At 39.4% G+C, this 493894-nt stretch overlaps 14 protein-coding genes across 39 annotated transcripts; 7 read left to right on the forward strand and 7 right to left on the reverse strand.

Moving 5' to 3' along the window:
- The first annotated feature begins 14203 nt into the window (after nucleotides 1-14203).
- Nucleotides 14204-60733, forward strand: frya (furry homolog a (Drosophila)). Of its 6 annotated transcripts, none has more exons than XM_085243928.1 (62): nucleotides 14204-14333; nucleotides 28180-28379; nucleotides 31678-31731; nucleotides 32577-32716; nucleotides 32830-32920; nucleotides 33068-33147; nucleotides 33238-33318; nucleotides 34209-34377; nucleotides 34619-34711; nucleotides 35011-35109; nucleotides 35724-35825; nucleotides 36038-36141; nucleotides 36583-36691; nucleotides 36805-36891; nucleotides 36997-37168; nucleotides 37300-37432; nucleotides 37574-37681; nucleotides 37789-38044; nucleotides 38153-38335; nucleotides 38423-38509; nucleotides 39491-39750; nucleotides 39955-40144; nucleotides 40396-40520; nucleotides 40957-41014; nucleotides 41180-41271; nucleotides 41514-41686; nucleotides 42206-42366; nucleotides 42604-42714; nucleotides 43150-43304; nucleotides 44051-44153; nucleotides 44241-44412; nucleotides 44738-44994; nucleotides 45103-45249; nucleotides 45354-45522; nucleotides 45673-45763; nucleotides 45862-45944; nucleotides 46350-46500; nucleotides 46675-46778; nucleotides 47028-47213; nucleotides 48023-48221; nucleotides 48645-48766; nucleotides 48884-49071; nucleotides 49255-49349; nucleotides 49445-50025; nucleotides 50205-50302; nucleotides 50376-50546; nucleotides 50645-50785; nucleotides 51243-51422; nucleotides 52202-52366; nucleotides 52715-52789; nucleotides 52915-53085; nucleotides 54866-55066; nucleotides 55595-55738; nucleotides 56520-56683; nucleotides 56771-56978; nucleotides 57328-57477; nucleotides 57549-57647; nucleotides 57736-57819; nucleotides 58611-58628; nucleotides 58816-58926; nucleotides 59033-59238; nucleotides 59334-60733. In XM_085243928.1, the coding sequence occupies exons 2-62, from the start codon at nucleotides 28260-28262 to the stop codon at nucleotides 59590-59592; spliced, it is 8886 nt and encodes a 2961-aa protein (XP_085100054.1). In that variant the 5' UTR covers nucleotides 14204-14333; nucleotides 28180-28259; the 3' UTR covers nucleotides 59593-60733. The 6 variants fall into 6 exon arrangements, with proteins under 6 accessions (XP_085100054.1, XP_085100056.1, XP_085100055.1 ...); XM_085243930.1 differs by lacking the exon at nucleotides 14204-14333 and adding an exon at nucleotides 19374-19693; XM_085243925.1 differs by lacking the exon at nucleotides 14204-14333 and adding an exon at nucleotides 23163-23435.
- A 313-nt stretch (nucleotides 60734-61046) lies between these two features.
- brca2 (BRCA2 DNA repair associated) lies at nucleotides 61047-75271 on the forward strand. The gene is made up of 27 exons (XM_085243931.1): nucleotides 61047-61177; nucleotides 61482-61568; nucleotides 61761-61994; nucleotides 62170-62233; nucleotides 62543-62595; nucleotides 62697-62725; nucleotides 62845-62956; nucleotides 63041-63096; nucleotides 63385-63475; nucleotides 63591-64175; nucleotides 64294-69711; nucleotides 70021-70119; nucleotides 70209-70278; nucleotides 70370-70830; nucleotides 70903-71093; nucleotides 71208-71395; nucleotides 71499-71669; nucleotides 71987-72359; nucleotides 72445-72600; nucleotides 72679-72826; nucleotides 72908-73020; nucleotides 73101-73296; nucleotides 73403-73569; nucleotides 73671-73809; nucleotides 73902-74158; nucleotides 74372-74515; nucleotides 74634-75271. The coding sequence occupies exons 2-27, from the start codon at nucleotides 61514-61516 to the stop codon at nucleotides 74985-74987; spliced, it is 9924 nt and encodes a 3307-aa protein (XP_085100057.1). The 5' UTR covers nucleotides 61047-61177; nucleotides 61482-61513; the 3' UTR covers nucleotides 74988-75271.
- Nucleotides 75272-76189: 918 nt separating this feature from the next.
- n4bp2l2 (NEDD4 binding protein 2-like 2) lies at nucleotides 76190-80349 on the forward strand. Of its 2 annotated transcripts, none has more exons than XM_085243933.1 (6): nucleotides 76190-76258; nucleotides 77723-78774; nucleotides 78868-78992; nucleotides 79569-79657; nucleotides 79772-79848; nucleotides 79947-80349. In XM_085243933.1, the coding sequence occupies exons 1-6, from the start codon at nucleotides 76205-76207 to the stop codon at nucleotides 80119-80121; spliced, it is 1572 nt and encodes a 523-aa protein (XP_085100059.1). In that variant the 5' UTR covers nucleotides 76190-76204; the 3' UTR covers nucleotides 80122-80349. The 2 variants fall into 2 exon arrangements, with proteins under 2 accessions (XP_085100059.1, XP_085100058.1); XM_085243932.1 differs by having other exon boundaries at nucleotides 76231-76331.
- Nucleotides 80350-87087: 6738 nt separating this feature from the next.
- On the forward strand, nucleotides 87088-93939 carry trmt9b (tRNA methyltransferase 9B). The gene is made up of 4 exons (XM_085243939.1): nucleotides 87088-87334; nucleotides 91120-91319; nucleotides 91414-91587; nucleotides 91932-93939. Exons 2-4 carry the CDS (start codon nucleotides 91163-91165, stop codon nucleotides 92852-92854), a joined length of 1254 nt encoding a protein of 417 aa, XP_085100065.1. The 5' UTR covers nucleotides 87088-87334; nucleotides 91120-91162; the 3' UTR covers nucleotides 92855-93939.
- On the reverse strand, nucleotides 93933-97280 carry hdac12 (histone deacetylase 12). 5 transcript variants are annotated; one of them, XM_085243941.1, is made up of 8 exons: nucleotides 97047-97277; nucleotides 96802-96945; nucleotides 96455-96614; nucleotides 96168-96376; nucleotides 95933-96083; nucleotides 95617-95733; nucleotides 95391-95533; nucleotides 93933-95284 (listed from the first exon to the last, which is right to left on the reverse strand). In XM_085243941.1, exons 1-8 carry the CDS (start codon nucleotides 97149-97151, stop codon nucleotides 95261-95263), a joined length of 1053 nt encoding a protein of 350 aa, XP_085100067.1. In that variant the 5' UTR covers nucleotides 97152-97277; the 3' UTR covers nucleotides 93933-95260. The 5 variants fall into 5 exon arrangements, 3 of the variants coding, with proteins under 3 accessions (XP_085100067.1, XP_085100066.1, XP_085100068.1); XR_014888206.1 differs by having other exon boundaries at nucleotides 95391-95543; nucleotides 95933-96376; nucleotides 97047-97280; XR_014888208.1 differs by having other exon boundaries at nucleotides 95391-95522; nucleotides 95933-96376; nucleotides 97047-97279.
- Nucleotides 96945-170211, forward strand: stard13b (StAR related lipid transfer domain containing 13b). Of its 5 annotated transcripts, XM_085243934.1 has the most exons (19): nucleotides 96945-96961; nucleotides 107490-107571; nucleotides 109587-110602; nucleotides 115605-115748; nucleotides 116900-117049; nucleotides 122063-122096; nucleotides 159264-159335; nucleotides 160414-160495; nucleotides 162793-162856; nucleotides 165310-166673; nucleotides 166771-166941; nucleotides 167160-167319; nucleotides 167408-167606; nucleotides 167693-167906; nucleotides 168339-168453; nucleotides 168564-168785; nucleotides 168881-169098; nucleotides 169196-169372; nucleotides 169514-170211. In XM_085243934.1, the coding sequence occupies exons 3-19, from the start codon at nucleotides 109703-109705 to the stop codon at nucleotides 169629-169631; spliced, it is 4404 nt and encodes a 1467-aa protein (XP_085100060.1). In that variant the 5' UTR covers nucleotides 96945-96961; nucleotides 107490-107571; nucleotides 109587-109702; the 3' UTR covers nucleotides 169632-170211. The 5 variants fall into 5 exon arrangements, with proteins under 5 accessions (XP_085100060.1, XP_085100063.1, XP_085100061.1 ...); XM_085243937.1 differs by lacking the exon at nucleotides 96945-96961 and having other exon boundaries at nucleotides 107340-107571; nucleotides 115617-115748; XM_085243935.1 differs by lacking the exons at nucleotides 96945-96961; nucleotides 107490-107571 and adding an exon at nucleotides 107842-107902.
- A 2827-nt stretch (nucleotides 170212-173038) lies between these two features.
- Nucleotides 173039-386668, forward strand: nbeab (neurobeachin b). Of its 2 annotated transcripts, none has more exons than XM_085243955.1 (56): nucleotides 173039-173627; nucleotides 219976-220207; nucleotides 221863-221963; nucleotides 222196-222291; nucleotides 223722-223843; nucleotides 225717-225843; nucleotides 229176-229295; nucleotides 231516-231662; nucleotides 236639-236836; nucleotides 236963-237096; nucleotides 238887-238995; nucleotides 241156-241308; nucleotides 244376-244544; nucleotides 261114-261193; nucleotides 261814-261876; nucleotides 262258-262355; nucleotides 262782-262874; nucleotides 265324-265432; nucleotides 265534-265615; nucleotides 265721-265844; nucleotides 266447-266639; nucleotides 266794-267783; nucleotides 268718-268935; nucleotides 269184-269337; nucleotides 270164-270344; nucleotides 271282-271400; nucleotides 272002-272109; nucleotides 272383-272551; nucleotides 274195-274627; nucleotides 278557-278714; nucleotides 280602-280725; nucleotides 282406-282533; nucleotides 286984-287045; nucleotides 291105-291169; nucleotides 293122-293230; nucleotides 297799-297965; nucleotides 310136-310260; nucleotides 318929-319075; nucleotides 323679-323815; nucleotides 344121-344238; nucleotides 344330-344432; nucleotides 345134-345249; nucleotides 348692-348804; nucleotides 362413-362553; nucleotides 363601-363720; nucleotides 368374-368526; nucleotides 372145-372312; nucleotides 376582-376671; nucleotides 377729-377921; nucleotides 378682-378753; nucleotides 378909-379064; nucleotides 380094-380264; nucleotides 382738-382839; nucleotides 383078-383274; nucleotides 383578-383729; nucleotides 385138-386668. In XM_085243955.1, the coding sequence occupies exons 1-56, from the start codon at nucleotides 173355-173357 to the stop codon at nucleotides 385226-385228; spliced, it is 8673 nt and encodes a 2890-aa protein (XP_085100081.1). In that variant the 5' UTR covers nucleotides 173039-173354; the 3' UTR covers nucleotides 385229-386668. The 2 variants fall into 2 exon arrangements, with proteins under 2 accessions (XP_085100081.1, XP_085100082.1); XM_085243956.1 differs by having other exon boundaries at nucleotides 377744-377921.
- Nucleotides 324350-326716, reverse strand: mab21l1 (mab-21-like 1). Its single transcript, XM_085243948.1, has one exon. It carries the CDS (start codon nucleotides 326320-326322, stop codon nucleotides 325243-325245), a length of 1080 nt encoding a protein of 359 aa, XP_085100074.1. The 5' UTR covers nucleotides 326323-326716; the 3' UTR covers nucleotides 324350-325242.
- Nucleotides 386669-386987: 319 nt separating the features above from the next.
- dclk1b (doublecortin-like kinase 1b) lies at nucleotides 386988-406525 on the reverse strand. Of its 3 annotated transcripts, none has more exons than XM_085243945.1 (17): nucleotides 405715-406524; nucleotides 404967-405347; nucleotides 404378-404724; nucleotides 396558-396657; nucleotides 395144-395260; nucleotides 394965-395059; nucleotides 394100-394187; nucleotides 393664-393833; nucleotides 393222-393341; nucleotides 392829-392975; nucleotides 392161-392294; nucleotides 391326-391403; nucleotides 391102-391198; nucleotides 390915-390995; nucleotides 390704-390817; nucleotides 389928-389998; nucleotides 389175-389378 (listed from the first exon to the last, which is right to left on the reverse strand). In XM_085243945.1, the coding sequence occupies exons 2-17, from the start codon at nucleotides 405325-405327 to the stop codon at nucleotides 389321-389323; spliced, it is 2178 nt and encodes a 725-aa protein (XP_085100071.1). In that variant the 5' UTR covers nucleotides 405328-405347; nucleotides 405715-406524; the 3' UTR covers nucleotides 389175-389320. The 3 variants fall into 3 exon arrangements, with proteins under 3 accessions (XP_085100069.1, XP_085100071.1, XP_085100070.1); XM_085243944.1 differs by lacking the exon at nucleotides 389175-389378 and adding an exon at nucleotides 389386-389616 and having other exon boundaries at nucleotides 405715-406525; XM_085243943.1 differs by lacking the exon at nucleotides 389928-389998 and having other exon boundaries at nucleotides 386988-389378; nucleotides 405715-406520.
- On the forward strand, nucleotides 406444-409739 carry LOC146560110 (uncharacterized). Of its 6 annotated transcripts, none has more exons than XM_085243953.1 (6): nucleotides 406444-406496; nucleotides 407193-407244; nucleotides 407338-407420; nucleotides 407826-407889; nucleotides 408002-408062; nucleotides 408152-409739. In XM_085243953.1, the coding sequence occupies exons 5-6, from the start codon at nucleotides 408026-408028 to the stop codon at nucleotides 408892-408894; spliced, it is 780 nt and encodes a 259-aa protein (XP_085100079.1). In that variant the 5' UTR covers nucleotides 406444-406496; nucleotides 407193-407244; nucleotides 407338-407420; nucleotides 407826-407889; nucleotides 408002-408025; the 3' UTR covers nucleotides 408895-409739. The 6 variants fall into 6 exon arrangements, with proteins under 6 accessions (XP_085100079.1, XP_085100076.1, XP_085100080.1 ...); XM_085243950.1 differs by lacking the exon at nucleotides 406444-406496 and adding an exon at nucleotides 406553-406621; XM_085243954.1 differs by lacking the exon at nucleotides 406444-406496 and adding an exon at nucleotides 406653-406878 and having other exon boundaries at nucleotides 407338-407469.
- A 538-nt stretch (nucleotides 409740-410277) lies between these two features.
- spartb (spartin b) lies at nucleotides 410278-418098 on the reverse strand. Of its 2 annotated transcripts, XM_085243947.1 has the most exons (9): nucleotides 417929-418098; nucleotides 416625-417450; nucleotides 414624-414821; nucleotides 413564-413723; nucleotides 413234-413428; nucleotides 412983-413141; nucleotides 412347-412437; nucleotides 412116-412160; nucleotides 411238-411372 (listed from the first exon to the last, which is right to left on the reverse strand). In XM_085243947.1, exons 2-8 carry the CDS (start codon nucleotides 417444-417446, stop codon nucleotides 412136-412138), a joined length of 1650 nt encoding a protein of 549 aa, XP_085100073.1. In that variant the 5' UTR covers nucleotides 417447-417450; nucleotides 417929-418098; the 3' UTR covers nucleotides 411238-411372; nucleotides 412116-412135. The 2 variants fall into 2 exon arrangements, with proteins under 2 accessions (XP_085100072.1, XP_085100073.1); XM_085243946.1 differs by lacking the exon at nucleotides 412116-412160 and having other exon boundaries at nucleotides 410278-411372.
- A 22456-nt stretch (nucleotides 418099-440554) lies between these two features.
- On the reverse strand, nucleotides 440555-461049 carry postnb (periostin, osteoblast specific factor b). Of its 3 annotated transcripts, XM_085243957.1 has the most exons (21): nucleotides 460902-461049; nucleotides 460401-460499; nucleotides 457329-457393; nucleotides 456972-457129; nucleotides 456729-456893; nucleotides 456505-456651; nucleotides 456167-456308; nucleotides 455238-455450; nucleotides 454972-455106; nucleotides 454165-454313; nucleotides 453884-454020; nucleotides 453564-453694; nucleotides 453326-453456; nucleotides 452907-453009; nucleotides 452743-452810; nucleotides 452408-452453; nucleotides 451329-451505; nucleotides 451208-451255; nucleotides 442227-442301; nucleotides 442096-442134; nucleotides 440555-441134 (listed from the first exon to the last, which is right to left on the reverse strand). In XM_085243957.1, the coding sequence occupies exons 1-21, from the start codon at nucleotides 461018-461020 to the stop codon at nucleotides 441106-441108; spliced, it is 2376 nt and encodes a 791-aa protein (XP_085100083.1). In that variant the 5' UTR covers nucleotides 461021-461049; the 3' UTR covers nucleotides 440555-441105. The 3 variants fall into 3 exon arrangements, with proteins under 3 accessions (XP_085100083.1, XP_085100085.1, XP_085100086.1); XM_085243959.1 differs by lacking the exon at nucleotides 442096-442134; XM_085243960.1 differs by lacking the exons at nucleotides 442096-442134; nucleotides 442227-442301.
- Nucleotides 461050-466136: 5087 nt separating this feature from the next.
- On the reverse strand, nucleotides 466137-475800 carry trpc4b (transient receptor potential cation channel, subfamily C, member 4b). The gene is made up of 11 exons (XM_085243961.1): nucleotides 475692-475800; nucleotides 474890-475303; nucleotides 473504-474022; nucleotides 469845-470187; nucleotides 469523-469662; nucleotides 469068-469381; nucleotides 468768-468963; nucleotides 468463-468657; nucleotides 468165-468206; nucleotides 467944-468033; nucleotides 466137-467841 (listed from the first exon to the last, which is right to left on the reverse strand). Exons 2-11 carry the CDS (start codon nucleotides 475265-475267, stop codon nucleotides 467293-467295), a joined length of 2766 nt encoding a protein of 921 aa, XP_085100087.1. The 5' UTR covers nucleotides 475268-475303; nucleotides 475692-475800; the 3' UTR covers nucleotides 466137-467292.
- Nucleotides 475801-479680: 3880 nt separating this feature from the next.
- Nucleotides 479681-481152, reverse strand: LOC146560114 (uncharacterized). The gene has a single exon (XM_085245032.1). It carries the CDS (start codon nucleotides 481005-481007, stop codon nucleotides 480399-480401), a length of 609 nt encoding a protein of 202 aa, XP_085101158.1. The 5' UTR covers nucleotides 481008-481152; the 3' UTR covers nucleotides 479681-480398.
- Nucleotides 481153-493894: the final 12742 nt, after the last annotated feature.

The raw sequence follows: 493894 nt of genomic DNA on the forward strand, positions 1-493894 counted from the left end.
TAAATTCAGTGTCAAATTACAATACTGAGCCTGAGATGGGCCTCTTGAAAAAAAGAGAGAGCGGATGGTAGAGGAGATGTTGAACTTGTGCATATGTGCCAGGAAACAGGCAGGTGCAGTAAAAGGCAGGCCAAGGACAAGTGTTGAAAGTCAAAATCTTACCAGCTCTTAACCATCAGTTATGCAAGAGTGGTTTTATAGCTGATCCAACAGTAAAATAAATAGTATGCTGTCATGTGTCGAGCTACTGATAGCTATTAAAATATTTCCGAATGCTTCTCATCCGCCAGCTGCCTGCTCTAAGAGAAGATTAGATTATATCAAATAAGCTTTATTGTCCTTGCAGGGAAATTTGTCTTACACAAAAGATGGATGGAAGGCACAGTAGCAAGGACACAAAAACAGTAAAATAATATCAAGCAACAATGCAAAACAGAAGCATATATGACCCCAAAATTGCAATTAATGATATATGTGATGGGGAAAAAATCAGCCAATTACAGTAAATAACCACTCAACATAAACAAATGGATAAAAGAAAGGAAATAAAGAAAAATAGGAATGCCATACACGTGTGTTTGTGCAGTGGAGACCGAGACTATCACTCTGAGTTAATCAGTTTTATTGGCAGGGGAACAACACACCCGCTGTCTCTGTTCAGGCTGCAGTATGGGACACCGTGTTGTCTGCTTTGTGGGGGGAGATGGTATTCGCTGTCCAAGAGGTAAGTGGAGTATAAGGAGGTAAGCGTGCATGTGTTTTTGAGCGTTTGTATCTACAATTTCATCATAGGGTGTATATCTTCAAAGCTTAATGCATTAACATGGAGCAAACAGCTGGGGCAAAAGGTAAACATACAAAAAAAATATGTAATCTACAATGTTCCTCACGATAGCCCAGTAACACCCAAGTACTCCAGTACAGTGTAATGTGCATTGGTTCCCATATATTTTAGATTGTAAACCACTAAAATATTATAAGTTGCAAACTAACAAGAGTAAATCTCTAAAATGGCCTTTCTTGCTCTCTTTATTTTCCCTCTTATAATCTTAAATTCATCACTGTGAACCAAAACCTTCAGCTCCCACCTGCTCCAATGGCTCAGCTTCTCACAGGTTTTCCTACTCTTGGCTCTGCACAATGTCATCCCAGGGACAGATCCCTAGCTGTGAGCCTGGCAGTCCCACCCACCTGCTGTTCAGGTCTTCTGTTTGTCAAGGGCTGCCAATCAAAAGAAAGTTGGAGTAAAGAGAAGGTGGCTTCAAAGAGAAAAGAGGTAAAATCCTTTCTTTGAGACAGAGGATTAGCTTCTCAAGGGGCTCCTCAAAAGTGCTGTATAAAATAAATAAGCATTATTTTGAACTGTGAATCATGCAAAGCAGCAAAGCAAAACAGAGGTTTGTTTTCCTGCAGTCATGTGAAAAAGAAAGTTTTCACAGGATTCTATGCAGTCATGTGGAAAACTGAGTACAGCGTTAATTATATCCATGAGAATGAAGATGGTAAATATTAGACAGGCCCAAGTCCATCATTCTACACTGAGAAAGATTATTCACCAGTGAAATAAATTCAAGACAGTTGTCAATCTTAATGAAGTTGCTGTTCCAGCAAATTCACCCAGTGGTCAGACAGTGCAGTTCTCAGAGAAACTGCAAAAAATCCACTAGCTACAGCTCTGCCTCAGTTTGAATTTTAAAGTTCATGACAGTACAATTAGAAAAAAAAACTGAACAGCTGTGGTGTGTTTGAAAAATTTGTTGGGAAAAAGCTTCTTCTCTCTAAAAGAACAAGGAGCCCAACTCAGGTTTGCAAAGTTTCATCTGAAGAAACTATAAAACTTTTGGGACCGGGTCCTGTGGATAGAGAAGAAAACTGTTTGACCAAAACGCACAACAATACATTTGGCATAAACTGGTATACCAGCACAAACCAACTGTGAAGTATCGTGATACAGGATTGATCATTTGGGCTTGATTTGCAGTTACATGGCCTGGGTCACTCTATATGCCAACGTTTTCTAGGTACAAATATGAGGCCATCTGTCTGACAGGTGAAGTTGATTGGTGATTGTAACCACGCTGTTGTAAAAGCAATTTTACAACAGCGTGGGTGAAAAAGAAAAAATCTAAGTGGTGCAATGGCTCAGTCAAAGTGCAGATTTTACCTGATTTTCATCTTTCAAAAATCACACATCACATTTAAATTATACAGTTTCCTGTCCCATATTTGAAGTCTCAAGCAGCTCAAAACCAACCAGATTGTAGCTCAAAAAGCTCCTGCTATAAAAGAAATTGTGCTTGGAGGAACTCTCTTTTCAAAATTGTATTTATTCACATACAGTATAGACTGAAGTCCTAATAACATGGATGATCAATGTGTAGTGTTTTGCACGCATTTGTTAAAAGGTTACAAGGGTCTGAGCAAATCTGACAGCAGCTCTGTCGATAGTCACGGGTTTAGCAACAACGTTAACTCTAAGAAGCTTATTTTGTTAAGTGAAATAAGAGTAGGAGTTCTGGATTATATGAGATTTCGCCACTAGCTCCAGAAACTGTATGAGCATCACACCCTGCACGGGGGTGTGACATGCCTGCAGGATTAGTCAGAAAGGTGCAATCCTGTGAGCCAGACCATAATATATTTGTATACTGCACTTGAATCAATAAATATGACCTGTGGTTTCACTGGTACTTCATATAGAGTTAGTGTATATGCCCTTGGACTAATTTTGCCTTTAAATTTTTCCATCCTAACAGTGGCACCTGTAAAGCATCTCCAATTCCAAGGGTAGTGACCCTGCCTGAGTTATTCGATATTCAGGCAGTGTGTTATAATATTACTGCTTTGAAATGGTGCAAGCATAGCCAGTCATGAAATAAAAAGTGCAAAGCATCTCCATGTGCAGGTGCTTCGGTACAGCAACTGCTCCTGAAGCATGGTGTAATGAACTAGTCAGATTTCCTCCCACATGCGTTAACCCTCGTTTATCTTTCAGGCACAGGATGTAGAGAAAAATGGCCACCTGTTCACGTTCATCTCTGCATGAAATGTAACCATTTCGTGAGGTGTGGGTAAGTCAGAGTGGCATAGCTCTGCAGATATATAGTATTTAATAAGAGAAGAAAAGTCTGGAAATACTGCACTACTAACACACATAAATCTGAGTATAGACAGCCCCCCTCCTGTGGCTCTCCCTTCTCTGGACTATACACCTTCCATCATGTGTGCTGAAAGGTCACTACTGACTTTTGCATCGCATGGCATTCAGCTTTGCTCTTCCATGTAAAAGCCCTTTGCTTAACCTACCATGCCAACACAGGATGTTTCTCGCATGGACCTTTTTTTCTTCTTTATCCTGCTTTATTTTACTCACCCAGTCTGGTTCAAAAGTCTTCTGTCACAGACTAGATTTTCTAAAACTTGAAAAGAGGCTAAAGAAGGTGCAAGAGATCCTCTCAAACCATTTGAATACACAGTATGCTGATAGGGTATTGGGGAATATTCAATATTTGGTATTATATTTTATGTTAATAAATTTAAAGCAACCATTTAAATATCTCAATAGCAATTTTAGTTTGCTTTGTTATATTTATATTAATCCTTCCCTAATTAATGAATAAGGAAATAATGAGTGGGTTGTTGGTGAAGTAGGAAATGTGACAATTATTAGTGCAATTATTGCTGCCTTCATCTGCTTTAGTCACTCATGAGCAAAAAGTGCACTCAGCCATTTCTAAACATTGCTTATGTTTAGCAAATTCATAGATGAAATATTAGTGTCACTGTACAAAAAAAGCAAACAAACAAAAACATTGCTAACCAATGACATTATTTTTTTTCCATAGTGGAAAATCACAGTGTGGTTCTTTAGATCATAGATCTCCTATTGAGCCAAAATGATCTGTATGATTTGTACATGTAGTTTTTGATAATAAAGCAGACTTTGACTTTGACAACACAGTTAAAAACATTATTCTTGAACAGTGTATAATGGCTACTTAATTACATTTGTGAATGGTTTAGTAATCATGGTGTACGATGAATAACAAAACCTTGTAACCTGAAGCCCTTTAGCAAGAATAATATGGTGTCATGCCAGAGGGGAGAGCTGTTTCGAACCAGTGTGCTAAGTACATTTTTTAAAAGGACCTAATGCCAACAGGAACAATTCCAGATAATATAGAACTGCAAGCAGAGGTGCCACCAGACAAGGCAACCAACTCCTAGAGGCCCCAGGCCAATGAGCACCCCCCGTGGGGCTGAAGTTACAGCAGTTTACCACTACTGTAATGTTGAATGATGAAATGCTGCTACTCTAGGCGTCACTGTGGTGAGCTAAGTGAGACATTTGAATAATGTAACTTCTGCTAGCATCACATCAGTCGTTTTGTTTACTTTTGACCTTTTAGTTAACCTAACTAGGATGGTAGCCTAATGAATGAGTCCAAAGTGTGCAATTTATTATTATTGGTAGACTGCTGGGTGGAGGGGCCCCCTATTAATCTTTTCTTAGGGGCCCAACAGACTCTAGGATCGCCACTGACTGCAGGTTGGACTTGGCTGCAACTACCAACTATTTTTGGTATGTTGACGTTAACTCTGAGTTAATTACTGCTTCTCTTGAAGCTCGGCAGGCTACACAGAAGCAGTTGGGCTTTCATGAAAATACGCTGTGATGATGGCTTCATACAAAGAAAGCAAACCACGTGAACACTCTTGCGCTGTATGTTGACAGTTATTGGCAAATAAGACACAGCATGGTAGCTAGAACTGAATACAATACCTTTTATGCACTAGGCCTGCTGGTGCATTGTCTGGTCCTTATTAATATTCCAGTGCTTGTATCATCTGCTTATAGTTTGTTTGTTTCATTATAATATGGTTTACAGTTTATGATCATATATCAATTGTGAGATATGTTTTTAATATATGCACCTTTATGCATATTTTTCATTTTATATGAATGTCTGTAAACCCTTTGTACTTGTACCACCAGAGTCCTGCTATTCTTAGCCTAGTGAGCCTATCCGGAGCTGTATTCAATGACGTCCTCCCCGAGAATATGGTAAAAGCCTTCTATAGTAATAAAATGTCAAATAAGGAACTACTGCTGTCATTATTTTTTATAAGCAGGATATAGTTTTATATTTCATTCAGGTTACTTTGCAGCCACTTTATATTTTGACTGATCACAGTGTTCACATACTAATTAACTGTACAAGTCTGTGACGGAGACAAGTGGTTCAAATTGTTTGTAGTGGAAAAAAATATTTCCCTTGAGTGTTTGCATCTTCAGTTTCACCATGTGATAAATGTGAAAGAATAATTATGATGAATCCTCAAGTGTGTTTGAAATTTTAATCTGAGCAACGAAACTGTCAGTGGTTCCTACATAGGCGCAAAAAGAAAAACAGTTAACAGACACTCGCAGAGTTTTGTTCCTCGTTAGAGTTAATATAACAATAATAAGGATGTACAGGGATACATTTACTGTCATTCCATTTAAATGTTCTTATCAGTGCAGTGTTTCTATAGTAAAATGTTCCAATCATCATTTGCATGACCTAAATTGCCAGTAGTGCAAATATAGTATCCGAATGGTCTCCATTATTATCGCTCTAGTCGCATAAAAATCAGGCCTTATGTAAATTTATACAACAGTGATAAAGCTAGAGTGCTGAAAGTTTCAAAAGATCAGTTCAGAAGAGAGAAAACCTAATCAAGCGTGACATTTAAAGTACAATGAAGCTGTTGATTCATCTGTCCTTTCATGCAGTGACTTTGAAGGCAGACACAGATGGCCTCCACTTTTGTTTTATGAAGTTATCTGTATGTGCTTAATATTCGTTCTCACTTCCGTTTGCTTAGCTGTTTCAACTCAAAGATGTGTTACTGTATGAGTCCAGGTTCTTTGGAATACTCTACAGCTAGCAGCTTTGTTAGACCACACTTGTGCACAGCAGTACTTCTTACAGAAGTGCCATCAGAATGCTAATTCACTCACAGTGTCTGTGTTAATTTAGTGATGTTCTTTGTTTACGATTTTAGTACTTCTGGTTCTAAAATTCCATCCATCCATTCGCTTCCGCTTATCCTTTTCAGGGTCGCGGGGGGCGCTGGAGCCTATCCCAGCTGTCATAGGGCGAGAGGCAGGGTACACCCTGGACAGGTCGCCAGTCCGTCGCAGGGCCAACACACAGGGACAGACAACCATTCGCACTCACATTCATTCGAACATTCACACCTAGTGACAATTTGGATTAATCAATTAACCTATCCCCACAAGCTGCATGTCTTTGGACGGTGGGAGGAAGCCGGAGTACCCGGAGGGAACCCACGCAAACACGGGGAGAACATGCAAACTCCACACAGAAAGACCCCAGCCTGATGGTGGAATTGAACTCAGGACCGTCTTGCTGTGCGGCAACAGCACTAACCACCGTGCCACCGTGCCACCGTGCTGCCCTGGTTCTAAAATTGAATAATGTAACTTATTTGAATGCTGTACATTTTGTCAGGTCATATTGCAAAATTTTGGATGGATAAAAAATTGGCCTGGTGATGGTGCTACATGAAAAAAAAAAAAAAAAAAGGAGGAGGAGATGACCAAAGTTTTAAACTAAGAATCTTAAAACATGAATGTCTGAACCGAAATGCCATGATGACCTTTCCAGTACTGGGAACTAATAGTAAAAAAAAAGTACTTAGAGTTCTGTGAGTCTGTAGAGACAGCATCGATGCTAACAATATACACTCACAGTCAGTTATGTAAGTACAGCTGTTCACAATGAGGCAGCAACTCACTCCATTTATCAAGACAACCAGCTGAATTTGAAGCCTGAATTGTGGACAAACAGGGATTTAAGGTACTTTGAACTCTTCAAGGTTGTATTTCAGAAACTGTCAATCTACTGGGGTTTTACCACACAACCATTATACAGATTATACAGGTTATACAGATACAAACATGCATAATAAACACAGCCTCATTGCATTTAATCCACATTTAACACAAATGTTATAACCTCATTGTGGTGACAAAGTTAGAGTCATAGAATCAGTAAGATTAGTTGAATTTATTAGTACCATCAGTCTCTGTAGCAAAGTTCGTGTCAGGCTCTCCAGTAGGTGGCTGCTGATCAACTGACAGACCCAAACCTGAAAATCTTAAACTTTTCTTGATTGAATGCTGACTTTGTGGTGATACTCACAAAACAGTGAAAGCAAAACAAAGTTCAGATGCAAGTAAGCATGTCCCTATTGCTTATGTTAACCTCTTCACCCGGACATGATTGCTTTGCCAAAGTTGTAATGGATTTTTATTGTACTGTGCCCAGCTGTGGATCGAATAGCTTTGTGGTCTGTTCACTGTTTATACTGCCACACTTGAAAAGAAAAACATCAGCAGCATAAATAAATAAGTTAAACATCACAGATATAATTAGCAATGCTTTTGATTGTGTTAATGGGAGATCCTATTTCAATATAAGAAGTATGGCAGAACTGTAATATACAGAGGTGGGACCAAGTCATTATTTTGCAAGTCTCAAGTAAGTCTCAAGTCTTTATCCTCAAGTCTCAAGTCAAGTCTCAAGTAATGTCAGGCAAGTCAGAGTCGAGTCTCAAGTCACTGGTGTAAAAGTCCGAGTCAAGTCACAAGTCTGAAACTTTGAATTTCAAGTCCTTTCGAGTCTTTAAAAAAAACAAACGAAAAAATAATGTTGCAGTTATGCTAAATGTAAATATTAGACCATGTAATTTTAAAATCTGTGTTTTTCTCAACACATACAAAATAGTGAACTTAGAAAATATACACAAATTGTGAAATTGCACCTCTTTAGAATGCAGCTCAATTAAACTTAGCTCCAAGAATAATTTTCACCGACAGTTCTGAGATACGCTGCATGTTATTCTTGGATGCGGTTGTAGGACCAGCTTTAAAATCGCATGACAAAAATATCATACACATTAAAAAAAACTGTATCACCAACGTAGCCTGGAAAACATTTGCTAGTTAGATGAAGTCAGCTATCTCATCTTAGCATATTTATATGCATATTTATAATTATACGGTTCTTGGAGTGAGCGCATACACTCATGAAGTTTAGTAACTTCCGGTCACTGCAACAAGCCCAGGTACAGTTTACCGACGGATGGGTGCAGGACCTTGAAATGCACCGTGTAGAACGAAAGACCATCGTACGTATCATAAGTTTACCAGTCTCACAAATCGTCTTCATAAATACACATTCGTTAACCGTTTATTAATATAACCTTTGAGCTCAACGGTAATTAATTAGTAGTGGAAATAATTTCTGGTAGCATCACAGAAATGTAGCAGTGACAACAATATTGTATGCTGTAATCGTACTGGGCAATTAGTGATACAAAAAACCTGTTTTATCCTGTGAATAAAAGTATGTGTTTTTGTCAGTGTACCATAATAACAGAAGCGAAACGCAATATTGTGTCAGGATAATTTACTATTTATGCACAATAAATAAAGGAGCATAGCGCGACAATTTCTGTTCAGCGCCAGACTTGCTTGTAACCTATATCACCAATTATGTTAAGAAAAATGACGCATTAACTACAACAGCAGACTGACCTTTGTGTAAATGCTTGGAGCAGACTAACCTGTGAGCTGGAGTGTTCTGGGACGTTATATTTGATCTTTGAATGGCTGCAATCCAGGCCATCCGTCGCCTCTTTGTTACTTCGGAAACATGGCTCGAACAATTTCTCTTCAACAACGTAATCCGATAACAACCGATCTCTTTACCCGTCGGCTTCCCGTGGCTGTCATGCGACCGGCTATTGCAGTCAATAATACAACGGCTTCTTGACATTTTTGTGTTTCTTTTTATCGCTATGTGACTGATTTTAATTGAAAGCCTGCGTGCGCTAGTACCGCTTGCCACGAGTTCCCAGAATCCTTTGCGGTTCTACCCGTGAATGACGTCACATTTTCAATCTCCATATAATATGCATGTTAAATTTTATATTTGGGGTAAAATATCAAGTCTTTTCAAGTAAACCGGTTCAAGTCCAATTCAAGTCCCAAGTCATTGGTGTAAAAGTCCAAGTCAAGTCACAAGTCTTAGAACATTTTTTCAAGTCAAGTCTAAAGTCATAAAATTAATGACTCGAGTCTGACTCGAGTCCAAGTCATGTGACTCGAGTCCACACCTCTGGTAATATATATAGACTAAGTTACTTTTAATTGGTTTATTAAATTGAATTTCAAGTCAAGTTCATGAGTAATAGCAGCATTATAAACACTGTAAGAGAATTAAAGTTATATTGTGTATCGTATGATGTCATTTGTCTGTATTAGCTTCCTTATAAATGTGCCCTGGGTGGATTAAAGTCTCTCGTAATAGTTTTAGTCTGCATTCAACTTGGCATCTCTCAGAGATGTATAGTCACCGATAGAGGCTCTGAACAATCCCGTTATGTGAGGCAAATTGGTGTGAAACACAAGTGGGTGATGCAAAAATTCCTGCAGACATTATTTGATATCACTCTTCTTCATCCTTTAGATCCGTACATACTAATCAAATTAGGAGACATCCAGAGGACAAATTCCATGGTTTACATGCAGACAGCTCACTGGCAGCAAAGCGCTTACCTGCTGAGACAGATGTTTATGTGCTTTCTGTAGCCTGTCAATCAATCTGGTGACAAGTAAGATCAGGGTTTAAATGTTATCAGTAGCATCGCTATAACACTGCATGACTGTTAATGTCGTTTAAGAAAACATTTAGCATTCTCTGACTCTGATGTTTATTGGATTTGAAAGGTGTATACATTCGTGCATCCAGGCAGATTTGATAACCGGTTTGAATCTTCAATTTCATTTATTGTAAGCTATATGATGCCCAAGAATAAGCTAATCCCAAAATTGATTTGATAAGATCTTGCCATTTTGAATGCTATATATTACAGCAGCCTCATAACTTGAAGCCGTGCTCTCTTGTGGTGTGCTACATTTTCAGAAGAGCAGGTTTTTGATCAAATGAAAGATTAACAAGCAGCCTTTCTGTGTGCTTTTGTGACCAGGCTTGCTATCCTCCAGGGGGAGATTAGCAGGTAGAGGACAGATTGAAACCAGACAGAAAGGGCATGATGAATTGGAGCATCAGTTGCAGGAAAATGATGCACGCCTCACCTCTGCTTTCCTATAGAGCTCTAACAGTAAGACTGATGCTGTCCATCCTATTCGCAGATGTTCCAGTTGCTCTCTAGCTTCCACATCCTCATCTATTCTCTCCATAAAGTCATATTAATTAAGTATAATTGAATCTTGCTTCCTGCCTTGCACAGTCAATCGGAATCCCAGAGCCATCACAGCAACAACAAAAAGAGATCATGCAGTAATCACAGATTGTACTGTATTGTAATGAAGCCAGAACTGGTCATTACATTTATCTGAAGTAGCCTAATGAAAAGACCCCAATAGGAGCGAAGCAGCAAGAGTTCATCATTTTTGAGGAAAACTGATGCACACGACCAGAATGAACAGGGCTTAATTATTTTTTACAATGTTTGTAATCACTCATTCAAATGATATTACATTAACAATTGGCAGCCCTGCCAAATGCACTTCATGAACTACTTTCAAAGTAGTCACCAATAAGAAAAAAGTATGTATAAAAGCTTGTACGCTTACAGATATGAAAGTAATGTATTCATTACTATGAGATTAGACTTGGACAATTCCTGTTATTAGTAATAATGCTAAAAATGCTGCTGTGAAATCAGCTGAAGGTATTACTTACATTTCTTGTTAAGTTTCTTGTTAAAAGCTGATCATCTAAAATGCACCCAAATGAGACGGGTATGGCTCCAATGGTGTCCTGACCAGCAAGTGGTGGTAAGTTTTGTTGCTAAACCCAAAGTGGAAAGAAAAACCCATTAAAGTCCCCTTAGCTGTGCAGAGTATTGGTGCTGCAGCATGCCGTGCACAGTGTGCCAAGTGGCTAGCTGTGCATAAAAAGAAAGCATTGCTGTGGCTGAACCTGCCAGCTCCTGATTTAAACTTAAGGCATTTGTAACTCTTTATTTGAACAGCAGAATATATTGTGTTTTAATTGAATATCATCCCTTTTTCCGCTTTGGTTCTTCCTGTGTAAATTCCAGGGCCCTTTGCTGAGGGAGAATTTTTTTCTTTGATTAATAAGTGGGTGAAATGCTACTTAAGGTCTTGGGTTAAGTTGCACCTTGGATTTTCATTTACAGAATGTATTATCTCCATATTATTTTTTGCACTGATAACGCTTACTTATGTTGAAATACTTTCTGTGCATTTGCACTAAATATGTCTTTTATTATAGTAGCTTTGAAATCAGCAATGAAGGTGACAGAGTGGCTTTAAAAAAGAATGAAACAAGGTACTAATGGAAACATACACCTGCTTTAGCAGTCTGGATCAAACAGCTTTATAATGATTTGATCTTTTCTTTCCCTTTGGTCTTCTTTGGCATTTCACAATCAGAGCCTTGCTTTCTAAACGTGAGTGGAAGGTTCAGTTTACTGATGATACATGACTCCTGGCTGTCAACAGTTGCCGCCTTTAGGAGCTGTCAGCTTGCCAAGTGAGACTTTGGATGGGGTTCAAAAGACACTGATTGAAAGACTTCCTTTAGTATTTAACCCTGAAGATGATGGTGTAAAAACATAAGGCGTCATCTTTAAAGCTCTCCCGAACCTGTATGCAAATTGCATAGGCTCTCCTATGTTTTCCATCTGCCTGAAAGCTATTAGTTGCATCGCCCAGCTGTTTGTCAAATTAAATCCATACATAAATCTCAAGCCTTTCCAAGTAGGCTTCTGGATCATTCTTTTTATACGTCTATGCATATTTCTCTTCTCTCCAGCAACAACATCACCTGCTGTTTTCAAGCTTCTCTCAAAGAAACCACTAATAATGCCAAGCATCTCTTTGGTAGGAGTTACAAATACCACAGTCAACTCCAATTAGCTGAACAGCATTAATTAAACCTTTTCTTCCTCACTCTGGTAATTCAAATTATGAGACTAGGCTTTGTGCTGCTGCTGGCTGAATTCTTAAAATGGAGACGAACTGACAGCGTCGCTCGTCTAACAATATACAGCCGTGGCAGGTCTGCAGCAAGAAAACGAAGTTTTGTGTCCTTGTTCAAACACTTAGCAGAGCTCACTGACGCTGAGGCAGCTCGTCGGTGGCACCATCAATACTGTTTGTAGAATTGTGCGGCACAACCCAAACCACACACTCAAAGCATTCCTGCACCGCACTAGAGTTTTGATCCACACTCCTGACCTGGTGCTTCAGTGCCTTCTCCCTCTGCAGCACCTCTCTGTAGGGGAGAAACCAGTTGTGCTGTAACTCAAAGGCTTGAAAAGCAGACCTGTATTCTCCATTAAAAGAGCCAAGGCATGAATCAAGGGTCATTCTGCCAAAGGCTTTCAGCTGTGAGGCAAGTTCCAAACAGAAAGCGTTCATATTATAGCAAGAAATCTCCCAGTGTAGAGTTGCTGCAGCCATATCAGCAGAATATGCCTGAAAAATGTCAAGAGGATACTGAACCGACAACCCTCAAGTGCAAAGTGAAGCATGACTTACTTTAAAGATGCCGCTAATGTGATTATATGCATGTCTGTGTGGGTCACGGCTTTCGCAACTGGTTTGTGGAATGTCTTTCTAATTGGTTGGCACACTTTCATCTGAGCTCCAAACTACCTGCATGTGCATCAAAGCCTTGCAGTGTGACAGTCATCCACATCCTCCTTTATCCCGCATTTCTCTATTCCTCGAAGAAACCAGAAAAGGAGCACTTGGATCAGGTCGGAGCTGTGCTGCTGAGTTATGCAACTGCTTTGAATTTTGTCTTTCTTTTGTGCTGTGGCACTGATGTGTTATTTCATTGTTTTGTAGCTTAACAGAATTATCACCTCAGCCAAGATGTTGCACCCTCGAAAACCTGGCTCACTTCATAAGAAAAAAGAGAGAACACACAGGAAACGTCTTCCAAAGCATAATCATAAATTTGATTGCACTGCATCTGTGCTGCATCCATACGAGTCAAACTCAAGCTGGTTTAATCACAACAACACTGCTGTCTCTGCAATCATGGATGAGATTGTTTATTTGAAATCACAACTTCTTTTTATTTTTTTTTTAATGATTTCTTCTGTCCGGTCTTGTAGCACACCTGCTCCTCTACAGCTCACTCGCACCATAAAGTCCTGCTGTCATCATGACAAGCCCTGGTGTGTGCATACAGTTGACAAAGCAATTTTGTTATTCTCCTTTGCACAGAGCTCTTGGGCAGGCTATCAAGCCGAATCAGGAACATGCTCACCCTGAGTGCTAAAACAGTGACGTCTGAGAGGTTGACGGCCAGCCACTGAACTCTATCCATCCGTGATGATTTTAATTCCTTTCGAATCTATAAGTAGGGTCGTATTAAAAAATAAATTATTATTTTTTTAAATGTAGGTTAATCTGTACTGTTTATAAACCAAAAGAAAACATCAAGTCCTGTCAAACTCTGATATGTGCACTTATCTTTGGCTAAGTCTGAAACTAATCCCCTTGTGCACTTGACTTTTTGTGTCTTTTCCAAATGTTTGTTACTCTGTGTACTTTGACGCCACCTGCTGGATTCTTATGAAACTAATACCACAAGTCTCACGTTGCTTCTATTGATTCCATAAAACTCGTTTGTTTAGGCGGGGAGGGGGACTGTGTGGAGTTGAATTTGTAGACAAGTCTATGAAACAAGAGGTCACTCATGTCTGCTGGTGACAATTTGAGTGCACACTGTTTATTCGCACATTAGGTCTACTGTTGTAATCTGTGCAGTGTTATAGCTATTCCACAGTGTGTACAATGTTGTCTCTTTTTTTAGCTTTCATGGTAGATCTTGTTGAGATAATGTCATTGTGCTTTTCCTTATAATCCCTTTATTATGCATCATGACACTCTCTGTGTCCATTTGAAAGACAGTCCATAGTTGAACTCCATAATGAAATGTGTAATGTTTCAACTCAGTGTATTGTAATAACCTGTACTATTTTGTGCTGGGCTATTTAAAAACGCATACACTGGCCCAGAGTCAGGTTCATCTTGCAGACTGAGGAGTGTTTTTCATTATTCAGGAGGACATGAGCATGGTGGCTGCCGGGGGCGGAGTCTCTGTCCGAGCTGATGGAGGGAGAAGGTGATAGTGAGAGCAAGTGCATCTTAACAAGTGGAGCTCCTGGGGGGATTTCGGGGCAAAAACTTGGACCAACTTCCCGAGAGGAGATGGAGTAAGCGAAACAACTGATTTCTGTTACAGTCAAAGGTATTTATCAGCTTTTAAAATATTGAGTAGTCTTCTGATTGAAGTTTCAGGAGTTCATATTTTACTCCAGTCTTGGTTTTTGTTTTTTCTTGTGTTTGTTTTTCTTTTTAAATTAGAAGATAGTATAACCCGCTTATTTATCTCTCTGGTATTTCAGAGACTACAGGAATATATGACTTGAAACTCTCTCGATGTAAGCTGCTGATAGCTGGAGTAGCTGTCAAGTCGAAGCTAAATAAAATTGAGATGGATTTATTGAAAGTAGACTTTATAAGTTTTTCACCCAAATATTTTTTCGCATCTGTTTAAAGGAAACGGATTTTTGGTTAATCGTGTCAAATAGTTCCAAAGTCCGTTTGCATGACCAATGCGGGAAGAAAACGAAAGTTACAGAGAGGTTAATCTTTAAACACAAAACTGTTGTGAATCAGAGGGTGTCTTTTAGCCCAGATCTAATCACGTCACAAGGGGGGAAATTCCCCGTTGAAGGTTTTTTGTGATTTTGCATGTCATGCTGTACCTATAATCCAAGTGAGTTTTCAGATTTCCAGCAGTCTTCTTTTCTACAAGGTCAAAGTACTGAGCACTTGAGTACTTAAGAGAGAAAAACGTGAAATTCTATATTTGTATATAGACTCGCTACATGTTGCTCAAGCTTAGCAGATTTCAAAAAAAAAAACAAAAACCCAAAAAAACAGAAGTGTTGCCTTGGGGATGCCAAGGTGGCTGAGTTGCCAACACTGTCAGCGTCCAGAAGAAACCGACAGGCTGTGAGACTTTTTTGTGGAGCTTGTTTTTTCTACACATTTGTGTTCAAAAAGTTAAAAAAAAAAAAAAAAATGCCATTCAATGCCAGGACAGAGTTAACACTCGTGACCACAGAGGATTTTTTCCTCATTTCTGACACTTTGTTCTAGTAATTAACTTTTGATGTGTGCGTTTCCAACATAAGTAAGTGGCCATCTGTTTATTAACAGCTCATCAGTGCATTGAAACTACATATTAAACCTCGAGGAAGAAACTCCTAAAAGCTAAGTTTAGACATCTAACAGAGTAGTAATATAATGTGCCATATAAGCTTTTGTCAGTTACATAATTCAGATCACCAAGTGCACTGTTAATAGGACTATGTCTTCCTTCCCATTAAAATAAAGTCGCAATAGGGTTACAAAACAATACAATGAAATTAAGGCGTGCCATAGCTTGCATACATTGTGTAACAACATTGGATTTTGGATATCTGATCTTTCATCACAGGAATGCAACTGTGAGTTTGTATTTTTGTGGAGAGATTCAAACTGCATCTAAATTAGCTGTTTGTTATTTTAGCTCTTTAGGGTTTTTTCTGTGAAATAAACAGAACAAAATTGTTTGAACAAAAAGAGATGAATAAATATGATTGACTTGAACTTATTGTCAAGTGGCATTATTGTTATTTTAGGGAAGCTCGAATCCTGCAGCCTTTAAGTGATATACTGTTGATATCAATAGCATTATAAAACGAGAATGTTGTAACATACAGTAGTCATACAGATTTGCCAGAATCAGAGTTGTTATTTAAACCTCATCTTCAGCAGAGAAGAAGAATACTTGTAAAGATTTCCAACCCTTCCTCATGAGAGAGTCTGTGTTTGCCTGTAGGGCAATGAATATAATGAAGGCCTTAACAATGAATCTTAACATATTTTCCCCTTTTTTGATGTGTACAATGCTTATGAGTTACTTAGATAAACCCCGAGGCAATCCACATGGCACAAAAGACTGAATCAATAATGAACACATGCTTTTAAGTCAGTCTGCAGCGTGCGCTGTGCTGGTATTGTCTCCAGCATCCATTAGAAGCTATCAATACGAGAGGCAAACCTGCACTGTTGATGCACAATGTATAAGAACATAATCACCTCACTGTAACTGGATCTGCTCTCCTTTTTCAGGGGACACAGTGGCTGCATGTGTTCAGTAAGAAACCCTCCCTCGTCAGGCCGATAATAGGCATGCAGAGCAGGGAACAGGTGCTGTTTGTCGACTTGTTTGTAGCCCTTGAATAGTCCTTTTGTGTGCTGACCCATCCCAGATCCAAAGCAGTGTAAAGAATAGGTGGCCCATTGAATAATTACTTTCTGTGGATGCTTGCTTTTTGTTTTTAACCGTAGCTGTTTATGTAAAATGTGGAAACGGCTGGCATGTCAAAGTAATAAAAGGTTTTAGCAGCTGTAAAAATCTGACAGCCTCGATACCATGTGGCTCTAAATTGTCATTATGCAAAGTCTCTCCATTTAACATTCAGGAAGTTTGTAAATTTTTAAACAGCCCTCTGAAATGTAGATTAATGCTGCTTCTTTGCTGACAGTAAACACTTAAAGAGAAATGCTCTTTGTTGCATTTTCATAGACACTAATAACTTATCATAGTAACATCGCAGACATTTGTATCCAGCTTTCATTCCCACATTGTGTCTTGCTACTTGTTGCATGTGTCCTATTCAAGAGTCCATGAGCATATCTGGAATTAACCTTCAGCAGGTTTGTGCTAACATTAGGTCTTGATATCTATCAATTATTCATCGTGTTCTGCTGTGCCTGTTCAAATCTAAATGTGTCTCACCATGGAAACAGCCTTGTAGCTCCACCAGAGGGTGTTGGTTTCAGCGGCCATGCCGACACCGGCCTATTTTCCCAGTTTGGCTACTCCTCCTCAACTTTGGTGTACATGGAACAAATTCAGTACATCCGTCCAATCGTCTGTTTTCTTATCTCTGTCTCTCTCTTTTTTTTTCTTTTTTCTTTTTACCACAGAGTCACTTGGGAAGGGGTTGAGCCTGTTCCAGCTGACTTTGGGCAACAGGCAAGCTCAGTATATTTGAACATTTTTATTTTGGATTACATGCTCAGACTAGACATTAGCTCAGTTATGGTTGATGAATGAAAATTAAAATTATGAGAAAGTCGATCAGAGCTTGATGTTCTGGAAGATTCTCATATTCCTCAATGTTAGTGTCATATTTCTGGTGTCTTTTTGATGCAACACTGAATTGGTGACGTTTTGTTGCTGTTTTTATTATAATATGAGGTAGTTTAGAACTAATAATGGACTTTTAAGTCACTATAATAATGCCCATTATAATAATAAAGTATAAACAAGTAATACACTGGTTTAGTAAAGTTAAAGCATTAAACATAAATATCTAGTCAATGTCCATCTCACAGTTTAAATAAATGATGTAGCATCTAAAAGTTTAAACACATAAACTCTACAGATCTACTTTTGCTGTTGTATTGGCTAAAGGACACATAAACGTATCTGAATATTGCAGGGCAGTTCTCTAGATTGAGAGTCTGCAGTTTTATTGGTCAATAAACTAAATAAACAATTATTGTTTAATGTGAAAACAAAGTTACACTTGCATGTACTTCCCGCTCCTATTGCATTATCAAAGTGTCATAATCAAGTCATAATTGTAGATGTTACTTGAACTAAGGTCATACAGTGACTCAGCAAGGAGATCTATTTTTGTCATATGTGGATAAAGAAATGCATGTGGTGCTAAAAGTCACATTTTCAAACAATGACTGACTGGAGAAAGGTGGTATTACTTGACACTAGAGGGTGCTCTATCACTATAACATATTTCCCTCCTACATTCATTTTCAGTAGCGCCACAGTACAATACGGCAGCTTTTGTCTCAGAAGCTTGGAACGTTTGTGTATTGCTGTAAATATTTTTATTGTTGAGAATGCTTGAAATACTTGACCTGAAAATATTAATCAAACCCTAACTTGAAATATTTGCACAACTGCACAAAAACCGCACATGCTCATTAGAAATCAGACTAAAGGGGTCTTTTACTTTTAGTGTTACGGTGCAAAGATATTTAGGTGTGATATTTTTGTTCTTGCTTTTGGTGGTATGAGTCCAAAACAGGAAGCGTGTTTTCAGATGTTGTGATGATAGGACTTCGTTCTGCTTATTATTTACTCTGACAACATGACTGTGTTTTTAAGTAGGTCAGGCTCAAACGTGCATGAAAACCAGACTCAAATTCTGGGAATCCCGATGAATGTACTTGCACTATGAAGTATTTCATAGTGTTTTCTTTAGGATAATATTTTCTTTGACAGGTGACATTACTGCTGGACTTATTACTTTGGGGAAAGGCATGTTGCCAGGGGCTCCCTGTTGTTCAGTGATTCTCTTTGCTCTTTGACAGAGTCCAACTCTACATGTCAGCAGACCATGAAGATAGTTATGTCTGAGTGTGATGGTTGGCTTTTTAATTGTCAACACATTTCTTTGTTCACTGGAAATGCATACAAGAGGTACATAAAGTATAGGCTAGTTGTTCTGCTGTTTCTTCCTAAAACAGAAAACGCCTTTATGTCACGTACATACACAGGGTGTTTGTGTTACGGATGTAGGTCAGACTAGGAAAAACTGGTTCATGTGATAGGTGTGTCCAGTTAGTGTTCACTTCAGTCCTTGAAGAAGACTAACTAGAGTATAAGAATGGCCTAACGCAGAGTCACCGATCATGTACTGAACTAACGGAACCTGTTCTGTGAAGCAACTGGAAGATCTATTTGTTTGTCAAACACAGAACAAACAAAGAAGTTGTCACACAACATTTAACGCACACTTTTCAGCATTCTCGTAGGGATTCACGATCATTTAAGGAATTAGTTTCTATCTAATTATTGCTTCCAGGGGCAAGAGATGCCTGTTTAGACAAATACAGGATATTTATTCAGCGCTGCCTCATGGGCATACAGTAGGCAGGGATGCTGTGGCTGTCAGAGCAGCCTCTCTATCCCCTCCCGCCCTCTTTAGTTATAACTTTGCCCCTCTCTTCTCAGCCTCCTGCCTTTTTTGCTGAATGAAGGAGGAGCTGTCTAAGTAATTCAACACCTGCCCAATTCATGAATGTTACTGTAAGTTGCTGAACTGCCCTGACAAGTACTGTAGTTGAAACACATTAGTAGACTGAAGCCGACAGCACTTGAAGCATCTCTGCGCGGCAGAAAATTAGTGTCCAGCAAGGACGAAGAACTACGTTACTAACGAGGGAAAGGGAGGAGAAGAAATTAAAAATTGTTCTACAAAAAGAGTGGAAAACCTGGCATTCCTTCAAATGACTCTTTTAGAAGAATGAAAGAAGTAGTGTTGGGCTTCCTGCCATCCAACATGTCTTTAGGAGAGAGTGTCGTGAGAGAAATGGCCAAAAGTGAGACAGATTGCTCTGAGGGACTGGATGAGATTGCTCTGGGGCGCATTGCCAGCTTACCTTTGGATCCATTCCCACCCAAGGACTTCAGGGGGAAGTTTAAAAAGATGCGTCATAGGAAGAGGCCAACTATTCTTGAAAGTAGGTGCTGCTTTGACACAGTCAAGTTGTAGTGATTTCCTCAGTAATCTGTGTAAAATGTGGTTTTGGAAATATCTGGTGAGCAACCAATACCAGTGTTTCAGCCACTCATGCCCCCACTTTGTGAAATTCCTCACCTCCTCGTTGTATTTCTCATAGTTACACAGGAATCCAGTGACTTGTTTGTAATGGACTTAGAGCGTGTACATCACATAATTTTTTATATTATGTAGGATGATGAATTAGCTGACCTTTTCAGTTTTTATGGATCTTATTTCTTAAGTAAATTAATCAACAGAGAAACAAGATGACTTCAAATAAACGGGACATTAAAGAATGTTTGAGAGAGACAAAAGAAGATGAAGAAGCTAGGGGCACCGGGTGCACTGAGCGAGTGTGGGAGGCAGTAAAGGGTTTGAAGTTGATAACCATAAAAATGGCTGAACTAGACAGACATATTTCACATTCCTCACCTTCATCAGAGCTTGATAATGCCTATAATAAGTGCTTAATGTGTTAAAGGCTGTGCCCACTTAAAGCCTAAAGAAGGAAAGATGCTTACATTGGGGGGTTTTTATAACCAGCAATACTTTTCTTATTTATTCATCCTCTGTTTGGGTGTTTTGTTAGTGAACATGATTTGTGGAGAAGTTGCCACTGAAAATGATAAAACTATAACTGGCATTTACAAGATTATTCTCAGGCAGCTTTCCTTCTTGAGAAGTCTCGCTGATTCTAGCCAGTGTGCCAGCAAACTGCCACTGCTTTATATCTACGTTTGGCATCAGTTGCCCCTAGTTATCCAGACACATTGTTATGCCACAAACAGGGTAAAGAAAGTTTCTTCAAAGTAACACAAGGTCTTTTCATGATAAACATGTTTGGCTGATGCAATGCAATGCAATGCAATGCAATGCAATAACATAACATAACATAACATATTTTTTCCAATTTTTGTTAATTCAGATATCTAATGAATCACGTTGTAGCAATTACGCATGTAGATATGGTTAAGAGTATCAAACTGAGCATCAGGACAGGGAAGAACTGTGACTGTGACATGTTTTCAGAGTGTTTCAGAAACAGATGAACTACTGGGATTTTCCAGTACAGCCAACTCTAGGGTTTCGGAGAGTGATTCAAAAAAGTGAAAATATCCAGGGTGCGGCAGTTGTCTGGGTGAGATTATCTTGTTGATGTCAGAAGTTGGAGGAGAATGACCAGACCGCTTCAAACTGATAGGAAAACAACAGTAACAGTAGTTTTCTCAGCACACTGATCACTGCTTAGACACCACAGTCTACCTGAGTGCTGTTGTTGATCGTGGCCATTCCTTTATGTCCACAGTGTGCCCATCTTCCAGCAGGATAATGTGCCACATCATAAAGCTCAAATCATGTCCAACTAATTTCTTGATAACAACGAGTTCACTGTCCTCCACAGTCACCAAATCTCAATTCAATAGAGCACTTGTGGAAACTGGTGAAAGAGGTGATCCACTTCATTAACTTGCAGCTGATAAATCTGCATCAACTACTTGCTGACACAAATGCACTTCATTGAATAAACAGTGTTTTTTGTATTGATATATATATATATTTAAACTACTGTAGGACCCTAAAAGGTTTTAAGGTAACCCCGAAATGTGTAACACAGGCCTGAAAGTGGTTGGTATTTCCCACGTTTTCTTTCTTTCGTTTCTTTCTTTCTCCATCATTCTTCCTTTACTTTGACTTCTCAGTGTTCCGCAGCCTTGCTAAAAAATGATGGAATTGAATAAGTCTTTGCATTTCAAAGATTCCAGTCAAGCTGACCAGCTAAATATGTTTTAAAAACTCTTCTTAAGAAATTATGCTTTTTAAAAATCAGAATTGGCAGGAATTGACCATGTATAGTCAAGTCTGATTAGAGAACATAATGAATTCTCCTGTTAAAAATAGTGCTCGGCTTAAATAGTTACTTGTTGAATTGAATTGAGGAGATGTTTGCTGAGAGGGCCATGATACAAGCAACATGTGAGTATTTACCTATTAACAAATTATTTAGATGAACTTATCTAAAAGCTTGTAAACTTCAGTTTAGTTTAAACATTTGATATTTAATGTTTTGACATTACTGTCTTAAAAAAGACCAACTGTAAATAAAAGAAGTCAGAAAAACCCTTCCCCTTGTAATATAGATACCATAGATTATTGCTTTATGACTCTTTTGTAACTATAAACAAGTGTGTAAGGAGATTTAACAACCCTCATAAATGAAGTCAACAGCATCTTTTCACTCACTTGTTTATTTATGTCATGACATAAAACTGCTGCGGGAGGGATTGATTGTAGAGTAACACAATGTGTGGAACGCTTCAGTACACCAAGCAGGAATGTCCTGCTTGGTGTATTCAGTATACCCAACTACTGGGTTGGGTATATCCAGGATACCTGAGCCTCTGAAATGTGTGTTTACCAAACACTGCCACGGCCAGTGGTGGCTTCTCCATCACAGAGTGTATTACGTAATCAAGTGCAAGTGGCTGCCGCTTGATGGATAGGCAGAATTCTGATAGGATTATCCTGAGAGCACTGAGCGGGAGTGAGAGGGGGTAGATTGGAGGATGTCTTTATAGTCCATATGGTCAGGCAACTTGCTTGTGCTTTCCACATGCCAGAATAATGTAAATATTGGATGAAAAAAAGGAGCATTGTATTATAGTTTTACTTTGGTAAAATGATTTGTAGACATCTATACAAAAAAAAATCAAAAAATTGCAATTTTTTTTATAATGCTCTTTCTTTTTGTATATTAATTGTCTTGATATTGGGGGGGAAATTCCTTTGCTCCACTGTTTTCAGCTCTGATGTATAAAAAAAATTATATATAAATTAAAATTAATTTAATATATTTTCAGTAATGCTGTTAACAGTAAACATTAGTCCATTGCATGATTTTAAATATAGTTGCAATAGTGCTGAAAGAATCTGTGAGATGCAACACTGGACTGTGTGAACATTGGACACATTCCAATGTATTCATTTTTGCATTATCTGCAAAAGAGACGTTTTACACTATGCGGCTGACAATTCTTTTTTGGGAGAGTCGGCCCCTCTTCCCATATTTATTTTCTACATTCAGTTGATTTTATTGGCTGGCTGATCACTTACAGTTAGAACAGTTAGAGTCATTTTCTTTTCGCTCAGCCAGATGTAATGTGTCATACTTCCTGATTTCTCATCTCCTCTGTCAGTGGTCGTGACCTGACAGATTCTCTCAGTCATCCTGAAAGACGCACATGCCCAGTTCTCTCATCATTATCAGGCCTTGCACGCAGACAAACAGTAGTTATTATTAACTGCTCTTCCCTAAGAGGATTGCTTCCTGCACTCTCAGCCTCCACGCAGTTATTTAAAGGGAGCTTGCACTGCCGCCCACTGCCTGCCACAGCTTTAGAGAGGGAGAGAGAAAGAGTAGAGGGAGGGAGAGAGAGGGCTGATAGCCAAGGACAGGACACAAGAGGAGGGGTATAGCAGTGCTAGTGTGTTTTCTCAGGGTCTTGTCAGCACAGCATTGTGTGCGTCACAGAGAGGTGACAGCAGGCAATACCTGCTGGTCCCAACCTAACTGCTGCTGTTGCTGCTACTGGAGGGAAACCACAAGTAGAAAAGGGGGTAGGAAGCTACAGCCATGACAAGCCAGCAGGACTCGGGCTTCTTTGAAATCAGCATCAAGTCTTTGCTGAAGTCATGGAGTGGAAGTGAGTACCAGTTTGTTGTTATTGTAGTGTTCACCTGGCAGAGCTGAATGACTGTTAGTAACCTGACTTTATAGCTCTATGCTGCTTCTTGGTGCAAATTAAGATCAGCGAAATGTGATAGTTCTGTATGCCAGAAGCTGCAAATTTAATGTACTTGTAGTAACAGCACACCACAGTTAAAACAGCTTTTTAGTTGTCTCTTAGCAACAGCCAGATACATAAGTTCCTCAAGGATGACTAGCTAAGTCATTATACAATAGCTTATGTTACAAGTTTTGCGGATGGTGATTCTGCATCTGATTATATTTAAATTGTGGCCATATTTCACTTATAAACAGAGCCAGAATAGCTCTTATTAAGTGCAAGGACACAGTAATAGGATTACTGGAGGTTCAGCTTGGTTGCATCTTCTGTCCAAAGCTCACAGCTTCATTGCCTTCTAGTGAAACCATCAGAGTGAGATGAAATGCCTTCATGCTTCAGATCATGGTGCTATTCTGTTTTATGTGAGGTGTGAGAGGTGGCCTACAGAATGGATGCAAAACTAATGAAAAAGCCGAACGCAGGCATTAAACCTAGCTTCTTAGCAGTTTATTCATGTGTGCTATATCTGTATATCGCCACACTAAATTGATTAATACCTAAAGTGCTAAATGTTTACAAGCTAGTTGCATGTCTCAAGCAGACTGCATTAGGAGCTTAATCTGAATGCAAAGAGAAACCATCGAACAAGCTGCCCCTTTCCACACACTAAACATTGAGCCATCTCCTGATGATGTTGCATAATCCCCACACTGGGTCACTTTGCTAAAGTGATAAAGGCACAGGCAGTCATTGTACTGTATCAGCATTTAACATTTTCATTAAATTTGTGCTCTTCCCTAATCTCATCTCTCTGCTTCCATTCTCACAAGCTGTTATGTAATGTATCACAAGATGGCAACAGATATAGTGTTGCTAATAAAAGTTCTTTTTTTCCTTCATGAGATGTGAGACACAGTGCCTGCTAATATGTGACTTGATGAACTATATGTATTTATATATATTTATTTATTTATTTATCTATTTTAGTTTAATATAGAAAATAATAGCTTCCAAATTGGTGTAGCATGTGTGTGTGTCTGTGTGTGAGCACAGGGTTAATAATCACAAACATTTTTGGATACCCGGTTTGATAAGTTAGTTTGTCCAGCACTAATAAAACAGTAACAAACAGCAGGACAGAACTGCCATTGTGGAGCAGCTGCATCAGGTTTGTTGTTCAATGTGACTGAAGGCCAGTCCTCCATCAGCCAATCAGAGCAGGAGATGAGCTGTGGGGATCTGGGTAGAGCGGTGCGGTCCAAACATGTTTAGTTACAATTTATTTTCTGACATTTTTAAAAGCTACTATTCAGTTTCTTCTCACATTTTGAATTAAGTTCTTTATTCATTCTTCTTTAATGTTTAGCTTTGTGTAGCAGTATACAGTACAACAAGAGCTCTATTTTTGAGAAGCTGAAAGTAGTATTTTAATAGGAGCTAAAATTGTTCTATGTGCACTTTAAACAGACAGATGTGGGCTTTTTGACCAGGGCTTATATAATTGGCCTGAAATGCTCTCTCACAGCAGGCAGTAGTTTCCTGCATGATGTCAGCTGGCTCAAACAGGGCCGATGGTCAATAATTTGCAACCATCATTTTAAGCTGCTTTTCACAGAGGTTCGTAATCACTCTCTCACTCTCACTTTTTGAAAGACTAAAGCTGTGAACTAGTGAAAATATTAGCATAATAATGTTGTCTTTCTGTTTCTTCAAGTCCAGAGAGGTTTTAATTATTTATTGGAGAAATGTCACATTTTGTGGAGGTGTCTGTGGAATATTTTAACAATTTGGGTTGTAAATGAAATGCTCTGTCACTTTATGGTCTACTCTATGCAGCAATTTGTTACAGTATTATAAACACTTCCTTTTAGTCGAGTAACTAAGGATGTTGTCCCTTTTTTCCCAGCCTGGAAGAATAGTATAGTGTGTACATTTGGAAACTTCCTTTTCTTACTGCTATCTCTTAAAATGCAATGTCAGCTTTAGAGAAGTTGAACAAAGTTTCCCAGAAGTCTATATTGACACTGGAATTTTTGGTCCAGTTTAAGAGGTCAGTGGTATCTAAATATCCAGCCACTCTGTTCACAAACTGCCGCTTAAAGACATTGTTTACTCAGTAGGGATGTCTCTGTGGACTGCATGTTTTGTGTGTGTGCGTGTGTGTGTGTGTGTGTGTGTGTGTGTGTGTGTGTGTGTGTGTGTGTGTGTGTGTGCAAGAGAGACACTTGTCAGCCTGTTTGCATTGTCCTCCAGGGAGTACCACCATGCCCAGGGTGTTTCCAGCATGGCGATGATGTAATGCACGCTGTGCCTGAGCTCCTTGTTTGCAGGGTCACATGTCATGTCTCAGACTTCGTACAGTGCCAGAGCAACACTGATATGCACACTGGTTCCTATTTACAGCTCGTCTCTGGTTTAATATTTTGTCAAGGGAAAATGTAGATATTGCTTTATAAATCTGGGGTGTTAAATCACAGAGTGTCTGTTGCTGGAACGTTGCCTAAAATCTTTGCCTTAATGACTTTAGTTCTTCTTTAAGAAGTTGTCAGACTTTAAGGGAAGTGCAGTGAAACAGTCACTGTGGTCAAGAATGGTGTTTACACTCTGGTTGTCTGTACCTCGTGGTTTTGCATCACCGATAGGGGGTGGGGGGAGTGCTCTGTCAGTATAGTGTTTACTCCTGGATAAATATAGTCACCAGTCTATGCCACCATAGCATGCTGGACCTCATCGCTGTCCTGTGCCTCAGCTAAAAATTCCCGCCTGACCTTCACTGTTGGAAGGCACCGGGTGGTCACAAGGCTGGAGGAAGCCATAGCAGAAGCCGCTGTCAGAGAGAAAGAGAGAGAGCGAGATCTAGAGATTGTGTGGTCTCCCGTACCAAACACTACTCCCACTTTTTAAAACACACCCGCTGTTGGCTCTGTGCACCATGGAAACTATAACCAGAAGGACAGAGCCAGCTGACACACAAGACATGGAAGTTGGTGGATTTTACTAGCGAGCGTTTGTCTTAAATCAGGACAACCCTGGATACCATATCCTCCTTTCCCACTATGGACGGGACAGCTGTGTGCTGGAGCAAGGCCAGCGTCATTAGCTTCATCAAGGGTCTGGGTAGGTGCTGCGTGGATTGCCACGAATGAGGGAAGCATGTTCTGAAAGCCATAAAAGGTTGTTACACATGCTGGGCATTCCTTGAGAGATTGCCGAATGCTCCATGTCCTGAAAAGACCTGGAGAAGAAAACTTGTGTACCTATACCAGCTTCTCCAACTTCTCTTATGCAATTTGTCAGTGTTGCATAATTTGTGGTGCCTCATAAAATGCTCATTGTGTGTTTGCTCATCTCCTCTCATTATGTTGCATGCAGCTTGTACAGATGTGTAAAATCTAAGCTGCGATTCAGTTTTTGGCAATTTATTTAAAGTTAGTTGTAAAGAGGTAATAGCTTTTAGTAAAGCAGTAACAGCACAACTTGTAGTCGCTGATGAACCTATCAAACTTTGTATGAACGTCTTAAACCTTCCTGTTTTGGCTCTCTCATGTGGCATACAACAAATGAAATCCTTAAATTATATTGTTAATTGTCTTTTATCTTGTCACAACCTTACTAGACTAATATATTAAATTTCAAGACTTACATGCAGCCAAATAGTAGACGTAATAATTCTACATCTCCAGCAAAAGAAAAGGTTAAAGCCTTCAATTGTACATTAAAAATATATGAGTACTCTCAATTAAAACATTTTTCAGGTTTTTATGGTTTGGTGAGGTCATTTAAAGAAATATTTGTCAAGCAGCACTGGCCTCTCAGGGAAATCTCTCCATATGACTGTGTCGCTTTGGATAAATATGCAGCACAAAGTGAGTGAAAATAAAACTAAAAAGGAAAAATGTGATTTGTGATTTTGACAGATGAACAGTTTGGGTTGACCTTTACTATTGCTGATTTCTGTCCAGACGTATTTATTACATGCGCATGCACATGTTTACGAAAATATGGTTCTCACTGTAAGGCACTAGCTCTGTTCTGTCCTTTGACTATTATACACCAAACCCAGGCAGTTTGTGAGGCTGAGGCCTGGTTAGAAATTGCAGAGTTATCGCTGAAGGAAAATGTCACGCTTCTAATAAGATGTTTGTATGCATGTCTTTACTGTATGTAGCAGGTTTGTGTCTGGAGGCACAAGAGTTCAACACAGAGGTTAAATTATTAACTCGTGGGTTTTTTCATGGGTTTAAGTGGCCCGAGGCAAGCCATTCGTTATTAAAGGTGGGCCATATCATAACACTGAGTGAAGGATGATCACACGCACAAGGTTTTTGTTTCCCTCAAAGGACAGTGACGACTTTAGTACAAAACCAAAACACCAGCTGCAGGCCATGGTGTTTTATTTCCATATGTTCTCTGCTCACTGTAGCAGGAGGAAAGAAACAGCAGACTCAGGGCAAGACGGTGCCCTTTGGACAGTCTTACTGAGGAATGCTCAACATGTTGGGAACTTTTTGTCCATGTTTGGAAACTTCTCAGCAATACCCTGTTCGGTGAACTCTTTTTCTCTAGTGGCTGATCCTGTCCCACTCATTGTGCTCGATTTGGCAATGTTTTACTTAATGAAACTGTTTCCCATCTTGTGGTTTTTGTTTCTCCTCCGCAGCCTCGCCCGTGGGGAACGGATACAGTAAACCTCCCATCCCTCCACTCTGCTGTCCTCAGGGAGAGAAGGGTCCCCCTGCCATGATGCCCATCACCATTGACCCAGAGAGCAAGCCAGGCGAGTACGTCCTCAAGAGCCTGTTTGCCAACTTCACCACCATGTCTGAGCGCAAGATCCGAATAATCATGGCTGAACCGCTGGTGAGTGGGAAGAGGGTTACTGCTCTTTGTGTCCTGTAGTGATTAGTTGACATTCTGTTTATCTTATGGCTATAAGATAATAATGTGAAACTAAAAATGTAGCATTAAAGAGTGTTATATTAGTTAAATATAAACAAAAAGTAAAAAGTTTAGAGTAAAAAATTAACCCTTAGATTTTTTTTCTTGTTTACTATCCTGTTAATCATCTCCTGAGCCCTGGTGGGTGTTCTGACCCCAGATTATAAATCTCTATAACAGAAAGATGCTGGAAAGACAGGCCTGTGTCCTTTTTTGTTGACTGTAATGAATTACAAGTGGTGAAGGATGCTTTACTTCTAAGAAAATAATGTTTTAGTAATAATTTAAAAACACACAGTCCGGGTACTCAGAAGCACAGAAGCGTCTAATGAACTGAAGAAATTTCAAATCAAATGATATTAGGAGAAATATATTATCTATTTAACTATTTAAAATATATAATAATTAAGTAAGAATTTTGCTAAATGAGTAATGCTTGAGATGATTGTCCCTTATCGAAAGAGTTATAGCTTTTGTTTGACTTTTGTTCTGTCAGTCAGACAGATAACATGAAGTCACTTTTGTGTCTCAAAAATATGATGGAATTTTTGCACTACTATCTTATAGTCACATTAGGAAAACAATGGTTGTGGCATGACCAATATTAATGTCATTATGTGCAATGAATTTGCAACTTCGCTGCCTTTGAAATGGTTTCTTAGAAGACAGGGACCAGATGTGCAACAGTTATCAGCAAACTGCAATTCTCAAAGCATCTTTGTGTGTCAGTGAAGTGCCAATAAGATGGAGTTTTGCTATCAGTTTACAACTCAGTTCTGTCAAATTGGAAATTTCATGCCGTCAGTTTGTGGTCATAAGGTGATTAACTGTGATAAATCGATTAAAAGTGAAAATCTGCTGCCATCTGTATACAAAGAAATTCACATGAAGTACTTACATTCAGAGTCCAGACAGAGCCTCGTAGAACTGAAGCAGAAATTCAAATATTTCCCCACAAATACAGCCAGGACAGATTTAACTGTCTAGGTGCTTGGCACCCTGCTTTTTATGTAAGAATGTAACCAGAATGCAGTCATCTGGCAACCAGCTGAGTCCCCGATTGCAAAGACAAGTCGCAGTCATCTTCAGACTGACTTAGATCTATTGCAACATGCAAAATTAGTTAGCAATTATTGACAAACCTTTGTCAACCTGTCTGATTGCAGTGATTCCAAGTCAGACCACGATTATTTGGAAGAAGACTGCCCTCCACCACGTGACCTGTGCCATTACCTTCCAATCAAAAGTAGCTCACTTTGCATGTACACCCCCCGCTGATCAGTAGTTAGTCTCTGCAGATACGTGCAATCAATGTCCAACAGCAAAAAATGTACTTTCACTGAAGTAAAGCGAGTCCTCTTCCGAGGCTTTTATCTAGAGTTAATATTTTCATGTTTTCACAGGAAAGTACATGTCGTCTCTATACTAATTATGTTTCTCTTCCAATATGTATTCATTTATCATTCATTTTAACCATAAAATTAATATTTAATCAATAGAAACCCACCATAAACTCATTTCTAGCTGTTCTGACTTTGTCTTTATGTTGCAATTAAATATTTCTGGAAAACTAGATGAATGCACAAGCTGGCAATAAAATCTCCAGGAGACTTTTAGTCCAGTGGAGGATGGAGCTGATCCTTTCAGGCCAAAAACAGCTCACAGAAATAATTCTGTGGACAGAAAGTCAGACTGGTGTATCAGTATCTTATAAGTGTTACCGCCATTTGATGATCATCATCATACATTTTGCTTTACATACTGTTATTTAATTATTTGAAACACATAGCTACTCTTCCATGTGATTTTTAGTAGGTCTGATAAATTGTGAGTTTACTTGTTGCCTTGAATCAGTGAAGCTGCTGTGGACATTCTGTCTCCAGTTTTAGGTGCTGTGATTTACAAAAAACTGTTAGTCACCCGCTTCGGCTTGCAGTGAAGTGTTAATTACCATAGGGGAAGAGTGTAGCCCCTTGTTTCATTCTGTTACCCTCCAGAGGACTGCAGGGAGGATGTGTCTCTCTTGGTTTTTCCTCTCAGTGGAGACCTGGCTGAGTAATTTGTTTTAGTCTCTTCTTGTAGTTTTACCACTGTTGTTGTGAGTTCATTTATCAGAATCCATCATGGACATTGATCTGTAGTCAACATTTGTTAGGGTAAAGCACAAAAAGACACAGGTTACAAAATACATGTATCAATGAAAAAAATGCTTTAAACCTATGAGGAATCAGGCTGGACCAAATGGCAGTAAAATCTTTAAAAGCCATGCCGAGCTAGAAGCATTGACTTTTCTGTCATTCCAGCACAGATGGGCGTCTCAGATTCAAGCATTTGTCTAAAAACTAAAAGGTTCATCAAACCTTGGAGCTTAGCTGGTGTTCCAGCTGTGTGTGAGAGAGAGAGAGAGAGAGAGAGCATTATGGCCCACGCAATGTCACTGTGACACAGATCACACAGTTAGCTTTTTTGGATTAATCAGCAACTGAAGTGCTGTGATGTGCTGCCTGGCTGATGACATGGCAATAGGGAGTTTTTGGAAAAGCAGGGTTGCAAAAAGGAAGAGAAAGAAGACATTTTTAATTGCACAAGAATAAACAATAGATGTAGAATGATGCTACTGTCTGTTTTACGTAAATTTGCCCTTAAATCAGGCTTGCGTTGTGTGATGGAGCTTCACCTAAAATGTTGTCTTATCTTTCCAAAAATTGTACAATGCTAACAATTTCGTTGCCGTTTTCCCAAATGTTTTAAGTAGATATTTGTGTGCGGTATATATGAAGTGAAGTGAGTTTCAGAGAGTTAAACCATCTGTGTTAACAGCTTATGTTTTTTAAGCCTTTTCATAAAAAGGATGGCTGGTTATGACCTGATGGCTAGAGAGTCAAGAAGTCATCGACGGGCCTGTCACTTTGCCAGGAGATGGGTGCACTGAGAATTAAACCCTTTTGAAGGCTTTTATCTTAGATGATGGAAGACTGTAATAATAAGAACTGTCATAAATGTCCCATCTCTAATATTGTAAGTGACCCTGCCTGCTCCTAGCCAGGCAACAGACTGATTGATGGCCCTCTCATTAGCTGGGCTGTGATCAGTCCCGGTTCATACTCCTTAGTCATCAGATTTGGAGTTATACTCTTTAAATCACACTACAAAGAACTTTTTTTGTCTGTATTATTGCAAAAATAAAGTTTTAAAATGACTATTTTTTCTGCTTTTTTAGGAAAAGCCATTAACAAAGTCACTACAGCGGGGAGAAGATCCTCAGTTTGACCAAGTAAGTGCATAGAAATACAGGGACCTAGGACCAAATGCTCACTAGATAAACTATTTGTTTTACCTGTAATATAACCATATTAGATTATATTTTTATTCTATACAAAATCCAACACCAACACAGAGGTAACTGTGTTTCCTCTCCCAATTGGAAAATAAGCACGTCATAGATACTGCTCTAGTATGATGCACTTCAGCTTGAAAAAGTTGATGGTTGAAAGCCCAGCTCACATCCCAAAAGGTCTTTCAGATCTAGTCATGGGCAGGAGTGTTTACCTTGACAGCTGGCACTGCCTCAGCACTAGGTGTATCGAGCAGGTCTGTGGCTTTTCAGAGAAGGCCCTTTCACAGCCACAGAGGTGTGTCTGTGCTGCTGCGCGAGGCCATTCAGCAGCCACACAGAGCCAGGATTCTTCTCCAGCCGTGTGCTGAATGAAGGGCTCACTGTGTTCCCCAGTCCCACCAGACTCTCCTCCCTTCCTGTGTGCCCGGCCTGTTCCTTCCTTTCGCTCACCCACCCCCAAGACTGAGGGAGGCAGCCCCATGGGCGCTCTGTATTTCTGCGTACTGTATCCCCAATAAGAACCAGTTCACTATTCAAACTCGGTGCCTTTTCTTAGTGTTGCTTTTACTTTACTTAAACCCATGTTGCCCATTTATTGTTAAAATGTTTAAAAAATGCTTGAGACATGATGAAATGCAAATTAATGCTTGTTTGTTATTGGAATTGATGTTGAAATTGCTGCTCAAATAAACAAAGGAAATACTGATGGCTATCTTTCACTTTGGTATGTGGACCGCTAAACCCAAATGCTCATTTGCGCTATGTATGTCTTGCTCTCCTAGTTGATAAGCTCCATGAGCTCTTTGGCTGAATACAGTCTCCCTTCCATCCTCCGCACTTTGTTTGACTGGTACAAACGACAAAATGGATTAGAAGAGGAGTTGCACGAGTACCGCCCAAGAGCCAACACCAAATCCAAAAAGTGAGAACAATTACATTGATTTCTGCACGCAAGCATGAGTCACTTGTAGACAAAAGAATGGTGAGGCTCAGGTGTGCTTTATGATTATAGCAAACATGTTTTCTCTCTAACAGTGACGAGCAACAGAGAGATTATCTACTTGAAAGGCGGGATTTGGCCATTGATTTCATCTTCTCTCTTGTACTTATAGAAGTTTTGAAACAGGTAAAGTGACTAAACTCTGTACTACACAAAATCTACTTAGCTTATCCTATAATTTCATCAGGTTCCCTGATTTATTGCTGCTGACAAAATAAACTTAATTTGGCAGACATCTTGAGATGATCATGTTTTCTATTGATTCTTAATCAGATGCCGCTCTACCCGACCCTTGACAGTTTGGTGAATGAAGTCATTAACTTAGCCTTTAAGCACTTTAGATACAAAGAGGGGTAAGATGTCATCTGTCCTTACAAAGTTTACTTTTCATTCAGTCTCTCTAAAATGTGCTGTTTTTGGTATAATGCATTGTTTTCCTGCAGGTATCATGGTCCGAACACTGGCAACATGCACACTGTAGCAGACCTCTATGCTGAAGTCATAGGAGTATTAGCCCAGTCCAAGTAAGGCACAAAAACAGAACAGTGATAATAATTCAGTACTATTGGCTGTGTTTTAACTTTTTTTCACTGTATGATAAATTACTACCCTCTCCTCTGTTGCTGTCATGCCACATCACATTGGTGTGTTACTGTTCCTAATGCCTTCTTGCAAAACATTCCCTGGTTTAAGAGACTGGAACGTACTGTAGGGATGACATACTTCTGGAGCGATCCCCTTCACCCCAAACTAGGACTGGAAATGAATGTCTCTGTTTATTTTGAAGTTTTGAGATCACCGAAGAAAGGAATAAGCCCTTAAAATAGAGATATTGCCGATGGGCATGCCACATAACCTTTTCTAAAGGACACTTATATGACATATTAGTGAGATATTTACTTTTCTAAAGATCAGGCAAAGGAAGAGGTAATGAATTTGGCTGTAAACTAAAATGAATCGTCTTCAGAAAGGTTGATGCAGTCTCTTTTTTTTTTAAAGGGTTGCTGATTTTGACTGTCGAAATAATACAGCATTTCTTCTCCCAGCTGTATTCACTTTCTTTCAAGTGCAGCTCTAGCCAACAGGGAAGAGGTTAAGAAATGCTCATATGAGCTCCCATGATGAATTATCGTCTAAATTTAGACCAGCTGAAGAATCTCATCTCTGGTTCAATTTGGGCAAAGGATCAGGTGCTAGATGAGGAGTTCATCTGGGGGCACAGACTCACAGTCTGCATATAGAGGGTGAGATGAGGGGCTGATATTTTGGGAGGTGTGCACGCTGAATATTATCACTGTATTCTTTCTGAGTCACAACTCTGCTTCTTTATGGAAGTGCTGACTTGGGATTTGTCTGACTGAGCTGTGCAAGCATGTCTTAATATAGAGCCTCATTTAGCTATTTTTATTCTCAGGTTTCCTGCTGTGAAGAAGAAGTTTATGACTGAGCTAAAGGAGCTGCGGCAAAAAGAGCACAATCCTTATGTGGTCCAGAGTACCATTAGCCTCATCATGGGGGTCAAGTTCTTCCGAATTAAGATGTATCCCGTTGAGGATTTTGAAGCCTCTTTTCAGTTTATGCAGGTATAATAGCTTTAGTAACTGAATAATATTTCTGCCTCAATACATTATAAACTGAATATATATGAATATTGTACTTCTTCTGTACTCATCCTCTGCCGTATTAAACTCTTCTATACTAATGTTTCTGTTGGGTAGAAACTATGAATTAAATTCTGAGAACTGTTAAGATTTGATGTTTTATTTTAACTGTGCTTCCCATTGGCTTTTTCATGCAGCTTACACTATTTTTTCTCTTTCACAGGAGTGTGCCCAGTATTTCCTGGAAGTCAAAGACAAGGACATTAAGCATGCTTTAGCTGGCCTCTTTGTTGAGATTCTGGTTCCCGTGGCAGCAGTAAGTTTCTTCCTCATCTGATTCTTGTGTGCAATACCCAGTTGTTATGTGTATTTCATTGTAGCAGTGTATCTATAGTGTATAGTGAACACTGCATATCTTATGAAAGTACTATTTACAGTATGTAAAAACCCAAATAAAGGTGATAGTTGCAAATTAGCAATAACTTTAAACACACACAAAATAGCATTAGTTTTAGGCTCTGCATTGGAAATGTTTTACACTATATATAGAAGATCACTCAGGGGGAGACGTTTTTGTCTTTTTGTGCCATACTGTGATGTGTAATCTTGTCTTAGGCTGTGAAGAACGAGGTGAACGTACCATGCCTGAGGAATTTTGTGGACAGCTTGTACGACACAACCCTGGACTTGTCCTCCAGGAAGAAGCACTCACTGGTTAGTTCAAAACAAAGTGACACTGATTGTTGGACCTGTCTCTTTTGTACATCTTCAGTTACATGCTCAGATTCCCTGGATGCCTGTGAATTTTCAAGGTCACTTTTGTGTGTGTTTTTTTTAGTTTTTTAGTGTCTACAATAGAAAACATTTATGAGGGAAGACAGGCTGCTGTTTCATAGCATTAAAAAAACACATTAAAAGCACTGCAGTATGTGTAAGCATATTTAAAGTCTCTTCTCCTCTAAGTGTCTTCAATAAAACATTTCACCATGGTAGTTCACATGGATCTGGAAAGACAACAGCCATCTACTTTCTCCTGAGGCAACGATAATGGCTGAAAGCTATATTTTATGAATGATGCACCATCAGCAAAAAACATTTTTTAAAAAAGAGGGAACCACATTATGTCTTCAAAAGGAAGCTGGTTTAAGATGCACTTATGCAAAGGTTGCTCAGAGATAATGCATTATTCCACAAATTGACAACTTAATAGGCAAGTTTGAATATAATATGCAGAAAATCCCAGTGTTTTAGTTGTAAGTCAATAACTTACAAATTAAAAAAAGAGAGAATTTGTTGTAACAAGGCTGCACTTTGTGTCTTCTGTTCAGGCATTTTACCCTTTGGTGACGTGCCTGCTGTGTGTCAGCCAGAAACAGTTCTTCCTTAACAGATGGCACATCTTCCTTAACAACTGCCTCTCAAATCTGAAGGTAATGTAACTTAGTAACTAACAGTTGTAAAACTGCATTTGTTATTTAAAGGATGCTGCGTCTCAGTCAGTCCAAATATTACAGCTTTAATTGTCAAAAATAATTGCGTGAACTACATTTTTTACTTGATATTGTGAGCAATATTACACTGATTATTTTTCTTCAAGATGGATCTATCATTGACTTCTTCGATCAACCTTATTTCATTACAGAGTAGAGACCCAAAAATGGCTCGTGTTGCACTGGAGTCCCTCTATAGACTGTTGTGGGTTTACATGATCAGAATCAAGTGTGAGAGCAACACTGCGACACAAGGGTAAAAATCCTTTACTGTTTGCATTTACATTTCTTTTCTTTTTAAGTGTCAGTAAATAACTGTTATCGTAGAAATATCCTATTTTATATTTTATTACAAAACAAATTCTGAACATGATGAAGTGGCGGATTTAGGGAAGATTAAAAAAATGTTTTTAAAAACATTTTGTGGGTTTTTTTTATATTTTTAGAACTGATTTAGACAGATTTAGGCTCAAACCAATACAAGATTTCCAGTAACAGTTGCCTGCAGGGTTATCAGCTGTTTGCAGATGTTATTACGTACAAGCTAAAGCCCACTTGAGGAATTCCAGATGGGTCCAGACAGATATTTGGGTGCTGATCAAGCCCAAAATAAACATGTCTTAAAATGATCTGTCTAATTTGTTAAATGTTTGCACAAAGTCTTTTATTAACTTGCTTTCTTTGTCTCATTTCTCAGTCGACTCAACACCATTGTAACAACACTTTTCCCCAAAGGATCCCGCAGTGTGGTACCAAGAGACATGCCCCTCAATATCTTTGTGAAAATCATCCAGTTTATCGCCCAGGTGAATACACTTGTGTGCTGTACTGTACTGTATGACTGTTAGCAGATGCCATTCGTAATAGAATAATCAGGTTATTTATAACTGATTTGTATTTTATGTTCATTTTTCTGCAGGAAAGACTGGATTATGCCATGAAAGAGATTATCTTTGACCTTCTGTGTGTTGGGAAACCTGCAAAAGCCTTTAGTCTTAATCCTGAGGTACACGTTTGTATAGCAGTCAATTTCATTTGTAAAGGTCCTGCAAGACTGGTAATGGGATGCTGGAAACTGATAACTAACAGGTGACCCTTCTGTCATGTTTAGAGAATGAATATTGGTCTGAGAGCATTCCTGGTTGTAGCCGATAAACTGCAGCAGAAGGACGGTGAGCCTCCCATGCCTAACACTGGTTGCACTTTGCCCTCTGGGAACACACTCCGAGTAAAGAAGACATATCTGAGCAAGACACTAACAGATGAAGAGGCCAAAGTCATTGGTGAGAGAGGCAGACCATGGTCACGAATTCTGAAAATGTCATGCTTCTGCATTTTAAATTATAGGAATTCAATTAAAAATATTCCAGTGAGCTAAAGTAGTTCAATAGGTTTTCCTCTCTCATGTTCCCAGGTATGTCTCAGTATTATTTTCACGTCCGAAAGGCTATTGACAACATTCTCAGACACCTGGACAAGGAGGTGGGCCGATGCATGATGATGACCAATGCTCAGATGTTGAACAAAGAGCCTGAGGACATGATCACGTAAGTTTGCACACATCCCAGCTGACTGGACTGGACTGGACTCATCATTAACTTAACGCTCTTGTTCTCAATACTTGATCAATTTACACTTTGACACAGAAAACAAGACTTTTTAACATAACTGAAATGCGACCTTTTCAGAGGTGAGAGAAAACCTAAGATCGACTTGTTCAGGACATGTGTCGCTGCCATTCCTCGCATCCTGCCTGATGGGATGTCTAAGCCAGAACTCATAGACCTCCTGTCTCGGTGAGTAACCTGATATGAAACAATACATAGAGGACCTGTCATTCATCTGCATAAAAGTTATTCTTCATTTATCATTATTTTTGTTTGGTTTATTTTGTCTTTGTCAGACTGACAATCCACATGGATGATGAGCTTCGACTCATAGCACAGAATTCCTTGCAAAGTCTGCTGCTGGATTTCTCCGACTGGCGTGATGACGTCCTGTTTGGATTTACCAACTTCCTGTTGCGTGAGGTCCAAGACACCCACCAGGGATTGTTAGATACATCCCTTAAATTACTGCTGCAGCTCCTCACTCAGTGGAAACTCACCATGGCTGCACCAGGAAAGACGTCTGACACCTCTAAAATGCACACCACTGAGGTATACACAGTTGTCTTTTACTAACTGCCCATTTTAGAAATAGAAATAAACTAGTTTAGTATTGTGATATTACTACTGGGTAATCAGCTTTTCTTTATTTTATCACAGCTGCCGCAGACCAACTCAAGTCTCAAGACGCCTTCAGAACGAGGTCCACACTCCACTGTGCTGCATGCTGTGGAGGGACTAGCGGTCGTCCTGCTCTGCTCCTGCCAGCTGAGCACCCGCAGACTCGCCATTGCTATCCTAAAAGAGATACGCAGTCTGTTCGTGACTATTGGACAGTGTGAGGTAAAACACAGAAGGAACGCTGAGGAAACATAATATAAGAAAGATATTTTATGTACAGGTTAAAAATGTATGCTTTGCCAACTATAGGATGATGATAAACCAATGATAGAGATCATGGATCAGCTCAGCCCCGGTATATTGGATAGCTTTGTCAACGCTGCAGTCTCTGACACAGTAAGTTGTTTGTACCTCCAGTTTGTGGCACCGCTCCAAAGTAAACCTCGAGATGTTTCTGTTTATTTGCTTCGTGTTTCATTTTCCTAATATTTGTCTTTCGTCACTGTGTTCATTTCACATGGCTCGACTTTCAGAGATGAGTTTTCAGGGACAACCTCAAGCTGTATGGAGAAGATGATAGGATCTGTGAACTTAAAGCTCCAGCAACACTGGCAGTATAAAAAAACCACATTTATTGGCTAACTGTAATGAAAGGACAGTCAGGCAGACCTTTCAGGATTGAGGGAATTTTTTCATCATTGGGCAGGGCAAAACTTGGTTGCACTTTTTCAGCCTAATGCTGTGGAAGTTACCACCTTCATTTTCCACTGAGCACTCTCTGTTGCCAGGGACAGTGAGTCGCCGTAAAACGTGATCCAGTTCATTCTTGTTGGTGCCCCATTGTCAGATGTGTAAATGTATATTATTGGTTGTTTAGTATTTTTTCTACTCTTACCCAGGCGACTTGAAAATGCTGTTTGTAATATGTTTTAAGATGACCCCGATGAAAGCCACAAACCGAAGTGTTGGTGGAGCTTTAGCTTCTATCTGACTGACATAAAAATATAAAAACAAGATTTTTAACCCCATGTAAAATCTGGTTTAGCAAATAATCTTGTAAGTAAGCAGAAAACAGAAGCCAGGTTCATTAATTATCATGTAAAATTAAATAAACAGCTGAGCAACTTCTGGCCAGCTGTCATTTCAGCTATAAGCATTTTTCTGAGTATAATGAGAGTGGCATGCAACATATGCAACATAAAAAAGCTTTTCTAAATATAGTATGTATTTGTCTTGTTGTCCTAATTACTGCCTTATTCACACTGTAATAAATTAGTTTTACACATTGGTCGACAGTCAGAAAGAAGCAGTGCTTTAAGATATATTTCAGGCATGTCCCTGACCTCTGACCCTGCTCTGTCACCTGCTTGTTTGCAGGTCACCCTGCCAGCTGGTCACCACGTGGACCTGCAGTGGCTCGTGGAGTGGAATGCATTGCTTGTCAACAGTCATTATGATATTAGGAGCCCCTCACATGTGTGGATCTTTGCTCAGTCTGTCAAGGACCCCTGGGTGCTGTGCATATACAGCCTCCTCCGACAGGACAACCTTCCCAAGCACTGCCCCACAGCTCTCAGCTACGCCTGGCCTTATGCCTTCACTCGGATGCAGATGCTCATGCCCCTGGTAGACCCAAAGTAAGTGCCCTTTCAGACTACAGTGTGGTCAGGAGGGAACATGAAACACTTCTGTATTTTTATTTTCTGCACATCCCTATTTAATCTTCCCTTTTCTGTTTCTGCCCCCATATTCCAGTTCTTCATTGAGCTTAAAGTCAAAATTCCCCACTGAAAGAATGTGAGATTATAAAGGATCTAATAATATTTCCTTTTCCTTACCAGTAATCCAGTGTACGCAAAGAAGACCAGTACCTCTGGCAGTGGAGATAACTATATAACCCTATGGAGAAACTACCTGATCCTTTGCTTTGGAGTGGCCAAGCCCAGTATCATGAGCCCCGGCCATCTGAGAGCATCGACACCTGAGATCACAGCTCCTACACCCGACAGCAGTGTCAACCTCGATAACAAGGTACATGCCTCCCTGTCCTCTGGCCTTATTAATTCCCTCTGCGCTTTGTCTCTCCAGGATCAGGTGTTCATACTGAGCTTGTTGACTTTAAAACTCAAAGCATCAAATTACAGCAGCTATTTCACATGAATAGAGCATGAAGTCAATGTGTTCTTAAGTGTACAGACACTTATATCAATGCAGCTCTAAGTAATTAGTGGTCGTGGCAGATTTTATGTGTCTGACTGAGCAGTTGGTGTTTGATGTTTCAGGTTATCGGGAGCCCATCTGTGGCTTGGCTTCTGAAGCAGTTGGTTCCACTGATGAGGGCAGAGAGCATCGAGTTGACAGAGTCATTAGTTCTGGGCTTTGGTCGCACCAATTTTCTTGTGTTCAGGTATATCAAAGGTCTATATATTAGGTGCTAATCATTTACTGCTTAACTAAGCAAACAAACTTTCCTTTTTTTTCCTGTGATGCTTTTTTTGTGATTTTCTTTATGGATTAAATATTGCCACAAAACATCTTCAGTTCTGTTTTGTCTTTTTTTTTTTTAATTAACCTGTGAAAAACTGAGAGTGCAATCTAATAGTTTTTCAATAATTAAAGGTAGTGCATTTGTGTGGCTTTTAAAGTGCAGATGAGCAGAGGATTAGAGTTGAATAATACTTTGATGCCTCACATAGCTGTTTCTAAATTGTTTCCTAGAGGTCAGATTTAATAGCTTTTTTAATTGTTTTTGAAAAATGTCATTCTGCAGTTTAATTTTTGCTACTGAACTTCATTTTGTATTTTACATTTATATCACGAGTTTATGTTTTTAATGCACACAGAGAGCTTGTGGAGGAGCTGCATCCCCTTATGAAAGAGGCATTAGAGAGAAGACCTGAGGTATATATGACTCAATTAATAATATATGCAAAATATGCACAATCAGAGAGAATTTATAGCTATGTTAGACTATAATGTAGTATTTGCTAAAGAGTTCATATAGTTTAGAACATTTTATTTTTACAGACAATCTGGTTGTAAAGATGTTCTAATTATGTTTTACAGAACAAGAAGCGGCGTGAACGACGAGACCTGCTGAGACTTCAACTGCTGAGGATATTTGAGCTCCTGGCTGATGCTGGTGTCATCAGTGATAGGTTAGTGTGATAGTATCAGTTGACACTGTTAGCCCAAAAAAAGACTGAATCGCAAAAAGGTACTTAATTACAGAGACGGCTCCCCCAGTTTCATGCAAGTGAGTTTTTGATACAAATAATTGCCATTAGTGCTACAGTTTATAGGTATTTAAACAGAAGTGAATATGTCATTATTGCATAATATTTTCTTGGTGATGTCTCTGAACCGGGTGTCTCTGTGGGGTTTTTTTTTCATGCCACAGTACAAATGGAGCATTGGAACGTGACACACTCGCCCTGGGGGCTCTCTTCCTGGAATATGTGGATCTGACCCGGATGCTTCTGGAAGCTGAGAATGATAAAGATGCAGAGATCCTTAAGGACATCCGAGCTCACTTCAGTGCCATGGTGGCCAACCTCATCCAATGCGTACCAGGTACTACTGCAACTAGCTTAAATTTAAAGTCCTTTCTTGTCAGACCAGTCACTGCTCTATAGGTCAGACTGATAAATTACTTAGCAGAAAATGTGAAAGTTCTGTATTCCTTTTTATGAGTACCTGGTGTAATCCATCTGTCCATTTGCGAAAAGTGAATTGTATAATAGGTTTCCATTAGGCTGCCATTAGAACACTGCATGAAAGACCAGAGTCTTGACATTGATCTTGATTTGGATGTAGCCCAAGGGGAGTGGATCCAAGAATAGTTCTACTTAAAGACAGTGCAGGAAAGGGCAGGTGATGACTCATGAGTTGCCAAGCATTCACAAGTCCCCACTGAATGGCTAATAGTCTGTCAGGGGACATCAAGAACCTATTATCAGATTGGGAAAATGCACTTTTATTTAGTTGTGATGGGCTTAAGATGCCGGGATAATTTTTGCTGGCTCTAGACTTTTTTAATGAGCAAACCTATAACAAGCTCTTTCATCCCCTCCACCTCCACCTCCAACCCAGTGCACCACAGACGCTTCCTGTTTCCACAGCAGAGCCTGCGGCATCACCTCTTCATCCTCTTCAGCCAGTGGGCTGGGCCTTTCAGCATCATGTTCACTCCTCTGGATCGCTACAGCGACAGAAATCATCAGATCACAAGATATCAGTATTGTGCCCTAAAGGTAATCATAATTAGACTCTAAGTAAATGACTAAGTCACAAATTCAGAATAAGTAAGAAGAATCTGATTGTTTAGTATTCAGCTGTGTTGAATGACCACATTGAGATTAAATGTTATGTCGCATTTCTAGATAAAAAGAAAGAGTTGTTGGTAGAACAGTGGCAGAGTGAATAGGGTTGTCTTGTCTTGGTTGTTTAAACCATTAACATGTGAGCATTCTTGGCTGATGTTCTCACAGGCTATGTCTGCTGTGCTGTGCTGTGGGCCTGTGTTTGATAACGTTGGCCTCTCTCCAGACGGATACCTCTACAAGTGGCTGGATAATATACTAGCCTGCCAGGATCAGCGGGTCTGTAGCCAATACTTTACCACTGTGGTGCATTTAAACAAGGAGCTGACCCAGGAAGCCCCTCGGATAGCTTTCTGAAGCTTGCGTTATAAAAAGCCAGCACTAGTGCTTGCCAACTGCTCAGCATTATCTTGCTGGAGAAGGGCAGTTTTCTTTCAGGATAAACTGATTTTGACTTTATTCCCATTTATGATACAAGATAAAGCACCTGCATGTTTATTTTAGATATTTTTCCTTAGCACAATTTATTATGTGGTTTGAGGAGTTGCATTAACTGGTCATTTATCAACTTCTTTGTAGAGCTCCTAGAACCATGCTACACTGAGACCTTAAATCATTTACTGATGACTGATACAAAGTGTGGAGTACAAGGGAGGGGAAAAAAGAAGAAATTAAATCTAAAAAAGTCTGTGTTGGTGTTTGCTCCTGGCTCAGGTCCATCAGCTTGGCTGTGAAGTTGTCATCTTGTTGCTGGAACTCAATGTTGACCAGGTCAACCTATTCAACTGGGCTGTGGATCGTTGCTACACAGGCTCAAAGCAGGTCGCCTCGGGGTGCTTCAAAGCCATCGCTACAGTCTGTGGCTGCAGGTACAAAATCTCAGATGAATTTTGCATTTTCAGTGATTTTTTTTTATTGGGTCTTCATTAGTTTATCTGTATAGGTTTTTGAAGTGCATTTACTTTGGCTAATTTGGACTGACACTGAATTCTCTCATTTAGCATTACGGTCCATTTTAGTAAGTAAATTAGCCAAAGTCTCAAACTAACAACTCACTATTGCACTGAAATTCTTCACTTGCTTTATCTCAGAAATTGAAACATGCATGAAATGATGTATTTGATATCACTGTGTTGTTCATACAACATTATTGTCAGAGTTGCTCCAGGACTATCATTCATCTTTATCTTCTTCTTTAACTTCTTCTGCTACAATCTAAACACTTAAACTACTCAATTAAGTATCGAGAAAGGATTATAGTATGGGTGAAAAATAGGCTGTTTCACAAACATCATATGTTGGTACGTTTTTGGTACGTTTTTTTCGGCAATACTAACGCTTGTTTGCTGCATAACACACCCATTTTGCATATGTTCTGAAACAGTTATAATATTTTTACAGAGTTTTAAAGGGCATGTGTGGGTTAAGTATTAAGTATTTCCTATTTTTCCAGTCATTAAAACAACGTGCTTAGTAAGTTGTGTTGCTAAAACAGCAATAATTACATTTTAGGAACAACACCATAATGTGGATGTTAAATCTTGCAACATGAGCCTCTTACTTTGATAACACTAAATAAGTGATTCATACTCATTTTTCTCTGTTTCTTCACAAGCAAAACCTACCCAAGTGACATAGTAACGCTGCTAAATCTGGTGCTCTTTAAGGCGTCAGACACCAACAGAGAAATCTATGAGATTTCAATGCAGCTAATGCAGGTGAGAAACCTCAGTTTGCTGAGCTCTTTTATGCAGTTTTCTGTGGTTCCAGCTTAAAGGACACATTCTCCCTCTTCCATTTAACAGATTCTTGAAGCTAAGTTGTTTGCATACTCTAAGAAGATCGCAGAGCAAAAGCCAAACAGTATCCTCTATGGCACACATGGTCCACTGCCACCTTTGTACAGTGTTTCCCTACCTCAGCTCTCCTGCCAGCTGGCAAAGATGTACCCTGAGCTCACACTTCCTCTATTCTCAGGTAGATGTTGATGCTTGTAATAGTAATGTAGTTTACTGTAGTTCAGCTTTTCACAGGCTTGTCATCTTCTCTCGGTTTCTTTCTAAATACTACTGGCTCATCCCCCAGAGAAGCAGACCTCTTTTTATGGCCACTTCTGCTAACCACAGACACACAGAGAGCCTAACTTGACTTAGGGGCAACCCCTGTTTAAGTTTAATGCATATGCGGATCAGGATCAAACTGCCAATTATGGTGAAACTGAATGTACAGCATGTGTTTGAGTTTCCTATAAAATGAAAAAACCACAGTGACCACTGTATTGCCTTCCTTCTGCTTGTTCCAGAGGTTAGCCAGAGGTTCCCCACCACTCATACCAATGGGAGGCAGATCATGCTAACCTACCTCCTGCCCTGGCTTGGTAACATAGAGCTGGTTGATAGCGGCCTGCTGCTCCCAATGTTCTCACCATGCTCCTCAAGTTACAACTCTTCTAGCCAATTAACCAGCGCAGGTTCATCACACCCACTAAAAGGCACTGGCTGGGGCTCCTTACAAGCTACATCTATGGTTCTCAATAATCTCATGTTTATGACCGCCAAGGTAACCGCATGCTTGGGAAATATGATTTTATCAAAAGAGGCGTAGGTAATCTGAGATAAACGTAGCTGACATGGAATATGTTCTTTTTTTAACCCCCTGCCTTCCCAGTATGGAGATGATCTACCTGGACCAGAAATGGAAAATGCCTGGAATGCTTTAATCAGCAATGACAAATGGAGCAACAATCTGAGAACCACACTGCAGTTTCTCATCAGCTTATGTGGTGTCAGCAGTGACACTGCCCTTCTCCCATATGTAAGATATCAAGCCCTGTTTGTAATGTTATGTAACTTTGTTTTTTGGGAGCGGTTTTGTATCCTTACAGTTTCTCACAGAAATGTGTTGGTGTATTTATTCAGATCAAGAAGGTGGTGATCTATCTATGCCGAAACAACACAATCCAAACCATGGAGGAACTGATATTTGAGTTACAGCAGACTGATCCTGTGAATCCTGTGGTGCAACACTGTGATAGCCCTCCTTTTTATCGATTTACAGCCACAAGCAAGGCTTCTGCAGCTGCTTCAGGTACATCTTTTGAAAAAGCTTGCACATATATATTTTTTGTTTTTTGTTTTTTGTAAACCACCATTAAAATTCCCTTCTGGGAAAGATCCAAATTGTGCATGTGAAGCAGTGTTGGAGTTTAGCCTCACTTGATTTCTGATTAATTTCTAGGCACCACATCAAGCAGCAATACTGTTGTTGCAGGCCAAGAAAGCTTCACTGATACAGATGATACCAAGACTTTAAAGGAGAATGAGGAGAGGTGCAGTGGGCAAAAATGTCTTTAATTGTGTGATTGATTTAACGCAGTGTTATCAACACCCTACCCTATTATCAAAAAATCTTTTTCTGTGACTTCAGGCTTACTCATATAATACGAGCACATAATCGTCTGGAATCGCGCTACAGCAACAGCTCGGGAGGATCTTATGATGAAGATAAGAGTGAGTATTTTTCTGTACCAAGCACCTAAGAAAGAAAATGTGATTGTAATGGTTTTGATGAGTATAGAATATACAGCCTGGTTGGAGGGTACATTGGTAATCAGCCATATTCCAGTGATAATTTATGAGCAGTGCAAAGTGGCCTGGGGCTTTTTAAGAGACTCTGTGATAATTGGCACTAAAATACAAGGAGTTGAGCCTAGGGCCCCCACACTGCTGCTAGTGACCCAAAAACAGCTTTGTTAAACCCTCTTAGCCTGTAATGGTTCTAGAGATAAATGTGGCTAAACATAATCTGACGATTATTAAAAGAATCCTGGAAATTAGTTATGACAACTATATTTCAAAACTGAAGTTCTTTTTTGTGTATTTACATCATGAACAATGGGCTCTTAAACCATACAGGTGAACCTTTGCCACCCTATGCTGACTGGCTTGTGGCTGTTATTGAGACCAACCAGCCCCATCCTCTGCCCATGCCTCTGACTGGAGGATGTTGGGCTCCACTAGTGGACTTTTTACCAGAGACCATTACTCCCAGGGGACCACTGCACAGGTTAGCTGCTATAACCTGCTATGTTGTTTCTAAATGAATTTACTGTAATAGTATTCATCTGTATCCACCACAAAAAAGTTTTTATTTAAATCTATCTTAAGAAATTGATTTTCTTAGGATATGAAATGGTGTTTCACTCAGAGGGTTAATAGTGTGAATGTTTGCTTATTATAGGTGTAACATAGCGGTCATCTTCATGACAGAGATGGTCGTGGACCACAGTGTGACCGAGGATTGGACCATGCACCTACCTTTGCTGCTACATTCACTGTTTTTGGGTAAATTCACAGTACAATCAGTCTTCTCTTTAACAGCTGTAGTATAATGATTACATATCTAATGATGCACTGTAGAGTTGAGTGAAAAGTGCAACTCAGAGAGAATCCCTAATGTTCTCTCTGTAATATTGTAAGGTTTTGATCTTACTGTGTTACTTCGTCCCAGATGACCATAAGGAGTAGCTGAAATTTAAATTGAATTGACCGTAAAATAGACTTATTTGTCCAATTATGTTGTTTTTATTCAAGGCATGGATCACTTTCGTCCAGAGGTGTTTGAACACAGTAAACGACTTCTTCTCCACCTGCTCATCGCATTGTCATGCGACAACAACTTCCACACTATTGCAGCGGTCTTATTGCAGACACGTGAGATCAATGGTACCAAGACCCTCACCTGCAAACCAAGCATTCAGATGGAGTACTTGCCTTCAGGTAAGCATCTGCCCTTTTCAAGTATAAATACATTCACTCTTCACTGAATGGTTAAAGTAGACCTAGATGAGGTTGACTGAGCAGCTGGCCCTTTGACATGCGGATCTTGTCTTTGGCTAATATAAACTCGAACATTAGGAAGGAATGGCTAGCATTCCTTTCAGACAATAGATAAGGTTCTTATCTTGAGAGAAAATATTTGGATGCTGTGCCAAAAGCAATATGGAGCCCAGAGCACATCAAAGGTCTTGATTAAAGCATTCCATTCTGCTATTTTTATCCACTTTCCCAAATTGGGGCCATCTGCTAAAGCTTGCATGGCTGGCTTTAGCTCCTCTCTTAGCTGATAAAATGTTTTGCAAATGTCTTCACATTTTGAAAGTATTTGTTGTCCATTTGACCATGTGAAAAAAGAAAATGTATATCCAATAAAAATGTATTTTATTAGCAATAAAAAAAATGCTATAACAATAGTTTAAAAGCGAAAGTAAACATGCTTTATACAACTTTCTTTTATATGCGTGTTATGTTCATGTGTAATATGTGGTTTCTTACACAAAGGTTTGGCTTTTTGTTTATAACAAAAGAGTGGTTAGCTTTGCAGCAATAATAATAGGAACTACTGGATCTACATCCATGAAAATGTTTTAGCACAAGTCATGTGCTCACAACAGCATCTCTTCTTCTTGCACTGGCTAAATCCACCTGTAGCTTAAAGTTGCAGTTAGGTATATGAAATCAAACATTCATAAAATATATACCACTGTAACTTGTTTGTAATCACACACCTGTTTCTGTGATGTGTTCAGGAGGTTTTGACTTCCTGCGGGAGTGTCAGGCATCCCCCGGGCCAGACTCGGGTTTGAGTTCTTCGTCTACGTCATCCAGTTTAAGTTTGGGGGGCAGCAGCAGCAACCTGCCAGAGATTTCACAGGAGGTGGAAGACCTGGTGGCCTCCAATAAAATGAATGACAAAACCAACAAGCTAATTGAGTTTTTAACCACAAGGTATGGACACAGATTTGAAATTCTTCCGTTAGAGTCACTCAGCAAATGCATGAGTTTTTACACTGTAGTTTTGCAAACAGAAAAAAATGTATGGCTGCATGTATTAAAATATTGCTAGTTATGGGCTTGATATGGTGATAAACTTCTTATATTTCTGGTTTTTGGTTCCCACCTAGTGGGGCTGCTGGATAATGCAATTTCTTATAAGCATAGCTTAGATCTGAGATTTAAATATGACTGGCATTTCCCACGATTAATTGAACACACTGTAAATTTAAATTAAAACTGTCATCTTACAAAACTAATTAAAAAATATTTAGGATTGTATTAATTGACAGGCACCTTATGCTGGACTTGGCACTGTTAATTTGAATGATTCAGAATATAGTTTGTTTTCAGTAACTAAAAATGATTGTTTTATAGAGCATATGGACCTCTGTGGTGCCATGAAGACATTTCACCAAAGAACCAAATTTCAAAAAGCACTGGGCAGCTGACGAATTTTCTGCGATATGTGGTATCTGTGTTCAAAGAGTCCAAGTCAGGTAATTCTGTATGCCCGTAACAGTAATTCTTTCATTTTCTTTAATTTGATTATCTCTTAAACATTATGTGTAACTGAATGACTTTCATTTACACATTTCTGTCTGTGTCTTTGTCAGATTTCCATCTGGAACAGCAGCTTAGCGACATAGCGCTGCAGACAGCCTTGTGTAGCTCATCGCGTCACTACGCTGGCCGCTCCTTTCAGGTGTTTCGAGCCCTTCGCCAGCCAATATCTGCCCACGCTGTGTCTGACCTTCTCTCAAGGCTGGTGGAAGTCATCGGTGAACATGGAGAAGAAGTGCAGGTCAGAGCGCCATGTGTATACTTGAATGGTGCCAGTTTTTATGTGGGGATTTCTTGTTTGCATCATTTATGGTGTCAAATGTTGGTCGTCCGTGTAGAAAATTATACTATTGTATGTTAAATTATTAAATTGTATTATCAAAATACAGTCTAAAAATCTATGTGTGTCTTTTTTTTCTGCCAGGGCTATGTGATGGAAATATTACTCACGCTGGAGTCAGTGGTGGATAACTTGGCTGAGTGTCTCAAAAACAGTGATCTCATGGCTATTTTGACAAGGTTTGTGTCTCCTCTACATGAATTTATGTTCAAAGATGGTATTTCTGCCCAAATATGTAGTGACTTTAAATTATTTCTCCATGCTATCATCACAGAGCCTCATCCCCAGAATTCCTCACCAGTTTCAAGCTGCTATCTAACAGGAAGAGCACAGGGCAGCTCAATCTCAGGAGAGAAGAAAGGAGCAGACATCAAAGGAGCTCCTCTGTTCCCAAGAAGTTTGGAGAGGCAGACCGGTGGTCTGATCCACCACGCAGTGCCACACTGGACCGTATCCAAGCCTCTGAACAGCAAGCTCTGTTAGCTAAGGTTCGCAGCTCATCCTCATCTAGAGACAGTGTGACTGACCCAACAAGCATCAACCACCCCAGCAACCTGCTAGCCACCATCTTCTGGGTGGCAGTGTCACTGATGGAGTCAGACTTTGAGTTTGAGTATCAGATGTCTTTAAGACTGTTGAATAAGCTGCTGGCCAACATGTCACTGGACAAACAGGAAAACAGAGAGAAGCTGGAGAAGCTGCATAATCAGCTAAAATGGAGCACCTTCACTGGGCTGCAGCAGCTCCTTTTAAAGGGTTTCACCTCCATGTCTACAACCGATCTCACGCTTCATCTCTTATGCCAACTGACTCCTGTGTCGCGAGTGCCTGTTGTGGACACATCACAAGCCATAGGTATAATGTAGGAATCAATAAATAAGTGGTTTTAAAAGTAAACAGTGGACGGATAAACTTTACATTTATATATTTATATTTTTTGTACTTGTACAAAGACACATGCTTTGTGACTTTTTTCCTAAATTTTATATTAATGTCATTTGTTTTGTTTTTCGGGGGGGTTTTTTGTCTACTAGGTTTTCCTTTGAATGTTCTCTGCCTGCTCCCTCATCTGGTACAGAACTTTGATGGCCCCACACAGTTCTGTCAGGAGGTTGCTGAGAGGATCGCACAGGTTTGCCATTTTTATCCCTTTTTTTCATTTCACAAATTTCACATCTTAAACTAACACACCTTTGTGTTTGTAGGTATGCCTTGAGGAGAACAACGCCAAGCTTTCCAACCTTGCTCATGTCATGGCTCTGTATAAAACCCACTCCTACACACGAGACTGCTTCTCTTGGGTCAATGTGGTGTGTCGATATCTTCACGAAGCTTTCTCGGATATCACCCTGAGTCTGGTCACTTATATGGCAGAGGTGTGTACAGCTGAAAGGTGCTAAGTCACAATTACAGTGTGTTAAAAGTACTATGTAAAGTGAGTTTTCTCTTTTCTTTTCTTTTGTTGTTGTAATAGCTGTTGGAGAAAGGTCTCCCAAGTATGCAGCAGACCCTTTTGCAAATTATCTACAGCCTCCTGAGCCACATGGACTTGAGTGTAATTCAAGCCAAACCCTTCAACATAGAGGTGCTCAAGACAATAGAGAAATTTGTCCAGGTGAGTTCAAATGGTCCTTTTTTATCGGGAATGTATTAGTTTGAATATGCAGTGACTTTATGTGCCATCGAACATATTTTAAAAATAGAATAAGTTGACAATTTTGTAGAAACTCACTAACATATACTTTGCATGCGCATGTGCTCAGTTCAAATCTTTAGCTGAGAGCTCTGCGTAAGAGTCTTGTATTCCTTGCTCTTTTTCTTAGTGCTCATGTGAAAAAAAAGGAAAAAGCTGTCTTATGTCAGCGCTGTAAATTTGTGGACACACCCAATCTATAAACAGTCTGCTGTTCTGCTATGGGCCAAGCCTCTGCTTATTCTCATATGGCATCCATTTCCCTTTAGTACCTCTGTAACTATAAATAAAACTACATGAAAACTGTGTTTTTACATCTTGTGTTGCTCTTTGTCTGCACATACAGGTGAAGTTGTGTGTGTTTCTGTTTTTGCTGTAGACTGTTCATTGGAGAGAAGCACAGAATATACTCAAGCTGGTGGTTTCTCGATCGGCCAGTTTGGCACAGCCTTCATTTCCACAAAGTGACCTCTCCTACGAGGACATCAGCCGTGTCTGGGACCGCTCTTCCAAGGCCTTGCCTGGGAAAACGCTGGATTTCCACTTTGACATATCTCAGGTTAGAGGCCATTTCTTTGACTTTCTTTTCACTGTGTGAAAGTCCTTGTTGTTCTTGTGAAAAGAAAGGTTAATCCTTGAAATGTATGCTCGCCCCTGTATATTTCCCTGTATTTTCCAGGGTGTGGTACTTGTTGAGGTTGTGTGGAATCTTTTAAAGGTCTTTGGAAAGGAAACATTTCTTCCCCTTCCTTAATGGTGATATTTCTTTTCGACCAAACCCTGTGAGATTAGCTTGAAAGCGTGAAAGGTAAACACAATTAGTCAAGCAGTGCAGAGCTGGAAAGCGATGTAAAAGATACAAGGAGAGCGGCGTATGTGTGGGAACCGAACAGGGAGCTGTTTGTGTAGTTCATGAATGGCAGGAAATGATGTCAGCTTTTTGCTGCCGTCTTTGTATGTGAGTCAGGGAGTTGTAGTGAGCAGCCAACAGGGTGGCTTTAAACTTTAGACATACTGGGCACACCAGTGATAGTTGTTATGATATTCGGACATTTTAAGATTGAGTATAAAACCGAGAAAGTTGATGTTTTGGGTTTGGGTTTTTTTCTTGAATGTCAAGTGGAATAAAAGCTGTGACCACTTGTAAAAAAGCAATCAGCCTATCTTGACGTGTTGATTGCTTTACAGTCATTTTGGAACTGTGAGCCTAGACGAAGCAGGAGCTGTCAAGGAGCCTGAGTAATGGATTGACTAAGCAGAGAAAGACTTTCTCTTCTTCCTGCTTTTGCTCATTTTAATTTTGTCCTCACAATTGTTTGTTTGTGTCGATTCTTTCAGACGCCAGTGATTGGTCGTCGTTTTGATGATCTCCGACGCACTCCAGGCCAGGATGTGAAGAGCATGACAACAGCAGTGACCCACAGCACCTCCTCTACCTCCTCTGGATCCACTTTAAACAACGTGTTGGTGCCAGTCAGCTGGAAAAGGCCTCAATCTTCTCAGGTGAAAACTTATTCCCAAGGGGTCAATGTGTAAAACTGTTAGGATTTGACAAATGAAGACATTGCATGTAATTGTATTTCATTATGCAAGACAATCACAACGCAGGATGTATTTGATGCACATGCTGTGTTTGAGACGTCTTCATCCTGTTTATTCCCAAAATTTAAATCCCATTGTATATCCAAATAAGGGGAAATGCATGTTGATGCCAGGCAAATATGAGACTAAATTTTAAAATGGTAGGATACTCAAACAGATACAAAAGTCAAATGTTCACAAAAAACTATAATGTGGATCAAATTAAAGGGATTTATTCACAATATTTGGGTGTTCTCTTTCCCTCTGCAGAAAAGAACACGGGAAAAACTGGTGAATGTGTTGTCTCTGCTGGGACAAGAAGTGGGGCTCACAAAAAATCCTTCAGTAAGATATACTTTATGTTGTCCGTTGGGAAATTCAGCACTCTGAACTTTTTTTAATCATGGATTTTAAAAAAAAATAACAATTTTGCCTTTTTTTTGTTTTTCTTTGTTCATTGTTCGGTATAGGTGATTTTCTCAAGTTGTGGGGAGCTGGATCTTATGGAGCACCAGCCTAGCCAGGTATCCTCTGATGACGGGACTCGGGAACCAGAAAACACAGATGACACCACCTCAGAGCAGCAGTTCAGAGTCTTTAGAGACTTTGACTTCCTGGATGTTGAGCTTGAGGATGGAGAGGTGAGTCATGGGATGCTTGGTAGAATAATTACTTATACTTTAGATGTTAAAGTAGATGTAAAACAAGAGCAGTAAGAAAACCTTATAAAGACTGTAATGAGGATTTTCCACTGAGGAGCAGTACTGTGTTGGGTCAAGTCTGCCTGCTCTGTGTAACAGGGTTTCTTTTTCTGTGTTTTTTTTCTATCTGTGCTATCTAGGAGCTACAGGTAAGTTTAGTTGTGTTACATTTTTATTTGCTGTGTTCTATGAATGACAATTTGCTTGTGCAGATATTTTAGTCGACTGACGGCAAAGAGTAGAAAGTGTGCATGCATGTTGTGTTAGTTACAAAACTGATTCTGCAATGTCCCTGTATTAGAGAGTAGAGTATTGGAAACACAGCATGTTATTCTTAGTTCTCTCACCAGGCTTATCATCATGGTCTAGTAGTTGCTATTGAAATATAGGGTATCTTAAAGCCCGTTTTACCAGATTTACCAGTACTTGATCTCACACTGGCACTCAGCCTAAGTGGTTATGTGACTGTGGTTATCAACTCAATAACTCAAACCAGGGCTTTCCAGTCTAGCTACAAGTGTGTTTACACAAAAGGGATGGTGTTGGCAGCATCTGGCCCAATCAGAAACATTGACAGGTCTACTAGCAAAAGAGCAACTAATCTTACAAGGAAAGACAAAACTGTGATATTAGGAAAATACAGAGAGGTCAATTGCAGAATTCAGGCTGAAACAACAGGCCTGCTGCAGACATATTGGTAATGTGAGTGTGTGTGAAAGGAACTGTGCGCTTTGTACAAACACATTTTAAGTGCTTCAGTCAGTAAGCCCGGAAAAGATTTTTAATGTTAAAGTCTTGACTATGTGAAGTCAGGAAGCAAAGCTGGCACTATGTAAGTTGACAGACTTATCAAGCTGTAACATTAAGTGACAGAAAAAACTGATGGGTTTTAATTGTTATTCCATAAGTTATCATAATGTTTATTAATATTTTTTTATCATATGATTGACATAAAGTGAATACATTTAATCATAATTTTCTATAGTTATATGGCTATCTGGTCAACATCATATGATTTTCTAAAGCAAGCCACAGTTGTTCATATCATGGAGTGTTGGCTCCATCTAGAGACTCAGTGGAAGAAATTCTGCTCAGGTTTAACCCTCCATCACACTGAAATCCAAACAGTAAATTACCTTTGCTAATTGTAAACATTTAAACTGTATTATTTGCCAAGGATGTAAGAAAAAGCTGTTGTTACTTCTTGAGACTCTGAAATGTACTTAGTGTGGTTTTTAGGCTTCACTAACACCATATTTTCAGGAAACTCGATCGAAAAAACCTAAATGATTAATATGGGCAAGAAATGTCAAAGTCAGAGCCTTTACTGTGACAGGTTTTAAACTAATCGTAGTTGGATATGCTTGTTTTGTCTGTTGATGTGGAGCTTTGGTGGAACGTGAGAGTTGGCTAGCATCCATGGAGTCACGCTTGAAAATCACTCTGTATTTTTTTTTTTTTAAAAAGACCAAAGCAATTAAAGCCTGTTAATATTTGAATTGTGACCATGTTAAGGAGGGCTTACTGCATTGAGCACCGCTGTTCCTTCCTTTTTTAGCTTTGAAGGGAAAAAACTCTCCCATAAACTGTCCCCTCCCAGAACCAGCACTGCATGGTTGTGTAAATGTTGGTGTGAAGTATGTTTATGAAGTTTGTGTTGAAGAAAAGATTATGCTGTGCTACTTGGTACTCGGTATCTAACAGATGTTTACTGTTGCAGGGAGAGACTATGGACAACTTCAACTGGGGTGTGCGTAGACGCTCTATGGACAGTCTGGACCGAAATGACCTGCAGCCTTTGGAGGAAAGTCAGATGTCCAGCAGCATGCCCAGCCTCAGCAAGCTCGCTCATGAAGATTCAGACGAGTCATCTGAGGAGGATTCCCTGACCACCAGCCAGACACTCTCCCACTCACAGCTTGTAAGTTTATTCATTTGTGTTATAATAATTGAAAATCACAATGAAGGTAAAACCTCAAATAACAGTTAAAACCAACTGTAACAAGTAAAAGGGATTTCAAGGACAAACTCTTTATATCTTAACAATTCAAGAGTTTTTTTCTATTGTGCCACTCTCTGTGCCAAGCTGTATAGGGTTTAAAAAATGTCTTTCTCTCTCAGATTAAGACTTTTCCTCTAGTGTCAAGCTTAGGGCCAGATTTTCAAGTCTGAAAATATAATGGGCCTTTCTGTCACATTCTGTCTTGTTCCATTACCTTTCTGTTATTCCATGACAGAAAGAGCCATTCAGCATTAGCTAAAGGTTGCTAAAGTTGCCGTAGCAGACTGAAACCTGTGGGTCAACACAGCTATCATCTTCACCTCTTGCTTTTGAGTTTTAAGAAACTCCACTACTGTCGGTGATACAGTTTCAGACGATTTTGCTGTTTTTAGTTCAGTGCCGTTTATTTTAAAGATTCTATTAAATGTTTCTTTGTCTCTTTTTCAGACTGTCAGCCTCTCTCCAACTGCAGAGATGAGTAGCATTGACTCTCCCTCTCCCTTCTGCGATACCACTTCAGCAGATTCGACTCCTCTGAGCACCAAAAATCCAAGTTTCGAGGTCCAACAACCAGAGGACTCGAAGCACCGGGTGAATAAGGGCTTCAGAGTGTCTGAGATTCTGGGAACTACTAATTCCTATCGTAGTTCTATAATAGAGTTCTTTACTAATTTTGCTAAATAGGAGCTGTTCTGTTTTCTCGTGTATTGAATGTTAAATGTGCTTTGGGTTAAGGCAATCATAGGTGTTATTTTGCAACACTGTGACTTTTCTACATTTCCTTTCTTTAGAGTAGAGCATGAGTGACCTTTTCTTGATATTTCAGTAGTTGCATGCAAAATCATAAAAAAACAACTAAAATTGACAAGCAGGTGATCTAAAGCTTTGGGCTCCGGGCTATTTCTTGTCTAACTTTAATTGTGGCAGTTTGTCTGGGGATGTGAGGGGTTGTAGCCAGCAGTAGAAACAAAAAACATTTCTTTCTTTCTGTATCTGTCTATTTAAGGCAATGTGTATGCCTATTGCTTCTGTGTGGGTGGCTGTAAGCAAAACTAAAATCTCTCAGCATGTGGAAGGTCAGAAAAGGTTTACACATTGCCTGTTTCAATCTCTGAGTGTGCAGAGCCACGATGCTGGCTAAGTTCAAATTTTTTATCCATTGAATTGGCATAATTTTTGCACACTAAATTGACCAAATAAAAGAAAACACCACAAGGAGTGTCCATAGGGTCCCATGGCAAGGTTAGTGTTACTGTTTAATAACTAAAAATAACAGAGGGAATACATTTCATGCATGCTGCTTCAGTATTTGTTTTGTAATTAATTACATTAATATTTCCAGTTGTCAACTGTCTCTTCTGCTTTCTTTCAGCATGAGATGTCACAAGAAGATGATGACAACATTGTCCATGAGGAGGACATTTCTCTTTCCATCACTGAGCTGCCCCCTGAGTATCACTGTGGTGACAGTTTGACAATGGATATAACTAACAATGATTACAAAGGAAAACTAGATCTTGAAGGCTGCTTACCAAGGTACCTATTGCAACATTTACATATTTAGCTATAAATAAAGTGTCATGAAAAATGCACTTCTCCTAAGATGTGGCCATATCCATTCAGTCTTGCTGAGGAAGAGCGAGATGACATGCCGGAGTCGCGTTCTTCACCACCACCGTCACCTTTCTTCTCTGCCATCCTTGCGGCTTTCCAGCCAAATGTGTGCGATGATGCAGAAGAGGCTTGGCGAAGCCACATCAACCAGCTTGTGTCTGACTCAGATGGATCCTGTGCCGTCTACACTTTTCATGTGTTTTCCTCACTTTTTCAGGTATTATAGCTTGACCCTGCAGCCAGCCTAATCCCAAAAGACATCAGCGCGACGTGTAGTATGAGATGTCAAATTGTATAATTAAACCGAAAGGTTAACAGGATTAGCTATAAGGCAAACTGACCTTTCAGAAGAGGACTGCTTAATTGAAAATTAGGGTCACTCCGTAGATGCTCTCAGCTTGAAAATCTCCTGAGATCCATTAACCGGTTGTTGTTCACTTCACTGACCAAAGCTGACAGGGCAACATTTCAGAAAAATTGAATTAATGAAGGATGCACTAGTGCCTTAAATTATGTAGGCGGGATTCTAGTGGTGTTACAGACAGCATGTTTTTTATGTTTTGCAGAATATCCAAACCAAATTTTGTTCTTTGACATGTGATGCCGTCACTTACCTTGGTGATGGCCTGAGAGGACTAGGATCAAAGTTTTTGAGGTCTTCTCAGATGCTGACATCATGTTCAGAGTGCCCAACACTTTTTATTGATGCAGACACAGTAAGTTGCCTGACATTTAGCGACTTCCAGTGTATTTCAACAAATTTAATGACAAATTGGTATTTTTCCAGATCATGTCTTATGGACTCCTTGAAAAGATGAAATTTAGTGTGTTGGAACTTCAAGAATATTTTGATACTTACAACAACAGAAAGGAGGCAGTTCTCACAGTAAGTGGTTCTTATCGTGTGCTTGTCACTCTAGATGTCACCTGTATGTTGTTGCTGAATTATTTAAATTGACCTCTGTTTTACACAGTGGTTGAGCAACTGTAAAGCTGCTTTTCCCAAGAGTGCTGGGGGTTCGGTGATAACGTGTCAACCACTGGAGCATGAGGAAAAGGTAATAATAATTATTATAAATATATTTATTTGAGCATCTCATGCTATCATATCAACAGTGGGATAAAGTAAAGCAGTGGGTTAGTATTTACTTTGGCTTAGATACTGCATTAAGCCAGTGTACAACCAAAATAATTGTTGATTATGTACATTTAACAAAAACTGAACTGAACATATGAAGGATTCCATTTCATCTGATCTTTCATACTGTACTTTCTGCATTGGGATTACTGTGTGATACTGTAGCTCTGTGAGTGTTACCTCTAATTCTCTTGCACTTTAAGTTTTTGACAAACTTAAGTTGATGCACGTCACATTTAATATTTCATATCCAGTGTGCATTGTGTTGATTTTCAGTTCTTCTGGGCATGGGAGTGAGCTCTCTTATGTTGCAATTTAATCAGGCTTCATAACTGAAGATGGTTAACAGCAAAATAGAAAGTTTTGCTGTTAAAATGTATGAATTTGTCACTTAAGTGAGTGCTGATTAACATGCAGAACATGCTTGGCTTTTCTTTTTCTTTTTTAAAAACGTGTTTTTATTTATTTATTTATTTTGTATTTAATAGTTCATGGAAACTATAAGCCCTCTTCATAATTCTAATTTGCACAAACATCTACCCTAACTTTCTTCCTCTGTGCATGTCAATAAAATGACACCAGTTAGACCTGTTCTATACTTCTCACCCACTCTATGTTGTAAATAATGACCATTTGCATGAATTTCATTCTCTCTGTGTGTTTTCCTTACTTCTTACTTCTTTTCTACCCCATAACATGCTTGCTTGATAGCAAATGGAATTTCTGGCTGTAAGTTGGAAAAGGCTTGTCTCTACTTTCCGATTTAAAACAAAACAACATTGTATTTATTGTATTGTCATTTTCAGCAAAAGGATACTTTTTTAAGTCTTCAATTGCGGTTGTGCAGACATTTTAAAAAGGAGGAAACAAGAAGTTAAAGACTTATTTTCTGATAATCATTTTCTATTACTTTCAGCAACTGGAGCTCTGTCAAAGACTCTACAAACTCCACTTTCAGTTGTTGCTGCTTTTTCAGTCCTACTGCAAACTGACTGAACAGGTCCATGCAATAAGCTCTGTTCCAGAGGTAGGTATATCTGCATTTGCTTCTCTTCAGTTTTTGAAGGCATAAAACACACTTTTTTTTTTATCTGTGTTCCTGTTCAGTAACATAAACCCCTCTCGACTTTTAGCTGACAAACATGTCCCAAGAGCTTAATGAGTTGAAGAGCAACCTGAGGTTAGCAGCTGCTTCAGTGGCAAATGATGAGATTGCTGCCTGTGAGAGTTCCTGCTCTGAGCCGGTTTTTAGCTCCTCCGAGGCTGCAGTGCAGGCCATCCTAGAAGGTCTAAAGAACAATGACTTTCCAACCGCTGTTCACTACATTCGTGTGTGCAGGTGAGAAAAGTAAAATTCTTGTTTCAGTGTTTATTAAAAGTGTTTTTTGATAAATGTGTTACTTATTAAAACAAATACTTATGATTTCCTTCCAGAACAATGTGGCCTAATGATATCTTTGGTAGCCACTCTGAGGATGAGGTCCAAACATTGCTGAACATCTACTTTAGACATCAAACTCTGGGTCAGACAGGAACTTTTGCTCTGGTGGGTTCAAAACAAGACTTGACAGAAATTTCTGTCAAGTTGATGGAACTTAATGGAGAAACTCGGGACATGATCCGAAGAGCCCAGGGCTACCGCACCATCACAGCTTTTCTCCCAGACTCCAGGGTTTCAGGCTCAACTCTCTGATGACTCTGACAGCCAGAACTACAAAACACCCAATGTCATGCCTAGTGTCACCTGTTGTCTGTGGTAGCTTCTATCATCTCAAGGGTGAACTTTCTCTTGGGAATAACCAAACCGCTGTTTCCTCTTCTTGCTTAAAGTACATCAGAATGTCATGAAGTCCAATCTTCAGATGTGCAGCAGTACTGTTGTTTTTAGACTGATGAGTGACTTTGCTGTTGCAAACACAGTACAGCTTTTATTGCACTAATAATAGAAATGTCACAAAGCAGCCTGTGTGTACTGAAGTACATAATTTTCACATTTAAAGAAAAATGAAATGAAATACCAAAGCTGAGTTATTCTCTTTCAGTTATGTTGTTTTAATTGTCAAGGGAAAATGTGCAATCCTTCACTAAAGTGGAAGAAATTTACTGTCTCCTGAAATTATGTATTTGAATATCATAGCATTGGAAAACATGAACACTGTTAGCACAGAAAAAGGGAGGCTTCATTACTTGGTTTGTGTGTTGGTGTAGGTGTGTTATGAGTGTGCTTGAGTGTGTGAATTCAAGTCTGACGACCATCACAGATGGAATTATTAAGACTGATTTGTATACTGCAAGTGGTTCATGTTAAAAAAATTCTGACATGCTGCAGATCTACTGTAATGTCTCTCAATCCTACAAACTCTTGTGTGGGTTATCTGTTACTCAAAACATCTTACTGTACCTTTTAACTGTGCAGCTTTTAGCAAATAGGTAAATTATTTATATTGTTAACAAAAGAAAATGTGCTTTTATCAGACTAGATTTATAGAAAAAATATTTTATTTTATCTGTTAAACCTGCCAAGCGTGCAAATTCTGTGTACAATAAAAATGTAATAGTAAAGTTTATGAACAAAGAGAGAAACTATTTTAAATGAAAGAAAATGTACATAGTGAAAAGGGGGGCTTTGCTGAGACTCATCAGATTGTATTTTTATGAAGTTACAGTTTAGGTGCATGCAGAGTGAGTAGCTACATATACATATATATATATAAATCTTCCACAACAGTGGTGTAGCCTTTGGCCTTGTAAATGCTGTAAAAACTGCCTTTGCAATGTACTGTACTTTGGTATTCTGTTCACTAATACAACAATAAAATTAAGCTTAGATTTCTTATTTGTGGTTGGAATTTGTTATTGGAATTTATTTATTTGCTTATTTTTATTTATCTGCTTAAACTGCGCAGATAAATAAAAGTGAAGAAGTGAGTCTTCCAGCTTAGTATCATATAAAGTCAAAAGTTTAACGACTGCTTACTAAATAATTCAATTAGATTATTATTATTGTTGTTGTTAGTAGTGTAGTAGTATCAGTAGCATTCGTGTTATTAGGAATATCAAGGGTTAAAAATTCAAGCGGTCTTTTATTTTGAAGTGCCCTTGAGTTCCGGTGCGCGACGCGCGAGGTTTGTTTTTGTCGCGTGAACGTGCTAGCTAGCAGGCCGAGTTTTTCTTGGCTATCCCCTTTGCATCGTATTTTTAGTTTTATTGTGTCTTTACATCATTATATTACGAGATATATCGCGACATGAAAGTGCACACTCTTGAACGTCGTCATGGTAAGTCTGAAAAACGTTAAATTCACTTTTTGTGGGCGCCCCCAAATTTGACAACGATAGGCTGTCAGTGTAAAATAAAATGTTTCTCCGTAAAGTTTTTTTGCTTATCTAAAACAAACGTAAGCTAACGTTACTCATTGTTGCCCAAACAGTTTCGCTGTCACGGTAGTTTTTAGGTAATGTAGTTGAATACCGGCTACGTTGTAGTGTGACTGCCCTAGTAAATGTACACCACAACTTTGTTCTGAAACTCGGGAAACCTTTCTGCTTTTTCATTCAAGTTATGTTACATTCACATTCTCAGGTATCAAGCTGTAGTACAGTGCAGTCAGTGGAATGGATTTGCCCTTAAAAAACATGTACGAGACATTCAAAGATGAAATCTGGAAAGGTAGGAAAACCTATGCAACATCAAAAAGCTGTGATTTTGGTCATCGGTACTTTTTAATCAGACGCCCGCAAAAACAGTTGTATTCTGAATATTACAAGTAGAAATGCATTGTACAGATTTACCTTTCCCCTCTAAATCGGTTTGTGGCTTGTCGACTTAATGATGAGTTCTTACCCATTATGAACATTTTAGAACTGGGACCACTGGATCACAACTGGTTTGACATACTGACTGCTCAAACGTCAGCGAATGAGGGTAGCGGCTCTGATCAAGATGAGCTCTGTGCCAATCAGGAGGGACATTTTAAAACCCCTTTAGACAAAACTGCAGTAGACAGTCAGCTGTTTTCTACTCCTAAAGTTTTCAGACACAGTCGAATTGTGTTACCTGAAATTGTGGATGAGCAGTCGTTCTCTACTACACAAGGTAATTCATTCAGATTGTTACTTATTTATACTGTAAATCTCCAACATGTTATTTAAACACTTGCTAAATAAAAATATAGGTTTCTGTTTTGATTTAATTGCAATCAAGAAGCTGCTGTAACCTACTTATTCTTAGATTAAATCTAAAAATATTGTTTCTCTGTGATACTTCTTAGAAAATGATACATTGCCATGGATGGAAACACAAAGTCCATATGTGTTTCGGATCTCAAAAAAGGGGTGAGTGCAACAATGAATTATCATTGTTTAAATTCAGAGTTGCTATATATACTGCCATTTTTGTGAATGGTATGGGGGGGGGGGTTTGTTTTGTTTTTTAAGTGATTAAATAATTTAAGTAGTTGTGTAATTAAATCACAACAGGAACAACAATAACTGATTTTAATAAAGCATACTGAAAAACTGCCTTATTTTGTGGGGGGGGGGGTTGGGAGGGAGCTATTTTCATGATAATTTTACAACAACAGCTTGGCTTTTTATGTTTTTCCAGCTATTGGCTGTTTTTAATGTATGTTTTGACTTTTTTAGGGTTCCTGATACAGAATATGAGGAAATCCAACCTCAGAATCAGGACAATTTTGGTGAGGTTAAATATAATCTTAGTCTCATTTACATGAATTGCATACAGAAGCCAAGACTTAATCATCACTGCTTAATTTGCTTACTTCTACCATATTTACAGATCCACTTGATACCCCGCATAAATCTCCAGTACGTATAGCATATCCAATGATTAATATTTTTCTGATAGTATTTGAATGTAGAAGAGTGAATAAAATTAAATGTACCTATCTTTGTTTTTGTTTTGATTTTTGTTTTTAATGATACAGATGAGCTATGCCAAGCATATTTCTGAAAGTCTTGGTGCACAGATTAACCCTGATATTTCATGGACCAGTTCTTTGAATACACCACCCCCTGTTCCATCTACCCTGATTTTGTGTAAGCCAATAGCAGACTCGCTCATTTTAAACAACTGAAAAGGTTATATGTTCATTAATTTTTTGTCTCCTTTTAATCTTGCAGCTAAAGTTGATGAGAGTCCCTGTCCAGTGAGTGTTTCTGCAGACAAAAGTGTTGTTGTGAGTACTCAGTCCAGCACAAATATACAGCAAACCTATCTTTATCTATTATTTTGATGAATATCACTCAATGTTGAATTTCTGGTCCTGCTGTATTCACATTCTTTAAATGGATATTCTGAAATTGTAACATGTTAAGAATGGTTGAATTTATGATTTTATGTGTTACTAGAAATCAGAATCAGAAATTGTTCTTATTGTATTACTCTTTTTGACATATTACAAGCAAAGAGGTGCAACATTTCAGATTTCTGCTGACAAAGTGTTTTGTCCTCTTACCTTTTCCAGTTTGTACGGAAGCTTTTCCCTTCTCTTTCAAATCCTTCCAGAATTGTGGTAGCACCACCTAAAAATGATAATATAACTACTGATAACCACGGTACTGACTTCTCTTTTTTTAGTATCACATTAACTGAAATGGTGAATATTTGTGAACTAACTATGGCTCCCAACAATTTTGGCTGACATGCTGATTGTTGCTCTGTCATCAACAGATGCTGTTTTGCCTGAAGTTGTTTCCTCCCAGACTTTATTAATGCAGAATGAGGGTATTTGGCAACAGATACTACGGGGTGCTAATGGAGATGGCAAAATGGCCAGTGCTCCTGATGAATTTCAAAATGCTTCATCCACTTTCCTCGCCAACAGTAGTTCAGCACTGAGAAAAGTGAAACCTGACAGAATCAGACGGAAGCAATTCAAATTAAGTGAACATGACTGCAGCTCTACAGATATCTCAAAAACAAACCAGTGTAATGAAGAGCACAAAGCTGATGAAGAACATAGCACCGTTCCATCATCCCCACCGGCAAAAAATGGAAGCACTGGAATCAGCCAATGGTCTCCATTGAATTTATCTGAAATTCCCCCTTGTACTGCAGAAAATAATATTTTAACAGAACTGCAGCCTGACTTTGATTCTAGACAGCTTGTCAGGCCACCTATAAAAATCACAGACACTGGATTAATTAGGAAAAAAAGAAAATTTATTTACACTGTTGAGACTTTGAAGCCAAAAGTTAAAGAAAATGAAACTAACTTTCAGAAGATGAACACATCATCAGTAATTCCAGATACTGGTAACATATTTAATTATTAAAAATATATGTATATTTTTCTGTTAAAATAGAAGTGTTTTTTTTTTGTTTTCTATAATGACTGAAAACTTTTGTTTTTTATCACCATGCTTTCTTTTAGGACCAGAACTGAGTAGTAAGCAGTCACAAGATGCCCCAGATGAAGCAAGCTGCTGCAGTAATGAGAAGAATGCAGAAGAAAAATGTACTTTGGAAAATTTGCCTTCATCTGTGCAAGAAAAAGTCCAGGATCTTGACATGTCACAGCTTCACAAAGATTTTGCACAAGACTTCAGCCAAATTTCAGACTCTGGTAGACCGACTAAAGGAGTTGCAGAAGATCAAGACCACTTCTCACCTTCAGCCTGTCTGTTGGCCATGAAAAAAGCTAAGCATCAAACAATTCAAGCAAGCCTTCACCATGACTATAACAGCATCAGTAACACAGGACATACGTCTACCACTAATCAAAATTATTCCACCAATGAAGGCACCATAAGTGACAGTGGTTTCCAGTCTGCTGTTGCAGATATCACTCACACTGCTTCTTCTTGTATTGTTCCTTTCTCAGAGAACACTGGATCAAAAACTGATATTCACAGGACTACTCCTTTTCCATCTACGCAGAGAGGAAATGAAAAATCCCAGCTCCTGGAAAGACAGACTATAGATGGCGAAAGAGAAGGTCAGTTGGACAAGGAGAGCACAGTATCACAACTGCCAAGCAGTCTAAAAGGAACTGATGATGGCCTTAACTGCATTCCACAAAATGGTGAGGTTCGTGGCAGACTGCTAGAGAAGACAAACATTTCTCTTCCACCCGCTCATGCATCAGGATTCAAAACGGCTTCAAATAAAGGTATACAAATTTCCTTGGCCAACCTGGAGAAGGCAAGGCATCTCTTTGAAGAAAGAGATGGCGATCAGCCCACCAAATGCAACAGTGCCACGAAACTTAAAAATAGCCAGAGCAATGGATCCATGACAAGCACAGTTTCTGTATCAAATCAGCAACCTTCTGTAAGTGAAATATTTGAGGGTGGCAGCTGCCACTTAACAGCTTCACAAAAAGCTGATGTGACAGAACTGTGCACTCTCTTGGAAGAAGCAGATAGCCAGTTTGAATTTACACAGTTCAGAGGTGCAGAAGTAAAACAGCCTTTTCAAGAAAAAGCCTGCTTTCTAGAGAAGACTGACAAAGACCTTGATCCTGATTTTCTTGCAGGCATAGATTTTGATGACAGCTTTAGTTCAGATGCTGAAAAGCACTTGGCAATAACTGCCATGCCTGACAAAATGACCTGTGTGGTAGATGAAAAAGCAAATGGTGGGACATCAAACATCACTGATAAATCCACCGGTGTATCAGTGTCGAGTTCTGTAAAAAGAGAAAATATCTCTGCTGGAGAGGTGCTTTCCTCTTCAGAAGACATTCCTGGAAGAAATAATTGGCTTATATCAAAGAAGCAAAAAAGTCTTAACAGAGCTGAGCACGGTGACGCAAGCAAGATGGAGAAACCGAATCCTTTAATGCTTGGTGTTACCTTTAAGACTGCAGGAGGGAATGCTTTAAGAGTTTCAAAAACATGTCTAAGCAAAGCTAGAGCTTTATTTGCTGATTTAGAAATTAATGTGTCAGATCTGAATATATCACACAAACAGGCTGCTGAGACTGATGCAAAAACCAAAAAGATGTGCAATGTAGATTCTGAAACGGCCACAGCTGATTTCAAGTTCACTCTCAAAGACGACTGCCACGTTGAAGAGAAAACTTGGAGTTGTTTTTCCAACACCAAACAGCCTGTCTCTGCATTGAAACAGGCCAGAGACATGCAAGATAAAGATACTACGAAAAGTTTTGAAAACTGCAAAATGGATGCCATTACCATTTCTGAGGAACATGCCATTGTAGACACAGAGTTTGAGAATGTAAACACTGGACTAAGTAGGCCACATCCTGATGATATAGAAGTGGAACGTGTTGGTTGTAACACTGTGCTGGAATTTAAAAATCCAGTTTCTTTCCATGAAAACTCATTTTCCACTTCAAAGCTTCTACCATGCCCAGCATTAAAGAGTATTGATTCCTCTGCCATCAGTGAATTGAGCAGTGGTGATGGATTCTGTACAGCCAGTGGGAGGAAAGTATCCGTGTCAGCTGATGCAATGAAAAAGGCTAAATGTCTTCTGAATGACACTTATTCACTTGAAGACACAAGCAAAAAAATAAGCCAAAAAGAAAATGTTTTAAGAGCAGCACAGTTCACTGCTCAAAATAAAGAATCTATTCCTAAAACAAGTGGATTTGACACAGCCACTGGGAAAGGAGTTTCAATTTCATCCACAGCTCACAAGAAAGCAAAATGCCCGTTGAGTGAATCTGATACAGTGTATCATAAAATCAATGCAAAACCATCACATTACAAGATTCCAGTATATGGCCCACCACCCAGCAATGTAGGATTTCTTGCAGCCAGTGGAAAGAAAATAGCATTTTCCTCCAAGGCCCTTCAGAAGGCCAAAGCACTTTTCAGTGACATCAGTTTCATTGCAGACAGCCCAGCTGGTCCTTACCCAAAGAACGGTGACAAGAAAAATGACAATTGTGAACATCCAGACAAAATGCAGAGTGGTTTGACCGCAGAGGGAGAAAACGTCCATGTCTCAGAGAAGCAAATTTTAAAGGACTTTGAAGATTCTGTTTTAACAAACGCTATGCAAGAGAGAGTAGACTGTGATATAGATGTTAACAATGGTGAAAATATTATGCATACAAGTGGAAGTGGCAGTGACTTAGGAATTAGACCAGATCAAGGGATGACTTCAAACATTTCTGTAGAGTCTGCAAATAAACAAGTGAAACAAAAAGACAGTTTGCCACTACAAAGTGGTGGATTTGGTCCAGTAAATGGAAAGGGAGTTTCCATTTCATCTGAAGCCCTTAAGAGAGCAACATCCCTGTTGGAGCAATGTGATGAAGAGAACACTAAAATCAATGTTAATCAGTCACATTTGAAGACTTCAGTTTACAGCCCACTCCCCACAAGTGGTGGATTTCATGCAGCCAGTGGAAAGGCTTTGACACTTTCATCCGAAGCCCTTCAGAAGGCTCTTTTCAGTGATAACATTTCCAGTACAGAGAGTCCAGTTGTTCCACACACACAGAGTATAAAAATTTTTGTAAAGTCTGGAAGCGGATGCACTGAAGACAAAAACAAACAGCTAAAAAAAAAAGAAGCCAGTTTCCCACTACAAAGTGGTGGGTTTCAGACAGCGAGCGGAAAAGGACTTGCTATTTCATCTGAAGCCCTCAAGAAAGCAAAATCCCTGTTGGGTGAATTTGATGAATTGGGTGATAGAAGTGGAAAGCCATCATGTTCAAAGACTCCAGTCCCAGAGAATGGTAGATTTCTTGCAGCCAGTGGAAAGCCTGTGGCACTTTCATCTGAGGCCCTTCAGAAGGCTAAAACTCTCTTCAGTGATATAATTTCCAGTGCAGAGAGCCCACATGCAAAGAACAGTGACAGAAACCATGACAATTGTGAACCTATGGCAAAAATGCAGAGCGGTTTCAAAACTGCAGGCGGAAAAAAGGTTCATGTATCACAGAAAGATCTTTTGAATGCAAAACATCTTTTGAAGGTCTTAGATGATTCTGTTTTAACAAAAGCAATGCAAATGGCAGAAGACTGTGATATGGATGTTAGCAATGGCATTTCAGCAAAACACAAAAGTATAGCACCTATGGTTGGAACAGGGAGTGATGAGAAAAACCTTCCAGAAACCAGACTACAGCAAAAGGCGACTTTGGGCTTTTCTGTAGAGTCTGAGAAAAGATACACTGAGGACAAAGACAAACAAGCGGAACAAAAAAATGACACTTTGTTGCTACAAACAGCGAGTGGAAAAGGAGTTACCATTGCATCTGAAGCTCTAAGGAAAGCAAGATCTCTGTTGGGTGAATGTAATGAAATGGAGGATAAAATTGGTATAAACCCTTCATGTTCCAAGATTCCAGTTCATGACTCACTTCCTCAGAATGGTGGATTTCGTGCTGCAAGTGGAAAGCCTGTAGCATTTTCCTCTGAGGCCCTTCAGAGGGCGAAAGCTCTCTTTGGTGATATAAGTATCAGTGCAGAGATTCCACATGCAAAGAATAGTCACAAGAAATATGACTACGGTGAAAACACACAGAAAATGCAATGTAGCTCCAAAACTGTAGGAGGAGAAAAAGTTAATGTTTCAGAGCAAAACCTTCTGAAAGCAAAACATCTTTTGAAGGAAGCTGATGACTCTGTTTCAAAAAAGGCAATGCAAGTGGAAGATGGTTTTACTAAAGATTGCAATATGGATATTAACTATGGAATTTCAGTAAAACATAATACATTGTCTATCAGTGACATTTCTAAGGACTCAGGAAATGGATGTACTGAAGTCACAAATGAACACATGAAACAAAAAAACACTTGGCCCCAACAAAGTGTTGGATTTCAGACAGCAAGTGGAAAAGGAGTCGCTGTTTCATCTAAAGCTCTGAAGAGAGCCAAAACCCTTCTAAGTGAATGTGAAGGAGTTGAGGATAAAATCAGTATAACAGCACCACGGGGCAAGATTTCGGCTCATGGTCCACCATTCAGGAGTAGTGGTTTTCTTGCAGCCAGTGGTAAGCCTGTTGCACTTTCATCAGAGGCCATGCAGAAGGCGAAAGCTCTTTTCAGTGATATTAGTCAGAGCAGAGACACCCCAGCTGTTGCACACACAAGAAAGAACGATAAGAAAATTGATGCTCACAATCGAGAGGAAACACATTGTGGTTTCAGCACTGCAGGGGGAGTTAAAGTCCAAGTGTCCAAAAAAAGTCTTTTGAAAGCAACCAGTCTTTTCAAAGAATTTGATGATGGGGAATGTCATGATTCCCTATTATTTTCAACAAGCCCACAAGACGATCCTATGCCAAATCTGTCAAAAGTAGAAGATGTGGAAGGACCTTCGGGTTCAAACCTCACAACAGCCTCTGACAAGTACATGTCTACCAAGGGAACTGCCTCTCTTGTAGTTGAATCCGTGCCCTCCTTGCAAGAGTCTGACCTAAAAGTTGAAAATTTAAGAGGACATGGTTGTACGTCTGTCAATAACAAGGCAGCTAAAGATGCATTTAAGTTTCAGGAAGACACCATAACACCATCTGGGGCAGGCACTCTGCATGATTGCCCTGAAGAGGAAATGCAGTGTCTGCTGGACTATGAAATAAATGAGGAGAGCAGCACCAAGGAGTCTAAAGTTTTAAAACCAAATGAGTCTTCAGTTCTTAACTTTCAGTCACTTAACCTTACTGGTTGCACAGAGACCCAGCAAAAATTTCTTGCCCAGGAAGCTCTGGACTGTACTAAAGCTTTGCTAGAAGATGAAGGTCTGGCTGAACACAATCTCTTCATGACTTTAGAAAATATGCCACTACAACATAACACAAGTGCCAATGGGTGTGAAGAGAGTGAAAAGAGAAGAGGGAAAAGATCAGTGGAAGACACAGAAATGAATGGTAGGTACCTGCATTGCTACTCAGAGTTTAAGTGTAATATTTTTATTGAAACTGTGCTGCTATTTTCAAAACTTATTTAATTAATTTATTGATGTTTTTCAAGCAAATTGCATTAATACATTTCTTGCAATTTAAGATTAAGCTGTATTGCTTACTATTTGGAATTTTCTTTTTTTTTTTTTTTTTTAGAAAAGTTAAATGATACTTTATGACATGAAACCATTGTTTTCAGATGAGTAAACATGCCTGATCATAATTAACTTTAAGCCACAGCTCTGCTTTGAGAATAATAGCCTTCTAACTATTTAGGTCAGCCTCCCCTAAAAAGACGGTTACTGGAAGAGTTTGACAGGAGTCTCGTGGATCCAAAAGCTTCAACTCTCTACCCAGTCAAAAGTTGTTCCAATGGTAAATTGTTAGCACTATGGCACGTTTTCTGAGAACTGTTTATTTTGTGTTATTCATTAAATAACTATTTGTATTTATCCCTAAATAAGGTTTAATGAAGGACAGGGGAGTTTTTAAATACAGCACCTCCCTTTATCCAAACATTACTCGGCCGCACAGGTATGTTCCTGTTGAAGCACCATGTTTTCAAACAGGTTAACAAAGTTATAAGCTTTTTCTGATATGTCCTTTCTTTTCTTTTCTGCAACAGTGGAAAAACCTATGTGGAAACTAGATTCCAAAAGACACAAATACAGAACTCAATGACAGGAGACCCCAGGAGCAAATCGGCACATTACAAGACATCAGCATTTGTTCCTCCATTTGTCAGAAATGCAAAGACAGAAACCCATAAGACTATGGTGCTCAAGGATAGCATAAGAATACCTTCAGCCTTTGTTCCTCCATTCAAAAAACAAAGAACTATTGTTGAAGAGAGTTCCTGTAAAGCGCATGAGGGGGAAGACAAACACCAAAAACCGTTTGTAATGTCATCTAACAGCAAGTGTTTTGTGCCGCCCACTAAAAAAACACAAGGCGCTGCGGATGGAACTGCTGTGGCTGCAGCTCGAAGTGACGATATGAATAATCAAAGCTTACCTGTTGACTTCAGGTCTGTCAGTGCTGTTGGAGAGACATCAGGTGTAGATGGCACATGTTCAAGAAGACAAGGTGCAGTAAACAGTTTGAGGTACATCAGTGTAAAAGTTTCTTTGTGACAGTTTAAAAAAAATCCGTTTGCAGATGTATATCAGAATCTTCAGAACACTGAGCTGGCACAGGATATACAAGACATGAGGCTCAGGAAGAAGAAGCGCCAGAACATTCGACCTCTTCCAGGGAGCTTGTATCTTAAAAAAACATCAGGAGTAACTAGGATCCCACTAAAAGCTGCAGTGAATGGAAAGATCCCAGGAAGATACACCCCAAAAAAGGCAAGGCTGTAACTGTCACTGGGTTTTTTAGCATTTTTAAGCATACTTTGATTTGTTTGTTTTGGTGTTAAACACAGACTGTGAGACACAAATGTACTTGTTTTTATTTTTCAGCTTTATGGATATGGAGTCCAAAAATATGTTTCCGATATCACTAGTGAGAATGCAGAATCTTTCCGCTTCAGCCTGCTGCAGTTCATCAAACTGGAAGCCTTTACAGATGAAGGTGGAGTTCAGCTTGCTGATGGAGGATGGCTGGTCCCCAGCAATGATGGGACTGCGGGGAAAGAAGAGTTTTATAGGTATTACTGAATCACACTTTGTGTTAAATGAATTGGAGTAATCAGGTTTAGCAATAAAATATAAGCTTAATATACTAAATATCTCGTCCTTATATGCCCACAGAGCTTTATGTGACACCCCGGGTGTGGATCCTAAATTGATCAGTGAAGCATGGGTGTACAATCACTACAGATGGATTGTGTGGAAGCAGGCCTCTATGGAAAAATCTTTTCCAGAAATAGTGGGCAGCCGGTGTCTCACACCCGAGCAGATTCTCCTCCAACTTAAGTACAGGTATGTGCAACTAAAGCTTGCTCAGATATTTATGCAGTTGTAGGTCACTTTTTAATTTGCATATCTTGTTGACAAATAAGTGTTGTTATGCTTTTCTAACTGCCATTTTGTACGGTATTTTACAGGCAAAATAAATGTTGAAAATATAGACTTTGCAGTGAATTACACTTTTAGCTAATTATGCTGAATACAATGGGATAATGTTAAATGTGGGATACAAATGTTGGCATCTACCTAGCAAAATAGCTGCTAGGTAATTATTGACTCAATTTAATGTATTCATTGATTTTTTCTAAAACATATTCTGTTTATGTCAGATATGATGTAGAGGTGGACCACAGCCGCAGGCCAGCTCTGAGAAAGATCATGGAAAAGGATGACACGGCAGCCAAAACCCTGGTTCTCTGTGTTTGCGATATCATCTCCAGGGGTCACTCCCCAAAAACACAGAGTCACAATGACACCAAAACCCCTCACAGTGCAGATGCAAAGGTTGAAACTTCAGCTGCACTCATTTGGCTGACAGATGGTTGGTATGCCATTAAAGCTCAGCTGGATGAACCTTTGACTGCAATGGTTCACAAAGGTCGACTGACTGTCGGGGGCAAGTTGATCATCCATGGGGCTCAGCTGGTCGGATCACAAGATGCTTGCTCCCCTCTGGAGGCGCCTGAATCTCTGATGTTAAAGGTAGTCTAAGACAGAGACCACAACTTTTATCTCTACACAACACAACCAGAAAAGAAGGTGTCTTACTTCCGCTTCATGTGTTTAGATCTGTGCCAATAGCTGCAGACCTGCACGATGGGATGCTAAGCTAGGATTTCACAAGGATCCTCGGCCATTCCTCCTTCCAATCTCCTGTTTGTATAGCAATGGAGGTCCAGTAGGATCTGTTGACATTGTTGTACTGAGAAGCTATCCCATGCAGGTGTGCACTGATATATAATCACTGTTAGTCAGATTTGGGTTTTATCCTTTTTAACTCTGTCTAATATGTATTTCTCAGTGGATGGAGAGGAAGCCAGATGGCAGTGTTGTATTCCGTTCTTCACGTGCAGAAGAGAAGGAGGCGAGACGATACAACAGTCACAAACAAAAAGCAATGGAAATCTTATTTGCCAAGATTCAATCTGAATTTGAAAATGAAGAAAAGGGTAAGGATCAGGTTTACAACAAGTTGAACAAGCTGCTACAGTCTGAAATTCGATAAGTTTTTTATAAGCTTTTATCTTTAGGGAGTATCAAACCACAGCGGCGAAGAAAAACAATCAGTCATCAAGAAATTGCAAATCTGCAGGATGGAGAAGAGCTGTATGAAGCAGTGGGAGATGATCCGGCTTACCTTGAGGTAGTAAAACATTTGCTTTACAGATTGTTGGCCTAATTTCAGCTGTGAAGGGTTTTAGTATATTATTTTTCCCCTCTTAGGCTCATTTGAGTGCACACCAGTTGGAGGTCCTTCATACCTACAGACGCTCTCTGATGGAGAAGAAGCAGGCTGAACTGCAGGATCGATATCACCGTGCTCTGGAAGCAGAGGAGAATGAAATGAACTGCCCCAAACGAGAGGTTACACCCGTGTGGAGACTCTGCATTGCCGACTCCATGGAGCAACCCGGCAGGGGTGTGTCTTCATTTGTCTTCTTGTTTGACTCTTTTTTTTTTTTATAATTACTGTAACTTGCGAACTACGTTGTTTTAACTTTTTTTTGTTTTAATCTTGGTTTCAGTTTACCAGCTGAATCTTTGGCGACCTTCCTCAGATCTACAGTCTTTACTAAAGGAAGGCTGTCGATTCAAAGTCTATAACCTCACCACTTCAGATGGAAAGAAACGTAGCTGTATCGAACCTGTTCAGCTCACTGGGACAAAGAAAACACAATTTCAAGAGCTACAGGTACTGTAGGAAACAAACTCCCTTTAGCACATGTGAATTTTTTTTTTTTACCGTTTATAAATTAAACATGTCATTGAAACTTTTGTAATGTTTCCATTCAGGCATCACATGAATGGTTGTCAACATACTTCCAACCAAGAGTTTGCACAAATTTTTTGAATCTTCAAAATCCAGATTTTGAGCCACTGTGTGGAGAAATTGATCTAGCAGGATATGTCATCAATGTTGTAGATGGAAAGGGTAGGTGTTTTTTTGTTTTTTGTTTTATCACTTGCTTTTCTTACAACTGCTCGCATCAAGTTAGCTGAAAAGTCGTCTTCTTTTGAACACAGGTTCATCTCCTGCATTTTATTTGGCTGATGAGAAACTGAATTTTGTGAAAGTTCGCTGTTTCAGCAGCTTGTCTCAGACTGGTCTAGAAGACGTGTTAAAACCACGCGTCATATTGGCTCTGAGCAACCTCCAGCTCAGAGGTCAGTCAATGCATCCCACGCCTGTTGTGTATGCTGGAGATCTGACAAGTTTTTCTACAAATCCTAAAGAGGTTCATCTACAGGAATCTTTCAGCCAGCTTAAAACTCTGGTCCAGGTAAGATGCTAAAATCAAAACCTTAAAAGCTGCTGATATTCTTCAGAAACTGCTCTCTCACAGCAAAAGTGCTAATCTCCTCAGTACTAAAAATTGTTTTGTAGAAAATGTAATAAAGTAGTGTACTAACATATTTTTTTTTCTTGTTTATCTTCATCTCAGACTTATTTGAATGCAATAAAATGTTAACATTTTCATCACTTTTCTTTTCAGTGTCAGGAGAACTTCTTTGTAACTGCTGAAGAGAAGCTTTCAGAATTAGTCAGATCAAATGGCCGTAGCTACAGCTCCTCTCCAGCTCTCCAAAGACAAACACCAGCTTCTCTAACAGACAGAAGACAAGACATAAAGTCAAGTGTGAGTTTAACTTCATGCTGTGGTATCTGGTGTTTTTCAGTATATCTGTTATAACATAATGTCATCTAGTAATATATCAGTTCTAAGCCCATCATCTTGATTGTGTCTTTTTATACAGGTGATTTCTCAGAAGCCAGGCAGAAACCTTGGATCCGTCACACCTGTCAGCAGGAAGTCTCCTACACCAACATCTTCAGCAGAAAAAGATCCCAAAAGCCTGAAAAGAAGGAGAGCACTGGACTATCTGTCTCGTATCCCGTCTCCGCCACCTCTTTCCCATCTGGGCTCAGTGGCTTCTCCATGTGTAAATAAGACATTCAACCCACCTCGGAGGTCTGTGACACCAAGCACTTTAAAAACTGTACAGACACCATCTCACAAACCCGCTGACTCACTAGGGGAGGATGAATGGGTGAATGATGAGGAACTGGCTATGATTGATACCCAGGCACTGCGTGTTAATTTAATCTAGATACATACCACTGTGTGATGACAAACACGCTACAGCTTTTCAATTGACTGAATGTAGATGTTAAGGTTCTGTGTGTATATAACACATTTTTTTAGGGTTTTTTGTAGACTTGTTGGCCTCATAAAATGGGGAAAGTAAATATTGAAATCATGTCACTTCACAATGTTTTACAATTTTATACTTGTTTCTGTGAGGTTCCTGCATTCAGTGTTAAATAAATTCAGAATTTTATTCTAGCAGTTTTGGTCTGTGGGTCTGTTTTTGCATTTAAAGACAAACACCTTCAGGGTTGAGAAACTGGTTGATTCTTGTAGTAATGTATTGTTGTTTGGGGGGTTTACATCCTTACTGCCTTCTTAGGAATTAAGAAGGGAAGTAGCAGCTACTTGCTGTTAATGAACTGTACTTGATTAATTGATCGTCAACAAGTTTGAGCATCTATATGAAAGTACAGCTCGGGTTTGCCAAATTGCATCTGAAATAATCACATAATATAGTTTGGTTGCATTCATTTATACAAGCATAACTTCAATGAACTGAAACAATGTAAAGAAGATATGAGAGGCTGATAAAGTCATACAGAAAAATGATTCCTCTAGACTACAAATGAGCAAATTCCTTTAGTCATTTTACTAAAGGTGGGAACAACTAATTAAGGGTTATTAATCAAGGTAAGATTTGTCAGTTATGTCAAACTGACAAATATTGATTTATTTTTGGAAGCTTTAAAAAAGGTTTATAGGTACAAGAATACAGTATAACTTAAAGAAATTCACCATATAAAAAAGTTTGTAATAACCACTTTGAGTGCTCTTGATTCAAAGCGTTAAGTATTTCACCATTTTGCTACACCACTAGTGATTAGTTTGTGGAGATGTCACAAGTATATCGATTTGATTTAGCTGTTTTCGCTTAACTGTAATGCTGACTTGGACTTTTTTTTTCTTTTTTTTTTAATTCTGGTCTCTTTTTTTTAAAATTTATTTAGGTATTTTCAATATAAAGATGTCAGGAAGCAGTTTATAATGCAGTCCAGGGCAGTGAATAGCAACTGCTCACATACGCTATAGAAACGCAGGCATTATAAAATACAGCGGGACTCGGTGAAGTAGTTACTGCTCTTTGTATAAAGTAGCTACTGCTCTTTGTACCCATTTTTGTCACTACCCCGTCGCCTTTCAGTCCCGCTGGTGTCGCTCACGCAACGAGTGGCCAGGATGCCTGCCATTAATAAGAGAATAGAAGAAGAAAGCCACTTCCGTAAACACAAGGCAAGTGCGATTTTGAATCTGCACACCGGTTAATGTGGGTTTCCCCTGAATTTATGCATCCCCAGTATGAACGGTAGGCAACCGTGAATATCGTCCGTTACTCTATTATTTTACGTTTACGTAGTGAACAATTTTGTTTATTTATTTATTTATTTTTCTTGTTTTCTGTGCAACTCGTGTTGTGGCACGTTAGCCAAAGGTTAATGGTTGGCAGAAGACATGGTTTCGATTTTAGCTGATTAATCTACGGTGTGTTTAATCATGTGCACTTGTATTTACATATAAACCCAGCCCAAAAAGCAAGCCAAATGTTTTTGGTGGATGTATATATTTTGTGACATGGGTTATTGACAAAAAGTCTTATACCGTTGGAAAGTCTGTTTATTTCCCTTTACATTTGTAAGGAAAATGAAAAACTCGCCAAATCTTTTCTGCCAATGTCAAGGGTCTTATTCTGCTATTGACTCTTAGTTTGAGCTTCTGGCACCCCATGTGTTGACAATCACGTGCCTTATTGGTGCCTGATTATCAGCACCTGTGAGCATGGGCTCTAATGAGATTTCTCCTATCGCAGTTGGATCATAGAGACAGACTGTGGATAAGATGCAGGGAACTTTATGCTGATTGGATAGCGTAACAGCTTTTGGTGGAAACAGTGTGATGATATGGAGTGTCATCTCCCTCACTGTAAAAACAAGGCTTGTCATCATTGGAGGCAATTTTAGTGCAGAAAGATCCCCACAGTCTGGAACTAACCTTTATTCTCCACGATCACAACACTCACCCTGACAGAGCGGGGTTTATCAAAGTCCCACTGAATATTTTTGGGATCAGCTTAGGCTTTGTGGGCGTTTGTGCCAGAATGACCAACACAACCACATTGGCTGACTTGTGACAAATGCTGGTTGACAAATGGGATGGCATCCCACAGCAGTGTGTGACCAAGCTGTTGACCAGCATGAAAAGGAGATGGCAGGCTCCTGTTTGTTTAATTAATAAATTATTAAATTGGCAAAATGCTTTCTTTCTTCAGACTTTAATCATCACACTCCAGTAAATAACACCAAACAAGAGACAGAAGCAGAATAAGATGTGTGGCTGGCATCAGCAGAGAAGATTTTTCATGGGTGCAACCCACATATTCAACTCTTCTGCTCAACCCAGAAATGCATTTTCCTTACAAATGCGGCACCATTTCAGGTCAAATAAACAAGCTTTCCACAAGCATAACTCATTTTTTTTCTTTCTTTTTTTTTGCCAAAAAGCGTTGTTACAAAGAAATAATCAACCAAACATTTTCTTACTTTTTCTGCTACGTTTATAAATTGGCATAGCAGCACTGAAAAATCTATAAGATAAAATAAATAAAGCAAAATAATAAGAATAGGAATAAAATGCAGTATTATTATGTAGTATTTTTGTGGTGTTTCAATGTTGTAAGTATTCTAATCTGTTTTCATCCAGATGTCTCAGCCTGAATTATGTTGTACAACCTCTGATGCCATAGAAACATCTTGTGTGAGTGAGGATAAAGAAGCTTGTAAAGATGACTCTGCTGACACAAACAGTAAGTGTGTGGGCACTGACGGTGGCACTCCAGACAGCAGGGTCAGGGACCGCGTGTTAAGGGAGGTAGGATTCACCAGCTCTGCCTTCATCGGTCCAGCATTTCCTCCACAAACAACTGCAGCCGAGTCTGTCATTGAAGACTCGCTGAGTGAGTTTTACAAAGAGCTTGAGAAGATCAATACCCCTGATGGTGCTAATGGTAACCCAGGGAAACAAGATGCAGCTTTTGATCAGCCACTTGTACCTACTAAATTACCCACCAGCAACAAAACTCAGGATGTTCCTGAGGAGAAAATTGCTAACATGAGGGACTTTGAAGAAACAGATGGCTCCCAAAAAAGCAATGGAAGAAAACAGCCAGCATGGCCTCACTGGTATCAAAATGAGCCATACAATCCCAGGAGGCAGAGGCCAGGCCCGGAGCTGAGCTCTCCCCAGTGGCGTCATCCACAACCACTGGACAGGCCACCACACCTGAGATTTCAGAGGCCACCATTCCCTCACCAACCACCACCGTATGCATTCCCAAATCTACAAAACCCACCACCACATGTGAACCCTACCTTTCAACATCCAAGCATGGCAAACCGCTTTCAAGAGGAGCTGCGGTTTCCACCTTTTTATAGATTCCCACCTCCAAATGTTTCCAGACACCACTCTCAGGGATTTTATGGAGGTCCTCAACATCAGTTTGACAGGGATGTGCATGGCTCCAGCTATGATGGACACTCAGCTAATGAAAATGTCAGGTGGCCTAGAGATAGAAGTGAAGAGCTCTCTCAGTTAAATGAAGATTATGACAGGCTCCAGAGATGTGATTCAGAAAATGAACCTTGGGAGCGACAGCACTACTATCAGCCGCGTGACGACACACATGCAAGCCATTCAGCCCTGGTGCTGATCTTGATGCGGGGATTGCCAGGATCTGGGAAATCCACACGTGCCAGGTAAATCTGTGTGTAATCTTAATTTAATTTCGATCTATTTATTCTTATCTTATAGCTTAAAAACAGCAGTTTGACACCGATTGTTTCCCACAGGGAGCTGCTCTCCACTGGCCCCAGTGGGATCATTTTGAGCACAGATGATTACTTTGCACACAAAGATGGCTACCACTATGATCCTAGTCTTCTTGGAGCAGCACATGAGTGGAATCAGAGAAGAGGTATTGACTCATTACAATTTCAGTCATTTAATACGAGTAAAGCAACCACAGTGCCTCTGTACTGTAGTGGTTTACATATTCATCTGACAAAAAGCAAGATCCCCCGGTCTATAGAGTATTTTAAATGAATCAGCCACAACATTAACACACTTAAAAAAGAGCCTAAGGCATTTACACGGTCTCCTAAACATCTTGGTAACCAAAAGGATTCACTGTTAACTTTAATGGTGCCTGATATCACAGGAGACCCCTGGAAGTCCCTAATTGGTTAGTGTTGTTTTTGTGTGGGTTGGCCTACACAATTTTCAGACAGGTGGTTTTAATGTTGTGCTAATGTGCGAGTGTGTTTATTTGAAGAGATGTTTCAGTGGCCTAGCTATCCAGCATTTAAAACAGAAATGTTAAATAGGTGACTTTTTCACTGATAATGTGTGAGCAACATGGGGGCGAAAAGTGATTGTCGAAAAAAAAAAAAATCAAATTAAATGGAACATAAAACAAATTAAACATTTTGGTTTAAAAACAGTTTTAATTTTCTTGCCAGAACTTGTCAGAATCTTTTCTTAATCTTCTCAGCTAGAAGTGCTCTTCATGATGGCCGGTCTCCCATTATTATTGATAATACAAACATTCAAGCCTGGGAAATGAAGCCATATGTCAAAATGGTAAGTGGCCATACTAAATATTTATTATTATTGTTGTTGTTGTTGTTTTTATTATTAGTTAATATTTCATACCACTTTCACTAATCCTTCGAATTCCTCCAACTCCTGCATCAGGCTTTGGAGAGCGGATACAAAGTTGACTTTTGTGAACCGGACACCAGGTGGAAATATGATCCTTACGAGCTGGAGAAGTATGATTTCTGACTCATGATATTAAAATGCTGTTAGACATAGTTTAGACTTCACATTCTAACATTATCCTCTTTTTTTCTTTTTCTTTTACCTCCAGGAGGAACAAACACGGTGTTCCTCAGGAGAAGATCGCGCAGATGATGGACCGTTTTTCTATTCCCATATCCATAGACATTGTCATGAATTCAGAAGAACCGTTTCATGTGAACCAGAGACGTCAACCAGAGCAGCCACAAATGATGAGGAAAAAGCCAAATTTACATAATTTCTAAGACAATTTAACAGCTTCGTAATTTACCTTGTATGACCATTTTTAGAGTAAATATTGTGATTTTTATAATTTGTACCTGTTTTTAATATATTACTTTGTATACTGTAATTTTTTTCTAAGACAAGAGAAAAAATATTTTTCTGAGGAAATTAAAATTGCAATTTAGTATGTAATAACAGATTTTTACAGTATGCGTATTCTTCACATTACAGAACAACAGTGAAAACCAGGAGTTTGCCCTGTTTTAAATTTATTTTTTTACTCATTTACAAGTTGTTCCAATTTTTGGTGAGCTTGATCAGTGATTTATCATCTTGGTTGTTGTTCTCTTTCTTTCTTTCTTTCTTTCTTTTTTTTTTTTTAGCTAGAAATTGTTTCTTCCTGCGACATAACCAATAGGCAGATTTTCAGTGCCAAAATAGCCAAATATAAACATTGATATGAATTTTCTTTTTTAGTTTGTTACACTGGTGTTAGTGTTGTTCTTACATAATTAAAACATTGTTGGTCCAGGATCAGTGTTGCAACTGACCAGTCCTGTTGTCTGGGTATTTAGTTAGCATTAGCCAAGAAGCTAGCTAATGCTATTAAAAACTGTCACAAGTAAACCAATATGAGTAGCTAAATTTGGCTAACAGCAAAAATAGCTTGATAATATATTGTTATATAGCATACATTAATAAAGGAAACACTTGAAGTGCTTTCTATTTGTTCCAGAAGAGAGTTTTACATAAGCAAATGTTGATGCAGGAACAACACCAACATGGGAATATCACACACATTGTGTGTCTGTGTGTATAAAGAAATTTAGTCGATTCAAGTATACCCTCTGATTTTATTAGTTTGCAGAACCACCTTTAGCAGCAGTAACTGAAGTCGCAGAATTTCAGCCAAGCTTTAACCGTGAGACAGTTGACCGCACAGCTCACTCTAGAATACTTTGGTATACAGAGGAGTTTTTTGTAAACTCAATGACTGCAAGATGCCGAGGTCCTGTGGCTTCCAAATGAACTAACTCACCCCTCTGCCACTGTGCTTGACAGCCGGTGTGAGGTGTTTGCTGATATGCTGTGTTGGATGTTCATCAGTAGCGGCTCTATAATATCTGCATTTTTGTCATACTTTATGTCTCCAGACGTCATTGCCCCAGAAGTCCTGTGGTTTTTCAGATGCAACTTTGCAAATCTAAGCTGTGTTGCCATATTTTTAGAGAGATGAATGTTTTTTCAAATAATATCAAATAAGCCATACGTGTTCAGTCTTTTTATATTATACTACCATGAACTTTAATATTTAACCTGCTAACTGGGGCCTGAAGAGGCTGAGATTGAGCTTTTTTGGAGACTGCAGACTGCCAAACTGCTTTTATTGAGGTGGTCACACTTACTGATTGGTCAGTTAATTAAGTGCATTGAAGCAGCAGCACCTGGCTGCTATATGCCCTCTTATTTCCTATCAAAGCAGTAAATATGTACTTAGTTTTTCACAGGACTACACACCGTCCTGTGAAAAACAACTAAACTATACAGTAACTTCCATGTGATGCATTTTTTCTGTTTTAATGTCTTTGTGAAAACTATTTAATGCTTTTTTTAGGGTAAATATTTTATGGCAGCTAGTAGAACAGTTTCCTAGCAGAAGCGCTTAAGGATTAACAAAACAGACTGATTCTGATGTCTTTGAGTTAAAGTGTTGGTGCATAATGTTTGAAACCAATTGAAATTTTCTAATTTGAACAGAATTTTTCTTCTGTTCATAGTGGTTATTAGGAAATCCTTTCCTAAGCTGTGCTGAGTCCAAGTGATCTAAAAAAGTGTGCCTGAAGCTAAAATGAGTGTCCAAAAAGTCAGAGTTAAACAAATCAACCTGATAAAAATTTAGTGTTTCTTGTATAAAACAGATTCTTTGTGTTTCTTTGTTTGGGTGCATGAAAGGATGAAAAAGAACCTCATCTTGGCTCCTGGTAAACTTTTAAAAACATGTTTTTTTTTTAAACAAAGGCCTGTAAATTGTAATCAGCATACCGGTAAACAAAAACTAACCCTGTCAGTGTGCAAATGGACAATATTGTTTCTGTCTTCTGGCAGACTCAAAATTGGTGATCCTGCATTTTGTGTGCTCATTTGTGAAAGCGAAGCAGTAATAGGTGTGCCTCCAGTTAAAAACTGTTGCGTCTTTGTAAACACAATATGCCTCACGGACAGTTTGCCAAAGAAGAATAACCCATCTACAGCTGCTGCAGCCAATTATTGTAGGGAAACGTTGAGTAGAGACCCTATTACTGTAGAAACTCTGATATAGCGCTAAACACCAAGTGTGGAGAGGTCTTTGTCTGATAGCATTCAGTGTTCATTACTGTGTGTCTCACAGGAAATCACATTTCACCCCACTGTTCCTGCTGGTGCTCATTAATGCGGCACAGAGGTGATGTTTTGTTGACTCTTTTCCCCCAATCGTTGTTGTGTGGGGAACCAGAAAGTTTTTTCTACACCACAGACTATATAGTTAAATGTGTGTCTGCGGTGTTATACTGGTTGAAAATTTTGTTTTTAAGAAAATTAGGTCGTGTTTTTGGAACTGGGACTAACATGGGACAAGTTGGTATTTGTCTTTGGGATCTTAATGTGACAGATCTGGGTTAACTTTCCTGTTTCTCTGCTTCACATTTTGCTGCACTGTTGTATGCTTAAGAACAGCATACTGATAATTGGATGCACATAAACTGAGATTTAACCCAAATGCAGTATGTGTTGGTTTGAGTTAGAGAAAGGGATCAGTGAAGGGTGAAGAAAATACCAGTGAATGAGAGTGGGCAAAGGATTATTGTCCAGAATGAAATGCCACTGTGAGGTCACACTTTTTACCAAATATTAACTTAATAATAGGAATCCACGTGACTGGTTTCACTGGTCGTAGTTTTAATTCTCTTGAAGGCAGTGTTTCCAACTGATGCTCTTCCAGTCTTAAAAATATGTGTTTAGGGTTAGTTATTTGTTTTTTAGACTGCAGTATTCAGCGTACTGCTGTCTGCAGCTTCCTATCTTTTCTGTAGAGGGTTTTTAATGCTACACCAACTTTTTACATTTTATACATTTTAGTGTTACAAATTTTCCACAAAAAAAAAATAATGCAGGTTGATGTGATATGTAAGATATGCAATAATCTCTCTGTTTCAGTGTTTGTGGAAGTTTTAAGACTGAATCTAAGTCTTGCACAAGCTTGCTTTTTGATTTTTGTAAATGATTGCCTTATTTGTTTAAAGGGTTATTCTGCACGGAACTACAAAAAAAAGTCAAGGCTAAACTGTGAAAATAAATGGTAGGAAGGAAACCCATAAATTAGATTTAACTGGTAAATAAAAACTTATTGAATCTTAAAATGCAGAGCTGGCCTCAAGTATGTTCAGTATTTAAAAAGGCTAAGCCGTCCTGTGAGTCTCCCTAAGATATAATCTGACCTTGAGTCAAGAGAATCAATGAAGAGGCCCTTTAAAGGGGATTTCTAATGGATTTGCTTTCTGTCTTTTGATGTGAGTGCAGCCCTGTCTGCAGTGAAGAGTTAGGCTAAATGGTCAAAAACTGCTATTAGATTTTCTTGCAAAATGGGTGCCGGGGGCAGAAGAACAAGATGAAAAGGCTTTAATGAGTAACTCAAGTCAATAACAAAGAAGAGAAACCGTTTTAAATTTAATCTAGACTTCACTTTTTAAAGAGAAATTACACCCTCCAAAAACATTTTCTATAAAATTAAAGGCCCTTTGGTTCCACCCTTGTTAGAATAATAATGCAAACAAGCTTGAATTAGTTATTAAAAGTCTTATCAGACCAGGAAACAGTAGACAACTGTATGTTGTCACAATTCGGCTCAAAATGAAGGCCTCACATAGATGATGTTTGTTATTTTAATTAAAGTAATAAAACCAAAAATAGTATGCTTGATTGCCAGCTAATTAATATGTACGCAACGTCTCGGTGAACTGTAAATGAATGAGTGACTGTATGCATGCAAAAATAAAAAGGAAAACCTGAGATGCTCTGTCTGTCAGTAAGCCAGCATGGGGGAGAGCAGCAGAGAAGAGCCCCTGAGAGGTTTCGACAGCCCTGCTTTATAGTGCAACCCTAACTAGGTCAGCTTCACCCACCTGTTACCTAGAAGAGAGGCAAAGACAGCCAAGAAGGAAAAAAGCTGGTCTTGTGGCTGTCACTGTAACAGAATAAGACCTTTGAACTTTTAAATCACAAACATCAGTGCTGAGCAGCACAGCTGTCGACTCCCTTATCTTTAATGTAAAAGCTTTGACCTTTGTAATCCTGGAGCTGTTTAACAAGTAGGACCTCGATGAAGCTCGTGTCTGAATGCTGATATGGAGAGGGTTATAGGAAACAGTCCATTTCCAAAGAAAAACACGATTATTCTGATGTCATAAAATCTTGTTTTGAAGGAGGATTGTTTCAGCAGCTGTCTAAAGAGGACCACATTGCAGAGGCAGGGAACTACATTAACAACAACCAGTTAATAAATACAGCAGCAAGTGTTTTGGTGATACAGTCTGTAGGGAGCAGGCTTGGACTAAAAGGTGCCGGCTTAAATCAATGAAAGGCAAATACTATGAGATAATGTCTGTCCCTGGGAAATATTTTCTGCTGCAGAAAAATAGAAATCTGCGTGCTGAGGACTCATAAGTGTCCTTGATATATAACCATTATGAAGGATGCCGTCTGTCTCCTAACTGAATTCATGATTTAACAGAGTGTTTGAAGAGACTAAAAGTAATTACTGTTGTTTAACAGCTGCTAAACCTCTGCTGAGGGGACATCTGCGTTTCTACTTATTTTCATTAGCCGCCAGTTTAAATGTGTTTGTACTGTGTACTTCTCGGGTGCGGAGGTGCGCGTCATTTTAATGTGAGAAAGCCTGCAGCAGAATGGAGCAAAAGTGTGCTTTGAATGATGATGATGTAGGCAGCTGTGATGAGTGCTCTGTGCTCCCTAAATGGCAGTGATGAACCATAAATACGTTTCTGCTCTTAAGCATCTCAGGAACAAAAATGGCAGATGAATTCACAGCTGACATGGGAAGCAGAGGACAAGGAAAAGTGGATGTGACAGGCTAATGTGCACTAATTATTACCAGAGTAGAAAACACATTAAGTGGCTTAATGGTGTGGAACTAAAAGCTGTTTAATTTTTTTTATTTAGTTTTTAATATATGCAGTTCTTGTGTTATTATAACCTTAGTACCATATCATTGCAAGTGGAAGATCAGGATGAACAGGATCCTGTAGCTCACCCTTTGTACTTGGTGCTAATGAGAGTAAGTGCTATTTACAAAGCAATAAAAAATGGGGCGATCATATCTCATTGAGGAGCCTGTAATAGTAATTAATTAGCAATTAATACCAACATGTAGGTGAAACTGTAAAAAACATCTTATGGATTACTGTCAGTTTCTACTTTAATTGAATGAATTTGGGGGGGGGGGGGGGGGGGGGTTGTCAGTTTTTATTGCAGCCTTGGGATGAAGTCAGGGACTTTGTAAAAGTTAAAAGCCATTAAGGGAAATGGGAAACGGGTGAAGCATAAAATGAAGGACCTCATGTTCTACCTGTCACGTTGTTTATTGTGGTTGTCACGTGAGGCTCATAGCCAATGACAGCCATGCTCTGCAACCGCACAGGGTGTCATCTTTTTACACGCTGAAAACCCATCAGTTGTGTCAAGTTATATACAAGAAGAGCGGATGCTGCATGGCGTGGTTTTCAAAATAAAGGCGCAAGGGTGTGTCTTTTGTTATAGAAATCAGTAGTGGGCTGAATAGTGAAAATACATGAACATCCAATGACTGGACAAGGAGTAGGATCTTTTATATACATATCATTACACAAGTACAATTTTGATGGTTTTAGTTCTGCCTAAAATTATTTCTAAAAGTTGGTATTAGTCTATCAAAGTCAAATGAAGGAGCATTGCATCATCTATAATACAGAGGTACAAAATCAAGCTTAATTTCCATCAAACAGCTGGGAGATGGGAATGTTTGAGCAGATGAATTATTGTTCCCATAATTAATTATTCAAGAGTTGGTGTAGCCATGTGGCATTGTTTCTGTTGTATAGATACTGACTAATTGGTTTGGGCATCTGACACGAGGGTGTCACGAGAGTGGGTGTACTGGACAAAGGATGCTGAAAATGAAGCTGCCAGGCAGAAGGAAAAGAGGAAGACGTCAGGGCAGATTCATGTATAGTGAAGGAGGACCAGCAGAGCGTTTGTGCGACAGACGAAAATACTAGTGATAGGGTGAGATGGAGGCAGGTAATCTGTTGTGGCGACCCCTAGAGGGACAAGCTGAAAGAAGAAGATACTGTGATCACTTTTGCAGCTTTATTAATTCATCACCAAAGTTTTTTTGTTTGTTTTTTTACTGAGGCACGACTACTGTCACAAACCCTCAGATATTATGTGGTTTGTATCATTATATTTTTCTAGATGCAATTTTAGCTCCATCAACTTCAATAGCCTTTAAACTGGAACTGCTTACCAAAATCATGCTAGTTAAACTGCAACATTATCAGTTTAACTATCTTTCAGTAGTCCAGGTATCTTTTTTTTAAAAAACCCTTTACCTAATTTCTAACTGTTTTACAGAATTGAATGTGTAGCTTTTGCTAGTTTTACTGGATTATTGTTGGTCCTAATTGTATTTTTAAATCATTTCTACTCCATATATTGGTTTTAATTCGTTTTAGTTGTGTATTGTTGGGGGGTGGTGGGTTAATTTACATTTCGTTTATGAGATTAACATATGGGATTTCTCATTTTCACCAAATCATTGTTACTTTTTTCTTTGATTTTCGGTCATTGCAGTTTCTTAGTTTGTTGTCCTACTTTGGGTTGCTTTAATTTTGAAACACGTGACCGGAAGTTTTGCCCTATCTTTTCATTGGCTTGACAGGTGTGGAGCTCCCAGTCCTGGATTTGATGCCGTCCTTCGGCCAGTAGACTTCTGGCGGTCACACGCCGCACGTTTTTATCTTGCTTTTTTTAAACCGCCAGCACAATGTGGTTGTTGATGAGCTCGGGACCACCTTAAAGAGCACCTTCCTCTGATCCACATTACAGGTGGATCATATAGATCTATCGCATGTGCGGAGAGGGAAGTTTACCTCCACCGACCCGAGGCTAGAGGCGGATAATACAACGGCAGTTTATACGGTAAGTGATTTCGGCAGGGAGGCTGTGCAGTTGTTGACACGGATTACGAGAAAGCTGTTTATGAATTGCAAATAAGTTGGTTACATTTTTGTTATTAATGCAATTCAGTATTTAAACTTTAGGCTGGTATACATCAGTTGCACATATATCAAAAGAAACTTTGATTTGGACTAAAAGTTGCAGCTCCCCGATACAGAACAAGCCCGGTACCCCACCCATTATTAAATATAATATAATCTAGTAATATAGTTAAATACGGGGCTCATTTAAATCTTGGGCGATTAATTGAATTGCAGGTTACTGTCCAGAGATTTCATCTGTCTGCCTTTGAATATATTAACTTGTTATTTACTGCTCATTTTACTAATGAGGAGGTCTGGTAGAATAAACCTCAAGATCTCTGCGCACATGTTCACGCTGGCATGCTTCACGGTTAAACCTGCTCTCCTTGGGCTCCCCGTGCTCAGCCGTCGCAGCCCTGTCTGTTCATACAGTCCTAACACCACTACATCACATAAAAGCACAGTGGAGGTCTGAGCTTGTTAACACGGCCTAGGAACGCATATTTAAAGTCACATATTCGCAGAATAGTGTACTCAGTGGCAAATGTTGTACGCAGTGGATCATGTATGATGAAAATATCTAAGTTAATATCTAAGTTATTGATTACTTACAGAATCTGTGTACAGAAAATGACTAAAATAATGGCTGATTTTTACCTTTATCCCCTGAATGCCCTGCACCTAGGACAGATCTGTGCACCAGACGTTGTCATCTGATTTAATTTTAGTTCCCATTGTCATTCAGAGGTAAAGCTCTGAGCCTGCCCAGCTGCTGGTTACATAATGTCAGCTGAGGACTGCCACAGTTTAGTGAGCAGAGGGGGAAACTCGAGTGGAATTGAGCACAGACAACACAGAATGAGGCCAGATTACAGCGTTACATAAGGGATGTTTTACTTCCACTTGGCTGAGATGATGCAGATGATGGTGGTCCAGAAATAGGTCTGAGCAAAGGATGCGGCGTACACTATATTTACAAACAGTGGAGTGAAGATAAGCTTGTTAATGCACAGAGAAGGCTCTGATTGTCAGGTCATAAAAAGAGATATTTGTGTTTCATGTAGTGCAAGTCGGGCTTTGTTACTAATATCCTGTGGTAAATGTTTCCAGTAATTTTCATTGTGTGCGCACTGAATGGGCAATAGTCTGTATTACATTCAAGGACATACCTAATGCCTTTTGAAAGAAATGGAGCCCAAATGTCTGGTGGCTTTCCTCCCTTCTAACCTTAACAAATCATCCTATGGCACTGCATGGTTCAGTAGGTTGCAATGGTCTGAACTACATCTATTTATGTTGATTTCTTTGCTGACAGTCTGTACATCCTTCTGTTTACTGTCCAACCTGAAGTGATAGAAGATTAAGTGGGTTGAAATTTTGTATTGTACAATGCAGTTACAGATAAACCTCAAAAGTAAACCCATATTTGCTGTGCACATTGATTTTACGACATATGTTAGCAGTGAATTTCTGCTGGGATACATAGCACCACCAGCTCTCATCTATCGCAGCCGATTGAAAACAACTCTTATCTCCCATCTCCGTGTCACACAGAGCGGAAAGTCTTTGTCACATTGCTCAGTACAGGGGTAAAATGAGAAGAGTCTTATGGCACACACAGTCAGTGATTTCAAAGCAGATAATTTGCAAGCAAAAAAGGCAGTGTTCAGCACTGATTTAACAATCACTTGTTGGTTAATAGTAGTGTGGGTATAAAAGATGTTGAATGCAGATAAAAACAGAGACATCTTCTTTTCTGCTGGCCTCGTCAGGAATCAGCCATTTATTTGTTTTTGCCTTTGAAAGTGTATTTCCACTGTTGATCCAAGACTTAATGAATCAATTTAGGAATTTAAATGGGAAGCTGTATTTGTGGAGAATAGTAGAGTTAGTGTTCTGCGTTGAGGTCAGCTGTATGTTAACAGTATAAGTATGCAACAAATCATGGGCTAAATTTACCCAGGATAAGATTTTTAAGGACAGGGGGGTTTGAAAGCTTATAATTATTACAGTTTAATTAATTTATTCAGCATTACAAACATGCAGTTTGTACACATGTACTTCTAAAAATTCCTTGAAGTTAACATGTGATCGAAACTGTTTTGTGTGGGTTTGCTTTGCATGAAATTAATTAAACCACGACACAATAATCAGAAAGATCAAATAAGAACTCTGAATAGCCAGATATTCTTGTCCATTTCTTTTTGTGGCATATTTTTCTCCCCTTCTGTACCTTAATGGAGTGCACAATCCTTCACAGCTATTACAGCACTATGTAACACAGTGGATCATGAATGTTAAAGATAATGAAAACAAAAGGTGAAACAAAAAGATCCAAAAGAGTTGAATTCATGCCAGAGTCATTGTTTTGGATTTCATTAGTTTTTTATGGGTGTGCCTAGTAAAGTGGCCAGTGGGGTTAGTGCTTCAGGGAGCCACAGCAGCAGCACTGCAGGAGCTGTGGGCTGCATCCTGATAAACTGGGATGACTGCAGTGGGAGCTGTGAATAACACAAACGTCACAATTATACAACCCCTGAAATTTTCTGTCGAGTTTGAAACTCTACAGCGTGTCCCTGAAGTTTACATAATGTCGGCATTACATACAAATATGCTTGAAAAGAAAACTATAGAAATGTGGGCAACAATGTCCTGTTGTTGTCAAGGTGGTTGCTGTGAGCTGTAGATTTGGGGTTTGCCGTACTGTGTTTATAGATAAAAACTCAAAGTGTCTCAAAGTCAGAGTCATTATCCAAACATTAGATGGCCTGAACTTATATAAATATTGTCCAAGATACTACAACGTAGTAAAAGAATGAGCTAGATTGATGCACAATTGTGGGTACGTTCCTTTTCATGCACAATATTGTACTCAGGGCATCATCTTAAGTGATAACTTTAAAAATAGTCTCTTTTAATCAATTAACTTTTATGAGCAAAGTGTAGTAAACCAACAAACAATCAGTATTTGGCCTGGCTAAGCTATAACATATTGATATTCAGTACTGCTGTGCTTTATTTCCATGGAAATTTAAAGTCTTTCTCAGGATTAATGAAGGTCAAATTAGGTAAACGTCCAGACCTTCCACTGCATGTGACAGTGAAAGAAATGCTGCGATATATAAACCCCAACAGCAGCATAATGCTTACTTACAGAGTGTGACGGAATCGATGAAAATCACTCACTCAAACATGATTCATGTTTGTTTTGCATCCTGTTACTGACACAAAAGTGATTTATGTGTTGACCTTTTGCTTCCCCGTTACTGTAAAACCAATTTCTCACAGCTGCTGTGGACATGGACCTGCTAAGAGCTTGGTGAGATGAGGTGTGCCTATTTGCGGTGACTTGGTTAGTTAATTTATATCCTGTAGTCTGTGTTTTTCCGCAGTTACATACTCAAAGTGACAAATTATACCTGACTTGTATTCATAGAGCAGAACCTCACTGTGCACTGCTGGATGGATGTGAGAGAGTGCACTGATTCAGCTGGTACTTGAAGTACAAAGCAGAGGGTCTGATATTAAATTACCACCTGACAGATGTTTGTGTGTCCGCTGATTATGGTTTTGAGCTGACCTTGTGGGACTTTAACAAGCATGCAGAGAGGGTCTCCACTGTGCCATTTCTATTTAACAAGTCCACACTATCACAATATTTTTTTTTTCATGGTGAAATTCACAGTTTAATGGAAATAACCAAAAAGACTCTTCTCCCTGCAGTCATGATGCTCTGAGGCCACTGCATGAGGCCGCCTGGGCGAACATGATGGAGGAGGCTGCCAGCCAGCTTGAAAGAGATCATGTACACAATGTCTACGACAAGATTGCTCCATATTTCAACGACAGCCGCTATAAAGCCTGGCCGAAGGTACGGCAGTTCCTCCTGGAACTGCAGCCTGGGAGCATCGTTGCTGACATTGGTGGGTCTCCAGCAGTAATGTGATCCTGAAAGTCCAATTACAGCTGGCTTACATTTCTTGTGTTATGTTGTAGCTGACTGTCTTGTCTTTCCAGGTTGTGGTAATGGTAAGTATCTCCACATCAACAAGGACGTGTTCAAGCTGGGGTGTGACGTTTGTCGCCCCCTGGTGGATTTTGCCTGGAGCCAAGGACATGAGGTCCAGATGTGTGATGGGCTGCATTTGCCTTACAGAGACAGCTGCTTTGATGCTATGCTTTCTATTGCAGGTAATGGTCAGAACTATAAGCAGTTATTATAGATGAGATAAGAGGCTTTTTAAAAAATATTTCACTTAGTAACAAATCACTCCCTTCATATGCATGAGCTCAAACGCCGACATCTACCTCAAATTAAGTTAACTCATATAATGATAAACATCATATTACCACAAACTTGCGTTGCCAAGCCAACAGTGTGAAAAATAATTATTGTGTCCTACCAAAAAAAAAAGAGTGTAATTAGGTCCAAACCAAACAGCTGCACTATTCATTTATCTTCCATTATACACACAGTGTACATGATACCTCATAAATCCATGCTTAAAGCTGACAAATTCATATTTTTGTCACAGTCATTCATCATCTGTCCACCAAAGAGCGTCGTATTCGAGCAATAAAGGAGATGGCTCGCACTCTGCGAGTGGGCGGACGCATTATGATCTACGTGTGGGCCATGGAGCAGAAACGTCGTAAATTTGAGAAACAGGACATCTTTGTTCCTTGGAACCCCAATCCTCAATTCCTTCCCGGCCTCAACAAACCGAGGAGGAGAACCACAGCACAGAGCGTGAGCGAAGCCATAGACAACACTGAAAAGCACAGGAAGGTTAGAAGCACATCCTCTGTGGCAGACGAAGAAGATCTTGGTCGCACTACACCACAGCAGAGGACACACAAACTGTGGTTCTTCTCCAGGTCTCTTGATTCTGTGTTCGACTTCGGAAGCTTGGGGATCTCCCGTTCATCCTCCAGAGACATGAGCACTTTATCTTCCCCCACAGGTGAAAATGAGGGGAACAAGTTCAACCTGAGCGGGAGAGGACGAGGGCTTATCAAGCAAGTCTCAAGTTTCTTTTCTCCGCCATCTGTGGTCGGATCAGAAGAGGATGTCTTTGTCACAGAGCAGCACAAGGGACCGAATAATTCTGGAGGCAATGGCACCACTAACAACAGCAGCGCAGTGTCTTTAGTCCAGGAGTGTGGCTCTCTGGCTCTACCAGATCTAGTCTCCTTGCAGGGGGAGGACCTAAAGCAGTCTGGAGATGAAAGAGATGGAGGGCTGCTGGGAGAAGAGCTGCAGGAAAGCACACAGAGTCCTCAGGGGAGTGAAGGGCAGGTGGAAGGCTCCTGCCTGAGGTACTACCACGTCTTCAGGGAGGGCGAGCTGGCAGAGCTGATAGCGAATCATGTCAAAGAACTTCATGTTAAACACACCTACTTTGATCACGCCAATTGGTGTGTGGTGGCAGAGAAAGTTCAGGTATGGAAAATATGACCGGAACTTGTCATATTTGAGTTCACTTTGCATCGCCTCTGCCTCAAGTTTTAGCACTGAATTCCACATGTGAGAATAATGACATTCTTTTCATTTAAATGTGCAAATGTAGCCATTGTTGAAGGTCTAGGTAACACTAACATTCTCCAGTGCTGTAATTCTCTCATGAACTATTTAAAAATGAGATTTTTATCCATGTATTTATTTTATCCTGGAACCAGCTATATGTCAGAGCTTTTGGAAAGCAGCAAATAGATATTTTATGGAAGTGTTCAACCGTGGCCGTTACTGTATGTTGTACCAGATTATTTTTAACTATTTATTCTTTTTCAATAAATCTACAGTGTGTCTTTTAGAGTCGGTGTTTTGTTATTTAACCCTAGTGGGCTGCATCACAGCTATTGATTTGCATTTTAAAAGAACATTTCTTCTCTTGTGCTTTAAATATGAGCAGAAGAGAAATGTACAAAGCTACAGCATACTCTTCCCTCTGCTGTTATATTTTAATATATTGATTTCAGTAGAGAATTCTTTCTTTCTTTGTGTCTGCAAAATCGCATGCTGCTTATCTCTCATTAAAAGGAGCCAAATTTGCAGCTAGTATCAGCTGCGGACTTCTTGGTAACGCTTCCTGTGAAACTGCTCGTGCGTACTTTTCCATTGCACTCTCATACAAGTTTAAAATTGTGCAGAATCTCTTCCGAAACATTAGTGCCATTTTCTTGTTGTTTTACTCTACAAGTGTTCCAGATGACATGTCGCCAGTGTGTGTGCGCGCCCTTGATGTAGATATTTGCAATAGTGGCATTGTGTCTTGTAACAATTTGGTATGTCTCAGCAAATCAGAAAACTGCCTCATGTACTGTGAATAAACATTGCACTCTATCACAAGTATATCGCTGCTTGATGTCAGTGAATGACATAATAGGTAAGACTTGAAAAACTGTTTATATCCATTGTGGTGCATTTCTTTAGCTGTATAGTTTTTGTGGACCAACTAGGTTTGTCTTAAAAGTGGCAAATGTCTTGTGTGAGCTGATGTAAATACTTTGTTTTGGTTTTTTTATTAAATTTGTTTTTGTTCACGGGTGTTGTGTTGCTTCTACTCCCATTAACAACAAAGATTTGTTCATGTACAGTTTATTTCTAGAATATTTAATTGTCACACAGGTACAATTTGGTAAATGGTAAGCTAAAAGTCTTTATAGCCAACTTGCACATACTATACTAGAATCATCACCAGCCTACAAATGAAAGCCTTAATATTTGATTTGTGAGGATTTTTAAATAATTCTTTAACATGTAGTCACGTGAAGAAGATTTCCATTGGACTCTGCAGTCTATGCAATAACTTAATTATTTTACTGTAGGACTGTATTGGTCTCTCACATTGTAGTGAAATCCTCTTCTTTTTAATATTGCTTCAGTTCATTAATGTTTATTGGCATTCATTTATGCACAGCTCTTAAAAGCCACACCACACTAGCATTTAAATCTGGTCTGGGTCACTACAACACCTTGACTCTTTTCTTTTTCAAACATTTTATTGTAGGTCGAGGTTGATTCAATGACCGCAAGGTGCCCAAATCCTGTGGATACAAAACAAACCCGAATCATTATCCCTCCACCACCGTGCTTGTGAGCTGATATGTGGTCTTTGCATTGACATGTAGTGTTTTGTACCCAAAATGGCGCTATCCATTATGGACAAGCATCTCTGCTTTAGTCTCATCAGAAACATTGTTGCAGAAGTTTATTTAAATGCAGTTTTTTTTCTAATTGCATTGGAATGTTAACATTTCCGATACTACCTGAGGCTTGTAAAGTTTTTAGCTCTTAGTTTTTTATGCCCCCCCCCCAAAAAAAAAAGAAAATCCTCCCTAAGAGTTGTATTGTCTGACCTTTGAGTGAATTTTGTGGAATTTCCACTCCTGGTAAGATTGTGGCATTAACAGGGAGCTGAAAGCTCCATTCCAGAAAACTACCAGAAACTCTGCTTTTGTGTTTTTGACCAATTAATCAAGAGCATTTGATAAGCAGCACCTCTTGATTCCTATATAAACAGTTTTTCCACAGGACTGTACTGAGTTCCATGAAAACCTTCTTTTTCAGATGAATGTAAAAATATGTTGTTATGGTGGCTGTGATGTCCCTATAACAATATAATTGTAGTTACAAGACCATCATTGCAATGAACCAAAAATGAGTGAAATAAGTTCTAATATGTGACCGCATAAGATGTATCACTACTACAGTTAATCTCAACTGTGTAAATTAAATAAATATGCCAAAGTAACTGAAGTACTGGTCAGTTTCTAATACATTTTTGAAACTTTCCAAATGACCATGGCATTCTCTCAAATATCAGCTACCCACTGAGGATCCTCTTGATTAGGGAGCCAAGTTTTACATACCACACTCCCTCCAAACCTGAAACATGAATAGCAAGGTTATAATGAGAACTCGGTTTTAAAACTAATTGTTTCTGTACATAAAATTGGACAAACAAGTCTTCTATCTGCTGTGTTTCATTTACCTGAGTTGCTGCTCTGTGGACGATAGAGTGTCTGAGTGCCAGTTTATCAATGTCTCTAGAGTATCCTCCACCAATAACAGCAGCGATAGGGACACCTCTTTTCACCACAGTCTTCAGCACAAACAAATCTCTCTGATAGAGCCCTAAGGGACACTTGAAGTCATTCAAAAAGTCTGTAAGTGATTTGAAGGTAAAAAACACCTGGGTGTAAAACAGAATGGCTCACCTTGGTCTGTCAGGCGAAGCCTTCCGAGTTCATCTTCCCAGTGAGGATCAACCCCTGCGTCATACAAAACCAGGTCTGGGCGAAAGGTTTCCAGCAGCCAGGGAAGGTGGGCTTCAACTGTTGGGTACACCATCAGACATATTAGTGAGTTTTTAGAAGCATCGTCAATGAAAATCATCTCAACGTACAGAAAAAAAAAACAGTAGTTTCAAAATCAGCAAGGACAAAAACAACAATTCTCACAAATTGAAAACAGTAGTGCTAGAATTGCGATTCAGTGATTAGGTATTTATTAAAATGGAGAGTATCTACATACCTGTGGAGAGGTAATCCTTGTCCTCCAGCCCATCCTCCACACTGATATCAAGGTCGCTCTGTTGTTTACGAAGTGGGAAATTTTTCCCACAGTGCACTGAGAATGTAAACACAGAAGGCTCCTCTTTAAAGATGAAAGCGGTGCCATCACCCTGTAGGATGTTTGACACATGAAAAAGGTTTAGCTTCTCAACAAAGACAAATCCTAATCCACAACAGAGACTAGTGCACTCCACCTGATGAACATCTAGATCCACAATGAGAACTTTGCGTTTAGTAGAAGGAGAATTAGGAGAATTGTTCATCGTGTATTTGGCTGCGACTGCAAGATCATTGAGGAGACAAAACCCCGAACCATAGCTGGGAAAAGCATGATGAGTTCCCCCTGCTGTGCTGCAAGCCAGACCCCTCTGCAGAGCGACTTCAGCAGCTAAAACAGTCCCACCTGGCAATGAGAGAGAACGTTAACAGCAAACATAATGCAATCTTTCCGGGTCACGTGTACGTCATGAATTTCTCTCACCTGTTTCATATCGACAGCGCCTCACTATGCCTTCACTCCAGGGAAAGCCTGTCCTCCTTTGCTCTTGCTCACTTATTTTCCCATTTATGAAGTTGTCCAGGTAGTCCTCGGTGTGCACACAGCTCAGTAAATCCTTAGAGGCAATTTCAGGGACCCACACCTACTGTAAGAAAGGAAAAGGCACATCAACAGGAAAATGTGCTTTCCAATAAATACTACTTTTAATAGCAGCAGTGATATTCACTATTAGTTGATCTTGTTATGTTTAGAAACTGGATGCCTGTAAATCATAAAATCAAATAATCGATTATAATCACAGGCAGATATCATAAAAGTGTCTCACTCACCTGTTTCTCTGTAATGACCTGATCTCTGAGCAAACACTGTAAAACCCGGGGAAACTTGCCCATCGGAAACCTGTGATTGGGTGGGAGGTCACACACATACTTGCTGTGATGAACTACTGGAAGCGCGCTAGATTCGTGTCTCACCTGCGAGATGAAAAAGGTGAGTTTTATAATGCACCCACTGCGGCGTTCAGGGGGAAAATACTTCAGTTCACTTTGTTTAAATTATCATACAAACTTCTTACTAGTTCAGCATGGAAGCACCTGCAGGAGGTGAGAGCTTCACCAGTCATCAACCACGCGACTTTGGAGCGAGGTCCTTTAGAGAACAGCCGCTTAATGCAGGTCATTATTAAGACAGGAAGCAATGAATGATAGTCGCTTACTTAAGACGGGAGAATGCTACATTATACACAGTTACGATGTTATGAAACGAGACAGGAAGTCCATAAAGTGTCCCGTGTACTGTGTAACGGGATGCTTGGCTGTTACAGCGCCTCCTCAGTCTACTGCTGCCATCTTCTGTTATGGAGTGCAAATAACTTTCTGTGCTGCTGTCACGGTTTCTTTCTACTGCTCTGTTTTCTACTATAGTACAACTTGATGGTGAGTATTTTTTTAATCAGTTGTATCCTATCCACAGATTTACACGCATATACTATTTCAGTATTATGCAAAAATCTTGAACCACCTCTTAATGTTTTATCATTTGCTAGGAGAATGTGTGCAGGAGAATGACTTGTCTGAACTCTCGGTAATATAAGTAGTCTTCACAAGTAAAGTAGCGCTCCAGGTTTATTGAAGGACATTTCAAATCTTTTTTTTTCTTTTTTAGTTGGCTGGTTTTTGTTTTATTCTCTATCAACATGACCCCACACTGCTTTAATAATGTTGAGGAGAAGCTATTCCATCACTGATAGTGATCCGTTATGTGTTTTTCTATCCAGCTGTGCTTTCACTGTGTTAGGATTGTGCTTAGAATGATTGTCATGCTGAAGTGTACTTCTGATGACTGTAAACACGCATTGTTTTACCTCTCTCATTTGGGTTCATCACTGATTTTCAGTCCAGTCCATTTGTTGTGTAATTTTTGCATACCTCAGCCATTTCCCCCTGTTTCCCTTCCTTAATAATGCCTTCTTGATAGCCATCCTTCCACTCAGACCATTCATGATGAAGCTTCAGCAAACAGTAAATGGATCGACTGAAGGGCCAGATGCGTCTCTCAATATCTCTCATGTCCTGTATCAAGTCTTATTTTTTCATATTTCTTAAGGACATGAATTGCAGATACTGTTCATCTGGTGGGGATAGTTTTTTTTTTAGGCCTGCTACTTTTTTTCTGCTCTCCACTTGTCCAGTTTCTTCATTTTTAAGGACACACTAAACAGGATGTTTAGTGTTTAGTGTGTGTGTATTTAATTCCTGTCAGACTGTTTTATCTTTGGTATTTTTCATAGATTCAAGTAAAGAAATGGAAACGATTGGTGTTTATGTGACAGGCTGCGCATAACAAAAAATACTTAATTTAAAATTGGTTCTCTAAAATTGTCTGCTATGTGAGGAAAAACAAACACTGGTTTATCCCTTAAGCTAGACACCTCTTTTATGCTTGAATAATTCTCAAATCAGTGTGATCAACAAACAAACAAACAAAAAGCAAAGTGAAAAAAGCAAAAATTTGAAAGACCTTCAGAAAGCCTTAGGAACTATTGCTTAAAACCAATTAAAAGCCAAACAAGAAAGCCAGACTCCTTGGAAACAAAATATTAAGAATGGGGGGTGGAACAAGATTTTTGTACTGTCGTGTGCCTATGTATATGGGTTATTAATGTAACATGCATGCTTCTGTTTGAAATAATTAAATTAAGTACTTGTAAATTAAGTAGTCTATTAAAAAAAAAATATATATATATATATATATATATAGATATAGATATAGATATATATAGATATATATATATAGATATATATAATTTCAAACTTCAGGTAGGCAAGTACAATTTTCATTTCAGTTATCACAATCAAGCTAAAACTAGAAAAAGCACTAAATGATTCTAAAAAAATTTATTTTCTTTTATTAGCTTAAGGGTTCATATGAGTAAAGGTCTGTATTGCAGGCCATTCAAAGCCATGTGAGAACAAGTTTTTTGTTTGTTGTTGAGGGAACCATGATGTTACTACATCTGGCTCAAATCCACATCTTGTTCCCCTGACGTTGTAGTTTAGTCGTCATCCAGTGAGCAGCATCCGCTGAAGTAAGCTGCTCAGATTCCTGAGTTAGGGTCAGAAAACAGATGGATTGGCTTAGACAAGGCTGAATGCACATTCTTTATGTGGCTGACTGTGAATGTCATCTGAAGAAAAAACTAAACAAAAACGTAAGTCTGTTATATCCTGTTTTTAACATACAAACCTTTATGGCATGGTCAAACATAAGTTTTTTGTTTTCTACCCACACACTGCCCCTCCTTTCTACTATATTTCCATATAACGGCAGGGGTAATTGTTTTGTTTCCACTTCCTGTCCGATGTTTATCTGTATCCTGACCATCTTTAGGCAATCGTCCTGTTGTCCTCCTTTGTTCCCATCACTGTCAGCTCCATGTCAGCACACCATGAACTGAGGTGGTTAATCATAGTGAGAGAGGATGATTTATGGTGTCACAGCAAAATCATGTCAGAGCCTGAGAGATTTATTGTCTTCACTCCCACATGTTCCAGCTAAAAGTTGCAGAAGGGCTCTGTGGCAAGTAAAGTATTACAAATATCAGCAATTTCTTTCTTTTTATAGATGTAAAATGTGATAATTTAGCTAAAAGAATACTACAGTGTTCTTGTCACTGTACTGTCGTGGATTTGAGCTGCTTTTGTGTCTGGTTCTACCTCTCTGGCTGTCTGTCTCACATTGCTTGCAGGCAGCTCAGGGCACCGTCTGGCAGACTGCTGGCTCTTCATGAATATGTGTGTGTGTGGGGGGGTGTGTGTGTGGATGTGTGTGTGTTAGAGAGAGAGAATTGTCTGGCTGATTGGGGTTAGCACAGCCCCCTGAGAGTGGCTACTGTACTCACTGGTAGATAAGAAATAAGACGAGCATGCTGGCCTCAGGTGCAGAGGGGAAATCTCTTCATAATAGAGAGAGGAGATTAGAGAGGTAAAATCAATCACTGACTTCATTCCTGTTAACAGGCATTTCGAATAGAGAGAGATGAAGGTGGCTGTTCTTAACTGAAAGACTCCGATATATCTTGACAGAGGGATTGTGCTGGCGATAAAGGTTATATTAATTTATTATGGTGGATTTTCTCTTTTGCTTTGGTGTTTTACTAAATTTCATCTCATCATTGTAAAGACCATGTGCTCAGTCTTTTATGACAAATCACTTGTACACGTGGCGCATGAGTGTTCCAGGCAACCAGTGATTTCTATTAATTTCCCTACAGTGTCAAAAATCTACTAGCTTATTTGCTGAATTTTCTATTTGCTGTGAGGTGCAGAATGAGTAGAATTCTGGGATTTTCAGTTTTTTATTATTTTCAGGGTCACTTTGATCCTGAAGATTTATTTTTATGTGCTTCTATTTTATTTAAAGCTTTTTGTGTGTTGTACTGGGGGGAGCCCAGTCAGAAGCACCCAGTTTCACCTATACAGTTTTAATGAGTTCATAATGGCCTCGGGTCCTAATTTAAAGTATCGCTCACTCTCAGGAAGCAGAGGCACTCTAGCAGACACTGGGAAAGAGACTGCTTTCAATTATTAATGTGGACTATACACAGATGAAAGCTGCAATTTGTAAAGAAAAGCATATATTTTGAGCAGCTGGAGCTTTTCAGTATCAAGTTTGCATGTTCTGCCTGTGCCTGTGTGGGTTTTCTCCTTCAGTCTAGGGAGATCCATGTTAGGTTAACTGGTGATGGAGGAATGGATGGATTAAGTATATGTTTTCATTTTACACAACATGAAATTGTTTTTAGCTTCTCTGATATGTAATTGCTGCTTAAATTAATAAACATTATTTGGTATTTGTTGTGTGTCATTAGGATGAGGACTAACAGTCCAAATATTCAGTTTACTGTAAGGAGGACTAAGAAAACAGTAAATAATCATATTTAAGCAACTAGAATCAGGATAAATAAAGAATTTTCTCATTTGATTTTTTAAATTCTTTTTCATTTTCAGGTATATATATATATTTTTTTTGTTTGGCACTATAATCATGTAAAGTGGAGTAACATGCAATAAAACATAAATTACATGTTAAAATACTGCAAACTTGATATTTACTGTGATTTATTTTAATTCTAAAGCAAGTTCATGATTGCTGAAGACCAAGAAGACTATAACAGCACTAACAATGCATCAAATACTGCAGTATATTACTTTGAAAATCCATCCATCCATCCCCACTATCATGTTCAGGCTTACCAGGGTCGAGGGGTTGAAACCTGTCATACAGCGAGAGAGAGTGAGAGAAAATGAGAACCACATTGTGAAGTATGATATCCATGACTTAGATCAAATGTTAAAGTGTGATAACACCCTTGTGTAGTTCTGCAGTATTTTTCACCAGTGAAGCAGAAAGCAGAGTTGACGCACAGCTGTGAGCTGCAGTCTGCTTCAGGGCAGCTGTTTTCAAGGCTTGCAGCTCCTGCATCTCATTGTCGGCAGCAACAAAGAAAGAAGATGACAACTGCTGGCCTTTGATCTGTTTTTCTCTTTCTCTCATCAGGCAAAATACGAGCAGGTTGACTAAAGTGAGAAAGCTTTTCTTCCTCATCGTGGCATAAGTTACAATTGGTTCCTTGCTTAGAAAGCAAAGTTGTTGTTTTTTTTTTCAACTAAAAAAACAAAACAAAACAAAAAACGTCCCCCGAATAACATTTATTATACACAAATGCATGATCAATTTTATTCTGCACGCAATGTGTTTTTAACCAAATGAATAACCCTGTCATCTCCAAATAGCCCTGTCATCTTGGCATGTATTTTCATGTTCCAGGAAGCAGCAAACGTGCTAGTTGTCTAACCCAAGTAGGGGAGTGTGTGGTGCAATGTTTGCATCAGACACTGGATTTGAACATACCTGTCAATTACACAACAATCACAACATCAAGCCCACAAACCCCTCTGTGCGCACCTTCCACCCCTCAACTCCGAGCGGAAAGAATTCCTTGGTAGATTGCGAGCGCTTGTAGAGCGTGTTGCAGCAGGTGAGAGCAGGAGTGGTTATTGGATTGAATTAATTTGTAGCTGCTGTTTCTGTATGATATTGACGGCCTGTTGCTCGTTCCCTCCGAGGCAATCCTCTGGTCACACGAAAAGTATAATGGACTGACTCCTCATCCAGTCCTGTGTTCCTATAATCACATACATCCAGGTGAGGCAGCCTGTGTTTGGGCTGTGGTATAATTTTCTGTCGTTTCACCCAGTGTTTACATTTTTCCGTTCATTATCTTCTCAGTATTCCCTGGCATCGCTCATTGTTTGGCAATGTCCTTACAGCTGTTACCCTGACTAATTCTTTCTGTATGGCTCTCCTTTGTTATGCATTCTGCCCATATGTGTTGTCAAAGCTGTTATGCGTGAGCCAATGAGCCAAGACTTCATGAAAGGGAGCATAGCCAAAAATATAGACACACAAATATTTGCCAGCGGGGTTACAGTTGAGGTGCGAGTGGAAAAGCTCTTGGTTTTAAAGTCTCAGCTTTTCAATTTAAGTGGAAAATATTTGATTAACGCAACAATCTACTGGTCACTAAATCTGAATATTTAACTCTATTTTAAGATAGATAATTAGAATAGAATAGTCTCTGTTGCTGTTTTATCAGCAAGAAAAAGCTTAAGCAATTAACAAACCAAGATAACATCTGCTATCACACACTGATGGCCCTCATGGGGGCATTTCAAGAACAGCTGTTCTAATTCATTCAAGAGAGTGTTTTATTTCAGAGGGGTGGCTTTAAGATCTGGGATCTGCTGATGTTGCCCTTTTTATTTTTTAATGAACTCTACTTTCAGCAGCTCCCTTATTTGCATATTTGAGTTGGAAAATTTTCTTTCTTTCTTTTTTTTTTTTTAATGGTGGATGCCTTTCCTAACACAACTCCAGTTGGATTTAAGTCTTCTCTCAGGACTGCGTCAATGCTGTTTTGATTGCAAAGCAAACATGTAAACTGCAACACTACTGATGAAATCTGAGTTTTTATTCTAATAAAGGGATACTCATCCCCAGAGAAGTTGGCAAGCTGTTTGCATGCACATTTAAGTTAAACCCTCACCTCACCCATCAGGCTTCATCATGCATGTTGTCACCTGCTTAGTGAAAACATAAATTTCTCCTTTAAAATGCTTATTACGTTTGATTTCTATAATTATCCAATTTGTTCCCTGTAGCTCTTGTGATTTTGCTTTTTTATTGCTGGTATTTTAAAATAATATCTCACAATTATCCACATCTTAGTTTTTCCTAGATGAATTCAGGATGAAACGTGCCATTAAAACTACTGTGAATATACCTTTATCAGTCTTTAGAGGCTATAATTCAAATCTGATGAGGAGAAAAAACAATCTGAAAACTGGGCTTCTAATTTTCTCTGCACAGCTTTTACGGGATAAAGCTCAAGTGTAGCTTCATGTGATAATGCAGAACATCTGCCCATGTTCTTTGGTATGCTGTGAATCTGTAGGGGAGTCAGAAAGCAGCAGAGATATTGAGCCAGACTGCGGTATCGCTGGAATGTTTTCTAGTGATGTTTGTGTTTTATATTGTATCTGTCTGTTGCCACAGCTCTGTACAGTTTGCATTGCATAAAATGCGTACAACAGCATAAGCAATGCTTTATGTTATCAGTGTTGCAGAAGCAGATAAATTATTCATTTTCCATACTGACACTGTTAGTGTTTTCTGTCTCTTGCTCTGTGTAGCAATAGGACATTTCATTGCTGGCAGGCAAACCTACCACCATACAGCCACATGTTTCAACAACACAGCTGGCTCCATTTCCTTTCCCTCACTTTAATCTCACTATACAATGTGAAGATCACAGCGTCTTCAGAGCGTCTGTCTCATCTTGACAGCCCTGTTGATATCTCTGATAAGAAGAAGGAGAGACGAGACAGCAGGTGAATGTGTTTCACCTCATACAGTGTAAATCATCCTCACAAGTTATAAATCTCTTAATATCTTGACATCACTACGTGTATATCATTGTTACGTGTGAAAATATAATTACAGGTGATGTTTGTACCGGAGGTCCATAAACAGTTCGCTATATATTACATGTTAACTCCAAAAAGTAGAAATAACTACATTTAATTAGTTCTAAAATGATCATGAAAAGTTTGAAAGTAAAAAATAGATCATTCACACACAGGATGTAAAGGATATTTATTTGGAGTTTATATTTAGTAAATATAAATGGACATAAAAAGTGTTATTGCTTTTTAGCATTGTGGGGTTTAGATGACTCTTTTGACAGTTTTTTCACATGGCTGTGTGAACTCAAAGGCAAATCGTCACCCCAGAAAGATCTTCCATAACCTTAGATTTGTCAAACTGTAATGTTTCGAAAAGAGAGAACAGAAAAACAGAGTGATCATGAACTCCTCTAGTTTCAGTCTCTTATACATCCAGCTGAAGTGAGTGACGAACAGATTGGTAATCTGTCTCTCTGATTGCTCTGTAAATCTGCCAGAAGTATCAGTAATATCCTTTTTCACTCACACTTGCTTCTTTCTGGAGGGTTTGGCACGGAACGCCTCCGCCTGCTGCCTGCTGCCTTGGTGGAATTCCTGCCATCTCAAATAGTTTGCTTTGCAAGCCTGACATATCCATCCCCAGACCTGTCTTGACATAGTTGTCATAGCAGTGATCTGCAGTGGGAAGCCTTGTCTTGTTTCCTTTTTGACAAGCTCTGCGTATGATTGTGGGTTCAAAAGTTGCGCTTAGCTTTGGTACTAAACAGTTGAATGTTTCTGGAACCACTAGAATGAAGAAAATAGAAACTTCAATGGCTACACGGGCCCAAAACATGACTTCTTCGACTTGTTAGTAAAATCACTCAAGTGCAACAGTTCTGAATTTAAAAGCCTAGTCAAATTAAATGAATTTTCACTGGCTAAAGTCATAAATTGCCTAAAAGAATTGGAGTTCTGCCTTGACATCCAGATGGTAGGATCAGAATTGTTTGCAACCAACATGAAATCTTGGATTCATCCTGCCTTGTATCAGCAGTTTAGGCTTCTGCTGCTGTAATGGTGTGGGAGATATTTTCTTGGCACCTCAGTGCCAAATGAGCATCATTTAAACACCACAGCCTACCTGATTATTGCCAATCCCTCAGTGTGACCATCTTCTGATGGCTACTTCCAGCGGGATAACACAGCACGTCACAAAGCTCAAATCATTTCAAACTGGTTTCTTCAATATGACAAGGAGTTCACTGGTGACTGCTCTCCACATCCACCTGATTTCAGTCCAATAGAGCAATTTTTTTTAAAAAACATACTTTTTTTTGTTTGCTTTTTCAGTTATGCATGCTTTTTTTAAAAGCATGACCATTTTGACTGAGAGATGAATGGCCAGGTGGGTGTAGCTGCTAGCTGTGTGTTAGACCAGTGTAAAGTGACTACTGTAAATATACAGTGTATATATATACATAGAGAGATTTAGTGGGCTATACTACTTCCCTTTTATGATAATGTTCAAACACCAAAGCTCTTGTGTGCCTCATGTAACCTTTCCATGTAAGCATCCAGACAGTAGAGGAAATATAAACATAAACACATCAAGGACATCAGGAATGTCATGACTGAACAAAAGATCATGCACACTCTGCACTCATACCCTATCTTAAAGGTCAAAAAGCAGATTTGAATAGATATTCAACAACTGCTGTGTTAAGTATTCCTAAATATACATGGAAACATTTCTGCTGCTGTACGTACATATGGGTTATATGATTAAGAAAAAAAAATGCACTATAAGGGTCAGTAATAGTATAGTAATAGTATATACTATATAGTATGGTATACTATTATAGTATACTATATACTACTATAGTATACTATAGTATGGTATACTATAGTATACTATACTATACTATATATAGTATAGTATATAGTATACTATATAGTGTGTGTGTGTGTGTGTGTGTGTGTGTGTGTGTGTGTGTGTGTGTGTGTGTGTGTATATATATATATATATATATATATATATATATATAAGTATATTATACTGTACTATATAGCATAGTATAGTCTTACAGTTTTTGGAAGCTTTTGGATTCATTTGCAGACCAGTTTATTTACCTGAATTTTTTTAGAGGAATCTTTTTAACTTGCTTGTGGGGCAGGGATAGCTCAGTAGGTAAAGTGGTCGCCACATGATCGGAAGGTCGGCGGTTCGAATCCACTTAACGGCTACCCTGAGGTACCCCTGAGCAAGGTACCGTCCCTACACACTGCTCCCCGGGCGCCTGCTTAGTGGGCTGCCCACTGCTTCACTGAGTGAATGGGTCAAATGCAGAGAAAAACAAGTAATTTCCCCATGGGGATCAATAAAGTATCCATTATTATTATTATTATTATTATTAAGTCACTTAACACTGATCTATGGATTGTTCAAGCGTAAAATTCACACCTAACTCAAACTGTGAACGGTGCAGGAAGAAGGCTGAAGACAATTAGGAAAAGAGGAATAAAGAGCAGGAGGAAGCTCTCAACACTGCTGAGGGAAGATGACAGCCACAGGCTGAATGCAAAGTATTTTATGAATGAGAGAAGCATTTTCTCCCCTCAGGCCAGAGGTCAGTTTGAGTCCAAATGCTTTTTATTTCTGTAGAAGTGGTTTCACATATTATTCCTGACAATCAAATAAAAGAGACAATTGTTATAAACTTATAAAAGCAAGCATAATTTTACTTCAAATTTCTTCCAGAAGCAGTATGAAATAAAATAAAATAAATCTACATCACTTAAAAAATATGGAGACCTATAGGGACTTTCTTTGAACAGACATTAAAAAAATATTTTCTATACATGAAGTAATATCAATAATGTAACTCAGTTATTAGGCATTTCCCAAAGGTGCCATTAAGAATAATGTATTTATGTTTTATAATGTGAATATTACACAAATTAGTACAATGTGGTATTCATGTAAACCGAACAGTCAGTGTTTGCTTGTAAATGAAAACTTGAGGAAGCATGCTTCCTTTTCAGCATCTGAATCTTCCGTTTCAATCTTCTCACAAAGATATCATCTTAATCTGTGATTACCTGCTCCAGCCTGATTCCCAGGGTGAATGACTTGAAAGCATTCTTTCTCATCACAGTGTTTCAAAGCTGAGCACAGACGGTTCAGCCAGTGAACTCAGGCATTCCCCAGAGGTTGTTTTTGAGGTCTTGAAACCATTTCACGTTATTTTACACTATCAACTGTTGGTCCCTTTACTCTGCACACCCACCTCTATCTCCTTTCTCCTCCCCTTTCACCTCCGAGCAAGTACACATTCTCCCTGCTCATATGCAGGGAGAATGTGAGCTGATCACTCTTGCTGCCCCCCTATCCCAGAGAAAAGCATAAGGAGGGGGTGATGGCAGGCTTGCCAGAAGAAGTCTATGTGAACATGTGTGCCGCTGTGAGGGGCTGTCCAACTCCCTCTCTCTCTCTCTCTCTGTTTTTACAGGAACCAGGCTTGCTGTTTCTGTCTTGCCATGATTTCAGTGACATTGTTTAGGAAACACAGACAACTCATTTCTACTCAGCAGGTAAGAGTCACCTTCCCTGTGCTTATGAGTGTAGAAACCACGATAACTGTTAATTTCTCTCTTTGCTAATAATGCTTAGCTGAGTTTGTGTGTTAGGCTGTATGTTGTTTCTAAGTATGTTGAACTATTCAGGACTTTTTTCTTATTGCCTTAATAATCCCCCAAGACTCTTTTCACTTTTCTAGATAGTCTTGCCATGTCAGTGAACACACGAAGTCTGTCTTCACTCTGTGACTTCTTCTCTTCATTTAAATCAGCCCGGCATTCATCTGAGGATAATGAGACTTTTCAAGGAAACACTAAACAAAAGAAAAAAAAGAGAAAGAAAGAAGTAAGGAAAAAAAAGAGCATTTCCTTGAAAGGCACCCTAATCCTCTGTACACTTCACATACACCATGTAGGGACAGGTTGTACTGAAGACCCTATACAGAGTTTCGTAAACTATTATATAACACTGCTTATGCCTTTGCAAATGCATATGTCTAGCATTGTTTTTCCAGTTAGGATTTGTCCTTGTCTGAGAATGCCTTATCTGCTTGTTTTCCAAAGTTCGTGTGCATGTGTGTTTGTGTATGACTGTTTGTCAAGTGTCTCAAGGCCACGTAAAGGCGTTGCCAACTGCTGATTTCTCACAGAAACAGCGCCGACCCACATGGGCTAAACTACACAAATTAACTTTCAAAATACACGTAAATACACGTACCTAAATGATGATCTTGATAAACGTTTGGGCTTGCATGTGACTTGTTTTGCTTTTAAAATGCTGATTAGAAACAGCAGGTCTCCTGTAGGTTATGGTTATTCAGGAATCGTCCTGGATCATCTGAAAAAATGTCATTTGACTTACACAGATGACAAACTTGTTTGGTGGCAAAATAAGTGTCGCGGTTCTGGGTCAGTTTGACCCAGTATTTTGAGTTGTCGTGTTTTGGTGTGTTTTTGCATTTTGGATTCTTTCCTTATGATGATTATGAATCTATGTTTCAGTTATTCTTGTTTAGGGAGTTGTTAGTAGGTTTTGTGTTCTCATGTTTTTGCAGGTTTAGTTCAAGTTCCATGTGTCATTTTCTGTCTGTCTCTCAGTGTCGAGTCTGCGTCTTTGTGTGATGGTTTCTTGTTCCTGTTTTATTGTGATGGTCTGCGTCTCATGTGAGTGTGTTCAGTTTTACCTCTTGTCTCGTCTCGTTGATTACTCCCAGCTGTGTCCCCCACCTGTGTGTAATCTCCCTGTGTTTCTCTGTGTGCATTTAAGTCGCGTCTTCTGTCTTTGTAGTTGCTGGTCCGTCTGTGTATCCACCCTGCTTCATCTGTGTGTTTTCCTGCTGTCCACCGCCATCTGTTTCTGTTCGCTCTCATTCATATTCAGGTTCGTGTTCTGTAGTCAGTTTGTTCCCAGTATAGTTTAGCCTTTGTTCCTTTCGCCTTTTGTCCATTTTTATTTTTTGTGTTTAATAAACCACCCTCACACCTTTACAAGTGCCTGCGTTTGGATCCTCCTTTATTTTTCCACACGGCTCATCTCATTCGCCGTGACAATAAGGAAATTGTTTGTTTTTCCGCGTACACTTTGAATGTCTCGGGCTTGTCCAAGGTGCGTTTTAAAGAAGGGCTTAATGAAGGGGTGACATCCACGGACATCCTCTGCCCTGATGAATGGCGGAGTGCGTAATAAATCACCAACTGTGGAAGAGCAGTCAGATTCCTCTGTGCAGTGATGTCACCACTATTGGGTGTGAAACAGATCCAGACTTGAACAGCCCAGCATGAGCCAGATGTTGAGTTTAGTTTCACTCCACGCTCTTGGCTGGATGGCATGTACTCAGAGCCGTTCAAAGCTAGATTTAGAGGCTTTATATTACACATGTACAGGGTATAGTGAGGCTGTGGTAATTACAGGACACAGAGACGTACGTAAACATCTCAAGTATGTATCATCTCGTTTTACGTGTGCTGTGAGCTGTGATCTTCTTGTTCTTTTTCACATGAATTACAAATGATCTGTCTGTTTGTTTCAGGTTCATTTGCTTCACAGTTTGAGAGTCTTGCATGAAAAATGGCCGTCCGATATATCAAGCTCAAGTACTTGTGGATTTATGCTTTGAATTATGAAATACTATAAAATACAACAAAAATGGAGGTCACATCGGAGGTGAATTTGGAGAATCATCAGTCTTGGACAGTTTTAGGATTGCACAAAGTGACCTTTCTCACAAAAGACTCACCTAGAGAATATGCTGCTATCTCAACTAATGACTCACTGGAGCGCAGAGGAGATGATTTTTGTTCTAAAGCCCAAAGCTCACTCTTAGAGCGAAGTGGAGATATAACCACAAATGAAAAGGCTTTTGTTTGTGCTGTTCAGAAGACTGTGTGCTTTCTGGAGACTGAAGAAAAGTCAGTCATCCCTAGGGAAGCATCTCTGAACTCAGCTCAGCTTCTTGAATCGAAACTTATTTCACTCAGGACTAATCAGAGCTGCTGTGGTAACTTTTCACCTCCTCCTCCTGAATCAGAAGACCAGTCAAGCAAAGCTGTGCAGAATCATCCTGATGAGACGCTGGATTTTACCTGTGAATATTTGAAAATAGACCGCAAAAACTTTGACCTAGTCGCCCTTAATCGGAACTCCATTCCTGCCACTGAGGTCCCTGCAGTTATTCCCGAATGTGGCTTGAGAGTCCTGGATTTGCCACACATTGTGAAACACAAACAGAGCTCCATTACCTTCTCAGACTACACCTGCCCTCCGACAGGCAACGGCTATGCTTTTGTAAATGAGAGCTCTGACGACGGAGGCTCATCACAGGAAGGTGAGCAGGACGATGATGGTCATCACGACGGCGACAATGACGACGACGACGATGACGATGTGTTCCCAGAGCTACCTCACGGTCAAGATCTCCTTGTCCATCATAGACAGAGGAACGCAGGCAAAGAGAAAAAGAAACTTTGCACGAGCTCACAAGCAGGAAATGATCACACACTGAGAAGCTGTGGTTATGAAGCAGAGGGGGAAACCAGCAGTGAGAAGGTATGCTTTAAAATATTCTCTTTTGCCCTTCAATTTTAGTATTAATCAATTAATAACCCCTTGCCATGAAAATAGAAGTTATTTTTAGATGCACAATTTCACAAATAAAATATCTGCTTACTTAGCAACAGAAAAGAAACGTAATGAAGTGGAAATCTACAACAGTAGATTCATCACTAAATGCTGCCACAGAACTGTTTATTCCTGCCACATAAGGCAGCGCTCACAGCACTCATAAATGACACGTGATATTTATTTTAGATGTCCCCCTACAAACCCCCCCCCCCAAAAAACTATATATTTAACATATGAAATATCTCAATACAAGACATAATGTAAGAAGACCCTGCACTTGAATTTAGCACATGTGAAATGTTTTCCCACGTGTGCTAAAACCGGTGAATTCTGTCATAAATTCACACAAGATTTCTTGGAGGCAAATAAAATAAAGTGTTTTAGAGCATGATATCCTAAGAAGAGGGAAACGGATATACTGATAACATAGGTACAGTTCAGTGTCTGAATTCATGATTTTTCTGTTTTCTTTAGAAAAGGAAAGGTTGACACTGAGAGCTAAAACAGAGTTGCTATAAGTGTGTGGGAGTACATAGACTCCACATTGGTACTGATGTACAAAGCTGTTTGCAGTTCTGTTTCCTTGCACTCCATCAGAAGGCAGCAACATTTCAGTAGGCCTATTGGCACCGAACTTAGCTGCCCATTACTGAGCTTTCTGCCCCATCTTTATCGAAGGCAATCACTAATCTTTATTGCCCTTTTAAAATCTTATATGCACATTCGTCTTATAATCCATTAAATATGTGTTCCGCTACAGCTGAGGAGGTTGTATCCAATTGCACATAACTGTCTTTTTTTTTTTTAACAGTCGAGCAGGGCAGAGTAAAGCGCATGTCGACTTCTCTGTCTGTTGGTTGGGGAAGATGTCGTAATGCCAGCTTTATGTGCAGAATGATACTCTGCCCTGAATAGGTTGTTTTGGAGAGGAGTTGAGGAATGCAGGGAATCCAGGGAGTCTGTTGTAAATATTATTAAAGGACAGCAACAAATGTTTCTTGTGCTGTCACACGACAAACCGTGTCATCTTATGGCAGGCAGGCTGTTATGTGAGGGTTACTGTAAGCCAGGCAAGGCATGTAAAAGTTGTTTGTGAAGTTTTAAGGAACTAGTGTGCGGACAACTTTATGTTTCTGTGAGCATGCTTGAGTCTCATAGTGTGTTATTAGAAGGGGGAGCCAGTAGGGCTATGGAAAATATACCAATAAATGAATACACAAGTAAAATAAAGTAAAATAAAAAGTAGCAAACATCAGCGTAGCAATATAAATTAGTTAACTAATTAATTACTTATCTTGTAGTTATTGTTATTTGCTTCATCTCTCAGCCTCATCCTGTCTGTTTTTTTTTCCCTTTTCTGGGTTGGCTCCAGACCTCTGATTGAATAATTTAAATATGTAATTGCAGAACACTAGAGCTGCACAGTCCAGTTTGTTTTGACTGTGGTAGTGTGCATATCTTTCTTTAAAGTCTCTGGATGTGAAAGATTATTTCTGAAATAGCACACAGTTGCAGTAGTTAACATGAACCATATGAGGGCACCATTTGCATAAAGTTAACACTCTGTGGTATCTTCACAACTCTTTACTTCAGCTGATTTTGGCTCAAACGTAAGTAAAAGAATGCACTTCTTAAACTATCTTTCCAGCTCTACAGATATGGCTGTGGCTGTGTTCATGGGGTATTTTTGCAACACAGGGTAGTAGGAATGTAATTTATTTCTCCAAGCAGCCAGGTAGCCGTTGCCCTTTCGCATGACCGGCTGCTACATTTGGATACCTCCATGGTGATCTCTGGCACTCTCTGTGGGTGGCGTAGACTAGGCAGCCAGCCCAGATCTCACACACTTAACTCCTCATTTCCATGTCAAAGCCAGTATGTTGGGGTTTACAATGTGGCCAATTTGCGCTGATAAAGTTATAGTCAGCTCACATCTTGTTGTCCCCAGATGATAGTATTGATGCATTTATCTAAAGGATTGACTCATACCAGCGCAGTTGCTATGGTGTAGAGGCTTCACACAATTGCCAGGGCAGGATTGAGGGTAAAGGCATGACGAGATGAATCAAGGGTAGTGTCTCACTTGACTGTCAAGTCCTCACTGGAATTTGTCTCATTCCAAGTAGAAGTGCCCACATTCCTGAGGAGCACCTTGTGGGGATGTCACTAAAAAGATGCAGTGTGAGTGTGTTACAGATTTGGCTCAAGCTTGTTCCAGAATGAGGCATCTGGCTCTTGCGTTTGTGTTTGTCTGATACCCAGGGTCAATTACCTCACAAGATCTCCAGCTTCCGTTCCTTCAGTATTTTCAGTCATTTGGCCTAGAATTGATCACCAATATCTTTAAAATGACTATTTCGGCTTTTTGACTCTTCATCAAAAGAGTTCAAATAGCCACAGACAAACATACACTGAGCAGCTGAACAACTTTTTCCTTCCATGACTGTTTTTCATAAACACAAACAGGAAAATATCTTGTTTTCAATCTGCAGAATACCTCAGACAGACACAAACAGAAGCCGAAACAGAAACACTGAGCGTGTAGGAGGATTCTTTTTTGGGAATAAGTGTGTATTCTTTCATTTTGAATATCCTGATGAAGCTTACATGTAAAATAAAAAAAGCTCAGGCACAGAATCATTGTTATCATTCTCATTTCACTTATTAGCAGTGGCCACAAGTTTATCCACCACAGGGCAGAGTTTGTGCTGTCTGGTTTCTGTTCACAATAAGTGAAAATTCCTTGTATTTGTTAAGCAGACAGAGAGGATTGGGCTGTCTAAACATTCTGATCCAATGTCAAACCTTTTACATTCCCTGATCAGTCTTGAAAAGCAGACCTAGCAGAGAAAGGAAGCTTTATTTTTTCCTCTTTGGTGACCCCTCAAGACCCTTCAGGCCTTAGAGGTCAGCAGGGGATTGGCCAGATTTAGGTCATTCCTCTGGGATTGAGTGAAAGGAAGCACTTTCTCCCAGTGCTGGGTCAGTCAGCTAACCATGGCTGATCAGCCGGCTGAAAAGTGTGCCTGGTGTCTCCTCCAGCTCATCAAATTTTAGAAAGAATGCAAAATAAGTTTGTAATATTATTTAAATGTTTTGCTACATTGAGAGTGATTTACAGCTTTAAGAAAGCTGATGATATTAAATAAAAAGGGATAAAAATATTAAGTAAAAAGGGATATTACTATTAGTACAAATATTACTCCTACTGCTATTAGTGTTATTATTACTTGCCTCAATGTCACAACATTTGTAGAGCTCCATGTAACCAGGGATTGTTTGAGTTTATTTCTCTGAAATGGAGGTATTTATTAGTAAGAAAGTTACTTTAAAGTAGATAGGATAGCTTGTATTTATTCTTACTTTTCATTAGATTTTCCTTTTTTGTTTCCAAACATTTGAAAATAATGACCTTCCGACTGGAAAGGTACACTTTTCCAAGGCATTGTCAGGAACTCCCCAACAGAGCATTCATTCGGAAAAGTAAGCTCTAATGTTGGAGAAAATGACTTGATTACAGAAGGCTCAGGCATGGGTTTTAGTTAAAATTCTAGGAAATTACGTATTGGTTTTACGGAGGTGGTTGATGATCACTGCCTCTGAGTTTAACAGGAAATTGGAGTCGATCAACATTCACTGAGGAAAAGAAACACCCAGGCATTACTTTCTGTAACTATCTGGGATTTTGAGGAAACGTTTAAAAGCCTGGAGTCACGATTGTTACACACTCTTATCTTTTGTTTTTACTCAAAAATCCACATTTTAGCAACAAAGTAGCTGGGAAGGAACTGATATGACAACTCCGTGCAAACTTGAAGACGTCACAGACAACGATTCAGAATGGCCTTGGTGCATCTACCTCATACAAAAACATGAACACAGAAGCTCTACTGGATAAACCACGAGTGAACCTTTGCTGATCTGAACTCAAACTTCTGTTTACTAAATGTCCAGCTCTTTGTCCTGGAATACAATTTTAACATACTTACTCTGCAGTGTATGGAATACCTGGAGGAGCTCCCTTAAAACTGTTACTACTGTGATAAATCCTCCAGAAAACCCAGGATTTCATACTCAGGTTCTTGAAAAAGGTACACACGGGTGCTGTTGGATTTGATCTTTCCCAGGGCTACACAAGGAAAACACACAGTGATATCTGTCCTTTCTGTCAGGCTGACATTCTACTCAGATTACAGAACAGCAATGATAATTTATGCTTTGGTGACTGAAGTGTATCCAGCTGATTAATGAGGATGGACCTCCAGAAGCACCGACACAGCTCCTGTCTGCGTAAAGATGGTCTATTTATATACGCACTGTGTGTCTGGGGAGTGGTGAAAGCCAGTGCGGGGTATTCCATCATGCTCTGTATGGCACACATGTCTGGAACCTCCTCGTCTGCTCTTTCACCCTGAGGATATCACATTTCATGCATGCATGGCAGCAAGGCAGACCTCTGATCTCTGCATCTGCAATTTACAAGAACATTTTGGGGGGGTTGTCTGTAACTTTTTGAGCCTATGGGGATGTGGTAAATTGACAGATGTTACCTGGAAGCTTGCATGTGTCAAATTTGACTAACCAGTCACCCTCATTTGGATTACTTCCATTGCAGTTTTGATGACGACTTTTGATTTTGATGATGTGATTAGTCTATGCGATTTATTTGACAGTTAAAACTTGCAAAAAATAAGATACAGATGTTTTCTGAAAACTGTGAAAAGTCTATTATAATACATCAGCAATAATTAAGATAGTAAAGGTGACAATTTAAAATGCCCAATTTTTTGCAGAATAAAACACCCCTTGATAGTTTTAATTAGACAGTACTAAAAAGTGTCCCTGTATTGACTCAATTTTTGGCTGAATACTATATAATGGCATTGTTTGCTTGTTGACTCTTACCTGAGTGCTTGATTACTCACAGGAGTCTCCACAGGTCCAGTCACCCTGGTCGGAGTCAATAAGTCAGCTAATGAAGAAACTAGACCAGCTTAATCTGGACATAGAGGAGGCTCTGAGTGCAAGCTCGTCCCCCTCAGACACGCCCTGCACCACCCGCAAGAAACAGGTTGGTGTCTGTTCACACAGCTTGATATCATAGCTATAATTAGCAATGAGTTTTGTATTTTGATACTCGTGCAGAATTAATAGTACGTGTCACTGAATGTGTTATAAAGCAGCACGCGGGGTGCAGCACTTCCACTTTCAGTACCTTATGATATGTGAAGTGTTACAGCCACTTTGGTGTGGTATGTCTGCATTCCTGGGAAGCGCATGCCGCATACTTGGTCACACTTTTTAAACTTTCCTAAATCAATTTAGTTTGCTCTCTGAGAAAATCCCAGTGGATTATTTGGACCTGTAAGTAACAGGTGTTCAATTTTTTATGTCCTGGTCCATATATTTAAAGAGCTGCACATTAGGTGAGGATATAGACAAGCTCTCAAATAAGGCAGGAACAACCCATAAACCCAGTATGTGGAGGGAGGTATAGTGTGCTGCAAGGTTTGTGAGATATGGTAATAAAGTCTGTGACACTATGGGCTTTGTCACGCTGTCTAGAAGTATCTGTGTGCCTCTTAGTCTGTGTAATCATGTAGGTCTGCGGCACTTAGATGTGATACTGGAATCTACAGTGCTTTAGCCTGGTCAGAGTGGTGCAGCAGGAACAGACTGCTATTGTACTTTTGCCATTACAACTGCGACAATACCACTGTTTTCTAAAAAGGGCCCTTCTCATGGTGGCGTGTTTCATGGAATATCCCACAAGAGTTTGCATTCATGAACAAAAGTGCTCTTTTGGGCTCCATATGTATGTACTGCACAGAAGAGCTGTTGTGTTGGAAGGGAGTTTGTATGATTTGGTCCATTAGGAATGGCTGAGAGAGGCTTACATGCCTCACAGGCATCTGCATAACCATCCCAGGCATTCACTATTACTTGCTTTAACTAATGACAGGCAACTGGGCAAGAAGACAAGACATCTTTACTGGGACATTTGACAAGGTCATACTCTCTGTCTTCTCAAAGGAAGATGCACACATACAGGCTCCTTTGTGTGCTTCTGTCAAGCTGATTTGAGAGTGGAGATTTCACTTCCCCAGACGCCGACCTCAGCCTCTTGTTTTCTTTTCCCCTGGCCACTGTTGAGCCCATCCTGTCCTTTTCTGTTTGACCAAACAGTGTTGTTGACAGTTTGCTGTTGTGATGTTGTTGCAGTGGGGTGGTGCGCTTCCAAAGCCCACGTTAAAACGAACCCTGAACGACCAAGTTCTCCATAGACCAGAAAGAGAAGAATGTCAGAACAGAGACTGGTTTTCTACACCTCGCAGCTCCTCAATGGGAACCAGAGCAAGAACCAAGAAGACGGTAAGTTTTTCTAAGAACCTCAGCTTCCTGCAGGGATCAGTCAGTTTCTCTAAGCCAATAAGAGCTTATAGTGTGCAGTACAGGATATGCAAACTCTGCTGTTGTTCTCAATTAATTTGGTAGATCCAGCCTAAGATTTAAGTTTCTGGATTTTTATTACAGCATATTTGGGTGACTGCCAATGGGCATTACTCAATGGACTGCCTGTTAATTTAAAGTAGCTAAGAATTCTTTTCTTTCTTCTTCCTTCTAAATTATAATGATCTATAAATAATCCAATGACAAATGATGTAAATTTACCATTTAGCTTTTCTGCTGCTTTATGACAGATGATCCAAGTCGATAGCTTTTTAGGTTGTCTGCTTGTCCTTGAATCTCATTCTGGTGAATGTAATATCTCAAACATTCAAGTAGTCAAAAGTCATAAGTAATGGTGACTGTGACCTCACTAGTTGTTAACAATCAGCGATTTAAATAAACCACAGTGGCACGGTGGTTAGCACTGTCGTGGAAGCGAAGGATAAGCGGAAGCGAATGGATGGATGGTACAAAGACAGATTTGTTAATAGCAAATGTTATGAGCTAGATTTCAGTTTACACCAAGAGACATTAGCGAGTCAGCAGTTTTTCCTACATTCTGTTAAACCCTGTTTTTATTTAGATCAATTTCAGTTCAATTTTGTTTATATAACACCAAATCAGAAACAACAGTTTCTTCAAGGTGCTTTTTTTTTTTTAAGGTAAAGACCCTACAATAATACAAATAATAGTACAAAACCTCGGGCCAAATTACCATCCCATATGGTAGCCAATGATTTTGATGTGGCAATCAAAGAGACCTTAAAAAGTGAATGGCATAGGAGAAATAAATACTGTTGCAAAGTGGCCTTTACTAAACCTGCAGGGAGGTAATCGATGTGACTATAAATAAGAGTGAAGAATTTCAAGCATGAAGTCGCTTGAAATTCAGCAACTTCAAGCAACAACCTTTTACCTGTCTCTGCACTGTTAATATCAAAGTGTGTAGACAAAACAAAATCCCAAAAGTAAACATTTTAAATGTGTAACTATTTTAAAGATAAAGCCATCATTGGGATTTTGATCTTTTTCATTCCCAATCTACACAACATTTCCATCTGTCTACACATCTGTAAATATTTAGGGTTTGGATTTGAAATCAGGTCAGTCAAACATCCTTAGAGAGGCACAACTCACTTCTTATGGCAAAGAATGTGACTGTTTCGCTGCCGTGAAGAAATAATTGAACAAATAACTGAAACTGAAAGATTTCCAAAATATAAAATCCCTCTAATACATGTTTTTAGTATCATTTTGTGACATGTTCATCCACATTATAATATTTGATGTTAGTCTGAAAAGGTTTCATTTTGTTTAGCTGCAACACGAAACCACAGACTGGATTTTGTTGTAGTTAAACAAAATGGATCATTTTGGTCTCTGGAACATTCTCAGAATAGGTGACACCTGTATGTTCTGTGAAACCCGTGAGTACCTCTTGGAAATGATGACGGCATGAGTTAAAACTTGGTGTCAGAGCAGCTGTGTATGTTCACATATTTTATAGATGGAGTAATTTTGTTGGATAATGAGTTCATGTTATTCTTCAGTTATGAAATGTTTTAGGCTGTTCAAGAGATCTGTCCCATGATCACCAAATACCATATCAGTAACTATAGCACTATCCCTCCACAAACAAGCAAATGAACATATATCTGCAAATGCCAAACAATATAACTAAGTGACCATGCAAAGTTTACAGATATAGGTGAAATGAAATGACATGCAGCATGGACATGTTAAGCTCTGGGGTCCATATGAAACTTCTGACAGCTGGGAGTTGAAATGAAGTCTCAGTCACAGACTTGGAGTCAAAGAATAAACAAGCTGAATGTGTGAGACAAAACACACGGCTGGAACTGGTAATTGCAGCTTAATTTACAGATGTTTTATGAACCATGTGGCAAAGGTTTTTTGCACCTGGATGATACACTCCCTTACATCTGTAACATCTCTAAAAACTGGAATGCAGTTCATAGCTTCCTCAGGCTAGACCTTATCTGAGCAGGAATGTCTTGGATGTTGATTAAGATAATGCCTTGGTAGAGGAAGATGCACACAGAATTCTTTACACAATGTCTACAGCAAAATATTATGCGATTTTATAGAAAAATATTCCTTGCGTGTGGTTCCAATGAGGAAAATACGTTTTAAGGTTTTCAAAGTTGTCATAAAAAATCCATTACGAATAGCTAAACAGACCTGATTTTACAAAAGGCACAAAGAGACGTATCTTTTTTTCTGCAAACAGTTCGATTTCAGTGCTTCTAGCATTAACTGGACTTGAACTGAAAGTTCATTTGAATCATACTGCAGCAGCACTCTCTTGTGTCACATGGTGTTTACCTCCTGCATCTATGAAGCAAGTTCAAGATACCCAGAATATCTTACTGTGATCTGGCTTCATCTACCCTGACGTCGGCAATGTAGGTGGTAATCAACTCGATAAATCTACCCAGAGTTTCTCAATCTAGCAACACGCACGTTCACATGAAAGGGGTGGTGTTAGCAGCATCTGACCAGTCACAAACATGGAGAAGTCTTATGGTAGCAAAGATGGGAAGAGGGTAAACACATAATACAGAGTAAAATAATAGAGCCACTCTAGACAACACAGTTTGAGTGTATGAGAGGTAGCATTGCACACTAGTTTAGCATTAGAGTGCTACTCCTTTTTCTTTTTTAATGTGTTGCGCTGTTCAAAGAAATCCTTAAAAGCCCCAAATCACCATGACATTTAGTTCATGATGAGTATATGTGACTATAAAGCCTGAAAAATAACAACTCTATTCATGTTTGTACTGGTTAGCTTCACCCTGCTTTTGAGACCAGCTTTTTTTCAGTGTTCTGTGATTGGTGAATAGAGACGTATTTGGGTTGAGGTTTCCTCCATTAATTGCCATTGACAAAGACGGGTATACGTAGAGCATGCTGGTCTCTCATTCAGACTGACTGTTCGGCCTTGTTGACTTGTCATGTGTGGTGAGACAGCAGCTGTCATTCACTTACACAGACTTGTCCATCCGTATAAACATTCTTGTTGATGCAAGCAAAGGGAAGTTTTTCCTCTGACAACAGCCATGAAAAGGTACTCTGTGCTTCGCTTCTTTTTAGGATGTCACATTTTCTGACCTGTAACCTTTGACATGTGTCTGTGATTGGCCTGAATCAGGCGATGTGTGCTTCAAGTGGGTCAGATCTCAGGATAAGTCAGGATAAAATAATTTTCAGGGGCTTTTGAGACAAAGAGAATGATTGATGTGTTCATGTCTTTGAAACCTCTTCAAATTGGTACATCTCCTCTGGGGCTCAGCATCTGGTTTTTGGAGTGTTCATTTTCCTGAGTTTATTTCTGAAACTAGGTCTAAAGCAGGTCTATTGAGACTAACTTACCAGGGCTGCATTTACAGAAAATTTATTTACAGCACAGAGTTAAGCACAGAGATAAGGACTTTCTTCATGTCTGTACATTAAGAGTATCTAAACACTCTTTTCAGTGTTTAGATACGTGAGGAAATTCTGCCAGGCTGTGCCAAATCTCACAGTCAATAATGAGGGATCCATCAGTGGCTATACCTCATGGTTTGAAGAGGCTCCACTCAACTCGTCTATGTTTAAACAGAGATAAAAATACACACATAAGGGTATGAGTCATACATTTATGACTTGTTTTTGAATTTGGTTCTCAAAGAGAGTTGGATTTTTGTGCCTGGAGGTAACTGAGTGGTTGAGCCTGCTAACCCTGGAGAATTCCCCCTCCACCTGCCAGACACTTGTTGGGAATTATTCCCTTAATCTCCTTTCGACTGCCTGCTGTCCTTTGTGCTTATTTGCTATATTCCCTAATAGTGTCAATGACTATCTAGAGAAGACAGCAACATGGACATGACTTTTACTAGGTTGCTCATCCAGCCTAGAGGTAAAAATGTGAGGGTTTATACTGTTTGTAGTTATGAAATCTTTGCTAGTATGTTAATAGAAAATCTAAACAGTGCCCTGTGGGCTAATTGTACGTTAACAGTCGTGATGGAGGCTCTGTAGTTTTAGAAAAAAGACATCTTGGGACTATATGCTGCATTTTTGCCTATTCCACAATGAACGTGGAATCAGGGCAGGCAAACAAGTGGATAAATCAAACCAGTGAGCCACAGAGGGGAAATGGAAAAGAGAGATGGGCAGGAGAGCAGATCATGTCCAGTCAGGAAAAGATTTTCAGTTCCTTGGCCTCTATTGGCAGTAGCAGAATTATATTAATAACCATTAAACTAAAAGGTTATAAAGAATATGCTGACCAGCGTAATTTTACAGTGACAAGTTCATGTATCAGCACTTCATTTCCACTGTTTATAAGATTTGGGGGAAACCTGAAGTCAGCTGAGACTGAAGAAGTCACTTGGATGAGTGACGAAACGTTTCTCCCACAAAACGCTATGTCCAGATGAACAGAATCAACTTTTTCAGATTTACTTTCCTGGATGATTGAGAATGCATCAAGACCATTTCCACACAGGTCTATTTTCCAGCGCTAACAGCATTCCAAAGAAATGATTCTGTAAAATGATCTTTGATAGTTTTTCTTTGGTCTTATTGGGGAAAGCAAGCTGATAAGACTCTCTTTAAAAGGGGATTATATAATTATAATTAGATAATGATAAGTACATTTTAAAGAAAATCATTGAACTAGGAGCTTGTATCTGAATAGTTTTCATGGCAAAAAAAATGTGAACTGGTGCATATATATGGCTGCCAAAGTGAAGCTGCATTCAAGTAAAGCCTTAGTGACTATTAATTTATTGTTGTTATTATTATTATTATTATTATTATTATTATTATTATTTATTATCTTCTTTTTTGAAAAGTGCCATTAAAAAAGAAACCATGTTATATATACAGTTTCTGCTACAGTGACCAGTATTTGAATGTTTTTTCCTGCAGATGTTCAGTAAGGTGACCGATGCATCAGGTGCAGGTAAGACAATATTTCTGTTTTTTATTAGTGGCTGCCCAACAAAATGCCTGTCTATGCAGTGCATGCTGGGAGAGCATGTGACCAGATAAAGCTGATAGAGAAAATGCTTTCTGAGTATACCAGAAAGCAGTGGGGGGTAATTGCATATCAATAAGTATTGCTTTCACTTTTTAAAAAAAAATCAGTATTAGTTAATATTACACTAAAGCTAAGGGTCGTTTTTTTTGTATAGCTATAATCAAGTGTTAAAGTGGACTGGCACCTTCACTTAATAAGGAATTAAATCTGATAAGTAGGTTAATGCATATTACTATTACTTCCAGTGATTGCATGGAGGTATTTGTTGATTAATACAATTATGGTCCTTACATCTTTATCATATCCTTTTCCCTTCATATTCATGTAAAGTTCCGCTCACGGTACTTTAGCATCTAGGTAGCTACAGAAGAGTGAGCATAAACAGAGTAACATTTTTTTGATTAGTAATTTCTAATGCAATTTTTCAAATATCTCAGCAAATATAATGCACCATGATTTTTTGTTGGAGGGGAAGGAGATCTGTAAATCAATTAATGTTCACTGTACAGTAAAACTACTATTACATAATAGTACTATTATGTAAGAAAAGGATTAGACGCTGTCACCTTGTAGAATTTCTTTTGGGAGTTTGAAAGCATAAGACCCTGAAATTTTAAATTTTGATGCCTTGAAACTTTATAACTGGATCATAAAGTGTCATTGTTTAAGGAGTCTTTGGTCTTAGTCCACAGCCAGTTTAACATCAGTGAAGTACGGTCCTGTATGACAGCGGTCCCCAACCTTTTTTGCACCACAGAACGGTTTGTGTCCGACAATATTTTCTCGGACCGGCCTTTAAGGTGTTGCGGATAAATACAGCAAAACCTGTATCGGTACAAAAAAAGAAGATTTATTCATAACACAAGGAAAAAGACCCAGGGAAACAGAGTTAACGATAAAAAGGATTTAAAATAAATAACGATAAAAACCCTAAAAACCATAAATTTCACACCTGAGTTTCAACTCTCGCGGCCCAGTACCAAACGACTCACAGTCTGTGGCCCGGGGGTTGAGGACCGCTGCTGTATGTAATTTTAAAAAAACAACCCTCTGTGCACTCTGAGGCTGGATTGCACGCTGGCTCACATGGTGGCATTCTTCAGGCACCAGACAATAAGACTGATGGCCACAGGTGGCAGCTCCCTCCCAACCGTGTCTTGAGAATGTCCAAATGCACAGAGTCTTGTTTTAAAGGCCTTTTATATATTGGTCACATGGTGGTTAAAATTGTTTCTGTTTTGCTGTGAGGAAATATTTGGCTTGGTGTGATGTAGGCCTTGTGGGGCAGCTGCAGGATTTGGGTAGATGCCATTTTAGTCTCAGGTTGCACTCTCACATGACCTCAGCTGTACATGATTGCACTGCACAAGTGGACATTACGGTCTGGAAAAATTCCATGTCACTTTTATGAAGCAGTTAACTAATGTGCGGTCTGGTCGTGTGAATGAGATATGTCCTGTGACTGATTCTTGGAAACCTGAGTGTGCGAGCACAGTGAAAAACATCAACAGATCTGTCAACCCAGATAAAAGATTCCCATCAAATGATTTCTGATGGGAATTTTTTTTTATTTAGTTTGGATAGTTTGATTGGAATAAGCTAGATTAGACACAATATCCCTATCTACTTTATTAGGTCAAAAAGCACATAGAATCTACAAATGGTTTAGACATGAACCAGTGACACGGAGAATGATCCTGTAAAAGATGGTCTTTTCTCATTAGGTGTGAGTTTTCCTGGTTGTATTTTGCAGCTGGGCTGCAGGAACCTCTTTAAAGACATGAATATGAGACAGCCAGATGGTCCTCGGTGTAGACTATAACATCACCGTCCACCTCATTACATTGACATTGACCAGAAGAGGCTTTGTTTTTGTTGTTGCTTTTAATGTGCTAGAAATGTCCTGCAGGCTTATTACACATTCACATGACTTGTATGCAAGGATGCCCAAAAGTTTTTTTACAATGATTAATGCATGGTGGGTTTCTGTAAATTATGTTATTGTCATATTTATTAAATAAATATTATTTAGTATTTATTTAATCTTTATTCTTTTTTTTAATTGCTACCACACCTGATTTTTATTAACAAAGTGTGGAAAAAAAATCTTTTGTTAGCATGGTGGTCGGTCAGAGCAGCACAGCTTTTAATGGTGTTGAATTCTTTTGAACATTGAACTTCATGTTTGTAACTTATAATAGAACGAGCAGAGAGCAGAGATCTTTGAAATAGTTCTTCCTACTTCTTGTTGTTTATTTAAGATCATGTTGTGAGTCATTTCTGGAAAACAGTCAACCTTTTAACCTTCTTGACTTTTGGTTTTGTTGTTTCCTGATTCAAAAGAAAAAAGAAAAGCCTAGAGCTTCATTCAAGCCACATATGGAAACACTCAGAGAAGATGGGGAAAAAGCTTAAAACTGATTTTGAAATGTTTAATTTCTGAAGATATTGCTCAACATTTATAGAAAGTTTTTTAAACCTTGCATAGATGATGAGCAAAAAGTACCTTAATCCCTGTCTTGCGTAAGTAAGTGGTCTTTTGCTTTATGATCAACATCGTATTACCCAAGCACCAGTCTGAGAGAAAATCACACAAATGTGGCTTAAAAAGCACTCTGTGGCCCAGAACTGTCAGGCTGAGGCTTCCCTCTAATACTCTCATTTACACAGATCCTGTCTCTGAATACATATGCTAATCTACTTTCAGTGCGGAAATCTCTTGCTGCTGATTATAAGAAAAACAAAGGGGAAACAAAGGGGGAAAAGAGAGTTTTCACAACTAAGTACACCCTTACTGATTCCTTCGGAATTAAAAGGATAAGTTGCACCAGTGTGCTGCTAATCCCGTGCACTTGATTGATTAATGATCAGCAGGTGTGTCCATCTCTATAAAAGCAGAAGCTTAGGCAGTCTGCTGCTTTGGAGCGTTTACCTCAATCTTACCAGAAGTGGGCGTCCCTTCAAATTCACCCCAAGGTCAGACTGTGCAATGCTCAAAGAAATTACAGAAAAAAAACTTAAGAGCTGCGTCTCAGCTTCTACAGGCCTCACTTAGAATGTTAAATGTTAAATTTCATGACAGCACAATTAGAAAATGACTGAACAAGTAAGTTGTTCAGGAGAAAGATTGCAGAGGGCTTAGGTTTGCAGAGTTGTGTCTGAACAAACCATTTCTTGACCAATGTCCTTTGGAGAAACATAACCCAAAGTGGAGGTGAAATACACAGCTCCACATTTGGCAAAAAACAAACTTAGCACATATGCACAAATGTCTCATACCAACTATTAGGCACTTGGGCTTGTTTTGCAGCCACAGGACCTTGGCACATTGCAGTCATTTAATCAACTATGAAGTCCTCTGTCGCCACAGTATTCTAGTCAGATGTGAGGCCATTTGTCTGACAGCTAAACCTTGGCCAAAACTGGGTCATGCAACAGGACAATGACCCCAAGCACAGCAGCAAATCTACAACAGAACAGCTAAAAAACAAAAGAATCAAGGTGTTGCAATACCCCAGTTCAGACCTCGGCCTGATTGATTACTGTGGTGGGACCTTAAGAGAACCGAGCATAAATGAATACATGCAAACCTCGGTGAACTGATGCAATGTAAAGAAGAGTGGCAAAATTTCTCTACAAAAAATTGTACTTCACTTCCACAGAACTGCATAGTGTCCTTTGAAAAAAGTTTTCATATGACTGTAAATATAAGCAGTGAAACTTGAATTTAAAAATATTTTTTGCACACTGAATAACAGCACATTTTACAGCAGATTGTATTGATCTAACAGAGGGGACAATAATTTCTACATTGAGGAAATGACCAAAATCTATCCTTCAACCGTTTTTCAATAACCACTCATTTAGTTAGGATTGCAGGAGAATTGAAGCCTATCCCAGCTGACACTGGCCCATTGCGGGGCTAACACAAAGAGAAAGCAGATATCTTATGAACAACTGAGAATCACCAAAATTAACTGAACATGCATGCCTTACTTTTGTGTGAGAAGAAACAGGAGCAGACTGAAAAAACCACAGTGCTACACCCTGCACCAGTGTGTCACACTGAATGCTTAATTTAACTAATAATGGCATGCATAGATGGTCAATTTAATCTGTTATGCTTAAGTGCTTGCATGCACAAAGCTTACTGTGGATACTATACAGTACCATCCAAGATCACATTGTATATACAGTAAGATTCTATTTTAAATTAATTTTTACTTTAACTAATTTGTTCTGCTCACATATTATAGTTACATCTTATTTCCTATGAAGTATTTCGCTCATGATCCTGATGACTGAGGCTGAACTGCAGAGGGGTTGTAAAATCCACAGTAAGAGCTAGTTGCTTGCTTTGTGTACAAGGCCCAGGTGTTTTTGATCAGACTGTGAAAACTGAAAAAAAAACCTGTACTTATTTATGTAAAACATCACCACAGATGTTTTCTCTAGTCTGCTATTAACAGTATAAAACTAATATGACAATGTTGACTTCCCTGGACAGTTCCCCTTGGCACCAAGTCAAGTTTAATCAGGCTCTGATGATTGGGATTAAATGCACAGTAGAGCTAGAACCATTTACCAGCCTTACTCATGATTCCCACAGTGAAACTGGCCAACATGAGAATCCTTCTCACTGTGAAATGACTCCTCTGTTGAGCCTTATGTATACACTGCTATTATAAATCACCAGTCCGGCTATAGATGGTGCACCAGTGGGTATTATATAATGTCCATGGCTAGTAATGCATTAAAGCAGGGTTGCTGTTTTTTTACTCCTGCATATTCTTCAGCTGTTCTCAAACTCCAGTGTCACCCAGGGTCACAGCCTGCTGATGGAGACTGACTGTGACCTCAGACAGCTGCAGTCGCTCTCTCCGTTTCTCTCCCTGGAGGCTGGTTAGAGACTATAATATACACATCACAAGAGCATCATGGGAACGTGAGTAGTAGATGACATAGCCTGACACCTACGCAGTTCTAATCAGAACATATACAAGCAAAGTGGGCTGGTGGGGCTAGTATTGAAATCAGATGTACGTTTTAGGCTGTGTGAAGGAATAATAACTCTGTTGTTATTCTTTGTTATGGTCTGACCTCATTCTCATTCCATACTTAGCTAAGTGTCGCATTTTTCCCTGGGGAAGAACAAGGAATGGATCATTTTGAAGGAACTCTGATCATTTTCCTATTTTCCTTGAATTGTTATTGTAGCTTTATTTCTCTTTGTTAGAACACATCCAGAATCCAGTACAAATATGTCCAAAATTGTGTAGACACTCACAGGAGATTGTGAAACCTCGGAAAACCCATAAGCATGAATATACAGCTACAGTGCTTTGAAAATGTATCTGCCTCCTCCTTTCTTTCTTTGTGCACATTTGTTACTCTTACATATTTCAGATCATCAGTCAAAATTTAGTATTAGACAAACATAACCTGAGTAAATACAAAATGCAGTTTTTAAATGGTGATTTCATCTATTAAGAGGAAATAAACTACCTATCTCTGTGTGAAAGTGTGAAAAATCTTTTAGTCAGCAGTGATTTTCACTTTGGAACTCTATCATTGAGGCTATTTTTGTCCAGTCTTTTTCTCATTGTTGAAACATGAACGCTGACCTTAACTGAAACAAGTGAGACATGCAGTTCTTTATATGTTTCTCTAGATTCTTTTATGACCTCCTGGATAACACTCTAGCTCTTGGAGTAACTTTGGTAGGTCATACACTCCTGGGAAAGTTCACCACTGTTCTAAGTTTTCACCGTGGTTTGCTGTAGTCCCAGAGCCTTAGAAATGGCTTTATAACCTTTTCCAGACAGATTGATGTCAATGATTTTGATTCTCTGCTGTTCTTGAATGTTTTTAGATCATGGCATAATGTTTTACTTTTTGGGGTGTTTTAGTCTGCTTATATTTGCCATACACTTTTATTTAAGTGGTTTATTGAGTCAGCAGGTCTGACAGTAATCAGTCCTAGGTCTGGGTAGTGATACTGAACTCCGCTTTCCAAAATGAAAAATGAAATCCTCGTACAAAAAGTGTGTTCTATGTTTACTCAAATGTTGTTTGATAATCTGAAACATGTAAATGTGTCAAATATGCAAAAAAAAAATTATTTTAAAAAGAAAAAATCAGCAAGGGGCAAATACTTTTAACAGCCTGCGATTTTTTTTTTTTTCCTCAAGGCTTTTCACAAGATTCTTACACCTGACTGCAGAGATTTTGTTTTCGTTCAGCCACAAGAGGATTAGTGAGGTCAGCCACTGATGCTGGTGATAAGGGTGGCTTCCAGTCTTCAAGTTCATCCCAAAGGTGCTGGATAGAGTTAGGATGTAAGAACATCAAGTTCCTCCAAATCCAAATTGAGAACACAAAAAATGTGAATATATTTTCCAAAATGTTTCTGTAAAATTGGGCACACACTGTTGACTTGGCTGCCACATTATTTGATTTTCTGTGATATTATTGCTACGTGAGACGATATATTATATATAGGCTGTAAGCAACACCAAACCAGATGATTTATTATTCTTGTTAGCAGTAGAATGAACCCTTTGAGATCCAATTCATAAGAAGTGATGACTGACTTAGACCTTAATTCAGTTCTTCTTCTCCTCTCAGCTGTTTCCTTTAGTGGCTGCGGCAGCTGATCATCTGCTTCCAACTCACCTAGTCCCTTGTATCTTGTTCTCCCACACCAACCCACATGTCCTTTACTAGATCCATGAATGTTCTCCGTGGTCTTCCTCTTTTCCTTTCCATGTTCAACATCCTTTTTCCAATATATCCACTATCCCTCCTGTGTCCAAACCATCTAACTTCAATGTCAGCAGCTGAGAGGCTTTTGACCATGCCACATACAAGTATGTATGGCACCTTTAGTCAGCACACAAAGTCCTTAAAGGAAAGGTGCTATAATTTGCACACAGTGTTTCATGACAAAGATGTGATTGCTGGCCAGAAGCGCAAGGATTTAGACATCAGCTGTTCTGTCTCATAAAGACGAAAGAAAAAGAAAATTTTTCCTAAATTAGTTTACTACTACCACTATTACCACAGAAAAACTAACGTTCACAAAATCGTCCCATTATTTTTATTCCCCTCTGGCTGTTTCCCGACAGGTGCCAGATCAGTGACATCATGCTCTAAATTTATAAGCAGATAGATGCAGCTCAGACTATAAAGGGTGCTGCTGGCATGACAAATGCATGAAAAATTCCACACATGGAAAGATGGAAAACGACTTGCGGTTTCCTGAGAGCAGAGGCCAGCTCGGCAGTTTCAGAGGGAGAGCAAGGGTGGGGGTGGAGGTGGGCTGGACTGCTAGTATTTCTGGACTTTTCTTTGTATATACAGTAATTTGTCAAGGTTGTGCAAACATTACAGAACAGCGTGGTTAACAAGGTCTGAAATCTTTTAAAGTTTTCATTGCAGTTTCAACATTTTCATTGCAATTATTTTAGCAATCATATATGCAATAGCACATAATATCATTTAATAATGCCTCCAAGGCCCTTGCACTGAATGAGATCATCATGTTCTACAGTTTCTTAGATCGTGGGGCATAATTTATTGCCCAGTATAAATCATCTGGTTTGATCCTGTCATTGTGTATTGTGTGTGTTCGCAAAGCTGTTTGAGCAGACACTATCTCCCAAGTGTATGTCCTTCATGGAGCGGAAACGGGTTTATTGTTCTCATTCCCAATTACACCCATGCTGCCAATTAGAGAAAAAAGCAGGCAATAAATCCTTTAGGGATCAGCTTCCTGAGTTGGTGTGCACGTTGGGGTAATTCAGGCCTGGGTTTTGTAAACTAAGCCGAAGGAGACATGGGCAGCCGTGTCAGGACGCAGGCCAGTTTCACAAGGGCAGAAACTCTGTGTGTGAGTGAGTGTGTGAAGCAACACAAAAGCTACCAGGTTGGTCCACCACTCAGCTGAGAAGAAAAGCAGAAAGAAGATTGAGGAAGTAATGAGCCAGGAAAAGACACACCACTTTAGGGTCCCACACCAGGATGTTGGTGACTAAACAGACAACCGGCTCATGTCCACGTGTCTCCTTTTGTGTGTAAATGTTTACCAATCTACTGGAAATGAATGCAAACAATAACTTCTTCCTCACATAAAGCTTCATCGAATCTGGTGATCCACTTTGTACCTCAGTGTTCCTGCAAAACACACACACACTCAACTTCGAAGCCAAGAACATTTCCTCAGGGCCAGTTTAGATACAATAACTTCATTGGCTCTCGCAGTGGCCTTCCAAATTTCCCACATAAACCACAGAGATTCCAGATGTTGCAGGGAGGCAAAAAGTCTGTTCCTCCGCTGGGCCTCGAGCCCTTGCCTCCGCATCCTCAGGTTGACCAATCGCGTGGCACATCTCACATCACGCACTGTGTGTTTTTGCACTGAAGCAAGGCTACAGGCACCCATGCTGCTGGAGATTTAGATAGCCGTTCCCTTTTCACTTGTACCCAGATAACAAAAAAAAAACACAGCACGCTCTTAAAAGAAGCTCTGTCCTTGGGCGGTGTAGCACTGCAGCTTTCTTGTGGTTTCAGACCTGATTGAACAATTTGGCTCAGTAATCAAAGAGCAATAGCAGGCTGAAGCAGAGCAGACTTCCTGCATCCTCTCTGCTCTCTGGCTCACTGGCTTTAAAACTCAAGGGCCCACTAGGACTTGTTTGTTTCTCAGTGTGAAAACAATACCTGTACTGTACATCCAGCTTATCATGGTTGATGAGTTGAGCAGAATTTTTGGCAATAGGCTTGGCGATTCCACATGTGCTTCATTATGAAAACTGTTTGAGGGACAGAGATAAGTGGGCTCTGCCCCCCCACCCCCCGATGTTGTTAACCTAACTTTGTTTTATAAGCATGTGGTCTAGGAATTCCCAAAGTGGCAACTCATAGGTTGGGAAATAATGTGGTTTACTAATCATAATAAGGAGTTTCAGATCTCTGAAAGCCAACTGTAACAACTTCAAATGACTTTTGAGTGACTTCTGATGTCCTATTTGACATTTGTCATGGGAGGGGAGAGTACAAACACTTGCTGTGGCTTTAATTTTAAGCAGCTGTCAATTTTTACTTTGGTCTCTGTTAGCATTTTAACTCTGTCTTCTTGGAAAATGCTTATCCTGAGCTATAAACAGTAACTTCCTGTTTCAGTTTGTGTCATTAGGGCTAAGGCCCTGCTGAAGAAAACAAATGGGATTCAATGAAATGTCACAGTTATGTTTGAGAGGCATAAAATGTGCCTTTGTGTTGATGCCGTAATGCACCAGTGATAGCAACAAGTGCAGATCATGGTCCACTGACAAACTCTTCAAGCTATATTCAGTTTGCTTGTTTGTGTCTAGTTTTCACTTTCATTCCTTTTTTCTTGGTTAAGTTCACACAAAAAAAAGATTGACGGGTTAAATTATGCCTGTTCACAAGATTAACCTATTGCATCTCTTAAATGTGAGATGAGTCGCTATTGGCTGCATCACAGCACAAAAGTCATAAGACAGCTTGTGTGTATATTTGAGATGCCGGCGACTTTGACAAAATGGTTAGGTTTGATGCCATGAGAATAAGAACCTCGTCCGAGATGTAATTTCTCTAAAGTAATCCCGTCAGCTGTATGCCGCTGATTGCTTTGAAGGTACCATGGAGCACAAGCTAATAAACATTTTACATCAGCTGTTATTGAGAAGCAGTTATTGAGAGAGAAGTGTACCTCTGTGATTAAATCCTCATTGCTCTAATAGAAACCAGGTGCCCAAGAGTTGTGTAAATGTTTTCCCATGGATTTTTGTGGGCAGCAGAGCTTTAAGAGATTCAGACCTGACAGCATTACATGCTTTGTCATTCAATTAAACAATAGCCACATACGCTTGTCATGCCAGTTTTACATTCCTCAAGCCTGTTTTTACAAACTTTGACCCCTGTGGACTTACGCATCTACAGAAGCTTCATGGCATGGGGAATATTTGTATATGTTTTTGAGTTTTACCTCACTTATAGTTTAATTCAGGATGTCAAGTTATGTAAACTTCTACTGCAATAACAAGATATGAAGAAACATGAAAAATCTCAGTTAATCTGTTGAAGAAAGACTAAAAGTAAATGATCATCTATTTTGGATTTAATGGCTTTAAAAAGAACAAGCCTTACTAAAGGAAGAAACCATTACGTTACAACAGACGGCCCTTTAAGAAAACAGAATTAGTGGCCACTTTAATGGATTGGGACCAAAGTCAGCCCCTCCTTCCTCAACCACATAATCTAAACCCAGATATACACCACATGTGTGGCTCTGCTGGAAAAATGAACTCGGCTTGGGAATATATGGTCAGGAAATTTATAGCACATGCCTGAGACAAGCCCTCAGGGGCAGGGATGGAGGTGGAGGAGCGATCTCCCCATTCCCTGTGCTTTGTTTCCATTAGGCTGGGAAGTGCAATCTCCCAGACATTTCAAGGGGGCCTGGTGTAAGACCTCCTGGCCAAGAACATGACCCATTCAAGGAGGAGAAATCAGTTTCCTCGCATCGGGGATTTTCCCACTACAGCAATGGGACAGCATTCCACATCTGTCACCAGACATAGGCACAGACAACGGTTCAAACTCTGGAACTGTTCAAATGCAGACATATAATGCATGAGTAAATATCAGTGTGTTTATCTGTTTGTGTTTATGAAGGATGGAGAGAGAGAGGGTGGACAAGGGAGAAAAAAAATGTAGTCCAGAAAGTACAGCACTTTTTCGGGGAAAACGGGAAAACGAGTGCTGCCTGGCCAAAATAAACAAGTGGGTGAGTCAGCAAAAGGAAAACATTCTCAAGCTGACTGATGTTTCCTCTCTTTGCATCTGCTATTACTTCTGCTGCCAAGGACTGCTCCAGAGGCTAAGTCATTGTCTAGCCACAATGATCCACAGTGTGATAATGCTCGTCTTTACTGTCCAAGTGGCTTCTTTTTAGAGTAAGTAGATTGCGTTTTTTCCTCTTTGGTGATTCATGTCAAAAGAGGTCAAAATCTAGTTGCTGTTCTTCCTCCATCACCTTTGCTCTTTAGAAGATGACAGGGTTGGTATTGTCTATCTGTCCGTTCTTGCCTTCTACGTCACTGAGACTAGAGACTCGTCCCTTGTTTACATTGCCAAGATCTTGTCTTCACTGTCCTTTTTTCAACCCGTGTCTACTACAGGTGCATCAAGATGGGTTCTTTGTGACAAAAATCATGTTATAAAAAACCTCCCCCAGAAAGACAACGTCAACAGCTGTTACTGTCTTTTGTGTTAAATTAGATATTGTGCTGTCTGTTGACATTCTGGCCTTTTCTCTGTGGGCTTCCTGGGTCATGTGACCAGTGGAAAACAAAGTGCTTGACTGGGCCTGACCCTGACCCTTTCTAAAAGACTCACAGGATCAAATGAAGCAGCTTCTTTACTGAAGTGTGTACGTGTGTTTTAGTCCTCCGAGCTACATTTTAGCCTGAGGTGAATAAGTGGTGCTGAAAATAGCACCACACTGATCACTGGCTGCGGAACAGGCCAGTGGCGAGCCTAAAAAAAGCATCTATATTTTCTGAAATACATTTCATTCCTGTCACTTGCTAAGAGTGACAGATCGCTTTTTATAGAAATACAGAAAAAGGATGTTACACACTGAGAAAACGGTAAATGTGTAAATTTTGATATTTTGCCTGGTTGGAAGTATTTGATGTTTGCAACATAAAATGAGAAGTATGCAGCTGTTATTGTTGTCATGTCAGATAAGCTAAGATCAGAGGAGTTCTATGGGCTGCAGTTTCTAACTCTCCCTAACATCGTATAATTTCACTTTCAAACAGAACAAATGGAAAACGGAGCCCTTCATTAATATTCTCAGCTGCACACACTTTGGTACAGAGATATCTCACTATGTGACCTTGCTATAATGTTTAAATCACCTGTCCTGCTCAGGAGAAAAATGGTCTTTGTCTTTTATTAATTTCAGCACTGTCACATCAGCTTCATACTGAGAGGGCAAGCTGGGGTCAGCAGAGGTTTAGTTATTCCAGAAAGTGTCATCCTGTGTGTTTAGCATGGATTTAAACCTGTTACAGCAGCAATCCCAGCTGGTGCCCATGAAATGAATTCAGCTGATATGATATCACTGCATTTAGGTCATGCACTGCCTGAGCGAGCATACAATAATAGGAGGAAATTCCTAAAATAATTATGGTAGAACGATCATTGAAGCTGCTGTCTTCAATGGCAGCTGCCAGCTTAGAAGAGCTTACTGTGGTTATTCTTCAGGGATGACCTGATGTTTTCTTGCGTTAGTATTTTTGTTGCACATTTTTGTAAAAAGAAATTTATTTGTTTTTTCTTAAACATGTAACCTGCTCAGACCTACCTGGGGAGAACACTCTGAACCCATGTTAAGCTTTGAGTAATAGACCACATTGTCCCGAACAGAGGTGCAAATTCTGGTAACAGCTAACGCATACACTCATAGGCTATTTCATTAGGTGCACTTGTTTGGTTGCTCATTAACACAAATATCAAATCAGCCAATCACATGACAGCAGCTCAGTGCATTCAGGCACGTAGACATGGTCAAGATGACCTGTTGGACTGAGGTTAAAACTGAGCAACAGAATGGAGAAGAAAGTGACTTTGAATGTGGCATGGTTGTTGGTGTCAGATAGTCTGGTCTGAGTACTTCAGAAACTGCTGGTCTACTGGGATTTTTAGCACACAAAAGTATTTGGGATTTATAGAGAGTGGTCCAGAAAAAGAAAAAATGTCCAGTAAGCAGCAGCTCTCAGGGCAAAAATGCCTCATTGATGTCACTGGTCAGAGAACAAATTCCCGACTGCTTCGATCTGTTATGAAGGCAACAGTAGCTCAACTATTCATTACAACCAAAGAATGCAGAAGACCCTATTTGAATGTGCAACATGCCAAACCTTGAAGCAGATGGGCTACAGCAGTAAAAGACCACACTGGGTGATTTTCTTGTCAGCTAAGAGCAGGAAACTAAAGCTAGAATTTTTGTTGATCAATCCAAAATCGGACAGTTGAAAATGTTAATGTTGCTACTTGGTCTGATGAGTCTCGATTTCTGCTGCGAGATTCAGGTAGTAGGGTCAGAATTTGGTGTAAACAACATGAAAGCATGGATCGATCCTGCTTTGTATCTATGGGTCAGGGTGCTGCTGTTGGTGTAACGGTGTGGGGAAGAATTTCTTGGTATACGTTGGGTCCTTTAGCACCAACTGAGTATCATTTAAATGCCATGTCCATCCCTTTAATTTAATTTGTAAAATATGTACACACACACACACACACACACACACACACACACACACACACACACACACACACACACGTAGAAAAATATTTAGTATACACATCCAGAAATGCATATACTATTATATATTGTACATATATTTATTAGTTTCAGATGTAGCCATTCTTGTATTTTGCTTGTTTACATTATTGTATTTTGCACAACTCTGTTGCTTGTGAAGCTCGCACACAAGAATTTCACTCACATGTGCTGTACCAATGTACCTGCACATGTGATGTGACAATAAAAGTGATTTGATTTGATTTGATTTGATTTGATTTGATTTATGACCACAGTGTATCCATCTTCTGAGCATCTTCCAGCAGGATGGTATTTCATTTACTTTGTCATCCACCAGATCTTAGGTAACCTTTAAGATGTGATGGAACATGAGATTTGCATCATGCATGTGGAAGTCTGTGATACTTTCAGAATTAAGGCAGAGGACTGAGGTAGCTATGAAGGCAAAAGGGAGTTCAACCTGGTACTAGCAGGGTTTGCCTGATGAAGACTATATGTGAGTTGTCAGTTATACCTAATAAAGAAAGACTGACTGTAAAGATAATACACAAATTTGTAAGTAAAATAACTGAATAATTATTATTAATCATCACACGCAAAGAATACCTATAATAGAGCATTTGTCTAATTTTGGATTTATTTATTTCAGTGCTATTTTTTTGGATTTTCATATTAGAATATTGTGACAGTACAGGAGAAAGTGATTGCTAGCTTGTGGATTCTGTCATTTGAGAGCCACGGTGTGTATTTGCGGTGTTGCGTGGTTTGTAGCTCGTGATGCCTTCAAGTGCCCTACGTAGACCTGGGCACCACTTGAAAATTGAACGAGTACAACTGTGGAAGCGTTAATCTAAAAAGTAACTTTGTATGCAAAGCGTTAACATTGTACACAATATTGTATTAACTGCTCAGCTGTAATAGTGCTGATAAGATGACAGCCAGCGTTACAAATGACAGAGTCAGTTTCACGATGGAGTCCAGAAAACTTTGCTGCACAAAATGTGTGTTTATGTTCTGAAAAAAATAAATATTAAACCGAGAACATATAATAAATGTGTCATAGGCTAATGTTGACTTCACTGACATGGGTTTAAAGGTAGCTAATATTTCTTCTACTGTACTCTATATACTGTAAACGTATTTGTTAAATGCATAAACTCATGATTCTATTTTATTCAAAACTGGGTTTTAAAATTATGTAATCTAACCACTTTTGCTCACACCAGCCCTCTAAGCTCCGCTGATTCTTTCCCAGATATTATGTACTGTTTCGCTGTAAGGATCTTATCGGTTCTCCTAACAATTTCCATGTTTCCCACGGTACTTGAAGGCATCACGACTACAGGGCTGTATGTCGATACACGCGCGCACACAAACACATCTGGTGTGAAGTGGGAAAGCCGCGCTTAATGCTTTACTGTCACTTTCTTACTTTTACTTGTCTTGCTGATTTCCGTTTTTAACTGGGGGGGATACATTTAATTCCCCTTGAAATGGTGACAACTTCGTTTGAAGACCGGTCACCGGAGTCAGGTTTGCCGCCACTATAGAAAGAACTTGAAGCCGGGAAAAAGGTGATTTTGTGTCGGGGTGTTTAAAGGGGTTTGTGAGATACCAGGAGGAGTTTATTATTATGTCCGAGTGGAGGATTTGAGATGAATTCTAAAAGAAGGTCAGCGAAACTGAAGCTCCGGCGGTCTTTCAGCGAGCAGCTGTGGAGCTCCACATCCAAAGCCTGGGATTTACTCTGGAAGGGTGTCAGAGAGCGGAGACTGGCAGGTCAGTAGCCCGCTTCAGGTCAGATCTTAGCCCGCGGTATAGGCTGGAATAGAGTGTCATCCACCGCAGCAGAGACTGAGGTGACCCCATCCTATTACTGGGAAGAGTTCTTTAATTCGTATATAATTCGTGTATAACAATTATTATTGTTTTATTATTGCACACTGATCAGAGTGACATTTAAAGAGAATTTAAGAAGAAAACACATTCTTAATGTGGTAGGCTATGAATTTGTTTTGTTTTGGTAGATTTTTTTTTTTTGTCTAGACACTATTGATACTGTTTATCCTAAAAATTACTCCACGCGTGCATGTAGTCTGGTCTAATATTACAATTTTAAAAATTATTTTTTTAGTTGCGCTCAGTTGAAGGTGTAGGTAGTTAGGCAGCAAACTAAAAAAACTGTCTAATAAATGCCATAAACTTATAATAAATACAGTTTAATACCTTTCTGTAGGAGAGTTTTCCTTTATTAGCGTCGATTTTTTTTATTACTTTCAAATGACAGTGGGGTCGCAAGGGGGCGCTGATAAGTAATTTCACCAGCTTTATGAAGTGAATGAGATTGAATGAAGCAATGTTTGATCTTATTTTCTGTCACATAATTTACGTTAAGTTATTATTGTGTTCATAAGAAATTGGTTTTCATTTGGTTTTCTTTCGTTAGTTATAATGACTGTATTTCTGCAGGGTAACATTATTGTGCATGCTTTCTGTGCCACTGTCTTTGAGATTATAGATCACATTTTTTTCCCTTTACATTATTTGCTCATACTTGGCTCAAAAAAAAATCCCAAATAAACCCAAACTGAAGCAACTTTGTGACTGCATTGAAAATATTTACACATAGGTTCTTTAACACCTTCAAAATGCATCTGCCTTTTTTGGTGACAACACATGTGTTGCCAAGAATTATTCAGTGAAAGTGAACTTTATTTTCCAAGTAATATCACGTATAGCATACATGTTAACTTTTTGAAATGCGTATGAAATTAACTCTATATGAGGAAGTGGCACTTAATGGCAAAAGAGATGGAAACATTTACCACAATAGGCACAGTTTTGTTATTGGTATGTTATGGTATTTTTTTTGCTTCTTCTAAGACTGTGTTACATAATGTGGAAAATGTTTAATTTTTAGAGTACTCTGGGATCGATTTAAGTTAATAATTTCAAGGTCAGTTTTTGTTGCACTGGTTCTCTTAATGGCCCTGAGAGAATTGCGTCAGAAGTGAACGTCAGTCATCTGTGCAGTTGCCCGAGTGTACCGCCAGGTGCAGTAAAGTGACCACAATAGCGCCTTATGTGGGGAAAACCACATGAATGACAAAACAGCTCTGTCTTCACTGGTGGATTTGAAGTGCTGTAGTCATTCAAATGGAGACCAGATGTTTTTATGAGTGTGCGCACAGAGTTGCATATCAGATCTGATCCATGCTTGGCTCAGCTGTGAAGCCTGTTTAGGAACGTCACTGGTGCAGCAGCTGAGTTTGCCAGTGTCTGGATATCTGACACATTAATCTTGCATTCTTTTCCATATGCAGCATGTGAAGCTGCTTATGCAGACACTGAACAATGAGGGGACAAATGCTGCATAGAGACCAGACCCAGATGTAGATGGCTGACATATGGGAATTGATTTGAATCATTTGTGAACTCTGTCTGAAAGTTTTTTCTTTTCTCTGTTTTTAGGGTGCTAGGTGCGGTACAAATTTCTATTTTTGGATATTTTCTTTTTTCAGTGTATATGTAGATAATGGTGCTAGTGAGGTACTCGAGATGGATTTGGTCTGTCAGCGAAGAACTTATGATGTCACAAAGAACTTATGTTGCGACAAGTGTGTTTGCACCCTAAAATACTAACGAACTGGCTAAAAGTTTAGTTTAATTTTTTAAAAATAAATTATACAGTATCTTATATTATGAAGATACATTTAAGGCCATTCTGCAGCAAACAAATTTAAACCAAAGCTTTAATAAGCCTTATCAACACCTCTGAGATTAATGTGTGTTCATTACATATTCAAACAAAGAGATGTGAGCTGCCAGCCTATGTAGATAAGTTTAAATCACAAACTTTTTTTTCATTATAAGGTGACAGTCCAAGGTTATGACTTTGAGACTTTGAGCCTTTGTCCAAATCCTAGACATTAATTAAACCTCTTAAACTGAATTTTTGTTGGCAAAGCAGAAATTTTCAAACTGAAAGTTTAGCTTTAAGTCAAATGCCTGATTTGATTTGTTTGGCTTATTTAGGAGCTTTGGAGTAAGTTGTGTTGCAGCCTTAGAAGTCAGCCGTAACAGTATTTTATTTGACATTTAGGTGTTGAAACTGAATTCTGTGGAGGAATACAAATATACAAGATTGCCTGTATTGTACAGTACTGTGACGCATCTATTACAGCTCTTAAAAGTGTTAAAATATTTGGTTTATTTATAAACTGAGGGTTTAGTGGTTTTCTCTGTCAATCATCACTTTAGTGAGTTGAGACGTTCTTGATCTATGTGTCCAGTTCTGATAGATTGTGGAGACATAGGCATCCTGGAATAAATAAATCCTGGATACTTTGGTCTGCTTCCTTATTTCCCAAGGGGTTGCCACAGCAGACAGATCTGCACGTTTGATTTGGTACAGACTTTACACAAGTAAGCCTTCTTAAAACCTCCAGTTTATCTGGGTATGGCATTGGCATTAGGGCTATCTAAGCCAGAAATCGGGTTTTTGTGTGTCCCCCAATCTTGAACTGGGGATCATTTGCAGATTATGCCTGGTGTCTAAACCCACAAATATTCCTTCTGTACTTAGCTTTAGAGCTCAAGCTTCAAATCCAGAAAACAGTTGTTCTTTTTTAGAATCACACCTGGCTGATGGGTATGCTAGATATTTGTTTAAGTGTCAATAAGCAGCTTTGAGCAACTGTCCTCCTGTCGTAATTTTATCTGGAAATTTTACCCCCAGCAGAAGCAAAACTTACAATTAACAAGCCAATGGTGAAATAATTGGTTTGTAGCATTTATATTGTTAAATTAACTCCCAATGACAAATATAGGCATGAAGTCTTGCTAAAAACAAAAAAAAAGCATCCAAGAGCTGAAGCGAGTTAAAAAGTTTAACCACCTCATCATATAGAGCTCAACTGGTCTTGCAGTATTTGAGCGTGATGATCATGCAGAGCTGAGTTCAGCAGTCAGAAATGTGGTGGCTCATGAAGTGGAAATCTTCTGTCACACTAGAGTTATTCTTAAAACTTAGCCACAGGAAACATAGCCACACCAGAAGCAAGACTGCCCAGTCCAGAATACATGTGTCTGCTGCTGAATAAAACCACATCAGACTAACGTCAACTAACTCAAGATGATTCAGAATACAAGTTCCCCTTTTGTAATCACACATGGCAGAAAGTGAGTGGAAAGCAATGAAAGTTTGACATGTATTAAAAGTCTGCATTATGGCTTGGGCCTAATAATGAAGTGTGATACTGCTGCTATATGTGAACTGGACATGATTCAAACCCAGTATCACATATATCTATTTTTTTCTTTATGGGGTATATAAACAATAAAAATCCACTTTGTGACATGGTAGCTATGTTGACAGAGCCTCTGTATGTTTTTGTGCATCTGTAATGTGAGTCTGGATTCCTGTTGTCATGTGGTATAGCAGTTGAGCTCTGAAACCCAGACAGTGGCGTGTTGAAACAAGTTTGATAAGGGCTGGAGTCACTGCGCTCCCTCTAAGGACAGACCACAGCCATTTCATCATGGCTTGCGGCATAAAGTTAAACACAAGGACATCTCTGAGTACACAGAAGATGTTGTAGCTCTTTCACAATCACCGCTCAGGTATTTGAGCATGGACGGAGACGGTGACACCATTAATCTCATTCACTGTCATTTACAAGATTGATTCTGTAATGTGATACGTATGATGCACTCGGTGATATACATCGTCTAGACAAAAGGGAAGAGAAATATGCAGAAATGTTTGCCCTCATTTTTTGCATCTAACACTTTAAGCCATTCTTTCACAACATGAATGAATGCAGGTGTTTGTGTGTGTGTAAAAAGAGGGGAAAAAAAAAAGAGTCGTCACCCAATGAAATCATCTGAATGGTGTCGCACCATCACCTAGTGCTTTTAAAAAAGCGAGAGCCTTGTATTAAACATGCCACTTGAGGGTGTGGGGAGGGCCATTAAACCCGGGAGAAGTTTATGAAAATGTGAAGCGGGCTCTGAAGTGTGCTGCTGAATTGTGGTCTTTGTGAGCTTAAGCTAGGGTGGATTATGCCAGCTAGTGAGAGGAACAGACAGGGGCTGTGTTTAACTTGGTCGCTTGCCTATTTCTGCTCTATTCACGTGTGTGGCGCCATGCTCACACTAAACAGACAAGCCTGTATGCTGAGGCCGGGACAGTCACTGGGAGAGTGGCAGGGGCCTTGATTGGCACTGGGTGTGTCTGCTGGTACCAAAGCATATTTCAGGTATTAGAAGGCTGTTATTTTATGGTGTAAACTGGCTGACAGAAGTGGACTTTAAAATCATAAGAATATATGATTTAGTTTGCCATTCCAAATGGAGTAAGTGACTTGCTTTTGAAAATATTTGAGATGTTTTTTTTGTTTTGTTTTTTTAGCTTAGAGGAGATTCATTTTTGGTTTTACTTGTAAAACCTGAAAAGAAGGCGGAGTCAAAAAATCCAACCTTGTAACGCCGTTTTTATGCTGAGCTTTGTTTAGTTTCTGGAGGATATGTTTGGGATATTTTCCACAAAAAATAATCCAAATGAGATGTGTTTGCAATACTGGAAATAATAAGCCATGTGGAGTTGCCTGGATAGAGCACAAATAAAGTGAATGCACCGAACTGTCACCTACACTGCCCATACATTGGTGCAATCTAGCAGTTTCAAAGAGCGGCTAATATCTGATCCCACTGGGATAGGACATTTACCTTTTCACAAGCTTCTAAAAAGCTTTAGGATTGCAGGGGATGTGTTGCTCTGTCATTAGTAAGCATAAGGGAATCACAAAGAATGTGTTTAAGGGAGCATGTGATTGTTTATCTTTATTTTAATGCATTGTACATTGATTTAGCTGTTACTTTGTTACTGTCCTGGAATGTCTTACAAGAAAATGAGCTTGCGGAGTAGCATATGAATAAATAAACAAATAAATGGGGGCGAGAGGGGGATTATATGCAAAAAGAAGTTGTAATAAGTTGTAGCGATTGTCCCATAAATACCTAATTTTTCCTTTTGCTCTACACAGCTTTATTTAAAGTCACAGTTTGATAGATGTCTGTTGGTCCATGGCAGAAAATGGAAAGTCATTAAGTCTTTGTGTACCAGCTACAACAGCTGCAATTATGAGGAACTATTACATGATAATCAGTGTTGGGACTAACGCGTTATTAAGTAACGCGTTACAGTAACTACGTTATTATTGTGGTAACGAGCACGGTAACTAGTTATTATGCCAAAATCAGGAACGCGTTACTCGTTACTGGGATTTAGATAGGGTCGTTACTCGTTACTTCGTGTGGTGGCATCGCGGAGTTTCCACAGATTCAGTAACATTAGCAAGTGGTGGAGGCCAGCAGGTGGATGAAGGAAAAGGGACGCAGAAGGAAAAGAGACCCGAGGCGGACGCCGGTCCAAGTGTGAACTGAACTTCAGGTAAGAAGTTATGACCTGCAGTCTCTCTGGGTCAGATATAAACCAAGCTTAGGTGGAGTTTATTTTCGTTATTCTGACTTTTTCCGTACTGCGTGCTAGCTAGCATGACGGAGTTTCTACACAGCTGGGTGGTGCTATGAAGTTAATGATGTTGAACCTTATTTTGTTCATAAGTTATTAGAGTTGCCAGCCGTCCCGTCTGGTATTCAGAGAAAATATTACGCGTTTCTTATTGAGGTGAAAAGGAACAGTTTGTCCCGTAATTCAGCTACAATGAAAAAGGCACAAAGCTGGAGTTATTCTGTGTCTTTACGCTGCACAGCTGCCTCTTCTTCTCTCATTCTCCCCCCTCCCTCTCCCGTTTCTACTTCAATCATGAAAACTGATCAATGATCAGCTGATCGGCTCTCTTGTTTGTTTATCGCCCACTTTGCGCCGAAAGAGGAAACCAGCGGATGTCGCGCTAAACAACAGCAGCACGTTTAAGCTTGATCAGCTGTTGTTAGAATTTATTTAATATTAATTTCTAGTATCAGCTGATGTTTGCTGGAGCCACAGCTGTAAAAAAAAAGCTGCTGGTCATGATATGGTTTGGTTATCTGGTGAGAGGGAAACATGAAGATGAAACCAGGAGATGTCCTTACTGGATCATCAGAGCTGAGCAGGTGATGGAGAAACAGGTTTACCTTTTAGGTGACATGAATGAGTTGAAGGGAAGTTATGAACTGTTTCTGAGAGACAAATAACCCCAGGATCCTTTTTTAGGTAGCTGACAGCTGGTAACTGTGCAGGTGCGGATCTAGCAAAGTGTGGCCAAGGGGGCATGTAGGGCATTAACAGGGAATGGGGGGCACAAAGAAATACTTTACTTTCTTATTCTCATTTAAAATGTCTAGCTTTTAAAAAATAATTATCTGAATCTTACAACAAACGATTGATAGATTGATGCATATATACCATCAAAACAGTGAACATCACTGTCACAACAGTGTTTGTTTTCATTCAAAGGCTTTATGATTTTTCCTATAATGGTGGGCCAGTTTCTAGTCAAAATGCCCGGGCCAATTTTCTTTCCCAGTCCAGCCCTGTATGCAGCTCATCTGCAGTCTGGTGTTACTTACATCTTCCTATTCAGAAGGCAGAATTTCTGAGTTCTGAGTACAATCGAAAGCACCACGACTGCAGTTTTTGTGTTGGATGTAAAAGGCGCACATGACTCTGTGACGTAGGCTAGAATCATGGCAGCAGTCAATGACGGTCCAGGCGTGGGATTTCTCTCGTGGAAATATGCACGTTATCATATCCTTTCTATTGGTAGGTGGCACAGTGCACTTGTGGCAAGTAAGCAAGCTAGAAGACTGGCAAAGTTATGGAAGAAACACATTAACAAGAGAATTCTGAGTAAAACCAAAGTTACTTTCCCTAGTAACTAGTTACTTTGAAAGTAACGAGTAACTTGAAGTAACTGAGTTACTTTTGAGAGAAGTAACTAGTAATGTAACTAAGTTACTATTTTAAAGTAACTTACCCAACACTGATGATAATAGTCAGATTGTACAAAAGTGAGACTAAACATTATTGTGTCAGGGAGATGAAGCCTTTAATTTTGATCATCAGAACTGATTAAAGTACTTGCTGGAGATTGATCTTTACTTTTCAGTTTAGTAAAGTGGAATTAGGTCAGTCGTGTTCCAACTCCAAGCTATTTTTCCTGTGAGTAGCTGACACTTTATAGGCAGCCTACTGAGAGCACTTCCTGTGACTGGCTGTTATGAGAGGCTGTTATGTGGTGGGTGTGGGTGAGCAGAAATGAGACTTCTCAAATGAAGAACAACTTCTCGCTCTCATTCCCGTTCCGTAGTTTTCTCGAAAACGACACCAAGAATTTCTCGTGCAGTAAATTTGGTGCCTGTGTGACCTGCAACAGCACAAGTATTGTTCTAGCACAGGGAGGGTCTGAAAGCCACTATTTTTGTAAGCCCTCCCAAACCCCTCTTCATCCTCTCCTGCTCTCCTTACTCAGTTCATAGGCATTCCAGTGGTATTTATATTTCCCTCCAGAGCAGGGGGAAGTTGACAAGTATTCACACAGACATTGGATTCAGCTCAGAAAGGTGGGCAGTACTCCCACTGCCTGCTTGCAATTGGTTTCATTGTGGTCACATGGCCTGCAGAGACAGGCTGAAGTGTTGGCACTCCTCCCCCCATAGCCTCCGCTGTGCCCTCCCTCTCTGCTCACTTTAGGCTTTTCACGCATGTATGTGAAGTTTTCTGTTGGTCAGACCCTGTGTGGTTGAGTGTTTATCAGCCAGGGGATAGGGGCTTATTACAGTTATGTTTTGGGAGCTTCCCGAGTCCACGGCCAGTGAGTGCCTCGGGAGTATGACCCCTGAGACTCAGGATATATACCTGAGAATGGACCATCACCGCAGACGCTCTGGCTACAGGTTGGGCAGGATTATTGCCAGGCAGCAACTACTCAAGAAGATTGCTGGAGGTAGGAGGCTTGTTAGGACAGAAGTGACAGTTCAGACAATTATTCAATTCTTTTGGTTGTTTGGTTTTTGAGTGAATTTGTCATTTTTCCAGGATTGAGAGGAATACTGACTAAGCGAGGTGGTAGTCAAAACATGGAGTGAATAAGTTCTGTCATGTGTTTGTGAATATGAGGCTGTGATTGCAGGATGATATGTTGACAAAGTAGTGTCTTGTTTTGATTGGGATAAGCTGATTGTCTTTTTCATATCAGTTTGTATCTCTATTGGTTTCTCACTTATTTCTAGATAAAAGTGGAATTCAGTGTTAACAGCCTTTTTAAGACACATGTACAGGACACCCGGAAACAGGGTGTGCTTGTGTGTATCGCTGCAGAAGAGAAAAAAAACTTGACCTTTAGCCAACAGGTAGTCAAGGGTGCAGAGGTGTTAAATAATTGGTATTGACTGACTATAACAAATACAGATAGGTGATAATCAATAGGGTCAGTTATGTAAGAAGAGCTGGGCCCACAGTGTAAACACAATACATCAATGAATGTCTTGACTTGACAGGTTTACAAGCACTCCGTTCATTTAAAGATTGCTGCTTGTAACCAGGTGAGCCCTTCGCCTTCAGCTTCCTCCGGGGCCTCTAACCTCTTTCCTTTGTCTTTAAATACCTGGAGACTTAAATCCATTCCCCAGAGGCCAAGAAAGGGCATGTATAACAACAAAGACAACTAAATACTACGACTCCCGCTCCCTCATGCAGGTGTGAGCACTCTGCCGCTGGATCAAAGGGTGGCTGCATTTCATAACATAAGCTTCATTGCTAAGAAACTTTGGTCATCAGATGGTAACGTACAGCATAGTTCTCCTCTCAGTCACAGTAACAAGAGCGTGAGTCAGATAATGCAGCCTTGTGTGGATAATATTTTGTATCGCCGCAGAGGCAAGGGCAAAACACAAGGCTTGTTTTTGATTGTGATGATGTAAAAGATGCACAAAGGGTGCTGTTGGGTGGATTTCCCAGTACTGCGTGTGTGTACGCCTGTTTTCTGGTGGAAATCTTTATGATCTGGTGTGTACTGACGTGTGGCGTCATGTAACCAGACGTGTTGTTTTCAGATCACAGATGTCTAGGTTGACAGCAAACCAACATTGTGGGTCATCTATGACAAGGACAGAAAACATGTATGTTTAAAGTGCAATGTAAGATGCTTTTATTCAAGTTAAGTCATTTTAATAACAGGGTTTCTTTTTATGGGAGATCTTATTTGTCATGTTTTTGAGGAGTAGCTTGGAATTTTTAGTTGGAACCAGTGTTTTGTCACAATTAAGCAATTTTCCTGCTGTGACTTTAAAAAAAAAAAAAACTTTAAAAAAAATCTAACCAAAAAACAGTGATAAACAACTAAAATGCTTCTTAAAGGAAGTATCAGTTGTGTATCATCTTGTGCTCTTACACCAGTCTGAAGTGCTGAAGCTAACAGTGAAGTGGTATTTTAAAGCACTGGCTACAGAGCCACCGAATTGATCTTTGTGTATTGGCAGTAGCTGCTGCATTCCAGCTGGTCGGCCCTGTTGACACAGCAGGTTGAAAGTGAGTGTGGGTCATGGTGATGGGCAGCATTACTCATGTATTGTTTCATTCCAACATTCCAGGGACGGCCGTTCGATCTTAGTCACGTTTCCGATTAGATGACATTTCAAGGTATCCTGAGCTATCTGCGTGGGATCCTCCTCAGTCCTTTAAGTTAAGGTATCGTTAGTTGTTACTCTCGAAATATTCTGTCTTTCCAGCTTGGAGAGTAGATGGATGTGCACGCACAGCTGTGTGAATTAAGATGAGAAAAAAAAAGGTATGTTGGCTGATTCCAGATCTGAAGGGGTCTGTATATTACAGCAGGAATGCGTCTCTGTCCTTGAAAATATTTCTGAGATTTCAGAAGAGTATCCCACATGCGATTACTCTGGAGGGCTTACAGTCTGTCTGCAGCTTTTTGCCCTCTCCCTCAAATCCTCCCTGCTCAACCCTTGCCTGGATTCTCAGAATTTCTGCATCTGTTTGTTACTATTCATAGGGCAGAGATACATACAGTACATCATACATTTAAACAGCCATTTGTGTCCAGGCACTGCACATAGTCTCTGGACAAGAATGTGTCGATTTTTTGTACTGTTGTTCTTGTTTAAAAAAAGAAACGACCTTTATTACTGACATTTGAATGATACATTTAGTCTTCTACCACAGGTCGGTACTAGCCACATTTATTTTTGCATGCACATATGTCTTACGTTAAAAGGGATGATTTTCATCTGTTTTCCTATAAACTCGGCCAGACTATCATGAAACTTGACTGTTCATCGATTGTTCATGGACCATTTTTTCCTCTGTGGAAGCATTCCTGTTTTATCATGGAAAACTTCTGGAAGCTTCATCTTTGCTGGAAATGTTTGCTCCAGCAAAGATGAATTTCCAGCAACATTGCTACATTTTCTCGCTTACTGTGTTGGGGCCTTTTCCTAAGTGAGGGGCTGTTGTGTTTTGAACAAGAAGCTCTGTCCAGTGTGACCCTTCCATGGCCTTTCTTCATGCCTTATTGACCTTGGCGCAGGCAGCGGGCTCCAATCTCTAGCCTGGAAAGGCCGTTAGTGCTTTCCTTCATAGCTGAGGACAAATCTTGCTCCTTTTAATATGACAGAAGTTACTGAGTGGCAGCTGTGTGCATATCAGTGAATCTGCATCTTTTCTTTTGCTACCATGGCTGTAAGGCTCCTACTTAATTGTGCTGTCAGCTACATTAGTACTTATGTCGCCACACAGCAACACTTGGTAAACACCAAGTGTTTGCTTTTTTTATCAAGGTTTCATGACAAGGTTTATATTTTCTGTAAAGTTTAAATGATTAAAAGAGATAAGTTACTGAGGCAGAAATATTTGAGTGGGATAATGTGTGTACTGCTTGCAGATTTTTAAGTAGTTAGCATAGAGGAGACAGGACCACTTAAGCTTTTTAAGAGGACAAGCTGCACCGTCTGTTCTTCCTCCGACTGGAAGATGGTTTGAAAACTGCATTGGAAATGGGTTTGCATTGTTCTGTCTTTTGAGAAGTTGTATCAGTAGAAGGGGCTCCTCAAAGTAAGGAATCCAGTGAGACCATGCCCTGTCCCTGTCAAGGCTCCTCTGCCAAAGCACTGCATTATTCATCAGCGGTCTGCTACAACATGTGGCGCGTTTGATGAACTGAGTGTGAAACAAATATAACTGCTCCTTCTTTCAAATGAAAGTATGATGATAAGTCAAGATGTAGCCTTGCACATTGTTAACTTGGCTCCTTCAAGCCTGTTTATCTTTTATTCATGAGTTTCTGGGCTGTAGCTGAGAGTGCTATGCAGATTTTGATTGCTGCCTTAAGGGGGCAGTAAATAAAACTGACAGGGAGGGAAAAGCAATTTTGACAATGTGCTTAGCTGGTTGTCTACATCCAACATTACAGTCATCACACTTCAGATAATGAAATCTATGGCTTGTACTGTTGCAGTTTGTTCTGTTACATGATTACTAAAATTGTGTGTGTATTAGTTTAGGCATAACAATGCTATGTCCCAATCCATACCATGCTATTTCTAATTAAGTCTTAGCCTTTAGTGTTTTTGCACTTTGGTGTTTTTTGCAAAAGTGAAGCTGCTTAGCTGAGGAAAGAAATTCAGGATGTAAGCAAAGAGTCTTAAAAAGACTTTAAAAAGTTCTTCCTTTTTCACATTTTAATTGGCTGCGATAGTCAAAAGCTGCTAACTGACTGTCATGTGGTGTTGGACGTATTGTATAACTTCCCGTTTACCGAAATGTGTGTTGAAATCTGTGTGATAGTTAAACATAGTAGTTAAGATGTAGATATATGTATGTATGTATATGAGTTTGGTCACATGCCAATGTGGTTTTATTCTCTGTATTGCTGTGGGTGTGAACATTTGAGGACAATGTGCTGCCTGTTCTTTCCAGGGTGTATGCAAGCTAGGATGGTACTCAAAAAGGTTAAGAATTTTAGAAAATTAATGTTCCAGTTGTTATACTTTTTATTGTAAATCCTGTTTTGCCATTTACATCTACGAAACCAAAAAGCTTTTTCCCCCCTCAAAGACTTTCTTCCTAATACCTGTTTAAAAAGTGTAAAGATAAATAGATTGTTAGTGTTCAACATTGTTTAAACAACCCTTGTTTCAGATTTTTGTCTCCCAATCCTCCTTTGTTGAACTGGCAAATGGAAAAAGGTCTGAATTTCAATGAAAACATCAGGCGTACACATTTTATTTCAGATATTATTTGAGTGTTAAATAATAGAGCACATATACACTTGAATAACAGAGCTATTTAAACTATAGCTCTACATGGTTCTTGTTGTAGATCCCACTGTTCCTAAGGTCAAAATGTACTGTGTACAGTTTGTTAGTTGGTGGAAATTTCTTGCTCTGTTGACTAAAAAACAGAGGGGGAAAAAACAAATGGTTAAGAATCTTGTAACTCTCAGGAACAAACTGGCTCACTCCAACCAACCTCTAACAAGTAAAGCAAACATCGCATTCATAAAGCTCTTTTGCAGATTCCCACTTTTTGCCTGTATTTGGCAAAGAGCAAAGAGCTCACATACTCTTTGCAAACTCCTTCTCCTGTGTGTGAATCAGTTGAGGCTGACAGCTGCCACATGTGTGGAGCTAATCATTTACTAGGTGCAGATTGAAGAAATGCCTTGGCTGCACTGTAACAGGAACACAAAGTCACATATTAACAGAAGTGCTTTGGAAAACTGCTCAGATGTTTTATATTCCACATGCCACAAAAAAATGCTGTACTGTTTTTACAGTGAATAGTAGATTTATTTTGGCTTGGTCTTGGTTAGAAAAGAGATTATATAGTCAGTGCCTTTAGGGGTCTGACCTTAAATTTCCACATTTGCTTATATATAAATGTATTTTGTATGGATGTGAAATAAAAAATATAGATAACTATGTATTATATAGTCCAAAATAATTGGTGATTAAAACACAGTGCTCTAAGTGCCAGAGTTTAACACTTGACTGACCTCTTGTGGTAGAAATGTGCATTACAAGTCATAGCTGGAAAAAAATGACAGAAGTGTAAAGGCAGCGCACATCCAGGTCACAGACATTCAGCCGCCGTCTCTCCTCTTTATAGGCTATTCAGCCCAGACGCCGACGGGCACAGATGAGAAGTGGTTTTACATTTTTAAGTTATTGTTCTGTGGGTAAGAGTACAAATGCTCTAATAGAGCAGAACAGTCACTTAACTCTATGGGTGGCTGGCAGTACTGGTAAACCAAAGCTGTACCTCGTCATACACAAAAGTTGTGCTGACAGTATGATCCTCTGTGCTGCCACTCACAAGTCTGTTTCATGAGTACATCAAGCTCCTGAGGAAATCTTGTAGCCACTCACTTTGAAGTTGTTAATTAGGACCAGCATCCCAACGGATGCTCCATGCTTTTATTGTGGAGGTCCTGAGAGGGCTTTCTCACGGTATGGGGCCCGTGCTCTGACATTGGCCCTCTCTCTACCCTCTGACTCTCCCAGGCCATTCCCAGAGAAGGAGGGAACCCTCCATAGTGCCCTCTGGGAACCTTTCCAAATGAGAGGAAGGAGGACCTAATAGAGCTCTGCAGGATCTGACTTCAGAAGGATTTCTTCAGGATGTTTTTTTCCTTTCTATGTTTGTCTTTACTCATTACTTCACTCATAAACTACACAGGATGTGTTAGTTTATACTAATTATCTCAAAAAGTTGATTCTGTTCATCTAGATGTAGCCTTTTCAGTGGGGGGAAACGTTTCGTCACTCATTCAAGCGACTTCTTCAGTCTCAGCTGACTGCAGGTTTCCCCAATCTTATAAACAGTACATTTGCATAATGACTGAAACTAGCACCACTGATGAAAAATGGGCTGTGAGGTCAGTTTCTTGATCATTAATATGCAAATTGTCACAAGCATTGATCAATGGTCATGGGAAGCATTCACAGAGAGTTGGGGAATGGCTGCAATGTGAAAGATGTACCCTTAGGCCCCCTCCTTGATTCAGAGATGCTCTTTCTCTTTTCACGAAAAAGGGCCTCCCTGACTCCCCGCTCAAATCAGCGTTCCTCCCTGTCCAGGATGTGTACATCCTCACCATTGAGAGTGGCCACTGGTTGCTTAGTGCTTCTGTGTTGTGCCATCCGCTTAGCCAGAGGTTGTTGGTTTCCCCGATGTATTAATCACAGTAATTCTCCTGGCACTTAATGGCGTACACAATATTACTCTGTTTGTGCCAGGCAACTGGATCCTTGGGGTGGACCAATTTTTGGTGCAGCGTGTTTTGGGGTTTGAAAATCACAGAGAAAATGTGCCTCAGGTGTTCCGATACTCCTGACTCATAAGGGCTCACTAAGGGTTTTCACTTAGGCAGCAGTTGTCCTTCTTCTCTTCTGGATCACCTGGAGCATTTTGGGATTTCCTTACCTGGATGATTGAGCATGCATCAAGACATTTATACTAATTAGCATCTGAATTTTTTTTTTTTGCCACAACATTAGAAACATGTGTCATAAAGCTTCCAGTAATTCTATTTTCATGTTACTGTCAAGATTTCACCTGAGCTGCCTGAGAGTTTGTCAGTAATTCTTAGCAATTAGTAATTCTTCTTCACTGGAAAACCAAATTGTAGTGTTTACGTAGACTATCAAAGAGAATGGAGAATCAAGGCATGCACCCTATAGAATTTCACATAAAAGACAAGATGTATGGACTTTGAATGCAGATGCATCAAAGACCTACTGTATAAGAACTTGTTTAGTTTGTTTGTAGGACTAAAGTGTTACATTTAACTACATGGCCACATGGGAAACTGTAGGAGCTAACTGTAACAGAGCTGCCATAAAAGACGAGGAGGAGGGAGTCAACTAGAAGAGCCCTGACAGGAATCTTGCTGAGAGAGGGAAACGGAAAAGAAAGAGGGGAGGTAGCAGACAGCTCCAAGGAGATGTTAGTGAAGAGAAAGTGGAGCTCACCGTAAGTCTGATAGGATTGCAGGCCTTACATCAGGACTGCAGGGAGCACATATGTCCACAGGTACAATAGCTCTCTAGGATCTGTTTCAACAAGCTATGCTTCCTATGTTGGCTTTAAAAAAAAACCCACAGTTTTGAAAAAGGAAAATTTATGAGAGCAGATAGCAACTCCTTGGTGCATGTTATTACTGCCCTGCCCATGTTATTAATCTTGCACTGTGTTTCTTATCTGTTGATAGAGTGAATAATTTCATCTGAAAACTAGAGCAATGATTAATCTATAAAGATCACTGTGGGTTGAGGAAATAGTCCAGGGTTTCAGGGACTTTTGCCTGCATGAAGAAGGAAATCAGCAAAAGCCAAAGCTGATACTTTTATCACAAAAGAAAGCAAATCCTTAAGAAAAGGGCCTCCACGATAGTTTTCAGAACACTTTAACATGCGTGGGAACGTGGCTTCAGTTCAGTGTCTGGAAGTGTTTAGCTTTCACATTGTCTCTTGGAAGTTGCTGCGTATGTATTTCACAGAAAGCTCGACTGATTGATTTCTCCTCTATTCAGAGCTATTGGCAGTAAAGTGGAGGTACATGGGGATCTGGAAATTACCATCCTTTCTAGAGTTTGGGGTCAGAGGTCCCTTCTGTAGTAAAAGACACTTCTGTTTAAGTGTCAGTTTGAAGCCATGTGCCAAAGTATCCTGTAGTGTGACCAAAGGGGAGGAAGCAGAACACCTGTCTGTGAAGCAGAAGTACACTTGACACTAACCTCAGTTTTTGCTATTTGCAAAGCAACCCCAGGGATTCAACATGTGATTGTTAGAACGTTTTCTCGAAACCAAGTCAATGTGAGACACTGTAACAGCCTGCCTGAAAACACTGTAGAGCTGATGGTTTGAACTTTGAAGACTTGGCTTGCTCAGAAGCCACGTGGCCCCAGCATCATACCCAGTTATTTGTCTTCTGGCTCTGACTCCCAGCCAGCAGGAATGGCTATCAGTTTACAGTTTGTGTCTGGGATCATCTGTAAATCCTCCATGGAAAGGCTGTTTGTGGCAGAGTGATTTTGAAAGCTTTCCCTTTTCTTTCTGACTGTTGACTTGGAACATAAACTGATATTTGCTTTTAGAAACCATTTGTAGTTATTTACTAGAGTTTAGCAATGTTTGGATTATCATGAATCGTGCCATTCCCACATGATTTTCAAGCTGGAATTTTACTGAAGGTTTTTTTTTGTTGTTGTTGTTTTTTAAACCTACTGCTGACCAACACTGCACAGGAATGAGCGTATGTGAGTTAGCGTCTTGGTATTTAATTGTTGTCACTGTGCATTGTATTATCATTACTAGCTTGTGAATGCTGAAAAAGCTCTAATGGCTATTTCTAGACAAAAGGCAATATGAATGGTGAAAGAAAGCGAGCTGATGGGTTGTTTCCCCTGAAGATGAAAGAACCTTCTCTCTGGGTGTCCTTCAGAGGTGAAGGAGAGTGTTACCACAGCTGTGCTGCTCTTGTTTAAATTCAATACAGGACCTCAAGAGAAAAACACAGCCCAGATGACTTTTGACCCAGCAGGCTTTGGCAATGGTCAACAGCAGCAGATCCCTAGCTCACGTTGTTATGTTATTTACTCATTTTACTATTTAATCAATACGTGCTTGCTGTGAGTTTGTGTGTGTGTGTCTGCTGAGAAATGAAAAATGCTAAGGTTTATAACTTTTAACAGACAAAGAAAAGAATTAAAGCCCAAATGATGATGATAGATTAAAAGGCTGGTCTGTGGATCTAAGATTTAATTGTGAAACCTTGCATTTACACAGGTTCAGAATGCTAATGCCGCCTTGGCACCAGGTTTTTCTGGGCTCACACTGTGATTGTCCTAAAGTCTCTGTTCTTCAGGAGGCACCGAGATTTTTTTTATCCACTTTGTTACTGGAGACCTGTCGGCCAATGAAAGGATCTCTCCACAGGTCAGTGTGGACCACAGGGCAGAAGTTGGCCCAAGATTTGCACAGCTCATTTGTATTTGGGGACATTTTGCCTTGGTGTCTTAGCAACACAGCCAAAAGCTGATCATTTTAAACCTGCATCCTGTGTCGACCGCAGGATAACAGGTCCCCTGTGTGCCCCACAGGATCAAATGAGGGGGTGGAGGTCCCTGGATGATTCAACATTGGCTCTCTGTAATTACTTGGCCTGTGGAGCCATCTAGCTCATGTGCCAATCAAGAACAAAGTCAAATCTGCAAAGGTACTCTGTTGTCACTCAATACGAGAGAAACAAAGTCTCTTGAATTTGACTAGTATTCTTTATTTCACTATCTTGGTAGTTTATCAGTGATAATGTGAATGTTATAAACTGAAAGGCAGTTGTGATGTTAAGCAGTGGCACCTCCTGTTTCGCTGTGGCATATTGTGCTGAGGATATTGGAGTCTGAGGGACATGTAGAGCTTTGTTAATTAAGACCTTCTTTTGAAATAGGAAGGCTTTATTCCCACGGCATTAGGTGAATTGCATGGGGCAGCACACTATTAATCCACCTTGTGAATTGCAAGCATTTCCTTGAACTCTTCTGTTCTCTTCTTTTGCGCTTCCTGTTTGCTCCCCTGTACACAATTATAAGCTGTGAGACAGAAGGAATGTAAGGCTATTTTCAGCATGAAACATCAGATGTTGCGGTTTTGTTGCAGACTAGGAGAAGGACAGTGTGTTTCCCCTGGCTGTCTGTCTAGCCTTAGCTGACTCCACACAGTGAGTGGGTGTCTGTATGCAATTAGCATCATAAAGGAGAAGAGAGGCCTCACCTCTAGGCTTCCCAGGATGACGACACCTTCTAGTGGAATCTTTTTTTTTTCCATATTGCTGGTTCTGTTTATCATTCTCCAGGTGTTCCTATAGACAGTCTCAGTACTCAGTTACAGTCTGAGTCATCTGGCTGATTCATTTTGTGGCACCGAAGTATGGAGGAGGCACATTTGTGTGGGCATACACAGATAGTAAATTAAACCGTTTGTTTGAGCGTTTTAAAGTTCTGCCATGCTCTTAGTGTCTTTGCTGTTAAATGATTTATTGAGGTAACTAAAGTGGAGGGACTCTGCCATTCTGTCTGTGCTTGAAGCTTTATACCCAGTCCTGGCCCCATTAGACCAGGAGAGGAAATGGCAGAAGTGTCACAGCGAGGCAGGCAGAGGGCAAGCGGAGTACATCTGGAATTCTACTCACATGATAGGAAATTATGGATGGATATGATATCCTTACGTAATCGCAGAGCCATGGAAAACCCTGATCATTTTAAAGTGGCTTTATCCGCATATTAAACCAATAGGTTTTCCTCATAAATCATAATTATGGGGATTTAATCAGTATAATGTAAAATTAGGCTATTGATGTATTGTACAGCCAATCCGGCCCCAGTGTCCTTCTGGATTTGATTTATAAAAACATTTGCTTATTTGATTCTTTCACTTTAAAAGATTTACATTGAACTCTAAGGTAAATTGAGTTGACTTTTTGCTTTTTTTAAACGTGTGTTTGTGTCAAAATATATTTTATTTAAAGATTTTATTTTTAAAAAATCGTGTTCTTTATGCATTTATTTACTTGAAACTACACTCTCACCATATCAGACGACTTTGAGTGTATTTGTTTTGTTTCAGACATAGAGTTGAAACAGATTGACATATATTACTGTTAGGATGATGTTAGCGCAGAGTCTTGTGAGCCGAGGGGCTCAGCATGATTCACTGCTGCTGATTGCTGACAGTTTATGTCATGGTTTTCCCAGAGTTCAGCTGCCTACGTTTTTTCCATTTCATTGACCCGCTGTAACAACATCTGGAGTCTGTAAAAAACGTTCTTCCCTTTTGTTTGTTTAAGTTAAACTTTTCCCACATCACTTTTAACACTTCTTGGATGAAGTTTCGAAAAAAAAAACTGTAAAAGCTGACCTCGTGTAATCTGGACAGAAAACTGAGTGAGAGTCGAGAAACATCTTTTAGGAAATGGTAGGAAATTCTTAATTTTTAATTATTGAAATACAAGAGAGTCCAAGGATTCAGAGGCAATCTCCTCTGTTGGTTATAGCTTAGATGTTTGCCAAAAAATCTGCTGAGTGGGGTATAAAAGAGTTGTCGTGGGCAGAGCTGGATAGGAGGGTCGGGCAGTAGGAGCTGAAGGGGAAGAAGACGGGGGTGAATGTTCACAAGTCTGCCACAGAAAGGGGTGGGTTGAAGGAGAGATTTAGTGTTGGGACAGGCACATGGTAGTTGGGGGTAGACGGAAAGAGAAAGGGAAAGGAGCTGTGGATCTGAGTTCCAACTGGAAGCTGTGTTCAGACAGGGAGAGAGGGCAGGAATGTGGCTCAGTGTGGGAATGAAGATGCTCTGACATGCTGAGAGACACTCTTAAGATTTGATGGATATACCGGTATGAACCACTCTGGCTGTATGATGAAAACATCCCGTGAGTACATGATAATTTGTTCCTGGCAGGAAACTACAGTGGTAGTTTGAAGTGTTTTGGAGAGTAGGCATATTAAGACGGATGCTTCACTGACGATAATTACTTATTAGACTAATGAATGAATGAATTTGTTCTTTTTATTTTAGATTGTTTTACAAAAGAGTATGAAAGGAAGAAGATTTATAAAGGCTCAGGACAAAACAAAATAAAAACCCCAAACGTTTTTGCTCATGTTGTTGCCAATCAATATTTATCAAAAGTTTGGGATGAGACTGTGGGACTACCCACCTAATTCTGTATCTAAACTAGGTTTTCTTTGGGCATTTTGTCACGTCATATCCATGCAATGAATTACATAACAGCTGGGTTTTTTAAAAATATATTTTTGGTAATGTTGCACAAAGAGAATGGTAAAGGAAGGACGCCCTCAGTTGCCACAGATGCTTGAGTTGTGCACAGCTTTTAACATTCAGAGCCATTGTGTCACAGCCAAACTGGGTTTCATCTCTTTGTGAAACTGTAATTTTATACTGTACACAGTTTTAAAGATGTGGGTTGTGGAGGGAAAACACAAGTTCTCATTTTTGGCATCATGCCCATCCAGCCTTTTATCCACAAGAGATTTCCTTAGAGAGAGGATGAGAGGACAGAATGTCTCAGTATCGTGTTACAGAATGCCAAACAGAGAGGAATTCCCAGCTCATGTTACTTGCTCCCAGTGGTCCAACCTGTGGCTGTGGGACACAAGAGGATCTGGCAGCGCTCTCACTATGAGCTACAGTTGAATAATAAAGGCCTGATATTATCCCCCTAAGAGGGAAGGCTAGCTGTTTAGAAAACTTTTAGCTCCTGCTGATACAGGTGGGAACAGAGCAGAGTGGCTCCTGGACGCCTACACATGTTGACTTAACTGCTGGTTAAGGGGGTAAACAGCAGACCTTTTCTATCATCCAAGGACAGAGGGAACTGTTAATATTTATTCAGTTGCATGACCAAAGTCACTTTTTATAGATTTCTGGATGGAAAACAAGTAAAGCAGCACAGGTGAGTTCAGGATTATATCTGGAAAAACGTCCGATAGCTGTACATTCATTTAAACAATACAACTGCTGTAATTATGAAGTATAGTGTGATGAATGATGGTGTTTTATGTTTCAGTCGTATTTTGTCAGGCTCAGATAGGGCTTAGAAATAAGACTTCAGATGTAATGGGAGAATTGTTTGTCAGCCGCTGGCGCAGTTTATGCACGATTATTCTGGAATTAATATTTACTGTCTGTATTCTTCTTCAAATTGTGGAAAGGTTTTTGAACAATAACAACAAAAAACCCACCCTGAAACTGGTAAGAGCTGTTTAATAAATAGATTTAGGTAGATATAAAATCTGTGCTTCATATGTTTTATGTAAAATAATTTACCACAGAGTCAGTTAGGTTTCTAATGCTTAAAATGTACCTGTGGAGTGACTCACCATGATGTAAGGCATTGTTTGGTTATGTGTTTTTTTTTGAAACTTTAAGAATTTTTGTTATAAATTAGTCTTTGGATCAGTTTGTTAATTATCGTGAGACAAACAGTAAAACAAAAAGCATTTTTCAGAACAACCAGAAGTTTAAAAACCTTAAGAAAAATGTTTTTATAGGAAACTGCAATAAACAGCAAATAATCTTCTTCAATGAGGACAAGTAGGCCTTTTTTCAACATAAAAAAGCTATAATAATCCTGCATTATTTCTCCTAACACATTCTTATAAATTCTGATGTTTATTGACTACAGTTTTACATTTCCTCTCCTAATGTAACGCAACCTATTTACTGTAGCACTGGTGTGTCAGACAGCATGTCTTGTGTAGGCGGTAAATGTCACCCAGCTCTATTAGCATTAATGGAAAGGCGCCAATGGTCTGTTTCCTCTCCTTGTCATCAGCAGAGACGTCAGGTCACCGGGACCAGTTTATGATCATGACTGGAGGGATCAATTATCACAAACTCTACTTGTTTGCTTTGCTCGGACTCTATTAAAGAGACATAGAGTGCTGATAAGGATCCTTTTACCCTATTTACATTTTGTCACTGTTTGTTTTATACATAATAGTATCTCTGGATTTACCCAGATCTGCTGTCTGTCCAATCTTAAGTCTGTTGTGCGTGTTGGAAAAAGGCGCAGGCTTGGTTTTGGTTTCACTTGAAAGCCCAGTTTCTTTGTCAAAATGAAAACTAACTCATGTAATGTGACTATATTTCACTTTTTATCTCAAACAACAAAATTTCTTGTATTTCAGAAATTGAGGCGAAAGAGGCGTGTGATTGGCTGCGGGCAGCAGGATTTCCCCAGTATGCTCAGCTCTTTGAAGGTAAAAAAACAAAAAAACTCCTCCACACATTCACACATAACCAAAGGGTCGAAATGTTGACATTGAAGGGAAAAGGGTTAACAAAGTAGAACAGCAATAAAAGGCTTCTGTAAGGAACTAAAAATGGCTTTTTTAAATTTTAGATCTGTTCCTAAATAGAACAGTGTTTTTGATTGAACATGGACTTGCAAGCTGATGAGTGAATAATGGTACACAGTGTTATCTGGTCTGCCCCCAACACTGTACACAAAACCATGTATTCATGAGCTGCATAGTGCGCCTCATTTACACCACTATTCTCAGGAAGCCTTGGAGCTTGAACCGCAGTCAGATCCCTAGACACAGCAACACAAGTGGAAAATTCAGCTGCTTTTAAAGTCTAATCTTTTCCAAGCTACGATTACTACATAAACATGTCTTCTGTGCTTAAAGACTAAAGTCATGGGACGAACTGGGTTTTATCAGAGCTTAAGGTAGCTATACTCCCTCAGATCTCTGCGCTGTGGCCAGACTTCTGATGTGCTGTGGTGCAATATATTTGTTTTCTGACAGTTTGTAGATAGTATGTGGACTTTGGCAATGAATGCAGACATTGCTGTTTGAGTGAATAATAAGTTAACATAATTTTAGTATGATATTGGGATTGTGTATTAGAAATTATCCCAGTGCTTGAAGCTTTTGCCATTTTTTTTAAGTCCAGAATACAGTTTAACAGAATATTCGCCCAACTTTAAAATCAGACCGAGCAACCTCTGCTTTTTATAAGAATTCGACAACTTGACATGAATGCAGTGGAATGTTAGATTCATCCTCTTAAGTTATGTAAGAGGAAGCCCATACCCAGGGCAAGACGTAATGCTCACAAGTCTGAACGCTGTTATTTGAACAAATTCTGTCTCTGCTCATTAGCATCACATACAAAACAAGTTTAGTGGTCTCCCAGCTTTCAATGTAGTTCTGGAAAGAATGTGTTTTCCCCATCTCTCTATCCATTCATCATATCCAAGAACACTGCTAAAATGTCAGGGAGGAATTTGAACACTGCTTCTTTCTCCAACTTTTATTCTTTTTATTCCAGATTCGCAGTTTCCCATTGACATTACTCCTGTGAAAAGAGATCATGATTTTTTGGACAAAGATCTTGTGGAACCTCTGTGCAGGTAATGTCATGTCAGATATTTATAGCTAATCTTTGAAATAAAGTTGCAAACACTGAAGTGGAGCTATGTTAAAGGCCCTGTGAAGTTTGGCATGGAAGCACAACTTCCATGGAATGATGTGAAAAAAGTTTAAAAAGCTAAAAGCTGCAGACACAAATCCTGTATTTATACAACTGTTATTACATAAACTCGTTGGTTATCCCCTTTGGGATCGTGTCAGGAAGGGCATTCAGCTTAAAACTCTGCCAAATCAAACATGAAGCTACCCACTGTGGGGACCCCTATGTGGCAGCGATCAGCTGAAAGTAGCTTACTATGAAGTTTTTTCCCCACTTGGAGTTATGTTTATTATTTCATTTACTAAATCACTGCTTACAGACCTTCACCAGGTTGCACAGATATGGTGGTCCCCAAATGGACAAAATGAAAATTTTGGTTTAAAGTTGGTGTAAGCAACATGCTCTTTTCTACTGGATAAAATACTTCTATATTAACCTGATGTCCTTCTTGTTGTTTGTAAGTAATCTGAGAGATAAGAGAGTTTCCAGGCTTTAGAACACTTAGCCTGGGATTGGAGACTTTGGCTAGCATAAATTAGAACAACATCAGGTGGAAGGATATGGTTGTCTAATAGTGTGATTGACTCTTTTGAAGTCAGATCGGATCGTTGACCTATTTTTAGCACTGCAAGAGGATACGGCTGTTTTTAAATTTTTTTGGCCTTTTCCACATTTTATGCCTCTTGCAGCTTTATTAAATCCTTCACTTGCAAGAGCACTGATGAGACTCTTCTGCTGTTCATCTAACCCAACTATGCATAAATACTGTATATGATTTCCTAGTTTGCCAGAGAGTGACTAAAAACGTACACTAAGCCAACAACTGGTGGTTATAATAACGTTCTTGTAGGGTGAGACAACGCATATACTTTTTCGAGCCAAGATGCAAACAGCACTCAGGCTACCAATGTAACTATAGCAACCATCCCAAGAGGACAGCAGAAGGAACGTGAGGGGTGCCTTGCACAGCTCAATATGCTGTGACTCTAAACAACCCTAAAGAAACTCATCTGAATTCCAAACTAGCCACGGGATAAATACAACACAATTGGAAACAGTTCCACCTCTAACGTGATTGTTGTCCACGACGTTCCTCCATCTCTATGGTAACATTAGGATGGCTTTATTATCAGTTTTGCCACCACAGGCATGTGTGCAAAAATAAACAGCGGCCTTCATCTTGTGATTGAACTGAAGCAGATAGTTATTTTATGTGTGTGAGTTGCTCTCTGATCCTTCACTAAGCAGCCTCCTTTTTATAGTAACCACATTCAAAGCTCTTCTGGCCTGCGGAATAAAGGGCCCCCAGCTTAGAGATCCCCCTCTTCAGTGCTCCACTATCTACAGTAACAATCATGGGAACGTCTTGTTTAACTAACCCCTTCTGTAACACTGGAGAATGGTTAGAGGCCTTTTACTGACACAGAACAATACTGTCAGTCGGTTTAAAAAAAGCCTGTTAGCAGTATGTGGAGCTGTTAAAGCTTGTAATTATCTTACCGCACATTTGTTTCTTTGTCTAAAGCCAACACTCAGTTTAGCGGGAGTGTGTTTTCTTATGTCGTCATTTTTTCCATCTGCAGCGGTTGGTTCATTTTCAGCTCTTAGTGCCGTTGTACAGTGTACTGTAAATTCCAGTTGGCACACCCACAGACTCCTATAAACTGTAATCACTAAGGATACGCTCAAAGCCTTAGTTCGTGATGTTTATTAGAGATACTGAAAGCATTCACTGTTTCTTTTTATAAAACTACGCTAAGGAAATGTACATCAGTATTTATAAATAGATTATGATAAATGCAAAACCTACAGCTATATTGTCTATGCTTCATGTTAAGGACAGTCTTTCTAAATCACCATGCCAAGTTGAAGATCACATTTAAGACCTATATGTTAGCACGTACAGGGGAAAACTTTGAATGAATTTGATTAGGCAAAGTTGAACTAAAGTTCACGTTTGTCAGACTGCTACAGGCAGCCCTTCAAGCTACTATCACTTAGAGAACAGAGCAACTGACAATTACCGGTGTTCATTAGGTTTAGGATACTATTATATGGATAAATTCAGTTTCCCACTGGGTCTGGCTGTGCATCCAAACAGACACTGATCAGATTAACACTTAAACAACAAACAGAAGTGGATCTTTTTCTAGTCTGCTCATCTGGTGTTGATTACTACTGCTGCTTTCTTTTGTTTGCTTGGAACAGCTTTTCATCCTAAGGCTGTTTTTCTTTCAGGCGACTCCACACTTTAAATAAGTGTGCCTCTATGAAACTTGACGTGAATCTTCCAAAGAAGAAAGTAAGTGTTAAAGTCTTTTTACTTTTACAGTTGTGACAAGTATAATATAACATTAAATGCATTTTGGATTTGGGGAAAAAACAGCATCCTCCTTGAAGAGATATATTTTTAAAACACTTTATGACTCAATTGTAGGGGTGCAACGATACACAAAATTCACGGTTCGGTTCGGTTCGATACTTTGGTGTCACGGTTCGATATTTTTTCGATACAAAAAAAATGTTCATGCCTTTTTAATTTGTCATTTATTAAAATTATAAATTTATATTTTAACACAAAAGTACAGTTTTTAAATTTAACCCTAACCCTTGTGCGTGTTTTTTATTTTGACAGCGAATGCGCACCTGCGGACCACTTATGTGCAGCCCTGGTTATATAGCTCGTCATATTGCAGCCACAGAAATTATTTTGTCCATGAAACCATAAAGCTGCACTTTCTTTTTGCCTTATAGTCTGATTTGTCATAACTTCTCAGTTTTGTGGTAAGCTTTTCTTTGGCTGTCACTTCTTCACCCTGACCTGTCTTATTTGGCTCAGCAGAACTAAAATATATATATCCTGCTGCTTTTACACACGCACTCACATAAGCTCAGCGATTCTCTGCGCGATCAACCTCTCACATGTTTAAGCTTGCTGCGGGAGATTTCACTTGTCATGTTTGCATAGTAAGCTAACGATTAATAAGACTATGTCAGAGGAATTGGTGCACAAATTATCATCACTCACAGATCAGTGCTGTCATTGCAAAGTGAAAGCAAAAAAACAAGCGCAAATTCAAACGCGATTTCAATATGTCACATATTGACAGTGGCTCACCGATGCCAATGACATAATTACCCAGCTACATTTCTGAAAGAATGCAAAAGCATTGACATATATTTTTCCTTCCTGCAATAGCCCGACGGGCAGGGCAGAGATAGATTTTGGTAGCCCGACTGAAAAGATCGCTAGCCCCGGGACGTCGGGCTAGCGATATTGCGAGCCCTGTATCTGATTGAGGAATCACTCATCTTTGGAAAAAGAGAGTTTATTACAGAGAAATGGCTCTTTCCAAAATAAAAGCTATACTATCCGCTTCTTGTGGGCTATATTCTCAGCAGCATATTAAACATATAAGGAGAATCATGTGCTAACAGCTGTCTAAATGACTCGGCTAAAGTTAGTAGCATGCTTGCTTGTTTTTTTTCTGCTTCCACTTGTCTTTGCACTAGGATGATGTCGGCGTAAATGTGCAGTCATATTCGTTGTGTTCCCACTAGTGCTTTCAGGTTAATCTCGTTGAAATGACCTTAACGCCACAACACGGCAAATCTCCGTTAACGAGCTACCGCCGATCGCTCCGTGCATGGGGCTAGACGGCCAACACCTTAACGAGCTAACTGCGCTAACACACTAGCTCCCACCCATGTAATTGAGCATTGCATGGCACATCCAACATACTGTTTTACTTTAGTGCATGACTCGCTTACCTTCAGGGTCATACGTCACATGAAAACCAAAATAATTCCAAACGCCAGATCTGAATGAGGGTGCGGGAGGTCCATGTTGTAAGGAGAGCTTAACTTCTGTCTCGCTAGCTTGCCCTGCGCTCTTCCTTCTGATGATGCTGTCTGTGTTGAGCGCTCAGTGAATCTGCGTTCGACTACTCCGCCTAGGCTGCACTGTTGAGCCTAGGCGGAGTAGTCGAACGCAGATTCACTGAGCGCTCAACACAGACAGCATTGTCAGAAGGAAAGTTGATAAAATAAATTAAACATTTTGTATTGTTCGATACATATGCGTACCGAACCAAAAGCACTGTATCGAACGGTTCAATATCGATACGAATATCGTTGCACCCCTACTCAATTGGTAATATATTTATTTTTGCCACAACAATAGCCTTTTGTGTGCGACTCTCCACATAGTCTGGACTGCTTTGAGCTGTTATTCTTGGTTTGTAGCTCTTAATAGAAAAAAAATCTTTGAGTCTAATACCACAGTAGTTATCAGTAATTTTTAAGATGTTGAAAAGAAATGTTAATACATGCTTCAGCACAAATAGAACCTAACTTTATCTTTATATACAACTATTATTACATTCACAGTTATTACTTCTTATTTGTTCGCGCACTGGAATGTAGCCTTGTCTTGGCTGGTTGCATAATGGTATTAGTCCTTTGCAAACACATTTTCCTTTTATTGCCTGTAGCTATCCTTTGTGCTATAGATTTTGTGTGTTAGTACACACGTTTTAGCTTCCAGTGAAAAAATTTCACACACACACTACAAAGAGGTAAAATATGCAAATTATCCTTTGTGGAGTGTTTCTGCATCCATGGTCTTTTTGATTGTTATTCTTATTTCAGTGGATAGTTATTTACTACTGCAGTAACTTTCATGAGACCTAAATAGCAGCAGTTGCAGTTATATCTGCCAGAATAATTAGTGTAAAATAATTTTTCTTTTCCCAGAGTGAAGACTCTGATGAAGACGATCTGTTTGCTATTAGTGACAAATGGACCTTTGAGTGGAGCAGCCGGCGTTGGTCCAGGTTACAGGACATTGACAGTCTGCTGGGAAATCACAGAGAGGGTGAGCTCTCCAGAGATGGTGTGCCTCTGAGAACTACCACCAGCAGCGAGAGTGTTCTGACAGACCTCAGTGAGCCAGAGGTCTCTTCTTTGCACAGCGAGAGCAGCGGAGGCAGCGGTCATCGGGGCCTCAGCACAGAGGACTCTGACTGTTCTAACCGCACCTGCTCAGACACTGCAGCAATGCCAGACTCAACTTCTCTCACAATGCCTCACATCCCCAAAGAATTTGCTCACTTCAATTCACCATCTGACAAGCACAGCAAAACAACCCACTCTCGTGCCAAGGAGTTACTAAAGCGTATGGATACACTGAGCTCCCGAGGTACTCTGGGAAAAGGCCATAAGACGCTGGTAATCAGCTCTCCTGTGCTGCAGCAGAAGGCCCAGGCCCTGAAGAAATTGAGGTGTGAAGACATAATAAATGGAGATGGTGGAGCTCTGGAACCACCATGCAATAAAATTCTGCCATCCCACTCCAGTAGTGAGGGTAGCAGCCATTCTGGTGGCAGCACTGTCAGCACACCCAGCCTAAAAGAGCGTAAGCCTCACCGTGTTGACCATAAACGCAGCGGCATGTATTTGGAGGACATGGACATCTTCTCAGGATCCCAAATGAATAAAGTTGCAGAACAAAATCGTAGAAATGAATTTTGCTCTTATGAAAACCTCGTGGTCCACATTCCCAAAGACCACAAGCCAGGAACCTTCCCCAAAGCATTGTCCATAGAGAGCCTGTCCCCAACTGGTGGCGCCTCAATTAACTGGCACACTGGCAGCATGCACCTGGACTCCCCTTTAATTTCATGCAGAAAGGAAACACGGCCTGCCACCCAGTCCTCTTCCAGAGGTAGCCGCATCAGTGTGTACGATAATGTTCCTGGCTCGCATCTGTATGCCAGCACTGGAGACCTGATAGACCTGGAGAAAGAGGATCTGTTTCCACACCTGGATGATATCTTACTGCATGTCAATGGTCTACAACAGATAGTGGACCACTGGTCAAAAAATGTGTTACCTGGAGGCGAGGGGATAGTACAGATCGATGACGGGAAGGATGATACAGCAGGGCTTCAGTCCTCTAGTCAGATTACATTGGACTTTGAGGGAAATTCTGTCACGGAAAGCCAGATCGTGCCTAGTGATGGAGACAGAGACAAAGTATCACTTACAGAGACAGAATCTACAAGGCTCAGGGAAAGGAGGGACTCCGGTGTAGGTGCATCACTCACAAGACCTAATAGGTAAGACTGAACTGATAGAACTAAGCAGTAAGAGTATGTTAAGATGAATAAAAGTTTACTCTATTTTCTTTGCTTTTTTAATCTCTTTTGGCATTAGGTTAAGATGGCCCAGCTTTCAGATATCTAATCGTCTAAGTCACTCAAGAGCATCCCTGCAGATCACAAACCAATCAGCAGGCCAGCTGAGTTTGTTACAAAAGTTTTCACTGTTGCGTTTGACTGCAATCATGGAGAAGTATTCCCTGACCAATAAACATGGCTGGACTTGGTAAGTCTAACGTATTCTCCCAACTACTTATGTTTGATTCCTATTTTCAATTTGGATTTTATTACAGTTCTTTGAACTGATAATCACTCTCAGTCATCAGTATTATTTATGTATGTATTTGTCCAAATCCTGATATACTGTATTGGCGTCCTTCATTGCCATCATCTTTCTTTAGTCTAAAGAGAATTTTTTTAAACATGTGCTAATGTCTCTCCTAGGTCTGTGCCAAAATTTATGAAGAGAATGAAGGTACCAGATTATAAGGATAAGAATGTGTTTGGAGTTCCTCTCATTGTGCATGTGCAGCGTTCAGGACAGCCCTTGCCCCTCGGCCTGCAGCAGGCCCTGCGGTACTTGAGGAGTCAGTGCCTTGACCAGGTCAGTGACAGTATACGATACTCTCACACTGCACATGCCTTTCATTTTCATATATGAAGTTTATGTGATATAACTGTTTTGCTTCCAGGTGGGTCTTTTTCGTAAATCAGGCGTGAAGTCTCGAATCCAAGCTCTGAGGCAGATGAATGAAAGTTCTCCAGAAAATGTAAATTATGAGGATCAGTCTGCCTATGATGTGGCTGATATGGTGAAGCAATTCTTCAGGGATTTACCTGAGCCCCTACTCACCAGCAAGCTGGGAGAGACCTTCCTCCATATTTACCAGTGTAAGTAAAGACTGCATTTTTATCTGTTATCACTACCTCTGCAAAGCACAAATGTTGTGTTCTAATCCTTTTATTCACCTGTGCAGATGTACCAAAGGACCAAAGATTGCAAGCTGTCCAGGCCGCCATCATGTTGATGTCTGATGAAAATCGAGAGGTACTGCAGACGCTGCTCTGTTTCCTTAGTGATGTCACTTCCTCTGTGGCGGAGAACCAGATGACACCTATGAATATTGCTGTGTGCCTGGCTCCGTCCCTCTTCCATCTCAACAAAATGAAGAAGGACAATCTATCACCAAGGTATTGTTTTCTTTTTTTCTTGTGTTACACTTAACTTGGTGTCTGTGGTTTTGGGTAACATTACCTGCCATTCTGTGTTTACAAAAATAATGATGAAGACATGCATACATTAACTCCTGCATGATTATCTTCCCCACAGCTCCATAAAGATCGCTATAAAGTGGGTTACAGATTTTACTCATCCCTCAGGGGTGCAGTAGATAACTCTCTTTCTGGGCCAGTTTTACCCCAGTTAAAGCTTAATGTTTTATGAGATCATGCTGTGTACAAACAAAGCAAAGCTCTCTAATTTAGCAAGTTGAAATTGTTGCTAAAGAGATCAAAGCGGTTTCCTGCAGAGCGGAAGAAGGGTTTATATACTGTTTCTTGTGGGGATGTTGACCTGAAGTCCCTGCTGGCCTAATAGGTTTTCTCTCCTCATATAATCTCCAGGGCCATGCATAAGAAGTATGCTACTGGCAGACCAGACCAGAAGGATCTGAATGAGAATTTAGCAGCGGCACAGGGCCTCGCTCACATGATCATAGAGTGCAACCGCCTCTTTGAGGTACGAGAACCTGTGTTTATTATGCAGTAAGAATTTAAAGCCTGGATGCAGTATCTAGTCTTGTTTTTATTTGCTGTGAGCCTTACCTTATGCTTTTATGCACCCATTAGATCCCTCATGAGATGGTTACTCAGTCGCGTAATTCCTACGTGGAGGCTGATTTGCATGCACCAACAATTGACGAGCTGTGCAAGCAGTCGGAAGATGAGGATGGAACATACCAAACACTTTTGGAGGGGAGACTTCAGAACCTGCTCAAAGAGGCCCGGGAAAAATCCAAATACTGGGTGTCGTGCAGCAGCTCTGATAACACAGAGCTCTATTATAAGAAGGTTAGTTTTCTAACCTAAACTTAAACCACTATCTTTATTTCAAAGATAGTGGTACATGAAAACAATCCTTTTTGTGTCTTATGTGTGTGATCCAGGTGGGAGATGGCAACCCTTTGAGACGTTGGAAAGTGTCTGTCGAGGTGGAAGCGCCGCCATCTGTGGTGTTGAACCGGGTGCTGCGAGAGCGCCACCTGTGGGATATGGACCTCCTTCAGTGGAAAGTGTGCGAGACACTGGACAGGCAAACAGAAGTGTTTCAGTATGTCCTGAGTCGCATGCCCCCTCATCCCAGCAGGGACTTTGTAGTTCTTAGGTGAGTGCTTAAGAAAACTCAGTGATCTCTTATTTTGGGAATAGCTCAAATTGTATTTCTTAAGATACCATAATCAGTCTCTTTCTGTGCATTCAAGGTCATGGAGGACAGACTTGCCCAAAGGTGCTTGCTCCCTGGTTTCTGTGTCTATAGAGCACGAAGACTGTCCTCCTTTAGGAGGGATAAGGGCTATAGTCCTGGAGTCTAACTACCTATTAGAGCCCTGTGGCTCAGGAAAGTCCAGACTAACTCACATCTGCAGAGTGGACATGAAGTAAGTCCCACAATGAGCTTTTACACAAGATTCTTTTAGAAAGTGCTATATAGAAAAGTTGTTCTCTTATGGTTTGAGCTGCATTTCTAAATATTTTGTGATGTATGCTATAGTATATTGAATATAGTGATTTGATTTCAGGGGACGGACTCCAGACTGGTACAACAAAGCCTTCGGCCACCTTTGTGCTGCAGAAGCTGCCCGAATCCGCAACTCCTTTCAGCCACTAATCGCAGACGGCCCAGAGACCAAAATCTGAAATTCTTTGCTGCTTGTGTCTGCTCAGCCTTGAGATCAACATTGAGCCTTTGAGTCATTGCTAACAGCCACAAAAAGTAGAGACGGGGCTCCAGAACGAAAGCACAGTTTATTGTTTGTTTGTCTGAATGCAAAATGCTCTGATAATAACTTATGGCTCCTCTGAAATTGCACAATTTTAAAAGAGGACATCTTATAGGTGCTGAGCATAATTCTTCATTGGGAAATTAATTATCCTGCCAATATCATTGACATTTATGACTATTTTATTTACCTTCATGTTTCTAAAACTGTATGTTATAATAATTATCTTTAATAATATTATTGTATTATTGTTTCTACAATGTCTAGGACATTCGAGCTCTGAAATGCTTCTGGGAAGCATATATTTGTTTGTTTCAGATTTAAAGCTATAATTATTATGATGTACACTCAAGTGTATATATGTGTGTCTGTGTGTGTGTGTGTGTGTGTGTGAATATACTGTAAATTAAATAGAATGTATATTTTGTGTGTATGTGTATATATATATATATATATATATATATATATATATATATATATATATATATATATATGTGAAGGGGTAATGAGTACATATGTTAATTTTCCATATATTAATTAATTTTTCTGTGTGAACCGTTCTGTCAAACACATGGTACAAAATTGTAAGCTGGTTTTACTTTGCTCCTTTATTGCCATTTTGAAATGGATGTAACTGTAATAAACGTTGACCTTCAGTGGTTGTGAAGAAGGTGACTTAAGGTTTGACTTGATCATACCTGCTTTAGGGTACTGGATTGTGCAGTCAGGTCCAAAAATTTCTTTTTTTTTTTTTAAAAAATAAAACCATGAAAATGATGAAATGCTTTGTGTGCTGATTCCTAATTGTATTATCCGATTCTAAAAATAAGTAAAAATTTAAACAGTATTTTTGGGAGTATGTGAACTCGATTAATCCTCAAAAGAAGCTAAGAACTTGTTACAGACGTTTAAGAGGTGTCAGAAATTCTCATTTAAAAATACTTAAATATTTTTAAATACAAAAGTTCATACACCGAGCAAGAAAATACACTTCACTCTGATTTGGAATGAGAGGGACCTCTGCTGGCTTTTTACAAAACTCATGTGACTCGAAATAGTGCACAGAGGATGGCTTATCTGAAATTGATTGCTTTTCTAATGCCACCTCAATAGTGGTTGAAAAAGCTAATAAAGACTGTTTTATTATTCTCTGGCTTTTTTCTTCCAAACTACATGGTAACTATATGGTAACTTGCAAATGTACTGTTTATAAGATTGGGGAAACCTGCAGTCAGCTGAGACTGAAGAAGTAACTTGGATGAGTGACGAAACGTTTCTCCCACTGAAACCGCTATGTCCAGATGAACAGAATCAACTTTTGGAGATTTACTTACCTGAATGATTGAGAATACATCAAGACATATATGGTAACTTGGGTTAAACTAGGAAAACGGTCAGTTTCTGCCACTAGATGGCTCCTCTATTTGCAGATTGATGATCTTTATCAATGATTTTTACAGTGGCAGCTTTTATTTTTCCTCTTAATGATCTTGCCATCGGTACATTTATTTATTTTAGCACGTTGAGAACATATCACCATACATATATAATACATTTTTGATGGCAGTCTAGGTTTTTGTATGCCATTTATGTACATGCCGTTGGTGTGTGTAGACCAAGCCTCCTTCACTGATCTCAGTTCAACACTAGCAGTGTTTGTGTCTCAGTTACATTGATTCAGTGACCCGTTGATATGCAGAGACAAAACATTAGAAAAAATAAAATAGAATATATGTATGCCTTATACAATGCATTCTACAAACTAAGCCACTATGCGAAGATATAGCAAGAGAAAAATAGAACGCGAGAAACGTGAGTAAAAACAATGTCATTCAACAAACTTCTACATTTCATTCGCAGGTGAACTGGCAAATATTACAATGTGGATCATTTTGCGGTGGTTTATCACAAAATACATCAAAATTACACAATGGTAGTCATGATAGGCACAGCAGTAAAAACTGACACGACTCTTTTGAAGCCATGCTGACACAGATCTGTTTAATGAGCTCTTGAAAGGCACGCTCAGCCGACTGTCAGAAAGGAAGATTGACAGAATTGTCCCAAGCTGTCAGTGCCAGCCTGTTTTATATAAATGCTGGAAACTGATTTTTTGATTATTATCTTTTTTAAAAACAAACAAACAAAACAGATGTTTGTGCACAGAAACGTTCTCTAAAATGTATCTATATGTATGGGATTACATCTATCCATCTATTCATTTTTCTTTCTTTTATAAAAAAAACAAATAAGTGGAAAATGCCCTAACAGTGTATCTTTTAGTCATTGCTCTGTGAGAAATAAGGGCATGTAAAAGATATTGGAGAAGTCAGCCCTCTTAATTGTCTCATAAAACATTTAAGGTGGGGGGGGAGTGGCAGAAATGCTGCATAGTATAATTACACTGTCCATTCGATTGTGTGTCCACAAGACGACTGCTCCCTAATTCAGTAGGAAAGTTAAGAGAAACCCTGTCTCAGTATTAGTATTCATCCTAATGTAATTAAATTTATATTGCCTTGCATAAAAGACTATCCAAGGTCACATTTGTCCTTCATGAACTATGCCACACCTGGCGCTCTATAACGAAACGACCATACATTTTTGTGAGAAAGATAATAATAATTGTCAGCTACAATACAGACATTTACAAGTGTACATGTGCAGTGCTGATTAACCTTTCACGAATATGTAAATAAAAGCAACAGTGAGTTATTTGGTAATTCTCGTTTTTGATAGGAGTACAGGTATCTTTAGCAAGCTGGTATATGCGCATAATATCATTGGTCAGGTATTATATTCAGGTGTACCAACTCATCACTGAATACAGTAAATACAGTTTGGTGCACCAACAATGGAAGTCATCTGTAATGTTCGGCTCTGGCTCTGCTTTTAATGCGAATATTTCCACCACATGTGGTTTTCTTTTCTTTTTATCCCGTCCATTTCTATTTTACTCAGTGTTGATTTCATATTATTTTACTTTATTTTACATATAATTGTTTTCTATTTTCCAATGACAACTTTTCTCATACCTAAGTTACTAAATTAGCATCTCTAATAAAAAATAGATAAATCTCTAACCTTCACCGGTAAAATCTAATTTTGACTTAAGGAAATGAGAAACCTGTTGAAATTCATTAGCCATCAGGATAACACGGTCTATTTTTTCTGTCTACATTAAGTGTCTGTCTAAAGTTATTGAAGCCAGCCGGTCTTGGCTGTTCCAGCCCACGCCGCGGAGAACGCGGCGAAGCGACACGTCTCCGGTATCTCAGACAACGCAGGCGTAGTGAGCGAGACGACAGGTAGGGGGCGGCAACATGGCGGTAACGGCAGCACAGCCACTGAACAGCGCACATCCTGAGAGCGGCACAATCACACACAGCTTTGTGTGTTCATCGCAGGTCTGTCAGCTCGGTAAACTGCCCGGCACCGATTTCACACAGGACCTACTGACCAGAACTCCCCAGAGTGGATTTCACTGAAAGAGAGTGATTTCTTTTTTGGTGTTTTGCTTTTTTTGTTTTTTTTCTCGAGTGTTTATTTCATTTTTTTTCGTGATGCTCCAGAACAGTGATTAAGTATATTGCAGAGATAAAGCGTAACAGCTCCTGAAAAGCTCCCGCTTTGGCTGGAAATGACAAGCGGTAGACCGGTGACAATGCCGGGCTCGCTGTCGCTCTCGGACCGACAACCTCCTCCAGGTCACGGGCAACACGCGGCTGCAGTCTCCGCTGCGGCCGGTGAGACTGTGATGATGTCCGGATCAGGTTCAGTGGTCCTCCCGGCTGGGATTATGAATCCATCGGTTCCTATCCGGAATATCAAGATGAAATTTGCCGTTCTTACCGGACTGATCCAGGCTGGAGAGGTTAGCAACCGGGATATTGTTGAAACGGTGCTGAATCTGGTAAGCAAACATTTTACCTATCACTTTGTGACTGGACATTACTGCACAAACCCCAAATCATCACTGGTGTTCAGTGGCAACTAATAGAATATAACGTGCATGTAACAAAATAATATTTATTTATTTATTTATTTTTTACATCGAGCGGGGGGAAATAATAATTACATTATTTACAGCATTAATATGAGCAGCTGCCCCAGGATATGGGAGAGTATACAGCAGTGAACAGTTAAAAGTCACACATGTACACATACAGATAAGGAAGGAGGAGGTGGAGGTAAGAACACAAAGCCATAGCTCAAGTTTTCTAAGAAGTCCCACAAAGTCCCAGCTTCCCTTGTGTTTTCCTGCAAATCAAGCAGAGTCATTGCAGGTGAAGTGCATCACTTGCTGGGATTTAAAGGGCAATGTCAAGTGGTATTCATGTTAAAGTAAAATATGAGCCCATGCAGGAAGGCAATTGCTTCTTCTAAGTGTGGGAAAATTTCAGGGATAGACCTGGCAACTGCAGGGGAGCTATTCTCACGGAGCCCAGACTTACTATAGCCCTGCTTTGTGATGTGATCAGTGTAGCTCCCCAGCAGCGTGTTAAAGATATAGATTCTGCACTTAATTAAAATGTGGTATCTTGTGGTAGTATGATAGTCACCACCCTCTGCCCATATACATTTACTGTTACCTGTAGAACATTTTGTTTCACTGCTGCTTCTAAAAAAGTAAGAATGAATGATTTCAGCACAATGTGTTTGAGAATTTGAACCCATATATGACCAGGCTAACCAAGTGAAACCAGTTTGCTGTCCTGGTGTTTAAATAGACTGTGTAGGCAGTTAATACCTTTTTGCTTTGACCATCTGCAGGAGTACTGCACAGCCTGTTTGCAGAAGTTTGCCTCTCCTTGTTAGCACACTAGAGATTAATTACGACCTGTTCTGGCACAACAGAGATCCACTTTGTGCAGCAGGACAAATTGTAGCCTTTGGCATGTTCAGGCATGAGAGAAGTACTGCAATAGCTGGAGTCTCTGACACCTTGCCCCCTCACACTTTGCAGCGCTTTTTTCACAGGAAATGTGCACACCAGACAAGGAATAACACTGCAGCCTCTTGGTTTATTCTCTTGACCTACTGAATACAAAGTGTTAATGTCACAGCTTCCCCTTTCTCCCTGTGCTCATTTAGTTTCAGTTATTTGTAATGTACAGTAAGATGCATTTTTATCAAATCATTTTCCAGCCTCATCTGTTCTCAATTTGTTTTGAATGATGAATTTAATTAACTGGGGTAATTCGTGGTCTGCTCTGGTTAGGCATTTTGGGTATCAGTCAGTTTGATCCTGCTTGATTTTTTTTTTTTATAGCGCAAACAAAATAATGTCCCTGCAAACACACAAAAAAGACATAAACTTAGACCGTAATTGTTATTCTGTCTCCCTGTTTATATATCCAAAAAGTGTGTATGGCTCTCACTAGTCAGGGAAAATGGTGAAAACATTTATATTTATCCTTACAAGATCAGGCTGGGTTTTTTTTTTGGTTTTTTTTTTGAGTGTACAGTATTTGGGCATTCTGAGGAATCCTTAAGTTTGCCTCACGGGATCCAGCTGTAGAGTAATAAAATATTAATGTTTTTCTCATTCTCTAAGGAAACTGTTCAGAAAATTGTGGTTTAAGGATACCGGCTCGAACATCTGTCATGTAAACATTTTATTCTGTTTTCTACTCCAGATGTGCAGTTTATGACCATTTTTTGGAACCTGTCTCTCTGATGAGTTTCTCCAAGTTAATAATTAGCACCAAGAATAAATAATTTAACGATTCTCTGACTGAAGAAAGTCAGGTATGCTCTAATGGATCATACGTTGAACATTGGTACTCAAACAAGATACCTTGACCTATGGATACAGGCTTCCAAGCACATAATTATCATGACCCTGACACCATGGCTTCCCATGTAGTGCCAATAACTGGTTGATATTAACACCAAAAGATGACACTGTCATGTCAGGTCAGAGTTATCACAAGGCTTACTTGCTCATGCTCATTCCGCTCCATGATAGAGAGGCTGCTATTGTTTTCACCGTGTGTGTGTGTGTGTGTGTGTGTGTGTGTGTGTGTGTGTGTGTGTGTGTGTGTGTGTGTGTGTGTGTGTGTGTGTCATGGAGATACTGTCATGGGAACTAACTCAGCAGCTGAGTGCTTTGGCAGGTGTTTATGTATCTGTTTATGGACAGATTGTGTTCATGTGATTGCAGTAACTGTGTGTAGTTAAGCTCAAAATGAAGGGCAGGTTGAAAATGGATTTGTCTACAAAGTATTGATGTAATGTAGTAATGACTACAGAGTACTTGTGGACTGGAACACTGACATGTTGATAAAGGATTCTCGTTACCACGGGATGTATTAAAGGAGCAAGGAGGCAAGATGGAAGAACTGATTTAGTATGATTCTATAGTATTGATGCTGCTGTCACAGGTAAACAAATTTGTGTAGATGCTAATTTTATTTGGTCGGAACCACATTTTTTAAAGAAAAAGAAACTGCTAACGTAGGGTGGTGATGCGTAAAATAATTTATTAATGCCTCACCTTGTTGGCCAGTGGTCTATAAAAGGGTTGTGAAATCTTACATTAGTTGTCAAAAATAGGAGTTTAATAATAAATTTCTAGAAAAATCTTGCCTGTACAGTGTTCCCTTAAGGCCACACTAAGGTCTGTTACTTAGTCCTCGCGAGTATGACTTGTCTTGACTGTCTTGCCAGCTTAGGTAGAAATGGCACTAACATTCTTAAAAGAGAAATTGAAGGCAAGCTTTTTGTACACTCGCCAGCCAGTTTATTATATACAGGGTTGGACCCCCTTCTGCCTACAAAACTGCCTTAATTCGCTGTGAAGCAGGCACCAGGAGACACTGTGTTCATGAAAGGATGGAAATTGTCAGTGACACTCAGGGTGCCTGTGGTATTTAAACAATGCTCAGTTGGTACTAAGGGGTCCAGAATTGTTAATAAAAAACCCCTTATACCATTAAACATATGTCTTTAATCTCAATGTTGCAGCAGGCTCATAAGATCAGGCAGCATTTTTCCAATCTTCTGTTGTCCAATGTTGGTGAGCCACAGTGTATTATAACCTGTTTCCTGTTCTTAGCTGACAGGAGTGGCACCCGCTGTGGTGTTTTGGTGATGTAGCCCATCTGCTTCAAGGTTTGATGTTCAATTTAATTGAATTAAACTGTGTGTTCAGAGGTTCTCTTCTGTAAACCTTTGAGTTACTATTGCCTTCTTATCAGCTCAAAGCAGTATGGCCATCTGTGATTCTGACCTCTAATATTAACCAGTGTTTTTTATCTTTTCTGGACCATTCTCTGTAAACCATTGTGATGCTCAACATGAAATTCAGCATGATTTGATCATATCCATATGTCTAAATGCATTGAATTGCTACTACGTGTTTGGCTGATAAGATATTTGGATTATGAACAGCTGAATTGGTGTACCTAATTAATTGGCAAGTGAGTTTATACCCTTGATGTTTTGTTGATTACACGGTCAACATACAAATGAGTTATTTTCATGAGCTTATTTGCAAATGCTGCTAGAATTATCCTTATGACAAGTGCAGTGATGCATATTGGCCTATGGTTGATTGATTATTTCAGATAACAAAATACTCTAGAGCTCAGTTTCACTGAATGAGAACCATCTTTGTTTTATCTTTAATTTATAGTGAAAGCCAAATTAGTCAAGATGCTGCCATACTGAATAAAGGTGAAGAAACTGGAGAGTTGACATACTTAAACAACGAGTGCTTTGCACCAGAAGGCTCTGGAGCTTAAACATTTGTCTGCACTAAATTGGTATTTGTAATTTTAAAACTGGTTTTCTTTGTGATGTGTTCACTGATTGTCGACAGCAGTCAACAAGGGGTAAACACTGCAGTTGTGTAGTGCAGCTTGTCTCCTCAAAATGAAGTTTCTGTGTTACTAAATTGTTTACAGAGTGAAGTAATTGCTATCTAGAATTTTGGGCTTTTCCTTTTTGTGGGAATGAAGCACTTTTTGTACCTGGCCAGAGTGTGACGACCGAAGGGTTCGGCTGTTTTCCATACAACCTGTGTTTCTCTTCTAGGTAATTGGTGGGTTAAGGTGACCCAATTTAGCATGCAGCACACATGAGCCTGAGGACTCAGGGTTCCATCAATCAGCCCATCCAGAATTTTTTGAGGGCCTCTTTTTCTTGTCCTCTCCTCTCCCTCTGTCAGCCAGCTGAAAGCGCACTCAGACATTGCCTGGACACTGATGTGCTGACAACAACTGATAGTAGTCTTTGGTTCCATTTTTTAGTTAATTTAACTATTTAACAGCATCTTACAACTATGTGTCATCTCCTTCTTTTTGTCACATACGTTGAATTGGATTGTGACAAACGGGGGCTTGTCTAAGAGTTCGAAAACCCACTTGTAAGATTAAAGTTTTTGGTCTGCTAAATGCTTAGCTGAGCTGAAATGCTTCTTTAGTACAGTCAGAAGTAGTTTTGTATTTAGTATCATGAACAACACAACACAAGATGGTGTTAGTTTCAATCGATTACCTTGATTAACTTTGAGTGACTTCTGATTGATGTTAGAAGATTAGTCCCCATTTCTTTTGGCCTCAAACCAAGTGTCTTTGTCTTATTGCATGAATCTAGCCATGCGTTTATCAGTGTGACAGCTCTCTTAAAGTCTTGCCACAGAATTTATAATTGTACTGTCATGAACTTCAGCATTTAACATGTTAACTGAGGCTTTTAGAGTCTCAGATCATGTGCTTGGGTTTTTTGCTGTTTCTCTGAGCCTTTCACAGTCTGACCTCGGAATGAATTTGCTGTGATGTCCACTCATGGGAAGATTGTGTTAACACACCTGACTTCTCCAGACCAGCGAACTGATTTTTATAGAGGTGGTTACATTTGCTGATGATCAGTTAATCAAGTGCATTTGATTAGCAGCCCCTGGCTTCTTCCAATCCTCTTAATTCCTCTGGAAGCAGTGCACCTAATTTTTAACAGAATTGCCTAGAGTCCTGTGAAAACTGTCTTTTTCACACGACTGTGTGTCGTGGCTAAGCCGAGGGCAACCGGTGTCCCATCTGTGATAGAGTTACAAGGCATGAATGTACCTTACAATAAAAGGCAAAGCGTATGGCAGTTTTAGGAGAATCATAGAGCGACATTGTTTGAAGTTGATCTTTCTCACATGATGTCACAGTTTCACTACTGGAAATACTTCGTGTCTGATCCAGGAGGCAGGGCACATGGTATATACTTACTCACAGTGAATTCTCCAGACATTGTAATAGGGAGCTGGCAAGTTAAAGACCATTTCATGTCTGATCCAGACACTCAGACTTCTGCATTCTATCATACAGATCCAAGTTCAGGGCTGTACTGTATGTGCGAAAACCTCTTGTAGGAGCCCTAATTGGTTACTTATAGCTGTTCTGTCCACAGTCCAAACATTTAGCCGTAATGAATACTTTAAATATTTAATATTTGTAGGTGTGGGCAGTAGTGGCCAGGGTGATGTACCAATCATCCATTCAGAGTGTTTTTGCTCTCTGCCAGCTGAACTTTTAGATAGGCTTAAGCCCCACAAATGTAATGAAATATACAGAGCATAATGAGAATGTTCTGTATATTTCATCTAAGTGATTGATCGAACAGCTTGGAGCAGCACCAGTCTGACACGTTCTTTGAGCATTGTTTCACTATATATGTTAACAAGTTAATTGAATAAGAGTTAAATAGCTTTCCCCCCACATGACCCTAAAACAAAATCTTGTTTGTGCAATAGAGTAATTGAATGAGCAAAACACTGAGATGGTACTGTTTTGTGCCACCATCCCTTATCAGACCTAATTAAAGAGAGATGTCATTAATCTTTCATGTATAGCCAGCCTCAAATGAAAGCTGTAATTAAGATAATGTAGTAGAAAACAGGTTGTGGAGTTCTGCCTTCAAGGTTGATGTAATTCCGTAGGAATTAAATGGTGTAACAAAGGCGAGCTTGAACCCTGCGATTTTTACCTTGGGATAGCTTGTCTTTTGTGCATTGCTGTATATTAGTTGTGTCAGTATAATAAGATCTCTTAATTCCAAAGACTCCAAAGGTGTTCAGCTTTGAGAGGGGGCAGTGGTGCTCATCAATCTGCGATCTGCACTTTAAAACCATCCATCCATTCGCTTCCACTTCTCCTTTTCAGGGTCGCGGGGGGCGCTGGAGCTGATCCCAGCTGTCATAGGGCGAGAGGCGGGGTACACCCTGGACAGGTTGCCAGTCTGTCGCAGGGCCAACACACAGGGACAGACAACCATTCGCACTCACATTCAGTCGCACATTCACACCTAATGGCAATTTGGATTTTTCCAATTAACCTATCCCCACAAGCTGCATGTCTTTGGACGGTGGGAGGAAGCCGGAGTACCCGGAGGGAACCCACGCAAACACGGGGAGAACATACAAACTCCACACAGAAAGACCCCGGCCTGATGTTGGAATTGAACTCAGGAACTTCTTGCTGTGCGGCAACAGTGCTAACCACCGTGCTGCCTAGCTGTTTTAAAGTATACTTTAAAACCAAACATGATATTACTGGTGCAGTGGTAAAGGTATACTTGGCCCAAGTTTTCTCTGGTTATTGAGACCTTGGTAGATTCTGGTTCTGTTCTGCAAATTATCTTTGTTTCTTCTCTTATACTGATTGTTGATTTTCACTGTAAAAAAAAAAAAAGGCATATTTTACTTTGTTTCAATGTCACGGAAGTAAAAAACGAAAGGTGGACCCTTTTTACAATATGTAAATCACAGCAAAAACAAAAAAGGAAGACTTTCAGTCTCCTTCTGTTCTGTGAAGGCGGGAGAAACTGGAAATGTTATAATTTAAAACCAACATGTAAGCAACCAAGTAAACACACAAACAAAAAAACAGGGAATCAGACAATTTAAAATAAAGCTCACTTGCCATCAAGAGACATTCAATATATATGAAAATTGATAATGGATGAAAGACAAGTGCTGAGACTTGTATGTGGTCTAAGCAGCTTTCAGTTATTATTGGCCTACACTGTAAGTGTCCCTCTGCTGCTGTTGAGTCAGTTTCACACTTTGATCAATCTTGGATCAATATGACCTCTGGGCCCTTGTGCAGTTCTACAGATAGTTGTTTTTTGTTCTTTTAAAAATTATATTGGCTTCATGACTCTTCTATGTCTTTTGTGCAGACTCACTGCATGCATATACGGAATAACTATTTAATACGACAAGAGATGAGATACACGCATTCTCAATTTAATGGCATTACACAGAACAGGAACACATTTAATTGTTTTGATTGTGATGTGGCCGTTGCTGTGTTAAATGTCATAACAAGAGACTCTAAATGTAGCGTTTATCTGAAACATGTTTTGCTAATGCTCTTCTGTAGCTGTGTGGTGCACTGACCTCTGTGTAGAGCAGTGTAATGAAAGATAATTTACCTACCTGGCTCAATTAGGCATTGCATTAATGCTGTTAATGTACCTGGGACAAAAGCAGTAGGCTTCATGCTCTTTATAATGAGAGATTTAACATTCATTAGGAATAGCAGTGTTTACCTTTATGAATTCTTCACTCAGCCTTTTCTTATTTTCCACTTTGAACCACGTGTATTAGAGGGGACTACAGTATGCTAAAATTGTCTTTCCCTTCTAAAGTTTATTCTCTACTAAGCCATCCAATTTCTGCCAACAGCAGTCTCCTCTGATCTACTCCATGATAATCTTCTTAGGATCTAAGGAAAAATAGAAATTCTTATTCTGTTCAAAGCTGTTTATTTAAAAGTAATTTACCTGAACTGTTGACTGATTCAGCCAGAATGCTGATATGCATTTTCTTGTCCTCAACCAAGAACAAAGCTAAGGAAAGTATTCAGCGTTTTTGCTATTGAGGCACAGCTCCACTGTTGTATCTAATTTTCAGGAGGTCTCTGCAGGTTGTCAAGTATCCTTGTGGTTAGGGCTGGGCCATATCATACCGTTCATGGTATAATGTTGGGCAGAGATAAGAAAATGAAATATTGCGATAGAATATGGGTAAAACGGGCATGGCGGAAAAAGCATGGCGGCGACGTTATTACCGCGTTGTTTGGAAAATATGGCACACTTAAAATCAATCCTTTGATTTTTCTGAAAATCGACAGTGCCTCTTATAATCCCGTGTGCCTTATGTGTGAATTCTGGTTGTGTTTACTGATCTCGAAACAATTTTATGTGGTTATGCTGAGGATATGGCGGCCAATTTCCACTGGAAATGCCTTTTGGTTAAACTTTCAGCAAGGAATTTGCATTTGCACTGTTAAATTTTTATATAACTTTAATGCACATAAAAAAACAGCTGCTTGTTTAAGTGAAAATACATTGATGGTTTTTTTGCACTAATAAAGTTGTGGAGTTGTAAAGTATTTTGTCTGGTGTCAATTATACCGTCAGTTATATCATTATCGCAAATTTTCGCAAATTTATTTGTATATTGTGATAAATATTTTGGTCATATCGCCCTGCTCTACTTGTGGTCCTGATTTATCATATTTTTATTAAATTGCATATTAAAATTAGAAATTCAGGGACATTAAAGTTTTAAAATTCTGGACTATGATTAAAATATTGTTAATCATAATAAAATTTATTTTAATACAATAAGATAATAATAATAATAATAATAATAATAATAATCCTATATCATGATAAGGTACATTTTTAAACGTTACTTACTTACACAATACACGTAAATCCAAGCTACACTATATGGACAAAAGTACTGGGCCACCTACACATTGCACCTACAGCAGCTTCTCAGCCATGGAAACCAATGCCGAGCTGCTCCATGCACAGTTTTTGTGCTCATGATAATGCCAAAGGAGGTTTGGAATTCAGAGCATTGGTGACTTTTATGCACTATGCACCTCAGCACTCAGTCACTCTGCTCTGTAACATTACAGTGTCTGCCACTTCATAGCTGACTTCCACTTTCCAATAATACCACTTACAGTTGATCATAGAATTTCTAGGATGGAAGAAATTTTACAATCTGACTTGTTGCAATGGTGGCATCATATTACAGTACTATGGTTAAATTCAGTGTGCTCTTTAAAACGACCCAAACTATGTGGTTGATTTTAACACCTCCGTGCCAGTGGGACTAAATCAGAATACTTTAATAATCCCCAAGGACAACACGTTTAATAGATTGTGTGGCACAATACTTTTGTCCATATTCTGCATTTTCAAATGGCTTTCGCGCTGTCATCTTGAACAACCAAAACTGTTCTTGTGGAAGTTACTGTTCACCCCTTTACATGGTGTTTATGCATGCTATAAAGCTCAATTTTTCCAGATTCTCTGGCTTGCAAACCATCTGCAAGTGACATCATTGGTACATATTTTACATTCAGTTTCTCACACGGCCAGATTTTAAAACATAACTGCAGAGATGACTTATCGATTTGATTTCAGGAGGACAGTCTCCTAAACGCACTGTTGGGGAGAAGAGTGAGAAAAGCTAATGTACTGCTTCAGCTATTCAGAGCTGATACGTGTTAAGAAATCAATTTTTTGACCAACAGTAACATGTAAAGCAGCTTTGACAACAGTGGGAATGCCGCTGGGTATAGACCCTTTGTGGTTTTATTGTGCTGTCAAACTACTTTGCAGAGAATCAAGTTGTGCTTCACAGTATGACCTACAAATTAGAGCCTGGTCAATGCACCTGTTGGAATCAGCATAAACTCCAAAAGCAGGACTAGTCAGACTCAAGTTTGGAAGATTTTATTGATATGTTAGAAATGCACTGAAAGGTTGAAAGCTTGATACATTCGCCTGAGTACTATTTTCTTCTCTACTGCTAACTCCAGAGTTTATTAACACCCACGTGAGCATATGTGCAGCCAATAAACTGAGGCTCTATTGTGAATTTGTGTGGTCAGGGGACATTAGAATGAAGCTTGTTTTAAGTTTATATTAAAAGGATTTTCCTGCAGTTTTCTAAACAATATTATGTGTTTCTTTTGTATGTATTTGTATCATTTATTTGTGTATTTAAGAATTTCCAATAATACTAATAACATTAATAATTTTAATGTAAATGGTCCATGCAAGACTCAAGTGGAAAATGCAATGCAACTCCATAGTTAAGAACCAAAAAACCCCCAAAAAACCTAAAAATTAAAAATCGACAGAACAAAATAAGCAAAATGAATATACATAAAAAAGTTTGAAAAACATTTACAAGAAAGCCTGATGATATCATAAAGTCTTTAATAGTGATTTAAAACAAGATGCTGATGAAGCAGACAGGCCCTTCCACCAACAAGGCAGCATCTTATTTAGATTTCAAATCTTCTTTTTCTTGTTTTTTCTCTTGGTTGAGTCACATAAAAGTATTTCGAAGAGCACATCTCGAGTTTTCTATCAAAGGACATGTGATTGTGGTTGTGCTGTGATGATAATTCACTTTGACATTGAAAGGACATTGCATGGATGTTTGATCCAATTTGGCATCACTCATCCTTCTCCAACCTCTGAAGGGGAATATTACAAGAAAGCCTGTTCAAACCATGATATGTTCACTCTCTCCTTGGGGATTAGTCTCTGTACACATACAATAATAATGAATAAATTGCATCTCATTTAATGTTTCAAGATTAGCATTTTTTGAATGGTATAGGTAAACATCTATAGCTGCTAACAATACAACATGATCTGGGCTGTAACATGTGGCATAGCAACGTATTACTCATCTGTGGTCTGTTAGTGGCCCATTCTCACCTGTTTATTATGTCAGGGATAAATATGTTGGGTTATCGTATGTAGCAGCAATATAACTACTCCCAGGTGGAGTTAGTTGAGTCAGTTAACTAAATTCCAGCCTACGTATTAATGCATTGTCTCCCCCCCAAAACAGGGCACAAGATCCTACATGCACATGCTCATTTCTATGGAGATGAGCTGCATCTCTGATTAGGCAAACATGCAAAGTCATATTGCTTGCTGCAGCTCAGTGACAGCGCTATAGCAAAGCAATGCGTTCACATCGCAGTGCAGATGCAGCAAAAGCAAAGATTACTTGGCTGAATGTACCTGAATATATGAATGAATAAAATAGTTGGTTTTCTGTAGTTTGTTTTCACTATTAAATCTTTTGAAAACAAACTCACCAAACACTCCAATTGATCCAGTTTACTGTCAAGAAAATATCCGTACATGTATATAAGTCATGAACCCTAACAAATATATTAAAGGGCATGTGACAGGCTGTTTAAAGTTTCTTGACATCACAGGCCAACTGTGATGCATACTCCGTTACATGTGCTGCAGACAGTTGAGGTAGCATTGAGGGGGAATGGATGAAGTATGTGATACAGTCCCAGAAAATTGATTCTGCTCATCTGGACGTAACGTTTTTCGTGAGAGAAATGTTTCGTCATTCATCCAAGTGACTTCCTCAGTCTCAACTGACTGCAGGTTTCCCAACTTTATAAACAGTATATTTGCATAATGACCCAAAGCAGCACCACTGATATATGGTGTGGTACAGTAATACCATCTTGAAATGACCCCAAATATCTTTAAAAAAATACATTTTTGTAGTGGTGAATATCAGACATCGCTATTGCCAATACTGATATATCTGTGATGGACTGATTTGTGCTTTGATTTTAACGGGGTATTTTCTTGTATGTCTCACAGCAATATGACTTCAAGGTTCAGATGTGCCTGAGGTCTTTCTGTCTGGCGTTTGCATGTACTTCATGTGCCTGCATGGGTTTCCTCTCACAGTCCAAAGGCATGAGTACTAGATCATCTGGTGACGTTGTCTGTAGGTGTGGATGTGAGGGGGAATTGTGTTTGTGTTTGGCTGCTGATATGCTGGCGAACTACCCAGGGTGTATTGTTGTCTCTTGACCAGTGACAGCTGGGATTGACTCCAGCCCCTCTGCTACCCTAAAATTGGATAAATGGTTAAAAAGATGAATGAGTGGAAAATGTTTCAGAATCTATATACTTTTTCCTTTGTTATTTTTTCCGGAGGCAGTGAATGAAAGGGTAGACATGTGTGTACTTTGTGCTGCGTTTTTCTTAGTATTATGCATCCACAAAAAGGTGCTTCAACACATGTTCACTGTCATTCAGCAGCAGCGTCCCTGTAGAAAATGTGAGGATTTTCTTTTTTTTCTTTTTTTCTTTTTTTTAAATCTCTGCTAGTGACAGAAAACGTACAAGAGAGCTTTGCTCACTGTATTGATGTAGCATGAGGTCCGTGTTACGGAGAAGTGACATATTTATAATTTTCAGTTGCACATGAGCCACTAGGCAGTTAATGATGTGTGTTGTGAATACAGATTTTTGCATTATGCCTGACAAAGCCGGCATTGTTGCCAGGATGCTTCTCTTTCATTTACACTTCATTCCATTGGTTTTGAAGCGCTGTCAGTGTACCCTGCAGTGTTTCACCATAAACATGTGTAGCCAGGCTCCCATGTACATCCTTTTCGCTTGATTTTTTTTTTCCGGCAGTTCCATGAAAGCTTTACTTTTTGATAAAGGTTAGTGTAATCAATCTCCTAGATGTTTATATTTATTGCTCCAGTACAGCTGGGATGTTTCCATTTCCTGCTGATATTGAAGCATGAAAGACTGTGTAATAGATCACACACTGATTTAATGTGGCTGAAGTAAGGGAGAAATAATGGAGGGCTTAGTGAGAGTTAGGGGTTTGGATTACAATTAATACAAAGGGATCAGCATAATGAATGTAGACACCATTCGTTTTTATGGCTTATTATCCTCCTTGCCACATTTTAACTGGATCATTTTATGATTAGTAACTTGGACATTGTCTGCTGTTGGCTTGATTTCTTCCCTCTGGTTTGTTTCATTAACTTCCTGATTTTGATGGTATCTCATCATTTGTTATTGAATGTTTAGGTATACCTCTAATGAAACATAACTTTGGTGCTTTAGTTTTAATTCAAATGCCATTTAACGTCAGATTTCCTCAGCACAAAAGCGTTGCTCATGTATAAATTCATGAGAGGCTAATGGACGACTACATGTGATGTTCTACTTCACTTGTTTAACTGAATGGATTGGAAATGGCAGCTTTGCTACTCCTTTAGAGTTCATCAATTCAGAGCGTATTTATTTTCCAATTCCAGGCAGATCAGTATTTGTCTTCTCTTATCTGGAAGTAAACATCCGATGGTGTATGGTACATTGTATATGGCTTTTTGAGCCTGTTTTAATACTCACTGTTCAAAACTATTGAATGCAGTTGAGCTTTAAGCACAAGATGCCTAGTAGACAGTGCTTTAAAAATAAACAGCGAGTTAGTGCTGTTGATCTGATTTTATTGTGTTATATATTTGTTCTTGCTACATACTTATTTTCTATGTAGCTTCGGGGATTCAGCTCAGTATGTTGTATCTATAGGGGTGCTCAATCCCAATTTCAAGCAAAGGCTAGACGCTGAATATGTGTCTTGGGCTAATGCTATTAGTTGCGAAAGCAGGACTGCTTTGAAAGGAACATCTGGTTGGAGTGCCTCCCTGTTGCTCCCAAGTCTCAAGCAGAGATGGATTACTGCCATAGCATTTGGTGGAAGATGATTCAGCATGGAATTGGATGCCCTATATGGAACATGGCTTGGGACAGTGTGTTATGAATACAGTGTGTTAGTAGTGATAAAACGCTGGGGAGATTACTGAATCCAGACATTGTGATTCTGACTGATTTCTGACTGATTACATGCTTTGATTAATCTGGAAGTTGTTCATCTATTATTTCCTTACTTTGGGCAGTAAGTCCGCACAGCTTACTTGTTTAACACACACACACACACACACACACACACACACACACACACACACACACACACACTTCAAGCACTTCAAGCACTTTCTTCATGTGACAAAAATCTCAGAGTATTTAATAAAAATATAATAATTAAACAAAGTCAAATATTTAAACAGCATATTTTCTAAAATACCCCCCAAACACATTTCCCACTGATTCTGAGGCTTTTTGGGATCCTTATCAAACTAGACAGAATATTTGATGAATTATTTTAATTTCTCTTTAAATGGACAGCTCTCCTTAAAAGTGGGAGAAGATACTTATTGGATAATGTACATCTAATCCAGTGCACTTGAAATCTAGTTTTTAATGATATTTCAAGTGAACCAGACGGCAGCTATTTGTCTTAAAAAGAAGATACAAATCCCTGCTGAAGAAAGAGGCTCTATATCTCAGCAGTAACGTTTGCATGTGGCATATTTTTTCCTGGAAAGCACAATGTGGTGGTTATTGTGCTGACAACCTTGTCTGCACAGTTTAAATATGTGGCTCCAACTTCCTGGAGAGAATCACGGTGTACTATTTATTTTATTGGTATCACAGTATGTCATTACAAACCTGAAGAAGCTTTTTTTCCAGTCCTGCCAAGGCCAAAATTGCTTTCACTAGGTGTCCTGACAGTTTGTCCAACTGGAATCACAAGAATGAAAACCGGCAATTGTGTTTGGCAGGCGCTTGCACAGTGTGACATAAATTGTGATTATAGTTTTACAGGCATAATGTATAAATTTATGCACATTAAATGTTATAATATTAAATGCATCTAATTGTACTTTTAGTGTAGAGACTATTATGTTTCTTTACAACTTGTTTTACAGCTTTGGGTTTGGTCACAGCATTGTAAGTGTTTTTTTTTTTTTTTTCTTTCTTTCTTTCTTCCTTCTCTGGTAAAACGACAGCCGTGGCTGACGCAGGACTCAGCCTTGGACTAACCTTGGGGAAAGCGCTCTTTCACCACAGGGGGGGGGGGGGGGGGGGGGGGGGTAGTAGATTTGGGGGGGGGGGGGGGGGGGTAGTGAGGTGAGCAGAAGTTCAGGACAGCCACGATGCTACTTCAGGGCACAGGAGGACAGCTGAGCTAAATCCATGTTGCTGCTGCACTTGCATCTTATAACAGCAATGTGTTCACAATCCACACTTGTACAGTGATTGTTCCAAGTTGTGCTTCGTGGCTAACAACAGAGAGCTCTTCATATGGCTACCGTCTTGCAGTGGTCGTTGTTAACATTTCCAGTCCAGAGCTGTGCAGCTCTGCATCTGCAGTTTATATTCTAATATTTTCCTATTTCCTATTATTTTCCTCGTTAAAGAAGGTCTCTATGATGCCATCATAAACCAAACTGTGTTTACACTTGATATGTTTCAGACGGGCTCAAAGAACATCAGTATGATTGACTTCAGTGAAACCTATTTATGTGCATGATCTCCCCAAGTGCCTATCGACCAGTGACCCGCAATCACAGTTGGCCAGCTCATTCTGCCTGCTTTCTGGCTGCAGTGGAGTCATAGCCAATTCTCTGGAACAGTTTTATCTGTCTTACCTTTTTAAGAGTGTGAGCAAATTATCGAGCCACCACCGGCCCAGAAATGTCCTTGAGGCTTTAAAGTAAGTTTACACTGCTAAATCTAACAAAGCTGTACCTCAAGTTTCTAGCATTCTGAAAGCTCCCACACCTTCAGAGATCCCATGTCTCTGCTGACCAGGCTTTTTGTTTTAGTACCACATATGGTAATATGGTACTGTGCAAAAGTCTTGAGCTACCCCTTATTTTGCAAAATTTGCGGGATTCCCCCCCCCCCCCCCCCCCTTTCTTAAGGACATGACTGTGAGATATTGTTCGTCTTCGTTTTTTAGTCCTGGAACTTATTTTTTCCTCCACCTGTCTAGTTTCCTCCAAAGTTTTAAGTACACAATACACACCGTGCTGTGACATATACTAGGTTTTTGCCTAATAGCTCTTTGGGAACCAATTTGTTGGTGCGAAAATACTATTTCATGCCTGCCAAAATGTGTTATGTTTTTATGACAGGCAACTAGTAACAAAGTACCCAAAAAAACAATTTGGTTAATTGCTATTTTTTCTTTTACGTGCAGATAAAGCACTGGTTCATCCCTTGAGTTGGGTGCTTTGCTACAGCTCGAATGAGTCATAGGTCAGTGTTAAGTGGCTTGAAGACAAAAAAAGTGCCTCGAAAACTACAGCTAATACAAGAAAGTCTTGCTGATTGGAAGTAAAATATAGAGAAATGAGAGGTGAGCAATTTTTCATGTAGAGTTTTCAAACAATAGGAATATCAAGTTTTAAAAGTGGGCTACTCAAGGTACAGGGACACAAGTTGTCATCTATAGATCATTAAAGTCTACAGCTTGTTTAGTTTCAGTGTCTTGCTTGTTAGACTGCGTCTTCTCAGAAATGTTGAAGCATAAAGGTTTATAAAAATTACTACTTTATAAATTATTTTGGTGGATCCAGTAGAAAGATGAGAGAGTAAGTAGCCTGATGATTGGAAAATTTGATTCCTGTGGCATATATCTACCTTACCTGAGTAATGATAAGTTTTTAAAAGGTAGGTGTGGTGGCCATGATGAGTCATGGTTGCTTGTATAAAATATCATGTGACTATATTTTTTTTGTTGTCTGCCTTGGCTGTCTTATTTTAGGTGTAGGCACATCTGCTTCTCCTCTGGATTCTTTCTCAGCGTTTTTGTCCTGTACAGGATATTTTAAAAGGTGCAGCTTTTAATTTACTGGCTTGGTCATTGAGCCAAAATGTTCATTTTCAGTCACTGTGAGGAAATATTTGTGAAACACTGTGACATCTGCTCTTTTGGCAGCCGGTCCATACCGAGCAACATCTCGGAGTCTCATTTAGAGAATCCACAGAGCTCAATGGACTGTTTGGCCCTGACTCTGTCTGAAACCCGTCCTTAACCTAAAGTGCCATGCTAGACATAAACACTATATGCACACACATCTAAAATTAGCCTGGAAGGGAATCTTTCAGCCAAGGAAATCATCTGAACTAGTGAATTAAAAGCTCTAAAGAGTATTCCCCAAATAAATATATATAAATATGACTTCACAGCTTCCATCTTAAAATCATTTACTTTCAGTTTTTTGAAGCTCTGCTACTGAAGTCACTTGGACTGTCAAGTTTACTTTCCTTGACTGGATGACTGGATGTGTAAAGCGCTTTGGGGTCCTTAGGGACTAGTAAGGCGCTATATAAATACAGGCCATTTACCATTTTTTTCCTGTGAGGTTTAATGTTTTCAAATATATTGTATCTGGCATGCTTTAAAAAAGTCAAATTCAATCTTGATAGTCAATCTTTGTTTCCTATATAAATAATAAAAGAAAAGAAAATATCCCAAGACTAAATTGCATAACAAGGTGCATTTAAAAAAATGACTATTCTAATTATAAGTGATGTCCTGCTCAAAACTTTTGGCTTGATCCCAGTCAGAATCCTTTAAATATGGACATCTACCGATATAAGGAGAGAGACGTGGAATAATTTTATAAGTGGTGCTGTATTCTTGGGAAACAAATAACCCTGAATATATGCAAAAGCATATTTTTAATATTCAAGACATTTTTATCTCAACTACAAAAACAAAGTTCCAAGGTTTCTTACTACAAACAATCCTTCAGAAGAGACACTGGTAAAGTGTACCATCAAAAATCTCACAGCAGTAATAACAGTTATTAACAGCTGACTGTTTTGTGCATTGCACTATGTCATTGTGTGTAAGCTAACATGTGAATCTGAAATCCGCACTGCTTGTTCACATTCTGCACAAGCTAAATACATGTTGACACCTCAGGTGCAGATACTGCACAGGTTTGTGAATTTCCAGCTGCCGTTAAGTTATGAAATCTTGTTTATTCATTCCTTTTGACAGCTGTCATTTCATTCAGTGAGTAGGAATGATTTTGCTACACCTACAGCAGTCAAGCATGTTTAAAGTTCAGACCAGTGTTCATGTCGATACTTTATGAGACCGAGGGTATGTGACCTGTTAAACGTGGGGTCATGCTCAGCATGGCAGGTGAATAAGAAAGCACCAGTCTAAAAGTTACAGAAGGATAAAGTAAGTAGAAGAGGAGAAAATGTATCTCTGTGGATTTAATCAACCGGCCATGATCCCCCTCAAGCCACACAGCTACATCAGTGTGATTTAAATGCAAACCCATTTGCTGCATTAATGCAGTGATATATGCTTAGAGCTGAAAATCCTGTAAGGATATTTAGGTTTTCGTTAAAACAAATACTGCAACACAACATCATTAATCGTTAAACGTTAACAAAGCTTGTAGCTATTCTGCGGAATACTTGCATATTTTATTTATTATTGAAATGAACAAAATAGTTCAACTGTTTTGTGCAAAGTATGAAAGATGTTTATTCAAATGTCCTTTTGAATTCCAGATGGAGCAGGCTGTTTTTACTTTGCTGTCATATGGCTGTGTTTTTTTTCCTTTAGGCAGGATATATCACTTCACTGTGCATAGCTGGACCTCGGTGTCCTTTGTTACTTTGTCATCTGTCACACCAGGCTTACAATTAAATTATGTATCGTAACCTCATTCTTTCACTGACAGAAAGTTACTATATTATAGTAGCAACGTTGTTATATTTTGTTTGAAAATGCCGTTAACAGTGACCATAAGGGTATTTAAAAGATGGGCATACCCACCATGACATCATGTGTTGGTTTGCTATGTGACAGTTTGAAGTGTCAGCATTAGTTTTTTGCCTGCTGACATGTTGTTGTTTTGGAACCTAAAGTGATCATATTTAGAGAAGATTGTGGTGTGCTAAATGATCAGCTAATGCTAAACTGGTTGGCAAGCTACATTCATAAAGTGTAAAGGTGCAATATACACACATGTACACTAATTAATGCAAAGTAATAGATTCATAAAATACTTGCAGTCACTAACACATCACAGATTTCAAGATGTATTATTTATTAAAAATAAATACGGTGAGTTGGGGTGATTGTAGCTCAGGAGACAGAGCTGATTATTGGAAGGCTGCTGGTTTGATCCCTGGCTGCTGTAAATGTTTTTTGAGAGCTTTAAGAATTACCAGTATAACACCAGACGAGATACATATTAAAATACAATAAATAAACACAAAAAAGAATTAATAATTGATTGTTATGAAGGGTTAGACTATCCTCTTTTTGTAAAAGCATATTAAAGCTCGTTCTTATGCTGTGAAGTTGGGCGTTTTAACATTGGACCGACTCACTTATGGAGTCAGGTAAAGTGGCCATTAGAGGAGCAGCAGTTTTTTCTATAACAGAGGTTCCTATTCGAAAACAACAAAACAAACAAACCAAAAAAGTTGGCGAGTTTAAAAGCCAGCGCTGTGACATCATCATGACAGCAGTCACTGTTTAACAAGGTTAGCCTAAGCTACTTGACATTTACACTCACCGCACAAAAACTGGATTACGTGAGAAACCGGATTAGGGATGAAATCGGTGGCCGGTGATTGAATCAAACCATTGCTTTTAACAGTGTCAGTTCAGCTCCTCTAACCTCGCTGTGCTTGAAGGCTCCAGAATGACACTCTGGGGGGGGGGGGGGGGGGGAGAGAGAGAGAGAGACAGTTGGCCTCTGTCAGTACACTCGTTCTCGTTCAGAGGGCAGCTGGTGCTTCCAGGTCCTCCTTCAGTGGTGTTGCGGACGGTGTGTGCCTGTGTTTCTGCACTGAGCCGTGTGATTGCCGTGTGGCAAAGAGCATGGCCAAGCCTCGCTCGGGGCACCTGCAGATTAGTGTGTGTGGTGCCTGAGTGCCCATGTTTCTTGGCTGCCCAAACCTCTCCTCTTTCTTCCTTTTTTGTCTTAAGTTATTGGCTTCTGTTTAACAACTCAGTCCAAATGCGCAAATGTCAAAGGCCCTTCAAGGCACTTGTTATGTTTTTAGTGTTTTTTTTAATAATGATATCAAGCATGCAGACATTTTGTCCATTGAACCCCCCCCCCCCCCCCCCAAAAAAAAAGAAGAAAAAGAAAAAAGAAATTGGGGATTTTTGTCACTTTGTTGACCTAAACTGGTAGAATGCTATACAGGAAAGAGCACACTGGGAAAAAAAACATACCAGCTGACATACTAGTTCCTGACATCAATTTGGAATTTTTCAGCAGTAAAATCCTTGGGGAGAGAGTACTGGGTGTATGTTTAGATTGACGAGTGATTTCTGTGCGCTATAAAACCACCACAGCAACAGCTCCTACTAAGAAAACTCTTTTCTTGGCTCAGTTTTGAGCTTTGGTGAGTGAATATGCATCTAAGCTGGTGCATCTCTAAGACAGGCCATGTATAGCAAAGCAATGACTCTTTTCACCCTATTTAACACAACTTTATGGATTATTATTGCAAACACTGAGTGCAATACTCTTTTTCTGACAAAAGTGTATTTTACTCAGTTGTATGTAGCATTTGTATTCTATTTTATTCTATTGTGTATATATATTATTTTATTCTATTCTATTCTATTGTGTACAGTTGTGTACAGTATCTTATTCTATTCCAGTGTTTTCTAATTTTTGCTATGTAACTATGTGCTGTCCACTTTCTGCTGTAACAAAACAAATTTCCCACGTGTAGGACTAATAAAGGTTATCTTATCTTATTTTATCTTGTTAATACTGTCCATTTGATAAATAAAGATGTCCAAGAAGGAAAAGTACAAAACTTGTTTAAAAATTGCTGTATTACATTGCAGGTGAATTTCTTTTGGCTCCAGCTAAAACCATTTTTTCCCCTTTAAAACCAGATACGAACAAAAGATTCATATCTACACCGTGACATCACCAACTAATGAGGACTGATCAAGTCTTTCTTTGAAGATTTGATTTTAGCATTTTGTTTTTTGTAGCCAGTCTTGACCCTATTTCTTTCGCATATTTATGGAAGCTGCATGCTCAATTTATACCCTGTATGAGTGTGTTAAAAAATATGAAACAACTTAAGGTGCACATGACCAGGTTGTCTCTGAGGTTTATTTACCTTTGCAAAAGGGTTAAAACAACAGTACAGACACTAAAACAGCAGTCTGCATGTTTTTTTAAGCAAGAGAATATTTATAGAGATGAGTTACCTAACTGCCATGGTCACAGAATGTCATCAGAACACTGTGTGATAAAAGATAACTCATAAATCAACATGTGGTTTATCTGAAAGATTGCATGGAGACATGTTCAGTAAGTTCATCTTGACACAGAGAAGAGGAGTCTTAAAATTTGCTATCGCAAGTGCAGTTCCCAGGCCTAGGTACCTGCTAATTACGTCTAAATAGCATGCAAACCCTAAAATTAGATTCATTCAAACCAGAACACAGTGTTCTTGAGTGGTTTATTAGTACAATTAAGCTGGAGATATTTTGTGCCAGAATTTAAAAAAAGCTACCAAGACCTAAACATGGTCAAGCGCTCCAATGCAGTGGCTCAAATTAGATTAGGTGACAGCTAGCAGGCAGCCACTGGCTACAGCTGTCTGTGTCAGCATCAACTTGTCAGTCAAAGCAGCCATAGCCCTGCATAATCTTAGTCCTTTATCCAATTAAAATGGGTGATTATGTAAAAAATTCCATGAACATGGGTAAAATAGGCATTTGCCACCTGTTTTATCCATATCAAACACAATATTAAATTGAATCATCAATGCTGTCATCCCTGGAGAGTGTTCTGATTTTGATTTTCTCTACAAGAGTAGCCTGTATATTTTTTAAAACTAATGAGACGAACTAAATGACTTGAAATCCACAACCACACTTAAGACCTTTCAATCTCTCCATAGTGCTGTTTCTGAAACATGTAAAAGCAAAAATAAGTTGCATCTGTTTTCGGCTGGCAGCAGTGTAGCTAGAGCAAAGCTAGTTTTTGGTTGGTTAATTAGTGTTCTTTTCCCCATAATATAATTATAGCTGAATTCATTTGCTTTTTCTCCTCCATTTCTGGAGGTAATTGCTGTGCTTTCTGGGGATTAAGTGAAGGGCTTCACACTGTGGGCAAACTCCACTGTTGGCACTGTAGTGTGACTCTGCTGTTTCACAGCCATCTGGCTCCTCTGTCTGTCTAGACCCAGGCTGTTTTACCACACCCCAGTCCATCTTGAATTTATAAATGGCCATAAATTCTGACAGGATCTAATAATTCCACATGATTTCCATCTTAAATTTGCAGTCATTCCTACAGTATTTGGTTGTTTAGCACTCCAAAAAGTATTCACAGTATTTGTGGATTTAATTAATTAATTAATTAATTAATTAATTAATTCTGTACCCACACTAAAACCTACTGTCAAATGAAAACTGGGATTTATGTAGAGCTGATGCTTTTTCATTGATTTACAATTACACGCTCAAAACTGAAATATATGGTAGCTTAATCCGTAATGGTCTTCTTATTGGTAGTTTTTAAAACCTGTCTGACATAGCTCACAGTATGGTTAGCAGTATATATGTAAACTAAGATTATTTAAACACAGTTTCATTACAGGACTAAAAGATGCTGGGAAATGAGTGGGAAATACTGGTGGCTGCTTTTGAATGGTACAAGCTTTTGTCTTTGTGTAAACTTTGCCAAAACAAATTAGCTGGCAAATTACTGTTCCCACTTGATTCCAGCTCATGTTTTGAATATGACACGGACATGGGAAATTAAAACAAATAAAATATATTATATATATATTTTTGTATTATATTGTGAACTGAAGCACTCCCAAAAGTAAATTTGAAACCATCCATCGTTTTTCAAGTCCGGCCTCCTATAAATCCCGGAAGCTGAGGCATCAAACATAATGAATGTAACGGTGCAAAAGTACTACACTTATTTTTTTGTCTCATTTTACTAATCTACACACTTCTTCCTCACGGACTCAATAAACAAATACCACAGTTTGTCCATTTGAGCTATTACATATTTTTGAATATGCATATGCCCTGCAGAAGGATTTGCAGACAGTGTGCTGTCTGCAGTTTGTCTGGAATTGATCAGTGTATGTGAATGAGAACGATGCATTGTTGACATTTCTCCCATTTCAGTGAGCAGCATTCTGCTCAGCAGCCTCATGACGTTAGGCAGATTGAAGCTGACAGATTGTGTTGATGCAAGTAATTACACACTAGATCAAATAAGACCACAATAGAGCCATCAATCACTGTGCTGCCAACATACCACACTCATGCAGTAGGCATGCGTTTAGTTTTCTTAGACAGTACAGTATTAAACTTGGTCAGGGTTTTTTAGTTCAGTATTAAACTGCCGTCACGTTTTCAAAGAATCTGTTTACTCACTATGTGAATTCAGCTGTTTCTTAGTTGATATTTTTGTTGGGGGGGTTCGTACAAGTTGTTCCTTCAACACTTCAATGCCACGAGATACTCAACAGACACTTTCCATGCACATGATTTCAGCTTGTTCACACTGTCTTTGTTTTTTTTGGGGTGTTTGATAACCTTTTTGACATTCAGCTGGAGAGAAAAGTGAAAAACACTTTGTCTCGCTCGATATAAACTGAGCATGCACTTGACTGTGTTGTTTTATGTTTCTGTGGCTTGGTTAAGAGGAGCTTTCACAGCTTGTAAAACTCTGCTGTAGATGATTGTTTCCCTCTGCATCTCTGTCCACGGTGTCTATTTATGGTATCACTGATTATTACATATGCCCCATAGCTGACAAAAAGGCACAAATTTTGTGCTTGTGTAGTCATAATGTAAATATTCTCATATTTCAATATGAGATGTGCACATAGCCATGCTTTTTCTTTTGTCCACTCAAGTCAGAGCTGAATTATTTATTTTCTCCCACCATGAACGAGACTCTCAGGGTTGAGGTAGAGGTTGAAATAGAAAAAAAGTCTTGCTCTTTCCCTCCTTTTTTTTTTTTTTTTTTAAAATAGCTTCACCAAGTGAATGAAACAGATTGTGCACTAAAGCTGAACTACAGTAATGTAGGTCCACATTGTTATTAGTGATTTTAGCTAAAGCATGGAATAGCTGCTTGATTATATGAATATATTTTCTCCCTCCATCAACAACGAAATAACAAGTCTGTTTTTTACAGTCTATACATGCCCGCATATCAGAGTGGAAAAAAGCTTCTTTGACTAATTGAAAAGTAGTACAATAGCAGTATAGAGTAAATGTTTTCCTTTTTTTTTTTTTACTAAAAGCACTTCATATAAAATATTTTTTAATGAAAAGCAGAGCTAATGCAGTAGCAAGAATACAGAAATGTTTCAGCGAGGCGTGTAATGTTCTTTTTGTCAAAAGTAGGTTGGCGCTAAAATGCCTCGTTAGGTTTAAAAATTTTATTTAATGACAGCACTGACAGTTCAAATGGGTTTTTTGTCTAGAAAACAATCTCCAGATTATGCAGTCCTCATCAGCTCATTGTGTTTATCTTTCTCCCTCACAGCTGTTTCACAAAAAGAAAAACAAACTATACACCAATACTGCAATACCTGGTCAGCCTTAGACAACTGGAAAAATTAATGATATGTTAATTAAAAATATCTTTTTGGCTTAAAGATATGCTGGAAATGTAAAAAATACATTGATGTTTGTGTTCAGATATTGATCAAATATCATCTTCTCCTTTGTTGCCATGTTAATAATGATTGATTGACTGTCATTTTTCCTTGTGGCTCAGTTTAGTTGCATTTTCTTTGATACACAAATTTTTTTTTTACTGTTCTATTTATGTCAAGTGTGAGGGTTTATATTAGCACTTGCATCATCACTCCTTTTTGAATGAGCAGCATTTGAGGTCCACTGTGCTCAGCTTCAGCGATTTCATATTCTACCTAGCCTGAGAAATGAATCATGGATGATCCCAGCACGCAGTGATAAAGCCTTTTCTAAGGAGCAGAGATTTCTTCATTTTCCTTACCGCGGCTACATGACCATTTCTGTTATGGGAGGATTCTACTTCATGAGTGCTGAATTTTCATGTATATTTCTTTTTGTGATGTGCACAAGTCTAAAGTCTAGTATTTTGTTATTATAAAGCGACCATTTTGGAGGATATGGGGGCCAGTGTGGAAAGGGATTTGTCCGTTTTTCTTTGGTTAATGTCTGTGGATTTTCCAGGACTGACAAGCCACGCTGGTGGAGCAAGCGGTAAGCGGTGGAGTAATTACACCGCAGGACCGTGAGGGAGACAGGCAGAACTGCTTGGATTCAGAGGTGTTGAGAAGGGCTGAAGTGGCCTGGCCTATCAGTGAGGGGGGTGATGGAGTGGTGAAAGAGGGCAGCTGGTGCTTAAAGAAATGGCAAGCAGTGAGGACAGTTTGTCAGTGGAACCATGACCAAGATTGGAAGAACAGTATTTTACAGCATACAGACTGACAAGCAACAGCTTACTTACAAGTGTCACTCACAAAAGATTGCCATAGGCCCCTTAGTTGTTTTGGAGGCAGGCTTGCAACTCCCATACCCACTCTGACACTCACATTTGCTTATCATTTACCCAGGCTACTGCTTAGTTTTACCTGACTAATAGAGTAAAAGGGTGAAGCTTCCTAACAAATTCTCTACATATAATTGACCAGAATATCATGGCTATTAGACTAATTAACAGCATTAAGTGACTGCAAGCCATCATTCCCATTAGTTCCGCAGCATGATGTTGACTGAGAAGCCTTTGAAGTTCCCATGAAGATGGTAATATACCTGCAACAAGAGACAACAGGGTATCATACTTGACCCCCTGCCTCATCCCGATGTTAAATATGTAAAACTCCCTGCTCACTGCTGCTACAAAGACTCTTGTAATGAGCTCAAACCTCTCATTAATTGTCCTTTTCCACTGGCTGTTAGAGCACGCTCTAACTAGTGTCTAGTACATAATGATGTGTATACAACCAGAGTCCCGATTCATCTAATACTCACCTGCCACCCCCAGGCTTTTTGTGTTACCGCCGATTGCTGCAAGACCTGGTGTAAACTCACTAGAAAGCCTTCATAATATTAAGCAAAATCCAGCTTTTCCTGTAATTATAGCTGCAACATTGCTACTTTTTGACAATGTAATAGTTCCATTTAATCAATTATTAGAGATGGTGTTTGGAAAGATTACATTAAATACGCATTACATTTAATATGGTATGAGAACACTAATGTTACAGGAGATGAGAGCCTTTGTTGGACATCTCCGATAGCTGATGCAAAAGTCTCGGTTGGCTGAACATGTCAGGAATCTCTGGCATTAGAATAACAGGCAGTAAGGGTTTGGTTGGCGGTACATTTAAATACAAATTACATTAAAGGAGAGAAAGATTAGGAGGTTTTAAATGTACATGCCCCAGGCATTTATCTATGTGCGTGGGAATGAGAGATAAAGCAACCTTGCCTTTTTTTTCCTCTGCTTTGGTGCTCTTTGATGCTTATGCATGCGTTAGGTAGTAAATGTGTGAGTGTGACAAGTCCTTTATTCTTCTTATTTACCCTTATGAATTTTAATGGGGTAAATATATTCCTTCTTTATTTACTTAGGTAATTACCTCTGTGAGGAAAGGATACTTGTACCAGTGAAATATTTGATATATTTGCACTAAAGTTCAGGGTAAAGCTACACATATTCATTCATTCACATATATTCATGTGATTTTCATGTAATTCAAGGACTTTCAAGACTTTACAAGAATAAACCTCAGCTCAAGGTTCACATCACTTCTCCACAATAACATCTACAGTCCTCTGAACATGGAAAAGGATTCTAGTGCATGTATTTTACATTATATTTTCTTTTTTTAAGTATTGACTGTGTGTTTGACGGTGTTATTACTATGACATCTAGTTTTTTGTTTTATTTTTTGCTGTAAGAAACCAGTGAGGGTTGCTGTCAGAGTGTGATGAATTGTCCGTGAGGAAACAACGTCATTAGTGTTGTGGTCAGAGAGAGGAAGTGGGAGATTGCTGCAGTAAACACAGTGGACTGTTTCCACCACTTTCTTCCTCTCCTCTTTGGTTCTGTGACCTGCATACTGATCTCGGTTTTTTAACCTAGAGGACATCTTGTCCCTAGCCTGGTAAGAGAAGTGACACAGGACAGAGTGAAGAGCTCTCTGCTGTCACAGTCTTTTCATCTTATGCTGTTTTTTGCCTTCTAAAGGCCCATCTCAAGCTTTTCTGTTTTCTGTCCTCCCTTTCTATCTCTGCCTCTGTCTGCATTGCAGTGTACTTTTCTTCTCTCTATCAAGCAGAGATGTTTATATCAGCAGTGGAACTTTAAAGTCCTCTCCCTTTTCTCTCTCACTCCTTGTCCCTCCTCCTCTCCTCTCTTCTCCAGATGGAAGCTAGCAGCACATATTTCTGGATGGATGCACCTTGCAATATACGAGATATCAGGAGAGCATATGTTTTTTGACAGCACTATTCAGCAGGAGGAAACTGTGCAGACTAATCACAAAAAAGATCAGTTGTGCTAGTCCCCAGCTGTCTTTCATTGTTGATGTAACGTGATATTTTTCAAATATGAGCTTGATTTCAACCAAATCATATCTCGAGGTCAGTAGGCTTAATACAGGCTCACAAGTGTTGCTTCATATTTAGTGTGCCTAATTAACTGGGAATTAGAGGAGCACTTTTGATGCTAGTGTGTTTAGAGATGCAGAGAAAGATGCTTTTGTTTCCCTTGCCTGTGTTATGTGATTGCATGGAATATGCTGCAGTGCAGGGCACAGTCAAGGTGACCACATAGTGTAAAATTGATAAGTGAGTTATTGTATGTGCCAGTTCACAGTTTTTGGACAATATGGTATCTCAGCATTATTTCCTTAGACTTACAAGTTGTTCCTGTTTAGATGATTTATGACACATTTTTTGCATTGCTTGTCAGATTTGACCTGCAACCATTTATTGATAACAACATTTTTAGATGTTGGGCTATACGCATTTTCTCTCCAGGGTCCTATGCGGTTATAACTGTGTCAGACTGTATGATGCTCTGTGACAAGCACTATCATTCACTCAGGCTTCTTAGTAGCTATGTTCACAGTGCAGGCTTTTTCCGTGTGCAAGATATATTTCCTGCAAGATTGCCTTTTAATTTTCTACCTCTCCCCCTCTGGAGAGGTGAGCACTTCTCCTGTTTGATAATTCCAAGCATTTCAAGGGATTAGAGGAACGACCACATGATGCAAACCACCAGAATAGTAAACAGGCCGGCGTTGCCACACAGTAAGCTGTGAATATGAGATAGGGAAAGCAGTGTGGCTTGGGGAGTTTTACCCTCCCTTGCACTCAGACTGCCTTTCGACTAACTGCCCCACTGAGTGTGGCCAGCTAAAAGGTGTGATTAATTAGTAGAGTGGAACAAAGACAAAGTCTTTTCATAAGTGCCATTCAAAAGCAAACAGACCAGCATTACTAGGCTTTGATCTCCATTTTAGTTTTTGACAGTCAGGGTGCTTTAAAGTTCAAGACTGGCCGCAGATGAAAGGCCTCACTTCTATGTTCATTGGCTGCTCCACATGACAGCGTTTGGCATGGAACTGACTAGTAGAGGCTTGACAGCATAGACACTGCATAAAAGTATTTTACACATTCATGAATCCATGGAAAGTAAAAACTCCACGTTACAAAGCTAAATCTGCCAGTCTCGCTTAAAGGGGACCTTCCCGTATGGCACGTCAGAAGTCTTGCTCTGATTCTTCAACAGGTTTTCATAAGAAGGGAGCTGTCCTCAGTGCTGAAATCAAGACAGGCAGCTGGTGTCAAGGGAATCTCACTGCTCAAGTGCGTCTTTTTCATTGCAGTAATCATCCATTTCATACCCTCCTCGTAGACTGAATCATTCAGAAGCCTACGACTTTGCTCTTAAAATTATTTAGGTTACTATTACCCGATGAGCTTTGGGGGGTTTTCTGAGGGGAGAAAAAATGGTTACTTGTTGGGGAAAATTTGACATTACAGTACTATTCTTTAGTTTTACCTTCAAACTCAACCTTCAACCTTCTGGCTTTAGTAATATGAGTAACTAACTAGCAGTTGTCCTTTAAATGCTTTATTTCTTTGTATGCTTAAAGATCACCATATAATTTGATAGGTTAAACATGGTTAAGTATGTTTGTTAAATTATGAATAACCACAGTGTCTGCAAATTAAATATCTGGTTGTACTATTAAGTGGAAAAAAAAGAAGTGGGACACAGGACTAAATGGTTTTACCACACCTTGCTTGTATTTCCATTTATTTCCTTTTCATGTTGATGGCACTAAGGGTCATGCTATTAACTTAGGTAGGAGCACGAGCAAATAACCAAACCTTTGCAAATTGCACCTGCTGCACTTTTTGAGATTCGCTACATTTAAATTTTCAGTAATTTACCAGCAGAGATGATGAAAACACTGGATGAGTTCACACCTTTCCGGAGGTAAGGTCTCTTACTGTTGACAGTAGCAGAGTTTTTTAATATTCAGTTCAGGTTCCTGTGCCTCTGTGGTCTTTTTATGTGATTGAAATAATTGTAGCAGCTGTGTCAGTTAGGGAAAATAGTTTGAGGCACGGAAAACGAGGCAAAAGATATGAATTCGAGATCTAAATTGAAAAATATCTGTGGGTGTGCTTCTGTGAGAGAGGACCTTTGGACATAATTGTGTTTCCAGGAGTAGGAGTTCAAAATACAATCTGTTTTTTCCACTATTACTTCTTGTTCTTTCAGTAAATTCCTTTTTTTTCCTGTTAATAAATGGACTCTTACAGGATGAATGAATTGACATATTGCTGATGATGTGGTAGACCGTCCAGGACATTTAATTTAATACAGCTAGACACTGCCAGGATTAGTATGAGATGAAATATATGGGGTCCCAGTGATGCATGATAGGACACAGTTACTCTGCCGTGCACAGAAAATAAGTGGATGAGATGAGGAGATTCACAGCTTTTTGTCAACTGTATCTGGATACTAAAGTCAGATACAGCACACAAAGCCTTCCAAAACTGGCCGGTTGCCATTTCCCTTCCAATCCAGGAGCTTTCTTTGAACTTCTCTGTTTTGTTGTTGTTTTGTTAATTAATTAATCTTTTACTGCAGACTTTGTGTGAATTATTTTTTCTGCTTTTGCAGCAATGCATACTTATCTTGAGAAAATAAATCAGTAAAGCAAGAATGATTAAATGAGTAGAACAAATTTATGTACTATGAGCTTGAGGAAGTCTCACTTTTTTCCAGTTTGGTTTCCGTTTTGAGTCCCAGTGTGAGGCTGAAGGGTTCCATGTCTGAGCAACAGTGACTTGTGTATGATTGCTGTTGTCTTGCCATGACTTGCTATTCTAACGCAACCCGTTCAGTAAACATATTGGCTCATGGTCCTCTCTGACAGCCTGTCCACTTTACTTACAAAAACAGTAGCTGAAGGTTTGGCTTAGACTTTGAAACACTTCAAATAGTCTGGTCTTCTCAACACCTAAGGTTATCCGTTAGATGTCAGTAGTTTTACTCAAGTTATGCTGTTAAGATCAGGAGGATTGTTTGTGTATTTATTCCAAATTTTCCAATTTCTCCATAATTCTTTTTTTGTTCACTCCTTGCTGGTACAGAACTGTTTTATTGTTGCACAGATTCAACAAGGTCCAACATTCCTCTGAGAATTAGGTCCGTATTGATATGATAGTATCACACAGCTGCCACAGATCTGTTAGTTGGATATCCATGATAGAAATCTCCCATTCCACCCCATGCCAGAGGTCCTCTATTGAACAGAGTTCTGGTGACTATGGGGGCCATTTAAGAACAGTGAAATGATTGTCATGTTCACAAAGTTTGAGCATTGTGACATGGCGCGTTATCCTGCTGGAAAGAGCCAGCAGATGACGGGTACACTGCTGTGTTGGACATGGTTAGTAACAACACTCAGGTAAGCTGTGGAAACAAGTGATGCTTAGTTGGTATTAAAGGGTTCAGAAACTGCCAAGGGAATACCCCCCCACACTATTATACCATTAATGTAAGATGGATCCATGCTCTCATGTTTTTTAAGCTCCGACCCGACCCGACCATTTGAATGCTACAGCAGAAATCGGACCACATTGTGTTTTTAGTTTTTTATTTCGTTATTATTTTCAGAAGAAAATTATTGGTGAACAATGTTAACACTGTGTTGGAGTTTGTTACATTGAGCTGTGCACATGTTATGTTCTATTCTCATATCCATGTCAATAATTTATGAAAATAAAAAGGATTGGCAATGTTGCAAATAAACCCAGGACCTGGGTTCAAAAATAGGACCTTCTGTGTGGCGTTTGCAAGCTTTCCCTGCCTGTATGGGTTCTTGCCAGGTACTCTGGCCCTTCCAAAGAAATGCACGTTAGGTTACCTGATGATTCTGGATTGGTTGTAGGTGTGAATGTAAGCATGAATGGTTGTCTGTCTTTATGTGTTAATGCTGAGACAGTCAGGTGACCTGTCCTGGATCTACCCTGCCTCTCGCATTTGGATTGGTTCCAGCACCACTGCAACTATGAATTGGATAAGTGGAAGATAAGGAATAAAAGGGTGGATGTTTTACATTATAAGTCTGGATTTCACAGCTGAGTATTAAAGATAAAATAAAAATAATGATGAATTAGAGAGGCTGAAGTTGAGGGAAATGATACTGAAAATATTCAGCAACAAGAGATTTTCCTATTTTTTTTCCCTTGTGTAAGAGTTAACCCTGTTGACAGCTGAGTCTCTGTTCATAAAACTCTCGATGTTTCTCTAGTCCAAATATTAATGTTCTACTTACATTTGGCCTGATGGAAAATAGCTGGCGAAAGGCAATAAAGTTGGCAATTTTGTATATTCATGAATTATAAAATGTTTCAAATAGCAGTTGTCTCAAAAACTGAATGGATCACAGATGAGAGGTATGGTCATGTAAGTGTCTGCATAATTTTTGATTTTTAGTGCTGAAACTGCTAATATTGCTAAAATATTATAATTCAAATGAAAAAACAAGCAAACGGGAAAATAAAATTTTGCTGCAGTCATCTTTCTGCAGCAAACTGTCATTGACTATAAAGAAAACAATAACTTCCACTCTCTGAGGCTTTCAAAATAAGATGAGGGTGCTTTAAAAAGTAATGATATGAATGAATTTTATTTATCAATGAACTTGCAGTAATCTGAAGAAATCTAGAACAGATCAATATTTGGCAAGGGCGCTCTTTACCTTTAACGCAGTACTGTTTCTTCTTGGTATTTTTGCAGAGAATGTTTTGTTAAGTACGTTGTGTCAGGGATGCTTGAGAATGTGTTGTTCTGGTGATTTAGGGTGTCTCTTTGTGTACCGCCAGACTGTCCCAATGATGTTCTTTTTTTAAGATGTTGGTTAAATGTTAGGACTTCCATCATGCTACAAGTGAATCTGGGGCTGATAAGCCTGAAAGTTAAATGCAGCTTCTATATCTTGGTAGTTAGGGTGTGATTTGTATCTACCAGCCTTCTGCTAGAAAAGGAGAGCATTTTTAAATGATCACATTTTTTATGAGTTACACATAATTTTAATCATGATAAAGCTGTCAGTTTCGTTAGTGATGCAGCTGTTCAAAAGCATTAAAAAGCTGATTTATTGTTCCAACAGTAAAATAAGTTTTAGCCTTCCTATTTAAAAATAAATATTGAAATGAATAAAGAAAACAAAGAAATTGCTGCAGCTTTTGAGCCACTACCACAGCCATAATAGCAACTTACCAGCAATTTGTACTGTGAAATGTAGTTTACATTAGGTTAATTAACTGTCAGGAATAATTTAATGTTGATAGGTCTTCCATGTGCAAAACACTATAGTGAGGCAATTAGTGTTCAATTATATATTCCAATCAGCATATTGGACTTAAAAAATTAAGCAAAGCAACATTTTCTGGAAATCTTGCCTTATATTTTATATTCTTTTACTATATACAAGTAGCCAGAAATCAGAGAAACAAATCTTTGTGTGTGTTGGTTTTTTATTTCTGATATGTCGTGAGTTTGCAAACCCAGCTGATAATGAGAAGGTATGAAGACAAACTTGTCACTGAACTGACAAGCAGATGTTTCCAGATAATAAATTCAAAAAGGATCTGTTAACTAAAGATTTTCCACGATCCTTGCCTCTGGCTTCCCTCTTTGACTGAATGATTACGGAGCAACTTTCATCATCATCATTTCTGAGGGCTTGTTAGCCCCATCTGTATGCTGCAAGCGCCCAGTTCAGTGAAGCATAAACACATAATCTTTAAATCTCTGGCACTGTTTCCACAAACACGAGCCGTCCTGATGTCATAGTCACTGTCTGGTCACATGTGAGGACTGCGTCAGTAATTCAGGTCACATTCTCTCCAGACCTCCCAGTGCATGTACCTAGTTTAGATTGGATGCATGTATTGCAGCTGTATTCAGAAATGGTGACATTAAAGGTTACTTGAAAACTTAAAAATTTCTTTTACAAGCTTAACGTAATTGCCTTTATGATTTAAGCACATTCCCTTTTGATTATGTCACTGTCCTCTGAGCTGTGAGAAAACAAATATTGCCAAATTTGTCCACCACTGTCAGACATTTGGATGTCAAATATAGTCTTTCTTTGTATCCACACTCTGACTGTACATGACATGAGATGTGCTCCGAAATTCAGACACACCAGGTGGCTGCTGTCGGCTACATGTTAGACTGAGCCTAATTTTTGGTGAAGGAGAGGAGCCTCCCCAGGTGTCACACAGAAGTTAGTTGGTATAATGCAGTGGGTGTTATGCGGCCTGTATCCTCTCATCTGTCTAGATAGTGCTTCTCAAACATGAGGTGTACTTTCAATTATGAAGCAAACATGTGCTTCACAGTTTGCGGCAAGATAAGAAATGATTGGTTCAAACTTTTTCCAGATGGATATGTAATTCAATTCCATTTTCTTTATATAGTGCTAACTCGCAAAAACAGTCATCTCAAGGTAAGGTAAAAACCCTGCAGTATTAGAGAGAGAACCCCAATGGTCTGACACCAAGAACTTGATGATGATGATGATGATGATGGTGATGATGATGAGGAGGAGGAACAGGAGGAGGAATGACTTACTTTAACGGGAAGAGAACTTGAACCTACTGATCTACCGAAGTGCCAAAAATGTCTTGTTGATGCTATATGTCAGTGGCTAGATTGGCATGGAGCTGATAGGGCAAAAGTAACTCAAATAATTGATATAACCAAGGTATATCAAGTGGCATCTCTGACTGTAAAACATATCAAATCTTGAAGCAGATGGACTACAGAAGCAGAAGACTACACTGGGTGCCACTTCTGTCAGCTAAGAAACATATTAAACATTACAGTCTACTTTGGTGCCTTTGCTGATGGTGCCCATCCCTACGTGAACACGGTGTACCTCTTCTGCCTGCTGCTTTCAGCAGGATTAATGTGCCATGTCACAAAGTTCAAATCGTCTCAAATTGGTTCCTTGAACAATGATTTCACTGTACTTAAATGGCCTTCATATTCACAAGATCTCAATCCAACCTTTAAGATGGGAGGGAACAGAAGATTGAGATCGTAGATGTTCAGCTGACAAAACTGCAGTAACTGTGTCATGCTATCATGTCGACATAGACCTAAATCTCTGAGTAACGTCACCAGCACCTCATTGAATCTCTGTCATGAAGAATTAAGGTAGGGGGAATTAAGGAATTAAGGTTAAGAGTCCAACCTATTGCTAGCAAATCATTCCTGGAAAACTGATTTCTTTGTTAGCATAAAGTAATCAATTTTCATTGTGAAAAAGGGGAAAGAGGTTACTTTAATGAGGAAGTCATAGCATGAGGCTTGGAAGACTTAACTGAAATCCGAGCTTTCCCCAACAAAATTCTTACAAGGTGTTTTGTTTTTCTATTTCCTTTCCATATGGGTTTGCAAAAGAGTCTGACTCTGTTTGGTTTAGCTGTAGCATGAAATCAGAGATGAGTGTGTTTGCAATATGCCTGCAAATCTTCCCTGTATAATTCAGTAAGCCAAAAGGCTTGTATTAAATTTTTGGCCTTGGTTAAATAGACACAGTTTTCACATGGTTGCATGATGTGGCAAAGCAAATATGAATCGTGATTGAGTAGAAAATGAGGAAGTGTTCCACTCTCTCAAGCATGCCAGGACTAAGATATGGTTCTCTGCCACTATGAGACTTAAGAGACTGTCATATTGATTTCAACTCCTTTTTCTCTCGTACTGTAGTTTAACCATGTGTTTAGTCAGAGATGGGACTTGCTCTCCCAAGGAAACAATATTCAGTGTAGACAGAAGGATGGTGCTGTCAATATGACTGTAATTTGTATGCAGCATTATCTCGGAATCCGTACTCCTTGTCTGACATTAGTTGTGCAAATTATGCACCGTTTGTGTCTATATATCAACAGTCTAGCACAAAAAATGTCGTGTAGTGTGAATTTTACAGTATTTTGAAAATGTTGAATGTGGCGTCTGATGTCTCCCTGCAAGCTTTAGACAATGATTGCCTTTTAAAGGGAGAAAGAATAATTATTTTCTCCCTTGCAGACAGTCCGCAGCACTGTTGTGTGCTTAACTCATTAGTGAAGCAGAGAGGATAGGGGCATTAGTATGGCCATTAGCATAGTTCAGCATTGATGTGAAGGCCATTCATCAAACTCAGTGGAAGCACAGAAGCAATAAACTAATTTCTTACATTTTTGACACTCCCTCCTCCAACGCTTCTCACCCATCTGCCTTAAATGGCTTGACCTTTATTTTGGTGACATTTTCAGACTAAAGAAAGAATGGCCCTGAGTGGGCTTCCAGCTCAACTCTTCAGAATTGTTCCCTGGAGTGGCAGCACCATTTTGTCGCAAGGCACGGCGGCATTTGCATAACATCTTGATCCATTTTTCTTTTCATGTCATTTGTTTCGGCACATTGGAGAAAGCCTAAAAGCTAATATGGTTAGCAGTTTGTTTTTTGCACATTTCTTTTTCTCCAAGCAAGAGAAATTCTCTTGTATGAATGGTTTCCCAAATTAGTTTGACATTTCGTTTTTGAATATAGTTCTCAGCTTAATATTGTTTGTAGTTCCATTACGACTTGGAGAGCTCTAATTCTGTATTTTCTATCCTCATTTTATCTGCAGAGGTGAACCCCGTTATCCAAATTCATAATCTTATTTCTGTGGTTCAACTGTGACTTTTTACTTTTTATCATTTCCATTCTTTTTCTTTTTTAATGCAAGAACACCCAAATTAGCATATTTGTTTTCAGAAGTAGAGAATGCTTTTTACCTTCCTTTTCGGTTCTCTTCTGTATTTGTGATACATTATTCAAAATACAGACACTTGAAAATTATTCATTATTTCTTCAATGATATTTTTCAAAATAGACTGTGGGTCTAAATCCAGACTTATTCTTGTGTTTTGTGTGAATGGATTGTGCTACCATTACATAACACTCTCTTTCATGTCCGTTATTATTTCACACTTCTGAGATTTATTTGTCTTTTTCTCCTTGGTGTTTAAAAGTATATATATTTTTGCAGAAACCATGAAGAAATGAGCAAAGTTATTGGGTGAAAAAAACCCAAGTATGCTGCTTGAATATTGTATTCTGCATTTAACTCTCTCTGGTGCTGTTAAGCACTTGGCTGGGGAATGGTCAGTTTGTTGTTTCCTCCTCTTTACTTGTGCATGCCACATTTTTCATCATCCCCTTGACTGCATTGGTTTTTCAATAGATGGGAGCTGCTGGCTTTCCTAATTTTTGTAGTTGAACCTTACCAGAGTTTGTCTTCCAGGTTGTGACCCTGGAATAAGCCACAACAGTACACTGACCTCCAAGCAAAATCTGCGATGGTATCTGCTTTTTTTGTTTGTTTGTCTGTTTTTTTATACGTGTGATGACTTGCTGGTTGTTACCAGCACCAAACATTATTTATTTATATATATATATATATATATATTGGAGCTTCATTCTCCAACTTTTATGCATCATGAGCACTTCTTTTTAGCCTTTTTGTGCAAGTTTAAAGTAGTTCTGATTGGCAAACTCAGCATTATCAATCCTGTGCATTCGATGATTATGAAGGTCCCAGTTAATTTTTTAGGGATAAATACAATGGTAACCAATTTTATTAACAGAATGGACAGTATCTGTGTGATCTTGAAGACTGCATAAATTTGTCTTTAAACCAGGGGCACTTCTCATTTTATCAATTTAAAAATATCAGGGAGGATATTTGTACTCTCCACATCTGCTTTCAAGCGACTCCGTCACTGCAGCAGTCTTTGTAAATAGGACATCACTTCTATTTATTTTCACCCAATTTAGTGGCCACTATAGACTTCCCTTGGAAACTGTCTCAAGTCCAGTCATTGCTGCCTGTCACCATGGCGACAGTAAGCCTCTAGCCCTGGCCTAATCAGAAGTAGTTGAAAGTGGGGGGATTGTCGAGGGCTCAGATGTAACTCTTAATACTGTGTCTCATGGCAATGACACACAAGTTGTTTGATGGAAAAAAGTTATTTAAAGGTATTTAATTGAAGTTCATATAACCCTGTCGCACTAAAAGAGAGTGTCCACTGGGGTAAGTAACGGACACCTTAATTGCTTTCAAATTTTTAGCCATGCTACCAAGTAAAATAAATACCTACTTGGTGGACTGCATATCCCATCATCCCATTACAGTAAAAAACTTACAAACTTCTTAACTTTATGGAGTTTGCCTTGTGTCGTCATGCTTGTGTGAACTCTGGCTTTGTCCCACAGTCCAAAGGCATGCATGTTGATTTACTGGTGATCCTAAAAAGGTGTGCATGATAGCATGAATGATTGTCTGTTACTCTGTGTTCCCTATGATAGACTGACAATCTGTCCATGATGCTCCCCACCTTTTGCCCATTCACAGGTGGGATAGGCTCCAGTCCCATTATGACCCTGGAATCCATAAGTGGTTAAGAAAGTGAATGGGTGGCACAACAATCTCTGCTGGGTTATTTGTAATTTAATAGGAATATCAGTCTATGCAGGTCAGCCAGATGGAATTACTGATTGCATATATGGTGGTGAGCAGCTTAGTGGATGCGCCAGTGTGCTTGAGTGACTGAGAGACATTATTACTACTCCTTACTTCACCTCTGGTTTGTGAATGGAAAGTCTTTCTCTTGATTTTGAGGCGCTGTATAGCGAAAATGGCTAGCTGTCACTCACCATCCTGACATCTGACAGCCTGAGCTGCATCCATACGAGTTAGAGCCTAATTAAGGTGGTGTTGCTCTCCCGACTCACATTGTAGTGTTTTCATAAGCTTCCTCTCGTTTTTACTTTTTTTCAACCCATCGACCTGGCGCTGCACTGAGCTTCTGGGCATCTTAATAGTCCCAGGCAGATATTCTTAATTGAAATTATATGTTTAGCCATAGCTACAGGAAGCAGGTTTTCCCCTTCCATTGGCCCTTCCCCTGAGAATAGGTAAATGACTGTCTGCAAAACCCTGATTTTTAAGCACAATGGGTACTTGTGAATTGTTGGCTGCGGAGTTTTCTTCTCTCAATTATACCAGGCTTCCATATGACTAAGACTTTCTGTACAGGTGGACGTACATGTGTCTGTGTGTTTCTCTGCAATCCAGTGCTCTCGCACTATGCAGAACATTTATGCCTCTTTGATGTTGAACCATGGCACTTTCAAAGAAATGTCAAATGATTCAGTTCCATTTAAGTTTGTATTTGAGTGAAAACAAAGTGAATACAGGTTGGTAGTTGCACAGAGACTATAATAAATACTAAAGATGAAACTTGATATTCTGACTCAGAGCTGCAAGACAGACCTTAACACTCAAACACCTAAAAGTCTTCAGATGGAGCCCATCCTTTCTTAGAATCTTCCCTTTAGTGAGACGAAGCGGCAGAAAGGAACATGTGATTAAAAGTGACATTATTTGGATCCTCCAAAGGACACATACAGAAATCAGAAACATTATTATTTTTCCCTTTTGGATAAATAAAATGTCTGAAAAAAGTTGGTGCCTGTAATAGTTTTTTTTTTATTTTTTATTTTTTTAAACCTATTGCTTTAAATAATTTTATTTAACCTCTTTCCTATAAAGACAGCATACCTTTTAGTATTTTTTTCATAAATGTAGCTAAGTGTGAAATCACTATGTCAGTGGCAACTGTGATTAGGTGTACAACCCTGATTGACAGTTCAGCTTTACAACGATATCTGATCACATCTCAAGATAAGACTTGAAATAAGGCTTAAAGAGTGCAGAACACCATTTGTCTTTTTTCCCCCCATATTCATACTGATGGAGGTTTAGATGTAATTTCCCATAGCCAGACTGATATTAACCACCTTTAGCAACCTTGAATCTTCTTATTTATAACACTGTTTTTTAACAGGGCTTTAATGATTCAATAAATTCATAGACTCTTTAAACCACTAAAGCCACTGGCTTGCTTTTTTGACATATACAGTGGGGCAAAAAAGTATTTAATCAGCCACCGATTGTGCAAGTTCCCCCACCTAAAATGATGACAGAGGTCAGTAATTTGCACCAGAGGTACACTTCAACTGTGAGAGACAGAATGTGAAAAAAAAATCCATGAATCCACATGGTAGGATTTGTAAAGAATTTATTCGTAAATCAGGGTGGAAAATAAGTATTTGGTCACCTCAAACAAGGAAAATCTCTGGCTCTCACAGACCTGTAACGTCATCTGTAAGAAGCTTTTCTGTCCCCCACTCGTTACCTGTATGAATGGCACCTGTTTGAACTCATCATCTGTATAAAAGACACCTGTCCACAGCCTCAAACAGTCAGACTCCAAACTCCGCCATGGCCAAGACCAAAGAGCTTTCGAAGGACACCAGGAAAAGTATTGTAGACCTGCACCAGACTGGGAAGAGTGAATCTACAATAGGCAAGCAGCTTGGTGTGAAAAAATCAACTGTGGGAGCAATCATCAGAAAATGGAAGACATACAAGACCACTGATAATCTCCCTCGATCTGGGGCTCCACGCAAGATCTCATCCCGTGGGGTCAAAATGATCATGAGAACGGTGAGCAAAGATCCCAGAACCACACGGGGGGACCTGGTGAATGACCTGCAGAGAGCTGGGACCAAAGTAACAAAGGTCACCATCAGTAACACACTACAACGGCAGGGAATCAAATCCCGCAGTGCCAGACGTGTTCCGCTGCTGAAGCCAGTGCATGTCCAGGCCCGTCTGAAGTTTGCCAGAGAGCACATGGATGATACAGCAGAGGATTGGGAGAATGTCATGTGGTCAGATGAAACCAAAGTAGAACTTTTTGGTATAAACTCAACTCGTCGTGTTTGGAGGAAGAAGAATACTGAGTGGCATCCCAAGAACACCATACCTACTGTGAAGCATGGGGGTGGAAACATCATGCTATGGGGCTGTTTTTCTGCCAAGGGGACAGGACGACTGATCCGTGTTAAGGACAGAATGAATGGGGCCATGTATCGTGAGATTTTGAGCCAAAACCTCCTTCCATCAGTGAGAACTTTGAAGATGAAACGAGGCTGGGTCTTCCAACATGACAATGATCCAAAACACACCGCCCGGGCAACAAAGGAGTGGCTCCGTAAGAAGCATTTGAAAGTCCTGGAGTGGCCTAGCCAGTCTCCAGACCTCAACCCCATAGAAAATCTGTGGCGGGAGTTGAAAGTCCGTGTTGCTCAGCGACAGCCCCAAAACATCACTGCTCTCGAGAAGATCTGCATGGAGGAATGGGCCAAAATACCAGCTACTGTGTGTGCAAACCTGGTAAAGACCTATAGTAAACGTTTGACCTCTGTTATTGCCAACAAAGGTTATGTTACAAAGTATTGAGTTGTATTTTTGTTATTGACCAAATACTTATTTTCCACCCTGATTTACGAATAAATTCTTTACAAATCCTACCATGTGGATTCATGGATTTTTTTTTCACATTCTGTCTCTCACAGTTGAAGTGTACCTCTGGTGCAAATTACTGACCTTTGTCTTCATTTTAGGTGGGGGAACTTGCACAATCGGTGGCTGACTAAATACTTTTTTGCCCCACTGTAGTTAACTTAACCAGTTTCTTTCAGTTTGATGATGTAATTGTGTCTGAATTTTTGATGGTTGTCTTTTACAAAGCTGGAGTTTGACAGTGCAGATTAGCGATCGTTGAGTGTCAGTGGGAAAGGATTTGGCAGACGAGCTCAGTCTCACCAGCACACTCAGACACCCTTGGGTTTAAATATGGTAAACAAAACAAAACAAAGCTACCAGTGCTCTATCATTGGGAATCATCAGGGGCAGAAAGACAGTTGCAAAATAAATTAGAGTACAGTCACATCCTCTCTCTGTTTCCTTATATAATAGTGTTTTAGATGGGTCCTTTAAAGCAACACTATATGGGCAAAAGTATTCAGGTGTTTTCAGTCCCTTTGCCATGCAGACTGCTTTGATGACTACAAGAATGGGTCCTTTCTACAGAGCTCACTGAATTTGACTATGGTACTTTAACAGGTTTCCATTGTTGCAACAAGTCAGTTAATTAAATTTCTTTCCTCTTACATATTCCACAATCGACTGTAAAGTGGAGAAGTCAGAAAGGTTGAACAGGAAGGTTGCTGAGCACAAATGTATTGGAGATTATGTATCGGAATTTCAGGAGCAGGACCACGCCTCCAAACACTCTCCTTCCTGTTGTCATCTACATGGGTTCCCCCACTTCTGCAAGCTGTTCATTCTCGTTTACGTGTCCCACCCTCCCTCCCTCCTTGTTCTCAATTCTTTAACTTTTCATTTCTATTTAATGCGTGGGGATCTGCCAGGCCCCTATCGAGGCCTTTCCCAAACCACAGCTCAATTCATGTCAAAGCATTCACTTTTACCTATTAAAATGCTGTCAAACCTAAAATGAGGACGGGGACCCAGCTAGTGAAATAGTTAAATGTGAAATTCTCTCTATGTTGATTGCAACGGGTATGTAATTTGTGACAAATTAATAAAGTTAGGGTCGCTGTATTATCAGAAACAGATTGCATGTAACAGATTTGACGCAGAACAGACTCAAACAGAGTGAAAAACTAGAACACAACTGGTTGCAACAGTAAAACATGATTATTTTTAAACTGCAATGCCACATCTTAGTAAGGACTCATAAAGACCTACACATGTTAGGAAAATCTGTGTATCCTGTTTGTCTGGGGGAGAAAAAGGATTTTTAAATCACCAAGTATTATATTGGTATCTGTCTTAATAATCCTACCTACATCAATTATCTCATTATTTTTGCCTCTTCAGGTCTTTAAGCAGTGCACACAGTATTATAGATTGCATTAGCTATCATTTTAGATGGTATTGGACAGCATTAGAGACTTAACAGTGATCATTGGAAGGAGCTATTAGAAGTGTTATGCTTTCATTTCACTCTATAGGAAACTTTAGACATGACATTTTCTTTCATTCATCGGTGTAGTGGACATGCCTTGAAGTGCCTTAATTACTTAAGACACTTTTTCTTGACTTATGAGCACAACATGCTCTTCCGTCTATCACACTTTTTGTCTCGTTTGTGTTAGTCTTTTGTGACAACCCCTGACAGACCGGATGGATTTATTGGAGAAAACAACCTTCAGGCCTTTCCAAAGATTTTCAAGCAAATTCACCTCCAGACCATAGCTGGTGTCTTGATCACTGGGCATTAAGACACATATCACGTAGCATCTGCAGCACTGTCTTTGCTATGTGCCGAAAGGTCATTGTCATGCTGAAAGGTGAATCCTTCCTTTGAGGTCATCTTTCTTGAAAGATGTTTCGGCTTTTATCTTTGTTTATGGTTGCCTCACTACTACTGGTTATGCTGGGACCATCATCTTCTCTGCTAACCAGGTGACGAGCAACTGCAGTTTGTTTCCTGTTTATTACCCCCATGGTGTTCAGGCTGGTGTTCCGAGGAGAATATTTTCTGCTCCTGCTGTCAATTTTGCTATCATTAAGAAAACTCCAGGGAGGCTAAGATAACCATTTAATATAGGAGCGGGATCTATCTAGCTACTCTTCCAAGAAGGTCTAATTAATGTAGTGTAGAGCTCTTTTGGCAGGTTTTCCATCATCACAGCCAGACCCAGAAGTTCTTTTACACCATCTAAGCCTAAGGAAATACATTTTTTAGGGGCCAGTTATAGTCGGTTTTTCCATGATAGCAAGCCTTTGAATGACAGTGGAAACTACAATTGGTCTTAGGAGCAAACACCAAAAGCATCATCTCAGTACAAACCAGTAATTTTGCTGTCCACCCATGTCAAGTCTCCAACAAAGAATCACCTGACCTTTTCAGAAGCTGAATAGGGACATATCAAACACAACTGTAGAGGATGACTTGCTGTAATTTACCACAAATCTTTGCTGTCTGTACTCCCTTTGTTTTCCCTGTTTTTCACTTCAGCTGTGTTGTGTGCATCTTGCCGTGTTTGCAAGCAGGACATTTTCCTTACTCACTTGATGTAACTGCTTGTTTTATGTGGAATAGTAATACTAGTTTGGTTTTGCTTTTTAGCAACAGTTTGTTGCAATTTTATGTTTTCTGCAGCATTTCCTTCTAAGCTTAGTCATTTACACTGATTATGGGGTTTGCATCTGAAGCTAAGCAGTGTTCAAACTGTGCATTGATGTTGAATTGAATTTTTATATGGCTGAGATACGCTGTGCTGTCCACCTGTTAAGTGTGTAATCAGTGATTCAATGTCTTTATGTGCCTCTTGTAAGATAATGGGTGAAAATTATTCTGAGGAACCAAACCTGCAATTACTTCACTTCTCGGGATTGTGACATGCCTGTGAATAGTGTGATTAATGGCAATTGCACTTAAGAATTATGAGGTTTAGTCTAGATTTTATGGCTTTTTTCCCTCTTATTGCATATGCTCGTGGATGACGAACATCATAGCGACTAAAAAATGAGTCTTTTGTCTGATAATAATTTACTGACAACCTTTGACAGCATTTGAATTGCAGGAAGTTGCTTTCATCATCAATCTTTTGATATATTGTTATTCTTTATGCCTCAAACAACCACACATTAAAAATCACATAAATGCATTGTGATCTTGGGTAAACCTCATGCTGTAAAGACACAGTCACAGTTCATAAAAGAAGGGAACATGGCAGGTGCTGCATAGACTGAACTGTTACATTTTCTCAATACAATATCTGTTGACATCATATATGATTAAGCATAATGCCAATTTTTTTTCTTTGTATTATTACACTCACCACTTCATTAGGTACACCTATTTAATTAACCTGAACAAAACGTATCTAACCAGCCAATCACATGGTAGCAAATCAATGCATTTAGGCATGAAAACATAGTCAAAATAATGTGTCAAAGTTCACATTGTCCATCAGAATAGAGAAGAACTTTCCCCTGAACCATCTTTCAAACTGCTTCGAGCTGTTAGGAGCAATCTCTCAAATAACCCCTGGTTACAAACAAGTTATGCAGAAGAGCATCTCTGAATGCACTAAAGCCTTGAAGCAGAAGGCTGCACCATGTGCCACTGCTGTCAGCTAACAACAGGAAACTGAGGCTACAGTTTGCACAAGGTCACCAAAACTGAGCAATAGAAGACTGGAAATACGTGGCTTGGTCTGATAGGTCTTTGCTTTCTTGGATGGTATGGTCAGAATTGGGCATTAACAACATGAAAGCATGGATCTATAATGATTTTGCTGGTGTAATGGTGTACCAACTGAGCATCATTTAGAAAAATCACTTCTATGAAATGGTGACCTAAGCTTTCCATCAGTCTGTTAATGTCCAAAACCAGTTAACCTGGATCTAGACTTACACAGACGTGTTACAGCTTGTTTGGGTTTATAGAGTTTATAGAATCGTCTGTGCCCCCCCCCACCACCACCACCACCTGTGTTTTCAAGCTGTGAATACCTGCAATTGTTAGCATCTCACTGATCGATGTCTCTGTTTTTTGTCAAGAAGACTGATCGACCAATGAAGAGGTCTGGTTTGAGAATGGTTTTCTAAATATGTTGACAAGTGCTTTTTATTTCATTTTTTTAATGTTAAGAATTATTCTACCATTTATAGTTCTATGATCTCCACATGTGCAACAGCTGTTAAATGTGGGGAGATGGCAACAAAGCACAACCAGTAGACCAATAAGATGTCATGGGTAAGCTTTTGGTCATTTATAGCAAACGTTTCCTTAGGAAGTCTATTGACATAAAAGACTGCCTGAACCATCTGCTCTGTAGGAAAGTTAACATTGCTCTCAGGTCATTGTTTGATGATGCTTGATAGGAGGACTTATATATTGAGTCCCTTTTATGTACATAATACCAAATAGCATTACATATGAATGTTCCCATTATGAATTTTTCCATTTCCTGCAATTATTTTTTTAATAACTGTGGATGCTCTTGTTGTGTTGTGTGTAAAGCTATTGTGTGAACTCTTGTTGCAATACAAATAACTCAAAGTGGGCCAATAACGATAACTTTTAGCCTCAAACCTCAGCCAGACTGTGTCTGATGAAATTGTGTTTGTGAACAGTTTACTTTTTGTATGCACATCAATGTGTATTTTACCCAGAGAGAATATGTACATTATTGTGCAGGGTTTTTCTATATTTTATTTTATCTGCACTCGGAGCAAAGACTGTCATTCAGAACTTGAAGTCCTAGCAGCCCTGAAGCGCACATCATTGTAATGTAATTGTGCCAAGATCTGATGATGATGATTGAGGTGAGGCCTTATTTATACCTCCATGGACTAGTCTTTCTCTGCTACTTTAGGCAGCTTTTGCTCTCACCTAGCTATTACCTGTCAGTCACAGTAATGTGCATTGGGTATCTAGGTCCATTTTCCACCTGCTTGCTTTGATGCCCACCAGCAGGTTGTTGACAACACACTCCATAAATACCATGCCCTTTTTTAAAGGGCTAATTTCATGCTTTTTGGTCTCGAAGAACTGCATTATCGATTGCACTTTTCTACTTTCTTAATAGTGATTATCAATTGTGTTTTAAATGGAGCAGTATAGTTATAGTGGCTCCATCTGCCTTCTCCTTTTATTTTGTTGTATGCCAGCTCTATTTTCATGGGTGCTTAAATTCTGATCGAAATCTTGTAGAAGGAAAAAGATTTTCACTTTCTCTTTCCAGTTCTAGCCCTAACCATCAGTGTAGTGAAGTGTAACATTTATGAAAGGATCCTATTAGTTAATGTCCCCCCTAGGGGGAAAAAAAAAAAGGTGTGTGTGGGGGGGGGAGGGTTGAAAGCTGGGTCAAACAGTAGTGTCCAGTGTATAAATTTAATAAAGGTTGCTACTTGCTGGACCATTACATTAACATAGAATAAACTACTGTGAAAGGCATAAAAATTCAATCTCTTCACACATTTTCCTTCTGTCTCACCTTATTTTGCAGTTGGTGGGTGGTGAGTTTGATCTGGAGACCAACTTCATTATCCAAGATGCGGAAAGCATCAGCTGCCTGGTGGAGCTGCTGGAGCACTGTGACATCACCTGCCAGGCTGAAATCTGGAGCATGTTTACCGCGGTCCTTCGAAAAAGTGTTCGAAATCTGCAAACGAGCACTGAAGTGGGCCTTATCCAGCAGGTGTTGCTGAAAATGAGCTCAGTGGATGACATGATTGCAGGTACGATAACGATATGATTCTGTCTTCATTTTTTGCCTGTAGTAGACGTAGTATGTGTGTTTTGTTTGGGGTTTTCTTTGTTGTTGTTTTTTTCAGATGAATTGATGGTAATGAATATGATGTTTATATCTAGAAAGTACATAAGAATGCCTGTTAGGATTTAGCTTCAGTCAAAAAGACAATTTCTCTGTACTTTTTGCTGAAGGTTTTCGTAAAAAAAAAAAAAAGGCGACTTAGCCCTAAATTTTATCCAAAACAGTTCTATAGTAACATGATTAAAAAATATAAAAACATCAACAAATTTCTTCAAAACCAAGTAGTGAAGACAACAGTGTACTTGATGATTCTCATTGAAAATATGAAGGAAATTAAGTGTGTATGGGGATTAGATTTTGTTCAGTAATTTAGCAAATCCACACAATTCTTTTGACACATCAGTTTTTGGGAAAAGTCACAATAGCCTTGAACTGGGTCGCCACAGTTGATCATCTGCCTCCATCTCACCCTATCCCCGTTTGCATGTCCTCTTTCACTACATCCATGAATCATCTTGCCTGTGATCTTCCTCTTTGCCTACTCTCTGGGAGCTCCATATTCAACATCCTTTGTCCCTTTTCTTCACATGTCCAAACCACATTAGCCTTACTTCTCTAACTTTGTCTCCTCCTAATATACTTTATCTTACATAGTATAAAAGAGGGAATGTCTCTCCTGGTCATTCACACTGAAAGTCTTAGCTGCTTCCACCTTCTTTCCCAATCTTTTTGTCAATGCCACCGCCTCCAAACCATACCTCATAACAGATCTCGCTATAGTCTTATAAACCTCCTTTTTCATTCTCGCTGCTATACTTCTGTCACAACTAACCCCTGAAACTCATCTTTGCCCACTTCACTGTACCTGCACTCTCTTTTTCCACCTCTCTTGTGTACTGTCCATTGCTTTGGATGTTTGATCCCTGGTATTTAAACTCATCTGCCTTCACTACTGTTCACTCCATTGCATTCACGCACATGTATTCTCGTTTCACAAAAGCACTTAATATTAAATATAAACTACTGTATTTTACTGTTTACTTATCCTGCAATATTTTACATGTATTGGTTAGAAACTAAAGTTTTGGGGGTTTTTTGTTGCAGAGCTTCGAATAAAATACAGACGTAATTAAAATGTGGTACCAGGATTATATTATATCTTTTTGATAACACCTTCAGGTAGAAATAGACACACAAGGATGTAGAAACAACTGAGCTCAGAACCCCTCAGTCTTTGAAGATTAATTTTAGAGATGAGTTTTTTGTCACTGCGGTTTTGTGTACTGAAGTCATTGTCACTGACATGCTGGGCTGTGCAAATTACACCCGTACCCCATCTTACTTCTAAATTATGCTTCAGATGATGAAATTAAAATGCATTTTCGCTGCAGTGTTCCAAGTCATTCTCCATGCAATTTCGGCTTTTCTGTGTTAAATATAAGAATTTCACGGACAATGAACTGTAATCTAAAGTAAAACTGTTTCCATTATCTCAGATGTTCAGTCATATGAATACTTTTCCCCATGAGAAACTCCAGGAAAACCTCCAGCGTGGATGAATTATAATATCAGCAAAGTGCAGCTGCATGTGATGTGTTTATGTTATCTTTGTCTTTAAAGATTTGCTAGTGGATATGTTGGGAGTACTGGCCAGCTACAGCATCACAGTGAGGGAACTAAAAATGCTCTTCAGCATGTTGCGAGGAGAAGGAGGCCTCTGGGTGAGTAATACCAGGACGAGCTGTACATGTGTGTGATTGTTTGACACTGTCACTGGAGTCGCCTCAAGAAACCCATCAACACTGATCGGTCTGTGGCTTGTTCTGTAATTGACTTACTGTCGAATGATTGGATGAAGTAACTGAAAAGCTATTGAATGTCTGCTGTCCAGCCAGCCACAGAGAAAGCCTTGCTGTCTTATCTATACCCTTTTTATCTTTGCCACCTGTGCAGCCGAAGCATGCAGTCAAAATGTTGTCGGTGCTCAATCAGATGCCTCAGAGATACGGTCCGGATGCCTTCTTCAACTTTCCTGGTCGCAGCGCAGCAGTAAGCTTTCAGATTGTACATTCTGCCATGAAGCAGTTTTCATACATGCATTGCAAGCATGAACGTTTTTGCATGCACAGTGTGAATATGCAATAAAAAGATGCAAATGAACCGTAAAATCAAAGATTACACAGGTAACAAAGGGTTCTGTTAAGAAAGGGGGAATAAGGGGAGGTGTATCCACATACACAAACTGCATCTCAGGTACTTTTTGGTCTGCATAGTGGGCAATACACTTTCTATAATGTGGAATATACCATACTGTGCCTTTTCCTCATTAAGGCTTTGCAAGATCAAAAGCCTTGTTGATGTTTTTTTCTGGTTTGCTGGATTTTTAATCAACATATTGCAGGATGCTGATTAAAGCAAGTAAATGAGGTGTCACAGTGATGTCATTAAATGTTTGTTTTTTTTAAACTGATGGTTTAAAAGTTATTTTAAACTAAACTCCCGAAAGTCTTTGAGATTAATTGCAAATTCACTCAAAGTGGAACTCAAGCAGATTTATGTCAAAGAGGCTGAACACATGCGCTGATAATGTAGTCTGCATGAGAATTATGTCAACACCTAACGCTATGGACGACAGTTCCAGAGCAATTATTAAACATCAATATTTAAGTGGAGGTACATATTTGGATAATTAAAATAAAGACTTTCCTTTATGTTAGTCTCAAAAATGGAATGAAAGTATGGATTCAGGGATATTCTTTTTGTATTTTTTTGTAGGTGAAATTATGAACATTTTAATTTACATTACTGACTTATATATTTATGTTTAATTTTAATTCATATGGTATAGTATAGTAGCATATTATCCTGCTATAATACACCAGTCTCTCTGTGTGTGAACTCCTCCTACACAAGAACTCGTTCAGCAGCCAAAACTGGCACAAAGAGGTACATCTAAGGCCCCTGAAGCGTCTTATACAAATCAGATATTATAATGCTATCATAGTGTCCAGCAACCACCTACCAATGGACTAAAATGACCCATATGTAGCATTTATGAATCGGTAACATCTTATGAGTCATTGTGTCATTTTAACTTCACAACAGTAACATCAAATGTATAGCCAAAAAATCTGAATATTCAGATATACTGTATATTATATATTATGATGTCACTATGCCATCTAACAATGGACTAAAATAACATTTGTATAGTAGAGCAGGACCTGTGCATTGCAGGGAAGCTGCAAAAGTTGGTTAAACTTTATGCAGCCAGTCCAGTATTTATCTTCAATTTATATACTGCCCCTATTTTCTTCAAAGCAAACAAGAATAAAGCTTAGGTGCATACTAGTCTGTATAATGTAGCTTACCCTGTCATGTAACTCAGCGATAGCAGTAGGAACATAATTTTAAGGAGCTATCTCTGATGGTGCATGAATTTGTCCTTTGCTATCTTTTCTGTTTGTTTTTTGTTTTAGGCAATTGCTTTACCTCCTATTGCTAAGTGGCCTTATCAAAATGGGTTTACATTTAATACCTGGTTCAGAATGGATCCCTTAAATAACATCAACGTGGACAAGGACAAACCATATCTCTACTGGTGAGTACACACTAACTTATGCTTTTACTCCTTTTTCCAATGTCCTCAGTACACGCCCAACCCTCTCATAGGTGCTGTAAGGCCACGTTATGACGCCAAAGAGAAGTGAATTGCGCTTTCCAGTTTTCCATCATTCTAATTGCTTTAGCTTTGTATTAGAAATCATACCCTCTCTGCAGAGGCCTATAAAGCTACAAGCAGTTTTATTGACAAAGCAGTATGGTGTCTGATATGCTGTGACCTACAGTGATTTTCTCGTCTAAGTAGATTATGACTGCAACTTGTTTTTCAAGGTTAAACTAGTTTTACAGACAGTTTTTTACACACTGCCAGCTCTTATGTAATGTGGTTTGTGAAAAGGGCTTCATTTTTGCCAGATAATATTCACGAATTATAATAAGAATAGGGAATTAGGTGAGATTATTGAGATTAAAACCCACAGAGCCATGAACTACAGCGGCTACACAACTGCCAACTCCAGTGGTGAATTGCCGCTCTGGGAGACGCTATGGAGGTATTAATTTAGTTTTGAATATCTGCCACATAAGGCTCACGTAGCAGCCCTTCCAGGAAGGAGCTTGTGAGTAATTAGTGCTAAAGTCAATAACCTAGACGTGCAGTGATGTTTGGCTGCTCTGTTTATTAGAGGAACTCTAGGAGAAAAATACAAAAGCGACATATAAAAGAATTGTAGTAGGAGAGCGAGCTAATAATAAAGATGAAAAGTCAGAGAGAAGACTAATTGCCCAATAGGTAGTTCAGTGTGAATGAAAGAGTCTGTTCACCTTGGAGAGACTTGTTCTGTGTTTGTCAGATGTACAACATCAAAAAGAAAAAAAAATGGCTAAGCTGTGATGTTTGCATTCGTCCAATCATGTTTGTATTCAGCACTGGTACAGTCCCACAAAAAGGTGAGATATGCCAAACTAATCCTGTTTATGCTTTGCTCTGAATGCCTCACAGCTCACTGGTAGGGCATGTAGACAACAAAAAGAATTGTATCTTTAGAAAGGAGTGTGTCCACTGTGTCTTGGCTGCCTCAGCGGTATCCGTGTGTGGGTCATATATTTCTCTAGCTCTGCATCCAGCCCTGCGTTGCACATCCTCTTTATCTGCCTTGACAAAGAGGTCTGTTTGTCTTAGATGGTGGTGTGGTGGAGTGGGTCTTTGTAGATGGAAGACTAATATAGACCTGAGGATTGTGAAAGTGTATTGCGTGTCAGCAATGAAAAAGATGTTCATTCCAAGCAGGCTACGAGTGGAGAACTATTGTTCTATTGCAAGGTTGTTTGTGCGTGTACATAGTGTGGGCTGTATAGGGTCGGTTCTTATTGTTTACAAGTTGAATTTCCTCAGTGCTTCTGTAATATATCTTTTACCAGGAAGGCAGGAACATCAGAGTGGAGCGATTTGCCATTGAGAGCGTTGTCAAAGCATAGTCTCGCTTTTCTGTTTGTTTAAATCCATTCACTATATAGCTGAACAAATAACTACAGCTACTTTGCTCTTGTGATTCTTGAGGTATAATATCACAATTCTCTTATGAGTTATTTGTCAGTTACTTTTGTAAATTGCTTTCTGGCCGCACAGTGCAAGGTATTTAAAATAGCGTGACCACAAACTTATTATGCAGTGCAAAGCCACCGTTTTCTTAATTTCTTTTTCTTTGTTTGGTGCCTTAAGGAGGAAACATACGAATGAAGTTGAAAGGATGAAAAAATAAAGAAATTGGACTGCATAATTTGCTAGTCAAAAAGTTCTGCTTTTGTTGCTTTAAAAATATATTTTTTTTCTGTTTGTGGCTAAGTACATTTGGGTTACCCTGTCAAGTTTGCCAGCTCATGATTTACTGTGTGAATATCTCTTTCTGCAGCTTTCGCACCAGCAAGGGCATCGGCTACTCTGCACATTTTGTTGGTAACTGCTTGATCATCACATCTCTCAAGTCCAAAGGAAAAGGGTTTCAGCATTGTGTGAAGTATGATTTTCAGCCCAGGAAGGTAAGAGCACTTTTGGTTTGTTTCTGCTCCAAGTGTTCTAGGCCAGGCTTGGCCGACTCCAGGACTCAAGGGCCGGTGTCCTGCAGGTTTTAGATCTTACCCTGGGTCAACACACCTGAATCAAATGATTAGTTTATTACCAGGCCTCTGGAGAACTTCAAGACATGTTGAGGAGGTAAGTTAGCCATTTAAATCAACTGTGATGGATCAAGGACACATCTAAAACCTGCAGGACACCGGCCCTCTAGGCCTGGGTTTGGACACCGCTGTTCTAGACCATATATCATTATTTAGACTTCTTTCAGTTACATTATCTGTACCCATGGACTCTATCTATTCCTAGTAAGGTCTGTGGTGATGAAAACATTTATATATTTCATGATGAAAACTGGAAAAATGTGTAGTAGCTGTAAAAATAAGTAAGTCTAACCCTAACAGTCCATACACACGATGTCTGTTGATGATATTCCTTGTTTTTAGTGTATTTCCTCTTATAGATTTGATTATAGTGTAATGCAGTGTACTTGTATTCATATAGTACTTTTTGTGTTCTTCATTGTCATTCAAAGTCCGACACTTTATTCTACACACTTCAAGCGCTTTATCCACCTCACATCTATGGCCAATTTAGAATCACCAATTAAGCTGACAAGCATGTCTTTGAACTGTGGGAGGAAACCAGTGTAGCTGTAGGAAACTCCTGGAGAACGACCACAGCTGGCGTTCAAACCAGGAAGCTTCTTGCTGTGAGGTGACAGTGCTAACCACTGCACCAGCATGCCACCCTCTATCGATTCCTAGTGTATCTTCTGTGTGGCGGAAACAGTAGGTGCAAAGAGCTTTTCTGCATCAATGCAGTTTTTTTATTATCTAAAAGTATAACAAATAAAGGGCTGCATGGGCTCAGGGGTGCAGAAACTCTTTCCTTTTGATATGATTATTTTTCAGTGTACTGTCAGGAAAAAACAAACAAACATGCCAGTGTGGATTAGGGGATTTAATAAGCTTGGCGGTAAAAAATAAATTCTCTTGAACTGTTTCTTGATCCCAATTGCAATTCCCTGTTCCGTTTTCTTAAATTGACAATTGTGCTTGTTGCCTTTGTCTCTATACTATATTAATGTCTTGAACTTATTGTTACACCAAATCACTACACATAAGTCATGCTGTGTATGTTTCCATGTAAACGTGAATGTATTTAAAGCCCCTGAGCAGTCTTAACAGGTCTAATTGGATGTAAATGTAGATGAGAATATGAAACTTAATTTAGCATGAAGTGTCAGTGTAGCGTACCTATCCCTGCAGAGAATGAAAGCTGTCTCTAAGCATGTGTCAAACAATTAGAGGCTTCACATAAGACCTGGGAACAACTATTCGTCTCATTCCAAGTGTCACACTGCAGGTATGTTTTTGTGGAATAACGTAGAAGACAACTTGTTGTAAATTGAGTTTTTAATTGATTTTGAGTTCAGACATCTGTGGATAAGTACAGGTAGCTTGCATTCTTCCCCATAACCAGGAGTCCTACTTTAAGTGTCCTTACCTTTGTGTGAAGTAGCAGTAATTCTATTAGACTGCTCACATTGCCCTTCCTGGGTCAAACTAATAAAAAGTGGGCATAGTCACGTACTGTAGGAGATGGACAATCTGTTTCCTGCTGCTGTGACTGATTGTCTCAGTCTTACCCTATGTTCATATTATGAGCAGCCTGAGTGCTTTATAGTGGTATGCAGTTCTGCATCGGGCGTCTTATTGTTATCGGCACAAGCAGCTTGACAGGGGGAGCAAGTCCAAGAGCAGTGCAGACACCAATTCAAAGGAGTTCTGCAGTATTTTTAATAAAAAGCAACATCGAATTAACATTTTTAAAAACTCATAATTAAGAGGCCACATATATTGCCTGGACTGCAGTGTCACTGTCTCTTTGCTACATGCCATGTTCCTACTCTCAAGTAAAGGCACAAAAAGTAAAAAGACCGAAAATATATCTTAATAAAAGGTGGAAAAAATATATTTTTCTACTTGATATCATTTAATCCACATTGTTTTGCTTCTGCCTGGTGTGCCTTTGTCCCACTTTCCACATTTCCAACTGCTGCTTCCAATTCCTGCTACTATTGCTTACAGTTTCCTATTTCTTATTATATAAAGAATTAAGAATTAATTTAGAAGAATTAAGTTTTAGTTACTGTTTGTTTGTTTTTGTTTTTTTAGCAGATGAACAGTTGATATGGTCAAATATATAAATACACTCACTGTTCACTTCTTTAGGTTCGCCTTGCTAGTACCTAATGCTAGCAGGGCTGGGACTACTTTTTCCTTCAGAACTGCATTAAGTCTTTGTGGCATCAGTTCAACAAGATGCTTGAATGATTCCCCCAGGAATCTGGTACACGTTGACGTGATAACTTCACACAGTTGCTGCAGAGTTGTTCATCCAGTTGTACATCCGCAATCTTGTGTTCAACCACATCCCAAAGGATTGAAATGCGATGGTTGTAGAGGTCATTTTTTGTACAGTGAACTCATCATCATGCTCAAGACACCAGTTTTAGATGGTTTGTGACACAACATGTAATCCTGCTGGAATGAGCAATCAGAAGATGAGTATACTGTGGTCATAAAGAGATTGACATGGTCAGCAACAATAATCATGTATTGTGTAACATTTAGTGAATGCTCAGTTGGTACTAAGGAACCCAAAGAGTGGAAAGAAACCCCCAACCATTACCATCCTAGTAATGGTCGTGAAATCCCAGTACATCAGCAGACACCAGCAACCACGTCATGTTTAAAGTGATTTAAATTAACTTTTGTCTCCATTCCGATGCTCGGGTTGAACTTCAGGTGGTTGCTGCTATATGACTGGCTGATTTGTGTTGACAAGCAATTGAACAGCTTCACCTTGTGAAATGGGCGGTGAAATAATATAATAACAGACCATTAATGTTTACCTCTTTTAGCATATAGTTAATAAGAAACAACTTTCTCCCTCTTGCTAATTTTTAAATTGTTTTTTTATTGTTGCACCCTCTCACCCCTTTGGCTGCAGTTCTCCAGTATTTACCTTCCTTTTGTGTGTGATAAAAATGAGCTGTCTTGCGTCCCTTTGGCCTGTCCTCTGATCTATTATTTACTCTCCTCCTTTGTAAATCTGAGAACATTGTGTAGCAAGCTTCATTTCCATTGTTCTTTTGAACTTTGTGATTCATTTAAAATTATTTGTGATGTTGTTTTATAAACTAAATGATACATTTAGTTAAAACATTAATGACCTAAATACATAATGCTGTATTCTTAAAATCTCAATCTGATTTCTTTCTCACCTTTAGTGGTACATGATCAGTATAGTCCACATCTACAGCCGCTGGAGGAACAGTGAAATCAGATGCTATGTTAACGGACAGCTTGTTTCTTATGGAGACATGGCATGGCACGTCAACACAAATGATGTAAGTCCTCCTTATTTGTTACTTTTTCTCACTGTTGCCGTTTTGTCGTGATTTTAATGCCATGGCACAAGGCTGACTAAGGCTGCCACATCAATGTTTCGCATGGCTCGCGCTCTGTGGGAGTAAAACATGTATACATCCTCAATAATTCTCATTGATGAAATGAGAAAATGAGTTTTAACTCACTGTTTTCCTCTGAAGTCTGTCTAGGGTTTCACTCTTTATTTGAACATGTTTGTCCCGGTTGTGCTGCAGTAGATATCAGAATACAATTTTGAGACCCAGTAGCTGTTTTATGTGTAAATAATAACTTCCATTAGACTGAGGATGTCTTTTTTAAAATGTGCGATAACAAGGTGATTTACAGTCTAACAGAATATTTGTATGTTCAGATGATTTCGCACAGTTATTTAGAAATGATTAGTGTTGCATTTGGACTTGCAGAGAGGAAACACATTTAGAAAGGTGTGCTTTGAACCAAGTGTAGTTCATGAAATATTCAACCACATTAAATGAAGATGCCTTAATTTGTGATTTTTGTAAAGAAATGTTGCGATACATGAAGAAAAACATGAACATTTGCAGTATTCCATAGACATAAGCAGGTCTCTGGTCACATACAGTGAGCAACAAATTTATTAGACAACCTGGCAATGTGGTTTAAGCCAGAGCTGTCCTAAATTTTCTGTAATTTCCAAAATGTTTCTGTGATGGTTAATCCATCACTATGCATCAGTTTTCACTAAAAATTATATTTTTATTTTGTTATATTATATTTATTTTGCTGAATTGTAATTGTTGTTGTTGGCCACAAATTTTCAAATTGATTGTTTTACAGAAAAGCAGATAAAATAATCAAACTTTTAAAAACTTTTTATTAAGACGCTAAATTACAGTTGTTTTCCCGCATCCCGTCCTTCCATCCATTCTCTTCCATTTATCCTTAACAGGGTCACTGGAATCTATCCCAGCTTTCATAGGCAGAAAGGCGGGGTACACCCACTAACAGAAAAGTTTTAGTGGTTGAATGTTGTCCTCTGATGTATGATTTATTCTCTAATCCGTGGTCCTTTCCTCCATGTTTGATGTTCGACATGCTTTCACTTACTCCCACTGTGTATTCAGTGTAACCGTAACTGCACTTAGTTTAAATGCAGAGATTATTGCTGCCTAGGGTTACCGTTTCTAGTGCATGTTATGATTTATGGCTGTAAATCTGACTGTGTTGTGCTTGATTGATTTCTGAGAAGACCAGAGGGCATAAAAACATGAATTCACATGAACTGAAATGTGACTTTTTTTGTCTAAGTAACAATATAGGTTTTAGCTATAAACAAGATTTTGGCAGATATTTTTTTTTTTTTAATATTTGGGTTTTCTTGTTATTTTGACAGGTGGTAAATAAATTTGTTAAGGACTGTATATTTGCTGAAAAGCTCTGTGTTTTGTAGACAGTGAATTTTCTTTACTTAGTTGGAAGACATCTAACATGCATTATATGTATAATTTTGATTTCTTCTTCTGTTTTTTTGCTATTGAGGCTACAATCTTAAAGGTTAAATGCTGTCATCTTTAGATATCCTTTTTAATTGCCTTATTCTGTTCTTAACTACAACTCAGATATAGATTATTGTATCTTTCTAAGTAATACAGTCCACTAAAGCTGTATTTCTTAGTTAGCATAAATATATGTGGTAATGTTTTGGTTGACTGTTTGCTTTAAATCTTACACATGTTGGACGTAAAACAGCATTTTTACAGGGTTAAATAGAACCAGATCTCTATCAACTAATCTGATGTTTTTATTCTTCCATTGAACCTCTTTTATAGATCTTCACTTGTTATGCAATTTGCTGTTGCCGCTGTAAATAGCCCTTCGATTTGGTGCTGGATGTAACTAGAGCACATTTTTTCACTACCACAGAGATTATATAGAGGTTTCATGTCTTTGTAAATCAGGGCCGTTAGGAAATTCTTTCCATCAGGGAATTGTCAACGTAAACACTGAAACAACATGAGAGAATGTTATTTTGAAAAACGAAATTGAATTTCTTGGCTGGAATAGAAAATAAAACACATTTGAAGGACCCATTTGAAAAATCAAATATTTTACATTTTACTTTTAGACCTCTGCGTAATAGAGCTGTGTGATATATATATTTTTTTCTTTTTCTTCTAGTCCCTGATGGTGTTGCCTCTTTTTCTATGTCCCTCTTGCAGAGTTATGATAAGTGCTTCCTTGGGTCCTCAGAGACAGCGGATGCTAACAGAGTGTTCTGCGGACAGCTAGGAGCTGTCTTCGTGTTCAGCGAAGCTCTCAATCCCGCTCAGATATTTGCAATTCATCAGCTAGGACCAGGCTATAAGGTATGTGCTTGTGGGTGCCTAAATTAGATTACATGTAAGCAGTCTGCATTACCAATCCATCTGTGAAATCAATGAGCAGCTCTGTCCTGCTGTAGTTCCTTTGCCTTGTATCGCTGTCCTGCTTTTCCTCCCAGATAAACGGCTGCATAAATTACCTACTTCTGGGGAATAATGGCACAGTACACAGAGGAAAGCAGCAGGCCCTCTGAGGGGATAGAGACATGAGCCAAGTTATATCAGCTGCAGCAGGTGGAGCGCTCCCGAGCATCTTAACAAAAATCAGAACATGAATGTGAATATAAAAGGAAACTGACCTCCCAAAATAGGGATTACAGTGTGAATATTTATTATATGTTGACAAAACATCCCACTGATCTGCAAGAAAAAGGAGGTGCCTGTTTACTTTCAGATTATTCTCCTTATTGTCTCACTTTTGTCCCAGATGCTCACAAAAGGCTGTTTCTGTTCTGTTTCTTCAGTGTTAAGCCCAACACCCTCTCACAAAAGTAGGAATGGCATTTCATGCTAAATAAACCCTGAACACAAGATGTGACTCATTCAGTTTGCACTCTCAGTGACCAATTTGTGCCACTAGTGTTTTGTCTCCAGCTGTTTTAAAGACAAACTTACTAAGTAAAAGCTACCCTGCTGAAGATGATTAAAGTCAGGTCTACTGATGCCCAAGAAATTCTCAGAGAAATCATTGTTTTCTCTTTTTGCTAATGGCTGGTTACTTGTTGTTCCCCTCCTTAACTGCATTTCATGATCTTCTATTAAGACACAGCAAAGCAATCGTTCAGAATTCTTGAAATAATGAAGAATAAATGTCCCCAGGGGAGACAATTATCTGCAGTTTGTGAAGTTGTGAACAATGTTTTTAAGACCTAGACAGGTGAGTTGGGGAGAAAGGTCAGACAGTTGTCTACCCCACTGATTTATTGTTGTAGTGGGAGTGCTATACAAATGACGAGAGGTCTGTTTTAATGCAGAATTGCCTGGAGGAGTCTGAGTGCAGCCAAGCTCAGCATACATCTGTTAGACTATGTACTATACACTCAACTTTATACTGTCTGAACTCAGCAGGGCCTGAGAAAAACCATCGCCTCTGATGTATGATTTATTCTCTAATCCGTGGTCCTTTCCTCCATGTTTGATGTTCGACATGCTTTCACTTACTCCCACTGTGTATTCAGTGTAACCGTAACTGCACTTAGTTTAAATACAGAGATTATTGCTGCCTAGGGTTACCGTTTCTAGTGCATGTTATGATTTATGGCTGTAAATCTGACTGTGTTGTGTTAGCTAGATTTCTTTTTCAGGCTCTGAACTTGGATGTACTTCTGTTTATTTCGTTTAAAGTACAAACAAACAACTTTTTTCTTGTAAAGTTCAAACTTTATGATTGACTTGACATTCACAGACTTTGACAGATACAGTTAGAGGTGCTTCTGGACACACTGTGCCTGACAGCAGCTGACATATTTTTTTTCTCTCCATTCATTACTCCCGTTTTAGCAGTTAGTTAATCTTCAAAAGTCAGGTAATGACTCACGAGGTCTAGGAGTTCTTTAAACAGAAAGCCTAAAAAATCCCCTCTCTGCATACTTATTCCTAATATTTTCTTCTTTTTTCTTTTTTCATTTTTCTTTATTCTCCTGGAAATAATGTCATCTGTATTTGACAAGTTAAAACAGTTGTGCCATGATTAACAGTTTTTCACATGATGCACTTTGTTTTTCCTTTGTTTTCTATTCTCACTATCATATGTGTTCTACATAAGGTAGATTAGCCCATGAAATTTGTAACAACACTGCACTGCAGTATGAAACACAAGCTATAGGAGAAGATATTGGGGCACAAATCTGGTCCACTGTTGCCCAAAGTATTTGACCTCTAACTGTGCAGTATGCCTTTACAAACATTTGTGAAAGAATGGATCATTCTCTCTCACTGGATTCATATGTGCCACAATTGCAACAAGTCAGTTTGCGGCCAACAGTCTACTGATTTATTAACTGGAAACTTCCAAACCTTCTCTGGCACCAACATTAATATCAACATAAAAACTGTGAGCTTCATGCCCAAACAGCTCCTGTACATGTAAAGTGAACATGGCCAAATACTTTTGACTATGTAAGAAAACCGAATCACAAAAGCTTCAGATAATCCACAGGAATGTGTTGCTTTACAAAATAATCCCAACAGTAATTTTTATAAATAACTAGTGAGGAGCCGATGGGAAACGGACCAAAGCTGGAAGTAAAACAAAACAATGACAAGCAAAGTCAGTAAAACAGAAAACTAACAGCCTACAAAACAAAAACCATGCAGATGATAGATATGTGACTTTTTTTTCCTAGCAAGTAAGAAACAATATACAGAAAGAAAAATGCAAACCCTTGACAGTTGTAATAAAACAGCAAAATGGGGCTTACAGCGCACACAGATATTTAATGGTACTTAATCTTCAAACATTTGGTTAATACTGAAAAACATTTTTTATTTGGAAGTGAAAAATTGCTTTTATTTTAATTTGTAGTTGGATAGTTAGTTCACTGTATTAAAAACACACAAGGGTCGGTAGCAGAAGAAAATGAAAGTCATACGCGGGTATATTGTGTTATTTTTTTACTTGTATCACAGGCAACAGGGAGTGTTGCAGTCCTCTAAGTGTCTTCCTGTGGTGTGCAGAGAGACTGGGTTGCCCCTGGTCAGTGGAGGAACTGCACTCTAATTCTTTTTTTATGAGTGTCTGGCCTATGGAATGATGCTGTCACGCTACAGGGTTTGATAGCCCAAAACCCATGGGATCATTATTTTCACACTGCGGCAAGGATCGCACAAAAGTGCAAAGCAGTGGAGCTTGTTATTTCTTGCCACTTGGGTTCCATGAGTTGAAACTTTTGAAGGATGTTAGAGACTTCATGATGAGATGCATGATGTCCGCTGTGTGGACCTGATCATAGCAGGCGAAGAGATTATCTCTTATGCTTTTTTATCATCGGACTGTACGTAGATATGTCATTAAACCCTCTCAGTTTCAGTGCTGTGAGGAAACTGATATAACACCTCTATAAATCTCTATAAATAGACATATTTACTAGCATCATGTTGAAAGAGGTTCATAGCACTTTAGGCAGAGACGAAACTGTAACATGTGTAACAAAACGGAATGAAAATGTCAAATAGTATTATTAAATTTCAAAAGATGCAAGGTAGTGTTGTGCAATACTTGTACTTGTTGTTTAATAATAAAGATTATTAAAAACTTCCAAATGTAAGTTTCTACTAAAGGCTGCCACCCACTTACAACTCTGCACTTCAGAGGCAGTCAGAATAGAAACCATACTCATTGTAGAATTTGACAATCTGAGTCAGATCACATTTTTTTATCCATTTATTCCTCACTGAGAAAAAGAATCCCAGATTTAGATGCGTTTTGGACAGGTGCGCAAACCCTGTTTGCCATGTTGCGGAACATACTGTATTTATCTACAGTCCCTCTAGGACCAGATGGTTGTTTCATCACTGTTGCTTCAGTTCTCTCTGTCTCTCTTTATCTCACCACCACAGTCTTGCTGCCCACAAGTCAGAGAGGGAAGGAAAAGCATTTCTTTCACCCATTAATAATTCAGCCCTCCTGATTAGAGAAATTGATTTCTGCGTTCACACTGCACTGACAGATTAATTCAGCTCATCTGTCAACAGCTAATTGATTGAGTAAATTGAGACTAGTCTGTCATCGATCAGCAGTTTGTTATGGTAGCCATATTGAATGTGTTACTAAACCACTGACTCATTTAACCTGTGCTTTATGAGACATGTTGGTAAAGGCATTGTGGTAAATATGATGCAGTTATTCTTACAAGACACACAGTCCCAGTAAAACATTGAATTATCATCATAATCATCAAGTCGCTGGTTTATTTCCCTCAGCTGGGCGTAAATTTATAATCCGTTTTCTTCCTCTTATTACTATAGATGTTAGGTGGCACAGCAATTTGAAGCTAAACTGCCAACCGCCAGCTTTAATTTGAATGTGTTTTCAGCTGTATTGGCAAAACTCGTCCCCAATTTGTCTCTGCTTCATGACTGTATTGGAAAAGAAAATTACAATGTCAGTGCAAAACAAGCAAAAGCAACACCCCCCCCCCCCCCCCCCCCCCCACACACACACACCAAAAAACCTTGCGTACTTTATATCCAAAAAGACTGCTCTGACAGTGCCTTGTCTGCAGCCTTCTTTTAGTATGTTTTTGTGAGAGTTCAGCAGTAACTGTGCTCGGCTTGAATTTGCTGATGAACAGAGTGGAGTAAATGCTTCTTGGTTAAATTAATGCAGCTACACAATCATCTCTGGTATCAAAGCAGCTTTGATCTTTGTCATCAGACCCTAATCATTGTACTCTGCAGTCGAACTTGAAGATTGTCATCAGGCAATGTTGCACTCAGAACAAAAGGCTTACGTGCACATTCAAAGTAAGACAAAATATGCAGCAAATATCTCCATATCTCCAAGAGACATAGCGATGAAAATAATTCATTTTACAAATATAAGTTTAAACATGAGTTTTACGTCTCATATTTTGGAAATTTATTTACAGCCATTTTGAATACAGCTTTTCTTTTGACATGTAAACATAATACTGCTGTCACAGCTCACTTTATTCTCTTAGTTACTAAAAAGCTAATGGTTTTGCCTTTTGTTGTTGATTGCACCCATACAGAATGATAGAGATGAACAGGATGCTTTAATCAATGGAGAAAATTCATTTTGAAAATGGCGATATGCTGTAATGCACTCAGTGTCAGCCATTTTTCATTCTCAAATGAAGTTATAATTAAAAGATAACACCCAAGAGGCAATGATGGGGTGTATGTTCACTAAGAAAAATACATAGCCCATCACTCTCACACTTTTATTTATGTCATTCCTTTATTTGATTTCTCTCTCTCTCTCTGTTTTTTTCTAACAGAGTACATTTAAGTTCAAGTCCGAGAGTGATATTCACTTAGCAGAGCATCACAAGCAGGTATTATATGATGGCAAATTAGCCAACTCCATCGCCTTCACCTATAATGCGAAGGCCACTGATGCCCAGCTTTGCCTGGAGTCTTCGCCTAGAGAAAACGCCTCCATCTTTGTGCACTCACCGCACGCCCTTATGCTTCAGGTCAGTTGCATTACTCTTAACTTTGTGCTCAATACTTTAGGTACTGACTCGTTCATTTTTATTACATAAGGTTTAAAATTCAGTCCGTACGAAGGCGTATTTATGGGTTTTGCCTTACCCTTCCAGGATGTGAAAGCCACAGTGACTCACTCCATCCATAGTGCCATACACTCTATTGGTGGGATCCAGGTTCTCTTTCCCCTCTTTGCCCAGCTGGACTTTCATCAGCTGAATGACAGCCAGGTGGAAACAACTGTCTGGTAAGAAGAAGCAATTTTGAGACTGTACAACTTCTTTTAGAAATGAAAGTAGAAGTTATATACATGAAAATGTAGATGAGGGGGGAAAGTTGTGAATTTAATTCCTTTTTGATATTTTTTTTATTGTGATTTATGGCTGTGTTTGTGACTGATGAAGGGTTGGCAACTAAAGTAATATTAATCACTTCTTAAAATGACTTAAGGGTTGCTTTTTTTCCCCATGAATACATCTTCATGTAAATTATCAAGTTCAGCTGCAACATTCCAGCATCTGACTTATCCTAATTGGGAAGTCACTGAGGTGTTCCAAATAATTATCACCCTTTTTTGTGGTGTTAAGCTTATTGGCAGTTAACCTCATAACTCACTGGGAGTAAAATCAACAGAAGCAATGGGCTATTTTGTTAAACTTGATGCTTAATATGGTTGAAAACTACGAATGTGGGTTTGCTTATGATTTTATAGTAGATGACAACTTATGATGGATTCACTTCAGAAACACCCAGGGTCTGCAGCATGGATTTGTTGGATAAATAATGCAGTGATGAGATTTTCTGTATCATATAGCAGTCTTGGTCAAGCTGTAGTCCCCTTTCATTATTATCTCTGCTCACTGCTTCAGACTCCTCTCACCCCATCGTTCTGAGCTGGTCTGCCCAAAGCTTCCCAACTGTGCCCAGGATGGAGCCGGAGCTCTGCTCTAATCCTGTGTTAGTTCAATGACATGGATGGACGCAGGAGTGGCCGCATAGCAGCACAAATCCCTGATACCCAAAGCTCTGTCCCTCTGTAGATTCCTCTCCTCTCAGCTCTCTGTCCCTCCTCCTCTCTTTCTAGCATGTTAGAGTCTTTGGCTCACTGTGTGCAACTCTCCCAAGCACTTTGCTTTGTCCTTGCCGTGGCTTTTAGACTGAGTCCTTCTAAAAGCCTGTTGGGCTGAGAAGTTCAAAGCGTCTGCAACAATTAACTCCATATAATGCTTCCTGATCTGCCTTGGCTGCTCTTGACAGCATCATCAAATAGTGATTTAAAAAAAATCCCCTTTAATAATAGCGTGAGCCTGTGTCACCTTGATTTCCAAGCAGTGCTGGTGTCGCATCAGCTACGACTCCTCGACCAAATTGGAAAGAATCTCTGCTTGCAGCAAAGGATCATGGGATAAACCAGACCCACACAGAGTCGTGTCATTTAATTCTGTTCTCTGTTTAAGTAAATAGACCAAAGGGGGAAAAAACGACTTGAAGTTAACATTAAGTAAAGGAGTTTGTATGCATGTAGTGTATGTTCTCTATACATGAGCAAGCCTGCAGAGGAGTGATTGTGTCCTTGTGATTGTTGTGCTGGGGTGAAAACCACTAGAGGATGTGAGGAAAAGCCGATTAAGAAGTGTCACCAAGCACCACTGTTCCTCAGCCAAAGGCTTCTGCTGAGAAAAAAACCCTGCAACAAAGAAAAAAAATGCCTTCACTGCACTGCCCTGCCTCCTCCTTCTTCCCCCACCTCGTACAAAAATATGATACCTACAAACTCTGTTACAGTTCACCATAAAGAAATTCCCCTGTCCCTGGAGAACCCAGCAAACCAGCCTTTTCTCCTGCACTGAAGAGGGATGAAAGCAGTGAGCTAGAGTTCCCAGCTGACTTCTGACATCCTCTGAAAATGACCTTGTCCCCCCCCCCCCCTTTCCATTCTGTTTATAGAATAGTTGATGGACAAATTACATCTTAAGAGTCTGTGAGTCGATGAGCATTTTATTCCTGTATGAGAGATTGTGACTTTTACTTTTACAGTGCCACTCTCATGGCTTTTCTGCTTGAGCTGCTCAAGAGCTCCGTGGCCATGCAGGAACAGATGTTGGGAGGAAAGGGATTTTTGGTCATTGGATACCTACTAGAGAAGGTATGCAAGAGCTTACACAAAATATTGCCACTGTTTTCTAATTTAACCTGTGTTACCACACCTGTAAAAATACGCAGTACTATCAAAGTCTTCTGGAATCAGTCCATAAAAAATAAAATAGAAAAATTCAGACAGTTTTGCCTTCAGGTTCATCTCCTTGTGCGAGCTGGGACTGCTTTCATCAAAGCTAGATTTAGATTAGATGCTTCCTTGATCTCACACATTTCCACAAGACACAGATTTCACAAATCAGTTCTTGTCGTATTTGCTAAATGTCCTTCATCAAATTTCTCAATATGGTACAGTACAATTTATTGTTCAGTCTCATCCCGGGAACACATTCACAGTTCACAAATCTTGTGAATGTAGTAAAAAAAAAAAAAAAAACCTGCCAGCTATGCTACAAGCTGTCGAGACATGCACACGAAGATGGCCCTGAAAGGGAAATGATTTGGCTTCAGGCAGTTTTAATTGGTTGTTTGTTTTTCTTTTGTTTGTTTTCTTGTATGAATAATACAGGAACATTTTGACCCAACTTCACTATAGAACCTGTACGCTTATATAAACTGATTAAACAACAGCATTTACCCCATAGCCATCACACTACTGAACACAGAGCATTCGCTCCCCTGCTAACAGACCACAAGACTCAGTATCACTGCAAACACTCACTCATGCTGCTTTACATTTGCACAGTACAGCTCCTCATCAAATTCTCACTCTCTAAATGTGCGTATTTTACCTTTTTATGTATTCAGTATATGCATCTTATTAAATTTGTTATAGTTTTGCTATTTTTATATTAGATATTTTTTTTACCAGGCATCTGCTGGCTTGTTCTAAACAATATGTTGTTCTTTCATAATGTCTGTCTGTATGTTTATTGTTATGATGTGCTCATAGGCCACAACAAAAAAGTCAGGGTTTATTATAATAATCATGATGCGTGTAAGATGCTGTCTGACTGTCTGTCTGTGAGAAATTACAAATAAAATAACAGCTGTATAGACGTTTATTATAGTTGAAAAAAGCACATGTTCACCACTTCATTTTCTAGTTCAATAAAAGGATAACTGGGAAATTATTTGGCTTTTTTTCCCAACGAAATCTTTTCAAAGTCCTATCCCAGCGATCTACCATTGTCCTCAGTGCCAATGTGCACCGCGTCTCCCCACACTCTCACAGCCCCGTTACTACTCTAATCTGTCGTTGCCTGTAGCAGAGTCCTAAATGTGTCTTTGAACTAAACAGAGCTAGAGGAAGAACACCCCCCTCCTCCACCCTCCCTTTCTTTTCACATCAATTTTTATTTACCCATTTTGTGATTCAGATCTAGCAGCCGGTGTCTCTAGAGTGCTCGCTCTTTTGGAGCGCTGAGAAATGATGCCACTTTGTCACTCAGTGACTTGCCTTCCTGCTGGCTTCAGCTGCTGTTAACTAACAGCCAGGCAGAGTCGGCACCTGAGAGCTGAAGGTTTTTTTTTTTCCCTTGCTTCCTTCCCGCCGCCAGGTTTCACACTTTCACATATCGCACCATCTGTTCATTATCTGTTTATGCCACACCTTCCCTTCTTCCCGGGCCTTCATTTTATCCCCTCTCTTGCCCTCAGCAAGTGTCCACCTGGACAGTGAACAGGTGCCAGACATGATCGCTAAAAGAACTCGTCAAAGTTGACTTTTCTGCAAAGTCAAAACAACTTGCACTCATTTTGTTTGAATATTTTAATATAATATACAGTATATTTAATTTATAATTGGACTTCAGTAACTTGACAAAATGACTGAGTAGATCAATTTTTCACCCATGCCAACATACACAACATACACATAGATGAATATATATATATATTTATATGTGTAGATGTAGATTTTCAAAATGCACATTATCATATCACACTATATTATCTGCTGCTGACCACTTTTGTAGTTTAATGCTTCTGCCTATCTTTCAGGTGTCGGTGACACAGTTACAGATATTTTTATTCGGTTTGTGACAAAAGGCTTTAGCTTCCCCTGGATATTGCAGACACATTTCACAAACAGTTACCTTAAGGGTTTGCTTGATGCAGCAAGTATCAGGGAACATAAAAACTTGCTTACAGCAGAATCGTCCTGGTGACACAATTGTTATTTAACATGACTCTGTGCTTCTCTCTACAGTCATCACGTGTACACATCACCAGGGCTGTATTAGAACAGTTCCTCTCCTTTGCAAAGTATCTGGATGGTCTAACACATGGAGCACCACTCCTGAAGCAGCTATGTGACCACATCCTTTTCAATCCTGCCATCTGGATCTACACCCCTGCCAAGGTGAGTTCCTGCAGGTAACTCTCACTGGCATATCCAGAGTTACAATAACAGGCTTTAGTAATGCCCCACATCATGATTTCTTCTGTAGCGTGGGGTGGTAATAAAAAAATAAAAATCCTTACACATTCATTCTATTTTAATGGAAACAGGCTGTCAAGTATGCATCATACTGGTGTCAGTTTTGATGAGATTCTATGGGCTCAAAATGTGGTCATAAATATTTTGTACTTGTAAAAAAGATTTGTATGTGTAAAAAAGATTTGTATGTGTAAAAAAGATTTGTATGTGTAAAAAAGATTTGTATGTGTAAAAAAGATTTGTATGTGTAAAAAGAATTTGTGTGTGCATAAAAAAGATTTGTATGTGTAAAAAGAATTTGTGTGTGCATAAAAAAGATTTGTGTGTGGACTTAGGAAAAAAAAAACCCTGCAGGTTACAAGTACGGATTTTGACCCTATTTTTCTTCCTTTCATGGTCAATGTCATGTCAATCACAAATGTAACAATCCAATCAGAGAACAGATGGGTTTGGCTGTCGAGGGGCGCTTTTTTTGAACTGCAGGTCTTTGAAGGGAATAAATGCCCTTTTACATGCCAACCCAGCGTTTTCCTTCATCACCACGAAGGAAAACAGTCTGTGGTCGTCCGAGTTTGGTGATTTTTGTGTCACAGGTCTACGTGTTTAATACAGGGACTTCCACAGCCTTTTCAACAGCGCTGCGGACCGCGGGGTGGGGGAGGGCAGTGTTTTGGAAATGACAGTCTTCATTACAAAGCTTTCTTCGTTATGAATTAGCATACATGTTTTTATTGAACATTTGAAGAACCAGCAAAAAAAAAAACTCTTGTAGAGGACATAAAGTCAGAGATAGAAAAGACAAGGAGCAGGTGCATCTAGTACAGGTAGAGCTGCTGCAAAAACCCACAGAGCCCAGCAGCCAGCGTAACAAATTCTAGATCCTTTGCTTTTAGTTAGCAGTTAGCATTTGCAGCACATCCTGCGTCCGATGTGAAAGGACTTTTATGCTGTGCACTGTGACTCACAGCAATGGTCCTGGGTCAGCCCTGACTTTGTGTTAAACTAATCCTAAAGTAATAATGGTATTTCTAACCACTGATATACCACAACTTTTTCCTTTCAACAGCTACTGAAAGTTAGGGGACCTAGCTGCTATCGGATATTTATATAGCGATCCTCCAGCTTCAAACTGTATCACCCTTCAAGGACCTGCAGTTCAAAAAAGCGCCCCTCCGACAGCCAAACCCATCTGTTCTCTGATTGGATTGTTACATTTGTGATTGACATGACATTGACCAATCAGATGAAAGGAAGAAAAATAGGGTCAAAATCCGTACTTGTAACCTGCAGGGTTTTTTTTTCTAAGTCCACACACAAATCTTTTTTACACATACAAATCTTTTTTACACACACAAATCTTTTTTACGCACACACAAATCTTTTTTACGCACACACAAATCTATTTTACGCACACACAAATCTTTTTTACGAACACACAAATCTTTTTTACACATACAAATCTTTTTTACGCACACACAAATCTTTTTTACACATACAAATCTTTTTTACACACACAAATCTTTTTTACGCACACACAAATCTTTTTTACGCACACACAAATCTATTTTACGCACACACAAATCTTTTTTACGAACACACAAATCTTTTTTACGCACACACAAATCTTTTTTACGAACACACAAATCTTTTTTACGCACACACAAATCTTTTTTACGAACACACAAATCTTTTTTACGTACACACAAATCTTTTTTACACATACAAATCTTTTTTACAAGTACAAAATATTTATGACCACATTTTGAGCCCATACGATTCTCAGTGACAGCAAGCATTTGTGTATGTTGCAATAAAATAAACTCTATGGGTAATAACACTGCAAGTGAAAAACGTTTTTATGAATAATTATTAAATATTTTTCCAAGGATCAACTTGCAAAATTTGAAGCAAAGGAAAGCTATTCTTACTCTGCCAGTTGAGATGTCAAATAAAAGTAAATTGTCGTTTTACCTCTAGACGGTGTTCAGGGCCCAAGTGACATTCAGTGAACTACTGCTTTTCTAGCGTGTTTTAAATGTTCCAGAGGTCTTTTCCACCTCCTTTTAAAAAATGACCCATAAAAAATAGGATGAGGTATATCAAAGAAGCTAAATGTGTGTGTGGCAAATACATTTGCCTCAGGAATGCTGCTTGTGGTGCCAAGGCATGAATAAATAAAAAGAGGAAATAAATACAAAAGTGTCTGGAGGCTCGACTGCCACACTCCTCCAAAATAGGGCATAGAGAAAAGAGTAGAGAAATGAAAGAAACAGCTAGGTAATGAAGTGGGGTAGAACACTTTAGCTACACACAGCTACTCTGGCTCCTTCCCTGAGGACATCCCACAAGGTCCACATTTCCTCTCTTCATATTCTCGAGCTGCACAGGCTGCAGAGAGCCAGCTGTGCCAGTGAGCACCCTGACATGCACTGTGCATTAATTACACGGGACCTATGATGTCCTTCCATGGTCATATAAGATTTTGTGAGCAATTTTAATACTCTGTTCCCATGGATATTGCTTTAACAGTATTGCAGTGTTCATTTGTCTCAGAGGCCCTCAAACGATATCACATCACACGCACATCATAGCCACTCTGCCACCTTTCATCATGACTCATATTTGGCTCATTACTATCTTGCAATTTATGACATATGGGGGAAAAGCCATCAGTATTTAGTGCTAAAAGGGCTGTAGTAGGATTAAGGATTCTTCTCAGGTCTACTGCTAATTACAGAGGACACGCTAATCATCACTGAACAGAGTGGAGCTGCGACAAATATGAAATTGAGTAATACAGGGTCAGTGGCCATCTAGAGCATACACCTGCAAGGATAATGAGCTCGGTTAGTGTGAAATATCACAGCAAAACTTCTTTCTAAAAGTGGTTTGTGGTTCATTGGGCTGATGTCAATATTTACTTACATTTTTTACTTAACTGTGCATTTAGTAACATGAGTACATCTATGTGTCTATGTTTGTGTTCCAGGTACAGCTCTCTCTGTGTACCTACCTTTCTGCTGAGTTTATTGGCACAGCGACCATCTACAACACTATTCGTCGGGTGGGGACTGTGCTTCAGCTCATGCATACGCTGAAGTACTACTACTGGGCTGTCAACCCTTCAGAAAGCAGCGGCATCACACCAAGGGGTCTTGGTGAGCCTATGAAGCATCCTAGATCATTTTGAGCAAGTTCTTTTTTTCTCTCTTTGATGTGGATTTAGGATTTGATTTGATGGGGGTTGCTGTTTATGTAAACTCTTTCTCATCCATCCGAGGGCTCATCCACAAGAAGCTCGGTGTTTTCGTAAGCAACTCATTGGTACCGAACCAATCACAGTCATTGTGTTCAGTCAAAAGCCTGCTATCAAAGCGTCTTCCTGAAATGGCAGCAGCTCCCCCTCATTTGAAATGACTCATCTCCACATGGAAGCGCTTGCTTGTCAGCTGTTAGGACCGTGGCCATCACAGGAGATGACAGTGAAGCAGACACACCATATCAATATTGTCATCCCACTCGGGTGCTTAGTGTGGGTGTTAGGTCTCTGAAACCTGGGCCAATAGCATGACTGGCATCCTCAGTCTGTGAAACAACAGCATGTCACCAAGCAGGCTGTGCTGGGAGTGAAAGTGCCCTTGAACTGTCATTTCCTTTTTGCTATCCATTATTCTTTACTGAAACTATCTGTGTCACAGTGTAAGATTTGTTTTATGTTGGATCTTAGAGCTCACTTTATACTGCACCAATGCCCAATGAAATTTACTTGCTGAAGGTTGAAGCTTGTATTCTGACAATGACAATGTCATACTTGTTGTACAATCAGAGGCTGTTTTCTTCCAAAAATCATGCTTCTCTACCCCCAGCATTTCCTGCGGCACTGATCATTTCTTACTAATTCTGTTGGGCTGTTGCAGAGCTGGCTGAATATTGCAGTGTTTTGTCTGTATATACCACATCAAGACACTTTGCCTGCGTCCATGATACTTTACCATTGGGTGTGATCCTAACTGATATAATTCTAATAGTGGTAGTGACATACAGGCTGAGTTACGCTCATGATTTCTGACTTTATTTAGTTCCAAATCACATCAGCTCACACCAGGTAGTGTCCCTTATTCCTTCCTTTGTAGATCAAAGGATGTTAACAGGATTCAAGTAATGAAAGTTCATCCTAGAGATGTGGGCCAGATTAAAGAAACCCTGAATCCTTGACCTTTACACTGAGGAGTTATTGAAGCATTTCTGATGCCATGATTTGGGTACTATTTTTGTTTTTAATAAAAAAAGAAAACAAAATTCTAATTATTAAACAGAGTTATCTGTTTTAGTCATGAAACATTTCTATCCTGATGGGAGCAGTTTATAACAGATCATGGGCCACAAGGGAGCATTTAATGAGTATGAAATTGTATAAATCACATGACTTTTGCAAGTGTTGAAGCCAAAATCCTATTAGGACATTTTTCCCTTTTAATTCTCATGTCTTGTCTTGAGTTCATGTTCTAGGACAATGAATTCTTTTCACCCTACTCCGACAAGATTTTATCATAACCTGTGTGTTGAACACTCCGTTCACCAATTTGTAATAACTTACTGTGATGCTAAAATAGCTTGTTTAGGACTTGTTTCTGTCCTAAACGTAGGAACTGTAGTTTTTTTTTTTTGCACAAGATTGTTTCAAGAGCGAGTTTCCTGTTTAGAACTACTCTGACTTACGATTATATCTGACTGTAATTTGATTTCCTGTACCAAATGAGAGAATGACGATGAGATAAACAGGTAGGAGCTGTTAAGGTTCAAAATATTGGGGATGGAGACAAGAGAAAAACCACAATAACAACACTGGTCCGGTCGGGTTGAGTCAAACGATGATTTAATGATCACACACGTGGGAGATGGACACTGATGCAGACAGCCTCAAATCTCAAAGTGGTGGAGCATTGCTCAAACTCTTATAGCCTCTGGTTCTCCCATCTTATCATAAAAGCCTAAACATTCACATTCTTTCTCTCACACGGCGCCTAAGCTACGACCTTGGCTCCCTGTTTATCTGCTCGTGCTGAGATGGGGCAGAAAACTCCAGCATGTTCTATTCTCTTCTAATCAGACAAATAAGGCGATGACTTTCTGCGAACAGTATTCCTTATAACTCAACAGTATAATGCATCATAAACAATATCATTCATTCACAATAAATCAGCAGTCTAATGCAATGCAAATCAGTTTAAATACTGCAATAATTATCACCTTCTTCTAATTCAGGAGAATAATGCCAACTTAAACTACATAATAATTCACAATCTTTATTTCGGGGTCTAACATGGCATAAAATAATATCATAATTTTACAATTCCCCCTGATGAGCTCATTATTCTAATGAGCTCACAAACACCCTGTAGCCCAGTGTGGCCGGGTTCATCTCTTCTCACTCCTGAGGTCCTTTGTCCCCCTGACGGGCAAACCATATGTAAGATGACCTCTGTGTTTGCGCAAGTCAGGTGCAAGACAAACTATTACTACAAGGATAGCAGGTCTAGATGACACTCCCCTGTTCTCCCACAGCTTTATTTGGTGTTCCCTTATACCATTCAGACGTAGACTAGAACCTCTGTCCAAAGAGCTCTTAACCTTTATTTTATTGCAGCAGCTACCAGTGTCGTCCAGTTGCGTGATCCTCTGTTCTTCTTACTTCAACCTCAGGGGTTAGACAACCCTTCAGTCGTGACACAGATCAGGGGATTATTCTGCCCCTATTTCAAACAACGATCTGTGTATCCTCGGGTCCTGTGTCTCCCGTGTATCCTCCAGAAAAGAACAGGAAGGCGTCCCCCTTTTGCCCAAGAGCCTCTCGAACCTCGTTGGTCTGGTGTTTCCGGATTTCCGTCAACCCCTTCATGGTTATTGCTGTATTTATGGGATTCATCCTTTTGAAGTGACTAGCTGGAGCCCAAACGCCATGACCCTTGGACCCAGTTGGTGTCTCGGCAGTCACTGTATCTGTCTCTGCTGCGAAGGACCCTCGTATCTCTGTGGCCTCGTCTGGTGTCTGTTCCTTTCTCTGTAAGAGACAGAAAACCAAAACACCCCCTTCCTAGCCCTAATAATCTAATGTTATTATCTACCGACCTTCTAGTGGATGGAAATAATGATAAATAAATAATGATTTATGCTTCTCACTGATTCTCTACAAAAGACCGTAAACTTCTCGGGCCACCATTAGCTTAAGCTTTACCATTCCTAAGTTATTAAAGACACAAATCAAGTTATAAAAATGTTCAAACAATCCTTGTTTGATGTTGAAACCCAACTTCCCCCCCCCCCTTTTTTTGACACATTCCAATGTGTCAAATCAACAGAACTAGAACATTAAAAGAAAAGGTGAGGCAGGCACCACGTTACCCAGAATATTAAGTTGATCTGCGTGCAATGTTCTGACTCAAGTATTTTTAATATTTTAATGAATATCGTCTAATTAACTGCCACTACTTATATCTAGCAAAAGACATAATTGAATAAAAATCACAAAGAATAACATGATCTTAGTGTTATGTAAGCGCGTGCAGCCCTCCATGCTCGAAGTCACTCCACACCATAGATCAGTCAGACCTCGCGCTGACTGTAGCTTTTGACCCTTATTAACTTGAGCGCAACTCTATAATGAGCAACAAACTGCCATATGTATATAAATTATCATGATTACCCCTGCAAAGAAAAATTAAATCAATATCCTAACACCTGTAAATAAAAGACTAATCAGAGGTTATAACAATCACAGGGACACAAATGTTAGAATACGGTCAAAAGCTTCTATAAATGCTCGTTGCATAAGTCTCATACAACAATAAAATGCTGATATTAAAACAACAGTAAAACACCCCCTTTTGTCCCATTCAACCTGACACATAAACGTTTATAGATGGCTCTCTTAAATTTGACATTCTCCTGATTTTTCTTCACTGACCACAGCAGGGGAAACTCTGCCATGATACAGCCATAAATGCAGCTCACCTGATTCATCACTGAGCTCCATCGTCACTGGGGTCTGACAGGGTGGCGCTGCATACTCTTCTCATCTAATGTGTCTATTTTCAACCTGTTTAGTCAGAGTGCTCAAACATGAGGCAGACTACGTCCACAACAAGTCAACACAGCCGTAAATGTGGCCAATTATCAATCTATTACCAATCAATAACAACAGATAGCTTTTATTTTATGAATGTTTTCAATCAACCACTCACCCAGAGGATCTTCAATCCCAGGAACTTCCTTCTTCTCATTTAATGAGTCTGTCCTCTTTCCAAGACCTGGTAACTGGTCTATCCAGAGCCACCTGATGTCAAAATATACTTACAACAAGCCAAACCACCCGTTGGTCACACCAACCCTTTTCCACCCTAAAGATGTTCAACGGCTAAAGATGTTCAATGCCATCGTAGACTGGAGTGCCGAAAGAGACTTTAACGCCAACTGTTCCAACAATCCATTTTATATTGCTTCCTGGTCAGAGTTGCAAAACTCCACACCAGGGTTCAAATCGTTTTACTATTTTCATTAGTTCTTATTTTTTATTTTTGTTTCGACTCCAGATTTACAATAGTCATCAGTCCTGATGTTTGTACCAGGTGTAATCAATGTTTACCAAGTCTTTGCTAGTTTAGTCTAATTTATATTGTCCGAAAATCCTCAGTTTCAGGTTAATGTTGATTAGTGCCAGTTATAATTTTAGTTGTATTTTGCCAAAACTAAGTGTCACAAAATTCCAGTTTCAACACATCAGCCATGCTCCCCTGCTTATCCCTGGGTATTAAGACTATTAACTCCTGCTGCACTGCGTGTTCATAATTTTGGTCAATCGACAAACCTTTTGAAGGTGCTCGCACAATTATTTAGATGTTCCAATCCTGTTGTCTCGGGCTGCACCACGCTGCCTTATCTGGTGTTAGCTGTTTTCCGGTGATGTGGGTTGAATGGGGGAGCTCTTCAAGGAGGGGGAGTATGCTCCCCCTGATGAGCTCTTCAAGGTCAGCTAAGCTAACCTTCGTGTGTGAGCTTTTCAAGTGCATTTCAAGATTTGTGGGATTTTTGCTTTATAAATGTCCCTCATAACCCCCTGACGGCCCTCTAATTTATTTTAACACACCATAGTGTACATTTAGTGTTCACTTGTAGCTCTCATACTCTACTTACCACTCTTCTAAGTCCTGATGTTTCTTAAAGAGGACAACCGTACCTTTAAATAATATCACATGTGTGGGGTGGTGGTCTTACCAATTGTTTTTTCCCACCCTTTTTACATTTTATGAAAGCCAGAGAGATAGACCTGATATTTTCATTTGAAACATTTTGTTAAACTCAGAGTTTTATTTTATTATTTTTATTTATTTATTTTAAGCTTATTTAATTTCACGGAGAACATGCCTAACCTATTAATTTATACTGTAGTGCACGTCGGGACTTTATACTTATATTCATTTCACTTTTTCCTAGTAGACAACTCTTTAACAAGGGCATAGAGAATTCTTGACCGAATAGCGAGATTCAAACATAATTTTTCAAAAGGTAAGAGTCATGTGAGCCAGATAGGGGAGAGTGACACCCCAGGAGGAACAACACAAAGATTATCGAGATGCAGTGGCAGGTGTAATGGAGGAAAACACAGGGCCACAATCTGTCGTCCTATCTGGTTCAAAACTGATATGCAGGAGAATGTGGAATTTTGATTTTTGTTAAAAACAAATATGGATAAAATGCAAAAATATTTTCCAATAAAGTAAAACTGAGAGTCGCACTTATAACTGACTCCATGTCACCTGATTGTTTCTACAAGATCACATTTTTGCTAAGAGTTATTAGTGATCTCAATGTGCGAAAAGACTTCACCATATTTGGAGTTCAAACTCCTCTTGACTGAGAGACCTGGAACAAACATGTGAACAAAACCTGACTAGTACTAGTAATGAAGAGCTCTCTCCAAACGTCAAGAATAAAAGCCCCAATCAGATGGGATTATAACAGAATATGGTTCGCTCCGTTTGCCTGAAATAATTAAGAGTCACAGGCATTTCAGTTGTGGAATGGTTGGGTGCAACAGTAAACATATGTGAGATGTGGGAAGTGCCAAATGTTCCTTTGTGTCTCCAAATTAAATCACAATACTTCCTCAGATATCATAAATGAGTTGACTTTTGTGTAATAGAAAGCCCAGTGCAATCACTTATTCCTAAACCAATGGTTTACAGCTAGTCAAGTGTCAGTGACTTCTAAGTTGGTCCCTGATCTACATTTTTGATATTGTTATATAAATAAGTTTTAATATCCTGCTTATAAAAATTTCAGTGGAACCTGTAAGTTTCTTACATAGCTCCTAAATCTTATTAGTTTCACAGTAGTGATCAATGAACTCCCCTTGTGCACTATGTAAAGTTTAAATGACTTGACTATCGTAGGGCATACACACAACAATGGTGCTACACACATTTTGCTATAAATCCAATTGATTTTAATTAGTTTTGTAAACACTCATTACAATTTTAGTCAATTTTCCTTTTTTCTTATTTTGATTTTATTTCCGTTAGCACAAATGTTTTTCCACTTCTAGTTTTTGCTATTTCATTTGTATTCTTTAGTAATAATAATCCTGCTCTGCTCACTAGAATAAACATAATCAACGTGATCGACAGCTTACTGCGTATCGATTCACCATCTTATCAATTCATTTGCTTCATCCTTTTGTGGTTTATAACCTTATATTTTATTTCAACCTACTTTGTCTCTAAATATTTGAAGAATTTTTCAAGTTCGGGGTCAAATTTTAAGAATTTGACCATAAGTGAAAGTTATGGTGTTATCACCCCCTTTGGGGCTTACCTTTCCCAGTTTTGGTGATTTTCCTCCCCATTCTCTATTCTCTACAAGTACTCCTTTTCGGTGGCGAAAAACTGTTGGTGTGGTCAAGCGGGTGCTGTAAAAACAAAAGCTCAGGACAGAACAGTCACCAGTCATGTACTTCACTCAAAATTAGCATATATCAAACTTCATATTGATCCTCTGAGTGTAATGGTACATTTTAATTTAAACTTCTCAAAGCTAAACACAATATTTTACTTTATCTTACTCTCGTTCTTGTGCAGCACCACCCTTATCGGTTCTATCTTACTTTTAAATTGCTGACTATTTCAAGATGTCACCCAAAAGGCGGGGACCAGTATTTATCATTACATTATCTCTATTTTGCGTGTGGCAAGTCTATCATTCCCTGTTATTTATAGGCCTCGGTAGAGGGTTTTTTCTTTTTTTTTCTTTCTTTCCTCTATAAAAGTTACTTGACTCTTTACAGTGACCCACTATGATTAATACTAATAACATGTTCAGTCATAAGTGAATTCAAACCTTTTCTTCATTTTAGCATTTAACATTCCCAACCATTTTATAATGGTACCCTAATCGAAACACAGCTACTAAAACACAATTTTTTATGTAAGCATCAGTAACTCCAACTTGGCAACCCAAGGGTTAAATCCGCAGTTCACACTCCTGTGAAGCTACAGCCTCCCCCCTCAGTCTCTGTCAACCTTCTGCTCTTGCAAAAACAAAACAAAGCAAGACAAAACATCCACCCTTCTTTTACAGGCTGGGTGAACTGTCTGTGGACATTTACTAATCCTAAAGTCGGTACCGTCTTTGTCTCAGTACCAAGTCAGTTAAAGCTTTTAGTCGTCAGTCCATAACAGTCCAGTCACATGCATACATCCACACACATTCATACCAGATATTGCTGATAATGGAGTCTCACGCGCAACCTATTCGAGGCTCCTTCACCAGCAAGATGACGTCATCATTTTAAAGGAAACAATTCCTTATTTATTGCTTTTTCTTGGACTGGATTGACTCGCTGCAATCCTTTTAGGATCAGGACTTTTCATTCGACCAGTGTCCCATACAAGTGAATTTCTCCTCAGCCCATTATAATCATGGAGAAAAATACTTCGCGACTGTTTTCAGTAAGAATATTTTATAGCACTTTAAAATTCACTCTCTCAGGCCTGGATTAAGGAGCCGATTTGTTAAATCAGGAGCTCACAAAATACCAAAATATCACCACCGGTGGATCACACCTCTCAGATGTTCTTATCTCAGTGCACTGTAACGAAAGCAAACACAGACGTAACCAATTAAACACTCATATAATAACAGATACTGGGGCCCATTACAAACATGCCCAAGCATAAAACCATCCTTTTCTCTCTCAGAGAAAGAAAACAATCCAAACCTCACTGATAGAATCAACCTAGTATCAAACAAAACCCAAAGATCAACCAAAACTCCTTTTTGCACCAACAAAACATGTTGGATTTACTTGACTCAATAGTGGACACTAGTTACACACCAACTCTTTACTTTGGCAAAAACGTAAACAACTAAGTTGAATCAACACAACCTTTTCATAATCTCTTCGAAATAAAACTCACACCATTCATTCATCATTTTCGCTCTGTACCACTGCTCCTTGTTAGACTGTGTGAAGCACAGTACACAATTCAGTGGAGGCTTTGAGCCATAAACAGACATCACGCACAGACATTGTTTTCATTATCAAAGTGCTATCAAAGCAATAAATAATCAATCAGTTCTTGCTGTTGTAACCAACTCCGTATTTGGATGTTTGTGTGCAGCATTTGTTAGTAAAGCATTCTTCATTGCATCAGCGTGTGTGTGTGTGTGTGTGGATCACTTCTCAGTTCATTGAATCAACATTTTAATTTGTGTGTGTGTGTGTGTGTCATTTCTCCCTCAATCAACGAGTGCATATGTTCATATGTATGTTTCTTTTCACTCTGAGTCGGTGCATGTAGATGTGTGTGTTTGTGTGGGTGTTTGTGTTCATCACTTTCCTGTTGTAGTGTTCTGGGTAAACCACGGCCTGAAGCGTGCCCTGGGTCCTGCCCTCCTCCTTTTCAGTCTGTTTGCATCCATTGGTGCTGCTGCTCAGAGTTCTGTCCATACTGGTTCTGGCCCCAATTGAGGCAGTCCTTTTCTCCAGTGTCCAGCATCTTCTCCTTATTTCGCTCCTCCTTAACTTGACCCTTTTGCTTCGGTCTTCCTTCAGGGTTTTGATACGCAGCTCAATTGTCTGGATGTCCGTTTGTTGCTTGCAGAAGTGCGACTGCTGTCCGTTTGTTTGCAGGTGGAACGGCTCACATCCAGAAGGTGTATAGGAGAGTCTGCAGCTTCCACCTCCCCAGTGGAAGACCTCAATCTTTGTTCTGTTAGTTTAACACAGGCCTCAAGGCTCTCTGGGATCCCTGCTTGCACTTTCAAGCCCACGGCTCAGGTCGTAGTCGTGGTCCCATTCCAGGGGAATGGAGTCCATGGTTGTTTGGGTGTCTCGGCCCGAGCGTTCAGTCCGGAGCTGGGCAGCCCAGGACGCTGAGCGATCGGAGGACGGCAGAGGCGACAGGAAGCCATCCCCCTAACGTTTGCTCCATAGCAGACCGGACAAATCACACTGCTCATCTAGCTCCAGGATGCTCCGGCCTGATTTCAAGTCCGGTGTCTTGGACTCCAAGCCTGATGGGTTCGATTTTCAGCTAGCTCCTCCTGGGCCATGCTCAGTTTCTGCTCTGATGCCTCGAGGTCTTATTGAGGGCAGAAACCTCAGAGTCTTTTCCGTAGAAATCAGATTAAAGTCCATTGATGTTTCCCTTGGACTTTCTGTGGTTCTGCTGTTCGGCTCTTCCCAGAGGTCAGCTCCTGTCTGAGCCCCGACCCCTGTGCCTTCAGCTTATTTTCTCCTGGTGTTTTTCTCCATTCTGAGGTGCCTCCTGTCCTCAGTTTTCCTTTGTCTGTGGCACGCCCTGTTTTGCTGCCCGATCATCAGTGTTGGTCCGTCACTGTCCTGCACAGTTTTAATGCAGAGTTGTTAAGGTCAGCATTGTTTTGCTCGGCCTCACTTTTCCTCCGGGCTTAATGGGCGTGTCGTCACAGCTCTGTCCGCTGAAGCTGTCTTTTTCCATATGGCAAGAATGTGAAGAGTGTGTGAGAGGGGTGTGTCCGATCAGGCACTGCCTGCTGTGGATTGAGTGCAGGTCAAGGTGTTCGGAGCGGATGGTGCGCTCAGCTGCTCGCATAACCCTCTGTAGAGCTCGTCTGTCCGGCATGTTGCTGTTCCCGAACCAGACAGTGATACAGCTGCTCAGTATGCTCTCGATAGTTCCTCTATAGCAGGTGGTCAAAGTCATTGGTGGGAGCCGGACCTTTCTCAATCTTCTCATTTAAGAAGAGAGACTGACGGAAATCTCCCCGTGTAGTGAAACGGGCCTTGGATTTAACACTCTCCATCTCCGCAGCCTGATATCGTTTTCCTGCAGCACTGTTGACATTTTCAAGCTGTTGTTATAGGTCCAGCTGCTGTAGCATTTGGTCAGGGTCACTTCAAAGATGGTGGAGGAGTGAGCAACGATGGTGGAGGGGAGAGCAGGCGTCCAGGTCAGCCTCGGCTTCCCTACCTGTAATCAAACATAAAGAGAAAAAAAACAAAAAAAAACAAAACCAAAACAAAACAAAACTAATGATGTTGTATTGGCTATATCAGTCAGAGAGGGGAGAAACACCGGGGCCAGGCCCTGTGTCAGCCTTCACTCCCCCCTTTTTTTTTTTTTTTTTTTTTTTTTTTTCTCTCCATATAATCCTCTCACAACCCACCAAGCTGACAGGACGACACAGGTACATTTTAAAATTCTTAAGATTGTATTTAAAGTTCAAAATGGAATTTTCTTTCATTCAGTAATCACCTATATTTATCAATCGGCAGAAAACTTGTCACAATTTGACTTTTCTAACCACTAAATTTGTCATATCTTCACTGGTTTGTCAGACCAGTGTTTTGTTTTTTTTTTTTTGAAGTTAAGATGTTGTCCTGCAACCCAGAGAGTTTATTCGTTAGTAGTGGATAAACTTTATTGTGTAACGGCGGGTGTATGTTAAGCTTCACTGCTTTAAACTTGCTGGAAAATCTTCACATGTTCATGGGTGTAAGCTGTTTCTTCATTGCGTGTATGTGCGTTTGTAGGTGGGTTAACTTAACTTTTTGTTTGCTCATGGGGCCGGGTGGTCCAGGCCCGTAGCCACCTGTATCAACACACTAAGAGATTTATTTAATATCATTTTCATCACAATCACACTCTGCCGACTGAAGTGCCGGTCTTACTCAAACACAATTTATCTCTTCTATATTAAAATCCAGCCGAACATCAAACATTCAGCGTAGTCATTCAAATCCTTATTTATAATATTATAATCAACAAAATCAGCGTTTTTATTACAAGCTTGTATCATTATTTGCAAATCCCACAAAACACACTAAACAGGAAGCAAAAGTCCTCTGTGTAGTTCACAGCTCATTTGCATGTTCACACACAGTCTAAAAATAGCCCTCAGCGCCGCAGCTGCACGTCACACACAGTCTCACACCAAGCTCAGGCAAAACTCTATTATTTTATATTACAAAAGACATCTTGTATTTACAATCACTGACAGGCCTAACAGATTGAGCACCTAAGAAATATCGACAAATTTAAAATAACGAGTAATCAATTAACCAGTATCTGTTTCCTCCAGAACAGCCTATGGCCTGATTTCTAAAGAACCTAAACAATTTCGACAAATTTAACCATAACGGGTCCAACCGAAGAAAGTTAACTTTTTTGTAATCAATTAAACAGTATCTGTTACTTCTGGAACAGTTTCTGACCTAATTTCTAAAATCCCTAACTCAATTTAACAGTATCCAAACAAGCACATGACACCGTTTAAAACGGTGAGGAGACTCGGTAACTCCTAGCTTATTTCAGGATGCCCTGTACCCCACAGATAAGCCAAACTGAACTAACCCTGTTCGCCGACAGGTCAAAGCCGCGCGTCCACGACTAGGAGGGGGCGTAACCCCCGGGCTATGTGCTTCTTAGCAACTTCTGGTGCCGTCCTATAATAATTTTCACCTAACCGATTTTGAGAAATTTTACCATAACGGGTCCAACCGAAGAAAGATAACTTTTTTACGACCAATTAAACAGTCTCTGTTACTTCTGGAACAGTTTCTGACCTAATTTGTAAAACTATTAACCAGTCTCTGTTACTTCTGGAACAGTTTCTGTCCTAATTTCCCTACTAAACTACCTGAGCCTTCAGCTCACTATCCAGGGACTCAAACCCAACATTCTCTGTTACTTCTGGAACAGTTTCATATTTCTTCAACTTCATTAAATACTCTTAAGCAACTTTAACTGCATAACACACGGTGATTCTCATCAAAATCAAAACAGACACTCTACCAGTAATTTCAGTGAGTAGACTTTAATTTAGTCATATCCAATTTGGCACATTTTGGAAATAATTCAACAGGTAGTGCCTTACCTTTAGATAAGCCGGCTTTTGTCCACTCAAATCAGACCACTGGCTCGTGCCTGTCCGTTCGACAACCTCGGACCGTCCAAACTTTTAAATTCCACCCCAATACCACAGGACGAGCCCCCAAAATGTTAAGGTTCAAAATATTGGGGATGGAGACAAGAGAAAAACCACAATAACAACACTGGTCCGGTCGGGTTGAGTCAAACGATGATTTAATGATCACACATGTGGGAGATGGACACTGATGCAGACAGCCTCAAATCTCAAAGTGGTGGAGCATTGCTCAAACTCTTATAGCCTCTGGTTCTCCCATCTTATCATAAAAGCCTAAACATTCACATTCTTTCTCTCACACGGCGCCTAAGCTACGACCTTGGCTCCCTGTTTATCTGCTCGTGCTGAGATGGGGCAGAAAACTCCAGCATGTTCTATTCTCTTCTAATCAGACAAATAAGGTGATGACTTTCTGCGAACAGTATTCCTTATAACTCAACAGTATAATGCATCATAAACAATATCATTCATTCACAATAAATCAGCAGTCTAATGCAATGCAAATCAGTTTAAATACTGCAATAATTATCACCTTCTTCTAATTCAGGAGAATAATGCCAACTTAAACTACATAATAATTCACAATCTTTATTTCGGGGTCTAACATGGCATAAAATAATATCATAATTTTACAGAGCCATCCAAGGATTTCAACTCGTGTGGTAAACAGTCAGCAGAGGTTAAGAATAAAAAAGCTCCAGATTTACCAGTCTATCCCAGACTTTGACTTACAATCATGGGCATTGCCTTGTGACTCAGATAATTGAATGCCTAGATGAGGCTCCTTCACAAGGTGTCTGTGTTTAAAGGGGACAGAGCTGAAGTACACAGGGAAACTAGAAAGTCTGTGAAATTCTGTTTCGGCGTTCCATCATGCATCAGCACAAAATTAAGACTGATCCAAAAAGTACACTGGAGAAATATAAACAAAAAAATGCATTTTAAGTGGCACATGCAGCAGTCGCCGCTCAACAAAACTGTGAATAAAAAGAGGTGTGACAAACACATCCACATCTGCACTTACATTTTGTAGTCCATACTTGTCAAGCACATTCCTCTGCTGAGTTGGTTGTTTTTTTCGCTAAGCTGTCCCTGAATACAGACTTTACAAAGTGCAATTATGGTGCTGATTGTCGTTGTGTGCCTGGTAGACTGTAATGGGCTGAAATAATGGTTGAGATTCAATGGAAGACCTCTCAAATGGATCACCTTTTTGCTGTACGTAATTTTCCGAGTGAGTCTGGTTTCATTGATCTGTGCATCTTTTGGCAATTCAGTTTTTCTCTGTCCTCCTAAACTGAAAAATGACCAAACAAAGATGCATACAAAAAGGGAGAGAGCCAAGCGGATAATGAAGTGTTCAATTATAGGACACAGAGAGGGCGTTTAAAACTGATTTCCTCCAGCTACTCGTTCTTTTTCTGGGAGTGCCTCCCCCTTTTTTTCCCCCTCAGGTCTTAATAGAGAGCGCTATCAAATTAAAGCCATGTATCATTCGGTTATGCGCAGAATCAGTGCAGACACTCATAGACAGTTGCTCATTGCTCAGCTTCTGTCAGTCTGTGACATGTACCCACAAGCCAGCACACAATTTGTCTCAATCTATATCATTCTCCTTTTGTCTTTGTCTCTGCCTTGACTGTTTTACTAAATAATGAGTAATGAGATGGGCAGCAAAGTTTCTTGGCCATTTACCACATTCACTTTAATGTTATCCCCATTATAAGAGAAATCACCAGTTACAGACATGCAGGGATGCTTCAGAGGAATAATACGATCAAGAGTTTTAGATGAATAGTTTGTGCGTGTGCGTGTCGTCCTTAAGGGTAAACCACCATGTATCTTTGGAGAAGGCTTTCACTTCTTTCATTGGTGTGCTGTCACATTTACAAATTTATACCATGAAAACTCAACAGAGCACATGAAGGGAAAAAAAAGGTTTTAATATCTACAAACATTTGTCTGTAGCCTGTCTGCGTTCTGTTTACAAGTCACGTTTGAACAATCTTTGGTGGAGGAAATATGTGGCGAGAAGAAGAGGGATGGCATTACATTTACCATCATGCTGTTTTCATGCACGGAGTGGATCTGACTAGGTAACTGAGGGGCACTATGCACATTCGTAGGATAGCAATCTGGAAATACGACTTATTACAATGTTTGGTTTGGTATGTTATAAAAATCTAGTTCTAAGTTGTCCCAGTGCAGCTGCAACTTTAAGGCATTTTTCAGACAGTATTTACAAAAGAATCACATTTATGCAGTAAAACATCAATATAGAGCCACAAGTTGCTTTACCCTTTAGTAAGGGCAGGACTGAATTGCAGTCTGTCCCTATGAAATGTTTTCTTATTGCAGTTTAAAGTGATTATACTCTACACGCCATAACAAAAAAGGTTAAACCTGGGTAAAAGATGCAAAAGCAACTCATGGCTAAATCTAAAGGAAAAAGTGAGTGCTACTGCAGATTATTACATCATGTCAGAATTTGTTTGTTTGGAAACATTCACTCAACAAATTAATTTACTCACTATTCTATTGAAACCCTTGTAACAATAGACGTCACACATGTTTTTGTGCATGCCATAACTTTGTTATTATCATCAGTCATAACCTGAAATTAGGCTCCTGCATTAATCACATGGACATAAATCGCTTTTCAATAAAGGCTTTCTCCTTGTGCCCTTGAGACACAGGAAGTAAAGCAATCTGTAAATGAGAAACAAGGGCCGTTCAGAGCTGCTGAGCATAATTGGTTGCGAATAACTGAGATGCGGCAGCTGTAGTAATAATGTTCTTATCGTCCCTTCTATGTCAGACTCTGTCCCTGCCCTGGGTTTTTTGTCTCTCCCTCTATTAATCAGTGTCAGGATGCAGCAGCACTTACCATCATCCTGCAACCTCAGGGAGCCTCATCATTGATTACATTGACCGGTTGTTGAAGCAGGATGGTCAGTTGTCTACTGCGGTTGTATCTGTCATCGTGGCATGGTCACCATTTCAAATGAACATGTGTTCTGCCAAGGTGGAGGTTAGAGTTTATCAGGGCTGAGAGGAGAAGAAAGACAATGAAAAAAGTATCAAATTTTCCATTAAACACTTGGTTTTTTGTGTTTAACGCTGTTACTGTCATTTCTTACCTGTGTAAATGCAACAGATTTTGTCAGTGTACCTTATTGGCTACATAAGATGTATAAGAAATGAACTGTAGATATAAATATGTGTGTGCATGCACCAGATTTCCTGCCTTTGTGCTACAGTGAGAGTTCTGCTAATCCTAAGGGGATTGGCTTGTATTGTCATAGACGGTAATGTATGCCACATCCTGTATATTCTGATGTGTCGGTCTGAATAGCTCTGTATTGTTGTGATCTGCCTGTTGCTGGAGCCCATTAGAGTGTTTGCTCATGAAAACATGTTTTGGTTAATACTGAAGAGCTTATGATAATGAGCAGTGGCTGATTGTGTCAACATTAATTCTTGTGCCAGCCAAATCACTGCAACGGGAGCAGCTCTTTGATATGACGGTTAATCAGCGTTTTTTGTCATTCCTGGCGTTCTATTTTATTTACACCTGGTGACAGCGCTTAGCTCATCACATGTTGACTAAGTTAGAATGTGAGGCTAACTTCAGAGTGCCAAAGTGACCTTAAGTTGGCAAAGGCATTTTGCGTAGATTTAATGAGATGTTGGCAGGTGTGATGGGCAGGTGTGACAGAGGTGACCTTGGGCTGGCTGCCTGGGTACTGTGTTGTGGCCAAGGCTACGTGGGATACACAGAGTTTGGATGCTGTGTGGATGATGAATACGTTTAAGATGAATACTCCAAATGAGCCCTTCCCAGGCTTAAAGCATAAAGCCAGAGTACGTGTTCTGCTCTGATGACAAAGTGGGAGATTGGCTGTATGCCCAACACTAGGTTGTTGGTGAAACTTTTCATCCACACACTGAAGGTGAATCCAGTGAATCAATAAAGGACATCATAGACCAAAAACTGTAACAACAAAACATACCCAAAATAAATCTAAAAATAGTCACTTGCGCTTTAAAAGGCTCCCAAGCTTTTTCTCAAAAGCCCAGAGGAGCAGAAAATATGACTTTAACGAGAGAAATATTTTAAGGTTATTAAAAAACATCAAAAAGGAACGGATAAGGCACCAATAAAATATTAAAAATTGAGACAAGATTGGAAAATAAATGACAGGAATATGTTTTATTTGGTTCCTGTACCTCCTTTCTCATTTTTATCTCTCCTTTCACAGATGGTCCAAGGCCAACCCAGAAAGAAATAATTTCTCTGCGGGCATTCATGCTTCTCTTCCTCAAGCAACTCATCCTGAAGGTATATTCTACCTGTCTTTGTGCCTCATAGCTCCTCACACGGCTGCACTGAGAAAATATGGAGATCGCTCCTCTGTTATCCTATAATGTTATCCTGGCCTGCTCCTTAATAAATTCAGGAAACTAGCTGGGCATGAAAAGTTTAATGGATTCAGTAAAAAAAAAAGAAGAAGAAGACAGTTTTAATAATTATTTCATCATTGCGTGAAGATATATTTGTGAGTTTCAATTTTACAAATTGCTGTTTGTGTTTGCTTCAGCTAGTTTTTCTTTATTGCACGCAGGTAAGTTGACATGTTGCTGCTTACATCCTATGATATTATGTTTCTGCAGTTAATTATCGTGCTCGCATCCAGGGGCAGGGAAGAAGACATATCAAATTTTAACACAGAGTAGAAATCAAGTTTGGAGTTATCTGTCTGTTCAATACGGTTTTGTTGCAGAAACGAGGTGCATCGATCGTAAACCCGTTCAGAGTACAACAATGAAAATTGACACTGAGGATGCCAAAACTCTTGTGTTTCACCTCAAGCAATTTCAAACGAATCGATGGAAAATCATAAAAGCTCTGAAGCCTTTTTTCAGCCTCTCTAATATTTAATTTTCTTTGCGCTCTTTCAGGACCGAGGTGTGAAGGAGGATGAGCTACAGAGCATCCTCAACTACTTGTTAACAATGCATGAGGTACCTCTGAGACTCTCGGCTCCTAGTAAATTAACTCAGTGTGTTATTGTATCACTTTGCTGCTCTAAGCTTCGAGGTCACAGTGCATTTTCATAATTGCTCATCTAGAAGCGGTTTGTTTTTATTTTAACACTTTAACTGCCAAATTAGTTTATATCTAACTGACGTTGCAATTTCTGATGTGCAAAAACTGGTCCCTGCTCTCGTACTGATTTTTTTAAATCTTGTATCAGAGCCTCAGTTGTATTCTGTGATTGCAGTTTGTTTAAATTCTGCCTTTACTGCACTTTTATTAGTCTTAATAAGGAATCTTTTTGTTTAGAAGAAAAGCTGTGCTCTCTGCTTTTCTAAAACTTTCTTTCTCCACTGGATTGACTGCAGGACGAGAATCTGCATGATGTGCTGCAGCTGGTGGTGGCCCTCATGTCTGAGCATCCAGCCTCTATGATCCCTGCTTTTGACCAGAGAAATGGAATACGGTAAGCCCCTCAGGGAAAGACTCTTTGCTGTTCAGGCACAAAATGAAGAGGTGATTTCACAAAATAAACCTAAGCACCTAACGCTTGTGCTGATGCTGTGTGCCCGTGTGGTGCATGAATAATTCATATGTTCAACGAGGGAAAAAATATGCATAGGAAAGTAACAATATTACCATATTGATTTCACTGTATGTGATGATCAAACTTGCCCGATGTGATCCTATAAAATATAAATGCACGCAGTGTAGCATTACAAGTGAGTTCTAAGGAAATTGCTTGTGTTTTCTATAGCAGATTTTGATGCTAATGTAAATTCATTCTGAGAGGAAGTTGTTGTCAGCTAACTGCTGCAAAGCCTTTTTATCATCAGGGCTATACTCTGTCAAGACCATGTACTGTCGTTTTCACTGCTTGTTTATATTGCAGGGTAATCTACAAGCTCATGGCCTCCAAGAGTGAAAGCATTCGCGTGCAGTCCCTCAAAGTCCTTGGGTACTTCCTTAAGCATTTGGGCCATAAGTGAGTTAACATAACTTTGTAATTCCACACGCTTATGCATTTTATAGTGACTAATCTAAAGCTTAATGAAACTCAATATGTAATGTTGTAATATCTAATATGCAATTTAAAAATTTCCTGAGACTTCTTACTTGATTTAAATTCAATCCAATCCCCTTTAGGATGAACTTTCTGTGCACCTCTGGACTGCTTACATAACTATTATTGTCACATGCTGTTGATTTAACTTCTTTGTTAAACTGGCCCATTGCTCATATCAGGGGACAAAATCCCCTCTGTGCCAAAGCCTCCATGTGTCACATTATGTAAGGAGCATATCTTTGAGCATACTCATCATCTGAGGTTGTGCATTGAATTCAGCCCACTTCCACCCCCCAGATTGAGGCTACAGTACCAACCCAAAGTTCCACTCTACCAATCTAATGTGTTTAAAGGCGAGGCGTGCTTTCATGCCATCGTGCAGTGCAGGAGCACACAGCAGTTTTTGTTTTTTTTTTTGCATCAGCACAATTTTCACTCTACTTACCAGATTTGCCTCCCTGTGTACTTCAAAACCAAAAACACAATAAAGTTAAAGAGGTGCTGTTTTTACACAGTGGAGGATTTCCACTATGCAAAGCAATTGCCCAAGCAAAGGTGTCCAGAATGATCTAAAAATAGCAGGAGTGCTGGGAGCATGGCAGGTGGTGGATATCTTGGCTTTTTTTTCGGTTAGAGTCCTGGAACTTTTTTAATCATGCCTCATATAAAATGGTTTTAGTTTTGTTCATGCCCATGTCCAATTCAAGATTTCATAGGCTGGTGAGATAGAAAAAGAAAAATTCTAAATTAGGTTTTGGAGAAAGAGGAAGTATCATCTGTTTCTGCTACAGGGAAGAGCCAAAAACTCTTGACTTGATGCCAGCTTTGCAAATGTGGGTGCACTTCCTTGTTGAACACCTGAATTCTTGGCAATTTGCCCATAAACCATTAATTCACTTGAGAAGGGTAGAAGAAGCCCAAGTTACCGTCTCACAGTGTAAAATAAATAATAAAATACTGACTAGGATGTCAGCATATTATCAGTATTCTGCACATTAGAGGGGAAAGAGAGTGCCTACGGGTAGAAAGCTTATGGTTTAAAATGCAGGTTGCAGGGGAAGATATGCGGGTGGTGAGTTAACAATAGCGGTGCATCAGGTGGTGTTACTGGTGCCTGCTGAATAGAAAGAAATGGCAAGCATAAGCCTCAGGCGCAATTGAAAAGCCTAAATCCTCACGTTGCCCTTTAATAGCTTTCGCACAAGGTAATGCACAGTGGCAGTTCCCTATAAGCGCTAGTGCAGCTCATAATGAATTAAAAGGATTTTCTTGAGGTTATGAGTCTTTAATAATAATTTGATTTGTTATGTATATTCATTAGCACGGTGATGGTAGATATTGCTATTCTGTCTGGGTCGATGGGTCAACCCGATAAACAAATTAATTTGTATTTTGGGCCCAGGCAGTAGAAGAAAACTGGAAAAAAGAGCATGAGAGAAAGCAAATATAAGATATTTGCAAATTTTTCAAGTGCAAGTTTCACTCAAATCCCAGTTTTTGGTAATAACTTCAACTGCTCACACCGTAATCATAAAATTAAACATTTAAAAATCCTTGTGAATATGAAATGGGAGGTTTATAGCTTCAGATCTTAATGTGCTTACAGCTGTACAATTTCCTTATCTTTCTAATAGCAGGGTATTTAATCTTTTTTCACTGAATAGCTCACATCCAATTCCCATATTTTAAACAGTGTGCCTTCTTTATAATATTGTCTCAACTGTTAATTTAAAGTGTATTCAGGGAAAAAATAGAGTGTCATTGTCTGGATTTACATTCATGAAAGCATTGACAACAAAGCTTGTTCTTCTGCTTTATGGTGATGGTAACTGACTGTAAAGCTCAGCATGCTATGCATCATCACTCTGCCCTTTTCTCCTAAATTTCCATATTTATACAGTTGAGAGAAATGCTGCTCTTTCCCAGAGTGTCCAATTTGCCAGCCTCTATAAAATACAGATTTTGAAATTTATTAGGAAATTTCCAACTTGTCTTTAGTCAGAGTAAAGCAGCTTTAGGTTTGCATTATGACAGCAGTCCTTATACTTTTTGCCCATGCAGTTTGTCACTGTTGAACCAATTCACCTGTGGTATGCCTCTGTTGCATCTTGGAGCCTTTCCTAGTGACAGGATAACTTCGTTATCTTACACACCTCCAACAAAATTCCCCCAATTTATGACAGCAGGCAGTTCCTGACACTTGTCTCCAGAGCCTGGCTCCCTGTGGGTGAGAACTGGGAAGCAAGCTGACGGCACTCACTGATCCTTTCAGTGGCTTAGGGAGCTCTAAACAAGCCACTTTCCCATTATGCCGGTGTGTGTGTGTTTGTGTTTGTGTGTGTGTGTGTGTGATTGTGTTTATCTACAGGAGGAAGGTGGAGATCATGCACACACACAGCCTGTTTACTCTCCTGGGAGAGAGGCTCATGCTACACACAAACACTGTGACTGTGACGACCTACAACACTCTTTACGAGGTAACAAAACATTTTCCACTCCAATGTGCTAGCATTACTCCAACATTGGTCTTTATGTACAGTATGTGTGACTGACGTCTTTTCATCGCCCTCTGCGCCAGATTCTGACGGAGCAGGTGTGCACGCAGGTAGTTCACAAACCCCATCCTGAGCCTGACTCCACTGTCAAGATTCAGAACCCAAGTGAGCCTGTTCTCTGTCACAGTCTTTTGCTTTCCAATGTACATGATTATCTAGCAGCATAGATAATACCTGCACCTTTTTGTGTTTGGATGGATGTGATATCAGTGATTCTCAAGGTAGTGGCAACTTTATTGAAGAGCTCTGCCCCCAGCACAGAGCTGATGGAGGTTCGCCGCCTCTTCCTTTCGGATATGATCAAACTGTTCAGCAACAGCCGAGAGAACAGACGGTGAGCAGAATCTAGCCACCTTCGCCCTCCCACGCCATTAATTATCCTGCTGGTTAATGTATCAGCCTATTAAACATTACCATCTTTAATTAATGCTAAATTATCTTTGGACGTGCATGTGTTCTCCAGCAGATGTTTCTATGACAGTTTTTGGCACTTGCTCATTTCTTCTTTCTCGCTTTTTCACTCAAATTTGTCCTTCTCATATCCGTATGCACACTATCTTAGTGCACATAGCAATTAGATTCCCGACCCTAGGAAACCTCTGGCCTAAATCAAGAACACTAATTAGCCTAAATTAAAAGGTCAAAATGCTGTGGCGTGTCAATCTGTTGATGTAAAATAAAGAAAAAAGTTCATGTTTTTTGTACTCTGCTCATTTTTTAATATTGGCAATAAAATAATAAAATCATTATAGAAATGGTCAATTAAACATGATGTGCTCTTTTGGTAGAAACAAGGATGTAGGAAAGAAGCAGAATATTAATTGGTTTAAATTATTTTATATCACCAGTCCTAATTAGAAATGTAAAACTAAAGGTAAGAGGATTAAATACTTGCCCTACGCAGATTGTATTAGCTGACTGATGTGCCTTTTGCAGGTGTTTGCTTCAGTGTTCCGTTTGGCAGGACTGGATGTTTTCTCTTGGCTACATTAACCCTAAAAGTACTGAAGAGCAGAAAATCACGGAGATGGTGTACAACATCTTTCGCATTCTGCTCTACCATGCAATCAAGTACGAGTGGGGAGGATGGCGCGTGTGGGTGGACACACTCTCCATAGCCCACTCAAAGGTGAGTGCTGTGTTGTACAGCAAAGAAGAAACACTGACCTCTGCCGTCCGTGGAAACATTGCAATTCATTCAGTCTTGTCTCCGCTGTCAGTTCACAGCTGGCTGTATCATAAATGTGTAGCTGATATTGTTTGTAAAACTGACCTTTTTATAGGTGACATATGAAGCACATAAAGAGTACTTGGCTAAGATGTATGAAGAGTACCAACGTCAGGAAGAGGAGAATATTAAGAAGGGGAAGAAGGGTTTGGTCAGCACCATCTCTGGTCTGTCTGCTCAAGCCTCTGGCATCAAGGGTGTGATTGAGATCAGAGAAATAGATGATAACTCCCAGACACCTGAGAGTGAGACAGAGTATGAGAGTTCAGACTCGCGCAATCTTCTGGCTGAAAGTAAAGGGTCTGAAGAGGGTTTCAAAGGAACAGAGGGTTTGGTAGATGGAGTCCGGGTCGAAGTTCATGATCTCCTGGTGGACATCAAGGCTGAAAAGGTGGAGGCTACGGAGGTTAAGCTGGATGATCTGGACCTATCCTCTGAACCTTTGGGAGTATCTGAAAATGGAGCATTGGTGGAGGTGGATTCCCTGTTGGATAATGTTTATTGTGCTGCTGTGGACAAGCTAAACACCAATGTTAACAGTGTGCTGTTGGCAAAAGGCAGCATGGATGACCAAAATGCAGCCCCTCTCATTACCCTAGATGAGGACAGCATCCCTCACAGCAACAGCTTCCTGTTTGGAAAGGTGGCAGGCAGCATTGAGGACAAGCTACTGCATGAACTCAATCCAAATGAGCCTTTGGTGCTACCCAGCCCAGAGCCACCAGTCCACAACAGTGCCGATACTGAACTGAGCCTTTTAGTCCACATGACACGCAGCTCTTTACCCAGTATCCTGGAGAAGGATGAATTTGAACTACAAACAGCCCTGGAGGGTATCAGCTCTGTTCCCGGTGCTGAAACTGACACCTCTTCTAAAGACCTAGAGGTCACCGAGGGGACAGCGGCAGCTGAATCTGAAGGGGACCTCGTGTCTAATAAGACCAGCAGCGGTGTAGATGCAACAACCAACACTTCTGACACAGAAAAATCAGATGATGGCAAAGACAAGGACACGAAGAAGATTCAGACTACAGCCACCACCCAGGTTAGTGTGAAATTAAATCATGTAGTTCCCTCAAGCAAAATAAGTTTTCTCCAATATTTCGAGATTTAAAAAAAAAAAGTTTAAATAGAGGAAATGATAAAAGTTCACTGACATGACCACCAATTTGAAAGCTTTTATCCAGGAGGGAATTATAACTGATAAATGAAATAATCTTGAATTTTAAAAAAGGTAGTGACAGAGTTGGAAAAAGAGAGGAAAGTAAGGAGTGAGGCTGAGGTCACTGTAGGGAAGTGTTAGCCCTTTTGAACAGCTCTATATTAACAGGCCCACAGAGATCATTCTTTTCCCCAACTGCATTTCTAATGGATACAGGAAGGCCTGGTGCACACAGGCGTCATCCCTCTGAGACTCAGGAAACTGGGCTGGTGGAATAGTTGGCTGAGCCAACATGAGGGTAGAAATAGACAAAGCATTATTCTGCAGCAATCGCCTGGGATTTATTCATTGCTCCCCTTATGAGCTGTGCTCCTTCTCAGAGGTCAGGATCTTTTGCTTGGATTGGGTCACTGTGATGGAGGGCTTGTGGGGAGCAGAGTTTATTTTTAAATCTTTTTTTGCTGTTGCGTAATTGCTCATGTTGAATTTATCACCATTGCTTTTTAAACAGGGCTTTTGCAGCACCTTGCTGACTCATTCATCTTAAAGCGGTTTCGTGGTTCCACTGGGCTTGTTGTTGTTTTTGGGGGAGTTTTCTGTACCCGCAGGTGTTAAGAGGTTATTTGAGGACTCGGTATAACCTGGCAATTTATCATTTGCAACTAATAGTATGACAGTAGGGTTATATCTGATTTTGGGCGAGCTATTGATCAGATAAGTACACTTAGATAATGTGTTTCAGTATCTCATGAATCTCACTGACTGTATATGTAATTCCAGATTAATTTGTTTAAGTAATTAACTGGTCTTCAATCAGAGTCTGCATGGCCGCCTGATCACCCAAATGGAAAGGGACATACATGTGGATCTTGGCTTCAGGGGGACGCCCATGACAGAGGAACAACGACGTCAGTTCAGCCCTGGCCCACGCACTACAATGTTCCGCATCCCAGAGTTCAAATGGTCAGCCATGCACCAGAGACTGCTCACTGACCTGCTGTTTGCACTGGAGAGTGACGTCCATGTCTGGAGGAGGTGTGTGAAATGATTTATGTGCGCTTGAGAGCCAGTGAGAGGGAGGGTGAGCATGGTGCACCTAGTGATACTTACCCTTACTACCCCTGTACCAGAACTAACACAAAGTTTGATTACTATTTTAGAGATATTAGATTCTTATTCATCTGATATTTTTGTTTCTTTGCTTACAGTGCAGTAAATTGTCCTGTATTTCATAGAAGCGAGTAACACATGCTCGCGTTTTTTTCCCCTACCTCTCTTTGCAGTCACTCCACTAAATCGGTCATGGACTTTGTTAATAGTAATGAGAACATCATTTTTGTCCACAACACCATCCATCTCATCTCGCAAATGGTTGACAACATCATTATCGCCTGTGGAGGGATTTTGCCCCTTCTCTCAGCAGCCACGTCTCCTTCAGTAAGTAAACTGACTTTAGTGAAGGGGAATAATGACATCTAGTGGTAGTTTATTAAAACTGCTCCGTCTATGCTCTAACGATACAGTTTGTACCTGTGGGGGCTAAAAAAAAATACTTGTTTGTGTTTATTGATTGGGGCTTTGTTTGTTCAGCTTCATCCTGCTATAATTAATGCTTGAGACATTATTTTGGCACAGTTTCTTATGCTTGTAATTAATTTCCCTGTGTGCCTTTCTTGTTTACTTTGATCTTTCTAGTACAATTATAAGATTTAATTTGCAGTCTTGAATTGAAATTGATTTTGATTTTATTTTTTTCCCCTCTCTTTCTTTTTTTCCATTTGTGCCTGTGTAGAGTACCAAGGTTAGTACTTCTATCGCTATTTTATTTGCTCTCTGTGAATTTTGCACTATAGTTATAAAAGAATCTGTTGATTCATACTAAATAGATCTGAATACATATGTACTGCCCACATGTTTTGTGTGTGTGTGTGTGTGTGTGTGTGTGTGTGTGTGTGTGTGTGTGTGTGTGTGTGTGTGTGTGTGATTTACTTAAACTCAGATCCAATACTCCTCCAGTTTTTGCTTGTAATTCTAGCTCTACTTTCTTAGACACCCTGTTTAGACCACTTATGAAATATGGTGTTTCCTACTTTCTGGCCTAAATTTCTCTGTGGAAAATTCAGCCACATTCTATACTGTATTAATAGATGTAACATGCCTACCTTTTCACATTTTTTGCACGTTTCCTTTAAATAATCACATTTTAACCACAGCTGGCAGTGAGAATGTGCATACATCAAGTCTCCCTTGTTGCTTCTTCAAGACTGATTTAGAGAACATCGAGGCAACACAGGGCATGTCCTCAGAGACCGCCATCACTTTCCTGTCCCGTCTCATGGTCATGGTGGATGTCTTGGTGTTCTCAAGCTCCCTCAACTTCAGTGAGATCGAGGCTGAAAAGAACATGTCCTCAGGTGGCCTGATGCGTCAGTGCCTCAGACTTGGTAAGATGGTGATCACATGTTTGTGGCCAGAGATGTGAATGAGTAAAAGTCAATGCAGTGAGGTAGCAATTAAATTAACATATCTTTATGTAGTGATTGTATACTGAAAGGTGAATGAGGTGGAAAATACCATGACGGTAGTCTCTTCACATATTCTGATAAATCCTCTAATCCATGACAATCATAAAAAGGTCATTAATTTAGGAATGGTTTGCTAATTGTATACTAGATTGGAGAATGTTCAGGCTTTTGCTGCAGTTTCTATCGGTGAAAAATGAGTCAATTTTTTGGGATTCAGAGCCAGCAGAGAGATTCATTTGCAGTTTGATCAGGTTCTCTTTGCAAATGCTAGCCTTTGTGTCTGTCATTAGTGTCTCATAGGACCCTGTGAGGTGCTCTCTGCCCATGTGCCTGTTTGCATGTGACATTTCATATAATAGAGATCAGATGAATTATATTTAAATAAAAAGGCAATAACAGCCTAAATTCAGAGTTACTAAAATGTGGACAGCTGTAAGATTCATAGTTCAGATGTTTTGGATGAAGTATTTGAAACACAAAGTCAGTCAAAATGTGTCTGTACCTGTTTGTTCCTGTGGGTTTGTGTGTTGGCGAGCCTGTGTTTGCTTGATTGCTGACTCATAAGTTGTGCTCTGGGGGATAGAAAATAGCCTTCAGACTACACAGTGTCCTTGGTGCAAACATACAATTTGTCATCACAGGCTTCAGTGTGAAATCGATCTGCCTGCTGATTTTACTCCTGCTATCTTTCCTGACAGCCTGGAACAAATAGTCATCAGAGATAACTGATTCGTTTCAAAGAGTTTGTGCCTTTTATTAACATTTAATTTCCACTTAACTCTGAAATTAGCCTATTTATCTACTGTGTGTGTGTGTGTGTGTGTGTGTGTGTGTGTGTGTGTTGGTTTGTGCGCAGTGTGTTGTGTGGCCGTTAGAAATTGTCTGGAGTGCAGGCAGAGACACAGGGAAAGGGGAAATACGTCTTCCATTCTCAACAACAAGACTCAGGAAATCCTGCATAACGCTACCAGCAAGGTAGGATGTGATGCCACATATGACCTGTCTCAAGTGTCCAAAATATTGCAGCAGCTAGTCTCCTGACTTAGCTGCTAGGAATTAAAGTTCCCTGTTCTGTTTGATGCTCCTTGTTTACAAATCCAAATGAATTATATAAAAGCTAAATTGCCATTAAAGTTGAATAAATGTTTTTTTGTAGGGAGGGTAAGCAAGAGTTTGATGCTGTACTGCTGATCTTTGATTCACTAAAATAAAATACAGATCAAAATGTCTTTGTTCATTATTGATAAAAAAAAATTGCAGCCCGTGGGGTGTGAACTGTTTTCCAGCTTTTGAAGTGATTCATGGCAAAAAAGCATGAGAACCACCAGTGAGAGAAAACTTTGACCAGTGCTCATAATGTGACATGCGTAGAGGGACAAACAGTTCTTTGTATCATCTGAACATCCAGTGATGCTAAATCTGACTTTGAACCCACCATATCAGCAGATTTTTTTAAGCTCTATGATCGTTATCTTTTTTCTAATCCCTAAAATAATCTGAAAGGAAAAAACACACATAAAGGTGAGCTTTGATGAAACGGAGTAGCATGTCACGTCCTGTCGTCTCTCTGCTTTAGACAGCCATAGAGACTCTCCCTAGTAACCTGTCTCCCATCAAGGACCCCGATCGCCTTCTGCAGGATGTGGATATCAATCGACTCCGTGCTGTGGTGTTTCGTGACGTGGTGAGTCCAGACATGTGTTTGTCACAAAGGTGAGGTAGTGAGTGTGAAAAGAGGATTTCACCCTGCAGGTTAGCAGGGATGGAATCCACAATATACAATCAACATTCATACAAAGCAAATGTAGAAATATGTTGAGAATATTTACCTTACTCGCTGTGACTTTCATGCTTTGTATGTAAGATACTGTGAGAAGTGTTTAAAACAGCAGCAGTGGATTGTGTCAAAATGCATATTCTGAATACAAAGTGGCATTTTTGTGATACTTCTTTACAGGATGACAGTAAGCAAGCCCAGTTCCTGGCTTTAGCTGTGGTATACTTCATCTCTGTCCTCATGGTTTCCAAATACCGTGACATCCTTGAGCCCCAACGTGAGACCGTCAGAATAAGCAGCCAGTCAGGCCGCAGCATGCGTCAGGAGATCAACTCACCAACCAGCACAGGTGTGGACAGCTATGCCAGGCCTTTCCCTGATTAAACTTGTTTTTCTGCTCAGCTAATCTCAGTTTGAAGTGACTGTCTGATATACACAAATGTTAAGTGTCCTTGGTCCTTCTAGTGCCAGTCTATGAGCGCTCCTCCAATAAAATAACAGGGATATCCTGCTGCACTCCACTAACTCACCTATGATTTATTCATGAGCTCTGCTAATTGCACCGCAGCAAATTAAATGTGGAAGCAAGAACACTGGTGCTGGAGATGGTGGTTATGAACTTGAATAGGTATCAACGTTCTGTTTGAAATGAAAGGAAGTACATGCCTCAAGTCATAAATCATACATTAAGTCACATGAAAGGAAATCAGTGGCTGGCTACAAAGGCTGAGCACAATGTCTGCTGCAGTGCCAACTTACTATTATGAAATGCACGAGTGAGCACACTTCATCAACTTTAATTCACACAAAAGGTGAAGAGAATAAAAGAAACGGGAAGAGGAGAGAGGCCAAAGGAAACATGTAAGTTTAACACACAGAATAAAGAAAGTGAAGATGAGCAGCAAGAAGTTAAAAGATGAGAAAACGGCCGCATGCTGGCCAACTACTGTGGGTTTTTGGGGCACTGGAGCCAGGCTTGCTATTTTCAGCCCCATCTGTCAGTCCCCATTAGGCAAGCAATCCACCAGAGGAGAATGGGATCATAGAGGTTGCTGGGAGGAGAGAGGCACACTGCCGCCTTCATAAATTTCACCAGAAAATGGGGGAATTTTCCAGACGGCATGTGGCAGACGATTGTCTGATGGACCAGGAAGCCAGTAGACTTGCTAGCTAAATCAAGCCCTGTTGACCTCGTTAGGGGGCATGTGATGAATATTAATAAGGCCACCCTTGCATCTAGGTTGCCACTGGGTCAGGATGAGCCAGTGAGAGTGAGAGAGGCACCTCTGCATTTTCAGGAAAAATGAAAAAAGACTTGATCCATACATAGACCCTAATTTTAATGACTAAGTTCCCCATGTATGTAGAGATGCACAGTGCAGTGTTTGTTTGTTTTTTAAATTCGCAGAATACTAGCTCAAACTATTAAATAGACATGACTTTAGGCTGAAGAAAGCTGAAGAAAAGGATTCATGCTTATTACCATGGAGGGGGAAAAACATTATCTCACCAGAGAATCAGAACTTGTGGGTAAGAAACTGTCCTGGCATGTGGCTTGTGGTTGGAAACATGCTAAATTTACTATTTGGGGACGATTGCAAACCAAACCACGGAATTTATTTGTCCTCACAAATACTGGTATCATATTTACTTAACTTCTTAAAAACCATTAAAAAATACCAATTTCTTCTATGCCAAGAAATTCTATTTGAATTTTATTTTGACACTTGTCAGACTACTGACTGTGTTTTTAAAATGCGTGATATATGGTGCCCTATTTAGTGTAGAGATTGACACAGTTTGAATAATTAACTTGTTTATCCAGTAAACATTACATACCACACATTAGACCGTACTTATTTCTGACTCAGTCAGTCATAAATGAAAAATAATTATGACTAGACTTATCATTTATAATGAATGTACTATATTTATGTTGGTAACGCTAGTCTCAGCCTTTTTAACTTTCAGTTTTCTGTGTATATTTTACAGAAACAGCTCCAACTTTTGAATGCAGTAAAGACCATCTTGTACCATCAGAAGATTTCCACACGGAAAGCTTTCTTCCCCACACAGACTCTGGGATCGGGGAGGAGCAGGTAGCCAGCGTCCTTAATGGGTCTGACGTGGACCACAGCGTTGGAGGGACAAGTGTCGTGAATGACCTCATATCTACACTCTCTTCAGAGGTGAACAAGTCCCAGGAGAGCTTGTCTGAATCCTCTAGTGTGGAGGTGCTGAAACCGACCTCCTCTGTCACCAGCATCAGTCAGCCCAGCAAGGGCATCAATGTTAAAGAGATTTTGAAGAGTCTGGTAGCAGCTCCAATGGAGGGCATGGAGGCTGGGGTGGAACCTTTATCTTATCCAGACCCTGCTGCCAAGGCCCAGGCCATGCTGCCCATGCAGTTTCACTCCTTTGACAGGTGAGGAAGTGAATCATTTCTATGATGGTGCTTCAGTTTTTCTCTGCCAGCTAAACAGCGCCAAGATATTATTGCAAATAATCCCTCCTTTTTCTTTTCAACACGAAAATCAGTGAACACTCTTTATTGAGTTTCAGATTTGTCAAGGTGAACATTTGTTTTGCATTTTTTAAATGAAAGTCACAGTATCATTGGTTTGTCATTACATCACTGGATGAAGCATGACATTTGAACTTTATGTCGACTGTGATGGATTACAAAAGGGTCTGATTTTCATGTTTTTAAGAAATAATAGGAAAGAAAAGATCTTTCCTAAAAAAATCTTTGAGTTGAATCATCAGCGGATTTCTGCCGATATGTTTGGGTGTGTGCAGCATCTTGAGTGGCTGCAGAACAGTGATGTAAATCCTCAGGGTTTACCTTAGTCATCCAGTTTAGCGCTAATGGTTTCTAAGTAGCTTGCAGCACTTTTTTTCATTTCAGGCCACTTGTATTCTTTCAACAAAGCAAAGGATTCCCATGTTTAAAAAGAGTATCTGAGGCATGGTGGGTCTGCTGCAGTTTATTTAAATTCCTGGATTAGATAAAACCACACAGTAATCTTTTTGGATTTGTGTGTTTACAAACCTGCTTCTACAGGGATTTCAAGCATCAGTTCCTCCGAACTCTGTTTCCTGTGGCTGATAAAGTTTTGAAATAATCATTTTTCACAAAGTAATTTAAGTTTGTTTGGCACAAACCAAAACTAACCCTTTCCTCTGGAAACCACTTAGTTGGTCAGTTTTTCGCGTTCAGACCTCAGAGAGAAAGCAGAGGACCCACCGGGTCAGGAGCAACAATGGGGGCCTCCCTTCGCCTTAATGCATGCTGTTACTGAGCTGGGTTGAGGTGAGCTTGATGAATAGGGGAAAAGATGAAGGGGTATGTGGAAACTGGACAGCTTAGAGGGTGGGGGTCTCCTGGGCGTTGATGACAGATTGAACAGAAGTGGCCACGCACCACACCGCAGCCAGCCATCGTCCTCACCGCTCACATCCTTAATGGAAAGTGGCAGCCTGAAATGAGTCGCCGCGGCAAAGTGTATTATTTTTGAAATGCTTTTACACAAAGGCTCCTGACCACATTTACAACTTTGTCTCATGCTTTTCATGTCACTCCCTCTCCAGCCTCTATTTGCTGTGTCTAATTGTTTGCCACCTGCCAGCGAAATGAACTGCCAGCCGTGGACGGACCTTTCATTTGTCTGTCAGGATGAAAATAGATTGGGAGAGACAACATCAAAAAGAAGGAGGGGAAAAATGGCTGAAAGTGGAGTGCACAGGGGCAGCTGTCACAGCGGCCCCTCTGCTAGACACTTTCACAGAGGAGGGGTTTAAAGTCCTCGAAAGCTGTATTTAAATGGATGAAAATAAAATCAAATATTTACTTTTATCATCTGCTAAAAGTCTCCAGATTTCAGATATTATTGGTCCCCTCTCTACATATTTGATTGTTCATGTGAAGAAGAGCAGCGATAACTGTTTTTAAATTAAATTTGCATGTGTAATTTTACCACAGCACATTTGCGCTGCTTTATTCCTTGTATTTCTGAATAAAGTGCTATTAGATTAGATTCCTACTCTAGATCTACAAAGGAGACATTTCTGTGGTCATACTTTACATTGCAGTCATCCCTCACAGCCGCAGACCTCATTAATATTCATTTCAAGATTAATCCTTCCTTTATTCTCCGCAACTCAATTAAGACAATCCTATTAATAAAATATGCACTAGATAATCTATACATGATTCATGAGCACCCGGCTAATGAATTATTCATCGAAAGAGTTTCATGTTTTCTCAACATACTGTAGATCTAATGTAATGCCCAGGCCATGCCAAAGCATGGGCAGGCCCCTGCAGGAACGTGAGGAAGGGGTGAATGTGGCAAACAAGAGGACATTCACAAAAATCCCCTGCAATCAAAACATGAAATCTGTCAATGATATTTCACTGAGAACTATGAAGATCTGCTCAATAAATGATACTTGTCATCAGTGTTCTCCAGAGCACAGCTGTATCCCAGGAGATATTAATATTTCAGGAGGCTTTCAAGCTTTCCTGGCGCTCTCTCGTTCTCTGTTATTCTGTGTGTAAGTTTCAACTGCTTTTTTCTTTCACTATTATTTTTATTATTGTATGCTTGTTATGTCGTTGTCACCAGGGCTGCACCTTCTGCTTAATGCGCAATTATATCTGCTTTATGAATATTCTCTCTCCGTCAAGACAAAGTAGAGAGGTATTTTTTGGGGGGAAATTAAACATCATACTTTTTAATATTTTGAGCAGAATCAGTAAAATAAATTACCCAACAGCCTGAAACGCATCCAAGGCAAACTCTGTTTCCCAGGGCATGTTTTACATGATCTGTGACTGTAGATACAAAACAGCAACAACCGTCTGTGTTGTTTTTGTGGAGGAAGGATTCTGGGGATTTGGTTCAGATGACAACAGGCTTAGCTCGTGACAGAGCAAAGGCCTGGCCTGTGTCACAGAGAGTAACTGCAGGAGATTGGACGAGACATTATCTGGCACCTTCACAAACCCAAAGGCCAACTGCAGACCCGATAAGGACAAGCTTTCCTTCTCTTCTCTGTCAGGGAGCTCTTGCAGAGCCAAGTTCACTAGATCATCTTTAATCCTTGGCCAGTCAGATTGCATGTGAACTGAGGAGTCTGGTGGTTTAATGGTGTGCCTGTGCTTTTTCTTTTGTCATTACATAAGGTCACAAGTGTCATTTCCATCCTAAGCAACATGCTTTATTTCCTAAGTTAATAAACAATGTCCCTTTCATCATAATACCATGTTCTGTTTTGTGCAGTAGCTTATATGAAAAAGCCACCCGTAATTTTTGACTTCCGTATGTGCATATTTATTTTTGATTGTAGCTGGGGTTTTTTTTAAGTTTTTGGTTTATTTGATTGCATTTTTATTTTCTATTGTGTTCCTGTCTATCTAGGAACACAAAGTAAAACCAGTAGTAATTGCCATAATATGCCTACACCCTTCATATAGTTTCTGACTGTGAAGCAGATTATGTTCTGTGGCTCTGGATAGAATAAACGCCAAGTAGAGAATTCCCAAATCTGCTTCTGGAAAGTCTTTTGTTCGACTTGGGGATGTTTTCAGGCCAGGCTGCACCAGGGGACCACTGGAGGCAAGAGCAGATGTAAGGGAATGTAGTAGCTTGCTGGCTGGTTCTCATGTTTATTTACTTAAGCCTCATGTGTACATGTGTGTCTAAGTTTGCCTTGCATGCATTACGTTGAAAGATGGAGTTACAGGGCAGGATGTTTACCCTTCAAATGCCCTGACTAATGTGTCCGCATGCTCGTAGTGGCAGGCCCTGCAAGGAGTAAGAGATGCAGATATTTTCCCCCTTAAAACATGAATGACTTTGGTACCAGGTTTGCTCATGCTAATTGCTTTCTGCTATCATCTGATTTAATTTATTTAAAAACACGTCATTTTTTTTATTCCTGTAAGATTTAAACTTGCGTCTTGCTTCATCCATATTTTTTTTGTAGATTGTTTTGTTCCTTTAGTTTTATATCCTTTTTTTTAACTGTTACTGTGTTACTTTTTTTTTTTTTAAACCTTCTGTTTATTAAAACAAATGACTCTCTCTTTTTGTTAAGCAGAATGTCATATATAAAAGGCCTAATTCTGGATCCAAACATATTTAAAATGCTGTTCAATCAAGAATATAAGTCAATTGTGTTAGCATTTTTTTTTTTTATAATGTACAGTTTGAATCTCATACACCTGCAGCAATTACAACACCCTGTAGCTGTTCTGTGTTTTTTAATAACGTCATTTTATTTTAGTTTTTAATGCATCATTTTTGGTGCATATATAAATAAGACACATTCTGTGTGTGTTTGATGTAGGAGTGTGGTGGTGCCTGTGAAGAAAACCTCCCCTGGCAGCCTAGCAGTTAACACCCTGGGAAGCAGCAGCAGCACCTCTCCAGGCTTGACAACTGGCAGCACCCCCAACATCTTTGCTGCTACCTCTGCGACCCCCAAAAGCATGATAAACACTACGGGTATGCTACAAACAAGGTTACTGGACTAAAACCACGTTGTTCAAATCCTACACTCAGTCCTAGTAGCCTTGCTAGGATTTACATAATACTGCTTCAGTATTAAGATTACAAGTTGCAATTACTTGTAATCTTACTGACCTCTCCCGATTTTCCGTTAAATGATGCTATTCTAGGAATAGAACAAAGTGTTTTTACTGTGTATGATCATGTGATCCTGGATGTCCTTGCAGGTGGTTTTTGCTATCACTAGATGGCACTCTTTACCTTTTTTGACTCCCCAAAGCAGCCCTGTGCTTCTGAGAGTGAAAATGGCTGTTTAGCCACCAGGATTTGTCTAGACACCACCCTAATTTTAATCTGCTTCAACTGTACAGAAAACAAATCTTTTTTTTTTTGTTTTGCCAAAAGTGAATTTGCATACCCTGACTTTTTATGGTGCATGGCTTCTGATCTGACTGACTAAATGGCCTCTCCCCCCTTGCTGTCACATTGCTTCTCCCGAGGCTGTGCTGCATTGAGCAGGATTCACCTCAGGGCCAGTGTACTCTGGCTTTTGAAATACCCCACTTAACACAAAGAAGCACAAAGGATTTCAAACACCTTTTAGTGTGCTGTATTATTATTATTATTATTATTATTATTATTATTATTATTATTATTATTATTAATAGTAATAGTAATAATAATAATAACAACAATAATAGTAATAATGGTAATACAAATCACTCTCCTCTCTGAGGCCTTGTGAAGGAATTTGAGAAATGTACCCAAGTGAAAGTGTGCTTTCAGCTAAATCCACAGACTCTCACCCAGACCACATGATATCATTCTCACTGGTCTGACCTCTCAAAAGGACAGTCAGAATGATTTTATATTTGCGACTATGCTGCCAAGAAGCTCTGACTCAGGTTTCACCTTTAAATTACAGTTGTCACAATATCCAAATTTCTTGGCTTGTTTAAAGCTTTTCCGATATGTTCGATATGTTGGTTGATTCTTCATCTTTGTCGTTTTACTAAACAAAACAGTTCCATGTGTCCCTGCTGGCACAAGTTTGAACCAGCTAAGTTGCACTTGGATTTAGTTAAAGTGCATAATTTGTTCTACTTGGTTGAAATTTGGGCTGAAGTCTACTGTCAGGGGCCAGATTGTGGCTGCTTTTTTATAACCTCCCATCCTTCCTTCATTTTCTTTCAGTCATTTCAATCTGTGTGCCATTAAAAACATTTACAAGCACTGGATGTAACTTTAATGGAATTTCCCTGAAGATAGACAATGGTTTTGAATAAGGCGTTGCTTCTTTCTTCAACAAATCTTGTGGTAGTATTTAAATGCTTTGAATTGACCACATTTTACTGTCTATTTTTAGTTACCTAAATATTTCTGCTTGGTACTTGACAAGGATAGTTAAAACACAATAAGACATAGCATTGCGTTTTCTTGTATCCACTTGTTCACTTAGTGGGAGGGGTCACTAAAAATCAGTGCAAAGTTGTTTGGTGGTCACCTTTATGCTGAGATGAAATTTTATATCCTGATTCAAAGTGGTATTCTTCCACTGTGACAATGCCTGCATTCAAAGGCCATTAGGGGGCCACTGAATGGTTTGATCAGTGCAGAAATTATGCAAGCCATGTGTGATGGCTTTCACACTTACCATATTTTGACCCAGTTGAACACATATGGCAGAAAGTGCACCAATGAGTTACACACCACCACCATCATCAAAAGCAAGTGCCGTAGCGTGCTTTTGCAGCACTTAGAGGCTTAACATCATAATAAGATGCCTAATGGACGTCTTTCCTCTAATTTGTCAGCCATCTGTATAAATCTGAAATTATTTTTGCCTTGCATTAATGTGATTCGCTTCTGTTATTCCTCCCGCAGGAGCCACTGACGCAGCTGCTTCTACCTCCTCTTCCTCCAGTTTTGTCAATGGAGCCACGAGTAAGAATCTGCCGGCCGTGCAGACGGTGGCCCCCATGCCTGAGGACACAGTAGAAAACATGAGGTACAACACAGTTCTTCCATTTAGCCAAACTCATTTAGTCAAACTGTGTCACTTCTGTATAAAATCTACCTGAAAGTAGATTTTTCTACATTGTGTTTTTTTCCTTAAAGTTTCGTCAAAGTGCTAAATCAAGATTTTCTATAGTTTTCTGCATTTTGTGTGTGTGTGTGTGTGTGTGTGTGTGTGTGTGTGTGTGTGTGTGTGTGTGTGTGTGTGTGTGTGTGTGTGTATCGATATATATATATATGTATATATAAAAACCAAAATAGTGGTTTTATGTTAACACTGTGGCAAAGTTTGTCCTAATTTATGTGCATGTGTATTACCTTGAGTACAGCTGGCTGTGACCTTGACTCATCTTCTCCCGTCGCTCTAATAGTTTGTGACAGACATCCTTAGATCTACTCTCCCACCGACTGCTGAGAGCCGAGGTCTTTCTCCAGAGTCTCGCTCTCCTCTCTTGCTCTGCCTCAGTGTTTTCTGCCACAGGAATAGAGATTCAGTTGCCATGGCAGCAGTAACCGACATCACTTAGCGTAACTGTGAAGTCAATGATGGTACTATCTCACCACAGAACCTACTGATGCCTGTGTTATATTTTAGATCACAGCCGAGCTGAATAGATTGCTTCGGTCTACTGAAATCAAACAAATAAATCTGATTATTACCATAGTTCTTTATTATAATATAATGACTTCATGATCCCAACTTTTAAGTCCCAAAGCATCATGAAGGAAGGATTGCCTGTGGTTTCTTTATTTTTTTTCTCTCTATTTCAGTGCCTTTTGTGAAGTAGACCAGAATCCACTACGTCAGAAGCTGACACCTCCTGAGCTCAAACCCTTTAGCTCCCTGACAGGATTAAAGACAGCCTCCAGAGGTGCAGGACAGTGTCTTAGGCAAGGACATCTATGCTAGCTACCTAGACTTCCTGCATCCTGCACTTTATGCTAGTGTGTCATCTCTCTGAATATGTTTTCCCAGGTTTCTTGAAGCGGGTTTCCACTACACATAAACCGTCCCTCTTCTCTTTCTGTTTTTCTGTATTCTGCAGCTTTCTGTCCATCTTAGCTGGGAAAACAAGCTTCAGCTCTCCTCGTGTTGTCCTTTTTTTTTCTGTGTGTGTGTGTACACATAGGAGATATACTGTATCTCTACTTGTACACCGTCTCAGTTTGTATGGCTGCATGACTCCAGCTCACAGTTTTTCCGAGGTTCTTAGATAATGTCAGCCAGAGGCATAGAGTGATTGTCTAAAAGATGTGGAACTTCCTCTGCAGTGAACAACTGTGATCTCAAGTGCAACTCTGGTAACATATCACAACAAAGAATGCAAACAGCTAGTGAGATGTGAGTTCACATGGCTCTTAATAACATTAAATCTTCACTCACTAACATCTCTGCTGATAGCAGCCACAATCTCATTGATATCTGGCTTAGTTTGCATCCTCTGAAATGTGCTGGTTACCTCTTGCACCCACCAGTCTGACTCTGACAGTCTGACTACACACTAAGTGCTGTTAGCTGTGCACACCGGGTGAACTGTGGGGCTCTCACTGCTCCTTTTTTTATTGCTCCTTGATAGTGTAGCAAAAAGAATGACCTCTTTCAAGTTTTCTTTTTGAAATTCAGGTGTCTAATTTCTTTTTCTGACTTCTACTTTGATGTGCTCTCTGACAGCATTACTACAAAGCTAGAAAGGGCCTTGGAGAAAGTCGCACCCCTGCTGAGAGAGATCTTTGTGGACTTTGCGCCTTTTCTGTCTCGCACCCTGCTGGGCAGCCATGGACAAGAGTTGCTCATAGAAGGTACAGATGTTGTATGGCGCGTTTTATTCTTAGTGCGCTGTTAACATTTTTGTCCCAGTCACCCCACCGGCTGCCAAACTTTGGATGCTGTAGACATTGACAGGAGAGTTGCGATATTGCACACAAGCTGGGGGTCTGATTAAATTTGTTTTCCCTTTCATTCATCTTGTGGCATGTGTGTGTTTGTTTTCTTCATGATTCTTTTCTCAAATTCTTTCCACATATTGTTCCTAGATGTTTTTGTAACCATCAGCATTTCACTGTCAAACCAATCTCATTTTGAACTAAATGTTGGTAGCCTTTGCCACCTCATTGCATTATTTTTAGTGCCAAAATAAGATGAAATTTCCAACTCACTCTTTCCAACTCACATTGTACTAGAAGGGATTTTGAAATCTTTTTTTTTTTTTTTAATTTCAGGGTAAGCTTTAACCTTTTTGTGCACAGTAAAATCTATATGCACGCACATTTTTATTACAATGAAGTATAAGTGCTTAAATGTTTCTGTATTACCGTAGTCATTTTTGTTGCTATTAAAATGTACTCTTGAATGTTTGACCTAGACGTGCCTCTGTGCAGCCACGAGGTTTAATGGCATTAATTATTTTATTTTAAAACGGTATTACAGCAGTCACTTTACAAATAGAGCTGCACTGACTGGTTTGGTTGTGCATAGTGTTTGCAGAAGTGTGAAATCTCTTTGCTGCACTCCACTCTATTTCCTGGTGGCTGCGTGAAGCTTTCCAGTCCCTTCCTCAAGCCTCAGGTTGGCAGCCTCTCACAGTGCTACTTGTGCCTAACCTCAGGGCTCTATGCCTACATGTGTGTGCACTACCACTCTATTCCCCAGGCTTGTTTTGGCTTGTATTCACAAGAAAACAGGGCCACCGCAGTCAGCACGCGCATAAGTGAGACTGTGTGTGTTTGCAGATGTTTGTCTGTTTGTGTGTAGTCCAAAACATACGCGGGTGGTCTCCGCTCTCTCAACTTGCACCCAAAATGCTTTCTCTGAATGCGGATTGCAAAAGTCTTTTCTTTTGCTGGTAACCTAACCGACACTGGTGGACACTGGCAGAGAATGACAGGATGCTGCCAGAACGCACTCTTGTGACTGTTATTTAAGCCCTGCTAGAGAAATACTTTGACCCACATTTACTGACCACCATTGTCCACTTTTCTCCAGGGGCATACTTTATTCATTAACTGTTTACACAACCAGTTGATTTAAAAAATGCATTTCCAATATTTTAATGTTTTGAATAACATTGCATTTAGTTAGGGTTTTTGTTGTTTTGCAATGTTGGATCTGAAATTTTATGGATCTTTTTATTAGCATGTTTTATTGTCATCTAATTTAAGCTTTTAAAAATAATCAGCTTTGGCATGTTTAATGATAAGAAGGGTCTTCTTTATTTGATATAACTAGTCTTGTCGAAATGAATGGTGAAATGATGCATTAAGTACTTTCTGCGCTCATGAAAAGGACATTTGAGGTATTACGGACTCCTTTTTAAAAATGTTTCCATTCCAACCAGTTAAGTTCCACAAACAAGCATGGTTTCCTCCAAGTCAGCCGTATATCATACATATATACATAAGTAAATAGAAATGTGAGTATGCTATGCACATGTGGCTTGGTCTACTCACTCAGTGTCAGGAGAAAGGAATGAAAAATCAGGTAGCAAAGCCTTGACAAGTGTGAATATGTCTGTTACCCTTTCACTCAAAGTCTGTCAGCAGACTGACCAAGCTGACAAACCAGAGCTGATCTCAGGCTGCAGACTGTAACCCCACAAACAAGGTCATAGATAGACAGCTCGGGCCTCAGCACTCTAGACATGTTTAACCCTGTCTGGGTCTGTGAAATGTGAACTCTGACAGGGATTAGAGCAGGTTTACCAGTCAAAACACTGCAAATACACAGAATCAACACTTGCTCTTGGACACCTATATTATATGGAAGTTTATCAAGCCACTTCAGCCCATCTTAGTTTCAGTCTGTTCATGACTGATTTTGCTTCGTCTCTTTTCGTCATCTACTTTTCTTCCCGACCCTTCCCAGGCCCGCAGTTGAAATACTGTGCTGTAGTGCAAAGGCGCTCCATTTACCAGTAATTACCAGTCATCCATCACTCCTTAGATTGCTCGGGGTCAAGCCCTCCTGTGCCCCGTGTGCCCCTTTGCCTCACTCTATTCCTTCACCCCCTTTGCAGACATGTGGTCACTGCAGCAATTATGTTGTGTGCACACTGAGCTTTACACTTGGAGTTGTTGGGTAAGAGCTGTGCGCGAACACTGCCGCTGTTGTGATGCCTGCCGCCTGCTCCTGCTCCTTGCTGTCCCCTGAGTGGCCCAGCTTGCCGGCACATCACCCCACAATGCCACATTCACCCATGCCTTAACCCTGCCCTGTTTACAGGAAAGGACTGGCAGGCCATGTTTAAATAGAATGCATTTAGTTTGTCTACCAGCACAAGGCCAGGGTCAGTTGGCCACCTGACTACTGTGTCAGTCCGGACTGACTTATGGCTTAGCGTGTCACTGCTATAACAAGAGGTCAACTGTGGCACTCTGTGTACAAGAGAAGGGTCACATCCTCTTAGAGTATTTACAATATGTTCCCTTGGACAGTCTCTGCTCATGAATAGAACTCAATGGAGAATCAGTGACCAAAAGATCCATCCATCCAGGGTTTGAATATTTTGCATTCTGTGTTAGATTATACCATTTAATCACACAAGTAAAACCATTTCTGCTGAATTTTGTCTAGTTGACCTTTAAAGGGGACCATTTATGCTCGTTCCTGGCTTTCCACCCTTGTACAATTCAAATTCAAAGTTCAAAATAATCCCTATTAATCTCAGTGCTCTCAGGTCTTTTTGCAGCCCCTCTGTTCATTATTTTATTAAAACAATCAGTTTCAGCTCCTCTCCCTTTGCTGACATCGAGGGTGGCAGTGAACTTTTTTCTGATTGGCTGTTTCATGCAAACAGAAGCTTAGAGCCAGAGCTGTGTGGCTGAGATGTTTATATTAGGGATAACCACTGCACTGACATCACACAGAGCCAAGATAAAAAAAACAAACAAACAAACAAAAAAACAGCAAAAAGAAAAAAAAAACTGCCTGAAGAAGATTTAGAGCAGACTGAGGCCTGAGCCCATTGCACATGTCTAATATAAGCATCCAACTCATATGCTATATATATTACAGAAAATAATAAAACATAAATAGAAATAAATAAAAAGCCATGAAGGGAAACGTCATGTAATTAGAATTAAATTCATATTTATAAAATATATTAATATGTTATGTTTACATATCATAGTTTACAAATACACAAGTGCATTAATATTATCAGTATATATCATTGTTATCAAACGGTGCCCATACTTAACAGGCATGTCAACCAATGTAAATGTTACTGCAGTTTTAGTGTTTGGACTTTTGGAGGTAGGTCTGCTGCTGTGTTTACATGTGGACAGCAAATTGTACCTTGGACACACATGTGATTGTTTTATTTATTGTTTTCTGTGCTATTACAGCAGACACTCGTGCATTTCTCATTAAGCTATTCTGTATAATTAGGCTATTCTTTATACCCGTGTCTTCAGGTGCTTTTTGCATACTTTATAAAACCGAATAATATCAAAGATAACTCTGCTTTTAAGTATAATGCAAAACTATTTTGCTATTAATAATTTTATTAAATAAGCCATCATTACAACTACATGAATACTATTTTGTTTTTAAGTATTTGTACTGTGAAAAACTTAAAGTTCCTAGAAATCTTCTTTGGTGGATTCCCCATCATCCATGAAACAACAACATCCATGGGGCATAGGTGTTTTTACTCTGCCTGCCTATAATGAGTACTATAGAGTTCCTTTCTTTGCTTTATTAATGATTGCACCTTTAATGGTTCTCGCCGAGTGCAGCAGAAGGGCTGGAGGTGCAGAATACGAGACCAGTTGCAGCCATTGTTTCTACAAATGAGCTTTTCACACCTGCCCATGTTTCATTAGAGAGTTGTCTGCTTCAGCGGCTCACTGTCTACCGAATGGAGATGTGGGAAGAAGCTGTGAATGTCTTCTGTGAGCGTGTGGCATGTGTGAAGGATGTGCGTGTGTGGGGGTTGGAGTGCTCGTATGTAAATGTGTTGCAGATGTATTTTTTTGTTCTGTCGTTTTTTTTCTCCTTTACAATTTTATGACAGGCAAATTGGGAACACAATTTGGGGAGGGTTGGCAAAAATGCTAAAAGAGGCTATATACAGTAGCTTTGCACAAGTCGAGTACTGTATGTCGGTGTTGTGCTCTATGCGTTTTTCTTTTTTTATATATTATCTTGTTTGCCCAAATGATTACACCTTATCATACCAACAGTTGTATGCTTATGTTCTTTAACATGCAAGATTAATGTCTCTTCTTTTCATCTGCTTTATCTCCAAAGGTCTAGTGTGTATGAAGTCAAGTACCTCAGTGGTGGAGCTCGTCATGCTCCTTTGTTCTCAGGTGAGCATTTTCTTTCTCATTTTTTTCACAGTTTTCATCTTCCCAGGCTCTCTTTGTCTTTTTCTATCTGCCATTCTTTTTCATGTCTAATAGGCCGTTCTATACTCTGCTACTCTTGATAACATACTCTCTGCCAACACTCTGTGGAGACGTGCAAGGATCTGGTTTCAACCTTTGCAGATCAATATAAGCTGACACTCTGTACTGGCAAATTAGACATGGTCATTGCTATAACCTAGTTCACTCACCTCTTACTTTGAAAGATGTATTTTAAACAGAGACATGCACATTAGATATACCCTTTATCCAGTCCAAGTTGTGGATATTTTGAAAGTATACACATTTATGGTTAAGACTTGCTTCAGTTTTGAGGGCTCATGTTAGACAGCAAGTTATTTAATCTCTTCCCTCTTTAAGCTAATTGTCCAAACGGATGGTACAGACACACACTGATCTCTGAGAATCTACCGACTTTCTCACTACGCCCTAGAGCTTTATTACCAAGCTCTCCTTTAGAGAATGAGCTCCACCTCATGCCAACCCTGCAAGTGACTGATCACCTTTGAGCTGACCCTCTGAATCTCTTGTTAAGCCCATGTTTTAGGGAAGGTCAGAGCCCTGATGTAGCAGTTAGAACAGGAGACATTTAACATACCTTCTGTCAGCCCATCAGTCTTGCGTCGGGAGCCCATAAGGAAGCCATTACTTGGTGCCTCTGTGGATCCAGACTGCTGGGCCAAAGTCTTGAGGAGGTGGATTGCCACAAAGTGTGCTCCATGGTATCCATAGTCCAAAGGGCTCTTCGGCAGGGAGCTGTGCCTCTGTTATATGGAGGCCATTATTCAGGGGCTTTCCACCAAAAAATGTACGTAAATGGGGGAGCCAGTTTTGAGTTATTGTTGCTCTTTTGATGGTTTTTGATGGGCTCCTTTTTGTGCTTCTTTTCTGTCTGTGGGAAGTTGCATTTTCCAGCTTTAGGATTTATTGCAGATGAGAGCATCAGCATGCTGTTAAGGGTCTGAGTCCACCCCCCGTTACACAGATAGCATTACTGCAGCTCCAGAGGTTCCTGCCATTAGGGGCTCGCGGGCTGAAACCCAGGCTGAGATATCGATCAGACAGCAAGGCCTTGAAACTAGATTGTACGGTTTGGTGTCCTTCTAAAACTGTTCAGATAAAGATGAACAATTGCTCTTCATCCTTATAATACACTCTCTCTATGTATATACTCCACTTTTGTTACCAGCTGGTATAATTAACTGATGTAAAAATAGATAATTAGCAGTGTGTTCTTCATTACTTTTTTCAGGGAACCAAGCTCATATGTGCTGACCAGCTGTCAGAAGCAGCAGAGACAATCCTTAATCTGATTAATAACTGCAGTGCAAAGAGCTCATAATTGATGTCTTTGGTAGCACATATTGAATCTCAGCTGGTTTTAGAAAGCACAGCGAGTCTTGTCAGATGCAGGGTGAGCTTTTATCACAATAAAATGCCATCTTTGACATGCCCCCTCACATACTTTAACATTAATGTTTTAAGACAGCAAGGAGGGCACTTAGATGACCTTTAGTCCCTCTCTGTTTTGTGACCTGTCACTTTTATGAATAAATTAGTGCTAATGATCTGCCTTTTCTTATTTATGCATACTAATCACAGCAATCATTATGTTGCTGGCCATGGCTGCAGACACTATGTGTCTCTCCTCAGTCTGGGCAGCTGAATGAAAGGGTCAAGCAGCTCTGTTTCTTGTAACAGCTTAAACATACAGGGGGGGATCTAGAGTGGAGCCACAGAGATTTAGTGATGGAAGGCCTCCAGATGTGGAGAGTACAACTGAGCAAAGCAGAGTAGATAAAAGCAAAGGCTCCCGCATACTGACAGGTTGGATTGAAACACCACAAATACTTAGTGCCCTGCTGAATTTCAGGAAGATGAAAGTGGGAAGAGAGAGATGCCTCTCAAGGCCATCAAGCTGTTCACTGGGACAGGAGTTGTGGGATTTTAGGTGGTAGGATTTTCAAAGATACAATGGAGAATTCCAGTATTTCCCCAAGTGAGCATCAAACACTTCTTAGTATCGTTTGCGTTTCAACAAACTCACCTGCTCTTTAGTATTATGGCACTTTTTAGCCACTTGTAGCAAATTCATTTGTATACAGTAGACTACTGTAGTCTTCAGTTTTTTCCAACTGAAGCATTTTTCCCCCAGAAAGCTAAATTCAGTTTATATCATATCAAATACAGTGTAAATGAGTTGTAGTGTGTGGAAACTAAACTCAGCTATAAGCAAGTCACTATAGGACTTTAGTTCTGCTCGGATATTACTAAGAAGTAGTAATCCTGGATATGCCTGCTTGATATGTAATTATGAGCTAATAATAATGAGACAAAAATATGTCAAGCCTTTTTTATTTTTTAATTGTAACCAGACATGTCCAAAAGGCCAAACTATTGGTGCATCTTTAAAATTTCGTTTTTCTTGGCGAAACTACTAAACAAACTTTACATAGCCAGAGGTGCTGCACTGTGGTCATGGTCTGCATTTACATCAAGAATTACATCTCTTTTTAAGGAGCTGCACGTCGAGCCTAATTTCCTTCAAATGGGCTGCAGAGGATTTTTTAAATCTCTGCAATCAAAGGCAGCCTCCTCTGGGAGTTGTGCACTCCAGCTAAAAAAAAGAAAAAGAAAAAAGAGAGTCTCTGAAGTGCTATCTCAGCTGTCAACAAGCATACCTCAGACAAGATAGCATATTTGACTAGTTCATGCTTTACCTCCTCTGACCTGCTGCCACTTTCCCGGTGTTGCCCAAGTGTCACGTCTGCCTTGATTTCCGTATTTATTTTTGTCACGTGAGCATGGTGCGAGTGGAACCTTGGAAGTCTGGCTGTACATGATCCCTTTCCAAATCAACAACAGCCTATTCCAGGCAGATACTGTAGCACAGGAAAGGGGTCAGGGGGAACATTTGGAGACCAGATGCTCAGCAGTTTGTCAGCACCATCTCCCTGACTTAACGCATCGTAGGGTCAGACTGTGCACTCGTGCGCGAACCAGTATGTGTCAGTCACAACAACTATGTACAAAAACACGTACCCATACATAATAATGTCAATGTCAGTTATTTTAGTACTATACTAAACAAATGCTGTTTATCTTATCCAGACACTCACAGGGAACAAGCAGTGTGTACCTCTTTTCTGCATGTAGATTATATACCACCATATAGTCTTTCAGTTGGGAATAGCAGTTATATTTAATGCTTTTTCGGTAAACAATGTTCAAAGGTTCCTTTATATATGTGAATAGCCTTAAGTTATATGTACATTATTAGCCCTTAGAACTAAAACCCTTTCTCCTTTCATTTTTCTTCTGTTTCCCCTTTTTCTTTGAACTGTGGCCTTCTCTATTTTCTCTTCCATTTGCACCTCAGTAAGGTTACAGGAGAGCTGAATTTCCCACAGTGAAAGGCGCGCGCTCAAACTGCTTTTTAATCATTTCCAGAGCATGTTGTGAGACAGCAAGTGCTGGCACTCTGGCCCAGGACTCGGATTCCTTCCAGGCACTCACTGCAGGGCTCAGTGAGCCCGCTCAGTAATCTGTCACTGTAAGGGACGGAGGAAATGGCTGTATTTAAGCGAGAGGATACAGTTTCATCCCACAATTACATCTCTCCTGTGTTTACAGATCTTTTCACAGAGGAAGAAAGGATGGTCTTACATGTGGTGCAGAATTTCAGCTTTTTATAGCTATCACTTTATTTTTTTTCCTCAAAGGATATATCAACGAAATGCTTTTTTTATGTACTTGAATTACAAGCTATGAAACTGTATCTAAATTGCAGTTTCAAATATAAAATTTTCATGACGAAATGTGATTCTTGTCACTCTTTTCCGAATGATCTTGCTGCATATTGGATGCAAAGTCTGTTTTAATTTTTGATGTGCTTTGCAAAGATTTCTGATGTGTTCTTTGTATTATTCTGTTAGCTTTATGGTAATTTAGATGCACGGGCAGTCCTTGTGTGAGTAATAAATATTTTTTCTTTCTCTTCAGGAGTGGCAGAACTCGATTCAAAAGAATGCTGGACTGGCATTCATTGAGCTAATTAATGAAGGGAGGTAAAGTATCAGTTTATTAATATACATAAGATTAAACAACAAGGCCAGACACTGGGTTACTAATCCCCCTGTTTTTTACTAGATTGCCCATAAACCTCTTGCTCCTCTTGGCTGCTCTGTTGTAGGTAAAAGTAAATAAGATTGTTGTGAGAGAATAACATAAGAGTCTCGGGTCCTCCTCTTGTATTTTGTCCCTCTGTCTTTTTTGCTGTGTTTTTCTTGATTCCTCCCTCTTCCTCCCTGGGTGTGGCCAGACTGTGTTTTCTGTCGAGCAGATCAGGGGCGGCTCAGCCTCCTTGCCCATCTGCTGACCCATCTGGCCAGGCCTCCTCGATGCCCAGGTTCAAGCCTGAGCCCAGCCAGGCTTCTGAGTCCCCCGCTGGCTCGGGAACAAAGAGCTTCAGTCAGTAGGGCCACACGGCGCTGTCCAGGGTGCTGCTGACAGACACATAATTTTCCAGTCTTACTCAAATCTCTGTGCACCTATTCTGCTTAACTAGACAGACGTATATGTAGCTGTAGTCTGGTAAATCTGTTTGCCTTACAAGGCGTGGCTGACATAGACATTGTATCTGTTGTATGTGCAACAGAACATTCAGCTATGTTTCATAATGCAGCTGTTTGAATTCCAAGCCATTAACAGGCAGGCTAACAATGCTCTGATTAGGTGGATATTTTATTTAAGCTTATTCCACAATCAGATCTGACATCCACTTTAGAGGCCATTTATCCTCCCCTCGTGAAAACAAAGAGAGCATTCATTAAGTTATTGCTGCTTCTAGCACCAGACATTATCATATTAAATAGCTATTGAGAAAGAAAGGTGTGTTACTACTTTTATAACTAATGTGTTTCATGAGTTGTATGTCAATGAATGCCAACATGAGATGAGAGAGGCGCCTCTGCTAAAGGCACTGTCAGGAGGTGCAATCCACACATGGAAGCAGTCAAAGGACCAAGACAAATAAAAAACAACCTTTTAACTTTAATGCTGTTGAAATGACTGATGATAAGACATTTGTTGTAGCGAAAGAAAGTAGAAATGTTAATGATAATCAGGCCCCCCTCTTGACATAATGAAATTTTAGTTGCATTTGTTGTAGCAGCTAAGCACCCTCACTCCGTCATGGCGCGAATGGTGATTGATTAGTGTTTTCTATGCATGAAATAATACCACAAAAAGTCTGGTGGAGCGCGTAAATGTCTTTTTTCCATCTCCAAATATCACTTGTCAACTTGCTTTCTCATCTATTCTTGGTTTCGAAACAAAGCTTGGCGTTGTCAGCCTCTGTCTTTGAACAGTGAACTTCTGTCTATTAACGAGTGCTTGTCAACAACTAAAGAGGCGAGAGCAGCTGATGAATGCAGCCTTGGGATTACTGCCTCTCCTTGGGATGGGAGGGAAAATTACAATCTGTATCAAGCACTGAAGAGGAACAAGGGGTGTTTTAATTAAAACAAAGCTGGCCTAATGGTGTGTAAAATGGCATGTAATCTACACACAATATCCAGGGTGTTTTCACTTATTAAAGATACTGGAACCTATGTGTGAATGTGGGTGGAGACCACGGAGTGTCTAGACTCAGCCATGTGAGAAGCTTTCCACCGCCAGGCTTGTCAGCAATACAGTTTCTGGGTTGATGTTCTGGTCAGTGGGAAGGGATGCTCAGTCAATCAGGAGCGTGGCAGACAGGCTCCAGTGCTCTAATGACACTCTATTCCCTCCTTAATGCTACAGAGGGGTCTGTCACTGACCTGCAGCCTTGCAACATAACTCAGACAAATGATTCTGTTTACCAGTCTCCTCTCTCACTAAGCAGAATGTTACACAGTCCTGACAAGCTAAATTTACCTTTACACTGTGCTTTCCTTTGGAGTGTCTTTGAAATGCATAGTAATTTTAAAAATCCTGATGTTTTCTCCTGTTTTTAAATTTCTTTGCAATATTAAAGGTTGCTCTGCCATGCCATGAAGGACCACATAGTCCGGGTTGCCAACGAGGCTGAATTCATCCTCAACAGACAGCGAGCAGAGGACGTGCACAAACATGCAGAGTTTGAGGTATAAACTATGCTTCTGAAAGCATTAAAGGCCTGCCCAGAGTTGCACAGCTTACTGAATCAACAGTAAATACAGTATTTCAATATTTCAATTGACCAAATTTCAGTTTTACCATCTGCTGTGAAAATAGATTTTGACAATCTGCTAATGAGCTCTAAACAAATCCTATTAGTATAAAACAGGCATTCAACTTTATATGCTCAGTAATCGTGTCCCTCTGTGTCCTCACGAGGATTAAATCCTCGCTCTTACAACTCGTATAAATTTAATTATTGGTGGCAAAGGGATCCCGGCAATATTAATTTAGGATTTTGATATGAGCTTTTGCCAACTAACTCGGGGGATAAAATCCCTTTGTCTGTATTTAGCCTACGCCCATCAAACCATCATTTGAGATATGAAAGGAAACACTAGGGTTTAAGTGGCATAATAAAAGAAGTGCACACTGGAGTAATAAGACCTTATAAAAGCACTAATCACTAATAAATGTTATGAAAGTAAGTAGTATTTTTTCAAATACAACAAATTATTATTTGAAGGTTAATAATTACAATAAATTAGACTCACTGGCCATTTGTTAAGTACACCTGTTCAACTGCTCATTGATTCAAATCAGCCAATCACATGGCAGCAACTCAATGAAATTATAAATGCATAATCAAGAGAACCTTCTGAAGTTCAAAGTGAACATCAGACTGTGGAAAAGAGCAAGTGATTTTGCACAAATGGCGGGATTGTTAGTGACAACAATAACTAAAATAACCACTCCTTACAGCCAGGATATGCGGAAGAGCATCTCTGAATGCACAACACACTGAACTTTGAAACAGAAGAAGACCACACTGGTACAGAAGTACATGAAAATGAGGATACAGTTTGTGCAGATTGACCAAAATTGGACAACTTAAGGTTGGGAAAATATTGCCTGGTCTGATGAGTCTCAATTTTTGCTGCCACATTTAAATGGTAGGGCCTCAATTACACATCGATCTATCCTGCCTGTGCGAATGGTTCAGGCTGCGTGTGATGTCATGGTGTGGCAAAAGTTTCTTGGACCCCTTAGTTCCAACTAAACATTGCTTAAATACCACTACCTGGCTATATGCTTGCTGTAAATGTCTGTTTGTTTTATGACTATGACAATGAGTTCACTGCTCATTGTCATGGTAGCTTACCTTTGGAATGTGGCGGGAAGGGAGATTTTAATCATGGATGTGCAGTGGAAAAAATCTGCTGCAACTGTGTAATGCTACAGTGGGGCAAAAAAGTATTTAGTCAGCCACTGACTGTGCAAGTTCCCCCACTTAAAATGATGACAGAGGTCAGTAACTTGCACCAGAGGTACACTTCAACTGTGAGAGACAGAATGTGAAAAAAAAATCCATGAATCCACATGGTAGGATTTGTAAAGAATTTATTCGTAAATCAGGGTGGAAAATAAGTATTTGGTCAATAACAAAAATACAACTCAATACTTTGTAACATAACCTTTGTTGGCAATAACAGAGGTCAAACGTTTACTATAGGTCTTTACCAGGTTTGCACACACAGTAGCTGGTATTTTGGCCCATTCCTCCATGCAGATCTTCTCGAGAGCAGTGATGTTTTGGGGCTGTCGCCGAGCAACACGGACTTTCAACTCCCGCCACAGATTTTCTATGGGGTTGAGGTCTGGAGACTGGCTAGGCCACTCCAGGACTTTCAAATGCTTCTTACGGAGCCACTCCTTTGTTGCCCGGGCGGTGTGTTTTGGATCATTGTCATGTTGGAAGACCCAGCCTCGTTTCATCTTCAAAGTTCTCACTGATGGAAGGAGGTTTTGGCTCAAAATCTCACGATACATGGCCCCATTCATTCTGTCCTTAACACGGATCAGTCGTCCTGTCCCCTTGGCAGAAAAACAGCCCCATAGCATGATGTTTCCACCCCCATGCTTCACAGTAGGCATGGTGTTCTTGGGATGCAACTCAGTATTCTTCTTCCTCCAAACACGACGAGTTGAGTTTATACCAAAAAGTTCTACTTTGGTTTCATCTGACCACATGACATTCTCCCAATCCTCTGCTGTATCATCCATGTGCTCTCTGGCAAACTTCAGACGGGCCTGGACATGCACTGGCTTCAGCAGCGGAACACGTCTGGCACTGCGGGATTTGATTCCCTGCCGTTGTAGTGTGTTACTGATGGTGACCTTTGTTACTTTGGTCCCAGCTCTCTGCAGGTCATTCACCAGGTCCCCCCGTATGGTTCTGGGATCTTTGCTCACCGTTCTCATGATCATTTTGACCCCACGGGATGAGATCTTGCGTGGAGCCCCAGATCGAGGGATAAATAGCAAAATGCACAATATACACAATATAGAGTTTAAATGTAAATTAAAAATATAAAAATGTAAAAAGCATTGGTCAACAGAAAGCTTGTTTACACAGTAAAGTTTTTAACTGTTTTTTAAAGGATTCCACAGAGTCAACCAAACGTTGTCTCTGAGGAGTGTTTCCAACATCGTGTTGAATGTTTGCCACAAAGAATTAAAGCATTTCATAAAGCGAAAGCAAGTACTAGAAAGTTGCAAGTTGTGTAGTGGTTTACACATTCATTTAAAAAGCAAAAACATCTCCTGTTTTATCCCAGGAGGAGACACAGATCCCTTTGGGGTTTCTTATGGAAGGTTATCCAGTGTAAATATCTACCATATCAAACATGCAGAGCTAACTGCTGTTGTGAAAGAGTGAGCAGCTTTGATTTATGAATTATTTTTGCATCGTGTTGACATCATAGCTGAGAGAGGTGAGAAATGATAACCATTGAACTCAGATATCATTAGAATGCACAATATTCTCCGTGCTATATTACCCCGAACTAGACAACAAAAGTGGATGGATGGTTTGGTAGATATTACAAATCTGATTAATACACTTGTTTAATTTGGTATCATAATAAAAGTTTAATTCCTCATTAGTGAGGGTTTCAAATATTGTTGGGCTATCTTGGCGATACCCACAGGGTTGGGGTCGCAGTAATTGTGAGATAGACTAGAGTAGAAAACAAAACTGAGAGTTAAATAGGACATAAACCGTAGTTTTCAGGTTTTTGGTCTTCTGATTTTAAATTGTAACACCACCTGCTTACTTTAAAACAAAAATATTTAAAACAGCAACATTACAACTTTATAATAGCCCAAAATACACTGTACTGCATTTTTTAACTATTCACAAAGTTTTATAATCATGCGATTATCGCAACGACAGTTGTTATGAAGTATTACCAGTCTGACTGTTCAAAATCAAAATGTGTGTTTGCTATCGAACAAAACCACACACACACAATTCCGCCAGCTCTGTTAACAGCTTGTACATATGAGTAGTGATGAGTTTCTTATCTGGGAGAAGCAGCCATCCTCAAACAGCTGCTTGATATACAGTTCTTGAGGATCCTTGACCCACTAGATAAACTGGAAGAGACGGTTAGATATGCAATGTCAGGAGAAGGGGGAAGTGTACCTGGCCCCATCCGTTCTGTCTGCCAACTCCAGACAGCCTACACTTTTCATCTAGGCCTGACATTACTTTATTACCCACTCTTCAAGATTGAAGATTCAGGACGCAGATAAGACAGTTTTACAATTAAGTTGGTGTCAGGAAGACGCGTCATATGCTTTAAGTGATAAATAATGTTTGATATTTGTCACGGCGTCACGTTGTAATGTGAGGTGACGGGCGGAGATTGAGTTATCCGCTTTATGAGGTATATGTTGAAGTATAATATCTGACAGAATTCAAATTTTAAAGCAGGAAATTCAATTAACTTCCAGCTTCTGTTAGCAAATTAGATTGCGAATATTAGCAAGAGTTCCCCTCAGGGTGGCCTAGTGAGACAGAGTCGCATGTGCTCCTCTAGTTTACATTTAGCTACCTGGTGCGCTTCTGTTGCGCTGACTTCAGGAAAAAGGTTTATAAGTAAAGCTGCAAATTTTACACATTGTATTTTATTTAAACATTCTGACAAGTAGATTTTTTTTATATTTATGATTTGAATTATATAAAACAATATGTTCTTACACATTCTTACAGTTTGTTTTAGAAGATAACTGCAAATCTTCACATTTTAACCCATTGCTATACCAGCGGACAGCATAAACATTTTATTGATATAATGGCATTGTAGCTTTGTAAACCCTGACAGGCTATATTCTTCTCCCCTAATAGCGCCATCCAAAGCTACCTAACAGGAAGCCTCATCTGTCCACAGTTAGGCAATGGACTGCCTTCATGTGCTTGCAGTGATTTAGTGCCCTCCTCCAAGGGAGTAGAAATATATCTCTCAGCTGTCCACTAATATCTTTATGCACTCAAGTGTGTTGAATGAAGCTATAACATTCTTCAGCGTGACAAATGCTCCATTAGAGTGTATATATTATTCTGACTTTATTCAAGTAAGACATTCTCAAATGCTATTAGAACAATGTCCAGCATTAAATTTGATGGTAGATACTGTACCTAAATATATAAATACAGAATGAGATTAACACATTTTGTTTCTTTCTTCTCTTTTCTTAAATCTGAAATTAGTCAAACTGTGCTCAGTATGCTGCTGACAGAAAAGAGGAAGAGAAGATGTGTGACCACCTGATTTGCGCCGCAAAGCACAGAGACCATGTAACAGCCAACCAGTTAAAGCAGAAAATCGTCAACATCCTCACCAACAAGCATGGTGCCTGGGGCACGCTGGCCCAGAGGTAGGTCCCCACACTTGAACAAGTTTAACTGCAGACCTACAGGGGTGGTGTTAAGACTTCAAGATAAACTATAGCCACTCAATGTTAGGTACAACCTACAGGACAAAAGTTACCTGTTCACAGTACTCTGCAGTCAGAGGATAGGGCCACCAGTTAATGTCATTTTCCCAGGATCCGATAGGGTCAGCAATCAGGTCAGCAAATGCAATTACAGTGCCGAGTGGCTTAATCCTCTGGGGACAGCTGATTGGCCAGTCATCTAACATACCAGGGTGGAAGACGGGGGTTGGGGTGTTTCTGCAGCATTGTCCAGGCATTCATTGACCCTCTCAGTAACACAGCCCAGCACCTGGTGGTAGTTGCAGCCTTCCCCATGGGCCCTGTTAAAACAACCACCAGCTCTCCCACTCTGCTGCTTACTTTTCACTATCATCCACATGGTCCCATGGATGCAGGGCTGGTTAGAAGCATTGACAGCTAGTTATTTTAGACAAACAAAGGAGTCACAGCAAGCTGTTTTGTTTTCTTCTGGGCTTATGGCTGGGAATTACAGATATGACAAAAAGCATGCAGTTTTTTATAATAGCAGAACTATGAGCAATGACTTGGTGCAGGGAAAGCCTCAGGCAGTTTGAGTTAAATATCCACATCACATTATACAGGCCAGTTGTAGAAATGCACAGTAGTAGTAAATTTGTTCACATAAAATGAATTCAAGAGCAGCCAGTTGAGAGAAAGTCTGCCACTTTATACACAAACCGCAGCTGCTTATTTGCCAAATTTTTGCATCTTTGCTGAAACAGTAGCTTTAAGTTTGTTATTACGTTTTAACGATACAGTGCAGATTTTCGACTGGGTTTGCTGAGCGTGAATTTGTTTCAGATCTTAAACCAGGTTTCCTCATAATATGAAAAAATGTTTTACTAATTTTTATAGCTTTATTTTATGTTTTTAATGTTTCGAGCATTTTCCATCAAAATCAGTAGATGTTCTAAGCAGCTAAATGTGTTCTTTATCCTTCTACTCACGGAACATTGTGTGCAGTAGCCAGTCTAATTTTATCAAATGCATGTATATTGACATCACATGCTGCAATTTCCCGTTGACACTTGGATTTGTTAGAGGCAATAATGTATTGCAATTGCTTCCAGAACAATGGCAGAAAAACTGACCTTATCCAAACACTGTGTTTAATATTATGTTAATATTTTGACCGTGACTGTGAGGATCTCAGGGTCCAAGTACAGATTTTCTTAAAACTGACTGAACCTTAACTACCCATGGAAATCTATTGGACTGAATTCTGGGCTCTTGTTCAAATATTTATGGAGCTTCTCTCAGAGGCATAGCATTTGCATTGAAACAAAAGGTTATTGAGCGTGGGTGCATTGTAAATGATACCGCAAAACTTCCAACAAATTCAAATTTAATGGTAACCCGCTGGTGAAGAAAAATGATGCAATATGCTCACAAGCTCAAGGCAGTGTTGCAGTTCAGCAGCTCAGTCTTATTCAATGCTACATTAACTTTCCCATTTATGCTTCTCTTGTAAAATATAAAGCCCTCAAGCATTTTGAGGTGTGTGTGTGTGTGTGTGTGTGTGTGTGTGTGTGTGTGTGTGTGTGTGTGTGTGTGTGTGTGTGTGTGTGTGTGTGTGTGTGTGTGTGTGTGTGTGTGTGAGTGAGTGAACCTTTAGTTAGTAATGTTTGTTTTTACCGTCTTGCACAGAGATTGCTTTGCCTTTAACTCCCAAGTTCTGCCTGGGGACATGCCAAGGGATATTTATCATTAGTGTAGGATATATTATAAACAAAATTATTCATAGGAAGGCAGTAGTCAGACTACTGACACTTTTCTTTGTTTAGTGTTTTTTTTTTTTCTTTTTTTTAAACCGCATGTTTGCAGCTTTGCTCATTAGATGCCCAAGTATTAGATTTCTCTGTTTTTGAATTCCTGGTATCTGCAGCCAGTTGATTTTAAGTTGTTGGTTCACATTAGAGCAAACAGTTTTAGGAAATTGTGTTGTAGCACCAACAGCAAGAGCGGTAAATAAGGAAATGATCTGTACACGGCGTTAAAACAGCTGCTCTACAGTCATATGATCTGCCTGAAAAATACGCAGATCAGACCCTATGGTGGCCCGTTGGATCCATACTATATGCTTGCTTGATGATGAATGTCCCTCTGTATGGAGTCAGCATAGAAAAATCAATAGTCCTCAAATTGAAACAGTATAGGGTTGTATTGATCCGCTGTGCTAAATCAAAATGAGGAGGCTTTGATACATCTCTCCAAGACAGCTCCCTGTGCAGTAATGACACCCTATCAATTTTAGCTTTACACTGATAAATCAAGTTGAAAATTGGATGTCAGAGTTTTTTCCAGGGAGAGAGTGATTTTCCCTGCCCTCTGGTCCCCTCTGCTGTTGACCTCTGAACCCTGCCAGTGGATTATAAAGTTCAGGCTCGTCTAAAGTGAAAGTAGATGTCAAGGCGATGCTGATGAATTCATTGAAGACTAATGTCCAGCACTTTTGCAGCACGGGACTACCGTACTGTGACAGCACAATAAATTCTCTCGACAAAGTTAAACTGCAACTTTATTTTATGCAACAAAAGTCTTTTTGAATACACCGTTAGAGTAAAAAAGGCAGCTTAATGGTGTATTTGTTCATTTTATTTTTTTATTTTTATATGCGTTATTGTTTTATATTTTGTTATATATTTAAAGGTCTAATTTTAATATTGCATTACATTAACACACACACGTACCTTTAAACACTTGAAAATTCATTGGATTTCATGCACTGATACTAACTGTTTCGACACAGCCAACCTAACACAAATGTAAAAGGGAGCTGAAGCATACAAGCTTCTCTTTGTTCCCATGCGGGCGTCTGAGTTCAGTAGCATCACTGACAGCTGACGGAGGAGCCTCTGCTGGCCTCCACAGCAGACCTTAACCTTACCTGACTAGTCTATTGATTGTCAACATTTCTTCTGTATAATTACTTTTTTGTAGCAGAGGAGCAAAAGGAAAATGGCGGCATATATTGATCTGTTTCGAGGCAGTGAAACAGCCGTTTCCCTTGACTAACAGTGAGTTTCATCTCTGGCACGTGATGAATGGTAACAATCTGCCCGTGGATAATAACTTTGTGATGGAATGAACCTTTTTACTCACAATGTGCCCGCAGTATTTGGTCCTTCCTGAAAGGGGTTATCAATTCTAATAGAATTCTACTACCACAGTGGGGGTGTGAGCACCTTCAGAGATCCTTAAAGCCTTGCAAGGGTTGAGGTCTGATGATCCCTTTGGGGCAGAAAACAAAAGTCAAGGTCCCCAATTGAGCCTGACAGTAAAAACAAAATTTAATCTGGCAACATACTGGATATAATTCAAAGACACGTTTATACTTGACGTCCAGAGCAGCAAAACGTGTATGATCCTACATTCTTGTGATTAATCTGAAGTACTCTGTTAAATATTGTAAAATCAAAAGGGGAATCTTAGAAGCTGCTATAAAATTAATTCACCTCTAAGGGCTTTTTTTCTGTTCACATGCACACTTTAGATGTTTATCTCCCATCCACTCTACCAAAGCGGTTTCTGCTCTTCCTTATTTTTTTAATCTACTATGTACATCAATAAAATGCAGCTCTGTTTAAGACAGCCTCTAAGTGAGGGTGCATTTTATAATCTTCATTAATTTGATCTTATTGAAAACATGATGCTTCTTTGTTCTCGCTCGCTTCTATCCTCTCTTTTTCACATTCGTTCTTGACCTACACCAGGCTCTCTTCCCTTGGGGCCCTCTTAACCTTGTACGCTGTGCTAATTATCTCTGGAAAGAGGCCCATTCACGCAATCATCAATTTCAGTGGGCGTTGAAATTGAGCTGGGCATTGCTTGACTGTGCCACATTTCCAATGAAAGATAGGTTCCGGAAAGCTGGCGATCCAGGGGAGCTCACCAACAGCACAATGTGGCTCCTCATCCCTCGTATGTCTGTCTTCATTATGCCAGATGACCTGGAGTTAATCTTGTTGCCGCTGTGTCCTTTTGTCTTTGTCCAATAACGTTCTTCAGTGTGTTTCCATTCTATCTCTTAATCAACAAAAGAAAAGTCATATCCAGTAACCCGAAGCATTTCGATCTCAGCTTCGTAACCTAAAGTCTGCGGCAGTCTTGAGAACAGCGATGAAAAGCTATGGTGAAATTAAAGAGATGAAAGTATTGTGTGCCATTTGCAGCCCTTTGTGATAATCTAATCATGATGTTGGCCATACAGTCACTTAACACTTGGCATTCGAGAGACACATGATCAGACTTGGTGTGTTTTTATAGAGGAAATTACTCTGTATTTTTTTCCTTACTTTATAGTTTACTTTGAACGCAACGGGCTCATCACCATATGGTTGCCAGTCACAACTTTCATGCACAGGGTGCTTTTTTGTGTCTTTTTAGTTTTTTAATCTAACAGCAGAATGTTGGTGAATGCTGCATAAAAATCCCCAAAAAGAAGAAGAATGTGCTGGTTGACAGAAGATGTTTTCACATTTTTTCGCTTTGGTTTGCAGCCTCTGCAGGCTGCCCGATGGCTTTCATGGCGTGTGAGGTCCCTGTCATTACAGTGCCACATGTCTGGTTGTCATTTTAATGTACACAAAGGATAGGTTTCAATAAATCAGTGTTAAATGGGCGAACGAGAACTGACTACTATGGCAGAAATTACTGGTTGAGCAGCTAGATAACAAGTGAACTATTTATTACTGTCTCCTTATTTTACTTTAGCTCAATTTTTACCTTAACTGAGACATTTCAAACATGTTCCTCGTGCACTTTTTAGTTCACACTTTTTAGATCACATAGTCAGAGCCTGTTAGGTTGGCAAACAGAAAAAGAAAAGACCACTTGTCCTCAGAATTACACTAAAAACTGGCGTGTTTTCAGTGTCCGTGTGTGTGTGTGAGACAGAAACCAGTCGCTGCTCCTTTGAATAGAATTGTCTGTGATTACTGGCATTTATTATAATTACCCCCTACTCATGTCACCAATGGAAGCTTTTTAAAAGGAGTATAATGGTGTTTTATTGAATCAGCATGTCCCTGTCCTTCCTCCCGACTGCCTCACACAAATCCCCTCTGAGCATAAATAGAATAAAAAGAAAATCTTTAACCATGAGAAACTCATCTGTCTGCAATCGAGCGCTGTGCAAGTTTTATGAGCCATTCTGTTTTAAATGGCTTGAAAAACATGAAGTTAATTATTGCTTTTGACAACAGATCACTGTGGTCACTTATCTCTAAGGCATTATACATTTTATTACATTTACAGATGTGAAGTTACAGAGAAATAGGTGCATATTTCAGTTAGTGTTGAGGACTCTTAAGTAGCTGGCCTGTAACGTGTTAGGCCATTGCTCCAAAAAAGATGCATTGCATCTCAAAGGCTATAGATGGATGCTGACATTTTAGTTCGACAGTTGGATCCATAAATATTTGGACAGAGATAACTTTTTTCTAATTTTGGTTCTGCACGTTGTCACAATTGATTTTAAATGAAACAACTCAGATGCAGTTGAAGTGCAGACTTTTATTTTAGTGGGTTGAACAAAAAGATTGCCTAATATGTGAGGAACTAAAGCTTTCTCTTTTTAACACATTTCAGGTGCTGAAAAAGTAACATGACAAATTAAATAACTGAAAATAAAATGTTCATTTCTACTACTTAGTTGAAAACCCTTTGCTGGCATTGACAGCCGGAAGTCAAGGACGTCACCAGATGCTGGTGATTCTTCCTTTTTAATGCTCATCCAGGCCTTAACTGCAGCGACTTTCAGTTGTTGGTTTTTTGTGGGACTTTCTGTCCAAAGATTAGTCTTCAACAAATGAAATGCTCAGTTCAGTTAAGACCAGGTGATTGACTTTGACATTCAAGAATATTCCACTTCTTTGCTTTAATAAACTCCTTGGTTGCTTTGGCTCTGTTTTTTGGGTCATTGTCCATCTGTATTATGATACACCTTCCAATCAATTTGACTGCAATTGGCTGGATTTGAACAGACAGTATGTCTCTGAACACCTCAGAATTCAACTGGCTGCTTCTGTCCTGTGTCACATCATCAATAAACACTAGTGTCCCAGTGCCATTGGCAGCCATGCACACCCAAGCCATCACACTTCCTCCACTGTTTTTCAGATGATGTAGTAATCTTTCTTTTTTAGATTTTTTTTTTTTTTTTTTTTTTTAGCAATGTCCAATCTAGTCTTTCTATTCTTGAGGCTTATGAGTGGCTTGCACCTTGCAGTGAACCTCTATATTTACTTTTATGTAGTCTTCTCTTTATGGTAGACTTCAATATCAACACACTTACATCCTGGAGAGTTTTGTTCACGTGGCTGGTTGTTGTGAAGGGGTTTCTCATCACCATGGAAGTGATTCTGCGATCATCCACCACTGTTGTCTTCCATGGACGTCCAGGCCTTTTTGCGTTGCCGAGTTCACCCGTCCTTTCTTTCTTTCTCAGGATGATTTTGCCGCTCCTAATATCGTAGCAACTTCTCTGATTTTTTTTTTTCTGTTTTCACAGCTTAACCCTTTCATGCATGAATTATCAATTGGTATTTCTTTTTCTTAAGTATTTTTATTAATCTTTAGGCAGTAAAAAATATTTTTGAACTTTATTTTTTTAAACGTACTTTTCAAAAAGTTTTTTACATGTCCACTTAGGTGGACAACTGACTGACCAGGGGGTGGCAAGTATACCATCAACACTGACACAAATACAAGAAAACAGTCTTTGAATAGCTGTCCACTGTAGTGACCACTATACATGTAAGGGCTAAGGGTGGCTTGTTTCACGCACATGAGAGCTCCTTTAACTGCATATTGTCTGTTCACAACAAAATCTTCCAAATGCAAGCACCACACCTCAAATCAACTGGCCTGTTATCTGCTCAATTGACAATGACATAATGAAGGAACTGCCCACACCTGCCCATGAGTTACCTTTGAGTCGATTGTCCAATTATTTTTGGTCCCTTGAAAACAAGAGGGTGGTACATGTTAAAGAGCTGAGACGCCTAAACTCGTCATCCAGTTTAAATGTGGATACCCTCAAATGAAAGCTGAGAGTCTACACATGTCCATGTCTGTTATATAACAGTAATTGGACTTACTGTAATTGTTTTAGTAAACAGATAAAAAAAACTTGGGGTTAATGTCCAAATATATATGGACCTAACTGTATATCCCTATATAGAATTTTGCAACTTAAGTGTGTGTGAAAATTCCCATTTGACGATTTTAAAGTTTCAGTTTTCATCAATTATCTACCTTATAAAGAACCTATAGATGCAAGTCATGAAAATATTGTTTGATTATGAAATAGCGGTAGAAACCACAAAGCAACTCAAAATATGACCCATTTAGTTAATCATTAATCATTAGTTGGTATTAATCTCTGGCTCTCATTCAGTTTTTTTTTTTTGTCCTTTTTTTGTCCTGTCTCCTCACCCCAACGGCAGACGACTGCCCCTACCAGAGCATAGTTCTGCTGAAGGTTTCTTCCTTTTAAAAGGGAGTTTTTCCTTCCCACTGTCGCCAAAGTGCTTGCTCATAAGGGGTCATATGATTGTTGGGTTTTTCTCTGTATGTATCATAGTAGGGTCTACCTTACAATATAAAGCCCCTTGAGGCGACTTGGATTGGGTAAAATTGGGTTGAACAGAATCGAACTGAACTGAAGTTTTCCAATGTGTTGCCCAGAAGAATGACAATTTCCTAACACAGCATTTTGCCACATTGGTTTGTCAGTTTATGTACACTATCATTATTATTTCTTACGTTTTATAGATGTTTGTTATGTTTTCTAGATGACTTTCCTCTCCTTCTGCTTTTATGGCTCTCTGAATGTCTTTTTCTGTATTGCCAGTCAGTTTATGGTCGCTTTTCCCTTCATTCCTTTGATAAGCTTTACAACAATGAGTCATGAAGTAGTGATGCAAATTTGTGGCAAAATCCACTGACTGTGCCTGTCTGTTTTAATGCAAATACTAGTATTTGGTGTCAATTTGTCTGTAATTGCCAGAGGAAGTGATACATTATATTGCTGTATCAATGTTTTTGCCTTATTCCTGTAACTGTATTATAGGTAAATATTTGGATATTTGTATTTTTGGATAGCTCTTTAAGTTCGACAAACAAGTGTCTTCTGTTGTTAAATCTTGCTTCCATCAATTGCGTCTTATTAGCAAGGCCAGACACTATGTTCTGCATAGGGACCTAGGAAAGATTATCCACGCCTTTTGACATCTAGGTTGGATTATTGTAACTCACTTTACTTCGGTCTTAACTCTACTCTTATCCATAGACTCCAAATTGTTCAGAATCCGGCTGCTCGTCTCCTTACTGGTAGTGGGCGGCGTGTCTCTATTACCCCTGTCCTTGCTGATCTGCATTGGCTTCCCATTAAGTATCGCTTTAAATTCAAAATCCTGCTGCTTACCTTCCAAATTATTAACAATATAGCGCCAAGCTACCTCATTGAGCTGCTTAAATTATACACCCCTACTAGAGCACTAAGATCATCTTCCCAGTCACTCTTGGTACTGCCGAGATCCCGGCTGAAGACTACAGGTGACCGAGCGTTTGCCTTGGCTGCACCAGATTTATGGAATAACCTCCCCATCGCTATACGCGAGTCTGATTCTATCCATTCCTTCAAATCGCGGTTAAAACCCCACTTATTTAGCCTCGCCTTTTCTACTAGTTAACGCTTGCTTGTTAGTTAGCTTAATGCTTATTCTTATCTTCGGCTTATTCTTAATTACTTTTAATCATTAAAAAAATTTTTTTTATCCTTTACACTTAGTTTTCTTTTATGCTTTTATATGCAATTCTTTTGCTTTTGTGTTTTTAATGCCATTCAACCTGCTAGCATGTTTTGGTACCTTGCCATAGCCCTCATCCTTCCCTGTTACTTCATCCTACTCTCTTGTATGTTAAGCACTTTGGTACACCACTGGTTTTTAAATGTGCAATATAAATAGTTTGTTGTTGTTGTTGTTTACAGAAATGTGTTACTTTTCAATGTGTTAATCCATCACTTACATAGTTTTATTACATTTAAGATGATTTTAATTGCCTGGCACAGTTTCACCTTTTTAATAAACACTGATACTATTTGCCAAATAATCAGAAATATTTCAGGAAACTATGGAGTTTTTGCTGTCCTTTTATAACCGCAACATAAAATAGATTTCACCCTCCAACCCAATGTAAGCCAAAATGTTTTGGAATGATATAATTTCCTAGAAACTGTTATTATTTTGAATTACGCCAGTTAGCTTTCTCTTTTCAACAACCTACGTTTCACGTATACTTAGGTGTTCATCTCAAAGACCTCAACACTGGCTCCCTGAGGAAAGATGCCCTTTAAATACATATTTGAAAGAGCAGAGAATAGACAATAGTCCTGTTACAAATTTATCTTACTGCACTTAGCAAGTCTGAAAGCGGCCATAAATAATGGTGTTCCAGTTTCCTGTAGGTTATCAGTGCTGGAAAATTAGCTTTTAAAATGCGGTTTGAAATCCATTTGGGTGATTGATGGGTGATGGGACTAATAAATTTTGCCAGTTTCTAGCGGCCGGCTCACAGCAATTCTTTATGGTTGTCATGAAGCCAGACACATTTGATGTGTCAAATAAGAAAGGTCTACAGCCATCCCTTAATGAATGATGTTGGATGGACAATTTGTTACTGAGACAACACACTATCTTTCTATTAATGATTCTGTAGCTGGATTTGTGTTTTATTACTTATATTAAAAATTGATTATCTGAATTTTTTAAAAAAAATGAAGAGACTGGTGTTGATTGTTAGCTTTTGCAGCATATTAAACAGTAAAAATGTGTGCATACATTATCCAAGTGCACTTTTAAAATCTGCTATTCAGGCCCATGGATGAGGAAATTGCTGCATTTGGGGGGGATCAAACTCTCATTTCTTACAATGCTTTTAAGACATGGACGTGCTCTTTAGTGTTTCATTGCCATTTCCCTATTGGAGAGCTGCAGCTGGAAGCTCGATGCCATCAAACTGTGTATCCCCATCAGGATTGCAATCCTCCTGAGCAGTTTTTGGACCACCCTCAGAGAGGAGGTTCCTTCAGCACAGTACTTTGGCACAGTCCAAATCCGGTATAGCACTGACCACATAGTGTAGAATATCACAGTTCCTCCTCAAACAGCAGATTTAAACTGAAACCATCTGCACAGGCCGAAACAGGCAAGGAGACATAAAAAATGCCGGCGTCCAACTCATTAATCAGTTGATTGAGGTTTGGTTTGTTGTGTATTTTCTTGCTGTTAAAGACAAATGAAGATATTTTGGCTTGAAGTTGTACTCAAATAAGCAAACAAGCACTTTGTGTAAAATGCAGCAAATTTAGTTAATGCTGTTACAGGGAACTCTTCAAAGAGGCAGATTTATCCCCCACTGGCATCTGCTGTGTATTTGTACTAAGAATTAGGGGACATAATCTTCAACAGTAATCGCCCAGTTGCCTGCAGTGGATTTACATTTTTCACACTGTGTAATCTCGCATTTACAATATCATTTACGTGGGTGTCTCCTTTCCACCCACTGACATCTCTCTTTTCTTCAGTGAGGCTTTGGGGGAGATTGACAGGGGACAAGCTCAAGGCGTTCAGTGTTGCTTTGCATACAGCAGCTCATGATACTTTGCGCATACAACATGTGCACACACACACAGACACACACATATACACTCAGTTTTGATTGATACTTAACTGAAACTGAGCTCATGTTGCTGTCAGAGCCCGGCTAAGTCTCCTGAGCCTCTTGATTTCTGACACTGGTAGATATTATATTTATGGAGCAAGAAGGCTGTATTTTGTGATGTGATCCCCTCTAACACTTTAATCTGTTTAGACTCCCTCAGTACTGTAGCAGGGAAGGGGGCAGAAACTATACAATGAAATAGATGGTTGCCTGCCAGGGTCTTACTGTATCCAGCACACACAGGAAAATCTCAGCTTGCATTTGAACACTCAATATCCCGTCCAAGGTTTTATTTTGAGATTTGAGCGCCTGTTTCTAGATTTATTCTGTTTCTAGATCTACAGATGCCCTGTATTTGTATAATAAATGAGCTCAAATGTTGAGGTACAGAAGTGTGCTGCCCTATTCGCACATAGTGTCATTGTTAAAGAGAACAAAACGAAGGAAAAATATGTTATTTCTTCACATTTGGTTAAAATTGGAATGGCTGATGTAAGGATTTCTCGTCTGTCAGCTAGAGTTGATGCAATTTTTTTCCTTCTCCTTGGTAAAGGTAAATTAAAGCAAGACTTGTCTTGCTGTATTCCCCTCTAAAGGAAACGTAAAGGCTTTGAAATAGCTCCAGCTAGCGTGCAGTTGGAACAAGCAGCACTTAGAAACCTAATGCTGGTTGTGGTGCTTAATGGTTTGCATTAGCTGCAAGCAATAAAATTATCCCAGGTCCTCACTAATGTTGAAATAATCATTTACAAAGATGGTTACCACATGCTGGAACTGTTTTCTTCTTTCTCTGTCTTTTTTTTTTTTTTACCACCCTAATTCGCTGTTATTAATAATGAATAAAAATGCAATTTTCTATTGGGTTGCTCCAGGGCTCTGGGAATCATTTCAATGAATATTTCAGCACATTATTTTAATCATGGCTCCACATACTCAGGGAGGGGGCTTGTTTTATAGGCTCATGCCTCAACCGCCTCAAGACCCCGATCATTAAACTCCACGCTGTCTGCGTTGAGGTTCCTACCTTTGATTTACAAGACTTGTTAAAAAACATTGTAAAAAGGAGGCAAGCTGTGCCATTTATACTTGTAATTTGATGCTGTATTTGTTAATGGGAGTACTGGTGATTTATGCGTGCAGCGGCTGCTGCTGCTCCCTGCTCTTCTGATGCTATAGCATTAGCAGGACTAACATTAGTAGGTCGGTGCATGCAGTATGCAGAGGCCCAGCTTAATATGCCTTCTAACTATGGCCTGGTTTTTCTCCACAAGATGTTTTCCTCTGATAAGAACGTGGCTGGTGTAATCAGTTCATCATTGTTTGCTCTGTCTAACCTGCCTGTCCTTTGGTCTCCTCCATAGTCAGCTGCATGACTTCTGGCGTCTTGACTACTGGGAAGATGACCTGCGGCGAAGGCGGAGATTTGTCAGAAACCCATTTGGCTCCACCCACCTAGATGTCGTATGCAAGGAACTGCAAGAGTATGGTGAGTTTTTATGGGATGTGCATTTAAAAAAAGAAAGTTTTCATAATTAGGCGACTAAAAATTCACATCCAGCATTATCCCATTTCAATGCTTCAATGCTGCAATTAAAACATTTTTGAAAAAGGATTAAAGTTTAGCCTCCGCTTGTCCATATAGTTTAACATGTTGCTTAGCAGAAATTTTTATAGGTAACATTTTTTATGAGTCCTGTGAATTGAACATGACACATCCATTTTATTGCACTTTTTATTATCATTGCAACACATACTCTAGAGCAAATTGGCTCTCCCGCTTTATTATTTTCTTCTTCATGCCTCAAACCTTTCTCATTGACCGAGGCAGCCTTGCAGCATTGCCCACCACCTTTTGTCGGTTATTTCTTTATATCCTGCCACACTGACTTTTAAAAGCTACTCAGTACTGTTAAAATCCCTTGGCAATACTCTCCTGTCTGTAATTGAATAGCACCGCAGATGTTTAATGGCACAAGTTTGAATGTATTGAGGCTGAAATTAATAGAGTAAGACCCATTTTAACTTTATGGAAAACAGAAAGCAGGGAACTCTTTGTGGTCAGCGTAGCCTTGTTATAATGGTTGCAGACGCATGCATGATCATGACAATGTTCCCTGACCTCATTGTGCCTCAGTTTTGAGCTACTGAACAGACTGGTGGGTTGGGTTCGGGATGTCATCTGGCTACATTCAGCTCTTGCGCTATCATGGCTGCTGTAGTATGTACATCATGGCAACTCTGTACATGAAGATGAGCTGGTGTTTCAGTGGATGATGCTCCACCCATATAGAAATAGCATTTTTTTTTTATAGTGGTCCACTGTTACGTTCGATAAGTACAAACATGGCTTTTCAGCTTTTTATTGCTTCCATTGTAAGAAGGGCTCAAGTCAATTAATGTTAAATTAGTATTTTTTTTAATCCACTTAAAAATATCAAAGAGCTTTTAAGAATCTTTGATGAAGAAATTGCATTGTGTTGCATCAATCCTGCCTACCAATAAATAAAGTGGCACTAAATGCTTAACAGATCAGAACATCCGCAATAAACTCTCCTCCCACTCACCTTCCACTCAACACTGACATTTACTGTATTTTGTTATTCATTTATTGTTCTTAAGATAACTTTAACTCAGTTCATATGAAAAAGAAAAAGAAAACAATATATCAGTTACAAACCAGACACATTTTTATTTGTCAAACTTCACTGTGCAGGTGCTCAAAGTATGCATTATCTCTGTATTAATCTAGGGTTTTTACCTTTATAATAAGCGCCTTAAGGCAACTGTTGTTGTAATTTGGCGCTATATAAATAATATTGAATTGAATTGAATTAGCTGCTTTACTGACTCAGGTAACACCTGTCATACTGTGAACTTTACTTGCTATTTACGTCATTCGTTCACCAGAATGTTTTGGAGCTTTCAGTTTTCTTTCTGCAATGTGACATTAGGACCTCAATGAGGTTGACGGAAGACTTGTTGAAGTCCTGCTGGCATGCGGTGGTTTTAATGAGCGGAATAATGTATAAACTTGTCAAGTGAAAGGGATCGCCTGCGGTCGGATGGCCCTCTTGCTCTCCATGAGAGGTGAGCTGCACTTTCAGGCTGTTTCCAGCAGTCTTTGATGTGGTTGCGCAGTTGAGGCCATTTTTTTGTTATGAGTTAAAATGAGAAACCTTTTGTTCTTTGTTACAGCTTCAGCAGGGTTTTTTTTGGCAGTGACAGTTGGCAGTTTTAAAAAAAATGGATTATGACACATTGTGCTTTTTACAAGAGTATTCACTTTTAATTAGCATAGTATTAAGGATAGGACCTGTTCTTTGTAGATAATCCTGGTGCAAAGGCTGAGAGGTTGGAAATCATTTGTCATATCCAGACTTTGTTTCTGGGGTTTGATGGAGATGCTATACAACTCTTTAGTGGCTTCCAGGCAGCATAGGCACTATAGTAGAAAAACAAAGAGGCTTGTTTGACTTGGCCCATGAGAGTCATTACTGAAGCTTTAAAATCAGAGACTACTGGAAAACCAGCAGGTTGTCTAAACTGAATAGCCAGTTCCTGGTTTGACAGCAGTATATGACAGTATACACTCAGGCACCATTTGAGTTTGAAGAGGGCAGACTGCCATGATTGTGTTCAGAGTAAATGTCAGTCTTGGGTAAAATGAAAGTGCAATAGAACATTTTTTAAATCAACATTTCAGCGAGTGGCTTGCATGGTTGTTGGCACCGCATTCTTTTGTGTTTTCTCTTTGATATTAAGAAGATTTTTTATATTTCACAAGTTTTACCAATTATTTTAACTGCTTTTTATCTTCTTTTTTTTTTTTCACTGATGGTATTTTCAGACTTAGTAGCACATGTTAAACGTTGATGTATTTTGCAATAAGGTTTTAGTGAGTTTGGTGTTTATCTCAGAAAAAGAATGTCCTCTGTGGAGTTTTGATATCATTCATATTTAATACACAACTTTAAATGTAATCTGTATTTGTTTAAATCAAGTTATTGTTAAAACTAGTACAAGTGTAACTTATACAATGTGTGTGCAAGAGTGTGTACAATCACGGACATGTGTGATGGGAGGTTAAACTCTGCTTTAAACTCTACCTCGTTGTCTATTAGCAGCATTGACAGCTTAGCCAGCACATTCTGTCTCTGCCCTCTTCCTGTAATAACCTGCCCTGTTACCGCCAGCCTCCGCCCAGTATCCGAGTATATTGTTAGGTGATTGGAATTGGGCAAGCATGAAATGGAAGTCACGTTAATATTGATCCAAATGTTTAACGGGGTGTTTTACCTCCGAGTGTCCTTGCTGTCTCATTTCAGGTGAGCACCTTCTCTCAGAGCTGATTGCCCCAGGCAGAGATCTTTATAGCTCTGTACTTCTGCGGAGGCAGAGTCATGATGTGATATTAACCTTCTCCAGCTCGCTCCAGCTTTATAATCACAGATATTAAATGAAGATAAATGAGCTGGCTAACATGTAAATCCAAAATAACAGCATTTGAATGCAGCTTTTCAGCAAGTATATGGAGGTGTGGGGATTATTAGACCTTGTTTTTTAATGTTTTGATGAAGAGAAGAGATTGTTTGTAACCTCTGATTATTCCAGGATATTGGATAAAGATTACCCCAAGAGGAAGCGTCTGCACTGTATAAACTCCCTTACATCAAAGTTGTTATGTTTACATTTACACACTTAAAACACATACAGATGGCCCGCATTGCAGGAAGTATGAAGTTGTCATTCCCCCCTCCTCCCTCATTTCATCTTTCAGTGCAAAGTAAATAAAAGTATAGAGACAAGAGGCAGAATTGCATCGCCCTTCACAGTAATGCAATCCCATGAACAGGACTCTTGTGGAATGTGGAGCATGTGGAGACCAAGCGTAGGAGGACAGGATTTGAATCTGGGAAACGGAAGAGATATATTTAAACTGTTCTATAGCGTTCATATTCTATAGATGTTGGAATGAGTGTGCAAAACTTGTGTGAATGATAGTGCAGTCTGGTGATTGTGTTGTAAATAATCTATGTTTTTATAAAACAGCAACGCTCCTGAAGAAGCTCTAGAGTTTATTTTTTTAAAGTCAGACTTGAGATTTTTAAGTTGGGGTCTATCTTCAGATACAAGTTTTGTTTTTGTTTTTTCTTCCAAATATATGGAGTTTTATTTATAGCATAATAAGTGAATTACAAGATGTAACAAACTGTTGAAGATTTTCCCTGTGGCTCATACTGTTATTTATGTGTCTAGATTACTTTGGTGTGAATTTTCCTGTTTTGGCACTATGTCTTCCTGCAGTTAAATATAATGGAACCAGGTGGCATTTACATATAAAAAGTGTCACTTTCCAGAAATCACGATCCACAATTTAATGCTTCCACAGACCTTGTTCTGAGTACGAACTGATTTCTCACTGGTGTACATTTATCAGCCAAAACAAGAATGCAGCTAGCTAAGATTGCAGAGTAGTGTCATTAATGTTTACTTGCATAAGGAGGAAACTCTAATCATGGATAGATGGATGCTTCCTCAGAAAGGAAGAGCGATACAGTTGACAATCATAATTGAACAGAACCGCTCACAACAAAGCTAATAATAAAATACATTTTTGAACCGTGTTCTTTGGAAAGTGCCATTTACTTTATTAAGCTGACATCGTCTCCATTAGTGGGCGACTCTTAACAAAAAAATGGATAAACAGGACCACAGGCTGGAGGACAAACAAGGAGAATTGATTTTGGGATGAACATATGAGAGAAGGATGTTGTGGATTTCTTTTTGAGGAATGGCGAAAAGTGTAAGAGGGAGGGTCTATATTATACATAAGACTTGCAAAAAGCCATGCTTACACTACACTACTGAGATAAAAATAAAATTCCAGTGCCACAACGCTCAATCTGTATCAATACAGTATATCAAGAATGGACCCTGGCAGTGTTGCTATAGTTGATTAAATGCTCCTTTGAAGTCTTTTCAAAGCTCATCTTGTCCACATTGTGTAATAAAACTGCTCAACCCTAAAATATTTTCAAAATGGGAGCCTTTATCTAAGCTTGCAAAGTTTATTTGAACTGAACAACTGAATAACTTTTTTAATTCTTTAGCATATTTTAAACTCTATATAACAAATCTGTCTGACCAGGGCAAAAATTAAAGATGAAGTTAGACTCAGTGTTTTTAGGAAAGTTGTGCCACATTGGGCATTGCATATCCAAGAGGGTGAACTCCGGACTTTGTGCGTTCAGAGACGGCCTCTGTTAGTGACAGCCGGCAGGTCTTCATCAGCCTCCACTGAGGTCATGAAAGCTCTGCATTGCACTTTACTGAGTGTAATTAGTGCACTCTGAGGCAGTTTCAACTCGGTGATTGAACAAAACGACCCAGGAGACCAGTGATCGGTAGCTCCTCGTGGAACTGTTTCTAAAGAGCTTAAAAGCAAACTGCTGTGACACTCAGGAGTCAGTGACAGTAGCTTTTCACAGATTGCTGTGTATGTTATTCTATGTTATGTTAATGCTGTTGATCAGGATATGAGCCAGCAGCTCGGGCTTGTGAGAGGCAGTCAGAGCTTTCTACCACATAGCTTTTTTTCCCCCTCTCTTTTGCATGCTTATTTGTTTTATTATTGTTATCATTATTATTTTGTAGTTTTCAGTTTGATTAGAATTAGGCTAAATAAAGAAATACAATAAAATATAATAACTGCTTGGTTAAGTTTACGTAAAGATTTTCCTGGGACTGAAATGCAAACTTTGACATTAACCGTGTCTTAGAGAAGTTTTCTCACAGAAAACCTTTAGGCCAAAAAAAAAAAAAAAATGAATCTGTGTATAATTTGGGGAATTCATAAAACCAAAATAAGTACAACAGTCCAAGAAGTTGGTTCAGACATCTGCTTTTTATTGTTATTTATTCTAAATTTACTGAGGAGGAACTGTGTCCCAGCACATTACCGAAAAGAAAATTAAGCAGTATCTCAAATTAAAAACTGTATTCATCCAAGTCTTTTCATTGTGGCGTTAAGACATACAAAAACTACACAACTCTCCAGATTTAATTATTGCCAAGGCAGGCAGGAAACAAAATACAAAAAGAACATCTATTACTTTTTCTCCAATCCTAAACTCCGAATTGTTGCATTCAAGCCTACTAAAGCCAACCCCACAAAAACATAGCAAACTCTTTTCTTGCTGTTTTTAATGTTTGAATGGTGCATTGAGTTTGATGTTAAATCAACAAGTCGGCGCTTTAGAAACATGGCAACCCACCAAAAAAGAGAGAGATCTTACCTCAAAGTCCACTATTGCACGGTTGAAACATATCATAGCAAAACATTACAGTGTGATGGAGTAGAGGACATTCATATGCATCCATCCATGAGAGTTTATCCGCAACCAGGAAGTTAACCTTGGAGAAAACAGTGACTGCATATCAAAGTAAACTGGAAACTACAAAAGAAAAACTTGAATGAAAACACACGAGCACATATATTAATCAACCAAAGTGGATCATAAATTTATTGGTGCTAAATGGGTATCACAGAGTCAAATATTCAACTAAACTATATAAATGACGGATTTGACCACCTGACTGGTGAGGGTGTAAGTAGAGCTCTGTCAGTGGATGTTGTATTTTTTATTGTTGCGCTACATCAGAAACATAATTATATCAATTTTACCTGCAAATGCAAAATAAGATAATTCATAAGGCACATTTCACTCCATCTATTTTTTTTTATTGCTAAAGCATAGAGCTGAAAAGACTATGACATGTCCTTCAGTAGGCGACACACATCTTCATCAGCCAGCCTTCATCTCCATTCATTTTTATTTTGTGTCAATCACATGAGTCATATCAGGTCCTTGAAGGAACACTCCTCTTGTTTTGCTACGTTCGCCCAGGGTGAACTCATGAAAAGCTTTCTAATGAGCCTGTCTCAACATGACTGCACAGCAAGTCCAGTAATGGTGACAAATTGTTGACTCTTCTCACAGCAGCACTTTTAATATGAGAGTCCATCCAGGGCCATGACTCTAGAGAACATCGCTTTTCATGTCAGCACATTTTCTCCTACATGTCATACCACTCCATTTCTTATTTATAACCTTATTCATTTTCTTTTCTCTGAGAACTAAATTGCATTTTGGGCAAAGCTGGGTTCAGTCCTCTCCTCCTGCATTGTTGCCTGCCCTAAAAAAAGGAGATGTTGGTCGTTTGCATGTAGAAATCAGCATGGTTTATTTGGTCTACTCAACCCTGTCCAGCCTTGCCAATCAGAACATCGGCCTGTCTGCCGAGGTTTCCCTCATTTACTCTGAGTATAATGATGGTTTACAGAATTACAGTTTTAAATTTCTCTCTTTCTGCTTTGATTTCTGACCGCTGGCTGGCTTTTGGCTTTAACATTGCGCAGAATTCATTTCCGAAATGCTCAGACTGCTTCCTTTCGTCTGATGAAAGCACTCCAGATATGAGACAGAGCAGGAAGCAGACTTTTTTCTTGGTAGCAGTGTTGACAACAGTCAAATGTGACCTCTTCAAGACAAGGTACATGTTCCTCAGGGGAGGGAGAGGCGAATTAAGAACTGTGCTGAAAGGAAACATGTCAGGCTGGTGTCAGCCACCTCCCGTTTCTTGATATGTGTTCTTCCTTTCGCAAGCGCAAATTTCTCCTCTGGTTATTTCCCACATTGGACGTCAGAAAGACAAATTCACATGAACGCTTTGAGCGGCTGTGTGGCAGGCACATGTTGGAGATGTGCTGATTTAAGCTGATAAATGTGTTGTTGGAGCTCTTTGTTTTTTTCAAGGATGTATGAACACATGCTTCACTATAGCCATATGATGAAGTCTTGGTCTAATTGTGCTGTCTGCACAGTCTCCTTCTTGTCAAGTATCTGCAAGAGGCAAATGATATCTCTAATCTGCTATGAGCTTAAGACGTATGCCTGACTCAGCTGTTGGTCTTTTAAGATGCAGGTAGCGTTTTGTTGTTGACCTTGTCTAAAAATAAAAGCTAAAACACCTCTGATGTTCAACCACTCGAAAAAGCAGTCAGTGAGCAAATGTGTACTCTGACATTCTTTTATATGGAATGGCAAGTACATTAGTGTGCATCTGTATCAGGTTCATCCCACGTATCACTATTCATTTCACGCTGAGATTCTCCGTGCTTTATTTTTCTCAGTTTTTATACTTTACCATATGTTTGAATTTTAGTTTATAGATAGGAATAAAAAGGTTTTTTTCCACCAAATATTATCCAAAAACATTTATATTTTCTCAACTGTTACTGTGTGTGTGTGTGTGTGTGTGTGTAAGATTGCCGTCTGTATTATGGATGCAGGAGTTACAAATGTCATTTGGTGGGTGTGTGGTTTAACTTTTTTTTTTTTCAACTTGATTTTTGCTGCTGTTGCAATAGTGTTGTTTTCTTGTTCGATATTTATTATCCCCTTTAATAACACACACTTATTTTCTTTTATTTAAATTCCTCACTGACTTTTCAAGCAAGTGATTGCTCAGTCGTAGGGTACAACTGCTAAACATTTTGATTGGATTTTACAGTTTTGCTGAGGAAAAATGTAGCACTGAAAACCTCTGTGGTAAATAGCAGAAATAGAAATAGACTGGTGGTGGATAAGTGGCTGAGAAAACTAATGGATAGGGGCTAGCAAGTAGCATCCTTCATGCTAAACTTCTGATAGCATTATGTGCACTTTATTACGTTATGCTTCAAAATATTTGCATAGAAACTATAGAGGACAATGTGTATTATGTTAAACATATATATGAAATGAGTTCCCATGTTTTGAGCTTGGATAGCCCAATTAGGTTATAAGCCTTCCAATGCAACATAGTGCCTTATGAACTCAAATCAATATTAGATAGCAATGTTTCTGTGTGCTTTTCATGTTTATTTGTTTTTCTACTGAGTTTTCTGAAATAAAAAAGAAAAAGATCAAAGAAAAAAAATTAAAAACTATAGGCACACACTTCTGCCCCACCTGCTTTTAAATAATTATATTTAAAAAAATCATTAACCAAGTATCTCAATCTCATATAAGCACAGTTACAAATCCTGCTATTAGCTTCAAAGAGCAGTAGACGACATTTAGTGCTCTCTCTTCCCGTACTTGCTTTTACAGCCTCTGAGAAGGACGAAGTGGTCAAGTCTAAGACGGTGTACCGCAGCCCAACTGTCACCACTCAGAACTCTGAGACCGAACTAATACTGGATGGAGACGACGATGCTGTCAGCCTGCTGCAGGAGAAGGAGATGGACAACCTGGGTGGTAAGTATAAATCACCACTGCTACTTGTTCCCATCCTAATAGCTGGCATAATCGGTGAAGTCATTGGATGCATGTGTTATAGCATTTAAAGTGCACTAAAATGAAATTGCAGTGGTAAAAGTATATCTGAAAGTAAAAACCTTGAAATATTTGGTAAGAGCATGATGCACAGTAATTGTTTGGTACTTTTAGCATAACGTGATATATCGGATGTCGGATAATACACCTATTCTCATGCAATGATTTGACGGTATTAACCATAAAAAATAATCCTAATACCACACACATACTTGACAGCTACTGTATATTATAACATAATAAGATACAATCTATTGAATGGAAAACGTTTAAAATAGAATAAATTTTTATATTTGGGTGTTAAAGAAGCTTAATTATTCTTAATTCTGCTGCATTATTTAATTCTGAAGAGCCAAAGAATAGAAATCGTACTGATTAAAACATCTTAGATTTGTGTTACCTGTATGATTATTGTCTGACTTCACAGTCAGTATCCTAATACAGCTTTAATACTTTGTCTAGCACAATTCAGTTAGTGGTGTAGCATACTAACTGAATTGTAGTATGTAAAGGTGGTGGTTGGCCAAAACGTCTGTAATTTGACCAGAGTAATACATGTCTGGAGAAAATTGTGCTGCCTTTGAACCTCGGCATAGCTTTAGAAGGCAAGTTAGACAGAGTTCGCTTCAGCTTTGAGTGCAGCTCAAGAATGCTGGACTGCATTCTTGTCGATAAAGCCAGATCTTCACTTAACACCTCATGCAAACAACTGGTGATTGATGTTTTTTGTGTGTGTGCGATGCCTAAAGTTATTTATTTTATTAGAATATAAAGGAATACTTAACCCTAGCAGTCATTCTACATTCAGAAAAAACAAAAACAAAAAATGTTTCTATTGTCTGGTGAACAAGAACAAAAAGCAGCAAAAAAAAAAGTAGATGCAGTTTTTCTACAAGTGGTGAAAGCCCATCACTCTTTGTTAGCAGTTGCTGTTGTCATGGGATGCTGTTTTAATTTCAGAATATATAAATAAACGCACACTGCATCAATGCTGTATATACATAACATTTTTAGCTCTTGGCCGACATGCCTTTTCAGTCATGATGTAAATTTTGTTTAAATGTTATGTGCTGTCATTTGTTTTTCCCTGATAGCGCATTCATGGTGGTTGGCTTGTCTTCAAAACTAACAAAACTGAACAGGATAATTAGAAGATGTTACCAGGTTCTGTTGGTTTAACTGCAGTTTCAGTGGTATGATTGCACAATCTTAGTACTTGAGTAGCTGTTATTTCCAAATCCTGTAAAACCAGAGCTGCAACAAACTTGCATGACAGTAACAGATATAAATGCATGAATCGAATTTATTCATTCCAGGAACAAACTGTCATTTTTAAAAAAAATGTAGTGAAAGGAAATAGTCTAAAAACTATTGCCAGACACTTAAATAAACATCTCTCTTTCACAGTGGTGCATTACAGAGTTATTGTGGCTTAGCATATGGATGTCAGTCTGAACCAGGGCACTGCTGAGCAGTGAAATCCCCTCTAAGATCCCACAGATGAATCTCAGAGGAGGACACTAACCCCTCCTTTTTGTCCCAGGGCCAGCAGGCAGTCAAACACTCATGTCTGTCAGATGAACCCTGCACTGGTCTGCCTAAACTCCAACGCGAGAGCTAGCATACAAACCAAGTGTTTTATCCTCAGAGAATTAATAATGATACTGTACAAAACAGAAATCCTGAGGTTGAATATTTGAGATACATTTATGAAGTGTGAGCTGAAATTAGGAACCAAAATGTGAAGGTTGACACTGATTTTGATAAGTAAATTCTGGTTTAACTATGTATATAACTATTTGTGATAAATGGAAGTTGAATGCATTTCTTTTCTTTTCTTTTTTTTTTTTACCAGTAGGGCAGCTCCCCTGCACTGTAACATTTGGGTAATGTTTTTACCAGGATGCTCTGTCTATGTTTGTCCTGTATCTAATCTCAGGCATGAACAGCCTTAAAGACAGATCTGAGACTAGATCCTTGTCAACAACAGCGCTCCTCCTGCCAGCCACTGGGTCAGTGCCTGCAACTGCTGCCAAAGGGGCGGCGCCTGCACTCATGGGCTCCGGCAGTTGTGGTTACTGAACCTATGATTCGTTTTGCTCCCCCCACAAACAGTGGAAATGCTGTCTATGCCTGGGCTGGCATTAAATGAACCTTTTTGTATGCACATATTGTTACCAAAATCGGTGAAAATAGAAGTGTGTGTGTGTGTGAGAACAAAGAACGGAGAAGTCAGAGCCTCCTCGCAGACTGTCTCTCGTATCAAAGAGGAGACTGTAAATATGACTGCTCAGCTGGCATCCCAGAACCATGTTAATATACCCCAAAGTGTGGTTTAGGCACCGCAACCATTTTGTTCTCCCTAATTTAGGCTTTCTGAATCCATTTTAGGTCTCCATTCATAGCGTCGATCCCTTGAGATGTAACATCTTCATAAAGAAAAAAGCAACATAATGTTTATGAACGTAAATCTCAAAGGATGGGAGAGGAAGAGAAAAAGTTTATTTTTGTTCCCAAATTTGTTTTGTCATTTCAAACATCTGTAAGTACTTTCGTAGTTTAAAAAATTCATGTCTTTGTATGTAAATATATATGTATCCGCTATAAGTGGACGTGTAAGTAAATGATACTCCTCTGGTATGCTTGTAACCCATGTCCCTTTCTCTTTCTGTCATAATATAAAATCTAAACGCACTAATCAAACACTGCAGTCCACTAGATGGATTGTGGGTAATAATATACCCATCTTCTCAGCAGTTCTCCCAAACTCCCACCACAATGAAATGAGACTTTTCATCACTTCATTAAATTGGCCTGTCATTTAAGAAATATTTGCATTTTATTTAAGACAAAGGCCCATCAGCCTGGTAATTTAAGCTTTACTCTATATAGACCACTCATGCTGTGCAACTCGTCCTGTGTAACTTGCCCCTAATTTCATTATTCTCATGTAAACATTTTAATGCCATATAGCCTAATTATGGAAGGATCCCTGAGGGGATTACTGCCTAATCCTCTTCCTGCCTATGAGCAATGGATGCTGTGAGCATTTCTCTGTGCCTAGTCCTTCAGGGCAAATCTACAATGCTTTAGTCCTAGAGGTGTTACTTTTAGTAAGAGGTGGAACGCTTTATAATTTAAGGGCTGGTGTGAACAAAAGGGCAGTCAACTTTTATTGTTGCTCAAGGCTTTATGACAAAAAGAATCGATTGTATTTCAAATATTATTTTAATGTAAGAACAAATTCACATACTTTCACTCTTATTGGTACTCCCCCTCCCTTTTTAATCTCTCTCGCTGTCTCTCTCTCTCTCTCGCTCTCTTTTTAAACAAATACACCAGACCTTATCAGACATGCAGAAAAACAGGCTTGAGGTTACTGGTTACTTATATGAAGCTTGTAAGCAACGTGTAGCGTCTGCGCTGATAGCATCAGCAGATAGGATCACCGTTAATGGATCCGAGCAACGCTGAGGAAAGAAAAAAAAAAATCAGGGAGGGCGGTTTAACTGTGCAGCCTGCAAGAGCGATGAAGGGGCGCTCTGGGAGTTGAGACCGAAATCCACTTGTATTCCTGTAACACTAGCGGCCATAATTGGCCGAGGAGCGCAGATTAAGATTGATGAGACATTAAAGTGGCTCTTTGGAGTTTAAGGAATCGATAAATATCCTGATTTCGAGAGGTTTCGTTTGAGAGCAGACAAATCACTGTAACGGTACTCCACAGCGACACTGATCTGAGAACATGGAGGAGAAGGAGGAGAAGGAGGGAGGAGACTGAAATAAAGATGTGATCACTATCAGCTGACCAGGGCCACAAGCCCACCTTAACACTCTCGACGACTTTTTGGAATTGAAAACGAGGTTTACTAGAGTATTTTTTTTTTCATTTATTTCTGTTTTTTATTGTCATTTTTATATTTAATTTTCCGAATTCGTCGCTTGGCTTGTCCCTGTCAAAACAGTCTTGAATAACAATTGTGTAAAATCATATTTTAATCTCATGTATAATAAGAGCGTTTTTCTTTTCTTTTTTGGATTGCCTTTATGGAAACCATTCAGACTGCAAAAGCATTTTTTGTTCTCCTTAATAGTGTATATAAATATTGAAATTTATTGTAATAATTTTTAATTACATCCCTATAACTCCACTGAATACGCTGTATTTTCGCATGTACGGATGCACACTATCAGAAACAGGCCTTTAAAAACCCTACAATTGCCGCAATGTACACGTTATATTGATGAATTAAAGGTTTCAATAAAAAAAAAACGCAATACTTGAAAAAAGATTCAAATACATTCATAATTATAACTACAGATTGTAGTTGTACATCTGGGATTTGTGGATAATCGGCCGCGAGATGATGGCACCCACTGTAATCGCATTGGGCAGTTTAGCGGAATTACACTTATCTCGCTTTACTTAATATAATAATTGTTTTTTTAAAAAAAGAGTAATAATCTTTTTTATTTTTTGCGCGTTACTTATTGAGCATGTGGCCATCCCCTCTGCACTCTACAGGCCCAGTGGTCCTGAGCAGCCCGGCCCAGCTTGTTGCCCCTGTCCTGGTGGCTCGGGGGACTCTGTCCATCACCACCACTGAAATCTACTTTGAGGTGGACGAGGATGACCCTGCCTTCAAAAGGGTCGACTCAAAGGTAAGTAACCTGCAAGCAAGTGTACAGCTCAAGTTTAAAGCGGCCAGTTGGTTTCAGACGTGCTTCTCGGTGTTTTTTGCCCTTCCGTCTTACAGGTGTTAAGCATTTACGTCTTATTTATATATAAAATCAAAACGCGAGATTTCATGTTTTCTTGAAAAATAAAGTCCTCCGCTCTTCCGCATATGCTCTGTATTTTTTTTTTTTTTTTTTTGAATAAGTTTATTGCTCAGATTTTTGTTATTAGGTCATATTTTTGGACCCCAGTGCTGTGTACTTAATACATTTTTTCTTTCTTTTCTTTTTTCAATCTGCTAGATTGCTTTAAAATATTGAATAAGAAAACGTTAAATAAGAAAATTACTTTTTTTCTTTCTTCCTCCCTTCTTTTCTTTTGGAAAGTTTGAAATGTAGAATGCTAACGAGAGCATGAGACCCCCAACATGAAAAGTTCCAATAAATAATTATTTCTTCGCATTAGGCCTACTTCACTATTTCAAATACACATTTAATAAAACCATAATGGGACACAAATATAAAACAGCTCGTTTTATTAGCTCTTTAAATTAGATCAAAGACAGAAATAAAAAAAAAACAGATCACAGATGTTATAATCCAGTGTATTTCAAGTGCATTTTTTTCCAATTAAACTGTAATATATATTTATACTATATATATATGTTATCATTTTCTTTTCTTTCTTTTTTTTTAAAAATCATGTAGGCCTAAGCACGGTAGAGAAAAACAATTCAAATGTTTGTACTTTAAATAATAATTCAAGTAAATCGATGGAATGTTTTCAATGTAACAAAATGCCGTACGCCTACCATCAAAATGTAAACTTTTAAAAATTAGAAAAAGTCCATTGAAACAGGTGAATCAGACTACCACTGATGCAAGTATAAATTAAAAACGTTTCTACCAGATAAAGAAAAAAAAAGTTCAGAAGTAGATTTAAACAGGTGGATCCTATTTACGTGTCACAGAACAACATTCACAATTTCAGACCACTCGAATCACAATCTATGAATGTATTTACAGTATAAAATGTACAGATGTGTTTTTTTGTTTTTCCAAAGGTTGTCTCGGGCTTTATTCTAAAGCGTTTAAGGAAATGCAGGATTTAGGCAGCCGTGTGACACGGAGAGGGAAGAAACCACTTCTGAGGTGGCCTCCTGGATTAGCCAATAATTTAAATTTAAGTATTGACACCTCCAAAAGGTGCACGGGGAGAGTGACAAGCTAGGCTGTTATTTAAAAAAGAAAATCATCTTGAAACAGGCTAGGCCAAAACATAACAACAGAGGACAGTCACATTTCACAAGACTTGCAAATCGGTTGGCAATATTTTGTGTCCGTTTAGGAGCTCATTAGGCCTCTTCAAAACATTTTTAAGACGAGGTGAACTAATATATTTTATTTTTACCTCAGAGTTTCTCCAAGCTTTTGGGGTTGGTCAGTATTTCTCTCGCCAGTCGCCAAGTCTGTTTGGCTGCATTCTCTAGAGCAGAGTGAGGTTTTCCTTGAAACAGGTCTAAATTGGGCAGGAAATAATGAGGGCACCTTCTGCACTGCAAACACGAAATAAGTTGCAATAGTATCCCGTTCAGGCGATCGCCGAGGCAGTTCTCATCCCAGTCCGACTCCCTGGGATGCTTCTCACACTCGTAGGAAACCAAGGTTTTCATGTGGTAGTTGTTCAGAGGTTGCCCGGGCAGTTCGAGGTGACGGTCTCGCAACGCTTTGAGGACAGACAAGCACTTCTTCCTGCATCCACCCAGAAGGAGTCGGTTCTCGGCCTCGGCGAACTGCAGGACCCAGGCGTCGCTCTCTGCTGAGCTCTGCTTGCCGTTCAGGGAGTAGCACTCTTTGGATAAAAGATTGAAACCTTCCGCTTTGACTTCTGCCACCCTGTTAGGTCCCGGCCAGGGAATGTGAGGCAGGGGCCAGTGCGCAGCGCTCCGTGGCCAGATGCCAGTGCACTTGAAAGCTGGCGTGATTTGTACCACATATCTGTCTCTAATGCGCAGCTTCACTTCACTTGTGTCAGCGACCATTTTGACAACATCTCTGTAGCTGCATTTGTCTACTGCCTGCGCCACCAGTGTCTGAAATCTCGACCGGATCTTGCGCGCAGAGAGGTAACCGGAGGCTGTGATGAATTCGACCCACAGAGACATGCTTCTCTTGCGGCCATCGCTGAGTTTGAGGACGGCGCAGCCGGGAATGGACCCGTCGTCCACAAAGTTGAATACTCCCATCTGATTCAGATAGAGCACAACCTCGAATTCAGTGGGCGAAATGACCTCCAGTCCCTCGAAACGATTATCCATCTCGCTGAGAGAGCTGATGAAGCGGGGCTCCTGCACCTCCACCTCCTTCAGGACATCCGAAACCACCTTGCACACCTCTCGGATGGTTTTGGCGATGGCTGCTTTCCGAGACTGACATTTCTCGTTGTAGTATTTGTTGAGGTGATACACCAACTTTGCCTGGGCGGCTATCATATTAGGGCAGAGATCCGGGTTATACACCGGAGTCTCGCAGTAAGCCGAGGGATCCAACGCGGCTGTTTGTACGGGAGCCAATTTTAGAGAAGAAAGAAAGCTATCTAAAAAGAAAAAAGTATATTTATAAAACAAACAAGCTGTGCTCAGAGCACACGCGTAAAAATCATATCACAACATTCACAGCTGGTGTGCCGTAAACTGCATTGAAGTGTTCAAAGCAAGTCCTCGAAATTAGAAGGGTGTTGTGATTAAAAGTCCATTTCAGTCTTGTTCAGTAGAAATGCCTTTTTCGTTTTTGTCTGATCACTGTGCCAGTTAAGAGTCCGCGTAATTGCGCAGAGTGGAGTGTGTCCTCTTGACGCAGACGCCCGGTATTGCTGTGTTTTACAACGGGAACACACACACACACACACACACTTTATTATAAGGGAGGAGTTGAAACCAAGATGTCCAATCGCTGTCCGATGCGTCACCGCAGTTTATCGAAAACAAATTCATCCCCGGGTGTTATATACAAGTAAAAAGTACAGGTACTAGTAGTATATCGAGGAGCGGAAGTACACCTACGCATTTGGAGAGAAGAAGAAAGCAGAATTTCCACAGCTCAACGTGTCTTATTTTCCGTTGGACGCTATCTTCTATTTTTTTAGTGCACTTTGTAGAATCATATTTGAAACAGTAGGTGGGTTTAGAATTGTTTGGTATTCATGTATTCGTCTAATAAACGGCTCAGTTTTCAGTTTCATTTAAATTGTCCTCTTTCTGCATCGCACGAGATCGATTTTTTTCATGTAGGTTAAAGCAGATAAATCACAATTTGAACGGAGAAATGCACACAGCAATATATTAATATGTATGGATTAAAATACTTTTGTACATTTTAAGACATATATTAATGAAAACAATCAAGCTTTGCTTTTTTTAATTGGATCTTTAAATGTTACGTTAGGTGAATAAACAGCGTTGAACTACCGCCTTTATTTTGCAAGAATAAAATATTTTGAAGCTATTTATCATTTTTGACTTATTATTTAATTTAGTAGTTATGAGTTTGAGTAACTTATGTCAGCTTTAAAAATTCAGCTTGTATGATAACGAGAAATTTTTTTTTTGTAAGTATTTTTTATATACATTATGTATGTATTTGTATTTTTTTGGGGGGGGGGGGGTGGGGGTCAGCAACAGTGTAATTTTATTTTAGCATTTAAATTAATGTATTTTCTAAGAAAACCAAAACAGCTGTAATCTTAACAACTATATGGTTCTTACAGTTTTCTACATTAAAAAAAAAAAAGAGTTTTATCATTTTAACCAAAAAATTAATTTCAGTCAGTGAATGAGAATGTGCAATAATTAAATATTTATTTTGGTCTTTGGGTTATTAATTTTCTCTGAAAGTAATTTTAATATTAAAGATTGTCAGAGTTATTATTGTGTGTTGTATGTAATGTCAATAATTATTTAAATAAATAAAATATTTTACATTGAATACTGCATTCTTAAATAGAGGTACTTTTTTCAACAAGATAGTAATACCACCCCCCCCCCCACCCCCCCAAAAAAAAAAAAAAAATCCAGGAAAAAAATAAACAGTTGCAATATTTTGAAAATGAAAAATAAAAAAGTAAATATAAACAAAATAATTATCATGTGTATGTGCATTTTATACACAGTGCCATGACCCTCAATAAAGTGAGCTTACATCTGCACTAAACCCTCTTCTGGCTCTCATCATTGCACTGGCACTCCATCTCACAATACAGTGCACGCTTTGAAGACGACTTCAAAAAGATGATTCTGCGTGGATCAGATAAGCAACAAAAAGTCATTTACACTCATCTCTGCTCTAGCCTGAACTGCACACAACCAGACATTATGAGGGCAAACCGCTGCTCGTCAGTTCCAGCTCTAACTACATGGATGCAGCTGAGCGGGAGGTGGCGTGTGTGCACGAAGGACCTTGATAGATAGGTGACTCCCATTATCAGCACAGCCTGTCATGAACACACTGCCAGTAGCTGCTTGGTAAACCTCTGTGATAATTTCACACTGTTACTAGGCAGAAATTACAGATTTGGGTAGATTTCTTTTTATTTTTTACTTTCTTTAAATACAGTCGTTTGAGACTAGCTAACACTAAATAATAACAATATTATTTTATTCTAGTTTTCACCACATTTAACTGTGGTAACTTTAACTACATTTTACAACTTAAAGGTTTTATTCTTATTGACATATTTCTGGTGACTGTAGAGGACGTTATTGAACGTTTTCATGTGGTGAGAGGTAGCTAAAAGTCTTCCCCTCTCTGGCTTTGATAGTCTTTTCTCTAACTCTCTCCCACTGTCTGCAGCTCAGCAGGTACTTGTTCTTTATTGAAACCAGACTAGGCTCACTTTCCAGGCTATCTTTCTCCAAGTGAGATACCTCAGAATCCAGTTGCACCTCTTGAGTTTGTACTCCAGTTTTCGTCCCTATGCGTGATAGAAGCAAGGATTTTCATTGAGATTATCACCTCTTAATCTAAAGCATGTGGTTGCACAGATCTCACAGTAACTCAACCTGCTCTGCAGTCCCATGACAGTCCCAGCAGTTGTCAGGTCTAGCCTAAGACAATTCAGTCTCCTTACCCATATCTTTACCATTACTACATTGCAATCTTTGTTGCTTCATTCACCATGCCGCTAGGCTATTGAAGGCCCTCCAATGTGATATATGGGGCTGTGATTCCAGCACAGGCCTATTTCTGACCGAGCAAAATACATGCATGATTGTGTAAATCAATACAATGACTTCTCCTTCCCCTAATTTTGCACAAGCATGTGACCCTGTTTTGAAGGCCTCTTTGTTTTCAAAGAGCATGCCTCTACACTCATGCATTTTTTCTCCTTTTTTTCTCTCCTTTCTTCTAGAAAGACCGATCATCATATTAACATAAATGGGCATAAGTTCAGTGGTACTCGTCTGATGGCATAATTGGCCTTTGATCAGATGAGTGCCGCTTTGAGTGACTGGAAGTCATGTTGTACCAAGTGACGCCAGAGTCATTTGCGTGCTTTACGCTGCTGTGTAGATATGTATTATTTACCACACATGCATAAAACACTATGCAGCATCATGCATTAAAAATTATTTTGAAAATTAGTTTAAATTGGGAAAATAGCAATCAATGCTCTGTTCACAGAGTTTTAAAGAATCACACGTGTGTGTTTCAGCTCAATTTTTTGCATTACCTAATAATACGAGCCACAAACTGGATCAAGATTTCTGTGGTGAGCAATCCTCTTACTGACGTTGTAATTGTGAATGATGTTTTATTAAAAATCTAGTTACACAACTAAAGTCTGACACATGTAATTTCATGGGGTTTTTTTTAGTCTGAAAAACGACTCTCTCAAGCAGTATTCCCACACAAAGGGAATTCAACCAGCTAGCTCCCGATTTAATGTACGGATTAGCCAAAGTGGACTTAAGAGGGTGGCATCTGTTTGTACAGATCAGATTAAAAGCAGTGACACTTCGGATATGTGACATAGCTGGATCTCAAACTGTGAGAAATAATATACTCATGGGATGGTCACTCACTTTGACACATTTTTCTGTAATTTTGTTTGTCACAAAATGAAATTGTCATTGGGATTTTTAATAATGGAGCATTATTATTCCACGCAATATGGTGTCTCTGTAGGAGGCCAGTTAATTTTGGGGCCTGGAGCCTCACTGTGGACCCCCTTTGGATTGTGTCCATTCATTTGTTTTATTCTCCGCTGTGTATTAGCAGCCTCATTTGGATAAGTCAGGAAGCTGGAGCACATGGCCAGAGGGCACCCAGAGACCCTCTAGCGGTAACCTCAACAGGCATTGTTCGCAGTAAGCTTCAGCACACAGAAATAACCAAATGTATTGGTTTGATGGAGCATTCTGAGAAAAGAGAGACAAATAAAAGTGTAAATTATAAAACTTAATTGATTGTCTCAGCTTCAGTTGGCCCTTCACCCCTCCCCTCTGCAATACGGTACGCTTGTCAGACTCGCTGATAAATTACATGCATGTATTTGCATGAATTTTGCATATATATATACAATTCAAGTTTGTTTGCCAAAGTAACAATCCAGAGAAATGCCTGGTTTGTGTTACTAAAACAAACATACAATCTTACGTAATGCTCGGCACACCTTTTCATACACATTTTATGCATTTGGCCAGATGCAGTGACAGTGCTGCTGCACTTTATCAGCATGCAGTTTGCAGTTGGTATTTTGTTGTTAAACATTTCGTGTGTTGGAAACTAGGGCACCTGGTTTTTATTACTTTATTCTACATGAGTTCCTATTGTTGATTTCTAGAAACTGGATTTGTTTAGGTCATAAAGACTTGAACAGTTTGTATGTTAGCATGCACTTATTTTCATTTCTGTTTAGCTGCTTTGTTTTTGCTTTATTGTTGATTTCCACCTTGTTTGTGCTTAAAGGCAGCCATTCAGCAACAACGCTGTGATTAATCTTAATGTCTGCAAGATGTCTACCGTCTAAAAGTGGGTGCTGTAATCATCTGCCCACTGACCCCATGATGCTCATATGCGGGCCTCTGTACGGCCCTTGTGTATGATAAGTAATTTCAAATCTCAGATTGAATGAACTCGACTCTCTCCCACGTGTCATGTGATCTGGGAGTAGGAGTACACCAAAGCACAAAACAAAGGAAATGCAAGAATCGAGGGCATATTGCAGGTTTGGGGGTGTTGGTAATCAAATGCTGTTGGTGAGGCCTGTGATGAAATTAGGTGATGTTGCCTAAATAAGGGATGAAGGGTTCATAATTGCCAGTCTTAGAGATCTGAGGTACCGGGTGCCAACTGTCAGAGCAGGGCTAATGATGACAAATGTCTTTCTATGCAGATTGCTGCAGAAGCACCAGTGTGCAGCTGAGAAAGAACAAGAAAAGAAAAATGCAGAGGGACTAACAAGAGAAAGCTTGTGTGCTCATACTTAATGACCTACATGGAAATAAACCTGCATAACTGATGGGCCTTCTTTGAAAGTGCTAAAGCTTGAAGCTGTTTAAAGTTACCCCTACAGTACCTTGTGCATGGCTGTTATTAATAGGCATTATTCCCCGTGAGTGCGAAGAATCAGTGATATCTGCACCTCTATCTGATGCAGTGAACGCGAAGTCTGAAGTTACATTTGCTTACAAGCTTGTCAAGATGATTTGACAATAAAAATTATGTCATGTTTTAGCTCTATATTTAGCCAAATAATCCATCAGTGCCAGAGGAGAAGACATGAAAGCAAGGCTCAGCATTGCCTTTGTGTAGCTTTCCTCATTAGCGGTTCTTTAGCTGATGCTTTGGTTGTTGTTGTGCAATGCAGCAAAATGTAATTTTTTAAAAAGTGACTTGGCTCGTTACACCGTGGTTCAGTTAGAGCAGAACAAGCTGTTCCTGGATAACAAACTGTTGTTAACTTAGCTTTATTTCTTTCTTTCTTAAAATTGCGCTTAATTTTAACCACTTTTTGTAGCAGAGAGCCATAAATCTGATTTCACTTACTGTGACGTAAGGCTCATGCTAATAAAAGAGCAAGCCCAAAGTGCTGCATGGCCAGATTTCCCCAATTTGTTGCATGAATGGCTTTTGAAAGGGGTCCGTCTTTGTACAAAGGGACTCTCGTCTTTGTTTGGTTTCGCCCCATCTGTGTCATCTGGTGGTCTGTGCAAGAGGGTGGTGTCTCGGGGTGCTCCCCAGCGGCGTTGCCAGTTGTTTTATGGACTCGTTGGAGTGGTGCAGGGAGTTCATAAGTTGGCTGGGCCATTGTGTGCTGAGCCCAGCTGACACGTGTGAATTGACTCCAGCATATTGACAGATCATTTCCATTAATGAATCGAGGAGTCTGCCTTGTTTCACTCTGTGATTTATGCCCTTGCTTCATCATCCTCAGAGCTCTGGGTTAAATAACAACCCCCTGAAAGACTCAAGCACTAATTGCTGGATGAAGTGAGTTTGCTTTGTTCAGTAGTTTTAAGTATGCCTAGATGTTCTGTAAGTCATATATAAATATTTTATATATTAAATTAAAATTACAACACAGTGAAAAAATCTGAATAATAAATACAATGTCAGTAAATGCAGTTTTTTGAATCAGTTTTGTTTAAAGGCCGTAAAACAAACCAGAATAATGGTGTGATGTGCGGTCACTTATTAACAAGTGTCAGTAAACAGCAAAGTTTCCATTCATCAAAGACCTAGCAGTTTTCTCTCAAGGGTGGCTGGTCTTTTTCTTGATTTGATATTGAGATGCTTTTGTTTGCAACTGCTGGCGTTTCATGAGCTCTACCCTGATCCTCCATGGCGACCATCCAGCTTGTTCAAAGCAACAGCCATGCACTGCTGATAGCACTGGCCTCAGCCTGGCCTGTCACCCCCACCGCTGCTGCCACATGGAAGGCACATTTGCTCGCCACCATTTTATGCTGCTGTCACCCTCCCTTCAAGAGCAAGGGGAAAGAGGGGAGGTGAAAAGGAGAGGAGGGAAAGAGGGAGGCTCACCCTGAGCGGATGCTAGACAAAGATGGCAGCAGAGACATTTTGTCTACTTTCATTAGTTCTGGTGGTGGTGAGCTCTGCTGAATATTAGCCTGTTACTGGCAAAGGCACACATTGTGGAGCACAGACGGCGAGTATGTCACAATCGAATCTACCCCACCTCATTTCCATCTTCCTCACCCAAAAAGTGGGACATATGGGGCCGGATGCCAATTGCTTATTTTATACGGTAATTAACATCCCTTAAACCATGTTACGTGGTAGGTGTGACAAAGTTTATCTCACCAATTTGCATATATACCCCCAATAAGGTGCAATATTTTAAGATCCTGACTGACTACAAAGGCTTATGTGCTACATGTTATTAAGAAATAAAGAATATTAGCATTACTCGCCTTCACTCATGTTTAATAGTTTTGTTGCGGCACTGTCACATTCAGCTAAACTCAGAACCATCCTAAATCTGTGCTGTCATTTCCTTGAGTATCTGCTATCTGGTATCTGTCAGCTTAAATTGGGACCCTACCTAAACCCATATGCACTTGGATCTGTTGGACTGTGTGTATGTTTTTAATATTTTTCTTTAAAAGGGTCAGTGTGTGAAGGACAGCTGCGATATGTTTGGACGCTCCTGTAATGAACTTGATTGTTTTCTGTTGTTTGTGATCTGCATGGCTTTATTAATTGCTAGAAAAATTAGTTTTGGAGTTCAGCCAAAACACAGATATTTCATCTGGTTTCCTGCTTTGCACCATGTGCCTGATTCTTTTGTTTACTTTTATAACAAAATTTGCAGAGATACTCCCAGATTTGTGCCGGTGTGTATGTGAAGATGTATCTGAATGTTGCTTTGTCCTGCTGGGCTTTTATCTGTTGGACTCATTATTGTAGTCATCTCACTGGGCTCTATTAGAGAAGCTCGGGAGATGGGGTCGCCATGAAAGAGTCATGATGGACGAAGAAGTGCTGATGTGCAGGTTCCTGCCTTCAGGCTTTCACCTGCTTAGAAACAGCCTCAAGGCAAAAAAGAAAAAAAATGACTGGCCTCTCAGTCCAGCCAATAAAAGATTGAAGACCTAAAGTCAGGACTTTTTTAAGGTTGTTTACAGTTAAATGTATCTAAAATTTATAGTGAAACAAAATGTCAAAGTTAACTAATTAGTCAATGGTTTTTCTGTGCGTCTTTCAAACGATTTACAAAAAAAAACGAGTCGAAAAGGTGGGTAAGAGTACCAGAAAGACGGATAAAGTTATGCTGTTCTACCTCGTTAAATTTCAAACGATTTTATTAGAGTGTCAATTCTGTGGTCTTGGCAGGGCTTGGGAGGTGTCTGAGCAGGGAGTGCAGTGGCAGGGAGTGAGCATGTCGGCTGTTGACACCATCTAACGAAGGGGGGGATTAGGAGTTTACAGAGGCAGTAATATGATAGGTCAAAAAGAGGAGGCACTCCTCCACAGCACTTGGCTCTGTAATGAATGATTGACTGGAAAAGGAGAAGCTGCCACTCGCTGGCTGAGTGCTCATCTTGACGCCTGCCGCACCGCTCCACGGCTCCCCTTGATCACGTTTCGCTGCTCCTTTCTCATCTAAGGAACCAGTCTGCAGGGAAAAGCTGCTTTTCCCTCTTATTTTTCTCTCTAATTTACACATTTAAGACATTTTTGTTTGCTTATTTGCAATTCCTTTTTTTGTCAGTGAGCCTCCCTCTATCAGTCCTACTCCCAGCCCTAAAACCAGCCCCCCACCAACCAACACACACGCGCACACAACCTTCCCTTTCTCTTGTGTTTGCCTCGAGGCAATGAACTAATTTCAGGTTCCATAATTGCAGTGTGTTGTACACCTGTCTGCTATTAATTCTCCCCTGTCTCTTATTCTTTTTCTTAATGAGATATTATTGTAATTATTGTCATTATGCTGTTTTTCATAATGAACTTGATTGATGTTGTTGTTATGGAACTATTTATTCTCTATAATTAGTGTAAATGTGGAGGGAACCTCTGTAGGCACTGATAGTCCAGCACTCCAGGTATGAGTAAACTTGTCAGCTGGACTCCAGAGTTCCCACTTAGTCCACAGTTTGTCCTGGATATAAACATGAGAGTGAAGTAGCCTGGTCACTAGTGAATAGGGCCCTGCTTGTAGCCATTTTAAAACCATTACAACAATGAAAGGCTTTACAATGGGCATCCCTGAGCTTTGTTTCAGCCTGTCACTTGCACCCTGTGAAAATCAAATAGTGCTCTGAACATCGTGAAAAAAAAGGTGAATAAGGTTTTGCCTATACTCCTATTTAAAAAAAATCTGCTTGTGTTTTGAAAAGGAAAAAAAAGGTTTTCAGTGACACGAGTTTGAATGTTATTGTTGAAGGAGCAAACTACTGGAAGGAATGTTAAAGAAAATCTCAGCTGAATGAACAATGTTGAATTTTTTTTTCTTAGTGGCTCTCAATCCAATTAGGAGTTTAATAAGGGTCATGCATAGGGACTTCACGCTGCAGGTTGGTTTCTTTAAGGGTGCTTTCAGGGAGTAGGCTGGGGCTGAAGTTCCTGAAGGTCCTGACTGAAGGCTGGTCTCTTTAATGTGAAGCGAGGGGTCCTGTGCCCTGGTGAGTCATTGAAGCTGTTTGGGGAGCGCAGATGATACTTTCCATAATTGTGAAGCCTAGATTGTCGGATAATCTGACACTGTGGTTACAGTGGTTTCTCAGGTGGTACCAATTACCTGATCTCTCACACGTCTGCTTCTCCTTCTCATATGCTGCACTCCTGCTGTTTCATTTACCTTGAAATGTAAGAAGATTTATTTTTTCTGTATAATAGCCTGTTTATAAGTTAATATTTTCCCTGATTAAAAATCTTTGAGTCAAATCTAAACAGCTCTTGAACTAGTTGTTACTGTTTTCAGGTTGAGTTTCATACTTGGAAAACGGGAACCTTCTTGAAAACTTGAATTTGAGTGAAGATGAGGAAAAGCTATATGGATCTTTAGTTGGGACTTAGTTGATCTTTAATCCCCCCCCCCCTCCCTCCCAAGAGAAAAAGTGGGCAGGAGGGCCCTAAAAGTGGACTTGTCCAGCCTTTGTGGGTTTGTTCACATGCTGCTGTGCTTTGAGTGTCTGACAGCCGTTTAACTCCACACGACCTGTTTCTCAAGTGCCATCGTTCGGTTGCTCTTGAATCCTTTTAGGAGCCATAATTACAATTCATGCACTCCCCGCGCTTCTTTGAAGAAGCATTCAGAGAGCAAAGCAGGGTGCAGAAAGCCTGAGAGAAAGCCAGCAGTAGCAGCTCTTCTCCAGTGCGAAAACACTGAAACTATCAGCAAAATGCTTACACCGCTATGTGAAACTGCAGGATGAATTTGTATAATATGCAGTTTTGTAAAGTAACAAATAACTGGGTAAAACAAGGGTAAATGGTGTAAAATGTGTATAGAAGTAAACATTTTCTCCTGCTAAGAAATAGTAAGAAGCAAGTCTAAAATATACATTTCAGAGGACAAATTTCATCAAACTGCCATTCTTTCAAGTATGCAAACAACTTGTGAATTGTGTTACAAGTGAAGTGAAGCACATTCAATGACTTTCAAAGGGAAAGAGAAGAAAGGGTAAGCTTAATGCCTAATAGGTGCTTTAGTAATTTCTGAGTTTTCATAGCTTAATCCGTTCTGAAAAGCTCAGCAGAAGAAAGGCTGCAAATGGCCCTCAGCATTAATTTGATGTGACTTCTGTACAATAAGGGCTGTGGATCCCAGAAGCCCATTTTCAAGCTTACCTTCTTTCATCATCCTCAGCCTTTGGAACTTTTACCTAAATGTTTCATGAAACTAAGGCTGTAAGCCTCTTTGGTATTCTGTCTTTATAACACATGGTTTAAGACTATTATTACACCGTGTTCAAGGCAGAGGAACACATACAAACAGTGAAGCTGCCTCTCTATTGTGTGGAATTCAAATTGATTTGGTACAATTGGGAGAGCATTTGTATTAAAACACACATATCGTATGGCTCATTTCCCCTCTTTCTTTGTGGATTTTTACAAATGCAAATGAGTTGGTTTCCCATCAGTCTTTGTACAATTAAGTATGCTTTTTGGTTCTCTGAGTATTATTTCCAGATGAAATAATGTGTCTTTTATTTCCTTTTAGATTTCAAAATGCAATTTCCCTAGGAAAACATTTGAACACATAGCTAAACCTCACAGTGCTTCATTACTCACATTTCGTCCTGATATTTTTCGAAAATTAAAAGTCAAAATCACAAAATTCAAAGTTACATTTTCCTTGTTGTCTGCTTTTTGATGCCATTCTTAGTAACTCCCAACCCCTTCTGTTTCTGTAAAAATCTCATGAACTATGGTACCTCTCTGAGATTCTTTTTTTTTCCATGCAAAGAGTCAAAGCAGGAGGAGAAAGATTTGGTTTGTTATCAAAGAACCTTGTGATGATGTGCCCCAGGAAAGTGCAGTCTGCATTTCACAGTTTCTATGCTGTGGATGCTTTGTAGCAGTCTCTCCCATTATAAAAATAACATCAGTTAAATTGATACATGTTCAAAGCTTATTTAAAAAATCTGCTTTATTTTCTTGAGATTCTTTTGTTTACGCAGAATTGAGGAAAGCCAGCAAGGGACACACTGGGTGGGTCAATGACCCTGGAGAAAACAGCTTGCATTAATATGGTCTAATCCAGTGTAATTAGTCAAATTACAGCACGCCAAGCAGCTTGTCAGGGGCTGTCGGCTTTGGCAGGCACGAGAGATGGCGTGGAGTCCCACTGGACAGCAGAGGGACCTCAAAAGCTCTGCGAAGCTGCCCTACTGCACTTACTTTTACTAATTTTACCTCATTTTCCTCTTCACCCTGTCATTTTTTTCTACTCTTGACAAAAAATGGAAAGAGCTCTTCAGTCAGGCTACAATGTTTTCACCTTTCCCTGTGTTGTCTCCCACACCCCCAGGCTGCTAGCTTGGCTTACTGCCTGGCTGCTAAGGTGGATCAAAATGATAGGAGGATTCACAGCACAGGCTACAGAAAGTCAGAGTAATTATATCAGCGCTGCACTCCTCCTACGTGATTTTATGAGGGAGTCAGATGCACGCTAACTAGTGCTGCTAAGAACCATGGACACGGCTAAGACACTTCCTCGTGTTGAAGGATTAGCATTGGTAAAAAGATTTAAACTATATAATTACATGAGGATAAAGTACAAATTATCTAGTGCACTCAACAGCCAGATTATCATCCCTTGCAAGTCCCGTTCAGCCCCAAGGGGTGAGCCTGGATGACAAAGGCCCTCATTAGCATAAATTTACAAGCCCTCTCGTTCAGAGAAGCCGATAAGAACCTGTACCACCTTTGCTTTGGCCCTGAATGGCTTGTTGTGCTTTTGGCAATGACAGATAAGTCAGGGTAATTCCACTTTATGGCTGAAAAAATGATGCTCCAGATTCTGGCTGCATCCCGAAGGTGTCACCCGCGATAATCCTCAAACAGCGTCCAGCAGAAAGGGGGCTGTGTGTTTTCCAGATGATATACTGCGAATGACAGAAAGAATTATATGAAGGAGGACGAATCTGTAACATATTATTAAGCAATTCCCTGTGAATAAGGGGGATAAAAGGATAATGGATGAGGGTGTCATTATTACCTTGGTGCCAAGGGAAGCGCCAAAGCAAAGGTAGAAAGACAAGATTAATTGAGGACGAGTGAGGCGCTCATTGCTCATCAGGCCCTCTTGTCTAACCACTTGCTCTTTCTGTCCCTCTTCTCCTCTGTCTCTGCCTCTCCATCCTCATCTTATTCTTTTCTTTTTCTCTGTCTTGCTCTGAGCCTCTATTCCTCCCACACATAACCAAAAAAAAAAGAAAGAAAGAAAGGAAAATAAGAGGAAAAGAAAAGTAGAATTTAAAGCGATCAGCTTGGCAGTCTCAGTGGCAGCCAGATGAAGCTGGTACCCAGGCCAGGAAGATTTCAGTCATCTTAAGGCTGACAAGTCCCTGAAAACGTCCCATTAGGAAAAGCTTGCTGAAAAGACCCAACACCAAATGACTGCATCCCTTCTCTCAAGCTCCTTAGTGAAACCATCCCCAAAGCTTTTTATCTGGATGATGTGCTGACTAAGTATGTTTGTGGATGTGGCTATGGGTGGCTCACCATTTGACCGTGATCATTTTCCATACGAAGCTTTAAATGTTGTATTCTATCGTTTGCTTGCTCACAAACAAACCCAGGAAATTAAATGTTTTGCTCATAAATTACAATCATGTAGGCAGTAAACATATTTCATAGAAAATTCTTAAGCACATTTTTTTCATTATAGTAACACTTGTACAAAGATAACTCATGTTAGCTTGAATGCTAAATTACAGCCTGATCTGCTTTTTGAAAGAAATGAGAGGTCTGTCCTTTGATTTCCAAAGAGTGCAAGCATTTTGTTTTCAAACTTGCTCCCTCCTACACATGTTCCAAACTTTTGATAGTCTCCTAACAAACTGAACCCTGATATAAAATGAAATTAGACAATAAGAATATGATCCACAAAACTGTGATTTTTATTTTTATTGCATTCATTTTATTTATTTATTTTTTAAATATTGTATTCCCACTTTGTAGTCTTGAATAAAAGTAGCAAAAGTGTAAACATGGCGTCACCATCAGGCTTCAATCACAAGGCATCCAACTAGATCTAAAATCTAAAAAGAAACAACACTATATTTAAACGTATATGTAATTTAAAGAGGGCTCATACACTTTAGAATGATTTGTTTCTTATAACCGCCAAACCTTCTGGTGGCTTGATGCCAGACTTTCTATCACTGCTGCAGAGAACCACAAGCCTAAGTTACTCTTTTTTTTTCTTTACCCATTGGATTTCTTGGGGCTTTATGTTTCCACATAGGCTGAGCTTTTACTCTTTAAGACACGATTGCATATTGCACCAGGGGCTCCTCCCACCTGTCCTACCATGGCAGCGTTGAAGACAGCACTGCAGGGTCTGCTAATCTGCGTGAAATACTATCTCTGACATGAATGTTATTGACAAACTTGGCTGGACATTTTGGGCAGTGAACTGCCAGCATATTTAATGCATATTCATCTCCTTTATCCCACTGGTCTTGCCAGAGCACCAGAGCTGTGTCATCTTGCCACACTCCAGCTACCACCCAAATGTATAGTGACACTGATTATGCAAATCTGTATCTTGTTTTCTCCCAATACCTGCATTAGAAGCCTGCTACTTTATTGAAGTTGAGATACGGGTCTCTCGGAGAGGCAATACGTGGATTTTTTTTCTCTCTTTCGCTCTTTTTCTTTTTTAATAATCTGGGGGAATCTTTTACATTTTTTGTATTTCTACACTTCATAACAGTTGTCACATTAAGGACAGATCAGATAAAAACATGCTTTGATGCTCAGGCATATATTATGAATCTTTGCAGGATGTAAAAGGGATTAAAGTTAAAATAAAAACGTGGAGTTTGGCTTTGGCTTTGCAAACTTAAAAAAAACTGTCAAAGTTGGGGCTATTTTTTGTGCATATGGTTTTATTCAGGAAATATTTTACATTTCAAACTATTTTGTGTATTCATAGAAACTACTTTCTGCTGATCACAAAGCAACTGTCTGTGATAATGTGTTTTGTGGCTTTTGCATTTTTCGAGTCATTTTTGTTGTTTTGGGTTGGAGGGAAATCTCAGGGGGTGATATTTTGCCATCTAAGCAAGTATGGGAAACATATGTACATGCTAGCTATAACACAGTCTATGCAAGGCTTGCTTTTCTTTTTCACTTTTCTTTTTCCTTTTTAATTTAGATATAGATTAGTGGACGAGTTGGGTAATTTTTTATAAACATTATTTCATTTTTATTGATTTATTTCTTTTTTTGCCCAGTCTTCCATGTTGTCTTAGGCTGGCAATGATCTCCCACTTAACTCAGAGTTGTTCTCTGCTCTCCCTGTTACTAGGCTTCATGCTTTCTCTGTGCCTTCTCTGGCTCCTCAACCTCTTCACAGATTTGGCCCATATTGCCTGGGGTCAGCCATTGAATACAGTATATGCAGTGTGTGCTGATCCTCCAAATTGCCATGTGTGAAATCCATCCCACTTGCTCCTCGGGGAGTAGTCATATCACTCAAAATGAAACTGCCTCTCGTATCCTCCCCTTATTCTTCCACTTCACTGTTCTCTATGGCCGCCTGGGACCATGCAGTTGTGAGGCTTTATAGTGGAAGCCTATTAGACAAATCTGAGAAGAATGCAGCAGAGGTGCTGTGATACCAGGTTGTCAGTATGCTCCACAGTCTCATATAAATATATCAGTCATGCTGGCTTGGAGGTCTCACTGAATTATAATATTTTCCTATTTTGGTGTAAATGGAGTGGAGGGGGGTGTAGATTGTTCCGTATGGGAGAAAATTGCATCAGGTTTTAAAGAAAATGCTTCGTTAGATTTATTAATAACATCTGTCATTGTGTCTCAGTCAATGTGGGGGTAAAGCTATTCGGAAGTCAAATATGATTAGAATCTATTTCCATACATGGAGTGGCTTCTTGACGCTTATAAACATGATGTGCTCCGTGTGAGCATCTGCACATTATTATATATGAGTTTCAGCCTAAACACTGGTGTCACCTGTGCCTCTCCTCATCTCATCTGTCAAAATATTTTCTTTTTTTCTCCTATGATGTTCTGCGTGCAGAACGCGGCCTGCCCTCTGTCACATCAGGGAAACCAGAGAGAAGGAATAACGTAAAACAAGCAGAGAGTTGTTAAATTGCATTATGGCTATTATACAGGATAGGGATATATGCTGCAGCTGGTAAAGTAGCGCATGCGCCTGTGCCTCCTAATGAGCCTGCATGGAGGGACCTGTGTGGAAACAAAAGGCTGTGCTTGTCGGCCACACCAGACCCCTTCACCCACCCTCTCACCGCTCCCCCAGCCCTGAGCGTGACAGACCAAGAGCAGAGCGCCGGTCCCTTCCTGGTGGCGTGATTAGATTGGGGCCGAAGTCTCCAGCTGGCAGGCCTGTCTGTGACTGGAGGCGGCCGTCCCCAGCGCTTGTCACTGGCTGACACCTCTGACAGGCAGGGGACAGCTTCAGCAGACAGGTTCATTAAATGGCATTTTTTACAGCTGGGCCTCCAAAAATGAGGGCTGGGCTTTGTCAAATCCCCAAGTCTACAGGGGCCCCTGCGTGTTGGTTTAGACCAAAGCTTTGTTGTTATGACAAATTTTTTGATCTGGGCCGTTTGAAATCGGCTCTTTTTTTCTCCTCTTTAGCCTCTCTTTTGTTGACAGCTGGCCCTTTGCCCTGTATTTTGTCATGGCAGCAAAATGTTTGCGTTAGCTGGTTAACCAAAAACAGCCCGCGCTAAAATATTTCATTGAAAACCAATTTTGAGACCGAATATTACAGCTGTTTATGTTTCAATACTTACAAACCTGCATTATGTTTTATTGCTTCCATGGCTGTTATAGTTACAGTATTATTTTATAATGCATGATATAAAGATGGAGAATTCACAAGCTACTGGTAAATTAAAACAAGAAATTAGTTTCACGAATAAAGACTGTACTAAAACTGACAAACCATTCAGAGGCTCTAGACATATGAATAACTTAATTTGTATTCACATAACACCTCACTAGTCTTTTGATGGAGTAAGCTGTTGTAGTCTCCCCATGATGCTTATCTGTATCACTTGCCTTTCAGCATTGCACTCAGAAGACTGCTTCCACAACATCTGGCTACAGAGTGGGAGGGGGCATAAAAGATAACCTGCTTCCCAGTGAACTGCTGCTGGCCTCCAGCTCCTAGTAGTCCTTCCATCGCACCTCCCTTCTTTTCTATCCCCCTCCAGTCAGCACGCTGCCTCCTCAGGGCCGTGCTGTCTCTATGACAACTGTTTGAGTTGGGGGTTGCAGAGGTGTCAAGCAGGGGCATTACTGGTAGGAGAACACCAGAGATGCTGGGCTGCACATCCAGCATCTCCACCTAATCCAATTTTAATTGAGCTCAAGAGATTTTGGATGTGGCACGGAGGTCGGGCATGAGCTATTCCAGGGAGAAATTAAGGGAGCTCGGCTTGTGCTGCACTCTTCCAGCCTGTCACTATTTTAAATGAGCATTAGCATCAGACCTAACCCAGCTCACTGTGATTCTCTCCATCTCTACCCCCACCACCATGACCACACACACGTGTCCGCACACACGCACAGACACACACACACACACACACATACACTGTAGGGCCTCACCCCCTTACTGCCCTGTTAAATCTTTATTCTCTCCCACACACGCACTCTCTGAACTGAACCTATGTGTGATTATAACCTGGGGAGTTGATGAGGTTGCTCCCTGGCTCATACTGTTAGACAAAATTGTTCAGTCAGGGGGAAGTGAGATGGAAGGAGGGAGAAATGTGTGTGAGGGGACCATTCTCACCTGTCAGAACAACTGTCTTGTCTTTCTGTGTGTGGACCTGCAGCCCCCGGTGGTGCTGCATACACTAATGATTCTTTGTCTGCTCTCTCTCTCTTTTTCCTGCCATGATGATTTTTATTGATTATGTATATCCCACTGACCCAGGGGGCTATTTCTTTGACCGCTTGCCTTTCCACCAATGACTCTTTTAAACTAACTCAAAAACTGTGAAACATTCAACAGTCTGTACACAGCTGCATGTTTTGTACCAATTGTGCCTTGTAATGTGTTATACAGTCTCACTAATTCTTAGCTACAAGTTGAAAAAAGGAATGAAAGAACTGATACTGGTGTGATATTGAGGCCTCTCCTTTGCCTTGGTTTGGTGAAGCTCCAAGTCCCAATTACATCAGGGTGCTTTGACCCTGTTATACCTGCCTGCAAGCCTAGTTAAGCATTCTTCTTAGCAGCCTAATGGGTAGAGGGATTAGTTTGCAAGTAGCAGGCAAAGGTTTCCTGTCTCAATAATTGTATTTGTGGTGCCCATGAAAATAGGTTTCCACTAAAAATACCCCCCAAAACAAAACAGTGTGTACAGTAATGTTTTACTCAGGTTTGTTTTCCTGTCAGTGCTCTGTTACAGTCTCCTCACAGCTTTGACACCTTTCATCATATCTGCAACGTACTGCATTCCGATCCTTTGGTTGCTAAATAAAGACATCAGTAGTCTATTTCACTCTTCATCTGACATTATATTTTGATTTATACAGCTACAATAACCACAGGACATTTTTTTCTCTTCTCTTGTTCACCTTGTAGGTCTTACCATACACTGAGGGCTTGCATGGGAAGTGGATGTTCAGTGAAATTCGCGCAGTCTTCACTAGACGTTATCTCCTGCAGAACACAGCGCTGGAGGTCTTTATGGCCAACAGAAGTAAATGCAGTAACAATTTAGAGAATTTAAAATTGAAGTGCTTATTTCCCATTTTTTTAATATAATAAGTGTTATCTTTTACTCTTTGCAGCATCGGTCATGTTCAACTTTCCTGACCAGGCCACAGTAAAGAAAGTCGTTTACAGTCTCCCTCGGGTGGGTGTGGGTACCAGCTATGGACTTCCACAAGCCAGGTAAGTTGAAATAAAGCAATCAAAATGCTGTTAAATGTTTAGAATTATTTTATGGCCTTGTTACCTCATCTGTGCTGTGTGGTGAAGAGTCTGTGCAGTACTGGCCTGCAGTAGAGTCATTTGAAGTCCCATTGCTCCAGTCATTGAAGTGGATGTGCACTGACCCTGACTGAGCTGACCTAATTCTCTGACAGAAGACTCTATACAAGAGGATTGCAGCCAGGCCAATGACCACAGGAAAAAAGATTCCCTTTAGACTCCAATGGTGCTAATAGGCCTTTTTATTTACTGCCGCAAAACTGGCAACTTGTAGGATATTTTGTGCATGTCAAGAAAGGCATCCTGCATTGTAGTTCAGCTTGAATAATTGTGTGATTTAAGGTTTTTTAATTACCAACTGGCATTCACTTAATGTGCTAGAATAAAAGATATACAGCTATGAATACCATTTTGTTATGCATCCTTCATCTCAGTATGTTAATTCTAAAACTGAGTAGTAGTGTTAAGACCTGAGACTGGCTTTTAATGTCATAATGTCACGGTTTGCAGCCAATCCTTTGAATTCAGTTCCATATACAGGTTTTCCGTTGTTGGTTTTTTTTATTTTAAGTTCAAATTTTTAAATAAAATCAAGTTATAAAATATCCATAGCTAGCACTAATCCTGTGGATATTGAGTTATTGTTTAAATGCTTTTTCCAGACGGATCTCCCTGGCCACTCCTCGTCAGCTTTTCAAATCCTCCAACATGACCCAGCGCTGGCAGAGGAGAGAAATCTCCAACTTTGAGTACCTCATGTTTCTCAACACTATATCAGGTAATGTTGTATGTATTGAATTTCTAATGTTGTGCAACTTTGAGATTTCTTTGCTTAAATTGAAAGTAGCAGAAGGTACGGTAATAATATATTCTCTTTTTCTCAGCCATCAGTTAAACAGACAGATTCTGACTTGTTTTCTTCCTTATCCGGACAAAATTTCCAACCGGTGAAATCGCAGAGTTTTAATCTATTATATATGTGAAACTTTCCCCAGTAGAGTCTTATGGCTTTAAGGTTTGCTATCACGATCAATAAACTTTATGTGTCAGTGGTGCTGGAAGCTACTATCAGTAGCCTCAGTTATGTCGTATTTGTTTAAGAATCCATGGTAGTCTTAAGAGGTGCTCAACATTATAAACTTCACTGCTCATGGGAGTATGCTGTTTGAAGCAAAGAGCAGGCGCAGCAGATTTTTCCAGATAATTAGTGCCTGGCTTTGTGAGAGTGTGCACACGTGTGTCTGCGGAGCTGAAAGGTTCTGTTGTCGACTCTCTGATCTGAACTGCAACTAACAGGGAAGGCAAGAGCGACTCTACGCTATTCTGCTCAGAAAGGTGTCATCCTCTCTCTCGCTGCATATTCATGCATATTTATATTTAGCTTGTGCTCGACTTCGATACATTATTGTCAGCTAATTAGATGTAAGGCAGACAGAAAAACATGCCCAAAATTCATTAAAAATCCCTGGTAATGACCTGGGCTGCCAGGGATGTCAGAATAGTGTGGAGCGGTAGACAGGCGGGGGGTGAAATGCTGGGAAGAGGTGCGAACGGGAAATGGTCTTCTAATTAAACACTATTCCACTGTTATTAACATCCTGCCACCCCAGCTCAGGCCTCAGCGCAAGTAGGTCTAACCACAACAATGCCCAACTCATCCTCCACACTCAGCCTGCTGTTTCCTTTTGAGTGCATGGCATTAACCTGGATAATTATGTTCTCTAGATTCCCCCAGACCCTGGTTACTCTGCAGAAGCCTTCTCCATGAGTGCTTGTCAGACGTTTTCACTTGCTTGGCTAGTTTGGGATTTTCTAAGGCCAACCTGCTGCAGAATTGTAACTGATTGACTGGTTCAAGTTGATAATATTTAATAGTTAATCATTAAAAACCTGGGAACAATCTAATTAGACCTAGATGTAGTGAAACATCCTTTATTATTCTTTCCTTATTATTCCCATTTGTGCTTTAGTTGAAAAGTTGACTTTAGTAAATGTGTTTTTCTATTACATGATAGAATGTCATTCTAAAGCAGCAGGGTGCATATGCAAAGATTCAATACCTTGAATTTAGCATTTTGGTCATTCTGTCTTGCACTGAGCGTAACAAGCTGGGTAGTTACCAGCCAGTGATAACAGCTTGGTTGAAAACAGGAAAAAAATAGTAGTGGGCTCTCTAGTGTCTTTCAGTACAAACTTACCCTTAACAAAACAAGTTTGCACTCACTTAGTACTTACAGTAGCTAAATTATAGTAGCACAGTAGCCTTGAATTACACATGACTTTAGGTGTTAATACAATTTAGGGTGATTTATATAAAAACCCAACCTCTAGTATAGAGTAATGTGAAAACCAATGTACACGAAGGTTTGCGGGCATTCATTTAAGCCAAAACGCGTTGGTCAATTATTAAAGTTGTTCATCTTCCCTCAAGTGTTGCTGAAGTTCCTGCTTTGGGCATTCATTTAAGCACAACTTTCTTAAGGCCCCGTCACAGCATTTCAGTCGGGTTAAAGTCTGGACTTTCACTGGGCCATTGCAGCACCTTGATGGTTTTCTTTTTCCGCACTTCTGTTGTAGATTTGCTGCTGTGCTTGGGAGCATCGTCCTGTTCTATGACCCAGTTTTTGACCAAGCTTTAGCTGTCAAACAGATGGACTCACATTTGAATCTATAATATTTTGGTACACAGAGGAGTTCATTGTCCACTGAATAACTGCAAGGTGCCTGGGTCCTGCGGTTGAAAAACAAGTTCAAATCATAACCCCTTCACCAACATGCTGACAGTTGATATGAGATGTTTGTGCAAGCATGCTGTGTTTATTTTTTTGCCAAACATAGCACTGTCCATTATGGCCAAACATACTTACTTTGGTCTGGTCTGTCCAAGGACATTGTTCCAGAAGTCTTGTAGTTTTTTTTATATGCAACCTAGCCATGCTGCCATGTTTTGTTTTGTTTTGTTTGTTTGTTTGTTTGTTTTTTGGGGGGGGAGAGAAGTTCAGAGAGAAGTGGCTTTCTTCGGGTGGTTTTTCCAAAAAAAAAAAAAAAAACTACTTCAGTCTTTTTCTAATTGTTCTGACGTGAACAATAAGATTTAACATGTTATCTGAGGCCCTATGGCGCCTGAAATGAACTCTGACAGTTAATTCCTGTGGAAGCAGTATGGGGTGTACTTTCATACATTGGTTCTGAATTTTGGCTTCATGTTTATTCACTAAATAATGACATTGTAATATGTCATGTGTAGTAGTGTCTTGAAAGGGAAATTAGCTGTAGAGATCAAAACTGTCTGCTTATTTCTGCTGTAGAGTTGGTTATTTTTCAGTCCTGGAATTGTTGCTTCTTTAGTATAGAATGTTTAACTAAAGAAGCTGGAAAATAGTTTGTATTCAATCACTGGACATTTCTAGGAAACATCTTTGTTTGTTTTAATCATATAACGATAGGATATCCTAGGATACCATGGTCTGACACCTTAGAATCTCTTTTGTGCCCTTTTGTTTCATTTTTCCTGGAAAAGAAGTTGTTACATTTTAACTCTCAGTTTACTTTGAGCCAAAGTTTTCAGCATGATTTATCACAAGTAGTAAAAATTCTAGCAAAAAGCAGCCCCATCCCAGTCCTGGATTACAACTGGCCACCACCTGACCTTGCAGCTGTATCAATGTCGTCTTCAAAGGAAAAGTCAAGCGTTACTGACAACATGGTACATGCTTTTGGCTTTTCCAGGTTTCCAAGTTTTCTCATCTGAAAATCATAGTTTCCTTTGAGAACATCTTGTCAATCAGCAATCAGATTTGCTGTGAGATTTCAGGCATTGGAAGTCATGTCCCCAGAAGACATGACTTCTTCCTCCAGAAGAACGTATACCTCTGCAATTACATTTTCTCCTAACTACTTGAAAATGCTTATGTTTTCCATATACTTAAAGACAGGCCTCCTGCAGTTCCCACAGTCTATTAACAAAGGAGACACAGCAGGCAGAGTCATGGGAAACGCAGAATCATTCTCACATTTTCTACCATTAGTGTATGTGTTTTCTTGGCAGACTCTCTGTGAAGTGTGGAAGGAAGTCCGTCTGATTGGGGGCTTGTTGGAATGTTGCATGTTGATCCCCTAAAGTAACTGAAGCCTCAAGTGTATGCTGCCCTGCTTTCAACCTCTCTGTTCGCCTCCAGCCCATCATCACTCACAGTTTTCTGTCTCCTCTGTGTGTTTAGGGAGGACATACAATGATCTGAACCAGTACCCGGTGTTTCCCTGGGTCCTCACCAACTATGACTCGGAGGAGCTGGACTTGACCCTGCCAGCGAACTTCAGAGACCTCTCAAAGGTACAGGGGCCTCTCGGCTGTTCACCTTAAAATGATGGAAAAAAGAGGGGCAAGAAGGGGCAGCTGGATCTAATGGCAGGGGATTTTCTTATTAGGAGTCAGATTGTAAAACAATATGGTATTTACTGGCAAAGGAATCATGTGCTGTCTCTGCACTGAAGTGGAAAATGCTGATTGTAGCATCATGAAATGCACTCCTCTACTTTATACAAGTTTACTCCCTTTTGTTGGGTGCTGCATTGTCTCCACACACAGTTTGTGCTGTGTGCTTTGGATATACCCTTAACATATCTCTGTGGTCTTGCACTAGAGAGGCTTTTACATGTTTTACTACCACAAGTCTAACTCGATGAACTCAGCAAGGCAACACTGAGTTCATCATGGGGCAATCATGGCTCAAGAGTTGGCAGTTCGTCTTGTAATCGGAAGGTTGCCTGTTCGAGCCCCGGCTCCGACAGTTTCGGTCGCTGTGTCCTTGGGCAAGACACTTCACCTGTTGCCTACTGGTGGTGGTCAGAGGGCCCGGCGGCGCCAGTGTCCGGCAGCCTCGCAGCTGTGGCTACAATGTAGCTTGCCATCACCAGTGTGTGAATGTGTGTGTGAATGGGTGGATGACTGAATGTGTAAAACGCTTTGGGATCCTTAGGGACTTAGTACAGCGCTATACAAATACAGGCCATTTACCATCATACACCCAGCATGATCAGCTCATGTTAAGTCATTATCATAAGATAAATTAGAAGTAGTTTTTTGAAATGCATATACAGCATCACAATATGGAAAATGTATACAAAATCAATATATACTGTAAGTTAAATCCAGACTGTCCTTCAACAAATTTGTAGAACAGTCTGCATAACACAAGAGTAAAATCATGACAACTTTATCCTTGGGGGGCTAAATAATGGATGTCTGCACAGTCTTCATACACTCAACACAAACTGTACGATTTCAAGGATATTTTCGTCTAAATTCTGCCATGCAGCAGTTCAAGTTTCTGCGAGTAATATACTTTTATTTTCAAGGTCGATGAACTGATAAGAGAATTCATCAGCACAGTGCCGCAGTGAAAGATGTTCTAAATATGGCTTGTCCAAAAAAGATCAAGCTGAGCAATAGTAAGAGCTCGGGTAACAGTGCCAAATCACAACAGCTATGATACAATGTCCTTAATGCCCTGCAACCCCGATAGATAAAGTTCAGTGTTATGTTTGCTCTGTCTTTGAATGAGGGGGGAAAAAGGCAGCAGAACTGTGGCCTGGTTTATAGGTTTACCCCCTCCCCTTTCTGTCTCTCTTTCTTTCGCTCTCGCTCTCTCGCCCATGCACACTCCAGCTCACTGACCTGAAAACAGTCACATTCCTGTCTGAGCTCTCTCTCTCACTCACTTTATCGCTGCCTCGTTCCCCTCAAAGCACCAACCTAAGCAGCCTAAGAGCCTCATTTTGCCATCTCAGTTCTCAACAGTTTGTATCAATTTTCAGCATTTCAAAGCATCTGTTTTCTGGGTTTTGTGGTGAGAGAGATGGAGGACTTTGAAATAAAACTATGAAACAATCAGTCACAAGTTAAAGTATTGTTAATTTTAAAAAAGAAAGAAAGGTTTTACTCCTCTGGAGAACTAAACAGAAAACATTTTGGACAAACAGTTGTGTGTCTTGTCTTGTTGTTTTCTTTACCTGTGGGGTATCCAGGTGGGATGAAAAAGCCACAGAATGTGTATGCGTGTGTATAGAGATGTGTGTGTCGAGGGGAGTGATCAGGGCTGTGCCATGTGGAACCCTCCTGCCCCGGGGAGACAGTTATGTATTGTAATGTATTCTAGTGACATCCTCCCATGCTGTTTACAGGGCCGAGCTGCCTTCATTAGCATGAGTTCACAGCCTGTGTCTCCTGACAGTTGTCCTTGGAACCCCGGGGCTCTTACCTCCAAAAGTTCACATAAGCTGGTGTAGCAGAGAGGGACGACGGCCCCCACTCTTCTCCTCTCTGTTTCATCTGCCCTTTTTTGTTCATTTATGGATCAGTGGTAGTAGCAGTAGTCTCTGGAGACATTCATTGTATATTAGGTGGTGACTTTCTTCTGTGTTTAGCCAGGGATTTGTACATGTATCAGGAAACTGAGGCTGGATATCATTTCAAATTGTTTTATACAGTACCCATGTTTTGAGTACCATTAAGAATACATTACTAGTTCTTGAGGAATTCAGTCTTTTTCAGATTAATCTGAGTCAGATTTCTGGGTAAGTGTTTGGTAGGTGATGACGCATCAGTCCTGTCACTGGGTCCAAGTCTCTTAACGAGTTGGCTGAGACTCTTGTCTTTTTGTTCTATATTGCTGCATCCCTTGTTTACTGCATATTCATAAATCCTAAAAAAAGGATTTATGAACTTGTTTAGCTTTTATTTTCAGTACTGTTGATGTGTACATACCTTTAAGCTGAGCTCTTCAAATCTCACCATGTACACTACAGCCTCTGGGCTCACATTGCCCCTGTTATATTGACCAATATTTTAACCCTGAAACAATGACTTGCTGTTGAGACAAGTAAAATTTTTGTGTAGAGATTTAAGGATTGTGACTTTTTTAGTAGCAAATATTTTTCCCCACTATTAGTCTGTTTGATCTTCATTTACATCCAAAGTTATAGCAAGGGGGGCATTATTATTATTTTTGCTGTTTTAGAAATACCTCACACAGAATGTGTACATCTTTGCTGGCTAACTCTACCTCAGTGCTAACTTCTATGAGCCCAGTCACACAGGCTGAGGGACCAGTTAGCACACTCTGGCAACTGTGGATTATAAGAGAAAAATGTGTATTTCCTGACCAGCTGGTAAGCGGATGCTGGCTGTCCCCAGGTGAAATTGGTCGCAAATAAATTGCTGCACCAAAAACCTTACTGTGTTGCTAGCAAATTTGCAGACGTGTCTGCAAATTTTCACCAATTACTCATCTCCAATGCAAATTGTGGACAACCTCAGAAATCTAGTGATCAAATCAACAGCACGGAGAGTATGGTGCACTGTATAACGTACCTCATTGTGAGCAGTTTCACCAAAAGACTGCCAGCAACCACTCAACAAGCAGTCAGGGAATACACACTTTTCTAGCGATGTCTGATTGGTTGGCAACCGCCTGGCAATCTCTAGACCTGAGGTAACTAAGGCCTAGTTTCATTCAGCCTTTGCTTTTCCACTGATAGCTGGATGCTATGACTAATGGTGACACCTAGGAGAATAAATATACTGGTGTTTTTATTGAAGGTGAAAAAAGACAGACAGTTTTTAAAGCTCACTGGTATCTAGGGATGGGTATCATTTAGGTTTTATCCGATACCGGTGCCAAATCGGTACTTTTGAAACGGTGCCGGTGCTCAAACGGTGCTCAAACCGGTGCTTAAAGAATGGAGAACACAAAATTGGTCCAAAAACCTCTCATGTTCAGCTGGTTTTTTGTAAAAAGATAACAATGTTAGCCTTTTCTGCAGCTATGGGGCATATATGGTATCACTCTTGGCTGGAAGCAGTGCTTAAACAATGGAAAAAACATAAACTTTGTCCAAAAACCTCTTATGTTCAGCTGTTTCCCTCTTTTTCTTTGGTCATTTTAGCCTTTTTGGCCCGGGTGAAGGGAGTATCTGCCATCAAACAAGAAGACAGCCACATGTAGCTATGATGATGTTTGCTAGTTCACCTTACATGCATTAATGTAATAACGTGGTTAGCCTACTCAACGTAAATTACACACGAACAACATTAAGCTACTCACGCAGAGAAGAACGGCTGCTGCTGCCATCATCATCCGTCATCATTTCTGCTACACTGGCAGGGCTAGGGGCCAGGACTCTCCTCTTCGGGTTTTTGGGGGATGTTGCTAACTCCGGGTCCGATAAGAGGCAACCCACCCGCAGTAGATGCGCTCGTGTGAGGTCTCGCAGCAAGCTATTAAATACGGCGCATTTCTGGGCTTTAAAAAAAAACGCTATGCGTCGCCAGGTGTTTCATCGGATTTGAGGTGTTACCTCCTTTGACAGTATCACAGTATCAGCTTAAAGCACTTGTTGCAGGCTGCTGAGTTTGCATCTTTTGCTGTGAAGTACAGCCAGACTTTTGACCGCTTCGCCTTGGACATTTTTAATCTGTAGCTCTGCTCTAAAAGAACGTACGTACCTGGGCCCGCCTACTATCCTCGGAAACGTAAAATGATTGGCTAGAAGTGTATCACAGCTCAGGGGAAAAAAAGCACCGAAATAAAGCACCGAAATGTGCGCTGCTTTTCGGTCTGGTTACTACCGTTTATGTCAGAACCGGTGCCATCATGGCACCGGACACCGGTACCCATCCCTACTGGTATCTCAGAATTTGTCTGCTTTTGGTAACTGGAAGATCTGGAAAATAGTACATTTAGTTACACTTTGGACAGGCTCTCAGTCTATCACATGAAAAAAAAGAAAAAAAAAGAAAAGAAGAAGAAGCATGTTTTGCTTGTTTTTTATATTGAAGGAATTCAGGCTGTCCCTGAACTTAGCAGATTATACCTCACATTACAGGTTGCAACAAAATGTTCTTTAAATAAAGTTTTTATTTTAACTTGTCTGTTTATTTTTGCCCTGTGGTTTAGTAAAATCAAGTCACCCAATGTAATATCACCTGTCACGTGAGAACTCAGGTTGCATCATTAAAACCCCTGGAGGGTCTTGGGTCGATTTGTGGCTCTAAGCCCAATAGTGTATGCATTTTTCTAGGACCCTCCAGGGGTTAAGAAGACAAACTATCACATCATTACTCTTAGGTTAATACAATATAATTGCAGTACAATTAGGCAACATTAAGGCTTTGTAAATTGCTATTAGATTAGTATTCATAACCTCATAGGGACATTGCACAGTTTGGGAGGTTTTCTTTCTCACAGACGAGTCATACCTGAGACCTGTTTTCCAATTATGTGCAACTGTCACTTGATGGACAGTATTGTCTAAACTGCTCGACATCCGTACTGATCTACTTAATGAGAACCTCCCAAACCTGTACACACCTACATTTCCTGCATTCAGTTAGCTTCAAAGTTCTGCTGAATGCTGTGTCGATTTGCCTCAAGGCCAGAGTTCTGCATATTTGGATGTCAGCTACATTCTCATGCAATGAAGTGTTTCATTAGATTCTAATGATTATTTTTTGACAAAGTGACAAGTAGATGATAGATGTATGGAAACTATCTTCCTCATAGCTGTTAAATGATGTGATGGAAATGTATTTAATTGCATAAGAAAGCAAAGGAAGCAGATGTTGCTCAACATGCTTCTTCTTCACACAGAAAAATTTATTACGTGTATCTTTTGAAAAACATTTTGACAGACATAACAAAAATGTGACACAAGCGCAGATTTTATTCAATTTAAATATATATTTCCACCTTAACAAATTCGGAAAAAAAACCCCTCATGGTCTTGAAAGAGCTATAATATATAGGAGGCTATTTTCTTCCTCTGTGTGCTCAGAATCTCTAACAGAAAAACTTCCAGTAACACAGACACAGCTTGGCTGCTGCAAAGCACTCCCTCCACACTTTTCTCTCTATAATGGAGGCTTCATCACTCACACTTCTGCTCCAGTCAGGCTGTTTGGAGCACATCTGCTTTATCTTGAGTTGGAGCAACTTGATTGCATTAGACTGGAGCTGCATGCAGCCCTGCCTCTGACGAGGCAAGCAAAAATGACTGTGACTTCCCCTGACAGAGCACCACAGCAACATACTGTAATGTAATTTCTTTTGAAATATAAAATGCAATATGCGTCTCTTTGGGAGGTAGCTTAGATATGACCAAACAAATGGAGACACTCTCTGCACACTCACTCACCAATGGCCACGTTCATTTCCTACATCTTTGGAGTGCAACACCACAAATGATCCTGATTAAATCTGAAGTTAAATCCAAGTTTGATCATACTTTGTTCAGCTGCATTTCCCTTGGTCAGGTGTTATAGAAGAAATGAAGTCAGATGGGAGAAAGTGTGGCGTTGTCTGAAGCTGTTGTTTTCATGGTCTTATATCTGTAATCAGTGTGATATGTAATGTAAGGAGAAGGTAAGAGGCTATTATTGTTTGTTGAACAGATGCAAGCAAAGCTTGATTTTTGCTTATCAACAGATGGTGAGTATGACAGGAATAAGCGACCAGTGAAATCCTTTGTATCTTTTCTTACATTACTGGAGACATTGTACATTATGTTGTACAGTTGTTTAAACAGAAAATCAACTTTTTATATTTCCATACATTATTCATTGGCGTATTTCATTCATTCTCCATAACCAGTTTAATTAAACTTCGATTTTTGGGACATAGTTTCAGTTATACATTTTGTCCTTTTGTTTTTTAAGGTTTTAAGGAAATTCTTTTTTTTTACCACAGATCAACCACATAGTTCATTATTCAGATGTATTCAATGTTAGAGGTAAACCTAAACAATCATACTTAGACATCTTTCAATAGACTAGTATGCCTTCTTAATACTGGAACAGGAAACCATGACACCAGGCATTGAGGTGTGTACTATAAGCCTGTAGCAACATGCCCATGCTAATGGGCAAGGCCTGTTGGTGCTCTTGGCAAAAAAAAAACAAAAAACAAAAGGCAGCGGGTGGGGGGGTGGGGGTAGCTGTTGTTCATATGCTAAAAATCGGTCATTTTAGCTCATGGCTAGGTGGTTGGTTGGCAATGTGATGCTATCATAAATTAGATGTTATTGTTGTGAGATAAAATGGATAGAATGATTTTTATAAGCAATTATAGATGTGCTAAAAACTGGTAATTTTACCCCATTGCTAGGTGGATACTTGGCAGCATGATATCTAATATAGATATGAATCTACAGGACCCAAGATGTACCTGTATGCAAAGTTTTGTTGTTCAAATTCATTTGGTCTAGGAAGCATTCACAGACAAATTAAAAAACACACAGAGATTTTATGTATTATAGCAAAAATTTGGACATGTACAGAATTTGGGGTAAACTGGAAGTGTCCTTATTTTTTATGCTTAAATTCCACTGGAACAACTGCATGGGAGCTTCATTGTGTCAGTCCTGCATGCTGTTGTAGCTGAGTGCATTATTTAGGCAAACATGTTATGGATGTAGTCTCTTTTTCAGGCTACCCAGAGTCATTTCAGTACAATGTGTGGACTTAAAGTCACCCTTCATTTTGTCACAAACTGGTTGCGCTCATAGCTTAAAATGAGAACTAATTAGACAAACGTTTCTTTCAATTAGTGTACAGATTTACTCTGTTAATAATCATCTAATTGTAGCTGCAGTTGGATTTTGGTACAACCAGACATGTGCTCATGATTCTTTAAGATGGTGAATCATAATACTCTACAGTGTGGTGCTGATTTTGGAGTAATAAAGTGAGTTTATTAAGCATGAATATAAGATTTCAGTTTACAACCTCATCTTTACAAATAGGTGACCATTGCTTTTGTTACCCTAATATGCAGTCTACACACGGACCACTGTTCAACAACTATACTTTGAATTTATTTACCGAGTTTATTTACTTTTTTGCGTATTTGTCTTACATGTTTCAGATTATCGACTGGATTTTAACACTGAATAACGATACCATTGGATAAATGCAAAATGTACTTTTTAAAGATTCTTTCAATGAAGGGAAAAAAGCTATCTAAAACTACCTGGCCCTATTTGAAGAAGCAATTACCCCCTTGTCCGTAAAAAAAACCCCATCATACCAGCAATCGAACAGGATGGTGGTTGTGTGATGTTCTGCAGATGCATTGCTCCTTCAGGAGATGGACAACTTGCTGTAACTGACGGAATGATGAGGAATTCTGCTCTCAAGTAGAAAATCCTGAAGAAGAATGCCTGGCCATCCATTTGTGTTCTGAAGCTCAATTGCATTTGAATTATGCAGCAGGACAATGATGCGAAACAGAACAGTCCACCTCTAAATGGCTCAAAAAGATCAAATATAAGATTCTGGAATGATCTCGTCAAAGTGTACACTGAAATCAGATTGAGATGCTTTGGCATTACATTAAATGGGCCATTTATGCTCGAAAACCCTCCAGTGTGACTGAATTTAAACAATTCTGGAAAGAAGAGTGGACCAAAATCCTTCCACAATGATGTGAAAGAATTTTTGCCAGTTATCACGAAAGCGTGATTGCAGTCCTTGCTGGCAAAGTTGGCAAACCGTTTTTAGGTTTAGGGGGCAAGTACTTTTTTTTACTTAGGGCCAGGTAGGTTTGGATAGTCTTTTTCCCTTAATAAATGAAATCATCACTTACAAGCTATATTTTGTATTTACTCAGGTCAAGAAGGGGGCAAAAAGTTTTCATGATAGTATGTTTACAACTATATCATCATGTGAGACACGCCCAGTTTGGTATTTGTCAGCTTCATAGCTCATATTTTTGGTTTGTACTAGCTATATAACAACCTTGACTTGTGCAGTTTTGAACAATCACCCTTTAACAAATGTGTGAAAAACCCTTTTCTTCAGGGACCTGGGTCTTGTGGGTTTCCCATGTAGTGTGTTTGTTTAGTTATCCTCACATGTTTTCTGGAAAGTGAAATAAAAAGCACTTCTGCACTACATTACAAATGACATAGAAAATGCCTCATTCCATTTATGCTTGCACAGCTAAACACGTTGGAAGGTGTTTAGCTGTGGATTTTTTTTTTCTTTTAAATGAATGTAGAGCCACACAGAAGAATTAACAGGAAATACTTTGTCAATTAAGGCGTGTTTGGATCTCTTCCCTGCAATTTGGTGCTCCAGTTTCTGTTAGTTTAGGTAGAAGTCTTGGTAGCTGTGAATCACAGTACAGAGGCACTTTGAATGTACCCAAATTATAAATCTTAGTGTAGTTAATTGTTATAATCTTTCATCAAAATATGTCACCTATTCTCTCATTTCAACACATTTTAGTAAATTTTCCAGCTTTCTCTTTGGTACCATAATATTAAGCTGAGCAAGTAAGCCTTTTTATAAACTTACCACTATTGCCAGTTTGGCATTCCTCTTTATTCTCATTAGTACCTTCAGCTGTCTTTTCTTCACTTTTCTCCCCCTGTCACATGTATTTACCTGGATCTTTTATACAGCTCTAACCTGCATTAGTCACACTAGCAGTGCTTTTACAGAGTGTGAGACGTCTTGTGGCTTACACCCCAATCCAGCTGGGCCAAGACGTCACATGCAAGGCTATTATCACCCCATAAATCTGCGCAGATCTCAATAAACTTCTCTTTCAGTCTATTCAATTGTGCTAACACTGATGTGGACTGCCATTAGATTTTAAGAAAGGACTGAAAAAAGTAAAAAGAGACTGCATTTAGTTTTGACTTAGAGCTTCAGGAATGTGCAGTGCACCACACGCAGATACGATGGTAGTGAGCAAGAGAGTCTCCCATATTGAGATTTCATACTGACTGCACCCAGCTAAAACAATAACAGTGCAGTTTTTAATAACGTTAGAATAGACATAAGCCTCAAACTGCTTTTATTTTATTTCTTCTGACCTCTGAGCTGCAGCTTCCAGGTAGAAAAGCTGCCATTGATTACATTACCAGTCACCCTTCCCCCTGTGCAACTGATTCAGTGGTACTGAGTATATTAATATTGACTGCCAATATGCTTCTAAGGCTCTCATATTGGATGAGGTGATTGAAAAGGCAGAGAAAGCAATTTATTCACCACTAAATGTATGTTTAATGGGAGTAATTCTGTTGCCTTAAAACACATAAAAATGAAACAGCTGCCAAAGGGCTAAAACCCAGTGATGGTGTCAGTTTAATATTGAAGTTATTGCTAAGGCTGTGGTTAAAAAAAAAAAAAAAAAAAACCCTCTAAGATTTTGCCCAACAGTGGAAATAATTGGATAGATGTAAAATATATATATAGCAGTGATTATTTATGGGGTCTAAATAATTAGGCAGCAGGTTTTTTTTTTAAATGCAAAGCTGTGACGTTTCAATCATTTCTGCTTGTTTTTTGTGCGCATATTATGGGGAGTATTTTTAATAATGAGCAAACTTTTCTGCTAAAAATACTAGCCATACTGGGGGTTTTTTAAGATCATTTTTTTCCTCTGAAAAACTGATCTCCAGTTTCCTTCAGTTGATAATTTTAAGAGTGTGTATTGTACACTTTTAAAACCATGCCTGTGGCTTACCTCAATGTCTAAGCCTCCAGTAATATAACACAGTGTTGCATTATTAGATTTCACTGTATTTTCCTGGTACTAAAAACAGCTATGTGTTAAAGCACAAAGGATTGCTGACCCAGGTGGAGTTTTAAAGGGTGACCACCCCACACATGCACATAGCCCATAAAGGGCACATGCACAGAAATTGCGATTCAGTAGCTACTATTGTTATAGCAGTTTTTAACAATGTCCACATTGGTCTTTATCATGTGCTACTAAAATGCAGCATGCCTATGTAAGCAAATTCTCAGATCAAGTGACCAACAAATATAATATTTGATTACAGTGATTTACAATACAGGAAAACTTCATTTTCTGTGCCACCCAAATGTGTAAGTACTAGCATCAGAGTGGCCACCCCAATAAATATTAGCTCCCCCACTGTGTTAAAGCCAAGAATAGCAGTTCAGAGTAAAGTGCTTGCCATGATGGGTGTGTTGGGTGTAAATAAGGTCAGCTAGGGTTAATCCACATGGATTAGCCACAGCGTTTTAGTAGGAGACACACATATCTCTTCCCTCCATCCTTAACGCACCATCCTGCTAACCCCTGCCAACATGCCTATTTAAATTTTAGACAGAAGACAGCGCAACAGTTACTTTAAGGGTTCAGAAGAATAACAGGCTCTGACAGACAATTGCCAGAGTAAAGCTCCATGTCTGCCCTGAACTTTCCACCGCTTCCCACCCAGTATTACTACAAATGTCCCAACTGGTACCTTCCAAGATTCTGCAGCTTTCTTTACATTAATTCTGTCCAGTTATTCTTCAGCTATTGCAACATTTAATTTACACATTTAATTTGTTCTTAATTTAAGTAAGAACAGAGAACTAATTGACATGAGATGCTTGAGATGTTCCTATGAGGATAAGTGAAGTAGGATTCATTACTTTAAAACTGCAAAAAATCCCATAAAAATAAAAAATGTTTGGACTATAATGTTACTCTCACTATTTTGATATCATAGGTAAGCAAATCATCCATATCCCCATGCAGGAATTAGTGTGCTTCACATGTTGTTTTCCCATGCACTATAGTTTTTACAAACTGCAATGATGAGCCAAATAGTGAGGGCTACAAAGTTAAGAAAGTGCCTTTTAGGAATGTACAAAAATATGAATTTTCTATGCTTTTTTTTCCCAGACTTATACAGCATTGTTGTTTTCTATAACCTTTGCATGACCACCATAGATTTGCTTGTACATAAAAATTTAATTTAGATTGGAGATGACTCATGAGACGTGCTGTAATATTTAGAAATTATGCATGCAAAACAACACAGGACTGACTAGTCTTGTTGCCCCGGATCAAGTGGAACTCATGTTTAGTTTTTTTTATTTCACAGAGAAGATAGTTTTCTTTTGAAAAAACATGAGATCTAAGTTGACACTGTATAATGGGAATGATGAGTTCATGATTTTTGTGTCTGTCTCTGATATACGGACCCATAACTTTCTGTTATGTGAGATAACCATAAGCCAAATTCAAAATGTCTCCTTAGATCTTATGGAGATTTTTTTCAAAGGAACTGCTTTATAGTTAAGTGTTGCAGAAAATGCCAAAAGCTGTTATTTCCAGCTCTTTAGCAGGCCAAGCAGGTGGTTACAAGTCAGGCTAATAAACGTGGTTGTGATGAGAATGTGGTAACAACAAAGCAATATCAAATACTCATGCAGGTATACAGTAACGAATAACATATAAATACAGAATATTTATGTTAGAATAAAATGACTTAGTTTTTTTTTAAATCTTTCATTTTATTTACGAATATTCTTAAAATTCTGCAGCACAGTCCTCACTGAAACAAATAGTCACTGAAATTTCTGTATTTTTTTTTTCTTAAATGCAAACCTAGCCCAGTTTAAAAACAGCAAGCACCAGTAACTACAACATAGCCTTGCTTAAACTTCAATTTGAGTGCTTATAGTTAGAACAGTAGAATTGTTATTATCATGAATACTGGTAGTACTGATTTTTTTCTTTTATTCAGTTTTGAATTTGAATAATAAGCTATTTGCAGCTTTTGTCTATTTTGACTGTGCTTGGTGAATATTTTGAACAAGAAGATAATGAATGACTAAGTTGTCTCACAGCATACTAAATTCTGCAGAGACACTGAACCTGTACATTTGACCCTTAAGGATATACGGAGGTTCATTACTGAGATTTATGCCACTATGACAGCTTCATGTCATAGTGGCATAAATCTATGCCACTATGACATGAAGTGACTATACCACTATGTCTGGTTATTTCAACTCTATACTGTAGTTGTTGTTGTATTCATAGAAAAATAGGATTTTATTTGGCTCTCTTTACTTTGATATATTCATTGATTGAATATCATTTGTTAAAAAAAAGCTTTTGCATTGTCTTCTATTTTTAAAATAACCAGAAATGTCAGAAACTCTTAAGAAGGAAGGCATCAACAAAAGACATGATGACACATTTATCTTTACATCATGTGACATCCTACTTGTTCACAGTAGGGAAAGAAACAAAGAGAAAAAACCCCCCACAAACTTTTAAATTCAGTGCACTGGACAAATAATCCTCAACACACTTTAAGACTTTAGGGTCAATTAAAATTTATAAAAGGACCAACTCTAAGGTTTGTTTGCCTTACAAAACATGAGACTTGCAGACATGTAAGTACACCATTGTTCAATTCTAAGATTTTATATATCAATACATAATAAAAATATTTGTTTTTTCTTGGTTCTTAAAATTTAGGTAAATACAACCTCAGATCAAAAACAACACATGAAATATTACCCATTGTCACTCATTAACAAAAACTAAGCCAAAGTGCATAACTGCAGGAGAAAATATGAGAAACCAAGTAAACCCTTGCTGCTTCACTAGCATCCCAAGCATACAATCAAATTTACAACAGAATGGGAGGAAAAAAGTGAAATCAATCAAGCAGATGAACCTGATTGAAATGCTGTGGGACTTTAAGGGAGTCGTGCATGAACAAATGCCTGCAAACTTCAATTAACTTTATATCGTGAATAAAGGGTGAGCCAAGATTCCTCCACTGTGATACAAGAGACTTATAAAGCAACACAGAAAATTAATGGGGGGCACTGGATTTGGCTTTGTTTTTTGTTAAGTAAGAAACAACACAGTGTGAAATATCGTGTTTTTGTTAATCTGAGATTGTATTGAAATCATTTTAGAACCCGGTAAAGCCAGATTTGTTTTCCCCTGATAGTGTAAAAACCTTACAGCTGAAAGACGGTGAACCAACTTTTTCACATGACTGTACAAAGCATATGTAGTACATCTTTATAAAGGCTTTTAAGTGGAAACGGAATACAAGAAAATCGATAATTGCCACAACTAAGCCTGTTTTGTCCTCATTTCCTTTTCAGCCTATTGGTGCCCTGAACCCAAAGCGTGCAGCATTCTTCACTGAACGTTATGAGTCATGGGAAGATGACCAGACACCACCTTGTCATTACAACACCCACTACTCCACAGCTGCCACCACCCTGCACTGGCTTGTCAGAATTGTGAGTAAAACCTCTCCTGCAGCTACCCTCCCTCTTATTATTGTACTATGTGCAAAATCCCCGAATTAGTCAAGTATGTGAATAGGAATGAAGTCAAACCCAGACCTCAGAGAGTTTTTCATTTTTTGTCTGCATTAGTTGATTGTCACTTGTCAGACTTGATGATGCTGTTTCTTTGAGGTCTGTTGGCTTCTGCACAGGAAGCAGCTCGACATCTCAATTTGATTGGGCCTGAGTTAGACCAATGGCGCTCAGAAAACACATTTCACAGGCCAGTAAACCAGCATATGTGAACTAAATAAAGAGTGGCTGGGTAATGATTTACAGAGGCTGCTGTGACAGGTTTATGTGTTTCAGGCAACCCAGTGAGCGCTGGAGACATGTCCATCAAGGTTACTGAGCACTGTCCTCATTTACTCTAGAAGAGGAGGAGGAAGAACATGTACTTCCAGTCTGTTCCCAACAAAAAAGGCTCTTCTAACCTCCAACACTTCTTTGAGTTGCTGCACATGTGATTTTAAAAAATCTTACTAATTTGAAGGCGCTTTATGAGGAATTTGTACTGTATTTCTCCCCCTCCCCTCGTCATTAGTAGAAAGAGGCCGATGAACTGAGGGAGCTCCCTTGACAGCAGTTAGATTGGCCTCACTGGGTTTGTTCTCACAATCTCTTTCTTCCTCTGGTGAGTGATCCTTCCGCTCCAACCGGCAATGGTTGCCATCTCAGTCTAAGAAAACCAAATTTGAGCCAATTATCATTATGGCTTACTGTACTCAGGAAGAGCACTAATTAATTTTCCCTCAGGCTTGGATACAATGAAAGAAGGATCTCTGCTACAGAAAAAATAACAATGAATAATACAGAAAATTCAGGCTATTCCCGTGCATTTAAAATTTAATCCTCAAGGTTGAAAAAATATTTTAAATTCTCAGATTTTGACAGGTGCAATCAAATTAGATGTCAAGAGGGTGAGAAAATAATGATCAGGACTTTAAATCTGGGTTGAGATATTTGACTTTTGTGATGAATACATGTCTTTCCTTATAGGAGCCCTTCACCATGTTCTTCCTCAGTGCAAACAACAACAAATTCGATCACCCCGACCGCACGTTTTCAGGCATTTCCCGATCCTGGAGAAACTGTCAGAGGGACACCTCAGATGTAAAGGTGAGAATCACAACAAAGGATATACTAAAACATCTGTATCTATAAATACAATTGATATACATTTGATTCCTTGCTAGTTTCCTTTTTAAAGCTTGTGTTGTGGACTTGTGGGTCTTCGAAAGGCAATTCTTACAGCAAAGATGGTTGAAAAGAATTTATTGCACAAGTCAATGCAAAATTATAGTAATATAGCATACATCTATATATTTTGCAAAATACCAAACCAAGCCTTTTTTTTCATATGCTCTCCTCCTTTCTGTGCCTCAAAACCACTGTAAAAATATATACCATCAATTATAAATGCCTCTTCCAAACAGTGAATCTCAAAGAGCTGTAGTGCACGGGAATACCCTATGCACATTTGATTTATCTCATGCAGAGAGCAAACTATCTCAGAGGTAGAGCAATCCTGCTTTTGAACAAAGTCTGCATCTGAGAGAAAAACAAAACCATCTCTCCGCAAATCCACAGAGCAGTCATCGAAAACGCTGAACCCTGCTGATTTGTCTCCGTTTTGCCCACTGCATAACACGCAGCAGGGATACACACTGACCTCAAAGTGTCATATATTTCCAGCACACCCTGCATCGGGTAGTGTTGCCGCAGGCAATTAATAAAGCATTAATGACAAAAGCTATTTAAAATGTAGTCTTTTATGTACAGACAGAGCTTTTACTTGCCAGAATGTGGGGGAGAGCAGCTAGCAATCCATGTGAGGCAGAGGTAGAAAGCTGCAAACCAGTGAACAACTGAATAGTCAAACGCCACCCTGTTAACAAATACAGTCTACTTTCAACTACTTGTATGTCTGCATGCATTTCTTTTTACACACATAGCATTGCCAGTGATCTATTAGGAGAGCTGCTGGACTGTGCGTGAAACTACAGGATTGCTACCAGTATTTCATAATGCATTAGTAGAAGGAAAATATTGTGCAAGAGCTTGTATGAATTAGTCATAGTGCAACATGATAAACTATCAGGAAATTTAACGTTATTATTTGCTGTAATCTTTTAAAAAACGATTTAGCTTCCAAACTATTGAAATTGTCTTTTTAAATGTGTAATTTTGGTCCGCATACCTGTGTTAACAACATTGCTCAGCATAGTCCTTCTTTTGAAAAGGATAGGCTGTTTGTCTGGCAGTCACAGAAACAGGTCTCCATGCATGCCAAACAGACACAAAAATGCCATTCCCAGACCCAGCAGAGAGTACAGGGTTAAGGTCATTTCAGCCCAGTACACCAAGCCGGCCCACTGAGCCTCTAATTTAAAGGGAGCTTGTTTTTTACCAGGGTCTCTCCTTCATTAACCCCAACCTCCTCCAGCAGTAATGACAACAAGACCAAGGCAGTCTGAACCCCTGATGGGGATGACCTCCTAAAAGAGCAAGTCAAATGGAAACAACCCTTCACCGACCAAGCCATCACCTCCCTGACCACCCCATCATTAATGTTAATGTGCATCCATACTTCTCATTTATTTCGGTGTGCACTGATGTAGTTATGTTTAGCTGGCACAGCCACCTATGGGCAAAGACGAGGAGATTTTTCTTGGAGGTATTGGACACAAATCTACACGTTCGTCTTCATGCACACAGAGAGAACTGCCACCATGTTGTCTGAAAGAATCCAGCAGCACTCCGTTGGTGACAGATTTTGACGAACATGTCATTAAGGTGACACAGTATAAAGCAACGGAGGCTTGTGTGATTGACTTGTTAGCCCATTACAATGCTGTTGCAGAATTAATGGCTGCCATGGGAGGGTGGCTTGAAAACGGAGCTGGCAGTTTTAACGGCTTGGTGGTGAGTTACGGCAGGAAGTTTACAAATGAAAAAGAGGAGGGAAAGTGTGGCTGTGTGTATGTGAGAGACAGGAGGAAGCAGAGAGGAATGGCTACTTTACTCCCTTCCCTGTCGTGTGCAGAGGGTGAAATGTGACCAACAGCAGACCAGCAGGGTTATTGGCCTGTACCATGTCATGCTAACTCGTTCTCTCAAAACCCAGTGATTTATGGCTGCCTGAAAGCCCAGCACGTTATGTATCCCATAGGCAATATAAAACTCCATAGGACCACTGAATCTGACAAACACTGCATTCATAAAACAAGCCAAATACAAAGAGTTAAGGTACTTGTACCCTGCTTTATTTTCTCACGCTAAAAGGTAGACATTAACTTGTCTTTTGTACATGTCTTTAATGAGGACAGAGTGGAGGATCTACATTCCTTGTGTGCATATGCCTGGCTGTGCAAATGCTTGACTCACTTAGCCATTTAGAGTGATCAGAACTGGGTCACAGTGGGAACTGCAAAATACCAATTTACTTTTAAGTCAGCATTTATTTATTTATTTTTTTTGCGTTTACCTATCCAGCACATGCAGTACTTTATGGATTGTTTGCCACAGGTCATTATTTAATCTAATAATGCTATAACTATGTCATCAATAAATAATAAAAAGAAAAGCTTTTTACAAGCTGATATTTTTGTGACTTTCCAAGACAGTCTTTGCAGCATTTCTATGCCTTTTTTTGTTATGTATGGTGGCTCAAGTAAGGTCTCTTTCATTTATAAATATATAAAAGGCTGACTGGCATAAAAACTCTATCCCAATACACATAATGTGCTTTGGGTAATAGTCAGAAGTAAAGTATACATGACTCACTTCAATTCAATTAATCTTTATTCATATAGTGCCCATTCAGAAGAACAGTCAATTCCAGGTGCTTTATACTGCAAGGTGAATACTCTGCAGTACTCTAGAGAAAACCTCCTTTGACCAAGGACTTTGCGGTGGTGGAAAGGAAGAACTTGCTTTTTACAGGAAGAAAGCTCTGGCAGAACCAGGCTCAGGGTGGGGAAGCCATCTGCTGCAACTGGTGAGTGAGATGAAAGAGAGAAGAAAAAAAGAGAAAATAGGGAGATGGAGTAAATCTGATTAAGACTTCTTTGAACAGCCTTATAGGAATGGGGTCTAATAGACATGCTGATGGTTTGGAGGAAGAAATTATTGAAGATGAAAGACCAATAGGAGATACAGAGTTTAAGTAAATAGCTACAGTTGTAGTTGTCATACTTAATACTACATAGGTGGGACAACTGTGAATACTTTCCCTAACTACTGAAATTCTATTTGTGAAGTCGTTACTGGTTAAAATTAGTGTGTAGAGTGTAGAGTGTTTGTCAGCCTGGCCATACTGAGAAAAAGAAACCTGGTGTTGTTCCTGTTTTCCTCTATAAGTAAGGAGTAGTAAGATGTCTTAGCTTTACAAATGGCTTTTTTTCATTGAGAAACAAAATAGTTTTCCAGACCAAGCGAAGATCTTCTCGTGCGCTTTTGTGAGTTATGATAGAGTCTCTGATTTCTCTGATTTGTTGCTTTCTTTTTCAGAAGAGCTATGATATCCACTAAGAATGTAACACTATTAGTGACATAATTGATCTCTGAGGGAGTAAGGCTTAGATGGCTGCCCTGCATCGTCTTGCCACATGGCATTGGAGAACAAATGACAGAAGCACTTACAGCATTTCAGAAAGAAATCTAGTGTATTGAATTTATTTTCCAGTGCTCTGTAGTCCATTATCAGGGCTGTACTTAACTTTGTTAGCTTATAGCACTAGTGCTATAAAGGTTGCCAGTATTGTAGCACAAGCATGAAATGTAAAATTCATATTATCCATTCTAAATATCTTGTTTCCCGCAACAAGGATTTGTCTGATTTACTCGTTTTCACTGCTTCTGAGTAGTGCTGACAAAATTAAAGTTTGCATCGTAATTCAGCCACAGAAAGTTTTTTACGTCTGAGAAGAAAGGAAAGGTTAATAAGTACAACTACTTGTAAACTTTTCCTTTCTCCTCAGACGTACCTTCAGTTGGTCCAGGTTATGTGTTTGTTTCATCCTGATGTGCTTGTTTCTTCCATTTTCTTTGAAAGGTTTAAAATGTTGCTCCATTTTTTTTTAGCGTGAAAATACCATCTACTAGTGGAGTGGTGGCAAACACAATGGAATTGTGAGAATTGTTGTAGATTTTAAGGCTAATTAAATAGATATGATAACAGTTATTTGTAAAAATCAACTCGTCGTTGTTACAGACTGATGGCAGCAAGTAGTGCTATGTGTACTTACTGTGTTAAAAATGAAGAAACATCACTAGGATATTCTACACATGAGAAATCCTTTAGGAATAGTCTTGTCTAGAACCTCTGGTAAATATTTGCCCTCTTTCTCCGTGTGTAGAATCACACCAGGCTATACATAGGGGCCTCCTTTACCAGGCTGAATTCCCCTCCACTGCAAGGTCCTGACCCCATCACAAGAACCCAAAGACCAAGGGAAAAAACCCAACTCCGTTCCCGTTTCATTTAACACACCTAACACCTTTGCCTGGAATAACTGGACTAGCACCTCTCACCGCCTTCTCGTGGCCTGCTGTTTAGTTTGTTTGTGTTACCTTTCCCCTTGAATTCTCACTTCATCGCAGTGGGATACAGAGCTTTTTTTTTTCCTCTGTTTTTTATGGCTCAGTCCTTACATATGTGATTTCCTGCACATGGCTGGATTTTTCAGTGATTATACAGTGTAGAGTATGGTATTAAGCATTATTGCCCTACCAGTCAGCTGTAAAAAAGGAAATGTCTCTCTTCCTCAGGAACTGATTCCTGAGTTCTACTACCTCCCGGAGATGTTTGTCAACAGCAATGGCTACCATCTGGGAATGAGAGAAGACAGAACCATGATTTGTGATGTGGACCTGCCGGCCTGGGCCAAGAAACCTGAAGACTTTGTTAGGATAAACAGGATGGTAAGGTTTAGTCATGTCAAATACAACATTTTATAATTATAACTATAATTATATTGACCACAGTTATCCATACATACACCTCTGCATCCTCCACGTTGTATCCAGTGTCTGTTAATATAAAGAATATACTTTCCGTTTACATCTTGTAATGAAATTAGGAGTTATTGCCTTTATTAATTTATGTGTGTGTATGTATATATATATATGTATATATATATATAGATATAGATATATATAGAGAGAGAGAGAGCAGCTGGATAGCGTAGTGGTTAGACTACACGCCTTTGGAACAGAGGATCGCAAGTTCGATTCCTGCCTGGGGCGTCTGTATCCAGTAAGGGTCCCCTATGCTAAGCAAGCCTACCGCAGACATGAGCGAGACAGATAAATATGAAGGCATGCCGGCTCGGACGTCGCCCAGATCAACAAGGTCCGCGTCAGGTGTTGAGGAACCAGGGCACCCTGACGAAAAGTGGGCTACTGGAACAAGAAGGCATCGGTGGGCAAGAGACTAGTTAACGAGAGACACCCGGAATGGCTAACTGAAGGCCGGACGGTCCTGATCCCCAAGGACCCCAAGAAGGGACCGGTCCCCTCCAACTACCGACCAATAACCTGCCTCAGTACTACATGGAAGCTCCTGTCAGGCATCATATCGGCTAAGATGAACAGGCACATGGGTCAATACATGAGCGGGACACAGAAAGGAATTGGCAAGAATACCAGAGGCGCAAAACACCAGCTACTGGTAGACAGAACAATCAGCCGAGACTGCAAGACCAGACTGACCAACCTGTGCACTGCCTGGATTGATTACAAGAAGGCCTATGACTCAATGCCCCACAGCTGGATACTGGAATGCCTAGAATTGTACAAGATCAATGGGACCCTAAGAGCCTTCATCAGGAACTCAATGGGGATGTGGCGTACAACACTAGAGGCCAACTCCAAGCCCATAGCACAAGTCACCATCAAGTGTGGGATCTACCAAGGAGATGCTCTGTCCCCACTGCTATATATATATATATAGATATCTGGATCCTCATTAGCATTTACTAATGTAAAAGTTGCTCTTTTTTTAAAAAACAATTGATACATGAACATCTATAAACATGTTTTGTAAAACAGGAAATATAATAAATCAGGGAAGATATTATATTCATTCAGTACAGCAGTGTACAGTTAATAACTACTCAGTCTTTGATAGACAGCATAGATTAATCAATAGCAGTTTGGTCAGGGAATCCCGAAGAAAGGAAAAAAAATTCAGCCTCGACTCTTCCACCAACTAGAATTCTTGCATGCATATATTCATAGAACCAGCTTTGTGTTATAATTATTGTTTTATTTATAATATTGACCAATTTTATAAAGACTATTTACATATTTATCCATCATTCTGAAACAAATGGCGCATGTAACATTTCTCCTTGTAATGTTTCTGCTTCCTCACAAAATCAAATCAATCAATTTCCCACTCTTCCTTTTAACCTTCCCATGCATCTGCCTCCTTGTCTTATTCATGGCTCATCTTATAAAGCCCATCACTCAATACTAACATTGTACAATCTGACCCCAGTGGTGTCTCCAAAAGATGAGGTTGAGGGCAAGTTTGTCCTATAGTGTTACCTTCTGTAAAGCCAGGGCTCATCACTTTAGCAGTGTGCGGGGTGCTTTTCATCTGCATGTGTGTGGACATGTCTGCATATTTGTCTGTGTGTGTGCACAGTTAATACAGATAGCCTATCAACACGTGACTCATAACTCCCAACAGGTTTTGGGAACAGCAGAAATAGACAATGAGATCGGACCCATTTCTTACCTTCAGATAAACTCGACTCTCCCTTTAATCTGGAATCATTTACTGCAGAAGCTCAACAGCTCCCCTCCCCGCTAAACCTAATGAGCAAGAACACAATAGCTTCTGTTTGCAGCAGTGTGGATACATTGGTACACATATGGGCATATTTTCTCAATAAATATTAACATTAAAAATAACATCATGTTTTTAGAGCTGAAAAGCTGCTTTTTGGAGACTTAAAATTCCTATTTAGAAAAATTGATCTTCAATAACCAGTAGTCTAGTACTGTAGTGATGTTTCTTGGTTATGATAGTATACCTTCAAAAATAAATTGTAATTTGAGCAGAATAGATACATTTAAAATCAAAGTTTATATTATTGGAAATAATGCTCAATGATACGCCTCCATTTAAGTATAAAGATTTGCTTCTACCTGAAAACCAGAACGGCTTCTTTAACATTGCTATGAAGACACAAACTTTCAGGCATCCTGAGGTTAGAGGCCACCGTGTTTTTTGAACTAGAGGTAAAAGGAGGCTGCACGAACACTCTTGACCTTTTCAGCTGGAGTGACAGAGCCTGGCTGGTCTTATGCAGGTGACCTTTCCCCATGCTGTACTCGGACTGCCTGGTTGAGCTCTTTCAGCCTTGTATACTGGCAGAGAAGTGGTAGAAAAGGGAAAGGCTGGGAGTTGTTACTGGCATGTCTGCATCTCCAACAACACGGATAAAAAAAAAAAAAAAAAAGGGATTACAGTCGATGTTTTCTCACTGTTGAAGGATACATGTGTGATGTTGCATTGCATTGTTGGATTCTCAGACCAGTGTATTCACACGCCCTGAAAATCATAGTCCTCAGCCTCCATTTTTTTGTCTTTCTTTTGTTCTGTTCTCTAGCTAGCCCACACTCGTGCTTCCTCTATTATTTCATTTCTGTCAGAGAATCGCTCTGACTGCCTCCCCCTCTTTCTCACTCTTTCTTTCTTCATTCCCTCCTTTTCTCCCCACCCCTCCTCCCTCCATCTCTTTTCCTCCCACTTCCCATCTTTGCATGTGCCACTTTCAATTGTAGTGATATGCCCTGTGGCAAACTCTGCCTCTGTGTGCTTGAGCAGGCTTTGTTGGTAATGGCTGTTATTCCTGACGCGAGGGGAGGAGTGTAAAATTTCTCCAGCAAAGCCTTACGCCTGCATGCATGGGAATTGTATTGTACAATATTCTGGAACAATGCACCCCCCGCCCCCATCCCCCACCCACTGCATGCTTTCCATAGGTATATTTATAATAATTATCGGACATAAATCTTATCCTAAATATCTCAGTAGCTCTCCCGCAAGAAATTTAGTCTCCTCTTTTGCTCTTGCAAGTAATTTATCAGTGTTTTCCTGTAGACAGTTGTACTGTAATATGGATCCTGTTAGTATTGAACCAATTTCTTTGTCTCCGTGCAAAGATAGTTTTTTAAGTGGACAGAGAAATATGATATGGGAGGTTTCCCCTTCAGTCAGCTGATTAGATTATTGAGCATTCAGCTTCTGTTTGCGTACTCCTTCTAATCTTTATGTCCAGTAAAAAAAACCTCAAAAAAATATTATTAATAGAAACTAAAATGTTTAATGCTTCAGTCATACTTTCCATTATAGTTCACTTTGTAATTAGTTTTGTTATATTTAAAGGTAATGTAATGGTCAGTAAGGTTGTGTTTTGTGTTACTCACTGTTGGGTGGAAGTGAAATTTGTATTGTGTCTTTTGGCCCATGTGCTATGCGCTGCTGGTATGCCTCTCACCTCTAATTGCCCCATACTCCTCTGACAGGCCCTGGAAAGCGAGTTTGTGTCATGTCAGCTTCATCAGTGGATTGACCTTATTTTCGGCTACAAGCAGCGAGGCCCAGAGGCGATGCGCGCCCTCAACGTCTTTCACTACCTGACTTACGAGGGCTCCGTCAACCTGGACAGTATCACTGACCCTTTGCTCAGAGAGGTAAAGCACACGGACGCACACACGCCAACCCCTCTTTTTTTTTTTTCTGTTGCTCAACATAACCACAACTTCCTGTCTCTATTTGTTCTGGCATGTGCAGGAGCTCCAGGAGCATTCGCATCATGCCATCTGTCAGTCAAATGTTGTGTCATGCAAATGTACACCGTGAGAGAATCAGATAAAGATCATGACTCACTGCAGGTTTTATTTTTTATTTGTGTAATTTCCTGGTTACACAAACAGATTTTCTGGAATTATTAATACTCTCTCAGATAAACAATAGTCCTTTCATATCATTCAGCATTATCATTATTCACAGCTTGTCTTAACATCGTAACAATGTCCTCCTTTTTTTGTCATGTCGAAGATACTGTCTGTCCTCGCCCTGAATCAGATCAGTGAATGTGACCTCACTCTTTGATCAATCACCAAAGGTCACTTAGTCAGTAGATGAGGGAGTGAATCCTCTTGTTCTTAACAAATTAATTGAATAACTACTCGCTCCGCCATACTACTCGTGAATAGCGTAATTGCAAGGGGAAAGGGGACCAGAATATGCAGCAGCTGGCATGCATTGTGGTACTTTCCAGTGTGAGCTCGTCTCTCCCTGTGATATCCACCATCTGCTGTCTGCAAAACAAGTCATTTATATACTGTCACTTCCAGGGGCGCCTTTATTTATCAAGTGACCACTATGCAAATCACCTGCAGAAGATTTGGCTGATCTAATTACCAAACCATATTGTGAAAGAGTTGGTTTTCATCATTTTGAGGACAATTTTAGATGATGCCTTGTTTATTTTGCATCAGATTGAGCTGGTTTTAAGCTGTCTTCCACCCTGGCTGTTGTTACCCTGTGAGATGACAGTACTGTTAGTTAGTTGCACATTAGGAAGCCTGCTACTCAGGCTCCCTAATTGCACCCAGTTGATGTATTCTCTGTTGTGACATGTATTGTGAATATATTTTGTGAAGGAGAAAGAAATTGGTTCAGCTAATTGCAACTGATGTAATGTTGATATGATGAGCACTAATTAAGACGAGCCTTCATACCCACAGTTCGGTTTTTCATTCCAGGTGGACTTTTTTGTATATTAAAACTCCCAGTAATCTCATGAACATGATTTTTGGAAAAGTCGTCATGTTCATGCATTAAAATATATTTATTTTGTTTTATTGTATTGCAAAGTTGCAAATATGATTTTGTTCCAAGTAGAAGCCATGTAATTTGATTAAAAATCATCAATATTCTGCACAGTCTGAGAATGTTAAGAACATTTGGCAGGTGACTACCTGCTTCTGTTCCACTTCTGCCTTAATGAGTCGGTGAGGTGTGGCATGGAAGTGTGCCCAGTGAATGTCTTGCTTTTTTCTAAAATGTGGCGATTGACTTCGGGGTATTGATTCATTCTGGGCCTGACAGGTGAAGCTGCAGATCTGGCATTAGTCACAACAATTAAGGCATTTGAAATGTCAAGAAATTAGAGGTCATGAGAGATAATTTCCGCCTGTGTGTCAGATGAAAATGATGACACCCTCTGACATGCCGCTGGGCCTCTGGTTGAGGGCACGGTGACAGCTCTACTGGGCACACTGCCGGAACAGCAGTCCTTCACCGTGATGCTTCTCGTGACAGCCCTCTCTTACTGAAAAACATGACAGCAACCCCTGGATTCAGACCCCACTGTGTCACTCAGAAGTAAACAGACAAATTATTCATCAGTAGGACTCTATTCCTCCTCATGTCACTGCCCCTCCTGCCCCCTCTGATTCAACAGAGACAACAAAGTGTGCTATAGCTAGCAAATGTGGGGCTTTGAAGTAGCTGACATACTTTAGAGTGATTTCACTGTGATATTCTAATTATGATGGAATACATGTTTAAATGCTTGACCTTAATCTGTATTAATCAGCGATCATATAGGATTTAATGTGCATTATCAGTGATCATAGCTGCATTCGAAACAAACACATACTGGTGGACATAATGTTTGAGACATTTCTGCTCAGCTCCCAAGCTGTCACTCAAGAAACACCCCCAAGGCAATTCTTTATTTGTACTTAGGGATTGCAGATAAGCTTATCTTAAACAAATTTCCACAGGCATGTAAAGAATGGGCAGTGATGTTGTCACATGGGAAAATAACTCAGTTACACAGATTTTACAAATTCTAAATGGTACCTTCACATATATTTACATGGGTTTGTATGGTTTTGATGGGTTTTTGCAACCTGTTTAAATTTCTACTTAAAAGCAATTCGCCATCTGTAATCTATGGGATCTACCAAAAGGTGAAAGGTGCCGCAGCTTCATGTTTGCAGTTGCCACTGTGCATCTCAGGTGTCGTGACTCAGCACACGGTGCTTAGTGGGGCAATCCAAGGCCATGTCTGCAGTCTGTGTGACAGAGCTGTTGTGTTGCTGCATTGCATGAGTGCACTGGAGGATCCTCCATAGAGACTGCCACCAGTTTGGGGAGCATACAGTAGAGACGCAGGGAGCTGGAGACACTCACCTCTGAAGCCTTTTGCTCATAACACAATTAGATGCAAACAAAGTCAGACAGACAAATACACATGGTGAGTTATAACGGATGTTTGGTGCTCATCCAAGCAAGGTGGGTTTTTGCTGGGAGGGAAGATCATCCAGATGGCTTTGGCAATAAGTGTCACTTATCAGCCAAAAATCAAAGCCTGAAGTGACTTATACTAATGAACTACCTGTTAAGTGCTCTCCATCTCAGATCGAGATAAGTTTCTGACATACATCACTGAAGATTAGTATTTAAATAGCTGAGAGCTATTGATGTGTTTTGATCATATAGTGGAAGAACATGTTCTTGGGTTAACCTTCAACAAGTCAAACCCCCCCTGCCCCCCTGCCCCCATAACACAAAAACACATACAGAGACAAACTCTCCTGTTTGCACTTGGAAACTTTTGGTGTTCAGGGTTTTCTGAGGCTACCAAAATGGGGCTTTGCTGCACCCAGTTTCCCCAATAATAGAATCATCATAAAAAATATGTTGATGTTTTCCACATGGCCTTCTTAGCCTTTCTGATCTTTGTATCAAATGTCTCTACTTGAACAGACACGGTGACCCTAACCCCAAACCTAACCTTAAATAGCCATAATGTCAGTTGCTTATTACTTGACAGACTGCATTGTAAAGAAACCCCGACTAACACTTAATGATTGCCAAATGTGCTCCCCAACTCACGTGAAACTTTCACTACTAAGCGACAGAGCTGTGCAGACAGCGCCTTTTTTTTTTTTTTGGTGCTGTGGAAGATAGGAAGTGATCGGGGGTGTTGGGGGCGACCGTGTGGCTTGCAGGTGGCCTGTCCTAATTCAGTATCACCTCCAAACTTCCCATGCCACTTCTCCCACTGTGGCATGTGTTACCCAATGGGTCTTTTTGATAGTGAGTGGTGTGTACAGGCGGAGGAAAATGAGGGCTAGCTGCCCAGGCAGTCAGAAGGGCGGGCGAAAGGCTGAGCGATGTATGTTCCATTGTGCACAGTGGCATTGACGGACGTCTACAAGCTCCCCTCTGATGGTGGAAGTGGCTCCAGTCACATCAATCACTCCCACCGTGGAGTGCCCCACTTTCAGTCAAGCTCAGCAGCTCTTACTATTTGTTTTTTGCTCCCTCTAACTGCAGGCAAATTAGATCTAGTGTCTATTTAAATGGATTTTCTTTTTTAAATCTACTCTTTTAATGGCTGTTTTTAGGTAGTTTTCTAACATCACATGCATTTAGACTTGTATTTTATACCCCACGAATCATCTTTCATCAAAGTACCTTTAACCAAATTGCCCTGACCTGCTTGTGTAATTTTGTGGCTCTGTTTAATACATGTTAATGTGCATACACATGCTTTTACCCTTTTGTTTCAAGCACAATAACATCTAAAAGCACACCGGCTTGCTGCGGTCCTAGCTGGATGTCACTCCAGGTTAACGTTTGTGCAGTTGGGGCCCCTGCTCCTGGAAATGGGAATGGTTAACTGAAGCATGTTAATAGGAAAAGGCTTGTCTCTTCCATACTAACACTTGGATGACTCTGCAGGGTGAGGGGGGAAGGGGGAGCACCCAGGCGGATTGGGAGTGCACCCCTTTCCCTTTACCTCCCCCCTTCCTCAGAGGCACGGCTGAGTTAGGATTTGCTTGCATTGTCAAGTAACGCATTGACCCATCACTTTGATGCATATTGATTGTGACAGCCGCTCTCTCTCTCTCCTTCTCCTCTCTCTCTCTCTCCCGCAGGCCACAGAGGCGCAGATCCAGAGCTTTGGACAGACGCCATCTCAGTTGCTTATTGAGCCACATCCTCCACGCAGCTCCGCCATGCACCTGGTGAGAACAGCGAGCATGCTGGGAAAATTCCCTGCACCTCTGGTGGTGCTGGTGTGCATGAGGAAGGATGTGTGGACCTGTCCAAGCCCGGATGGTGTGTGTTAGCGTGAATGTGTTTGTAGGTACAGTAGACAGAAGACTGACAAGGAAGTCCTCAAATTCTCACTTCCAAAAGTTTCTTTGAATCTGATCTTTTATAACAGAAGATACATTTTTCAGAAGTCCTACATCATGTAGGTCACAGACCCTCAGTATAGCAAACAATCTTTTAGTTCCAGTGGTCTGCACTGTTCTGGAGCTGGTACTGCCTACTAGGAGTGTGGTTAAAATGGAATAGTGCTCTCTACTGGCCTAGTAGTGCCTTTCTTTATATTGGAAGCACCTCTTCCCTGTCCAATCCATGTAACAACCAGCCTTGTCCTCATTATGCTCACATGGCTCTCTGTTTCTCTCTCCCTACAAGAAACTTAAGACCTTTTAGGTCCGTTTTCTACTTTGGCAAATGTTGAGAATATTTTCATCACTTCTCTCCAGTTCTTTAAATGGCTTCCTGTATCAAGGATGAGACCTAAAACTGTTTCAGATCTTACAGTATTGCTAGTATCACTATGTCTGCCATTGCTTTTACTTCTGCTACACATGCAGAAGTCAGCATAGTAGGAAAAGGTAGGAAAAGCACATTGCAAACGTTTTTAAAAAGCCAGTTGCTTTTAGTGCTTTCCTTATGGGCCATTTTCTGATGTATGTACATGTATGCACCATCTCATACGTGCAGTCAATACCATCCCAGTTTCCCATGTCTACCTGTGTCTTAGTCCCTGCTTCCCATAGGGGACAGTGCATGAAACTCTCCTTTGTGTCTAAACCTAGTTTTTCCTCCAACCTCCATACTAATTGCCTCTTGCATTCTTTTTCTTTCATCTTTTCATATCTCTTCTTTTTCATTTTTTCCATCGCCTCCCATCCTGCTCCTCTTCCTCCTTCTCCTCCTCCTCTCCCAACATTGTACTACTCCATCCTTTTCCACACTTTGTCTTTTCTCTCTTCTACTCAATAGTGTTTCCTTCCACAGAGTCCCCTAATGTTCAAGGACCAGATGCAGCAGGATGTCATTATGGTGTTGAAGTTTCCCTCCAATTCACCCGTAACCCACGTGGCTGCCAACACTCTGCCCCATCTTACAATACCTGCTGTGGTCACTGTCACCTGCAGCCGCCTATTTGCAGTCAACCGATGGCACAACACCGTCGGTGAGTGGAGCTCAGCTCACATGCACAAAAGTGTGCCACACCACATGCCATACCTACCACAGCAGTGGCCCTGTAAAATCACTTCATCACCATCGCACCCACACACACACCAAAAAAACTACCAACTGCTCATAATAGAGCTGCAGCCAGCTGGCTATGGGAGAGGCTAGCACCTCCCAGGTAAGCTGACCGTGAGTGTTTCCACATGTTACTTCTCAGACATGTGTGAACAACATTACCCACGGAGCCAAACCCTGAGAATCGGCCTCACCTCAGGGTCAGAGGGCCAAAGCAATGGTTACTAGAAAATTAGGCCACAACTGCACCACATTCTCCTCACACATCCCCATCTGTCACTGTAGAAACACACAGACCTCCGGACCAAAGAGCCTGCTCTATGTGGCGGCTCTGGCTGCACCCACACTAATGAACACAGCTGCAGCACCCTTGCCATCCTGTTGGAGAGGAGGGAAATGTGGTTTGGCTTTTCAGAATAATTACGATAACAAGACCTCCATATTTTCAGGCATGTAGCTGCTTCAAAACTGGCTCCAGATATGTTCACATGGATGAAATATCTCCATTCAATTTGACACACTGGGGGGGAAAAAAAAGCAGAGTAAGACAGATGGACCTCCAATGCTTCCATCTCCTGGAAGATATCATGAATTAACTTGGCTCTAAAAGTGGAACAGGTGTGCGCGTGTGTGCAGATATGTCCATTGGTCAGAAATAGGCTCACATATCTGTCTGGATTCAGGTCTCCGAGGAGCACCCGGCTACTCCCTGGAACAGGCACATCACTTACCCATAGAGATGGATTCTCTGGTTGGTGAGTGAGCTTGAATGGAAAAAAAAACAGCATTAAACAAAAATATCTAATGGAGTTTTAGATCTGTATAAAATGGCACAGTCCTTAATTTATAGCTTTGCTTGGGAAATTGCTTGGGACATGTGTTATTTCTTTCTTTCTTTTTTTTCCCACAGCCAACAATACTGGAAGCAACAAGCGTCAGATCACAGACCTAGTGGACCAAAGCATCCAAATCACCACACACTGTTTTGTCGTGACAGCTGACAACCGCTACATCCTGGTGTGTGGCTTCTGGGACAAGAGCTTCCGTGTGTACTCCTCTGAGACAGGTAGGTTAGAGTGTAAACTCTATTTCCTACAGAGGTGTGCACTGATGTGTGGAGGACAGTGCTATGACGGTAATGATACAGTATTGTTGCTCCTCTCTCCTGACAAGCCTTGTAGAAAATGGGTGAAAATAATAAATAATAATGGACTGAAATAAGAAAAAAAAAGTTATTTTAAATTTTTTTTCTCCTTATTCTTATGTTTCAGTCGGCTTAGGTAACATTAATTTGTGTTGGTATGTGTGTATATATAAAAAGGATTAGCATTGCACCTTACAATGCAAGCACAGACTGTATGTAAAAGATAGGTCTGAAAAGTGAAGCTAGAGCAGAATTGCATTAAACTTGATTTTGTTCCTTTGGTTGTGAAAATAACTATTAAAGGCTCTGCAAAAGTTCTCCCTCTTCTCTCTTCACTTATGACCTTATTAAACACTTTCCTATTAAATTATGGCCCAGTCACTAATTTAATTTATTACTGCATGTTTATCATATTGTAACTTGTTATCCTATTTTGAGTAAAATCATGGTATGTACTGGAGAGTAGCTACCTTGTGACTGACAGGTTGCTACTGGATATGCATGCCATTTGTCTCAGATCCATCATTTGCCTCCCAAATCCAGTTTAAAAATGAAAAACAAGATAGCGATGTCTGAAATGCTATGGCTTCAAAATCGTGAGTCAAACAAAACAAACAAATCGGTGGTGTCATGGTGGCCACTTCCATATTTTATATATGCTATATAATTACAGGAGTTTGACACACTCTCTTTCTCTTTAGAAACACTGGGTAGCTTAAATAATCCATTTAAAAATGCTAAGGACGTTATCTTTTAAACGGGGTCATAAGCAAAAGTTTTATTTTGAAAAGCTGGTTAACCACTAGATTAACTTTTACAAGTATTTATTCACTAATTAATAAATTAACTCTCTTTACTGAAGTGACAGCATTCACAGTACCAGTTGTAGCAGTCTTTACATTTCTGGACTTTGTCAACACCAAACTCATGTACAGCGTGTATCCACTTTAGGTAAGCTGACCCAGATAGTTTTTGGCCACTGGGACGTGGTGACATGTCTGGCCCGATCAGAGTCCTACATTGGAGGAGACTGCTACATCGTCTCTGGGTCCCGTGATGCTACGTTGCTACTATGGTACTGGAGTGGGCGGCACCATATTATCGGCGACAACCCCAATAACAGTGAGTAACCGTATCCAAGTGCCACGCACTCGCATGCATAACAAAAGAGGAGAAGAACTGCCCTCTGGACATGTTTATAGTTAATTATGCCATTTCTTGGTTGTGAAATGAAAGTCTGTAAAGGTAAACAAGTCTAGTATTTTTGTTTGTTTGTTGGTTGTTGTTTTTTTTTATTTTAATAAACTGGTGAAAAATATTTCTATTCTATAATTAGATTCTACAATCAAATCCAGAGGAGTGACGGGGGACGATCATTTATCTGCACCGAAGCTGTGATACATTAGTGTGATTCATTACATTGAGATGTGCTGCTTTCAAGTAGAGGACTCCAGATGTCTTGGCATTCATAATAGTAGACCCCAGTGTGTGATTTCTGCTGCTCAGTTCATTTAGTTTCTCATTCGCACTGATTGTCTTGTGTTTCAGACAATTAATCACAAAAGGAACTGTTACAGTACCATGCAGCAAGCAGAACCATATATGGTGTGGAATGGGGAAAAAACTGAAAATAAAGGGGGGGAAAAAACTGTTTTTATTTTATTTTTGGATAACAATGCCGTGTGTGTGCCCTAAAAGATCTCGTGTTTCCAGTCGTCTCAGATTCTAGGAGCTCTGAATTAGTCGTGAGTGTCCTTTAATTAACTTCACTGAAGCTCCGACAGTTAATTAAGAATTTCAGCTTGGATGCCTCCAATTAGCAAGGGGCAATAGCACTTGTGTTACTGCAGCAGGAAAACAGTATTCCCCTGATATTCACACTACTTGTGCTTACAATGCACCTTTAATGGACAGGAGATAAAAGGAAGCTATGTAGCTGAAGCACAGGGAGCGGAAAACAATTAGGATGCAGCTGAGAACTTTTAAATTTTATTCTTATATAAATCTTTGAGCCACTAATGATCATATTCAAATACAGATGAAAGGCATTAGTCTTGACAAATTAACTACTAACATCTTTTCATACCTTTACAATTAAAGGACCCAAATTAATGCCGTAAAGCAAAACAGCAGTCCTTTGTATCCTTATTGACTGTCTCAATGAGCGATCTTTTCCAAGAATATCATTCTAGTGATTTCATGCCTATTATATTTTCTGTAATGCTAGTAAAAGGTTCTGTGAATATGTAGCAGCAGCTTGCCGGATCATTACTCTATCATCTCGCAGATGTGGCGTTCGCGAGGAAATTGATTTCACCCATGCCTCAAAAGCCTGCATGCAACTTCTATGTCTAATAATTAAAATAACTTCCAGCTCAATCATGGCCATGCTCCTCAGACTCAGCCCATCACGCTGGTTGCAAGGAGATATTTGCACCAAGTAATTGTTGTGGCTGAATCTAGCTTGTCCCAAGGGTTCAGGCAGGGTGGGGGGGTTAGTTGGTACAGGGTGATTGAATCTTTTGTCGGGTAGGTGAGCTCCTTTTTCCCCCGGAGGCTTTTGCTGACATTTGTCCTATTCAGCCCCCCTCAGCAGCAGGTACTGGGACTGACAGCACTGCTCAGGTCCCGGTCTCTAAGGGACCGTGTTGCATCGATCACAGTCCGGCTCACTGACTGGACTGCTGCCGCGGCTATAGAAGCAATATGCCGAGGTGGTGGTGGTGAGGTCGAAAGTGTGTCAACATCATCTATCAGGATGGTGCTGTCATCCAGTGAATAGGGAAAGTTTGACGGAATTGGCTGAACTTTTAGTTACATGTGGACACCAACAGTCTCATACTTATTCAGTGTTAGTTTGACATAAGTTTGGCATGAGCAGCTGGGGAAAAGGTGATGACTACAGTAAAGGCCCAAACAGAAGACTTGTTAGCTATCACAAACGTGTAAATATAAATTCTATATAAAAATATCCTTTAAGCAAAAGAAATACAGAATATTAAGCTTTGTTTTTTAAAGCAACTAGAGATTCTCAGTTGTGTTTTGTCATTTACTTTAAGTAGAATTTAATGATTAATTAAAGAGATTTAACATTCTACGCATGATATAATTTAATTAAAAGTTCATTCCCTTCTTCAGCACTATTTAGGGAAAGGTTTAGTGGTGGTTTTTTTTTTTTTTTTGGTGATCAGAGCAATTCAGAAAGACTCCCACTTTCATCGTTCTGACACTATTCGAGGTCGGCTCCAGGTGCCACGAAACACCCCTCACTAACCTCTCCCCCGGCCATCATCAATCATGTGACACACAGGATCAAATCAAGTGCCTCCCCTGCCATCCCTGGGCATCCCTTCATTTACATAACAATTCACATGGACCTCCCTGCAAGCAGATGTATGTCACAATCACAGCGATTGTGTTTATATGATTTCATTGTCTTATAAATGTGCTCGGTGACAGCGCAAAAATACTATGTACTGGCCGGTAAATTACCTGCAGCATGCTATTCACAGGATTTTTGCAGTCACACATCAGATTTAAAAACAATTAGCCAAGTCATTTGTTTTGTGACATTGTGTGCCTTTTTGTCCTTTAGGTGACTACCCAGCACCCCGAGCAGTTCTCACGGGTCACGACCAGGAGGTTGTGTGTGTATCAGTTTGTGCAGAGCTGGGCCTCGTCATCAGTGGAGCTAAAGGTCAGTGCGCTTCTTTGTTCTTCCGTGTCACATTGACTGGACAAAAAAAGGTGACATCAGGTACACCAATAAACTGGAACAACGGTGCTCGTGCATTAGATGACCATTTGATTAGTGACCACCTCCAAACCAATGTTTATCCAGATGACAGATATGCAGTCGCTTCACAGAAATGGACTATTTTTATAGATTCTTTACATAAGCACAGGTTGATCACATGTGCGTTCTGGTTTGGTAGAGGGTCCGTGTCTGGTCCATACCATCACAGGGGACCTTTTGCGGGCTTTGGAGGGACCAGAACACTATCTGTGCCCACGGCTCATCTCGGTTTCCAGCGAGGGCCACTGTATCATCTACTATGAGAGGGGACGCTTCTGCAACTTCAGCATTAATGGAAAACTGCTGGCACAAATGGAAGTCAATGATTCCACCAGGGTATGCCAACTTAAAAAAAACATCAGTATACTCCAGGAAATATGCATTTTTTTTCATCTGCAGTTTTAAAATGTTTGGAGATATTTAAATCTCAAGTACATAACATTTTATTCAAATACTGAGTCATTTTTTTATGCATACTGAGCAAGTTAACCTTTGATTGGATGATAGTAATGTTGTACAGTATGTTGCATCATGTCATGTATTTTCAGTATGCTATATATTTCTCATTCTGGAGCAAGAAAGGTGAGTAAATGTTGGGTTGGAAGTTTCACGTGTAACTGGCCTCTATCCCTCCTGTAGGCAATTCTCCTGAGCAGCGATGGCCACAACCTGGTGACAGGTGGAGACAACGGTGTGGTGGAGGTGTGGCAGGCTTGTGACTTCAAACAGCTCTATATCTATCCAGGCTGTGATGCAGGCATCCGAGCCATGGACCTATCACACGATCAAAGGTCAGGGCAAGCAGTTGTATGCTGGTGATGGTATATTAGGCCCATGAGATTAAGAGCTTAATGAGGTAAACCAAAGTATATTTATAATCATTTAATGGGGCGGTTGTGGCACAGGAGGTAAAGCAGGTAGCTTGTTGGAAGGTCAGTGGTTTAATTCTTTGCTCCAGCCGGTTGAGAAGGATAAACTCTACATTTCTAACAGTTCATCCACATGCCATAGAGACAAAAATTACAGGGGTGCAAATGCATATATTTCGGACACTGGCCAGCACACATACATGAAGGCAGAAATCTAAAGGCAGGTCAGCCCCTTGTTTGTCCTGAAAGTTATTTCTCCACAAGATTTGTCAGGAGTCATATAATGAGTGTCTGGACTCACAGACGGCAGTGTCTGCTTTGGGGCTAAAAGCCTGACGTCATCATGTGACCCTGGCAGTCAAGAGAGGTTAGAGAGCCTGAACATTCAAGCTTCACTTCACAGCCACAGGCCAAATATCCCTCAGTATTTACAGGCCTATCCAAAAACAGAGACCTCGGGCCAAATGCATAAAACTTGATTACAAGTGTGCGTAATCAACAAGGCATAAATGTGCAACATTTTCATCAGATCACTATTTTTTTTAAGTTCATGTCTCACTTTTCATTTCACCAAATCAGGCTCAATTTGCTTTGAAAAACACACATGCACATATGCCCTTCAACTTTGTGAGCACATATATATCCAAACATTAGTTCTTAAATCTGCACCATCAAAGGTGCTTAAATAACCCTTTAAGACAAGCAGTGGCTAGTTGGAGGAAACTGAATTATTTTAATTTATTTTTTTACATTAAACAAGTATTAAACCACCACTTAAATCACTTAAATATTTGAAGAACCCCTCGATTCAGCTGCAGTGTCTTTTCTCAATAAGTTGACATTAGGTAATCTAAGTGAGCTGGGCTCCTTGACTCCCTTTACAGAAGGACATTCTGCTAAAACTCTGTTCATTGTGCTGGAGCATTTTAGCCCTCGAGGTGTAGCAATATAAGACGACCCTGTGAAATCAGCTGCTTTTCCTACATACCAGCCAGATGTGGACACTGGGGGCATAGGGCACTTACAGAAAGACAGTGGGACTCAGTGGTCCACTTGAGTTGTCAGAGGAACTCAGTAATTTACTGTCACAGCCCCTCATGACCTCCTGCACCGGTTTCATTCACTCACTGTGGGGATTTTAACAAATCATTCAGATTCATGGCAGTACGCTTAAACAGTGAACATATTTTAACGCATGTTGGTTTCTCGCTCTCATTCACACACCTTTAGAATAGCATTAAGTTATAGAAAGAATATTTACATTTTCCAGTAGTTTTCTAACATTGGAATATTATATCTGGTATTTATTCCTTGTTTTTTTGCCTTTTAGGACTTTGATCACCGGCATGGCCTCTGGCAGCATTGTGGCATTTAACATAGATTTCAACCGCTGGCACTACGAGCATCAGAACAGGTACTGACGAGAGGTGGATACGTGCAGCAGGAGGCTAGTGTGGAGAATTAAGAGGGAAACCTATCAACCAGTGACCGAGTTGTGCTGCAGAGAATCCAAGATGCTGGGGGCATCAGCACGATAAAGGACTGTGTGTTCTTGCATGTGTTCATCTGGCCTCTGAGGTGAACACATGTCTGCTGCTAAACAATCTGGAGTCAGTTTGTTGGTTTTCTCCTGAGCTCCAGCTGAAGTATTTACCCAAATGAGTCGAGCAGGTCTGCTGTTCTGGATAAGAGGAGACTGAAATCAACTCTAACAAAATTACACAGTTAAGTTATTAAAACATACTTAATGTTCCTGTTTCAACTGTGAAAATGCGAAACAAAATGAGGAACATTTATACAACATTTGTATGGCAGATACTTGGAACATTTTTCTAAGAAAAAAAAATGCTCAACCTGTAAAAAGGACAGTCTAAAGTGTTTCTTCCTTATAAAGACTTGCAACGATCTAAATGCTGTTAGACTACCCACCATGTTCCATTAAGCCATGTATAAATGTTGCAAAGGTTTTCATTGCTCTTCAGATATTAGTTGGTTAGTTCCACGTATACGACCCTTCTTTGCTTATCGTTAACAGTGGTCAAGTGTATGTGTATGTGAAAAGACAATGTTTACTGTTAATTTGTTGTGTTTGAATGTCTATATGGAAATTCAGTGTGTCCTTTGTGAAAAGCGTTTATGACCATGTCATAAATATGGATATTTCCAAATTTATTTTAAATCGGGGACTATATTGTTTATTAATGGAAAATATGAAAAGATTGTATACCGATTCCAGTTTGTCATGTGGAACATGCATTTATTTTTAGACATTGTTTCTTCCAAAAAACATCGAATGATTAAAATATCAGATTTGTTGGATTGTCTAATGATTGTCAACGTGTTTATGGTAAAGCTGAAAGTGCCATTTTTAAAGACATTCTACAGTTTCTGGCACTGCAAACATTTATACTGTTCTTTATGTATATCAGATTTTTTTTAAGTTATTCTTCTTTTGCAATTTTCTGTCCTCCATAACTCCATGCTCTGAAAGCAATATTATGACATGTTCAACAAATAGGTCAATGAGAGGTATTCAGCAGTGTAACAAAATGATATATTAATGAAGAGGACAGCAGTATAAATATGAGTATGGTCTATTTTTGGTGATATGAAAGCTATTGAGTCTTGATTTAAATGAAGCAAGGAGAAGTTGATTTCCATGAGCTGTCAATTTAAATGAACAAAAATATGCAAACTGATGGAGTTAGCGGTTAATTTTTTTTTAAACAGGTGCTACAAGACAAACCTACCTACCCAAAGCTGAATATTTTGCATGTTATAAAATCCTGAAGGCACTGGTTTTTCTTTCCTGTGAAAATCGTGTCATTATTGTGAATAAAAATGTCATATCATTAACAATATCTCCGAATGAAGCAGTTAATTTTTATTGCAATCAGTACACAGTAAAAGGCTTCTGCAAATGTTCCAGGAGGATGTGTCTGGAGCTGAAATAATTAGGTCAAAACTGGCAACTGTATGCTGAATTTCTTTTATTGTTTTTATTAAAATTGATTGCATACACTGTAGTCACCTCAAGAGTAATTCTTGAGATTTTACTCATGTGATTACTCTATAATAAGGTGTTCTAGCAGTAGTGCAGTACATGTTATAAGTAGCTGGAGATGGAATTTATGTGGTGTTTGGTCATACTGCCATCTGGTGTTTCAAAAAGTCACTGCCTCACAAATTAAATCCATTTTATTCTCAGGTTTGGTTTCTGTGCAGAGTACATTGTTAGAAGTTTGCTTTTTAACCACAGCAATATTTTTTCCCTTTTTATTTTTGTTCTCATTCAGATTGTTGTACAGCATCCTTACATTTATGGAATATGGGTAAACAACACTATTCTTTTATACCCCATCTCCCCCAAAATAACAGCACTCCCCGTTTTGTCACACCGTATGTAAACATTACATACGCTTTTGGTGAAGATTCAGCACATTCCCCAAAACTCACACTTTGCTTTTCTTGTGCTTTTTGGGTTTGATCCCTTCAATCGAAAAAACAAAAGCCCTTTTTACAACAAAGTCAGTTTAACAGCAGTAACTTCACACGACTAAGTATATACAAATCTTAGCTGTGTATGACTACAGTCTGCCTTTACCAAAGTTCATTCATCTAGGCAACACGTATAATGGTAAAAGGAATGGTTTTATATCTGACAAGCACATGTTAAACAGTAGAAGACCAGAACAACTGATTTGGGATGCATATCAGCACACATGCAGATTACAGTTTATGAAAAAGGAAAGAGGACAGTCATAATAATGAATATTTTGTCCCCTGTGAACCAATGCTTGGAGCAATTAGACAAAGCACAGAAAGTCTAGTGACCTAAAATTGCTCAGTCATATTTGATGTGATCACTGAAAGAAACATTCAACAAATTAAATGATGTAATGGAGAGAAATATTAAAATTGCAGATTTTACTGGAAGCACTGTTGTATTACTATTATTTAACTTGGTTCTTATTTCAGTGTGTGAAAATCAACCATGTTGCACCAGTTACCCTCATGTGATAGGGAAGAGTTTGACATTCCAATAATCCCAGCAGCACATTCTCAAATATGCAAGCATTACAAAGGACACACAGCATTTGATAGGTATACTGCCCAAGAGCACAGTATACCCAATTGCACTTAAATCTATATGTGTCAAGGCAAGGCCTTAAAATATGCACCTATTACCAACTACAGCATTGACATTCATATGCACCACAAGTGAACTGCAATCACTCTCACAGATGTGTAACAGAACTATTTAAGTAATCACCCTCGAGCACACAGGTAAGCTAAACCATCAGTTAAATATCAGTGGCCCATCTTCTCTTTGAGGAACTACTATGTGGCAAGACAAGAATTGTCGTCATTCTGTTAGGTCCAGGAAATACTTATTTGGCAGCATGTCTGAAGTCCTTTCAAATAACGTGTCAATGGTTTATGCACCACAAAGTCAAGTGCTACAGCACGCTAACTGTTTGCCTTACAGTACAACAGAAGGTTGGCCGATACTGTTAATATTAACAAGCTGAAATCAGATATGTACCGATCATTTACTGAATGTAATTTAATATTTAAAGGCTAAGGTTTCGGTTTCAAAAAGCTTTACTTCCTGTAGGATACAATATTAACCAGCAGAGGGCTCCAAAGTACTACAATGAACCAGTCCTTGCCGCTTGATAGGACCTAAACAGCTTGTTGGCTTTTTGGAGGGGAAGGGGAAACAACATGCATCTCGTGATTTTCTGTAATTTATAGAATTATCACAGAAGCCTACACAAAATAAAAGCTTTAAAAAAAAAATCAGCATTCAATGTTAGTGGATGTCTTTGTTGGAAAATTCTTAAGAGAGTTGTTCAGGCTCAACAATGCAGATTTGCAGCTTACATTTAGGGGAAATAGAAAAATACTGAAACCTGACTACTGATGTTTGTTTTCATAGCTCTGAAGTCCAAGAGCCAGCTAAAGTCTGTGCAGAGGAGAGCCCAACCTCTGGAAGTTAGCCAATTAGGACAGAGTGAGCTCATCCTTGAAGAGACGTTAGCAAATGCAGCCTGTTACAAATCGAGGTTTTAATGGGTGAACTGAGAGCCTGCATTATTAGAATATTTTGAACTTTAAATGATACAAAGATGTGCCATTTGAACTTGGGCATAAAAAATATAAACCTCCAGATCCAGACTAGACTTCTCTCTTAAATGCATTCAAGAATTGAAATAAAGGTAACATGACATTTTGGGGGTCGGGGGGTAAAACAGGTAAGGGTAATTATTCAGTCTGTGAAAGCTCAAGTCAACAGACTAGACCCATCAAACCCTCTGCCTCTTTTTTCACAGAGGAATGGATGGCACTGTCACTCCAGGAAGGCTTTTAGAATGGAGAAGTGGGTGAACGGACAGTGTCAGCCGAACTTGGAGAATAGTCTTCGGACTCTGAAGTGACCTCAGCAGGGGAAAGGCCACGGTTTGCGCTGTGGGAGGGGCTGGCACGGATACCATGAGGGAGGTGGGCCTTTACATCCTGGTGGCGTCTTCGTCGGAAAACTTGCTTCTCTTTATCAAGTGGCGTGGTCTGAGAGAGGGTGACACAGCAGCAATTGTTAGCGTATCTAGAGAGCCAGATTAATGAGGATTGGCATCCACTCACTGAGGCATGAGGTACATTTTAGATGAGCCAGTGTCATCATGCACTTGTATGTGAAAAGCTGCATTTCCCTTGCAAGTTTTTCCTCTATGTGAAAAAAAATGACTTCATCTTCTCTAAGGCAAGAAGAGGCAATAAGATCCACCACTTTATGTTGCCAACACTTCTAGAAAGAAAAAAAATGTTTTTATCTTGGAAAATAAAAATGAAGTAGCACAGTTTATAAAAACAAAAAAAAACAAAACTCTCAAACAACCTTTTTAAATGCAAAATAAGTCGATGGCAAGGAAAACTGTGCAGCTACCTGCTACAGCCCAAATGAGATGATGTAAGGTGATAAAGTGAAGGATATGATGAGGCATGAAAAGGGATCCACTGATGGGCAATATGTCAAACCCTTGGGAGATGGGAAATGGAGACTGCCAGCACTTTGCCATGAAAGCACTCACTTTATTTAAGCACTATGCTGTGTCATACCTTATCCAGTACAAAGGATGCTGGTAGCGGTCCAAAGACCCTGACTTCTTGATGGTTAAGTCCTGGTCCAGCTGAGCAGAGAGAGATGAGCGCAACTCAGAGGATCACTATGAACTCAAAGCATCACTTACCGGATTAGGAACACATCTCTACACTCCTGTTATTATTATTATTGATAAGATACTCGCAGATAGAAGTCATGTCACTAAACTGAAAATGGTTTCAAAATAAAAGACTGTATACAGGAAATGTAGAGCAATGCAGATCCTCCTTAATAACAATGCTCACTTCGAAAACAAGTTATTTATCTTTCAAATCCAGCTTGTATTTGCAAATATTTCAAATTAAAATATCATCTCCTAAAACCTCGTAATGGTCAACTATGTTACTTCTAAGCTTTTCTAACAAGAGTGCTGACAGTCCAGCTAAAAGTAGGATGAGAGGGCAGAGCAAACAAAGGAAAATCTAGCAGTAAGATGCAGATGGATGAAGTGATGACTGACAGAAAAAAGCAGGGAGGTTGCAGATTTAAAAACATCAGAGGACAATCGTTTACCTGTTTTACAAAAGCAGCAATTTTAGTTCCAACTTAAAATGACATCCAAGGCATAAAAATAAAAAGCTTCTGCATGTGTGAGTTGTATGAGGCACATTATGGCTCAAAGCTGAAAAGTCCTTCATTGCCAAAGCATGCTAATAAGCAGAAAGCCCAAATGTAATCTACCGTTGCACACCGACATGCAGTGTCAGTGTGGAGAGTGCAGAGCAGTGCTTACTGTGATCACGGACACTCCAGCTGTAGTGCTGTTGACCTTCACTCTGGTGTTAAAGTGCTTCCTGATCTTCCCAGCCACTGGCAGCTGGTGTTCTTTCTTTGACACACCATCATCCTGATAAATATAAAGAGCCATACTTCAGCAACTCTACTTTTCTCAACGTCACTGGTATCGATGCAGATTCTGGTGAAAGGACTGACGACACACTTACATTGACCCACGAGTGATCAAGGACTTGTACAGCTGTATATCTTTTATCCTCTGCTACCTGCAGCATCCCAGTGATCAGAGCCTAAACAGAGATTTGTTAGCCACAAAAATTCATAATAACATACTGAGGGTGTCTGGGGTGTTTCACATGGCTCGTGATCACAGCAGGACCACTTTCAGATACAAACCTTGGCTGAGTCTGACACATTGTCCCAGTGTGGTGCAGGAAATTCAAGCTGGCCCCTCAAAATCTGTTCAAAAAGCGCCTCCTGATCTTCACCACTCCTGTATACAGTTAAATTATAAAGCTAAGTTGCTCTATAGGCACTATTAGTCTACATGCGACACCTTAAAAATGTATGGAAATAATGTGTAACGCTTAAAGTAAACCTCCAAATACAGGAGCACATACCCACGGAAGGGAGGGAATCCACACAGCAGTATGTAAGTGATGACACCTGCTGCCCAAATGTCAACCTTTAGTCCATATCTATAATATGAATATGAACACAACACAAAGGACACTTGACGCAGAAAAACAACACTCTTGCATCTTGATGCATGCTCAATCATCCAGGTAAGTAAATCTCCAAAAGTTGATTCTGTTCATCTGGACGTAGCGTTTTCAGTGGGAGAAACGTTTCATCACTCATCCAAGTGACTTCTTCAGTCTCAGCAGACTGCAGGTTTCCCCAGTCTTATAAACAGTACATTTGCATAACTAGCACCACTGAAGGAACAATGGGCTGGGAGACCAGTTCCTTCATCATAATTATGCAAATTCTCATGACCATTGATCAACAACCACTGATCAAAGACCACTGATCAATGGCCATGAGTACCATTCACAGAGAGTTGGGGAATGGCTGCAATCACAGCATTGTAAGATGGTGAAAGATGTACCCTTAGGCCCCCTCCTCGATTCAGAGATGGTCTTTCCCTTTTCACATAAACGGCTTCCTTGACTCCGCGCTCAAACCAGCGTCCCTCCCTGTCCAGGATGTTTACATCCTCATCATTGAAATCGAGGAGGGGGTCTAAGGGTACATCTTTTGCCATCTTACAATGCTGCAATTGCAGCCATTCCCCAACTCCCTATGAATGGTACTAACTGAATGGTACTCACTGAAAACGCTACGTCCAGATGAACAGAATCAACTTTTGGAGAACACTCTTGCATTTTTTTTTTATGGTCTTGATAATGGTGCTGCAGATGACTGGACTGGATAATGTAATTACTGATTTACCCCATTTCAGCAACAATCTCTGGTGCTACATAGGTGGGTGTGCCACACACAGTATAAAGGGGCCCGTTGACAACAGTAGCCAAGCCAAAGTCTCCTAACTTCAGAGATTTACTCCCATCATTGTGCTCATATACCTGGACAAGATACAGAAAAGGGACAGTGGGATATACTGGATGAAAAGGTCACCAATAGTCAATCTGATTAGTAAAACTTTGATTTCATTATTGAGCCATTTTTCTTTTTTTATTAGTGCAGTAATTTCAGGCAAAATTAACTACAAAAAAATTCCATTGACTGCAAACACGGATGGTCTGCACAGAAAACTGACTTTTGGTTTGATCGTGAAATGAATCTTATTCAACAAGCAGTAATACTAAAAAAGTGAATGTGTAGTTTTAAGACCAACAATAATTTTTGGTCTAGAGAAGAAATTTGAGTATATTTGATCATCGTTAAATTACCAAAGAACTGTGTAATTTAATTAACTTATTTACCTATGCACCATTTATTATTGGTAGTTTTAAATCCAAGCTCTTATGTATATATATATGTACAGATTCTGAGGAAAAAACAATGACACGGAAACGGGGCTAATAGGGAAAGTGGATATTTTACAATGCAAAGCGATTCCCCACCCATACAGATGCTCTGTGCAGAGTCGTACTTACCAACAGATTTTCTGGTTTTATGTCCCTGTGGACAATATTGAGACTGTGCAGGTACTTGATAGCACTTGCCAGGTTGAACAGCATAGAACTGGCATCGCGCTCAGTGTATTTGTTAGAAGATGTAATGGCATCAAAGAGATCACCCCCCTGGAGAAAGAGTGTTTGAAATGTGAAAGAGGCCCAGTTGCTAAATTTATAACAGTCTGACGCAGATAAATGGTTGATAAAATTTTCTTTTTAACTGAAGTAAATTAATTCAACTATAAACCAGTCTATGACAGCAAAAAGAATGCATTACATATTAAATGTTTTTGATAACTTATTTGAATTTTATCTTGTGACATCGAAGGTTTCAATTTCTTCGTTTAAAAAATAAAAATAAAAAATCAGTACCTTAACTAACTCCATTACAAGATAGAGCTCGTTTTGTGTGTCCATTTCCTCAATCAAAAGAACTATGTTGGGATGTTTCACACGCCGAAGGATTGATACTTCACTCTGTATCATGTGCTCCTGGGTGACAAAGAAAACAATCTGTACACTGTAGCCAGAATCCTTTACACACAATATATGAGATTTGTTTTGTAATTTTAGAGAAGTAATAGAAAACAGTTTTCAAAAGAGAACTCTAAACTAGGATCATTTGATGCTGTGATTTAAACAAAAAAGAAAACAAAACCAACCAGAACCAAATATTTTTGCTTCCAGCATTATAGCAACCCCTGCTCACCAATGACTTAAAAAAATGACTCAGCAACAGTTGAACTTCAACTTTATGAACATTGGAAATTTGATGGTGTAAAAGCTGAATTCAGCAGGTGCAGAGCAGGCTCACCTTTCCCCTGCACTTATCTTTGCTGATGATCTTGAGCGCATACTCCCTTCCAGTGGATCTCTCCACACACTCTCGGACCACAGCAAAGTTTCCATCCCCTAAAGTCCTTCCCACTTTGTACCTCTCTGCTATGGAGGCAGGGATTGAAGAGTACTCATCCATTGGCTCAGCTGTGAAAAAAATAAAATGAAATAAAATACACTCTATAATAGGTAAAGCATTATATAGTAGTTTAAATGTTGTTTGCAAACTGTTTTTTGTTTGTTTGTTTAAAATTAGTTTATGTCTTGTGTCGTCTTGATGCATGCTCAATCATCCAGGTAAGTAAATCTCCAAAAGTTGATTCTGTTCATCTGGACGTAGCGTTTTGTGGGAGAAACGTTTCTCCAGATGAACAGAATCAACTTTTGGAGATTTGTCTTGTGTCCTTTCTGACCTTCGCTGCTCGGCCCATCGCCTTCATCCATTGAGCTGCATACTTTGGTAGACGCCAAGGAGAGTGAAGAACCACTGTGTTGAGATCCCTGAAAAAGAAGAGACAGCTATGGAGTGAGAATAAAAAGAAACAAATTTCAGAAGGGGAGCAAAGCTTATAAAAATGTGATTACAGCCAGATTACACAAAGCTTGTTTGTTCCACTCTGCTAGCCTTGAGCATGTAGATAGCAATGAACCAAGCATGGTGAAACCTTACAGAAATCATTGTACCAGCACAAAGACTACCAAGTGATTCTACACAGACAGAAAATGACATGCAAAAACTTCACGACAGTAACAATAGCTACCTGAGCCAGAATTATGAATAAGTGACACCAGTATCACTGATACCTGGATTTTAAATGAGAGACTGTGCACTCTCCTGATCCATGATCAGATATGTCAGAATCGCTGCTGCTTCAGTGAAGATTATGTTTCATTCACAAATTGCTGAAAAGTTGCTAGTTAGCCAGCAGCATTGATTACATGGGCTTTTAATTCACTAGCGTGTTTGTTTAATCTCTTAATTGCTTCATTGTGACAAGGGTTCCCTGAGTTCATGTCAGAGTTTTCTCCACAGGGTTTAAGCTCACTTAAGCATTTTGGATTTTTTCCCCATTTCACTGATAAATCTTTATGATTCAAACGCTGACTCACACATTTTTTGGAACTACAAGGATGGTGATAAACTTCTGTTCCATGTCAGTGCAAAACCTGTTGAAGCACTTAAAGTTCTGTCTAATTAAATGAAAAACTTCTTAAAATTCTTCAATCTTGGCACAACACAAATCATTACTTCATTATTTCATTTTTGTTTTTTTTTACCTGTCGTCTTCTGAGGCTAGCTGGACTGGTTGGAGAGGGGCTTGGAGACTTTCCAGAACGAGGTGTGGACAGCTGACTGCCTGCAGTGCCATTAGCTTTTAGGATAAGATAAAGATTAAATACTGTAGCATAAACCAAGTTCACAAGACGTGAACGACAGATCACATGCACACTCTTACCTGAACCGGCAGATGAGGGAGACTTGCTCCTGCGGGGCATTCCACCACTTCTTGGGGAAGAGCGACCATGTACTGAGGGCAGCCGCCCATATGATGCAGACTTTGTTACCCTGCATTCTGAAAAGAAATAAAACAAGCAAAATAAAAGGTGTGGACTGTTCCAGCATCATTATGGCAGAGTAATAAATGATCAGCTTTATGTGTGGCATACTGACCTTTTGTCTTTCTTTCGGCTTCTCTGGCATTATTAAATGCTAAATGGACTGGTTCTTATATTGTGTTTTTCTACTGAGTACGCAAAGTACTTTACACAATGTGTTGCGTTCACCTATTCACACAATCACTTTTTCTATGCTTAAGTGCTTTCTATCTACCACTGACACTCTGGATGCATCAGAGAGCATCTTGGGGTTACGATCTGAGCTACAACTGTTCTCTTTTTTTTTTTTTTTTTTTTTTCTCTTTTTTTGGGCCTATCAGTATAAACCAAGTAATGACATCAACTGCCTACCAACAAGCACGCACTGTAACTAATGTAGATCTCATTTATATCATTATCATACAATTTGAAACAAAGAAAGATTTTATGACCAAATGAACAGAGATTATTGGTCTGTGGCTGGATGAGTACAAGACACCATACACCACTTTGATTCGGGTGCATGAGGGTTGGAGGAGGGGTGCTAATTTATCTGATGAGCTGGTGAACCTTTTTGTGCTGAGGATAGGACGATACTCTCAAACCAACTGCAAGTCTTTGGAAGATACTTTCTGTAAACAGTGGTACAGAAAGACATCCACAGCATGTGCCAAAATCTTTATGCGGGACAAAGATTCACTACATCAGTCCAGTAAGCACAGGTTTTGGAGCAGTGTACAGCATACTACCATCCAGAAAATATATATACATTTTTTTCTTCCCCCAAAAAAAGCTTTGCCTATTTTAGCAAGCCAATTCTTCGTGGTTTGTAGGGAAGAGTCCATGCTGCAGACTGTCCTGCTTGAAGTCTAGATATGTTACATGTTAAAATATTTTACGCATAATTAAGCATAATTAAATGAAAAATATCAGGCAGGAGACTTCAAACTGTGAAGCAGCTGAAGTTTTATCTGAACAAGAAAAATGTGAAATCCTCCTTCAGAGCTAGAGAAAGAGGTGATGCAATAGAGTGGTGGGCATGCTCATGATCCACATTTATTTAGTTTCTTTCTTTCTTTCATTCAAAGCACATTTCACAAAAATATAGTTTTTTTCCTCATTTGAAAATCATTTAATCATCATCATCATCATCATCATATTTAGTATTACTATTAAATATAGGGTTCACATGTTTTTTAAATGACTGCACAGCAACTTAAGGTGAACAACATATAAAACACGGGAAATTGGTGCAAACCTCATAACTACACTTACCACTTTCATCCAAGTTGAAGTCGTCTTGATAGCGGAACTTTTCGGGACCACAAGCAATGAATATATCATCTTCCCCAAAAAAGTCCTGAAGGGAGGTGACCTGAGAAAAATAATGTCTGTCAGCTTTAGTTCAATAAGTCTGAAATGCATTCACTCTCAACTGATACTATACATAATCTGGAAATAAGATGATGTGTTAACATCTTGAAATATTGTATACATACTATAACAGACAAAGCATTTTTTTCAGACAAAGACATGCAAATCAAGTAAAAATGAGTATATTACTGTTTCTTCTGCTTGTTTTTTTTTTCCAAACTGAGGCAAATGAGATTCAATGCGTCAGTGTACGATATCATAGCAACATGACACATCAATGCTAAGTGAAGGATTCAACATATTGAACAAAAATGTCATAAAAATTCAGGTTGCACAGTGGTTGGCACTACAGTCTCACAGCAAAAGGTATGTAGGTCTGAACCCTGGCAACATGCAGTTAGCATGCAGTTAGCATGTATTGAGCTTTAATTTCAAGAATTTCAAGATTTCCTGGTAAAAAGGTCTCTTCAATAAATAATTCACATTTCAATATGTGTCACATTTGTGCAAAGAATATAGCAGTTTGTTTACAGCAAATGGTGTATAATGGCTTTTAAACTTTAATAGGATTTATAACATTTGGATAATCATGTTAAATGGAGTATATAAAACATGTGCTAGTAAAGAAAGAACTTTATTGATCACAATGCTGGATTTAAGGATGCCAGGCTTGAATAAATGCTTATTGTGATCTAAGCACAAATAAAAAAAAAATTAATGGTACAGCATGTATAGCATATAAATAAAAGAATTAACCTCTTTCTACTCTTGTGACAGCCCAGCTGCACTTTAATGTCTTCAGGGTAACCATTAAGAAAAGAAAAGCTCCTTTTAAACCTGTTAGATTTTATTCAGTGGAGACCACGACAATGGTGTCTGTCTTCCATTAAATCGTCATCTCTAGTGGGCGATTAAGTTAATTGCCCTCTGTTACTGCAGATTATATTTTGTAAAATCACGTTAGAAAATGTTTAACAGTAGCTATTTATTCAGAGATCCAATCGCAACAACACACAGTGGTCAGGCTGTTTCTGAAAAAGCAGCATTTCCACAATGTACTTTACTTAGTTTAAACTTTGGATAAAACAACATAGTAACCAAGTAACCATCACTGTAAAAAACAACAGAAGTGTAAATTATAATCATTTCTGCTTTTCTATAAACAAGAACTGTATGGCTAGGTGGGTGCTGGTGTTTGCATTTATAGAAAAGTCTATCTTAATGGTTATATAGCAGTCTCATGAATAAATAAAGATAGACACAGATGACTCTTCGGCTAATAAGAGTGTGCAAGAGAAAGTAGAGCTTCAGTTTTAATTTCCTCTCCATAAGGTTCAGCCTTTAATCCTTCTTGTTTAACTGACCTATAGTATTATAGATATCAGTTAGAATACAAAGGCATGCTTTCCACAACATCACATATATTGTTAAGAACTGCATGTTTGCCACTGTGATCACCTCTAGGATTCTCCTGCTATCCCTCTCCAATGTGCCTATTGGACTGGGGTTAGCTGGATGACCCACGCTTACACATGGTGTGGTCATCGATGAAAGCTCCCTCCTTCCTGCAGCCTGTCTGACAGGCTCATTGGGTTTGTTTATTTTGGTTTAAAAACACACCCATCCATAAATGCTTTCCACTACTAACTTTCTACACTTGCATACACAAACACACATTCTGCTACGTTGTTTATGATTTTATGCATATATTCTTCTTTGTTGTTGTCTCCCATTCTTTTTCAACCTATAAACTGAACTGTGACCTTGATGACCAAGGAAATGGCTCTCTTATGTACACAAGAAAACTGACAGCAACAAATGACACAAAAAACAAGACACTGACTTGCAACAGTAAATCTAACTTTATATTAAATTACAACTTCCAAAAAACAAAACAAAAAAACAAAACAAAACAAAAAAAAAAAAACCCTAAATGGGATCAGAAAGCAATTATATTGCATTCCTTTTTTTTTTTTTTGCAAAATCCAGCACACCCTTTTTCTTTTCTTTAAAAATTCAAACCCACACATGACAGACTGTAACAAGCCAAGATGATGGGGAAACACACTTTAGTCAACAAAATATGCATAACCATAATTTGGATATGATTTCAAGTAGTCCAGTGAGGAACAAGTTCAACATATACAGATTGAGTTTTCGAATGCAAAACAAAATGTGCCAAATGTTGGTATCCATTAATCAAGAACGATAAGCTTATCAGGAGCCTAAAAAGATTTTAGAGGCGAGATAGACTGTTTGCTTTAGTATATTAACACCACTACTGAATTACCTTATCACATCATGTTATCACCTTTTTTCTGATGGATCAATATTCTGGTCTCCACTGCACTGATCTTAGATCACAATAATATTAAAAAAAAACAAAAACAAAAAAAAAACAGAACAGTATACAGCTATACCAGTAACCTTTAAAACATTCAAAGGTCATTCAGTCAAGAATTGTTAAAAGGAATATCAGACACATGGGGCTGAGGAGAGGGGTTGCTAAATAAGAACCTTTTCTCTGCATCACTGATGTCCCCTACCCCCAATTCTACCCCCTCCTCCTCCTAAAAGGAAATCCCACAGGGAGGAGCTGCACAGCAGTTACCAAGGAGACCAGACAAAAATCACAGCTTAGTTTAAGACAATGAGAAGGCTACTTTGACACCCACTGTCAGATCCTATCTGGAGCTCTTAATGGTGCAAACTGCAGATAACACAAAAGCAGCATAGCCTCATTTAGAGAGAATGACGAAGCATATTGTTAGGATGTTGTTAAGAATTCAAATTTCCACCTTGTTAATCCCAATCTCTCTCTGTGAATTGTCTTGGAATCAAAAACATTGAAAAGGTTAAAGGTAAATTATTATTATTCTTATTATGAGATAGTGGAGTCTGAATGTTTAAAAATATGATACCTACCAAGGGCTAAAAACCTTTTACAGATCCAATTAATGATATATGCACTCTCAATAATAACAGCAGTGTTCACATATACACATATATATATATATATATATATATATATATATACACACATATATATATATATATATATATATATATATATATATATATATATATATATATATACACACACATATACACATATAACATATATATATATATATATATATATATATATATATATACATATATACATATATACATACATATATATACATATATATATATATATATATACATATATACATATATATATATATACATATATACATATACATATATATACATATATACATATACATATATATACATATATATATATATATATATACATACACACACACATACACACACACAATATACATATACAAAAGATTTATAACATTATAAAAGAACATGAAAAAAATATGTTGATCAATGATTTCGCTACGCCTAAAAGTTACCTCTTATTTCAGAGTTCTGTAGTTCCACCAAAGTACTTTGAATTTAGAATTCTCAAGCTTGTGATGAAGCCAAATAACAGAGGCAACTGTGAATGTGATGCTTCATATTGATTATTTTTGCCTTCAGGCTCTGTGACACAGCAACTCCATTAAACCTACCATTCGCATAGAAAGCGCAAGCATACTTTTCACAATTCAGGAGCATCCTAGGGAAGTATTGATTTCCAGGGTTTTATCTATGATTTCCGCAAGTGCTGCACCTGACATCCATTCCAGAAATAAATAACAATGGATATATGCATGCTATAGAAGCCTATTGATTTAAGCCATAGAAAAGATCACATAAAGGAACACAATTGTGTAACACAAAGCATGCACAGGTGGAGCTTCCCAGGACACTAAAGCTTCTTCTGAAGTGTGAGAGTGAAAGCAGGAGCCAGTCATCTAGCATGCCAGAAAGAAACATGACTCATCTTTATCTCCACTTGGCAAATGGTTCTTGTTCTATTTTGCATGAGCTTCCTTTATATGCAGTCTGTTGTACAAATGCCCAAATCAGTTCTGCTGCAGAAACAGCAGCGACTTAACAGGGGCTGCTCCAAAAACATTGAAGGAAACTAAGTTTCTACACTTAGCTCTTAGAAGTGTTTCAAAACCAAAAAACACCCCCAAAAACATTTATAATAACCAGCCAAGATAATAACCACGCCCTGCAAATATTTTTGGTATAATGAGAGCATGCAAAAAAGTCTATATAATAACGGACAGATGATCAATATTATCACCTAAACTTTTAAAATATTCAAGAATAGTTTCACTGCAACATCACACACAAGTTACTGTAAAGATTTTCTTTACACAGCTTAGGATGTTCACATGCTGTAAAGCTTCTTTTGAATTCCACACCAGAAAATTCCACCGAGTGCAACGGGTAGGTTGAAGGGATAATACAATGACGAAGTTCATCCAGCATGTAATCCATCACAATTGAGCACAGTTTGTATGAAGATCCATTAGGTGATCACTGTGTGCAGGTTTCACTAAAATCTGACCAATACTTGAGGAGGAATAGCGAGTTTTAACTGTGGCTGGACAGCTGCCTCGCTATGGCATGAGGTCATCAGTCCTTTGGCTGGATGAGCTAAAAATCATATCTACCAAATGAAGTGGCACATGAAGGCACTTCTTTGTACAGCCAGACTACAGAAAGTGGGAGGAAAGTGAGGCACTCTTCCATTTTGTTCATCTTTTTGCACATCGAATTTGAGAAGGCTGCAGAGCAACTAAAACCATTTAGTCATTTTATTTATTGAATCAATAAACAAAGTGAGATTTTCCTAAGACAGTGAGATGAGAGTTACAGCCAGGATCCATAGAGCAGACGTGACATTTGTGGTATGAGTAGAAACCAAAGAGATTAATTGTGGGCAAATCCAGACCAGAAAACGGCAGAGTCAAAGTCAACTTAAAGGAATGAATTAGAAAAACATTATGTTAGCTTCAGCTCTCTTGTACACAGAGCACCATAAATTCCAACCACATCCACTGTGTATCTGATTGGCAAAGCATGAATGGACCATTTAATCACATCCTCTCATACATAACTTTAGAAAGGAGGCGTAAGCCTCTGCTTTCATGCACTGATGTGAAGCTAGACTATCCTCGGGTGGCTGTTGACATCTATTTGAACAAGAAGTGTTGACTTTAGCATGAAGAGAACTTAGCACTGTGCATAATACAGTTATAGTGCGGAGCCACATCCATTTGAGCAGGGATGGGAACATCATGATCGAGTCCCCTCAGACCTACTCAGTCTTAGAAATACTCTTTGCTCCATCTGACGAATAATATCAGGGGTCATAACAGGCCATGTCCCTATAGATAAGTCCCACTGTGTTGGTCTTATCTGTGGAGCATGCATCTCTCCATCACTTTTCTCTGTGCATTACAGTGTCTTGGAGTGTCTTTATTGTGGCTAAGTCCTTACTGATTTTATTTTCTCTATGTATTTAGACACACATTGCATGGCAGTGCACCATTACAGAGTGACTCAGCAGTATGTAGGATCACCGGCGTCAAGCACAGCCACCCGCCAAGCTGATCCACAAATAGAACCATGAATCATGAGTCAAAGACAACTAAGGATAAAACAACAAATCACAGGAATGCCACTGCTAATTTACCAGCAGACCCAAAAAAGAAATGCATAACAATCAATTACAGCAGTTTAAATTTAATCTGTACTTAATTCTTACTGGAAAACAATGTATTTAAAAATAAATTGTCACATTTTTCTTTTCTTTTTTTAAAACTGTCAGCAAAAGCCTGTCTAAGAACCCCTCCCCCCCAGAAAGCAGGTCATTTACCAAAAGGTTAAACACCCGTGAAAACAGGTCTCTTAATGCCAATGGGTGTTTATTTGGCCATCTGGTGGCACAACAGGGCAAAAAGTCACAAAACCAGAGAAATGAAGGCACTACCAAGCACACAAGCAGCTTATTATTGGAGATACAGTTAACAAAATCCAGAAGCAGATACAAAAGGCAGTTAGAGACGGTGAGAGGACCATAAAAAATAAATCTGAATTTCCTACTTTTTCCATAGAGTGGGATTCTACTTTTAATTAATTGCAGTATCATTGTGCTTTTTGCTAAACAAATCTCTATTCCTAAAACAACAGAGGATATTCCGAAGGCAGATTTGTTTGTTAGTGTGAAAAACTCCAACTGTTCCTTCTACATACCATTACACAAAGGATGCTTTCCTGGGATTACACCTTAGCCATGTGCTCCATCTTGCCGCCGTGTGTAATAATAAGGCTGACAGACTGAGCACTGCATCTGTGAGCCTTTTCACAATACACCTACAGTCCTGACATCAGTACTGCACCGCTCTGCCGCAGAGGCTGTTCCTTAGCAACCAGCTCAGGAAACCATTTTACCATAGAGACCATCACAGCGGGGGAAAAAAAAAAAAAAGTCAGAGGGATACTAATACAGAGTGCCCTAACTATTTGTGCAATGTTTAGACAGTTCGTAGTGTAGGTGGTACTTGCATGCTGTCCAGCCATGTCAGCCCTACATATAAAACTGATAGTCACTTATGACTCCCATAATTTCCAAGCAAAGGTTAATATAATTAGTCTACATATACAGTGTAGTTATCAATGTATAAATAATAACAGTCCAGAGTATTTAGAGCATATAGTCGAAGCAAGAATACAAGAAGCTTTATAATTAAGTCTCAAGTCGCTGATCAGATTGCATGTTTTGTACAAACTCACTTACACTTAATAGTGTGTTACTGTTAGTAGGAATATGAGATTGAGTCCTAGAAACCTATTTCTCATAATACATTTTACACATATTCCCAGATGACTCTGAACCTGCTGGGCTCTCTTGTTGGGTAAGGAAGCAATTCTCAGGGACAAGACTGAAGAACAGACCACACAGCCTCTGATGTCAGATGCATAACTCCAAATCTTTTAAGCCTCCTGCAAATGTCTACCAAGTGCGGTTCATTGCAATGTTCTAAAATCAAACTTAAGATGTAACACAGCACCACAAATGGGAATTCAGCATGGCAACACCAGAATACCTGTCTCCAAAACCACTTACAAGGGCTGAGGAGGCATGATCCCATTTTACTTTGACTTCTCTTCTAAAGAAGCATCCTTCCACCCTTCCCACTTGTGACCAATTATATGTTTAAGTGGTGGAGAAGCTTAAGATAAAGCAATTGCACTCTTGTAGGTACCGGGCTCTTACTGCATGGTTGTTCTTCCTGCTTTGCCTTTGTCCGTGATTTTCAAATAAAAACATTTGGTGTTAAGAGCTTTAGTTTGAAATAGGGAAATGTGAAGGTAAATAACATCTCTTCTTTTAAACTTTTCAAATTTATTGTATCAAAAGCGCTGCTTGTTACATGAATGTGCACATAGCTTCACTAATGGCAAGCACAAACACACTTGTGTAAATACAAACAGAAGATCATCAGGCACTTATGTAACTTGTCCTGAATGGCACAGTTGTGAGACGTATACTTAATGCTTCCTCTGAGTAAGGACAGCACTGAAAGTCACTTCATACTTTAAACACCTTTAGCTGTAGTGACAAACGTGCTTACTGTGGGAAAATAAAATCCCATTATATTTGCAACTTTTTGGTGATGCCTGAGATTCCCAAAGTCACTACCTAATGCGAATGCTTTCCTATTTGAACCCCACTTGGAAATATGTTGTTGCTGGTACTAGAAGTCTTTGAAATGAACAAACCGATAACTCTGCAGAAACAACAATTTAACACCTACCGCCTTCCCATCAACGGTATAAAGCCTTTTGACGACTCCAGAGTCTAACTTGATGGCATCTGTGATGTCGGTCATGACTTGCTCAAAGGAGTGTGCAGTCTTCTTGTTGAGCAAGATCCGTACAGCCTTGCGAGGTTTTACTCCACTGCGGACAATTGTCACCAGTTTGGGCTTGATGAAGTCCTTGGTCTCCCTGGTTTCTGGAGATCCAGCCTTGCCACTACCAAGGGAAGAAGGGTCACGGACAGACACAGCAGTCTTAGGACCAACTGACCAGTTAGGATTTACATTCTTTGTGTAGTCCACCTTCTTGTATGGCTCTATAGACGCACAAACATAGCTCTCTCCTGGAGGAAAAAAACAACAACAAGACAACAGATTTTCTCAGCCCATTAGCAATGCTAACACAAACATAGCATATTAAAAAAAAAAAGCATAGGTTGTGTCAGAGCAGAAGAATTTAAGGGTTTTTGTTTTTATCTCCTATTTTAGTGTCATTTCCATCATATTTTATTTTACTAGATAACTATTTTACTTAATAGAAGCCAAATCTAAGGCAGGCTTAAAACTGTTTAGAAACAATGCTCACCTTCCACCAGCTGGTCCATGCTGGTGATCCTTATTGACCCATCAATCGTGTATATGGTCCGTACTCCTTGGGGTAAGTTGACATTATCTGACAGACATCTTGTAAGGTCAGCCAAGAGTGCCTCAAGAGACCTAAATCTGTCCTGAGAAATGGCATACACAATCCCCTTGAAGTATCGGTCTCCATTGCGGTAGAAACGGATCTTCTTGGCCTTCTTTTCTGAGCTTAGTGCTTGCAGCGTCCTGGTTCTGTACAGGCTGCAGTGAGCGCTGTGAGTGGGACTGGGGAGCCCATTCCCTCTCGAGCCCCTTCGGGTGTATCTTTGAGCCTTGTCCCGCTCATCAAAGTGTTCCAGCTCCATGTCTGTGCTGTGCTATTATACTGAATAATATGAGGAAAGAACATGCTTGCAATCTGAATACCATTTTAACTTATAACATATTACACCAATTACGTTCCCTTTAAGTCTAGTGGCTTATACATCCTGCTTCAGCACTGGCACAAGCCTTGATGCTGCAACTGCTGCTCATACACACATTATGAAGTAGCATGTCACACCCATTTCATGTTCTCTGGAGTGTCTCAATTTAAATATATAAAATTCACATGCATTTACTGTGGATAATATATGGACAGTAACAGTCTCTTGTGGGATTCTGGCTAAAAGCTTATTGAAAGGTAAACCTTAAAAATACAAAAGGAAGGAAACGGTAATCAGCAGGATCTTCTAGTTTCTGTGCAATCTTACCTCTGAGGTGAAGACGGATGTAATCAAACGCTTCCAGGCGAAACGTGTCTCAGATCTTTTATTTATTGGATACCTTGTATGAACCATGCGTCCCTTTGTTGCCCTGTGATGGTGCTCTGCTTCCCTGCCGTGTGTCTACTCTGCTGTGTACTCACATGCAGATTGGAGGCAGGGCTGTAGCCGGTGTCCTCCACCCTCCCTTACTCCTCTTCCATTGCAGTGATTTACCGGACCGCTCTGCTGTCAGCCTTCCTCGTGCACGCTGCTGCCGGGGCGCGTTCTCGCACGTATTAATAAAATGCGCGTTCGTGTTGACCTGCTTTAGTAACACTATTAGGGATGATTAGAATCAAAAACTACTAATCCTCGTTAAGTTTTACCCGTTAGTTCGCAATAAAAAAAAAACCTAAGTTTTATTTTAACTTCCAGGTGTAGTTGGCCTGCAGGTTTATTTCACTAAAGTAACAATAAAATGGTGACTTTCCCAATTTAAGCTACCTTATGGTATATCTTACAGACATTTTTAAACAAAACGGCAAAAGAAATAACTTACTATTAGTGTTTCTTTAAGTAATTAACCAACCATTTGCACTGAATTAACAAAGAAAACTCGAATCAAACCGTAAGTTTAGATTCTAGCAAGTGTTTTAGCTCGTTTAAACGGTTACTATCGTTGAAAATAAGTAATAAAATTCACGCATGCGCTAACAACGTAGACAGCAGGTATGGCGGTAATAATGCACTGCAGTTGTGTGTAACGGGAGAAGCTTACACAGGTGTTGGTAATGTGAGAAATTAAGTTCATTTGGACCTGCTCCTGAAATGCGCCTGAGGGGCTGATTAATGTCGCCTTTAACAGGGAAACTAAAAGCACAACTTAAGAATGAGAAAAACGACCAACTAACGAGTAATTTGCTTTAAAAAAAAAAAAAAAAAAATCATTAGTATATATTTATAGGCTGACAGCTTGTGTTAATAATACATTTTTGGACATCTTGGATTTATATTTGTCAGCATTTTTTTTTTCTCAATTTAAACCTGATGCCAAGAATCACATTACTGTGTGGCTTTTGTCCAAGAGCTGAAAACATAACTTTGTTATTCTCTAACTTTGGAAGATTATTGGCAAACAAAAGTGCGCTCATCAGGTTATACAACTAAAAGGTTCTAAATATAATTAACAACTTGTGACTTGCTACAAAATTTACTAACTTTTCTTGCCTAAGAGTTTTGTCCAGGCTTTAAGTAGCACGCTACTTTCTTGTTCTTTATTCCAGTTTTACTCCGTGATTTAAAATGTTTATTCATGCATTAAATGTATGTATGGTGCTGTGGTTACAAAGTCTATACAAAGCTTAACTTTCTAATGCTCCTTACAAAGGTTTCTATTTAAAATAAGGAAGTAACTCCAGCCTTTAGAACAGCACCTTGACAGTGTATGCTAACAGTACATTAACCTTTGGTTGCACTTCTTTCAGACAAACTCAGGAGCCAAAAACTGCAGTCATATAAATCTTCAGCACCTGAGCAGTAAGGGAAAAAGTCATTTTGATGTGTTCTTAAAAGTTTCTGAATACATTGTCATTGTGTGTTATGACATTCAGAGATATTTTTTCTCCTCAGGCTTGAGGATGAGATAAAAAAAAAAAAAAAAAAAAAAAATGAACCTACCACGGAGAAGTGTTACCCTTCTTCTTCACAGAAAAGTGAGTTCCAGACTTCAATCAGTCATTGCTGCAAAGAACAGAGGCGGAGGTTAGACTTTCACAATTCCAGGGTGTGCTATCAAAGCAACCAAAAACTCTTCCTTGGCCATTTCCTGTATGGTTTCACATCACCACCGTAACTGTAACTTCTTTACTGCACATATTGACATGTTCCCAGGCTTCAAATCAGAACATCTTGTCAACACTTGTGTGGTCTTCTGCCCTTTGTCAACGGTCAGTTAGACATAGCAGACACACTAGAGCTCACCGCGAATTATATAAGCTATTTGAAAGAGACTCTTCCCTTAGGTATTCTGTCTAAACTAGGTCTAATGCATCCTGATATCAATATTATAAGTAAATGTTATGATCATTTTAATGTTCTTTTTTTTTTTCCTTTCCCAGGTTGAGTGGTTGAGATGAATTCCAGCATTTTCTGGAAAAGCATACAGAGATCACAAAAGAAAAGGTACACAATCCAAATAAGAGTTTTGAACACTCAGATGATTTATTTTTAACTCGCTAAATGGTAAGAATACCAAGCTGACTGTCTGGTTTTTGTTTTTGTTTTTTTCTAACAGAAAAACGATCAGGCTTAAAAAAGAATGCTTCAGAGGACAAAGCCGGCTGTTAAAACGTCAAGTGAGGAATTGTTTTTCTTAAAAAAAAAAAAAAAAAAAAATCTATCTTTGGTACATTGTTGTATTTGTTAACATACTGCTAAATTTCAGATCGTGTCTCACGATGCCCTCAGAAAGACCTCTGTAAAGAAGTAAATCAGCCATCTATCACAACAAATAGTCCTCTGACGATGGATGAAACACTTCCTCGAGCGCGCAGCCTGACCACAGCACATGCCCCGCCAATATTGTTGGATAAATCGACTGTTCCCCGAGGACAAATGCTGCCAGTGTGCCAGGATCAATTTCTCTCTGCCTCATTTCAATTTGTGGAAAATAACTGGATAAATTCAGCCACCGCATTTATGAATGCAACTTCATGTGCTTTCACATCAGCAGATATCAGCCACACTTTTTTACCCAGCTCATCTTCAAGCCATATGTTATGGGATGCTGCTTCTCACCAGGTGGATCCTGTTACTTTCCTATCAGGTCATTGTGGCCAAGCCTATACCCCACCTGAAAAAACTGAAGTGTGTTACACTGACTTACCTCAGGTTAGCCAACCTGACATTGTATCAGTAGATTTTACAAGCCAACTAGTTATCTCACCATGTAAACTTCAAAGGGAACCTTCAAGCTCTGATGACGTCACTCTTGCAGTTTCAGAAGCTTTGTGCGATTCAAGACTTTTCCCAGACAGTGCCAACTGCAGTAGCCTTTTAACAGACAGTCAGTGTGATGTGGTTAGTCCATTTTGGCTCGATTTGCTTTTGGATAGCAGTAGTAACTTGTGCTTCCCTGATCCTAATCTTGTAGATTTTGTCCTTTCCCCTGAAACGGGTCCTGATTAAGTACAAAGTTACTGCAACTTTGCAGTTTGAAATGACCAGCTAGTAGAGAGACGGCTGTATTTTTTTTTCTTTCCTTTTTATTTTAATTTGTGTATAAAAGATGTTTAGACCGCATATACAGAAAGTTTCGAAATGATTAGCTTATAGCAACACCATGAGGTATTTATGCAGTTCGGTCTGCAGACTTCATTAAACGTGTTTTGCCAATATTTGATAAAAATGTTTGCATTTTTTCCCCCTGCATTGTCAGACTGATGCAGATGACATTTCTTTTCATATTGAGTAACATCTTTAATTTTTCAGTGCATCATTGTAGGAATTATAGTAAAGATGAGTCATAATTTCCACTAGAAACCTCAAAGCATTTAATCTTGAAATATAAAACCGACGAACACAGGCAAAATGCTGCATTTGCAATTATTACAATTTGCTTTTCCCTCTCCAGCGAGTACATTAAAAATGAGATGCTAAACAAACAACTGGACTGGATACCTATGTGAAGTTTGAGTAAAGATATGGCATCTTATCAGTTGAAAAATCTTTATAAGCTGCTGAAATAAATGGAATAATTTATGTACTGAATGTAAATATTCAATATGTGTAAGTCTTAAGCCCCCTAAATTTTTTTTTTTTTTTGGCAAAATGAGAAATGATACAGTAATCAGTGAAATGTACAAACAATGGAAATGCAGTATATTTTAATTTGTTAAATTCTGACAAGCTTGAACCTCAGTACTTATGAACGTCTTTTTTCTTTTTTCTTTTCAAAGTGCCTAAAGATAAAGTTTAAAACTGGTTCTTTGCCTGTAGAGACAACATTGGTTCATCCCTTGAGTTGGAAGCCTTTTTATTGCATGAATGTTGCTTATCAATGTTAAGCACAAAACATTTCTTTTGTACTTAAATTTTGTGTTAAGTAGCTTTGAACATTCCTCTAAAAATTGTCAGGTACAAGAACTGGACTGAAAATGGTTGAAAAGCAGCCAATATCTGAAAAAGGTTTGGAATATTTCCAGGAAGCCTGGAGAACTACTGGTCAAGACCACTTTAATAACTAAATAAAAATGACAACGTCTGGCTCCTTGCAAGCAAAAGTAACTAAGGGGCTGGCTCAAGGCTTTTTCACAAATCTCTTTGTACCTGCACTTAATTTTACCTCGTGTTTAGCTGGTATTAAAGAAGAAAACTAATCTGGATCACCCATTCAGGAGACATGAATGTACATGGTTAAATTAAGCTTGATTGAATGGTCGCCACTAGGTGGAGGTACTAGGCTCATAGTTCACACTTAACTTCCCTAACTCCTGAGGAATTAAAAGTAATTGACTGCACTCGCAAATATGCACTTCTGCTGGCACAAAATATTTACTTTAGACTCCTAAGGATGCTTCATTTAGTCTTCATCTTTATTGAGTAATTCAGCTGGGAACAAAATCTCAATGTGCAACTAGAGGCCATTTAAACATTACAAATACTCTTCGGGATATTTGTTTACATATTACAGTGAATTTTTTATGAAATACAATAAGCCACATTTAAAAATAACATGGCTACAACTAAGTCGAAAATACAGAAGCAAGCCCTGCAGACTGGAGCACAACATCTTTTAGACTCCTGAGATGCATTTACATCTTACTGGTTACTGATTGAGTATAGAGAGACTACATACTTGTCCCGAATCTGTTGTGTTTTAGTCAAATTTTGGAGCTTGAAATGTTAATTTTTAATGTTATCATTTGATATTTGAAGGCACAGTTAGAAGCAGAGATAACTTGACATTTTCAACACCATAGTGAAACAGTACAGCTGGTATTACTTTGGTCTTAAATATATGTGAAAGTAAATATGCACACATATATTTCATCATCTTTTGTTTAAAACACATTTGCTATTATGGGAAACACACAAATGCATATTAAATAATTATGTCTCTATTCAAGAACAAAGCTTTCTTCATACAAACAGCAGTGTTAAACAGTTCAAAATGAATTAAATGTTATGTAGGATATTGTATCATTTATAATTAATCTTTTGGTGTGTATTATATAATTTTCAGGTCCTTCACATTTAGGTCCAATCTTCCTGTATTACATAAATATTAAAGTGCAAGTTCCAAGCAGTATCAAACTATAGGATATGAATATAATCAGTAGTTACCTTGTAAATCTAGAACCAGTTTTATAAATAAAGAATATTAAATATAGAATGATTTAATAGAAATTACAAATTTTGTTTTAAGGCATTGCTGTGGGAATGAGGCAGGACACTACCAGCTATTTCTCCAACTTCTCCACTTGAGTCCCATTTTCAGGTTTTTTCTGAATCTTGTAGTCTTCCAAAAGTGCTTGCGCTGTGTGCCTGCCAGTCCTTTTCACCACAGCTTTGATCCCCAGGTTGTCAACATTGAAGGCAGTGATACCGACATTAATGGCAGAATTGACAGCGTGGTCTGTGGCTTGTCCTGCCGCTGCTCCGTACCTTCAGAGTCAGATTGAGTGAGAGGTCAGAGCGAGAGGCGGGGAGAAGAGGGTATGGGAAGAATGAATTAATATGTAGTGCAAAGACTGTAAAGATGCCATCATGCGTCGAGTGAATTTCTGTGAGGGAGTGAGGGTTGCAAGTGCATGCAAGTGTGCAATCTGGAATAAATACATTTGTTTGCCAGAATATTGGCAATTTTACCCAATTGGAAGCAGATGGGAAGATCTTTTTTGGCCAATTTCATTTACAAATTCTAACCAAATCAACTTGTATTGACACATGCATGCAAAAACAAAGCAAATGTAATACTGTAGAGTCCAGCTTAGTGATTTCCCAGGAATGCCTAACGAAGCCAAAACGTATTCAAAGAAAGAAACAGTACGGCAGATTTCCATCATTATAAGAACATTTTAAGAATTTCCCTCCTGAAACCAGTTTTTAACTCTGATGTGAATTTTGCATTTTGCAGAATTTCTTAGAACACGAGAACCCGTTGAGGCAGGCAGGATGAAAATACTGTCAATTATAACATTTCCTTCAGAAACACTGTTAGAAATCAATGGAATCACTTAAAGAGGCCCCGTAATCCAAATTGGCACACAAGAAAAGGGAGTGAACTGGTACAGCATAGGGCTGAAGAGTGCTTTGTTAAAGAGAACAAAAAAACCCAGAAGCTTGTGTTATGTGCACAATTAGAAGTGAAAAGCATTAAACAGTTGTGGAGAATCAGGAAAAATTACACTTTGTCTCATTAGGAGTGTCAGTTGTTTTGTAGACCCCTAAATCTGCAAAGCAAATTGAAGAGAGTGAGTGCACTTTTGGTTTTTGCTTACACAATGTATGCAGTCATTTACAACATACACATCAAAAACCCGTCTCCCGAGCAGTGCTGATCAAAAAATTGCATATGTGCACATTCAAGCAGTGACAGTAGTCAGAAGTAATTAAACTATATTTATTTAATTTCTTACTTGTGTTTTACGGTGGTCACTGTTTCTGAAGCTACACTTGTAGCTATGTCCTTTGCTGCTACTTCCAAACCTGTCCACATGGTTGCAAATCCTGGGAAAACACAAGAGTATTATTTGTATGTGTTTGTAAGGGTAGATACATTTATGCAAAGGGCGTAATAATGAAATACATCAGATTCAGACTGGACAAAATTCCCTTGAAGCGTGTTTTTAACGGTAACATTTCCAGAATAGCTGCTATTTTACACAGCAGACATTCAAGCTGAATTTTGGGAAAGAGGGCAAAGTCAGAGGGTGCCAAACCTGGTGAAAAGGATGTGGTGGTCAATGCAGGAAAAGCAAAACAAAAAATGCTTTTTTATCATGCTCTCTGCCAGTGCATGACAATACACAGCACGGCTGAGGTGTTTTAATCTGAATACTATCCTCTACACACTTGTCATAGAAGAGCTCTTATTTATTTATTTTTTTTAATTTCTGGTCATGTGACAAATGACCAAAAGGTCTTTTCAAAAACGTCTGTGTATATATAAAAGTACAAACAAATAAAAAAATATGGTTTTTAATAAAAAACAAACAAACCCAAAAAAAACAAAAAAAATGTTTTAAAGAATATAAAGTGAAAATTAACTTTACCTTGCACACCACTTGCAGCCACCACCATGGCTCCATCAATGTTGGAACGCCCATCTTTATCCTTCTTCATAGACTCTGGGATCAGCTTGCCTCCGTGTTTTTTCACATGTGGAGCCAACTCTCGACCCACGCAGCTAGCAACAGAACACACGCCATCCACTGCAGTAAGAAAGCATTAGTAAATTATAAGTTCACTGCCAAATTAACACTCAAGGACAGTAAAAAATGCTGACTGAAGATGACTTAATGACCTAGAAACTGGCTGACTTTGACAGCTCCTCCTGTAGCTTGCTTGGCAACATGGAGGCCTTTTGTGACTGTGGGGCTGACGGGGGTGGGTTTGTCCTCTGGAGTGATATGTTCTCTGAGTTTAGCTGCCCCTTTGTGAATGGCTATGCCTGTGTACTCAGCTCCTTTGACCAGTCCCCAGCTTAGCCAGGATGCACCTGACAGGATCACACAGGGCAGACAGCGTTAGTGATCATTAGTGAGGACTGCTGACCTATATTCATAAACAATCCAATTCCAAACTCCTAACTTTGTAAAACAATGATATTAAAAACTTAAGAGACACTGCTTACCTGTCAGGATCCCGCTTGCCACCTTTTCACTCCATTCAGGTAAAGTCTTTTCCTCTTCAGTCTCTGCTGGAGTCTCTGCAGGAGCCTCTGCTGGTTGCTCAGGTGTATCAACAGACACCTTCTGGCTGAGATTAATGGTATCTGCAGCTTCTTCTGGAGCCTGATCATAGAGACACATTGGTTAGCCAGTGCAGAATGAAGACAGACAGTGTGGGATGAAAATAAATACTTTGGACAACTTGTGGAAGCTGCACACATCTACAGATGTTCGTCTCCCAGTAACCCCCCAATGCACACAATGCATCCTCTCATTCTGCACTCCTCATTACAATGCGCTATTTGTTTGCTCTCAAACAGACTGCCATTTTAAAAACATCTCTCTGCTGTAACGAAAGATTTGAGCTAAAAATCTCTGGTATACTATTAGACTGAATAATAAAGAAATAAAAAAAAAAATGCTTACTTTCTGATGTGATATCACCTCCATTTGACAAGATAATTAGGCTGTGTGCATTCATTAAAAATGACCTTGCCTGGTGTCACTCCAATCAAAATGACACCTCCATCATGGCTAAACTGGCACTTGTCTTTCAGCTGAAGCTCTAAGGTTCTAACTGCTGCAGATAAGAGCATTATAACTGATTAATTCTCCTCACCTGCCTGAGTCAAATCCCCACAATGCTGAGGCAGGGGTAATTTGGGGAGGGCTGCTAGATCAGAAATAAGCAGCAGCAAGAGTTTCATTGCAAGCCAACAATACAGCAGAGTGCAGCATCAAAAGTGTTGTTTGTGTAAGAATCAACAAAACAATTAAACTGGAATTTAAAAAATCTGAAGTTGGGAAAGTTTAGATTTTCTAGTTTAAAAAAAATAATCTTGTTATTTCTTTAAACACAGAAATCAAATACAGCATGATCTCTGTTTGGGGATATATTTAGCCACAGACTCTACTGTTTGGGAAACACAGGCCTTACAGCCTGGTCTCTGTTTGCAATTGTTTGCCAGATAATACCAAATATTTCATGCTGTTGCAGATCTAACCACAGTGAAACACACTGACCTGAACCCTCAGATCTGTCATCTGGGACAACAGGTCCTGAAACAGTCCTCTGTCTGTAGCAGGGAGCTCAGAGGACAAAACCACTCCCACATAATACCCTGGAGCTGGTGCCATCATGTCCGGAAACATAAACACACCAGTGTTACAGAGTAACACTGGAGAGTTCATGGCCATGAGAGGGTACAGCCAGTCACACACCTGCCAGGATCAAAAGAAAGTGAAGAAAATGCAACAAATGGAAAATGTGATTAAAAACAAATCAAAACAGGTATACTATGATATGAAATGATGTGTGTAATATAGTATAGTAAGTGAATTGAGGTGAAAGTTACATTTAACAGGAGAAAGAAGTCTGCAGACATTTTGTTTTACTAGAAGTTTTCAAAAGTAACCTTGAATGAATCCTGGTTTTACAAATGGTGCTTCTGCACAACACAGTGAGACAAACTAGAGTACACAGTCATCCTGTGATTGCTGCATGTCTAACAAGATTACAGAGCATAACTGTGTAAGCTGGGTTTACGTAATTACTTGCACTCATGTGAATCACTGATGTCACACACTTTCAATAACACCTGGGAAATCCCCCACTAAATAGGCAAATTTTAGTCTCATGACACTAGTGGCATGAAAGGCAAATGTAATCATAACAAATAATCCTGAATAGGTTAGAGCCATTTGGTGTTATTGATTTAGTCTCTTAATAAAGAGCTTAAGCTGTCTACATACCTCCAAACCCTTTCTTATCTTATCATTGACTGGTTGCGGTGTTGACCTGTACAAATCCAACTTGGCAGTTCAAAACACCTCACAACCTTTGATTTCACTGCATCATTGGTTTGTATTAAGCAACTTATTTCAAGTCAAAAGAAAAAGAAAAATCTGGAAAGCATCTCAAACTACATCATGCTCATCTGTGAAGATTCACAACCCATGTGATATGTTAAAAAATCCCCCCCACCCCCCCCACCCCCAATAAAAAAAACAAAAACAACCAAAAAACACAAAAAACCCCATTACCAAATAACAGTGTTTTATTTATTTTTGTGACTAACAATTTCATGTTAATATGTGATTCTACACATTTTACGAAACAGGTGGTGCAGTGGCTAGCACTATTGCCTCACAGCAAAAAGGTCCTGAGTTCGACTCCACCATTTTGCTGTGTTGAGTTTGCATGTTCTCCAAGTGTTTGTGTGGGTACTCTAGCTTCCTAGAAGATTCTGGTTTTTAATTTGGCTTTAAGTGCACATCCTCATTCAATTTACAGGTAAAGGTCAAGGTTTTCATACAGGTTAAGGTTTTCATCTTTAAAGGTCTTTGAGATATTAATGTTCAAACACTGCTTTAGTTTTAAATGTGTAAAAAACAAACAAACAAACACACACACACACACACACAAAAAAAAAACCCCCCACCTCCTACTAAAAAAAACTTTATACTTTTTCCATTTATATTAAAATACATTTAGATACACCTGTCAGTTTGGGAGCTGCATGCCCATCTAGCTCCTAGCTACTGTCATTTTCTTTTTAAAATGGAAAATTAAGTTCACACATCATCTTGGCATAGTGCACATGCCTACACATATGAACACTCCAAATAACTTCATTTCTTTTTCTGAATATTGTCACCTGTGCCCCAAATCTGATTCATGTCTGGGATTCCGCCGAGGATGACATCATAGCCATTAACCTACCTACTGGGACTAGGGCATTAGGTAAACAACCCTCACATGACTCTGTCCTTAGGAAGGAGGGACATTGATCTTTAACCGGCCTATGTCCCTCTGCTGATGACTCACTGTAATGCGGATATTAAGAAATTGAGCAAACATCTTATGAAATCGGGTAAAGGGACACAAAAAAGAAAAGGAGGAAGAGAATTGATAACATATTTTTTGAGTGATTGCTTAACACCACATGAATGTATAATTTTAAAATAACAAAGTAAAAAGATATATATATATATAAATAAATAAAATAATTTTTCCCCTCTCACCTGCAGAAATGCTGGTGGTCGATTAGGCACTCTGTCTGAGTGATCGCTGGTAAACCTCACCAGCCGCAGGTAGCCGGGGTATGAGGGAGCGCTCACTTGCCCCTCAGGTGTGACAAAAAATATCTGCACACCGTTGGGAATGTACAGCAGCTCCTCTCCATCTTCACCTATGCTCTGAGGGGAAGGTGTCGAGTTAGATGTATGACTGTAGAACTCTTCCCCGACCAATGACATCTCCCCTGAATCTGTTCCATATGAGACTGATATGTGACCATCGGCTGCCTGAGGAGAGTAGGCTGGAGGCTGTTCGGCAGGAACCGCAGAGGGTCTGGTAGGTGAGAGGGGTAGACCCACTCCTCCGCTTGGAGGCAAACCTCCTACAGCTCTAGCTGGCTGACCATTAGCAGAAGGAATGTCTGGTGGAGGCGGCCGTACTGGCTTCTCTGTGGTGGGAAGTCCTGGGTAGAGACCTTTTGCAGAAATGCTTGTTGCATCAGGGGCAGATACTGCAGATTCAGGGTCAGAGCTGGTCTCTAGTATGGCCATGCGGGTGGTGATGTTGTTCAGGGTCTCCTGCATCTTCTGCTGCATCTGCCTTGCTGATTCCCAGGAGTTGCCAACACACTCTTCCCCCTTCGAAGGTACACTGATAGCCCTAAGAAGGTGCTGTCGTCCTTTTTTGTAGAGCTCCAGGGCCTGACTCTTGTCTCCGGCTTCATCTGCAGTGAGTCCTTTATTGATGCACTCGAAGGCCCTTTCATAGCCATCTTTGATCACTTGAAGTCTGGCATTATCAAATGCATCTTGTTTAGCTTTCTCCATTGCTCTGAAACAAGACAATTGGTAAATTTCTATTAAGTACAGCACATGCAGGGAAATGATTATCTTGGCTAGACTTTGAAATGGCTAAAGGTTATTCAAATGATATTTTACTGCTTACTTAACTTCGACCCCAAACTTGATCACAAGTACAAGTCACTTAGAAGTGAAACGCATCGCGCAAATGGCCCTCTTGGTCTTTCTAGATCACATGTTACCTGGTTTATTTTCGTTACGTACGTCAGTGTTACTGGTTTAAAACGATCCACTAAAACAGGCTTTAAACACACTAATCCTCGTGTTAAACTTGCTAACACAGATCAACAAGAGCTAACATCTGCGTTCGGACAAAGTCAGGAGCTATGCCACGATTTTAGTGTACCGACAGCAACATATATATATAACACGTGAAGTCGTAATTAGTGATAACTACTAGCTGTCAGCTAGCTCCAACTCACCTAATAGCGAATGATATTAGCTCTTACCTTAGAGAGCGGAAAAACACCAAAGAACAGCTTATTAATTGGCCTGCTAACGTTCCTCCTAGCTAGCAAAGAGTGATAACTTCAATCGGCAACCTGAGTAAATAAACTAGACTTCGCTGCTGGACGACTCCCTAAAGTAAAGGAGAGCCTAGTGGTGTCATGAGGTCATTACTGACCTTTCAAAGCAAAAGTTCCACGACCGACCCGACGTGCCCAATACAATCACTTGTCAGCCCCCTTTTAAAAAAATAGATACCGGAAGTAGTGAAACGCCACCTAAACTTGACAATTTTTGTAGTTCGTCACCATAACCACAAGAGGTCACTAAGCACCCATTCAAATAGCTTCTACTGATAAATGAACCATTTGAATAAGGGGACACTTCCATCTATTGGTCATAGTGAGCAACTGCAACAATTTATTTTCCATTAAATCAAATTTCAGTTCCATTAATATCAAGCAGAAATTATGCACTTATACACACTTCCATATAGATTCAAAAACGGTGACTGAATGATGCGGTGGCAGTGTAAATATATTTCTTAATATTAATAAAGAGACACCTTTTAGGACTTCTCATCAATAATGCAAACTAGCTGAACTTATGATAAAAAGCAAGTTCACAATGCAGCATTTTCAACAGTCTCAAGCCATGCTAAGGTTTTTGTTTTGTTTGTTTGTTTTTAAAAAATATATTTATAATTTTTTTCTTTGAAGCTATTAACCAAATTTTGGGGAAATCTTGGATGATTCACTATGAATGCAGAAAATTCTAATTTTGATCTGACATGCAATGCCATCAGGTAAGCATGTGGCTGACAATATGTTGATTTTTCAGCATCGCAGTATCCCAGACATGCTGCCATTACAGTGATATTTTACTGTTGCAAAGGTAAGCCAAGAAGGAGACAGAGATCTCTAGTTTGACCTGGAGACCCTGTGTTTCTTACACTTTTCAACAACCAGTATGTATCTGTTGATTGCATCACCCTAAATCACAACAGTGGTCATTAACTGGTACAGCAGTCTTAGTCATGGTGGCCATTGCTGGCCACAATCAATACAGAAAACAGCTGCAATAATGTTAAACATTAACAATAACAACAACAACAACAGATCAAGATAACTGGAATAGCTGTTATAACTCTGTAACTTAACACGTGAATGTCAGATGAACAGACCCATGAGTCTTTAAGCTAGTGGCTCCTCCCCTTAGCCGGCTACAATGCTTGTTTAGAAAAATGCACAATGGAGCACTATCGGTCATGGATTGGCCTCCCTGTAGCCTGGACCTTACAAGAAATCACAAGAACATTTGCCTGAGAGAGTTTGGGCTGTGCTGAAGAAGGTGGTCATGACCCTTGTGCTTGATGCCCAAACTCAAACTATGCACTGAAGATTGCATGCTATTCCTGTGTCTGCAGCTTACTCAAACTTGCTTCCATAATCCAAAGACATGCATGGGTTAGTTTAATAGGTGATCACCAATTAAAGTAACAAAATGGATATGTTTTCATTAATGTAACTCAAATGAATGTATTCAACAAAAAATTGAAAACAGATTCCCGAAAGCCTCTGTTATACCTCAGAGGTCTGAGCTGACCTCGGGTCACCCAGCTGTTGAGAAAGCTGAAACATTAATCTGCTCAGTGACCGTATCCTGTTTACTGAACACTCACAGCAGCTGTGAAACTGAGGATTCTGTTTACCGGTGCTAAATCATTTTAATGTTCAGACGAACCGTTGACCGACTAGACAGAAAATTATGCTGGTTCATCAAAATGTTGATACAATTGTTGTAAAATATTTCCAGAGGAGAAGAAAGTGAGTCAGGCAGGACATGCCCACTTCTCGTTCGTTGTTCTTCTTTCAACACTCTGCAAATGGCTCATTGAAATTGCTAACACATGTTATTGAGCCCCCAAGGACAATAAGAAAATATCTACAAATCTACTGACGAAAAGAGAAGATTTGCTATGGATTTTAAAAACATGTCACGTTGGCCATAGACACCTTCAGTTACTAGATTTCAGATTTTTGAGACTGCACACCAGAGGGAGTCAAATCCTACCTCAAACATAGATTTTGAGTATGAGGTGGTGAAAACGGCACAGTTTTTATGTTGCTCTGAGTTCAATCTAATCAAAAACCTTTAGCATCCTTCATAGTTGAAACATTTTGTCTAATCATGGGAATGATTAGACATGCAGCTTGGTTCAAATGCGCCTCTAATGACTATAAAATTACCTAGCATGTCGCCATCAAACAGCAGAAACCTACAGACATTTTAAAAGCAATAAGAACAAATCAACATGCATAATTTACTAAGAATGAACTTTTTCTGAATCACTTGTGTTTTTGTTTTACTAGTCTGACTCTCATCAGTTTCTTAGCTGCTGTGACCCTGGAAAATAGCTCAACAAGTCTAATCTCCAGTTTGCCAGATTCCCAGTATTCACTGAGCACAGATGCCAAAACACTGGGACCAGACTGGACATGCTCTTCACACATGTTGCGGTGTTAATCCAGTGCAGCTTTAGCTCACTATTTTGAACTCTGTCATGCCCGAGGGCAAGCTGATGTTCAAAGGATCTGAGCTCCAGTCCTTAACATATGAAGGTCATATTTAATAAGAACTTTGTTCCTGTGTTTCTGTAAATTGTGCTCAAAGTGAATAAAAAAGAAATCTGTTTTTCATTCTCTTATTACCGAATTTGTTTTCTGAAGTTAGTTATAGTTTATTATTCATCTCATTGAATTGTACGTGCATCATACTCTGCTTCACTGTAGTTTTTGTCCAGTTGTGCTGAGTGCACTACAAACAGGTTGCCTGTCTTTACTTTGATTATATTACCAGATGGGGAAATTTTGAATTTGTTCTGCTTCACCGAGAGGTCGACTAATGTCTGTAGCTGGAACAGGCTGGTAAAACATGTCTTCTGTTGTTAAGGTTGGCCCACATATGAGCAACATATGTATGGGTCACCATTTTGGAAGAGTGATTTGCTTTAGAGCTATAGATCATGGATTTAGTTTGGTCACAGCAATGTTTTTTCTATGTGGACATCAGAATTGTCTTAATAATTCATTTTTGAACAGTTAAGAATTATCAAATGATAATGATAATTATTAAATTATCATTAGTGCAGCACAAACTAAAAGTTAGAGGTGGCATAACAGAGAGAGTATGACTGTTAGTCTTGCTGTTTATTCGCTGTTTTCGTGAAGAGTTGCAACATTAAGATTGGTTTTAACCAGAAACAGGTTATTTGAATTCTTTGTGTAAACAGACTTCAACATTTCAATACTCATGGAGCTACTGAAACACATGCACAATGATTAATGAGGAATTACATCCCAGCCAACACTCAAATGATATGCATGTGGGTTTCTGGCTTTGCTGATCCTCAATTATTCAAGTAACTTACATTCAGTAACCTGCTTTTTTGTGGAGTTTCAGTTTCGAGTTTATAAGATAAAAGTCAGATTAAGCAGCTATAAAATGAGTTATTTAAGAAGTTATTTGGAAGAACCAGACACAAGGCTGTAATGAATGTACAACTCTTTTACAGGCAGCTCTGTGGGTTTTTTCCACATGACTACTATATAATGTTCATAATGCCCCTTAAAAAAAACCTTAATAAAACAGTTTTGTCCAGATTCCCCCTGCCTGACCTCGTATTTTCCTAGACTGCTAGTCTTCAGTTTAATCACAGTGCGGATCAAAACATACCATTACTTTAATGATTAGTCATTTAAATCGCATGCAGTTGTTCTCATATTTATCTATTTTTATCTTTTGGCCAGACTTTCATTTTAGCTGTAGATGCAGTTATGTCAGTAATTTATTGCTGCCTTTTTGTCAGTGTCACTTTGTTCCAGATACACACTTTGTTTTCCATAACTTTTTGAGCATATATGCGATGGTCGGTGTTCATAAAAACAATTATAATCAGAAGAGAGTAATGGTCACGTCCACTATTTAGTATTTCTTTTATATCGGTTTAGGAGAAAGATCGGAAGAAAAATGAGGGATTGAGCAGGAATTATGGCACTGAGGGGCTTCTCAGGCATTGTGTAAACAAATTTATGCCTGTGTGCCAAAAAGAAGAGCCTTTCTAAATGGAAGCACAAATGCAATCAATCATGGACTGTTCCAGGCTCAGATTTTTGCTATGCAGGTCTAATGTTAGGTTTTTATAGCGTTTGTGTGTATAATAGATAAATAATTCTCTCAATCAACATTATTCCAAACAGTACTATGATCTGTTCAAAATGAAGACATTCATCTTGAGTAAATGATTAACATTTGTATTTACTTATTTATATGTCCTTGTGCAAGCCCACTAAATAAGCATTCACCATAACAAGGCAACTATGTCACTGCAGTGGCGTAAGATGGCAATTAACTTGAGACTAGAACTTGATATACATAAACAATAGTATATATGTTGTTATCCAGTGCACATCTCCTATGAACCAGTAACAAAATGGGTAGTGGTATCCCATGTGTTTCATGTTTTCATATTATGACCATGAAATAAACAGGTTTGTTAAAGAGCTAAATGTGCATGAATGAGCTATAACTATAAGCAGAAACAAATGGAAATTGTGCAACCACAACAAATGCGAAAAAATGAACAACAAATGATTCCAATTAATGCAAGCGTCAAAACGAATTGCCTTTTTTTCCTGGTGAAGCTGTAAAAGACACATTAAAATATGGTGCAGCTGTGTCCTCTGCACTGCATTTTTGAGCCACAAATACACGCCGCTTGTCCACATGTCATAAAACCCCATATAAATTAATGGTTTTCCTAACAGACATCAGGATCTTAAGTCACAGTTTCCCCTCAGCCCTCCACTGAGGTCCGTATTATAGAAAGTTAGTGTCCCTGAAGTGGCTGCAAAAAGTCAGTAAAAGAAGAAAAAGTTCCGCTTCAGCAAAGCCCTGTTCTCTAAAAAATGTGAGTATTTAAAAATAATCTTGATTAAAAGAAAGCTGATTAAAAAGTTTGGGCAACAAGCTGATTAAATTAGAGGAAACTAAAATACCTTTTCTTTATGAAAAACTAAATGTGTGCATCCTGACCTCTTTTTTTAATCAAATGCTTATTGTCCTCAGTTGAAATCCACATAAGCTGCACAGGGCTGACTGAAAAAAGAAAACTGGATCACGGTCGCTAGTAAACCTGTCTCAGGCTTTGTGATTTATGGACAGAGAGATCATGTTCTTTTCTGACTCCAGCAAGCTCTTGCACTATCATCCCCAAGGTGAAACAATGCTTCAATATTTGGGAAAGCTCGCTGTTCCTACTTTAACATCTGGTTCAAAGGGTGCTAAATATTGAACAGCGTACTACTAATCTGAAACACTGCTTTGATAGGAGTCATCAAGAATGACATGAAGTTAACTTAAGCGCTCACTCACAGATTTTAATTTTTTTTTAAAAAAGGGTCTCCTGCATGAATCACCCAGCTATTGAAAAAGTTATTATCTGTACCAGGGGCTGCAGTTACTCCTTCCAGCAGTCTGACAGTCTTACATGCATGAACGCTTTAGCTCAGGAAAAATGCAGGGAAAACTGAGGTAACAGAGGTTTGCACTAGACTAAAGTAATTTACCTATAAACTTCATCTCTGGGGTGTTATGGGGCCTTTACATAGTTTACAGTTAGTACATTCCCCTTATAAAATGACTAAAAATCCAAGCTTATAGTCCAGATGATGATCTGTTGCTTCTTCTTTATGTGTTCTTACATGTTTAATTACATTAATAAGTGAAGGGAGTGTTTCAGTGTTGGCTAGTGAATCATATTCATGTGGTTAAAATGCTGTCAGACTAAAACATTTTGTAAAATTGCAATTGCATTATATTTACATAAGATGTACGACTTTGTTTATATGCTCAATCTTATGGAGGCAAATTTAACTTTTGAAGTACAATCTTCTTCCCTCACTAATGCTCATCATATGTAGTGCATAATTATTTTTTGGCAGAACTCAGACAACAAACACAGACATGTAATGGCTTTGCTTTCAGCTATCCTTCTGAGCCATGTTTCCATCTGAAAAACAAAAAGCTGCCTGAAGCGACTATAAATGATATTCTTACTGCACATACAGCGTCTTGAGCCGCCACTCTTCCTAATATGTTGCTAAGAAAATAGAAGTAAAACATATAGGACAAACACAGATACAGTTCTAATGAGCTTGAAAGTTATTTACACCTTATTCTTTAACACACCCTGAACTTTCTTGGGAAAACTTTCTGGTCGTTTCTTTAAGTAGTCACTCGGAATAGTTTCTTGAAGGACATTCAAAGCTCCTCTTTGGATTTTGGCTTTCTTTTGTTCCGTTCTAAGTCAGGACAATCCAGGAATGCTTTTACTGCATTGGCAGTGTGTTTGGGATCACTGACATGCTGAAAAAGAGTTCTCACCAATCAGATGATTTCCATACGGTATTGCCTGGTGACAAGATCTCTAATACCACAGGCTGGTATTATGTCAGGTTTTTGGTTAATAGCTCTTTGGAAATCACCTCATCAGTACAAAAATAATATTTTATGCCAATCAAATTGTGTTATATTTGCCCTTTATTTATAGATTCAACTAAAGAAATGGTAACAAATTATGTGTGAGGGGTGAAGCCAGAAATCTGCACACAGCTGTATGTTGAATGTTTTGTGTGAACGTAAAGTCACTGACCATATACGAAGAATACCATGTGGATGAGCCATAGTAATGACAAAGCCAGCAACGGAAGATTCACAAACGCACGCAGACATGTGTGGAGCAGTTTCCTAAAACAGTAAAATATCTCTGGCAGGAAAGTGTGCAAGGAAGGCCAAACATATTGGGTCCGGTACATCAACATCAAAACAGCCAAAGGCTGATCTAAGAGACATAAAAATTAGAAACACACAACGTTTTTTGTTTCTTCTAGAGACTGAGTTTTAAAATGTATTAAGATGTAAAGAGCTTTTTGTAACCAGTCAGTATGTGGAGAAAAGAGAAGCTGTGATTTAGGGGAATAACTGGCAAGTCACGTGTGGAAAAAGAAGCCTGATTAGTGATGTGTATTTTGGCCACATTCTGTTTCTGACATGAGAAAAAGAATAGTTGAAGTTTAATAATGAATTCACTTGTGTACCATTACTCACATGGCCAGACTCAAATGCAGGACTCAGTTCAGTGAAGGTTTATTTACAGTTCACAAGCCCAATATGTACAAAATCCAGTCGAGGTGGCTCTTCTATGTTGTCTTCTATGATGTTCTATGTTCTCTTCATTGGCTCTCTGTTAAATCCAGAATTCAAAATCCTGCTCCTCACGTATAAGGTCTTGAATAATCGGGCTTCATCTTATGTTATTGACCTTATAGTACCATATCACCCTATTAGAGCGCTTTGCTCTCAGACTGCTTACTTGTTGTTCCTATAGTATTTAAAAGTAAATTAGGAACCAGAGCATTCAGTTTTAAGACCTTTCTTCTGTGGAACCAGGTTCTAATTTGGATTCAACAAACAGACACCATCTAACTTTAAGATTAGGCTTAAAAAAAAACTTTCCTTTTTGCTAGAGCATATAGTTAGGGCTGGATCAGGTGACCCTGAATCCTCCCTTAGTTATGCTGCAACAGGTCTAGGCTGCTGGGGGATTCCCATGATGCATTGAGTATTTCTTCTTCAGTCACCTTTCTTACTCATTATGTGTTTGTACTCCTCTCTGCATTGAATCATTACTTATTATTAAACTCTGGCTCTCTTCCACAGCATATCTTTTATCCTGGCTTCCTCCCCTCACCCCAACCAGTCACAGCAGATGGCCCCTCCTCATTGAGTCTAGTTCTACCGCTAGTTTTTCCTTCCAAAGTGCTTGCTCATAGGTCATCATATGATTGTTGTGATTTACTCTGTTGTATTATTGTATGGTCTACCTTAAAATATAAAGCACCTTGAGGCCACTGTTGTTGTGATTTGGCGCTGTATAAATAAAACTGACTTGAAGTATGAGAGTATAAAAGCAAGTATAAAAGTTAAACAAGGTAAAATTAGACTAAGATGGAATCATTATGAAGGGTATGCAATTTTTCATGGTGGGTTTCAAAGAGTAGGTAGCCTACTGGTGTGTGCAAACTACTATCCTTTGTATCTTTTCTGGTGAACCTTATGTTTCTATCCACTAAGTTGATGTGAACAGTGAAGGCTTCGACTTCTTGGGTTTTGATTTTGACCCAGGTGTAATCCACGTATCTGTACCAGTGGCTAGATGCAGTTCCTTTGAAAGAGACAAGAGCTTTACTTTCCACTTCCTCCATGTAAAGGTTGACAACAATGGGTGACACATGAGCCCATGGCACACCAATGTGCCATGGGCTCATGTGTTTTTTAAGGAGCTGACTTGCTGTAGTGATGTTCTCACATACCTACAACTCAGTTGCTTCAGTTGTAGGTATGCAACTGAAGAGAGAAACCACATCAAGGCACACTATGGTTTCATCTGCCATTGCAGTGAAGTCAGTATTTGATGTAATGGCATGTGTTACCCAAAAGGAGAGCTCGGACAGTGGTGAGGTGCTTAGAAATATTGTAGGTGGCTGAGTTTATACTGCTAACAATGGCTCTGAGTGGGACTCTTCTTGTGAATCTTTGGAAGTCCATATATACAGGGTATTGCATCCCCTGGGTACAGACGGTGGTATGCAGTTAATTATTCCTTATTGCTGTTTTCGTGGCTGTGATGACATCCACCATGGGTGGCTGTTATGGAGAAATTGCAAAATTAAGTCATTTGGCTAGTAACTTTTTCTTTTCAGATTCAGTGAAGAAAAGCTGTGATTTAGGGGAATGACTGGCAAGCCTGATTAATAACGTGTATTTTGGCCACTTTCTGTTTCTGACATTGTTGACATAATAAAAAGAATAGTCAAATTTTAGTAATGAATTTACTTGTGTACCATACCTCACATGGCCAGACTCAAATGCAGGACTCAGTTCAGTGAAGGTTTATTTACAGTTCACAAGCCCAATATGTACATCATGTCTGCTAATTTCTTCATCTACTTTTCCTGACTGTCTTCCGTTGTGGTGTCCTCCTGTTTTTGTCTGTACGGTCTACGTATCGACTCGGGATGATACGTTTTTGTTTGCAATGTACGGAATTTATGAAATTGTCTGTCTTTTCGTATAATTTGTTGGGCCTGCTGAGCCTTTCCACAAACTTAGAAACTTCTTCTTAAATCAGGGAGGGTAGGAGTGTTTTGAAGACTTTGGTTGATCTTATTCTGGAGTGTATCGATAGTGAAATGGACCTGTCTTATCCATTCAGTTAGAAGTCGGTGTGTGCTCTCCATAGAATCAACTTTGTTCTTTTTTTTTTTTTTTCACCTGTCCCGTGTGGTTCTTTGCCATCAGAATTATTGTCTAAAGGCTAAGAAAGATGCCCAATGGATTTACTTTACCAAATGGACCATTTGCAATCAACTTTGTTCTATGTCCCCTGACCATGGATCCAATTTGCAAACTCTTGGGAACAAGTCTGCTTTGTCTTCATCTTAGGTTAAAGCCTTAATGCCCACTCACAACTTGCATCAGTTGATCTCAGTAAGTCACATGATAGGGTGAGGCAAGGTTGCACAATGGTTTCATCTGAAACCTCTGAAGATAATGACCCACACCTTTTTCACACCATGGCTCATATGATGAGGCAGATGACCATAGTAGGTCAACAGTCCTCTTAACGGACAAATCCCATTAGGGTTTAAATACCTGGGACTCTCCACCATTTGGTCTAATACTTGAATAAGCTTCTCTGATGAGAGGTGAAGCGTCGTCGAGGAACTTAAAGAAGTCCACTCGCTTTTCTTTCCGAGCTCCTTAGATTACCATGACCTGGATGACTACTAATGTGTTCAGCATGCCAGAGCACATGAAGGTATTCATTAGGTACATCAAGGTGTGGCTCTGGTATTTAGCCTTATCTCAGTTTGAGAACTGAAACAATCCGTTTTCATATCAGGGTTTGGAAAACATAATATTTACAATTAGCAGCAGTGCATGTCTAACCTTCCCGACAATCCTATGAACCACCAGTCATTGTGTAAAGTTCAGTAAAAATATACATATTTTAAGTCAGAAGGCGTAATTTAACCTAAACACACCCACAAGCTGCAGGAACGCACAAACCCATGAAAAGGTTGTAAAATAGTTTTCTTTACCATCAATAATAATAAAGTTTAGTTCAAGATGAACCTTCTAAAATGCAGCATTTACCTAACTCCTAAAACACCAAAGGCAGAATGAAGCTCATCTCTAGGCAAAAAAGAAAAAGTATGTATGTCATCACTTCAATGTTTCACCTTTTCTATATGTGTAGATTGATGAATGTACAGTGTCTGACAGCAGAAAGATGCTTTTATTAATTCTGCCAAAGGGGTAAAGTTTTTCTCTAGTGAGGTTTTCTGCTCACCTTAAATCTGAGTTTGAGGCATGCACTTACAAGTATGATTAATGACACTTGTTTGCGTGCCAAAATGCAAATTTCTGGAAGGTTGTTATGAAAATGAAAAACTTTCAGGATGTATGCACAACACTGACTAGACTGATGAGTGATGCAGGGAGTGACTTTATTCAGGAGTTAAATATTTTAAAATGCATGAAGCATTTTTTTTAAAGGATTAGGACTCATTTGTGGTTTTAAGATTATTTAACCCCATATTTTGCATTTTCACTGGAATTTTAAGGTACAGTATTGTCTTAAAATGTGCTTTCAAACACTCTTTACATATTTAGTATCTTCTTTTAGCTATTACTGTAATAATTTGTAATATGTAAAACATGTTGATCCTGAATGTAGCTCATTGCTATAATTCAGTATTGGATTTGGATTAGTCCTTTATCCTTTTTGGCAACGGACCCCAGTGCACCATGGGATAAGTCTTGCAGGAAGCGAACCACTGCCCAAGAGTCACTGTAATGACTCCCAACATTGTTAATAAAAGTTAAACCTTGGTACGTCCAGACCCTTAGAGTATACAGCACAAAACAAGGCAGTTAGTACATGAACGGCGCTAATGCGTTAACAAGATAACTGCGCGCAGCCCCTGCACGGGGTGTTCTGTGTTAACTCGCTAACGGAGGATTGCCGCATTAATGCGGTTATGGCGTTAATGTCATTTTAACGAGATTAACGGTGACAGCACTAATTTATGTGAAAAAAAGGGGACAATTTAGCACCTTGCAAAGTAAATTATAGGCATGTATTATTAAACCTTTGTGGAAATATCATAATACATCATGCATATTTCAACTTCAACAAAAGGTGTTTTCGGTTAATCAATGCTAAAAATGAGTCTTTTTATCCCATTGCTAGATGGGTCCTGGGCAATGTGATGACATATCTGGTGTAGAAAAGTACTTTTGGGGGTCTAAGATGTACCTGTGTTTGACTGCTGAACTTCAGATTTTTTCGGAAGGAGTTTGTGGACAAAAAAACAATCAAGTACACAGGCAGAAATTTTGTGCATTAAAGTAACATCCACTTGTTTCGCTGAGTGAAACATTAATTTCAGAGTTATATTTTGCACTTTGCTATTACATCATCTGGAGAAAAACAAAATCATGGCATCATTTTACACACATTTTCCTAATTTAGCCTGACACTTTGAGCTTCTTTGGAGACCCTGTCTTGAATTCAAAACAAACTTCTGTGGGTTTGAACCGTGCCTAGAAACATGACTAATGATGTACTTGCTGCAGTCCACGGGGAAGATGAGGTAAGATCAGCCATTGCCTTAATGAAACATATTTTTTTCTGTATATGAAATTTATAGTGCATATGAACAATTAGCTTGTTTTTCATTTACAACATTCTGCCAAAGAAAACATCTCACTTGAGATTTTGCTTTATGATTTCTGACAGGTCATATTGTATAACTGTGAACTTTATCTGCTTTTGGCAAGGAAACACACCATGCTAAGAGCGCTACCACTGAGCAGAGAGGAAATAACAGACTGAAAATCTGGACCACAAAAGCACAGGGAATCCCATCGAGGTCGCTCATGACTCTCAGGAACTGCTGGGGGAGGGGAGAGCTGTTGGTCAAAAGCTAATGACGGAAAAGAGTGAAATAGTGCCTTTACACTCCTATTACTGGCCACACAAGGATAACTCCTATATGTAATGTTTGTAAATTAAGTAACCTCCTAGCATACAGAATCCTGCATTTCCTCCAGTTATGGGCATGCTAAATGAAGTTTTTATCAAAGTTTCAACCCTAGTTTCATTAATGAATTTTAAGTACCAAGTCCAAGACACGATAAACCTGGCATCATCACACAGTTAATGTTTAGCATGGATTTCTAAAAAAGTTCCACTGGTTTGAGTTATCACTGGGGAATGCTTAATCCCATTATTTGCATTCAATGATGATCTTGGAAGTCATTAACTTTTGGAGTAAATTCATATGTGGATCTGAATGCAGGATTTTTTGAGAGGATTCCTCATCATAGCATGCCAGAGAAAATGCATATTTTGCATCATAAAAAATGCATAAAATAGAAACGAAGTAAGAAAATTTGGAGACATCACGGACTAATCTGAACTAAATAAAATATTATCATCTTTACACATTAAATTTCATCCTTATCTTAAATGCCCATGCAATGCACTGATAGCATTCAAAGTGGGTTCAGGAATTTTTGGTCAAGCGTCTAATATAATCCAATCCAAAATACAGTCTGGAAGGAGGTATTGTATTATTGTTGAATGGTATCTTAATTTGTTGTACTTTAAGATCTCAAGATCACCGTGCAAACCTGGTCAGGGTTATAGTGGCTGTAGCTCAGGTGGCAGAGCAGGTCAGCCACTAATCAGAAGGTCGGTGGTTTGATCCCAGGCTGCACCCTGGCTGCATGCCAAATATCCTTGGGCAAGATACTAACCCCGTGTTTGCCTACTGGTAGTGGTCAGAGGGCCCGGTGGCGCCTGTGTCCGGCAGCCTCGCCTCTGTCAGTGCGCCCCAGGGCAGCTGTGGCTACAATGTAGCTTGCTATCGCCTGTGTGTGAATGGGTGAATGACTGAATGTAGTGTAAAGCGCTTTGGGGTCCTATGGACTAGAAAAGCGCTATACAAATGCAGGCCATTTACCATATAGTCTGCATTTTGAGTTTGCCTCATAGCAGCAAAGGCTTAAAGCTCAAAGCTGTCACTAACGCCAAGAGAAATAAAACAAAGAGTGTTAAACAGCTGTGCAGTGTTTAGAGCTTCTGTTCCACAGGAAAACACAATTGTAGCATCAGTCATAACAGATTTTATAAACTTCTATTAAGACAATTTGTTCTTGGTATTTAAAGTAGCAATATAAAACATTTTAATGTGTTTGTAAGTTCACACTGTCCCTAGGTTTGTAGGTTCCAAAAATACAGAAACGATGCTTAGTGTTACATGGAGGAAAGACCATTCCTTTTAATTTTGGGAAATGTAAAATTTCCTATTGTACAGTATAGGCTAAAAGTGTTATCCCATTCACAATGTAGTCAGTATGAAAGAGTTAATATCCTTATTTTATCATGCATGGAAGCTCTTCTGCAAGCCAAAGCTCATGAAAACTAGGGCATTTCACAATATTTGGGTTGGCCCAGGTAATGAAAGGTGCTGGACTTCAATGTGATGAGCTGCTTTGAAGAAGAATGATGAATATCCTCAGGTCTGCTGCCAGGTTGTAAATCAGAAACAGTGAACAAGGTCAAATGTATAGTGAGTTCATGCACTGCTGAAACCCCTCCAGAAACAAAATGTACTGACAACGTTTTTCAGTGATGTTTCAGTAAAACGAAGAGAATAAACTAATCACCGGATGTCAGAGTTCTTGTTTACCAGATCTCCTGTGTCCACCTGCCAGTGTTGGATAAAATATGCAGAAAGTGGTTCATTCTTTTGATCCTTGTGCACAAAGCCAACTATGACATTTGGGGGAAAAAACCCCCCATGAGATTACAGCTGCCTTTGGTCAAACTAGTCAAAAAGTTTTGTTTTACTTTTTCTTTTTCACGTGTAGATACTAAATGCCAATTCAGTGCTAAAAGAATCTATGAATGTCACAACAACATCTCTGAAAAACATTTATTACATTATTACATTATTAAGTGAACTGCATTGAAATTTAGAAAAAAAAAAATCCAGATTTTTCTCTGAATAGGACAAAATGAACTGCCCATAAACACACTTAATTTGCAATTCCAAGGAACTGTGTGTGTTTTTGTGTGTGAAATACTTGTATATCCTCAGGTTGTCTAATTGCCACCTAATCATTACAATGATTTGCATGCCCAGTTAGTAATTCTACTATAAATATTCAGTCACGCACATGAAACTGATTAAGGCATAATGAAAACAATGAAAACAACCAAAATGTGCATAAAATATAATATCTGTCTCGCTAACTAGAAAGATTTTTGAAAAAGTAGTATAGTTACAGACCACTGAACTGAAGACCATTTCTTATATAGTTAAGCCCATACATTTTTTAACAACAACAATATTTTCTCAGTTGGTCTCCATATGCCACCACAGTGTATTATAAATCAAACAGCCAAGATGCGCCTGACAAGCAGACTTTCAGTTTCATTTCAATTTATTGTTTAGCAATTACATCCATTTTTATGTCCCTCATTTTCAAAGGCTCAAAATTAATTGGACAAATAAATATAAGTCCAGTCCAGTCCAGAATCCATGGGCAAAAATCTAATGATTTCTCTTTTGAGATGCTTTCTTAAGACTTCACTTCATCTCCAGCTGTTGCTGTTTCGTAGATGTCTACCTTCAGTTGTGTCTTGAGTAACTATAGATTATGACCTGCTGGGTTGAAATCTTTGGCATTGCCTTCTTTGCCTTGAGAAACTTTTCGCTTTTCCAGTATATTTGTGGGTCATTATCCATTTACACTGCGAAGTCGCTTCCAGTCAGTTATTATATGCAGTCACATCAGTTAATACAAATCCTTGAATAAAGCTGGAAGTTTTCACTTCAGTCTAATCTTGACTGCCATTTAAAATCCACTGTGGTTGTGTAAAGAGGCAACATTTTTAAAAAAGAAAAAAAAGAAAGAAAAAAAACAAGAAAGACGTGTCATTCAGACACAACTGTATTTTGTCAAGCATCAAATACCTCTATTATGTGATTTAGGTCTTTAATCCAGTACCATAAATGTCCTGTAATACCTTATTTTTGAAGTGAGCTATTGCTTCTTTTTTTCTTCTTTTTTTCTTTTTTTTTTGTGTCCCGTTTGGATCTTTAGCCATCAGAATTGTTGTCTTAAGGCCAAGAAAGATGCCAAGCGGATTTATTTTACCAAGTGGATCATCATGGCCTTGCCATATTGGTCCATTTGATTGACCTTTTGATTGACCTTTATTATAATTATGTATTTATTTTATTTCTGGTTGCTACAAATGGGACAGACATGACTGGGGTATAGGACATTGAGAAAGAATGAAAGAAAGAGAGGGAGAGAAAGAAAAACAGAGGGGAGAAGAGATGGTGAGAAAGGGGGGAAGAAAGAAAGAAAAACAAACAAAACACCTGGATCACCTGTATGGAGAAAAAAAACAGAAGAGAAAGCAAACAAAAAAAAAAGAGCAACGTAATAAATACAGCACCATCACTAAACTAACTAGCAGTATAACAGTAGATACTAAATATTAAACGCTATTGTGCAGCACGCAAGATAGACAGCGCACGATGTGCTCTGAGGCAGCAGCCAAGAAAGGTGTAGTCCATGTCTGTGAACACCCGTGTGTACACCTGTGTGCATACCTGTGTGAATCAGCATGCTTGTATTCCAATGGTTTCTCCATGTAACGATCTGCTAGGGAGTGTAGGGAGCCATAGCCCCGTCCACCAGGGTATGAAGCAGGTATGGAGGAGATCCAGGCCCCAGACATCCAGAGGCCCCAGAGTACGAGGACCCGAGGAGGACCACCAAAAGGGGGGGAACCGTGCCACCCTCCTGGGAAGAGCTGAGTAGAGCCCCAAACGAGAGGTCACTTAGCAGCTACAGAGCAGAGGCCAGAGGGGGTTGCAGTGGCGTGCCCGCGGGCTCTGCCGGCAGCCAGCTGTGCCAGAGAGGACCGAGCTTCAGGCCCAGAGGCCAGAGGCCTGAGGGCACCCCAACCCCCGGAAGGGGCCCAGCCGGGCCACAGGCCCCAGGCCCCGCCAATCGGCCACCAGGAGTGAGCCAGTACATACATGAGCGCCCAGCCCCAGTCGACAAGAACCACCAACACACCAACGTCTGAGGGCATCAGCCGCTGGCAGGGAGTGTGGTGAGGGGAGATAGGCCTCCATACTTAGGAGGGCCTGAGATGTACCCAGAGAGGTTGAGTCTAAGACCCAACCTGACATATAGACACAGACGAACAGGGGTGCATTCCCACCCCCATATACACAACCAAATACTCGGCACTCACCCAACGTGTAGACAGACACAAATAGACACTGCACAGACAGTCACACTCCCCAAACAGAGGGGCAAGCCGCTCCTAGACCCAGGAGATGTTACCCTTCTCTCCTATGACTGTAAGGCCTGGTCACTAGTTATTGCTGGTACTACAGTTTATGGTGCAGCAGCTGCTATCATGTTGGCTAATTTGACTGCATCTGTTTTTACTTGTGATATCTTCAATAAAATTTAATATTAGGGACTAATACCAAAAAAGTCAGCAGTAGTTTATGATTTTCTGGTCAGTATTGAGATTATAGAGCAAGGGAACCAAAGGCTGTTTTTCCAGACTTCTGTGCAACCAGTTGCCGCTTGCTTTTCACCTTTCAGGATCAATTTACATGCCAGTAATATTAAACAGTTGAGAATTATTTTGTGGATAGTCTTCAGCTGTACTGAGAGAAGCTCCAAAGAGCTGGCTGTTCAGATTTTCTGGTAAGTAACCTGAATTTTTGTTTAAGCCTGTTTTTGCTAGCCTGAATTAGCATCTGACTTAGCATCTAATGGATTATGGGTATACCTTGCAAATCAAGCTAGCTAGTTAGAACTATTGATAGAACTACTGAGAAACAGAACTTAGGTACATACAGATATCTTATTTTAAAAAATACACATACATACATACACAGGTAGACATTCAGATGTGCTTAAGAAAGTGAAACTGGTCAGAGTTGTTTCTTAAAAATATTGCAATTGTGTACCAAAATTTGTATAGAATTAAAAATGAATAGTATTGCACCAGGTTTAGATTGACATAGCGTGTTATTGATTTATTTTGTTTGATGTCAGAGTTCCCAGATGAATTTGGCATAAAAAATATTTCTTGATTGTGTAGTGCTTGCTTTGGACCTAGAACATTTGCCTGAGGGCAAGCATTTAAACAGATGATAGGCATGTTGAGTTGTAGCCTTTAGCTTTCAGTCTACTTTCTGCAGGCAGCTTGATATGTATGCATCATCAAGAGCAGGTAGCTGTGTTTTTGTTAATGTTTTATGCAGTTTTTATGAGTCTCTTTAGATCTCTTTCTTATCCGCAAGAGAGCTGTCATCTTACCATATGTCAATGTCCTTTAAAAATGACAACGATAACAGCAATCAACACTTTTCAGCCAAACTGCCAAACTCAAAACTGAGTGATACCACAGTGGCGACAATTTTTTATGCCTTTATTGCTTTTTTATGTTTTATTCAAGTTTTCTAAAGTCTTTCTCTTTACTGCAGTGTTTTGCAGTAATAAAATATAAAAGCAGGTATAGTGCGTATATGGTGCATCTGTAGCCAAATTCTAATGTTATTGCCTCTGTGTAAAGAGATTTGTGTAATTATATTCGAGGGGATTTCTTTAACCAAGACATCTGTGAGTGTTCAGTGCCAGATTTTTCCTCATTCAGTTCAAAAGTGCAATGTCTTTGGGCCAAGTGAAAAACTATGTTGCTATTTGGAATGACATTGGCCCATTTTGTATCCAGTTTTAACATTTCAAAGCACACCCTTAGTAACATGAGTAATTCCCCAGAAACAATATTTCCTTGAACTCATGTTATACAATTTAAATAGCTACTGCTTTGCACTTAATAAATATCCCGATTTTGTGGACATTTAGCATTACCATAGCCTTACCTTATAGTTATACATCTGATATTTGATGTAGTTATATCAAACTTTTTTGTGGGCTTTTTCTTATTAACATTATTACTTAGCTCTTAAAATGTATTTAGTTCTTTAAAAAAATCTTTAAGAATCCAATTGTTAAAAGTCTTGTGGTACATATTCAACTATGTTCATTAGTCTGTGCATGTCTGCTATTTAATTATGAGCAGATAAAGCTTTTAGAACTGACTCTTGCAGCTGAATTACATTAAAGTGGGGAGAAAGAAACAAAACAATGGCATTTATGGAAGTTTCAGGTGTTCATTCTATGTGAAATCTGTTCTTTTACAATGTACTATAATGTTATTCTCATGCATCTTTTGGCCAGACAGGGTATTATGTGAAACCTTGGCATTCATCATCAAACACAATCTGCTTGTGAACAGACATGAATATAAGATTGGATCCATCGAAATGTCATTAACACTGATAACTATGTTGTTGTGTAAATTAAAGCTGTTTTTGTTTTTAAATTTATGGATAATTAAAACTATGTTCTAATTAAAGACATGTGGGTTTGGAAGTTCTCAAAAGCATACTTATGTAACATACATTTTGAGAAAAACACTATCTTGTGAAGCAAGAGAGCAAATAAAACTCTTGGAAAAAGATTCTCAAAAAACCGTCTGATTTAAATTTACAGAAAATTATAACTGTGCTCAATTTATGTTGTTTTGGCAATTATTCCTGGTTGTCTGTCAGAGAATGAATGATTATGTAACTTCTGAATCTGCTTTTCTTTATGAAATATACCGCAGAGATGGAAAATAAGTCACTGTGCGCTAAGCCTTAGATGACCTACATTGCTGTTGGGCTTAATAGTCTTAGTTTTGTGACCATACAAGGTAAAAATAAAATAAAATGCAAAACACAATGAAGAAACTATGATTGTATTTTGTACATAATGCTCACCTGTACTCGGAATCTCATGTGAATACCTTTAAATTGTACTTTGTGAGGGCCAAGTCTATACACGATGGGGCTGCAGTTGAACTTCATCAAACACATCCAGTGTTCCAGAAATATGACAGCTTGTTGGAGCCAGTGCTGCTTTCATGCAGCTGCATCCAGGCAACCTCTGATATGCACATTTGCTGGACTGGAGTGTTATTTTGGTAGAGTGGCTGATGGGGATCAGTTAAAACTGAGAGAAACTTTCCATTAGATTCTACATTTATTGGTCAGATAGGGTTTGTCATATACATTTCATTGTATTATTGTTACATCTTAAATACTAATGTCTCTGCAGTTCTGCGATCATTAAAAATCGATAAGCCCTGATTAGTAAAGTAAAATATGATAATAACAGCTAAAGAAAAAACTTTTAAACAACGGAAAAAGAAAAAAGTTTAAAAATGGTGTTCAAAATTTGTAGCCTGATGCACCTTCAAATGCTGGTTTATTTCAAGCACAGATGACCCATGTTATTAGGAGAATCTGATAAAAGTCAACACAACAAAACTAGGTACAAGTGTCTGAAAGCTTATTAAAGGGATGCTGCACATGCATTTGCCGACTCTGTTGTTTTGTTTATAGATGAGAAGACAGTTGCTTTTTGGTGATGAGCAGTGGAAACTGTTGTACTAAGTCAAGTGAAATTGGAGACTGTTGTTATTGACAAGAACGGTCTTATAAATGACCAAATAATTGATTGGTAGATCGCTGCTGAAGAGAGCATGGAAAATCACAAGGCAAATGGAAAAGTAACATGATCCCGCACCAGATGTTTTCAGAAGAAGTTGTAAATGTATAAAATAGTGCCCACTGTGAGTCTGACTGCAGAATGTATTAAACTTTATCTGTAGCTAGGTTTGCATGTTACTGTAGGTTACACTTTCTAGATAAAATAGAAATAGATAAAATGTTTTTTTTAATGTTTTTTATTTTAGATGTAAAAAATAAATGGTTTCTTTTTTATGGCTGAAATCCATGAAGATAATATCAACATAATCCCACACGGTACCTAAAATGTGCTGCAGAGGTATGTTTCAGCACTGCTGAATTTGAGACATTCAGTTTTAATCCCTTTGTAAATAACACAAACTTATCAAACAGAAAATGAAGGTGCTTTGTATTTCTTTCAATATGCTGAAAGAAACAGCATCAACAATGTGAACTAAAAATGTGTTTAATTTCTATTAGGTAAGAAAAATGTAGCAAGCCGACACAAGTGAGCAGCTTCTATAGTGCAAGCAATCCTGTCAAATATTCAGTAATGAAACCTGTCATCTATAATTAGAGGTATAAAAAGTTGCCTCACAGTTCTACTTCAATGCAATTGAGCTTTTGACAGTTCATTACTTGTTAAAACAGCCACAGAGTACAGATGTGAGCAGGTTTTAGGCCATATGGTGCAGGTCTCGCTCTACAGAAAATACTAAGATATTATTTGTGCTTCTTTGCTTGGTAGACAAATATTATTTTTGATTTTCCACAAGCTACTGACTGCATGAGCAGTTGTGATGTGTCACGTGGGCTGTCATTAGGGATGTTTTGGGGAAAACAACATATAAATGGCAAAACACTGATTATTTGTATGATTTCATCATATCAGCCCATGTGAACCAGCTGCCTGGATCACCAAAGCTTGTTGACGATTCCTGTAAATGATTTCTGATGTGAAATAACAGATAAGAAAAAAAACAAAACGTTTTATATTTTGCCATGTCTGTTTTGTGTGTTGCAAAAGTTTCTTGGCTGCTTGAGGTTTTAAACCGTTTTAGTGTATCCAAGAAGCCATAAACTGCACTGAGGAATTTTTCTCATGAAACAATAATGCAGAAGCTGGTGCTGACCCAAATATCTGTACATAACAGCAAACATAATGTCCCTGTAACCTCAGGGAAGTATCTCAGCTGCATTCACACATAAAAAAACACATGTTACTTACATATTCTTTTGACAAATGAAATTTGGCAATGCATTTTGAAATGAAATGTAAGTAATTTGCAATTGATGCCAATGTTACAATTTATTTTTTCATCATATTTTGTAGTTTTCATAAATTATTTGTAGTTTTTTAGTTAGACTTTTTTTTTATGAGTAAAGGCAGTTGACTCTTCTTGAAAATGAGGATAATGCAGTTATTTCCATCAGGCCATCAGACTGCTGAACACGTCATAGACACCTCAGCTTCACTACTGGAACTTCAACATTATGCACTCCACACTGTATATAAATGCCACTTGTTTTGCACATATTCAACTCTGTATATTTTATATATTTTATTATTATTATTATTATTATTATTATTATTTTATTTTTTTACTATTTAATTTGTAAAAATGTATATACACACACACACACACACACACACACACACACGTAGGAAAATATTTAGTATACACATCCAGAAATGCATACACTATTATATATTGTACATATATTTATTAGTTTCAGGTTGGCCATTCTTGTATTTTGCTCGTTTGTGTTGTTGTGTTTGCACATCTCTGTTGCTTGTGGGGCTCGCACACAAGAATTTCACTCGCATGTGCTGTGCCAGTGTGCCTGCACATGTGATGTGACAATAAAAAGTGATTTGATTTGATTTGATTTGAAACCCTCTTTTAGGTCACTATTAAACTAAAAACTGTCAGTGCGCCCCAGGGTGGCTGTGGCTACAATGTAGCTTGCCATCACCAGTGTGTGAATGTGTGTGTGAATGGGTGGATGACTGGATATGTAAAGCGCTTTGGGGTCCTTAGGGACTAGTAAAGCGCTATATAAATACAGGCCATTTACCAAAAAAATACTACTATGAATTTATAGTGAGCAAAATATTTTCGAAAAAATACTGGAAAAGTTAAGTAAATATAAAGCACACATCCACAGGCAATCTCACATTTAATAAAGTTAATTTGGCAAAGGGTCAGCAACAGTCACAAATGTGAAAAACGCCATCAAATGGCTATAATTGAGTACATTACATTATGGCATAATTTGTGTAAATATTTTTGAAATCACTGCTTAGTAGCATTTCCAAAATGTATGAAAAGCATTAAAGCTGAACAACAATCAAATTTTGGTAGAAGAAATGCTGCTACCCATACTGCCATAATACAAGCATATAGAGGAGCATGACTCTAATAAAGGTGCTAATCTGTTGGTCCTGTGTCTGGATATGTCACTCATTGAAAACAGCTGGCACATTATAAAATTAAAATAACAAAAGAAGCTTGCAGTTACTCACTAGATAAAATCCTATATCAAGTGGCAAAACATTTTCAAAGCTATACATTTTTCTCTGAGTAGGACCATCATAATGTTAAACATTTAACAGGCTAACAAAAGCAGAATTAGCATACTTAAAAAAAGTTATGTTATTTGTGTACTGTTTTCACTTTAATTTTATGGTCAAACTTTTGTGGAGTAAAGAATTTTTTTCCAACCACAAATTTAGTTTTAACATCTCAATGAAACAAAACTTACCATTTAAGAATTTTGCAAAGACTTCAAAATGACACAACAGGCATATTTATCTCAACAAAAGCTTTTTATTGGAAGATGTTTGGAAAATAGAAGGCAAAGCCAAAAGCATTCAGCTACATCATTCCAAATGATAGAGAGAGAGACAAATTTACATTACAATTTAAACAATATACAGAGAAAAAAAATACAGTTAAAGTCAGAAAACATGTTTTTTTTTAAAATTTTTTTTAATCTTTATCATGCTTAGATTTTGAAAATTTTCAGGCAGCTTTTAACCTCTTTGCGTTAAGCAAAGTCATAGAGAAGCTCAAAATTGAAGTATTTTATTGTAAATCTAATGAATGAATGCATTCAGACTATCCTATAGCTGCTTTGACTTTCTGTGTATTTAAAATCATGCTGAAATATTCATGTGAACTTGCTTTATATACATTCAAAGCACCATTAAAGTGTTTATGAGAGTAGTTTTTTTTGTCAGGTATACCTATTACAGTATGAATTTTAGGCACAGCCCTTGTATTAAAACACCAACTTTAAAATCTGGGTTTGACGTCTCTTTCGGCTTTTAGCCAGGAGGTGTTCTCATCGGCTTGTGCTCAGTCCCTTCCCCTCCTCCTGCTGCCAGCTGGAAAAAAGAGAACAATAAATATTTGTCAGCCATGTGGATTAGATTGTTGTCGAAGTCTAAAAGATATACTGTGCTGAAGTTTGGCATCCAAACTCTCATCACTGCCCAGATGGAAACATCAAGCACATGGAGCAGGAGTGATGATGATGACTTCCCCTCTTGGGAAGTGTATAGTCTCAGAAACTATACAGATGGATGCTGACTGGATGTGGGTCTCACAAAATGTTGTATAACAGCCACTGAAGCAACACATTTCTGCATAGCTTTTGAGGAGAGCATTGTGGCAGCAAGCATGACAGCAGATGAGCAAAGAGACTGCAGCTGGAATAAAGGAATGTTGATTTTTGGGGAATTGTATTTGCATCTTTCTTGTTGAAAGTTAGATGAGAAGACTGATACCATTACTGTATGCACAAGACACAAATGAAGCTATAGCAGCTGGCTTAACTAAGCACAAACCCGGAAATAACTAGCCTGGGTCTGTACCAGCACCAGTTAATGATTTGTCATCTGTTTAATCTATAAAAAATCGGTATTCTGAAACAGCACGTGGTTTTACAGAAGGCTTTGTGCAGGACTATATTTTCTTGGCATTACAGTGTGATTGCCAGCCATCTCTTCTGTCTGTGTTAAACTAAGCTAATGGGCTGCTGGCCCTCTCAATCCATAAATGAGAGTGTTATCAGTTTTCTTATCAAACTCTCAACAAAGAGTGAGTAGTGTAAGCAGATTTCCCAAAATGTCAAGCTATTCCTGTAGGTACCAAAGTGATTGCAGGGATGTGTTGGCCATATGGTACAGGAAGAGAATGGAGCATAATTGAAGCCAAAGTCTTAAAGTGACAGTCTAAACTATCTCACACTGTGCTGCATTAATTACAATTCCAGGTCTCATTTCTTTCTGTCTTTCTTTCTATTTCTTTTTCCTTCTTCTTCTTCTTTCTTTCTTTATTTTTTACCTATAACTCTTCTGGGATTATTTCCTCTGGAACTGCCTTCTATAAAGGCAAAACAAACACACAAATCACACATTATTTATGAATTCTTTTCCTGCTTTCCACTTCCTAGAGACTTGGAAAAAAAAACTCACTTTGGATTATTTTGGTAAGCCTTGATGTGTCAAGATCGCTCGCTTCAATGGTGGAAACTTCTGAAAGATCGACTCCTGATGGAAAAATGAAAGTATCTTTAAAGTGATGCTAGAATATTTGGCAAAAAATATCAGATAAGTGTAATAACACATAAATTCTAACTAATATTAGATTATTCTGTTATTATATGTTACCTTATATATGTAATCAAAGTAGTTGAATTAGAATACTGCTGTAGATCACATTATACCCTATAGAGTGTGTGAGCTGTATGTAGTTTAGTTCTCATTATACTTTTGAGTTAACAGAACATATTCACATATTAGTTCATTAGATAAATGTGCATCACTCTGTATCCTTGATCTGCTGGGAATGTGTTACACTGTTTTCTTGACATGCTTAATTGTTGAATCATGAAGAGAAGGTTGTAAGCAGGAGACTCTGTGTCTAAAGACAGGGGAGATAGTTAGACCACATTCCACACCCCCACCTTACAGAAAGCAGAGAAACAACTGCCGAGGTCATAACTTAGGCGCTGTAACAGAGAAAAAATGTGATGTTTTGGCTTTTACGACTAGATGGGCGCCACTAGAGACTATAAAAAGCTGAGCAACCCGTCACCATTTTGAGACATGTGCCTGACCCTCTGGTAGCATCTCTCCCGTCCGGACGTTGTAATGCTCTGACTGTTGAATTGTATGGAAATAAATGATTGTTGATTGAGCATTGATACACCGAGTATTGTCCCTCCTTCAGCCCAAAGATTCAAAGAATTGGGAGATTTCAACAACTTGGTGCCGTGTGACCCGGATCTTTGGTGTGCTGAGGAGGTGCAGATTTGACCTTTGGTGAGATCGTGAGGCGAGGTGAACAGAGGACCGGTCCAAAAATAAAAAGGTAAGCACAGCCTGTTGTATTATAAATACCAAATGTGCATATTGGGCTTTCCAAATTAATCTGTTCACTGAGTTACACGTATTTTCACAGTAAATTTGTCGGTGTCTGGTTTTTGGCGCAAGATACTAACAACATAAGTTGAGGCTGAATTCCAGTGTGTTAAATAAACTGCTTCTACCGAGATACTAATAACATACTACGTTGGACTAGTTGCAGCCACTTTACCTTCCACATTTAATTTTGTCTAATACTGGCTTCTGTAGCAATAATACGTTAGAATTTCTTCTGAAGACGCGGCCATTAGTCCAGTACATTGAAGTCAAGGTTTGTTTATTTTGTTTATGGTGTCAGTGACGTCCTGGCTTTTGCCGGCTATGAAATAGAAGTTGATTTAAGGAAAAGCAGATGCTGGCTTCACGGTGCAGTTGAACGCTGGCAACGCGAGAGCGAAACACGTCCGTAGGTTTGGTTTATGATACGGCGTGTTCCGGTGGTGCGGCCGTGAAGTGCAGTAGTGGTTGGTGCTAATTTTAGTACATTGAACAGAGGCTTGACGGTGGTTTGTGGCGTCAGTCGAGTTTTAAGGGCTGCGGTCATAATACAAAGTAAAATTTTAAGTACATAGAGCAAAACCTGGTTTATGATGTCAGGTATAACTTCGGGAATGCAAGCATCACTTTTATGATGCGACTTTGCCCCGTTGTGGCGGTCATAAGCGCAGAGAAAGGGGTATTTTGGTCTATGGTGCAGTGTGCTTTAAGAAGATCTAACAGTTGAGCTCAGAAGTTTCTGTGTAATCTTCCACTGATGAGGAACGCTCTCTGTGTGTCTCACTGATGGTGTAACGCGCTGTGTGTGTAAGGCGCGCTCTGGCTGTGTGTGAGGCGCGCGCTGAGTGTGTTTCTGTGTGTGAAGTCTGAACACAGTGACAGTGACGGTTGATGTGTTTGATTAGGAGGACACTAGAACAAAGACACATTTTAGGATCAAAGGTTGATGTCTAGTGTACCTGTGGAACATTTTGCCTATGGAGTGGCGGCCCTCCTGTTCGTGGACGCGCGGCCAGGACCGGCGGCGTCCGGATGCCGAGGTGGTGACTTGGGGAGGTGAGGGCCCCCGCATAGCTACGGAAATAACACTGGAACGGCCGTGTAATCACGGGTTCACATTTATTCCGGACTAGAACAAGACACATTTTGCGAACAAAGGTTGAGTCTAGATTAGTAAAGAAATAAAAAGGTTGAATTCCTCGTTTCAGTGGTTGAAATTGTTGTGTGCCTGTCCCCTGACGAGTGTGAAATTAAAATAAAGAGGGAATTTGGAGCCACATGGAGATAGACGGGCATAATTGGGTGTATTACTCTGTGGTGTAATAAAAATAAAAAGGAGAGATAGTAAGAGGTGTGCAGTGGAGAATTATGGAGAAGTAGAGAGAGGAATGTGTTGGGAGACTGGCGTACAGTTTACGCTGTCAAGGTAGGCGTGTTGCCTGCTTATCGGTTTAAAAGTGATGAAAATGAAATTAAAATAAATCTCTTAGTGTGTTAATACAGGAAGCTGCGGACCTGGACCAACTGCCCCCACAAGCACAGCGGCCGAAGCAAAATTATAGGTAATGGGAACCACACCCAGCACAAATCAGCAGCTGTGAAAAAGACAGCAGCGAGGAGAGAATTAGAGGAGAAATTAAGAGAAGTTTTAACACATAAAATTGGGGCCAACGGACTTGTGGAGGTTGGGAAGGCGTCCGGAGCATCACAACAAAAAGGTGAAACAAAAACACACACAAGCAGAGAAATCTGAGAGAAAGGCTCCTTTTAAGGTAACGCCTAGTTTGAGAAAAGATAAAATTAACCTGCTTTTATACAAATGCACATACACGCAATGAAGAAACAGCTTACACTCATGAACACGTGAAGATTTTCCAGCAAGGTTAAAGAAAAATTAACATACTTAAATGATGAAGTCTATACATTACTGACAAAGAAACCCTCTGGGTTGCAGGACAACAATTTAACTAAAAAAAAAAAAAAAAAGGGGACACTGGTCTAACCAACCAGGCAAGACGCAACAAATTTAGTGGTTAAAAGATTCAAATTGTGACATGTTTTCTGTTGATTGATTAATAAAAGTGATTACTGAATGAAAGAAAGTTCCTTTTTTGGGCTTTTAAACATGATCTTAAGAATTTTAACATATACCGGTGTTGTCCTGTCAACTTGGTGGGTTAGGAGTTGATTATATCGGGAGACAAAAAACAAAAAAAAAGGGGGAGAGAAGGCTGACACAGGGCCTGGCCCCATTGTCTCCCCTCTGAATAACACAGCCAACACAACAACATTTTCCTGTTCGTTTGTTTTTGTTTTTTGTTTGTTTTTGTTTTGTTTTGTTTTTGTTTTTTCTATACATATTTAATTACAGGCTGCTTTGCCGGCCCTGAAAGCCGAGGCTGACTGGACTCCTGCTCTCCCCCATACGTGACACTGACCAAATGCTGCAACAGCTGGACCCACAACAACGACCTGAGAATGTCAACAGACCTGCAGGAATGTGATCTCATGCAGCCGAGACGGAGAGCACTAAACCTAAGGCCCGTTTCACTACACGGGGGAAAAATTCCCAGACTGCGTCAGCTGACAGAGCTGTGACGAGACGCCCGCCAAGCCCGAATGAAAAGTAAGGCCGAGCGAAAGAATGCTGACCTTGATAACTTTGCATTCACACTGTGCAGGACAGTGATGGACCAACACGGATGATCGGGTGGCGAAAAAGGGCGTGACCGAGACAAGAGGAGTAACTGAGGACAGAAGGCACCTCAGAATGGACAAAAACACAGAAGAAGATGCAGGTTTCACCTGCGGTGAACATCGACACTGAAGAAAGGACTGCCCCAATTGGGGTCAGAACCAGGACGGACTGAATTTTGAGCAGCAGCAGCAGCAATGGTCGCAAACAAACTGAAAAGGAGGGGGGCAGGACCCCAGGGCACGCTTCAGGCCGTGGTTTACCCAGAACACCAGAACAGGAAAGTGATGAACACACACACACACACACACACACACACACACACATCTACATGCACTGACTCAGAATGAAGAGAAACACACACACACACACACACACACACACACACACACACGTCTCCAAACACACAGATTCAGAATGAAGTGAAATACTCACATGAACACGTGCACTCGTTGAGTGAGTGAGAAATGACACACACACACATATACACACACACACACATACATGCACACACACATTGGAATGCTGATTCACTGAGAAGTGATCCACATACACACACACACACACACGGGAATGCTGATTCACTGAGAAGTGATGCACACACATACACATGCACACGCTTGTGCAATGAAGAGTGATCCACACGCACACACACATACACGCTGATGCAATGAAGAATGCTTTGCTTATGCTGATATGCAAAATGCTGCACACAAACATCCCAATGCATAATTTTTATGAGGAGCCATTGATTACCATTAAATACTTAGAATGTGTTATATGTCACCCAGAGGGCATTTATGTAGATTTTAGGAATAAGGTCTAAAAAAGTTTGGTTATGAAAACAATGTCTGTGCGTGATGTCTGTTTATGGCTCAAGGCCTTGACTGAATTCTTTGCTGTGCTTCACACAGCCCTAATGAGGAACAGTGGCACAGAGTGAAAATGATGAATTAATAGTGTAAGTTTTAGGTCGGAGTACGGCATTTTCTGTGATTGAGTTTTAATTCAAGGAGGAACAAAAGGTGTTACGGCACCTGAGGTTCTCATTCCCACACAATATTGTCCCGGCAGGAAGCAAAATGTTCCTGTGAATTTCTGGTTGATTGTTTGGTTTTGTTTAGCGCTAGCTTGATTTTATCAGTGAGCTTTGGCTTGTGTTCTTTCTCGTAAGCGAGAGAGGGATAGTATTAGGCTTGGACATGTCTGCAACGGGCCCTAGTTTGTGTTATTTTAGTAGTATTTTGTTGGTTATGTCTGTTTTCGTTTTTGTTACAGAGCACTGGAGAAAAAACATCTGAGAGGTGTGATCCACCGGTGGTGATATGTTGATATTTTGTGAGTTCATGATTTAACAATCAGCTCTTTAAACAAGGCCTGAAAGATTGAAATTTAAAGCGCTACAAAATATTATTACTGTAAACAGTTGCAAAGTGTGCTTCTCCATGATTGTAATTGGCTTGGGAGAAATTCACTTATAGGGAACACTGATCTAAAAGGATTGCACCGAGTCAATCCGGCCCAAAAAACAACAAGGAATTGTTTTCCTTTAAAATGATGACGTCATCTTGCTGGTGATGGAGGCTCGAATAGGTTGCGCGGGAGACTCCATTATCAGCAACATCTGGTATGAATGTGTATGGAGGTATGCATGTGAATGGACTGTGATGGACTGACGACTAAAAGTTTTGACTGACTTGATACTGAGACAATGACTGCACCCACTTTAGGATTAGTAAATGCCAATAAACAATTCATAAACAATTCACCCAACCGACAAGAGAAGGGTGGATGCTTCGCTTTGTTTTGTTTTGTTTTTTCAGGAGCAGGAGGATAAGAGAGACTGGAGGAGGAGACTCTAGCTTCACATAAGTATGAACTGCAGACTTAACACTGTGGTTGCTGATTTTGAGTTACTGATGTTTGCATTAAGAAAACTGTGCTATATTAGCTGTGTTTTGATTAAGGTATCATGTTATATTATTGGGAATGCCAAATGCTACAGTGGAGAAGACTTTTGATACCACTCATGACTGGAATATGTTATTATTAACCATAGCAGGCCACTGTAAAAAGTCAATTAAATTTTATAGAGGAAAATCGCCAAAATTGAACAATACCTATGAATGACTGGCCACATTCAGAATAGAGATATGCAATAATAAACATTGGTCCACGTGATTTAGGTTCTCACTTGAAATAGTAAGTTATTAGATGTAGAATATAATTGACAGGGACATTTGATAGGATGTGGTACTGAAAAAGAACAAGAGCAAAGTAAATAAAGAAAATATTGTGTTTAGTTTGGATAAATTCAAATTAAAATGTACCATTACACCCAGAGGATCAATATGAAATAAAACATATGCAAAATTTGTAGGAAGTACATGACTGATAACTGTTCTGTCCTGAGCGTTTGTTTCTAGAGCACCCACTTGACCACACCAACAGTTTCTAGCCACCGAGGAGGGGTACTTGCAAAAATAATAAAATAAAAATCTGAGTTTAACAAAACATTTTAAATGTAAATATCAAGATTACCTTTCTTTTTCCATGAAATGTGCTTGTGGGCACGCCAGCCATTTTGAAAAGGTGGGCAAAAAAATTGGCAAGGCCACACCCCCACACATGTGATATAATTTTAAAGGTACTGTTGCCCTCTCTAAGAAACATCAGGAATTAGAGGAGTGGCAAGTAGAGTATGCGAGCTACAAGCAAAAACTAAAATGTGTACTACAGTGTGCAAAAATGAAATACTGGGTCATCAGGGGGACATGAGGGACATTTATAAAACTAAAAGTCCCACTAACCTTAAAGTGCACTTGAAAAGCTCACACAAGAAGGCTAACCTAGCTTACCTAGAAGACCTCATCAGGGGGAGCACACTCCCCCTCCTTGAAGAGCTCACCCACTCAACCCGCATCCCCAGAAAACAGCTAACCCCAGATAAGGCAGCGTGATGTATCCCGAGACAACAGGACTGGGACATCTAAATAAAGGTGTGAAACAATCGCCTTCAAAAGGTTATCAATTCACTTGAACCAAAATTAGGACCACTCGGTGCGGCAAGAGTTAATAGTTATTAGTCTCAACACCCAAGGATAACCAGAAGAGCTTGACTGATATGATGGAACTGGGATTTTGTTACACTTAATTTTTGCAAAACACAAATAAAACTAAATTGAAACTAAGGATTTTCAGAAAATAAAAACTACACTAAACTAGCAAAGAATTGGTAAAAACTAATTACAACTGGTAAAAATTGAAAATCTGGAGTCGAAACTAAATAAAAATAACAACTAATGGAAATGGCGAAAAGTTTAAAACCCTGGTGCAGAGATTGGCAAATCTGACCAGGAAACGTTATAAAATGGATTGTCAGGATAGTCAGCGTTAAAGCCACTTTTGACAGTCCATACTAGGATGGCATTGGACATCTTCGGGGCGGAAGAGGGTTGGTGTGACCAAGGTGTGGTTTGGCTTGTTGTATGTACATTTCAAAATGTTACAGCTCTGGATGGACCAGTTACCAGGGCATGGAAGGATGACAGACTTTATTACATGAGGAGAAGGGACATTTTCGGGATCGAAGATCCTCAGGGATGACAAGGCTGGAGCAACGGTACTCGAGAGAAGAATTTCTGATACTTTCTGAGATATGATGTCACCAACCTTCTCTTTTAATTGTCTAGCTCCAATGAATTGACACATGGGAGTGTGTCAAAAAGGGGGAAGTTGAGTCCGAACATCAAACAATGGTTTTATGAACATCTTATGACGTTATTTCTGTGTTTAATAATTTAGCTATGGTAAAACTTAAGCTTATAATGTGTTAGACTTAGAAAGGGTTCACTAATTTTTGATTTCTTTTACACACACATAGATTATGATTAGAATAAGTCCTGAACATAATATTTTGAACCAAATTTGAATCATTAGAAGAACAATGGATAACAATATTAGATTATCAAGGCTAGGGAGAGAGGTGTTTTGCTTTTCTGTCTCTTGCAGAGAAAGGAACAGACACCAGACGGGGACCCGGAGATGTGAGGACCCTTCACAGCAGGGACAGATGTAGGGACTGCCGAGACAGCAACTGGGGTCAAGTGTCATGACGTTTGGGCTCCTGGAGAAGATGGATCCCACAAACACAGCAATAACCATGAAGGGGTTGGCGAAAACCAGGAACACCAGACCAACGAGGTTCGAGAGGCTCTTGGCAAAAAGGGGGACACGCCGGTGACCCCAAAATACACAGATCTTTGTTTGAAATTGGGGCAGAATGGGAGAGTCATCTGTAACTGCTGTTATGGTTGTAAATCTAACTTTGCTTGCATCTGAACTGCGTGAACACAGAGGTCATCCCACATATGGTCCACCCGTTAAAGGGGGACAGAGGGCCTCAGGATCAAGAAAACTTGGACCTTGCGACCCTGGAGTGCATGTTGTAAGTGATCTCTTTCAGAGATCAAAAGGGGGAATTATTAGATTATTCTGTTATTATATGTTACCTCATATATGTAATCAAAGTAGTTGAATTAGAATACTGCTGTAGATCACATTATACCCTTTAATATAGAGTGTGTGAGCTGTATGTAGTTTAGTTCTCATTATACTTTTGAGTTAACAGAACATATTCACATATTAGATAAATGTGCATCACTCTGTATCCTTGATCTGCTGGGAATGTGTTACACTGTTTTCTTGACATGCTTAATTGTTGAATCATGAAGAGAAGGTTGTAAGCAGGAGACTCTGTGTCTAAAGACAGGGGAGATAGATAGACCACATTCCACACCCCCACCTTACAGAAAGCAGAGAAACAACTGCCGAGGTCATAACTTAGGCGCTGTAACAGAGAAAAAATGTGATGTTTTGGCTTTTACGACTAGCTGGGGGCCACTAGAGACTATAAAAAGCTGAGCAACCCGTCACCATTTTGAGACATGTGCCTGACCCTCTGGTAGCATCTCTCCCGTCCGTAATGCTCCAGATGTAATGCTCTGACTGTTGAATTGTATGGAAATAAATGATTGTTGATTGAGCATTTATACACCGAGTATTGTCCCTCCTTCAGCCCAAAGATTCAAAGAATTGGGAGATTTCAACACTAAATACTGTTTAATAAGATTTAAAGTCTATTATATGTATTTAAAAGTCACCTATGATGTGTGTATAAATTATCTTTATTATATTCTATATTATTTTATTTGTGATAGCTAAATTCAGAGAGCTCTAATCTAATCTAAAATCAAATCTAACAATAATTTATTAATATTATTAATTAATAATCACACAAACAATCCTTATTTTTAAGTTTCCAAAGCATTTCACTGACCTTCCAGATCAATGTTGCTGGTACCAGTGCTGACTGAGTATTGAGGCCCTGGAAACAACAACATTTGTGAGTTCTTAATATCAAGTCATATGATTGTGTTTTACACTTAAGAAATACTTACCAGAGACAACCCTGGTAACCTTTTGGACGGGGTTCTGCCTTTCAATCACCCTGGTAACCTTTTGGACGGGGTTCTGCGTTTCAATCACCCTGGTAACCTTTTGGACGGGGTTCTGCTTTTCAATCACCCTGGTAACCGTTTTTTTGATGGGTTCCCTTTGAATGACCCTTGTCACTTCTTTTACCCCAGGAAGTGTAAAAAAGCAAAGAAGCCATGTTTTACTACACTGAAATCAAGAGTGCACAGCATTGTATACTGATCAACTTCTGTACAGCCAACACATACAAAAAATAGTTTCAGTGAAAAATTTCCATGAAAGAAAAGGCGATTCCTAATCAAAGGATATCTACTAATACAATTGTGTTATAATTTTCTACAGCTTTATGATTTGCTTTAGCACAGCTTTATTTTAAATACATGTGACTATTATGTCAGTGATATCTAAATACTGTGTTTCAAAATTTGTAATTAACTAGCTTTCAGTGCATGACTGCATGTAAACTGACAAGTTTGGCTACATAAAGTGCACTGTGAATTCCTGGTTGGTAATCTCATAAAGATTCCCATAGTTTTTAATGTACACTGTACCCTCCCTGCCCTCACTGTTCACCATCTTGACTACCTTAATGGAAATGGAGTGATACCAAACAATTTATGGCAAGTGGAAAGAAGAAATGTCAATGGATTAATGAATGCTAATCTTAGCTAACTGCCTAATGTTTTTTTTTTCTTCTCAGGCATTGACAGGTATTGTGTGAGTGCCTCAGGATGGGGCATTGAACAGTTAGCAGAATGTGGTAGCTAGATCAGCAGTCATAATCAAATATTACGGTTGTCATTAGATGAGGAATATATTGTTTTTATTTTTTTCCACTGGTCTTTTGAAATTCCTCAGTTTTGTGCTTGCAACAGTTTTATTAAATATAACTGGTCATACTTCACTGATTAGGAATCAAATGATGTTGATATTCTTTAATCACCATTACTATACTTTCCTGAATGACACAAGTGACAGTCCTCTATAATAACAACAGGAAATACAGAGTTATTAATGACAGTGAAACATGCAAACTACTTACTCAAAAATGTAAGGGGAATTTCCTGATATCTGAATCCAGAAATGTACTGTAAAAAAGTAAATACAATTGTTAAAGCATATTAAATGTCTATGCTGCATAATAAAGCATATAATTGCTCAGCTCAGCTGAAAAATATAAATAATTAACAACAATAATGTTCAATCAGAACCATTTTACTAAAATAACCACTAGCATAATCTTCATTGTATGTTCTATTTCTTATACTTTACATGGAATTATAACAATTTTGTTACGACTTAAATAAAGAATAAAAAAACTGCAAACTAGACCCAACCCAACATCTCGGGAACTTTAAAAACAAAAAACAAATTAACCTTAAATTGAATATAAGAGATGAGCTTCGTCAGAACCATCTGGAGTTCCTGGGATCCAATAGGGATTTCTACAAGACAGCACAGGGCGTTGACCGCAATTAGGTATTTACAGTTATCACGTTTCTTGGCAGATTTATAAGACAATAACTGGATGAAAGTTTTACCTTCAGGATACAACAGCTTGTTGACAAAGTGAATGACTCCATTTGTGGCCATCATATCAGCCTCAGGGACTTGAACAGAATTAACCTTCACAGTGTTGTTTGCCTAAGGACAACCATTTCAAACAGTTACAGACAAGAAAACCACAAAGTGTTGGGTGTGAATGAAACCACATACTAAAATATGAAGAATAATCTCTGTCCCACATTAAATATCATTAGCTTACTGGAGTCACTGAGTTTCAAAGTGACTTTTAATCAGACAATATTCATGAACACTACCATATAAAACAGTTTTACTGAATACTTAACTCTTTACGATTAAATTTAAAAAAGAAAAAGAAAAAAAAGGGATTTATCTGAAGTATAAGGTTTAATAGATTAAGATATATAGTTTCCATCTGGATGCACAAAATACCTACAACTACAATTTTAAGGTTGCTGCCCTGGAGGGACTTGAGAAGGTTTGTCACCCCAGGCTCCAAACCACCGCCAATGAAGATACCATTATTGATGTGATACAGAAGGATGGTTCTGAGTGCATTTATGTCCTCTGAAATAAAGCAAAGACACACACATAAGCTATTATTGTATTTTGCATTTCTAACTAGACTTTTACTGCCCAACAAATAAATAGACAAAAATGTCTTGTAAACTTACTCTTCAACACAGCCATGTCTCTTTCACTTAAACCTGCAAAAGCCTTGTCGCTTGGGGCAAACAGAGTAAAGCCTCCCTCCTGTCGAAGCACGTCAGTCAAGCCAGCAGCTTCCATCAGAGACAAAAAGATCCTAAAGAGCAGAGAAGAAAACTGTAACTTGGCTGTTGTAGACGCCTCTAAGGGATGACATATTGCAGCAACAGCACTTTCCCATTCCCATATGTGCCATGTGGATTTAATGTAATGATTGTCAAGATGTGGTTTGAGTATTATACTGGTTTTTAAGACCACAGTCCATTTATATTACCATTGTACTTACTTGAACCCTCCGTTTTCTGTCAGAATCTCGTACATAGTTTTTTCTGCAGGTTTCAACAGAGTCCTCATGAGATGAAGGGCCCCATTGCTTCCTTCTTTACTGCCTCGTATCAGGCAGGAATTCTCGATGCACACAGCCTGCAGATGTGAAACAAGTTGAATAAAAGAGAATAAACTTGAAATCTCAAAGATTTGAAGATTGATTGAGGCTATTGCCTATAACAAGTCTTTAATGGCCTCCAGCTATAACTACTGGGCAAATCTTTAGAGAAGAGTACTCACTGAACGATAGATGAAGACCCGAAGAAGTTTCCCTCCGATGGTCTCCAGCTGCTGGCCATTGTACAGCTGTCCCAGAACAATCTTATTCTTCAAGATGTGGTTCTCCAGGATAATTTTGAGTAAGTCCTGATCCATGGACATTATTTCATCTGCAGAGGAAAGAAACAGTTTTATGATTCTCATTTAAAATTAATTACACCAGGAAAAAAATACATTTACATTTAAAGCACTGGCTTCAAAAAACTGTATTCTTACTACTTTGACTACCATTACCCTAAAGCAGTAACAGACATATTTTGACCAAAGTCGACTCTGTACTCATTGACCTGGCAGTTCTGCAGATAAACCACAAATAGTGTCCTACAAATGACGATAAATGCTCTGTAGGTCCATGTTCACAGACAGACAGAGGGAATGTTTATGGATTGAGCAAGAAATATCATCATCTGTCACAGTTTTCCTGATTTTCTTGGACGTGTCTTATGTCAAGATAGACAATAAATAGATAAATGCACAGAATAAATGTGACAACATTAATTGATAACAGTCACTTTTAGATTTTCTTATTGTGGAATTCTTTACATCCACTGACAAAAGATTATCAATATAAATAAGATACAATTTTTCCCTAGCTGACTACAATTAATTGTTTCTTAAAACATGAGAAGCATAGCGGCTACTTTTTCCACATATGACATTAAGATTTTGCATGAATTCCATGAAGCATTTTTTAAAAATCGACATTGCCACCTGCCGAGTGGATAAGAGAGGAAGTGCAAGCGGTATAATGAGGAGTATATGACTCACCACTAAAGACACTGTTGAATGGAGCCAGTAAAGTGTACTCTGCATCTGATCTCATGCCACTAGAAAGGCCCAGCTCAGACACCATGTCACTGAAGGTTGACTGGGAACTTCCCAACAGTTCCATTACCTGCTTAGCTTAAAGAGGTAAAGGAAATCCTGACGGTTTTAGAATATGAACTATAGAAAAAATATTTACATATTCTTCGATATACATATTGTGTAATAAACAAGGCATGCCTGAATAGGAAGCAAAGAGGTGCTCTAACCTGAGTCTGGAACAAGTGCTTTGTCAATAATGTGGATGACACCATTGGTGGTGACAATGTCCTTCTGACGCACCATTTTAATGCCATTGACTGTCAAGCTTTCGCCATCACAGCCAATTTCAATGTTGTTGCCCTCCAGTGTCTCATAAGAGGTGCCAGCCAGGATACCCTCAGAGCACTGGATTGAGTCCAGGAGGTGGAAAGACAGAAGAGCTGAAACAACAATAAATAAATAAATAAATAAATAACTAAAATATTTGAGTTAATATATGATTTAGTTGTGTAAGTAGATGTTTGTCTGATACACTGGGACATTAATGTTTTTTCCTTTGTTATACCAAAGTCAAGGAGGTTATATCCAAGAAACCTGCATATCCTTTAGATCCCAGTGGTCCTCTAGTGTGGGGAACTGTTCTGATCTGAGCACGGCACAGCAAATATACATGAGGAAATACAGATGAAGTACAACTTTTTACTATCTCTTGGTGCTTAGATTGATAATTACCTTGAAAGCCTTTTAGAAATTCTGAATTCTGATTCTTTAAGAAATCACAATGTATATCTCAACACTTTAAACAACAACAAATATTACTGATAATTATACGAGTATATTTTATGAAGATACATATAGCAGTAAAAAAAAAAGGCCATAAAAATGTCAAATTATGTGTTACATCATATGTTTTCAAACTCACAATTTAATGCTTGGCTTGAAAGAAGAAAGTTTTTTTTTAGTTCAAGTTAGCTTTTAAAGCTAAATAAGCTCCAGATCTATTGTGGCTTCATCTGTTTTGAATTGGAAGAAGCTCAATGCGCAACCATACTCCCAGCAACCACTACATTTCTTTTCCAGTACTTCCATCAGTAAACATCGTTCTGCTTCAATTAACTTAACACTAAAAATAAGCCTTTGAAGAAGTCTGATTTACCTTTGAGGGCCTGCTTGTCACTCTGAATTCTTTCCAGCACATCGATGCCGAGCTGCTCAAAGGCTTCATTGGTCGGGGCAAAAAGAGTGTAATGTCCTGGCTGACCCAGTTTCTCCAAAAGCTCAGAATTTTGAAATAGATCCTAGAAGATTATTTCACCATCAATATTATATTTAGTGAACTTCATTATACTGCAAAGCAGCATACAAAGAAAATATTCACATTATAATTGTATAATAGTAATTGTAAGTGTCTTGTATTACATCAATAAGTCTTTAACAGCAGGGTTTGCAGTTTTAGTTGTTAATCATTTTTCTCCTACCAAAGCTTGTACTCACACTCAGGGTTGTCAAGTCATCGTTAACTTCAATGACATCTTGAATAGTGTTTCCAATAGTACTGATGACGCGGTCGATGACATGCACGACTCCATTTGTGGCGATCTGGTTGGCGTAGATGATCCTGGCGCAGTTCACAGTCACTATCTGTACACGACATCTGTTTCAGTGTAATACCCCTGACAAATGGTTAATGTAACGTTAAAATAACACTGAGTACACACCCCATTGGAGTAATGGTTAATATGGAGATCAAGGTCATTGTACATGGAGGTGACTTTTATTCCATTCTTTAAGTCTTTGGTCAGGAGGCGCTTGTTGACCATATGATAATGAAGAGCGTTGTATAGTTCAATATTGACGTTGCTGACCAGCGCATCCCTCACTGTCTGTTAGATGAAAAAAATTAGTTGTTAAAATCTCAAAGATGGAGATCTTCCAGAGCTTTTTGTTTTGTACTGACTCACCGTATCCAAATTATCCCAAGCCTCATTGCTGGGAGCAAAGAAGGTGAAAGATCCTGGTCCCTCAATCTCAGGTCTTAGCTTGGAAATGTCAGCGTAGTTTTGGGTTGATGAGGCCTTCACTATAGACAAACTGCCATACACGTGGTCAATCGGGGCAACTAAGAAAGAAAAAAAAATCACAATAAGGGTCGAGTGTTGTTTTTGAAAACAGAAATAAGACACAATCTTTGAACTGATCGATTGGAAAAAAACGTGTCAACAATATGCTGTGGCACTTGCTTCTAGTTTATTTGGTCTGATCTCAAAGCTAAAACACAGCTGTTCTACAACTGTTCTACAAAACAGTACAGGCCATACCTGCAGGGCAGCCAAGCATGCCATCCATTTTCATATACCCTGGGCAGCACTCATAAATCACAGTCCTGCAGGAAAAAAACACACACATCAAAAATATGGATTTGCACATATGTTTGAGATACCAGTCATAATAATACATGCAAGAAAGTAATTTTTCTTGCTGCTATGTTTTTAGTTGAATCATCATTCTGTGATTTTCTGTTTTCTTCAGTGTTTCCAGATGTAACCCATTATTCTCTGCATTACCCAAACAGACCATGTGATCCAAAGGCTTTTGCCAAAACCTAATTGTGTTCATGCTAGCATTACAGGAGTAGATTTATATCACCAAGGCCTCCTCTTTTAAGCTACAGGATTAATCTGAACTCTATGTGACATTTATATTAAGATGTCTGTCTTGAAAGTCTGATCAGTAATTATATCTGAGATTACAAAATGTTGGTTAACATAAAAAATGGATTTGATGGACTTAGTTTAGCTAATCTGGACGCCAGCATACACGTTTTTGAAACAGACTTTCATACTGAGAGAATAGTCATTTTGATTTATGTTTTGACACATTTTTATTTGCTGTTGGACACACATATGAAGAGCAGCAGCATGTTCTCCAAAATGCCTGAGATCATAGCCTGAAAAGACCAGTAAAATTCAAAGTGCAGCTGCACAACATAAAAGATGTCTTACATCAGCAGGTTCGACCATGCTGAAGCTATAGGATTATCTCTTCCTGTGGGAAAACTGGTCATTTGAATATATCTACTTTACCGCAAATACCTAATGAGTATTCAACAGTAAAAAGACTCCCAAGATGATGAAAACATCAGAGACATAGCTATGAGGAATAAACAATGCTATATGCACCAAGAGTTGGCAGGGGAGATTATTGAGGTAAACTGCCCAGTTTTAATTGTCAGAAAAAATAAACACTAACAGTAGGAAAACTGCTTCTTTTCCAAGTCATGGCAGTTAGTTTATAGTAACAAGTAGTATTGCTTTTGGCAATGCATATACTGATTCCAAATACAAGAAAAATAAACTAAAGGAAAAAGGATGTTAAAGTACAAAAGTTTAGCAGTTCATTTCTATCAACAGTATTCCTGTGACAAATGCATGTCAAATCTGCCATTAATAGTTTAGAACAGTTTAGGCAAGTTTAGACAATAAAGACTGAATTTACACAAGTTTTATGGCTTTTAAGGGATACATGTGAGAAACATTATACAACATGGTGACAAGATGAATTGCATGTAAGATGATGATTTATAGTCTGGACTTTACTTTACTGTTGCTCTTATCTGATTATTATGTTTCAGCCAACAGACCCATGCTTCTTGGTCTGCATCAGAGTTGCAGGGATTGGGATGAGATCACACGAGCCCCATTGAGGCAGAGTCAGCAAAACCCTCGTAACATTGCTTTCCCACACTGTGGAAATGTGTCTGGCTACGGAATTGGAAACTTTTGATTTATCAGCATCTCTTCAAAAGTACTGTAAGTACTTCATGGACGACACAAAACTTTGTCGTTTTGTATCGTCCATGAAGCGTAATTTCAATTAAACCCACCAAAATTTTTTTAGCCTGGATTCTGAAGGTTTGTTAATATAAAGCTTCTTTAGAGGCGGACCTGCTCTGGCAGAGAATATTCTCTCAGAGGGTGAAGACAAACACTTTGACTGGCTAGATAAAGTTAGGCTGAGCACCAACTGCCATAAATGGAAAAGTTCTATTCAGGTCTCACTGTCTTTGATTATCTTGGTGAGCTAGTTACCCTGAAGTTCTTCAAATGATCACAAAAGGCACTGGTGACATTTTAGCTTAAAACGCACATGTTCTCACCTACAAGCAAAATTTAGATCTGGTAAACAAAATCATTTTGCAGTTTTAATAAAGCACTTCTGAAAGTTATAACTGACATAAATGTTTTGCTCTAATGCTGGAGGACTACTAACATCTGGGGGATTTATGGAAGACAGGGTAGGAGGAATGATGGGAGGAGCAACAGGCTTGGTTGGAGAAGGTAATAAAATTGGATGCAGTTAATGGATCCAGGAGACTTGGCCTCCTCAATCATATAACTCGTACTTTAAAAAAAGAAGAAGCTCAATTTATTTATATTCGACCAGATTATCTAGTTCTCTTCTATGGGAGAAAAGTCTAACTCAAACTGAAGTTGACTTATTTAATTTAGAAGACTTTAACAGGTTTAAATGACTAAATCAGTCAGCTTTAACTGCAGCTTTAGCCCATCCAACTTTTCATTGATTATATAGTTTCTTGTCAGACTTCCGCTAAAACACAATATTTTGACTGTTTTCAACCTTATCATTTGCCGATTTCAGTGAGCAGAGGGTATTCATCATGAAGAACTGAGCCTATTTAGAGTGCAAAGCATGACTCAGTCAAGCGCTGAGGGCAAACTCAGTGTGAGTGTTGTATGTATGTATATGTGTGTGACAGGAAGAAAAAGAGTAAAAGGGTCTGTTAATAGCCACAAACTTGATTCATGTTTAAACTAAAACTGCTGAGATTGCTGGAATAAAACCAATAAAGAGGTTTCTTATAATGGCTGAGCTAAACGCTTTTCCATTCAAGAATACAGTCAACATTTTGCAGCCACATCATATCCTGGAATCAGTGGTTCACCACTGTGGCATCCAACATCAACCGACTGCTCAAGTTATGAGAACCCTAACTTTTAGTTTAGGATCAAACTGGACTGTTTTCTAAAGAAAGAGTTTAAAGGCTGGATCTATAAATGTGTTTTTCATTTTAAGTGGTAATGTAATTCAAAGTAAGATAACAGATGTCTATCTCTGTGGAAACATCCGAGTTTCCATGAAAAATGAGGGCAGGGGGTGATGTGTGTGTGTGTGTGTGTGTGTGTGTGTGTGTGTGTGTGTGTGTGTGTGTGTGTTTGCATGCGCATGTTGGAGGGGGTGGGGTGAGGGAGTGGGAAGAAATGGGAAAAGAAAATAAAGAGAACAGTAAGCCCACATAACTGCTGAGTGAATGTATTTGTTTGAACTGGAGGTACAGTTTTTCCTGTTGGATACACAAAACAAGCACTCACGCTTTCTTTCCACAGATGGACCCTCTGTACCAGTTACGGCAAGTGCTAAAGTATTTCTTCTTGGTTCCCATGACTTGCTGGAGGGCGCAGACATTGGGTCTAAATGAGAATTTATACCAAAAAATGTGATGAAGAATTAGTCAGCAAGTAAAACATCAGTAGGAATCTATGAAATTATTCACGTGTAAAGGATTATTTAACAGCCCAGATGGATAAGACATCAGGCCGTCAAGCATGAATAATTATTTGGCAAATACTACTGCTGCTTTTGAAGCCAGACAGTTAAATATGAATAGTGATAACGACACATGCTGGATTAAACATGTCCTAAGTGAAATGCAAGATTTTAGATACCCTTCAAAAACAATACACAATTAATATTGTTGAAATAGTTGGAACTTATAGAGTTGTACAATATACAAATGTGCAAAAATGATAACAACTGTTCAATGTTCATGCATGCACAAAAAAGAGCAAAACAATATATATAGATGAGCTTACCCTTCTTTTCTGGCTCTGATTCTGCTGTGGGCAACAATTTTGTCATAAGCTGAGGAGTCAGCATTATCAAATGTACAGAGCACAAAAAGTGCACAGGCAACCACAAAAAGGAGCTTCATCCCTGATTCCTTCGCTAGCCCACCCAGACCCAGAGTAGTGGGAGCAGACGGAGAGCAGGAGTTTATATTCCACAAGTCTCACCCACCCTAGGAGGATGGCAATTTTTTTTGTACATGCATGGACCACCCAGCACTTAAAAAAAAACCCCATATGACTTAAAACATACACTGGGCTTTACCATTTATAATCAAGGATTGCAATCTTTTTTTCTATATTAACTGATCAAGGAAAAGCATTTTTAAAATAGCGAGACAATTTTTGATTGTTAGCAGTTTTACCATTTTTTCAAATTAACCTTTTTGATTCCTTGTCTAAATTTGAATGTGCACATTTGCCACAAAATAATTTCCATAAACATGTTTTAGCCATATAAGAGTGATTCTAAAAGTCCCTTTATGAGTTTATGCTTTCACTTTATGGAAAAAGTTGTATCTAAAAATCTGTTGTGTTGTATTGCATCTGCACACTGATTCAAATGAAGATTTGAAGGCTCAGCACACATTCTCAGTGCACAGATGCAAAATATTTCAGTTTGTGTCTAGTGCTTTGAAGCTGAGTGATGCATGATAGATATAGATATTGAACAGATGGGATACTTGGGATGAATAGTTCAAATGTATTTTGCCTATAAAAGTGTCCTTTATTTGGAGTACAAACAATAATCTCTGCTCTGAACAAATTCCAGAACTAGGAATGTGTAAATCTTTCAGAATGCTATTTGCTCCACCTTGTGGCTGTGGGAGTACAAGCACCGAGGCTCACAGTGCTGTTGGACATGGATAATATTACCCATGATTACTTTTACATTTGAGGAGGAGTAAATATTGAGATACAGAAGTATCTGAAAGTATCTTCCTGTTTAGCAGAAAACTATTTTTGTAGTCTTTGAAGTTCAGCTCTTGTTTTCAGGTCTTTGCACCTACTATTCACTTGTCAGATGTTTTCATAGTGGAGCCATGGTATTTTTTAAGGCTACAAAGAATGGAGTCTCGGGGCAACACTTAAGTGCTGTAACACAAGTAGTAACAGGACAACAGGAAACTTGCACTGGCATGTTAACAGAAGCGTCTTAAAAACAACTTCACATATATAACAGAGCACAGGAAACGATTGTCTGGGAAATGTCTCAGATGTGGAAAATGTAAAATCCCACAACTGTTACAAGGAAATGATAACAGGCTGTATCTTGAAGATGAACAGCAGGAACCCATGTGCTAAGCATATGAAAGCAATGTATATGTCATCTTTTGTTATTTCCAAAAGTTGCAGCTCTCTTGACTATTAATAAGCTAAATGACTCATGGTGCTGGTTAATGATCATTATTTGTTTTCACTTTGCAAATATCAACAGTTCTGGAATTGTAATTGTTATTTGTACCGTAACCAAAGGTTTTAGTTATAGAGTTCTGTTTGGCACATGTTGTGAAACCAATCTGGTTTTAACCAGATGCTCTAAATAGGATAAGGAAAAGATTGTCTTAACCAGCCAAGTCAGCGGATTTTTTTTTTAAAGACCCTAAGACCCAATACCGTGCAGACATTGACTCAGTTTAGTTTTATTTATGTAACATCAGTTCAAAACTGCAGTTATCTTAGTGAGCTTCATATTGTAGGTAAAGATGTAGGTAAATATTAGAGAGAAAAGCTCTCTCTAAAAGTTCCCCTTTTAGCAAGCACTTAGGAAAAAAGAGCTCAGTCTTAACAGAACGAGACCTCTGGAAGAACCCTGTTCGGGGTGAGGTAGCCATCTGCTGTGACTGGTTGAGGGGTTAGAAAGGGAGGATGGCAAAGAAAAGCAAACAGACAGACATCTGGAGCTGAACATCAGTGGACTGACTTTGTATTTTCAAGTTGTAAGCCTGAAATGAAAAAATCAGCCAATCACATTTAAAAAGTGACAGTTTGAAGGCCCAAGCTTCTTATCACCTTTATTTAATGCATTTAGAAAGCCCCTTAATCCTCTAAAATCCAAAACACTGAAATACAGTTACTATGCAGTCCCATCATCCTATTAAACAGCCAGTGAGAGATAATGGAATCGCCACACACTCGTTGCAGTGATAATCAAATGCAGTGTGGCTTTTGCACTTTGAATCAGAGCATGCTCTCTCTGAATCAGTCCTTGACACACACGCTGGCACCGACACAAACATTTCATGTGCCACAAAGAATAAAGTAAGTCTTGATCCCAAGTACGGGCTCCTCTCGTTTTACTTTTAAGTGGAAATTAAAGGAAAAGGTGCAACAGCAATCTTAACTGAGTGAGCTTTTCAGATATAGTACAAAGACCCAAACACTTTGTTGATTGGTTTCTAAAGATAGCAGGGCTACTATGGTAACAGAAACTGACATCAGTTTCATCCAGCACCTAAGGTTGCCTGCAAGCTTCAATCCATGAAGGTGTGAAACGGTCTGTGAAAATACAAACTATGAGTAACCAAGCACCAGTAGCACTGATTCACAGGCACCTATTAGCTCAGTTAATCAATGTAGTATCTTACCTCTATTAAGCACTGTGTTGTTGACTACAGGTTAAAAGTAGCAACACGATAGGCCTCTGTACCTGAAAGGTACCATCATGACATGTTTTTCACAGGTTTTCTACTTTAAATAGTATGATTAGTTACATAGTCATTACACAGAGGTACCATAGTATTGTCATTAGCCAACTACGCTTGTTTTTTTAATATCCTCACAGATCACTAGATGGTGCTTCATCTCCTATTTGGAAATAAACCAGTTTTCTTCTAACCACAGAATCTCTCAATCATGAGAGAGAACCGGAAATATCAGTGCTGAGTGCTAAATTATTAACAGTGGTGAAGCTCTCAAATGTACCAACAGCCTGTAGTTTTACTGCATCAGTTTCAGTGATCAATAGTGTAAAACCATACAGGTTTCTCTTCCATTTAGGTCAAGGTTGGCAAAAGGTATACTGGGCTTAACAGCTAATTAAAAATGACTTTTAATAACCTCTTACAAAGAGTCGTGGATGTAAGAGTTTTATTACTAGAGCAGTCATACTAAAGCACTAACATTCAAACAGTTGTTCTTTTCTGTAGTTCTTCAAGGCAGACCTCATTTTACAAGTCGATTCACAGTTAAATCTACAACATGTCATATTTATAGTTGTGATGAGAAGAAAACATATATGGGTAAAAAAGCCACTTGATTTATCTTAAAATGAATGACTGTTCAGCTCAACTGTTCTTGGTCTTTGGTTAAAATAACAATTACAAAAATGGCCAAAACTACTTTAAAAGGTTTTTTTTATAAGAAGAGCTCCAAATGTAAGAATTTATAGTTCATAACAAAAACAGAATTAGCATTATTTGTCATATATGAGAAAGAAAAATATGCCTTTAGTGTTTTTTTTTCCTCTAACACGTCACACAGTCTGTGAGAAAAGGAAACATATTGAGGACAGCTGTGCAACACTATTCCATAGAAGAAGGACTGTATAAACAAGTAGAGAAAAGGTAAACTATTTACTAAATTCTTTTCTCCAAGCACAAACAAGATTTAAGCAATTAGGTTTGGTTTAGTTTATTAAGATCCTCATTAGCTAAAGCAGCTACTCTTCCTGGGGTCACGGGTCTTTAAACTTTAACAGTGCACTATTACAATCTCCACACAGATGTATAACATCATAATAAAAGCACAAGAGTTAACTGTTTTATAACATTTAGAGAGGTTTTTTAAAAAAGAAATGTCATCAATATTAATTGGCAATAATTAAAATCATGAAATGACCTGGTTGAGCCTGGTCTTTTAAACCCAGAAATCCCATTTCCTATTTTAGCAACTATCTTGATATGTTCTGTCCAGGATAATTTACTAAGATTATACACAGTACAATGGTCTCATGAACTTGGTCAACAAACACACCATTAATAGAAACCTTTAAATTTCGAGTTTTTCAAATAGAAAGGTTAGAACCAAGTATAATGCTATTTGATTTACAGACATTCAAAATCACTTTATTGCTCCTTTTCCACTTAACATTTAAGTCTTTCTTAGTGGTAACTAATATATATATTGATGAATAATTTGGATACATAGAAATAATAGCCTTATTAAGGATGACTGTTATGCCATTAGGAAAGATAACATACAACAATGGGCCAAGACATCTTTCTTGGGCCATTACACACTTAAAACCCTGACATCTAAGTATGTCCTATTTCCTGTTACTTAAACAACTCCGTCCTTAATAATACAGAGAGAAGCTGGATGGCTTCTATTCTACTGCTGACTCCAGGCACATGTGGCTAGGCCTACAACACATCGCAGACTACACAAGCACTACCAGCATCACCAGCTCCATAGACAGCGTGTCCAATGACCTCAATACCTTCTACACCTGTTTTGAGACCTCCAGTTATAACACAGAGAGGAAACATACACATAGGACCACCTGCCCCTCATCACCTCGCCTAACAATCTCATGAGCTCAGGTACACACAGCAGTGAGGAAGCTCAACCCCCATAAGGCAGCAGGACTCTCAGAGCATGCCAGCGAGTTAGCTGATGTTCTCTTCTTCATCTTCAACCTTTCCCTCGGCCAGTGTGTCAGGATTAGTGATGGAACTTTAGCCAGCATTACTACAAATATAGGCATTCCACAGTAAAGTAACTAAGTAACATTTTATTTCTATAGCACCTTTCAAGATAAAATCAAAAAGTGTTTCAGAGAGAAGCTAAAACATAAAAACAGAAATCAGCCAAAAGCGAATTTACACATTCCTCACCCTTGCTGAAGATACTGTACCATTGAACCATTCATTCTCAAATGTAAAATCAAGATGTGTCTCTGATTATCTGAGAAAAATTTAGTTTTAGCTGATTTCTAATAAGAAATAAGTTACGTATTCTATTTCTAGAATATGTTTCTATTTCTACAGTATTTATGGGTCCTATCATTAATCCTTTTCTCAGTAGTTTAGAAGGCCCTGACATAGACCAAACACACAGAAATGTCATTGCTTACCAAAAGACAACCAAACAACTGGAGGACTTCTAACTGAAGAGAGGCACATGTGGTAGCAAGACAAGATAACACTTACATTAGCATTTGATTTTATTTATTCAGAGCAATTTAAATACATGTGACAAGTTACTAAACTGAAGAGTTATCACATATTTCTAGAACGCCTTTAACCTTGCAAGCAGTGTTATGAAAATGTAAATCATACTGAAAGAACTGGAAGAAGTACACCTAAATCAACACATGAAGAAATTTGTATAGAGCCCCTTTTAAATATAACTTCAAACAGATTTTTTCTTAAAAAAAGAAGATTAAACTGGCAATCTGCATATGATATGACATTTTAACAAAATATTTAAAAAAAGAATCATTGCACACACTGGCACACTGGCCATCACACAGTTGCCTAGGAACTCCAGGTGGGGATGAAACAGCATGTAAAACTCTTTTGAAAAAAAAAAAAAACCCATCACTTTTATCACTGACGATGTTGCTTAGTGAACGCTGGGCAATACCACCCTGCTATACCTAGTTTAAAAGCTGGTTGACTGCAATCGTAAAACTATTTAAATAAATGGGTCAAAGTTATAGCTTTAACAGCTAAGCACCCACAAAAACATACAAATGAAGTGCTTACATTATTGTGGATCAACTGAAAGTTATTGCAAAATAAGTTAAACTATAAATTAAGTTAAATGTAGTTCACTAGTCCGCAACACTGCCTGCAAGGTTACAACAGTTACTACAGGACCAAATCTAGATTACATCATCTAGATTACATCGTCTGCTACAACTGCAAAAATAAGAAAAAAGCTTTCCCTTACACCTCCCAGTGTAGGAGAGAAGGTGCTTGTGTACTTGATAGAATGATTAAATTTCAAATTACCTCCAGTACTGAATACAATATCAGTGTTAAAACTGTTGATTATTTCTTTCGTACAAATAACTGGATAAGATACAGTATTTTTGCATAGCATAGTAAGTAGGCAATAAAAGAGTAGAAGATAGGCAGTGGGTTGTAAGGATTCTTTGGAATGAATTGCTCAGTTTAAAACATAAATTAGTAATATGTTTGGCAATTGCTTGAGCATCAAGTCGGCACTGACGCCTGTCCTCACCACATATTTTTGTGGTTGTATGCATGTCATATAATTTGTGATTGTCTAATACCATTATACACTGGATAGAATTCATGATTAAGCAGAATAGGTAATTTACTACAGTACAGTTTATCACAAGCAAACTTATTTCAATAAACTATTTTAAGTTTTACTTGCTGGCAGATTAATTGTTATATTTTGTCGGCCCATCCTTATCAAGTTCTTTGCAAGAAGGTTTAATGTCCTTGAATTCCTTCTCATCAGTCTGTGAAACGTCCACAATTATGTCCTCAGTCTGATGTTTTCCTTGCATTTCTTCATCAGTACCCAACATTTCTTCCTCTGGCAATGAACATATTTCATCACATTTCAGAGAAGGGAGTTTTTTCCTTTTGTGAAGGGATCCAGGGTTTGAATCGTCTTTGGCAGCCTCTTTTTGAGTCTGTCCTGCAGTAGACAAAATAACTGAACCACTGGTTTGGCTATTAAAGCAAGCAGACCTGGTGATTTTGGCAGGTTGTAGGGTGGTGTTGGTAGTGTTGGTAGTGGCAGTGAACATATCAAAGATGTCCTGGTTCTGTTGAGACTCATCAGTAGGGAATTTAGGAGAATATTTGAATGGATTTCCAGGGTAAGCCAAGGTGGTACTTGCAATATTACCTGCTAGCCCAGGTTTACCTTTCATCATTCCCAGAACTTCAAAGCGAAAGCTGGAGATATCCTGTTTGAGCTCCTATCAATTATTGGGAATCTGAGATTAAACAGTGGAAAAAATATATGGAAAACATAATACAACTGGGTACTTAAGCTTAAATGATAAAGAATTTTATGCTACCTTGAAATTTTCCTCTGTCAACCCCTGCTCTGTCTTGGCATCTCTAATCATTGCAGCCACATATCGTTTCATGAGGTTCTTCAAAACCTCCTAAAACACATTATTTTTAAACAAGCAAAGAGTTATGTTTACATTTAACCATTTACATTCAATCAAAATAGGATAGTAAAAAAACAACAAAAATAATAAACAATACAGTGCAATATAATACAAATTATTACCTGATACTCATGGCTTAATTTTACATTTTCAGCTGCACGTCTCTGCAATTACAAGAAAAACAAAAGGCTCATTAAGACAGCACCGGGTTATTTCCATTTTCACTGATTAGGTGATTTTTTTTTCTTACTTGCCCTTTTTCAATAGGTAATCGTTTGACACACATTAACATGGATGAATTCATTTTCGAAGCCACTTAGAGGCTGTAATAGTAGACAGGGTATAAACAGGCATGCATGAAAATGTATAACATGCAGTGATGACAGTACAGGTCAGAGAAAATCTCTGGAAACACTTTACCCCCAAAGTTTCAAAGGTTTCAAGACGTTTTGTGCTTGGTCTCCTAAACAAATGTGTTTTTATCCATCCAATTAGATAATAAACTGACTTTGGACTGGGTATTAAATTGAATGGAGATGGCAAAGTTCCCCCTTCTTCAAAATAGCTCATCCATAATTTTGTTCGTGCAAATTTCCACTCTATGTCTGCATGATCCTGAAAAGAAACACAAACAATTCATAGAGCAGATTAGGCAGATTATTTTGATAACTCTAATAATCTAACTCTAAAATAAATAATTGTGTAATCTTTATTTTGCTACTTACAGCAATGTGCTGGTATGAGTTGTTCATCATTGCAATTAGCATGTTTAGAAGCACTACCAGGGAGATGATATTATAGGTGCCAAACATGGTAGAGCCGACAAATTCTGTGAATGTATGGTCCGGCTCCACGTTCGTCACGTACAGGTTAATCAGCCCAAAGATAGACCAAAATAATGACTGCAGTGTTTCGAATAGCCTAAAAAGAACACAACCATACATCACAGCATGCACTGTTGGAAAAACAAACATATTAATCAAGTCAGATTTTCAGGGGTAATTTATGTAAGAATTTCAACTTGCGTGGAGAAAGCGTTGTTTTGCTGATTACAGCGGATGCCCTTGCAAGTCCCATTATTTGTTTCATAGTAAAAATAGAGCTGGTTGAGGCCATTGGCAAATGCTAGCAGCACTAGACAGTAGATGAAGAGAAATTTAAGTATGTCCAGAAGCATGCGGCCCAATGAAATCTGTAAAGGCCCCAAATGGGAGTTGGCAGTGAAAAGACTGATGAGACGCAAGGAGCTGAAAATGTTGGCGATGGAAAACAATGCCTCTGCCACCAATGTTGGGTGCCACGTTTCCCAGGTGTCTCTCAACTGGCACTTTGCACTATACTGTTGAAAAAAAAAAGAACAATAGTCAAACATGCTCAATATTGATAGCACACAATGTCAATTTTTCCGGCATAATGGTTGCTCCAGCACAAAGTAATAAATAAAACAGACAGACAGATAGAAGCCTTTAATATAAATTACCTTAATATAGGCAACAATCTTCAGTGAAATTGTTGCAAGATACAAAGAGTTCATTATGAAATCCATCAGGTTCCACCAGTCATCTATGTAGTCCTCAAAACCACTATCCCACATCTGTTTGATCTCAGCCCATAAAAAGCCTTCAAGGAATGAAAATAAGACGTGTCATTGTTGTATTTTTGCTCAGGTATTTGTCCCGAGGCAAACACACATGAGACGCAATGAATGAAATCATGTGACAAACCTCTGCTTAGACTACAGTGTTCATGTACACAGGAGTGCAGTCTAAAAAAGAGTCTGCAATATGTGTGTGTATTATTACCAAGCACCCAGGGCAGGATTATCCATTCCACAATGGTGGGTGGTGGGCCCTGACGGTGTTCCAACCGATCATCACTCTGTAGATGCTGCGAGGCCAAGAAGAGCAGGAAGAGGAAGGTCAGGTAGGAAGCAGTGTGACAGATGAACTTGATGAAAGGCTTACGGATGAATAAGCCATAGCGGCTCTTTGGAGCGATCAGGTAGAAGATGGATAACAGTGGAAACGCAAAGCCAATGAAGATACAAGTGATGAGCTTTACTGCCCAGTGACGCCTCCTCCAGCCTGGGAATTCATCATACCAGCGAGACGCCAGCAGCTGCTGGCAGTTGGGCTGAGCAACAAACTAGGAGACAAAGAGAGAGACAAATAAAGATTACAGATGTTTACATGAAATAAATTGTTTTTTATTTACCCATCTGTCTCTCAGGTCCAACCAAAAACTGACTAAACAGAAAAAACGGTAATTAATGGTACACAAAAGATGTGCAAGTTTTTTGCCACAAAAGATCAAGAACTGCAAAACAACTAGAAACATTCATTCAAAACAAAGAGTTTCAAAAAGGTATTTCTAAAGTGATGTTCAACGCTCTGTTAAGAAATGATTGCCAAATCTTTTCCCCATGCACATTTTCTCTGCTCTATGAGATTTGATATAAAAGTCTGTTGGACATCTGCAGATGGTGATGGAATTCAATTTCAGCGTAACCCAGTTATGGCTAAATGGATCCCAATTATGGTACTAAAAAGCATTTTGTTGCGGGTGATGAGGTCATCTATCAGTGCAGAATCTGCCTTTTCAAAGTTTCCTTCAGTAACTGTCCTGGACAGATTTGAACTTACATAAAATGACTGGAGGCAAATGGTGACATCTGGAAGGAACAGATTGTGTATGGGGACATTTTTTGAAGGTGAAAATGACCCTACACAGATCTCACGCTAGACTCCTACATCAATTAGTGTTCTTACTTCTATTTCACAATATATTGCAAATTGCATCATACAGAACATTGATATTCACTCTACTATCTAAAAATTCACAGATAACACTACCACTATTTTTAATAGTTACTGAGAATCCAAAATTCAAAATCAGTTAAATATATTTTGTACTTTTTAAACACTTAACACTTTGGATTTGGAGTTTGAGCTCAGGTTTAGAGGAAAATGTGCAAAAGCAGAGTGAGCACAGCAAGTAGCAAGAAAAGAAACCTCCAGAGAAATCTCCGAAGAATACAAGAAAGAAGACTTTCATGATCCTAATATTGCTGACATCAAACAAGTTCTAGTTTGTGTAGTCCAATTAATATTTAAGTGAATTTTATTTTTTAAACCCTTGAATCACATGGCTCTGTGTCTGTCTTTTTAATCTGAATTGTTATGATAATTGCTATTATTGTTATTAATAAAGAATGATATTCTACACTCATGAGCCACTCTATTAGGTCCATGTGTACAACATGTTACAACAAAGATTTCTAATGATGGCAAACATGGCAACAACTCATGGCATGCAGACATGGCCAGAACAACTTGCTGAGGTTCAAATGCGCACAAGAATTAGAAATGATTTAAGTGACGTTGAATATTACATGGCTGTAGGTGTCAGACAGGGTGGTCTGAGAAAACTCCTGATCTACTGGGATTTTCCCACACAGACTCTTCTACTGTGCACAGAGACTGATGCAAAAACAAAAAAAAGCTAAATATCCAGTAAGAAGCAATTTTCTGATACAGTTGGCTGAGGAGAATGGCCAAACGGCTTTGAAGTGATAGACTAGACATGGTATGGTCAGAATCTGGCATAAGCAACATGAAACCATAGCTTTTCAACAGTCCAGGTTAGTGATAGTGATGTATGGTGTGGGCGATCAGCATTTAAACACCACAGTGTACTTCAGTGTTGTTGCTGACCATATTCATCCCTTTATGACCACAGTGTACCCATTTTTTGACGATTCCTTCCATCAGGATAACTCTGCATGTCACAAAGTTAAAATCAAGTCACCAGAATATTGGAAAAATGTTACCTTGTCTCATGACAAGGTATCATAATACAAAATAATACAGAGACCCCCTATGAGCAATAAACAGTGAAAGCAAAAACTACCTTTTAACAGGAAGAAACCTCGGGCAGAACCAGGTTCCAGAGGGAGACACCATGGTTGGGGGTAATGGGAACAGTTTTCTATAAGGCCCATTAAATATAATGCTAATGCTTTTTTTTTTTAATGTGCTGATGTAGAATTTACAAATAATCACATAAGCTGAAAATCAAATGTCAAAAATGTTTTTAAAAAAAGAAAGAAAAAATCTTTTTCTTTTTCTTACCAAGATCATTGTTCTCACTTCAGGCTCACTGGAGTTCATTTAGGCCAAATGATTAGATAAACAAAATTAGTAGGAAGGCCTGTCTAAAGCCTTTTCCATGGAGATAAATTGTAGCACACAGAACTGTTGGCAGTCATACTGATCTTTCTTATTCATGTCACCAACTGTGTCATCAAAATACTCTTAAAGCCTCAATTCTAAGACTACATGGGTGGTATGAGCCATTAACTCTGCAAATACTATACAACTGCTGTACACAAACAAGACCCAAAAGTTCCACACAGCCTCTTTAATGAGTGGAATAAATGAAAGACACCCGCTGAGTGCACGCAATGTGTACTTTATATTCCAGTCTGTTATCCAGGAAACACCAAAACAAACAAAGCAATCCTGAATTTGTAACAGTGTAAGTCGAGTTAAACCATATACCAGAAATAGCTGCACGAGAAAACATGAATGCCAGGTGGATTGAACATTAACTGGTGTTTACTCTAACAGCTTCCTGATATAAACGCCGTGTGATACACCGATGTGACAATAGCACTGGTCACTGTCAGGTGAATTCACAGGGAGCGGGTGGGGTCAGGTGACCTGCCTCTGCCTCTATACATGCTCTACAGAGACACCACCCGTAGCAAAACAAAACAGAGTCTGAGGGTGACTGGATTCTCCCAACACTATCCGCCGTTTAGGTGTGAAAAAAAGACCTGACACCAAAAGCACCACCTTTTAAAAACTTGTTGTCACCTGCTCTGTGTTAGGTTGATATTCATGCAATGTACCGTTATACTCCAATATAAATTAAATATACATATAATTATGAATGACACAGATCTTTGTGTGAATGCCAAGGTATCTAATTATTAGTAGGTTTTCTTTCATTTGCAGCAAATAATACAAAACTAGTATGCAATTGATAAATATCCAGAGAATATGTTAAAAGACACTAAACGGTCCCCACCCAGTTTAAAATATTATGAGTTTGTATTTCAGGGAAATGGCCATTACTTCTCCCATCATTATCCTCAATTATCCAATTATCATGGGATTCTCTAAGAGGGTTACTGTAATGCATCGCTAAGAGCCAGCCTGGCAATTACATATTGCTCTAAACTCCCACAGGACATCTCCACCCAGGCCATTTACAGCTCATCTTGGCGCATTTCTTGTCATCTTCAAACAGGTTGATTCTTATTACTTGTTGCCAATCTGCATGTGCACTGGTGTAGACAAATTCCTGTATTCATGTCTTTTTCACCTTAAATATATCCAGAAAAAACCTTTTTGTTCCAGTGTGACAAAGACCACATCAAAATCAAATAAAAGCTCACCTCTTTCTGGGAATATTTGATAGCCAGTTTCAGTCGGGCAAGCTCATTAATGTTCTCATCCAGCAATGGGTTGATGTCGTCACGGTAATTGAGGATTACTTCCAGCTCTCTGGAACTACGAGTCTGGTCCAAGAGGTCCTTTGCAAATTGTTTACATGTACGGGACAGCTCTTCATACTCTGATTTAAATTCGTTCTCCACCGTGCTGAGCTCCTTCAGCTCCCAGCTAAGCTGAAATGCCGTGAGGAAAGGATCCTCACTTGAGAGGGCAATGAGTGACGGGCTGGCAAGGGCCTTGTAGATGTTTAGACGAGAACGGGAGTGACGCAGGACATCCACGTCTGAACTGGACACACACTCCATACAGTTGCAACGTATAGCGTGTGGCTGGGGTATAGAAACCCCTCGCTGCAAGAGCAGTTTGATGATCTCATAGTTGTTAGTTTGAGCTGCCAGGATGATCGGAGTAATGTCTGGGGTGAAGTCTGAAAACTGTTTGTCCAGCAGAGCCGATGGAACCTTTTGAAGAAACCAACAGAGCAACACACAAATGAATAGACATAAAATAACGCATTTATGGTACACAAACATTTTATCACAAAAGTACAATGCTTTTAAACCTCTTGCAGGAACTGAAACAACTCTTTGACTGGATCTAATTTCATTTGTCTTCAGTCTCTAACCATCTTGTCTAACAGCAAGCACACAACTAATGGCTTGTGGTTCAGCTGGCCTCAAAGTGGCTTCCTGGTTGGAAGCAACACCCTGTTTTTCCCTTTTCACAGAATACATAGAGAGAAGCAAGCAGTACTGGAAGACCTCATTTACAAAGATGTCAAGAAGCTGAACACAAGCGGGGCCTTTCTCAAAGAGTCTGATAAACAGACTGTGGAGAATGGCTAATTTGTTGTAAAAGCTGTAGCAGAAAGGCCCACGGAAGTAGGGGTTCGGTAACTTATGAGAGAAGATAATAGCTTTATTCCCTAAATCATCCAGTCGTAGCTAGAATACAAGGGCAAAGAACACACTTATTTGCATCTTATCTCTTTCAGAGTCAGACTAGAAAATAAAATGATTTTTCTCACTGCTCCTACTTAAACATATGAGGAGTTTATATACAAATATTTAACAACATATTTCTGTATACAAATATAACCATATAATAATTAGTAGCTTGTAGTAAGACATTGAGACACTTCTGCTCAAATGTAACCTTGCCACAACATGTCTTTATACAAATACATTACAAAATATAATATAACATAATTTACATTAACCACATGAGGCTCGCAGATTTTCCCAATGCCAGGCTGAACAAATAAATTAATTAAAAAAAAAAATATCAGTATGTTCAAAGGTCAGCAATAACTGCAAATCAGATGGTACCTGCTTTTCCCTACGTGGCTTCTTGTGGTTGAGCAGCAGCTCAACGGCCCCCACTACCTCTTTACGGATGGCATGTAGCAGGGCATCACCCACGTGTACATTATAGCTGAGGAGCAGCTCAATAATCTCCAGGTTCTCGTTTTCAATAGCAATGAGCAGAGCTGTGCGTCCCAGGGGGTCCACGCAGTTGATATTGATCCTGAAGTAGATCTCAGCCTCTTCCAGAGCTTGCTTCACGCTGGCGTAGTCCCCCTTCTCTACAGCCCCCAGGTAGGCCCGCTCCAGAGCAGAGAGCTCCGATTCTGCCCGCACGATCCGCAGAGGGATGCGGTCCCTGTACGTGGAGCTGTCAGCTTTCTTATAGTACAGCTGAGACATTGCTGCCCAAACTGTCTCAGTCTTCACGGAGAATTACTGAAAAATAAAGACAAGAAAAAATACCAAGTCAACTACTGACAAAGACTGACCGTGTTATACTTCTATACACGAAAAAGACACATTTCTGCTCACATGACACATTTTGAGATGCCAGTGCGTAACCAAAAACAAATCAAACAAATTAAAAAAACAAATAAAAATACGTATGTTTGCCTTTAAAACATTGTAAAATATATAATTAATCACCCATACTAACACAACGAATAACAATAACATATCATCGTCATCTAAACGATGATTAAAGTTGTTTTTCGCTTAAAAATGCACGAAAACAAGCGACTAAAATCCTTTAGTTTTCGTTTAAAGTACCCTAATACTTGTTTAACTGTGGCTTTAATAATGCACGAAGGAATACAAACTTTACCTCCTGATGTTTTCCAGTTGTAAATCACATGAATCAGTCGACGAAGCTCCGCGCACAGCTGCAGTCGGAAAGGGAAGCTGCGTGCTCTGATTGTTTTTAATCTCTGAAGTCTCCACCAAAGAGTCTGCAACCTAATGGCATGTCAGGTCCCCTGCCCACCCCTTTCCTTCAATTTACCGCATATTTCTCTGTAAAATACACGTAAGAAAACAGCACGTGACGTTCATCCAGGCGCAATTTCTATACACGGTAACTTTCTTTGTAGATTTAAGGACATTAACAGTGGTGTAACAGGTGTCGGGGATAATGCTAAATAAACGAAGGAACAAAACGAGGAATAACGTTGCCTAGAAAACAAAAATCACTAGTCTCCTAAGGGCGGGATTAAAATCATACAAAATAAATAAACTAAAAAAAATAATAACAGTTAAAATTTGTTTATGTGAGCTATACTCTCACACGAACAAATTGTAACTGTTATTATTAGATAACGGCCAAATCATTAGATAAACATTGCTACTCGTTTGGACCCTCTTTTGCCTTCAGAATTGCCTCCCGCAGAGATTTTGTTTTTGGTAGCTGTGGCGACCATTTGAGCAGCGTGAATTGATTGTCATGTGCAAGAAACCAGTTTTAGATGAATTGAGCTTTGTGACTATAGGCGCCTTATCCTACTGGAATTAATCTTCAGAATACGAGTACACTGTGATCATAAATGGATCGATATGGAAAGCAACAACACTAAAGTAGGCTGTGGTTTTTAAATACTGACAATCCCCCACACCACTACACCACCACCACTAGCCTGAACAGTTGGGGGGAAAAAAGGCACAATGGATCCATGCTTTCATATTGCTTGTGCCAAATTTAAGACTACCATGTAGTTTTGTTGGAGAAATCAAAAGTCATCAAACCACACAATATTGTTAGGGGTTGGTAAAAACGATCGCCTCAATTTCCTGCTCTTAGCCGACAGAAGTGACAGCCACTGTGGTTTTCTGCTGCTGTAACCCGTCTGCTAATGATGTTTCCTGGAAACCACAAGGAATAGATATACATCACTGCGGAGCAGATACCAAAGATCTTTGATTTCCCTGGAATTACCAACTCATGCAAAATTTGCCCTTTAGTAACATCACACATTTACTTTAAAAAGCAGAGATTTGGATCTGTGCAACACCCTAGCCTCCCACTTTCATCTTTGTAGACTCAAGGGTTTTACAGACATCCAGCAACCACAGACTACTATAAGAGCGTCTTTTTTTGTATTGCAAAGTTTTTGGTTATTTAATAAATGTTCACAAGAATCTACTTTACTAGTAAAAATTGCTGTTCAAGAGATCTTGTAAATTCTCTTTATCCCTGATATCCACTGGGCTGTTAAAGGATTGCTGTTTGAGTTATGTGAACAACAGCCAATTGATGTAAGATGGTTAATATGAGTCTTTAGCTGGCTAATGCAAACACAGAAGTGGCTTAAAAAATTCTTTCAAAACCACCTTTTCTTCCACAGCCATCGTCGGTGCTTCCTCCTTTGAAATACAGCTATGTGGGATGACTTTGCACGAGGTACTTCTGTACTTTTGTGAGGTGCATACTTGTAAATTCCTTTTACTCGTCTTTTTTCAGCCTTTTGGTTTTGCTCCGAAGGTATATTCCTGACATTAATCAGTTGCAGGCATCGTGAGAGGACAGTCTTGAGATGATGGACTTCATCAAGTGATGTTCTATGAATCATGCACTCACATTTAGTATTTCCTCCTTTTCTTTGTAGTTGTTGCAACTTGCATGTGTAAGAGTGTTGTGTGATTTTAACAGATACTGTATGTGTGTGAGAGAACACCGTGTATGATCTGTCAAATTTCCCCTGCTTTGGAATATCTCACTTACAGGACTTGTGATCACTGTTATTGTTATAACTCCAGCTGTTATTACATTGCACCTGCAAGAAATCTGCAAAACAGCCTGCTGTTTTGTGCATTTACTAATGCAATTATAACAGTGCAAAGAAAGATTTATTACAGTATATGCAGATGGTGTAGCTTTCCTTTTTGCGTCCTGTTGCTCTCAAGTAATAAAGAGTGTGGCTGGGGCCGCAGGTGTACAGTTTTTACTGCAAGCAGTCTGTGTAGCATGATTTCCAACACTAATGATCAAATATAACCAGGATACAGTTAGACAAAAACAATTTCCGGTTAACTTGCTTGCCATAATAACGTCCTGTATGATCAGCTCATGTCCCATATTTTATTATAATGCACTTTTGGTGGAGATTAGCTGACAGAGAGGGCTGATGCATGGATGCAAGCTGGCCTTCTTTATATTACATCCCTTTATATCCTACAAGCAAACTGTAATGCACTTATATATATATGTTGTTTTGGTACATTTTATTTAAGACAAACTGAGACAGAGGAAGGTGGTTTGCACTGTAGTGTCACAGCAAGAAGGTTCTGAGTTCGAATCTACTTTGCTGGCTATGGTCTGTTTGAGTGGAGTTTGTCTGTATGGGTTCCTTCTGCTTAATCTGGCTTTCTCCCAGAGTCCAAAGACATGCTTGTTAGGTTAACTGGTGATTCTAAATTGGCTCTAGATGTGCATGGTTATCTCTCTCCCTGCGTCAGTCCTGCAACGGACTAGGAACAGCATACCCTGCCTATTACCCTTTGGCAGCTGGTATAGGCTCCAGACCAACCATGACTCTGAAATTGGATAAGTGGAAGAAAATAGATGGGTGGAAGATAAGATTATTGTCTCCCATAGGAGAAAAACATCCTGGATCAGGCAACTGCTGCATTGAAAATCAGACAACAAAAATCAAGACAAAAACCTAAAATGGGCGAACTTTTAGTAAATACAGATCACATAACAAGTAAAAACTTAATAAATAATTAAAAAACTAATATTTCAAAACCTCTTTACACTGTCATTCAGTCATGAATTGTCCATTCATCAATTTAACCGACAGAAGGAGGAATAAATACTCTAATTTATCAGATATATTTACACAAAAGGATCTCCAACCAGAATTCATCAGCTAAACTGTGGACTGTACACAACTTTCTTGGGGAATGAGAAGTTTTGTGTGCTGTTCTTATGATCTTTCCTTATCTTTTAACCAAGCTAGAAATCTGAACTTTATAATTAGCTGTTATACAACAGATGTAGCAGCACTGCATAACATTTTCTCAGTGGAATATGAAAACCCAGATGGCCTCTGGTATACACACCTTAGTATGAACAAGTATTGGCCCCTTTCTTGATTTCTTAGATGCATATTTGTCATGTGTTTGTTTTAGATTATCAAACAAATCTGACTATTAGACAACGATCAAATGCAGTTGTTAAATGATTGTTTCACTTATTAACAAAGCAATCCAAACCTACTTCACTCTATGAGAAAAAATAATTGCCCTCTAAACTTAATAACTGTTTGTGCCAATATTTGTAGCAAGAGCTACAACAAGCATTAGCAAAGATCTAGCAGTGAGTGTTTTTACATCAGTGCAGAGGAATTTGCAGGACTGGTTATTATTGTTATTGTTGTCATTGATCTGCTCTGTTCCGAAGTGTTTTAAATCAAGCACTTTTCTGGTCGAGAGCAGAATTCATGGTTTTATCAAAGACAGCAAGGCATTCAGGTTGTAAAGCAGCATACAGGGAGTGCAGAATTATTAGGCAAGTTGTATTTTTGAGGAATAATTTTATTATTGAACAACAACCATGTTCTCAATGAACCCAAAAAACTCATTAATATCAAAGCTGAATGTTTTTGGAAGTAGTTTTTAGTTTGTTTTTAGTTTTAGCTATTTTAGGGGGATATCTGTGTGTGCAGGTGACTATTACTGTGCATAATTATTAGGCAACTTAACAAAAAACAAATATATACCCATTTCAATTATTTATTTTTACCAGTGAAACCAATATAACATCTCCACATTCACAAATATACATTTCTGACATTCAAAAACAAAACAAAAACAAATCAGCGACCAATATAGAATCAGAATCAGAATCAGAATACTTTATTCATCCCGAGGGAAATTAGGGGTTACAGCAGGCAGCACGCTAATGGCGCATGCGCACTCACAAAGGAACCTTCTGACCAACTTTACACAAACATCACATTGGGCAGACATGTCAGAAGGTAGGCTGATAGGAAAAAAACAACGAAAATACACTACATGAGGTAAGAGGAGGAGAAAAAAAACTCCACTCAGACTGAGCTCCTAGTGGGAGAACAGTTTGATAAAAGAAAAAACACCTCAGCACAAAAGCACATGACTATCAATACACCATAGAAACACGAGACAAGCAACAGGGGCGGGTAAAGGGTAAGAGAGAGCCGGCGTAGACAGCGCATCCGGTCCTGCAGCATCTGTGCTGGTCCAGTTGACTGCTATCATCCCCGGTAGGGCACAAGCATCGAAGGCGTTGGAAAGGGAGGGGGATGAGTGAGTGCTTATCAGTGTAAGTGTGTGTGTGTGCGTGTCCATAGTTTAGCTGAGACAGTGTCCTTCGGCCTATCAGGCTAAGTAAACAGTCCTCCAGCCAATCCAGGTGTCCTTCATGGGGCGGGAAGAATAGTCATCACACAGTCGTTATCAGGGAGTTGTTTTGGTGGGCTCCAGCCTTGGGCCTGCAGCTGGGGCCGTGGTGTCCAAATGTTGAATATTGTTGATTTCTCCTTTGTGAGCAGCTCGAATTCTAGCACTCCGAGGCTGGTCTCTCGATCTCCCGTTGAAGAGCTGCGAGCCTCCCCATGATGGTATCAAACTTCTGTTCCGTGGTGTTGTCAGTCTTTTGATTCTGAGACCTCACAACTGCAGTGATCCGTTCCGCGATGTTTTCCAACTGTCGCTCAAGGGTCTCATTTTGAGCAGGCCTCTCTCTGATGTTTCCCCTCATACGCTCAATGGTGTTGTTTTGAGCCTTCACAGCAGCTGTAAGCGTCTCCAAGGTGTTGACCATATTACGTTCGTTGTGAGAGGTCGCACCTCGTCCCGTCGCTTCGAATCCAGCGGGCAGCCTTGTGGGGGTTTGAACAGCTGGTTCCGCTTTCTTATTTCTCTGATAAACCAGGGCTAAGCCAACGCCGATCAGCATGAACCCTGTTATCATGGTTCCGAATAGGTAGATATCGTCAGCGTCCTCGATCGACAGTCCCGCCAGGCACACGGTCCTCCAGTTCTGCCACCCGTCCATCGTGTAACCGGCAGGGAAAGTCCCTCCAGGGCACTCAGGCTCTCCCGAGCCCCGACTTCTCGTTGAGAAAAGGGTGTCAATAGCACTCAGAGACCAGTTGATCAAATCCATAATTCTCTTTTAGGTTTAGAGAACGACAGTGAGAGACTGTTCCAGGGAAAGTAAATTCACACAAGACAAGACAAGGACATAGAGGCGAAGCAGGGAAGATAAGGGTGAGGAGGAGAGGAGAAAGTGCGACCGCCTTCGCTGAGAGCTCAAGAAGAACCACCTTTCTTTGCAAGGACACTCAAAAGCCTGCCATCCATGGATTCTGTCAGTGTTTTGATCTGTTCACCATCAACATTGCGTGCAGCAGCAACCACAGCCTCCCAGACACTGTTCAGAGAGGTGTATTGTTTTCCCTCCTTGTAAATCTCACATTTGATGATGGACCACAGGTTCTCAATGGGGTTCAGATCAGGTGAACAAGGAGGCCATGTCATTAGTTTTTCTTCTTTTATACCCTTTCTTGCCAGCCACGCTGTGGAGTACTTGGACGCGTGTGATGGAGCATTGTCCATCCATCCATCCATCCATCTTCATCCGCTTTGTCCGGGGCCGGGTCGCGGGGGCAGCAGCCTAAGCAAAGAGGCCCAGACCTCCCTCTCCCCAGCCACCTCCTCCAGCTTATCCGGGGGAATACCAAGGCGTTCCCAGGCCAGCCGAGAGATATAATCTCTCCAGCGTGTCCTGGGTCTGCCCTGGGGCCTCCTCCCGGTGGGACATGCCCTGAACACCTCCCACAGGACACCCCGAGGGACATGGTCGAATGCCTTCTCCAAGTCCACAAAACACATGTAGACTGGTTGGGCAAACTCCCATGCACCCTCAAGTATCCTGGAGAGGATAAAGAGCTGGTCCAGTGTTCCGCGACCAGGACGAAAACCGCATTGTTCCTCCTGTATCCGAGGTTCGACTAACGGACGAACTCTCCTTTCCAGCACCCTGGCATAGACTTTCCCAGGGAGGCTGAGGAGTGTGATCCCCCTGTAGTTGGAACACACCCTCCGGTCCCCTTTCTTAAAGATGGGGACCACCACCCCGGTCTGCCAGTCCACAGGTACTGCCCCTGATCTCCACGCAACATTGCAGAGGCGTGTCAACCAGGACAGCCCTAAAACGTCCAGAGCCTTCAGGAACTCGGGGCAGACCTCATCAACACCAGGGGCTCTGCCACCAAGGAGTTGTTTAACTGCCTCAGTGACCTCGCCCCCGGAAATTGGCGGGTCATTCCCCTCATCCCCAGACTCTGCTTCCTCCTCGGAAGACGTGTCAGTGGGATTAAGGAGGTCCTCGAAGTATTCCTTCCACCGCCTGACAATTTTCTCAGTCGACGTCAGCAGCGCTCCGCCAGCACTATACACAGTGCAGGTAGAGCACCGCTTTCCCCTCCTGAGACGTCTGACGGTTTGCCAGAATCTCTTCGAGGCAGTCCGAAAGTCTTTTTCCATGGCCTCTCCGAACTCCTCCCACACCCGAGTTTTTGCTTCAGCCACTGCCCGAGCCGCATTCCGCTTGGCCTGTCGATACCTGTCGGCTGCCTCCGGAGTCCCACAGGCTAACCAAGCCCGATAGGACTCCTTCTTCAGCCTGGTGGCTCCCTTCACCTCTGGTGTCCACCATTTGGTTCGGGGATTACCACCACGGCAGGCACCAACCACCTTGCGGCCGCAGCTCAATGCAGCAGCATCGGCAATGGAGACGCTGAAAATGGTCCATTCGGACTCAATGTCCCCAGTCTCCCTCGGAATGCTGTTGAAGCTCTGCCGGAGGTGTGCGTTGAAGATCTCGCGGACTGGGGCCTCTGCTAGACGTTCCCAGCACACCCTCACTACGCGTTTAGGTGCACCAGGTCTGTCCAGCGTCCTCCCCCGCCACCTGATCCAACTCACCACCAGGTGGTGATCAGTTGACAGCTCAGCCCCTCTCTTTACCCGAGTGTCCAGAACATATGGTCGCAGGTCTGCTGATACGATTACAAAATCGATCATTGACCTACGGCCTAGAGCGTCCTGGTGCCACGTGCACTTATGGACACTCTTATGTTCGAACAGGGTGTTCGTTATGGCCAAACTGTGATTAGCACAGAAGTCCAATAACAGAGCACCGCTTGGGTTCAGATCAGGGAGGCCGTTCCTCCCAATCACGCCCCTCCAGGTCTCGCTGTCGTTACCCACGTGAGCATTGAAGTCTCCCAGCAGGACAACAGAGTCTCCAGGTGGAGCACCCTCCAGCACCCCCCCCAGGGACTCTAAGAAGGCTGGGTACTCTGAACTGCCACTCGGCGCATAAGCGCAGATGACAGGACTCGTTCCCCGACCCTAAGGCGCAGGGAACAAACCCTCTCGTCCACCGGGAAAAACCCCAACGTACCGGCAGCAAGCCGAGGGGATATTAGGATACCCACCCCAGCCCGCCGCCTCTCACCAGGGGCAACTCCAGACTGAGACAGAGTCCAGCCCCTCTCCAGGAGACTGGTTCCAGAGCCCAAGCCATGTGTAGAGGTGAGCCCGACTATATCTAGCCGGTACCTCTCAACCTCACGCACTAACTCAGGCTCCTTCCCCACCAGAGAGGTGACATTCCATGTCCCTATTGCCAGTCTTGGCAGCCGGGGGTCAGTCCGCCAGGGCCTCCGCTCCTGGCCGCCACCCGACACACAATGCACCCGACCCCTATGGCGCCTCCTGCGGGTGGTGGGCCTGCGGGAGGATGGGCCCAAGTCTCCTCTTCGGGCTGTGCCCGGCGGGCCCCATGGACTAAGGCCCGGCCACCAGACGCTCGCCCTCGGGCACCCTCCCCGGGCCTGGCTCCAGGGCGGGGCCCCGGTAACCCTATCCCGGGCAGGGTAAACTGTTCCCTCGGTGTCCTTTTCATAAGGGTCTTATGAATCGCTCTTTGTCTGGTCCCTCACCCAGGGCCAATTTGCCATGGGAGACCCTACCAGGGGGCAAAAGCCCCCAGACAACATAGCCCCTGGGATCCCTGTGACACACAAACCCCTCCACCATGATAAGGTAGCGATTCAAGGCGGGGATGGATGGAGCATTGTCCTGCATGAAAATCATGTTTTTCTTGAAGGATGCAGACTTCTTCCTGTACCACTGCTTGAAGAAGGTGTCTTCCAGAAACTGGCAGTAGGACTGGGAGTTGAGCTTGACTCCATCCTCAACCCGAAAAGGCCCCACAAGCTCATCTTTGATGATACCAGCCCAAACCAGTACTCCACCTCCACCTTGCTGGCGTCTGAGTCGGACTGGAGCTCTCTGCCCTTTACCAATCCAGCCACGGGCCCATCCATCTGGCCCATCAAGACTCACTCTCATTTCATCAGTCCATAAAACCTTAGAAAAACCAGTCTTGAGATATTTCTTGGCCCAGTCTTGACGTTTCAACTTGTGTGTCTTGTTCAGTGGTGGTCGTCTTTCAGCCTTTCTTACCTTGGCCATGTCTCTGAGTATTGCACACCTTGTGCTTTTGGGCACTCCAGTGATGTTGCAGCTCTGAAATATGGCCAAACTGGTGGCAAGTGGCATCTTGGCAGCTGCACGCTTGACTTTTCTCAGTTCATGGGCAGTTATTTTGCACCTTGGTTTTTCCACACGCTGTTGACTATTTTGAATGAAACGCTTGATTGTTCGATGATCACGCTTCAGAAGCTTTGCAATTTTGAGACTGCTGCATCCCTCTGCAAGATATCTCACTATTTTTGACTTTTCTGAGCCTGTCAAGTCCTTCTTTTGACCCATTTTGCCAAAGGAAAGGACGTTGCCTAATAATTATGCACACCTGATATAGGGTGTTGATGTCATTAGACCACACCCCTTCTCATTACAGAGATGCACATCACCTAATATGCTTAATTGGTAGTAGGCTTTCGAGCCTATACAGCTTGGAGTAAGACAACATGCATGAAGAGGTTGATGTGGACAAAATACTCATTTGCCTAATAATTCTGCACTCCCTGTACACTACCACTATCATGTATGATTGTGGGTGTGGTTTTCTTTTCATGAAATGCTGCGTTAGTTTTATGCTAGACGTAATAGGACTCAAACCTTCCAAACTCAGTCCACACATTATTTTCCCAGAGGTTTTGGCAACCATTAAGATGTTTTTTGCCAAATGTGAGATTAGCCTTTGTGTTCTTTTTGGTCAGCAGTTGTTTTTGCCCTGGAACTCTCCCGTGAATCTCATTTTTCTCCAGGTTTTTTTTTCTTACTGTTGAATCATGAACATTGACTTTAACTGAGGCAAGTGGGTTCTTGTGATTTCCTACTCATATTTCCTACTCCTACTTCATGGATGGGTTGTCAGTGTTCTTTTGAAGTAATTCTGGTAGGCCAGCCATTCCTGGGAAGGTTCACCACCGTTCCAAGTCTTGTAGATAAGGGGGGTAACCATGTTTTGCTGGAGTCCCAAAGTCTTAGAAATGGCTTTGTCACATTTGCTATACTGAAAAATGTCCCTTACTTTGTTTCTCAGCTGTGTCTTTCGATTGTGGCGTAATGTGCTGCTTTTTGAGCTCTTTCATCCTGCTTCACTTCAGAGGGGTTCTATTTAAGTGATTTCTTGATTCAACAAGTCTGGCAGTAATCAGTGCTGGGTGTGGCTTGTGAGATTGAATTCAGCTTTCCAAGTTGTTAATCAAATCATCATTTAACAAAGGCAGCAATCACCTTTTTACAAAGAGCCAGACAGGTTTAGATAGCTTCTCCCCCCCTTAATAAATGACATAATTATTTAAAAACAGCATTTTGTATTTACTTGGTTGGCTTAATCTAATATCAAAATTTGTTTGATGAACAAATTGCAAAAAAAACAACTAAGAAATCAGAAGCTAAGAAATGCATTTTCAAGGCACCATATTTGCCAAATAAGTACATTGTCACCGTGTTCCCCTAATATTTCTGCTCGCTAAGTTCATTGGCTTCTCTGGTGGAGAGGTCTGATCTCTGTCCTGTCCAATCCTGCTTTAAGCTGGGAGCTTTTCAAAAAGCTTGATAAAGTCACAGACCTGGACACCTGGTTTTGAGGGCAAGCTCATAATCAGAGACGTTTAAGAGACATGAGCCCAATACCATATTCAAAGAAAAAACTATCAACATCATAAAAATGTAAAGCTTGGTATTGGAAACTATTATCCCAATTTCTTTTATCACTAACGCTAAACAAAACGGAAGCCTATGAATGTTCTTCTTGGCAGTGTTTGCAAGCACATAAGTGAAATGGGCCCACATCTTTTTAGATTTATTTTAGGACATTTTGCTTTTATTTGATAGTCAAACATGAGTAGACAGGAAAAGGGGGCGAGAGAACAGAGGAAGATATGCAGCAGGTCACAGACTCAAACCTGGGCTGCACTTAGGCATATAGGCGCCTGCTCACCTGGTGCCCAGATGTACATTCTTTTAAATTTATAAGCCACACCCTTTAATTATGTGGGATTTTACTGGATAGAAATTGTGATTTAGAGTTAAACAACCCTCACCAAGTCACTTAATGCATTTGCCACTAGAGGGCAGAGGGATGTTGCCTTCTCTTAAGAAATCCTAGTGACCTCTTAAATAATGTTTTTCTTTCTTTCTTTCTTTCTTTCTTTCTTTCTTTCTTTCTTTCTTTCTTTCTTTCTTTCTTTCTTTCTTTCTTTCTTTCTTTCTTTCTTTCTTTCTTTCTTTCTTTTTTTTACGCCACCAGGCTACCAAGCTACTACAGTTTTTTATTTTTATTCATATGTATATACAGTGTCCAACAAATGTATTAGACCACTTGTCATTAAAACAAGAAAACACAAATATTTTAGAAATCTGCCAAATGTATTTGACTAATTTATTTGTTCAGGAATGCAAGTAAATAAGTTTCACTTGGTAGTTTTTACAAAATCTTAATGTGCTTTACTGTTTTGTATTTGCTTTTGTAAAGCAGTGAATTTGAAAGTTCATTGAAATTCATTGAAAATATCATTAGCAAGCTCTTTAATCATTTTGATGAAAGTGCTTGTGGATACTGATGGATTAAGCATAACAGAAATATAAAAAATGATTTTGGTAATTACTAAAATTGCAATTTAGGGTAAATCTGATGTAAGCCTTTCACTGACTTGTGGTCAAATTGTTAAGCACTGAATTTACTTACAAGATCATTTTAAGACAGTTTCCAACCAGTGAATTACAGAAAGGCTTCCTTAAGACTTCCTTAACTTAAGGAACTTCCTTAAGAGGAGAACGTTCAATGAGAGTTAGAAATTCTAGGTCAAACGTTTGTTAATGATGTTTGTTGTTCCCCTCAGACTCCTGCGACCCAGTTCGGCTTGTTGATTACTATTTTCACTTTTCTCAAGTATGCAATGACTCTTATTTTCTGTGCCAGCACCTGGGATTTATGTGTTTAATCTGCACATAATTAATAACAAGAACTGCCGTGCACTTACAAAAAAAGGTCTCAGTAGTAAACTTTTGATCAGGTTTCTGGTGCACCAGCCATCAGCAGATATTTCTAAAGTTATGAGATTGTATTAAGTATGTCAGGAATATTGATACACACATTGCTGTATCACTGTGAAATTGTACCACTATGATAAATTGTGCTTTCATCATTCAAGACAAATGTATTAACAATATATCAATAGATTTTTTGTATCTGTTTTAAGGGTTACAGTTGTTGATTTTGTTGTTGGTTGCTTTAATGAGAAAGCTACTGTATGACCAGGTTTTGACCCTGCTTCTATTTAGTCATTACTTGATAAACTGACTGAACTTTGCCTGGTACAGAAGACCAGACATATATAAGCCCTCCTTCTACCTCACATTAGTCAGTCACTATTTGGTGGACGTTTCCTCAGTCTGTTTAAAAGTCATGACTGAATTAAATAAGAACAAAAATAAATGATTAAATAAAAGAAAAACTGAAATAAACAAAGTATACACCGTTTCCCATTATTGTGCGTTATATATGCTCACTTTTAACAGGACCTCAGGGCATTTGCTGTGCCTGTGGGTGTAGAACTCATTTGGCATTGCAGTCCAGCTTCTGTCAATTAGATGTGGTATGTATTGGCCAGGTTCTGACCCTGCTTCTAAAATTGAACACTGATGCAATAGTCAAGCTAGCAATAGAAGTTCAAAGTCATTTGTTGAGATCTTGAACTAATTAAGCCCGGCAGTCTTTCAGTAGTGAGAAAACACAACTATGGAAAATAGCGTGACTGACAAGCTGAACCAAAACGAACACGTCTGAAAATTTCATTGTAGCACGGTTCCCATCTAATTATTGAAAGATCCATGCATGTACGTTTTCACTGTATGCACGTGGATGAAATTGTGCTGTAAAACATAGTAAGTTGTAATTGCCTTGTTCAGCTTAATTTTAATTCATCAAGACTTAAAAATAAACTACATTTTTGTATCAGTTCTGCACTAGAATAAGACTTTTTTGTCTGTGTTTCTTAACACTGTATCATGCTGTCACACAATAATATATTTCTGATGCAATACTGTACGCTTTACTGTATAATGTGATGTTGCCATCTTCTGGTAGTGGCAGTGAAGTAAATAGACATGTATTCACGCATATATATATATTCAACTTTGTAATAATTTATATTTTGTAAGCTAATTTTGCATGTTCAAATAATTTAAGGAAATATAAGAAACAGTTCTGCTTTCTCTCATTCTACATATGTGGTTTTGTCTCCTAGCAAGCTGCAGGGACTTGTTATCTCTGTTTGCTACCTGTGGAGAAGTGATGATGCGTGTAGGTTAAAGGTTCTGTTTATTTCTGTCTACAGGAGTATTAACAAGCTCAATGAGATCAGCGGTGCCCCATAACCTGAAAAAAATGAAGAATTTGTCAGTTTGTGTGCTGCTGCTTATAAGAGCTGTCAGCAGGGAACATACAGGTACGCATGAGGAGGTATGCATGAGTATGTGTGTTTGTGTGCTGTGCCGGCGGTCAGGGGGTTAAAAATCCCCCTTGAGTCTTCACATCTACCAGAAAGCATGAAAAGCACCTTGTTACAGCAGTTAACTTTAACAGATGACAGCTGGCTTTGGCAACTAGGGGCTAATGGAAAGATTAAGTCAATTACAGCTTGGCAGGGGGACTTAGAAATATTTGAGACATTCCCCAGCATATTGGAACAATAGGCATCTACATATGTGCTCTCACTCTAAGGCAGTAAATGTCATTATGTCAGAGTAAATAAAACAAAAATGTGCTTAGTTCGGTTTCTAAAATAGATTAATCTGGATCATATCACAACAATCACAACATTGGAATGCAGACAGAGTTAAATTGTTATTATCTCCACATGTGCTGTGTATGCAGCTTTTTCACGAGCATCTAGTGATTGCTCTCTGTTTCGTCCTGATGGTATCGCCGATTTAGTCCCCAACTTAGATCAAACAGAGACGAGAGGGAAAACACATTTAGCTCATCATAAAGTGGAAACTGAAAAGTTTAACAACCTTAAAAGACTGCCTAAAATGAAGTGTTTGGTCCACTTTAAAAAAGATCTGGCACTTAAAAAAATAAAATAAAATCAGTGCAGAAGATCATGAACTAAAATTTGTAATTTCCCACACCGATTACTCTGCTCAACTTTTTCCGCTCATGACAAAATGATGTGCAGAAGTCACGCAGTGACTCTCACCAGCTGAAATCTCATTTCTCTTTCTTCTTGTGCAGCATAAACGAGTTCAGCCCACACGGTGGGCATAAATGTTAAGTGCCTCGTAGCTTGAAAACTCATCAAGAGTAGGAAGGCCTGTGGGGTATCCGGCAGCAATCCGATTAACTGATGTAACCTTTGACCTGTAGGCGACCACATCTCTACAGGAAGCCCATAATTTTGAGTTTTAATAACACATAAAAGACTGCACACAGTTTTCAGTTACAGATGAATGGGTAAATGTGCTTGTGTCCTTAACTGGCACTATATCGAGCCAAGCCATAATGAAGGCAGTTTTGACAGTAACCTGGTGCCCCTCAATTGCTTTAGCATTGTTGCACTGTGGAGGATTTGTAACACAGAGTTACACATCAGACTTGATTAAAATCTCATTATAAAATGGTTACTTACAAGAGGGCAACTACATCAAACAATTAGCAGCACATAGAGGAAATGGTTTTATTGTAGATTGGAGACTTGTGAACTCAGATCAGACATTTTATTATTAATCCAAGCTCTGTTTCTTTTACTCTGTTGGTTCACATGTTCCAGACCAGACGTTTTCCACTGGGCCACATGCCATCAGACTTTTCCATAGGCCAAGGATTCCCCACACCACACTGCATACATATTGTCATTTACACTTATCCTAACATGACCACTAACAATACTATATCCGTTTTTTTTCGTGATTCATCTGATTGTTTTATTCATTCCTTTTCCCATTTCTTATTTTTCTCATGCATATATTTTTCAGCCACTATCCCTTATTCCTTATTCCAGGTTCTTTGCATGATTTTTTGCACATTTTTTGACATATTACTGGTTAATGAACCAACTGCATTGCTGAACTAGATTTTTTTCCTGCCCCATAGACAAACCTGGTTATGATCATTAATAAAAAGTACAATTTTTCTTTCTTGATTTGCCTCATTTGCAAACATCTTCAACTTAAATTTCAACTTTTATGCAATTTTTTTCTGAAGTCACCTGAAATACCATGTTTCATTAAAAATCAACATCCACGAATAGCTATAATTTTAAAAAAGACAAAATATAAACACTGCTATTGACTAAAAGAAAATTTAAAGTCTGTTTTTTCATTACACAATTAATAAATGATGATCTCATTCATAATTCTTTAATTTTCTGAATTGTTTTATTGCTCAACAAACTTCATTCTGAAATCGGTGGAGAATGACGTTCTTCTACAAATACATCAGTCACACTGGCACCACTTTTCCACCCATGTATCCAACCTGCTAAGGCTAAAATGCTATAGTCTGCAGTTTTCCTGATTTAAGTGGAAGTCAACATAATGTGGCCAACCTATATTTTATACACACAAAGGTAGCTCCACATGCACATAAAATTATGTCTCAGTTCATAAAATTGGTTCTATCTGTTGATTATCCCTGGATTTTTGCAAAGTACTTTGCATTGTAGCTATTTATTTAAAAGAATGCCATAAATATACTTGACTTGTTTTGCAAGCAGTATGTGTGCTAGGGCCATATTTTATAGTCTTAATTCATGGGTTCACAGACACCTGGGGATTTGGGAGTGCAAATAAAGAATATGATTACACTTCACTAGATCAGCTGCCTTTTTGTTCTTTAGTATCCCAAGAGTAAAATAAATGAGAGAAGATGGATTTGGCTGCTGGTAGGCTGTGCATCGTGCTTTTGTGGGTTATACTATTTACTTTTATAGGGAAGGGCAGAGAAGCTGGCATCTTTTCAGCTTAGAGGTTCAACTCAGTGTTACAGAGAAATGATGAGCTAAAATAGCCCTAATGAGATCACTGAGTCCAGGGTTGCATTGTCTCTAGGGAATGACCACCAGCAAAAATAGTCCTGATAAGTCAAGGCAATTGTTGGAACAGAGTCACTTATGAACTCTGAAGCAAACACAGTAGTGCCAAAAGAGACGTTTATCAAGAGCACAAGGGAGAAAGGGAAGCGGCTTAATTAATTTCGATTTAATTAATGCATTGTGTGGTCTATTAATTACAATATTGCTTTTTTAACAGTTGCATTCCACCCACATTTAAAGGGTATAAATCTCAAATGATGTTAATGCCAGACATAGTGGTTAATGTTAATAATGACAGAATACACACATAACAAAACAATGTGAAGAGTCTGTTTGGCTCCAGATTTGAGCTCAGGCTGAAGGCACAGATGGTCCATCCTGCAGCGCCTCATTATCCAAGTATCAGGTTGACTTGATGTCACTTCTCAGAGCTCAAGGCACCTTACATGATGTATATCTCTGTGAAAATGGTTAAAATAACAGTGTTGTTTCTGACAGGAGGGAATACAAGTCTTCCAGTATTTAGCCTGTTGGGAGGGCATCCAGCTGAGAGGAAACTGGAAGCTAGGTTTTCAGTAAACAACAAGCAAAAACATGGCATTTTTGGATATATGATCCACCTAGTGTAAATATATGTATCTTTTTGTTCTACATAGACACTGTCTTTGGACGGCTGGTAAAAGTGTAGTTAGCTGTCACCAAAGTTGTCTCGAAACAAAGTAAACCAAGGTTTGAGTGTTAACAGCGACAAACAAAGAGTAGTCGAACTCCCGAGCAAAGAGCCTGGAAACTTTTGTTGTCAGCTGTCAGCAGTGTGAAAACTTGAGCAACCTGAAATCAGCTCCTACTTCGATAAACACAAGTGGTATGTGAAATTGAGCCGAAGTGCAATTTTTAAACCTCAGTCCCGGGCCATGTGTTACTACCCAGCAATAAATCCTCTGCACATCAGGAGCATGATTACAGTCTTCAGTTGCTGCATGGACTGACAGTTCTATCTACTAAGAATGATTGGTCATTTTCAATAAATTTGATATAAATGTGATATGACAGAATATCATCAAACTTCCCCAAAATAAGCCTGAAGGTTTGGATATGATCCAATACCTTCTCTGCCATTGCTGCTGTCAGAAAGTCCTATTCATCTTCTTTTTCATTTTCTCTTGTAACTGGGAGCTGTCAAGGACTGGGAGCTTTGCCTTGCAGTTTGCTGGGCTAGATTTATAATTGGACCCTGTCAACAGTGTCCAGTGCAACTCAAGTGCAACGTTTGTTATGGCAGCTACTGTGTACTGATTTCAACACATGCCAGCTGCAAGATGGTTTGTGTGTCATTAATGCATAACTATTGGTAAGTGCAGACACAATGTGTGCGTCCACAAGCTTGTGGATGGAATGAAAAATCATCTAAAGGGGATCAAAAGAGAGGGAACGCAAATGAAGTCAGATTTTTCCAGGCACTGTAAAGCTCTAGAGTTGCTGCCTATTTACAGGGAATCTTAGGTATCTGTATACATACTATATACACAGATGAGCAGCTATTCCTGCAGGTGGGCTCAATGAATACCATGGCTGTGTTGTAGAAATCTGTCTTGCTGACATTTTAATTGATTGATTGATTGATTGATTGATTGGTAATTTATTTCAACATGTGAACAATATACAAGTACATTTAGAAAAGAAATGAGAGAAAAAAAATATACTATACAAATTACATACAAAAAAAACATTCTGATTAATTTACATGTTGAAAGGGAGTGGGAAGAAGTATACACTTATTTAATCCCACCCCTGTCCCATAAATTATCAGTGAATATTTAGTCAGCTTCCTTACTGATATAATTTGTAATAAAAATAGTGAACAGATTTCTGATATACTATATACTATAATATCACATCATGAATTTTTTGTTTGTTTGTTTTTAAATAGAGACATTCACTTAATTTAAATATTTTCCTTTTCTTTTCTTTATAGATCGAGAAGATCATATTTTTATAACTCTTTTTTGAATGTGAGAACAGTAAAATACCACACGTGTTCAAGATTTTTCTTTTTTTTTCTTTTCCATACACTCCCCTTTGGACGTATGTCTGATTCTACCAGACAAATTTCTTAATCTACCAGATTTGTAATTCTTATCTGACTGTGCAGCAGTGCTCATGGCACCAAAATCAACCCTACTTGGAATAAAATTCAGTCATTCTGTCCTGCCCTGCTGTGTAGTGCAGTATCTTTGTGGGTGTTCTTTTCATCAACACTGGTTCTCCAGGTAAGTGGTACAGAGAGAGGTTCATGACTGGGCTTGTCAGCTTGTCAGAGGAAAGTGCTCTGCTGGGGAAAGCACCTGACATCTGGAGGACCTCTGCGATTAGATTGCCCTAGCAAGAAGCAGGACAATGTTCCCACATGATTTGGATAAATAGAACTTTTGATCCCATTAGGAGTGGATTGTGAGCAGGGTTAAAAAAAAAA

This window comes from Mchenga conophoros, linkage group LG14 (assembly GCF_057382185.1).
Source record: "Mchenga conophoros isolate Kocher_MC1m ecotype Shallow Benthic linkage group LG14, M_conophoros_male_GT1.1, whole genome shotgun sequence".
Lineage (NCBI taxonomy): Eukaryota > Metazoa > Chordata > Actinopteri > Cichliformes > Cichlidae > Mchenga > Mchenga conophoros.

Bases quoted from the DNA above. Each gene is read 5' to 3' on its own strand.
- frya (XM_085243930.1), top strand. From the start codon at position 19,477: ATGAAAGAAGTAGTGTTGGGCTTCCTGCCATCCAACATGTCTTTAGGA. The intron at 36,142-36,582 runs GTAAAAATCCTT...CTCATTTCTCAG, and splicing joins AGCAACACTGCGACACAAGG to TCGACTCAACACCATTGTAA. The intron at 37,682-37,788 runs GTGAGTAACCTG...TGTCTTTGTCAG, and splicing joins CTCATAGACCTCCTGTCTCG to ACTGACAATCCACATGGATG.
- brca2 (XM_085243931.1), top strand. From the start codon at position 61,514: ATGGATTTGCCCTTAAAAAACATGTACGAGACATTCAAAGATGAAATC. The intron at 62,726-62,844 runs GTACGTATAGCA...TTAATGATACAG, and splicing joins ATACCCCGCATAAATCTCCA to ATGAGCTATGCCAAGCATAT. The intron at 71,670-71,986 runs GTATGTGCAACT...TGTTTATGTCAG, and splicing joins CTCCTCCAACTTAAGTACAG to ATATGATGTAGAGGTGGACC.
- n4bp2l2 (XM_085243933.1), top strand. From the start codon at position 76,205: ATGCCTGCCATTAATAAGAGAATAGAAGAAGAAAGCCACTTCCGTAAA. The intron at 76,259-77,722 runs GCAAGTGCGATT...GTTTTCATCCAG, and splicing joins GCCACTTCCGTAAACACAAG to ATGTCTCAGCCTGAATTATG. The intron at 78,993-79,568 runs GTATTGACTCAT...TAATCTTCTCAG, and splicing joins TGAGTGGAATCAGAGAAGAG to CTAGAAGTGCTCTTCATGAT.
- trmt9b (XM_085243939.1), top strand. From the start codon at position 91,163: ATGATGGAGGAGGCTGCCAGCCAGCTTGAAAGAGATCATGTACACAAT. The intron at 91,320-91,413 runs GTGGGTCTCCAG...TTGTCTTTCCAG, and splicing joins GAGCATCGTTGCTGACATTG to GTTGTGGTAATGGTAAGTAT. The intron at 91,588-91,931 runs GTAATGGTCAGA...TTTTTGTCACAG, and splicing joins TGCTATGCTTTCTATTGCAG to TCATTCATCATCTGTCCACC.
- hdac12 (XM_085243940.1), bottom strand. From the start codon at position 97,151: ATGACCTGCATTAAGCGGCTGTTCTCTAAAGGACCTCGCTCCAAAGTC. The intron at 96,946-97,046 runs GTAAGAAGTTTG...TTCATCTCGCAG, and splicing joins GGTGCTTCCATGCTGAACTA to GTGAGACACGAATCTAGCGC. The intron at 96,615-96,801 runs GTGAGTGAGACA...TTCTTACAGTAG, and splicing joins AGGTCATTACAGAGAAACAG to GTGTGGGTCCCTGAAATTGC.
- stard13b (XM_085243934.1), top strand. From the start codon at position 109,703: ATGGAGGTCACATCGGAGGTGAATTTGGAGAATCATCAGTCTTGGACA. The intron at 167,607-167,692 runs GTAAGTAAAGAC...TCACCTGTGCAG, and splicing joins CTTCCTCCATATTTACCAGT to ATGTACCAAAGGACCAAAGA. The intron at 169,373-169,513 runs GTAAGTCCCACA...ATTTGATTTCAG, and splicing joins ATCTGCAGAGTGGACATGAA to GGGACGGACTCCAGACTGGT.
- nbeab (XM_085243955.1), top strand. From the start codon at position 173,355: ATGACAAGCGGTAGACCGGTGACAATGCCGGGCTCGCTGTCGCTCTCG. The intron at 241,309-244,375 runs GTGAGTTCCTGC...TTTGTGTTCCAG, and splicing joins GGATCTACACCCCTGCCAAG to GTACAGCTCTCTCTGTGTAC. The intron at 378,754-378,908 runs GTGAGTGAGCTT...TTTTTCCCACAG, and splicing joins AGAGATGGATTCTCTGGTTG to CCAACAATACTGGAAGCAAC.
- mab21l1 (XM_085243948.1), bottom strand. From the start codon at position 326,322: ATGATAGCCGCCCAGGCAAAGTTGGTGTATCACCTCAACAAATACTAC.
- dclk1b (XM_085243943.1), bottom strand. From the start codon at position 405,327: ATGGAGCTGGAACACTTTGATGAGCGGGACAAGGCTCAAAGATACACC. The intron at 392,976-393,221 runs GTACTGATTTTT...CTCTTTCTCCAG, and splicing joins TTGTAATGGAGTTAGTTAAG to GGGGGTGATCTCTTTGATGC. The intron at 392,295-392,828 runs GTAAGTACGACT...TATCTTGTCCAG, and splicing joins TAAAACCAGAAAATCTGTTG to GTATATGAGCACAATGATGG.
- LOC146560110 (XM_085243953.1), top strand. From the start codon at position 408,026: ATGCTTCAGAGGACAAAGCCGGCTGTTAAAACGTCAA. The intron at 408,063-408,151 runs GTGAGGAATTGT...GCTAAATTTCAG, and splicing joins GCCGGCTGTTAAAACGTCAA to ATCGTGTCTCACGATGCCCT.
- spartb (XM_085243946.1), bottom strand. From the start codon at position 417,446: ATGGAGAAAGCTAAACAAGATGCATTTGATAATGCCAGACTTCAAGTG. The intron at 413,142-413,233 runs GTCATTAAGTCA...TTCTTACTGCAG, and splicing joins CAAAGTCAGCCAGTTTCTAG to TGGATGGCGTGTGTTCTGTT. The intron at 412,438-412,982 runs GTAAAGTTAATT...GTGTTTTCCCAG, and splicing joins GGCTGCAAGTGGTGTGCAAG to GATTTGCAACCATGTGGACA.
- postnb (XM_085243957.1), bottom strand. From the start codon at position 461,020: ATGAAGCTCCTTTTTGTGGTTGCCTGTGCACTTTTTGTGCTCTGTACA. The intron at 455,451-456,166 runs GTAAATCAGACT...TTGTTGTTTCAG, and splicing joins TGACAAGCAGGCCCTCAAAG to CTCTTCTGTCTTTCCACCTC. The intron at 451,506-452,407 runs GTAAGTAGTTTG...CTGGGGTAAAAG, and splicing joins AATTCCCCTTACATTTTTGA to AAGTGACAAGGGTCATTCAA.
- trpc4b (XM_085243961.1), bottom strand. From the start codon at position 475,267: ATGTCTCAGCTGTACTATAAGAAAGCTGACAGCTCCACGTACAGGGAC. The intron at 469,382-469,522 runs GTAATTTATATT...TTTTTTCAACAG, and splicing joins AGATTGTTGCCTATATTAAG to TATAGTGCAAAGTGCCAGTT. The intron at 467,842-467,943 runs GTAGCATAAAAT...AATAATTGATAG, and splicing joins TGACAGAGGAAAATTTCAAG to GAGCTCAAACAGGATATCTC.
- LOC146560114 (XM_085245032.1), bottom strand. From the start codon at position 481,007: ATGGATTTGATCAACTGGTCTCTGAGTGCTATTGACACCCTTTTCTCA.